Source organism: Mustela lutreola, chromosome 2 (assembly GCF_030435805.1).
Source record: "Mustela lutreola isolate mMusLut2 chromosome 2, mMusLut2.pri, whole genome shotgun sequence".
NCBI classification, from domain to species: Eukaryota; Metazoa; Chordata; class Mammalia; order Carnivora; family Mustelidae; genus Mustela; species Mustela lutreola.
Genome location: NC_081291.1, coordinates 59,416,045 through 59,992,760, shown reverse-complemented (window position 1 = coordinate 59,992,760; position 576,716 = coordinate 59,416,045). Strand labels below are relative to the sequence as shown.

The 576,716-nt window shown below is 46.8% G+C and overlaps 3 protein-coding genes, 2 long non-coding RNA genes and 1 other non-coding gene across 12 annotated transcripts; 4 read left to right on the top strand and 2 right to left on the bottom strand.

Annotated features, from left to right (window-relative positions):
* Positions 1-46,256: 46,256 nt before the first annotated feature.
* Positions 46,257-114,970, bottom strand: TXNRD3 (thioredoxin reductase 3). Its single transcript, XM_059161938.1, has 16 exons — positions 114,541-114,970; positions 97,297-97,357; positions 96,129-96,238; positions 94,409-94,513; positions 94,130-94,202; positions 92,332-92,451; positions 85,610-85,752; positions 83,703-83,818; positions 82,388-82,613; positions 80,889-80,981; positions 75,302-75,378; positions 74,565-74,721; positions 69,883-69,990; positions 49,041-49,136; positions 47,257-47,391; positions 46,257-47,046 (listed from the first exon to the last, which is right to left on the bottom strand). The coding sequence occupies exons 1-16, from the start codon at positions 114,697-114,699 to the stop codon at positions 46,984-46,986; spliced, it is 1,842 nt and encodes a 613-aa protein (XP_059017921.1). The 5' UTR covers positions 114,700-114,970; the 3' UTR covers positions 46,257-46,983.
* Positions 114,971-147,610: 32,640 nt separating this feature from the next.
* Positions 147,611-394,425, top strand: CHCHD6 (coiled-coil-helix-coiled-coil-helix domain containing 6). 7 transcript variants are annotated; one of them, XM_059161930.1, is made up of 9 exons: positions 147,611-147,803; positions 167,415-167,535; positions 171,762-171,834; positions 174,059-174,203; positions 283,988-284,071; positions 351,105-351,175; positions 378,763-378,813; positions 391,410-391,545; positions 394,229-394,425. In XM_059161930.1, exons 1-9 carry the CDS (start codon positions 147,717-147,719, stop codon positions 394,232-394,234), a joined length of 774 nt encoding a protein of 257 aa, XP_059017913.1. In that variant the 5' UTR covers positions 147,611-147,716; the 3' UTR covers positions 394,235-394,425. The 7 variants fall into 7 exon arrangements, with proteins under 7 accessions (XP_059017913.1, XP_059017915.1, XP_059017914.1 ...); XM_059161932.1 differs by lacking the exon at positions 283,988-284,071; XM_059161931.1 differs by lacking the exon at positions 378,763-378,813.
* Positions 394,426-408,093: 13,668 nt separating this feature from the next.
* TRNAK-CUU (transfer RNA lysine (anticodon CUU)) lies at positions 408,094-408,166 on the top strand. The gene has a single exon. It is a non-coding gene; the product is annotated as a tRNA-Lys (tRNA).
* Positions 408,167-409,115: 949 nt separating this feature from the next.
* On the bottom strand, positions 409,116-411,458 carry LOC131824312 (uncharacterized). The gene is made up of 2 exons (XR_009350823.1): positions 411,260-411,458; positions 409,116-409,319 (listed from the first exon to the last, which is right to left on the bottom strand). It is a non-coding gene; the product is annotated as an uncharacterized LOC131824312 (long non-coding RNA).
* Positions 411,459-411,573: 115 nt separating this feature from the next.
* PLXNA1 (plexin A1) lies at positions 411,574-461,108 on the top strand. Its single transcript, XM_059161929.1, has 32 exons — positions 411,574-411,794; positions 417,366-418,626; positions 420,082-420,264; positions 431,915-432,055; positions 433,010-433,110; positions 433,422-433,545; positions 433,642-433,795; positions 434,067-434,166; positions 435,376-435,490; positions 437,812-438,012; positions 439,877-439,973; positions 440,048-440,241; positions 440,349-440,500; positions 440,593-440,713; positions 441,029-441,165; positions 442,117-442,284; positions 442,771-442,864; positions 443,026-443,265; positions 443,354-443,497; positions 443,837-444,071; positions 446,541-446,683; positions 448,155-448,411; positions 448,664-448,730; positions 451,287-451,433; positions 451,544-451,703; positions 452,440-452,543; positions 452,811-452,907; positions 453,249-453,439; positions 453,627-453,796; positions 455,451-455,663; positions 455,777-455,927; positions 457,632-461,108. The coding sequence occupies exons 2-32, from the start codon at positions 417,385-417,387 to the stop codon at positions 457,725-457,727; spliced, it is 5,739 nt and encodes a 1,912-aa protein (XP_059017912.1). The 5' UTR covers positions 411,574-411,794; positions 417,366-417,384; the 3' UTR covers positions 457,728-461,108.
* A 55,393-nt stretch (positions 461,109-516,501) lies between these two features.
* Positions 516,502-569,318, top strand: LOC131824313 (uncharacterized). Its single transcript, XR_009350824.1, has 4 exons — positions 516,502-517,113; positions 537,678-537,885; positions 538,881-538,975; positions 564,835-569,318. It is a non-coding gene; the product is annotated as an uncharacterized LOC131824313 (long non-coding RNA).
* Positions 569,319-576,716: the final 7,398 nt, after the last annotated feature.

The window sequence follows — 576,716 nt, the reverse complement described above, 5'->3', positions numbered from 1 at the left end:
AGTCTGAGAAATCAAACTCTACCAACCTCTGGCCAGAGAAGAGTGAAGGGCTTGTTGCCAGAGTTCTGGCAGCTCAGTGGGCAATGTGTAGGATTCCATATGTATTTGCTGGGATGACATCCACACCTTCATTTGATCCCAGATGCCCCTAGTCAAGAGGCCTTTGGTTTTAACCACCTCTAGAAAATACTTGCCAGTGTGTGGAAAATGCTCTGTAGAGTGCCCAGAGGTGAAAGTCTCACTGTTTCTTAAATGGATTTTGGGTTTGCTTGATGTCAGCTGGCCCCCACACCCTGACCAGACAAACATGGTGTCACTAACCTTTGATGACTTTGATGAGAAGCCAAGCTTCTTGACTTTTCCCTTACATGCTTATAATTTTTATTAAAACCCACCTATGTACTTTTCTTTCCAAAGTTTCATTGTTATTTGCCTCTCCTGCTATTCTGAAGGAAATTAAATAATACCCAAGTAAATGAGGAGACAACCATCCTGTTTCTGGACTGGAAGTTTTTTTTAAAAGATTTACTTAAAGAGAGAGAGAGAGAACATAAGCAGTCGGAGTGGCAGAGAGAGAGGGAGAAACAGGCTCTCTGCTGAGCGGGGAGCCTGATGAAGGGCCCAATCACACAACCCTGTGATTGTGACTTGAGCTGAAGGCAGATGCTTAAAGACTGAGCCACCCAGGTGCCCCTAGAATGGAAGATTTAATATTACTAATATGGCAATACTACCTAAAATATTTCACAAGCTCAATGCAACTCCTATCAAAATCTCATCAGATTTGTACAGAAATCAAAAAGCTGATTCACATACAATTTCAAGGGGCGCCAATTAGCCCAAATAAACTTAAAAAAGTAAAACACTTGAAATACTTATAGCTCTTGATTTCAAAACTTGCTACAAAGCTACAGTAATCAAAACAGGTGGTACTGGCCCTGGAGAGACACAGATCAATGGAATAGAATTGAGAGTCCAGAAACAAACCCACAGTTACAGTCCACTGATTTTGACAAGGGTGCCAGGACCACTTGGTGGGAAGAGCAGTCTCTTGGACAGACGGTGCTGGGACAACTGGAAGTTCTACATGCAAAGGAATGAAACTGGGCCCTCATATGAGATACAAAAATTAACTCAAAGTAAATCCAAAACCTTAATATATCTAAGACTCTTATGAAGTGTCTTCTAGGGACATCTGTGTGGCTCAGTGGGTTAAGCATCTGCCTTTGGCTCAGGTCCTGATTCCAAGGTTCTGGGATCAAGCCCTGAGTGGGCTCCTTGCTCAGTGGGAAGTCTGCTTCTCCCTCTACCTCTGCCCCTATAACCCACTCTTGTTCTCTCTTTCTCTCATAAATAAATAAAATATTTTAAAAAATAGTCTAAATTATAAAACTCTGAGAAAGAAATATAGGTTTAGTTCTTTGTCACCATGGATAGGGAAAGGGCTTCTTAAATATGACACCAGTAGAATAAGCAACCAAAGAACACACAATTAAATTGGACCTCATCAAAAATTAAGACCTTTTTCTTCAAAGGACACTATCAAAAAATTTAAAAATAACCCATATGAGGGAAGAAAATAGTTGCAAAACAGCTATCTCAGAATATGTATGGAACTCTTATAACTCAACAACAACAAGACAAACCATCAGTTTAAAAATGGGTAAAAATGGGTAAATAGATGTTTCACCAAAGCAGAAGTACAATTAGGCATCTACTCAACACTGCTAGACATCAGGGAAATGCAAAACCAAACCACATGAGATACCATTTCAGGCCCCTTTAGATGACTATTATAAGAAAAACAGAGAAGGAAAACGAGTGTTAGTGAGGATGTGGAAAAATCAGGACCCTTGCGCATTGCTGGCGGGAATGTAAAATGAGGCAGTTAAACATCAAGTGATCATATGACCCAGAGATTCCACTTCTAAGATATACCCCCAGAGAGTTGAAAACAGGGACTCAGAGTGATACTCATATGCAAAGGTTTACTGAAACGTTCTTCACAATAACCGAAACGTGGAAATAGCTTGTGTCCAACAAGAGACGAATGGGTAAACAAAATGTGGCATATCCATACAATGGAATCTTACTCAGCCTTAAAAGGGAATGAAATTCTGATCCATGCTACCCCACAAGCTTTGAAAACATCAGGCTAAACGAAATAATCCAGTCACAAAAGGGCAAATATTGTGGGATTCCACTTCTTTTCTTAAGAGAGGAAGAGAGTGAGAGTGTGTATCTGCAAGTGGAGGGGCAGAAGGAAGAGAGAGAAAGAAAGAGTCCTAAGCAGGTTCCATACCCAGCACAGAGCCTGATGCAGGGCTCGATTTTACAACCTTGAGCTCACAACACGAGCCAAAATCAAGAGTTGGACTCTCAACTGACTGAGCCACCCAGACATCCCTGTGTGATTCCACTTATGGAATCTATAATAGACAAATGCCTAGAGGCAGAAAGTAGAATAAAGCGTTCCAGGGGCTAGGGAGGGGCTAGAAGTTGGGAGTTACTGTTTCATTTACGAAATGCCACTGAACTGCATGCTTTAAGGCGGTTAGTTCATGTTATGTGAATTTATCTTGTTATTAACACATGCACACATACACACACATGCACGAAAGTCTAGAACATCTTGTTTGCCAGAAAGGAAGTGATCAAAGAATGATGAAGAGACATCAAAATGACACAGAACTAGTTCCAACCGGTCAAATCAGGACCACTGTGTTTTATTACTCCAATGGGCTGTCACTCAACTCCAACAGCCTAGAGCCACAACAGGAAGAGTCTCACATGCAAGGTGTTAGCTCACAAAGTGAGCCGGTGAAGACTAGGTACACTCCGATTCCGGCGGCAAAACTGTTGTGACGGCCAGTTGCTGCCAGGGCTCAGCACTGGGGAGGAGTAGACTGGTTTCAGATGGGCACAGGGAACACTTTAGGACTGTGGAATTATTCTGAATAATGATCACAGTGGTGGTGACCTCAGTGAACCTGATGGTAAAGGAATTTGTTGCCAGTATTTGAAGGAGATTCATTTAGCAACGCAAATTCCTCATTTCTCTTAATTCTTTGTGGGCCAGTGGGCGGGGGGGGGGGGCGGGGGGCGGGTATGGCTTCCCCGAAGGCCCGCAGTACCAGGGGGCAGTAGTGGGTCAGAGACTGGAAGCTGCCTCGGGTGCCTGGGCACTTCCCACTTAGCACCTGGCCCTGAAGACACACAAGGTTGAGACTCCTGACTTAAAGAGAATTTTGCCTGACTCCTAAATGGATTACAGGGCAGAACAGGACTGAAGCGGCTCAGGGACTGAGAGTTGTGTCTTGGGAGCCGAAGGCCGGGGCAACTTGCGGGAATCTGCAGAAAGAGCGCACTCCTTACTCAGAACCTTCGCGGACCCCTGCACAGGCCTTGCTCAGCTCTACGCAGGCAGCGGCGAAAGCTGGCTCTCTGGTGCCATCGTGTGGGAACAGGCGGAAGAGCAGCAGTGGCTCCTAGGAGATTTACCACCTCCCTTTGGGACTTCGCCGGCCCTAGAGATTTTGAGCATCTAGAGAGGGCAATAAGCCTAGGGGTGCATATATCGTTCTGAATTTGTGTTTTCATGTTCTTTGGGCAAATACCCAGTAGTGGAATTACAGAAGGCAACTACATTTACAGTGGTGAGCTTTGCAGAGTGTTCAGTTGACCCCCTGGACAACACAGGTTTGAACTGCATGGGTCCATTTGTATGTAGGTTAGTATTTTCTCTTCCTTATGATTTTCTTAATAACATTTTCTTTTTTCCCATTCACTTTATTGTAAGAATACAGTTTATACTACATACAACATACAAAGAACGTATTAACCGTTCGACTGTTGATGTTAAGAGTAAGCCTTCTGGATAGTGGGATATAGTTGTTAAGTTTTGGGGGAGTCGGAAGTGAGGTTTTGTGCATTTTCAACTGTGCAGGCTGTGGGCACCCCAACCCCCATGTTGTTCAAGAATCAATTGTATATAATTGTTGAATCACTATGCTGTGCACCTGAAACTTGTATGATACTGTAGGTCAATGGTACTTCAGTTATGGGGAGAGGGGAGAGTCTGCCCCAGTGGGCCAGCAAGACTGCTTGTCCACAGGCTTCTCTGGGTTGGAGGGATGAGCCAGAGCTGAAACCACATTTGCCCTCAGAGGTTCTGGAGCCAAGAGCTTCTGGATGTTTACATTCCCAGGGTGAACAAAACCCTCTTTGTCCTGTTCAGTATCTTTTCCTTTCAATTCCTTCTTTCTGACATTATTGTGACTGAGGATTTTGCCTGGGCAATGAGGTTTCTTCTGGGATAATGCAACCATCCTCTCCTTCTCCCACCTCCAAGGTTGCCCGAGGGGCAGGCACACCCAGATCCTGGGACCTTGAATCCTCCTGAAAATTGGGAGTCTGGGGCCTGAGAGTCCATTAAAAAGAAAACCTGGGACACCTGGGTGGCTCAGTGGGTTGGGCATCTGCCTTCAGCTCAGGTCATGATCTCAGGGTCCTGGGATTGAGCCCTGCATCAGGCTCTCTGCTCAACAGGGAGCCTGCTTCCCTCTTTCTCTCTGCCTGTCGCTCTGCCAATTTGTGATCTGTCAAATTAAAAAAATAAATAAATCTTTAAAAAAAAAGGAAAGAAAACTCAAACTGCATGTTGTTAAACACAGAGACCCAAATTCAACTCCGAGTAGAGTGCTGTCTTTGTAGGGTGGAGGGCCTGCAGGGTGAGAGAACATTTCTCCACCCCGGGTCTGGCTTGTGACTACTGCTAAAGCAAGGACATTTGATATTGGTGACATTTCACTAGTGTGAAATCCTCAAAACTGTGTCTTTACCCTGAGTGCTTGTTGTGGCCAGGGCCTGTGGTGAGAGTTGCACCCGCGGGGGAGGACAGTGGTCCAGAGATTACATTTTCTCAGGACTGCAGTGTTGAGCGCTAGGGCCCTGGCACCACAGGTAGCTGTGTGAGAAGCCAGGAGTCTGACGTCTTTCCCAAACCCCACAGTCAGGTGGCCCTAGAAGGGGGAGGCATATGCCCACAGGGCTCTCTGTGGGGCCATCTTTGTACCTGGGGCCGTGGGGACAGGGGTCTGGGAAGCTCGGCCAGCAGGGGCAGGTGCAGAGAGGGGCTGTCCTGGAAGCTGGGGTGATGAAGGTACTGGTGAGCTGCTGAAATAGGAGCACCCCCCACCCTCTCCCTACCCCCACCCCACCCCACCCCACGCCTTGCCCCAAGCACAGGCCAGTCCCTCAGGCCACTTGCGGCCAGTCTCTGGGTCTACACACCATCCTCAGCCATCAAGTGCACAGTGCGCTGCTGAGTCCGACAGCGCACCGCATCCCTTCTTCCCTCCCGGGCTCAGGCATCCTGACTCTCTGCTCCAGAGTTTGCAGCACAAGGTTCCACGCAGGAAGGCAGGTGTGTGCTGATAGTCAGATGCTAGAGAGCAAAGACCTCCCGCCCACCCCGACAAGCTCCAGGCCTGGGCCAAGCTCACAGGGCAGGGCCTGTGCGATGCAGGGATTCCTAAGACTTGAAGTCAGGTCATCGCCAGTCTCCTCTGAGACTGGGTGACAGTGGCAAGTGGACAAGGACCCCTCCGCATCACTTGCCAGTATTACAGAAGAACCTAATGTGTGTGGAGAAGATTCCAGATCACTCTCTAGAAGGCTCCTTGAAATAAAATGCCCCAAAGCCCCAGGCTCTCCCCTCCCACCAGTTGGTTCTGGCAGGAAACAAGAGCTGGACTGCTCCAAGGGGCTGGGAGAGTCCCAGGGGTAAGGTGCAGGAAGATGGAGTAAGGTGATGGGGACCGAGGGTCACAGTGGGGAGGATGTTTGCACTCACAGTGGGAAGGAAGGGGTGCTGCAGCTGTGAGAGGGCCCACGGGCGGGTTTGGGGCTCCCAGCCCCTCTGGTCTCTTCTGAATGCCTCCCATTCTCTGCACCCAGCTAGGGTGAGGTTAGGGTCCTATCAAAGAGGCCCCCATCATCTCCTAGGACACAGGGCAAGTGGAGAAGGGTCTGGAAGGGCAAACATGATACCCAGCACAATCATTTTGCAGCAGAACTTGCTTTGCGGGGCTGCACCAGGTGCCAGAGCAGCAGAGAGCGGCTAAGTCCTACCCTTTGCTCCATCACACCCATGAAGCAGCAGTGTTCTCCCGGCTAGCTGCCTTCAAAACTAAGCTCCAGACCTTTCTCAGCAGGTGTCATCCTTCAGCCCCCTGGGGTGACAGCCATCCCCTTTCCCCCACTGCCGTGACTGCTGTCTGCTTTAGCTGTCTGTTCCAGCATTTTTACCTCAGCGGGTGGGAAGCCATTTGAGAGCAGTGCTATCTCTGGATTCTTCCATTTCACTGACACTGTTGGTGCCTGTAGCGAGAGATGAGGGCTCCTCTGTCCCAGACATGCCCCCTCCATGCTGCTCTTACCCAAAGTTGTTCCCTGAGAACTTTCTGGTAAATCAAGCTCACTGTCTACATCTCTAAGCTTGAGCAAGTATTATCTTTTCTGATCCTTTCCTTTACTCCAGGGCCAGAATCACTTCTCCAGGCCTTTCCTTCAGGTGCTCAGGCCCCCAGGAAGGCCTTTTCCAGTCTCCTCACTGAAGAGAAAAGGCCTGGAGCTGAGCAGCTGAAGAGGGTCTGATGTCAGCCTTGGTCATTTATTTCTGGACTAGTCTCTCAGTCCCTCCCAGAGGCTGGACCCTAATCCAGAACCCTTTGTTCCACACTCTCCAGAGACCACAGGTCTGCACTGATGGGGACCAGCACTTAACTCCTCATGATGAAGAAGCCAGGGTATGACTGCTTCTCCACGCTTTCCCCAAGTCCCCTTCACGCCCAGTCCCCGTCTCAGCATGACAGTGTCTGGGCCTTTGAGTCCGCATGGCTTTTGTCCCTCAGCTCTCACCTCTGGCCACGGACTCTGGAGGAAACTTCCCCCAACACCCTCACCCCCCAAACCAGACTTCCTGGAGTTAGTCACAGCTTGTCCCTCTCACCCTCTGATGCTCCAGCTCCACAGTCAGGGCCTGGGGCCTCCTGTACCTCCCAACCCCTGGTGAGTTTGCACTTTAGTTAAACACCCCTTTACTGCAGCATGAGCAGTCTTTGAGCAGGGAGACAGAGAATATCAGTACATTTGTTTTCACGCCACCATCTTAACCCAGAAGACATTTTACTTTTATACTAGAATAGCTTTTCTTTAGTGCTTTGACTATTATAATTACTTCCTGTTTAAGGCAAATAAGACCAGTTTCTATTTGTAGTGGTAATAGGAAGTTTCCTTTTGAAAGACATATACTTAATTACTTATTTATTAAATGTGAGTTGATTTATGAAGATGTTATCCGGTAAATAGTACAAGTAAAAAGAGACTATGGCAAAAGTCATGAGTGACAGAAATCCAGAAAACACGGGGCTTAATGAATTTCAAGATTTCTTATATTTCTGAAGTTTAATGATTTTTTTAATGATTAGAAAAATAAAAAACATACTTAGAGGAGGAATCAAGATGGTGGAAAAGTAGCAGGCTGAGATGACATCAGCTAGCAGGAGATCAGCTAGATAGCTTATCAAATCACTGCAAAGACCTACAAATCCAACGGCAGATCGAAGAGAAGAAGAACAGCAATCCTGGAAACAGAAAAACAACCACTTTCTGAAAGGTAGGACTGGCGGAGAAGTGAATCCAAAGCGACGGGAAGATAGACCCCGGGGGGAGGGGCCGGCTCCCGGCAAGCGGTGGAGCAACGGAGCACAAAATCAGGACTTTTAAAAGTCTGTTCTGCTGAGGGACATCGCTCCAGAGGCTAAACCGGGGTGAAGCCCATGGGGGGTCAGCATGGCCTCAGGTCCCGCAGGGTCACAGAAGGATCGGGGGAGTCTGAGTGTCGCAGAGCTCACAGGTATTAGAACGGGGAAGCCGGCTACAGAGACAGAGCTGAGGAGTGAGCTCTCAGCTCGGGGTTACCTTGAATCAGTCGTAGGTTGGGTGAGCTCGGAGCGCGGCCGGAGGTCAGGGAGACGGGAGTGATTGGGCTCTTTTCTCTGAGGGCACACTGAGGAGTGGGGCCCTGAGCTCTCCGCTCCTCTGGGCAGGGGACTGGGAGGCCGCCATTTTCATTCCCGTCCTCTGGAACTCTACGGAAAGCGCTCAGGGAACAAAAACATCTCCTGAAAGCAAAGCTGAGCTGATTACTCAGCACGGTGCCTGGTAAGGGCGATGCAATTCAGCCTGGGGCAAAGACACTTGAGAATCACTACAACAGGCCCCTCCCCCAGAAGAGCAACAAGAAATCCAGTCAATACAAAGTTCACCTACCAAGGAGAGCAGCAGAATTCCAGTGGAGGAGAAAGCAAAGCACGGAACTCATGGCTTTCTCCCCGTGATTCTTTAGTCTTGTGGTTAATTTAATTTAAAAAAAAAATTTTTTTCTGCTAAATTTTTTAAAACTTTTACCCTTTTCTTTTTTAATGTTTTTAAACTAGTTTATCCAATATATACATATATATATATATATATATATATATTTTATATATATATTTTTTCTTTATTTGTTTTCTTTTTTTAATTTTTTTTCCCTGAACTTCTTTTTATCCCCTTTCTCCCTTCCACGATTTGGGTTCTCTTCTGATTTGGTTAAAACACATTTTCCTGGGGTCTTTGCCACCATTTCAGTATTTTGTTTGCTCCTTCATATACTCTTATCTGGACAGAATGACAAGGCAGAAAAACTCACCACAAGAAAAAGAACAAGAGACAGTACTGAAGGCTAGGGTCCTAATCAATACAGACATTGGTAATATGTCAGATCTAGAGTTCAGAATGACGATTCTCAAGGTTCTAGCAGGGCTCGAAAAAGGCATGGAAGATATTAGAGAAAACCTCTTTGGAGAGATAAAAGCCCTTTCTGGAGAAATAAAAGAACTAAAAATCTAACCAAGTTGAAATTTAAAAAAGCTATTAATGAGGTGCAATCAAAAATGGAGGCTCTTACTGCTAGGATAAATGAGGCAGAAGAAAGATTTAGTGATATAGAAGAACAAAGGACATAGAATAAAGAAGCTGATCAAAAGAGGGACAAACAGCTACTGGACCACCAGGGGAGAATTCGAGAGATAAGTGACACCATAAGATGAAACAACATTAGAATAATTGGGATTCCAGAAGAAGAAGAAAGAGACAGTGGAGCAGAAGGTATATTGGAGAGAATTATTGGAGAGAATTTCCCCAATATGGCAAAGGGAACAAGCATCAAAATCCAGGAGGTGCAGAGAACCCCTCTCAAAAATCAATAAGAATAAGCCCACACCCCATCACCTAATAGTAAAATTTACAAGTCTTAGCAACAAAGAGAAAATCCCAAAAGCAGCCTCGGAAAAGAAGTCTGTAACATACAATGGTAAAAATATTAGATTGGCAGCAGACTTATTCACAGAGACCTGGAAGGCCAGAAAGAGCTGGCATGATATATTCAGTGCACTAAACGAGAAAAACATGCAGCCAAGAATACTATATCCAGCTAGGCTATCATTGAAAATAGAAGGAGAGATTAAAAGCTTCCAGGACAAATAAAAACTGAAAGAATTTGCAAACACCAAACCAGCTCTACAGTAAATATTGAAAGCGGTCCTCTAAGCAAAGAGAGAGCCTAAAAGTAGTAGATCAGAAAGGAACAGAGGCAATATACAGTAACAATCATCTTACAGGCAATACAATGGCAATAAATTCATATCTCTCAATAGTTACCCTGAATGTTAATGGGCTAAATGCTCCAATCAAAAGACACAGGGTATCAGAATGGATTAAAAAAAAAAAATCTATATGTTGCCTACAAGAAACTCATTTTAAACCCTAAGACACCTCCAGATATAAAGTGAGGGGGTGGAAAACAATTTACCATGCTAATGGACATCAGAAGAAAGCTGGGGTGGCAATCCTTATATCAGATCAATTAGATTTTAAGCCAAAGACTATAATAAGAGATGAGGAAGGACACTATATCATACTCAAAGGGTCTGTCCAACAAGATCTAACAATTTAAAATATCTATGCCCCCAATGTGGGAGCAGCCAACTATATAAACCAATTAATAACAAAATCAAAGAAACACATCAACAATAATACAATAATAGTAGGGACTTTAACACTCCCCTCACTGAAATGGACAGATCATCTAAGCAAAAGATCAACAAGGAAATAAAGGCCTTAAATGACCCACTGGACCAGATGGACATCACAGATATATTCAGAACATTTCATCCCAAAGCAAGAGAATACACATTCTTCTCTAGTGTACATGGAACAATCTCCAGAATAGATCACATTCTCAGTCCTAAATAAGGCCTCAACCAGTATCAAAAGATTGGGATCATTCCCTGCATATTTTCAGACTACAATGCTCTGAAGCTAGAACTCAATCACAAGAGGAAATTTGGAAAGAACCCAAATACATGGAGACCTAAACAGCATACTACTAAAGAATGAATGGGTCATCCAGGAAATTAAAGAAGAATTGAAAAAATTCATGGAAACAAAAGATAATGAAAACACAATTGTTCAAAATCTGAGGGACACAGCAAAGGCAGTGCTGAGAGGAAAATGTATAGCCATACAAGCCTTTCTCAAGAAACAAGAAAGGTCTTAAATACACAACCTAACCCTACACCTAAAGGAGCTGGAGAAAGAACAAGAAAGAAAACCTAAACCCAGCAGGAGAAGAGAAATCATAAAGATCAGAGCAGAAATCAGTGAAACAGAAACCAAAAACACAATAGAACAAATCAACAAAACTAGGAGCTTGTTCTTTGAAAGAATTAATAAGATTGATAAACTCCTGGCCAGACTTATCAAAAAGAAAAGAGAAAGGATCCAAATAAATAAAATCATGAATGAAAGAGGAGAGATCACAACTAACACCAAAGAAATACAGACAATTATAAGAACATACTATGAGCAACTCTACGCCAACAAATTTGACAATCTGGAAGAAATGGATGCATTCCTAGAGACATATAAACTACCACAACTGAACCAGGAAGAAATAGAAAGCCTGAACAGACCCATAACCAGTAAGGAGATTGAAACAGTCATCAAAAATCTCCAAACAAACAAAAGCCCAGGGCCAGATGGCTTCCTGGGGGAATTCTACCAAACATTTAAAGTAGAACTAATTCCTATTCTCCTGAAACTGTTCCAAAAAACAGAAATGGAAGGAAAACTTCCAAACTCATTTTATGAGGCCAGCATCACCTTGATCCCAAAACCAGACAAGGATCCCATCAAAAAAGAGAACTACAGACCATTATCCTTGATGAACACAAATGCGAAAATTCTCACTAAAATACTAGCCAGTAGGATTCAACAGTACATTAAAAGGATTATTCACCACAACCAAGTGGAATTTATTCCAGGGCTGCAAGGTTGGTTCAACATCCACAAATCAATCAATGTGATACAACACATTAATAAAAGAAAGAACAAGAACCATATGATACTCTCAATAGATGCTGAAAAAGCATTTGACAAAGTACAGCGTCCCTCCCTGATCAAAACTCTTCAGAGTGAAGGGATAGAGGGCACATACCTCAATATTATCAAAGCCATCTATGAAAAACCCACCACAAATATCATTCTCAATGGAGAAAAACTGAAAGCTTTTCTGCTAAGTTCAGGAACACAGCACGGATGTCCATTATCACCACTGCTATTCAACATAATACTAGAAGTCCTCAGCAATCAGACAACAAAAAGATATTAAAGGCATCCAAATCGGCAAAAAAGAAATAATCTTTGCAGATGATATGATACTATATGTGGAAAACCCAAAGACCCCACTCCAAAACTGCTAGAACTTATTCAGGAATTCAGTAAAGTGTCCGGATATAAAATCAATGCACAGAAATAAGTTGCATTTCTCTACACCAACAACAAGACAGAAGAAAGAGAAATTAGGGAGTCAATTCCATTTACAATTGCACCCAAAACCATAAGATACCTAGGAATAAACCTAACCAAAGAGGCACAGAATCTATACTCAGAAAACTATAAAGTACTCATGAAAGAAATTGAGGAAGACACAAAGAAATGGAAAAATGTTTCATGCTCCTGGATTGGAAGAATAAATATTGTGAAAATGTCTATGCTACCTAAAGCAATATACACATTTAATGCAATTCCTATCAAAGTACCATCCATCTTTTTTAAAGAAAATAATGCTAAAATTTATATGGAACCAGAAAAGACCTCAAATAGCCAAAGGAATATTGAAAAAGAAAGCCAAAGTTGGTGGCATCACAATTCCGGACTTCAAACTCTATTACAAAGATGTCATCATCAAGACAGCATGGTACTGGCACAAAAACAGACACATAGATCAATGAAACAGAATAGAAAGCCCAGAAATAGACCCTCAACTCTATGGTCAACTAATTTTCGACAAAGCAGGAAAGAATGTCCAATGGAAAAAAGACAGCCTCTTCAGTAAATGGTGCTGGAAAATTGGACAGCCACATGCAGAAAAATGAAATTGGACCATTTCCTTACACCACACACGAAAATAGACTCAAAATGGATGAAGGACCTCAATGTGAGAAAGGAATCCATCAAAATCCTTGAGGAGAACACAGGCAGCAACCTCTTCGACCTCAGCCGCAGCAACATCTTCCTAGGAACATCGCCAAAGGCAAGGGAAGCAAGTGCAAAAATGAACTATTGGGATTTTATCAAGATCAAAGGCTTTTGGACAGCAAAGGAAACAGTTAACAAAACCAAAAGACAACTGACAGAATGCAAGAAGATAATTGCAAATGACATATCAGATAAAGGACTAGTGTCCAAAATCTATAAAGAATTTAGCAAACTCAACACCCAAGAACAAATAATCCAATCAAGAAATGGGCAGAGGACATGAACAGACACTTCTGCAAAGAAGACATCCAGATGGCCAACAGACACATGAAAAAGTGCTCCATATCACTCGGCAACAGGGAAATACAAATCAAAACCACAATGAGATATCACTTCACACCAGTCAGAATGGCTAAAATCAACAAGTCAGGAAATGACAGATGCTGGCAAGGATGCGGAGAAAGGGGAACCCTCCTACACTGCAAGCTGGTGCAACCACTCTGGAAAACAGCATGGGGGTTCCTCAAAATGTTGAAAATAGAACTGCCCTATGACCCAGCAATTGCACTACTGGGTATTTACCCAAAAGATACAAACGTAGTGATCCAAAGAGGCACGTGCACCCAAATGTTTATAGCAGCAAGGTCCACAATAGCTGAACTATGGAAAGAACCTAGATGTCCATCAACAGATGAATGGATAAAGAAGATGTGGTATAGATACACAATGGAATACTATGCAGCCATCAAAAGAAATGAAATCTTGCCATTTGTGACAACGTGGATGGAACCAGAGCATATCATGCTTAGCGAAATAAGTCAAGCCGAGAAAGACAACTATCATATGATCTCCCTGATATGAGGAAGTGGTGATGCAACATGGGGGCTTAAGGGGGTAGGAGAAGAATAAATGAAACAAGATGGGATTGGGAGGGAGACAAACCATAAGTAACTCTTAATCTCACAAAACAAACTGAGGGTTGCTGGGGGGAGGAGGGTTGTGAGAAGGAGGGTGGGGTTATGGACATTGGGGAGGGTATGTGCTTTGGGGAGTGTTGTGAAGTATGTAAACCTGGCAATTCACAGACCTGTACCCCTGGGGATAAAAATAAATTATATGTTTATAAAAAAATTTAAAAAAAAAAGAAATACAAAGGATACAAAACAGCCAAAACAACCCTGAAAAAGAAGTACAAAGTTGTAGGACTCACACTTCCTACTTTCAAAACTTCCTACAAAGCTAGCATAATCCAGACTGTGTGGTGTTGGTATCAGGAGAGATATACAGAACAACAGAATTGAAGGACAGTCTTTCCGTACTTACATGCATAACCAATTGATTTTTGACAAATGTGCCATCCATTCAAAGGGGAAAACACGTGGTGCTGGAACAATGGGTCATCTACAGGCCAAAAGAAGAATTTAGGTGTTGACTTCGCATCGTACACAAAAATTAAAAACAGATCATACATTTAAATATAAGAGCTCAAACTATAAAAGTTCTAGGGTGGGGGGAAACAGAAGAAAAATCTTCATTTTACTGGATTGAGCACAATTCTTAACTAAGATTCCAAAAATCACAAACCACAAGAGGAATGATTGATAGATAATAGACTTCATCAAAATCTCTCATGTTTGCACTTCCAAAGATGACATCATGAAAAGGAAAGATGAGCCACAAACTGGGAGGAGATATTTTCAAATCACATGTATGCTAAATGACTTGTATCCAGAATATATAAAGAACTCTTACAGCCCAGTAATAGGAAAACAAACCAACTACAAAATGGACAAAATATTTGAATAGCTATTTCATCAGAAAAGTTATATGATTGGCCAAAAAGCACAGAAAGAGAGTCTCAGTGTTATTGTCATTGGGAGACTGTAAATTTAAGCCTAAGTGAGATACCCCTTGGCACCCACTAGATGGCTACAATAATGATTGGCGAGGAAATGTCACACATTCTTAGTAGGAGCATGAATTGGTTTAGCCACTTTGAAAAACAGTCTGGAAGTTTTTAGAAAGTTACGCTGACCATATGACCAGCAATTCCTTTTCTTATTTCTTTCAAGAGAAATAGAAACACAGGTGCCTATGCAGACTAGTTTATGAATATTCATAGCAGCCTTATAGACAGTAGCCAAAAAGTGAAGACAACCCAGTGTCCATCCACTAATATGCAGATAAGTAAAATATGGTCTCTTCAGACAATGGAATATTACTCATCCATAAAAAGGAATCAAGCACAGACAACATGGATGGAACCTGAGGACATGATGTTCAGGGAAAGAAGGCAAATACATAAAAACTACCTATTTTATGATTACATTTATACATGACATCAAGAATAGGCCAATCTTTGTAGCCAGAAAACAGTTGACGCCGAGGGGAGATGGGAACAGGAATTGACTGCCAATAGGCTCACAGGATCTTTTAGGGATAGAAATATTCTAACACTGGATCATGCTGATGGATGCCTAACTCTGTTAGTGTATTTAAAACCATTGAGTTAGTTGTACCCTGAAAACAAGGTGAATTTGACATCTTGAAAATTATACCTCAATAATGTTGTTGGAATATTTGTTTGCTCCAAAAACATCAGCTTGGATCTGAACTTGACCTTGCCTGAGTCAAAAGGTATATTTGATGATAACAAAGCAGGGCTATTTCCTGCACAGGTGTCTAGGGGCTGGGAGGAAGACTGTGGGAGAGACAGGTGACAGCACACAGATACACCGGGTGGCAGCATACCTCAATGGAAGGTGAGACTGCAAAACAGAGTCATCACAACTCTTTGTTCAAGTGACCTTTAGTGCAGAACTTTCAGACGATACAGAATTTTAGCTATTAGAACACACCTTAACTAACCAAAGAAAACCAGCAGCACACTGGAGACTGGCCTGTGACCTCAGAGACTCCTGGCCTTGGGCACAGACAGGCTAGTGGTGACTGTGAACGTGCTACTCACCCTCCCTGTGCCTCAGCTTCCTCCTCCATAAAATGGGGCGATAACCAGTCTTGGGGACGACGAAGTAACCACATGCAGGTGTTCTGCTTCCGTGCTTGTGCACAGGAAGTACTATATGGTGCTTGCTCTTACGTGGCCCAGGAGAAGCAGTTGTCTTTGGCAGATTTTAAGCAGGAAAGTGCCACCCACCATCACGTATGTGGACACACAGAGGGCAGGTGGAGAGTACAGGGCACACTAGGAGGGACTTAGGAAGCGGAAGAGGGATGGATGTGGAGAGGGAGGTGAAGGAAATGTCAAGGATAATATGAGTTTGGGAGCCGGTTGGGGTGCCATTGGCTGAGATGGGGGTCCTGGGAAAGACTCAGCCACAGATAGGACAAGAATTAGTCTAGGCCAATAGACCAAGATGATGAGTGCTGGGAGAGGCCAGAGCTCTTGGGTCAGCTCTGGAGACTGAGGCAGGTAAGCGCTGGGGACCTTGGCATGGTTGGAGGGTCCAAGAAGGGTGGCACAGCAAGGATTGAGGGGGTCAGGAGAAATGGGAGTCTTTAGCCTTGGCAGCACTGACATTGGGCCATGACCCCTTGCTGTGGGGAATGACCAATTTGCCTGCATCTCTGTTCCTCTGTTGGCCAAATGTCAGCAGCAGCTCCCCATTCACCAGTTGTGACAACCAGAATGTCTCCAATAATTGCCAAATATTCCCCGGGGGCAAAATCACTTCCTCCCCTCTTTCCCCTACTCCCCCAACTGGCAAGAAACATTGCTACAGGCCTGTGGGCCAACCCACTACCGACAGGCAGTCCTAGACTCCCAGCATACCCTTCTCCTGACACTGTAGCTAAACACACCAGCCTTTCAGCACACAAGCCAATCTTCATGACACCAGCCCATTAGCCCCTCCCATGTTACTGGGTTCAGATTGGACCCTCTAATCCCTGATCCCCAACCCTCTAGCCATGAGCCAGAAGTACCACTCTATTAGGGCAGCCCACATCCACATCTCATTCAGAGGCCCTAGGAGCAAGGTCTTCCCTGCCAGGTATGGTCAGAAGCAGAAGACTTTGCATAAAAAATTAACACAAAATATAGCTCCAGGGCCAGTGGGACCTTCCTGTGGGTGCACCCCAGCAGAGAGGGCATGTGGAAGGTGAGATCTGGTCTCAGCTGGCCTGGGTCTGCTTCTGTCCTGTTGCTTACAAGCTGTGTGACCCCAGGCCAGTCCTTCATCTTCCAGAGCCTGTTTCCCCTAGTGGAGATGGGGAATATGCTATTCCACCTTGCAGTCTTATGGGGTTAAAGCAGACAAGTGCAGTTCCCAGGCTGGGTGCCTGCTAGCTTAGCCACTCAATGACACAAGGCAGGAGAGAAGGCTGCCCTCGTTGGGCCTCAGAGTGTCAGTGTCCAGTGACTTCCATCACTGTGCTCAGGAAGGTCCTGGGTCACCTGTGGTCCAGTTTGGGGGATGGAGGCAGGAAGTGAGCTATAGAAAGGACCTCAGCCCCTGACCACCCTCTCCAGCTGCTCACAGGCCTGTTTCCAAATTGCTTTCTCTAAGATCTTCTTGTGGTCTCAGCAAGAGTCATAAATATTGCCTTCCCAAGAGAAGGGACCCAGCCAGGAGGGGTGCTCTATTCCCTCTCCCCACCCATGCTCACCCTTTCACAGGCCAGACCCAGACCTGTAGTTCTTCTCCCATGATGCCTCTGGTTCTGAGCATCACCCAGAACCCTCTCTTCTTCACCCTTTCCCACTCCCTCAAACCAGGGATCAAGTCTAAGGGAGAAGGGCCCTTGATCAAGGGTCCACAGCATGGGATCAGAAGACAGAAGCTTGGGTTCAAACCCCATCTTTCCCACCTACTAACTCCAAGTTTTGAGCAAGTTTTTAAAATCTGACTCTGTTTCCTCATGTGTCTCATGGGGATGACAAACCTAGTAGAGTTCTGGTGAAGGTAAGTGAGAAAACACACAAAATGTGTGGAGCTCAATAAATATTAGCTATGTTGTTAGTGATTTGAGTAGGAATTTTTTTTCACTGCTTCATCTTAAAATATTTTGACTGGTGTGATCATTCCTGTTTCACCGTGATGAGGAAATGCAGGTTGTGTGTCCCTGCACCAGGTCAGCTAGCAGGCACTGCCCAGATCACCTGGAGGACAGCTAGCTCAAAGCCCAGAGCTCATTCTTGGTAGGGTTCCTCTCTGACTGCCTTCCTCTGGAGGGGAGCCCAGGACTGAGAGAAGTCACCTCACTTGCTGTGACACCCAGCAAGCAAATTAAAGGGCTAAGCTTCTGATATCACTTCCAGTGCTCTGAAGGGACCATTTTATGGGGGACAAGATAGCTTTGGCAAATAAACATTTGTTGAATGTAGAAAGTAACAATCATCACCATTTCTACCCTAACAACAGAAATGATCTACTTAAGCTACAAAAAGATCTTGTGTTTTTAACCCACCAGAGAGCTGAGAATGCCAAAACGAAAAGGAGAATGAAAAATACCCCAAAACAAAACAAAACAAAAACAAACTAAATTACAAAAAGTGATAAGGCCTTGTGAGGAGAGAAGTCTCAGAGCTTCATTTCTCCAGATGAGGTGGTAGGAGGCAGAAGAATACACCTGGTGGGTCATGTGGGGACAAGCTACACTCAACAAGCTTCTGAGGCTACATGAGAGTTGTGAGATGAATTAGAACCCCAGTTAGTCTGCACCCCCATCACCCAGGAACCCCCACTAAAGCCCACGCCAAAGGCTGAGAGAAATCCCTCTGAGGCACTCCAAGTCTTACTAAATGCATGTGATTGTCCATTGGAAGTGGAAGGCCACACAGGAGAGTGAAATGTGTCTTTCCAGAGACAAAACATGAGAGGCAGGACAAGAGAGCAGGGAGAACACTTCCACAAGCTGAAAAGCTGAAACTAGTCTGTGATGTTGGGAGCTCTCCTGTGTTCAGAAAGAGGTGGCAGGCTGTCAGGTATAAAGAGATATGTGGAGTTTCACCAGTGCTCAAACCCTAACTCCTACTGCAGGACTAGTCCTGACCACACTCTCAAAACCTGGGAGGTCGGTGGGGGATAAGTTTAACTACAGCCAAAAGGAAGCCCAGCCCAGCTTGACTACATTAAGGCTGACAGTGCCACCCTCACTGACAGACTAATGGAAAAGAGCACTCTTTTCTAAGATGAAGTATGATTTACTTCAGCCACTCCTGTCCCTCCATATGTAATGCCCAACCTACAAACTGAGAAGGCAGGCAAAGAAATGAACAAACAAAATGTAATCTATCAACAAGAAATAAAATTCAATAAAAGCTGACACAGAGATGGCTTAGGGGCTGGAAAGAGGGGTCTTACGTCTGTAGTAAGTATGTTAGATAGTCTAAAGGAAAAGGTCAATGTTATGTGTGAACAGATGGGGAATTGGAGCAGAGACTTCCTCCTACTCCCCCAACTGGCAAGAAATATTGCTCCAGGCCTGTAGGCCAACCCACTACCCACAGGCAGTCCTAGACTCCCAGGACATCCTTCTCCTGACATTGTAGCTGAACATACCAGACTTCAGTATATTCTATACACCATTCTACAGAAAAGAACCTAAGGGTGCTTGGGTGGCTCAGTCATTAAGTGTCTGCCTTCTGCTCAGTTCCTGATCCTGGGATCCTGGGATCAAGCCCCATGTTGGGCTCCTTGGTCAGCAGGGAGTCTGCTTCTCCATCTCCTACTCCCTCTTCCTGGGTCCCCTCTACTGCTGTGTCTCTCTCTGTCAAATAAATAAATCTTTAAAGAAAAAAACTTAAGAAAGTGAAAAATATAACATTATAAACTAAGAATCCAGTTAATGGATTTAACAGTAGGTTGGACACAGCAGAGGGGGAAAAAAACCCAACAATCATCAAACCTAAAGATAGATAGTATCCAACCTGAATGATAACAATGCAAACCTAAATACAAGGAGGAAAAAACACTGAAGATTTGAGAGAGGTAGGACAATAGAAAGTCTAATGCACCTGTAATTGGAATTCTCAAAGCAGAGGAGAGAGAGGATAGAAGCGATACTTGAAGAAGGAATGCCTCAGAGCTTTCCAATATTGGTGTAAAATATCAACCCACAGATCTAAGAATTTCAATAAAGCCCAAGAAAGATAAGTATTGGAGAAAAAATATTTACAGGTACATAAGAGCCAAACTACTGAAAAATTCGAGGTAAAGAAAACATCCTTGGGAGCCCCAGGAGGTGGGGGATAGGGGCATATTTCACAGGCAACACAGAAGGGTGGTGGTTGGTTTGTCTTCTGCACCAAGGAAAACAGGAAGATGGTGGGAAACTCTTCAAGTGCTCAAGGGTGGGACTTGGGGATGTCAAACTTGACTTCTCCAGCCAACAAAAATATCCCTCAAAAATGAAATTGACATACAGACATTTTCAGGGAGAGAAAAAGGTAGAGAAATCCATCTCTGGAAGATCTGTAAGAAATGCTATAAGTTCTCAAGACAGATAAAACCTAGTTTTGTTTTGTTTTCATTTGCAGGAGAAGTGGAAAATGGCTTGATTTCCTAGAAATCAAAATATGCAGATGTGAGTCCTAGAGCCAAGTTTGGAGGTGTGTGGCCTTCCCGGAGGAGAAGGTTGGGGAGATGGTTCCGGGAGCCCAGCAGAGAGGAACAGGGGAGCAATTTAAGGTCCAGGAGTCCCCAAGAGAGGCCAGCGGAGCCAAACACAGCCTGCAGCATGACATGGTTCAAGAGAAGACGAGGCCAACCCCTTCTGTCCCAGAGAAGCCTCATTTATCCTCAGCTGGGAATAGCCTGAGCCCTGGGTCTTCCTCAAGATGGTGATAAGCAGCATGGGTGGCTGAGGGACTGCAGCTGAGTGCTTTGTTTAAACCGCTTGAACAACCACAACCTGGTATCTAATCACACTGGAAGGCTCCAATTTCCATCAGTAGAAGAGATTCTTTTTTTTTTTTTCTATATTGTGTATGTTAGTCACCACAAAATACATTATTATTTTTTGATGCAATGTTCCAAGATTCGTTGTTTATGTATAATACCCAGTTCTCCATGCAATACATGCCCTCCTTAATACCCACCACCAGGCTCACCCAAGCCCCGACACCCCTCCCCTCCAAAACCCTCAGATTGTTTCTCAGAGTCCACAATCTCTCATGATTTGTCTCCCCCTCTGATCTCCCCCAATTCACTTTTCCCTTCCTTCTCCTAATGTCCTCCATGTTCTTCCTTGTGTTCCACAAGCAAGTGAAACCATATGATAATTGACTTTCTTTGTTTTAACTTATTTCACTCAGCATAATGTCCTCCAGTCCCATCCATGTTGATGCAAAAGTTGGGTATTCATCCTTTCTGATGGAGACATAATACTCCATTGGTAGGAACCATATCTTCTTTATCCATTCATCTGTTGAAGAGCATCTTGGCTCTCTCCCCAGTTTGGCTATTGTGGACATTGCTGCAATGAACATTGGGGTACATATGGCCCTTCTTTTTGCTACATCTGTATCTTTGGGTAAATATCCAGTAGTGCAATTGCCAGGTATTAGGGTAGCTCTATTTTTAACTTTTGAGGGGTCTCCACACTGTTTTCCAAAGTGGCTGTACCAACTTGGGTTCCCAACAACCGTGTAAGAGGGTTCCCCTTTCTCCACAACTTCCCCAACATGTGTTGTTTCTTGTCTTTTCAATTTTTGCCATTGTAACTAGTGTAAGGTGGTATCTCAAGGTGGTTTTGATTTGAATTTCCCTGATGGCTAATGATGATGAACACTTTTTCATGTGTCTGTTTGCCATTTGTATGTCTTCTTTGGAGAAGTGTCTGTTCATGTCTTCTGCCCAATTTTTGACTTGATTATTTGTTTTTTGGTATTGAGTTTGAGAAGTTCTTTATAGATCTGAGATGCCAGCTCTTTGTCTGTAGTGTCATTTGCAAATATCTTCTCCCTTTCCATAGGTTGTTTCTTTGTTTTGTTGACTATTTCCTTTGCTGTGCAGAAGCTTTTTATCTTGACCGAGTCCCAGAAGTTCATTTTCACTTTTGTTTCCCTTGCTTTCGGAGAGGTGTTTTGAAGGAAGTTTCTGTGGCCAATGTGGAAAATGTTATTGCCTATGTTCTTCTCTAGGATTTTTTTTTTCTTCTCTAGGATTTTGGTGGATTCCTTTCTCACATTGGTCTTTCATCCATTTTTTAGTTTATCTTTGTGTATAGATTAAGAGAATGGTTGAGTTTCATTCTTCTATACATAGCTGTCCAATTTTCCCAGCACAATTTTTTAAAGAGATTGTCTTTTTCCCATTGGATATTTTTTCCTGTTTTGCTGAAGATTAGTTGACCATAGAACTGAGGGTCCATATCTCTCTAGTCTTTCCACTGGCCTATGTGTCTGTTTTTGTGCCAGTACCATGCTGTCTTGGTGAGCACAGCTTTGTAGTAAAGCTTGAAATCAGACAATGTGATGCTCCCTGCTGTTTTTCTTTTTCAACACTTCCTTAGTGATTCAGGGTCTTTTTTTTGTTCCATACAAATTTCAGAATTGTTTGTTCCAGCACTTTGAAAAATGCCACTATTTATTTATTTATTTATTTATTTATTTATTTAGATCAGGATGGCATCAGAAGCATAGAATTACTAGAACTCATACAGCAGTTTAGTAATGTGGCAGGATACAAAATCAATGCACAGAAATCAGTTGCTTTCTTATACACTAACAATGAAACTGTAGAAAGGACAATTAGAGAATCAATTCTATTTACAATAGCACCAAACATAACACGATACCTTGGAATAAACATAACCAAAGAGGTAAAGGATCTATACTTGAGGAACTACAGAATACTCAGGAAATAAATTGAAGAAGGCACAAAAAGATGGAAAAACATTCCATGCACAGGGATCAGAAGAATAAACATTACTAAAATGTCCATGCTGGCTAGTAGAAGGGATTCTAAGTGCAGATGCATCTCTACCTTTAAATGCATATGCCTCTCAAACTGGAGTGTTTCTCTCTTACTTTAATGAATGGAAGATGGCAGACAAGTTATGTCCCTTCCCACCAATGGTAAAAAAATGTCCTGGTCACACTAAACAAAAAACAGAGCCCTGGTTCATGAATTTTTTAACATTCTTCCCTGCTGCCTTGATGCAGTGCAAAAGGATTGTGTTTGGAGTCGACAAACTTAGGTGTGACTGGCTCCACAAGTCACTTACTCTCCCTGTGGACAGGATTTCATCTTCTGGGCTCATAATCAAGATGATTAGCGTAAATCAATGTACGGCCCAAGCATCAGTCTGGTTTATTTATGCTAGAATTCAAAAGTCATTTGCTTCCCTGTGGATAATAAAACTAATTTGTACACTTGATTGTTTATCTGTGTTTGGTAGTACCACTCAGTTGTAAACTCTGAGGCAGAGACCATATATAAATCCCAGGCATGGCTGAGACTAAGGTACAGTGTGTCCCATGCAGGGTGCACAAGCAGGCATGGTTTAAAAGTGCTGTGATAGTCACACAGCTCAGTTAACCTGGTAAGTCCATGAGACAAGCTAATGGCTGTCAGTGACAGTGAATGAGTTCACCAGCATTTAGTTTAAGTTGAAGGAGTCATGCACACTAACTTACAGTCATGGCAGCCTTCTATGATGGGGGCTTTTGCCTTTAGGAAGAGATGAAGGCAAGTTAAACAGTGGAGAGAACATTCCCCACCTAGTATAATCAGACAGCCTCCAGGGAAGAACTGATTCAATAGTCTGTGGTCATTAATATCACACAGAGAAAACATATGGAGAAAAGAGTTGTATCTTAAGAAGGCAATTTGGGATGATAGAGTCGCAGCATGTTGGCCATGAGTGGGTGCACTGAGCATGTTTACTCACACAAGGCCACTCCATCTGCATGGCTTTGCCAACATCCAGCCGTGATCTCACCCAAAGATTTACATCACCGAGCAAACAAGTACAAACCGGTCATGCTGCATTCATCCCCAAGGCAGAAACTTCTTCCTGGGAAAGCCACAATAAATGTCAGATCCCCCCCTCCCACTTACTTGGCAGGTGGTCTGACAAAAGAGAATTGAAAGCAAGTTCATCACTCCCCAAACTGTGGCACTCCCGTCTCATCTTAGAATTTAGGGGGAATGTTGAAGAACTGAAGAAATCTGGATGAACTGGGGTAGAGGTAGCCTGGTTCAATACATAGGAGCTCTAATTAGGTAGTGCAAGTAGAAATAATGACACCACTAGACCTGGACACTGATGCTGCATAGTCCTTCCTAGATACTGTTTACTTGGGGGAAAAAAATAATCAAACCTCAGGGCAGTCTGTTAGTGCTAATGGCATACATTACTGATCAGGGGAGTTCATAAAATTGCCAGTCTACTAATGGGCAAATTCTGAGGCACTGAGTCACAGATACCAATTCAGGATCACACACAGACACACAGACAAACACACACACACACACACACACGCACACGCACACACGCCCCTCTACCTGAATCCTTATCCCTCTTGATTCATCTTCTTCCCAAGCACTGCAGCCAGAAATATTTGAGACGCCCCAGCTCCTTTTGATACATTCATTCTTCTCACCCACCCAGTGCCTACTATTTAGGAAATGTTCAATAAACATTTAAGCATTGAATAAAAACCAATTTTGATAGGGTGCCTGGGTGGCTCAGTGGGCTAAAGCCTCTGCCTTCAGCTTGGGTCATGATCTCACGGTCCTGGGATTGAGCCCCGCATCAGGCTTTCTGTTCAGCGGGGAGCCTGCTTCCTCCTCCTCTCTCTCCTCTCTCTGCCTGCCTCTCTGCCTACTTGTGATCTCTGTCAAATAAGTAAATAAAATTTTTTTAAAAACCAAATTTTGAAGTATAATTTATATATTGTTAATTTGCACACATTTAAATATTTGTTTTGACTTATGATTGATCGATGAGTTGATGAATGCATGCGATTCTGTAACCACCACCACAATCAAGTTCCGAGAAGTCTCCTTCCCAATCACTAACCCTCACCTGTAGGCGACCAATGATTGCTTTTTATCACTATAAAGTATATTGCGCTTTTCTAGAATTTCACACACAAGTATGAAATACACAAGTGATATGTATTTTTTAGCCTGGCTTCTTTTGCTCAAAATAATAATTTTGAAATTTATATATGCTGTTGTGCTTGTCAGTGGTTCATTAATTTTTTTATTGTTGAGTAGTACTTTATTGTACAAATATATTGTGATTTGTTCATCCATTCATCTTTCAATGGACATTTGGATTTTTTACAATTTTATGCTTTTATGAGTAAAGTTGCTATGAATATTCACACCTGAGTTTTTGTACAACACACAGGAGATGACTTGCTGGTACATATGGTAAATATGTGACTAAATTAGGAACAGCCAAACTACTTTCCAAAGTAGTTCAGCCATTCCACATTCCTACCAAATATATGTGAGAGCTCCTGTTGTTCCACATCCCCAACATTTGGTTTTGTCAGTATAAATTTTACCCATCCTAATGGATGTGCAGTAGTTTCTTGCTGTGTTTTCACTTGTATTTCCCTATTCCAGTGATGTTGGGCTGGATTTTATGTTGCTTTTTTTTGTCAAGTGTGTACTTTTGTAACCAAGTATGAAGAAATCTTTTTCCCTTTTTTGTGGGGGGTGGGGGATTGTTTCTCTTCTTATTGATCGGTAAGGAAACTGTATTCTGAATACAAGACTTCTGTTGGATATGTGCATTGCAAATGTTTTTCTTCTAATTGGTGGTTCACATTTCACTTTTTAAATGCTGTCTTTCAAAGAGGTTTTAATCAGAGAGGGAGAAAAACCATGAGACTCTTAATTATGGAAAATAAACTGAGGATTACTGAAGGAGTGGTGGGTGGAAGGGATGGTGTAACTGGGTGATGGGCATTGAGGGCACATGATGTGATGAGAACTGGGTGTCCTATGCAACTGATGTAAGATGGAACACTACATCTGAAACTTATGATGTACTATCCATTGGCTAATTGAATTTAAATTTAGTAAATTGATGAAGTACAATTTACTCCTATTTTCTTTTATGGTTCATACTTTTTGTATGACAAGAAATCTTTGTCACCTCACTATCATAAAGTTTTCACCTATGGTTCCTTCTAGAAGTTTTAGCTTTTATTACAGTCCATTTTAGTTAATTTTTGTTTGTGATTTGAGAAGGCCAAAGTTCATCTTTTCCCCTTAAGGATACCCAATTGTTCCAGCAACACATTTTGTTGAAAAGTTTATCATTCTGTCATAGATTTACCTCAGTACATTTGTCAAAGTAACTGACCAATATATGTGGGTGTATTTCTGGACTGTGTCCCTGCTCCGATGATCTATTCATCCATCCTTATGCCAATAACACACTGTCTTGGTTACTGCAGTGTTATAGTAAGTAAAGAAATAAAATAATAAAAAATAAAGAAATGAAATTCTATCTTCCAAGATAGTTTAACTATCTGGAAATCCACCACATCTTCATATAAATTTTGGATTCAATTTTCAATTTTCCACAATTTATCTTTATTTGTATCTATTTATGTTTCAAACATAATATAGAAGTCTATTTAATCTGCACAAACTTTGTTTTCCAGGTTTTTTAAAAAAAAAGATTTATCTATTTATTTGAGACAGAGAGTGCAAGCAAGCAGGGGAGAGGCAGAAGGAGAGGGAGAGAGAAACCCAAGCACACTCAGTGTTCAGCATGGAGCCAAGCACAGGACCCGAGCCCACAACCCTGAGATCATGACCTGAGCTGAAACCAAGAGTAGGGTGCTTAACCAACTGAGCCACCCAGTGTTTTCTGTTTTGTCTTTAATTTTTCATCGGGGTGTAGTGTACACACAATGTTACATTAGTTTCAGGTGTACAACATGGTGATTTGACTAACTCTATATGTTATTCTTTACTCGCCACAAGTGTAGCTGCTATCCCCATATGATGCTTTTATAGTACCATTGATTACCTTCCCTACACTCTGCCTTTCTTCCCTACGACTTGCCATTCCATAACTAGAAGCCTGTGCCTCCCATTTCCCTCACCCATTTTTGCCCAATCCCCTGTTGCCTTCCTCCCCTCTGGCAACCATCAGTTTTTTCTCTGTATTTATGGGTTTCTTTCTGCTTGGTGTTTTGTTCATTTGCTTTGTCTTCTACATTCTACATGTAAGTGAAATCATACGGTATTTGTCTTCGTGTATGATTTATTTCACTTAGAATAATACCCTCTAGGTACATCCATGTTGTTGCAAATTGCAAGGTCTCATTCTTTTTGATGGTTGAATAATATTCCATTATATAGCACATCTTCTTTATCCATTCTTCTATCCATGGACACTTGGGCTGCTTCTATATCTTTGCTATTATAAATAATAGCATAGCATTTGCTATTATAAATAATAGCATGGGGAGTTGTATGTTTTCAAATTAGTGTTCTTGTTTTCTTTGGGTAAATACCTACTAATGGAATTACTAGATCACATAGTATTTCTACTTCTAATTTTTTGAGGAATCTCCATACAGTTTTCCCCAGTGGCTGTACCAATTTGCATTCCACCAATGGTGCATGAGGGTTCCCTTTCCTCTATATCTCACCAGAACTAGTTATTTCTTGTCTTTTTGATACTAGCTATTCTGACAGGTGTAAGGTGATATCTTATTATGGTTCTTATTTGCATTTCCCTGATGACTTGTAATATTGAACATCTTTTCACATGTCTGTTGGCCATCTGTATATCTTCTTTGGAAAAGTATCTATTCAGGTCCTCTGCCTATTTTTTTAATTTGATCATTTGTTGTTGTTGTTGTTGTTGTTTTAACAATTTGTGGTTTTTGTTTTTTAAAGATTGCTAGGAGGTTGTAGTTCTGCATAAGAAAAAGTTAGCACATTATATCCTGTCTCTCTCAGCTATAAAACCTGGACAGAATGCAGAATAGAAATGAGGACTCTGGAAAGTAAATAGAGTAGAATTGGGGGAGAAAATAAAAAAGAATTGGAACACTAAATTGGCAGTGAATTTGCCATCTATTTTCTATTTTGTAGCCCCCAATCTGGACTCAGTGTAGCCATAAATGCTAAACTGGGAATTGGTGAGGATAGATAATGAGCTAGTTTAAATCTTTCCACTTCTGGTTTGAGGGGTACAGGTGGGGGGTCTCCTAACCCTCAGAGAGGACCCCCTAACCCTAGAAGAGAACCCCCTTAAGGAGAAGAAGTAGACTACTTCTTCTCTTTTCTCTCTGCCCCATGGCAAAAACAATGGCGGCAGGAACAGCAGGGAAGAGAGGTGTCTAAAACTCTGAGGAAAAGGAACCCTTGGGTCCCTGATGTGGATACAGTTGCATGAAGTGTGTGGCAGAATGAGGCATATAAAGCCCCAGTTGTGGGGCCCAGGGGACAAAAAAAAAAAAAAACTCTGTTGAGATCATGGAGAGGGAGGAACGTGGGAGAAGTGACAACATAAAGTTCTTCATAAACCTCCGAATTCAAGGCCCACAAACTATATTCATGGGTATGACCCTATAGCATACTACTGATGTTAAGAAATGAATTATGGGGTAGTCAAGTCACAGAGAGAATACTGGCCACAGGCACCATGAAAAAGGTACCAATATTGAAACCATAACATAGAATGCTCGCTCAAACTTGTAAACTGAACCCAATCAGCTCAACTGCCTGATAAAATCAAAATATCAACTTTCTCTGTAAGACCTAAAGAAGACCAAGACACTCATAACATAATATCCCAAATATCTGAGATACAATACAAAATAATTTGGTATATGAAAAACCAGTAAAATCTCTATTTGCCTGAGAAGAGAAAATAAATAGATGACAATGCTGAGGTAACACAGTCATAGCAGACAGAGCTGTGAAAACAGCTGTTATAAAAACTCCAACAACTGAAAACTCTTGAAATAAATAAAAAGGTAGACGTCTCAAGAAAGAAACAGAAGACATAAAAGTAAGTAGAAACTTTATTTTTTTTTAAAGATTTTATTTATTTGATAGAGAGAAATCACAAGTAGACGGAGAGAGAGAGAGAGAGGGGAAGCAGGCTCCCTGCTGAGCAGAGAGCCCGATGCGGGACTCGACCCCAGGACCCTGAGATCATGACCTGAGCCGAAGGCAGCGGCTTAACCCACTGAGCCACCCAGGTGCCCCAGTAAGTAGAAACTTTAGAACTGAACACAAGGATGCCCACCACTACTCTTTAACATAGTACTGGAAGTCCTAGCAACAGCAATCAGACAACAACAACAACAACAAAAGGTATTCAAAATGGGAAAGAAGAAGTCAAACTCTCTTCACAGGTGACATGATATTTTATGTGGAAAACCCAAAAGGCTCTACCCCCAAATTACTAGAACTCATATAACAATTCAGTAATGTGGCAGGACACAAAATTAATGCACAGAAATCAGTTGCTTTCCTATACAATAACAATGTAACTGTAGAAAGATAAACTAGGCAATCAGTTCCATTCATAATAGCACCAAAAACCTCAAGATAACTTGGAATAAACTTAACCAAGAGGTAAAGGATCTATACTCTCATAAAACACTTATGAAGGAAATTGAAGAATACACAAAAAGAGGGGAAAACATCTCATGCTCATGGGCTGAAAGAATAAACATTGTTAAAATGTGCTGCCCAGAGCAATATATACTTTCAACGCCATCATGATCAAAATATTAATGGCATTTTTCAAAGTGCTGGAACAAACAATTCTGAAATTCGTATGGAACCAGAAGAGACCCTAAATTGCCAAATAAATGTACAAGAAAAACAAAGCTTGGAGCATCACGTTGCCTATTTTCAAGCTATATTACAAAGCTGTGATCACCCAGACAGCATGGTACTGGCACAAAAACAGACACATAGGCCAGTGGAAAGACTAGAGTACAGATATGGACTCTCAACTCTATGGTCAACTAATCTTCAGCAAAACAGGAAAAAATATCCAATGGGAAAAAGACAATCTCTTTAAAAAATTGTGCTGGGAAAATTGGACAGCTATGTATAGAAGAATGAAACTCAACCATTCTCTTAATCTATACACAAAGATAAACTAAAAAATGGATGAAAGACCAATGTGAGACAGGAATCCACCAAAATCCTAGAGAAGAACATAGGCAATAACATTTTCCACATTGGCCACAGAAACTTCCTTCAAAACACCTCTCCGAAAGCAAGGGAAACAAAAGTGAAAATGAATTTCTGGGACTCGGTCAAGATAAAAAGCTTCTGCACAGCAAAGGAAATAGTCAACAAAACAAAGAAACAACCTATGGAAAGGGAGAAGATATTTGCAAATGACACTACAGACAAAGAGCTGGCATCTCAGATCTATAAAGAACTTCTCAAACTCAATACCAAAAAACAAATAATCAAGTCAAAAATTGGGCAGAAGACATGAACAGACACTTCTCCAAAGAAGACATACAAATGGCAAACAGACACATGAAAAAGTGTTCATCATCATTAGCCATCAGGGAAATTCAAATCAAAACCACCTTGAGATACCACCTTACACTAGTTACAATGGCAAAAATTGAAAAGACAAGAAACAACACATGTTGGGGAAGTTGTGGAGAAAGGGGAACCCTCTTACACGGTTGTTGGGAACCCAAGTTGGTACAGCCACTTTGGAAAACAGTGTGGAGACCCCTCAAAAGTTAAAAATAGAGCTACCCTAATACCTGGCAATTGCACTACTGGATATTTACCCAAAGTACAGATATAGTGAAAAGAAAGGCCATATGCTCGCTGATGTTCATAGCAACAATGTCCATAATAGCTAAACTGTGGATGGAGCCAAGATTCCCTTCAACAGATAAATGGATACAGAAGATGTGGTCCATTTATACAATGGAATATTACTCAACCATCAGAAAGGATGAATATCCAGTATTTGCGTTGACATTAATGGAACTGGAGGAGATCATATTAAGTGAAATAAGTCAGAACAGAGAAAGTCAATTATCATATGGTTTCATTTATTTGTGGAACATAAGGAATAGCATGGAAGACATTAGGAGAAGAAAGGGGAAAATGAAGGGTGGCACATCAGAGGGAGAGATGCACCATAAGACACTATGGACTCTGGGAAACAAACTGAAGGTTTTAGGGGATGTTGGGGAATGGGTAAGCAGGGTTATGGGCAGTAAGGAGGGTGTGTATTGCATGGAGCACTGCATATTATACACAAACAATGAACCATGGAACACCACATCAAAAACTAATGATGTACTGTACAGTGACTAATATAACAATCAAAAAGTTATTTTAAAAAGGAACTGAAAAATGCAATAAGAAATTATTGGACTCAGTTGTCTTTTGATTTTGTGAACTGTTTCCTTTGCTGTGCAAAAGCTTTTGATCTTGATGAAATCCCAATAGTTCATTTTTGCCTTTGCTTCCCTTGCCTTTGGCGTTGTTCCTAGGAAGATGTTGCTGCGGCTGAGGTCAAAGAGGTTGCTGCCTGTGTTCTCCTCAAGGATTTTGATGGAATCCTTTCGCACATTGAGGTCCTTCATCCATTTTGAGTCTATTTTTGTGTGTGGTGTAAGGAAATGGTCCAATTTCATTTTTCTGCATGTGGCTGTCCAATTTTCCCAGCACCATTTATTGAAGAGGCTGTCTTTTTTCCATTGGACATTCTTTCCTGCTTTGTCGAAGATTAGTTGACCATAGAGTTGAGAGTCTATTTCTGGGCTCTCTATTCTGTTCCATTGATCTATGGGTCTGTTTTTGTGCCAGTACCATGCTGTCTTGATGATGACAGCTTTGTAATAGAGCTTGAAGTCCGGGATTGTGATGCCACCAACGTTGGCTTTCTTTTTCAATATCCCTTTAGCTATTCGAGGTCTTTTCTGGTTCCATATAAATTTTAGAATTATTTGTTCCATTTCTTTGAAAAAGATAGATGGTACTTTGATAGGAATTGCATTAAATGTGTAGATTGCTTTAGGTAGCATAGACATTTTCACAATATTTATTCTTCCAATCCAAGAGCATGGAACATTTTTCCATTTCTTTGTGTCTTCCTCAATTTCTTTCATGAGTACTTTATAGTTTTCTGAGTATAGATTCTGTGTCTCTTTGGTTAGGTTTATTCCTAGGTATCTTATGGTTTTGGGTGCAATTGTAAATGGGATTGACTCCTTAATTTCCCTTTCTTCTGTCTTGCTGTTGGTGTAGAGAAATGCAACTGATTTCTGTGCATTGATTTTATATCCTGACACTTTACTGAATTCCTGTATAAGTTCTAGCAGTTTGGGAGTGGAGTCTTTTGGGTTTTCCACATATAGTATCATATCATCTGCGAAGAGTGATAATTTGACTTCTTCTTTGCCTATTTGGATGCCTTTAATTTCCTTTTGTTGTCTGATTGCTGAGGCTAGGACCTCTAGTACTATGTTGAATAGCAGTCGTGATAATGGACATCCCTGCCGTGTTCCTGACCTTAGTGGAAAAGCTTTCAGTTTTTCTCCATTGAGAATGATATTTGTGGTGGGTTTTTCATAGATGGCTTTGATGATATTGAGGTATGTGCCCTCTATCCCTACACTTTGAAGAGTTTTGATCAGGAAGGGATGCTGTACTTTGTCAAATGCTTTTTCAGCATCTATTGAGAGTATCATATGGTTCTTGTTCTTACTTTCATTGATGTGTTGTATCACATTGACTGATTTGCGGATGTTGAACCAACCTTGCAGCCCTGGACAGAATGGGAGAAGATATTTGCAAACGACATATCAGATAAAGGACTAGTGTCCAGAATCTATAAAGAACTTAGCAAACTCAACACCCAAAGAACAAATAATCCAATCAAGAAATGGGCAGAGGACATGAGCAGACATTTCTGCAAAGACATCCAGATGGCCAACAGACACATGAAAAAGTGCTCCATATCACTTGGCATCAGGGAAATACAAATCAAAACCACAATGCGATATCACCTCACACCAGTCAGAATGGCTAAAATCAACAAGTTAGGAAATGACAGATGCTGGCGAGGATGCGGAGAAAGGGGAACCCTCCTACACTGTTGGTGGGAATGCAAGCTGGTGCAACCTCTCTGGAAAACAGCATGGAGGTTCCTCAAAATGTTGAAAATAGAACTGCCCTATGACCCAGCAATTGCACTATTGGGCATTTACCCTAAAGATACAAACGTAGTGATCCAAAGGGGCACGTGTACTCGAATGTTTATAGCAGCAATGTCCACAATAGCCAAACTATGGAAAGAACCTAGATGTCCATCAACAGATGAATGGATCAAGAAGATGTGGTATATATACACAATGGAATACTATGCAGCCATCAAAAGAAATGAAATCTTGCCATTTGTGACAACGTGGATGGAACCAGAGCATATCATGCTTAGCGAAATAAGTCAAGCCGAGAAAGACAACTATCATATGATCTCCCTGATATGAGGAAGTGGTGATGCAACATGGGGGCTTAAGTGGGTACGAGAAGAATAAATGAAAGAAGATGGGATTGGGAGGGAGACAAACCATAAGTGACTCTTAATCTCACAAAACAAACTGAGGGTTGCTGGGGGGAGGGGGTTTGGGAGAAGGGGGTGGGATTATGGACATTGGGGAGGGTATGTGTTTTGGTGAGTGCTGTGAAGTGTGTAAACCTGGTGATTCACAGACCTGTACCCCTGGGGATAAAAATATATGTTTATAAAAAATAAAAAATTATATTAAAAACAAAAAAAAATAAAATAAAGCTACCCTATGACCCCCCCCAAAAAAAAAAAAAGAAAGAAAAAAAGAAATTATTGGACTCAATAGCAAAATAGAGACTACAGGGAAGACTATGTAAACTTGAAGAGAGATCAATAGAATTACCCAGTCTAAACAACTGAGAGGGAGAAAAAGTTTTTTGTTTTTTTTTTTTAATTTGACAAAGAGAGATTGCAAGTAGGCAGAGAGTCAGGCAGAGAGAGTGGGGGAAGCAGGCTCCTTGTTGAGTGGAGAGCCTAATATGGAGCTCTATCCCAGGACTCTAGGACCATGTCCTGAGCTGAAGGCAGAGAATTTAACCCACTGAGATACCCAGGCGCCCTGAGAAAAAGATTTTTAAAAGTGAACAGAACCAGGCGCCTGGGTGGCTCGGTTGGTTGGGCAACTGCCTTCGGCTCAGGTCATGATCCTGGACTTTCAGGATCGAGTCCCGCATCAGGCTCTCAGCTCCTTGGGGAGTCTGCTTCTCCCTCTGACCTTCTCCTCTCTCATGCTCTCTCTCACTCATTCTCCCTCAAATAAATAAATAAAATCTTTAAAAAAAAAAGAAAGTGAACAGAACCCCATGGAACTGTGAGGGTAATGATAAGAGATCAAACATTTGTGTCATCAGAATCCCAGAGGAGAGGAGAATAAGTGCAAGGATAAAAATATATTTAAAGAAATAATGGCTGAAAACTTAACACATTTGACAAAGACATAAACCTACAGATTAAAGAAATGTCGTGAGCCCCAAACAAATAATCTACCAAAGAAATCCACAACTAAATGTCTCATAATCAAACTACTAAAAACTAAAGACAAAGAAAGGGGCTTAAAATCACCCAGAAAAAATCAACACATTACCTCTAGAGGAACAAAAATTCAAATTATGGCAGATTTGTCATTAGAACCACAGAAGCCAAAAGAATTGGCACAGCATTTCTTAAAGGCTGAAAGGAAGGAACCAGAATTCCATACCCAGCAAAAATATGCATCAAATGTGGAGATGAAATAAAGACATTCTCTGAGGAAAGAAAGGGGAATTTTTTTTTTTCTTTTCAGCATAACAGTATTCATTGTTTTTGCACCGTACCCAGTGCTCCATTCAATCCATGCCCTCTCTAATACCCACCACCTGGTTCCCCCTACCTCCCACGCCCTGTCCCTTCAAAACCCCCGGATTGTTTTTCAGAGTCCATACTCTCTCATGGTTTACCTCCCCTTCCAATTTCCCTCAGCTCCCTTCTCCTCTCCATCTCCCCTTGTCCTCCATGTTATTTGTTATGCTCCACAAATAAGTGAAATGATATGATAATTGACTTTCTCTGCTTGACTTATTTGACTCAGCATAATCTCTTCCAGTCCTGCCCATGTGGCTACAAAAGTTGGGTATTCGTCCTTTCTGATGGAGGCATAATACTCCATAGTGTATATAGACCACATCTTCCTTATCCATTCGTCCGTTGAAGGGCATCTTGGTTCAGAAAGGGGAATTTTTAATGATTTATTTATTTATTTGAGAGAGATGTGATGGTGGAGGGACAGAGGGAGGGAAAGGAAGAGAGAATCCCAAGCAGACCCCATGCTGAAAACAGAGCCTGATGCAGGACTTGATCTCACAACCCTGAGATCATGACCTGAGCCAAAATGAAGAGCTGGACACTCAGCTAAGTCACCCAGATGCCCTAAGAATTTCTTTTGTCAGCAGATCTGCTGGGATCTTTGACTGGAGTTGCATGGAATCTAAAAAATCAATTTAAGGAGAAAGGAATAACTTAATACTGAGTCTTCTAATAGTGAAAATGGTATATTTTTTACTTATCTACATTTTTAATTTCTCTAAGAAATGTTTTATAGTTTCAGTTGATAGGTCTTACATATATTTCATTAGATCTATCTCAAAGTGTTTCATATTTATATGCTGCTAGATTCTTATTTTCAATTGACAATGCTTTGCTGTTAGAAATACAATTGATTTTGAATATTGATTTTGTATTCTTTTACTCCTAAATTCACCTACAAGTTCTAATATATTTTTGGTAAATTTCCTGATTTTCTTTTTTTTAAGATTTTATTTTTTTTATTTTAGAGATAGAGTGTGAGAAAGAGTGTATGTATGCGCGAGCAGAGGAAAGGCAGAGGGAGAGGGAGATCATCTCTAGCAGAGTCTGTGCTGAGCACAGAGCCTGATGCAGGGCTTGATCCAAGGACCTAGAGATCATGACCTGAGCTGAAACCACGAGTTGGTCTCTCAACTGACTGAGCCACCTGGGTGCCCAAATTTCTTAAGATTTTCTATACACACAATCATGTCCTCTGCAAATAAGGATAGTCTATGGCTCTCTTTCAAATTCAAATGCCTTTTTTTCTTTTTTATTTTTTAATTTATTTTTTATTTTCAGCATAACAGTATTCATTATTTTTGCACCACACCCAGTGCTCCATGCAATCCGTGCCCTCTATAATACCCAACACCTGGTACCCCGACCTCCACTTTATTTATGTTTCTTGTATTGTTGCACTGCTTAGGATCTCCACTACAATGCTGAATATCAAGTGTGCAGGTTGCCATCCCTGCCTTGTTCTCAATCCTTGTACACCATCAAGTATGTTGTTGGCTATAGTTTCCTTTTGTCGAGGCTCTTTACTAGTTTAAGCCTGCTTTCTTATCACCCTAGTTTGATGAGAGTTTATATCACAAGTAGGTGTTATTAAATTTTGTCTCCTGCATCTACTGAGATAATTACATTGTTTTCTCCTCCCCCAGCCCACAATTTGAACCAATCCTAGGTTCCTGGAGAAAACTTGGTCATGATGTATCATCCATTTTATATGTTGCTGGATTCAATTTGATGGTATTTTGTTAGGAAGGCTGAATTGACTTTCATGAGTAATATTGGTGTATAGCATCTTTCCTTCAAAATATTTGTCAGTGTTTAGTAGCAGGGTTACACTGGACTCATAAAATGAGTTTGCAAGTGTTCCTCTTCTACTATTTGTATAGAATTTTGGTTTTTTCTCCCTTTAAGTGTTTGATGGATTTGACAGCAAAATCATGCAGTCCTTGATTTTCCACTGTAGGAAATCTCTAAGTTATACATTCTATTTATTTAATGAATGTAGTGCCTTCAAATTTGCTATTTTCTCTTGAATCAGTTTTGACAATTTGTGTTTTTTAGGTACTTTTCCAGTTTTCTCAAATTTATTGAATATACTGGAGTAAACTGATCAAGATATTATACTATTTTTTTGAATGTCTATAGGATCTTTTTCCTTTGGAAAGAAGGTTTCTATTTTTAAACAGTTTAGATTTACAAAGAAGGAAGAGGAAGAGGAAAAGAAAGTAGAGGTCCCATATACCTCCTCACACAGTTTCCTTATTAGTATGGCACACAGTACAATTCATGAACAAATACTCATACATTATTATTAACTAAAATCCATACTTTATTCAGGTTTCTTTAGTTTTTATCTAATATCTTGTTCTATTCCAAAATCTCATCCAGGATAGCACACTAAATTTACTTGTCATGTCTCCTTAGGTGGCTCCTCTTGGCTGTGACAGTTTCTCAGACTTTCTTTGTTTTTCATGAACTTGACAGTTTTGAGGAGTACTAGTCAGGTATTTTGTAGAATGTACCTCAGTCACATGTTTTTCTTACTCAACTTTTTGGTCATTAGAGTAATACAAATAAGAATCACAATAAGATACTAATTCATACCTATTAAGATGGCTATTATTTAAAAAAGAAAAATAACACTTGTTGGTGAGGGTATTGAGAAACTAAAACACTTGTGTGTAGTTGGTAGGAATATAAAATGGTATAGCCATTGTGGAAAACAGTCTGGAAGTTTCTCAAAAGGTTAAACATAGATTGCTATATGACCCACCAACTCCATTTCCAGGTATACTGAACCAGAGACTCAAACAGATACTTGTACACCCATGTTCACAGTAGCACTATTCACAATATGCGAAAGGTGGAAACAATTCAACTGTCAATCAATGAATGAGTGGAAAAGTAAAACATGGTATTATATCTATACAATGAAATATTATTTAAGGATAGAGAGGAATGAAGTTACAACACAGAGAAACCTTAAAAACATTAGGCTGAGTGAAATAAGCCAAACCCCAAAGGGCAAATATTGTATGATTCTACTAATAAGAGGTACTAAAATAGGCAGATTCACAGAGACAGAAAGTAGAATAAAGTTACTGGGAGCTGAGCAGAAAGTGAAATGAGGAGTTATTATCTAATGGAGACAGTTTCAGTTTGGGGGGATAAAAAAGTTCTGGAAGTGGATGACAGTAATAAGGAAACTGTGTGAGGAGGTATATGGTTGCACAACATAGGGAATGTACTTAATGACACTGAGTTGTACACTTAAAAATGGTTGCAGGGGTGCCTGGGTGGCTCAGTTGGTTGAGTGTCCTACTCTTTATTTTGGTTCAGATCACGATCTCAAGATCATGAAACCAAGCCCCGCATCTGGTTCATGCTGGGTGTGGAGCCTACTCAAGATTTTTTCTCTCCCTCTGCCCACCCCACCCTGCCCCAAGCATTCTCTGTCTCTGTCTCTCTCTCTCTTTCAAAGAAAAAAAAAGTTGCAATGGTAAAATAAAAAAGCCAATCAGTGTCCTCTAAGACCTTTGTTGCATGAATTATTTTAGTAAAATTTAGATTTCCAATTGATTAAAATTTTGTACCTCTGGTTCAGGTTTTTTTTCTTTCCTCTTGTTCAGGTTCCTCTCTCTTCTTCCCTCCCTCTTTCTACTCCTTTCCTTGTTAATAGTAGTTGCTGGATATACTTCAGTGATGGGGTCCTCTCTATCCTGCTTGTATCTATATGTTTCATCCTCTAAATAGTCAAATCAGTATCATTGGGGTTAAGGGCCTCATGCAGGACATGGTGGAATTAACCCCTTAGCTGTGCCACAGGGAGGCAATAGGTAATTTTTTCCCTAGAACTTTGAGGATTCGGATCCTTTTTGGTGATGGAGGCAAAGCAGCGGCATCAGCAACAAAGGCATTTTGTAGTGTGAGTGTGACCTCAAATGCCACAGAGTAACTGCTCTCCGTTCACACAAGCAACAAATTGATGGACCCACAAGCTGCAAAGGGTATCAGTCTTCATACTGAGCACTCTGCAGAATGGGCCCAATGCCTGCTTGAGATAAGAAACCCATGGTCACAGGTTAAAAGTCATTCTCTTGAGTCTAGACTTAGTTATGGCTTATGCTTGAGACATATGACTCAATCTGAGATACACAGACCCAGCTCATGACACATGAACCAGGTCCACTTTAAGGAGAGTCCCAAACCCATACTCCTGTCCCTAAATACCAATTATCAAAACTCCTTAGACCAAAGTCTTTCACAGTGACTCAGTAGAACAAAACAAATGCAGCACAAAGCAACACAGCTCAAAATACATCCTCACCAGTGGACAGCAAAGCCAGTTAACAAGCTGAAATGAAAAAACTCTCTAGTGGTGGGCGTTATTGTCTAGACACCTGCTCATTGTGCTAATTATCATGGCTACCTCAAAGAGACAGGACAGACCCCCACCGAAAATGTGCTTTAGTTATCAAAATTGATGGTCAATGACTGATCAGGACCTGTGCACAAGAGGGTATTAAAATGTTTATTCTTCACATAATGAGGCTTTTTGGAAGAGCAGAGTAGATTTCTCTGTAGTCCAAAAATGGCTGGAGGAAAGCAAGAGGAGATTGGATTGGGATTTTTATGGTGGTTAAGCTGTGGACTACACTGGGGATTCTCATTTGCAGGCTGGAGCTTACACATTTTGAACTTCCTATTAGCAACAAAGAGGAGAACACCTGGGTTTTCTTACCAGTTTGCCCAGATGTAAGCCATCACATCTTAGAAGCCATCAGCAAACATCAAAAAGTGGAGTCAGACTGTTTATGTCCTTCACATTTTTAGTGATTACTGATAAACTTGTATTAGTATCTATTGTTTGTCCTTGTTGCATCTTTTTTCCGTTTGCTCTTTTTGTTCCCTCTACTTTTAATTGAGCATTTTACATGATTGCATTCTATTTCCGATTCACATATTATACCTCCTTTTGAAATGTAGTGATTGCCCTAGTGTTTCTCATATAGATTTTTAACTTTCAAAGAACACTATGCCACTTCAGACATTGTCTGAGAAAGTTTTTATTTCTCTGTCATATTTGAAGAATAATTTTAAAAGATACAAAGTTGTAGGTTGGTGGGTTTTCCCTTGCAATGCCTAAAATATTTCACTCCACTCTCCTTGTTTTTATGGTCTCTGACAAAAAGACTGCTATAATTTTCAAAATTTTTCATTATGTTCAATTAGCTATCATAGTACATCATAAGTTTTTGTTGTAGTGTTCAATGATTCATTAGTTGTGTATAACACCCAGGGAATAAGATTGCTATGATTTTTATCCTTGTTTCTCTATAGATTAGGGCTCCCCTCCCCCAGCTTAAAAATGTTTTCTGTGTTTGATTTTTTACAGTTTGAATAAAAAGCTCTTTAGTGTGAAGTTTTAGGTTTAAGAGGCTTGAATCTGTGGGTTTGCAGTTTTTACCAAATTTATAAAATACCTCTCCAAATATTGTTCAGTCCTTTGTCTCCTTTCTTTCTGGGACCCTAATTATATATGTGAAACTACTTGATGTTATTCTAGAGTTCACTGACTGTAAGTTCTTTTATTATTTTCCACTCTTTTTTCTGTCCTTCATTTCAGATAGTTCCTGCCATTATGTCTTTAAGTCATTTTTTCTTCTATGGAATTTAATCTGCTGTTGATTCTATCCAATGAAATACTCTATTCTGGTATTGTGATGAAACAGTTAATGCAGTAGGTCTATTTTACTCACTTCTTACTTATCTCTGTATCCAGGGCAGTGATCTCTGGCCAAGGTCTGAAAAACAAATTCCTGGGTATTCACATAATTTCTAGTTAATGATTTTTTGATATATGCCTGAAGCAATGGCTCAAGATGAATCAGGCTATAAGTGTTTAAACATGAAGATTTGTGATATGCATTGGATGCCTGATTTGGGGCCCACACCATGGCTGCTCATATAGCTGTGACTAGTTCCCTTTAAGGACTCTGAATTTCAAGACTTGGGTGGGCTTCCCTGGGTGGAGATACATTGTCTTTGCAATTTGGCATCATAGGGAAAAAGACATCTGTATGACTTTCACAGAGACAGAAGACTCAGAAGCTTGCATGTGACTTCTAACATTTGCCTGCTTTTTTGTCTTCTGTTCCTGAACTCTATATCCTTTGTTGTAATAAACTTCAGGCATGAATATAACTTTATGTTGAGTTATATGAGTCCTCCCAGCAAATCACCAAATTAGCTAATGGTTGTGGGAGTGTCCAAAACAGGTATATTTTTCATCTCTACAAGCTATCTTGGTTCTTTTAAATATTTTCCACTTTTTTTTTCATTCTTTTCATGTTTTCCTTTAAAACACTTGTGCATTTTTTTAAAGATTTTATTTATTTATTTGACAGAGAGAGATCACAAGTAGGCAGAGAGGCAGGCAGAGAGAGAGGAGGAAGCAGGCTCCCCACTGAGCAGACAGCCCGTTGTGGGGCTCGATCCCAGGACCCTGGGATCATGACCTGAGCCGAAAGCAGAGGCCTTAACCCACTGAGCCACCCAGGTACCCCTGTGCATAGTTTTAATAGTGGCTTTAGTATGCTTGGGTGTTAATTCAATCAGGTAGTTATTTCTGGGTCTAGTTCCACTCACAGATTTTTATTATAGGTCGTATTTTCCTGCTTCTTGGCATATCTAGTAATTTTTGACTGGCTATTGTTGAGTGTTTCATTGTCTTCCAAGAAAGAGCGGTGTGCTTTCTTTTGCAGGCAGTGACTTCCACATCATCCTGATCCCATTAAAGTCTATTTTTGTACATTATTAGGGTAGGTCTACAGCAGACTTCCCTCCTGGGATAGGTCAATCTATTACTAAGGCATGACCCCATAAGGGGCCTCCACTTAATGACTGGGAGTATTATTGAGGACTCTCCTCTACTGGTCAATTAGCATTTTTCCTCATCTTCTATGACCTGTGGCAAACTTACAACTCCCCATTATTTCTTGCCTTACCTTCTAAGATTTTATTCTGAGGATGTGTAGCTTAGTGTTCAGCAAAGACTCAAGGGTATCCTGTTGCAGATTTCTGGAGCCCTTTTCTGCATAGCCCCCAACTTGCAACTTCCAGCTGCCTCAACCTTCCTGAACTCCAACCCCCATATCACTCTAGAGAGCCAGGCTGTTCAGGTCCTCCCTTGTGTTTATAGTCTGAAAATTACTTCCCTGCAGAAATTTGGGGTAATTGGAGGGATCACTTCATGTTTCCCTTCTCTCAAATATCATATCCTGCACTGTTCCATGGCTGATTGTAGTCATTTCATATTTCCTATGGTGGACTATTACATCTAGTAGCATGGGTGGAAGCATAAATCTGTATAAAAACTTGGTACCCTCTTGCATTAGATTTCTAACAGGTTTCTCTGTCACAGCCTGCTTAAAAGCATTGGATGATTCCTCATTGGGAAATAAACCACAAGTTGAAAAACTGTACTACTATTCAAAAAAAGATAGTGTTCTAAACCATCATACAAGTCATACTGTTTTAACACTAACTCACTTAGAGCTATATGTTCCAAGAGAAGACAACAGTAACAGGAGCTCAGTATGGTTTCACGCATCCCAATTCTTTTTTTTTTTTTTAAGATTTTATTTATTTTAGAGAGAGAGCATGCACATGATTGGGGGAGGGGCAGAGGGAGAGCAAACAAATCTCAAGTCAAATTCACTCTGAACACGGAGTCTGATTTGGAGCTCGGTATCATGACACTGAGATCATGACCCAGGCCGAAATCAAGAGTCAGATCCTTAATCAACTGAACCACCCATGAGACCCATCTCAAATTCTAAAGGTAAGTCCACTGACACTTTTCCAGCAGCTAGCCTCAATTACAAATTCTGGCCAATTGCTGCCCGGACCCACTTACTAACTTACTTAACTTAACCCACTTACCCAATCCTTTATTGTGTAACTACCCCTTAACTAACTTTGGCCTCCCAAATCCTCTAGGTGCCCTTCCTTAGTTCCTTGACTCTGTTAAGATAGTGCTCTCCCTTGCTAAGTTTGATGAACCCACCTTTGTATGATGAACAGGTTTCCCCAGGACTTTTTTTTTGTTTTTTAATGTCAGCTTTGACAATCATGGATGCTCCAAGGAAGTTTAGCAGAGACCTATTGTAGTCACAACCCAAGACCACCAACTCAGAAGGCACTCCACTGAGGCCTCTTGAGCCTTCTTGTTTGGGGTTACCTTCTCCATGATGAGGAGTTCAGTTCAGTACTAAGTTTGAGCTCCAATCCCTTTTTTGTTGAAATCCCAAATCTGTATGAGCTTTACTTGTCTGTCCTAGGAAAAAATAGTTCCCAAAACATTTTAGTCATTTTAGTTATCTGAATAGATTTGTACTACTTTTAATTTTCCTTGGTGGCCATATTAGATAGCCATTGCTGGGTAACAAATTACTCCAAAACTTAGATTAAAAAACAATTATCTCACAGTTCCTGAGGATCATGACTCTGTGAGTAGCCCAAAGCTTCTACTGAAATTTCAGTCAGGCTGCTAGCTGGGGGAAAGCTTGACTGGGAAGAATTCACTTCCAAGTTCATTCACATAGATGCTGGCAGACCTTAGGTATTTGCTGTTGGCTGGAAACTTCAGCTCTTCACCATCTGGGCCCCTTCGTGGGCCTCCTGAGAGTCTTCATGGCATTGTAGCTGCCTTCTCTCAGAATAAGTGATCCAAGAGAGTGCACGAGACCAGGTTAAGAGCTGCAGTCCTTTTATGACCTAATCTTAGAAGTGCATACCACCAGTTCTGTAAAATGCTACTGGTCACAGAGACCAACCTTGATACAATGTAGGAGGACTCTACACAAGGATGTGACAATCTACAGCTGAGGAATCCAACCTGGGAGCCAACTTGGAGGCTACCTACCATGGTGAAGTCCACCAAAGCACGGACTTGTCAATATTTCTCCCACTAGACTATCTATTGCCAAACTATTGTGTATCTACAAGAACTTTCCTTCATAAGGCCCCTATTCATCATCACAGAAGCCAAGATATCCCACACCAATATGCAGTATGCCAGGAACTTAACTGTTTTAAGTCTGTGAAACAGGCAATATTGTCCATACCTAAAAAATGAAGAATAAGAAAAGTTAAGCAACTTGTTCTTTTCTCTTTTTTTTGTCCAACTGGATTTTAATGGCCAATTTTTAAATGTACAGTAACTATAACTTATAAAGCAATGCATCAGAATCACCAGGAGGGCTTAACATAGGGCTTGTTAAACTCCATCTCCAAATTTTGGATTCTGTAGATCCAGCATGAGGCCTGAGACTCTGCATTTCTAACATCTTCCCAGATCGTGCTGTTACAGGTGGTAGAAGAAACATAGTTTGAAGAAACACTGATTTACAGAAACCAAAAATCAATAGCATCGTGAAATTTGGGAGATGGTTATGAATTATGGTAATTATCTTGCAGATGCAACTTGTTCTTTCATATAAGTCATATGTCTTAAGTCACAGGACCAGGCATTCCCAAGTCATCACTCTTCAAAGTCTAGGATTTTTCCAGAACTCCTCACTTCTTGTTGACTGGATCCTAGCTCTAATCTAGTTCTTTCCAGCCTGATCTCCCTCTAACCCCTCACTCACCTCACACTACCACCATGCTCCACTTTCCATCATACTGTATGGATTTTAAGGCCCCACGTTCTTAGAGCTAGTCCCACAGCAGATATCTTTCTTCCCAGCCCTTTGTGATATCAGTCTTTTGAAATTTGTTGAGGCTGCCCTGGGAAAATTTCATAAATATTTCAAATGTGCTTGAAATGAGGAAATTTCCATGTTGAAAGTGATGCTCTTCTGAGTTCATTAAACTGAGCTTGTTAATTGTATTATTCAATCCTATATTTTTACTGACTTTTAAAAATTTGTTATTTAAATTCAATTTAGTTAACATATACTATATTTTTAGTTTCAAGGGTAGAATTTAGTGATTCATCAGTTGCATATAATACCCACTGCTCATTCCATCACATGCCCCCTTAATGCCCATCATCCAAGTATTCTATCTCTCCACCCACCTTCCCTCCAGCAACCCTCAGTTTGTTTTCTAGAGTTAGAATCTCTTACAGTTTGCCTCCATTTTCATTTTATTTTATTTTTCCTTCCCTTCCCCTATGTTCATTTGTTTTGTTTCTTAAATTTCACATATGAGTGAAATCATATGGTATTTGTCTTTCTCTGACATTTCACTTAGCATAATGCTCTCTAGTTCCATCCATGTTGTTGCAAATGACAAGATTTCATTCTTTTTGATGGCTCAGTAATTGATGGCTCAGTAATTTACTGACTTTTCTTGTATTTCATCTAACTACTGAGGAATATTAAAATCTCTACCATAATAGAGGATGTCTGTTTTTCCTTGCAAATCTGTAGGCATCTGTATGTTATTAGGTACATACAAGTTTTATCTTCTGTTAAACCTAATCTGTCACCATTATCTCAGGCCCACCTTTACCCCAGTAGAGGAGAAGCAAAGAGATAAAATGGGGAAGGAGTGTGGTGGGGAGCCAACTACAGATAGGTTTTCATCTAAGTCCAATCTCCTCCTTGCAAAGGGAAGATAACTAGCCTTCCCAATAGCCTGCTACTCAGACAGTGGTTAAAATTCTTTGGGTGGATTACTTCCTTCCTCTTAAGAACATAGCTAAATTTCCTTGCTACTTCTTTCTGGGAAGCAGGGTATGTTTTTCGCTCATCCTCCCACTGGTGGTACAGCCCACTGGGGTCCCAGCTTCACACAAAGGCTGTCCGTTTGAAACTTCACCTGGGCACACCTGGACTTTAAGGTTTTCTGCATTATGCTGAGTGCAAACAGAACCCACTCTCAGGCTTCCTGGTTTCACTTCATCTGGGGTCCTGCAAATGCTTGGTTGTTTCTATGTATGTGGTGCTCAGCAATATAGTAACAAAAAGGGTTTTTTAAATTATTTTATCTAGAATTACAGCTGAACCCTTCAAAAGCATCATTCAGAATCTCTCCAGATTGCTTTAAATCCTTGAAATCCTATTCATCCCTCATGGTTCAGTTCAAATACAGATGCTTTCATTAAACTCTGATCAATCAACTACCCTTCACCCCATACCCAGTGGAAGTTAACAGCATCCTCCTGTTTTACCTGGCTGTCTCTAGGTGGGTGGTAGTAATTGCTACAACCAGCCTTACTTTTCATAGTTATATTTGTATGTTTCTCTCCCCAGTAAACAGGCAACTCAATAACCAGATCCTCTATCAGGTTGTTGGGTCCCCATCCCCACTCTAGCCCTGCTCCATTCCCTGTCTCCAGAGAGGGGGAGCAAAGGCTCGTCTAGGTGTTCCAAGGCTCCACTGGTGTTCCCCAACTGCTGAATGGCTTTGAATCTTTCATTTGAAACCTACGGCTAGAAATCCTGACCACAGAACTATCCAATCTTACGACAGTAGGTTCATGGTTAATGTCCTGTTCAAGAGAGCACAGGCTGCCTTCCTGGCCTTGGCCGCTCTGTGGTGCACTTCTCAAGAAAACAACAGATTTTCCAGAAGGACCTTGGGTAGACCCCCACTTCAAGGGCCTTTTAGATGCTGACAGGTGTGCAGATTCAAAAAGAATCTCCCATCACTTGTCCATTTACTGAACTTGACTGTAATTCAATAGATATGGATTTGAATCATTTTAAAGTTTTAAATTAATTAGATCTCACATAATACAGCATTAAAAACTTTTTAATATTACTCTTAAGATCAACATAGAGAAGACATTCAAGCATGTCTGACATGAGACACTAATAAGAGAGGACTCCAAGATGGTTGCCACTGGGAACCCAGAGAGGGTGAGGCACGAGGCGGGAGTCTGATGGTGGGTACGGTGTATACAGCTGACTCTCTACCTGGTGTGCCCAACTTCCTGCTAAGGCACCCACATGTCACAGCCAGCTACTCGAAGGCACTTCTGGGACACCACTCATCAGTGACCACACAGAATTCCAGGCCCACATACTGGAGACTCGCCACTTTACAGTCAGTTTCCACACTGAGAAAACACTTTCAGAGAAACAAGGTATGGGGATAAAAATACCAGCAACCAGAAAAATTAACTTGGGTGAGTTATGTGCTTGCAAGGTCCTTCAGAGGGAAGCTCGAGTCTGACATGGAAGAGCATCAGCCTTAGCTCACCTCACAATGGGTTCCGAGCTAATACGTCAAGGAGGCAGCCTATGTGCCTCTCCCAGCCAGCCAAGCCCGCTAAGCACAACATCCACTGCCGTCTTGCCTCCTCGTCCTTCTCATCTCTGTGCTGGGAAGAGAAGTCCAGCACTGTGCCCCACTCATTGGAGCAGGTGCCTAAGCACCGACTCACTTGACCCAGGGGCATTCTTGTTTTTGAGAGAAATGGGGAATAGGACAAGGAAAACCACAACAGCAGCGGGCCTAGCCTCAGCAGCCTTTCTGCGTGATGTCTAGTCCTGACGACTTTGTAATTTCCAAGGTTGTAAACACCTATTCGAAAAGAAGAAAACCAAAGACATTTATATCTAGCCATCAGTATTTCAGTATTGCTTTAAGAAAACACGTTTAGAATATCACTTCTAGATTAACCTTTAAAATATACTAAGCAATCTAATACAAAATCTTTCTGACAATGGGCTTTACAACAGTTTTTCAAACCATACCAACTGAAATCAGTAAAAACCAACCCCATCTCCGTACCTCACCACATGTGGGATGAATTCCAATGGTGTCGTCCAGTTGCTGCTTTGTGAGCCCACATTTCATTGCGGCCGCAAACCCTTGGGTGATCTCACCAGCATTTGGTCCGAGAACATGGAATCCTATCACCCGATCCTTGAATAGGCAAACATAAGAAAGAGAAGCCCGGTAGGTTAATGATCAGAATAGGAATCTATTTATTGCAACTTCGCAGTTAACATTTACAGCAGCTATCACAAAAAAAATGCTCTTATGTTGAACTGAGCAGAGAACATTATCATGAAACTGAACCACTGTAAGAATCTGCTAAATGAGCCAGCAAATGCACATCCAGAGTTAATTTGTACTCAAATTTACCAGAACAAGCAATTTACCCACCGCATGAAGGAGTTCATTAGTATGATGTAAATTTCCAAATTATGCTGAGATGGTGCTAAACAACAACATAACAAATCTGAATTAAAGTCCAATACTGGAATAATTCTAGGGCTTGGATAATTCAGAGTTTGGAAATGCTGTGGTTTCCGGCCCAGGAAGCAAGTTGTCGGGCTCCTGACATAACTAGGAGCAGCCAGAGCGGGCCTTTCATTCAGGCCTGCACGTAGGGAGGGACAGGGCGCAGGAAACGAGCAGACCCAGCAAGATAGGGAGCAAGAGTCAAAGTCTGTCTCCAAGGACACAGTGCATTTTAGGCCATCCAGTGTTTTTTCATCAGACTCTTATCTCCACGTTGATGTTCACTAGTGAAAGTGCTCAACAGGTGAGAGAGAGAAGGCAGAAGGGCAGAAGAGAGAGCTCCGCTGCCCACGTTCCAGAGAAAGAACAAAGAGCACACATGCGGCCTCATGCACACTTAGTGGTGGGCGCTCACAGGAGAGCTCCAGGAGCAGCGTTTCAGGGGTCCGGCCCTCAGAGGCCACGGGAGCAGTGCATGAAAAGTGGGAGTTTTCAGGGCCCCATGGAAGGCCCCTGAGCTGGAATGTCAGAGATGGGGGATCATGCGGCAAAGTGGGGGACAAGGGGGGCAGCCTGGAGAGACAAAGGACCTCTGATGAAAATCTCCACTTACAAATGAAAACGGAGGCAGTGTGTGAGGGCAGACCTCGTTCACACTTTCCGCCATTCAGCCACAGGAAGGGAGGAAGTCCTAGGGCAATACTCCAGAAATAGCAATTCTTCAAAAGGGGCGAACCAAGTCCCACTGCTTTCTACACTCAGGGTTCTTTGCAAAACAAGTCATGAGTAAGCTGTGCTTTCAACCCCGATAATGCAGGCGTCCATTATCAATTTCATGCTTACCTCAAGAATGGGGGAGGCCGAGAGCCTCTGCCCACTGGCTCTCTACCCCACCAATTCTTCTTTCATGAAAGCCTTCATTAGGAATCAGTTAATTAACAGGTTTTCACTCCATGCAAGCATCTCTTTCTAAAGGCTTTGACACACATTTTGTCAATTTACAAAAGGCACACATGCACCCTACCTTTTATCAGTTGATGACCAAAACTTTCACAGACCATCTGGCTCTAAACAGCTAAGTTAGAGAGCTCTGGGAAGAGACATCTTTCAATGACTTTTTTTTTTTTTTTAAATGGTATTAGTTAGCCTCCCTTACCGTCTATCCTGTGTTCAACGTCCACAAACACAAACACATGGACCGGGTAGCAATTTGAAGGATTCCTGCCTCACCCTGAAAGCAGTCTTAAAAGAGATCATTCAAACCCAAATACCAAATTAAAAGCGAAGTTTAAAATGACAGCTTTTTAGCATCCAATCGTATTACGTACGTTGTCGAATTTATTGCAAATTATCTTTGCATAACAAGTATTGTTGTCTCTGCCGGCCACTGTCCATTCAAGAGGCCAGAAAAAAGTATGATACACCTGCAAGACAAGGGAGAAATAGGCCAGGATCAATGTCTGTGAAAACCATTCCCTCATATGCTCTTTGTTTATACAAAGATGATCATCTCTAGAATAGCTTTCACCAATTTGAAGTTTTATGATCTTGACTTGGATGTGTGATGGGAGCATTTGGACCACTGTCCTAAAATACCAGCTGTACAAGTGTGTGGACCTTTTTTTATTTTTTAATTTTCTTGCTCTGCTGTCAATCCAAAAAAATCTCCCAATTAATATCATTCCATTTTCAAACCTTTCTAGGGTGCTACTGTCCAGGGCAATGCAGTAGGCCCTCTGGCACCTGAGAAGGTAAATAAAGACTGAGATTCTGCTTAAGTGAATTGACACCCTGCCTACAAGTTTCACAGTCACACCACATCTAGGGAAAAGCAGAAGAAATAAAATAGTGCTAGTCATTCACAGACATCAAGAACACTACCTCTCTGGGGCACCTGGGTGGCTCAGTGGGTTAAAGCCTCTGCCTTCGGCTCAGGTCATGATCCCAGGGTTCTGGGATCAAGCCCCGCATCGGGCTCTCTGCTCAGCAGGGAGCCTGCTTCCTCCTCTCTCTCTCTGCCTACTTGCGATTTCTGTCTGTCAAATAAATGAATAAAATCTTTAAAAAAAAAAAAAAAAAAAAAAAAGAACACTACCTCTGCTTGCAAGCCCTCCCTCCAGTGCTCTGAGTGCACCTGGAAGGCTCTCAATCTGGCCTGGTCAGCTGGGAATCAGGACAAAGTACAACACGTCCTCCACTCATGGGGGCTATACTGCCCCAGCCTGTTCATCCTGCTCGCTCCACACAGAAGGCAGTAGATTAATGTCTGCTGCCAGGGTAAGAAATGAATTCCGAACTAAAATCCACAGTGGAAGGATTTAAATACTGGTGCTTTGTTCTTTAACAGAATTCTGTATTTTGTATTTTGAATTACGTCTTTATTGTTTTTATAAAAATGATCCAAGGTTATCATAAGAATAAGCCAGTGAAGAAATTCACAAAGAAAAATAAAAACTAAACTAAACAAAAAAGCCCCACCATCCAGAAATAAATATTTTAAATGTTAGGGAAGCATCAATTGTCGGTGCATAGCTAATAAAAATGAAATTTTTATTTAAAAGCTATCATAGAACACAATTACTTGTAATAAAACTATTACATTTAACTTGCATTTAACAGAAAAGCAACAAACTTTTCACATATTTTAAGACAAATTTATCGATCTCTGTGGCTATTAGGAATAGAAGATAAATGCTTCTTTACATCAAGACAGTACTTCCTAAAATATTGCTTAAGAAAAGAGATGGTGAAAGCTCTGGGGTTTTAAAAAAGATTTTCCCCACAGCAAGCTTGTTCCCGGCTTGTCCCATGCCACTCTGCTCACACGTTTCAATTCCCTTTCCTTCTTTCTCCCATTTGTGCTCTGTGTGTGATGTTCCTTTTAGTATTTGGAAGATTTTATTTTATTTAAATCCTTGGTCCTCCTTGTTCAAAGTGGATGTGAAGTGTGGATCTAAATTTACTTGCTTCTTGAATGGCCATCCACTTATTCCAATGTCTTTAAATGAATGTCTCTTCCCACTGATTAAAAATAAAATACGATTTTTATCCTGTATGAATTCTTCTAAGCATTTGAACCCATTTCCAGGTTTCATATTCTGTTCCACTCATCTCTCCATCCACCTGTATGCCACTATGGTACAATTTTAATTATTACAGCTATATGATAAATTTTAATATCCATTAGGGCTCATCTCCCCATTGCTCTCATTCAGAATCTATTATTGTCTCTTCTAAAATTTATCAAATTATGTACAATTATTAGACATAATTTTCAAAGCTCTATTATGAAAACAGCCATGTCTGTCTCCCATGGCCATTTCAATCACTGGAGGCAACTGCTTTCACTTTTGTTTTTTAAAAAGTATATTTTCCTACTGCTGGATCTGCAGATCAGTGCTGCAGTTGTATCTGCCTGGTTTAGAAATTATTTTATTTTGTTGGTCTCATTTTATTCTTCAGTTCTTTACAATTTGAGTCCGTTTCTTAACTAAAATGCAGATTTCAGACATTAAGCTATTTCCACTTTTCTCCTCTTCTGTCGGCTTAATTAAGTATCATAGTAAGCACTCTTTCTCCTTCTAGAACTACATATGTTGTAAATGAGTTGTGGGCAAAAGAAAATACCTATGGGTTGGCCAAAGTCAGCACCTCTGGATCAATGGTTCACAACCTTGGCTGGTCATTAGAATCCTAGGGTGGGGTGGACACATGCCCATCCTGCTAAATTAGCATCTCTGGGGAAAGGGCCAGGCACTGAAATCAGCATCTCTAGGTTGCTTTCACCTCTTTATTTACCTCCATGTTTCTAAATAACATGCTTATGTTGCTACGTCTTGAGTTTTCCATTTTAGGCTTTATTGACTTGCCTCTACTGGCAAGGAGGATTTAACTCCCTTTCTTCCTCAGCCCCTACCACCCACTCACTGGAAACCCTTTCTGACCCACTCATCCTCCCAATTACAGATATTTTCTCAGCTAAATCAGTTATCAATGTTTGCTTCACTAAGTCAAGCTATTCACAGACAATTGGATATTCACACACAAAGTAATGAAGTTGGACCCCTACCTCACATCATAGGCAAGAATTAATTCAAAATGAATTAAAGATATAGATGTAGAAGCTAAAAGCTTTGACAAAACTCTTAGAAGGAAACATAAGCATAAATCTTCATGACTTTAGACTGGGCTATATTTTATTCAATGTGATATCAAAAACACAACAGAAAAAAAGATAAAGAGGATTTCATCAAAATGAGAGACTTCTGAACTTCAGAGGAAGCCATCAAAGGAATTAAAAGACAACCTGCCAAATGGGTGAGAGGTTTTATACATCATCTCCCTGGTAAGAGACTTGGAAGTAGAACATACGAAGAACTCTTAGAACTCAATAAAGCAACAACCCAATTTTTAAAAGGGCCAAGGATCTAAATAGACATTTGAACAAAAAGAGATATACACCTAACCAATAAGGCCATGAAAAGACTCCCAATATCATTAGTAATCAAGGATATGCAAATGGAAACTGTAAAGAGACACCACTAGATTGGTGTATTAGTTTCCCAGCACTACCCCAACAAATCAACAAGACTTGGTGGCTTAAAATAAAAGGAGCTAATATTTTTAGAGTTCTGAAGGCCAGAAATCTGAAATCAAGGTGTCCACACAGCCAGGCTCCTCCCAAAGGCTCCAAAAGGAGTATTCCTTTCCTCTTTTAGCTTCTGGTGTCCCCAGATGCTCCTTGTCTTTGGCTGCATAACTCCAATCTCTGCTTTTGTTTTCATATGGCCTTCTCCTCTTCTATCTTATAAGGATACCTATTCTTGGGTACATGGCCAGAAGATCCAGGACAATCTCATCTCAAGATTCTTAACTTAATTGTACCTGCAAAGACCCTTTTTCCAAACAAGGTCACATTCACAGGTTCCAGGGGCTAGGCTGTAGACATATCTTTTGGGGAGTCACCACTCAACCCACTACAGATAGCTATAATCAAAAAAGACAATAAGTGTTAACTAAGATGTGGAGAAACTGGAACCCTCATACATTGTTGCTGAGAATGTAAAATGGTACAGCTTGGAAAACAGTTGGCCAGTTCCTAAAACAGTTCAACACAGAGTTACCTGTGACTCAGTGATTTTACTCATAGGTATAGATTCAAGAAAACAGATAGCACTGTGTACACAAAAACTTGTACAGGAATGCTCAGAGCAGCTTTACTCATGATGGCCAAAAAGGCGAAACAATCTACTTGTCTGCCAACTGATGAATGGATAAATAAAACATGTATTCTCCATATAATGGATTATTATCCAGCAATCAAAAGAAATGAAGGACTGACACATGCCATGACAAGGATGAATCTGGAAAACTAGCTGATGCTAGGAGAAAAAAGCCTGTCACAAAAGACCACATACAAAATGATGCCACTTATAGAAAATGCCCCACAACAGGCAGATCTACAGAGGCAGAAATTAGATTAGTGATTGCCTGGAGCCAAGGGTGAGGGGATAGAGGAACACAGGGAGACACTGCTAACAGGTATCAGGTTTTTTTCTGGTACTGCACATACAAATCTGGTAAGACACTAAGATTCACTAAATTGCACACTGTAAGTTGTTAACTATATGGTATATGTCTTCTATCTCAGTAAAGCTGTTTTTTAAATTAAGCTATCTGAGTCACATAGTAAACTATGGTTATTTTACTCCCATGAACTTTTAATTTTCTATGGAATTACAGAGTATCTTGTTTTGCATTAGACTTAATTTTCCCTCTACCAACCAGGATTTATCCTAAGTCTTAACAATACTGTATTCTAATCCATGAAGAGGCAATGTCTTTCCAATTAATTAGGTCTCCCTTTATTTCTTTTAACAGTGTTTCAAAGTTTTCAGTGTACAAGTCTTTTGCCATCTGAGTTAAATTTATTCCTAAGACCTCTTCTTAATCCTACTGTGATTGTTTTAAAATTTCCTTTTTGGAGAGCTCATTGCAAGTACATAGAAATACAACTAATTTTTGTGTGTTTTCATGCCGTGCAACTTTGCTAAATTCTTTTAGTTCTATTATGGGCTGAATTATGTCACAGCCTCAATATAAATTTGTACTTTAAAATCCTAACTCCTAATAGTCCAGAATGTAACCATATTTGGATAGGATCTTTAAAGAGGTAGTTAAAGTGAGGTCAATAGGTGGCCCTAATCCAATATGACTGTGTTCTTACAAGAAAAAGAAATTAGGACACACACTCAGAGGGAAGATGATATGTACACAAAGAGAAAAGACAGCCATCTACAAACCAAGGAGGGGGGCCTGGAATATCCTTCTTCCATGGCCCATGGAAAGAATATGCTGACACCTTGGGCTCAGATTTCTAGCCTCCAGAACTGAGAAAACAAAGATATGTCTTTCACATGAATAGACACTTTTCTAAAAAAGACATCCAGGTGGCTAACAGACATGTGAAAAGGTGCTCAACATCACTGGGAATCAGGGAAATCCAAATCAAAACCACAGTGAGATACCACATCACACCAGTCAGAATGGTTAAAATTAACAACTCAGGAAAAAACAGATGTCAGTGAGGATGAGAAAGGGGAACCCTTTTTGCATTGTTGGTAAGAACACAAACTGGTGCAGCCCCTCTGAAAAACAGTATGGAAGCTCCTCAAAAAGTTAAAAATAAGCCACCCTATAACCCAGCAATTGCACTGCTACGTACTTATCCAAAGGACACAAAAACATTGATTTGAAGGGGCACCTATACCCCCAATGTTTATAGCAGCAACATCCACAATAGCCAAACTATGGAAAGAGCCAAGTTGTCCATGGACATATGAATGGATAAAGAAGATGTGGTACACAAAAACAGACACATAAATCAATGGAACAGAGTAGAGAACCCAGAAATCCCAGAAATGGGCCCTCAACTCTATGGTCAACTAATCTTCAACAAAGCAGGAAAGAATATCCAATGGGAAAAAAAAGACAGTCTCTTCAACAAATAGTGTTGGGAAAACTGGACAGCCACATGTAGAAAAATGAAACTGGACCATTCTCTTACACCATATACAAAGATAAACTCAAAATGGATGAAAGACCTAAATGTGAGACAGGAACCTATCAAAATCCCAGAGAACACTGGCAGCAACCTCCTTGATCTTGGCCGCAGTGACTTTCATTTATGATTTTAACCATCTAAGTTTTCTTTTTTCCTAGTCAATCCAGCAAAAAGTTTATTTCTGTTGGCCTTTTTAAAAAGTTTTCCTTTGTTACTGATATCTAGTTTCATTCCAGTGTGATCAGAAAAGATACTTCATATGATTTCAATCTTAAAATTTACTAAGACTTGTCTGGTGCTCTAACATATGGTTTATCCCAGAAAATGTTCCATTTGCACTTGAGAAGAATGTGTATTCTGCTGTTGCTGGGTGGGGTGTTCTAATGTACATTAGATCTAATTGGTTTATAGGTGCTCAAGTACCCCACTTTCATATCCTGTCTGCTTGTTTTAGCCATTACTGAAGGAAGAGTATTTTAAAGTCTCCGCTATTACTGCAGAAGTATCTATCTTTCTGTCAGTTTTGCCTCATATATTTTTAGGCTGTATATGTTTACAACTGTTACATATTTTTGCTGTATTGAATTTTTAAATCAACATATAACATCCTTTTTTCTCTGTTGTGACTTTTTAAACTTAAATGCTATTTTGTCTGAAAATAATAATAAAGCTCTTTTTGTTGTTATTTGCAAAGATCCTTTTCTATTCTTTAGCTTTCAATTTGCATCTTTATATCTACAGTGAATCTCTTTAAAGAACATACAGATAGATTCTATTTTTAAGTGAAATCTGACAAACTGTCTTTTTAAAATTATTTTTACCAACATATAATGTATTATCAGCCCCAGAGGTACAGGTCTGTAAATCATCAGGCTTACACATTTCATAGTACCCACCATAGCACATACTTGCCCCAGTGTCCATAACTCAACCACCCTCTCCCTACTGCCCCATCCCCCAGCACAAATTGTCTTTTGATAGCAGACTTTAATCCATTTACTTGCCACAGGATTACTGATAAATGAGAACTTACTTTTGCATTTATCTATTTATTTGCTGGAGGTCTTACAGTTTTCTTACTTCTTAATTCCTTTATTCCCAACTTTTTTTGTATTTAGTTTATGTTTTCTAGTGCATGATTCTGAGTGGCTTATTCTTCTTTTTTGTATATTTAAAAAATTATCATTTTGGTTACCTTGGGAACTACAATTAACATCTTACATTTATAATAATCTTGTTGGAATAATACAATTTAAGGTTTCAACAGCATGGAAACACTGTGCTTCCAAAAATATATCTCTATCCCCTCCTTTTATATTCTTATTGTCACAGGTCACATATTATACCATACATACTCATTAACTTGGATTTATAATGTTTAATACAGTTCCCTTTTAAATCAGATAGCCAAAAAAAGAATAGTTACAAACCAAACCAAAACTGCAATAACACAGATTATTATCTATACCTAAGAAGTTATCCTTATTAGTGTCGACTTTTCCTATAGCTTCCTATTACTATCTGGTGTCCTTTCATTTCTGTCTGAAGGAGTCTCTTCACCATTTCTTTGGGGCAGGTCTACTAGTAATGAATTCACTCAGTGTTTATTTTTCTGGAAATGTCTTATTATCCTTTGCCAGACAAAATTCTTGGATGATAGTTTTCTTTCTGAAGTCCAACTACATCGCCCCAATGTCTTCTGGCCTCCACTGGTTCTAGTGAAAATCTAGCCACTTACCTTATTAAAGATCTTTTCATATGATGTGTTGCTTCCTTCTTGCTATTTTTAAAACTAGCTCTTTCCTTGGGATTTTAGCAATGTGACAGTAATGCATGTCACTGTGCATCTCTGAGTTTACCCTGCTTTGCTGTCCTTCAGATGCTTGGATGTGCAGGTTTATGTATTTCAAGTTTTGACCATTACTTCCTCTTTTTTTTTTTTTTTTTTTTTTTTGCCCTCTTATTTTCTCCCTTCTCCTTCTTGGGCTTTCTTTTTAAAGATTTATTTATTTTAGACTGAGAGCGTGAGTGAGCAGGGGAGGGGCAGAGGGAAAGATTCTTTAAAGCAGACCCCTCACTGTGTGTGGAGCTGGACACTGGACTCGATCCCAGGACCCACAAGATCATGAACTAAGCCAAAAAGAAAAGGCTGATACTCAACACACTGAGCCACCCAGGCGCCCCCTTCTGGGACTCTTAATGCATGTGTTGGTGTGCCTCAAAGTATCCCAATTGTCTCTCAGAATTTCTTCCTTTTTCTCCATTCACTGATGCTTTCTTCTGCATACTCATATATGCTGATGAACTTCTAGTGAATAGTTCAATTCAGTTATTGTACTTTTCATTCCAGGATTTCTGTCTGGCTCCTTTTCATAATTTCTATCTCTTTAATGATATTTTGTTCAGACATCATTTTCCTGACTTCCTTTAGTTATTTGCCCAGTTTCCTTTAGCTCACTGAATATACTTAACATTGATTTAACAGGAGATTTAATGTCTTTGACTAATAATTCCAAAGTCTGGCCTTCTCCTGGAATGGTTTCTGTCAAATTCTTTTTCCTGTGAATAGGTCATATTTTCCTGTTTGTGTGTTATTATGAGTTGAACTGTGTCCTCCCAAAATTCACATCTTGAAGTCCTAGCCCACAGTATCTTAATATGTGATCTTATTTAGAAATAGGGTCATTGTAAGTGTAATTAGTTAAGATGAAATTACTCTAGAGTAGGGTGGTTCTTGTAATCTAGTGTGAGTGTTGTCTTCCTTAAAAGGGAAAAATTTGGATACTCACACACACACCAACAGGGAATCCCAAGTGAAGATAAAGTTAAAATCTACAAGCCAAGGAATGACAAAGATTGCCAGCAAAACACCAAAAACTAGGAGAAAGGGACGGAAGAGATTTTCCTTCACAGAAATTAAATGGAAACAATCCTGTCAACTACCTTGATGTTGGACTTCCAACAGAATTCTGTGATTTAAGTCCCCAATTTGTGGTACTTTGTTATGGTAAACTTAGTAAACTAATAGATATGCTCCATTGCTTGTTTGTTTGTTTTTTTCCCTTGAGCCTGGACATTCTGAGTATTATAACATGGTAACCCTGGAAATCACATATTTCCACACCTCAGAGAGTGCTGGTTTTTTGTTTGTTGAGAGCTGGAATCATCCATGTAGGACTTTTCCAAACTGTGTGCTCACTGCTGTGGTTTCTCTTCTATTGTCTCTGAGGTCAGCCAGGGACCTGACAAAGATATCCTTAAAGGTCTGACTCCCAAAATGAGGGGAAAAGGGAGTGCTCTCTCTTTAAGTCCCACCACAGCAGGGAAGCCACTTCAGTTTGTGGAGGTTGGTGCCAACTCCTCAGCAATCAGAAGCAGGGATGGGCAGTCAAAACACTGCCCTGATTTCTGGAGCACAAGGTCCTTACTACCCACTCTGGACCCAGAAAGCCACACCAGGAGTAGAGGCCATCAGCCTTGCAAAATATCCACCACAGTGCTGGATTTGTGTAACACTGGCCATTACCACAACAGAAAAATCCACCACAGTCTCCTATCCTCCTCTTCAAGCTCTCCTGAAAGTACTCAACTAGACTTGAGGATTCCAGAACTGCTTCAAACACTTCCTGCCAGTTCAGTTGTTGCCTCAGTGAAGGGATAGATTTCTGGAGCTTCCATGTCACCATTTTCCATAATAGCACTCCTATTCATCCATCTTAACTGTTGAGTAACATTCCCTGGTATGGATGTACAGCCTCTTGTTTAACCATTCAGTTGCCAAAGGACATGTTGGTTTTCCCAATTTGGAGCTATTATGAATACAGCTAATATAAACATTCATGTACACACAGAAATGAACATGAGTCTTCATTTCTCTAGGATAAATGCCCATTCAATAGGTTTTTAATTTCTGCTATCATATTTTGCCTTTCCACCAGGTATCTGTTGTTTTTCTAAATGTTACTTCTGAAGTTATGTCCTACTTTCTGCTCATGAGTGTAATCTATTATTTCTGTGCATATGTACATAGTCTGCTTCTTTCAAGTCTGATAACCTTTTATTGTCTGTTCATATTAAATGTTGGGGATTAAAAAGAAGTATGATATTGGAGGCGATGAAACTGTTCTTTCTCTTGATTCTGATGGTGGTGTCACAACTATTCATTTGAACTCATAAAACTGCACACACACACACACACACACACACACACACAAAATCTTCATCTTGCTCTAAGTAAATTATGCTTCAAAGTATTTCTTTTTTCAGAGTTGAAAACTGTTAGCTCATTTTTGTAGCTTATTGAATTTGAATTTCACTGTCCAATTATCTAACTGGGAAGTTTATTTGGGGACCCTTATTCAGTATCATTAGGTGTTTCTCTATGGACTTGTCAGAGTTCCCTGAGAAATCAGACTTTACCAACCTCTGGCCAGAGAAGTGTAAAGGGCTGGTTGCCAGAGTTCTGGGAGCTCAGTGGAAGAAGAGTGAGATTCAGTAAGAATTTGCTTGTTTCAGTATTGTGCTGGCTCCTGCCTTCACTTGATCTCAGTGTTCCCTAGTTAAGAGGCTTTGATTTTAACCATCTCTAGAAAATTACCTTCCAGATATCTGCCAGTGTGTGGAAAGTGCTCTGCAGTGTGTCCGGAGGTGACAGTCTCACTGTTTCTTAAATGGGTTTTTGGTTTGCTTCATGTCAGTGGACCCCCTACATTCCTACCAGACATACATGGTGTCACTTCTGTACCACTTCGATTTTCAACAGCAGGGTATGAATTATTTTTATGTTGGATCATCCTTGTCTACCCATGTCTATCACCCTTTCTTTTCTTTTCTTTTCTTTTTTTTTTTTTTTTTTGAGAGAGAGAGAGAGAGAAGGGGGTGCAGAGGGAGAGAAAGAGAGAGAATCTTAGGCAAGCTCCACACTGGGCATGGATCAATGAGCTAAGCCTGAACTCATGACCTGAGCCAAAATCAAGAGTTGGATGCTTAACTGACAGGGCCACCCAGGCACCCATATCATCTTTAACTCAACCTTTCCTGTATCATTAACTTTATTCTCAGTCATCTGTTTCTTTCGATCCCAATGCATTTGGTAGTTCAGTGACAGAGTGCTTTTGATTCTCAAATGTGACCTTAACAATCAATGCAGGCATTACTCCCCTGCTTCCTCCTTCCATATAACAGGTATTCACTAGGAAGAGAGGCTGGGATTTTTTGCCCAGCCTCTCTTTCTTTCTCATCTGTCTCTTCTCCTAAGGGCAGTATCAGGTATGTAATCATGGCACTTGGGGAAGAATGCACGGTTTCTTTTTATCGGTCTCTTTTGGGTAACATTTCCCCTAGTGTTGGCAGTCGTGTTTACCCTGGACTTTTTAGTATCATAGTAATAAGCAAAAGAAACTAGAAGCCCACAGATTGTGCCATAGGAAGGAACATGGTGGGTTTCTAAAACAAAAGGTAGACCAGTGTAACTGGATCATTATAAGTAGGACAAAGGGCAGCCTGAATGGCTTGATTACACAATACCTCTTCTCACAAACAGTGAGGAGTTCAGATTGTATTCTTTGAGCACTGGGAAATCATTAAAAAGCTTTCTCCTGGGAAATGGCATAAACTGATTTGTATTTTTAAAAGCTCCTCTGGCAGGGGCACCTGGGTGGCTCAGTGGGTTAAAGCCTCTGCCTTCAGCTCGGGTCATGATCTCAGAGTCCTGGGATGGAGCCCTGCATCAGGCTCTCTGCTCAGTGGGGAGCCTGCTTCCCTCTCTCTCTGCCTGCCTCTCTGCCTACTTGTGATCTCTCTCTCTGTGTCAAAGAAATAAAATTTTATAAAAAAAGCTCCTCTGGCAGAGGAGAGGCAAGATGGCAGAGGAGTAGCAGAATGAAATGACATCAGGTCGCAGGAGTTCAGCTAAATAGTTTGATATCAAGCCATTCAGAACATCTACAAACTCAACAGGAGACTGAAGAGAAGAGCAGCAATTCTAGGAACAGAAAATCGACCACTTTCTGAAAGGTAAGAGTTACAGAGCAGTGAACCCAAAGTGGGGTGGAGACCTCACAGGGACAGTGTGGTCTCAGGATCTGCGGAGTCACTGAAAGATCGGAGGCATCTGAGTATGGCAGAGCTCCCAGATATCGGAACAGGGAAGCCGACTACGGAGACGGAGCCGAGGAGTGAGCGCTCAGCTCAGGGTTTACCTTAAAATGATCCGCAGCACTGTCGTGCCACTGCTCTTTGAGTTGGGGCACCACAAGTGGCAGATCCAGGAGACCCACCTTCCTCGTCTGGAGGCAGGAATCTGCTGGGTTTGGAAACTCCAAATGGGGCCGTGCTCCGGAGACAGAAATGCTCAGTCCCAGGCCAGGTGAGCCCAGAGCGGGGCCAGAGACCAAGGAGATGGGAGTGATTGATCCATTTTCTCTGAAGGTGCACTGAGGAGTGGGACCCCGAAATCTCAGTTCCTCCAGCTTGGAGATTGGGAGACCACTGTTATCATTCCTGTCCTCCGGAGCTCTATGGAAAGCGTTCAGGGAGCAAAAGCTTCCAAGCACAAACTCGAGCAGCTTTCTTACCCTGACTCCTGGCAAGGGTGGTGTTATTCCGCCTCAGGCAAAGACATTTGAGAATCACTATAACAGGCCCATCCCCAAGAAGATCAGCAAGAACATCCAGCCAAGACCAAACTCACCAACCAAGGAGAAGAGCAGAACTCCAGAGCTAGGGGAAAGCAATGCATGGAAATCCTGGCTTTCTCCCCATGATCCTTTAGTCTTACAAAGTTAAATTTTTTTAATTTAATTTTTCTCTTTTTTCTAATTTTTTAAAACTTTCCCTCTTTCCACTTTTAATGTTTTCTAACTAGTTTATCTTAACAATACCTTTCTAAAAAAGAAAATATTTTTAAACCTTCATTATTATAGTCATATCTTATCCTCCATTGTATTTAACCTTACTTTTGATATACATATATGGTTTTTTTCCTAAAAAATTTCGGATACAATTTATTCTAACAGATCAAAATATACACTAAATCTAGCACAGGCCTTTGGTCTAGTCTTCAGCCTGAGCACATTCTCTCCCCCACCACATTTTTTTCCTTCTTTCTTTTTCTGAACAACTTACGTTATCAATTCCTTTTTTAGAGTTGTTTTTAAATTTTCATCTTTACAGTCATATTCCATCCCTTCATTGTATTTACGCTTATTTTTGTATTTATATACATTTCTCATTCTTAAAAATTTGGGGGGGTAGTTTCTTCTAAGAGACCAAAATATACCCCAAATCAAGTGGGTGGTTCTCTTCTATTCACCAGTCTATTATATTATATATATACTTTACAATATAATTATGTAATTATATTATATATATAACTTTTTAATTTCTTTGTACCCCTTTTCTTCTCCTCCCGTTTTGGGGTCTCTTCTGATTTGGTTAGCGTACATTTTTCTGGGTACATTACATCTTTGCCACCCTTTTAGTATTTTATTCTCTCATTCATATATTCTTACCTGGATAAAATGACAAGGCAGAAAAACCCAGCACAAAAAAAAAGAACAAGAGGCAGTACCAATGGCTAGGGACCTAATCAATCAGACATTGGTAATATGTCAGATCTAGAGGTCAGAATGACGATTCTCAAGGCGCTAGCTGGGTTTGAAAAAGGTATGGAGGATATTAGAGAAACTCTGTCTGGAGAAATAAAATCCCTTTTGTGAACCATGAGAGACTTTGGACTCTGAAAAACAATCTGAGGGTTTTAAAGGGGCAGGGGGGGTGGGGGTTGGGGGAACCAGGTGGTGGGTATTAGAGACAGCATGGATTGCATGAAGCACTGGGTGTGGAGCAAAAACAATGAATACTGTTACGCTGAAAATAAAAATAAATAAATAAAATAAAATCCCTTTTTGGAGAAATAAAAAATAAAAATCTAATAAAGCTGAAATCAAAAAAGGCATTAATGAGGTGCAATCAAGAATAGAGGTTCTTACTGCTAGGATAATGAGGCAGAAGAGAGAATTAGTGATATAGAAGACCAAATGATGGAGAATAAAGAAGCTGAACAAAAGAGAGACAAACAACTACTGGACCATGAAGGGAGAATTAGAGAGATAAGTGATACCATAAGACAAAACAATATTAGAATAATTGGGATCCCAGAAGAAGAAGAAAGAGAGAGAGGGGCAGAAGACATATTGGAGCATTACTATAGTAGAGAATTTCCATAATATGGCAAAGGGAACAAGCATAAAAATCAAGGAGGCACAGAGGATACCCCTCAAAAACAATAAAAATACGTCCACACCCCATCATCTAATACTAAAACTTATCAGTCTTAGTGACACAGAGAAAATCCTGAAAGTAGCTCGGGACGAGAAGTCTGAAATATACAATAATAGAAATATTAGATTGGCAGCAGACTTATCCACAGAGACCTGGCAGGCCAGAAAGAACTGGCATGATATATTCAGAGCACTAAATGAGAAAAATATGCAGCCCAGAATACTATATCCAGCGAGGCTATCACTGAAAATAGAAGGAGAGATAAAAAGCTTCCAGGACAAACAAAAATTTAAAAAATTTGCAAACACCAAAACAGTCCTACAGGAAATATTGAAAGGGGTCCTCTAAACAAAGAGAGAGCCTAAAAGTAGTAGACCAGAAAGGAACAGAGATAATATACAGTAACAGTCACCTGACAGGCAATACAATGGCACTAAATTCCTATCTTTCAATAGTTATCCTGAATGTAAATGGGTTAAATGCCTCAATCAAAAGACCCAGGGTATCAGAATGGATAAAAAAACAAGACCCATCGATATGCTGTCTACAAGAAACTCATTTTAGACCCAAAGACATCCCCAGATTTAAAGTGAGGGGGTAGAAAACAATTTTCCTTGCTAATGGACATCAAAAGAAAGCTGAGGTGGCAATCCTTATATCAGATTAATTAGATTTTAAGCCAAAGACTATAATAAAAGGTGAGGAAGGACACTGTATCATACTCAAAGGGTCTGTCCAACAAGAAGACCTAACAATTTTAAATATCTACGCCCCTAACATGGGAGCAGCCAATTATATAAACCAATTAATAACAAAATCAAAGAAACACATTGACAATGATACAATAATAGTAGAGAACTTTAACACCCCCTCACTGAAATGGACAGATCATCCAGGCAAAAGATCAACAAGGAAATAAACGTCTTAAATGACACACTGGACCAGATGGACATCACAGATATATTCAGAACATTCCAACCCAAAGCAACAGAATATACATTCTTCTCTAGTGCACATGGAACATTCTCCAGAATAGATCACATCCTGGGTCAAAAATCAGGTCTCAACTGGTACCAAAAGGTTGGGACCATTCCCTGCATATTTTCAGACCACAATGCTCTAAAGCTAGAACTCAGTCATAAGAGGAAAGTTGGAAAGAACTCAAATACATGGAGGCTAAAGAGCATCCCACTAAAGAATGAATGTGTCAAACAGGAAATTAAAGAAGAATTTTAAAAAACCATGGAAACAAAAGATAATGAAAACACAACTGTTCAAAATCTGTGGGACACAGCAAAGGCAGTCGTGAGAGGAAAATATATAGCCATACAAGCCTTTCTCAAGAAACAAGAAAGGTCTCAAGTACACAACCTAACCCTACACCAAAAGGAGCTGGAGAAGGAACAGCAAAGAAAGTCCAAACCCAGTAGGAGAAGAGAAATCATAAAGATCAGAGCAGAAATCAATGAAATAGAAACCAAAAGAATAGTGGAACAAATCAACGAAACTAGGAACTGGTTCTTTGAAAGAATGAATAAGATTGATAAATCCCTGGCCAGAATTATCAAAAAGAAAAGAGAAAGGACCCAAATAAATAAAATCATGAAGGAAAGAGGAGACATCACAACCAACACCAAAGAAATACAAAGAATTATAAGAACATATTATGAGCAACTATACCCCAGCAAATCTGACAATCTGGAAGAAATGGATGCATTCCAAAACTGAACCATGAAGAAATAGAAAACCTGAACAGACCCATAACCAGTAAGGAGATTGAAGCAGTCATTATCTATCTCCCAACAAACAAGAGCCCAGGACCAGACAGCTTCCCAACAGAATTCTACCAAACATTTAAAGAATTAATACCTATTCTCCTGAAACTGTTCAAGAAAGTAGAAATGGAAGAAAAATGCCAAACTCATTTAATGAGGCCAGCATTACCTTGATCCAAAACCAGAGAAAGACCCCATCAAAAAGAGAATTACAGACCAATATCCTTGATGAGCACAGATGCAAAAATTCTCGCCAAAATACTAGCCAATAATATCCAACAGTACATTAAAAGGATTATTCACCATGACCAGGTGGGATTACACCAAGTGCAACTGGGCTGCAAGGTTGGTTCAACATCCTAAAATAAACCAATGTGATACAATATATTAATAAAAGAAAGGACAAGAATCTTATGATACTCTAAATAGATGCTGAAAAAGCATTTGACAAAGTACAGCATCCCTTCCTGATCAAAACTCTTCAAAGTGTAGGGATAGAGGGTACATTCCTCAATATCATCAAAGCCAGCTATGAAAAACCCACAGCGAATATCATTCTCAATGGGGAAAAACTGAGAGCTTTTCTGCTAACATCAGGAACACAGCAGGGATGTCCACCATCACCACTGCTATTCAACATAGTACTAGAAGTCCTCACCTCAGCAATAAGACAACAAAAAGAAATAAAAGGCATCCGAATTGGCAAAGAAGTCAAACTCTCACTCTTTGCAGGTGATACGATACTTTACATGGAAAACCCAAAAGACTCCACTCCAACTGCTAGAACTCATACAGGAATTCAGTGAAGTGTCAGGATATAAAATCAATGCACAGAAATCAGTTGCATTTCTATACAACAACAACAAGACAGAAGAAAGAGAAATTAGGGAGTCAATCCCATTTACAATTGCACTCAAAAAAAAAAAAAAAAAAAGACAGTATGGAACTGGCACAAACACATATATCAATAGGACAGAATGGAGAGCCCAGTCATAGACCCTCAAATCTATGGTCAACTAATCTTCGACGAAGCAGGAAAGAATGTCCAATGGAAAAAAGACAGTCTCTTCAACAAATGGTGTTGGCAAAATTCAGCCACGTGCAGAAAAATAAACCACACACAAAAATAGACTCAAAACGGATGAAAGACCTCAATGTGAGACAGGAATCCATCAAAATCCTTGAGGAGAACACAGGCAGCAACCTCTTTAACCTCAGCTGCAGCAACTTCTTCCTAGAAACATCGGCAAAGGCAAGGGAAGCAAAGGCAAAAATGAACTATTGGGACGTCATCAAGATCAAAAGCTTTTGCACAGCAAAGGAAGCAGTCAACAAAACCAAAAGACAACTGACAGAATGGGAGAAGATATTCACAAATGACATATCAGATAAAGGGCTAGTATCTAAAATCTATAAAGAACTTACAAAATTCAACACCCAAAGAGCAAATAATCCAATCAAGAAATGGGCAGAAGACATGAACAGACATTTCTGCAAAGAAGACACATGAAAAAATGCTCAGTATCACTTGGCATCAAGGAAATACAAATCAAAACCAGAGTGAGATATCACCTCGCACCAGTCAGAACAGTTAAAATTAATAAATCAGGAAACAACAGATGTTCGAGAGGATGCGGAGAAAGGGGAACCCTCCAACACTGTTGGTGGGAATACAGGCTGGTGCAGCCACTCTGGAAAACAGCATGGAGGTTCCTCAAAAAGCTGAAAATAGAGTTACCCTACAACACAGCAACTACACTACTGGGTATTTACCCTAAAGACACAAATGTAGTGATCCGAAGGGGCATGTGCACCCGAATGTTTACAGCAGCAATGTCCACAATAGCCAAACTATGGAAAGAACCTAGATGTCCATCAACAGATGAATAGATAAAGAAGGTGTGGTGTGTGTGTGTGTGTGTGTATATATATATATATATATACACACACATATATACAATGGAATACTATGCAGCCATCAAAAGAAATGAAATCTTGCCATTTGCAACAACATAGATGGAACTAGAGGGTATTATGTTGAGCAAAATAAGTCAATCAGAGAAAGACAATCATCATATGATCTCCCTGATATGAGGAATTTGAGAAGCAGAGTGGGGGGTTTGGGGGGTAGGAATGGAAAAAATGAAACAAGATGGGATTGGGAAGTAGACAAACCATTAGAGACTCTTAATCTCACAAAACAAACTGAGGGTTGCTTGGGGGAGGGGGTTATGGTTGGATTATAGTTGGGGGGTGGTTGGGTTATGGACATTGGAGAGGGTATGTGATATGGTGAAGCATGTAAGCCTGACGATTCACAGACCTGTACCCCCAGGGCAAATAATACATTATATGTTAATAAAAATAATTAATATTTAAAAATAATTAAGAATTTTTTATAAAAAGCTCCTCTAGCTGATGTGTGGTGACCAATCTGGAATGGGCTGAGTGAATGCAGGGAGACCAGGAGGAATGCTACAGGCAAGAGAGGATGGCGGGCTGAAATGGGACAGGGAGGGCAGGGATGGAAATAGGTCTACATGAGACATACTCGGGGGGTCAAACTGGTAGCACTTCCTGGTGAACTGACTATTGATGGCGACCAACAAGGAGGAATTAAGGATGACTCTCAGGCACATCAGCATGTAGAGGGGGTCTTCCCTGGAAGCCAAAAATTTCATTAGATTCTTAAAGCAATTTATATTAAAACAGTTAAAAACCACAGTTCTAGATGCTCAACAATTTTGTATTAAGTCAAGTGACCAGAGAGCAGCACAACAGTACAGCCCTACTTTGGCCCCTTCAGGAGCTACTTTTTTATTACACTGCACTATGGCATCATGCCACGGGACTGCATTTCAGGATCTAGTAAGAAACAGTGTACAGAGCACCCGGGTGGCTCAGATGGTTAAGCATCTGCCTTTGGCTCAGGGCATGATCCCAGGCTCCTGAGATCGAGTCCCACATTGGGCTCCCTGCTTGGCGGGGAGCCTGCTTCTTCCTCTCCTTCTGCTGCTCTCCCTGAAAAGATAGATAGATAGATAGATAGATAGATAGATGATAGATAGAGAAAGAAAGAGGAAGAGTTCTATAAAGCCCACTATTATATTTACTAAGGGGATATTTTAAGGCCATTATTCACCATACCTTCAATGCCACTTCTGTAAAAATGAAAAATCTCTGTCAATTCTCCCTCTTTTAGCCAGGTAGTAAATTTTTAGGTTAATTGTAAAGCAAATCCACTTAACTTTAGGGCATGAATTCTGTAAACCAACAAATTCACCTTTCTTCTAACACCATCTTAAGTTTTCCTACCCTCATTTTCTTCCCACCTTGATTTTCTCACTTTGAAAAAAATATTTTGTATGTATTGTTGAGAAGTTTTTCTCAAATATCTTCATAATAGTAATTTTAAAAAATAATTAATAAAAACAATCTCTGGTCCTGTCAAACACAACAAATATATTGCTACATAAATATATAGGAAAAGGTTAGTTGGTCTGCAGTGAAGCTTAGGAAAAAGACCTAAAGTAATCCCACAAACCTAGGGAGCTTTTTTCCTATAAAGATAGTCCCATGTCTGGGGTACAGCCTTCTACATGCTTCCCCTCATGTACCTGCATTTCTATCTTAATTTCTCATTAATTTCAAAAGTTTTAGAACTAAGTGTTAAATCCATAGTTGTTACCATCAATTTTCCAAGACTCAAGTAAAGCTCATCACTGCAGAAAAAAAAAGTGGCTCATTATTACAAAGGATTAATTATAAATGCTGATCAAGTAATGTCCTGTAAAACACATATTTCTTATCTAAAACAACATTATAAAGTTTAATCGCTCATTTTCCCAATACAAGAGATGTAAACAAGAGCTTCAGTTAGTCATCAGGCTATTTAACTAGTGCTATGATTTCAAGGAATTGCCAGTAATTGACGTGACTTCAAGGGAGAAGAGTGAGATTTCAAATCTCTTTTGCTGAAAACATCAAGTACTAGCTCTTTTTATTTCTCCCTATCCCTCCTATGTTGGAAGGGTGTGCAGAAAAAAAGCCACTCAAACTACCCATAAAACTGCAATGTAAGAAAATATTTATAAGCTTGTTATGATTGCATGGGGCGGGTGTTAAGGGCAGGTGGAAATAAACATGTGCTGGTGACTTTTTTTTTTTAAATTTATTTTCAGCCTAACAGTATTCATTGTATTTGCACCACACCTAGTGCTCCATGCAATCCGTGCCCTCTCTAACACCCACCACCTGGTTCCCCCAACCTCCCACCCCCCCACCACTTAAAACCCCTCAGATTGTTTTTCAGAGTCATGGTTCACCTCCCCTTCATCTTTTTGAGACTCTGACAGCTCACAGCCCACAACCAGGTTTACAACCCCGGGAACTGCCCACCCTCCCCACCACTGAGCCCATCCACAATGCAGATGTCCCCTGTTGATGGGACAGGAGCCTGACTCTGGCCACGCTGAATGGAAGTGGGTGCATAGCTGATCCAAATTGGACCACTCAGATGTCCTCTTCCATAACTCAGAATTAAGACTGAGAAACAGGGAGTCCATCAGTTCCTCCTAAGACCAAAACTATAGAAAAAACTTGTTTGTGGAAGAAAGGGCATTTTGGTTGCTATGTACATTCCAGAAGCAAATAAAGTCTGCATGCCAAAAGAATGAGTTGCAAGCATATATGAGTTGAGACGGTCTTGCAGTGCCTAGTTCCCATCCCTTCCTAAGGCCTTGATATACTCCTGCATTCCAAAAATTCTTATAATAACTTGTGCTTTCTTGTATAAGCTACAAATAGACATTTGTCACTTACAACTCAAAAGTCCTAACACATACATCTTTTACCCCCTCCCCCCAACTGTATGATTATTATTGGCTAGAGAAATAGGGTTTAAATTACTTAATTTCTTATTTTCCCAAAATAGGAATATGATTTCCTACACTCTAACCATTATGGTAACTTGCAAAACAAAAAGTGACTGCAAAGTCAGCTGATTCAAAGACAAATTCTGAAAAAGTAAGCTGTAAAACACAATCTTACCTCGAGATTCTCTTTTCTATGCACTTCAATAGCTTTCTCCTCAGATAATCCACAGCAGCCATATTCCAAAGGAGTAAACACTGTAGTCGGGACATTAACATAATCACACTGAAAAATAAACAAATCACATCTGCTTATTTTGTGACACTTTTCACATCAAAAATCTACATTACATACATTTCTAAGAGGAAAATAAATAAGCCTGGTCCAATGTGACTGATTCTTCCATTTCACCACCTCAGGGAATTTATAGTTACACTCAGAGTAGGGGGTGAGCCCAACTCCAGAGCAGAGATCACAACTTGGCCAGGGGCCCACGGATGGGACCAGCCACCATTGGCCATGCACCTAACTGCCACAGAGATGAGCAAAGAAGCAGCTGAACAGTGTGAGACTGGGTGACTGCCCTACCATCAAGGGGAGATGGCATAGTGTAAAGGGGTGGCTAACACGGGTTCTTAGAGATCCTATGGCTTTGAGAGAACCCCAAAGACCCCTTATTAGACGAGGCAGAGCATGGGTGGACATCACGGGAAGATTGCAGACTCTGAGCTCTACCTGCCTCTTTCAGCAGCTCCAGGCACCTACCTGCGGGAAAGTGAGTGTGAGTGCTGGTCGCAACCCTGCCTGGAAGAGACTGTGACAGCATGGAGAACCAGAGCACACTGGTGCAAGCACATTAGAACCGTGTGTTGAGAGAGAGCAGTGTGCAGGATCAGAGAAAGGGCAGAGGGTACAACCAGAGATGAAGGTCACTAGGCCTGCCCTCAAGGGGCGACACTGTCCTTTGCACTACATGTCCCCCCAACCCTGCCAACAGGTTGTAGGTGATTAGGTAAAGGGTGACCTCTAACCCAAAGAAAGGTAATGAGAAAGCTAGCCAGAATCAATGTAGAAAAAGGTGAGCTACATCAATCAAATTCTTTCTTTTGCAAGAAGATGAGTTAGAAGCAAAGGAAGAATCCCCCGGTGGTAGTGGGATAGGAAGAAATGCACCAGTGGAGCTAGGGCCAAGTAAGGCTACCAGTAGAGCACCCTGTGAAACCCCCACCTGTGTCCCAGGGCCCCAGAACAGTCCTGACCCCAGCCCAGTTCCAGCTCCAAATGCAGTGTGGCCCAGCCTTAGCATGGCGCTTGTTCTAAGGCAGTGTTTCAACTTACCAATCCATAGGATCCTCATAGGAAACCCCCTCAGTCTGCCTAATGTGAGTAAGTTTCTACTTTTTGTTACCCCAAACAAAAACAAATAAAATCCACGAGGTATCCCCACATCAATGAGGTGGATTATGTATAACATACATCAGCCTAGAATCTTGAACTTAGATGCTCTAACACACTTCACATTTGCTAACCTGCAAATTGTGGGTAAGCCAAGCGTTTTTTCCTTTTTCTAACATGGCTAGGAAAAAAACCACATAACCATAGGGATAATCTTGGTATTTTCTGACTTCTGTTAGGCCTGCAAAAACTCATCATCCCATTTACAGTTGGCCCTTGTAGGGGTTGGGATGCTGACCCCCTTGCAGTCAAAAATCCCCATATAACTCCTGACCCCCCCAACTTAACTAATAGCCTACCTATGACTGGAAGCCTTACCAATAATGTAAATTAGCCAATTAATGCATATTTTTATATTATAAGTATTGTATATTATATTCTCACAATAAAGTAAGCTAGAGAAAGGAAAATGTTACTAAGAAAATCACAAGGGAGAGAATACATTTTCAGCACTGTGTTGTGTTTATTGACAAGAATCTACACTTAAGGGCACCTGGGTGGCTCAGTGGGTTGGGCCACTGCCTTCGGCTCAGGTCATGATCTCAGGATCCTGGGATCGAGTCCCACATCAGGCTCTCTGCTCAGCAGGGAGCCTGCTTCCTCCTCTCTCTCTCTCTGCCTGCCTCTCTGCCTACTTGTGATCTCTCTCTGTCAAATAAATAAATAAAATCTTTAAAAAAAAAAAAAAAGAATCTACACTTAAGTGGACCCATACCATATTCAAGGGTCAGCTATATATTTTTTAAAAGATTTTATTTATTTATTTGACAGCAAGAGAGGGAACACAAGCAGGGGAAGTGGAAGAGGGAGAAGCAGGCTCCCCACTGAGCATGGAGCCCCATGTGGGGCTTGATCCTAGGACCATGGGATCATGACCTGAGCCAAAGGCAGACACTGAATGACTGAGCCATCCAGCTGCCCCAAGGATCAGCTATATCAACCAGCAGCTGACCCTATGTCCTTACATGGCTTACAGGGGAAGCCTCATTTTCAACAGATCCCTCTGTCTCCTGTTTCCAATCAAGTAAGAATAATCAACAGAAAATTCCTCAATCTTTCTTCCTTTCATCTAAAACACTTTCTCCACATCTTCAGCCATCTCCTCCACCTAAACTTGACTTCATCTTGCCCTCCTTGTTGCCTTCCTTCTAGTCCTCGTACCTTTAAGTTCTTTCTTTCTTCACACTAAACACACGGCTGCATTTTCAGATCTCTCCACCCCACCGCTGCCTTGATTAACTTCTTAAAGCATTTGGCAACTAATCCCCCTCCATACACCCCGAGATGCTAACTTCATTACCACACTGTATGTTCGGCATCCCAGTCCCACCCACTGATGCCCGCAGAGCTGTGCTCTTGTTGTCCTCTCCAGCAATGCCTCCCTCTATGTTCCAGGTCTTCCCTCATGACCTCACAAGGCACCTGGCATGACACAACAAGCAGAGCGGAGCAACATTTATTAAGAAGACATACTCAAAAGATTTCTCCTGATCCTAATCATGTTAAACAATCAAAGAAACCCAAAACATGAGACATTGCACAAGGAAAGTAGTCTGGACTCATCAAAAATCAAAGTCACGAAAAATAAAACAACCAGGAAAGTAAACACACACACACACACACACACACACACACACACACACACACAAAAGCAGGAAAGTAAAGTCAGGGGAACCATTGCAGGTTAAAAGAGACTTAAGAGTCGGAAGAGCTAAATATACCACAGGAATCAACACGTCCGGCTATATATGCTTAATGGAAATCTGAGGAAATCTGAACAGTATCATATTTTTGTTCAGTTTCTCAGATAGAATGATGAAACTGGTTATGGAAGAAGATGCTTGTTATCAGGAGATGCATGCTGAAGTATATAGGGGCCAAAGCCGCTGACACCTGCAAACTACCTAAAAAGCTCTGGAATGGGAGATGGAGAGAAGGGAGTTGGGGGAAATCAGAGAGGGAGACAATCCATGAGAGACTGTGGACTCTGAGAAACAAACTGAGTGTTTTGGAGGGGAGGTGAGTGGGGGGTTGGGTAAGCCTGGGGGTGGGTATTAAGGAGGGCACGTTATTGCATGGAGCACTGGGTGTGGTGCATTAACAATGAATTTTGGAACACTGAAAATAAATAAATTTTTTTTAAAAAGGCTCTGGAAATAAAATACACACATTGTACACATAAATATTCTGAAAAAAAGAGAGAGCCAAATGGCAAAATATTAATAACTGGGAAATGTGGAAGAAAGGGTAATATGGGTGATTATTACTATTCTTCCTGTGGTTTGACACCTTTCCAAATAGAAAGATGGAGGAAATAAAGGTCTTCAAGAGTTCCCACTGCATAGAGAAGGCCATTCCAATTCTTTATGTGGTTGGCATGAGAGATTTTTTTTTTTAGTATTTTTTTTAAAAAGTTTATTTATTTATTTGATAGAGAGAGCATAAGTAGGCAGAGAGGCAGGCATGGGGAGGGGAAGCAGGCTCCCTGCTGAGCAGAGAGCCCAATGCAGGGTTCGATCCCAGGATCCTGAGATCATGACCTGAGCCAAAGGCAGAGGCTTAACCCACTGAGCCACCCAGGCACCCCCAGCATGAGAGATTTTTGATGAGCTGGCACCAAATAAATTTTCTAGCCTTATTCCCAGTTGTATGCCTCTATTCCCAAGTGCTCTGCCCACACACACTCCAAATGCTCTAAGTATTATGGAAGGGACAATTCTTTGTCCCTTAGGACAAAACATTTAGCATTCCTCACCCCCACCCAGGCCCTTCATCCACCAATACTTCCACACGTTCACATGCTCTCGTGGAGGAGAGCACAGCGGAACTCTAACAGACTGCTCACAGTCCTGCTGAGAGTCATGTTTGCAAATACATTATCTCTTACCAGAAAAGCTCTGTGCTTTGCTTCCTTGGTTTTGAATTATTCATCCCACAAAGCCCGTCCCACATCTTTGGTTGAGACAACAAAAGGTGCAGGAGATAGTAGAAATCATCACCTTCACACTTGGCAGAGGTGAAACTGAGGCACGGAGATTTGAAACAACTTGACCAGGTTCACACACCAGCAGACACTAAAGCCAGGGCCAGCGATCGCCCATCTCGGATCCCTTTACCAGTCCAATAAGTGACAACTAACTGCCCCTTGTCTTACATTACTCATGATCCTTCACTCTCCTGGGAAACCCTTTGGCCCTGGAACCATGCCAATCCCCTGTATGTCACCTAGCATGACATCCTGCACACAGCAGACACTCCAATGATAATTGTTAAAAATTATTACTAAATACTAATTTATCTGTGATGAACTCTTTCCTTGCAAAACAAGTGCACAAGTGATGTTTGTACTGATTTTTCTAATCACAATTTTTATCTAGATATCATCTCAAAAGTAGGAACCTCACCTTTTCCAAAGAGCCAGCAAAAAGTCTGCGAGCCAGCAGCTTGCCTGCCTGTATAGCAATGGGTGTGAGCTCAAGTTTACCCTCCAGAATATCCCCAACAGCATAAACATAGGGTACATTGGTCTGTTCCACGTCGTTTACTGGTATTTTGCCACTCCTATTGGATTTTGGAAAGGAAACAAATACATTATGATTCATTCTGTACTTCTGGATGACTAACACTAACTTTTCCAAGAGAAAATGACTAAACACATAGAACAAAGACCTCCCTCTAAGAAGAGAGGCTCCTCAGGTTATCAATCTCTATAAGATCAATGGCTTGAATCATAAGGGTTTCTGTAGCTCCAAAAAACCACCTGAAACCATACACATTTTTTGGATGCCAACTATAGCTCCTGATTTCCCCCAGAGTTGCACTAGAGTTTTGAAATTTTTCTGCTTGCTTGACCAACAATATAAAAATTAATTCTAAATCAAACAGTGGGTTAAGACATTTCCACAATTTATTTTTTAAAATTACTGGTTAATATATCAGTTCTTTAAGGTACACACTAAAGAGTTACTGATTCATTAATAAAAAAACTAATTAATACAGAGCTGGCACAGCACTTGCTGTGAAATAAACTCAGAGCATTAAAATTTTGCATCTTAGTAATTAAATGAGAATTTCCAAGAGGTAATCTGTAGAAACATTTTGCTTTGTGTAGCAACAGTGCAATGATCCCACATGTACTTACTTTTCATTGACTTTGACACCAATCTTCTCCAAGCCTATTTTCCTTGTACAGGACTCACGACCAATGGCTAACAAAACCTATGTTAAGAGTGAGATCCAAAACAGAAATTGGTCAATGTTGGGAATGAAAGGAACATCACTACAAATCCTTCAGACATAAAAAGGACAATAACAGAACACTATGAATACCCTATGCCAATAAAGGTGACAGCTTAGATGAAACATCCTTTGAAAGACAGTTTACCAAGTCACACACACATGCAAATCTAAAATAACTCTATGTTATATCCTAAATTATGTCCCCGCACCAAATTCACATGTTAAAGTCCTAAGTTCCAGTGCCTCAGAATGTAATGTATTTGGAGACAGGGCCATTAAAGAAGTAATTAAGGTTAAAATGAGGCCATTAGGGTGGGGCCTTTATATGATTGATGTCCTTTATAAAAAGGGGCAATTAGGACACAGATGACACAGACTGAGGGGCAACCATGTGAGGACCCAAGAAGAAGGTGCTATCTGCAAGCCAAGGAAAGGCCTCAGAAGAAACCAAACCTGCTGACACTGAAAGACCCGCGGATCCCCTTACCCAAGAATCCAACACTGCCACTGGATGCAATCAGCAAGAGGTTCTTTATTGTTACGCAGGCGCCTGCGGGTGGTCAGCGCGCGCCTGCGGGTGGTCAGCAGCTCCTGCTAGCTGAGCACACCCGGCTGTGGTGGCGCCGGGTTTTTATAGACAGGTACAAACAAGTTTTGGGTGGGGCGCAACTGATTGGTTGACAGTTAGAACTTTTGAAAAAGGCATACGTGGAGTTTGCTGATTGGCTCTAAGGACCCACACGCGGGAAGAGAGAGGCGGGAAGGGGGAACAAGCTGATTGGTTCTGAGGGCCCGCGCACGGGAGGAGAGAGGCGGGAAAGGGGAACAAGAAGGGGGAAGGTAGGAATGCCATCATGGCGTCTCTATTATTTCTATAAGCCAAGCGGTTACAGAAGGGCAAAAGAGCGATTAATAAGCAATTAATAACCTAATTAATAACCTGGTCTATACCTAAAAGCCAGCGGTTTACAGAAAAGCAAACAAGCGATTAGTTATCCTATCTATCTTCTAGGGGAGGAGTCTTTCAACACCATGATCTGACTTCCAGCCTCCAGAACTGTAAGAAACTAAATTTCTGTTTAGACACTCAGTCTGTGGTGTTTTTTTATGGCAATCCTAGCAGAGGAACATATCCTATACTCATTGCAGAAACTGAATCCACAAATTGCAAACTGTCCATAAATTAACTCAAGACCCAAATGACTTTACTGGTAAAGTCTATCAAAACTTAAGTAAGAAATACTAATAATGGGATACAAACTCTTCCAGAAAAAAAAAGAGGAGGGAACACTTCCCAACTCTTTTTTGTGAGACCAGCATAAACAACTGACACAAAAATCAAAAAGGATATTAAAATAAAATTATAAGCCCATAGTCCTCATTAACACAGATGCAGAATACTTAATAAAATGTTAGCTAGAAAATGAAATATAGCAATATATAAAAAGGATAATTGATCATGACCAACTGAGGTTTGTCCCCAAAATACAAATTTGGTTCAACATGCAAAAATCAATCAATGTGATTAATCATATTAACCAAATAATGGAGAAAACAATTTAATCATCACCCAATAGATATGGGAAAAGAATTTGATAAAATTTAACACCATTTGAGGATTTTAATATAGTCAGTCCTCAGCAGATTAAGAATAAAAGAAAACTTCCCCAATCTGTGAAAAGGCACTTTATTTTAAAAAAAAATCTACAGCTTACATCCTAGCAATGATGAAAGTCTGAATGCTTCACCTCTCAGGTGGAAGCAAGATGAGGATGCCCACTCTCAAGCAATTTCTATTCGACATTGTACTGGAGGACTTAACCAGTGCAACAGGCAAGAGGAAGAAATAAAAGGCAGGCTAATTTTTTAAAAAGAAAAAATCTGGCTGTATATGCAGATGTTAACCCCAAGAATCTACAATAAGGACAACATACAAAAATCATTTATATTTCTATATACTACCAACTAAGCAGTGAAAATTTAAAAATTTAAAATACCATTTTATAATACCTTAAAAAGATGAAATATGTGGAGACAAATTTAGCAAAACACATGAGAGACCTCTAGAGCAAAATGATAAAATACTGCAAGAAAAACATACATAAACAAACAGATCTATGAAGTTCATACACCAGAAAACTCAATATTGTTAAGATGCTCATTTCTTCCAAACTGGTCTATATAATCAATATAATTCCAATCAAAATCCCAGCAGGACTTTTTCTGGTAGAAATCAACAAGCTGCTTTTTAAAAGTTATATGAAAATGTAAAGGACCTGAAGAAAGCTGAAGGACTTACTGCACCAGTCTAAAATTTGCTATAAAGCTTCAATACTGAAAACAATGTGGTAAAAGGAGACAAGTGGTTGATGGGATTAAGAGTGCAGAAACAGACCCACAGTAAATGGTCAAATTCCTTCAACAAAGGCACCAAATCAACTTAGTGGAAAAAGGGAAGTCTTTTCAACAAACAAATGTTGAAAGGAAAGTCTTTCAACAAACACCCACATGGGAGAAAAAGAACCCATATTCCTACCTTATTCTATAAACAAAAATTAATTCAAGATGTATTATAGAACTGAACATAAAAAATAAAACTATAAAGCTTCAAGAAGAAAATATAAGAGAAGAGCTTCATGACCTTTGGGTAAAAAGATTCCTTAGAGCACACAGAAAGCATTAACCATAAATCAAAAAATTGATAAACTCAACTTCATAGAAATTTTAAAACTACTGCTCATCAAAAGATACCATAAAAAGTGAATAGGGAAGTCACAAATGGGAAGAAAATATTCACAATTTATTATCTACCTGAAAATGGAATGTATTCAAGATATATACAAAACTTCAATTCAAGAATAAAAATTAAAATAACTGAACAAAAATGGACCAAACATTTAAACAGAGACTTCATAATGGAAAATATAATAAATGGCCAGTAAACACATGATAAGTTCCTCAACATCATTAGTCATCAGGAAGGCACAGATTAGAACCATAATAAGAGACCACTACACATGCACAAAACTGGCTAAAATGAAAAATCTGGACAAGCCCAAAGTTGACCACATGGGATAACCAAAAATCCCACGTCAGCTCATGGAAATATAAAGTGATTCATTCATTCAGAAGCTGTTTGGCAGTTTCTCAAAAAGTTAAACACAGAAACTATCCTATGACCATTTAATTTCATTCCTAGGTATTTACCTATAAGAAATGAACACATAGGTCTACAAGGGCTTATGCAAGAAGACTTCATAGCAGTTTAAGTCACAATAGCCCAAACTACAAACAGCCTAGGTGTCCATCCACAGGAAAATGAGCAAACTGTGACATACCCATACAAACTTACAGTTATAGAATTCATACAATAAGAACTAACTACAGACACACAACAACATGGATGAAATACGAAGAGTACATATCAAATAATTCTATTCCTGTGACACCTAGAATAGGCAAAACTAGTCTATGGTGACAGAATCAGAATAGGGTTGTTTGGGTCAGGGAGTGGGAAGGGATTTGGGAGAGCTTTCTGAACTCACAGAAATATTCTGTTACCTTCACATAAGTATGGATGATATAAACATGTACATTTGTCAAAACTGACTGAAATGTACATCTAAGAAATGTGCATTTCACTACATGTAAATTACACATTATCAAAGTAAACAATTTAAAATTCCAATACTGTGAATAACTTTATACCAATACATTTAAGAACTTAGATGAAATAAACTAATTCCTAGAAATTTAACTAATCTAAAGTAACTCAGAAAAAAAATAGCCTTAAAAGTCCTATGGCTGTTAAAGAAATTCAATCAGTGGTCAAATTCTTATATCTATAGAAAATTCTAGGCCTAGATGGTTACATATCAGTGAATTCTATCAAGCAGATGAAGAACCAATTCTAACATTACAAAAATGCTTCCAGAGAATAAAGAGGTTATACTCCAAACTTCTCTCATGAGCTAAAACAACCTTGATATGCAAATCTGAAAAGTGCAATATACGAAAGGAAAATCATTAGCCAATACAATTCATGAATATTAATGCAAAAATTCTAAAGAACGAAATCCAACAGTATATAAAAAGAACCATTACCAAGTTCGGTTTATACCAGGAACACAGAGTTGGTTGAACATTAGGAAATCAATGTAATTCAACACATTAACAGATGAAAGAAAAAAATTTTTGATCAACAGCTACAAAAGAAAGACTGTTACATACAAACATCTACTTGTGAGTTTTAAAAAACAAAAAAGAAATAACCAAACAACCCCTGGAAAACAAAAAAGAAAAGAAATCCTTTAACTTAATTAAGAATATCTAACAAAATCCTGCAGAAAACATTACTTTTTAATGATGAAACACAGAACTTTCAATACTGAGAACAAGGCAGAATGCCTACCACTGCCATTTCTTGGAGGTCCCAGCTAGTGTACTTACACACACCAAAAAAAGAAATAAAAAGGGAAAGAGCAAAAAGTAGGAAACAAAACTTTTGTTATTTATAAATCGTAGGAAGGCATACAAAGAAAACTTAAAATAATCTAAGATAAATTATCAAGTAAGAGTTTAGCAAGATTATGGTATGCTAAATCAAAACACACAAATTGGCAGCATTCCTATACACCAGCAACTGTTAAAAAGAATGACATTTTCTCAAAAAAATACCATTCATGACTACATAAAAATATAGTAAATACCTGAGGATAAATCTAAAAGATGTTCTTGATTTGCATGTAGAGAAATTTGTTAACTTTGTTAGGAGTTATTGAAGACAACTTAAATTAGGAGGCAGATATACCATGTTCATGGAGAGAAGACTAAATATTGCAATAAAAAGTTACCAATTGATTTATATATCCAGTACAATCCTCATAAAACTCTCAACTGGGGTTGATTTATTTTGTTTTCTTATTTTTGGCTTTGTTGATCCTCCCCATATTATTTCCTTTTTTTAACTAAAAACAATCACACATATATCAGTATATAAAACATAAATGTATTATTATTTACCAAAGAAATGTTAACATCCAAATATCAGTTTAAATTAGAACTGTTGCCACCCAATATAGTCCATGGACTATTCACATTGTTTGCAGATTTTATATTGTTTTTGAAAATAAAAAGATCTTTATTATAATTTTTTATTATAAGATACCCAATTTTTATTGAAAATATTAAAATGCCCAAATGTAGAAGATGTCTAATGCCCCAGAAATAAGTACTTATAACAGTCAGATATATCAGCTTCCAGATTTTATTCTATGTATAAATTATCCATACACACATATTATCTTATATTTCTCATGTACACCAAAAACTACCAAATGTCAACAGCTCAACTACCTACCATTTTATTATAGTTTTACAAAGAATCAAAAGGAAAAAAGTTAAGGCTAGTAGAATTTTCCCATAAAGTTCATCTGTGCTAATTTATGAGTGTGTTCAACCACTTAACTGTTTATAAACTAAAAACTTACTGTATTATATATTTCTTCAATAGTTTCTGGCCCTTCAGTGGATTTAGCCACTACTTTCAGCTTTCCAGGTGAACCTTTATCCAACTGCTGAACCTAGTAAGGATAAAAAAATGTAATGATTCTATCCAAAGGTGACAGAAAATAAATGGGTCAGAGGGTGTACACGTGTGCGCATGTAGGTTTCTCAACTAAGTAAAGATAGAGAGGGGCGCCTGGGTGGCTCAGTGAATTAAGCCTCTGCCTTCAGCTCAGGTCATGATCTCAGGGTCCTGGGATCAAGTCCCGAATCGGGCTCTCTGCTTGACAGGGCGCCTGCTTCCCCATCTCTCTCTGCCTACTTGTGATCTCTCTGTCTCTGTGTCAAATAAATAAACAAAATCTTAAAAAAAAAAAAAAGTAAATATAGAGGAAAAAAAGGACTGTAACAAGATACAGTCTGGAGGTGGAAATAAATTAACAGATTGGTTGGTGGTACCATAATAGAAGGGATGAGGGATACTTTCCAGGTGTTGACTTAATAAATTGTGTATACTGTAATACTGCTTACTGAGTACTGAGATAGGCCAGAAAGATGAGCTGGGGAATACACTTAGAAATAAAATCAAGAATTTCATTTTTGTCTTAATAAATCTGAAATGTTTATGAGGAGTTCAAATGGAGATATCCCATAGTCAACTGTGAAAATGGGTGTGGAGTTCAGAAGAGATGCCCAAGCAGGGTATATAAATCTGAAAGTCGTTAGCATTGTGATAATAAAGTATGGACCTAAAGAAGACGTCCCAGGTAACAAGTGCAGAGAAGAGAAGAGGAAGCAGGTGCTCTACCATTTACAGGTTGAAGACATGTGGAACCACAGGCTGTGAGACCAGAGAGCTCAAGAATGGACAGAATTTCAAATGGAAGGAAAGTCAATTTCACCAAACACTGCCCAGAAGCCCCATCACATAAGGGCAGAGATATGACCACTGGGTTTGACAGCACAGAGTTTGCCACAGACCCCGGCATGCAATTTCATAGGAACAGGGATGGAACCAGCTGAGAGTTGGCTGAAGTGGAAAACGGAGGCAAGAAAGCAGGAGCATGTATAGAAGTTTCCTTGTGAACAGGAAAAGAAAAATAGGGACCCACACAAAAGGGCAGAGAGGGTAAGGGAGGACTTTTTTGTTTAAAGTAGAGAGACACTGGTGGGAATGACAGAGTGGAAAAGATGGTTAACTAGTGATGAGGCATCCCTGAAAAAGTGAGAGAAGGTGAGAGCACACTGAAAGCCTGAGAGGAGCAAGGACACCTTCAAGTATAAGCGGAAAGGGTGGGGAGGACAGAGGGAACGTGCAGGTCAGTGGTGTGGACTGGAGGGGGGAGCACTATCTTTAAGGTGTCCTAGTGAGTATAGACTAATTTATTTCATGAAATGAAGGAAGGAGAGCCAGAATAAAAAACTTAAAAAAAATAACAAAAACCTGAAAATAAAAGGAATTCCAAACGCCTTTCAGACTTACCATCACAGGTACAAATTTTCTTAAGAACTTAACACCATGTTGCTCCATGTAGGAACCCACTTTCTCTGCCATTTCTTGATCAAAGCCACGAAGAAGGATTGAGCGCACCATAATCGTGACGTCTAAGCCAATTCCAGCAAGAAACCCGCCACATTCCAGAGCAACATAAGACGCACCCACCACTAATGTTTTGCCAGGGCAATAAGGCAGAGAAAAAAGGTCATCACTGAAAAATAAAAACAACAAAAGGAACATGTAGGCAATAAAAATGAAGTAAAAGTGAATACACAGGTTTTGATGCGTAGTGGTCTTCTGTTGGCTGCATGGCAACCTGGTGCTGGAATGAAGAAAATTAACAGAGTCTTTTGGCATTTTAAAGAGTGTCCACTGTAGAGTAAGAAATATATCTCAGGTTTTTCAAAATCAAATTAGTGAATCATAAGTGAAGGTGTTTTAAAAACTGAAATAGACTAGAAAATATTAGACTACATTACATGTGATAAGAAGAAATATGGTTTGGTTTGTCATGCGTATGTGCATGTGTTCACCTGAAAAATAATGTCATGAAAAACACATTTCTTTTTAATTTAAATTTAATTAGCCAACATAAGTACATCATTAGTTTCAGGTGTAGCATTCTATGATTCATTAGTTATGTATGTGCATCTGGTGAAAAAAGTTTGAAAGTCATTGTCCTGAATTATAAAATGTCCTCTCTGTAACCATCAGGGATAATTACTATTAAGTCCCAGTATTGGGAAGAGCCATGCTTCTCCTGATGAACTGGTCCATTATTATCAGATAGATGCTAAACCCCAAAGCTATTTTATTTACTTCTTTGCTCTGGCCTCCATGAAATTCAGAGCCAATCTCCCAGACCTTGCTGAGCAATTACCTAGAATCATATAGCATTTATGTGTGCATAAATTTGACCTTATTATCTACCTAAGCTTATTTTCTCTGGGCTTCATAATGTTACCCGCTTAGCTTCTTTCATTATACTTATTTGCAGGGCGCCCATGTGGCTCAGTGAGTTAAAGCCTCTGCCTTCGGCTCAGGTCATGTTCCTAGGGTCCTGTGATCAAGCCCCGCATCAGGCTCTCTGCTCAACGGGGAGCCTGCTTCATCCTCCCTCTCGCTCTGCCTGCCTCTCTGCCTACTTGTGATCTCTGTCAAATAAAAATAAATTTTAAAAAATCTCATTATACTTACTTGCCATCAATTCAAATCTTCTGTGAAATAATATCAGGGACTAAATAAATTGGACACATAAGCACAACACAATTTAAGGTTACAATAGCCTGTTTAATCTTACCTAGTAATACAGTACTCTTTATCTCCTGGGATTCCTAAATAGCGGGGTCTTTGGCCTGTCGCTAGGACAAATTTGCCAGCAGTATAGTAAGTTTCCTGTCCTTTTCTATTGGTTGCCTTGAAAAGAGAAAAGTAAATTTCAACTTTTGCTACAAACACAGTAGAGTATCAGACACTGGACAACTAATTATAGAGCTTCCCACCCAACCAGAGTGGACATGCAAAAATAATAATGCAGTTGGTGATAAGCACCAACACAGAAAGGAGAAGTCTTCATAAAACAGCCACCAAAAGAGCCCAGTAGAGGTGCAGTAGGGGACTGGAATGCCAGCTGAGGGCGGCTTCAAAAGTGGTGGTATTTCGAGTGGAGACCAGAAAGTGAGAAGATTTGAGAAGAACGGAAACCTACAGAGAGAACAGTGCATAGAAAAGAACACAGGCCTGAAAGCAGCAGGTGTCTGGGGAACAGCAAGTGGTCAGAAAGTGGCAGGAAAGGCAGGGGATGCATCACGGTGAAGGGACACAAAATTCCTGCCAAAGGCTAACACCTTTATTCACCATTCTAAAGATTTCAGCTATGGGAAACCAAGAAAGGTTATTCATTGTGTGCATATTTTCAATTATATGAGTAATTCATAAATCCATTTTTTCCTTAAAAAATTCAAAAACCAAAAAAAAAAAAAATTCAAAAACCAATGAAGGTGTTTAAATAAGAGGGTGGTTTCAATGATGGGACCGAGGGAGGGTAGCCTGGAGACAGGCACCTGCTCCAGAGGGTCAGGAAAGAGAAGCCCAGGATGTAGGGGTGGGATGGGGGAAACCTGAGATTTCTAGCAGGAGCAACTGAGCAGACCTTGGTTATCAATAAATGTGGAAACACAGAAAAGAGGAAGGTATGCTTCCAAACAACTGGCTTATTCAACCAACCATGCCAGCCATGCCACAATTTGAGAACTAAACTACCCTGACTCGTATTTCTATGATGTTCCATGTGAGTGATGTAATTCAAATGGGTCCACATATGGTTTCAAAAGGGGAAGCTTTCAACAGACTACTCCACACCTTTCCAGAGATAATAAATGACTACAAAATAATCTTAAATCCCCCCAAGATCCTTGCATACTGTGCTAGGAAAGCAGAGTCCAAAAACTAGGTGTTGAGGGTTGTATCTCATTGTCTTATATAACTCTAATTTAAAATTCTTCTGTTCAGCACAACAATCTCATTTTCCTTACTTGCGGCTCTTACACTATGTAAACATGACAAAGCTTGTAAAATACACTAATTTTATACTACTTTTATTAATATGTCTTTGAATAACATTTGGAGTTCTAGTTAAGGTTTCATTTTATTTTTTTAATTATTCTTTTTATGGAAGTGCAGTTGAGACGCAATGTTCCATCAGTTTCAATAGTGATTTTTTTTTTTTACAACATAGTGATTTGACAAGTCCATACAACACAACATGCTCCACATCTGTCCCCATCTGTCCCATCTGTCCCCAAACAACGCTACTACAACACCCCCAATCAATTCCCCAGGCTGTACCTTCATCGTCGTGACTATTCATTGCATTTTGCCCATCCCCCACCTAAGGTTTCATTTTAAAAAAGAATTACCTACTAAAATTTTTCATTTTTTAGTCTATTTATTCTAAACATTTTCTTATAAGGTAGTAATAAAATCAAAAGGCAAATAATCACTTTAAATGAAGATCTCTTTAAAAGGCAATTCCTGCAATTTAGCAGGCTCTTTGCAATCAGCACAGGAAGAAACAGGTGCACATGAGGCAACATGTGTACTCACGCATGTCAGTGTGAGTCCGTAACATACAAGACAGAATTTCAGATCAAGGCAAGTTCAAGCAATAGTAAAGAAAAGCAACAAACATGACAAAATAAACAGTACCTTTATTTTATGATGTTCGACAAATTCTCCATAAGAATTGACATAGGTCACAGCCTTCTCCCTCAGGGACAACCTGTAGCCCCAGTTTAGAGAGCCAATGTGATTCTGAATTGCTTCTATCATAGTCTCCCAGTTGTGCTTCACTGAAAACAAATAACCAGAGCAAAGGCATAAAGCCAATTTTATTGCCTTTTTCTTTAAAGATTATTTATTTATTTATTTGTCTGGGAGAAAGAGCGCAGAGTGAGGGAGAACATGAGCTGGGGGGGAGAGGCAGAGGGAGGAGAAGCAGGTTCCCCGCTGAGCAGTGAGCCCAATGCAGGGCTCAATCCCAGGACTCTGGGATCAAGCTTAACCGACTGAGACATCTAGGTGCCCCAAGTGAGTTTTATTTTTAATGTTCGATCTTATATAACCACACAGGAGCCATACTATATATTGATTTAAGAATCAAAAAGTGAACACAAGACAACTAGCAACTGAAATCTTTTTTAGGTCAGTTACAGTTTATACTTCTTCCTCTTTTACATTACAAAACATAAGCAAAAAGCAAAGTTCTGAAAAAGAAAAAAGAAATCCCTGGAACAGAGAATGGGGAGAACAGTCCAAAACATCACAAGGCAGGGAGATCATCCCTACTTGGGAGTACCCCAAGGCTACTCTCACACTCCTAGGTCTGCACAGGGTGTCCCAGATGTGAAGAGAAGCACCATACATCCATCTGCCAAGCCCAGCCCGGGCCACTCCCTTTCAGTTCACTTGGTGGTGGCTTTATGATAGCAAAGATGCTGCGTTTCATTACAACAAATGTGGTTTCTGCTCACTGTGGCCTACCATTTATATTACAATGGTTACTCATTTCCTGTTGCAATTGGGGCAGGAGGTGATAGAATCAAATTCCTCATCATCTCCTTATCTTTTAGGCAGGATTGATTTCCCAGCCTTCGTCTTGTCTGCCAATGGTGCTTCCTGAAGGAGAAACCAATTTCCATGCAGCACTGTGCTTCTAAAACACAGAGGCCAGCCTGGGATTCTCACCAAACTGGATGAGATTCCCAAAGGCAAACCCAGCCAACTGAGGGTTTGTCGTCCTCTAATCACGCCTGGTGACTCACCCCATCTAGCACTCTCCGAAAGGCCACAGCACTCCTCAGGAATGTGGGAAGTTACAGTGCAGGAGAGAAAAAGAGGTTATGGTGCACTGAGTTTATGGCATGGATGTCGGACCACCTCTTCTAGGAAGCTCCTGAGATCTTGCAATCCGGGGGATCACTGTGGTTGCTACACTACCTGACCCCCACGCTGTGGTCCCAGGAAGTAAAGACCCAGCAGGGATGAGCCTCTCCACAATGGCACATGCCCTCAGATCCTAAGCTACCTCCTCCCTCTAACCCAGAAAAGCTACTCCTCTAGTCTTCCAAGAACCATTTCTCTCAAGGACCTTGTCAGTTAGCTTCCCACTTCACATGGTATGTTTGTTTCTGGTTCTTTTTGTAAGAGTGTCTGTTACATCTACATCAGCGTTTCCCAAATATGGCTGCATATCAGGATCCCCTGGGATTCAGGTTGAAACATACAAATCCCTGGACCAAGTCAGAACAAGCTCCCCCGGGGGAGATCCTGCAAAGGCAAGTCCAGAGACTGGCACTCTGGAACCACGTGCTCCACTGCTCTATTGACCTGTTAAAGATTTGCAACGGTATCACAGTTCTAATTACTGATGGAAAAAAATCTCCCATACTTTCTCAAAGGCTGCATAGCTATTCTCACACATTTACTTTCAATACAAACTTTAGAATAATCTGTCACATTCCAAAGAGAAAAAAAAATTGTGGAGATTTTTCCTGGACTTACATAAAATTTACAAATCAATTTTGAGGTAATGTCTTTATAGTACTGAGACATCCAACCCAAAAATCTCAGTATATTTTTTGTTATGCTTTTCTTTCCTTATATATCTTGTCCATTCCTGGTATATTTATCCCAAGTTATTCTATCATTTTGTTGCAATTTTCCATTGTATGTTTAACTTCCTATTGCTAATGTAAGAAATCTATTTATTTGGGGTCCCTGGGTGGCTCAGTGGGTTAAGCCTCTGCCTTCACTCAGGTCATGATCTCAGGGTCCTGGGATCAAGCCCCACGTCAGGCTCTCTGCTCAGCAGGGAGCCTGCTTCCCCCTTCTCTCTATGCCTGTCTCTCTGCCTATCTATGATCTCTGTCTGTCAAATAAATAAATAAAATATTTTTTTAAAAAGAAATCTATTTATTTTTACACATACATCTTCTAAACAACTTAGTGAACTCTTATTAGTTCTAACATTTTTAGTTTGAACTCTTGTATATTCTAGGTATCTTTTATATCATTCATATTATAGATTTGTAATATCTTTTTATTCCTCTTCTCAAGTATGTACTTTTTCTTCCTAGTCTTCCTTTTTGTGCACAGGCCAGAAGCCCCAGAACAATGCCGATAATAGTAGTGGAAGTTGGCTGCCCTGTTTGATTCCTGACTTCAGTGTAAATGCCTCAAGCTCTTCTCCATCAAATACTTACATCTGACTTTTCTTCATCATGTAAAAGAAGTGGCCATTTCTTTCCTTAGTTTAATGACACTTGTTTTTCTTTTCTTTTCCTTTCCTCTCCTCTCCTCTCCTCTCTTCTCCTCTCCTCTCTTTTCTTATTTTTTTCTTTTCTTTTCTTTTTTAAGAGCCATAATGGATGTGAAATTTTTGCCAAATGCCTTTGGAGCTAGAATGTAGGTCATCATGTGGATTTCAGCATCCCTACTATGGTTTCCTAATGATACATTCTTATATCCCCAGAATGAACTCTCAGAAGTCACAGTGCATTCTTTTAGTCACTGCTGGAGAGGATTTGCTTTTTCTAGAATTTTGTAGCTCTATGGGCTATAGCTTTCTATTTTTACACTATCTTTCTGTATCACTGTTAAATCAGCCTCAAAAAAAAATTTTAGAATTTTCATTTTTTCCTAAGCTCTTGAACAGTTTAAATATTTTAAAAAGTATTCCTTGAAGACTGAGGAAATTTACTTATAAATTTTCAATGTCCTGGAGAATGGGTTATCCTTAAATCAAAGTAAATTCTGGTTATTTATATTTCCCTAGAATATACTCCTTTTCATCAAGATATTTAAAATTCTTACCACTAATTTGTATACTGAATTTGTTTTTTCTCTTCTCTTTCTGTAGTTATATTTCTTTCCTCAAGATACCTAATGCTACATATTTGCATGAATTCTTTCTCCTGTTTCCCCGATTGGGTTTGCCAAAGGTCTTCCTACTTATTTGCATTTTCAAATATATTCTTGCTTTTGTTCATTGACTCTATTTTGGGGAGAATGCTAAGTCATTATTTCCTCAGTGTGGGTTGTATGTGTGTGTGTGTGCATGTGTCTATTTTTGTGCCTTGAAGTTTCCCTATCTGGTATTAACTGCTATTACCTTGTTTGCATCTTCCTGACATAGCTTCTCCCACCTGTTTTAAAATTGCCCATCTATTTCATTTTAAATAGGAAAATTCAAGTTAGCCGTTTAAAAATTTAAAATTCAAAAACAATTAAAGTTTCTGTATTCTCGACAATTCTCCTTTGGTTTAGATATGTATGCTGTAAACAGCACATGGATGAATTCTGTCTACACAACTTGAGAAGCTGACTCATTCAGCTTTATTCTACTATGTAAAAGAGTGTCCCTATGTTTGTCTGCTGTCTTGTTTTCTGGGTTGTTTTTTGCTCGTTTTAAATTAGTTTCATGCTGTTTATTTGTACATATCCCGTTCCCTTTTTCTTGGAAGTTCTATATTTAATTTCTGATCTGCAAATTATATATACATTTTAAATCTACTTCAAGCCATTATTTCTCTACCAATGTCAAGAATGAAAGTATCTAGAAGATTCTCCCACACCCAGATTTCAGCATGCTTTCAGTTCCTTTCTCTTCCTGCTTAGATTCTATGGACTTCTCTTGGCCATTTCATGAAGCTTATGCCTAAAAACTGCTAAGCCCCAAATTCCATATGACGGCTAGCTAGGTGTTTCTTAGTATAGTACCTCAAAACTAACTTAGCAGCCTTTTGTTTATCAGGAACAAGATTTTACCCACTTGAGGGAATTATAAAGCATTTAGGAATATCAAGCACATCTAGACAAGTTCAAGAACGTCACCTGGACCCTCAGGTGAGGCAAAGTGGCACGAGCATACAAAATGCTATCCCCCCTGGGGCACCTGGGTGGCTCAGTGGTTTGGGCTGCTGCCTTCGGCTCAGGTCATGATCTCAGGGTCCTGGGATCAAGCCCCGCATCGGGCTCTCTGCTCCGCAGGAAGCCTGCTTCCCTCTCTCTCTCTCTCTGCCTGCCTCTCTGCCTACTTGTGATCTCTGTCTGTCAAATAAATAAATAAAACCTTAAAAAAAAAAAATGCTATCCCCTCAGAATGTGCAGAGCCCCAGCAGTGTGGGGCAGTGGGCAGCAGGCAGGGCTGACACACCAAGAAGTTATCAGCTTGTGGGGAATCCTGCTTGGGAAGTCACCCACACACCCCTCTGCCTGGCTGTCCCCATCATAGGACACATCTACTGTCCCATTCCTCATGGCCTTTCTCCATTATGGGGCATTCAGAGTTTCCTCCCCACTTGGCCTTGATTATTCTAGAATTTTTAAAACAGGGTATAAGCATTTTTAGTTTTAAGAAGACTCCTTTGGGCGCCTGGGTGGCTCAGTCACTTAAGTGTCCGACTCTTGATTTCGGCTCAGGTCATGATCTTAGGGGCATGGGACTGAGCCCCACATCTTGCTTGGTGAATTAAACCCTATTCCATTTGGCCTTCTGGCACCATTTCCTTCCAGATGGTTCTCTTCTCTGAGATTCTCTAAGCCCTAAGTCTTATCCTTAAAAATCTAGCCCCTCCTGGCCTCTTTGACACAACTCTCCTGGTTTTTCCTCATCTTCCTCACCCACCCTCTAGGTTTTAACATTTCTCAGGATCCGTCCGTGTCTGCTATTCTTTTCCAACCACAGGGCCTCCCCAGCCCCTCTCAGCAATTCCTAAGACTTCAACCACCACCTGTAGGTGGGCTGCTAACCCAGGCCCTGCCTAGACCTCTCTCAAGCACAAACCATCCCCATTCCCTGAACTCCACCAGGTATTCTGCAGGGGAAAAATCCATGCAAGGTGAAGGATTCAGGGAGAAGGATTCTTGAAAGTGAAGGTGACCCCAAAGTTAAATTGCCAAGTGCAAAGACCTTATTTTATCTACAACCACTTGGTACTGAAGCTGGACCCAAAGCTCTACAGAGAGCTGAGTGTCTGGGGAAATTTGTCCATGGGAGAATCTGTCTGGCCACAGCTCATTATGCTGAACTCCACCACTAACTCACACTGGCCTGTGTTTTCCAGCTCAGCAAATACACTGCATTATCACACACTCCCTCTTCTGGGATTCCATCCTTTTCTTCACCCTCCACCCACCCTGTGACCTCCGGGGCCCAGCCAAGTCACCAGGAAGGATATGCTCATGTACACATTTCCTCCATCAAAATCTCTTGGGAAACAAGAGATTTTTTTTTTTTTAGAATTTTTTTTTTTTTTTTTTAGAAATTCTATAACATTATTCTAAATAGACAAAAATCACCCAGCCACATCTAGCCTGTCAATTCCACACCTTCAGTCCTCTAAATCCACCTCATACTCTCCAGTCTGAAATCAGTCTTGGCCCAGGCCTGTCATTTCTCCTCTGGGTTAGGTGACAGCACTCCAGCTCACTTCCTTGTCTTTGGACTTGTCCCCCCTCCCACCACCAGCCTTCTAAACTCCTTGGTGCCACCAGAGGGTTCCAGAATCCAAACTGTGGTTCAGGCTCCTCTCTTGCTGAACCCCTGACTCTCTTGCTTCCTTTGGGGTCAATCACAATGCCTTCAGATGACATTTAAGATCTGTCACGACGTGCTTCTTTGTAATCTTGTTTTTCCCAGCATCCTGCCCCTATTCTCCATGCCAGCCATTCACTATCCCCCAAAGACTCCACGCTTTCTCCCAGCTCCAGAGTTCAGAGCACACTACTTCCTGTCTCCAATGACCTGCTTCTCTGTGACCTTCAAGATTCAGCTCAAGGGTCACCTCCACCATCTTAGCCTCTCAAAGATAGTAAGTGTCCCTCAAGGCAATGCTCAAAACCTCACTGTGAACTAGAGCACACAGAATCTCTCTTCTCTTATCCTCTCTTGCAACAAACTGTGTACTCCTTAAGGGCAGAAGCTCTATTTTCCTCATATCTGTATCCTCAGAGCCTAACCAATTAGTGCCTATTGGATGAATTTGGCTTCCATCTTTCATTAACCAAGGACATATATAACCACTGGTAAAATAAAAAATGTTATCACTATAACAGATAAAATTCAAATAATGACCCTCGCTCTTCTCTTTTCTTTACACTTGAAGGAAATCTGAAAACAGCAATTATTCTCTCTCATGTTCTGTAGAGTCTGAAATGACAATAGCTGCCAAAAGCACCAAGGCCCCCAAGAGTAGGGCCAGGTTTCAAATGATCACCTCTGACTCCCCTGTGCCAAAGTGGGGTCCTAATGAGCAGTCACTCAACAAACTTCAGACTCAACTCTAGAACTATAAATAGCAAGTCTTTCTCTAAGAAACTCATTCTTTCCTCTTTCCTCCCAATCTGTATTTTTATATACCATTACCAACCTTGATGACTGTACTCCCAGCCAAATTTCCTGGCGTCCTTTAATTCCTGCCCTAAAAGGGCAGCTTGGTGCATCAATTTCTTAGGAACACAGCCCACATTTACACAAGTACCGCCAAGACCTGAGAGAGAAGATAATAGTTTTAAAGCTTCCTCTGTGTCCATGGGTGTATACGTGGTTCTACATACCTGTAGAGCAGGTGTTGTTAAACATGGGGAAATGACACACTCAGATGGCTGGGGGGCAAACAGCAGACCCCAAAATAACATGCAAATAATTAAGCCAAACTCTTCAAATGAGGGTCTGTGAAGGAGACCCAAAGATGAGCAAAAATACCAATGTACACTTGAATAGTTTTCTGGGAAGAGAATCCAAAATTTTCATTTGATTCTGACCCATGAAGGGATCAGAATTATATTAGATTAATTAGATAGATACCAAAACAAGGACTGGAACCCCAGCTTCTAGCCTTTATTCTCTGTAAGTTGGACTCCTCCTCTGAGCCAATATTAGGTCCACCGCAAGCTGCCTGGTAACATCTACTCTCAATCTCAAACAGCACAAAAAAGCCACGTGTGATGCCCCTGAGCAGGGCATGAGTCAGAAAACTCCCTCTCTGATCACAGTCTCTCTTCTGGTAATCCAGAGAAGTAGGATATTTCTAGGCAGGAGAGAAAGAGGGGAGAGGGCAGAAGGAGAGAGGGAGAAAACAAAGGTACACACAGGAACTTTTCAGCATACAAATGTTAGAAGGAAAAATGAGAGAGATTAGCTTTACTGTATGAAATGCTAAGGTAAAAATTTTGAGTAAATTTGAATTTTAAAACATGATTATCATATTTTGTCAGGGCCCCTACAGGAAACAGATGACATCCTCAAGCTGGGAAACTGAGGAGAGTTTATAGAAAAATGATTACAGGGGCGTGGGCAGAAAGAGTGAGGAGGAACAGAATAGTGAGTAGGCCACTGCCAACCCCACATGATGGAGAGATTGACACAGCCTACAAGGGGTTGGGCATAACAGTGGAGGTGGCCTTTTTTTCCTGCAGGGACCATCAGGGCAGGAGCTAGAAGAATGAAGAACCCCCCAACTCCACTTTCCTCCCTCCCTACTGTTCTCCTCCTGTGACCATTAACTGGTCAAGCCCAACTAGAAGCCAGAGGGCAAGGCTGCAGATGCATCGGCTTTCTGGGGCATGGAAAAAGGTAGACATGAAGACAGGAAGGATGGATCTGATACATAAACAGAAAATATCCACGACAGAGTCTGCATGTTCTATTAAAGTAAATGCTCTCCTCTACAACTGGAAGCTCACTGTGCACTTTGTTGACAGGACCTGGACGATGATGCACATGCCGACTTGACTGAACATCACACAACCGTTAGAGTCAGCTATGAAACTGATGCAGAAACACAAGACAAGGTCATGGCAGACTTAGGTGGGCACCACACAGCATACACTGTGATTGCAATTAAGGGAAAACATCAGTGCACGTGTGCAGGAATTATTATAGCACACGTGTTGGATACTGGAGTCATGGAATTTTTTCCTTTTGCAAAATCTTCCTTCATTACCTTTATATTATCTTATCTTTTTATATTATATTGTCTTTCCACCTGTTAACCATGCAACCTTAGGTCCGTTACTTTACCTCACCAGGACTTGCTTTCCTCACCTATGGAACAGGCTAGTTACTCATCTTGAGATTAGTTTGAGGATTAACAAGATTGAAGAAAGCCAAAGACAGCTGTAAAGAGCAGAAAACTACAAGAGTCACAACAAAGAAACACTGCTTACCCCATGATGTGCCCTGAGGCGTCGGGACCACAAAGTCTAGCACCATAACTTTCTTTCCCAAGATGGCGGCTTCCTATTAAAAAAACTACATATAAACATCTTGTCATTTTCCTGACAACCCCCCAATTTTTCTCTCCCTGAGAGGAAAAGACTGTGGAAGAACACAGTCCTTTCTCTTTATTAATACAACTAAAGCTTGGACCGTAACAACAAAGTAGCTGAAGAAGTGCTTATGGCAATCACCAGGAAAATTACCTCTGGGTTTCGTTATGTTCATACCTGAGCACATGCAAGGCCACCAGAACCTCCCCCAATGACAATGAGGTCATATTCATATGCTGAATCTTCCTGAAGGAGCTTCTGTAATAAACCACTCTGATGGGCCTATGGATCAAAGGAGAGAGGAAAGCATAATCTGTTTTAAATCTGTTCTTTTGTACCCTACGTTGAATCCGTATGCACTGCTTTTCTAAAACTCTAAAACTCTTAGAAACAGTCACTAATTCATCTAAGTTGAAACTGTAAATTTATCTAGATAGTATTTAAATAGGGTCCCACTAGATAGAACATATGCTAAGTACATACATTTTTTATCATTATCACCTTGTGGCTACATGTGTATCTAATGACCCGCAGGTCATGACTTTATGTAAGGCAAGGTCATCTTCCTTGGTCTAATCATCAAAGTATCATAATTAAGTAAAATAGCCAAGTACCATTTTTCAAGATCCTCTATCTTTCATTGACCTGTGCCAGGCTTTATTTTGCAAACAATTCTTAAGCCTTCTTAGCAGGACATGCACATCAAATTTTTACATGGTTTCTCATAAACTGACCTAAATTCTGCAGCATCCTGGTAAACTTTCTGTAGAACACAGACTTTTGCTTTTTCTTTCAGCAACAGTCACAAGGCTAGCTCTTTACCATAGTCTCCTGCTCACTTGGCCCTCCCTTCTGATCGGAAGTAGCTGAGGCAAGCTGGGACGATCAAGGCATGATATAGCAATAGTTTTTGTTGTGTGAAGGCAGGTGTTCCAGCCCTTGAGGCTGGCTTTAGAAACACCACATGGCACCAGCTCATCCTGGGAAGCACATGAGAAGTGCTGTATCACTGTAGGACTTGGCACATGGCACATGGCCCCAGATGGACGCCTGCCAGTGGAGGTTTCTGGCACATTCTAAAAGGGACTCCTCTGGTCTCCTTACTATTAGGTGCCCTTAGGAAAATACATCTCCTGAGCATCTTCCATGCAGCATGAAATAGAATGGATAATTCTGCATCTCCAGATCTTGCCCAGGTTAGGAATGGCAAGACCAGCACTTCCCAAGGTATTTCGGGGCCTCTCATTATGCTACACACCACCACGTGAGCTGAGTGTAGCTTCTGGGACTAATGAAGCAGGCTGTTAATAGATAACAATGCTGATCATAGATTAGCAATCTAGTTTCCCAAGAAAATGTCATTTTAAGTTAAAGTCTCAAATATAAGTATTTAATCACTGATTACTACTATTTACAAACATGCATAAAAAAATACAAGGGAACACAATTTTAATAAAAGGAAGTCATTATAAAACAAGGACCTAGCTTAAGAAGAAACATCAATTTTATCTATCATGACTTTCAAGATGATCTGATAACCATCTTCTATGCTTTTCCACTTCACAACTTCCAAAAGACAAATGAACAGACTCCCTTTTTTAAAAAAAAATTATTTATTTATTTGAAAGAGAGAGAGAAAGAGAACACACAAGCAGGGGGATCAGCAGGCAGAGGGAGAAGGAGAAGCAGGCTCTCCATGGAGCAGGAAGCCTAATGCAGGTCTCGACCTCAGAACCCTCAGATTACAACCTGAGCAGAAGGCAGATGCTCAGCAGCCTGAGTCACCCAGGTGCCCCATGAATAGGCTCCTTTTTAAAAGCCATTTTCTCCCCTTTCAGATAGATTTAAAAACAAACTTTGAATAAATGGCATTAAAAACATTTAATACCATTATTACCTGGAAAGTTCGATCGCATCCACCCATGTGCACTTTATTCACAAAAATATTGGGCACAGTTCTCTGATTAGTGATCTCTGAAAGCACTTCTTGGACATTGGCCCCATCATCTGAAGAATAAAAACTTCAATATATAAGAACATTGAAAGGGTTCCAAACTTTTGGGGTTTGAACAGAAGTGTTACAACACCAGACACTCCCATGCACACACCCATAAAATGTCAGTACTTATATATTTACATTATTATATAACTTCATGAAATGATGACTCAAGAAGGGGAAACGCCTGTTTTCAAAGGAAACCTTAAGAAATGAAGACAAATCTACAAATTCATTTAAAACAAACCCTTCTAAATTAGATCTTGAACTATCATTCAATGGCCTTGTTGGGACAAATAAATAAAAATCCTCTTTAAAGAGCAAATATTAGGATAAAACCTGATTTGAATGTCATAACTCAGAAAATTCTTCCTACAATTACATGCGAAAAATCTTTATGATCCATGGTCCAAAATGTCTCCTCCACCCCTGAAAATAAAGCCACGACTACTTACTTACATACGCTCTATGCTGTATACACTGTAGAATAGTCTCAAAGATTCAGGAACACATCACTTGTTCAGGAGACATGGCTAAAAGGAGTTGGTGAAGTCTAATAAAGGCAGAGCTCAAACTCTTTCCTGTTCACCACCCGGTTTTCCACCCTTGCAGATCCCAAGTGTGGGTAAAATGCTTAGTTAATATTAGATGCATGCATGCATGACAAGAATTAAAAATATAAAGCTGAAATATTAATGTGTTCCCCTCATCTGTAATACAATCAGGAAGTCCAGGCAGTTTCTTTTCATTTATTACAGCTTAATCTATTTTGCCAGGGAGTTAGCAGATGCATATGAAATGCCTGAAATACTTCAGCCTTAGCACTTTATAAATCTTCTTCCTGCTCCCACCCCTCAAATACGAAAAGTATATAAATAAATAATCTACACCAAATTATTTGCCAAATAGAGTTCCATTTTCTGCATGGTTGAATGTAGACAAAAATAACTCACCTAACCCAAAGAGACAAGAGAAAATTGAATTGAACAAAGCAAATGGGAAGTAGTCGATCTTGTTGACATTTATTACAAACATTTATTACAAAGAATACACTACCCATTCTACTTACCGACTTGATCAAGTTCCAAGATGTTACATTCAACTCCCAAAGAAGAAAACAGATCTTTAACCTGGAACACAAATTTACATGAGTTTTACTCTCCCAAAGATTCAACAGAGTTTGAAATATGTGCATGAGGGTGTCCAAAGCAAATGTCCAGTTCTCTAAATTGCAGCCAAAGTAGTATTTTAAGGTCCACTTTTCACCATTACTTAACAACTTTCAGTGCCCTCAGCCCTCAAGATAAAGCCCAGATGTTTCACTTCCAAGATGGAGACACTAGGAGCTTGGCAGATTGGCTCCCTGGTGAAACACCATAACTCGTGAAAATTACTTAAAAAGAACAACCACCACCATTTAAAATCTCTGGGAATTGTCCAAAGGGCGCATAACAAGTGAAACATTTAGTCAATAAGATCTGGTAGATGTCAATGAGAACAGACAGAGTCTGTTCCTGCTCCTCCTCCTCTGCCCTAGGTCAGTTTGATAGAAGCTCCACTTCCAGTGAGTATGGACAAGAAAAAGAGGTTCCTTATTCCTTAAAATCACTGTTACCAGAAAGAGCAAGCCACCAGCATTTCTGTCTCCCCACAGCTCTGAGTGGCAAAGGCTACATTCTTGGAGAGCGTGGCTAACAACACGGGGGCTCCTTTCCTCCCTTCCTCCACACAACCCCCACTCATAGAGCAAAGGCTCTACCCCAGGCTGAGACTATTACAGGGCAAGGTTTCAGAACGGAAGAGGTTAAGCCCAAAAGACCAGAGTTTACAGTCCCCACCCAAAACCCTGCCCATAAAGTAGGGTTGTCACTGATTCTTGCCCAGGGAAAGAGGTAAGCCATAAGATCAGAGAGCTCCAAAGCTCTATCCAAAAGAAATGACCTTATTTGAAACAGACCATGTGGAAGGCAAATCTAAAGGTAATGGACATTTTGGTGGTAAGCAACAAAGAGAAGGCTGGTAGTTCCATTAGAGTAACAGGCTAAGCTGCAAGCCAGACAATTTTCCAAAGGAAACTGGCACAGAGATTGTTAAGAACAGTTCCTCTAGGATCAGAATAAGCCACAAACATGCCTCAGAAACTGCCCCTGAACGGAGCCCAGATTTAACTGGACAAGAGTGTGGAACAATTTACACCCCATGACATTGTCAAGAAAAACAGAGCAACCAGCCTGCAATTAGGGGGCCTAACATCTGAGTATGATCCCGACAAGACAGAAAACATAACGCAAACTAGGTGATGGGGAGTAAGGAGGGCACTTGTTGGGATGAGCACCGAGTGCTGTACGAACTGCTGAATCAGTATACTTCATACCTGAAACTAAGAAACACTGTACGTTAACTGAAGTTAAAAAGAAAACTTAATTTAAAAAAAAGAAAAGAAGCGGCGCCTGGGTGGCTCAGTGGGTTAGGTCACTGCCTTCGGCTCAGGTCATGATCTCAGGGTCCTGGGATCGAGTCCCGCATCGGGCTCTCTGCTCAGTGGGGAGCCTGCTTCCCTCTCTCTCTCTGCCTGCCTCTCCGTCTACTTGTGATTTCTCTCTGTCAAATAAATAAAATCTTTTAAAAAAATAAAAAATAAAAAAAAATAAAAAAATAAAAGAAAAAGAAAAACATTACACAGTCCACCAGAGCCCTGCTAAAATCTCTGTCATTCCAGGTTGACTGTGCACACATCTATGAGGGCACACTCTGAGAAGTGACATCAAAGGCTCCCATCTTTTGGTGGAAATAAACTTCCCTAAGATAATCCCACCAACTTACTATAGAGAAATAAACAAGTAAACAAAACAAGCCAGAGAGGGAAGAGTCAGTAACTGGAGCTGCTACACAATCCCACCTGAAATGTCCAGGTTCCTATCAAAAAACACTACGAGGCATTGAAAGAAACTGGATAGTGAATCCATAGACAGGGAGAAAAGCAAACAAGAGAAACAGCCTGATACACAAAGCAGCCATTACAAATATGTTCAAAGAATTAAATAAAATTATGCTTAGAGAGATGAAGAAAGGTAATAGAAATTATTTTTAAAAATCAAATGGAAAGTATAGAGTTGGAAAGCACAATAAAATGAAAAGCTCATTCCAGTGCTTCAACAGTAGATTTAAACTGGCAGAAGAAAGAATTAGCACACTTGAGGAGGGATCAATGCAGACTGATTGTGCAACCTCACACCACAGAGAAAGAATATTAAGGAAAAATGGAGAGTCTTAGAGAAGCATGAGACACTACTAAGCACACCAACATATAAGGTGAGAAAAAGGAAAAAGAATAAAGAAGAAGAAAATTTTTTAAAGAAATGTCCAAAATGTCCCAAATTTGATGAAAAGCAGTAATCTACATGTCTGAGAAGCTCAAAAATCTCAAAGTAAGATAACTTAAACGAAGCTCTGGAAACTGGTCCAAGATCTACAACAATAAAGTGTATGCCCAATGATGAAAATGCCACATTTAACTTGGTGGAAAATCCTGTAGCATCCTTAATGGCCCTTACCTCACCTATTCCTTGATGCTCCAAGGTATAGTAAGAGCTTTGCAGCAGTAGGGCCCCAGTTGCCTTCCAGAAAATGCAGAGAGACCGAATTTGCAATGTTCTAAACTCAGGGCTGCCTAAGGGATTTGTCTCTATGATGCCTAACACAGACTACACAGATAGTCAAAAGTGGCTGGGGTCCTAAGCTAAAGGAAGCCACGAGAAGCAGAGTGCATGGTTTGTGAAAACAAAATGGGCTTCTAATAGGTAGACCCCTGGAGGCAAGAAACTACAGGCAGAAGAATACAACGGAACAGCTAAGGTCCCAAGAAGAAGCAGAGGAGAGATTCTTAAGGAATTTGCCCCACTTTAAAACAGCCCTGTATACAGGAAAACTGAGCCCATGTATGAAAAGCACATACAAATCCAGGGATGACAAATGCCCAGAAAAGGCCTAGGAAGAACTTAAGCCTTCATGCTGCACTGATTAGAGAAGTTCTTCCCCAGCAGGAAGTCAATCTGCAAAGACTATGAGAGGCAGCTGTTGTATATGCTGAACTTTCAACAAAAGATCATATACACACAAACAGAAGAACATTTATACATATTATATTTTTCACAGGAAAAAATAAATCTCCAAAACATCCTGAACAAATACAGCCTTCCGATTTACTAGACAAAGACCTCAAAACAACTATTTTAAATACACTCAAAGAGGAAAGTACAAAGAGCTAACAGAAATCAGGAAAATTATGTAGTAAACAAAATAAGATTGTCAGCCAAAAAGCAGGAATAACCACAAAGGAACTCTAAAACTGAAAAATACAATAACTAAATTGAAAAATTCTCTAGAGCAGTTGAATGGAAAACTCCACCAGCAGAAAAAGGAACCAGTGAATTTAAAGACAGGGAATTTGAAATTACTGAGTCTGAGGCACAAGAAGAAAAAAGAATAAAGAAAAATGAACATAGAATAGCAGCTTTGAGGAACATCATAAAGTAGAACAATATATACAATATGGGAGTTCAAGAAGAAAGGATCATAAAGCTTATTTGAAGAAATTATGACCAAAAACTCCCCAATTTGAGGAAAGATATGAATAAACAAACGTAAGAAGCTCAAAGAACGCCAAGAAGGAAAAACCCAAAGAGACTCACACCAAGACACATTGTAACCAAACTGCTAAAAAACAAAGACAAGGAGATAATACTAAAAGCAGCAAGATGGGGCGCCTGGGTGGCTCAGTGGGTTAAGCCGCTGCCTTCGGCTCAGGTCATGATCTCAGGGTCCTGGGATCGAGTCCCGCATCGGGCTCTCTGCTCAGCAGGGAGCCTGCTTCCTCCTCTCTCTCTCTCTGCCTGCCTCTCTGCCTACTTGTAATCTCTGTCAAATAAATAAATAAATCTAAAAAAAAAAAAAATAAAAAAATAAAAGCAGCAAGAAAAAAGTAACTTATCAAGTACAAGGAATCCGTTTAAGATTATCCATGGATTTTTCAGTCAAAATCTTGCAGTCCAGAGGCAGAGGGATGAAATCTTTAAAGTGTTAAAAGGAAAAAACTATCAGGACAGCAAGGTGGCCCAGTCGGTTAAGGGTCTGCCTTCAGCTCTGGTCATGATCTAGAGTCCTGGGATTGGGGCCCGGGCCTGCTTTTCCCTCTCCCTCTGGATACTCCCCTTGCTTGTGTGCTTGCTCCTCTCTCTCTCAAATATATAAAATCTTTAAAAAAAGAAAAAAACTGGGGTGCCTGGGTGGCTCAGTGGGCTAAAGCCTCTGCCTTTGGCTCAGGTCGTGTTCCCAGGGTCCTGGGATTGAGCCCCACATCGGGCTCTCTGCTCAGCGGGGAGCCAGCTTCCTCCTCTCTCTCTCTCTCTGCCTGCCTTTCTGCCTACTTGTGATCTCTGTCAAATAAATAAATAAAATTTTTAAAAAAGAAAAGAAAAAAATTATCAACCAGGAATTCTATATCTGGCAAAACAAACAAACATACAAACAAACAAAACAAGTAAACAAAAAAACAGTCCTTCAAATATGAGGAAGAAATTAAGACTTTCCCAGACAAACAAAAATTGAGGGAGTATAAATACTAGAGCTGTCTTACAAGAAATGCTATAGGAACTTCTTCAAGTTGAAATGAAACAATGTATACAGGCTTTGAGTTCCTTTGAATTTGAAAATGCAAAGTTCCTCAGTAAGAGTAAGTATATGGACAAACATACAAAGAAGTATTATTATAATTTTAGCTCATAATTTATTTTCTTACTCTTTTTTAAGATTTAAAAAAACAATAGCCTAAAAATAACTACAAATCTTTGATAATGGGTGCACAACATATAAAGATATAATCTGTGAGACAATGTGAAAAGCAGAACTATAAAAGAGCGAAGTTATTATAAGTGATGGAAGTTAAATTGTTTTTTGAAACAATTTAATTTTGAAATTTTGTTATTTTTAAATGTTTAAATTCAAAACAAATGTTCCAAAAGTTTTAATTATTTAATTTCAATTAAATATTAAGTGTTAATTAAATTATTTAAATTGTGTTGATTTTGTTTCCTACAACTTTGCTGAATTTATGAAGTTTTTTGGGGTACAATCATTAGGCTTTTATACATATATATTTTATGTATAATTATTTAACTTTAATTAAATAGTAATTAAATTATTTAAATTGTGTTGATTTTGTTTCCTACAACTTTGCTGAATTTATGACCAGTTTTCTTTGGTACAATCATTAGGGTTTTATACATATTATATTACAGGTAAAATTTATTAAATATTAATTAAAGTATTTAATTTTAATTTAATTCTAAATTTTTAAATTTGAAACAAATGTTTCAAAACGTTAAATTTGAAACAAATAATACCTTCAGGATGTTATATGTAATCCCCATGGTAACCACAAAAACATCTAGTAAATATACACAAAAGGACAGGGGAAGGATCACTAAAAAAATAAACACAAAAGAAGACCGTAAGAAAGAAAATGATGGACAAAAAACTATGGTATCCACAAAACAAAATTGCATAAGTCCTTCCCTTGGGTTCCTGGGTGGCTCAGTCAGCTGAGGGTCTGCCTTTGGCTCAGGTCATGATCCCAGAGTCCTGAGACTGAATCCCACATGGGGTTCCCTGCTCAGCAGGGAGTCTGTGTCTCCCTCTGCCCCCAACCCTGCTCATGCTCGCTATCTCTCTCTCTCTTTCAAAAAATAAATAAAATCTATTTTTAAAAAAAAGTCCTGAGTGAGGAGTCAAGATGGCGGAGAAGTAGCAGGCTGAGACTACTTCAGCTAGCAGGAGATCAGCTAGATAGCTTATCTAAAGATTGCAAACACCTGCAAATCCATCGGCAGATCAAAGAGAAGAACAGCAATTCTGGAAACAGAAAAAAAAACACTTTCTGAAAGGTAGGACTGGCGGAGATGTGAATCCAAAGCGACGGGAAGATAGACCCCGGGGGGAGGGGCCGGCTCCCGGCAAGCGGTGGAGCAACGGAGCACAAAATCAGGACTTTTAAAAGTCTGTTCCGCTGAAGGACATAGCTCCAGAGGCTAAACCGGGGCGAAGCCCACGCGGGGTCAGCGTGGCCTCAGGTCCCGCAGGGTCACAGGAGGATCGGAGGTGTCTGAGTGTCGCAGAGCTTGCAGGTATTGGAACGGGAAAACCGGCTACAGAGACAGAGCCGACAGTAAGCTCGCAGCTCGGGGTTACCTTGAACCGGTCACAGGCTTGGTGAGCTTGGAGCGCGGCCGGAGGTCAGACAGACGGGAGAAACTGGGCGCTGTTCTCTGAGGGCACACTGAGGAGTGGGGCCCTGGGCTCTCGGCTCCTCCAGGCAGGAGACCAGGAGGCCACCATTTGTATTCCCATCCTCCGGAACTCTACGGAAAGCGCTCAGGGAACAAAAGCTTCTGAAAGCAAACCCGAGCGGATTACTCAGCCTGGCCCCTGGTAAGGGCGGTGCAATTCCGCTTGGGGCAAAGACACTTGAGAATCACTACAACAGGCCCCTCCCCCAGAAGATCAACAAGAAATCCAGCTGAGACCAAGTTCACCTACCAAGGAGTGCGGTTTCAATACCAAGGAGAGCAGCAGAATTCCAGAGGAGGAGAAGGCAAAGCATGGAACTCATGGCTTTCTCCCTGTGATTTTTTTAGTCTTGCAGTTAATTTAATTTTTTTCTTTTTCATTTTTTTCTCTTCTTCTGCTAAAATTTTTTTAACTTTTACCCTTTTCTTTTTTAACATTTTTTAACTAGTTTATCTAATATATATATATTTTCTTTTTATATTTTTCTTTATTCCTTTTTTTAATTCTTTTCTTTTTTTTTCTTTTTTTTTCTTTCTTTCTTTTTGAACCTCTTTTTATCCCCTTTCTCCACCCTCACGATGTGGGATCTCTTCTGATTTGGTTAAAGTATATTTTCCTGGGGTTGTTGCCACCCTTCTAGTATTTTACTTGCTCCTTCATATACTCTTATCTGGACAAAATGACAAGACGGAAAAATTCAACACATAAAAAAGAACAAGAGGCAGTACCGAAGGCTAGGGACCTAATCAATACAGACATTGGTAATATGTCAGATCTAGAGTTCAGAATGACAATTCTCAAGGTTCTAGCCGGGCTCAAAAAAGGCATGGAAGAGATTAGAGAAACCCTCTCGGGAGATATAAAAGCCCTTTCTGGAGAAATAAAATAACAAAAATCTAACCAAGTTGAAATCAAAAAAGCTATTAATGAGGTGCAATCAAAAATGGAGGCTCTCACTGCTAGGATAAATGAGGCAGAAGAAAGAATTAGTGATATAGAAGACCAAATGACAGAGAATAAAGAAGCTGAGCAAAAGAGGGACAAACAGCTACTGGACCACGAGGGGAGAATTCGAGAGATAAGTGACACCATAAGACGAAACAACATTAGAATAATTGGGATTCCAGAAAAAGAAGAAAGAGAGAGGGGAGCAGAAGGTATACTGGAGAGAATTATTGGGGAGAATTTCCCCAATATGGCAAAGGGAACGAGCATCAAAATTCAGGAGGTTCAGAGAACGCCCCTCAAAATCAATAAGAATAGGCCCACACCCCGTCATCTAATAGTAAAATTTACAAGTCTCAGTGACAAAGAGAAAATCCTGAAAACAGCCTGGGAAAAGAAGTCTGTAACATACAATGGTAAAAATATTAGATTGGCAGCTGACTTATCCACAGAGACCTGGCAGGCCAGAAAGAGCTGGCATGATATTTTCAGAGCACTAAATGAGAAAAACATGCAGCCCAGAATACTATATCCAGCTAGGCTATCATTGAAAATAGAAGGAGAGATTAAAAGCTTCCAGGACAAACAAAAACTGAAAGAATTTGCAAACACCAAACCAGCTCTACAGGAAATATTGAAAGGGGTCCTCTAAGCAAAGAGAGAGCCTACAAGTGGTAGATCAGAAAGGAACAGAGACCATATACAGTAACAGTCACCTTACAGGCAATACAATGGCACTAAATTCATATCTCTCAATAGTTACCCTGAATGTTAATAGGAAAAAACGTAACCAAAGAGGCACAGAATCTATACTCAGAAAACTATAAAGTACTCATGAAAGAAATTGAGGAAGACACAAAGAAATGGAAAAATGTTTCATGCTCCTGGATTGGAAGAATAAATATTGTGAAAATGTCTATGATACCTAAAGCAATATACACATTTAATGCAATTCCTATCAAAGTACCATCCATCTTTTTCAAAGAAATGGAACAAATAATTCTAAATTTTATATGGAACCAGAAAAGACCTCGAATAGCCAAAGGGATATTGAAAAAGAAAGCCAAAGTTGGTGGCATCACAATTCTGGACTTCAAGCTCTATTACAAAGCTGTCATCATCAAGACAGCATGGTACTGGCACAAAAACAGACACATAGATCAATGAAACAGAATAGAAAGCCCAGAAATAGACCCTCAACTCTATGGTCAACTAATCTTCGACAAAGCAGGAAAGAATGTCCAATGGAAAAAAGACAGCCTCTTCAATAAATGGTGTTGGAAAATTGGACAGCCACATGCAGAAAAATGAAATTGGACCATTTCCTTACACCACACATGAAAATAGACTCAAAATGGATGAAAGACCTCAATGTGCAAAAAGAATCCATCAAAATCCTTGAGGAGAACACAGGCAGCAACCTCTTCGACCTCAGCCGCAGCAACATCTTCCTAGGAACATCGCCAAAGGCAAGGGAAGCAAGGGCAAAAATGAACTATTGGGATTTTATCAAGATCAAAAGCTTTTGCACAGCAAAGGAAACAGTTAACAAAACCAAAAGACAACTGACAGAATGGGAGAAGATATTTGCAAACAACATATCAGATAAAGGACTAGTGTCCAAAATCTATAAAGAACTTAGCAAACTCAACACCCAAAGAACAAATAATCCAATCAAGAAATGGGCAGAGGACATGAACAGACATTTCTGCAAAGAAGACATCCAGATGGCCAACAGACACATGAAAAAGTGCTCCATATCACTCGGCATCAGGGAAATACAAATCAAAACCACAATGAGATATCACCTCACACCAGTCAGAATGGCTAAAATCAACAAGTCAGGAAATGACAGATGCTGGCGAGGATGCGGAGAAAGGGGAACCCTCCTACACTGTTGGTGGGAATGCAAGCTGGTGCAACCACTCTGGAAAACAGCATGGAGGTTCCTCAAAATGTTGAAAATAGAACTGCCCTATGACCCAGCAATTGCACTATTGGGTATTTACCCTAAAGATACAAACGTAGTGATCCAAAGGGGACGTGCACCCGAATGTTTATAGCAGCAATGTCCACAAAAGCCAAACTATGGAATGAACCTAGATGTCCGTCAACAGATGAATGGATAAAGAAGATGTGGTATAGATACACAATGGAATACTATGCAGCCATCAAAAGAAATGAAATCTTGCCATTTGTGACAACGTGGATGGAACCAGAGCATATCATGCTTAGCGAAATAAATCAAGCCGAGAAAGACAACTATCATATGATCTCCCTGATATGAGGAAGTGGTGATGCAACATGGGGGCATAGGGGGGTAGGAGAAGAATAAATGAAACAAGATGGGATTGGGAGGGAGACAAACCATAAGTGACTCTTAATCTCACAAAACAAACTGAGGATTGCTGGGGGAAGGGGGGTTGGGAGAAGGGGGGTGGGGTTATGGACATCGGGGAGGGTATGTGCTTTGGTGAGTGCTGTGAAGTGTGTAAACCTGGCGATTCACAGACCTGTACCCCTGGCGATAAAAATATATGTTTATAAAAAAAAAAAACAGAAAATTAAAAGAAAAGAAAAAGAAAAAGACAAATACCATATGATTTCACTCATGTGGAATTTAACAAACAAAACAAATGTGAAAAGGGGGGGGAAAGGAGAAGCAAACCAAGAAACAGACTTAACTATAGAGAACAAACTGATACTTACCAAAAGAAAGATGGGTAGGGAGAAATAGGCGATGACAATTAAGGAGTGCACGTATTGTGATGAGCACTGGGTGATGTATAGAATTGTTGAATCACTATATTACTTATCTGAAACTTAAAAAAAAAAAAAAGGCCTTCCCTAACAGTAATTACTTTAAGTATAAGTGGATTAAACTCTCCAATCAAAAGGCAATAGACTGGCAGAATGGATTAAAGGACAGGATCATGATGTTTAGAAGAGACTCATTTCAGAGCTAATAATACACATTAATTGAAAGTGAAAGGATAGAAAAAGATATTCCATGGATATAGTAAAAGAGAGAAGGGATGGCTCTACTGATATAAGACAAACTTTAAATCAAAACTGCTACAAGAGACTAAAAAGGCTAGTATATAATGATAAAGGAGTTAATATACCAAGATGCTATAACAATTATAAAATATATCTACCAAACATCAAAGCTTCAAATATACAATGCAAACACTAAACAAGTTGAAGATAGAAATGGACAAATTACAATTATAAGAGACTTCAATATTTCACTTTCAAAACTGAATAGAACAACCAGACGAAAGATCGATAAGGAACCAGAGGACTGAAAGAACACTGCAGACCAAATGGACTTCATAGACAGATTACAAAACACTCTATCCAAGGTAAGCAAAATACAAATATCAAGTACACATGGAACACTCTCATGACAGACTAAACAAGTCTTAATTTAAAAAATGAAATCATACAAGTATCTTTTTCGATCACAGTAGAATGAAACTAAAAACCAACAGCAGAAAGAAAACTGGGAAATCCAAAAATATGTGCAAATTAACACACTCTTAAACAATTGGTCAATAAAGAAGTCACAAGAGAAATTAGAGAATATCTTGACAAAGGAAAATAAATCATACTAACCAAACATACCAAAATTTGTGGAATGCAGTGAAAGTAGTAGTATTAAAGAACAATATATCGCTATCAATGCTTATATTTAAAAAGAGAAAAGATCTTAAATCAATAACCTAACTTCACACCTTAAGGAACTAGAAAGAGCATATAACTAAACTCAAAGCTAGCAAAGGGAGCAAATGACAAAAACATTAGACAGAGATAAAACAGGGTATAGAAAACAATAGAGAAAAAAACAAAACACTTAGAGTTACTTCTTTGAGAGATACACAAAATTGACATAATTTTAGTTATACTAGGAAAAAACAGAGAAGACTCAAATAGCTAACATCAGAATTGAAAGAGGGACCATTATTAATGTTTTTACAGAAAGAAAAGGATTATGAGAGTACTATGAACAACTGTACACTAACAAATTAGATCACCTAGATGAAATTTATAAATTACTAGAAACACCACAATGTACTAAGTCTTGAATCATGAGTAAATGAATAGTAAATGTGAAAAGACCTGTAACTAGTAAGGAGACTGAATCTGTAATAAAAAGCCTCCCAACAAATAAAAGCCCAGTACTAGATGGCTTCACTGGTGAATTCTACCAAACATATAAAGAATAAACACCAATCCTCCTCAAACTCTTCTGAAAAATTGAAAAGGGTATACTTCTAAACTCACCCTGTAAGGCTACCATTATCCTAATGCCAAAGACAGACAAAGAAACTATAAGAAAACTACAGACCAACCACAGACCCTGATGAATATTAACACAAAAATCCTCAACAAAATACTAGCAATACAAATTCAACAGCATATTTAAAAGACTATACAACATGACCAATGGGATTTATTTCTAAAATATAAGGATGGTTCAACATACAAACACAGATTAATGTAATATATGACATTAAAAGAATGAAGGGGAAAAAAACAAGATCATCTAAATGAATGGAGATAAAGCATTTAAAAAAATTCAACATTTTTTCATAATAAAAACACTCAAAAAACTAAGAATAAAAGAAAACTACTCAACATACAGAAAGAAGGCCATATATGAAAAGCCCACAGATAATATCATAATTGATGGTGAAAGACTGAAAGCATTTCCTATAAGACTAGGAACAAAACAAGGATGCCCACTTTCACCATTTCTATTCAACACAGTATTGGAAATCCTAGTCAGAGAAATAAGACAAGAAAAAGAAATAAAAGGCATCAAAATTGGAAAAGAAGTAAAACTTTCTCTGTTCACTGACTATATCTGATATGTGTAAAACTCTAATGATTGTACCAAAAAAAAAAAACTGTTCATAAATTCAGCAAAGTTGTAGGATACAAAATCAACACCAAAAAAATCAGTTGCTTTTCTATATATTAACAATGAACAACTAAAAGAGAAATGAAGAAAAAATTCCACTTAAATAGCATAAAGCAGCATACTGAGGAATAAACTTAGGAAGGATGCAAAGACATGTACACTGAAAACTACATGTTACTGAAAGAATTAAAGACACCAATAAATGTAATGAAAGCCCATGTTCATGGACTAGAAGACTTCATACTGGTAATACTACCCAAAGTGATCTACAGATTTATTGTAATCTCTATCAAAACCCCAAAAACAAATTTTACAAATGCACACAGATATTAGCCATTAACAAATGGTTAATGAGGACATGAAAAGATACTCAACATCACTAGCCATCAGGGAAATGCAAATCAAAACCATAATGAGATACCACTTTGTGCCCATTAGGATAACTACTATCAAAACAAAAACAGAAATTAATAAATGTTGGTAAGGATTTGGAGAAATTGGAAACTTTGTGCACTGTTTTTGGAAAAATGACATGGCGTGACCACTATGGAAAACAGTATGGTGGTTCCTCAAAAAATAAAAAATAGAACTACCTTAAATGTGATCTAGCAATTCCCATCTTTGGATATATATCCAAAGGAATTCAAAGGAGGAACTCAAAGACATATTTGTACACCCATGTTCACAGCAGCAACATTCACAATGGCCAAAAGGTGGAAGGGACCCAAATATCCATCAATGAATGAACTGACAAACAGCATGTGGTAAATACACACACACACAATGCAATATTATTTAGGAAAGAAATTCTGACACAGGAAACAACATGGATGAACTCTGAGGACACTGCTCAGTGAATTAAGTGAGTCACACATGATTCCACTTATATGAGGCAATGAGATTAGTCAAATTCATAGAGACAGAAAGCAGAATGTAGTTTCCAAGGTTTGATTGGGGGGGAGGGGGATAAAGAACTCAGCTGGGGAAGATGAAAGATAGATGGCAGGAATGGTTTCACAACAATGGCTAAAATAATCAAGCTTATGTTATATATATTTTACTACCCCCAAAAAAGCTAAAAACAGATGTGTAAAATCTTAACACAGAAACATATGAATTCAGGGCTGGGGAAACACGGCTCAAAGTTAACATGGGGAAGGGGTTTAAAATATCAGGGCATTTTCTCCACTGTAGTCTGGCCATCATCTTGTATCTGACTTGAACAGTAGCCTCCTGACTAGTCTAGCGGCTTCCACACTTAGTCTAATTTTCACACTACTTACAGATTTCAAATCACAGACTTTTCACTCCTCTTCTCAAAAGTCTGAGATGGCTCTGCCTACATCATTAAGTCCACACTTACCAAGGAGCATTTTAAGGTCTCATCAATATCACTTAGAAAGTAAATTTACGGCCATTTTTCAACTTATACTCTTATCCCCTCCATCCAGCCACACTGTTTTCATTTTATCATCTCCTAGTTCGGCTTATACTAATTCCTTAGCTAGATGCTCTTTCTTACCTACAGATATCCAAAGTATCCCTCAAGGAACAGCTTAAATAGTTACCCTGAAGATTTTCTGATCCCTATAGAATCAATTGTCTTTGTCTCTCATTTCCACAGCCCTTGTTTTTTTTTACAGGTACCTCCTACAGGACAGGATGGCTACTTGATTACTGCTCACTGGCCTATGAGTTCTTGGAAAGAAAGACCACAGTTTATTCTCTCATGTCCCAAACACTGGGCTCCCATAATGCTTGCTGAATGATATTAGTGGCCCAATCAAGGAACAAGTCTCTCTGCTGGACTCTGTGCAGGTAAGGACAGATGTGGGATATGGCATCCAGTCTGGGTGATACATTTCAAAGGTTCATAGTCAATAACACAATCAATTGAGTGAAATGTCATCTGTACAGATAAATGATGTGAGCACATAAAGTGGGCTGCTTAGCCAGACAAGAAAAACATTCAGGGAAAATTCTAAAATATCTGCCATCCAAGTGAACAGATTCTTAATTCTATGCACTGGAGCAACATGCAACTCCAAAACTCAGTATATGTTTCAGGGAGACAAATTTTGCCTCTATTTTTAAAAAGATTCTTACAATCAGAGCTGTCCAATTATGTAATGGGACTGAAACTAGTGGCCACATTATTGAAGTGTTGACAAGCTCAGGGTGGAGAATCAATTGTCCTAAGATTTTCTGCATCAGCAAAGGTTTGACCCAAGACCATTTATTAAATCAACACACATTAAATGCTTGACACTGTTCTAGTCCCCAGTGATATAGCAATAGACAAGCATAGTTCTGATCTCTTGGCCCTTTTTAAGCTCCAAATGACAACTTAAAAACAAAACTAAACAGGGGTGCCTGGGTGGCTCAGTGGGTTAAGCCTCTCCCTTCAGCTCAGGTCATGGTCTCAGGGTCCTGGGATCAAGCCCCACATTAAGCTCTCTGATCAGCAGGGAGCCTGCTTCCCCCTCTCTCTGCCTGCCTCTCTGCCTACTTGTGATATCTCTCTCCCTCTCTCTCTCTCTCTCTCTGTCATATAAATAAATAAAATCTTAAAAAAAAACAAAAACAAAAGAAGGCAGTGCTTAGAAACAGACCAGTATATATATAAGAACCAGATAAATGATGGGTGAGCATTCAAAAGCATTCTAACAAATGAAGCAGGGATAACTGATAAGTTATAAAGAAAAAAACAAACTAGATCCCTGCTCAGCATCAAGTCCAGGTGGAATAAAGAAGGTGAGTGTGAAAAGCACACTCTAAAACTTCCAGGACCTAAAATAGGAGAGTATCTTTATGACATCAGAGTAGAAACAGGTTTCTTAAATGTGACATAAGCATGAATCGTCAAAGGAAAAAAAAAAGTGACAGATTCAACTACAACTACATTAAACTTGGCAAATTTCAGTTAGCTAAAAGATCCCATAATCAGAGTGAAAATAAAGTCAAATTTGGCACATTTCCAACATATATATCCAAAGGATTAGTATCCAAAATATACAAAGAACACCTACAAAACAGTACAAAAATAAAAACATAATAGAGAAATAAGCAAAAGCTGTGACCATTTCATAGAATAGGAAACCCAAATGACCCATAAACACAGAGAAAGATGTTCGGCTTCCTCAGGGAAATGCAAAATTAAACTACCATTTCATAACTGCCAGAATGGCAATAATTAAATTTATCAATTATTGGTAAGTAAGTAGAGCAAGGGGACCTGTTATACACTACCAGTGGGGGAGCCAACTTGTATAATCACTTGGAAAAACATCTTGGCATCACTGAGGTAAGGTAGAAATCATGTCAGCTTCAAAATATCTACTCTAAGATAAGTGTTACACACATGCACTAGAAGATATGTGCAAGCAAAGGCATGCAAGAACAAAACACTAGACACAGCACAATCAATAAACCATGATATGATTCATCCTAGGGATTACAGATATGAAAATTAACAAACCACAGCTACAGATACCAACATGCATGAATCTTGAAAACACAACTGTTGAGGAAAAATACCTATGAATGATAAAGTACCAAAACAAGCCATAAGGAACAAAATCTCATTTAAGGATATACATGTATTTGGCAAAACTGTAGAAAGGCAAGGAATTTTAGATAGTGGTTAGCCCGGGGGGGGGGGTATGTAACATGAATATTAATAAAGGGAAACCTCACTAAATGTAGTTGAGAGATTTAGCAGGGATAGCTCTCCTACTGTACCAATCTCACCAATTGCAAACACAACAAGGAAGAGAAGGACCCTGCCCAGATACTACTTTACTACCCCAACAGAAAGAATAACTTTCTTCTGCCCAGGGAAAAGGCCAGCCAGTGAGAGACTGTCACAACACAGCCAGTGAAAAGTGTTATGCTTGGAACTCCCAGTTTACTCCAATGGACTTTTTGTTTATAAAGCCTCCCAACACCACCTACCCCTCTGTTCAGTGGACTTGCCTATGGTTTCATGGTAGCTTGCTTGTCCTGGATTGTAATTCTTTGCTATTCCTGAATAAACCCATTTTTGCTGGTGAGATAACTAGCAGTTTTGCTTTTTAAGGTTAGCAGTAATCAGGCAGAGATATCCAAGGTTCCCAAAATATTAGTGTTTTATTATTTTTTAAGATGTATATGCATAATATACATGTTTTCTGAAACAATATACAAGGCAATGTAAACTTGAAAATAAATCTGAAAAACATAGCCTATAATCTGACAAGATTAACCTAATAGTTTATGGGTTTTGCATATTCCATTTATTATTATTTCAAGTTTTTGATAATGTATAGTTCAAAGTATTGAAAGTCCCTATCATACAGATGGGTCTATCTTCCAAAGGTTCGTTTCTAAGTGGGTTATTTTTTCCACTAAGAACAAATGTGCCCACCAAAATAATGCTGTATTCCCAGGCAGTCCCCCCAAAGTTAAGGTAGTGTGCAAGACAGCTGAAATTACCCATCACCTGGTATCATGCTCTCACCCTTCATTATGTTCATTTTAAAAGATGTAGAAACCAGGGCTACGTGGGGTTCTGTAACCTGGTCAGGTCACGTGGTTAAGAAGTGGGATCTGAATCCCAGCTTTTGTCTACTCCCAAATGGTGGCCTCTCCTCACACCACTCTTTCACCATGCAAAAACTCTTAGAAATCCCTTTTATCTCTCCAAATAAACTCTTGATCAAGAAGCCAACGTCGGGCTAACAGCCAGAAAGGACAGGACCGGAGGTTAAAGCCCCGGGCCGAGTCCCCAGAATAAGTTTGCTGAGCCTAGCAGGTGGGCAACGTGGCCTTCCCACCAAGGGTGCCAAAGGCGGCACGCCACGGGGCCCGGTCCTCGTTCCGTGTCACCACCACCCCCGCGCCCAGGTCCTGAGTCCCGGCCGCCGAGCTCTCAAGTGGCCTCCGGGTTCGCGTCCGAGGGCTGAACTTGCGGCACTCGGGCTCCAGGGTCACGGGAGAGATAAGTCCCCAGAACTCTGGAAGACCCCTCTTCCCCCAAGCCCCCACAGGCCCTGCCACCAGTTTGCCGCGACCCCTGCCCGGCCGACCCCGCCCTCGCCCCGCCCTCGCCCCGCCTACCCGCGCGCTGTGCGGGCAGTAACTCTTGCTGAAGATCATCACTCGGTTGCCCTCGATGAGGCCCATGAGGCGGCGCCGCAGCTCCTCGCGGGCCTCGGAGAACGAGCGGCCGGTCCCAGGGGACGACAGGCGGGCCCGGCGCCCTGGCGGCAAAGACATGGGCACGCCGCGGACGCTGCCCAGGCGGCGGTTGGGGACCGCGCCCACCTTCACTGACCCCGGCGACGTCGGCGCCCGCGGCGGCGGTGGTGGCGGTGGCTGCGCCAGGGCGGCGGTGTCGCTCCCGGCCTTGCCGGGAAAGTTCAAGGACCGAAAGGCGGGTGGTGCCGCCGGGAGTGGGCCTGGGAAAGGGGAACCGCGAACACCACCCAGGCCCGGCACCTGCCACTAAGCCAGCCCGACCGCGGATCGCGCCGCCTCGCCCCCCGGCGCCGCCCCGCCCCCGGCGCCGCCCCGCCCCCCGGCGCCGCCCCGCCCCCCGGCGCCGCCCCGCCCCCCGGCGCCGCCCCGCCCCCCGGCGCCGCCCCGCCCCCCGGCGCCGCCCCGCCCCCCGGCGCCGCCCCGCCCCCCGGCGCCGCCCCGCCCCCCGGCGCCGCCCCGCCCCCCGGCGCCGCCCCGCCCCCCGGCGCCGCCCCGCCCCCCGGCGCCGCCCCGCCCCCCGGCGCCGCCCTGCCCCGCGCATGCAAATTAGGCCTTTCCTGGCCAGCAGAGTTTGTTGGGAGTAGTCAGTCCTTCAGAAAGAGTTGAAGTGGACCTAAAGCTTCATTATCCGTTTAGTGCACATCCTCCGATTGCCCAGTCTCCATCACGTAGCCCTGGTTGCCCCCTGTGAAGTACTTTCCATGCCTCGTAATCTCCACTAGCCTCCTGAAACCATCTTTTTCCTTTTTTTTTTTAAAGATTTTTTTTTATTTATCAGAGAGAGAGGGAGAAAGCGAGCACAGGCAGACAGAATGACAGGCAGAGGCAGAGGGAGAAGCAGGCTCCCTGCTGAGCAAGGAGCCCGATGCGGGACTCTATCCCAGGACGCTGGGATCATGACCCGAGCCGAAGGCAGCTTCCCAACCAACTGAACCACCCAGGCGTCCCCTGAAACCATCTTAGAAGCAGACTTACCTCAATGAGGAGAGATGTTTCAATCTTATGAAAAGAGTGAATAAATAAAAGTCATCTTTAGGAAAGATGGTTATTTATTTTTTTTACTTTAAGATTTCATTTTAGGGGCGCCTGGGTGGCTCAGTGGGTTAAAGCCTCTGCCTCGGCTCAGGTCATGATCCCAGGATCCTGGGATAGAGCCTCGCATCGAGCTCTCTGCTCAGCAGGGAGCCTGCTTCCTCTTCCCTCTTTCTCTGCCTGACTCTCTGCCTACTTGTGATCTCTGTCAAATAAAATAAAATCTTAAAAAAAAAAAAAAAAGATTCCATTTTAATTCCAGTTAGTCAGCATACAGTGTTCATTAGTTCCAGGTGTACAATATTCAACACTTCCATATATCCGCAAGTACTCATCACCTGTTTTACCCATCTCCCCCCCCACACACACACACACCTCCAGACTGGGAGACCTCAGTTTGTTCTCTGTAGTTAGAAGCTTGTTTCTTCGTTTGTTTCTTTTTTTTTCCTTGTTCATTTGTTTCTTAAATTCCACATAGGAGTGAAATCATATGATATTTGTCTTTCTCTGGTTTATTTCTCTTAGCGTATCCTCTGGTTCCATCCATGTTGCTGTAAATGGCAAGATTTCATACTTTTTATGGATGGATAATATTCCATTGTATATGTGTATATATATATTCCATTAGATGTGGTATGTATATCTCACCTCTTCTTTATCCATTCATCAATTGATGAACACTTGGGCAGCTTCCGTATCTTGGCTATTGTAAATAATGCTGCTATAAAGGGTGCATGTATCCCTTTAAATTAGTGTTTTCATATTTTTGGGGCAAATACACAATAGTGTGATTGCTGGATGATAAGGTAGTTCTATTTTTTGAGAAACCCCCATACCAGTTCCCCATTCAACCCACAGTTCACAAAGGTTGCTTTTTCTCCACATCCTCACCAACACCTGTTGTTTCCTCTGTTGTTGATTTTAGCCATTCTGAAAGGTGTGAGGTGATAGCTCATTGTGGTTTTGATCTATATTTCCCTGATGATAAGTGATGATGAGCATCTTTTCATGTGTCTGTTGGCCAAGATTTTTTAAGTTTATGTCCCACAACTAAATAAAAATACTACATTTCCTATCGCAACACAGGTTTTTTTTAAAAAAGATATTTATTTATTTAGAGAGAGATCGTGAGCTGGGGGGCAGGGGGGAGGCAGAAGGAGAAGGAGAGAAAGAATCTCAGGCAGACTCTGCACAGAGTGCGGAGCCCCACAAAGGCTCCACCTCACAACCCTGAGATCATGACCTCAGCCGAAATCAAGAGCTGGATGCTCAATCAATTCATTGAGCCATCCGGGTGCCCTACAACATAGTTTTAAGGCAAGTTTCCTAGTTTGGTGCCCCACAGTGCCTACTACACAGAATTCTGGAGGCACCTCTATACCAGAACAGGAATCCTGTATTTATCATTTGGGTAGGGGGGATCTCAGGGCTGACTTGGTCACCATGTCCTATAACCCCTTGCACTGCAATGAATGAATGAAACCCCAACAAAGAGAAAGGCTCAATTCCAAACCCAGCAGGCTGACCTGGTCAGATGTCATCTCCAGGCTCTGTCTCAGGTTCACTCTGCTTCAGCCACATTGGCTTTCTCCCTATACCTTGAATATGTCAAACGCATTCCTGCCTTAGGGTCTTTGCATTTTCTGCTACCTTAGCCTAGAATGTTCTCTCCTCTCAGCCAGGCTAGCTCCTTCTTGTCAACAGATTCTTGGCTTAAATGGTGCCTTCACACAGAACTTTTGCTGTCCATCGAGAGTGCAATAGCCCTCTGTCTCCATCACACCGTACGCATTCTGGTTCTTTTGTGACAGCTGGTTCTTTTATAGTTACAACCAGTAAACCATACTCATTTTTTGCCTGTGTCCCCTCACCTGTCAGCACCACCAAAATGTAAGCTCCAGTGAGGGAAGGACCTCAGCACTCTAGCTCATGGCTCTATTCCCAGAGTCCATCTCTGCGCTTTGCTTGTATTAGGCACACATGAATGAATGAGTGAATCAAGCATGTCACAAATTGCCAGTGTATATATTACCATAATTTGCAGCCCCACTTGTCCCCATGTAACAGGTTGGGCCTCAAATCTTTTGCCTTCCTATCCTAGTCATCCAGAGAACCCCAAATCAGGGAGGTAGGGCATAGACCATGCCTTTCAGAAATTGCCACTCCTCCTGCCCAGGAGCTGTGTAACTAGCTATCTCATGCCTTTACTCCACAAGAATCTATTGAACATATGCGGCTGTGTTCTGTGTCAGGGAATAAGGAAATGGATGGCAGTGTCTGTCTTCATAGTAGAACTTTTCAGGGAGAGATGTCAAAAAGAAGGGGTACAAATGGGGAAGTCGTTGTAAAGAGAGGAATATACGTAAGCTGAATTTGGTGAACTGAAAAGTAGTTTTCCCATGCAATGGGTTGTAAAAGGATCCAGACAGGGGAGGCAGCCCGACTGACCCACAGAAGCAGGGCACAGCCCAAGCAATTTGGGGAAATTCTGGAAGATCCACAAATGGGCAGTGCTGAGGTGAAAATTAATGCTGATGAAATAAGCAGGGACCAGATGGCTAAGACCTGATTGCCTTCCTGCTCAAAGACTCTCTGGGAAGAAAAGGAGACAAAGACAATGACTTCAGGCAGGAAACAGCTGGCTGCCCTGTCAGCGTAAGCAAAGTTTATGAAGTGTGGAGTGTAAAAATTAATAAAGGGAAGCCTCACTAGAATAGAGCAAGGAAGCCAGTAGGGTGAGCTCTCATGCCCTACCACGGATAGTCCATTGCAGCCTCAACAGGAAAAGAGGTAACAGGCATGTTCAAAATACTTTAGCCACCACTTCACTATACCAGCAGAAGAAAGGTTTTTTTCCTGTCCCAGCAACAGCCCAGCCAATGAGAGGCTGTCACAGCTCAGCCATTGAAAAGCCACTAGCTTCAGCTCTTTCCTTTTGTTCTAAGGACTTGCCAATGGTTTTGTCTGTAGCTTTCTTATCCCAAATTGCAATTCTCTGCTACTCCCAAATAAGACCATTTTTGCTGGTAACATTCTGGCAGTTATATTTTTAAGATTAACAAGAGAAAATGAGGAAGAAAGAAAACAACAAGAGGGATGTCCCTTTCTTCGTCCTATTTAAGGTAAATTATTTGTGCCTTCTCTCTTTACCTCTTAATCAACTTTGCCATAGTGTTGTCTATTTTATTATCTTTTTCAAAGATAGTTTTAAATTTTATAAATTAAATTCACTTGTGTCTTAACTTATTAATTTACATTTTTACCTTTGTTTTATAGGAGTTCATTTTTTCATTTTTTCCTATTCCTTGTACATTGAATTCATTTACTTCTCTCTTGTTTCCTTTTTAAAAAAATAATAACTTAGCTAAAATAATACACACTTTTTTCTCCAAAAAAACTCAAGCAACACATAAATGTATAAAGGGTAAAATAGGGACGCCTGGGTGGCTCAGTAGGTTAAGCAGCTGCCTTCGGCTCAGGTCATGATCCCAGGGTCCTGGGATCGAGTCCCACATCGGGCTCCTTGCTCGGCAGGGACCCTGCTTCTCCCTCTGTCTCTGCCTGCCGTTCTGTCTGCCTGTGCTCGCTCTCTCTCCCCCCCTCTCTCTCTGATAAATAAATAAAATCTTTAAAAAAAAAATAAAGGGTAAAATAAAAATACAGGATAATAATCATACCAAAGTATAGTAAAAAAAAATTATTTGTGATTTACCATGACCATCATTCCAAATGCCTCCCTGAATACTAAACAGATAGAAGTATAGAGAGAGACATAATTTTCAAATGTATGGTCATGCTAATTTTAAAGTAAAATACAAACAAGAATTGTTGAAAAAAAGCTAAGGTGATACTGTAGGAATTATTTTTTCAGATTTTTCCAGATTTTTTTTTCCAGAGATGGTATTAGTTTCTCAAAGATCTCTTTAAAGAAGAGTGATCATGAATGATGAGATAGAGGTCATTAATTTTTAACAAGTTCCTACTTTCAATTGTATGTTTTTACTTGCTGGTAAGAAAAATGAAGAAATGAGAGCACTTATGTTCTCTGCTACCTCTCTGCCTCCTTGCCCGGAAGTTTTATGAATGATATTATTTTTATGTTGCCAGGCTTTATGACATTTATATTCTGTGCAGTAGTTCTACCTCTCACAACTCAATCTTTTTAATTTAGTGGATTTGATGCCAAGTACTGATCTTCTTGCTTAATCTTCTGTACTCTTGAATTTTATTTTTTTTAAAGATTTTATTTATTTATTTGACAGAGAGAAATCACAAGTAGATGGAGAGGCAGGCAGAGAGAGAGAGAGAGAGGGAAGCAGGCTCCCTGCTGAGCAGAGAGCCCGATGCGGGACTCGATCCCAGGATCCTGAGATCATGACCCGAGCCAAAGGCAGCGGCCCAACCCACTGAGCCACCCAGGCGCCCCTGTACTCTTGAATTTTAGAATTTTAATCACTTCTTCATTGTTAGGTTTGAATTATCCCAAGTAATTCCTTTTTTTCCCAAAAAGGGTCATGGTTATTGTCTTTCCTGAATTTTTACATGCTTGAGAATATCTGTCTGTTCCCTACGTCCATGAACAATTCAGCACCTCTAAAAATCTCGGATCATACTATCTTCCCCTCCAAACTTTGTAGATTTTTATTTCCTATCTTCTGGAATGGATGTAGAAAGTTCTAAGAGCAGTAGTTTCTTTCTTGTATAGGTATTAATTCCTATTTCTGCAGAACAAATTAACCCCAAAACTGAGCAACTGAAAACAACATATACTTATTACCTCACAGTTTCTGTAAGTCAGAAATCTGGGAATAGTTTAGTTGGACAGTTCTGGCTCAGGGTGTCTGTGAGGTTGCAATTCAGCTATTGGCTGCGGCTGAAGGATCTACTTCCCTAGGCACATGGTTGTTGACAAGACTCAGTCCTTCACCACGAGGGCCTCTCTATAGGTTTCTTGAGTATCTAATGGCAGGTGACTTTCCTTAGAATGAGTGATTGAAAAGATAAAGAAAAAGAGAGAGCACATGCACCAGAGTTGGAATCCACATCTTTTTATAACCTAATCTCATAAGTGACATCCCATTGCATTTGCCATATTCTGTTATCTAGAAAGGGGTTACTAAATCCAGTCCATATTCAAGGGGAAAGGAATCTAGCACCATCTCTTGAAGAAGAGAACTATATTAGTGAATTTGTGTGCATATCTTGAAGACTACCTGTTTTTTCTGTATAGAAACCTATCTTTTTTTTTTTTAAGATGAAACTTTATTGTAGTGTTGTGTTTCTTTTTTAATTTATTTTTTATTATGTTTAGTTAGCCACCATATAATACATCATTAGTTGTTGATGTAGTGTTCAATGATTCATTAGTTGCATATAACACCCAATGCTCATCACAACACGTGCCCTCCTTAATATCCATCCCCCCACTCCCTTTCCCCCTTTGAACCCCTCAGTTTGTTTCCTGGAGTCCATGGTCTTTCATGGTTTTTCTCCCTTTCTGATTCCTGCCCCCTTCAGTTTTCCCTCCCTTCCCCTGTGGTCTTCCATGCTATTCCTTATGTTCCACATATGAATGAAAACATACATAATGTTCTTTCTCTGCTTGAGTTATTTGACTTAGCATAATCCCCTCCAGTTCTGTCAATGTCAGTGCTAATGGTGGGTATTCATCCTTTCTGATGGCTGAGTAATATCCTATTGTATATACGTACCACATCTTCTTTATTCATTCATCTTTGAAGGACATCTTGGCTCCTTCCACAGTTTAGCTACTTGAGTCTGTATAGAAGCCTATCCGAAGAAGGAGAAGGAGAAGGGGGAGAAGAAGAAGGAGAAGGGGAAGAAGGGGAAGAGGAAGAAGAAGAGGAAAAAGGAAGAAGGAGGAAGAAGAGGAAAGGGAGGAGAAGGGGGAGGAGGAGGAAGAAGAGAAGGGGGAAACATCACCCGGCTATGTCTTGGTGTAATCTTTGGAGCTGCAAATCCAGGTATTTTCTTCTATTATATCTTTAGATATTGTTTCCATTTTATTTGTTGACTTTCTTTATTCAGACATACATTAACAGACATACATTAAAAATCTCCCACTATAAAGGTGAATCTGTTAATTATTCAATCCATTTGCTCATATAAGTTTTGGATATGTGGTTGACTCCCAAGGGCTTGTCCCACCTCTTCTATATGCTGTCATTTCCAAGTGTTTCGGATATCATTGGTGCTGTACCACAGATGGGCCATGATAGTCTCAGATAACTAAAGAATGCCTTCCTTCTCCCTTGCTCTAATTTTTTTCAGAATTTCATACCTAAGTTAAGTCTAAGCCAACTACTCTCTGCCATGCTCCTAGCTGAACAGACTGGTTCAGGCATGGTCAAATGACCTAAGTTGGCCCATGAAGAATGTAGCTCAGGACTCTGTGTGTGTGTGTATATGTGTGTGTGTGTGTGTGTGTGTGTGTGTGTGTGTGTGTGTGTTTGAAGATAGATTAGATGCTAATGAGCTCCGAGATCCAAGAGAAAAAGGCAGCATGCAAGGCCTCTTGAGACCTAGGCTCAGAATCAGAACACCTTCACTTCTCCTACATTCTGTTGACCAAAGGGAGCCAAAGGGCCAACTCAGATTCAAGGGGCAGAAAATACATTGCTTGTCTTGATGGGAGTTCCTACACAGACACACTGCCAAGGAAGTGGATAGATACAGGAAGGGGTAGAAAAGGGCTACTTCTGTAATCAACTTACCGGGGGAAAGAAAATCAGGATTTTTATTTTTAAAGATTTTATTTATTTATTTGACAGAGAAAGCACACACACAAGCAGGGGCAGTGGCAGGCATAGGGAGAGGAAGAAGTAGGCTCCCCACTGAGCAGGGAGCCCAATGTGGGACTCAATCCCAGGACCCTGGGATCATGACCTGAGCTGAAGGCAGATGCTCAACCTACTGAACCACTCAGGCATCCCAAAAATTGGGGTTTTTAAAAGGTAACAAAGATGTACCTCTTTTTCTAAATGGAAAGTCTTTTCTTTTCCTCTGTGTCCTGGTCATGAATGGACCATTTCCCAGATCAGAATTCTGGGAATTCTGGGTAGTTCAGAGAGTGTTGTTTATTTCCTTAGATTCCACATGTAAGAAAGCCTTTGGACAGAACCAGTGTGTCTCTCCTGAGTTAAGGGACACCACCAGAGTGGAATTCAATTCACCCCTGGAGCAGAGGGTTGAAAGGGGAGACTTGCCCTCCCCTTCAACGCAAGGAGGCAGCAGAGGGTCAGACTGCGGCTCTTAAGGGAAGAAAGGGCTAGCCTAGCCCCCCTTCCCTTCTGGAGTTGATCTTTCCAGAAGCCAGCCATGGAGGTTCTGAGGGTAATGGAAGTGCCTGCTCAGGCGGAAACTTAAAATTATGCAGCTGCTACCCTGTCTATGAATAGAGCCCTTAAGTCACCTGGGAACAGATTTGCCTTATTATCTTTTGAGTTTCCTTGAGTTATATAAATGTAAGGCAAGTTGGCACTGCTTTGCTTCCCACCCCCCCCCCCCCGCCCTGAGAAATGTATAAATGGACCCTCGCTTTCTTTGGCTTGGAAATGTCTACCCCCAACAAAGAGTCCTGAATATACAGAGCTAGGGAAGAGATGGTGACAAATTTGCATGAGGCCCTGCTGGGAAAGGGCATTTGGAACTCTGATCTGTTCTTTTATTGGAAAGAGACCCTCTCATAGAGACTGGTGTAGCTTCCCTGCACCCCTCTCATCTCCCTACCACTACTAAGGACAGGGTGCCAATGGCCATAGAGGGTAATTCTGCTTGGAAAGATAGGCAAAGTCTAGCTGGTGGGTGGCTGTCCAAGCCATGCCAGACTCAGGTTCCTGCACAGGCTGTGGCCCCTCCTGCGTCTGCGCATTCAAAGAGCTGTCAATCTAGAGTCCAGGTGGGAAAACGCTAACACTGCACGGCACTTGGGATTTACTGGACAATTCGGGCAGGTAGTTTTCAAGTCTGAGTCGCAGAATATGTGTCAGTTGGAGCAAACAGGGGATTAAAGCAGAACATCGGACAGACTGCTGAGGTCTTTGCCTTCATTCAGTTCCAGTACTCCGTACAGCCCGCTTCTCGCAGTGGCCCTCTCCTATACCCTCCGTCTCCGGGGTTCCCTGGGATGCCCTAGAGCAAACAGGCGGGGTTATTCCTCTGCCAAAAGCCCCAGTCGTTACTCTGCCTCCCTTAGAGCTGGACCCAGGGCTTGGGATCGCTAGGGAACTTTTGGGTGAATTCAGTGCATTCCGAAGCCTGCCCAGAAGCCGGTCCCCACTTTTGCGGTGTAACCCCGCAGGGTTGCGCTCCCTCTGGTGGGACCATTCTGCTGCTTTGGGGACGCCCACTGCGGCGGGTCCCAGCGCGCATTTCTCAAACCGGGCACCAGGTGGCAGTGGGTCTCTCGGGAAGCGATCGGCGTGGGTTCCCCCGTCACCCCGCCAGCTGCTGCCGCGCAGGTGCGTCCCTGGCTGCCCGCCGCCCCGTGCACCTGCGCGCGAGGAGAGCGGCCGCCACCACGACCCTGCGCAGAGCGATCTTCCCTCACCCTCATTCAATGACTTCACCCCTCCTGGTCTTGTGTTCCCTCAAACAATATAAGAAGCCTGGCGGACTCTCTAAGGGGAATGGATATAAGGGTTATGCAGAGAAGCCTGGTATGGGCACACTGATGAAAAGAGGAGACACACACTCTACTCTTAAGGAAAATCTTGGGTCAACTACTGGGACCCCTCACTCTGGGTAGCCATGCACATTGACAGTTGGCAAGAGCAAAAACTCCAAAGGCGTGGTTGTGAGGAGAGAATGATAAACGCGGTGCACGGACAGCTTTGCATGTGTTGACTCACTGAATCCCCACAACAGCCTTCTGATTCTGCAAGCTGCTTTGATTATTCCCATTTTACAGACAAGGACGCTGAGGCCCTGAGAAGTTGTGACTCCCTGGAGCCCACATCTTAGTAAGTGGCCATGATGCAGAATGGATGTAGGGAGAGTGCTGCGGAGAAGGGAGAGACACTGGAGGGAGATGGATAACCTGAGAGAGGGGCAAGACAGGGAGGAGAAGGATGCCTGCCAGGGACAGCAAGGGACAGGTCACCAGCATGGGATGGGCCCTCTCTGTCTGGGCAGAGAAGCATGGTCCTCTCTGGGGGCTCAGGGTCCTTCTTCCCCTTTGCTGACAGCTTAGATGGCACTCCCCTACTAGCTCACATTCTCAAGCCCTTGCACTCATTGTCATTTGCAATGTTATATTTGTGTGATTTTTGGATTAATGTCTGGCACTTCTCCCACCAGGACCAGAAGCTCCACGAGGATGGGGAGCGGGCTGTTTTCACCATTGTGTCATTGGCACTGAGCAAATGATCATGCATGGCTGGCACTCATGAGTGATATGAATGAAGGAAAACATAGCAACAAATTTAACCCTGGGTAGCATGTGGATGGGGGACCTTGGGGTGCTGTTTGCACATCATCCCTTTTGTCCCAGCCCCTCCTTCTGTTTCAGGACCTGACTCTCACAGAATAGGTATGTGTCCTTTCAATACACAGGAACTGGAGAGATGCTTATTAATTGTAGAAAGTGTTCAGAAGAAAAAAGTGAAAAGGATTGGCAATATCTTTGAGGCCACATCCTTTCTGCTGCTGCCTGAGCTGTTTTCCAGCTGTGAAATATCTAAAGGCAGCCACCCCATTTCACCGGAATGGCTGTCTCGGGGATGTGACCTGGAGGGGACAGAGTGGGCTGTGTCCCTGCAGTGGGGGACAGGAAAGGGAATTACTACTACATCTCTGAGCCTCTGCTCTTTCCCTTCTGCTTCCAGGGGCTGGGTAATGGCCTCATAAAAGTGGGGACAGCACTCTCCCATTCGGTTCCTATTCACTCGCAGGAATAATTTCACCTATAAGAATTGTTTATTCCTCAACTGTAGAGGGGTCGTCTGCTGGCTCAAAGAGGCAGAGTAATAGTTATTGGAGATGTGACTGGTTTCTGCAAGTTCTATTGTCTAATTTGGGAGACCAGTAACTGATGATTGCTGGAATCCTGGTTTCCCTGCTTATTTATCTCACAGTATTGTTTGTGCTTCTTGTCCTAAAACTGTCATGTGTGAGACTTTTCTGAGAGGAGGTCCGAGTGTGCTCCTCCCTGCCTTTGCCTTTCTTCCTTTTTTAATGGCTATAAGGATTAGTATCTAAATAAAGTCAACCAACAGGAATACATACATTCTACTGCTTTATGAATCTGACAGGTGATAGTAATGGGCAGCAAAACTGTAGAATGGAAAACCTATAAAACAGACCTCCAAGCACCTCTCTTTTGTCAAGTTGTGATGAAGGATATCTATAGACTCAGGGAAGAAAACTCACCCAGCCAGGGAGTGTGGGTGCATTTCTTAGGTCTGGCAGAGAAGATGTTTATAACACAAACGAGACTGAAATTCTAAGTTGCAAAAATATCAAAGCTGGGCTTGGAGGAAGATCTTGACTTTTCTCCATTTACAAAGTCTGTGAATTTGGGATTATCCTGTATTTATCTCAGTCACTGGGAAACAAAAGATACAAAGCATGGTTCTTAAGAAAAGCAGAAAGAGGAAGACTCAGGAGCCCAATAAGTGTGATTCCGGGACCCATCCTGCAGGAGTGAGGCTGGAGCTAGAAATTTTTGTCCATCCCACCAAGAACCTTTGGGCCAACCCAACCCATCCACACTCAGTCCCCCATTGGCCCAGCAAGGATAGCCATGAACACTCAATACCATCCATAGGAACATCTGGGGCAGACTTCCTTACCTGCCTGCCACACTTACCTGTGTCAAAGCTGATTCTTCACCTAGGCTTGGCTGTCCTTTTCTGCCACTTCTGCATATTGGTTCAGTCAACTGATTTTATTTTCTTGGCTCAATCCTTGGCACTTTGGAGGAATTTTCACACTTTCTGGCTTTCTCCTCCTCTTCTCCTCTTCTTTCTTTCTCTTTCCAGGGAAAACATCTCAACCTGGCTTTGACTCCCAAGGACCCAACAACTAATTCTCTATTACAACCCACAGAATCAACCTGTTATAAAAAGGTCAATAAGTTACTGTTTTGGAGCAATGAGAAAGGGTGCCTGGGAAGCAGAAGAGAAAGGCTAGTGAAAGAGAAGAGGTATGTATGACTTGAAGGCTGCTATTATTCTCCCCAGACACAGCTAAAGTGAAAACCTCTGACTGATCTCCATTTTAGCACCAGTGCTGCTAACTGCTCGGATCTGTTTGTAAATCTGTGAGACGATCTGAGAATGTGAACATGAGTTATGAGAAAGCCTTTTCACCATGTCCTCTAAATAGTACCACTATGAAGGAGAGTCACCAAATTCAATCAATAAAAAAATATGTCTGAGGAATACGATTAAATAGAGAAAGCAGGACAAGAATTTTGAATAAGTCTAAGTAATGACTCCAGAGAAATGTACAAAGATATTGAATTTGTAAAAAAAAAAAAAAAAAAAAAAAAGATACTAACATTGTATGTGATTATTATATTAGAAAAAAACAAAGCTCAACAGGTGGACTGAAACTAAATTGAATACACCTGAAGGTCAAATCAGTAACCCAGAAAACCTGAGGAGTTAACCCAAAACATGCAATAAGAGCACAAAGTAATAACATGAAACAAAAGTTAAGGGACATAGAAGATAAATAGAAAAATTGCAAAAGCCATCAAAGAAGAAACCTAGGGAATAAGGGAAATGGAAGGAAGGATATTTTCTAAGAAATAATAGAGGAAATGTTCTCCAAACTGAAGAAATAATATTACTGAGATTGATAGGGCTCTTCAAGAGATCAACTTGATAATAGAGCAGTATCTTCAAAGTCCTCAGTGAAAATGGGACCTGGGACCTACAACTGTATACCAAGCCTAACTATCATAAAGCTATCATTCATTGTGAGGGCAAAATGAAGCAATTTTTAGGCATGCAAGAAGCCAAACATTTAAAACCCACAGATCCTCTCTAAAAAACCCAGATACTAGAAAATGAATTTGCTAAAATGAAGACATGCACAAGGTATGGAGTAAAATAAACATTGTTTCAAATAAATGAACAAATAAAACAGTAAACGCTGCTTTTTAATAGTAAATGTCAATTGTTTAAAGCAAGAAATTTTAAATAACAATGCGGGTGAACTACTTGGAAAACTGACAGTATCCTCAATGTTAAATATATGCATATGCTAAGACCCAGTAATTCTTTTCCCTCCAGGGCATGTATGTTTCCCGTGAAAATAAATAAAAGGAACCTTTTTCAAATGGAGTTGGGAGGCCAACAGGGGAGCTCTCACCTTCTACTGCTCCTTGTCAGTTGCTGACCCACCCAACAGGAAGAGAGGGACCTTGGAGTCCATACTACTACTACCCTAACAGATGGAAGAAAGTTTTTCCTCCTCCCTCAGCAACAGCCCACCCAATGAGAAACTGTCACAAATCAGCCAACAAGAGACTGTCACGATTCAGTCAATGAAAAGCCACTACTTTGAACTCCCAGTTTATTCCCATGGACTTTTGGTTTATGACAGACCCTGCCAAGCCCACCCTTTTCTCCACAAGAGTCTTCCTCTCCTTTATTTTCTGGACTGCTGTAGCTTGTTCAGATTGAAATGCTCTGCTATTCCCGAAGAAGCCCATTTTTGTTGGTAAAATAGCTGCCAGTTCTATTTTTAAGGTTAAAGGTGCAAAAGGAAATGTAGAGCTATCTGTGCCAAAAAGGCAAGTACTAGGGGCGCCTGAGTGGCTCAGTGGGTTAAAGCCTCTGCCTTCGGCTCAGGTCATGATCCCAGGGTCCTGGGATCAAGTCCCTCATCGAGATCTCTGCTCAGTGGGGAGTCTGCTTCCTCCTCTCTCTCTGCCTGCCTCTCTGCCTGCTTGTGATCTGTCTGTCAAATAAATAAATAAAATCTAAAAAAAAAAAAAAAAGGCAAGTACTAGATGCTCATAGCCACACAGTTTGCAGCACCCACAAACTGGGACAAATGTTCATCAACAGAAGGATAGATAACTTATGCTATAGTCATAGGAAAGTACCATTGCTATATGCGTTCATGGAGTCTCAAAGGCATAATGATGGGCAAAAGGAGTTAAACACAGGAATAGATGCTGCGATGTCATATATGTGAAGTCGAGGAACAGGACACATTCACTTATGATGATGGGTTTACCTGTGGTAGGGGGAAAGATTGGGAGACCACCAAGTCTTTGTGAATACTACAAATGTTCTATGTCTTCCTCAGGGTAGAATTTGCATGAGTGAATTTTCTTGGAGAGATTAATCAAGCTATATGCTTTACACTTAGGCATGTTGGTATATGTCTATTATACTTTAATGAAAAGCAAAATAAATTAATCATGGAACAAAAATTCTAGGGAGGTAGTCAATGTAGTAAAGTGAGGTAGAACTGTTGTTTGGCCTCTTGCGGGAGTAACTTACCTATAGTTAGTGTTTTGTAAAAGTGGAAAAATTTAACAAAGAAAATTCAGTAGGTATAACAAGAAAAAGGGGAAAGAAAATTTAAAAAGCATAATACATATAAAACAAGCCAACAAACAAAATCAACAGCTCTATGATTAGTCATCACAATAGATGTGATTGGGTTAAACTTATTAATTGGAAGGGAAAAAAAGACCCTTGTGAGATAAAAATACAAACTCCAGCTGTATATCCTTCATGTGAAACATAGCTAAATGAAACAATCCAGGAAAAATGAAAATGCTAATTAAACAAAGAAAGATGATAATATTAAATTTAGGTGAAATGGAATTCAAGGCCAAAACATTTATAATAAAAGAAACAGTTATATTGGATTGAAAAAAGGGAACAATATGCATGGTTACTAGGGATCATTTTTTTGTTGCCCTTAAAGCACAGTTTCAAAATACATAGAGCAGAAACCTGATAGGATTACAAATAGAACAAACCAAATCCTAATATCTTATTGGGCGGTTTTGACAAAACTCTCAGAGAAATAAGTAAGTAAAGAGAGGATTTGCCTAAAATGACAAATGAGCTTGAGCTAATCACACACAGATACACACAGTCACACACACACACACACACACACACACACACACCCTTCTGCTCAATTAAAAGAGATTATATTATTATTTGAACCACAAATGGAATATTCTGAAAAACTGTGTAAAGGCCATAAAGGAAATTTTAATAAATTCCAAAAATCTGCTATTATTTAGGCTATAGTCTCTGATTGAAATGCAAGAAAATTGGGAGTTAACAAAGACATCTTAATAGCTCTTGAATTAAAGGGAAAATAAAAATATGTAATGCACAAACTATTTATGTCTGAACACTAACAGAAGCACCCTGTCACAAAATCTGTGTTTTTCTACCCAAGCAGCATTCAAAGGAAAAAGTATGGCTTACATGCATGCATTCATTACAAAACAGAAAAAGACTGATGATAAATGAACTAAACTTTCAACTCAAGGAAGTATTAAAAAAAAAATTAAAAATTCCCAGAGGGTAGAATGATGGAATTAACACTAAATTAGAAATTAATAAAATATGAACAAAAACAACACAGTTGATCAATGAAATAGATGATTCGAGAGACAATGGAGGACAACTTGGGAAAACAAAGTTATATGCTGACCTCCCTCATAAACGCAAATGCAAACTGCTGAATAAAATTGCATGGAGGATAGAAACCTGAAAGGCATGCTTAGCAAAATAAGTCAATCAGAGAAAGACAATTATCATATGATCTCCCTGATATGAGGAAGTGGTGATACAACATGGTGGGTTAAGTGGGTAGGAAAAGAATAAATGAAACAAGATGGATTGGGAGGGAGACAAACCATAAGTGACTCTTAATCTCACAAAACAAACTGAGGGTTGCTGGGGGAAGGGGAGTTGGGAGAAGGGGAGTGGGGTTATGGACATTGGGGAGGGTATGTGCTTTGGTGAGTGCTGTGAAGTGTGTAAACCTGGAGATTCACATACCTGTACCCCTGGGGATAAAAATATATTACATGTTTATAAAAAATTTAAAAAATCATACAAAAGAAAAAAAGAAAAAAAGAAAAGAAACCTGAAAGGCCACACAGAGAACTTGGTGTCTCCCAGCAAGGTCTCTCAGTCTGAGTTGTTCTGTGTTCATTTCAGTCTGAATGTACTTCTCCCTCCCACTTTCTCTCTTTCTGGTACTCTGCATAAGTCTATCTTTTATCTTTTCTGGATGTTTCTCCTCTAAATATTATGTTTATTTGTGAGTCACTAGACCTTTCTTTTCTTTTTTCTTTAGCTTTACAATTTTTGTTTTTTGTGTGTCTGTGGGTCTAGATGTTTCTGTGAAAGTGTCTTCCCCCACTTCTGTGTTCATCTCTTTTCCTTCTCTATTTCTCTCCCTTAACTGGTAAAAACATAAAAAATAAGTAAATGTTATGATTTTATTAATCAAATGTGTTCCTTGTTTTAAATTTTAAATTAGACCACTTTTATTATTTTCTTTTAAAATTAAATTGAGTTTTTACTTTTTAAAATATTAACAAATTCAACCCATCAGTCTATTAAAAGACATTTCTAGAATGCAAATATGTATTAAACTTGAGGAAAAAATCTACCAATTTAAATCACTGCTTTATTGGAGTACAAGAAAAACCACATAATTATTTTCATAAAGAACAAAAACATTTTTGAAAATATTCCATATACATACTTTCATGATAAAAAAAAACAAAGCTTCTAGCAAATTAGGTTCTTTCATAATATGATAAAGGGCATTGGAACTCTATAGTAATCATCATGCATGATAACAAAATAAAAAGAAACAGTATTACTATTATTGTACTATTCAACTTTTTATTGGAGATGCTAGCTAATACTATATTACAAGGGGAAAATGGTATTAACATTGGGGAAAAAAGAACAAAACCAAGATTAGGTACAGACCAATGATCATCTCCCTGGAAAATTCTCAAGAGAATCAATTGACAAACCAATAAGAGAGTTAAGCAGTATAGCCAGATATAAGATCAGCATAGAAAAATCGATAGCTTAATTATATACTAGCAAACACCAATTAGAAAATGAAATGAGAAAAAAAAAAAGAAAATGAAATGAGAAATGAACCCATTCTTAAAAGCAACAAATTCTATAAAATACCTAGAAAGAAACTTAATAAAAATGTCTACAAACTATATAAAGGAAGCTACCAAACTTTACTGACTGACTTTCAGTAAGAGTTAGTTATATCAATTCTCCCATAAATTAATCTATAAATTCAATAGCATCCCAATCAAATTCTCAGAAAGATGATTAATGGTGTCTGACAAGATGATTTCTTTCCCTTGGAAGAGAAACTTCCAGAGATCGTCAAGAAAATCTGAAATAAGAAAAACAACAAGGGGTAACATTCCTTGCTAGATATCTGAATATCTTATAAAGTTATAGCAATTAAATCAGTGGTAAATTCTGTATAAGCAGCCAATGAATAGAGAGACAAATCTAGACATATATCATGTACACATGGAAAGAGCAGTTTATTATGAAGTTGACTTCTTAAATTTAGTGGTGTGAGGAGTCTGGGTGACTCAGTCAGCTCAGTGTTCTCCTGATTTCCACTCAGGTCATGATCTCAGGGTCACAGGATTGAGCCCTGTGTCAGGCTCTGTGCCCTGTGGGGAGTCTGATTGAGATCCCTCTGCCATCCTTCACTGTGAGCGTGCTCTCTCTATATATCAAATAAATGATAAATCTCTTTTAAAATTTTAAAAAATAACTTTGGTGGTAAAACAAGGAAATATTAAATATATGATGGGGGACAATTGACCATCTATATGAGAAAAAAATCCCATATAGCATAATCCTATAGCATAATAAAAATAAATTACCAATGGTTTTAAAAGGTAAACATAAAACTGTTTACAATCTTAGTAATAGATACTTCTTTATTAAGACATAAAATCTAGGGTTCCTGTGTGGTTCAGTCAGTTAAACGTCTGCTTTTGGCCCAGGTCATGATCTCAGGGTCCTGGGATTGAGCCCCACATAGGGCTCCCTGCTCAGTGGGGAGCCTGCTTCTCTCCCTCTGCTGTTCCCTCTGCTTGTGTTCTTGCTCTCAAATAAATAAATAAAATCTTTAAAAATAAACATAAAATCTACAAACTAAAAAAGGGCATTAAAAAAAGGGCATGACTTGGAGATTTGACTGAACACAAAATTCAATTTTTGTCAAAAAAAAACAACAACATACAGTTAAAAGACAAATGGTAGATTGGGAGAAAATAGTTAAAACATCAGTAAAAAAGGAGTAACACCCAGAGCTTCTATATATCAATAATAATAAAGAGCTTCTATATATCAATAATAAAAGGACCCAAAACAAAACAAATAAGGTGGACAGAGGATACAAAAATGTAATTCACAGACAAAAGAAATATCAATGACCAACAAACAGATATAAAAATGCTTTAGATGTAATGTGTAGGGCATGGTAACTAAAATTAAAACAATTCTTGGAGGGAGTGGGCGCCTGCGTGGCACAGTTGGTTAAGCAGCTGACCTTTGGCTCAGGTCATGATCTCAGGGTCATAGGATTGAGCCCTGTGTCTGGCTTCATCCTCAGCATGGAATCTGCTAGAGACTCTCTCTCCCTCTGCCCCTCCTGCCCATATTCTCTCACTCCCCCTCTCTCTAAAATTAATAAATTTAAATTATATATATATTTATAAATAAATTTTTAAAAAGCACCTTTTTTTTTTCCCTCCATGACACTGGCAAAAATTGAATGCTAATACCCACGCTGGCAAAGATGTGGGGAAACAAGCATTGTCATGCATTGTCGGTAGGCACAAGTGTTGGTACAGACTTCATTGAATGCATGGTTTAAACTTGCAGTTCCACTTTTAGGAACCTACTCTTTAGAAACCTCACACAGGTGCACAAAGACATTCCCACGACAGGGTTCACTGTAGTACGCTTTTTGTTTGTTGTAATGATCCATCAGGACGGTGGGGAGGTGGAGAGGATGGTACTCATCAGTGTGGGTACGCACAGGGCCATATGTCCAGTGAGTGGACAGGATCTGCTTGCCCGGAACAAGTGTAAAATCGGGAGGCCACTGCTCCCAGCACACCTAGAGTGTGGTGTGTCTTCCCATGCTGGCTCCAAGGGGTGGTCCGTCCTGGCCCTGACAATCATAGCTATGTGCTGTGGACAGGCTGTTTCCCTCCTGATCAGGATCGTCATCCCTGAAGTGGGAACAATAATAGTAATATTAATACTTACTACATCAGGTTGTTTGATGATTAAACCAGATCCCATCTGAACAGTCCCCATTCTTCTTCCCATCTCCATCAGAAGACTTGGGAAACAGTCTGTCCAGTCATGTCGCATATTCCTTGCAGATGAACATGAGAGGAGAGCTCACACCAGCTCAGCCTGCTCCTTGTAAGGAACACTGGAGAAAACCGCTTCTCACCCTCTGGCGTTACCATTACCTCGACAGTTACACCTACCATCAGGACACTGGTGGGAGGCCAGCCCTCACTGCTGTGTGAAGTATCCCCAGCAAGACTGTCCAATGTGGCTCACATGCCTTTCTCAGGCCCCACTGTCTCCTGGTCCTCCCTGGTGCTCCACTTAGCGTGTCCCCTCTTTGTCGTCTGGAGGCTGTTACTCTTGAGACCCTTCCTCATCTCCCTGGGGCTCCAGGGCCCTTTGGGCAGCAGCCCCACTGAAGCATCACCACCCACATGATGCTGTATTTGCAAGTCGCCCTGTCTCTCAGCAAATGCTCATTTTTCCTGTTGTGTTCTTAGGCTCTGACATGCATTGGATGTGGATTTGAATTCCAAGAGTTCATAGCTATGTTTCTGGAACAGACACAGATGCAAACAAGCACAAAATTGTGTAAGCCATTTATGGGGGTTGGGTGGGAGCGGCTGTTGCAATGCAAATACAAGTTTTCGATTTAGAGGGTATTTTGTTTAGCATGGCTGATAAGAGATGATAGAGATTACGGGAGGGAGGATAAAGCTCCCCCAGCCACGCTCCAGCATGGCTGCTGCTCTATGCAGCACTTGGGTGACAGGCTTGAATGCAGAGAAGGTGACCCGCTTCATGCTCCTCACACTGCTCTGAAGGGGCCTCCTGCAGCAGCTCTGAGCTCTTGGGGACTCGGGGGTGGGCCCCTCCCCTGCTAACTGATGCAAAAGGCTAGAAAACCATTTTGCCAAGTAGGCAACTAGGATTACCACTAAGCTCTCCGAGGAATTGTCAATCTCTAGCTCTTGTTATTTCCTTCAAGCTTGTGTGTGCATTTTAACAAATTCATAAACTTTGAACTGTAAGAGTTCCATGGAGGGGATGGGATATGGTTCTGGGACTTTGCATTCAAGCTGCAGAGATGGAAGGAATCACCAATGGGGCCAGGAGCTGGGAATCAGGGCTGGTAGCCAGGGCTAGCAGAGTGCAAGCCTCCTTGACCAGCAGCCCCTCTTTCCCTTCCCCATTCGCATCCCTATACCCACACCTGCGTGGGCCTCAGGCCCTGACTACCACATGGGCCAATAAACAGGCTGCCTTCATCCCAGTTTGTAAGTCCCATACCCAAAGACCAGGCAGGCCACACCCCACAGGAGTGGTGTGCCAAGTCCAGATAGAATTCTAGAAAGGGCCCTATCTTCTGAGATATTTGGACCAGGGTTCACATCCTGACTCTGCTCCCTTCTAGCTGTGTGACCTCAGATAAGTCACATCTCCTCTCTGAGCCTCATTTGGCAGCCTTCTCAGGAGGCATAATAATAACTACTGATAATCAAGTGTTTCCTCTTTGCCAGGTACTGTTCTAGGTCCGTTACGTGTATTAACTTGGGCAATCCCTCACCGGCCCTCTTGGGAGGTTCTGTGCTCACCCCTGTTTTACAGACAGGAAAGCTAGCACTTCTTGATCACACAGGTAGCACAGCTGGGACTGAAAGGCAGGCCTTTACTCTTAATCATGTACTTTCTTACCTCTCTAATCATGGAGCAACTCACATACCATAGGGGAGCTCATTTTCATTCATTTATTCATCCACTCACTTACTCGAGGATTTCTTGACTACCTACCCTGGGCCAGGCCCTGTGCTCAGAAATCAGTGATGAATGAAACAGATGCTGTCTGTCTTCTCTGAAGCTTCTATCTTAAGAACTCTGTGTGTGTGTGTGCGCACCCGTGCGTGTGTGTGGTATGGTAGTATTGGCTAGAAACCAACCATAAACAGATAAGCAACAAAGATCCAGACAGTGAACTTTTTTTCAGGAAGTAAGAAAATAAAACACAGGAGTGGGAGGTGGGAGGAGGTGACCCCACTGGGGAGGTGACATCTGCAGAGGCTGCTTTTGGGCAACAGGCTTGAGTAACAGAATCCTGAGTAAGGTAGAAGGGCCCACAGCAACTACCATCACGGGGCTGAATACAAACAGGCTCATTTCATGACCCACCTCAAAATCGCCTTAGGCCGCAGCTGACCAATGGGATACTTGCAGACGGGCACAGATACAAAAAGGAACATTCCATATACCTATAGCTCCTCATGCCTCCCCACAGCCTCCTGGCAGACCGTCTCTCCTTTGCTGTCTGGTTCACTGCTCCCTTGCAGTGGATTCAATAAACTTCTATCTCTTTCATTCTGCCTTGGGTGAATTCTTTTACCACCCGTGGTGCCGGCCTCCACCAGACTAGGTCATCCTGCAGCATGTGAGATGAGACCTGGGTGTCCAGGAGGAGCAGCTCCCTTGGAAGAGCAGAGGGGGGCATTCTTGGCTGGGAAGCAGCAGGGCAGGTCCAAGTCAGCAGGTCCCCAAGAAGCCTGTGGCTCAGGTCTGGGGCCAGCCACTTGCCCTGATCCCACCCCTCTGCCTTGCTCAGTACCCATGAGGCTTGGCAGGGATCCAGGTCACTCTGGAGCCCAAACTTCGTGAGCTCCTGTCTGGCTGTGGTTGCCTACGCCCCAGCCTGCGCTCGGTGTGCTGGAGCATATAAGGCTCTGGTCAGATACCTCCTGGAGCAGGGCTAGAGAGTTGAGGTAGGCCAGGAAGCCCAGCCTCCAGCTGGGTCTGGGCCTGCCTTTCAGATTACAGCTGTGTGTGAATGTGTGTGTGTGTGTGTGTGTGTTTGTGTGTGTCCACGCGCTCATGTGCGTCTGGCTAAGCAGTCCCTGCTCTTTGTGACCTTCATGAATTCTGTGACTCACCTGACTTTGTTGAGCCAAGGATTCCACCGAAATCCTTGGCCATGAAGGGCCCTTAACCCCCAACTTCAGCCAGCTCTGCTCAGGAGGGCGTTGGCTTTCCTGCCATGCAGCTGCTGGGGTGTAGAGAATCCTGGCTCTGGGGACCCTGATCCTGCCTGTCCCACCTGGCTGTTCTGCTCGCTAAGCAGTCATTCACAGGGCTGAACAGCTAAATCCAGGGCAGAAGCTGAAGCTGAAAACTCAGAGAAGTAGAATAGGAAATTAGGGCCAGGAAGCTGATCCTGACTTTCTGCTTGATCTACTTACGCTCTTCAGCTGATTCATTCCATCTGGAGGCTTTGTTTCGCACCAGGAGCTTCCTGAATTTCAGGAGAGCTGGTGGGGACCCGAGCTCCAGTGAGCAGGGGCCCGGGAACAATGGACAGAGCAACTTCATTGTCTGGGTTGGCTCCCTCCCTTTCCCTGTTCACAGACAAACACGCTCACACTCATTCATGTCCATGGACCACGCAACACACTCTGCCCTGTACACCAGTAGCCCTGTGACAATCTAGTCCTGGCTGGAAACAGATGGCTGCTCAAATGGGGTGCTTGAAGGATTTAAGAAAGGGACAATGATTTATGAAGCCGTGGGCAGGGCTGGTTTTGTCAGGGAATGTGTCCAGCCCCGGAAATGATCCTGCTAGTCTAAAGCAGTGATGGCCATCCTGTTCCTTTTGCCAGCGCCTGGCTTAGGGTGGGGGTGTGACCCATGACTGGTCAATACAGCTCCAGGAGAAGATTGTTGGTAGCTTCTGAGGAAGATTCCCTTTGTGCTGAGAGTGAGAGAGTCCTCCTCCCAGCCAACTGTGGTGGGCAGATGCCTGGAGCTGAGGCTGATGATATTTCGACACCATGAGGACAGACAGACATCATCAACACTTTGAACAGAAAGAGGGGAGGAGCCTTGGGCATTGGTGGATCCAGACTCTTAGTACTAAGTCTCCATGGAGAAGCACATGCTCCATGCAGTCAGGAAGACTTCAAAGACAGAAGAGGATGAAACCAACAAGGGTCACATGCCAAACTCCTGCTCAGAATTCAACACATCATTGATGGACCAAGAGTATTATGCTAATGGAGGTCCTTCCTATGGAACCGTGGGGCTGGGAAAAGGGGTTCCCCTGACCAACAGTTTCAAGGCGCCTGGCAGGGAGCAGGGTGGTACAGATCTTCCCAAAATTCAGATGGTGGTGGAGATCAGGTAGTGCTCTCTGCATTTTGAACAGGTTGTGTTTCAGGAATGGGCCTCACCATCAACCATCTCCCAGGCTACTCCAAAGACATCCTCCATTCTGGGGTCAAAGACAGCTTCCCAGAGCACAGCTTGGACCAGATCCCACCCCAGCTCCAAAAATCAAGAGTTCTCTACTGTCTACTGCCTCAAGGGTTAAACTATATACTTGGAACTCAGGCTTCCATCTTCATGATTCAACCAAATTTTCCAGAGTTTTCACCACCATGATGTATTCTCTAGTACTCTACACCCTGTCACATCCTTCCCTAGGTCCGCCATAGGCCAACCATTCTCTAAAAGAAGAGTTCCTAACTCTGGTTTAAGGGTCAATCTTAGGGAGGTCCATCTAGTCTGCTTGGAGCCAGATCTAAACATTTTTGCATAAAACTACCTAATCCAGTTGAAAATCACTGATGATGGAGGCAAACCTCTTATTGAGGATTACATAGAGATGGAGGAGAAGGTTCTATCACATACAACAGAACAAAATCTATTCATCAAAGCCCTCAACAGCTGGCCTGTACAGGCTCCATGGTACACATGCCACCAAATCCAGGTGCTTCTTGTTCTTCAGGCTTATCGGGGGTGGGTCTGAAGGGCTCAAGTCACACTCACCCTACATAAAAGAAGTCCGAGGTTCAGAAAGTCAAAGAGTCACAGGAAAATGGGAGATGCTCCCCCTACCAGTGGCCCTCTGCTCCTTCAGTGACTCCTCCTGATGGCTCCTGGACCATGGGGGGGGGGGGGTCTATCCAGTCCTCCAGGGAACTTCAGGCCTGCATGTAAGCATCCTTAATTCCACCTTCCTTCTCACCAGGGCTCCATTCCTCACCAGTGGTTTCCGAACTTTAGTCCCATACCCCATGAAATAGAGAAAGTAAGAGCAGCAAAGTGAAGAGCAGCAGAGATAATTTACCTTCCAAGATATGTACATGTTAGCATCCCTAAGTGATCATTTTAGTGCCCAGGAAACACTTTCTTAAGTCAGACTATGTATGGATATGATTATCATATGGGAGAAGACGCGGATTCTGCTATATGATACCTCTATTCACAAAATGGATTGTGATTTTGTCTCAATTCGGCATTTTAGCATCTGACATTTCTTCGTTATTATCAGCATGTTTTTCTTATATGGACCTTCTTGAAAACACTACAGGACCAAAGTGGTACTCCTTCATCAGTGCTTGATGTTCCTAGTACTGTGATGGCACTTTTCTCTCTTCCCTTCTACTCAGAGAAGACAGCACTTCCCAGCCCTTGCAATTTAGGGGGAGTGGGGTCCCATGTAGCTGAATGGCCAGTGGAACGTGAATGGGAGTGAGGGGTCACTGAGGCAAGGGTTCACTTTTCTAGTCTCTGAAGTCCACTATTTTTTTTCTCTTTTCCCCCAGTTTTATTGAGAAGTAATTGACATACATGGATATGTAAGTTGAGGGTTTGATTTACATATATTGTAAAATTATTACCATAATAGGTTTGGCTAACATCCATCTTCTCATATAGATACAGTAACAGGAAAAGAAAGAAAGAAAAAAAAGGAAGAAATTTCTTCTTGTTATAAGAACTCTTGGGATTTACTCTCTTAAAGACTTTCTTGGTTTCAACTCATTAATTAATGAAAGAATCAGAAGAAGGTGAAACTGGTTGGAAAAACATCTTGTGAAACTGCATATAAAGATCTTTTAAAGGGGAAATGCTAAGGTTAGATCAGAGGGTTAAAATACAAAACCTGTTAATGTCCTACAAAATAATCTTTTAATGCTTTTGTTGTTGTTGTTGTTGTTTTTGGTTTTAAGGGTTTTTTGTTTTGTTTTGTTTGTTTGTTTTTCCTACTGAGAGAAATCTATAAATTCACACTGCAAAATTTATATAGATAAACATTTCTTGTGTGTGTGTATATAAAGTAATATCTCAGGACAATGAAAATTCCTTCTGTAATGTCTTAGCATTTTCTTATGTTTTTTAACCATTTGTTTTAACACAATCAGCAAATTCTTAAATTGGGCCCAATTAAAAAAAAAAAGACTTTCTTATACTATACAGTAAAGTTAACCATAGTCATCACACTGTATGTGAGGTCCCAGGACTTATTTATCTTAAAACTGAAAGTTTGTACCTTCTGACCACTTTCTCCAATCCCCTCTCCCCCTACCCTCCACCTCTGGTGACCACAACTCTGATCTCGTTTTCTTATGAGTCTTTTATTTTTTTCTTTAAGATTTCCCATATTAGTGAGAACATACAGAATTTGTCTTTCTCCGTATGACTTATTTCACTTAGCACAATACCTTCAAGTTCCATCCATGTCATTGGAAATGGTAAGATTTTCTTTTCTAATGGCTGGATAATGTTCCATTGTATATGTATATATACTATGACTTCTTTACCCATTCATCTGTTGATGGACCCTTAGATTGTTTCCCTATCTTGGTTATTGTAAATACTGCTGCAGATTTTTTGTTGTTGTTGTTAGAGTTTTCATTACCTTTGGATATACTCCCAGAAGTGGAAATGCTAACCTCTTTGACCTCAGCTGTAGCAGCTTCTTGCTAGATATATCTCTAAGGCAAGAGAAACAAAAGCAAAAATGACCTACTGGGACTTCTTCAAGATCTTTTGTATAGCAAAGGAAACAGTCAACAAAACTAAAAGGCAACCTACGGAAAGGGAGAAGATATGTCTTATCAGATAAAGAGCTAGTACCCAAAATCTATAAAGAACTTACCAAACTTAACACCCCCAAATCAAAAAAAATTCATCAAGGGATGGGCAGAAAACATGAACAGACATTTCTCCATAGGAGACATACAAATGGCCAATATAGACAAAATACTCAAAATCATTTGACATCAGAAATCCAATTCAAAACCACAATGAGATACCACTTCACACCAGTCAGAATGGCTAAAATTAACAAGTCAGGAAACAACAGATGTTGGCGAGGATATAGAGAAAGGGAAATCCTCTTACACTGTTGATGGGAATGCAAACTGGTGCAGCCACTCTGGAAAACAGTATCAAGGTTCCTCAAAAAGTTAAAAATTGAACTACCCAATGACCTAGCAACTGCACTACTAGGTATTTATCCAAAGGATACAAACTTAGTGATTTGAAAGGGCACCTCACACTCCAATGAGTATAGCGGCAGTGTTCACAATAGCTAAACTATGGAAAGAGCCCAGACGTCCATTGACAGAGGAATGGATAAAGAAGTGGTGTATATAAATGATGGAATATTACTCAGCCATCAAAAAGAATAAAATCTTGCCATTTGCAGCAATGTGCATGGAGGTAGAAGGTATTATGCTAAGCAAAATCAGTCAGACAGAGAAAGACAAGTATCATATGATCTCATCGATATGTAGAATTTAAGAAACTGAATGGATGAATACAGGGGAAGGGAAGGAAAAATAAAATATGATGAAAATAGAGAAGGAGGCAAACCATAAGAGATACTTAATTCTAAGAAACAAGCTGAGGGTTGCTATCTAGACTCTAGCAATTAGTCTAGATAGAGGCAGGGCTCAGAGAGGTGAGGGGATAGGGTAACTGGGTGAAGGACATTAAGGAGGGCACTTAATGTAATGAGCAATGGGTGTCATATGCAATTGATGAATGACTAAGTTCTACCCCTGACACTAATAATATAGTCTTTGTTAACCAAATTCAATTTAAATATAGAATTAAAAAAAAAAAGAAGTAGAAATGCTGGATTATATGGTAATTCCATTTTTAAGTTTTTGAAGATCCTCTATGCTATTTTCCATAGTGGCTGCACCGATTTACATTCCCACCCACAGTGCACACAGTTCCCCTTTCTCCCCATCCACACAAGCATTTGTTAACCCTTGTCTTTGCAGTGATGGCCATTTTAACAGGCATGCTGTGATATCTCATCATGGTTTAGATTTGCATTTCCTTAATGACTAGTGACTGTTGAGCATCTTTTCATGTACCTCTTGACCTTTTGCTTATCTTCTTTGGAGAAATGTCTATTCAGATCCTTGGCCCATTTTTAAATGGGTTATTTGGTTTCTTTGCTTTTGAGTTGTAAATGAAGCTCATTCTTGACCTGTTAAGTTGACCAAAGAAGCCAGTGTTCCAGATGGTGAGGTTAAAGCATGGTGGAGCCTCTGATAGTCAGGATTGCTGAGTCCTGCCCACCCACATTTTGCCCAAATGAGACATGAAATATTATGGCAGTAAGTCCCCCCAAATATTTCAGACTTTTATTGAGGCATATATCATAAAATGCCTAGATGTTGAGGTTACATTTGATGAGTATTGACATATGTGTATGTCATGTAGCCAATACCTTAAGTTTTATTTTCCTATCAATTTCCATCCCCCTTCCCAAACAACAATGTTTTATAATTTTCAAAGTACAAGTCTCACATGTCTTTGATTAAATGTATTCCTAAGTGTTCTATTCTTTTTGATGCTATCATAAGCAGAATCTTCTTAATTTCATTTTTGGATTGTTTGCTCTAAGCCTATAGAAATAGAACTGATTTTCATATATTGACTGTATGTTCTGAAACCTTGCTGAACTTGTTTATTAGTTCTGTTGAGTGTTTTGTGTGTATGTGTGTGTATGTGTACTCCTTAGGAATTTCTATATTTAAGACCATGTCATCTGCAGGTAGAGATACTTCTTTTCCAATCTGGATAACTTTTACTTCATTTTCTTATCTATCTGCCTTGGTCAGAACCTCCAGTGCAATATTGAATAGAAGTGATGAAAGCAGACATCCTTGTCTTTTTCCTGATCTTATGGAGAAAGCTTCCTTTTGGCTTTTGACACTGACAAAGAAAATTACTTTTCTTACTTTTCTACTCTACCAGCCCTTCTCTTCCTCTTGTTTGCTTCTGGAGAAACCAATCTTAGAGAAGCCACCTCACTCAAGGCTCTCTCCAAAACACCCTCTATACTAGTTGCTAAGGTATTAATTCTAATAACAAAATCTTTCGATAATAATAGTGATCACTGACTTAGTTCACTAAGGTGCCAAGCTCTGGGTAAGCATTCTGCACAATGTTCCCCATTACTCTTATATTCATCAGAAAACTGAGGTGAAAAGACATTTAATAACATGCTCAGGGCAAAAGTCTAGATAGAGGCAGGGCTCAGCCTTGCACCCATCTCACATGGTCACACCTCACTGCTCTCTTCAGACCCTGTGCTGTACTCTAGGTACCACACTGCTCAAGAGCCTCCTTGGCTCCCCTAGGTCTCATAGTCACTTCTAGGTGATGCCACAATTAAAGGAAGCCTGGGGAGGGAACTATTTCTTTCCCCAAGTGCAGAATTTTATTTTATTTCCCTCTTATTATTCTGAAAAATTTCAAACCATAGGAATGTTAGGTCCATTATTAAACGAAACGAGACTGAGACAAAGTGAAAGTTATTTAAAGCTTTATTTTATGCCAAGTATTAGAAGTCAGACTGATCAGCCAGGGGAACGAGACTGAGACAGGGTGAAAGCTATGCAAAGCTCTATTCTATGCTAAGTATTAGAAGTCAGACTGATCAGCTAGGGCCGTCTCCAATCTTACAGGCTACCTTTTATTGGGTAAAACTGCAACCTGTATCTTGGTATCTCAACCAACCCGGTTTGTGTGTCTCTTGCTGATAGGCTAGTTCCATCTGGTCTGGTGACTTGTTATTCAAGATTACCCCATACAAGGAACCGTTACAAACAGTACTTTCTGGGAAGGCTTAGTCAGTTAACATATTCAGTGTGAATAATAAGATCATCGTCCTTCCCAAGATGGAGTCATTTAGGTTTGGGCAAGACCTTCTCACTGTTACAAACAGTACTTCATACTGATTAGGTGTCTCCATCTGGCTTGACTCATCCTTGTATTCTGGGCTCTGCTATCAGGAACTAGCCGACTACATTTTACTGGTTTCCTGGACTTGCTTCTAAGTAAGTTTTCTCTGGGAGGGTCAATTTAAGTTTACTGCACAACAACAAAATGGCTATTTAACCGAGATGGAGTCGCTCTGGCTAAATAGGTCCTTACAAGGAACAGTGAAAGGACAATAAAATGGACTCTAATATATATTTCACCTAGATTCACTTATCATTAACATTTTTTCTGAAACATTTGAGTTTAAGCTACAGAAACTTTGACACTCTACCCCTAAACACTTCCTTCAGCATGCATCTCCCAGGAACAAGAAAATAAACATTAATTCAATAATATCACCTAGGATCTTGTTCTATATCTAGAACTTTTGCAGTCCTCCCAAATACTCTTTTTACAGTGTCATTGCTGTTGTTTTGACTGTTGTCATTTTTATCCAGGATCTCATCAAGATTGTCGGTTGCATTTCATTTTTCTGCTTCTTTCATCCTTTTAAACTACCCCTCCTTTTTGTCTTTTTGCTTTGTTTTGCTTTTCATGACATTGACCTTTTGGAAGAGTCCAGGATAGTTGTTTCGTAAGAGGTTTCACATGGTGGAGTTGCCTGATGGTTTCCTTGTGATTGATTAAATTCAGGTCACACATTTTTGACAACAATACCCTAGGGGATCTGTATGTATTCCTTATTGCATGACATCAGGAGGGACATCAAGACAAGTTGTCCTCCTCTAGGTATGCTAAATTTGGCCTTTTAAGGCAGTGATTCCTAGGCCTTGTAATTGTGATACAGTTTTCCCTTTGTAATAATTAAGAAATCTCTGGTGGAACTTGCAGGTTACCTGAATATCCTGCTCTCCAACCACCAATGGCTTTTTCTGGCGGGGGGAGGGGATGAGTTTTGCCTGATTCAGTTAATTCACTGAGGCTTGCTAAATGGTGATTTTTAAATCTCACATTTATTTGTTGGCATTCTTTTATAAAATTTCCCCTCCTCCCCACCTTCTCTTTCTTTTAACACATGGACTATTGGATTTTTTAAAAAAATATGTCATAAGCTTAAAATTATGTTATAAGCTCAAAATGTCAAATTGCTATATTGCTCAAATTATTCCAAGTTTGGCCAGTGGGGGGCAAAGTTTTCTAACCAGGCACATTGTCGCACAGAAGGGAATTGGGATTCTGTATAATAGAATAAAGGAGAGAATGGGTATTGGGCAGCAACTAGTGGGCTTGTTACAAAGGCCTCATTTTCCTGACCCTTTCAGTGGGGCAATGACTCTTTCTGTATGATTTCCAGGACTAAATGGATTGGTCTCGGATTAAGTACACATGAGGTGCTCCTGTATCATAGAACCTGTCACAAAGAAGGCCTTCAAAAAAATATAAATCTCCCTTCCCTTCTTTTCCTCTGCATCCCTATGCCACTGTCTTTATTCAAACTCTCATCCTACTTTGGATTTACAATGTCATGTTATCTTCTCCGTTTGCACCCAGGGTTTCTCATCTACAGAAATTGTTGGGTCAGCAGGGGACCTAGCTAGGCTGCTGGCAATAGAAGTTCCATTCTAAGTCTTGTGGAAACCAGATTCTCTCCCTGGATGTGGCGCACAGTTGGGGAGGGGGAGACCATACAGTCTCATGCTCAGACATGTGGTTCTGACCCCTGTTTTGCAGAAATCAGTTCAGTGTGTTACTTTATCATCTGACCCAGAAGTGAAATCCAACCCTTTCCTCTGTTCTTCACAAGACCCCTCCACATCCATAGATGTTTGGATGTTTGAGAGACTTTCAAAAGCCTGTGGAGCATGTGGTGGACACTAAAAGTACCCCACTTAGGGTTTTCCCTAGCCGGTGAGGCCATCCCACAGCTTGTGTGGTTGTGGGCTGTTGACAGCTCACAGATGCTCCTTCACTGGGGAATTGTGCTGGGCTGCTGATAACTGACCAACATGGCAGACAGAAGGCCTGTCGCCTTGTCGTAGGATGAGACGAATTCTGGATATAATTTATTCTCCAGAGCACCTCCCCCACCCCAGCACTGCCCAGCATTAAAATGAAGCCAGTCTCCAGCTCTGACCAAACCTTTCCTTCGCCTTCCCCCGACCTCATCTTGTTCTCTTACTTCCTTTTTCTTGAGGCACTTCTCCAATAAATCACTTGAACCAGAATCACCTTCTCAAGCTCTATTTATATGGAAGAAATGGAGGATAGAAAGGAAGGAGCGAAATTTGCAAATCAACATATTTTGAATGAAAGTAGCAGATACCTTTGTTCATAAAAATCCTCTAGCCCTACATCTGGAATGTTCACTGGTTTCTTCACCCAAGCTATTCTCACTGGTCTCTCTCATTCACTCTCTCTCCTCCTCACCCCTTCTTTTCCAGGTTCCCAAAAGCAGCTCCAAATGATTCTTGCTATTTCATGTAGCAACTCGGTTCCAGATTCCAAACTGAGCTCTAGGCCCACTTTGGTAAATCAAAACCATTTAGCAACTTGGTTGAACAAAAGGGTGCTTCATTCAAGGTCACTGTGGCTGTAAATTGCAATTATTTGTGTTCCTCCATTACACATATGATCCTGTGTAAGAAGCACAAACACAATGCTCGGTACATTGCACTCAATGCATGACATGTGTGCTCCTTCGCCAATGTTTCCTAAATGCTTATGATCATTCACTGTCTTCTCAGGACATTTAGAATAAAGCTCTGACCTGGCCTACAAGGCCCTACATAATCTGAGCCCTTCCTGCTCCACTAACCTTCTTGCCTCTGGCTTTCCTCTGCTCCCTTCTCACTTTCCAGTCACGTAGATCTTTCTATTTCTTGAATGGGGCAAGATTTTCCCTGCCTCAGGGCCTTTGCACTGTTTGGTTCCCAGCCAAGTTCTTCCCCCATCTTCTCGTGGCGAACTTCTACTCATCCTTAGGTTTAAATTAAAATGTTTCTTTCTCAGAGAGGTTGCTATGGTCTCTCAAAGGAGGTCCCCTCCTATTAGTTTTTTTCTGTTTTTGGCACTTATCACAGTGCTTAGTAAGCTTATTTACATGCTTGCTTGTTTGTGTTTTCATTGGTTCCTTCCATTATAACAAAATTTCACTAAAGCAGGATATGTCTGGTTTGTCCTTACATTCCCCACGGCTAGTTCAAATGCTTGCTCAGTGCTTGGTGAGTGCTGCTCAGCAGGAGTTTGCTGAAGAAATCAAGCAGCAAACCGTGCAAAGGTCTCCCTCACATAATTGGATCAACCTCCTCGGTGGGCTTTTGGCCTTAGAACCTCACCCTTGGCTCGGCTTCAAGGGCGATCTTTCCACTGGCTGCTTCACTTCAACACGCTTTTTCACCGCCTAGGCACCACGACTCCGCGTGATCCCTCGTTACAGATGAGCGGTCCAAGCCGTCTAGACTACAGCCCCCACAATACCCCGCGGGCAGGCGCCACATGATTGGTTGAGCCTCTAACGGCGGCCAATAGGAAATGGCTTTGTTGGCTTGTGCCCCAGCAGCCCGAGTCCCGGGAAGCGCGGGGCGCATAGGGAGCTGCAATTCGGCGTTCGGCCGGTTGCTCTGGAGCCGAGTCGCGTGGCCGCCTGCCCGCTTGCCTCCTGTCATGGGGAGCACCGAGAGCAGCGAGGCCCGCAGGGTGTCCTTCGGAATGGACGAGGAGGAGCGGGTCCGGGTGCTGCAGGGCATCCGGGTGAGCGGGCCGCCGGCGGGCGCGACGAGCGAGCGCGGCCTGGGCCGGGCGGGCTTGGAGGGCGCGGGCCGGCCTGAGGGGAGGTTCGGGTCCGAGAGCGGGCGGGCGCGTCTCGCTCGTTGAGCCCCCCTAACGCCCGGGTGGCGAGCGTCTCTCCCTCCGCCGTGTACATGAGGGACGAGGCTCGGGGGATGCACGGGGTTGGCCACCCTGCAGTGGTCGCCTTCAGGCTTCACCACCCTGGCATCGGGGTAGAAAGAACGGAGAACGGGAGAGGTGGGGAAGCCACATCCCAGCTCCTGTTGACTCGTAGACCTGAATTTGTTCCCCTGCACTCCGTGCACGCGGCTTGTTCTGTATACTTGAGATGCTTCCAAGTCCTGGACAACGCAACAGCCTCTTAATTGAGGCTCTTCGCTTCTCAACACTGCAGCCAAAGAAGCAGTTAAAAAGTTGTGAATCAGATCATATATCCCTCCCCTTGCTAAAATCCCTCCAGTGGATGCCCAGCGCATTTAAGATGAAGAGGAACCACCTTAACGTTGCTTTACAAGGCTGGTGCGCCTGCCCTGTGTGACCACATCTCACGCCAGTTCCTTCCCTCTTCCCTCTCGTCTCTTTACTAGCCTTCCAACTGCAAGATGTAGTTTGGTCCAAGCACAGGACCTCCCTCTGCATTTGCTGTTTTTTCTTCCCTAGCTTTCTTAGATATGGCTCTTGTTACAGCTTGACTATCATCTGAGTATCTTTCGGTGACCACCCATCTAAAGTAGCTTTCCACCCCGACTGTCACATATATTTTTTTATCATAGTAGGCATTGCCATTGGAAACTTTAATTGATAATTTACTTGCTTATTGTGTCTCCCACCACAGTGTAAACTCCTTGAGACTAAGGCTTTTGTCTGATTCAAGACTCTGTCCCCAGAACCTAGAAGAAGAATAAAAATAGCTCACATTTGAGTGCTTAGTGGGGACTGTGGTTTCCACTGAATCCTTTACAGACAACCTCTCATTTACTTTTCAACAGCCCTGTGAGAAAGGTAGAATCCTATTTGCTCATTTTATAGAGTAAGGACAAGCTAGACACTGAGAGGTGAAGTAACTTATCCAAGGTCACCTAGGTAACAAGTGGGAGAGCCGGGTGAATAGGCCAACTCCAGGGCCTATTCATTGACTGTTGCCCCACCTGCACCTGTGCACTGCATGTAGTGGTTTGTAAATGATTGTCGAATGGTTTAAATGGATGAACCCAGTGAAACAGCGGCCAAGTTGAAATAAAATGCACAAAGCTGGGTGTAGTTGAATTGGTTAATAAAAAAACATCAGGAGGTCTGACTTCTGGGCAGATGCTCATTAGCTGGGTGGCCTTGGGCAAATAACTTACTTTTGAGTCCCAATGGCCACATTTCTAAAAGAGTTAGGGAGGGTGTAATAATCCTAGGAACTGCCTAGGATAAGACGAAGATGAGTGTGGAAGTGCTTAGAAATGGTAGTGTTTGGTGATGGCCTCTATTCTTAGGCTAGTGTAGTACTTAGCACATTTGGTGGTTGCTGGATGTTATCTAGTCTTGACCTGGCTTGAGGGAAGACAAAATGGGGAGGAGATTGCTCATGTTTGAAGACTGAGAGGGGCTCTCTCACCTTTCTCACCTGGTATCCAGTATTTGCAAATGCTGGAAAGTTAGGTCATTCAGGGTCTTCTAAGATTCAAGGGCGTCCCTTTGGAGGCGAGTTCCTCTAAGTTGACAGAAGATCATCATTTTGGGGGATATACTAACAGACTAGTATATTTTATTTCTAGTTACCTTAACAATTCTGCAAAGTATAAGTTCTCTTTAAAGATGGGAGAGTCAGGCTTAGAGCTGTTAAAGAATTCATCCAAGGTGTTAACCTACCTGAGTCACTGATGGGACTTTAGTGCAGATCTTTTGGATTCAAGAAAAAGCCTTTTCTCACTACTCCAAGCAACCTCCCTCAGTGATATGCAAGGCAGCCTGATAATTGTATGTCAAAGCCTCTACCTGTTCTGACAGAGTGCTGGGACCCCATTTAGTTCTCCCAGAGACTGTTGAAACTAGAGGGAACTTTGGTGACTCTGAATGCTGGGCAGACTCATCAAAGAGAATGACTTCCTCAGAGACACACAACGGGGTGCATGGCCCCATACTGAGAGCTCCTTCCTTCCTTCCCTCCTTCCTTTCTTCCACGTGTGTGCCTGTTTTTGGACAGGGAGATTTGAGATAGGAGGTGATAGCAGTGAAGTGTTTTGGTGTAGGGGCTTTTTCTACTGGCAGAGTTACTTGAGGGTTGGGAGTACACCTTGTTCTTAAGCTGGCAAGTAAAAATCAGTAGAGAAGATCATTGGATGAACCAAGTGAGAAGTTACTTTAGTAGAAGGTAGATGCCAAAGAAGACTATCTGCCCCAGGTCCTTCAGAGAAAGTTAAATATTCTTGAAGACCACTCATATGTAATCCCCAGGCCCTGATCTTGAAGAGTGCTCTAGTTCCCTTAAGATTCAATGCTAGGGCCTTGCTACTTTGCACACTTATTTGCATAAATTTACATATTGAGTTCAAGCCCTAATTCCATGGAAGGTAAAAGAAATTTAATTAATGCAAAACACTGCAATTATATTCAACTCCAGTTTTCAGTGCAAGCATGTGTGAAATACATAAAGATTTCATTTTATCCAGTATGTTTAACCTCATCCTCCAATGGAGAAGGAACACACATGGCAATAATGTCCTGTGTGTGCCCACTTTTCCTCTTCTCTGCCTCACAGGAGCATCCATACTTGGAAATTCAGATGAATTTGGTTGCTTTTCAACATGTAGACTCACCGTTCTCCCCTTTTCCCCTTTCAACTGCTCAGCTGTGTGCCATTCTTCCCAAGTTACCTCCTAGTCTGCTGCATACCTGTGTCCCCAGGCTCATTACGCTCTCAGAACTACATCACATTTACCATTATCCATTGCTTCCAAGAGGCAAATCTGGACCACTGCTGAGGGGAGGACCAAGAAGGATGTAGTAAGGTGCATAAGAAACAGTCCCCAAACATGCCGTTGCCAGAGAAGCCAGGTGCTTGAGCATTGCACCTATAGCCACTGTTTGTCATCCAGCACCTCCGTAAATGCTTCCTGCTAATGGGTGACTTGCCAGGTGCTGGGTCTGGCCTTGTAGAGACTATAAGAGATGAAGCATAAGGTCCTTGGCCTCATGGACCTCAGTCCAATAGCAGGAGCAAACCAAAAGAAAGCAAAAAAAGAGGCAAACTAATAAAAAACTGCAAGTGTTGTGAGGGAAACAAAAGTGTGCAAAGTAATGGGGCTCCCTGCTTGAGGCAGGATGACAGACACTGCTACCCTGAGGAGGGGACACTGAAGATGTGCCTGAGCTGGCTCTGAGAAGCGTGTGCTGTGCTGTGTTTTCCGAGCACTAGCTTAGACATTCCTCTTGCCAACCTTGTCAGCTGTTCGCCCCATCTCAGACTTGACACAGGTTCAAGGAGGTGAAGTAACCCAAGGTTACAGCTAGTTAGTGGTAGTGTTGCAGGCACAAACATGCCAGCTCCACAGGTCCTGTTTGTGGCAGCCACAGGGGTTGGGATGTTGAAGAAAGATGGCCAGGCGTTGAGCCTAGACAGGTGATGGGCCCTGAATGCCAGGGAGGGCTGTCTGCAGGTTTCCTTGGAAGCAATGTTGCAGGTCTGTAATCAGGAGTGGCGCTTCGGAAAAATATTACTTGATGATGGTGATTTTTCTTTTCTTTTTTAAAAATAGCATTTTTGAGATGTCTTTTATGTGTAAAACTCACCCATTTGAATGATTGCTAGCACATTTATGGAGTTGAGCAACTGTCACCACAATCGGATTTTAGCACATTTATTCACAAGACCTAAAAAAATCCTTTGGGCCTGTTTGCAGCCACTCCTTACTTTCACCACCAGCCCCAGGTAACCACTAATCCTTCTGTTGCTATGAATTTGGTTTTTCTGGACATTTTGCATATATGCACTTACACATCTTTTATAGCTGGCTTCTTTCACTTAGCGTAATGTTTCTGGTGTTGGCTTGTTGATGTAGCATGTATCAGTACTTTGTTCCTTTTTATTGCCTGGCTGTACTTTGGTTTTGTTTATCCAATCACTAGCTGATGGACATTGGGTTTGTTCTCAATTCTTCACTGTTATGAATAATGTTGCTGTGAACATGTGTATACAAGCTTTTATGTGTGTTTGTGGACACATATTTTCCTTTTTCTTGGATAGATACCTAAGAGTAGAATTGCTGGGTCATTCTGTTTATGAATTTAGTGAGTTGTTAGGTTTAACTTTTTAAGAAACTGTCAAAATGTTTTCTAAAATGACTCAACCATTTTATATTCCCATTGGCAATAGATGAGGGTTCCATTTTCTCCATATCGTCACCAACACTTGTTATTGTTTATCTTTTTTTTTAAAAGATTTTATTTATCAGAGGGGGGAGGGGAGAGAGCGAGCAAAGGCAGACAGAATGGCAGGCAGAGGCAGCGGGAGAAGCAGGCTCCCTGCTGAGCAAGGAGCCCGATGTGGGACTCGATCCCAGGACGCTGGGATCATGACCTGAGCCGAAGGCAGCTGCTTAACCAACTGAGCCACCTAGGCGTCCCTATTGTTTATCTTTTTGATTACAGCCATTCTAGTGGGTATGAAATGGTATTTCATTGTGGTTTGAACTTATATTTCCCAGGTATCTAATGTTGAACATCATTTCGTGGGCTTATTTGCCATATTTTTTTTTTTGCTAAACTATGTACTCAGATATTTTGCCCACTTTTCCTATTTTTCATTAATAAGTTATAAGATTTCTTTATGCTACATACAAGTCCTTTATCATATTACACATTGCAAATATTTTCTCCCAAAGTGTGGCTCGTCTTTTCGTTTTCTTAATGGTGTCTTTGAAGTGCAAACATTTTAATTTTGATGAAGTTTACTCTATCAGTTGTTTTCTCTTATTGTGCTTTTGGTGTCATACTTCAGAAATCTTTGCCTAACCCAATGTTACGGATATTTTCTCCTGTATTTTTTCCAAGAGCTTTATAGTTTTGGCTTTTATATTTGGTTCTATGATCCATTTTGAGTTAATTTTTATATGTTATGAGGTAAGGCTTTAAATCAGGTATTGGCAAAGTTTTCTATAAATGACCAGTTGGTAAATACTTTTCGCTTGCTGACCAAAAGGTCTTTATCATCACTGCTATTCAGCTCTGCCATTGTAGGGTTGAAGCAGCCACAGTCAGTATGTGAACAAATGGGTGTGGCTATGTTCTAATAAGACTTTATTTATAAAATCAAGCATTGGGTTAGATTTGGCTCAAGCACTAGAGTTTCTTGAACCCTAATCTAAATCTATCTCCTTTTTTTGGATGAAATATCTAAATTTTTCAAACTTGTTCAAATTTTTTCGAATTTTCAAAAGTGTTCAAATTTGTTGAGAAGACTATCCATTTCCATTTCCCGCTTTGGGACCTTTGTGAATATTAGTTGACCATAAACATAAGGGTTATTTCTCAACTCTCCATTCTGTTGAGAGTTCCATTGATCTGTATGCTATATGTCTATGCTAGTACAACACAGTCATGATTATTGTAGCTTTGTAGTAAGTTTCAAAATTGGGAAATATAAAGATGCCAGTTTGTTTGTTTGTTTTTTAAGATTGTTTTGGCTGTTCTGAGTGCTTTGCATTTCCATACACATTTTTGGATCAGTTGGCAGCTTCTCTTAAAAAACCCTATTGGGATTTTGACAGGGTTTGTCTTGCATCCGTAGATTACTTTGGGGAGAATTGCCATTTTAGCAATATGGAGTCCTCTGATCTATGAATATGAAATCTCTTTATTTAAATCTTTAAAAATTTTTTTCAGCAATGTTTTATACTTTCAGTGAACGTCTTATATTTATTTTCTTAAATTTATTAAATTATTTATAATTTACACTTAAGTTAAAATTTGTTAAAATACTTAAAAATATCGTATTATTTTTGATGTTGTTATGAGTGTAGTTTTTTTCTTAATTTTGGGGTTCTTCATTGCCAGTATGTAGAAATACAACTGATTTTTTGTATATTGATCCTGTATCCTGTAACCTTGCTGAACTCATTTATTCAAGTAGTTTTTTTCTGTGAATTTTATATAGCTAGGATCATGCTGACTATAAATAAGGAAAGTTTTAACTTCTTCTTTTCTAGCCTGGATATCTTTTTTTTTCCTTTCATTTTCATCCTTTATTGCATTGGCTAGAACCTTTAGTATACTATTGAATAGAAGTGGTGACAGTGAATACCCTTGCCTTGCTCCTGGACTTAGAAAACATTGTCTTCCACCATGAAGTATGTTAGCTGTAGGTTTTTCATAGTTGTCTTTTATAAGATTGATGGTTTTATCTTTTAATATTCTCAGTTACTTCTTTCTCTCTGTTATTATATCCTGTTTTTTGGTTTGTAGGCTCTTGGCGTGCAAAGACTATTTTATTTATATAAGTATCTGGTTTATTAGTATGTTGGATTGCATGTTTGGATTAATGAACTGATGATCCCTCTTTTAGCCAAGCTGACGATCTTTGGCATAATTTTACTCTTCTGTTTGTTTTACTTCCAAGTTTTAATACAAACTGGTTCCATTTGTATGCAGCACACTTTTCACCTTGGTATTGCCCTGTGAGATGCTTTTTGAGTCTCAGCATGAATGTTGATGCTCCCTATCATACTGCTTTACATTATATCCTTCATGGGGCACCTGGGTGGCTCAGTTGGTTGGGCGTCTGAGTCAGTTTCTAATCAGGTCATAATCTCATGGGTTGTGGGACCAACCCCCACCTCGGGCTCCATGCTCAAGCACGGAGTCTGCTTGGAAGAGTCTCTCCCTTTGCTCCTACCTTCCCTCCCCACACACATGCTCCTTTTCTCTCTCTCTTACTCTCAAATAAATAAATAAATAAATCTTTGTATTATGTCCTTTATCTTAGTTGATTGCATAGAAGCAGTGTGGCTAATGTGCCTCAGAAAGACCTGGCCTTGGGGAGCCTAGGTGGCTCAGTTAGTTAAGCATCTGCCTTTGCCTCAGGTTATGATCCCAGCATCCTGGGATTGAGCCCCGCATCGGGCTACCTGCTTTGTGGGGAGCCTGCTTCTCTCTCTCCCTCTGCCTGCCTCTCCCCCTCATTGTTCTCTCTCTCTCTCTGTCAAATAACTAAATAAATAAATCTCTAGAAAAAGAAGGAGAGGGAGAAGGGAAAAGGGAGACAGATAGACCTGGCCTTGAGCTCTGACACTCAAAGTAGTAAGTCTCTCTTCTTACATGCAGGATGTACCTATTTAGCTAGGTGCCTTGAAGGGGTTGGATCACAAGTCCTCTCCAGACTTCCCCAGCTTTAACACTATCTGGCTGACCCTTTGGAGGAATGTAGTTAATGGGGCCATAGTAGGAAATGCCAACTTGAAAAGTCAGGAAGTGGATGGTCAAGGTCCCTACACTTTTCTGTGAATGATGTGTGGAGCTGGATGTCAGGTCCAGCAGGCATTGCTGGCCTGCATTGTGTGCCAGTCCTTGGGCTAGGTGTTTGCCCAGGTGTTATTCTTTTTGATGCTTCCTAAACATTGCATCTGACACATGGTGAGGTATCGGAAAACAAAGTAGAGCCAATTCTGAAGAGAAGCAGAGCACTTTAAGTTTCTCTGCCTTTCCCCCTTAGCTGCTGAGGAGTAGAGGATCATCTTCAAGACAGAGAAGACTCAGGTACCTGCATGTAGACATTTCCTTATGATCCTCCATTTACCTGTCTCGGGTTCTCAAACTCACTGTGTTCGAGGACAGTAAAGGGCTGGGCATACAACCACGCTGTACTTTAGGCACAGATTTAGCAACTTTTGAGGGTTTTTTGAACATCCCTTAAATCTTCTCTTAATAGTACTGCAGTCGTAATCAGTAGTGACGTTTGAATAGTATTAAGAGTTTTTTTTTTAAAGATTTTATTTATTTATTTGATAGAGAGAGATCACAAGTAGATGGAGAGGCAGGCAGAGAGAGAGAGAGAGAAAGAGAGGGAAGCAGGCTCCCTGCTGAGCAGAGAGCCCGATGCGGGACTCGATCCCAGGACCCTGAGACCATGACCTGAGCCGAAGGCAGCAGCTTAACCCACTGAGCCACCCAGGCGCCCCTGAATAGTATTAAGAGTTAAGGTGATTTCTACCTTCCCTTCTTTCTGACTTTTGAATATAACCCATGTATAAGATGAAATTCCATCCTAATAATACTCCCTAACTGTGTCACAGTGTGGTGTTAAAGATCTTTCTCTGTAAAAGTAAAATCTATAAAGTCATGTAAATATAAGGAGAGTTGTTAACTCTAACTCTGACTAAGTTCATCTTGGGTCAGTTCCCTCATTTGGGAAGCAAAGACACTGCACTGGAAGCATCTTTGATCCTTCAGGTCTCCAGTCTACCTTTACCACCTCTTGGTGGGGGGTCACTTCACGCTGTCCTGCAGCAGCTCTGGTTTCCAGATCAAACCTGCCGCCTCTCTGTTTCTCTGCTGCTGGTGGAGGCTTCAGAATGTTTCCTAGTTGAACCCTCTTTACCTGGCCCTGGCCATTCTCTTTCATCCTCATTCATGAGCTGTTGACTTTTGGATTCTAAGTATCTAACCCAGAGATGTCTTGTCCCATATCCCATGGGTGCGTGTAATTCACTACAGCAGCTGGAACTCACCTGCATCTCCCACCTCTGCTTTCCTTAGAATCACTTGGTTCCAACCAGCCAGTCCCTCAGCCAGAAAACTGGGTCCTGCATTCCCTTTTTTTTCCTCTACATTCAGTGACAGATCTTGGTGTTTTCCCGTCTAGCCATTTCTCTGTTTTTGCTTCTCTTTATCCTTGTTAACTCTTTATCTTTTTCTGGTCCATTCTGTCTTTCCTTGACCATCTGATAAATTGTTCTTTTTCCCAGTAGACTTGCCTCCCACAAATCTATACCTCCTAGTGCTAGCAGGGTCATTTAAAAAAACCAAAACAAAACATAAATTTTACTCTTGAATAGGCTTCAGGCAAATGGTATTACAATTCTGGCAGTTCCAAAGGAGGCACGTAGGGAAAAAGTTCATCTCCCTTCCCACTTGTTTCGTCTATCTTGCTCTCTGCGGCAGTCACTCTTACCAGTGGGCCGTGCTAGTGATTGTGCAGAGTTAAAGCTAATTATGTCTCTCCCTTAGGTTAAAGGCAGATTTCAGGGCCTGGCTCACGGTGTCCTCTTGTGTGCTGGTGCCACTTGCTGCTTTTTGTTGCACGGGTTGGCTGAGAGGACACCTGCTCCTGATGTATTCTGAGCTGCTTTGTGCTTCTCTGCCTGTGATTCTGTTCCCCTTTGTCTGCAGTATTTTCTCTCCCTGTGATGGGCTAAATTCCTTGTCATCTTCTGGACCTTTCAGGTGTTACCTTCTGAAAGGCACCCTCTGTGGTGTCACTCTCTCACCCTGGGTTGTCCCTGTCTGTGTCTTGCAGACTTTGTGCTCACCTCCCAGTGTGTACGGCATGGGCAGAGATGATCTCTTCCTTGCTTTTTCCCTTACTGCCCTGGGAACAGGAATCATATGTGTTTGTCTTTCTGTCCCCGGTACCTAGCTCAGAGCCAGTTTCTCTTATCCCAACCCATAAATCCAGAAACTTTGTGGTATTAATTGATTTGAATTGATTGCCAACATTTAGAACTTGGAGACTTTACATCAATTCAATTTTTAGCTCTTTGGGGGAAAAAATTGAAAGTCTGGTTCACATTCCCATATGGCAGTACTTTCCTGGAGGTGTGAGGTAGTTGCCCTCTCTGGGGGATATGCTCTCATCACGGTCCCCACCATGTTGTCCTTGCACGTATTTTTTTACCCCTACCAGGCCCATTCTATTAATTTTGTCACTTGCCTGATGCCTGTGGACATTTGTGTTTGCCACGCTCAGTGTAGGAGGTCCCCGAGGGCTCTTCTTGTTCTGACATTCTGGGATTTAAATCTGTGGTGAGCAGCTGGTGGATCTAATTTGAGCTCATAGAAAACTGAAAGACTAGTGAACGAAATCTCCAAGGCAACAGCCTGAGGCAAGGAGAGGAATCTTTTTAGAACCACTAGATTGGGCAGTACCTCTACCGGGACTGGGGTGTTCAGGCACCAGGAGCTACCGATAGACTCAGCTTCCTGCAAGCTCATTCTTCTGGAAACTGCCCCAGGTGCTCAGCCTGACTGGAGAAGCCTGAGGCCCAGCTTGGAGAGGGTAGTGAGCTGCAGTTTATCTCCTGGCACCCTTCAGATCCTCAGACAGTGTCGCCGCAAATGGCCTTGGCTGTGGCTGCTCTGGCCTGGTTGTTGCGGACTTACCACAGAACCTCGGGCTAGCTGCCTCTCAGCACCGCAGCTTTTCCATCTTTGCTCAAAGAGGACAGCTCCTCTCCTGCCCCGAAGTGAGCTGGGCCTGGGGCTATGCACTTATTTGGTGAACATCAAAGCATTTGCTAATGTAAAGAGTAACGCTTAGGAAGCTGCCTCCACATTGCTGCTTCTCACATGTATCATCTAGATGAGTAACATGTTAAGACTAAAAAAGTGCTCATTTTCATATTGACATTCTCCTAATTTAAGTAGGCTGTCTGTTTTATGAGTACCTAGTGCTCTCCCTCCCTCCCCCTCCGCAGGGGCTTGGTAAAGCATCATCAATGGGGGTAGGGTGGGGAACGTGACTTGCAAGTCTTTTTATTTTTCTTGAATTGGCCGTTCTGAAAACATGGTCACTTGCCACATCACAGTGGCTCTGTACTCCTGCCTTACTGCAGGTATCACCGTTAGGTGCCCAGGGTTGGGATCCATGTCTCGGCCTGGACACTGAAGACTTCCTGTGACCTTGGACGAGATGTCCCACCTCCCTGACTCCCAGTTTCTTCATTTGTAAAATGGGAATGCATTTAGCCTGGGGGCTGGCATGGGAGCTTGCTCAGTGGTTATTTGGTGGGCTGTTTCTATCATTATCTCTAGACAGGAGCCCCTGTCCCCTCTCCTGCGACCGAGTTCCTCTGCCCCAACTGTGAGCTTTGTTGCCCTGTTCTGGAGTCAGGGGCCATAACATCCACTCTCTGATCTGCCCTGTGGCACTCTGATGCCAAGGATTCCGTAATTTCTTTCTCCACAGGCAACCTCTTGCAGCAGCATCCTATGTAGTGTGTTTACTTGCCTGGGGAACAGTGCTGCCTGAATGGATTTAGAGTTGTCACACACACACTTACAGAGCAGTGCTCCACTCAGTGACTATGCCTCCCTCCCCAGTGAGCCAGGCCTGGGCCTTGCTGTCATCTTTCCCTTGTTCTTCCTTTAAGAATTCTTGCAAAAGGCATCTTATTTTTAAATGCCAACTGTTCATAATTTCTCATGAATCCTTTCAGGCTTTTTCCAAGCCTCCATATACAAGCACACTCTTTCCCTTTTTATAGCACAAATGAGAATATAGTACATATACCACTTGGTAAAATGCTTTTTTCATTTGCCCTGCGCATTCATTCAGATGCCAGATCCCCAGTTACTTCACTTTGCAACCACCCTCCGCCCCGACTCCTGCAGAGATGACACTTTCTAGCCCTCTCGCTTCTGATGTGCAGTGTTTGTGGCAGCGACGCTGCCTCCAGCCCTCTGTGACCCCCGCCCCTCTTGCTGCTTTGCCAGGCTAGTGTGTGTGAAGAGGAGATCGTGACCGCGGCCCTACTTAGAAAGCGTCAACGGCTCCCAGTTGACTGCAGAAAAGATTCCATTCTCCTTACCTTGTCCTTTAAGGCCCTCACCAGGTAGAGCCCACCAGCCCTGCACCTCTTCCTTCCTTCATGGACCTGTGCTTGGTCCAGCCAAACCTCAGACGTCTCCCTCTGTGTCTTCCATGTGTCCTTCCTCTCTGTAACACCCCTCAACTCCTACCCTTGTCTCTGGTCATCTGTTCAGGCCCATCTCAAGCTATCTCAGGCTGACACTTAGGTGCTTCTAGAGAGCTCCTGAGTATGCTAGCTCAGCTTCTCTCACCTGACAGCTTAGCAGCTCATGTTTTCTAGGCCTTTCACCATCCTGCCCACCGCCCCGTCCCCCATCCAGCCATAAGCTCTTTGAGTATGAAGTTCTTGGCTTGTATCTTGACATAACCCATTGCAGTAGCTCAGTGTTATGGACCTGGGCCTTTAGTATTTCTTTAGTTCACATGTTTAACAAATATTTGAGCATTTCCAGTGTCTGGCCACTTTCTAGGGCCTGAAGATACATCAAGGACAAAACAGAAGCCCACAGCCCTTGTGTTCTGGTAGGAGTGATGACAAGCAGGTGGTCACACGTGTATTCTGTCCCATGGGTGACAACCAGTGCTGTGAGAAATGAGGCTGAGGAAGGGAGAGAAGGAGTGATGGTGGGGTTTTGACTTCAGACAGAGTTGGCAGGGATATGCAGAAGTACCTTGTGGCCGGGCCTACCTCTAACTGACTGGTGTGCCCTGGCATCTCTTTGCAACCCTGACTCCTCTGCCCTTCGTTGCTTTGGTGGTAGTTGACCCTTCTTGGGGGAGCCCCTGGCCTGTGAGTGCTGCTTGGCGAGTGCCTCTCTGCCTGCTCTTGTCAGCATCAGCATCCCACCCCCCCCACCAGCTGACTAGCACCATGGTTCAGGAGTCAGGCAGCCCTCTGTGCAGTGGGTCATGCACCCCGGAGTATCCCAGCAGGGGGCGAGTGCTTTAACCTTTTTGTGCCTTGGTTTCCTCAACTGGAAAAAGCAGGCATCATACTGTGAGGATTACGGAGGTGGTCTGTGCAGAGTGAGTGCTGACTTCATGTCAAGGTTAGTATTAGTAGAGGGCATTATGACCCATAGCTATCGTCGCTCTGATCTGCTCTGATATACTGCGGTGGCAGGCCAGTGCTCCCTCCTGTCCACACCCTTCCATCGCCGATAGGGAACACCCATGTGTGTTTCATAAGGCAGCACCCTGCTCCCCGGCCTCATAGTTGTGAGGTGGCCACGTGACTTACTCACAGCCCTGTGTGGTTTGATAAAGAAACCTCTTGCCCCCTCTTTGGGGACTCGCCTGTCCATTCAGTGTTTTTGGGTGAGGGAAGCCTTTTGGTTAATGTCATGGTGTGGTAATTGGTAGGAAGTGCAGCCTGGGTTCCCAGCTGTGTTTCTTACCACAAAGTGTTGAATTTTCCATGCCTGACTTGGGCTGTCTGCGGCCTGCCCACGCACTGCCATGGTGCTGGTGGAGGGTGAGAGGCTGCATCTGGAGGCGGGGGGGAGTGGTCCCTGGAGACTTGGGGAGGCATCAGGTGCCTGTGCCATGGTGGAAGTGGGACAAGGCCCCCTCCTCAGAGTCCTCATGTCACTTGGGGCTGAGGGCAGGTGCAGGTTTGAGTCTCCAGTTGTCAGAGCCAGAGGGTGCTTTAAAAAGAATCTGTCCATTTTAATTTTGTGCAGAATATGGATGAGGAGGGAAGAAAGCTGCTCAAGGTCACAAAGCTGCAGGTGGAGCACTTAGAGCAGCGCTTGGTTTATAATACATGGTAGCTGTTAACTATCGTCACTCTTACTGATTAGTTTGTGCCTTTTTTCACACTCTTGTGTGCCTTGTATGTGGGTGACAATATTTGTGTACTGCTTTGTCGTTTCTCATGGTAGCTAATACTGATTGCTTACTTGGTGCCGACTGCTTTGCGTGGATGGCTGCTTTTAATCCTCGCCACAGCCCCACAGTCTGGACCATTAATTATTTCCACCTCACAGATGAAGAGTCTGATTTATAGAGAAGTCCCCCGCCCAGGATCACCTAGTTAGGAAGCAGCTTAGTTGGAATTCAAATCCAGGCCTGTTTGACCCCAAAGCACTGAAGTTCTGAGCAGTACAATGTGGTCAGTCCAGCTTCCAGGGGCCTCCATATTGTAGGTGAGAACATGATGCTCAGAGAAGCCAGAGAACTGTGTCCAGGCCACACGGCCGACCACAGTGCTTTTCTTTCCCTGCACTGCTCTGATTGTGGCCCTCTGTCTCCTGACCACACAGGATCCCGTCTGGCCACCTCTCATGCCACAGTGACCAGTGGGCCTGTGGCGCTGAGCTCCCAGACCGGTCTGGCTCCGGAGGCCCCCATTCTGGCTCTGTTGGTACAGGAAGCATTGCCCAGATGGTGTTTATTCTCGCATGACTACTGTGTGTATATGTATATTTGTTGATTAAAATATTACTTGCTGTATTTTGTAGCAACATTAAAAAATATTACAAATCTCCTACTGCCAACAAGAAGCTTGCCAATGTTTTCCTTAACCCCTCACTCACCAAGTGGTGTGGTTCAGTTGATGCCCACCCCCCCATCCCCCCAGGCTGGGCTGAGGAAATCGGAGCCTGTGACTCACCTGTGTAGAACCCTGCCATACCTTCCTTGGTCCCTAGGTCAAATTTGGGCTTTTTACATCAGTGGGTCTGGGTTCGTGGTCTTGCCTTGGCCGGCCTCCTTGGCCTGGTCATCTGGTCCCGTTCTCCTTCTCACACACTGGCCTTCTGTTAGGCACTTGGATGTGCCAGACTCTGTTCTTCTCAGAGGATTTGCACTTACTCACGCCTCTGCTTTTCTCCAGAATCTCAACATGCCAGTACAGTCAGGGTCTCTTCATGTGAGGTGGGAGTATTGACATTAATGTCCTCCCCTCTGAGGGACCTTCCCCAGTGCCTGTGGCTTCCTGCACTGCCCCCTGCGTGCCCCCATCACCACAATGCTGCGTTTTATTCTTTTTAAGCACTTGTCACCTAATGTGCTTCACCAATCTTTAAGACACACATTTTAATATCTCTGGAACAGGAAATCATATAATAGGCGGAATATTAATTTCATTGGTGTTTTTTGTCTCTCTTCAGATTATATGAAAATAACTGGGTGATTTACAATTGACGGTGTCTTAGGTTGGATGAAATAGAATTTGTGAAATTATTTACTTGTTAATTGTCTCTCACTTCCCCTGAGAATGTAAGCTCTATGAAACAGGGACTGTGTCCCTTTCATGGCTGTTTTGTTGTTTCTTCACACCCGTGGTTTCTAGAACATTGCCATCACACCATGGATACTTAATAAGCAGATATTTGATGAAGGAAAGTGGGTTGTCATTACGGAGCCCTTGACCAGGCTGCTCCCTCTGGTCCCCGTATGGCTGCAGTGCCATGATCTTTTCTCTGTGTGCAGTGCATGCTCTTCCTGGTCACGTGGCCCTTCTCCACTGAGAGGAATGGGGCCTTACCAGCCATGGATGCCTCTTTTGTGCACATCACACATGTCACTGATGCTTCACCCGCAGCCATATGGATTCTTTTTTTTTTTGTATTAAGATTTTTTTTTTTTAATTTATTTGACAGAGAGAGATCACAAGTAGGCAGAGAGGCAGGCAGAGAGACAGAGAGGAGGAAGCAGGCTCCCCGCCGAGCAGAGAGCCCGATGCGGGACTCGATCCCAGGACCCCGAGATCATGACCTGAGCCGAAGGCAGCGGCTTAACCCACTGAGCCACCCAGGCACCTGCCATATGGATTCTAGGACCACTCAGTGTTCTCTCCCCTCAGGACACATGCCCTGCGCGCCCTGTCCCTCAGAGGACTGGTGCATCTCATCAAGCCCACTTGCAGATGGAGGGAAGAGGGGAGCCATGCCCTGTGGTGTGCTGGTAAAAGTTTAACAACCAGATCTCTGCCCAAGAAAAGTCCCTGATGTGTGGTATTTGCTAATTTCCGTGGTGGAAATACTCTGTATCATGGCCAATTTCAGGCTACTGTCATGAAGTCAACCAGTTTGCAAAATGGCTGAAGATTTAAAAATCGGCTCTCCCGAGCTGGCTCCAGCATGTCATTGGGACACCCAAATTTTTCCCTGCAGCCTGAGTTCACTGTTGAGTGCCAGCTCCATGTCCCCACCTGCCTGGAAGAGCATTCCACTGCAACCGTGCTGTCGCCCTCCATCCAACCTGGTGTCCCACCTTTGCCCTCTGTGCGGTAATTTGAGCAAGAAGTGGGCACACTGCACTGTGGAGCTACCCCTCCGCTTTCCTGACACTGACTCATTTCAGGTCTTAGTTGCTGCAGCCGTAATAAAGGAGGGAGCCAGCAGGCTGGTAGGGGCTCTTTCCCTGTTCTCATCTGAGTCTTTTCTATCCACATTCCAGCTCATTGGCTACTCTTCCAGAATAGTCTCTTCTTGATTTCCCTTTTCCTGGCATTCTTATGTTGTCCCACTAACTCTCTCCTTTGTTCCTTACTGAGGCCACCGGGCAAAACCTCTCATCCATGCCACTACCACTGCTGCTGGTGCCACACCCACTTGTCACATCATGATCAAGGCTCCGCTGCCCACTCCACTGCTCCGTGTAGCAGTGCTGAGTATCCTCCCAAGAGCACAGTCTTGTGTTCTTTCCTGGCTCTGAAACTTTCAGCAATGCCCTGCAACTGTTGGAGGCCTTCTGCCTGACTTCGAAGCCTCTCTCAGTATTGGCTTCATCCAGATCTACCTTTACAACCCACACCTTCCAAAATGATCTTGGGGCTGCAGGCACTCTGCTCTCTGACTGTCCATCCCCCTGTTCTTTGTGCCCTGCCCTGCAATACACTGTAGCATCTGTTCTGTCGAATTCTGCTCTCACCCTCAGGAACCCACACAGGCACACCTTTCATAGGATAACCTGCTTATGCTGAATGACAGTCCTGTCTGGACTGCTCATTTTTGTCTTTCTCTCTTTATTGGTAGCTGTTTTATTGAGATACAATTCACATACCATATAATCCACCCATTTAAAGCATATAAGTCCATGGTTTTTAGAATTTTCATAGGGGTATGTAACTACCATCACAGTCATTTTTAGAATATTTTCACTAAGCACAAGGCAACCACTAACCTACTTTTTGTCTTTAGAAATTTGCCTTTTCTGGACATTTCAAATAAGTGGAATCGTGCAGTGGGTTGCTGTTTGTGTCTGGCGTATTTCCCTTAGCATAATGGTTTCAGGTTTGTGCATTTGGTAGCACATCAGTACTTCATTCTCTTTTATTGCCAAATTATGTTCCATTGTGTTGATAGACCATATTTTAGGACCCATTTTCTATCTGATGAACATTTAGGTTCTTCCTACGTTTTGGCCATTACGGATAATGCTGATAAGAGCATCCATGTACAAATTTTTGTGTGGATATATATTTTCATTTCTCTTGAGTAGATACCTGGGAGTGGAATTGCCAGATCAAATGGTAACTCTCTGCTTAACGTTTTGAGGAACTGTCAGACTTCCATGGTGGCTGTGGAACTTTATGTTGCCATCAGCAATGTATGAGGGTTCTGATTTCTCCATCTCCTTGCCAACATTTGTTATTATCTGACTTTTGATTGTAGCTTTCCTAGTGGGCACGAAGTGCTGTCTGTCTCATTGTGGTTTGAATTTGCATTTCTCTAATAATGAATGATATTGAGCACATTTCATTTTTGTATTAGCCATTTGTATATCTTTCTTGGAGAAATAACTTCTTTTTTTTTTTACTCATTTTTAAAAATTGGGTTATTTTTCTTTGTATTATTGAGTTGTGGGAGTTTTCCCTGTCCTTTGTCACGTGTATGATTTGTAAATATTTTCTCCCATTTTATAGGCTGCCTTTTCACTTCCTTTATTGTGTCCTTTAGTACACAAAACTTTTTAATTCTGATATAAGTCCAAAATACCTAATTTTCTTCGGTTACTTATGCTTTTGGTGTCATATCTACAAATCCACTGCCAAAGCCAGAATCATAAAGACTTACCTCTGTGTTTTCTTTTATTTATCCTAATAATGTTTTAGCTCCTCCATTTAGGTCTCTGATCCATTTTGTATTAATTTTTGTCCAGTATGAGGTAGCCATTCAACTTTCTCCTTTGCATATTGAAACCCAGCTGTATCAACATCATTTGTTGAAGAGAACAAATGAGGGTTCTTTCCCCCATTCAGTTGTCTTGGCCCCTTGTCGATCAATTGAACATAGATCTATAGGTTTATTTCTGGATTCCCGACTCTCTTCCACTGCTATGTATGCTTGGTCTTCTCTTGTCCTATATCCTTAATTAGCTATTTGATTTGTATTTATTTGAAATAGTAGAGGGACTCAGTATAATCTTTGGTTGCTAAAAAACGTTCATGGTAAACAGTTACAACACAGCAGTGCCCAAAGTGAAAGCCCTTCCCCAGCTGCCCACTAACCATCATGTTTTCTCTGTAGCCTCATAGATGTTCACTTCTGACCAGATACATATATTTGCATATATGCATATATGTGAAAGTTCAAATGCACAGCCACATTTGTGAATGTATACATGCGCATACTGACATATTTATATCTCTATGTCTGCATTTCTACAATTGCATATCTCTTTTTACAAAATTGGGCTATACAAAGCTTTCTATGACTTTAACCATCAAGAGGATATCCCATACACCCTTCATGTCAGTAGTATGTTTTACCTCATTCTTTCTTAATGGCTCCATCATATTTCATAGAAAGCATACACCATCATTTTTTCATCCAGTTCCTTATTGTTGCATATTTATGTTTTTTTCCTTTTTTTTTGTTTTTTGTTTTTTGTTTTCTGTTCCATTTCTGCTGTGTTCATGTGGGAGCACTTTTCTCGGCTGGGAACCTGGAAGTGGAGTTGCTGATCATGGCTTTTGTCTGAAAGTCATTTTTAACATTTTCCCTTCAACTGTGCTTTATGATGCCTTGCACATATTAGGTACTTAATAAATATTTACTGAAGGGAACTCTTAAGGGTTTTTACTCTGGATTTATCCCTAGCTTGCTATTTCATTTCGGTAAACTGTTTTATGACACCCTCATGACTATTTCACTTCCTCTGAAATGAATGAAATTGTTGGTTATCCAGTCTTCATTAGGGGGAACTGTGATGGGATGAGTCAGGCAGTGTTGTCATGTCTACTCTGTGTGGTGCTGGGAATATACGGAGAGGAGTGGGAGGTCATCCCAGTTTTTGAGGTGTTCACAGGTAGGAAGGATGGTTCTTCCCTAAGAGCACACATGTGTTATGATGGGAGTGAAAAGGAAGGGGAGGATTGATGCTTACTTTGAGTGCTGTCAGGGGAGGGCCCATGGAGGAGGGACACTGAGATACCCTAAAAGGAAGGGGAAGCCTTGGGCAGGTGGAGATGTCCTGGGACTGGACAGCTGCTGCTGGTTCTCGGCCAAGAGCAATGTAATGGGCGCAGAGGAGGTGAAGAAAGTTATTCAACGGAGTGCCGGGTAGGTGCGGGGAACAGTAGGAAACTGCTGGAAAGCCAGTGGGGGACATACTGTGGTCAGCCTAGAAGCCATACAGGGCTTTGGCTCTAATCTTCTAGGACTGGGCTACCTTGAGAGATTTTTGAGTAGAATTGTATGATTGAAGTTGGTCTGGAGGAAGTGGTATGCTCAGTCAAGTGGGGACATGGATAAAGGGCATCTTCATTTCCAGAGGTTTCTCTGATACAACTTTTTCCTTGTCCCTCTCTTCCCGTCCCTCAATTCTTCCCTTAGCTGTCTGAAAATGTGGTTCACCGCATGAAGGATTCCAGCCAGTCTCGCCAAGCAGGGCAGCCTGCTTCCCCTCCTGCCCCTCAACCTTCTACAGTTGGCACCTGCAAAGGCCCGGAGAAAGGTATGGTGGCTTGTAGGGATTCTCTGGAGGGCGGGAGTGGGGTGTGAAAGAAGTGACGAGCAGCCTTCCTGTCAGAACAGATTTGACAGCTGATGTGGCTCCTGTTTGTTTCTGGGTGATGTAAGCAACTCCTTTCTGATAGCTGGCTTTTAGGAGAATGTGGCTTTCATACGTGACAGACACTGTCTGCTCTGATGAAAGCAGCACATTAGTCAGAGTGCCTGTGACTGGGGCCAGACAGGCTTCCTCACTGTTTCGTTTCTCCATATGTAACAAATGGGGCGAAAGGGCTTGGTAACTCAGGTAAGAAGTTGCTGTTAAGGATCTCTAAGAGACGCACTGTTAGGTATGGTTCAAAGAGTGATGGGGCTTATGTGAACTGGGCCAGCTCGAAGGAATTGAGTTGATTTGAGCGTTGACCTCAGGACCTCGAACTGAGCGCTCACGTCAAGTAGTCGTGACCTGGCTCCTGGGACGGTTCACTCAGGGCCTCTAGCAAGGCTTGCCACCCCATACCTTTCAGGGGCTCCTCTTTCTGTGCCCACACTGGGCTCAGAGCTCATTTGTTTCCTGCTCTGTGGGGTCCATGACAAATTGAGGAATTTGTGCTTTTCTCCAAACAGTGACTTTCAGCAAACACAAAGGAATGAAACAATTTAAAAAGGGATATAAGGTACAGAAATATTAAGATATTACAAATAAATTTGGACATTCTTTGGGGCAGCTGCTATTCTCTTCAATAAATATCTCTTTATGAGAATCTGGGTCTTATCTATCACCTGCAACTTGTCTTTTCTGCCAGTTTTCCTTATTAGATTGTAAGACTGTAGAAGATACCCTGTCCACTCATTTATTGACTGCTGGCTGGGGATCAGGACAAGTGCCTCGTGCTTGTGCATGGCACTGTGTAGACAGGGCTTCCCCCTTTATGGCACACACGGCTCTAGTTGAGGAGCCAAATGCATAACCCTTTAGGTTCCATGAATCATGATGAGGCAACACTAGAAGCATACCCGTAGCCAAGGTAGCACAGAGGAGTGACTCGTTATTTTAGCGAGAGGCTTCAAGGGGAGATGATGTTTAAGTGGATTTTGAGAGATAGAGCAATGGTAGATGGGCAGTTCAGGCATGGTGAACAGTGTAAGTATAGGCCCAGAGGAGTGGCACAGCCTGGCCTCTGTGGGGCCCTGGAAGTGATTTGCTGTCTCTGGAGTACAGAGTACAAGGAAAGGGGAGCTCTTGGAACTATCCTCAGGGGCCAGGTCACAGATCTCTTCACAGAGGCCAGAGAGCTCTGCCTGCACTCTTAATGGCCAGGGGCTATAAGCAGGCCTGCTACCAGCTTGCCTCTGTATTGTCTGCCTCAGGGCTTCCCGAGCATTAGAGCAAACAGGTACCTGGGTTTGGACCCATCCTGAGATCTCTTTGACTATCTACCCGTTGAGGGGGCATATGAAATTCTTGAAGATGCTCTTGTCCCTTATTTATTTATTTTTTTAAAAAAGATTTTATTTATTTATTTTACAGAGAGAGATCACAAGTAGGCAGAGAGGCAGGCAGAGAGAGAGGAGGAAGCAGGCTCCCCGCTGAGCAGAGAGCCTGATGCGGGGCTCGATCCCAGGACCCTGAGATCATGACCTGAGCCGAAGGCAGCAGCTTAACCCACTGAGCCACCCAGGTGCCCAGCTCTTGTCCTTTAAATAAAGGGCTGGCTCCCCATGATATCTGTAGCAACTGACAGGAGGGGTGGGGTTGAAGGGGGCTCTAACTTAACCCAGTTCACTTGAAAAAACTGGATTAACTCTTGTGAGAGGGGGTAAGTGATAAAGTAAGCAAAGAAGGCCAGAATCTAACACGCACACATCAGCTTCAGCTTCAGAAAATGAAAGAAGCATTGGTCTCAGATTTGGTAAGTTTCAGCAGTTTAAGGAGTAAAAATGGTGGTTCATTTGTCATTTGGTTTTAGTTATGACAAAGTATTTTGCTGTTTAAATGATTGTGAGTTTGAGTTTCTGAATATTGAAGAACAGTCAGCATAAATGGGCTGTCTTGAAGTTGACTGATTTTAAGATATTTTTACTTTTAAAATCAGTGTTTGCTTTCATTTCAGTGATGGAACAAGATTAGAAAAAGAAGTTAAAATTAAATCCTTATGTCACACCATACCTCAAAATAAATGTCAGAGGAAATAAAAGATTTAAATGTATGAATTGAAGCCATAAGAGTACAATAGTAGTACATATAAATACAGTAAGTAGACTTTCTAAGCATTCCACCAACTCCATCAAGAAACCCTAAATTAAGAGAAGTGGGAAATGTAACTCTAAGGAATTAGACAATTTAGAAAAAAAATAAATGAAGAATGAATGATAAACTAGGGAAATCTAACATGACAGATTATTAATAGTCCTGATACAGAGAGTTCTTAGAGATTTTTGACAACTCAATAGAAAATGTGTACGAATGCTTGTAAACATGTGATGACGTTCTCCACGTTGCTAATAGTTAAAGACGTACATAATGAGTGCTTCCGAGGGTCAGGGAAGTGGGAAGGCTCCTAAATGCAAGGTGGGAGCGTGGATTAGTGCCACATTCTCTGCCACAGGTAGAGAATACATTGTGTTTGTAGTTACAAAAAAAGAAAGTTGTATGAAAAGCAGAAGTAATTGTGATAAATTATATCTCAATAAAGCTGTTGTAAGTAAACAAGAATAGGGGCATTATGTCAAAGTCAGAACTGGGCAGTGGTTTACTATTTTTTTTTAGAAGGTTTTATTTTATTTATTTGTCAGAGAGAGCAAGAGTGAGCACAAGCAGGGGGAACAATAGGCAGGGCAGGCAGAGGGAGAAGCAGGCTCCCTACTGAGCAAGGAGCCTGATGTGGGACTCGATCCCAGGGCCCTGGGATCATGACCTGAGCTGAAGGCAGCTGCTTAACTGACTGAGCCACCCAGGCATTCCTGGTTTACTGTTTTTTATTCCCAGTTGAGAACCTGGCATGCTACCAAGGAGCACTTAAGTGTGCCCTCCTTTCTGGGTGGAGCACCACTGTGCCCATCCTCCTGTGAGAGGTGGCCTGAATGCATGAAACATAGGATGATTACTTTCGGAAGTGCCTCCCTAAAGTGTTGAGTGCTGGAGCCTCTGAGTTCAACACGCTTGAAAAGGTCTTGGCAGTGGAATAGCAAATCCTCGCATGTTCTCTCACAAAGGCTGGTTCTTCCTCAGTATTTTTATGGAGTCCTAGGTGTGGCTGCTTTAGAAACTTGAGAAGGACCGGGGATGGGGGGGGACATTTGGCCAAGGCCACAGAAAGTGTTGAGCTTTGGCTGAAATATGGTTTAGGAAGGGCAAAGGTTGTGAGGAGAGGGGAGTAGCAAAACCTTCAGTGTCTCCAAGTGGTGGAGAGACAAGTGGACTGGGTTTGCTTAGAAATTGCCAAGTTGGGGCTCTTGGGTGGCTCAGCGTGTTAAAGCCTCTGCTTTCGGCTCAGGTCATGATCCCAAGGTCCTAGGATTCGAGCCCTCCATTGGGTTCCCTGCTCAGCGGTTCTCTGCCTGCTTCCCTCTCTCTCTCTGTCTGCCTCTCTGCCTTTTTGTGATCTCTGTCAAATAAATAAATAAAATCTTAAAAAAAAAAAAAAAAGAAATTGCCAGGTTCATGGCCATTAAAAGGTAGCCCCTACAACAATTTAAGAGCCCAGTAATATTAGAGGTGATGCAAGTCAAGTGATGGATAAAGTGTCATTAATATGAGGTGTTTGCCACATTCAGTGTTAAAAATCTGTAGAATGGGCTCCTAAGGGAAACATTTAAGGAGACCCCCCCCACGCCCCACCCCCACTGCCAAAATGAGACCTTGGAGGCTGTCCTTAGAGCATGAAGCAGAGCAGTGGGTTCCCTCAGCCCTCCCAGGCCTGTGTTAGGAAGATGACCTAGATTCCAAGTCATCATGAAGTGAGGAGTGATGGAATGGGAACACCACACTCAAGTGGCCGTGCCTGCTGTCTGCCCCATGCAGAGAGCAGTCCCGGTGCAGAAGGAGGGAGCAGACAGGGCTTCGGGCTGTGCTCCTTTGGACTGGCTGGGTCAACGGTGTGTTCTGTGTCTGTCTGTGGGGCACATCCATCCAGGGGGCTGCACTCCTGAGCCCTTTCCCAGATAACCACCATCCTTCATGGACCGTAGGGTGCTGCTAACTGTCCTTTGCTTCTTGTCTCTTTGCAGACTCCAAACTGCCCAGGTCTGAGTATGGTGGTGGCCAGCAGTCCTCTGGGGTGGAGGAGGATTTCCTCAAGAGGTAATAATCCCAAGTATCCGCTCAGCCCTGGCCCTGTGCTCTGACTGAATGCTCTTTCCTCACCAGATACCCTTCCTTGCCTGAAGGCTTAAGGGTTTATCTCATACATTTTGTCTTACTGAGATTGCGTAAGAATCCTTTAGTCCAGGTGGCACTGGTCCTAATTTAAACATGAAGAAATACCAAAAGTGGCCTGGAAGGGTTGACTGCTGATGTTCTTAAAAATTTACTTTATTTAAAATTTTTTTTTTACTTTAAAAAAATTTTATTTTCTTTAAATTCAATTAATTAATATATAGTATATTATTGGTTTCAGAGGTAGAGTTTAGTGATTCATCAGTTGCATAAAACACCCAGCACTCATTACAGCACATGCCCTCCTTAATGCCTAACACCTAGTTACCCCATCCCCCCAAAAATTCACTTTAAAAAGCTAGACTAAGTAGCTGAGTGTCTGGACCTTCTGTGTCTATGTATGCATGCTGGCATGTTTTTAGAGATAAGAAGAAAAAGAGCCCTCACAATTCTAACTAGTTACCTAGATGAACTGGCTCCAGAGTGTTGGTGACTTCCCATTGGCATAGGCCACACCCACAGAGAGCTGGCGACACCTCTGAACAGGGACCTGCATCCCACTCCATGAGGCACAGAGGTCCTCAGAATGCAGTGTGCACCCTGATTGTGCCCCGCACTAGTTCTGTGACTCTGGAAATCCACTGCATTTCTCTAGGTCTCTGAGAGGGCATTGCTAGAGTATACTTCCTTGATGGGGGTATTGTCCTGATTAAATATGTTAATACATAGAAAGCACTTAAGCCCAGCGCCTGGGAGAGTTCCCAGAGAATGTTAACTGTAGTTGTCATTGACAGACTTCCTCTCTACCCTTTAGGACACTGGCAGCCTAGGGGGCCCAGTGTCAGCTACAGTTGGGTGGCTCCCTCAATTAGGTCATCTGAGTTGGGTGTGTTCCATAGTCATGGACTGAAGCCCATATTCTAAGAATTTCCCCTCTCTGATCCTAGGGGGCCTCTCCAAGAATAACTAACCTGAATCTTTTTTTTTTTTTTTTTAAAGATTTTATTTATTTATTTGAGAAAGAGGCAGTGGGAGAGAGCATGACCGAGGAGAAAGTCAGAGGGAGAAGCAGACTCTCCGTGGAGGTGGGAGCCTGATGCGGTACTTGATCCTGGGACTCCAGGATCATGACCTGAGCCGAAAGCAGTTGTCCAACCAACTGAGCCACCCAGGCATCCCCTGAATCTTTTTTTTTAACGTCTAAATATTTAAAAAATGTTCAACTAACACTTGCTAATGAAAGACTTGGGAAATATATAAAATGGAAACATCACCCATAGATTCTGAATAACCCCTGTTAATATTTTGGAGTTTTTTCCCCAATATCTTCTTCCCCCTAGTTCAGGATTATTTTTTCGAAGTTAGGTATAATTTTATATCTTGTTATTTTCACATAGTTTTACAATTATTTTCCATTTGTTAACACCTTTATAAACATTTTTATTTCTAAAAGTGTTATTTATTGGTCCTTAATTTTTAGATTCAGGCTACTGACAAATCTAAGAATATATTGGTCTAATGTTGACATACTATACCATTACACTTTTGTACCATATATTCTTTAATTTGACCTTGATGGTGGACATTTAAGTTGTTTGTGTTCTTCTACACTATAATAAATAACTTTTCTAAGAGCATCTTGGTACTAATAACCTTTTTCTGTCTTTAGGATTATTTTACTAGGCAGAATGCCCAGAAATAGGTCAGAGGGTAGGAATAAATTCAGGATGAAGAGTTCAATGTTCCAAACAAAAGACTGCTGTCATCTAAACTGTTCAGGCTTTCAAGGGGAGGCAGAAGAATGTAGGGCTTCCCACCTCACCTGTCCACTATATAGGAGTGGTTAGCCCAGGATTGAACCTGTGCCCTGAGAATCTCTCATTTGGCATATGGCTGTCTGATTCCTCATCTGATGGTCAGGTTTCCTTCTTTTCCTAATCTGTATTGTCCTGGCTGAGAGAGAGTCACTGTATCCCCTTGCCTTGGGGACTACCGCTGATGCCTGAGCCTCTCCCACTGGCCTAAGAGCTCCCCTGGCCCACAGATCCCCACCCCTGCCAGCTGAAGTAAGTATGCAGAACTTTTCTTGGCTACCTTCTGCCAGTCAGGCCATCTGCATCTGCTTTCCTCCATCTCTCTTCTGGCACAGGTATAAACAGGAGCAGGCCAAGGTCCAGGAAGAGCTATTCCAGGTGGTAACGAGGGAAAGAGAGGCAGCCACAAAGCACAGGAGTGTATCCGTGAAGCGGGGGGAGGGCAGCGTTGACCAGGAGAAGCAGAAGTCAACCCAGCTGGTGAGTACAGAACTTCCTGAGCTGGCCTTTTGTGCTCCAGTGGCTCTGGGAGGCAGATGTTAGGCTCTGAAGCCTGATCTCTCTGAAGCTCTGGGGCCTAGCTCCACCTTTGTGGAAAGGGTGTCTTTCTGGGGGAGCCAAGGGCTTGAGTTCTTATAGCCCTGACTCTGCCACTGACTTGACTTGATTTGCTACCTCTGGCCTGTATTTTCAGTCTCTGGAACACTAGGTTATATAGTGAGGGCTGGATTATTGAGCAGTCCGGTCCTACTCTCTGAAAATTCACAACTGTCAGTGGTATATGTGCCAGGATGATGTGAAGGGAGAGTACTAGGGGCTTGAGGGCATGTAATAATGAGATGGAGAACACAATCTTTCAAAGGTAGGCAGTCTGGGTATGAATCCTAGCTCCCTGCTTGCTAGCTTGGCTCCATCCTTCGGTGTCTGTGAGCCTCGGTTGAGGATCATGATGTTTGCACATAGGATTGCCCCAGGGGTAAGGTGAGATAGTAACTGTCCTGGGCTTAGCATGGACCTGGCAGATTATAAAAACTCACTGTTATTGCTGTTATTGTTATTAATGCGTTTAATTGATAGGAGACTATTAGGATTCTTTCTGCTGTGAATGAAAGCTTTATGTCATACTCCCAGGAGTCTAGAAATGCCCCAGGCTTGACTAATTTAGCAGCTCACTGGCGTCATCATGGACCCCTGTTCTCCTTCTGCTCTGCCATCTTCAATGTGCCAGGCTGTACTCCGGCTAGACATTGCCACAGGTCAACGACAGCTGCCCCCACACCCTGCCAGGTCTTAATGTAAACAGGGACACATGCAGCAGAAGAAGAGAGAACTTTCCCAGAGTCCCTCAGCTGAAGGCCTCTTACATGGCCGTGGTCTGAACAGCACCAGGGGTGCATGGCTTAGCCAGTCCTCCACAGAGGGAACAAGGAGGGCTCTACTGACTAGAGCTGGGGCTCTTTTCTAGTCCCACTGGGGAGAGGGTGGGCATCTAGATAGAAGTAAGGCTGATAGTAATAATTCTCTCCATTCTATTTTTATGTGGGAAGACCCCCACACATCCAAGAAATTCTCTGACACCAAGTGGGTGTCCTCAAGTTCAACTCCGTCCTGAGACTCCACAGGGTAAGGACTTAGGGCACAAGACTTCCCTTTCCCCACACTTCAGAATCCGTTCAAGGCCATGTTGTTACCTGTGCTTCTGCCTGACTGGTTGTGAGTCAGAGGTTCCCATGATCCCCTCGTTTGACCGATTTGCTAGAGTGACTCACAGGATTCAGAAACCTTTAACTTACTAAAAGGATTATGAAAGGATTTAACTCAGGAACAACCAGATGAGAGAGAGCCACAGGGTATGCTATGTGGGGAAAGGTGCAGAGCTCCCATGTCCTGTGCCAGTGCACCACTCCCCCAGAACCTCTATGTGCTTGCCTACCTGGAAGCTCTTCAAATCCAGTTGTTTGGGGGTGAAACTGGGGTGAGGCTTCATTACCTAGCCATGACTGATTCAGTCACTGGCACTAGTGGTTGAACTCAACCTTTAGCCCCTCTCCACTCCCTTGACCTCAGGGGTAAGACTGAAGGTTTCAACTCTCTAATCATGTGGTTGGCTCCATTGGTAACTGGTCCTCATCCTTCCCTGTGGTCTGAAAGTCATCTCATTACCATAAAAAAAGGATATCTTTATCTCTGTCATCACTTAGGAAATCCCAAGCGTTTTAGGAGCTCTGTGCCAGTAACAGTAAAGACTAAATATTTAGTTCTTATTATAAATCATGATATCACAGCAAGGAATGGGGGTGGGCAGGATATGGGGTAAGAAGAATGGCTGTAGCAGCATCTAATGTCCTCTGCTTCGGAGGTCATGGGCTGGGAGATGAGCAGCAGCCTTGACCTGCCTTAGGTGGGTGGTCTGGTATAATCCGTACTTCACAGAAGGAAGTTGCAGACCACGTGAGTTACTGGACTGTGCCTGGGTGGTGGCTGGGAGGAAGGCTTCTGCACAGAGGTTAAAAGCTTCGGCAGTTATACAACACATGTTGGTTGAGCTAGATCCTCTGGGGAGTACGAGCAATACAGGAGCCTCACCCTTGGGAAATTGACACTCCAGTGGGGAAGACAGACTTAAACCAAAATCTTAGAAAAGGCTATATAGGTTTCAGTAGGCATGAAGCCAAGGTAAACACGATGTGCGTAGGAATGCAAAGGCGGTGGTATCAACTGCTGGAGGAAGACATACCTTTGACCTCAGCCTTGAGGGATATGACTGGGGCCCCTCCCACCGAGGGAGCAATTGGGGGGCGATGGGTGGGTATGGAGGAGGTGACCTGACATAGTGAGACAGGTGACTGAGGCGTGAAGCCACCTTGTAGAAGACCTTGGACACCTTGCAGACTTGACCCACAAGATAGCCCACTGTGACTGTGAAACCTTGGAAGAGTCCTGGAGACCATACGAACGGCAATGATGTGATCTGACTGGTGTTTCTAGAACCCTGTGGCATCCTGGTGAAGAGTCAGTTGGTGCAAAGAGAAACTGGGGTGAGGATGTGGTTTTAGAGGTGCTGGCAGTTAGTCTTTGTGGGGCAGGTGGTTGTCACCCCTCTGCAGAGAGCCTGACAACCAAGTGGAAAGGACCCTGGTTCTGGAGGTGAAGGGTTAAGCAATACAGCATGAGCAAACCAAGCTGGCCTTCTGGGGAAGGCCTAGCATGGAAAATTGCAGCCTTGGTGTTTCTTCCTTCTCACCTGGAACGTGTTAATTACAATGAAAGGGAATTCACAGCTTCCTCTCTTCCACCTGTGAAGGAGAAGGTTGGATCCTGCCTCCTCAAGACTGTCTGTCCTTGGAGGAGAACCTTTAGAGTCAGAAGGGGACTTAAATGACCTCACTACAGCTGTGTGGGTTTTCTATTTTAACAAAGAGTAACTTTAGAATACAGAAAATCCATCTTTATTTGATTTCCCCCTCCCCAAATTTCTGGATGGATAGTGTTCTTCAGAACCTGAGTTTTTAGGGAATAGTGAAGCAAGTGACTTCCTTCATTTTGGAAATGTTTATTAACTACTTTTCTGGGTGTTCCCATTTTTGACTGTTCAGCATCCATCTCTCCTTGCAGTTGGTGTCCCATTTCCTTTTGGGAATTTTCCTGTCTCTTCTTGTGCATTGTCTTGGTGGGATTGCAATCCCAGTGCCAGGGCCCAAGGGCAGCTAGTCAAATCCTCTCTCTGGGGACTTTCGTTCTGAGTGAGTGAAGAGGCGGGGGTAGCACTGTGCACTGCAGCTGAGGCCTCCTGGTCAGGATCTTCATGCAGTGAGGCCGTATCCCACACCTTCAACATACCCATCCGTTTCAATTCTGGTCCTCTGCCTTCTTGAGGACTGACCTATCTGCTAGTGATCAGATGTCAACTTTCCTTTGCCTGCGTTAGCTGGAGTTGGTTTCTGTTACTTGGTGCTGCAGCAGATGCAAAGAGATACGTGAACCTGGTTTTGAAGGCTTCAGCTGTCAGTGCGGACAGAGGAGAAGGGAAGCCAGTTCCAGGCCCTCTCTGTAGGTAGCAGGGGCTTGAGGCACTCACCTCGATGCTGAGCCATACTGTAGCCACCCTTTCCCCTTTGGTTGTTGTGGCTGGCAGGGCCTTTTAGCAGAGATGTCAAAACTGTACGTGTGCTTTGGAGGATTTAAATAAAAGGAAAAAGGTGGAGAAAGAACCTGAACAGAAGCATAGGGAATTTTCTTTCCTCATCTGAGCCTTCCATATGTGCAGATTGAAGGAGCCCTAGTGTTTGGATTGCAGCACATTCTCCTGGCCTTGGGGCCGGTTGGTTCCTGTGGCGGACATGGTGTGGTCTCTAGCTCTATGAGCCAGCTGCCTGCTTCTCCTTGGCGCCGCCTCTGTCTGGCCGGTGTCCTCAAGCCCTGCACCCTCACACCTGTAGCCTTGTCTGAAGAACTTTTCCCCGAGTATGCTGAGTGCAGTTTGACATTTAATGTGCTCTTCTGCCCTCTCTTTGACAATATTGATTTTCTAATCCTCTCCTGCATGAGGGAATGATTCAGCTCATTATTGGGAAAAGTTAATAAAGCTAATGACAAGGAAAGGTAATAATTTTTATAACCTACTTCTGATGACAGAAGTGTCTCTTTTTCCTATCTAGTGCAGTGGTGGGCTGTTTTTTGAGTATGTCACTTGCAGACTGGTAGAACCCCAGATATAATTGGGGTGACGGCCCTTTGTTTCAGTGGAGCCTGTGTTAGTAACGTATGCTTTCCTCTGAGTTGGGCAAGGAAGTTTGAAGTCCCAGATGTTCTAGAGAGAAGTAAGAACAGAGTGGTTTCTGGGGCTGGGTCTTCTGATGGGCAGAGCTTTACTTTAGGGGAGAATGAGATTTATGACCTTGCCTGTTAGGATTCCTGACACATTAGAAATGAGATTGAAGTATGTACACCTGATGGAAAGCAAAAACTTTGATTTTATTTCTTTCTTGGTGAGCAATTCTTCATTCTTTTCTCTCTATATTCTCTGAATGCCTATTATGTTAGGCACTGGGTTCATTTCTTGGTAAATGGAAACAAATGAGAAACAGCTTCTGTTCTTGAGAAGCTCTGTTCATTGGGGGAGGTAAGTATTCTCAGAAGCGACTGGACAGTGTCACAGTCTCAGACCAAAGGGATAGGAAGATAGACGAGGAGGGAGGAGACCGTGACAACAGCCTCTTCCTGGCAGGGTGGGAAAATCTTCTGAGGGGAGGTGACCCCTAGGCTGGATCTCGAAGACTGAGGAGATGCTCACCAGGTGCAAAAGGCTGAGAAAGTGTCTTTTCTTCTCTCTCTCTCTCTTTTTCAGAAAGGGTGTTTCTGATGAAGGATGCAGCCCAAGCCAAGGCTGAGGGCAGGTTGGGACAAGCCATTTGGCTATGGTCTAGGAGTGTGTAATGTGGCAGGCAGGTGTGGGCCTGGGATGAAATTCTGTAGGTCTGATGGTGATATTTGGGGGAGGGTTTTCTAATGCATTGAAAGAGATGCACAAGAAGAGAGCTTTTCTTCTACTGGACTGTGACCACGGGGAAGGTCTGAAATGGCAGATGAAGAATTGGGAACCAAATCCTGCCACTGGCCAGATGCCATAAATGCTTGTCCACCTGGGTGTGCCTGCCTGATCTTCTTGCACAAGAAGAGTGTTACACTACTGGGAATTTATCCCCAGAATACAGATGTAGTAAAGAAAAGGGCCATATGCACCCCAATGTTCATAGAAGCAATGTCCACGATAGCCAAACAGTGGAAAGAACTGAGATGTTCTTTAAGAGATGAATGGGTAAAGAAGATGTGGTCTGTGTATACAACGGGATATCACTCGGCCATCAGAAAGGATGAATACCCAACACTTGCATCAATATGGATGGAACTGGAGAAGATTATGTTAAATGAAGTAAGTCAAGCAGAGAAAGACAATCATCACGTGGTTTCACTTCTTTGTGGAACATAAGGAATAGGATGGAGGACATTAGGAGAAGGAAGAGAAAAATGACAAGGAAGAAATCGGGGGGAAGATGAACCATGAGAGACTATGGACTCTGTGGGAAGTAATCTGTGGGTTTTAGAGGGGGAGGGAGTGGGTGTATGGATGAGCCTGGTGATGGGTATTAGGAAGAGCACATATTGCATGGAGCACTGGGTGTTATATACAAACAGTGAATTGTGGAACACTACATCAAAAACTAATGATGGTGACTAACATAATAAAATAAAATAGATAGATAGATAGGAAGAGCGGCTGTCCTGCTCCGCTCTCCAGTCTGCAGGGGAGGTTTGATCTCCCACGCCCTCTTCTCATTGTTCTGGTGCTCCAAGAAGCTGCCACCTTAGCTCTGTGGAGTCTGCAGTCAGGATTTAAGGAAAATGATGGATTAGGAAGGTTTTGAGTTGTAATTTTCTGAAATCTGAGTGAGATGGGTTACAGCTATAGCCTTTCTTCCTAGTTCTCCCCTCCTACATCTTCGTGAGTCTCATTCCTCAGATTATAAGCTCCTCAAGGAGAGAAACTGGGGTCTTCTCAGTAGTGCTCAGTCAATTATAGATGTGCATGGATGGTTAGGGAATCATGGCTAGCTAGAGCTCCAGTGGCTGAAGGGCGTAGACAGGGCCTCCTGCTTTGGAGACTGTTTTTTTTTTTAATACATTTTATTTATTTATCTGAGAGAGATATGTAGGGGGAGAGAGAGAGAGAGTGAGTGAGCAGGAACGGGGGAGAGGCAGAGGGAGAGTAGACTCCCTGCAGAGCATAGAGCCCAACTCAGCTTGATTCGAAGACCCTGCGATCACAACCTGAGCCAAAGGATGCTTAACAGACTGAGCAACCCAGGCGCCCCTGGAGACTTCTGTACAGCGTCCTTGTCTGGCTCTTAGAGGCCTCCTTGCTGTGCCTCATTGTGAGTAGGTGGAAGCATGTACCCATGTCAGCCTTCTCTGCATAGCAGTTCACAGGTCTGACCTTTTCTAATAGTAAATCAAAACAAAACAGCCTTTCACTCTGATGACATCTTGGAGTCAGCTAGTTTACATGACTCCTAGTCAGAGACTTCCACACTTGGGGTTTAACTTGTATTGAAGAAGGCAGAGGGGGGGCCTGGTGCCTCAGGCAGGTGGTCAGGAAGTTCTCTACTTGACTTGCAGCTGAGGAGACCTGACACCTGGGGGCAGCTGTTTTGCATGGCTGTTTTAGAGCATTAGTGGCCTGGGGACTCTGGTGGCCTTGTCCTTATGCCTCCTCCAATCTGAGCTACAGAGAGAGATCTTGAATTCCTTTGGAGGTGGATTTGTTAACCTAGATGGCTGGTAAGATTGATAATCTGAAAACAAAATAAAACAAAAGAGTCTGCCATCCATAGACTCTTTCCTTGCTTTCCTAAATCTTGTTGTTTTTTTTTTCTCTCTAGATTACATCAGGGGTTGACAAACTTCCTCTGTAAAGAACCTCAAAGTAAATATTTTAGACTTTGCAGGGCCACATATGGTCTCTGTCACACATTCTTTGCTGTTGTTGTTTTTACAGCTCTAAAAAATGTAAAAACACATTCTTCCTCAGAGGTCATACCAAAAGCAACTGTAGGTTGGATTTGGCGGGTGAGCTGTAGGTTGCTGACCTCTGGACTAGAGAGATTGTAATTGTTTGAGTCTCTCTGAATCACCACATGCCTCAGGCAGCTGGGGGGCAGTGGTTCTGACAGGGAGATCCTGGCTCCTCAGGGGTTTTGATTCTGATGAGAAGTTTCATAGTGCAGCAGTCCCTAATCGCCTCAGTCTTCTGATGGGTAAAATGAAGGCTTTTCTGGGATCAGCCTGGTGGGTGGGTTGGGAAGAGTCATAAACATCCACTTGAACTCCTGATTTTTTTTTTTATATTTGGCATTTTTTAGAATTTCCATTTCTCTGCTGAAATTCCCCAACATTTACACATGCTGTCTACCTTTTCCTGTGGATCCTCTAAACCTATTATAAATTACCTAAAGTCTCTGATAATTCTGACATCTGGGTCATCTCTGAGTTTGGTTCAGTTTATTATTTCCTCTTTCCATATTGGGTCCCATTTTTGTACAGCTTCATGTGCCTTGTAATTTTTTTTTAAGATTTTTATTTATTTGACAGACATAATTTTTTTATTGATACTGGACATCATGTATAGAAGAAAAGTTGAGGCTGAGGAAAATAGTGCTCATGCCCAGAACCGGCTATCTTCTTCTTTTGACAGACCATGAGTGTGGGAGGCTGGGCACATCTAAGTCTGTACTTTAACAGGGTGTGGGCTTTGTTAGTGCATTGGATTCAGACTCTGAGCATTGGACCCAAACCTTCTGTTCAGCAGGACTTGTGATCTGAGCTCTGCAGGGTTTGTCTGGGTTGTCCTGCTTTCCCATCAGGCTTTTGGGAAGCCCCGCTTATCTTGTTCTGGGGGTGCTTCTTTGCACCTACTCCAGCTGCAGGCAGCTCCTGGTGCTGCTCCGTGTCAGGCCTGGAGTACCACAGGCTTCTCTCTATCTTCTGCTTGGCTTTCACATGTCTACTGGCCCCATGCACCTGTGCCTCAGGAGTCCATGAAAGGTGTGTCAGTCACTTCTCCTGTGACCAGGATTTTATTTATTTTTTCTTTTTCTTTCTTTCTTTCTCTTTTCAAACTGGGGAACTTTTAATTTTTTTTTATTTTTTAAATTATGTTCAGTACTTTCAAACAGTATAGGTCAGGAAGAAGAGGTTCCTAACTGATGCCACACTTATTTCATGTGTCCACTGTCCCCGTGCAACTGTGCCTCAAAGGCCCATGGAGGGTATCTCAGTCACTTCTGCCCTCTCCCCAGGACTTTCAAGCAATGTAGGTCAGGAGGAAGAGGATCCCAACTGATGCCTCATTTATTTCATGTTTCTGTTTGGTCATCATCATTTTAAGCACACTTCACACCCCAGGGAAAATGAGAAGGGCAAAGTCAAATGACTAATTTTTCTCCCTCTCTGAATGCCTGGGCCCATATGACTATTGTTGTAGGGGGCCAGTCCTTCCACAGGGTGGGCAAGCTCTCCACAAGGTACAGAGGACATTCCACACAGCTGACTGCCACCATACCCCATTTGCAGCTGCATTTACTCAAAGAGTAAGGCTGGAAGTGTTCAGTTTCTTAGAGAATCAGAGTAATTGTTTGGAAATGGTACTGAGGCTACCTGGATTCCTACTTTCCTTATTAAGGTCAAAGTAAAAACTACCTGGCCTTGTGGTCATATAGTTGGATAATTTTTAGAGATAGGAAAACTACAGATAGGCTCGATGAAAATGGTTCAGCCATATTTTTAGCTGATTACACACCAAAAAAGGAACCTTGGCTGTATTTCTCATATATTTTGTACAAAGTGGGGGTGGGGGAGGGCATAAAAACCAGTCAGAGACTAAGAACCTGGCACCCAAGTCCAGGAATGGCCCTTAGTGCACCAGCACTGGATCATGATGCTTGTGAGTGGTTGTGAGGATTGACCCATGGAGCCGTTGGCATGAAATGTCTGGTATCCAGGAGCTCCAGGAATTGGGCACATTGTTATGGCTAGTGAAACTGACGGAACTGTACCCATATGAGCCCATCTCTGGGGTTCCTTCACTATTCTGTGCTGTTTCCTTCCTGGGGCAGAAATGGGGGTAGAGAGGGTTGTGCATTGTTGGGCAAGTTATACCTCATCTATGGACTCTTGACAAGGGGTCGATGTGAACTGATTCCTGGAGCAAATCAGTCCTGGAGAGACAGACCGCAATACTGTGGAGGCAGTGGGGATGGGAGGGTGTTAAAGAAACATCTCGTTTGTGGGCAGATGTCTTGGGGTTTTTCACCTGAGTGGTATGGGTATCAAGGGCCCTCTCATTCAGCCTCGTCCCCGGCAGCACTTTGCTCTTGGTCCATCTCCCTGCCTGACTTCCCCACCTGCTGTGTGTTAGGATCACCCGGGAACTTGTCAGAGAGACCCATAATTGGATCTTAGGCCAAAAACAACTGGACTAGACTCTTTGTTGCTGTGACCCTGAAATCTGTGTTTTGAACAGTGCCCCCCCCCCCATGCAGGCCCGAAGCAGGCTCCTGGACTCATGTAGGTAGCCAGGGACCTCACAGTGGTTCTTCCCCTTTTGCTGTTGGGGCCCCTGAGGGAGGTGTTGTATTCCACTGGTGATGTGGCTCCCCGCGGTGCTTGAGGGCAGAGGCTATTTGAAACGCACACCAGGCCCCCATCCCTGATGCAGCTCACTGCCCACATGGGTGCCTTTGTCAAATCTCTTGGCCTCAAAAGAAAGTAGGACCTCTTTGCTGAGGATAGCTAGTAAAGCGCTCTGTCCTAGTACCATGCCCTAGGAAGGGTCAGGCAAGCTGGGTTTGGCGTTGTGGGGGACAGGTGGTAAGAAACTATTGCCAAAGCAGGCAGTGCCAGCTTCAGGACATGATTGACGTCAGGTGGCACCCGGCAGACTGCCAGCAGTAATGTGCACTGTGTGGGAGAGCTACTTCCTGTGGCAGCAGCCCATGTGATATTTGAGGCATGTGGCAGGAGCAGAAAGAAACCTTCTCCAGACATTTAGACTCCCTCGCCAGCCTGTGCATGGGCGGGCTATGATGGTCTAGTTGCTTCTTAGGTCCCTGGGACATGTGCCCTGAGTGAGCCCAGTAGGCCTGAGGGTTGAAGTCTAGGCATTGCCCCTGGATGCACTGTGATGGCGTCCTTGGGCTGGAAAAGCCCTATTGTTCCCTTAGCAGTTTGACACGTTTTGAACGACCAGGAAGATGGCGGTTACCCTGGCAGTGGGGAGTTGGAGGACTAGGGTGAGAGCATGTGTGGTGAGGTGGGATTGAGAGGAGCCAAAGGGACTGGGGTAGTAGGGGCGCTTGTCCAGACAGCGTCACCACGGTGGTACCAGCGGAGCAAAGGGATGGTGAATAGCCATCTCTGGTTCTTTGGATCTTAGTAGAAGGTGGAAGACATGTGGACTCCTTCTCTTTAAAGAAAGCTGTTGCTCTATGGACTTCTTAGGTGAATGAAGGGATTTCAGAATCTGTTTCAGAATGGCCCTCCTGTGGGAAGGGAGATCCCAACACTTGGGATGGTGAAAGATGTGCATTTAGCCCTCTTATTTAAGAAGTTGGAATTCCAAGTGGGTTTCACAGCCTGGGTTGATTAGGATTTTGTGCAGCTTCCTCCCTTTCACCGCCTCACGGATCTGCAGATGCCTTTAGTTTTCCCTTCCTGGCTCTGGTGTGTAGCTCAGGTGACCTCTGCTGTGTGCTGACAGAAGCTGGAAATCCTCATTAGCTGCTAACTTTGTTAGGCAAATGGCTGATTGCGGTTCCATTCCTGGTGTCATTGCTTCTAATTAGCAGATCGCACGTCTACGAAAATGTCTCTTAGCACCAGGGATGAGCTAAAGAGGCTGACAGCTGGGGCTGGGATCTGGAGAGAATTGTGAAAGAAGCTTTTTCTCTTAAGCCTCTTGAGGGACTCTGCTGACGACCTTAGCCAGGCTCCTTGGCCTCTGTGTGCCTGATGGGTCTCAAGGGGCCTGAGCTGCAGACTTTCTTGGAAAAACCCAGCAGCAGGGTGGGGAGGTGGTGGTGACCTGGGCCATCTTGACAGGCATCACAGCAGCAGGTGGCATCTTACTGACCTACTGCTTTGTGTCTTGTGAGAAGCCCGGGGCCTGGCTAAGAGTTTAGGGCTTTTTATATTTTGAGAAGGTCTTGTGCACCGTGAGTTAGCCTAAAATTATAGGGAAACCTGACTTGAGAACTGGGGCTGGAACCGGATAGTGTGTGCTGGCCATCCTGGCCTCTGAGAGGACGCAGGCCATCAGGGACAGTGGTGCTCAGTAGCGGCACCTGCTGTCTGTGTCTGCTCTGTACCCATCCCAGTCCTCTTCTAGAAGCAGTGCCCGCCACCCTTGCCACTCGCTTTGTGCCTGTGGATTGAGTGGAACTGGCCCTACAGCCCTAATTGATCTCGGCAGCAGTATGTTTTCTTTTTCTGTCCTGCTTGAGTGAAAATTGGGCTGGTGCCCACCCATTTCCATGCATGCCTCTAGGATGCCAGCAGGGCTGTGGAGAGGGGAGGGTCATGGTTTATTTTAAGTCAACTTATGTGGTTTATTCACATAGTCTTTGGGGGAGCTACCATTCTGCCTTTTCCTTTTTCTGAAAAAAATATTTTAGATTTGTCAATTAAGCAGATTGTGTTTGCCCCCTTGGATAGAGACCACTGCTGGCTACTGACAGGGTAAAGAGTGGAAAGGGATTATTTGACTGACAAACATCACCAAGTGGGATGGGAGAAAAGTCTCAGACATTTTCCCCTTACCTCTGTGTCCACTTAGTGGCTGAGTGAGGTCCCTATCTCATGTGTCTGGGCTACAAGATGAGGGCTCTTAGATAGAGCAGCATGTGCACCAATCAGGAACAGCTTGGGCTGTAACAGAAGCCCAGGTGGCAGTGGCTTAAACAGTGGGGGGGGGGGGTTTATTTCATGAATAAGAAGTCTGGGAGCAGACAGGTCATGTGGGTCCAGTAGCTCAGTGCATCAGGAGAGATGCATTCACCTCCTTTCCTTTTGAATCACCATTCTCAATGCAGCTCTCCTCATTGCCTCAGAATGGCTACTTTGTCTCCAGACATCTCATTTGTTTTATACCCAGGAGGAGGGAAGGCCCCAAAGCCTTTTCTGAGTCAAGTTTTGCTTTCTGTAAGAGGGACACTCTCTCCAGGGACTCTTACAAACACAGCGGTTTGGCTAAAAGGGAAGCTGAGATAGTAATTTTAGCTGGGGATCTGACCAGTCCCCAAGATCAGGTTTGTTTCAGGGGTTGAATGCCAGTCAGGTGGCAAGTGGCATCTTCTCTAGCATGGCAGTGTAGAAGCCCTGCTTCTGGACTTGTGAGACCCAGACACAGATTCACCAAGTACTCCCACTGTGATCGTGGACGCCTTCTGTAACTCCACAAGCCTGTTTCCTTGCGTGTAAACAGGCAAGCATCTCGAGTTGTAAGGATGCTTTAGTGACATGGGGGAGGCCAAGCACCCAGCCTCCTTGCTGGAAGGTGGAAGGCAGTCCCTACATTCTTGTCTTTGCATCATGCCAAGTTCGCCCCAGTGCAGGAGAAGAGGAGTTCAGCAGGTGATGAATCTAAGGGTAGAAGTGGGGTCTGACCCCACCGTGGTGGAGATGGGTTGCTGTAGAGAGCAGGTGTAATGGCGGTCTCCAGGTGCTGCCTTTCCTCTCAACCTGGACTCCTTCATTCTAAAACAGACCTTCCCGATTGTCTCCAGCCTCCCAAGGTTTGTCTGAGTTTCCCTGCCTGTCCTCTCCTGGTGGGTGTTCTCACCGATGCCCAGACTGGAGTGTTTCCATGCGCCCTGGGCACTTGTGAGGCTGAGGGGAGGGGCCCACTTGCAGGCATTCTGGGTGGAGCCAGTGTACCCACACTCTTGGTGGCACTCCCTCCTGCCTTGCTGAGTTCCTGCAGGCTTTTCCAGAGGCTTCTGGAATCCTGTTTCTCTGCTAGGACTGGGGTAGTTGGGAAGGGCAGCTAAGGGGGAGGCCAAGCAGAGCAGCTGTATGTGCAAGGCCTTTGTACCATGTGTGCCCTGCCACACAGCTCTGGTGCCACTGGGCTGACCGCACTAGGAAGTCCTCTTGGAGGAGGGGGTCTGCCTCTGCTCTTTACTCCCAGCCCCCTAGTAGGCTTGCACAGTGCAGGCACCCTTTCCCCTATGACTCCTCCTGACTCTGCCTACTCTCGTCCCCTTCCCAACACAAAGGACCCTCTGGGGATCTATCTCTTCTTATGTGGTTCTCAGGGCTCACCCCCACCCTGGCGCCTTTCCCGCCTCAATGGTCCCCTCTCCTGCCTCCACCCCTGCACACACATCCCCCCACCCCGCTGTGGGCCGCAGCAGGAAGTGTGCGAGAGCACACAGGGCAGGATCAGCTCAAGAGCTTCTGTTCTTGGGGCTCCCGAGTATCAGACAATGTTGAACATGGGGCCCATTCTTTAGTTGACTGCTTGGACACGATGTCGGCACCTTATCTTCACGCTGACACACACTGGACATTAATAGAAATACATCGCCACGGCACATGTGTGGAATTTCAAGCAGCCACCCGGGCTGGCGCCTTCGATAACCTATTGTGTGCTTAACCTCTTCAGAAGAGGTTTTTGATGAGAAATGAGTAAGACTGTTAACTCTCAGCAGCAGGGTATGTGGCAGGTTTTCTTTCTTTCTTCCTTCCTCCCTCCCTTTCTTCCTCCCTCTCTTTCTTTCTTTCATTCTTTCTTCTTTTCTTCTTCTTCTTCTTCTTCTTCTTCTTCTTCCTCTTCCTCTTCCTCTTCCTCTTCCTCTTCCTCTTCCTCTTCCTCTTCTTCTTCTTCTTTTTTTGCTTTTCCCCTTCTTGATTTTCTGCAGTGCTTCCTTAATCTTTGCTCTAGAGGAGTGAGCTTTGCCGCCTCAGGACTTTGTATTTAATCCACTGCTGCTTCAGCTGGGCTCTGCTGGCACTGATGGGAGCAGTCTTGGAGGTGGTACAGGGGGGCATAAGGTGGGACCGCAGAGTTTTTCCTGACCCTGGGTTGTTTGGTTCAATTTTCTCCCTTTGGCCCTAGTCCTTGGAGAAGCTCCTTTATGGCTGCATGGGACCACTGGGACAACTGACTTCTTTTCTGAGATGCTCTTAGCTTTTAGAGTCACCCCCCCCCCTTTATTTCATCTCCTTGTTTTTCCTCAAGAGCTGCTGGTAATGCCCCAGTTTTCCTGATTGGCATCTAAAGTCCTGGAGAAGAATGACTCACTCAGAAGCCCTGGGTCTTGCTGTGGCCAGCGTGGTCATTCGGGGTTGGCACATAATTGCAGTGGTCTGGAGGTGTTACAAGAGACTCTTTTTTTTTTTTTTTAAGATTTTATTTATTTATTTGATAGACAGAGATTACAAGTAAGCAGAGAGGCGGGCAGAGAGAGAGGAGGAAGCAGGTTCCCCGCTGAGCAGAGAGCCCAACGCGGGGCTCGATCCCAGGACCCCGAGACCACAACCCTAGCCGAAGGCAGAGGCTTCAATCTACTGAGCCACCCAGGCACCCCACAAGAGAGACTCTTGACTGCTTATCATGTGGGATAGCTTCGTACACCTTCAGTTTTCCCAGCTATAAAGTGGAGGCTCTCACAGGTTTCGTGTGGGGTTGAGATGAGGTCATGTTTTAGTGTCTAGGAAAGTGTCTGCGCTGTAGTAGGTCCACGACAAAATTCACACTGCAACATTTCCTTGTGGCCTGAGGCTAAAGAGCATTCCTTACCAGCAGTTTCCAGATCATGGGTCTCTATCTTCTTTCTACAATGGCTCTTATTCTCTTGGCATGTCCCACATCAGACACTTGCTTCTTAACTCTCCTCTCTGTTTTTTCCCCGGAACCCATTCTTGGCTTTTGCTGATCTTTGTCTTCACCCCCATATCCTGGCCCCAGATGTCTCCCTGCCCTGCAGGATTAGTACTGATACTGTTCACAGACAGCACCTCCTTCCCTTGGTCCTTGTGTCCTTCCTCCATGCCCGCTTTGCCAGACTCAGCCATGGGCACCTTCCACATGCTTCTCCGAGTCTGGGCCTGGGCTCCTGAGGGCCACCCCTGGAAGTCCCATACCAGGCAACACTCATTGAACTGCTGTTGGCTCATCGCCCTTTCACCCTTTTTGGGTGGCTGCTGTGGTGTTCTGCACTGCACCCGTCCTAGACCGTGTCTACACTCACTTGTTTGGAACAGCTTGGCTTTCTGTCCCTGCCTTGCCATCCTCTCTTCCCCATCCTCTTGCAAGGGGCCTTACCTGCTGTGGCCTGGGTCTTGCCCTCCTGTCCCCGAGGAGCTTGCTCTGGTTCCTTCCCGTTCCGGCTCCCCATGCTTAGCTTCTCCCTGTTTGACACCAGCACTCCTCCCCAGCAGCCCCTCTGGGTGCAGCCTTGCTCTTTCTTTCCTTTGTCATCTTCTTTCGAAATCCAGCAGTAAAATCGTATTCTCACTTCCCCAACTCTTTACAATTTGGTCTTCACTTTCCTTAATAGGTTGTTCTCAGAAACCAGTCTTTTTTCCAAGAAATCAGATAACATTATTCACATTTGCTCCATGGGGTATTGGATGCTAAAGAGCCCCCCTGCCTTTGAACTTTCACTTCAGTGAACCTCCCTTTCTGCCTATACAACACATGTTCACCAAAGGGTGCTTTTGCCGGTACTGGGTTAGGTGTGACGTGACATGGTCAAGGGCCTGCTGGAGGCTGCAGTCCGGTTGGAGAGATGGACATTCAACGAGGAAACACTCATTGAACTACAAATATAGAGAAGTGATGTTGTTAAAAAACAAGGTATTTACAGAGAGAGAAATAGTAGGGACCTAATTTACATGGAAGTCTGCAAAGGTTTCTATGAGGAGCAGAGGTTTGAGCCAAGACCTAGAGGAATTATGGGAATTAAAAAAAGAAGAGGGAGGAGGACATCATGGTCAGGGGGAGGCACATGGTCAAGGGTCTGGGGTGGGAGGGAGCTCCTTGGGGCAGAGGAGCTGGAGGTGGGGAGGGTTGGGGATGGTGAAGGGTCTTGTAGGCACCGTGGGAAGTTTGGATCAGAGGCAGGAGTGAGCCTATGGTAGGTTCTCATGAACATTCTGTGTGGAGTGGCTTAGCATGGGCGAAAACAGAGGCAGGAGTCCTGAGAGGTCATAGTGACCCAGACAAAGGACAGTGACTGCGAGCAGGTGGGGAGAATTGCACAGAGAAAGAATCGGCAGTTGGGATATGTGGGTGAAGGAAAAGGAAGTGTCAGGCATGATTTCTCAGACTTCTGGTTTGAGGTGCCCTTTGCCAACAGGGGGATGCTTAGGGGAGTGCGTCTTCTCTGGCCTCCCAGCCTCTACCCATTCCCAGATGGATCTGTGGTCTGTAGATGGTCCTAATGTTGGGGCAGAGGCTGAGCTGCTATAACAAAGATGCCCCCTGGTACATGTATTCCTCTCTCCTGTAACAGTCCAGAGGTGCGGGGGCAGTCCTTGGCTCCTGGGGGCTCAGCCAGCCTCAGCATCTGAGGGTTCCGGGTGCTTGCTCCAGTTCTCACGCTTCCCAGCCAGTGGGACAGGGAAGGGGCCAAGGGGGCACAGGCCCAATCAGTCATTTAAGAGCAAGACCTGGGTGCTGTTTTTGGACATATCTTACTGCCAGAAAGCAGTCACATGGCTGCACCTCACTCCTGGTTGCCTAGGAAATGTAGTCTAGCTGGGACCCCACTGAAATGCTATTAGTCTAGAGGAAGGGAAGACTGGATGGTGGGGGACAGTGGAGATCTGCCACTGTTCTCCGTTGCTTCATTCCCTCCCAGAAACTCCCTCCATGTCTACCTTTGGCCTGATCTCTGCTGAGGGCTTTGCATATCTGGGTGCTGGTTGGACATATCTCTCCTGATGCCTTCAGGTCCCTCCAACGGAAAATGTCCAGAGCAGAAGGTGTTTTCCTCCCAAAGCTGGGCTTCATGCAGTCATTTATAAAATATTTTGCCCCTGTGGTAACCGCTCAGTCGTCCACACATAGCAGTAAAGGGCTGGAGAGAAGGTGTAGTGCTGTCAGCTCTGCCCAGACGGAGGAAGGGGAGATTCTACATCAGAGTGGAACTGTCTTCGCCTTTTCCTTCCTAGTGGTCAGCTGGCCTTCTAGGCAGCTGGCCTGAGAGGCTTCTGCCGAGACCTCAGACATGTGTCTCTGTTGTTCTGAAGATGATCCGTCGGGATGCTGAATGTGGCAGGGCACACAGCTCTTCCCTGGCCATCTGTCCACAGCTGGGCCTTGGCCAGACCTCACAGAGGGACGGCACTTTCCAGCAGATCAGACGGAGTCAGAAGTCCTGCAGGCCTGGGGACTCCCTTCCAGAATTAATTAATTAATTAATTAATTAATTTATTTATTTTTTAAAAGATTTTATTTATTTATTTGAGAGAGAGACAGGGAGAGAGAGCATGAGTGAGGAGAAGGGCAGAGAGAGAAGCAGACTCCCCGTGGAGCTGGGAGCCCGATGCGGGACTCGATCCCGGGACTCCGAGATCATGACCTGAGCCGAAGGCAGTTGTCCAACCAACTGAGCCACCCAGGCGTCCCTCCCTTCCAGAATTTAGATTGAGATGAAGAGGAGAACTGAGGCTGAGTCTAAACCAGCCCGGCTGCTGGTGCCTGAGGCTCGCTGGAGGGTCTGGCCCTGCTTGAGCATCGCTACCTCTGGAGCGTGAGGTCCCTGGGTAAGTTACCCCACCTTCTTCCCAGGCCCTCCCCTGAGTGAGCAGACCCACGCACCTTTAATGCTAATTCCCTTTGCAATGAGCCTGAACTTCCTTGCATCCCAGTTAAATCCAGCCCATTAGCACTGCCCCATCTGTCACCATAAGCGGAAAGTTTTTCTAACAGGTGGGCAGGCAGTTATCCCATGCTAATGAGGGATCTATGAAATTCCTCCAGGGACTTGGTGGTGGCATGGTAATAGGCCCAGACTTTGCCTTCCTCCGCAGGAAGACACAGCTGACCAAGGGCGGTTGGTGCTCTGTGCTGACCCCAGCATGACCCTCTTGACCTCCAGAGGCTCTGGGAGGATGGGAGAGTGAGATCGCAGCAGAGGCCTTTCTCATTTTTCTTGCCCTCTGGGTTTCCCTGGAGTCACCGCCAGGACTGGAGGAAGGGAATGTGTGTTTTATCTTTTGTCTGGCTTTGCAGGGCCACTTGGGGGCTGGTGTTTTCCTCTTGGCCTCTGATATTGCTTCTTTGAACACAGTAGCTTTTCCTCCGTATGGAGAATTTGCTATGTTGTGCTAACTTGATCCTTGCGTCCGCTGCCATAGAGTTGCAGGATTCTGCTCCTTTGCTGGGCTCCGGCCAGAACAGACCTGGGTTTTTCGGATTTTCGGGTGGAGCACATTCAGTCTGTGGTTGTGTCCAGCAGCTAGATTGGCAGCAGTGGCATAGCATGGATTGAGGAGCTGGCTTCTGTGGGATCAACTCCTGTTTCCCAGCTGTGCCCCTGGGTAATGCCATTTAATCTCTCCATGGTCCCCTCTGTGAAGAGGGGTGAGCCTTGTTGCCATGTTGTTGTGAAGGCTTCTTGAGGTGATACAGGAAAAGTGCTTAGAGGGGGGCTTGGCACACAGGAAGGACTCAGTACCCAGTCAGCTCAGCTCTGTTGCCTTCGGGATCACTCCCAGTCCTCTGCCATGTCCCAGGCCCTGCCCTCCAAGGCCCCTTGCCCTCCCCACTGGGGGACACTTCGTAATGCCCAGTAGCACTCACTGATTTGATGGCCACATAAAGGATTTTCTTTTCCAAGGAGTTCATCAGGTTTTGGAACAGGGTCTTGGGGTAAAGGCCAGATCTCAGAGCCCTTTATGTTTTGGGGGCAGGGGTTGGCCTCCTGCTCGTCCTTGCCTGTGGCATTGCATTTTCTGCACTCACTGGGGGCAGGCTCTGGGGTTTAGGAAGGTTGGGGAAGGAGGGTAGGCTCTGAGAGGAACACAGCCAACTCCTTCCTACTCGTCATCCTGTCATGGGTCCTCTGGGAATGATTTTGCTTGTTACCACAGTCAGAATCCTGCAGCGCGTTGTGAATGAAGTTAAGGCTGGGTTGTCCTGGAATCCCTTCCTTTCCTGCGTGTTGGGGCCACTAGGTGGCAGTCCTGGGCCACTCGTGGACCTGGAGGGCCCAGGGCTTGAAGCTGGCCTCTGCTGGCAGGAGGGGAGGGCAGGCTCCTTCCCCTGACTTGTTCCTTTGGAGAGGCTAGATCTAGCTGAGCAAGCTGGAGAGGCCCATTATTCTGGGCCTGATCTCCCATTGCCCCCTTCCCATTTTGTTGGGAGACCCAGGTTTTTGCCTTTGTGGTCCCCTGAGGCCTCCCTTTTGTTATGGCTGCCCTGGGTACTGGTGGAGATCACTGGATGGGGCTGGTGAGAGGGGACACATCCTACCATCCAGCCCCTTCAGTGGGGCTGCCTGGGGGAAGGGCTCCCCTCTCTTCCTGTATTCTGCTCCCCATCCAGAAAGTTGCTGATAGCTTGGCTTGGGTCCAGAAAAATGTAGAGGAGGCACAGTTGGGATTAGATGAAGAATGAGAAATGTTGGGGTTTTATGCTGGGCTGGGCTGGACCTGGGCATTTACTCCTCAACCACAGGTTCCTTTGTTCCCAGAGCTGGTAAGTCCCATTGCCCTTCCTTGCCAAATACCTGAGGTCAAGGCCAAATTAAGAGCCGAGTCTTTGGTCTTCTTCCCTGGCTGGCAAATGGGAGGAGAGACAGTAGGACTCCTTCCACAAGCTTCTGAGGGAGCTGATGACACCCTCATGTGCCTTTTCCTTGGCTCCCTTTTACAAAACAAGCAGATTCTGACTTTACTGTGGGTGGATGGACTGCCATGGTTTTGGCAGCCAGGGAGATTTTTCAAGGCCCGGAGAAGAAGGGACACAGAGAAATGAGCTAACCTAGTGGTGACTTGAACTTCCCTTGGCAAATAGCTTGTTGGGTTTAAGGAACCCCCAGTTGGTATCTAAATAGACTTTCTTGCTTGTTTTTGCTGAGAGGCCAAGGTTCTGGCAGCAGGAGCTATGCTGTCCTTTTGTCCTCCTGAGGGTGGCAGAGGAGGGGTAAGCAGGGAGTTCTGGCCTGGTGCAAATCATCCTGATGGTATCCTAGTGAGCGTGTTGCAGCCTGCCCCATGCCTCCATCGCTCGGGCTTGCAGAGCACTGGCCCACACCGACACTGGAGTAGAGTCCCGCATAAGTCCTGGACAGGCCTGGGTGGAAACAGCTTCTGGGAGAGCTGGCCGAGTTGGCTCAGCCTTACTAGGCCCTTGGCACTCTTCTCCCACATCCTCATGCTCCTGCCCCCCTTTTCCACTTTCACCTTTTTACTCCCTTTCCCCCCACCCCGCCTCCCCCCACTGCTTTCTGGCATACAGGCTCGCTGCCCAGAGCCTCCATGGGCTACCTTTCTTTAGCGCTAAGTGAAGAAAGCGGCCACAGGCTTTGTTCTTCCTACTCTGTGAGCTGTAGCATTCCAGCATGAATCTCTGGATTCACCCGTGGGCACTGGGTGCTGTGGCACGTGTGCCAAGTCCCACTGGAGGTTGGTGCTGCCTGAGAGATTGGCAGTGGGGCAGCCTGGAGAAGCTCGTAAGGGCTGCTTTCCCTGAGTGGGCAGGGAGGACACATAGGGCTGTCTTGAGCCTTTATTGGGAAAATATTGCTTTGAAGGTGGTGTGCATGTTCCAAGAGAAGTTGGTGGGGCGGTGTGGGGGATGATTATTAGAATCATCTATGTGCTTCTTTAAAGAGTTCACGGTAGCACTGAACACTGGTGGGCCTGGTTTGGGCTTAGAGACAGATAAAGGAAACAACCTGTTCTGTGTTAATCCATCAAATAGTCACAGTAGATAGAACTTCACTTCTTTAAATTGGAGTCTGAAGTGCCCTAAGAGGGAGGTAGTGAGTAGCAGGAAAAGAAAATCTTATCTATGTTACTTCTATGTTACTTACACAAGTTGTGTGGCCTTAGTTGAGTATCTCTGGGCATCAGTTCCTCGATCTGTAAATTGGGGACAGGGTTATTGCAAGGGTAGAGTATAATCACACTCAGAGTGCCTTGCTCAGTGCTTCATATGTACTACGTCCTCCGTCTGCTGGCTTGTGGTCAGGTCCTTCAGCCTGTGCGGAGTGGTCACATCTCCCCATGCATGTCAGTGCCAGGACGCTCAGGGGCACCCTCTGAGCTGAGCTCTTTTTAAGGTGCTAGATGTGGCAGAGCTGGGAGTTAGGGAGAGAAGGCCAGCCTGTCTAGGAGTAAGCTTTCTGACATTTCCTCTCCAAAGCAGGCTGCTTTGAGCAGCTCAGCTGCCAAAGTGAAAATCTTACGCGCTCACCCTAATTGGTTTTCAGGAGAGATTGATTTTTGCCTGTGTAACTGCTGCTAGGAACCCTGATGTCTCTCTCCTTAGGGATCACGTACTTCCAGATGAATTTTTTTTTAGCCACCACAGAGTCCATCCTCCACCTTTTCTGTAAGGATGCATTTAGGAGCCCGGGAGACGAAGGTAGGCACCTTCAGCCTTTTGGCCTCAGAGGCTGTCCCTTGGAAGGGTCCCCAGGTAAAGAAGCTGATGGCAGGCCAGGAGATGGCCACAAGGAGGAAGTGAGGCTGCTGTCAGTCTTCCTGGGTCTGGCTTCTTCCCACCAAGGTAATGAGTGGTTGCATTCTAAAATCTGGGGGAAAGGGAGCCTGCAAGAGAATCAGGACTCCTCAAGTAGATGGAGAAAGAGAGCCTGGAGAAGAGCAAGCCAGCTGCCCTGGTTCCAGGGCAAGCTGAAGAAGGTGCATGGCACATAAATGGAACCAGAGAGAACCTGAGGAGGGAGAGGGTTAAAAGATGCTAGAGCTGAGTATAAATGCTTCTTACAGCTCTCCGCGGGGTCTGTTCTGTCTGGCGTGCAGAGGGAAGGAGGTACACAATTATAGATCATCAGAGCTGGGAACAGAGCAGGTGCCGAGTCTGTCTAGCTCAGCCCTGTCACTGTACAGGGGACCTGGGGCTCAGATGAGCTTAGCTGGCCTGTCTGAGGGCCTGAGCTAGTGCTTGCATCTGAAAGTCCCTGGACATCTGTCTTGGGCTCTGGGTTGATAGCACTGGCTGGAGGGTCATCTCTGAGGCTCTCCTGCACAGCGTGGCATCAGAAAGTGTCTTTCGTACTGTTCCTTGAAATCCGGTAGTTTCACTGAGCTCCTCAGGGATTCTGTAATATATCTGTATTGGAGTCAATGTAGCTCTTTTTTTTGGCAACCCGATTATTTAGGCCTGACAGATAGGCACAACTGTCTCATTAAATGCAGATATATTTGTGTGGCTTGAAAAAAAATGGAATATTCCATTAGTCTAAAAAAAGAATACCGGTTGTTCCTTTTATTCAGAAACTCAGTGTATTAAAATTTGTTGTCATTAAATTTATGAAATGGGGAACAAGTATTATTTGTACCTTATTATTGTGAAATGCTCAGGTGTTCAAGGTGCTGTAGTATATCTGTGTGCGTGTGCACACCCACCCCTGTGTGTGTAGATACAGCCCCTCCTTGTGCGTGGTCTTGTACTAGGTCCTTTGCATGTGATTTCTCAGTTGACCCTTCCAGAGCCCATGCTAAGTAGGGACAGTCTCTGCTCTGGTTTGCAGATGACTCTGAGGCTCGGGGAGGTTCAGTCACTTACCCAGAGCCCTGCAGCCAAACTGGGACATGAGGCCCAGTCATAGCAGCTGGTCTGTTGGTACTGATGCTGGAGAGCCAAATGAAAATTGCACCAACAACACAGGGCAGACCTCCAGCCTTGTGCTGTAGGGCAGAGCTTCCCTCGGCGGCCAGGATTCTCAACCACCCTCTGCCTTACCTCCACCGTGCATGAGAATCTGGGGCAGAGGGAGGTGGAGAGAGGAAATAGAGATTGCAGGAGCCTCTTGGGTGATTCTGTTAAATACGCCCACTATTGAGAATCGATAGTTTTTGTAAAAGGAGAAAGATGAACATTATTAAAACACTTCTCCTTTGTCTCTAAAAGAACTGCTCGGGGAACCACAGGCTGTTGGAGCACCTGGCATCCTGACTGAGGGCAGCATCTGCTTTAACCTCTTCCTCACCCCTCCTGGACCTTGGAGGGTTTTCCACCACGACTCACGTGCTGCAGGTCACTGGGGATGTGGAATTACTGTCTCAGCAGTTTTCCAGGGCTGCATCCCCTTTGAAAACCCCTCTCCCTCCACTCTGGCACACCCACCGCACAGGCTGGAGGGCCTGGAAGGCCTTGGTTTCCTCGTCTGGAACACCCAGCAGCCTTACAGGGTACAAAGACTAACTGAGAAATGGTTCCTTGTCTGTTGACTCAACAAGTACCTGTTGAGTGCTGTATACCATGCTCTATTCTAGGCACTGGAATACGGTGTGGACAGTACACGGTCTCACCATTTGTGCTTGTGTTTTAGGTGTAGAATATAAGTACGGAGAGACACACAGTAAACACATAGATAATAGGTCAAATGATCATTTTTGATCAGATGATCAAGTGATCAGTATTGTGAAGAAAAACAGGGCATGTTTTCTGAGGACAGAGTATGAAGGTGGTTGAGCTATTTAACTTTTCTGTCAAGGTGAACACAACATTTTCAAATGTTAATTCACTGGCACTTTGTACATTCACATTATTGTGCGACTGTTACCTCTACCTAGTTCCAAAGCATTTTCTGATGAAAATCCCCCAAAGGGGCTCCACTGGGTACGCTTTTTTATATATGGGGAGGTGATAGTTGAGGTCACTTATCCTATCCATGAGGGTATCTAGGGCAGGAACTTTCGAGGTGGAAGGGACAGCGAGTGGGGAGGCATGGCTTCTTGAGCAAATCTGAGGAAGAACAGGAAGACCAGGAGTGGGGGAGGACCAGGAGTGGGGGAGGACTGTAGGAGGTGAGTCGCATGGGCCTTTGGAGGCCACACGGTGATCCAGTAGACTGGGGGAGTGTTGGAGTTGGGTGGACCGCCCCAGGGGCATACTAGGCAGCAGGTGCTCACTAGTGTGCAGCATGCTTCCTGTGTGCCTCCCTGGTCCTCCACACATCCTAACTTCTTGGTTAGTCTTTGTCTGGAATCTGCATGTATCTTGTTAATGAAGGCAAGAATCATGTTACATGTGTTTGTTTGTATCCTTGTACACCTGTAAATGTGGTATTACACATTTCTACCTCTTCCTGTGTGTTTCCACATGGAAAAAAAAAAAACTTTAAAAAATCAAACACATATTTATGTTTTCCTTCATAAGACTACAGGTTGTGCTTGGGAACATTGCCTTAAGACAAAAAGATGTAACCTGTTTGGGGAAGGTCAAGGGAAAGATCTTTAAAATAAGTGAAGCGTGGGGGCAAAAGGAAGTAGGAATGTATTTCTTTGAAAGGACAGTCTCAAACATGAAAGGCTTCTGCACCTTGGAAGGTCAGGGCTGCATTTTTTAATGCTGTATACAGTTGATTGGGAAAGTGGAGAAAATGAACACAGGGTCCTTCACCAAACTCAAACCAGAGCCAGGACGTATTTCTTGGAACTCAAATAGGAAATGCTGCTCTCTCACAGCACAGAGATATCTTGGGAGAAACACCACAAATGGAATAGGCTAGAAACTTTGCCAGTTTTAAGAAAGGTTTAGATCAAAAGTTACATGGGTAAATGCCTTCCACGGCTGAGAAGTAAGCAAGAATTGGCAATGCAACACAACAGGGAATGGTGAGGACTAGGGCACTGTGGGGCTCACATGGCCCTTCTGTGGGCAGCCTGCTGTTGGCCAGATGTTTGGGCCCAGGAGTGCTCAGCTGGAGATGTGGGACTTGATGGAAATTTGTAAATGCAAGCAACTCTTCAGACTTTTAAAGAGAGGAGGAAGGTGCTGGAGGAGAGAGGGGAAACCATATGGTATTAACAAAACAGAACTGTTGGCTCAAGAAAGTCCAAAGGCCCACGGGGTTCCAACCTCTGGTTTGGATAAACCTACCTTCTTGTCGTTTGAGGGGAGTGTAGGTTGCCAGGAAGTTTTTGAGCTGGATTTCTGCAAGCCCTCTGTGGCCCTGTTGATAACCTTAAGTTTGTCATCTGTAAAACAGGCCACCACCAGCTGCTCTGTGTCCGTGGGGAGCTTTAAAATCTTGATTAAAAGGCCCCAGCTAAATAGAAAAGACACCCTTGGCGAATTGACAATCTTTCCATGGCCATCAGTGCCCATCAGCAGGTGCTGCCCCCGGTGTCCCCTCCAGCCTGTAGCTGTCTGCTATTTTTAGCTCTTCTGTAACTCCATTAACCATATCCACCTCCTTGTGCCACTTGTCTGTACGTTTAATTATGTAAATGGCATTACAAATCACAGTGGTGTTGAACTACATCTCATTTCTCAGAGCAAATCAGAGCATGTTACACTGTGTCTTGTTGACCATCCATTCAGCTGCAAGTAGGCTGAGTAGAAGGTGATTGCTTGCTCCTTAGGAGGAAATGGCTTGGGAGAGTGGGGGTCTCTGTAAAGGGGATCTCATGGGATGAATGTGGAATTGCTCTAAGCGGTTGACTTTTTTTCTTTTAACTTGAAATGTGGATTTTGTGTTTCTGTTAAGCCAGTTCATTGCTGACTCATTTCTAATACCTGGCTTTAATCCCCAAGCCACTTCTTAAGTTTGTGTTTGAGCAAGGAGAGATGTGTGGTCCTTGAAATGTGGAAGGAGGATGAAGGGGGCTGGCAAGACTGTCCACTCTCGGGTGCCCTATAGGAAGGACTGCTTTGAAACTACCACATAAACCTCCCCCTCTATTAGGTGACTGAATGCATTCTTCCAGAAAATCCTTCCACCTGTCTAGCCAGCATGCTTACCTTGTAAAGTTAAGCTCCTTTTGATTGATCACCAGTAAAAAATAAGTGGTGAGTACCGCTCTTGAATCAGTCTTCACTTTCTTGCTCTTGGATCCAGTGTCTTCCTACATGCCCTATGGAAGTGTTCATTCTTCTCTGTTTCCTTCTCATAGCTCGCCAACAGGGCTGGACTTTCCTGACCTCTCCAGGGCAGCCCTGGTGGCCCTCCAGCATCCCTGTCTCCTCCTCTCAGTCTACTTCTACTAGGGGCTCCGATCTCTGACTACCTGCTCGTATATGGAATTTTCATGAGCTGGTGGTCAGCCTTGTTACTCTTCCACAGTGATTCTTCCTGCCTGCCAAACTACAGGGGTTTTGGGGGCTCACTCAGCCAGTGTTGCTGCCAGGGAGTTGCGTGTGTTACCCACAGGTTGTCCTCTCATCCCTGCACATTAGCACGTGTCTCATCTCCTAAGAATGAGAACATTTCCTCCCTAACTACAGTAGAACAGTCAGAGTCTATGTCCAATATATGGGCCTTAGTTTTCCTGGATGGTTCAACTGTGTCCTTAATGGCTGTCTTTGAAAAATCCAGGGCTCAATCAAGGATTAGGCATCTATATATACCTAGGGACAACAAGGGACAGTTGCCTAGGCACTGTATAGTCTTCTATGACATTGACGTTGTCAAAGGGTCCTAGCCAGTGGTTTTGTAAAATGTCCCTCAGCTTATATGTTTCCCCCATAAGGCCAGTCCGGTTAAATGTTTTGATCAAGATGATTACGTAAGTGCTTGTGTTCTTCTCAGTGTTCCATATCCGGGGAGACAGGATGTCACCTAGTCTCATGTGTAATGTTAAATTTGTTAACTTGGTTATGATGTTGTATACCAGAGTTCTCTGTTTTAAAGTACCTCTGTTTTAAAGTACCTTTTCCCCCTTTGAAATTCGTAAGTAATCTGCAGGGTAATGCTTTTGGATGGTGTGGGGTATCTTGTTTCCAAACAGACTCACCCAGTAATTTTCTACTCATTCCATTCATAACAGTCTTTATGGTTTTTCTTCATTGTTTTATTTTGGTAAAATGCATATAGCATAAAATTGGCCATTTTAACCTTCTTTTTTTTTTTTTTTTTTTTTTTTTTTTTTTTTTTTTTTTGCGTCATTCCTAACAGAAAACCTATACCCACTAAACACTACCATGCTCCTTTCTGTCTCCATGAATTTGCCTACTCTGGGGACCACATATACACGGAATTACATAGTACTTGTCTTCCGTGACTGACTCATTTCACTTAGCGTGATGTCTTCCAGGTTCAGCCATTTTGCCGCAGGTGTCAGAATTTCCTTATGAAATAATACCCCATTGTATGTCTGGACCGTGTTTTGTATGTATATCTATCTATCTGTTGATGGACATTTGGGATGCTTCTCTCTTTTGGCTATTGTGAATAGTGCTGTGCGCATGGGTGTGCAAATACTCATTCAGATTCCTGCTTTCCGTTCTTTTGGGTCTGTCCCCAGAAGTGGAATTGCTGGATCATATGGAAAATCTATTTTTAGTGTTTTGAGGAACTGCTGTACTGTTTTCCAAGGGGCTGCACCATTTTCTGCTCTTACCAGCAGTGTCTAAGGGTTCCTGATTCTCTACTTCTTGCCACAATTTATTCTTTTTTTAAAATTCTGTTTTATTAAAGTCATCCTAGTAGGTTTGAAGTGGTATCTCATTAGAGTTTTGATTTGCATTTCTCTAATAACTAGTGATGTTGCCTATCTCTTCATGTACTTCTTGGGGCCCAATATATTTTCCTTGGAGGAATGTGCATTTTAGATTCTTTGCCCATTTTTCAATTGGGTTATTTGTCTTTTTATTACCAGCTTATAGGAGTTCTTTATATATTCTGCACACAAATTCCTTACTAGAAATATGATTTGCAGATGTTTCCTTCCATTCTGTAGGTCATCTATTCACTTCCTTGATACTACCCTTTGATGCAAGAAGTTTTACATTTCAATGAAGTTCAGCTTACCCATTTTTTCTTTTGTTTTGCAAATGTTTGGTGTCATATCCAATTCAAAGGTTGTGAAGATTTATCTCTGTGTTTTCTTCAAAGAATCTTACAGTTTTAGCTCTTATACTAAGAGCCTTGGTTAATTTTGAGTTGATTTCTTTATGTGGTCTAAGGAGGAGTTTAGCTTCATCCTTTTGCATGTGGACATCCAGTGGTATGACACCATCTGTTGAAGGGACTGCTCTTTTCCCACTGAATGGTCTTAGTTCCTTTAGTTCCTTAGTTTCCATGAACATGAGGTGTTTTTCCATTTATTGAGGTCTCATTAATTTCTTTCAGCAATGTTTCATAGTTTTCAATGTGCAAGTCCTTTGTATTCTTCCTAAACTTACTGCTAGGTATTTTGTTCTTTTAGATGCTATTGTAAATGAAAGTTCTTTCTTAATTCTCTTTTGTATTGTTCATTTCTGGTATATAGAAATGGGATTGATGTTTGAGTGTTGATGCTGTGCCCTGCAACTTTACTGAGCTTAATTATTAGTTCTAATAGCTTTTCTGTGGATTCTTTGGGATTTTCTATATAAATGGTCATGCTAACAAATAGTTTTCTTCATTTCCAATTTGGATTCCTCCTATTTCTGTTTCTTACCTAGTTGATCTGGCCAGAACTCCTGGTTCCAGTTTTGAATAGCAATGATGAAAGTGGGCACTTCTACTTTGTTTCTGATCTTAGGGGGAAGCTTTGACTCTTTCACTGATTGGCCGTGGGGCCAATGGGGTGTTTTTTTTTTTTTTTTTTTTTTTTTACATATGGCCTTTATCATGGTGAGGAAGTCTTTTAATTTTATTTTTTGGGGAGTTTTCACTTATGAAAAGGTATTGGATTTTGTAAGATGCTTGCCTTTTCTGAATTAATTGAGATGACTTTGTTTTTTCCCCCCTCTTCATTCTGTTGCTATAATGTATTGATTGATTTTTTTTCATGTTGAGTGGGCTTGCATTCCTGGAATAAATCCAATAGGTCATAGTTTTATAATCCTTATACTATGATATTGGGTTTGATTTGCTTTTATTCATAAGGGATAGTGACCTATAGGTTTTTTTCTTATAGTGTCATTGTCTGTTTTTTGTGTTGTTGTTGTTGTTCATGTCATTATGCTGGTCTTACAGAATGAGTTAAGAAGTGTTCCCTACTAGGGTGCCTGGGTAGCTCAGTGGGTTCGGCCTCTGCCTTCAGCTCAGGTCATGATCTTAGGGTCCTGGGATTGAGCCCCACATCAGACTCTGCTCAGGGGGGAGCCTGCTTCCCCCTCTCTTGCTGCCTGCTTCTCTGCCTACTTGTGATCTCTCTCTCTCTCTCTCTCTCTCTCCCTTAAATAAATAAATAAATAAATAAAATCTTAAAATAAAAAAGAAGTGCTCCCTCCTATGTGATTTTTAAAAGAGTTTGAGAAGGATTGGTATTAAATCTTTTTGAATATTTGGTTGAATTTGCCAGTGAAGCTGTCTGGTCCTGGACTTTTCTTTGTTGAGAGGTTTTTGATTACTGATTCACTCTCTTTACTTATAATAGCTCTTTTGAGATTTTCTGTTTATTCTTGATTCAGTTAAGGAATTTGTATGTTTCTAGAATTATGTGCATTTCTTCCAGGTTATCCAATTTGTTGGCACATAGTTGTTTACAATACTTTCTTACAATCCTTTTTATTTTTGCAGAGTTAGCCCCCAATTTCATAGCCCCCATTCTCATTAGTTATTTGTATCTACTTTTTTTTCCTCCTTTATTAGTCCAAAGGTTTGTCAATTTTTAAAATCTTTTCAAAGAACCAATGTTTTGGTTTAACTCATGATCTATGATTTTTGTCTTCTCTATTTTGTTTACCTCCACTTCTAATCTTTATTATCTCTTTTCTTCTGCTATCTTTGGATTTAGTTTGCTCTTCTAATTCCTCAAGATATAAACTTAGGTTATTGATTTGAGATATTTTTTCTTTTTAATGTAAGCATTTATGTTAAATTCCTCTTGAAGCACTACCTTTACTATATTCCGTACATTTTGCTGTGTTGTTTTCATTTTCATCCATGTCCAGGCATTTTGTCATTTCCTGTCTGTTTTCTTCTTTGATCCATAAGTTAAGAGTATATTGTTTACTTTCCACATATTTGTACATTTTTCAGTTTTCCTTTTCTTACTGATTTCTGACTTCATTCCATTGTGGTTAAAGAAGATACTTTCTCTGGTTTCAATCTTTGAAAATTTGTTGTGACTTGTTCTGTGGACTTAACATACTGTCTATGGTGGAGTGTTCAACGTATGTCTGGTAGGTCTAATTGGTTTATAGTGTTGTTCAAGCCCTCTATTTTCTTATTGATCTGCTGTCTGAATGTTTTATTCATTATTGAAAGTGAGGCATTGAAGTCTCTATTATTGTAGAATGGTGTATTTCTCTCTCTTATTCTGTCAGGATTTGCTTCATATGCTTTGGGGCCCTTCTTGATGTATCTATGCTTATAACTGCTATTTCTTGATGAATTGACCCTTTTATCAATATGTCCTTATTTGTTTCTTGTGACTATTTTTTACTTCAAGTCTCTTTATGCTTGACATTATTATAGCTATATGATATCTTTTTTGCATGTGATATCTTTTCTTATTCTTTCAGTTCAACCTCTGTGTTTTGCATTTAAAGTAGTTCTCTTGTAGATAGTATGTAGTTGGACCATTGTTTCATATCTCCTGCCAGTCTCAGCCTTTTGACTGGAGTGTACATTCACATTTAAAGTAATTACTGGGAAGGAAAAACCTAATCCTTCCATTTTGCTTTTTGTCTTCCATATGCTTTATAGTTGTTTTGGACCCCTATTTTTTCCCATTAATGCCTTCTTTTGTGTTTACTTGATTTTTTTTATGTGGTGAACCAATTTGATTCTCTTCTCATTTCTTTTTGTGTGTAGTCTTTAGATTTTTTTTCTTTGTGGTTACCATGGAGATTGCATTTAGCATCCTAAATTTATAACAATCCGATTGAATTGATACCAGCTTAACTTCAGTAGCATAAAAAAACTCTGCTCCTAATTTAAAAGACAGAAAGTAGAATAGAGGTTACTAAGGCCCGGGGGATAGGAAGAAGAGGAGTTACTTGTTTGAATTGATACAGAACTTTTTCTATGGGATGATGAAAAGTTCTGGAAACAGATAGAGCTGTAGTTATACAATATTTTAAATGTAGTTAATGCCAATGAAACTGTACACTTCATACTGATAAAGTGACAAAGTTTATGTTATGTATGTTTTATGGCAATAAAAAAGTTAAAAAACACTTCCTAGACAACTTTGTCTCCCTCTTTATGTTATGGTTTTCCCAAATTGTATTTTTATATATCATATGCCTAGTAACAAATTTTTAATTATTTTTAATGCATTTTTCTTTTAGATTACATAATGAATAAAAAATGGAGTTACAAATTAAAAATACAATAATACTGAGTTTTATATTTGCCTGTGTATTTACCTTTACTGGAGGTCTTTATTTCTTATCCAGCTTCAAGTTACTCTTTAGGTATCTTTTCATTTTAACCTGAAGGATTCCCTGTATTAAGAAATGTGGGTCGGGGCGCCTGGGTGGCTCAGTGGGTTAAGCCGCTGCCTTCGGCTCAGGTCATGATCTCAGGGTCCTGGGATCGAGTCCCGCATCGAGCTCTCTCCTCAGCAGGGAGCCTGCTTCCCTCTCTCTCTCTCTGCCTGCCTCTCCATCTACTTGTGATTTCTCTCTGTCAAATAAATAAATAAAATCTTTAAAAAAAAAAAAAAAGAAATGTGGGTCAAGTCTAGTGATAATGAACTGGTTCAGATTTTGTCTAGGCATGTCTTAATGCCTCCTTCAGTTTTTGAAGGACATTTTCGCAGGGTATGGAATTCTTGGTTGGAAGCTCTTTTCTTTCTATACTCTAAATGTGTCTTCCCATTGTCTCCTAGCTTCCATGGTTTCTGAGAAGAAATCGACTGTTAATCTTTTTGAGGCTCCCCTATATATATCAAGTACCTTCTCTTGCTTTTTGAAGATCTCTTTAATAGTTTGATTATAATGTGTTTTGATGTGGGTATTTTAAAATTCATTTTACTTGAAATTTGTTGAGCTTTTTGAATTTGTACATTTATGTCTTGCATCAAATTTGGCGAGTTTTAACCATTATTTCTTTGGATATTCTTCCTTCCCCCTTCCCTCTTTCTTCTTCCACAGAAACTCCCATAGTGCAGATGTTAGTGTCCCACAAGATCCTGAAGGCACTGTTTCTCTTTCCTTCTTCCTTTTTTCTTTCTGCTCCTCAGACTCAATACTTTCTATTGTCCTATCATAATGTTTGCTGATTCTTCCTTCTGCACACATGGACCTGTGGTTGAACCCCTGTAGTGAATTTTCACTTCAGCTGCAGAATCTTTGGTTGGTTCTTTTTTAATAGTTTCTATGTCCTTCTTGGCATTCTCAGTTTGTTTATGTATCATTTTTCTGATTTCCCTTGTTATATGTCCACGTTTTCCTTTGTCTCTTTGAACATGTTTAAATGATTTTTATGTAGTATGTCTGATGCCTGGGCTTTTGGGGAACCATTCTATGAATTAATTTTGTTCCTTTAAATGGGCTATACTTTCCTGTTTCCTTGTATGCCTTTTGATTTGTTGTTGTTGTTATTGTTGTTGAACACTGGACATTGGAGTATACTAATGTTATAACTCTGGAAATCAGATTTTTCCTTTTCTCATGGTTTGCAGTTTAAAAAAAAATTTTTTTTAAGGCTATAGCAGTCCACCTGTTTAATGATTTTTCCAAACTATTTTTTCAAAGACTATATTCCTTGTTGTGTATAGTAACTGAAATTTCTGTTCCTTTAGTTTCTGTCAGCTAATATTTTGACAGGAGCCCTTTAAATGCCAAAGGCTTAAATAACAACAATTACAACACACCATAAAATAAGGAAAAGCAAAACAACAATTGAGACACTTTCCTAGTCTTGGCAGATTTGCTTGTGCTGGGGTACCCTTTCAACAGTTTGGCTTCTATTGAGCTTGGAAATTAGCTCAATGTGAAAAGTTGGGGCCTTCTCAAGTCTTTTCTGAGTATGTGACTTGCCCTTGGCCTATGTGTAGCTTTCCAAATTTTCCTGTATATATGGATTTTTTAAAAAGATTTTATTTATTTTTAAAGATTCTTTTATTTTAGGATGAGAGAGAGGAAGAGTACACAAAAGCAGTGGGTGGTGGGGAGAAGGGGAGAGGGAGAGAGAGAATCTCAAACAGACTCCCCAATGAACGCAGAGTCTGATGCAGTGCTCAAACTCATAACCATGATGTCATGGCCAGAGCCAAAATCAAGAGTTGGATACTCAACTGACTAAGCCACCCTGGCGCTCTGATTTTTGTTTTGTTTTGTTTTAAGTAATCTCTACACCTAACATGGGGCTCGCACCTCAGTCCTGAGATCAAGGGTCACACACTCCATTGACTGCACCAGCCAGGTGCCCCCTGTATATATGGATTTTTTTAAATGTCCTAATGTTTCAAAGTATCTCCCCCAACTTTTCATCCTAGGTGGTCTACTATCTGTGTGACCTGTTATAATTTTTCTTAGAACCACTTGCTCCCTTTTTGGCCTAAATGCTGAGTTTTCTAAGACAGGAGAGCTGTGCCTTGCGTAAGTCCTTCAGGCAGCCCCCAGACAGGTTAGAACAATCATACATAGTAATTTACAAGTAAGATCTATTCCCTCTGCAACTGGAGACCATGGTTCCACCTTGGACACAGGGACTGCTACTGAGCCGTGGCAGGGGTAGGACATATAAGAATGTCACAAAGCTGTCCTGCTGTTTTCAAATTGCCCTTTTCTTGATTCAGCATTCTCTCGGTTGCTGTAAACATTGGACTGCTTTTCAGAGCTTTGAAATAGTTGGTTCTGATAGTTTCTGCTTGTTTTTCAATGTTTCTGTGGGAAGATAAGAGGTTGGAGCTACTTTCTCTGCCATTTTTCCTTTCCATTGATGATTCTTGTCTGAATCGATGTGCTGGTGCTTGCAAAACGGTCATTTTGTATTTCTGTAATTTTTTCTACATTTATTAGTTGGTATACTCCTGTTTAAAAAGAGAACTTTACTTTCTGGGTAATTGGTATTGATATGGATTTAGATATTTGAACAGCTTATTATTTTAAATAATTTTAGTGAGGTATAACTTAGAGTAGAGTCTACACAATAAGTGTTCAGGTTGATGACCTTGACTAATGCAACGTGTAATGACCTATAGCCATCACCTCAATCAAGTTGTGGAACGTGACCTTCCCAGAAAGTTTCCCATGCTCCTTTGTGATGGTTTTCTTGTTTTTGCATTTTATTTTAGAATAATTATAGATTCACAGGAAGTTGAAAAGATAGAAGAGAGTGGCCCCATGTATCCTTCATGGAGATCCACCCAAAGGTTGCATCTTGCATAAAGGTGGTACAATTTCAAAACTGGGAAATCGACATTGGTACAATGTATAGATAGAGTTCTGTGTCACCGTGTACATTCCTGGAACTGGGGGTTCAGGCTTTCCACTGGGCTTTTGGTGATACCACTCTGGCTAGGGTGCTCTGCATGTGGTTTCTACTTAAATTGCAGGAGTGCAGGAGGGTAGACCTCACTACTGCTGGATGGGGGTCAAGGATCTGCCTTTTCACCTGGTCTTCTCTGACACTACCCCAGCAGGGACAGTTCATAGTATCTTGGTGAGGGTAGCAGTCCAAGCTCCCCAGTGGGGGTGGGACTGTGTTTTTTTTCTGTGATGTTAGACTGGGTAGGCTTGTTATCATCTAAAAGTTTCTGTCTTGCCTGGTCCTTGGACTAGAAAAAGCAAGCCTTTCTGGGGGGCTTTTGGGCTTTCATTGACATTTCCTTGAGCACTAAGTCCATGATATATGAAGCAAAAAGAAACATTAGGAAACTCTTGGCTGTGTCATTCTTTGGGTCCAGGCCCCTAGCCAGACCCTTCTCCTGCTTTCAGATTTTATGTTTGTTTTGTATGTGTAATGTGTAGAGTTTTTAGGTGTATTACCAGAAGGAATAGGAAGAAATATATCTACTCCCGCAGTGTCTTATTTTTTAAGACACAGATTTTGAAAGTTTTTGACACATACTGTTCCATAAAATGATAATGCCAGTTTTTACATTCCTACCAACAGTGTATGAGAGTGCATGCGGCCATCACTGGGGATTATCAGCTTTTTAATCTTTGTTGATCTGATAGGCAGAATTGATGTCTCCTAGTATTAATTTTCGTTTCTTTGGTTTCAAGTGGAGGTTGAATATTTTTCATGTTTATTGGCCTAAGTTCCGCTCCCCCCCCGCCCGCCTTGAATTACCTCTTCTCTGAGAGAGAGAGAAAATTGAAGATGGAGAGTGACGGGTAATCTGCTGCTATAGTAATAATGGTCCAGGCAGGAGACAGAAACCACAGCAATTATTTAAACAGAGAGAGCTTATTATTAAGAATCGATAATGACGTAAAATTAACTAGGTTATCGAAGGGTCAGTTGGGAACACTGAGGTATTATGGAGTGAGCATTGCAGGAAGCAGTTCTCATCTCTTGGACTGGGGGATCAAAGAGAAGAGTTGCAGTTATTAAAACTCAGACAGTGAAGGGAAGGGCCCCATGGAAACTCGGAGTTTCAAAGAGTGGTGCTGCTCAGTTGGGGCTTTTGTCTGCTGTGGTAGGAAGCATGAAGTCCATGGAGAACCTGCAAACTGGAATCGGCTGTTGCTGCAGAGAGGCACTGTGCTGCCAGAGAGAGACTATCGCTGTGGTGCTGGTGCTCAGGACTGGAAGGACTGGAGAAGCACACGGGAAGAATGTGCAAGTCTTTCTCCTTCATCCTTGCTGTTTCAAACCTTCTGGTGCCCCTTGTTGTAAAGACTCTAATGGAGCCAGCTGGCCAAGCCCAAATGTGATTTGCAAGATCCCAGGCCCAGCATCACAGAGACCAGTATGACCTGAGAAAGAAGAACTCAGTGGTCAACATGGCTGCCACGCCCTGTGGGTGTTGCCTGTGCCGAGGATGGGGCGGGAGACCTGAATCTGTTGTGCCCTGCTTGTCTTGGTTCTTCTCTTCTCCATCTTGCTTGTTACAGTGGGTACAATTTCAGTGCTTAAATTTGTTCTTTGTACAACATGGCCCCTCACTGTATTTCACATATGTCTGCTGTGCTCTGTGTATATTGTATAGGTACAGTCCTACATAGAAGATGTTGTAGTTTTTCAAGGGTCATTTTAATTACATCTGATTCTCCCTTTACTTTAGAACTTCTCTCCCGTTTGCCATTTGGTCCAGTAAGATGGGACTTGAGTTTGTATTCCAGTCAAACCAGAGACTCCCTGTGGCTGGAGCTTAAGTGCATACACATCTCTCATCTACACCCCCGTTTATAATGCCCGTTTGGGTAGATGTAACATTTGTAAGGATTGGACCATATTTGTCTTGTCCACAGGGTCTCAGCGTACTTGTCCAATCAGTTATTGTTGAATTAAAGTTGATAACAGCAGCAGCAAGAATATTCTTTTTACATATAAAATTACTCATCTAATTCTCACATCAGCCTTGTAAGTAGTTATCATTACCATATTTCATTAGTTCTGAGGGGAACATTTTTTCACATTTTAACATCTTTGAATTAGGGATGCATTTTATATTCAGCGATGTCTTGTAACTCATTTTTTTTTTCTTGGTGATAATGGAATAATGGTTCATCTTATAGTCGATGGTGTATTAGATTCTATTAAATTTGGTGTCATTTCCATTTTGTAGATCAGGAAAAGGGGCACAAAGAGCCCTAGGCTAGAAAGTGGCATATCTAGGCCGAGCAGCCTAGCCCTCCAGTCGGGTTCCTGCTGTACCTCCCTGTCTCCCTTCTCTGAACCTCTGCCGAAAATGGCCTCTGTGCCATCTTACCTGTCTCCGCCTTGTCAACTCTCCCAGTGTGGCTTATACTCCACCTTCCTTGCCAGCCTTCTCCTCTCCATGGTATCCTGCTGGAAAGCTGTCATTTCTTCTGTTCTCCTTTGAACTCCATAGCATTTCCTTATTGCTGGTTGTCTAGGTCTTTTATTTAGCAGTGTTTCATTTTCTGGGGTATCTAGACCCCAAGTCAGCTAGAAACCATACATGGTCAAAATTACTCTGTACACCCTTTAGGAAGGAAGGCTGTGCTATGTTTTGGAGTCCAGGGCACTCAGGTTTTTCTACCGTGTTAGGTGAATCACTGTTTTTCATAGCTCAGTACCAGATGAGATAGTTGGCTTGTGTTTTGAGACCGTGCTGTAGGAAGAATACTGGCCTTCAACAGTAGACTTGCACTTGGGAGTGTAATGAGATATTCATGCTCTAGGAGGCTCACAGGTACTGATGTGAAGTGCGGGAGGCAGATCTTCTGCTTACACAGGAACACCCATGACCCACCTTCCATACAGGGCTCAGCACATGGCCAGGCATGGCAGTAGTACAGCAGGCACAGTGGGCTCTTTCCCAAGGCATGTGTTAGCATCGAGAACAATGGGGCTCTTTCTCCATTTTTAAACGTAAAAACTTTTTTGGTTTCATTTTAGCTCTTTTACTGAGATAAATTTCACATACCATATATTATCTCTCTTTTAAAGTGTCCAAGTCAGTGATTTTTAGTATGTTCATGGGGTTGTGCAACTGTCACCACAACCTAAGCATAGACCATTCTCATCACCCCCAGAAGATGCTCTTTGCCTGGTGTCAGCCACTCTCCATTTCCCCTGACATCCCAGCCCTGGGCAGCCACCCGTCTGGTTTCTATCTCTATGTATTTGCCTATTGCGGACATGTCATAAGCAGAATTATACAATATGTGGCCTTTGTGTGACTGCATTATCCTTAAGCATTTGACTTTCAAGGTTTATTATCTGTGCTGTGGCATGTGTCAGTACTTCATTCCCTCTTATTGCCAGACAATATTGTATGGTTATACCACATGTTATGTATCTGTCAATCAGTTGATGGACATTTGGGCTATTTCCACTTTTTAGCTATTATGAGTAATGATGCTGTGAACATCTGTGTACAAGTTCTTCTGTGGACATATGTTTTCATTTCTCTTGGGTGTATACCCAGGACTGGAATTGCGGTGTCATATGCTAATTGCATGTTTAACCTTTTGAGGGATGGGCCAGATTGTTTTCCAAAGTAGTAGCTGGCATCATCTCATATCTCCACATCTTCACCAGCGCTTATCATTCACAAGCTCATGTCATTTGAGTATAGACATCTAGTGGGTGTGAAGTGGTATCTCAATGTGGTTCTGATTTACATTTATCTTTCCTTTCTGTTTCATTCTCATTTCATTCATGTTCTCATTGGCTATATGTTGTTGTTTTTTTGTTTGTTTGTTTGTTTTTTAAAATTTTTTATTTTTTATAAACATACATTTTTTATCCCCAGGGGTACAGGTCTGTGAATCACCAGGTTTACACACTTCACAGCACTCACCAAAGCACATACCCTCCCCAATGTCCATAGTCCCACCCCGTTCTCCCAAAGCCCCTCCCCCCAGCAACCCTCAGTTTGTTTTGTGAGATTAAGAGTCACTTATGGTTTGTCTCCCTCCCAATCCCATCTTGTTTCATTTATTCTTCTCCTACCCACTTAAGCCCCCATGTTGCATCACCACTTCCTCATATCAGGGAGATCATATGATAGTTGTCTTTCTCGGCTTGACTTATTTCGCTAAGCATGATACGCTCTAGTTCCATCCATGTTGTCGCAAATGGCAAGATTTCATTTCTTTTGATGGCTGCATAACATTCCATTGTGTATATATACCACATCTTCTTGAACCATTCATCTGTTGATGGACATCTAGGTTCTTTCCATAGTTCAGCTATTGTGGACATTGCTGCTATAAACATTTGGGTGCATGTGCCCCTTTGGATCACTACGTTTGTATCTTTAGGGTGAATACCCAATAGTGCAATTGCTGGGTCATAGGGCAGTTCTATTTTCAACATTTTGAGGAACCTCCATGCTGTTTTCCAGAGTGGCTGCACCAGCTTGCATTCCCACCAACAGTGTAGGAGGGTTCCCCTTTCTCTGCATCCTCGCCAGCATCTGTCATTTCCTGACTTGTTGATTTTAGCCATTCTGACTGGTGTGAGGTGATACATCATTGTGGTTTTGATTTGTATTTCCCTGATGCCGAGTGATATGGAGCACTTTTTCATGTGTCTCTTGGCCATCTGGATGTCTTCTTTGCAGAAATGTCTGTTCATGTCCTCTGCCCATTTCTTGATTGGATTATTTGTTCTTTGGGTGTTGAGTTTGATAAGTTCTTTATAGATTCTGGACACTAGTCCTTTATCTGATATGTCGTTTGCAAATATCTTCTCCCATTCTGTCAGTTGTCTTTTGATTTTGTTAACTGTTTCCTTTGCTGTGCAAAAGCTTTTGGTCTTGATGAAATCCCAATAGTTCATTTTTGCCCTTGCTTCCCTTGCCTTTGGCGTTGTTCCTAGGAAGATGTTGCTGTGGCTGAGGTCGAAGAGGTTGCTGCCTGTGTTCTCCTCAAGGATTTTGATGGATTCCTTTCGCACATTGAGGTCCTTCATCCATTTTGAGTCTACTTTTGTGTGTGGTGTAAGGAAATGGTCCAATTTCATTTTTCTGCATGTGGCTGTCCAATTTTCCCAGCACCATTTATTGAAGAGGCTGTCTTTGTTCCATTGGACATTCTTTCCTGCTTTGTCGAAGATTAGTTGACTGTAGAGTTGAGGGTCTATTTCTGGGCTCTCTATTCTGTTCCATTGATCTATGTGTCTGTTTTTGTGCCAGTACCATGCTGTCTTGATGATGACAGCTTTGTAATAGAGCTTGAAGTCCGGAATTGTGATGCCACCAACTTTGGCTTTCTTTTTCAATATCCCTTTGGCTATTTGAGGTCTTTTCTGGTTCCATATAAATTTTAGGATTATTTGTTCCATTTCTTTGAAAGAGATGGATGGTACTTTGATAGGAATTGCATTAAATGTGTAGATTGCTTTAGGTAGCATAGACATTTTCACAATATTTATTCTTCCAATCCAGGAGCATGGAACATTTTTCCATTTCTTTGTGTCTTCCTCAATTTCTTTCATGAGTACTTTATAGTTTTCTGAGTATAGATTCTGTGCCTCTTTGGTTAGGTTTATTCCTAGGTATCTTATGGTTTTGGGTGCAATTGTAAATGGGATTGACTCCTTAATTTCTCTTTCTTCTGTCTTGCTGTTGGTGTAGAGAAATGCAGCTGATTTCTGTGCATTGATTTTATATCCTGACACTTTACTGAATTCCTGTACAAGTTCTAGCAGTTTTGGAGTGGAGTCTTTTGGGTTTTCCACATATAGTATCATATCATCTGTGAAGAGTGATAATTTGACTTCTTCTTTGCCGATTTGGATGCCTTTAATTTCTTTTTGTTGTCTGATTGCTGAGGCTAGGACCTCTAGTACTGTGTTGAATAGCAGTGGTGATAATGGACATCCCTGCCGTGTTCCTGACCTTAGCGGAAAAGCTTTCAGTTTTTCTCCATTGAGAATGATATTTGCGGTGGGTTTTTCATAGATGGCTTTGATGATATTGAGGTATGTGCCCTCTATCCCTACACTTTGAAGAGTTTTGATCAGGAAGGGATGCTGTACTTTGTCAAATGCTTTTTCAGCATCTATTGAGAGTATTATATGGTTCTTGTTCTTTCTTTTATTGATGTGTTGTATCACATTGACTGATTTGCGGATGTTGAACCAACCTTGCAGCCCTGGAATAAATCCCACTTGGTCGTGGTGAATAATCCTTTTAATGTACTGTTGAATCCTATTGGCTAGTATTTTGTTGAGTATTTTTACATCTGTGTTCATCAAGGATATTGGTCTATAGCTCTCTTTTTTGATGGGATCCTTGTCTGGTTTTGGGATCAAGGTGATGCTGGCCTCATAAAATGAGTTTGGAAGTTTTCCTTCCATTTCTATTTTTTGGAACAGTTTCAGGAGAATAGGAATTAGTTCTTCTTTAAATGTTTGGTAGAATTCCCCCCGGGAAGCCGTCTGGCCCTGGGCTTTTGTTTGTTTGGAGATTTTTAATGACTGTTTCAATCTCCTTACTGGTTATGGGTCTGTTCAGGCTTTCTCTTTCTTTCTGGTTCAGTTTATGTCTCTAGGAATGCATCCATTTCTTCCAGATTGTCAAATTTATTGGCGTAGAGTTGCTCATAGTATGTTCTTATAATAGTTTGTATTTCTTTGGTGTTAGTTGTGATCTCTACTCTTTCATTCATGATTTTATTTATTTGGGTCCTTTCTCTTTTCTTTTTGATAAGTCGGGCCAGGGGTTTATCAATTTTATTAATTCTTTCAAAGAACCAGCTCCTAGTTTCGTTGATTTGTTCTATTGTTTTTTTGGTTTCTATTACATTGATTTCTGCTCAGATCTTTATGATTTCTCTTCCCCTGCTGGGCTTAGGGTTTCTTTCTTGTTCTTTCTCCAGCTCCTTTAGGTGTAGGGTTAGGTTGTGTACCTGAGACCTTTCTTGTTTCTTGAAAAAGGCTTGTACCGCTATGTATTTTCCTCTCAGGACTGCCTTTGTTGTATCCCACAGATTTTGAACCGTTGTATTTTCATTATCATTTGTTTCCATGACTTTTTTCAATTCTTCTTTAATTTCCCGGTTGACCCATTCATTCTTTAGAAGGATGCTGTTTAGTCTCCATGTATATGGGTTCTTTCCAAACTTCCTTTTGTGGTTGAGTTCTAGTTTTAGAGCATTGTGGTCTGAAAATATGCCGGGAATGATCCCAATCTTTTGATACCGGTTGAGTCCTGATTTAGGACCAAGGATGTGATCTATTCTGGAGAATGTTCCATGTGCATTAGAGAAGAATGTGTATTCTGTTGCTTTGGGATGAAATGTTCTGAATATATCTGTCATGTCCATCTGGTCCAGTGTGTCGTTTAAGGCCTTTATTTCCTTGCTGATCTTTTGCTTGAATGATCTATTTCAGTGAGGGGAGTGTTAAAGTCTACTACTATTATTGTATTATTGTTTATGTGTTTCTTTGATTTTGTTATTAATTGGTTTATATAGTTGGCTGCTCCCACATTGGAGGCATAGATATTTAAAATTGTTAAATCTTCTTGTTGGACAGACCCTTTGAGTATGATATAGTGTCCTTCCTCATATCTTATTATAGTCTTTGGCTTAAAATCTAATTGATCTGATATAAGGATTGCCACTCCTTAGCATGGTAAATTCTTTTCCATCCCCTCACTTTAAATCTGGAGGTGTCTTCGGGCTTAAAATGAATTTCTTGGAGGCAAGATATAGATGGGTTTTGTTTTTTTATCCATTCTGATACCCTGTGTCTTTTGACAGGGGTATTTAGCCCATTAATATTCAGGGTAACTATTGAGAGATATGAATTTAGTGCCATTGTATTGCCTGTCAGGTGACTGTTACTGTATATGGTCTCTGTTCCTTTCTGATCTACCACTTGTAGGCTCTCTCTTTGCTTAGAGGACCCTTTTCAATATTTCCTGTAGAGCTGGTTTGGTGTTTGCAAATTCTTTCAGTTTTTGTTTGTCCTGGAAGCTTTTAATCTCTCCTTCTATTTTCAATGATAGCCTAGCTGGATATAGTATTCTTGGCTGCATGTTTTTTTCGTTTAGTGCTCTGAAAATATCATGCCAGCTCTTTCTGGCCTGCCAGGTCTCTGTGGATAAGTCAGCTGCCAATCTAATATTTTTACCATTGTATGTTACAGACTTCTTTTCCCGGGCTGCTTTCAGGATTTTCTCTTTGTCACTGAGACTTGTAAATTTTACTATTAGGTGATGGGGTGTGGGCCTATTCTTATTGATTTTGAGGGGCGTTCTCTGAACCTCCTGAATTTTGATGCTCGTTCCCTTGGCCATATTGGGGAAACTCTCCCCAATAATTCTCTCCAGTATACCTTCTGCTCCCCTCTCTCTTTCTTCTTCTTCTGGAATCCCAATTATTCTAATTTTGTTTCGTCTTATGGTGTCACTTATCTCTGGAATTCTCCCCTCGTGGTCCAGTAGCTGTTTGTCCCTCTTTTGCTCAGCTTCTTTATTCTCTGTCATTTGGTCTTCTATATTACTAATTCTTTCTTCTGCCTCATTTATCCTAGCAGTGAGAGCCTCCATTTTTGATTGCACCTCATTAATAGCTTTTTTGATTTCAACTTGGTTAGATTTTAGTTCTTTTATTTCTCCAGAAAGGGCTTTTATATCCCTCGAGAGGTTTTCTCTCATATCTTCCATGCCTTTTTCGAGCCCGGCTAGAACCTTGAGAATTGTCATTCTGAACTCTAGATCTGACATATTACCAATGTCTGTATTGATTAGGTCCCTAGCCTTCGGTACTGCCTCTTGTTCTTTTTTATGTGTTGAATTTTTCCGTCTTGTCATTTTGTCCAGATAAGAGTATATGAAGGAGCAAGGAAAATACTAAAAGGGTGGCAACAACCCCAGGAAAATATGCTTTAACCAAATTAGAAGAGATCCCAAATCGTCTGGGTGGAGAAAGGGAATAAAAAGAGGTTCAAAAAGGAAGAAAGAAAGAAAAAAGAAAAGAAAAGAATTAAAAGAAAACAAATAAGAAAAACATGAAAAAGAAAAAATATATATATTAGATAAACTAGTTAAAAAACATTAAAAAAGAAAAAGGTAAAAGTTAAAAAAAAATTTTACCAGAAGGCAAAAAAAAAAAAAAACCAAAAAATGAAAAAGAAAAAAATTAAATTAACTGCAAGACTAAAAAAAATCACAGGGAAAAAGCCATGAGTTCCGTGCTTTGCTTTCTCCTCCTCTGGAATTCTGCTGCTCTCCTTGGTATTGAAACCGCACTCCTTGGTAGGTGAACTTGGTCTCAGCTGGATTTCTTGTTGATCTTCTGGGGGAGGGGCCTGTTGTAGTGATTCTCAAGTGTCTTTGCCCCAAGCGGAAAAGCACCGCCCTTACCAGGGGCCGGGGTGAGTAATCCGCTCGGGTTTGCTTTCAGGAGCTTTTGTTTCCTGAGCGCTTTCCGTAGAGTTTGGAGGACGGGAATACAAATGGCGGCCTCCTGGTCTCCAGCCCAGAGGAGTTGAGAGCCCGGGACCCCACTCCTCAGTGCGCCCTCAGAGAACAGCGCCCAGTAACTCCCGTCTACCTGACCTCCGGCCGCGCTCCGAGCTCACCCAGCCTGCGACCGGTTCAAGGTAACACCGAGCTGTGATCTTACTGTTGGCTCTGTCTCTGTGCACTGCAAGGGAAGAAAAAGACCTGGGGCCGTTTGACCCAGCAGCATGTGTTGAAAAGACTGTTCTTTCTCCATTGAGTTGTTCTGAGTATTTAGTTTTTTGCTGGACTAGATAGTTGATTTCAGAATAGATAAAAGTATGTATGAAGCACTTCTACTGTATATTTATCTTATCTGCCCCAGTAGGTTATAAACTCCTTAGGGCAGGAAAAAGTCATTTTTTATTTATCTTTAACTCCCTTCAGCATCCAGCTCAGTCTGTAATATATACTGGACTTCTGAGTGTTTCAGAGTGTGTATAGAGACCTGATCGATGAGAGCATGAGAAAATATTCCTCCTGATGGAGTCTCAAGTGTCTCCTAGATCTTGCCAATGAGTTCACATCACTAATACTGTAATAAGCGAATCATATAGGGATTAGGAATATTTTCAATTTTATTTTAACTTCTTACTACTTGAAAAACAAATTCTTGTCAGTCTTTCTCTTTTTTTAAATGGAGTGCACCTGTCAGGTTTGGAGATCTAGCCATCTAGTATTTAAGAATGTCTTGTTTTCATTGTATCCATTTTTACTTGTAGCTTCTATTAATGACAAGTGATAATGATCTTCCATGTTTTCTAGTTATGTAAAGTTTTAAAATCAATGTCAGTAAAAAAGTGAGATTTGTTTTTAAGAAAAATATTAAATAAAGTGATGCACAGATGTTGCAAAAATCACCAGGGGGCACTCAAATAATGAAAGTTAGGGATGCACCTAAGGGAGGGTTCCTCCTCTATTTTATTTTTTCTATTCATTTCTTCCCTTTTCATTTTATTTTTGAGTGGGTAATATTTTGATATGACTCAAAAGCCAAAAAGTACAAGAGGCATACAATAAAAAAAAATCCTCTTCACTCTATTCCTCTGGCCACCAGCTCCCTGCCTTGACTTACTGATTTCTGATATATTTGTCCAGAGGTTGCTGATGCATATACAAGAAAATGTTCCTATATAATCTCTTCCTGCTGCTTAACACAAGTGACTCCTTACTCTTTGCCTGGTTTTCCCTTGCCTTGGAGGGTTGTTCTTAGCCTGGGCTAGTCTGGTTGTTCTTGACCTGGATACCGAGTCCTCATACTGGTGTTCCTGTGGTCACAGGGCATTGAGTCATACACCAGTGTCTCAAGCAGAAAGGGGCAGGGACATGGGTCTGTCTCCTTTCAGGCAGGACAGGTGCCCAGTGACTTACACACAGGTCTCCCTGGCAGGAAGTGGGGCATACAGCCATCTCAGAACCAATTACTGGCAAGAGAGAACAGGGTTACCGTGGTTGGTTTAGGTTGGTCACAACTTTCCCTGTAGGCTGGCAGAGAAGCCTGATTTTCCTGTGATCAGAGGTGTTCGCCTCCCACAAAGCTAGGGAAGGTAGCAGCCTCATGGAAATGGCCGTAGGATGGTCATGCACAGTGTCTTTTTTTTTTTTTTTTTTTTTTTTTTTTAAAGATTTTATTTATTTATTTGACAGAGAGAAATCACAAGTAGATGGAGAGGCAGGCAGAGAGAGAGAGAGGGAAGCAGGCTCCCTGCTGAGCAGAGAGCCCGATGCGGGACTCGATCCCAGGACCCTGAGATCATGACCTGAGCCGAAGGCAGCGGCTTAACCCACTGAGCCACCCAGGCGCCCATGCACAGTGTCTTCTGTGGGATTTTTACAGGGATGCGTGTGGAAGAGGCTGAAACAGATACCTTTGATCTGAGAAGTCTCAGGTTTGCACAGCCATTTTTGAGCTCAAGAACTAGAAGTGGTAACATTCTGATTTGGCCTGAAGGAGTGGTAACATCAAGATGCAAATACTCATTCTTGCCCCAAGCTTCACTCAGTGGAACTAGATCCCTGAAGTTTTTTCCTTTAAAGGTCCTTCCCCTGAAAGTACATCTTCTGGGAGAACTCTTCGTTCTAATCTGTTAGAGGAAACCAGAAACACCTCTGGCTCGTGGTTGGAATTCTAGAGTCTGAGTGAGCAGCTCAACATCAGCCAAGGGGTCAGAACTGGAGAGGGGGTGGCTTGAGTTGACAGAAAATGTGATCCTGAGAGGATGCTGGCCTGCTGTGTTTCAGAGCCAGATGTCAGCATTCTGGTGCCCGTGTGGTCTCTTGCTGCCCGCCTGCTTTCTTCCTCCTGACTTTCTCTCTTGTTCTTGCCCTCTTCCTCCTTCTCTGTTGCAACCTGTTTCCCCCACTCCCTCTTTTCTAGCCCCTTAAAGCTGAGATCTGGAGGCCCCAGGTCTTTTTCTTCCCTTGCAGCGCACAGAGGAAGCCCTGTTGTTTTCACCAGCAGCGGAGGGGAGGGGGCACTGTTCAGAAGGTGGAGACTCGGGAAGGGTGGGAGAATGTCACAGGAGAAATGAGAAACAGATGTAGAGATCCTGTGTGGCTGAGCCTAGTCAGAAGAGTTGCAAGGAGAGGGGGCCAGAGGAGGCTGGAATTTGGTGGTCATACTCATTTGTGTGTTTAATCTTTTTGTGGCTTTACTGGTGTTCATGAAGCAAGCAGCTTCCAGCAAGGCAGTGAACAACAAGCCGATGATTAATTGCCCTTTTTAAATTGTAATTATGTCACTCACCAGAACCCGTGAACATTAATTCTCAATTTACAAAGTGAGTAATTGAATAATGAAGGGGCTGCCTGTTTGTTGTGCTCTGTTCTTGCCCTTGCATTTCTACAATGCCAGGCCCTTCTGTCTCTCCCAGTCTTTGGATGATGCCCACCTCCCTGGTGATTTTAGTGCCTGTTCTGGCCTTCTGATTGTGGGCCGTCTGGCATCACTTTGCTCTGATGGTGGGTGAGGCCCAGGCTGATGTCACATGCTGTAGAGAAAGGGAGCCCAGCCATTTGATTCCAGTCTGCCGCTGCTTTTTATTAAGTTCTCTTCTAGCAACAAAAGCTTGCTCTGGCTAACTAAAGAAAAAGAGCATGACTTTATTCGAAGGATATTGGAAGGATATCGGGAAGCTCACTGGGGCAAAGAGAAATCTGAAGAAGCAGGTCTTAAAAGACGACAGCTAGAACCGAGGTCTGATTGGCAGTGCTATTAGGTAGTCAGCCCTTGCATGATGTTAGGAGAGACCCTGCTCCAGCATTCTCCAGTCTGTCGCTTCACGTCTTGAGCAAGTCAACCCTTGGTGGAGGATAGGGCACGTTGGTCGACTGTCTGGCCGAGAGAGCCTGCCCATTTTTGGGAGGGGGAGTAGTGCCTCCCCAACCCCAATCACCCTGCTCTTACCAGAAGTGGAGGTGGATGCTGGGCTGGCAGATACTGGAGAGGCCTTTCCCAAAGCCCTGTCCTCAACCTCTCTCCTGCTGTCACAGAAGATAGAGTGCCCAGCCCTGGGGAGGAAGTCTGTGTGCAGGCTGGAGCCACAGTCATTCATGCTGACCATTGGTTTAGATGGAGGTGCCGTCTAGGACACATAGGATCAAATCCACAATCTTGGCTTCTTGTTAAAGAATTGAATTACAAAGAGAGAAGTAATTCATTACTTTTCAGAGAGGGTAATAGGGCACTCCTATGAGTCGGGGAGAGCTGTAGACTGAATGTGTGTGTCCCCTCAAAATTCCTATGTTGACCTAATTTCCAATGTGATGATATTTGGAGGTAAAGCTGTAGGGCACGAGAGAAGAGCTTTATGAATAGTGTTAGTGCCCTGATAAAAGGGACTCCAGAGAGCTCCCTTGCCCCTTTTGCCACATGAGGACTCAGTAAGGATACAGTTGTCTGTGAAATCAGGAAGCAAGTTCTCATTAGACACTGAATCTGCTAACACTTTGACATTGGACTTCCAAGCCTCCAGATTTATTGATCTGATATTGTGTTATTTATTTCAGAAATAAACTTATGTTTTTTATAGCAGCCTGAATGGACTTAAGTTAAAGGAGAGTCTATCTGGACTTTTCTTTGGATTCCTGATAGACATAGTTTTTCTTACTTTCCTTGGGAGACATCATGCCTTGTACAAAGAGAAGTCTTGAAAGCTGCTTGCGGGTTCTGTGATGGCCAGTGGAAGTGCTGGCCACAAACAGGCGGGGTAAGAATCCGTTTCACATCCCCTGGCCACACAGTGATGCCCTCCTTATTTGACATAAGAAAGCTGCTGATTCCACTTGGACCTCATGTCCTGGAGTTATTCTCCCTTCAGGGTCTTAAACAAAGTTCTCTCTGACCACAGACTCACTCTCTGGTTTGCTCTTTTTGCTCTTTCCTTTTGAGCATTCTCATGGCTTTCACTGCATTTTCAAAACTTCCTTAGTCTCCTAGTCCTCTTTTTCATGTGCCTACACTGGGCAGATCCCTATCATGTCTCAGCATTCCTCTCTGTCACATTCTTTAGAGATGCCCCTAGCGCCCACCGCCTTGCTGGTGCTCTCTGTCCCCAAACTGTGGAGTGCTGCAGGAGAACACCGAGGTCAGCACACACCCACACGTGTGTGCCACCCTGCCTCCAGGCTCCAGGCTCCACCTTCAGCCATGCCCATTTCATTTGCCCACAGCAGCTTTTCCACAGCCATCCCCCATCCAGGCACCCCTCTTTCTCAGGAGATACCTTTGTACGGCAGCTCACTGAAGAAGAGGGGCCATCTGAAGTAATCTTCTCCTGGGCTCTTGACTCTGTATTTGGGATCAGACCTGGGATCTTGACTGCTCTCTGAGAAAAGGTCTCTTCCAGCATTTTCATCGGCTGTTGCTTATGTTTTTCTTGCTTACATTTTTCAATTTTTCCTCCCTATTTCCTTTCCCTTAGCTCATATATTTGCCCAATGTTCCCAAAGCATTTTATTTATTTTACCTACTTCTAGTGGTATTAGAAGCTGTGTATCCTTCTGTTGTCCTTGTGATTAGGCTTATATTTAAAAAATCTTTTAAATCTGAAACAACTTTAAGCTCAAATAGAAGTTGCAAAAATAGCACAGAGATTCCCATATGTCCTCCCCCCAATGATGACATCTTGTATAACCACAGTACAGGGTTTCTCAGCCTCAGCACTATTGACCTTCCAGGCACAATAATTCCTTGTTGGAGAGGGTGGGGGCTGTCTTGTGCATTATGTGATATTTAGCAGCATCCCTGGCCTCTACTTATTAGATGTCGGTAGTCCTCCCCTAGATGTGACAAACAGAACTATCTCCAGATATTATCAGTATCCCCTATTCACCTGGGTTGAAAATTACTCTGTATTTCCTTTTACTGCTGTAACAAATTACCACTCACTTCCTGGCTTAAAACAACACGAACTTACCCTTTTATAGCTCTGTGGGTCAGGTGTCGGACGTGGGGTTGCTCAGTTCTCCTCTCAGAGTCTTACCAGGTGAAAATCAAGGTTGTCGGCTGGGGCTTCCATTCTTACTGGAGATCCGGGGGAAGAATCTGTGCTAAGCTGATTCTGTTTGTTGGCAGAATTCAGCTCCTTCCCATGCCTTCCACATGGCCCTTCCTTCTTCAAGCCAGCAGCAGGTGTCCAGTCCTTCTTGTGCTTTGAATCTCTGATCCCTTTTTCTATCACCAGCCAGAAGAAGTTCTCTGCTTTTCCAGACTCATGTGGTGACACTGGGCCCACTGGATAATCCAGGATAATCTCATCTCATTCTTAGTTTCTGGGGATTAGGGGTGGACATCTTTGACAGGCCATTATTCTGCCAACCACACACTGCCATAGTAGAGCAGTCACAATTGGGAAATTGACATTACAGTGCTTTAACTAAACCTCAGACCTGATGCAGATTTTATCAGTTTTCACATGCACTCATTTTTTTTTTTAGTATTATTTATTTGGTGTATAGTTCTGTCAAATGTTATCATACACACATTTATTATACATCATAGATCATTCATATCACACACACACACACACACACACACACAATTTTTCAGGTAATGACCACCACAATCAAGGAAACATAACTGTTCCATCAACCCTAGAGAATCTCCCTTCAATTCTACCTAGCAAACCTTTATTTCTATGAGCATAATTTTGTCATTTTGAGAATCATATGGTATCTTACTTTTTGAGATTGGATTTATTTTACTCAGTATAATATAAAACCCTGAGCTCCATCTAAGTTATTGTGCACATCAATAACTTGGTTGTTTTTACTGGCAAGTAGTATTCCACCGTATGGGTATACCAGCTTATTTACCCATTTACTTGTTTGAAAGAAGATGAGTTGTTTCTAGTTTTTGACTGCAACAGTTAAAGCTTCTGTGTATACACAGGTACAGTTTTTTGTGTGTAAAATCTGACTTTCGTTTCTCTGCCATAAATGCTGTTAAGTGTAGGATTGCTGGGTCATTTGGTTAGTGTGTGTTTCTAAGATACCGCCAAATAATTTTCCAGAGTGGCCGTACCATTTCCTAATTCTACCAACAATGTGTGAGTGATATAGTTTCTCTGTATTCCCCACTTGATACTATAAATATTTAAAATAATTTAAGGATTTAAAGTGAAGGAAGGTCAGTATATAAAATAATTAACCATTCTAATAGAAATGTGGTGGTATCTTATTGTGCCTTCGATTTCCACTTCGCTAGTAGCTAATGATGTTGTATATATTTTCATGTGTTTATTTAACATTCGTATATCCTTTTTGGTGAAGTGTCTGTTCAAGTCTGTTGAACATTTTCTGACTGGATTGTTTGTATTCTTACTGTTCAGTTTACAGAGTGCTTTATATATTCTGAATACAACTCCTTTATCAGATTTGCAAATATTTCCTTGAAGTCTGTGCATCTTTTCATTCTCTTAACCAGTGTCTTTGTGGAACAAACATTTTTAATTCTGATGAAGTCCAGCTTGTCAGTTTTTCTTCTTTTATGGGCCATGCTTTTGATGTCATGTTTAAGAACTCTTTTGCCTAACCCTAGGTCATGAAGATTTTTCTGTGTTTTCTTTTAAATGTTTTATAGTTTTATGTTTTACATTTAGATCTGTAATCTCTTTTGAGTTCATTTTGTTTTATGCTAGGAGGTTGAGTTTGAGCTTTCCTTCTTTGTTTTTACAGTGGTGAAAAGACTATCTTGGCTCCACTGAATTGCTTTTGAATCTTAATCACAAGGCAGTTTGACCATGTTTGTGTGGATCTGTTTCTGGACTCTCTAATATCGATTTATGTGTTCATCCATCTGCTAATACTATACTGTCTTGATTATGTTAGCTATATTAAGTCTTAAAATTGGATACTGTGATTCTTATAACTTTATTCTTCTTTTTCAAAATTGTTTTAGCTCTTCAATTTCCTTTGCCTTTTCATAAGCATTTTAGAATTAGTTTTTCTGTGTCTTCAAAAAAATTCTACTGAGACTTTGATAGGAATTGCATTAAGCTTATAGGTCATTTTGAGGAGAGTTTTAGATCTTTACAGTGTTCGGTCTTCCAACTCATGAATGTGCTGTTTCTTTAAATATTCCTTGATTGGGGCACCTGGATGGCTCAGTCGTTAAGCATCTGCCTTCAGTTCAGGGCATGATCCCAGGGTTCTGGGATAGAGCCCCACGTTGGGCTCCCCGCTCAGCGGGAAACCTGCTTCTTCCTCTTCCTCTCCCCCTGCTTGTGTTCCCTCACTCGCTATGTCTCTGTCAAATAAATAAATAAAATCTTTTTAAAAAAAGTTTAAAAAAATATTCTTTGATGTATTTTATCAACGTTTTGAAGTTTTTGGCATACACATCCTGTGCATGGTTGTTACAATTCTGTGTAAGTATTTCATGTGTGTGGGGATTCGTAGGGGTGTGTGTATGTGGTGGGGCAGTTATAAATGGCATTGTGTTTAAAATTTTGGTCTCCAGTTGTTTGTTGCTAATATACAAAAACAAGATTGATTTTTATGTGATGGCCTTACTATCCTGTAATCTTGCTAACCCATGAGTTGTTTTGTAGATTCCTTAGATTTCTCTGCTTAGATAGTCATGTCATCTGCAAATAGGGACAGTTTTTTATTTCTTCCTTTTCCAATCTATTTCCCTTTTTCTTTTTCTTGCCTTATTGCATTGGTTACGTTTTCCAGTACTATAATAAAAAGGGGTGGTTAGAGTGATGGATAGCCTTGCCTTGTTCCTGAGCATTCAGTCTTTCAGCATTTATTATGGTAGCTGAAAATATTTATGGATGCTCTTTATTAGGTTGAGGAAGTTCCCTTATATTCTTAGTTTGCTGAGAGTTTTTATGATGAATGGGTGTTGAATTTTGTCAGATGCTTTTTTTTTTAGAGATTTTATTTATTTATTCGACAGAAATCACAAGCAGATGGAGAGGCAGGCAGAGAGAGAGAGAGAGAGGGAAGCAGGCTCCCTGCTGAGCAGAGAGCCCGATGTGGGATTCAATCCCAGGACCCTGAGATCATGACCTGAGCCGAAGGCAGCGGCTTAACCCACTGAGCCACCCAGGCGCCCCAGATGCTTTTTCTTCATCATGGTTTTTCCTCTTTAGACTTAACATGATGGTTTACACTGATATTTGTGATTATTGAACCAGCATGGCATTTCTAGAATAAACTCCATTTGATCATGGTGTGTGTGTGTGTGAGTGAGTGATGTGTCTGTGTACCTATTACATATATGTATATATATGCTGAATTCAGTATGCTAATATTTTGTTTAGGATTTTTATATATTTTCATGAAGTCATAATTCTTCATCTGAATTTTTTTTAATCTTTTTTTTCTTTTCTTTTTTGTCTTTACCTGGTTTTAGTATCAAGGTAATGCTGACCTTATAAAATGAGTTAGGAAATGTGGGTTCCATTTTCTGGAAGAGAATTTATAGTATTGGTGATATTTCTTTTTTTCAATGCTTAGAAGAATTTGCTAGTGAAATTGTTGAGACTTGGAGATTTCTTTTTCAAAAAATTAACTATAAATTCAGTTCTTTAATAGTTCCTGAGCTATTCAGATTATCTCATTTTGGGTGAATTTCAGTTGTTTGTAGTTTTTGAGGAATTGGTCTATTTCATCTAAGTTGTTGAGTTTAGGTTTGTGGAGTTGTTTGTAGTACAGACATATAGACATACCTCTTGTGCTTTGCTTTATTGTATTTCATGGGTATTGCTTTTTTTCTTTTTATTAACACATTGAAAGTTTGTGGCAACTCTTTGGCAAGCAAGTCTATTGGTGCCATATTTCAACATTTGCTCACTTCTTGTCTCTGTGTCACATTTTGGCAATTATCACAAGATTTCAGACCTCTTCATTGTTACTTTATATGTTATGGTGATCTGTGATCAGTGATCTTTGATGTTACTATTGTAATTGTTTTGGGGTGCCACAAATCATGTTGATATAGGCTGATGAATTTAATTGATAAATGTTGTGTATGTTCTGGTTACTTCACTGATCAGCCAGTCTCCCTCTCCCTTCCCTTGGGCTTCCCTATTCCTTGAGACAAAATATTGAAATTAGGCCAATTAACAACCGTACAGTGGCTCCTCAGTGTTCAAGTAAAAAAAGTCGCACGTTTCTCAGTTTATATCAAAAGCTGGAAACAATTCAGCTTACTGAATAAGACATGTTGAAAGCTAGGCCTCTTGAACCAAACAGCCAAGCTGTGAATGAGAAGGAAAAGTCCTTGAAAGAAATTAAAAGTGCTACTTCAGTAAACACAAATGGTAACAAAGTGCAACAACCACATCACTGATATGGAGAAGGTTTTAGTGGGCTCAACAGAAGCTCAAACCAGCCACAATATTCCCTTAAGCCAAAGCCTAATCCAGAAGAAGGCCCTAAGTCACTTCAGTATACAAAGGTTGAGAGCATGAGGAAGCTGCAGAAGAAAAGTCTGAAGCTAGCAGAGGTTGGTTCATGAGGTTTAAGGAAGGAAGGCATCTCCATAACATAAAAATACAAGGTAAAGCAGCAAGTTGTCCAGAAGATCTAGCTAGGATAATTAATGAAGGTGGCTACACTAAGCAACAGATTTTCTATGTAGACAAAATAGCATCTTTAGAAGAAGATGCCATCTAGGACTTTCATAGCTAAAGAGGAGAAGTCAATGCCTGGCTACAAAGCTTCAAAGGACAGGCTGACTCTCTTGTTAGGGGCTAATGCCCCTAAGTTAAAGTCACTTGAAGTCAATGTTCATTTACCATTTTGTAAATCCTAGGACCCTCCAAAATTATGCTAAATATACTCTGCTTGTGCTCTTTGAATGAAACAACCTAGATGGCAGCACATCTCTTTACAACATGGTTTACTGATATTTTAATTTTAAACCTACTGTTGAGACCCACTGCTCAGAAAAAAGATTCCTTTCAAAATATTACTGCTCATTGACAGTGATCCTGGTCCTGGTCCTGGTCACCCAGAAACTCTAATGGAGATGTAGGAGGTTAATGTTTTTATGCCTGCTAATACAACACAACAAAACGCAACACAGTGTTATCCATTCTGTAGTCTGTGAATCAAGGAATAATTTTGACTTTCAAGTGTTATTATTTAAGAAATACATTTTGCAAGGCTGTAGCTGCCATAGATAATGATTCCTCTGATGGATCTGGGCAAAATAAATGGAAAACTCACTGGGAAGGAGATGCCATGAAGAATATATGTGATTCATAGGAAGAGGTCATAATACCAATTTGAAGAGAAGTTTGAAAGAGGTTGAGTCCAACCTTCATGTATGACTTTGAGGAGTCCAATCAAGACTTCAGGGGTGGAAGTTAACTACAGATTTGGGGGAAATAGCAGAACTATAGATTTAGAAGTGGAGCCTGAAGATGTGACTGAATTTCGGCAATCACATGATAAAGCTTGAGTGGATGAGGAGTTGCTTCTTATGGATAAGCAAAGAAAGTGGTTTTTGAGATAGATTCTACTCCTGGTAAAGATGTTATGAAGATTATTAAAATGACAGCAAAGGATTTAGATTATTACATCAACTTAGTTGATAAAACAGTGGTGGGAAATGAGAAGATTGACTCCAATTTTGATAAAATTGGATAAAATTCGTTGTTTGATAGCATTTTGATAAATGCTATCAAACATCATCACATGCTACAGAGAAATCGTTTGAGAAGGAAAGAGTCAATTGATATGGAAAACTTCATTGTTTTAAGAAATTGCTGCAGCCACCCAATATTCAGTAACTTCCACCATGGTCTGTCAGCAGCCATCAACATCAAGACAAGACCCCCTACCATCTTATTACAATTCAGTGAAAGCTCAGATAATGGTTAGCACTTTTTGGTAATGAAGTGGTTTTACATAGCTTTTTTTTTTTTTTTTAGACAGTACTATTGTACACTTGATACACTACTGTAAAGTATAAACATAATTTTTATATGCACTGGGAAAATTTGACCCACTTTATTGTGATGTTCACTTACTGGGTGGCCTGGAACTGAACGGATAGTTCCAGAGGTATGCTGGTGTTCTCTTATCTTCCTAATGCCTGTGGGGTCTGTAGTGATACCCACTCTTTCATTCTTGATATTAGAGAATAATTTATTCTTCTATTTTTTCCTTTGTCAGTTTTACTAGAGGTTTATCAATTTTTTTCAAACAACTAGCTTTTGGCTTGATAGTTCTTCTGTTTTCAATTTCATTGATTTTTACTTTTATCTGTTTCCTTCTGCATACTTTATATTGGCTTCATTTTCTCGTTTCTTGGCATGAGATTGTAGATTATTGATTTTAATATAAGCATTTAGTGCTGTGTTAGTTATAAATTATGGCCAAATTTAATGGATTAAAACAATATTATCTCAGTTTCTTTGGGTCAGGAATCTTGATGCAACTTAGCTGGGTCCTTTGGTGCAATCAGGCTGTTGGCTAGAACTGTCTTAAGGCTGAACTGGAGGCAGATCCACTTCCAAGGTCACTCATGCAGGATTCAGTTCCTGATGGCTGTTAGCCAGAGACTACCCTCAGTTTTTTGGCACATGAATCTCTCAATTAGGGCAGTTTACAACATGGCAGCTTCTTCAGTTGAGCAAGCAAGAGAGAAGAGCCAGAGAGAGTGAATGCTAGCAAGATGCAAGTCACCATCTTTTATAACTTAAATCAAAAAATAACATTACATTATTTTTTGTTGTTGTTTACTCTTTGTTAGAAGCAAGTCATTCAGTCCAGTCCAGAGTGTAGTAAGGGAAGGGCATTATGCAGCAGCATGAATACCAGAATCACTGAGTGTTGCCTATCACAAATGATATAAATTTCCCTCTAATCTTTACTTCAGCTGTAGCCTACATATTTTGTATAAATCGTAGCAAAATATACATAACAAATTTGTCATTCGAACTATTTATTTAAAGATTTATTTATTTGAGAGAGAGAAAGAGAAAGCATGGGAGCACAATCAAGGGAGGGGCAGAGAGACAAGCAGACCTCCTGCTGAGCAGCGAGCCAGCTCTCAGGACTCTGAGATTATGACCTGACACCAAGTCAGATGTTTAACCAACTGAGCCACCCAGGCACCCCACCATTTTAACTATTTTAAAATAAATTCGGTGACCATAAATACATTCACCATGTTGTATAACCATCACCACTGTCTATCTCTAGAACTTTTTCATCATCTCAAATAGAAACTCTGTCCCCATGAAACACTAGCTACTCATTTCCCTCTCCTCCAGCCCTGGTAACTTCTATTCTGCTTTCTGTCTCTATGAATTTACATATTCTAGGTACTTCATGTAAGTGGAATCATGCTATATTTGTCCTTTTTACCTGACTTATTTCACTAAGCATAATGTTTTCAGGGTTCATCCGTGTTGTAGTGTATCAAAATTTCATTTTTAAAGGATGAATAAAATTTTATTATATATACAGACCACTTGCTTATTCATCCGGCTGTTAATGGACATTTGGGTTGTTTCTGCCTTTTGGCTGTTGTGAATAATGCTGTAATGAACATGGGTATGCAGGTATCTATTTGAGTCCCTGCTTTCAATTCTTTTGGGCATATGCCTAGAAATGGATTTGTTGGATCACATGGTAGTTTTACGGTTTAACCTTTGAGAAACTGCCAGACTGTTTTCCATAGTGGTTGTACCATTTTAGATCACTAACAGAATGTACAAGGCTTCTAATATTTCCATGCCTGCTACAGATTTTGATGTGTTATTTTATTTTCACTTGGTTCAGTATAAAAAACATACCTTTTAAGTTTTCTTTGAGCCCTCCTCTTTGTCCCATGGCTTATTTATAAGTGTAGTATTTAATTTTACAATTTTGCAGATTTCCCTATTATCTTTCTTTTACTGATTTCTAATTTAATATATTCTGGCCAGAGAACATATATTCTGTGGTTTCAGTTAAGGATTATCTTACGACCCAAGAGATGGTCTGTCTTGGTGAGTGCTCCATGTATGCTTGAAACTAGGGTTGATTCCTTAATAGTGTGTGGGTTCAGTGCCAACCCTCTGCCCAAATCAAAACTCTGTGCATAGTTTTTGACTCCCCCCAGAACTTAACTACTAATAGCCTACTGTTGACTGGAAGCCTTACCCATAACATAGATAGTTGATTAACACGTTTTTTTGTATATGTATTATATACTGTATTCCTAAAATAAAGTATGCTAAAGAAAAAATGTTATTAAGAAAACCACAAGGAAGAGAAAATACATATATAGCACTTTACTATATCTATCAAAGAAAATCCACATGTAAATGGACCTTTGCAATTCAAACCCCTGTGGTTCATGGGTCAACTATAATGTTTATTTTTTTTGTTAGGTGAAGTGTCTGTGTTAAAATAGATGCCATTGGTTTATGGTGTTGTTCTTCTGTATTCTTGCTCATTTTCTGTCTAGTGGCTCTATTAAATTCTTGAGAGAGTTGTGTTGAACTCCCCAACTATATTTCTACAATTGCCTCTTTCTGTATTCAGTAATATTATATATGCTTCATGTACTTTGAAGCTCTGTTATTTGGCGCATACACATTTAGAATTATTATGCCTTCTTAATGAATTGACCCTTTTATCATTAGGTAATGTCCCTCTTTTTATCTGGTTAGGGTCTTTGCTCTGAAATCTATGCTGTCTGATATTAACATAGCCTGTCTGGTTTTATTTTTATTAGTATTTTCATGGTATATCTTTTCTATACTTCAATTTTTAATTTACTTATATAAATTTCTTGACTCGCATTTAGTTAGATCATTTTTAATCCATTCTGACAGTCTTTTAATTGGAGTGTTTAGATCCATTTATATTTAATGAAATTAAAAATTTAATGATTTTTTTGCTTATTTTCTGTTTGTATCTGTTTTTTGTTCCTATGTTTCTCCTTTCCTGTCTTCCTGTAGGTTACTTGAACAGTTTCTGCAATTTCATTTTAATTTGTCTAAAGAATTTTGTAAACTTTCTAAACTTCTGAAATTTTATTAATTTTTAAAAATTGAAATATAGTTGGCTAAAGAATTTTTAAGTGTATCTCTTCTTTTTTTTAATTTAGTTTTTTTGTTTTTTTAGTAGTGGTTCTGTGGATTGTATTATACCCACTTAACTTACCACTGTCTCCTAGTATCAGCATTTTACCACTTCAAGTGGCATATAGAAATCTTATCACCATTTATGTCCCCTTTTAATGATATGGTTGTCTTACATTTTATATTACCTGTGTACATATTGAGAACCACACCAGACGGCATTAACATTTTTTGTTTCAAATGTCAAACATACTTTATAAAATTGAAGATGGGAAGCATTGTCTAGTATACTTTCCCTTTTAATTACTTGTTCATTCTTGATGTTCCAAGTTTCTCCCTCCTTCCCTCTCTCCCTTCCTCCCTCACTTGTTTTCTCTTTTTCTTTATTTCTTGTAAAAGTATTTCCTTTCTGTATGGAGAACTTTCTTTAACAGTTAGAACAGATCTGCTAGGGATATGTTCTTTTTATTTCCCTTCACTGATAAAGTCTTTATTTCTCCTTCATTCCTGAAAGATATTTTCATGGGATATAGACTTCTGAGTTAACATTTTTTTGTTTTTTCAGCACTTGAAAAATGTAGTGCCGTGTCCCTCTGGCCTCTATGGTCTTTGTTGAGAAATCTGCTGTTATTTGAATCATTCTCCTGTAGGTAATATAACCTAGTTTGGCTACTTTGAGATGTTTTTCTTTGTCTTTAGTCTTAAAAGATTTTGATCATGATTTATCTGGGAGTGGTTTTCTTTGGGTATATCTTGCTTAGTATTCACTGAACTTCTTAAATCTGTAGGGTTTTCTTTGATCAGCTTTGGAGAAAATTTAAACCATTATTTCTGCAAATATTTTTTCTGTATCACACTTTTTATTCTTTTTCCTTGGGATTCTAATGGTTTTGTGTTTTGTGTGGTTTCCCCCTGCCTCAGTTTTTTGTTCCACATCACATTTGAAAAACAATAATTTATCCATGTAAACTTAAATTGTGTATTAAAGAATTACTATAATTTAACCCCCCTGTGTCTTATTTTTTATTGCATTTATGACTTATTTTTCTGGAGTGCTTCCTCAAGTATTTCTTGCAGGAACAGTTTGGACATTATAAACTTTATCCCTTCATGTCTTTCAGCTTTTCGCTAGTTTGTAAAACTTCTATGGCTTCTAGGGAAAAATACCTTTAACTTAGTGCTTTGAAACTATTTCTCCACTGTCTTCTGGTATTACCAATAAGAACTTAGAGCTCTTTATTCTTTTTACTATTATTGTACTTTTCACAATAAACCTTGTATTAGATTAGTTGTGCTCACCTTTGCTTTCCCCATTCTGTTGTCTTAAAAGCAGGGACATTGTCCAATTGATCTTTGTAAATCTAGTCCATACCACAGTGTTCAGTAAATTGGACATAGCAAGTGTTTGTTACATTAAGTTGGAATGTGGAAAACATATATCAGAAGCGCATCAGCTGATCAATTTTGTCCTCTGGTCTTGCTTATTTTATATAATTATTATATAATTACTTACATATAGAAACTATTTTTCTGGTCTTTTTTAGTTGTAGAGAGGTGTGCCAGCCCTGAAGTTCTGAGGGCTATAGGGCTGCAAAGGTAGGGGTGTATACTGATTGTGTGATCATGTCTGAACAGTGAGTCTCGGTCATGTTTCCTGTCCATAGGGGCTCATGGGAAAGACATGAATTACTAGAGCACAGGAGGACCTGGGTGTGAACTGCACTTCTGCCTCTCATAATATGTGTTCTCTACAAAAGGGTATTCTGTTTTTAACCGCTGCTTTCTGTTGCATAAAATGTAGTTAGCAATTTTTATCTCACTGGTAGTGAAAGCATTAAATAAGGAAGCCCGCATAAGCACTTGACAGGTACTCGGCATTCAGTGGATTGTCTTTCTTTTTCGTTTTTAGCTCATATTGTAGGAAGCTGGAGAAGTTTCCTTTCTGTCTAATTTAAGAATTGGGTATATCAAATTTGCCTATCTCCTCAGAATGTTTTCCGGAGTAATGTAACACAGAGGCAGAGGATAATGGTTAATCCTTAAAGATCCCTACTCAATTCCGGGCATCCAGTCTTTTCAGATGTTATTTTTGGTTTGGCTTTTTGGAAGGGAAAGGTTCTTTTTTTCAAGCAGAGGCTCTAGGTTGTTTGGTTTGGTGTCATGTTATCACATAGGTGCGGTAGCTTGAGTCCATTTGAAGGTTCAGGGATGTTTCTCAGCCTTAAATGGTGAGTGGCAAAACCTCACCTTAAATAGTAAGGTATAAGGGCTCTCAAGATCTTGGCAGTCAGACCAGGTGTTCATTAGATTTAACTGCTCCTCTTCTGACCTGCAGGTCATTTTCCTCTTTGTCCGGAGAGAGCTTTCTTTAGGGAAGTCAAGATAGTTTAATTACTTTTCTATTTCATGTCAAGAAAGGCTTTCTTTTTTTTTTTTTTTTTTTTTTTTTAAGATTTTATTTATTTATTTGACAGAGAGAGATCACAAGTAGGCAGAGAGGCAGGCAGAGAGAGAGAGGAGGAAGCAGGCTCACTGCTGAGCAGAGAGCCCGATGTGGGACTCGATCCCAGGACCCTGAGATCATGACCTGAGCCGAAGGCAGCGGCTTAACCCACTGAGCCACCCAGGCGCCCAAGAAAGGCTTTCTTGCTAAGAGAATCTGTGTTTGTGTGGAGGTAGGAGGAAGAGTGGGAAGCAGAGCTGGGTGAGAACCTGGGAAGGCCTCACAGGAGATGTGAGTGGTAGGTGTGGGTTTGCCTGGGGTGCTTGGCCCTGAAGGGAACGCCCTTTCTCCCTACATCGGCCTGCTCATCGCTCCCCTACCCTCGCTTCCTGGGGCAATTGCCTACATGTTCTTAACAGAATGCTTTGTCATCTTCCTGGGGCACCTTTGTTGTAATGACGTACATGATTTTCAGAGAAGTCTTCCTCTTACGAGAATCCTAATCATCTGACATGCTGTGGAGTGTGTAGCAAAGCGGGTGGCTGACTTCAGTCTACTCCAGGGAAAGCCTCTGGCAGAAGCCTGCCCCCGAGGGTAGGGATTCTGCATCCTGTTTGGATAATGGTAACATCAGAATCCTGTTGCCTTCTGGGGGCCATGGGAGGGCTGTGTGTGGGCCCACTCTGTATCACACACGTACCTGGAGGCTTTGACTGGGGCCCACTCCAAGCTTCTCAGCGGGTTAAAGGGTAGCTGCTGTGTTTTCCTCCTCTCCTTGGCCCTCCCAGCAGTCCTGAGCAGTCAGGGGAGGCAGCCATGGCATTTGATCTGAGGGCCAGGAGCCCTGGGGGAGCTCTGGGAAAGCTGCCCTCCCAGCGACTTCTGCCCCATCTCTTTCCTGTTCCTTGCCCAATCTTAGTATATTTCAGAGGCTGAGGCTCAGATGAACGAGCTGCGCCTGGCCCCCCACACTTGGCCCTGAGAGTGCTGGCAGTAGCGTGTCAGCATCTTGGCCTGCACCCTGAGTCTCCACAGGGCGCAAGAAGGGAGGAGGCCTCGGGGACTTTTGAACCAGATGGACAGAGCAATGGCCATCACCTAGGCATGTGGAAGGAGTCTGGGTTGTTTTAGTGGGGAAAGCCTCATATACCTTATTTCTCTCCTTAGCATTGCCCATGATGGTCAGAAGGAGGGGGAAGAGAAGGAGTGGGGGTTGGTGAGGGAGGGAAGAATCAGTGACAGACTCAGAAATAGATGGTTCTCCTACATGTGACATTGAATCTCCCAGCAAGTTGATGTTTCTATGAGATGCTGAAAAAATTTCTGAGTCTCTGGTTTGAGGTAGAGAATCTCCCCAAATTACCTGTTTCTAGTTTATTGTTCCCACTTGTTTGTGGCTGGAAAATGTGGTGTGCTGGGGGACTTCACGGGCTTTTGATTGCCCACCTTTGGACCTTTTTTGATAAATGTATTTTGTTTTAGCATATGTGCTGTTAAAGCAAGCATATAAATGTATTTTTTAAAATACAGAAGGGATCTCTGCATTGAAAAGATAACGTATGTTCATTTAAAAGTCCTAGCCCCCCCCCCAGAAGTGTTTAGAATAAAAAATGAAATCCCTCCCCCCACTAGGCTACTCCCTGGATAAGGGATGGCTGGGGATCATTTTTTTTTTTTTAAAGATTTTATTTATTTATCTGACAGACAGAGATCACAAGTAGGCAGAGCGGCAGGCAGAGAGAGAGGAGGAAGCAGGCTCCCTGCGGAGCAGAGAGCCCGACTCGGGGCTTGATCCCAGGACTCTGGGATCATGACCTGAGCCGAAGGCAGAGGCTTTAACCCACTGAGCCACCCAAGTGCCCCAAGTCTGGACTCTTTTGAACACATATGCTCCACCAGAGGCTCTAGACCAGTTTCAGGGTGGCTGAGCTCAGCCAGGCCATCCTAGCTCCCCCACTTTGGGTTCTCTGGGGTGGTGTCACTGCCTTGGGAAGAAAGAGGGAGAAAACTGACAGGGCGACTTTGTCATCTTCATCAAAGGAGGATGCTGTGAAGAGAGGAATAATCTTTTCCCAACTGTACTTTTTTTTTTTTTCCTTCTTAAGCCTTGTGTCATGTACTGCTAATGTGTATTTAATAAGGTTTCTCTCACTTTAAAAAAAGTCTGTAATTTTTGCTTCAGTTTGAAGCACAGAATTATAATGGAGGGCCGGGAGGAGGGGAAAGCAAATGACATGCTGGAAGTTCTACGAGGAGACCAGCTCCGCAGCGAGACCAGGCACAAGGGGTTCACCTTGCCACCCATGTGAGAGGGCACGGAGTGCTGAGGCCCAAGCTTTGTCCCCAAGGAGGAGTTGTGAAGGTCTCCAAGCCAGAGAGACCCTACCATCCCCATATAAATGGAGCTTCAGAGCGTTGGTTCTTGAGTAGCTTTTCTTCTCCGACCATTGATTTAGAGATAAAGGGGGAAAGGCGTGAGCCTGTTAGGACCTTGCTATTCTTAAACCAACATGAAGAGGTTCCATTAAAGAGCTTGAGCTCTGGTGAGGTCTGTGTTGTCAATCGCTTCACTTGCTTTCAAGGATCAGCCACACTTGGATCTGGAAACCAAATTTGCCCTTCCTAATGACTACCCTTCTGTTCTCTTTCCCCAGCTGGTTTTTCCTTGGAGCGGGTTGCAGTCACAGGGGTATGAGTGTTCTCTCTCTCTGTTTTCTGAAAAGCGCTGAGCTCCACTACAGAGTGCTCACACTCTGTTCCTGGCCCCTGGTGCCAGCCTCTGTGCGCTCCTGAGTGCAGGGATGAGGCCTGCGTCACCTTTTTGTCTTCGGTATCCAGAACATGGGCTCCTGGACTCTTGTGGTGGGGGAGGACCTCTGACATTGACAGGGAATAGTTGCCCAGTCTCCGTAAGCAGGTGTTTGGGGAATTTCCCAAGAATTCCAACTGTGCTGCACTGAGTGTGGGCCTCAGCGGCTGATTGGTCCAACCTAAAAGATGTGGCATTTCTGAGCATTCCAAGTTACTTTATATCTTGTGTGGTTGCTCCCATATCCTAGAATGTTCCAATTTTTGCACTGTCAATATTAGCAGAAGTTGTTTCAGGGTTAGCCTAGATGTATATTCTGTCAGGAAACATCCCTGACTGTGTAGGGCTATTTAGTGCTACCTTCTCTCTCTGTTTTGCTGCTTCTCTCCCATTCCCTAACAGAAAAATTCCTTGAAGGGGGAGTCTGTGTTTGAGTCTTCTTAGGATCTCTTTTTAGCCAGAAACTTGGTGGGGACTCAAAAAAAAAAAAAGTTGTTGAATGACTGAAGGAATCTTGTCTCTGACTGCACTCAGCAGATAGGTAAACACACTCGCTAATTCGACTATCTTGAGAGAAGGAATACCTGTACACATCCTTCTAAACTAGCACCAGAGTTTTAAGTCATACTTCATACGCTGTTTTGTAAACTGTCTTTTACATTTAACAAAATAATTGTGTCAGAATATAAATAAGTATAATCTGATAAATATAATATCAAGAAATATAATTCACTAATATTTAAAAGGCTGCATACTATTCATAATTGGATGTGCATAAATTTATTTACCAATTTCCTATTATTATAAAACACTTAACTTCTTTCCCATTTCCAATGTTAAAACCACACTGTGTAAAATACTTATCTATATTCTTTGCTTCTTTTGACTAACATTTCCTTTAGGTTAAATTCTTAAAAATAGCAAAGTCAAAGTCATATGCACTGTTAATGTCATGATATATATTTTCAGATTACTCTCTAGGAAACTTCCCTGAAAAAAATATTTACTTTGTGAGTATAATTTTCTTATAATTTTGTGAATTTATTGCTAACCTATAACTCTGAAGTTTAACTGAAGTTTATTTTGCCCTATAGCATAAAGTGGGTGGCTCACTATCACCCCTGGCCCCCTGCCATGGATAGCAGTTGTCTCAATATCATTTGCTGATTTAGCCATTCCTGACCAATTGGTCTATTGATTTGAAATAACTTTCTTTTCACAAATCGAATTCCCATGTGTGGTTGAGGGTCTGTTTCTTGGCTCTTATCCACATAACCTATTCTGTACCTTTAATGTATTCAAAATAAAATGCTTCAGATTTTTAAAACTTCATTTTTTAAGTAGGTTAAACATGCAAATGGCTGAAAATTCAAAATATGTAAAAAGACAGACAATGGAAAGTCTACTTCCACTCTTCTTCTCCCTCCCCCCCTTGCAGCTCTTGCCCTCCTCCACAGGTAATCATTAGTACTAGTTGTCTGTATATTCTCCCAGATACGTTTTTAAATGCACATTCAAGCAAAAATTAGAATTTATTTTATTTTCACCCTTTGTATTCTGTGCATACATTCCATCCTTTTTTTTGAAGTTAACATTATGTAGGAGACCCACACTATTTAAATTACTATGGCTTTATGATATGTTTTATTATCTGATGAGACAAAACTTGCCCCGTTGTTTTCTAAATTTTCCTCACCATTCTTATACATTTATTTGTTCTGTTAATTTTGGAATTTGTTTTACAAGTTGAAAAAAAAAAACCTGTTTAATTATAATTTAATTTGAAGGAATATTGACATCTTTACAATATTGAATATTGAAATTTTTTTGACAAAACTGTATACATGTAGACCTCTTTCTCTTATTGATTTGTTTATCCATTTACCAACCAAATGCCTTCTGTGTGCTGGAGGTAAGCTGTCAACAGGACAGACGTGGTTTTGCCTTCCTGAAGCTTTCATACTGGGGAAGAATATGAGAAATAATGAGGAAATTACAGTGTGTGGTAAATGTTACAAATAAGAAGAGCATAGGGTAGACAATAGAGAAACATAGAGCCCAGAGGTTGGGGTTTGTCATGGGGTTGGACAGGGGAGAGACATGGAAGAATTGTCAGAAAAGATCCAGAATTCATTCATGTCTGAAGAAACCCTAAGTTTGAGAAGCTGTTAGCCTGGTGATGATGGACAAATGGGGGGCAGAGAGAGGAATTTTAGGTCAGAGGGAGAGTCTTTTTCAGAGGGCAGTGGGAAATCATGAATGTCTTTAAGTTGGCATATTGGTTTTCTGGGGCTGCTGTATCAAAGTATCACAAACTAGGTGACTTAGAGGAACAGAAATGTATTGTCTCATGGTTCTGGAGGCCAGAAGTCTGAAATCATGCCTTGGCATGGTAAAGGTGCTAGGGAAGGGCCAGCTCCAGGCCTCTATCCTCATGGCCTCAGCCATTCCTTGGCTTACACATGGCTCTCTTCTCCTTGTGCACTTTCACATGGCATTCTCCGTGTCTGTGTGTCTATCCCAAATTCCCTATCTTTATAAGGACACTAGTTGTTTTGGATTGGGGCTTGCCCTAATGACCTCATTTTAACTTAGTTACTTCTATAAAGACCCTCATCTCTGATACGGTCACATTCTGAGGTTACTGGGGGTTAGGACTCCCACATATGACTTTGAAGGGGGAACATAATATAGCCCATAACAGTTGGGAAGTGATGAGATCTGACTTGCATTTTAAACAACCATTGGAGTGTGGCTTGGAGGGAAGGAGAAAGGAGAGGGCAAGGAAATGAGGAAACTGGCTATACATCAGAGAGCTGAGGGCCTTGCCTAGAGAGATGACAGTCGGCTTGCAGAGGAATCGATGATGAAAGAGAGAGCAAGGAAACAGAATTGTAGAACCCGGTGATTATAAGGCTGTGGAAACCGAGGGCATCTGGGCTCCCTGTTATAAATGGCATATTAGATGCAACCCTCTACCTCTGTGCCTTCCCCAAACCCAGTAAAAATGAGAGTAAAGACACTAGGAGAAGAGGACAGTAGCAACAAAACTATGCCGGAAGAAGCCAGATCCCTTTCCTACCTGTGTCGTGTGGCATTTGCACCATCTTCGTGCCTTCAAAAGACCACCAGTTTATCTTCCAGGTTACCACTTGATGAGATTAAAATGCAAGGACCCAGGGTGCAGGGACAGCAGGCATCACTGAGAATGGGGTATCACCCAAAAGACAAAGTGAGACCTTCTGTCCCTGCCCAAGGGTTCTTTCCCTACTTTGACTTCAGGAACATGGGTACACACCTCCCAGACAGGAGATTAAAAGGTCCCATTATGTGCCCAAGTGAAAAGCCCATTAAATACTGTGAGTTGGAAGTTCAGTAAAACATTCTGACAGGATGACCCTACCAGTGGCAGACCGCCCCCCCAAAGACAGACCTTGTAGCAATTTGTTATTTCTTCATTCTTAAATCTGAGGGGTTAACCCCATCAAAAGATCCTCAGATATTTTGATAACCCCCTCTAATGTGACCAGAACATAAACCAATATATATAAGACCATAAACAATCTCCATAGTTTAAAACAAGCAAAGAGGAAAGGGAGACACAGGAAGCAAACAGTGCAGGGAAGCAGGAGAAAACTTTTTGCAGCTTAAAGAAAAAGTACCCTCAGACAAGAGGAAATACAGTATTTGTGAAATAAGAATAAGAGTTAAAAAAATTAGATGAAGAGGTAGAAAATATGAGAGAAACATTAGGAAAAGTAGAGGCTTACTTTAGGGGTTCAAACATCCATCCAAATAATAGCAGTACCAGAAAGAGAAAATAGGGGGCGCCTGGGTGGCTCAGTCGTTAAGCATCTGCCTTCCACTCAGGTCATGATCTCAGGGTCCTGTGATGGAGCCCCACATCAGGCTCTCTGCTCTGCAGGAAGCTTGCTTCTCCCTCTCCCACTCCCTCTGCTTGTGTTCCCTCTCTCTGTGTCAAATAAATAAATAAAATCTTTTTTTAAAAAAAGAAAGAGAAAATGGAAGAAATTATTAATGAACTGATTTCACAAAGTTTCCCAGAACTGAGGAACAAGAGCTTCCAGATTCCAGAGAGGGCCATTAGTTCCCAGCCCATTAGCTTTTGAAAATAGATCTGTACCAGGGTACATCTTCATGAAATTTTAGAACGTAAAGGACCAACACTGATCCTAAAAGTTTCCAGGGAGAAGGACATATTTTCTATTGCTGCATAACAAATCACTCTAAAACTTGGTGGCTTAGAACAGGGAGTGGCAAGTTTCTTCTTAAATATTTCAGGCTGGCGGGCCATATGGTCTCTGCTGCGGTCTCTCAGCTCGGATCTTGCAGCGCAAAAGCAGCCATCGATTTTACCTAAATGACTGGTTATGACTGCATTCCCATAAAATTTTATTTGCAAAAGGATGAAGCCACTTCAGGGCTCTAGTTTGCTGACCTTGGTGTAGAACAGCAGCACTGGAGCTCATGTTCCTGTGGGCTTGGCTGGGTCCTTTGGCCCTGGGTATCTCCCAAGGCTGTCGCCGAGGTATTGGTTAGAGCTGCAGTCCAAGCAGGCTCCACTGGGGTGGGTCCAGTTTCATGCTTATTCAAGTGGCTGTTGGCAGGGTTCAGTTCCTTGTGGGCCATTTGATCAAGGACCTGTTTCCTGCTACCTTGGTCTGTCCATAAGGCAGCTCAAGCTCACAGCATGGCAGCCTGATTCATCAGAGTGAGCAAGGGAGGTTGTGAGCAAGATAGAAGTCACGGTCTCTTGTAACCTGATCTCAGAAGCGACATCTCATCACTTTCACCATACTCTCTTTGTTAGAAGTGAGTCAGTAAGTCCAGCCCACGTTCAAGGGGAGGGAATTGCCATCACAAGGGCGTGAATACGGGGAGATGGAGATCACTGGGGCCATTTTATTATTAGCACCAGGTTCTCACCAACTAACTAACCAGCCAAGCACTATTGGGACCATCTTAAAAGCCTGCATAATAACTCAAGAGGAAAAGAAGAGAGGGTATGTACAAAGGTTTAAGAATCAGTGTCCAGACAACAGCAACACTGGAAGCCGTAAGACAACAGGGCAGTGTCTTTATAGTTCCATACAGGAATAAACATTTAATTCCAGAGAGAACGAAGTTACACTAGTAGGAACAAAGTTAACTGCTCAGCTATGGATAATATTTATACGGTCTGCTGTAAGCAGTAAACACTGAGCTATATAAATGTTATGATCACACTCAGTGGGACGGTGGGGCAGGGGGACACCTATGGAGGTCGTGTGTAAGAGAGCAAAATTCTCACCTTTCATAGTGATGTCATTCGATGGCAGAATTAGAAACATGGAAGCAAATTCTGGAAACTGAAATCATCTAGGTTGTCTCGGGGGGAAATGGGGAGAGATGAGCCAAACATCAATAGATGTTATGTACTATTTGATGTTAATAGAAACAAACTTTAAAGCAATTATTTTTTCATTCATTTATTTATTTATTTATTTATTTAATTTAGAGAGACAGGGAGAGTGAGGGAGCATGCGCAAGTGAGCAAACAGGGGGAAGGAGGGAAGAGAGGAGGAATCCCTAGCCAACTCCGCACAGAATGCGGAGCCTGTCTTGTGACTCAGTCCCACAAGCCTAGATCATGACCTGAGCTGATACCAAATTTGGATGCTTAACCAACTGAGCCACCCAGGTGCCCAATAGAAACAAACTTTAAAGGGACAAGAGATCTAAATGCAGTGTAATAATCTGGGTTAGATTCTGGAACAGAAAAAAGACAAGATGGGAAAATGTTAAATTCAAATAGCCTTGAGTTTAATTAATAGTAATAATAATGTTAGCTTCTTAGTTGGGAAAAAGAGTCCATGGTAATTGTTAACATCAGGGCAAACTGGGTAAGGAGAATACAGGAACTCTCTGTATTGTCTTTGAATTATTTATTTATTTATTTATTTATTTGTAAATCTATAGTTACTCCAAATTTAAAAGTTTATTTTTTTAAAAAGGGGGTCAATTTATTATATTATTATTATTTTTTAAAGATTTTATTTATTTATTTGACAGACAGAGATCACAAGTAGGCAGAGAGGCAGGCAGAGAAAGAGGAGGAAGCAGGCTCCTCGCTGAGCAGAGAGCCTGATGCGGGGCTCTATCCCAGGACCCTGAGATCATGACCTGAGCCGAAGGTAGAGGCTTTAACCCACTGAGCCACCCAGGTGCCCGAATTTATTATATTATCATTTCAGAATTTATTGACAGCAAATTTTGTTGTTATTTAAATTAGAGGTATCTTAAATTTAAATGGTTAAACCAAAAACCAAAAATTAAGTTTGGTAAAAATGGGAACAGGAGTTTTCTGGTAATTACAGATTAGAAGGCAAAAATCAATTTAGAGAAACACAGACAAACCCCATGTTTACAATGATTGTACCACAGATTTAAACTTCAACAGTGCATTTAGATCTTCACCTTGAGATAAGATGAAAGCAAGAAGAAGGTGGCTCAGTGTTGGTGCTCTTGAGCTACTGAGTGGCTAGTGGGTACTTCCTGAGCGATAGACACAAGCAGAGGGGCAAGTTGTGTAGGTGGGGCAGGATCGGGGAAGAGCCTGGGCTCAGTGGGGGCACTTCAGAGAAACCGGTGCATCCAGGTGCCTAGGACATCCTGTGGGCAGGACCTCCAGGTTAGAGTTCAAGAGTATGAGTCAGCAGCCCACTGTTATTGGGAGTAGATGGCATGTGTCTATGGAATGTGTGAGAGAGAAGAGAAAAGGACTCAGTACAGAGCTCTAATGTACATCAAAAACATTGGGAAAAGTGCTATTTTTGCATTTTGATTTTCACTCCTATTTGTAGTTCTTTGTATTGATTCACTTGTTTTAATGTGACCAGTGTTTGAACTTCTACATAGTATTATAATTCTAATCAAGAGCTAACAAACTCCAGAGTCTATGGAAGTCTTGCAAAGTTAATTGGGTAGAACTGACCTTGTAAGTAATAGGGAATGGTGTAGACTGTGGCCAACTGAAGCATGCCCGCTCTGCCCAAAGGAGGGTGGTCTCCAGGTCCAGCTGATTGTTGCCAGATAGGAATGCAGGTTGACTGTTGATGTAACTATCTGATTTTTCTACAGTTTTATGTGGAAGCTCTCAACTTTTAAGTGTTGGCAATTAGTTTAATTTTTGCTAACCAAATTGAATGGGTCTGTTGGCGAAAAGTGGCCCCCCTGTCTCCTTGTTTGGGACTGCTCTTTAACTTTTTTCCCTGTGTATTTGGTCTCTTTCCCATTCTTTCCCCTGCCCCAAATTTTTATCCATGCATTTAATCTATGGTGCTCCAGTGGACTAGCAACAATGTGTGGGATGAGGCTGCTGACAGATTTGGGTCAAGGATATGTTCCTACACAGTGCTGTTTATGAACTCCCTGTGCCACAGAAGGCAGTGGCTTACTGATAGGAACTGAATGCAATCTGCAGACATTTAGCCTCTTGCTTAAGGAGACTTTATCTCGTGGTTGACCCTTGTCATTGATGAACAAGTCGGAGAGGACAGGGTCTGATTTCCTGCCAAAGTGAGACAGTGTGGCCCTACAACCCGTGGGCCTGTTATTCTAGCCCAGAAGATTAATCTGGCAGGACTTGCTCTTCATACAGCCATGCCAGAACATGGCATCTCTCCTTTCAGGTATTTGCAAATAGATTTAGTGTTTTTATTTCCAGCCCTACCCTGCTGGTGGCATTTGGGGGGAGAGCGTGGCTTTTAGTATTAGAAGGGCCACCCGCAGGCGCGCGCTGACCACCCGCAGGCGCCTGCGTAACAATAGTATTAGAAGGGAAAACCCCAAACGTTCTAATGAAGTTTATGGACCTGCAGTTTTCCAGTCTTGTATCCTTGAAGTTCTTTGTACATAAAGACATCACAGTGGCTCTTTTCCAAGTTGTTTAGGCATATTCTCAGTCCTCCATGAAATCTTAGAAATACCAGATTTCCTGGAATGGATTTGGCCACTTTCCTGAGGCTCCCAAATGCAAATTTGGAGACACAGATCTGGTTTCCCTTCCTCCTCTTCTCTGTGTGGCCTGACTAAAGTCTGTAGTCCACATGTGACTTTGAATTTGGAGGAAGAAAACATTACAAATATTTTTCACATGATCACTTATTAACCTCGTATTAAAAATTGGCAGGATCATCTTGTTCTGGCTTCTAGTATAGCTAAAGAATGTTTTCCTGTTTATTTTGTGCCTTTCGAGTTGTGTTTCATTTATTGCTTTAACTTGGTGATATTACATTTTGTAGAAGACTGTTTCTTCTTTTGACTGTTGATTGGCACCTTGGGGTGTTTGTACCTTTATATGTCCCAGTATATTTTGTCTTGTCATCCCAGGGTGCTGGTGTTTGTAGCTTTTCTTTCTCCAAGAATTCTAGGCCATTTTGGAACCTACTGTGATTGTATGTAATGCTTGCCTTCTGCACTATAAATCTGACTGAGTTTGTAAAAATGGAAGTTTATAAGTATGAATCCCTTTTTAGGGGGGTTAGAATGGTGTTAGAGAAAGATAGGGGATTTAGAGTTAGAAATTAGATCAGTTATTTTGTATGAAATTTCTCACCTGTAGCAAACACTGAGTCCATGCATCCTAAAATTTTTTTAAAAAGCACATTAAATTTTGAATTCACATTCCCATTTTTCCTTTTCTGGCTATGTGATCTTGGAGAAGTTGGGCCATTTCTGTGCCTTGGCTTTGTTTATCCTATTGATAAGGATGCTGTCCCTACTTGTTGATTATACAGGATTACTATTAAGGATCAGATGAGGTTGGGGAAAGGCCATTCAGAATTAATGTCCATAATACATTATGTACATGCTGTTATTTTAAAATATGCTAGAGCAATTTGTTGTTTGAAGAAGACAAAAGTATATGAATGGTCACCTTACTTCACTGAGTTTTTCTAAAGTTGTAATTACCTCTACACTATAATCTCCAATGAGAGGAAGGACTGAAAGAAATGTAACTATTAGCCACTACTGTGTGCTTTCACCTACACTAGCTCCTTGAATTATATAACAAATGCCCCTTGAGAAAGGCCTTTGCTTTATTTCTGCAAATGAAAACAGGAAGGCCGTATTGCCAACACCGCCCATTCTAGAACCCATTCTCCTGAACTGCGCATGGTGACCTGGACGCCTGCCGACTGGCTGGACGTGTGCTGGGGATCCAGGGCCACACCTTGCCTGCTTGCTTCCTTAACAGTCTTCAGCCCTAAAGGCAGCCTTGGAGGCCTGGAGCAGGTTCTTTTTGGGCCAGAAGGATGTCTGCCCAGAGTAAAACCTCAAAAAACTTGGTAGTTGCGGGAGCTGTCAGGAAGCTGTTAGTGCTAGATCTTAGTGAGTTCTCATCTAGACAAGAGAATGAGTGGAGAAGAACGCAGATCTAACTCAGTATTTGCTGGGTACAGGATGGAGTTCCCCAAAGGGATTGTTTTGAATCCAGTGTTAGACATAGCTAACTTTCTTAGGCTTATTGCATCAAGAATATTGATGTGTGGCTTTTCTAGATTTTGTATTTCTGGGTTGAGGTTTTTCAAGGATGAGATACTGTCCTGAAATCATAGGTGGTAAGAAGGAAATATAGGTAGGAATGCTCTCTGTATTGAGAGAATAGGGGGAAAGACACAAGTTTGTTTTAAAAGCTTTTTGTCATCACCTCTCTCCTCCTCAAGGGAATTTGTCTCTCTGCTGAAGTGCAGATTGAAAGGACTTTATGAATCCCATCCAAACCTTGGGAGACCTGCAGCGTGGTAATGATGAGCTTTGGGGAAAACATAGGGATGTAAGCCCTTTTATTGCAGGGTTATGGTTTCAGTAAAGCCTTGTTTTATTTCCTACCTGACCCTTAAATATCGCTGCTCTCCAGGCCTATATCCCATTTTTTTTTTTTTTTTTTTAAAAGCATGCCGGAGACTCTCCAAGGATTTACATTTACGTAGAATTTAAATAGAGTCAGGTTGTTAACCATCTACATTCTAGAGCTCAGAGCAGCTTTTTTTTTTTTTTTAAGATTTTATTTATTTACTCGACAGAGAGAAATCACAAGCAGATGGAGAGACAGGCAGAGAGAGAGAGAGAGGGAAGCAGGCTCTCTGCCGAGCAGAGAGCCCGATGCGGGACCCGATCCCAGGACCCTGAGATCATGACCTGAGCCGAAGTCAATGGCCTAAACCACTGAGCCACCCAGGCGCCCCTATATCCCATTTTTATTCAGGTATCTCTCTAGGTGTTTCCCATCTTTCCCTGGCTTTGGCTGTCCCGCGTGTACCGGCAGCTCCTAATTTTCCCACATGTCCAGCTTACATTTCTCTGTCTCATCTCCCTTGTCTGCATTTCTCCTGTTCCCCAGGTGGGTTAAGAGCAGACTGGAAACCCGCTTTGCATCCCTGACTCCTCCTACTCTCTCACCTCATTCCAATTACAAGTCCCATTCACTTAACCTTGAATTTTGCCTCTTCAGTCAATCCTCTTCTCTCTGCACAAACACTTTTGTATTCTCAGCTCTGGCTGCTGCTCTGTGGGCTCATGGCCCCTAACAGATCTGTCATTAGGCCTTGTTCCCTTGGGATTCATCCTTTTGCCCTATAATCACCCACCAGAAACATGTATCTGATAATGCCGCTCCTTTGGCCAAAACTATGCAAAGGACTCCTTCACTTCCATGATCAGGCCCCAGCCTTGTGGCCTAATAGTCAAGGTGCTTAGCTGGGCCTCTGCTGACCTCCTCCCAGCTTTTCCCCCAGGAAGAGACCTGTACCCCTGCTGGAGGCACAGAAATCCTCCCCACTCGCAGAAGCCTCCGCAGTCCCATCCCTCTGTGCTTTGCTTAGAATATGACTTCTGTTGGAGTGCCTGGGTGGCTCAGTGGGTTGAGCCTCTGCCTTCGGCTCAGGTCATGATCCCAGGGTCCTGGGATCGAGCCCCACATCGGGCTCTCTGCTCAGCAGGGAGCCTGCTTCCCCTTCTCTCTCTCTGTCTGCCTCTCTGCATACTTGTGATCTCTGTCTGTCAAGTGGATAAATAAAATCTTTAGAGAGAAAAAAAAAAAAAGAATATGACTTCTGCTTTGAAGGTGCTGTCCCTGGTCCTCTGCCCAGGGAAAAGATGTCTGTTGATATGTAGCTCAAGTGTCCTCTTTCCTCTGTGGGCTCCTCTGATTGCTTCCCCCACATCTCTTCCTTCCTATCCTCTGTCTATCCCCTCTTCCCTCAGTGCACTGTGTGTCTGCATTCACCTGTGGTCCAGATGTTCCTCGTGATACTCAAGGAGTGTTGCAGTTTGTGTCATTTCTCCCGGCAACACTGCAAACTGTGTGCTTGGAGCAGATGTGCCATGAGAATGATGAGAGCCCAGCACAGAGCCAGGTGCATGGAGGCTTTGTCATATTGCATGTGACTAAATGTAAACCGCCAACATCCAGGTGGTTGTACCACCCAGGGAGCCATCATTTGGCTCTGTTGGTGTGACTGCTGGATTTCTCACAGCTCACATTTTCCTTACAGCAGATGTGCCCATTGATGGCCTTTTCACACTTAGCCAGCTATCATTGGGAAGGGAAGCTTGTCTCCCTTCAGGAAGGCTTGGGCTTCTAGAATCTTGGGGCTCCTTAAAATGCTGGGTGTGGGCTTGAGGGATTGGGACATAGGAGTTTCCCATCAGCTTGTTCTCGAGCTCTGTTCTGTGAACAGACTTAGACACTGCACTGGGAACATGAACGGAATCTTACTTGAAATGCACCAGGAAACTTGTTACTTAAAGGATCTCTGCTTTGGATCCTTTTGTATGGGTGAGTAGCCGTCTCTTGCTCAGACAGTCACCTACCACTCGCTCTGGGCTCAGTACCTCTGCAAAATATTCTTGCCTGTTTTATTTGTTTAGATTTATTTTTATTAATTTTAGGGAGGAGGGGCAGAGGAAGAGGGAAAGAGGGAATCTCGAGTAGACTCTGTACCGAATGTAGAGCCTGATGTGGGGCTTCATCCCAGGACCCCGAGCTCATGACCTGAGCTACAATCAAGCATTGGATGCTTAGCCAACTGAGCCATCCAGGCTCCCCTCGCCTATTTTAATGACTGAAAGCCAGAAGGCAGCAGAACCCTGTAGAAAGAAGGAATGCAGTTTTGTTGTGTTCTCTTTACAGTCGAGTACCTTGGGGTTTTGCCAGATAGATTTTCCTCTCACTTCTTTTTTTTTTTAAATGAAAAGCCTTCCTGGCAGATGTCGGAAAGCCACTTCTAGGGTATTGATAGTTACCAAAAAAAGGCCCTGGCTTCCTCTCCCTGTCAGCTGACTGTGCGTTTTCACATCTGTGCCGTCATCCTGAGAAGGCCAAGCGCCTGCAAGTGCCTGCTTCTGTGAGGTCCCCAGTGCATGATCTGTCATGAAGAGCACCCTGCACAAGATTCTGGTCCGCTGCTGTCTGGTTTAGCTGTTCACAGCCCTATTCTCGCTGTCTCTGCTGAACCTCTGTTCTTCCCAGCTCCATAGGTGGCACATGAGGCCCTCAGATCTGACTGTGTCTGAACCTTCCTGAACTTCTGGCCTCCATTGCCTGGACCCCTGTCTTTCCCCTATGCTCTTTGCTGTGCTGCCTCTGGTGGGCTGGATTCGCTGTCAGCCTGGAGGGCCTGCACCCCACTTCCTCTTTGAAATGCAGCCAGTCTCTCTGGGTCTGTGTTCAGTGCCACTGGGAGGCCGTTAAATGGGGTGAGGAGAGCCAAACAAGCCCGGGCTGGAATCCTGACTTGGCCGTTGTCCAGCTCTGTCTTTGGGCAGTTTACCTCCTCCCTCAGAGTCATTCCCCACCCCCTACCCCCCACCCCCACCCCGCCGAGAGTGGCGTGATCGGTGTGGTACCTGGTGCCTGGTTAGGGTGAGAGAGAAGGACCTCTAAAACAAAGCCTGGCAGTGGGAGGTGTTCATGTGTGCTCTCCTCCGTCCTTTTTTTATGTAGCTCTTCCTGATTGCCCTAACCGTAAGCAGTCTTTTCCTCCTCTGTCTTGTGCATTTGGTAGCCCTAATGGTAGAACTCAGTACTTCGTATCTTTATTTTCATTATTAAGGATGAGCTTCTCTTCTTTCCTGATAAACAGGTTATTTGCAGCATTTGACTCTTGTCTCCCATGAAGCCTGGTCCAGCCCCTCACCAGGGCTCTGTGCTCCACAAACGCTTGCTCTCAAGTTCTAAATCAGTCTCCTGGAGGTAGCCGGATCCCCTTGGAGACAGCAGGCCTGCCTTTCGTTATGTTTATTACCTGCACTGGTTTTGACTCTGTATTAAAATGTATTTTTTAAGAGGAAATAAATGAAGGCCTATGAAGCAATGGCCTATCCGTGTGGGCCACAGTGTTCTCTAATACAAATCACCATGGCAACATGGTGGCCTTCACATTTCACCAGTTAAGAAGATGAACTCTCCCGCCCACAGCTGCTGAGTGGATTGGCCACTGCTGCCTTGTGCTCCGTACAGAGGTCTCTTCCTGAAAGGCAGCAGACCTCATTACCAGAAACCTTTCCTCAGTGGGGAGTCAACAGATAGCAGCCCTGGCTCCTTATGTCCCTCGCGTCTTCCTCTTGTCTGATTCCATTCTCCGTGGCAACCTAGTCCCTCCTGCAGCAGTCCTCGTGGCATCGCCAATGGGTCTGGGAATGCCTGAGGTGAGCTGCTGACACAGACACTGGCCAGTGGGGCTGTGGTCTGCATACCTGCTGTGTCTGCTCCCAGATCCACAGGGAGGTGGGGAGGTGTGAGGATGGACTTTTAAGGTCAGGTTGGCAGGTCAGCTTGAAGCTTCTGGTGTGATACAGGCAGCTCTGTCGTATCTCTCCGTGGCCTCCATCCCTACGGTTGCCCCTGTTGAGGGCAGTCTATGGGTGATAGACTCCAGCCTCCTGTTGGTAAAGCCCGCCTGTCCTCTGAGCCCCTGCCACAACACATCATGATGGAAAGGTGGGGTCGCAAGCTCCTGGTTTCAGAATATTTCCAAAAAAAATTTTCTCTAGAAGAGTACATTGAGCCCGGGTGCAGATACAATAGGCTTGAATTCTGACAGTCATGCAGGAGGATATGGTGGTTTTCTCTGAGTCCATCAGTCTCAGAATGGTATACAGTGACGGCCCATTCCTGAGCAGCTTGGTAGCCCACCATCTAATAGTGAAGAGTGCCTCACGGCCAGGATTTGGGACAGTATGTGAAGGCAGTTCCAGCTTTGGAGGAAGTTGGCAAGAAAAAGAAAATGACGTATGTACCCCTTGGGTCCCTCCCAAATAGAGGTTTTACATGCAGCATTTTGGTAGGCTCGACTGTTCCTATGCCCCCAGGTCAGGCCACGGCCTGCAGACAGGCATTGACTGTCACTGAGGCATGGAAGCCAGCTGGCTACACCTTCCTAGCCTGCCAGGAAACTACTTTTAGTCCTCGGCATCTGGGAATTGATTGAGATCATGAGTGGCCACGCCTGATTGAGGCCTCTTGCGGCAGACAGGTGTCTACATGGACACCCATATGTGTCTCAGGGAACATTTGGCTTTTGAATGTGTACACATAGAGGAGATGGGAGCCCTGGAGTCATTTTGGCAAGGAGAACACCACAGTACAGTGCACTCAGCTTGAAATTTTGGCTGTGCCGCTTAGGGACTTAAAGGACATTGCTCTGAAGGAGAATTCTCCACTAATAAGGAAATGTGAGGAAAAGCCAGTGGAAGGAGGCTTTTGTTTGGACCGCTGCCTCTTTTGTCACAGGAGACAGTGTAACTTAGTGGAAGGAACCCACCTGTGTTCAAATTCCAGATGCATCACTTGCTAGCTCCATGTTCTTGATGTCATGAGCAAACCTTGAGGGAACCACCCAGCTTACAGATGCTTTCTTTTTCTTTTCTTTCTTTCTTTCTTTTTTTTTTTTTTTTAGAGATTTTATTTATTTGGCAGTGAGTGAGCACAAGCATGGGGAGTGGCAGGTAGAGGGAGAAGGCTCCCTGCTGGGACCTTGGGATCATGACCTGAGCCAAAGGCAGACATTTAACTGACTGACCTACCCAGGCACCCAAAGACACATTTCTAACAAGCATTCTAGCTCTTACTTTGGCCTCCTTGGCCATAGTGGCTAACCGAGTTATTTTAAAAATATATTTTATTGAGGTATACAAATAAATGCACATATCTTAACAGTTCTGTACGTTTTTGCATAGGTGTAATCACTACCTGGATTGAGATACAGATGATTTCTTATATCACAGAAGGTTCCCTTGGGGCTTCTCTTAATCAGTACTCCCCAAACAGAACCACTGCCATCTTGACTTATGCCATCATGGATTGGCTTGCCTGTTTTTGCACTTCGTGTACATGGAGGTATACAGTATGGTATTCTTTTCTTTGTGGCTTGTCTGGCTGCACATTAACGTCTATGAGATTCATTTCTAGTTTAGCAAGAGTTTTCTCTTTTCCATCACCAGGTAGCAGTTCATTCTCTGAACATACCTCAGTTTACCAAGCCAGCCTACGTGATGGACATTTAGGTTGTTTCCATTTTGGGACTCTTAGAAATAATGCCATTGTGACTGTTTTTGTACATGTGTTTTGGTGGACATAATCATTTGTTTCTGTTGAGTATTTACCTGAAAGTGGATTTGCCAGTTTTCTCAAGTGGTTGTATCAGTTTACATCCCCTCCAGTAATGTATGATGGTTCTAGTTACCCCACATCTTCATCTTTCCTTCTTACTGTCATTTGTTTGAGTTTGGACTGTTCAGGTAGCAATACAATGGTTTTAATTTGCATTTCCTGATGATTGTTGAGGTCAAGTACCTTTTTGAATGTTTATTGCCATTTAGATATCCTCTTTTGTGAAGTGTTGGTTCAAATTTTTTGCTCATTTAAAAAATTTTGGATTGTCTTTTTTAAAAAAAATCAATTTGTAGGAGTATTTTATATATTTTCAATCGAGTCCTTTGTTGAAAATATATAACCCAAATACCTTCTCCACCTCTGGACCTGCCTCTTCATTCTCTTAATAATCTCTTTTGTTAAGTCACTTTTGTCAACCTTTTCTTTACATGTAGTGCTTTTAGTTTCCTGTTTAGAGCATCTTTGCTTATACTGTGGCCATGAAGCTGTTTCCACTGTCTATTGTTTTCTTCTAGAAGCGATTTAAAAGATAACAGTTATATGTAGCTATAATTCACATACCATAAAATTAACCCCTTTAAGGTGTATAGTCATTGTTTTTAGTATATTCATAGAATTTTGCAGTAATCACCACTAATTCCAGAACATTTTCATACTGTCCCCAGATACCTCTTACCCAATAACAGTAACTCCCTATTCCCTCCCAATCTCCAGCCCCTGCAAACCATATATCTATTTTCTGTATCTATGGACTTGCCTATTCTGGACATTTAATGCAAATAGCATTGTGAAATACATGGCCTTTGTGTCTGGCTTCTTTCACTGAACATAATATTTTCAAGGTTCATCTATATTGTAGCATCTATCAGTGTTTCATTCTCTTTTATGGGTGAATAGTATTCCATTGTACAGTTATACCCCATTTTATTTTTCCATTTGTTGTTGTTTCAACTATTGAGTTATTATGAATAATGCTTATAAAAATTTATAAATAAGTTCTTATTGGACCTATGTTTTCAATTCTTTTTTATAGCTATTATTCAGTATAATTATTCCCATATATGGTAATTAGCTTTAACCATTTGAGGAACGATCAGACTGTTTTCCAAAGTAGCTACATTATTTCACATTTCAACCAGTGATGTATGAGGGTTCCAGTTTCTCCACATTCTTGTCAATGCCTGTTATTGTCTGTTCTCTCAATTATAACTATACTAGTGGCTGTGAAGTATTACCTTCTGTGATTTGATTTGCATTTCTCCAATGATTAGTGATATTGAGCATCTTTTTTTTTTTTTAGATTTATTTATTTATTTGAGAGAGAGGGAGAGATCGCACCAGCAAGTGGAGGAAGGGGCAGAGGGAGAGACAGAATCCTAAAGCAGCAGGGAGCCAAACTCAGGTCTCAGTTTCAGGACCCTAAGATCACGACCTGAGCCAAAACCAAGCATTGGCCACTTAACCAGTAGTGCTACCCAGGTACCCCAAGCCTCTTTTTATGTGGTTATTTGCCATTGGTATATGTTCTTTGAAGAAATGTCCATTTGAATCCTTTGCACTTTTTAAGTTAGATTATTTGCCTTCTAAACTGAGTTGTAAGAGTTCTTTATATATTCTGGATATAATCCCTTGTGAGAGAAACGATTTGCAAATATTATCACCCATTCTGTGGGTGTCCTTTAAAATACAAAATTTCAATAAAGTTCAATTTATCTATTTTTTCATTGATTACTTGTGCTTTTGTTGTCATATCTCAGAGTCCATCGCCAAATTCAAAGTCGTGAAGATTTATCCTGATATTTTCTTCTAAGAGTTTTATAGTTTTAGCTCTCAAATTTAGGTCCTTGGTCCCTTTTGAGTTAATTTCTGTACAGGGTGTGAGGTAAGAGTCCAAATTCTTTCTTTGGCATTTGGACACCCAGTTGTACTAACATTATCAGTTTTCGCATTGTGTGGACTTCACACTCCTGTTAAAATCAATTGACTATAAATACAGGGTTTATTTTGGACTCTGAATTATATTCCATTAATTTATAGGACTACCCTTATGTCAGTACCACACTGTCTTGGTTACTGAGCTTTGTAGTAGGTTTTGAATCAAGAAAGATGAATCCTCTAGTTTTGTTCTTTTTCCTGACAATTTTGACTAGTTGGGGGGGGGGGTCCCTTGAGGTTTTGTATGAATTTTAGGATGTCTTATTTCTGCAGAAGGAAAAAAGCAGCTGAAATTTGATAGGGATTGCATTGGTACTATATTTCAATTTTTTAACAAAAATCTTTCTCATTTAGATCTCTGATCCAATGTGAATTAAATTTTGTATGAGGTATCAGGTAGGGATATCCATTTATTAAAAAGATCATTCTTTCCTCACTGGATTTCATGAGGACCTTTGTCATTAATCAGTTGACTATATATACAAGGGCTGTTTCTGGATCCATTCAGTTCAATTGGTCTGTGTTTCTTTCTTGTGCCAATAATACTCTTTGTTAATTATTGTTGCTTTATAGTGTGTCTGATTACCTCATGTATTCGTCCTCCGGTTTCACTGCTTTCAAGACTACCTGGGCTTTTCTAGGTCCTTTGCATTATGTATCAATTTTAGAATCAGATTAAATATCTATCTATAGATTAGTTTGGAGAGGATTGACATCTTAACATTCTTGATTCTTACATTCTACCTCCCACTCCCCCTTCCTCCCACTTCCCACTCAGCCTCTCTATCCCCTAACCTTCCCACAGATATCTATTTGTTTAGGTTGTCTCAGCAGTGTTTTATAGATTTCTCTGTTGTGTAGTGGTCTTAGATCTCTTTTGTTTGATTTATTTCTAGATGTTTTCTATTTTTGAATGCTAATAGACATGGTAATGTTTTTTGTTTCATTTTATTTTTTAACTTATTGTTATTATATGGAAATACAATTAATTTTTATATAATTTTAAAACTTTGTATCCTGCAGCTTTGATAAATTCTCTTATTAGCTCACCAATTGTGTGGTTTCTTAACACAGTCGTACTGTCTGAGTGTCGTGGCAATTTCACTTTTCCTACCCAGTCTATAGATTGGAAGTTTTCAAAATTTCATTTGTTTTCTTGCCCTGTTGCCCTTGCCGGACCCCCAGTACAATTTAGAATAGAAAGTATTATAGTGGATGTTCTCTTATTTGTGGACCTACGGTCAGATCATCAGTATTTCACTGTTAAGTATGACATTAGCTATAGGTTTTTATAGATACTTTTTGTCAGATTTCTTTGCCTAAATTTCTAAGTTTTTATCATGAGTGTCTAGAGGAACCGAGCGCCAGAGACATAGCTTGTCATTTATCCAGGATCTTATATCTAGTAAATAAAAAGTAGAGACTCAGAACCATGTTTTCTAACTCCTAAACAGATTTTTGTCACCATATCATATTGACAATAGCAATCTACTAGTAAGGCCCCTCCCAGAGCATAGTAACAGCTTCCACTCCCACCCTGGGGTCAGTTTTTGCAGAAGAGGTAGGACAGGATCCAGCCAGTGACTGTTATGGTGGAGGTGCTCCATGGAAAGGACACCTGGACTTGAAGGATTAGGGAAGGCTTCCCAGAGGCAATGAGACTTGAGACTCGAACAGTAAGTAGGGGTTAACAGGTAAAGGGTATTGGGAGGGAGGAACCAACCAGGAAGAGGAGACAGTGTGCCAGGAGATATGGGAGAATGAGAGGAAACAGATGAGACTTGGGGGATAGGCAGAAACCCCATCATTCAAGCATTGAAAGCCATTGTGAGGAGATATGACCTTTGTTTTATGGACACTGTGAATCAACTGAAGGCTTTTATGCAGGGAAAAAGCATGATCAGATTTGTGTTTTGAGAAGATGACTCTTGCTGCAGTGTGAGGACTGACCCAGAGTGAAGCCAGGCTGGAGGAAGGGAAAGCAGTTCTTTGCTGCTGGAGGAATCCAGGAGTCCGTTAATGTGGCCTGAGCCAGAACGATGGATTGAAAACAGACAAGGGATGGCTCAGGAAATATTTACTAAGAAAAATCAATTGCATTTGGTGAGTGCTTAGGAGGGGAGTGGAGAGTAAAGACAAGAATGTCAAATGAAATCCGAGTTGCTCTGGTTCAGATAAGAGTGAAGGGCCCACCTGACTGTCCCTTCTGAGCTGTGGCATTTCCCAGGGTGCCTCCAAAGAGACACAGTTTGAAACACACCAACATAAGTCAGTGGCCTGGAGGGCGCTTCATTCTCTAGAAGCTTTCCCTGGGTATGGACACTGAGGACCTGTCTTCTTCCCCTGGGGAAGATGCCACTCTCATCTGGGATCACCACCACTCTTCAGCACTTGTCCTTTTGTCTACTCTGCTATGATCCCCCTCTCCTTCTCACCTTAGGGATTGGGCTCCCAGCCTTATACCCCAGCCTCTCCTCTTTTCAGCCTTTGTGGTTTCCCTGGAAATGTCATCTCATCCTGGGTTTCATTTGTCCTCTCTAAGCTGAGGAGTTCCCTCAGCTTCAGCCTGTGTAACCGGTGCTCCACTTGACCTTTCCTTTGAGGTGCTCATGGGTCCCTAAAACTCAGACCTTGGCGTATTCCCTGTAACCCCCTCCCTGCAACCCTGTGACCTGACTGGGATGAAGGCTTGTTCTTTCTTTACTGTCTGGGCTTAGTTAGCAGCATCACTGTTCATTATTTATGTTCCCGCTCGAAGCCCCTTCTTCCCCAATTTCACACTGACTGTGTGTGACTGGTACATAATAGGCCCAATAAATACTTGTTAAATGACTATATCCTGTGACTCCAAGGTGTAGTCCAGTGATGGTAATAATAACAAGTTTACTGTGAAAGCCTACTGTGTGCTGCTCACTGTGCTTGTGTCCCTTGGCTCACAGATGGAAGAAAGAAAAAGGACCTCTGCAAAGAGCAGTTAAGGTTCTGATCTAGAAGGGAATGGAGGAAGGGAATGAACGTCAAGCACCTGTTGTGTGCCAGGTGTCCATCATCTCACTGAACCCAGGCAGCACCGCCACCACTGGGAGGTAGCAGCCCCCACTCCCCGCCCCATGTTCTGCCCAGGGAAATTGAAGCTCTGATAGGTTATGTAACTTACCTGTGATTCTACAGCCAGTACCCGAGGCTGGATTTGAACTTCTTGTTACACTCTGCCTATCTGATGAATGAGACAGAATGAATGAGCAATTAGCTATTTATCTGCCATTCTTATTAGCAAAACTGTGAGCTTGAAAGCAGGGAATGTGTTTTATGTTTTAGGGTCTGGCACAGAGTACATGCTTAAGGAATGACAGTGGAATGAATGGCAGGAAGAAGTGAGGAGAATGCTGAACTGGGAATCAAGGCTTCCTTCCCCCTTCCCGTGCCCCAGTAAGTCACTCATTAAGACACTGCCTCCTTTCTTCCCTTCTCAAGTCTGCTAAAAGGGAGAACACCTTTTCCCTCCATCCCCTGAGAGACAGGAGGTAAGTTAATTAGATAAGTTGGCAAAGCTTCCTGAACACAGCACAGCAGTGTGTGAACTGGGGGCCTCCTGTCTCGTGCGCTGGGCTGACTGCATAGCCCTGCTCCCCCATGGGCAGCAGCAGTAGCTACCGGGCTGTCGAGCTGGGCGGGAGCTGTGGCACAGTCCGTGTGTGCTGGCTTGCTTGGAGATACACCAGTTCCCAAGTGGACTGGGAAGCCAGGACAAGGGAGAAGCTTAAGGTATCAGGCCCAGAGGCAGGGCTACTTCCTTTTCCTTCTCTCTCACTGAATTCTCCTTCGGTGGAAAAACATTCGCATTGCCAGGAAGGTTCTCCATCCCAGAACGTCCCGGTGACTCTCTTGTCCCAAGAGAATTCTTACTGCGGACGTCTCTCTCCTTGTTATTTCTCAGCTTCACCAAGAGTTCAGGCCTGACCACCTCTTCCAGGGGAACAGAATAGTCTGAAGTTTGAGTACAGGCTCTTACGACACTGGCACCACCTCTGACCTTGTCTTTCTTCCTATAAAAGTTGCATGTCCCTTTCCACCGGCTGTCGTGCTCTCCTCCATGTACCTGCCATTTGTCCTAACTTGGGGTACCTGAGTGCCTGAGAGCAACTAGGATTCTTTGGAGACCATAGAAACTGGCTCTGCCTAGCTTAAATAAAGCCTTTGTGTTAGGGGGATACTGATGGGCAGCTGGGGTCTGGGAAGCTGTGTCACAGGCCAGGAGAGTTGGGTGGGAGAGGACCCAGCTGTTTTAACCTCCGCTCAACAGGTGCCTCTGCTTAGGATTGTTCTTTTTTTTTTTTTTAAGATTTTATTCATTCATTTGACAGACAGAGATCACAAGCAACAGAGATCACAAGCAACAGAGAGGCAGGCAGAGAGAGAGGAGGAAGCAGGCTCCCCGCCGAGCAGAGAGCCAGATGCGGGGCTCTATTCCAGGACCCTGGGATCATGACCCGAGCCAAAGGCAGAGGCTTTAACCCACTGAGCCACCCAGGCGCCCCAAAGGTTTTTTCTTACTGGAGTCACACGTGATGTCTGGCAAGGAGAGGGGAAGTCCTGTCTGGGAGGGGACATGGGCAGTCAGAACTATGTTCATGTCTGCCCCAGCCCCTCCAGTGCAGGCACTCCCTCCCTGGCAGTAGAGGTTCCCCACAAAGCCTTCCCCAGTGATGTCCCCTTGGTGTCCTCTGAGCCCCTCAAGTGTGCACTTTGTACCTATCAGTGATAGCCCCTCTTTCATTCCAGAGATCGATCATTTGTGTTCTCCGTTGTTTCTGTGTCAGTCAAGCTAGGGACTCATCAATTTTGTTGATCTTTAAAAAAAAAAACAACTTTTGACTTTGTTGATTTTCTTCCGTTTTTTGCTTTCTGTTGCATTGATTTACACTTCTATTTATATTATTTTCTTTCTTCTACTTACTCTGGGTTTAATCAGCCAGGTTTGTTGTTGGGTTTTTTTTTCCAGCTTCTTAAAGTGGATCATGGATCCAGTGCACCTTCTTCCCTAATGTAGGTGTTTAAAGCCATCGAGTATCTTCTGAGGACTGCTTTCACCGCATGCTGCAAATTTTGTCCTACATGTGTGCAGCTCTGGGGTCACCCAGAGAATTGAGCAGAGTTGATGTGCAGGATTTGGGTCTCTCCTTTCTAGAGTGTCCCCCTTCACTCCCTGAACTCAGAGTTCTGCTTTTGTCTTTGGTTCCTAGGCTCCTGCTATGGCCCCAAATGGGAGCCGCTTTTAGGTAAAACCCATTAAAAATGGTCCTCTCCCAGTACCATTTCCTCCTTCTCGGTTGCCTCCCCTCCAACTCTTGCTAGTGTTTGGCTGTTTTCCAGGGCCTTTGGAGGGCTTTTTTTTTTTTTTTTTAAGATTTTATTTGTTTATTTGACAGAGATCACAAGTAGGCAGAGAGGTAGGCAGAGAAAGAGGGGGTGGGGAAGCAGGCTCCCTGCTGAGCAGAGAGCCTGATGTGGGGCTCGATCCCAGGACCCTGAGATCATGACCTGAGCCGAAGGCAGAGGCTCTAACCCACTGAGCCACCCAGGCACCCCTGAAGGGCTACTTTTTAGGTCTTGTCCAGGAGTTATTCATTTTCTGCAGGACAGGTGGCCCAGTAGGCTTGTGCTGTGTGGGAAGTGGATCTCCTCCTGTTTGTTAGTTACCCTTGGACTGCTTGCATCACTGGATGCCCATTGCAACTAGGATGTGAGGATGGGAAGGAGGATTGTAGATGTGGCACTTCTCAGAGGCTCTCAGAGAGCCTCTGGCCCTGCTGAGGATCCTGCCCCAGCCATGGGCAGCACACACGCCTAGGTGGGCTTTCTGTGCTGGGGCTTCAGCTGCTGCCTTTGTGTTGAAGGTCCCCTCCTCTGCATTACTTGCTGAGGCCTCGGCCAGCGCACACACCCAGCTATGTCTCCTGGACGCCTCTCACCAGAGACCACCGAACACATAGCGTGTTCACAATGGGATTTGCCGTTCTCCTCACCCACTGCTCTTGTTGGGTCCCAACTTACTTCTTTTTGGTGTAGACATTTTCCCCTCACCCCATAATCTCTCTTCCAAAGGAAGCCTAGTTATGGCTGCTGCTTTCGTTTTCTGGCCTCATCATCTCTTGTCTAAACCATAATTTGGTTGCATGGTCTTTTGACCTTTGTCCCTCTCCCTCTAGCAATTTCCTTTAGGACTTCCATGAGATGGACCTCAGGAAGAGGCCATTTAGAGTAGGAATGCCCCTCATTGCAACTCCTCAGAGCCTCTCCATTACCTAGACCCTTTCCATAGCATCCAGGGCCCCTTGGGCTCTGGCCTTGCCTGCCTCTCCTGGCTCTATACCCCGTAGCTCCTCCTCACTCCCTCTGGGCTGCAGCCAAGTGGCACCATCGCTTACAGGACAGTTCTTTCATGTGCCTGTGCCTGCTTATGTGCTGTGTGGTTTATATTTGGCCTGTTTCACTGCCTAATGGACTTTCTCAGTCTTCAGCTAGACTGTTTCCTCCTCTCTGAACTGTCTTGACCCTTCTGAGGTAGAGTTGGGTGATCTCTCCTCTTCAGATACTTCTGTGATAATACTTTAAGTGCTGTGCTGCAGTTAGTCATGTGTCTGTCTCCCCAGCTTAAGTGGTGGCGGGGGCTTTGCCTGATTTATCTCAGTGCTCCCAACACCTCGCACAGAGCAGGGCCCAGCGGGACTCCTGCAGTCAACAGAGCACTCTCTCAGGGTCAGAGGCACCCTGCCCTGGATTGGTATCTAGTACTGTGGGAGACGATTCCCTATTGGGTCAGCACGTATGCCCTGTGTCTGCTGGACTGAGAAGCTGATTGTGTTCAGAAGATACACTTCAGCCTCATGCTAAATCTCCATAAGGAAGGTGAGACTCTTCTTACCACTCTCTGCCATCTGAAAGGAGAAGACAGTATTTGGTTTACTGTCTGGGTGGGAGCATGCTACTGAGGTTGAATAAGAGCTGAGCATGTGACAGGCTTGCTGTGAGCCATGAGGGACTCACTGTGTGGTTGTTGGGTTGTGTCGTTTGGGTCCTTCCTGCAGAAAGGGTTAAAAAGTATGATAAATGCTTTTCCAATAGTGTAAAACATGTGGCCAACAGGTGTTGATGAAAGAAGATAGCAAAGAGACTACCTGAAGCTTTTCACACAGTATTTTGATAGTCTTCCCCACTGTGCAGATGGAGAAACTGAGGCACAGAGAGGCAAGGTGACTTTCCCAAGGCCCATCATGTAGTAAGGTTCAGAGTTGGGATTTCATAACAACATCCCTGGTTCAGGGTATTAGTGATGCATCTAGTGTGTCCAGTGGCTCATGGTAGGCGCTTGAGCAACCGTCTCCTGTCCATTCCTCTCTCCAACCACATGCTGCATTCTCTCGTTCTAGGTTAGCGCCATCTAGCAACAGTGAGAGAGTGCACTTGAAGGCCAGGGTTAGGGTCCTTGTCCCAGAAGCTACAGGGTGCCTGCGTTTAGGCTCTCTGCCCTGTCTCCATCATGTCTACACCAACCTCAGTGCCAATTGTCTTGTAGTGGCTTCTGAGTATTTGTGGAATACACAAAAGCCATCAGTATCCTTCCTGCAATGTGTGCTGCCTGTTTGCTGCTTGAACATCTAGGACTCTAAGCTGGGAAGTCCTCAGGGCCTCTTTTCAAAGGAAGGCTAATGTTCTTGCTTTTGCCAAGGGGAGGACACAGGATGCTTGGAGAGTCTTTTGGTTGTTGGAATTACTGTCATCCTCATATTTCACTGTGCTTTCTTTGCTCTTTCTGCTTTGTGGTGCCCTTGGAAATGGACTCAAGTAGGACATTCTGGTGTCCTGACCCCGTGCGGAGGCAGGGGGTGGAAGATGGTGTGGGACCAGAAGTGATCACAGTCAGCTGAGTTAGGTCCATCACAGTGCCACTGGGACGGAAGAGGGAGCATGTAAGGGGAGACTCCACTTCAGACAAGGTCTGCCGATCTGGGGAGGGTGAGGAGAATCTTCATGGAAGCATTTTGCCTTCCTGGTCATCACCTCGGGTCAAGTGGTTTGCAGATCCAGCCCCCCATTGTGCTAATAAGCACTCCTGCAGTGCCTCAAAGTGTGGTGGGACAGACGAGGCTCACACTGACACAGTTCCCATAAGGGTGTAACCAGAGGTATAATGGGAAGTAATCAGCAATCAGTCTCACACAGGTGTACACACTCATGTATGCATGTGTGTATACATGCCTGAGCACACACATGTGGACCCATTCACCACATCCCTTCCAGCTCTAAGCAGAGTTGAAACCCTGTGCTCACTCCTAGGACTTGCTAGTTAAGGATCCACATGAGGAGTCCGTTTCCTCCTGGGGTTCAGTGCACTCTGCATATTCTGTGGCTGGGTGTGCCCCCTGTCAGGACACCTTGCCTCCTCCTTTGGCCCAGACACACAAACCTTCTGGCTCTTTCCAGAAACTCAAAACTTCTCTTAAAGATCAAAGATTTGCCGCTATTAAAGATAGGCATCAAAACATTAATTCTGAAAAGAGTTTCTAAACAGTAGTTTGAACAGCAGCAGCTTTGTTAAAAGAATTTACATTGCCCATCGTAGTCCTTAAAAAAGACCTATTGAGAAGCAGTGTGGGTGAGGCAGGAACAATGTGGGCTTCAGAATCGCACGAACCTGAATTCAAACCCCATCGCCGCCACGTCATGACTATGTGAGTGTGACGGGCCCTCATCCAGCATCCGCTTAGTAGGCAGTGGCAGTAATCGTGGTCATGTGGTGTTTGTTGGAGAGTAAGTGTGTAACCTCCCAAGAAGACTCCTGAAGGTCACAGCATTGTTTTAGGTGGCCTAGGTTATGCTTTTGTTGACTTGAAAGTATAAATGTATAAATCTTGTTCACATCCATTTATTCCATGTCTCTTTGCCAGGTACTGTGCCAGACAAGTAGAAGGGACCTGGGGCTTCCCTCATGAAGCTCCCATATTTGCAGGGAGGGTCAATAGCTATAGATCACTTAATGTAACAATAATTAGAGTAATTATAAAATATATCTAAGTCCAATGAGAGACCCAGTTCTGTTTGGATGAGAGGAAGAGCAAAAGTCAGCCAGGACTTTGACTGCAGCCATAGAAGCCAGCTCTTGCAGTCGTAAGCAGAGGGGGAACTCATAGAAGGGATGTTGGGGCCTTGCCGGTGGGCGTGATTCAGGGGCCAAGGTGGGGCAGGTGTCAGGAACAGCCTGGAGGCCGGGGAGCTCCCAGGCAGGCCTCTGCTCTGGAACCCTACCCAGTCAGATCCTCGTACTGCTGCTCTTGTTGTTGTTGTTGTCGCTGTGCTCTCTCCATCAGCCACTCTAGACTGTGTCATTTACTCAGCATTCAGATTTCATGGAACAGTGATGAGAGGATCCTGAATCAGGGGCCCCCTCTGATGGGTACAGAGAGTGCACATATGTGGCCCTACTTAGAAATTGGGAAGCACCTCCCCCTGCGCCCAAGACCCCAAGGCAGGATTTAGTGGATGCTGAGGGAAGGGTTGGTTGGGGCTTGGACAGTTGAACAACAGAGTGTGTGGGCAGACCCTCAAAGAATCTGCCAGGCTGGCAGGCACAGTAGAGAAAAAGAGACATTTCTGGCACAGAACAGTAGGAGCTGAGGAGTCTCATGAGTCTGTGGAGGAAGGGGTGCTACCGTGGGGAATGGGCGGGCTTTTCTGGGTGGTCGAGACAAGCTCTAGGATCAATGAGTATTACTCAGTTTCTCATATCATTATCCCCTGAGGTAACCCTGGCAAGGATTGTAGATGGACCCACAGAGTTTGAGCAGACGTCTGCATGGTTGCCAGGGCCCAGGATGATACCTTATCATCAGCGTGACTTCTGCCATCTTCTGCAGCTTGGCCACTGGGCAGTGCCGTGGGAGCAGACCTAGAGCCCAGGGAGCCCCATCCTGGCTCCATGGTGGCTGTTCTGTGTTCATTTTTTTTTTTTAACAGTATTCATTATTTTTTTTTCTTTATTTATTTGACAGAGATCACAAGTAGGCAGAGAGGCAGGCGGGGTGGGGGGGGGGAGCAGGCTCCCCGCTGAGCAGAGAGCCCGATGCGGGGCTCTATCCCAGGACCCTGAGATCATGACCTGAGCTGAAGGCAGCGGCTTAACCCACTGAGCCACCCAGGCGCACCCTGTTCTGTGTTCTTGATGTTGTTTGAGCCCAGGTCTAGGTGTCTATAGTGGAGGGAAGACAGACAGTGTGGTACAGAGCCCATGATCTCTCTTAGTAACTACTAAAACAAAGCTAGTGAATATTAAAATTATTTATTGCTGACTACTAATACAGTGGTTTTATTAGGGACTAATTAAGTAGAATCTGTTCTCATGTACTTTTAGAGTCATAAATTGGGGTCTCTGACTATGTCTAAGCTCCAGCATGGTGGATGGCAGGAGTCGAGGGTGGGAGAGAGATAGGGTTTGAACTCAGAAGATCTGAGTTTAATTCCCAGGGCTGCCACTTAATGGCACTGTGACCTTTGGCAAATCATTTCTTTATTATTCCTATCTGTAAAGTAGGAATAATATTAGCTTAGATCATTGAATGCTACCAAGAGGAAACAAATCTGACAATAATTCATGTTTTAGCAAATGCTAGTTGTTGTTATTTCACAGTATTTTATGGAATAAAATTCAGCCCTAGTGGCTAAGGCTGTGGTCTCCAGGCTAGACCGCCTGGATTTAAGAATCCCCCCACCCCTGCCCCTCGCCTGCTGCCACAGTTATGGGCTCAGGGTAGGACCTGAGCCACCTGCAGCCAGTTAGGGTCTGCTTCTCTGACTCCTTCACCTCCTGGCACTCTGCAGAATGCTTTGCACACCTGATCCTTGGGTCTGAAGTTCACATCAGGTTAGAGAATGATTGCTCTGGAAGCCTCGGGGCGTGGGAGAGTCTGCACTCACAGGCAAGGCTGCCTCTGCTTGGGATATGTATTCCCCTCTGGCCTGGAGCAGGGGTTGTAGATCAGGCCTTACTCTCTGCAAGCAGCCATGGTTCAGTTGCATGTCACGGCTAAGCAGTGTCTCTGAACTCTTAATATCTGTAGTACAGTGAGAAGCGGCAGGCAGCTGAGTTGAATCCTGGCTCTCCCATCTCCCTCCCCATCTCGATCTTCTCAGCCTGTGGATTTTGATACAAGGGTAAGCTTGCGTAGCCCGACTCTTCAGCTTATTTCACGTGGTATGTTGTTACCCTGCGCCCGAAGACAGCCCTGCCTCACTCACGTTTTATTCTCCGTCATTACTTTTTAAAAGGTGTTCAGCTAGAAAATTGCATATTATTTCCTCTGTAAAGGTTTCTCCTTGCCGCCTTTGTGTAGCATATAGCTGTCATAACCACAGTTGATATTTTGTGTGCCTGTGCTTGCAAGTGCACGGTGCGGGAAGAGAGATAATCAGGCCATCCTCTTGGACAACAGCCTTCCAGTTTGGCTTTTATGAACTGGATTTAAAAAATAAATAAATCAGATTATATCACCCTCCTGCTTAAAACTCCCCATTGCCTCCCCACTGTTCCTAGAAGACACTGTGTACTCCTTGGCACGGCCTGCCAGGCCCTGCATGCACAGTGGCCTTGGCCTGGCTTTCCCCCCGCCCCTCCTGCTTCACCCATCTGTGTGTCCTGGTGTGTGTTCTGTTCTCTCTGTGCCTGGAGCGCGTTGTGTTTGTTCCTATGTGGGAGCCTTTGCATGTGTGTCTTCTCTGTTGGGAAGGAGCTGCCCCAGGATCTTTGTGGGCCTCCTTTCCTGTCATTTGGCTGTCAGCGCCGATGTCACCTCCTCAGAGGGGCTTTGTGTGGTCACCCACTGTCACTTTGTCACCCCCTCTCTGGGCTGTTAGTCTGTTCTCATAGCCCTTCGTCGGCGCCTGGCATCTTGTTGGCTTGGTGGTATACATCTAGCCATCCCCTGTTGTGTGTCTCATTCATGAGAGGATCCTTCACCCCAAGGATCATCTGGCTACTGGCACTAAGGACACGCTTGTGGCCCACACAAAAGGGACACTGTTAGGGAAAGGCAAAGGTCAGAGCGGGGATTGTGCAGAGCTTCTGAGCCGGGAGAGGTTATCAGCAGGGCAGGAAGTGTTAGCTGCATCAGGTGGGCTGCTGAGACCAGGGCTCCACCACCCTGCTCCAGGGAACCTACTCTCACTGAGGGTGGCTGTGGCAGGTGTGGCTGCTGGAGTCAGTGGTCCTGTCCACAGCAGAAGCTTTCATCCATACACTTGGCTGAGGCCCCGTTTTCCGGTTTTTCTTGTGGAAGTCAAAATATTTTCTGTGTAAAGTTTCCAGTTTTGTAAATGCTGGTGATGGGTTTAGTTACAGACCAAACCACCAAAACCACCTAACAGACCAAACAAAATAGGATCATGCAGTTCCTAGGCCACTAGCTTAACATTCTTTCTAGACCTATTCTTTTGTCTGTTCAGCAAATGCTTAGTGACCCTGACTGAGTTCAAAGCTTCAGATGTAGAGATGAAAGTTTGTTGTCGTCAGGGGGTTCATGATCCCTGGGAGGGACTGATAAGTGCTCCAATACAATGCCGAATGATAAGACCGAATGATAAGACCGAGACAGAAGGGCCCCAAGGCCAATGGGCTTTTCTAGAGCAGGTTGAGCAATTGTTTAGGGCTTTACCATGGAGAAGGTGCTATGTGTTCATTGTTGATCTTTGCAATTCTGGGCTTCCTCCTGCCTTCCTCCTTTTCCACCACCCCACCACTAAAGAGAATTGTGTACTAGAACGGGTATGTTCAATTTCCAAGCCTTATCATTCCTGTGCCCTAGGACTGTATTAGAAACTGCAGAGGTGATATGATTTCTTAAGACAGTCATCCTTGGAAGATTATGCCAGATAGGATTTTATTACTCTAGGTGATGAGGTACATTTGCTTTAAGATTTTAGCTCTCCCATGTACTGATAGGTGACCTAATTACTCTGTGCCTCATTTTTCTTGCCTTGTAAGTGGGTTTAATAATAGTTCTCTACTTTACTGGCTGTTGTGTAAATTAAAGGAGCACTTCAGTAATTATTTATTAACTGTTAATAAATGGTCACTGCTGCTTTTATTGACTTGTCCCTGCTTGTTTCATGAGACTTCTCTGATCCTTCTTTTTGTTATAACCAAGATTGTACTTTTTGGACAACATCTAGGTCTTGCTGAGAGGAAGGACTCCTGCAGAACTTGTGGTACTTACCGTATCAAACATGTCATACGTACACAGAGTTAACTGTCATCGAGCGTTTTCCATTGTCACCTCCCCTGTGGTCTTGTTCTTTCCTTACCTGGGCTGCGTGGGGACAGCAAGCTTCGGTTGCCTTGGAGGTCATCTGTCCCATGATCTGTCGCACCTGAAGCCTCTGTTCTTTCATCCTCTGGATGTGGGCACCATGTCCACGCTACAGATGGGGAGATGGGGTCTCAGCACTGCAGCCTGTGGGTGGAGATTGGGAAAGAAGCAGCATGAGCAGATACAAGCCTTCAGAATGAAACCATTTTCATGCAGCTTTTCCTGGTAATAAAAGAAAATGGGGGCTGCGGAGAGAACCTCAGCAGATGGTCTTGTAATAGAATGTTTTTTCAAAGTTTTCTGCGAGGCATCAGTGACTCTTAGAAAATGTGCATTGAGTAATGAGGAGCAAAAATGTGACTTTGAGCACTCCCTCTCGATGGCACGTTGCTGTTGTCCTCTCTTTTCTGGCATAATAGGTGGTTTTCAAAAGTGAGGACCGGTAATCCCAAATGGTATTCCTCTCGCAACTTCTCCACAGACTCTGGGGAGCTGGAACTTGGTTCTGGAGTCAGCAGTGCCTCTGCAGCTATGACCTTTCCCACTTTCCTCCTGGGCTCTGGCCTGGCAAGGAGCCGTGTGATAGTTGGTGAAGGAATGCCAGGAGTTCTGCCTTCTTGTGTAAAGCTGCAGCCTATGCTGAGCCGGTGAAACAGTGTGCGCCTCTATATGCAGCTCGTGGAAGGAAGACAGAGATGGATACTTTGGGGATAGTTTCTTCTTCAGACCCAGAGGGGACACACACCAGCATTCCTGGGACCCCTACATCAGGACAACATTGCAGCAAGCTCTTATGGCAACCTTGGGAAGCCACCTGGATTCAAACAAATCAAGCACCTCATCTGCTATCTCTTGGCAAATAATGATTGAGTCAGAATTTGAATGCAGGGTTCTTAACTATCCCAATGTATTATCTTCTTAAAGATTAGCATCTCTAGGGGCAGCTGGGAGGCTCAGTTGGTTAAACGTCTACCTTCAACTTAGGTCATGATCTCAGTGTCTTGGGATCAAGTCCTGCAACAGGCTCTCTGCTCAGACGGGAGTCTGCTTCTCCCTCTGCTCCTCCCCACTTTGTGCTCAAACTCTCTCTCTCTCTCAAATTAAAAAAAAAAAAAAGGTTAGCATCTCTCCCTAAATCAACTTCCCAGTATTCCCAGTATTCCCAGTATCATTTATTTTAATCTTTCAGCAAGGATTTACTGCATGGCCCTGGGGAAAAAGCAACAAGCCCCAACCTCCAGGAATATATAGTCTAGAAGGGTTGCAAGCCGGTTTCAGACAAGCAGAAACACGATTTGTCATCTGGAACCATATCTCTGTGTACACACAAGTAGATCACATCTCATGTTGGCATCTGGCGAGACTTGGCAGTTTATGTAAGTACATCCACGTGCTAGACACTGTATTGCCTGTGTGAATACACGTAGCTATGTAGAGATGACACATGGAAGTACAAGGAGCACTGTCGCATCTGTCTTCATCATATAGGTAGGGGGTGCCATTTTCAGGCCAGCAACCTGAGGAGTTAGCCATGGTTTTCTCCCTCCTCCCTTGCATTTCATCCATCAGTCTCCTGTTGGGTCCTCTTTCCCACCGCAACCCGCCTCCATTCAGGTCCTTATCATCTGATTACTCACTGCATCCATATTCAGACTGGTCTCCTGACCTCAGGGGAGGGTTTTCCCTTAATATTTTGATAACCTCACTTCAGTATATGTATTTTTAACATCTATGTATTTTTAACATCTTTGTTGATATATAACTTATATACCATAAAATTAGTCATTGAAGTATGCCATTCAGTGGTTTTCAGTGTATTCACTGAGCTGTGCAAGCATGACTACAAGCTAATCTTAGAACATTTTTATCACCTCTAGAAGATACCCTGTACCCCTCAGTAGTCAGTCCGCATTCTCCCCTCCCTGCAACCCTTGGGAACCATTAATCTGCTTTCTATGTCTGCGGATGTGCCAGCTCTGGATATTTCATATAAATGGACTCATATAATATGTGGCTCTTTGTGTCTGGCTTTTTTCATTGGTTTAATGTCTTCAGTGTTCATCCATCCATATTATTGTGTGTATCGGCAGTTTGATCATATTCTGCCCAAGTAATATTCCATTGTATGGATATACCACATTTTAAAAATCCATGCATCAACTGATAGACATTTATGGTCTGAGAAGAGGGGAAAATGGGGAAAGATTGCTAATGGAAATGGAGTTTCTGGGGTGATGAAAATATTCTGAAATTAGATAGTGGTGATGTTTGCATAGCCTAGTGAATACACTAAAAACCACGGAATCGTAGATTTTAGAAGGATGAATTTTATGGTATGTGATGAACTTTGTATCAGTAGAAAAGTCTAAAACCATTAAAAAAAAAAGACCTCTGTGACAGTTACTATACACAGACACATGGAGAAGGAAAACATACAGGACTAATGAGGGAAAATGAACACTGGTGTGTGGCCTACGTGAGCGGGAGGCTGACATAGAATGTCTTTGAGCATCTTGGTGTCAGTGCAGATGCAGACATTATCTCAGATCATCTCAAAGTTGTATTTGTCCTTGAGATTTACCTTTTTACATTAGAAACCTCTTATCCATTGTGGTGGTTGTAGGTGTGTTTTCTTTTCTGGTTGGATATTTAACAAGAACCCTTTTATTATCATGCTAATCATTCTTGGTTGCCATTTATTATTATTTTTTTAACTATAGTGTACCATATACTGCATTTAATGCTTTTAGCTGGTGATATCATTTGGTGTCACAACAATCTCATGGAATGTAGATGGTGTTAATCTCTCCATTGTACAGATTGGGAAACTATTTTAGACAAGTTCTGACTGGACCAGAGTCACTAGGTAAGAAGTGATGGATCTAGAATTCAAACCTAGTTTCTTCTACCTCCAAAGCCTGCTCTCTAAACCATTATCCTAGATCATCTCTTAAAATTGGAGTACATTATCATTAATTTGAAGAAAGGGTTATGTGGTACATAATTTAGACCCATCATGGATCTTGCTGTGTCTTTGAGATGCCATTATAATCGTCATTTATCTAAGTGTAGGTGTAATCTAGTGCCTTGTTACTCAAAGTAACATGACCCGGGAGCTTGTTAGAAATGTGTAATCTTGGGCTCATCTCAGACCTATAATTCAGAATCTGTATTTATCAAAATCCCAGGTGATTCAAATGTGCTCTCAGTGTTTAAGGAGCACTGTTTTAATATGGTTAAAGGCATCCAGTTTGATGATCAGCCAGTGATTTGACATTATTAAAACACACAGTTCAGGAGGGGATGATGTGGTCCCAAAGTGTTGTGAGGTTGGTGAACTGGGAGTCAGGAACCTTGTCTTCCTCACCCTACATCTGGGTGACCTGGAGCAAGTCACTTAATTTGAGTCATTTTATTTGTACATGAAATGAGGAAATTTTTTTGTCTTTTTTTTTTTTTAATTTAATTAATTTATTTGCCAGAGAGAGAGCACAAACAGAGGAAATGACAGGCAGATGGAGAGAAAGAAGCAGGCTCCCTTGCAAGCTCCAGTTGAGCAGAGAGCCCGATGTGGGACTCGATCCCAGGACCCTAGGACCATGACCTGAGCTGAAGGCAGAGGCTTAACCCTCTGAGCCACCCAGGTGCCCCCTTGTCTGTTTTTTTTTTTTTTTTTAAAGAAAGTACTTAAAGTTATTAACTTACCTCTCAGATACTTTATTAGCTATGTCACATTTTTTGTTTTAAATGTAGAACTTTCATTATTTCTTTTTAATTTTGAAATTTCTCTTGTTATTTTTGGCCTAGCCTATGAGTTATATTTAGGAAGGCATATTACCAAATCCATTTTTAACTGCCTTTTTTATTATTGATTTGTAATTTGATTGTATTTTCATCAGAGGTCTGTATGATATTGATACATTGAAATTTGTTCATTTATTTTTGTGGCTGTGTCTTTTTTTTTTTTTTAAGATTTTTATTTATTTATTTGACAGATAGAGATCACACATAGGCAGAGACAGAGGAAGGGAAGCAGACTCCCCGTCGAGCAGAGATCATGATCCCAGGACCCTGAGATCATGATTGGAGCTGAAGGCAGAGGCTTTAACCCACTGAGCCACCCAGGCGCCCCTTTGTGGTTGTGTCTTAGAAGAGTGTTTGATTTTTGCAAATATTCTACTCAGCTCTAAAAAGAATGTAAATATTAGGTTTATTAGATCAATCTTATTAATTTTTTTTTAAATTTTTTTTTTTTTTGAGAGAGAGACAGTGAGAAAGAGCATGAGCAAGGAGAAGGTCAGAGGGAGAAGCAGACTTCCCATGGATCTGGGAGCCTGATGTGGGACTCGATCCTGGGACTCCAGGATCATGACCTGAGCTGAAGGCAGTCGTCCAACCAACTGAGCCACCCAGGTGCCCCAATCTTATTAATTTTATTATTCAAATCTTCTAAGTCCATATTAACTTCTTTGCAATATTGGGGGAAAATTGTTCAGTATTTCACCAATAATCATCTGTAGGTTTTCTGTACCTGCTTTTCATCAAGTTAAGGAAATTTCCTTCTGTTACTATTTTACGGCAAGTTATTTTTCATAAATGGGTATTTATTTTCTCAAATGCTTTTCCTGAATCCATTTGAAATGATCACATGATTTTCCTCCTTTTATTTGTTAATGTGGTAAGTGTGTTGATTGATTTTTATATGTTAAAACAACCTTGGGCTCCTGGCATACATCCCGGTTGATCATGGGGTATTATTATTTATTTATTTTTTTTTGGTTAAGGATTTTTACATCTCTTTTCTTAAGTAATGCTGGTCTGTGAATTTCTTTTCTTGTAATGCCCTTGTCTGGTTTGCTATTATAATTATAATAGTCTCATAAAATACACTGGACTGTGTTCCCTTTTCTTCTATTTGCTGAAAGAGTCTGCTTAGAAATGGTGTGATTTCTTTCATTAATCAGTGTGAAGTCATCTGGGCAGCAAAATTCTTTGGGGTGAGTTTTTTGGTTGTTGTTGTTAAATCTACTTTGTTTTGTAAATCAGAGGAAATTATGTATCTTATACTTATAGGTATACAGTTTATACATGTCTGTTAGAGCATTTATCACATTGTATTTATTGGTTCTTTTGGTAATTAAACGTAATGGCTCTGTAAGTTTATACTTTTTAACTCATCTAGAAATTTTTCATTCATTGTTCTTCAGATATTCAGATTCTTTCCTACTACCTTCTCCTCTTCTCCCTTCCCCACAAATCCAATTTTATATGTGTTACCAGTTGATAATGAAATTTTTCCATCAGTCACTGAGGGTAGCATTCACTTTTTTAGCCTTTCCTTTATAGCCTTTTACATTTCTCACAAATTTCTCTTTGATTCTTTTTAGTAGTTTCCATTTATTTCATTATGTTCACATTGTCCTTTAAATCCTTGAAAGTATTTATCGTAGCTATTTTGGAATCCTTGTATGCTAATTTGATCATTCTATCATGCCCAAGTCTCTTTTTCAATACTAATTTTCCTCCCGGGTAGGACTCATGGATTCTTGAGTAATAGGTTTAATTGCTAAACATTTGAGGATTTTCTAGGCATCTTGCTGTTTGTTAATTTCTAATTTAATAATTTTTCAGTCATAGAGGATACTTTGTTTGATTTCATCTGTTTACATTTCTTGTAGCCCAGGAGAAGATCTATGCTCAGAACTTTTCCACGTTCAAGTAGGAAGAATGTGTATCTGTAGTTGTTGCATGGAGTAATGTATAATGTCAATTAGATCATGTTGGATGACAATATTGTCTGTATCTTTTGTATCTTTGTTGATTTTTTTGTCTAATTCTGTCAATATTTGGAGAGAGGGATGCTAACATCTTCAACTATGGATTTGTTTATATTCTTTAGTCAGTTGAATTTTTATGTATTTGAGAGTTTTGTTTTTAGGTGCATGCACATTTATAATTGTTATCTCTTCTTGAATAATTGTCTCCTTTATGTTTATGAACTGCTCCTCTTTATATCTGGTAATATTTTTTTGTTTTGAATTCTCTTTTATTTGATATAACTACACCAGCTTTCTTATACTTAGTGTTTGCTTGATATATCTTTTTTCCATTCTTTTTTTTAACCCATTTGTTTCTTTATATTTAAAATATATACTTTTAATCCATAACATATCATTAGAGTTTTGCCTCTCACTGGTGATTGTGGTAGGCAGAACAGTGGTCCCCCAAAGATATTCACCTCTTTAATCTCCAAAACCCATGAATATATTCCTTTACATTAAAAAAAGGACTTTGTGGATGTGATTACCTACCGTTAAGGATATGTGATGGGATTTTATCCTATATTATCCATGTGGGTCCAATGTAATCTTAAGGGTCTTTATCAAGGAAAGATAGATGTGGGAGATTCAAGGAGGGAGTTGTGATGATGGTAGCAGAGGTCAGAGTGATGTGGAATCATGAGCCAAGAAATGCAGCCTCTAGAAGCTGGAAAGGTAAGGAAATAGATTCTTTCCTAGAGCATCCAGAAATAAACAGCCCTGCCAACACCATGATTTTAATCAAGTTAAGACTCATTTGGTACTTCTGATCTCTAGAAACAGAGGAAATAGATGTGTGTATTAAGCCACTAAGTTTTTGGTAATTTCTTACAACTGCAAATAGGAAATTAATATAAGGAGTTAAACCTGTTTGTTTAATATGATTATTGATGTGGCTGGATTTAAATCTACCATCTTGATGTTCAATTTCTGTTTGTTCTAGCTGTGTTTTGTTCCTCTGTTCCTACTGTCTTGTAGGGAGAGGGTGGAGGCGAAATCAGTATATTTTAAGAATTCCATTTTATCCTCTCAGCTGACTTTTTATTTGTGACCTTTTTTTGCTTTTTTAGAGGTGGTGCTAGAAATTACTTGTTTTTTCAAACTTATGACAGTCTATGTTAAAAAAATATTCCATTTCTCCAGGAATTATTTAAGAATTCTACAAAAGCATTCTACTTGGGGTTTTTCTGAGCTTCTCAGATCTGTTCTTTGTTGTCTTTAATTAACTTTGGAAAGTTCTTGCCCTTTATCTCTTCATTCTTTTGCCCTGTTTTTCTCTTCTCTTACCTGGACTCCAATTAAATATATGCTGTACCATTTGATGTTGTCCTGTAGGTCTTGGGTGCCCTGTTCAATTTTATTTTTCATGCTTTGTCTCTTTGTGTTTTAATTTGGATAATTTCTAATGACTTGTTTCTAAGTTCACTGATTCTATCTTCTGTCCAGTCTTCTAATAAACCTACGATTTCATGCCATAGCATGCTAGAAATTCATTTTTAGCATTTCCATTTGGTTCTATTTTGTAGTTTTGGGTAGTGTCAGTAAAAATGGTGGAGTAAGGACCTCTGAAAATTCTCCATTCTGTAAAAGCTATGAAAATGCTCAGTCTTTTTTCCCCGAACTAACCAAAGGCTTACAGCAATCTAGGATCATTCGTTCAAGAAAAATGGTGAATCTCAGTAAGAATAGTGATTTTTGTGGCATTTTAAATAGTCTTATCCCCAGTCTCCTTTCCCCAGCTAAGCAGTAACTTTGAAAACCAACAGCCACAATCATAGTAAAAACCAGCAGCCTGACAACCACTGGACAGGGCAGAGAGGGTTAGAATTCTTTAAAGTCCCAAACCTAGAGAGTTGTCATTATTTTTCCTGTCCAGTGGTTCCTGGAAGAACCCACTTGCGAGGCTGTTGTTACTTGACTAGACTCAGATGTTGTCCAGTGGAAACAACCTCTCCCTTGGAGGCATTTTTCAAAAACAACCAGAGGCAACTATTGAGCACATGACTGCTTGAGGAGGGGGATAACAGTTTGGGCAAACGATAGGATAAATCAAAAGCTTAAAAAAAAGAAAAAGCCCTCACAGGTAAGATCATACTCAATAGTAAAAAACTGAGAGCTTTTCCCCTAAGATGAGGAACAAGACAAAGATGTCCACTGTCACCACTTTTGTTTAACATAGGAAGTGCTAGCTGCTGCAGCAGTTAGACAAGAAAAATAAATAAAAAGCATCCAACTTAGTAAAGAAGTTAAAATTTTCACTATTTACAGATGACATGACATAGAAAACCCTAAAGCCTCATCCAAAAAACTTCTAAAACTGATAAGTAAATTCAGTAAGGTAACAGGATACAAAATCAACATACAGAAACCTGCTGCATTTCTATAACCTTATAATGAACAGAAGAAAGAGAAATTAAGAAAACAGCCCCATTTATAGTTGTGCCAAAAATAATAAAATACCTAGAAATAAACTTAACCAAAGAAGAAAAAAATCTGTACTCCAAAAACTATAAAGCACTGATGAAAGAAATTGAAGATGACATGAACAATTATAAAGATATTCCATGCTCATGGATTGGAAGGACAAATATTGTTAAAATGTCCATACTGCCCACAGCAATCTACACATTTAATGCAATCCCTATCAAAATAACAACATCATTAAAAAAAAAAAAAGCTAGATAACAAGATGTTCATAGAAGACTTTGAAAAGCTCCAACATATTCCTGGAAATCTAGAAGGCTGGATGAATGTGTAAGGCTGTGCACAAGGAGATCCCAAAGAGTTTTTCACACCTAGATACATCATAACCAAACTGTTGAACACCAAAGTCAAAAGGAGAATTCTTGAAAGTAACAGGATAGAAGCAATTCATCACATGCAGGGGATCCTCAATAATATTAATAGTTTATTTCTCATCATAAATAATGGAGGCCAGAGAGTCCTCATCAATCCCTGTGAAAATTCTCCCTCTTTTCACACATGGGGTCTACCCTTCTCTGTTAGATTCTTTAACATATTGATCATAGTTCTTTCAAAGTCCCTCTGTGTCACTGGTAACATCTGGACCATTGTCACGTCTGATTCCATCGAGTATTTCTCTTTATTGTAGGTCATTATTTTCATGTGTCTATGTGTTTATATTTTTGATGGAATATTCACTCAACCTTTTGTGTAAACAAACAGTATACACTGCAGTATAGATGTCCCGTGAAGGGTTTTCTTTAGTTCTATAAGATTGTTAGTGTGGGGGCTTAGTGTCTTATAATGACATATAGTTAGATTTTCTTTTTCTTTCTTTTATCCGAAGTGAGAATCATTTTCTCTTAAAAAGATGAGATTAATCAATTCACATTTTGTTTTCATTGTCTATTCCCAATTGAGAAATTATAACCTTTGGTGGTTTAAAACAATAAAGATTTACTCTCTCAAAGAGTGTAAATCAGAGATCTGGACACAGCTTACCCAGGTGCCTCTGTCTCAGGGCTGCAGTCTCATCTGAGGGTTCAGGGTGGCTCTGCTTCCATGCTCTCTGATGCTTCTGTGCTCCCTTATGCATCTGTTGGCAGGATTTAGTTCTTCTGGCTGTTGGCTGGAGGTCTCCTTTAGTTCTTTACTGTGTGGGCATCTCCATAGGGCAGCTCACACCATGGAAGCTTGCTTCTTTAAAGTGAGCAAGGGAAAGAGGATGAGAAAGACAAAAATCACTATTTATTTGCAATTGGAAAGTGACATTCTATCACTTTTTGCCAGATTCTGTTCATTAGAAGTTTGTCACGAGGGGCCACCAAGGTAGCTCAGTTGGTTAAGCCTCGGGCTCTTGGTATGGGCTCAGGTCAAAATCTTAGGGTGGTAAGATGGAGCCCTTTGTCAGCTTGTCAGCTTGCACTGAGCATGGAGCCTGTTTAAGATTCTCTATCTCCCTCTGCCCCTCCCCCACAAGAAGTTTGTCACTAGGTGCAGCCCATACTTAAGGGGAGGGCATCACACAAAGACATGAGTATCAGGACATGGGATCATTGGGGACCATTTCAGAAGCTGTCTACCACATATTTGTTGTGCCAACTGACGTTTAATTTTATTTGGGATTTTCTGTTTATATCTTCTCCTCCTCCCCTCCACCCCAGCTTTCTCCTTATTGCTACATCTTGCTCCCTTCCCCACCTCATTTTACCTGACCTTCCCCTACCGTCCCTTGCCTTCTGCTCTAACGTCTGTCTTCCTCCTTCCTCTCTTCTCCCTCCTTCATCTTCCTCCTCCACCTCTTCTTCTCTGCCATCCCTTTTGGCTCTTCTTCTGAAATAGTTATTAGACATTGGTTGGAGTCTGTCAGTTTGTCTTTCAAGTTTTTCAGCTCCTCTTTTGTACATTTTATCTTTATCTTCTGTTGCAACATTCTGGATCACATTTCTGTGCTACTTTTTAATTTTCTAATTTCCACCTTACTGCCCTCCATTTAGGGTTTGTCTTATCCATTTTATTTTTTATTTTGAAGAAATTTAAATTCATAGTATTTACCTGCTTGGGGGTTTTCCTGTTCGCGTTTCGTAATATTTTCTTTTTAAATCAGAAATTCATTTTTTTTTGAGTACCCTAAACATGTATTGTTAAAATCCCTTATTGGGGTGCCTGGGTGGCTTGGTCAGTTAAGCATCTGCCTTAGGCTCAGGTCATGATCTTGGAGTCGCAGGATGGAGCCCCACATCAGGCTCCCTGCTCAGTGGGGAGTCTGTTGCTCCCTATTCCTCTTGGCTCTGCACCCCCATGCTCCCTCTCTCTCTCAAATAAATAAAAACCAAAAAAAAAAAAAAAAAAGTAAAATCCTCTATCAGTTGGAAATTTGAACACTGGCTGAATATTTGATATGTTAAGGAATTAATTTGGTGGGGTATGCAGTGGTACTATGGTTTGATTTAGGAAAATACAAGCCCCTATCTTTTAGAGAAATATATTGAAGTATGTGCTGGTGAAATGATCTGCTGTAAGAAATTTGGGGGTAGGGAATATAGGTGAAACGAGATTTCCTTTAGTCTATAAATTTTGAAGCTTAGCGATGGCTATCTGGAGTTTTATTAAATTATTCTGTCTTGTGTTTTATTTTTGCATAATAAAAAGTTTTTAAAAATCCTTTGTCATGATGTCCCATAAAATTAATTTCATCTGGAGTGAATTCATATTCCATTTGCTGATTTTATTGCTGATTTATTTCTAAGCATCACATTTCTTCACATATTTGGGATTTGGTTTGCAGGTGCATTTTGAGTAGGAAGTTTGATTTTTGTCTTGTTTTACTTTGCTTTGTTTTCTCTGTCATTTTTGTTTCTCCCTGCCTAATATTTTTCTGGTGGTCTATACCTGCCACCCACATTCAGGGACACGTGTGACCGTGGCCTTCTGAGGCCCCTCCCTGTGGTGGTACTAGTGCTGCAGAACTGGGACCTGAGCAGGGGACTTGATTCATTTGTAGCCTGGGGCTGAATGGACTGAAGCTGCAGCCCATGGACTGAACCTCAGCCCTACATGGGAGTCTTCCGGAATTTTTTTGGTCAGCTTCTCATTCCGGGGGAGCCCTGGGTTCCAGGTGGCAAGACTGGCTCCAGTCCTTCTGCTCTATGGGGCAGGCTTTGTTCTGGCTGTCTCCACTGACTCCAGACCCAGAGCCCAGCAGGGCTGTGGCTTCAGCCTCACCTACTGCTTTGCATTCCTGTTCTGTTGGACGTTTTAATCTTGTTTTTGAACCTGGCCATGTCTTTTTGGTCTCCGGTTCTTCTGTTTTATCTCTTCTTGCTATGTGTTTAGAACAGGGAAGATGCATCAAAGTGTGAACTCACTGTGCTCTCTTGACTAGAGGAAGTCCTTGACTAAATCACTGAAGATTCCTTTCAATTCCCCATTCAAAGACTGTAATCCACCAAGTAGATCTTCACAACGGTGATATTTTGCCTTTGTATCGGAGACAGCAAACTTTACTCAGTATTTTTTTTTCCCCAGAAGCCTGGCTTGGAAATCTCCTTAGAGAAAATAACAACCCACTACCCCACAAGTTATTCTGCCTGTGGCTTCCCCAACACATATCCCTTTCTAAAATTATCTTATTTTTCTGCACACACATTTGTCTCTCCCACTGGGATCTTCTGATCTCCACGAGAACAGAAACTCTTTCTCTTTTCTCTTTTGTATCCGCAACCCCTTTGCGATAGTGTCTGTCACATGGTAGGCGCCCAATAATGTTCTGATAAATTACTGAATCAGTCAGTGAAGCCTGCCAGTGTCTCCTTAATTCCACGGCCATGCTGCGGGGTGCCTGCTGTGTGGCCTCACGTGTTGGATGATGGCAGCTATGCAGAGTGACCAGGGTATCTGAGGCCCGCCTTCATTCACCCCAGCAGCATTGTGGAGGCCCTGCTCCTGGCCAGGCACTGATAGCCAGGCACTGGTAACACATTCATTGCCACAGCCCCTTTTCCCCTCCTGTCACCGGGTTTCATTATAAATCTCAGAGATGAACGGGGTCAGTGGGTGGTGCCTGTTGGTGGATTGGGCAGAGCCAGTGAAGCTGCCACCTTGCCGGCTCGCTGTGATGGAGGCGAAGGCTTTGGGGATATTCCCAGGCAGGCCAGGCCCTTCTCACAGAGCTTCCTTCACAGGGGGTGAGACAGACTCTAAACAGTTAATCACGTCCTTGTTTGCTATCAGCTTAGTGGTGTTGCTGATTGACATGGCTGTAAAAGGAGAACCCCATATCCTCAGTGTTTCTTTCTGTGTATGAACTGTTTCTCTGTGACCTGAGGAAGCCTCCATGGTTGGGCAGCTTTGCCTGGAGCCTTAGCTCTGCATCCCGTTTCTGACACAGACTCCCATGCTGGCTCAGGCCCAGGAACCATGAGCTGAGCATTCCTGGAGCTGCTGCCCAGAGGAAGCAGCCTGATGTGTCCGCGGGAGGGAGGGTAGCCTCCTCATCTACTGTCCCACTGACCTCAAGTGAATGGCAGCAGAAGAGCCTTGTGGCAGTTTTGCTTTCAGTTGTCATCTTTCCGGGTGGCTGGGACTCTTGGCCAGAAGATGGCAAGTCCAGAGTCCCGGGAAATGCTCTTGCACTGGCTGCTTCATTGTGTCAGACCGTTTCTCTTCTGATTGTACCAGGGACGGTGAAGGTTGGGGCCCCAGATGGCTGTGCAGAGCCAGCACGGATTAGCCATGCTCCCATTCCTGGGACACTGCCTAGGCAATCCTGTGAGAAATCCCCAGCATTCAGTGTCACTGTTTGTATTTAGCTTTTCTGAAGTGTTGGCATTCCACAACCATTCCAGAAGCCTTCTTGGCATTTTTAGATCTTCTACAGCAGCTTCAGGAGCCAAGTTTCTGCTCTGTTCTCCTTTCTGCAGGTAAGGGGGACAGACCCAAGAAAAGGATAACAAATTGCTCAAGCCAGTGAATGGTGGGACCAGTAGTAGAGCGTGACTCTCAGATTGTCAGCCGGCACCCAAGCCCTGCCGGCCGGGTCTTCCTGAGCACAGCCAAGTCCGCTAAACCCAAGCCTTTCCTCAGGGAAAGGAGTTGCTGCCACCCTGTGCTTGGCTCTTCATTACTGGACCCCTGCTGGGCTTTAGAAAATTTTTACATCAGGGGAGCAGCATGGCCAATGAAATGGGCTTTCAAAAACATTGATTCTTGTCCTACTCAGTCTTTTTGAACAGCTCAAACCCAAACCCACATACCAACACCATGGTATGGTCTGAAGGAAGCAGTTCAGGACTTGGAGTCTCGGCAGCTTACATCCATGGTTGGCCTCCATCATGGACTAGCTCTGTGCTCTTGGGGTCATGATAATTACATGAAACAGGAGCCTGAAATGGGGCTGGAGCTTACTGGGCCCTTCCATGGGGTGGACAGGGATCAGAAGGCATTACTTCTCGGCACGAGCACTGAGCCAGCCCTCTGGGCTTCTCAGATCCTGCGTGGGGTCAGGCCTTGAGGCTGTATCCTGCAGAGGTCCTGAGAGGCTCCAGGGCCATGGGTGTCCCAGGCAGCAGGACACTGCTAGGATGCAGTATCCCTTGCTGGAGGCCTGCTGTGACCCCACCCATTTCTGTAGGAGTTTCCATACAGTCCTGTGGGTCAGGCACTTTTGCTTTAAGCTTGTATATGGTACCCATGTAAGCTGGAACTCACTCACCCAACTCGTTAAGGGTGGGCAGGTTCAACCACAAGTGTGCTAGCTCCAGGTTGCTTGCCCTGGTTAGCCAAGCCCCTCAGCCTAACTGTAACCTTCGGGAGGGGGTTTGTCCTCAGCCATGTGCACCAGCCATTCTGTTTGTTCCCTGTTGGGTGGGCTGTTCTCTCCAGCTGTAGGGTTCTGGGGTTCTGACACTGCTCACCTTTCGGATATCTGACCCCTGAAGCAGAGAGTTTACCTCTCCAGAAGAAGGGCAGTCTGGTATCCCCGTCTCTGGGACCTCATGCATGAGTCTGTGGCATGGTCTGGTGCCAGGGTGAGAACTCTGTGGCCAGGGGACAGCTCTGGCCCTTCTAGGCTGTGTGGCCTGGAGGCAGTGCAGTTCTGTGGTCAGGCCCTGCACCTGCTGGGGCTCAAACCCTAGTTCCTTCCTCATACCTGTGATCTGAGACAGTCACTTAGCCTCTCCATTTCTTCGCCTATGGGGGCATCATAATACTCCTGCCTACCTTTCCAGGGTGTTTTGAGGGTCAAGTGAGAAATTCTGTGGGAAGCCCTTGGACCAGTACTTGGCACACGGTCAGCACTCCATAAATGTGAGTGCTGGCCTTCTGTGAAATGACTCCAGCAGCTACCCACCTCGAAGCCCTCTGGTGGAAACTAAGCACTTCAGGGTACGTAAGTGGTCTAGCATAGGTTTTCAACTCATGATTCTGCTTCTCACAAGGCCAGTGCCTCTGTGAACAGAACCCTCTTGGTTTCTCCCCAGAGCTCACACTCAGCCCAGCTGTTGCCGCTAACGTGGGCTTTGTTCTCTTCAAACTAGGCCAGGGAGCTGGAGAGCCGGGAGGCAGAGCTGAGCCGCCGTGACACCTTCTGTAAGGAGCAGCTGGGGCGCATTGAGAGGAAGGTAAGGCTCCTGTCAGCCGCCTTTGGGAGCCAGGTCCTGAAATCCCCTGACCAGAGTCCACTGCCGCCGTTTGGGAGAGAGGAGCCTGCACTCCCGGTTCCCCTGGTCGCCCCAGCAGCCAGTCCCCTGCTGTGGACCTGCCCTCCTGTGCCTGGCAAACACCACACCCCCACCCTTTCTACAAGTTGTCTTCACAGAGATAATTGGTTTTTAATTGGCCCGCTTTTTGTGAATGCGGCTGGCTGTGCTATAGTTCCCTTTTAGAAAAAAAAAATCACTTTCACCACAGGGCGGTGCTGAGACCTAGCCTACCTTTCTGACTTTAGTTAAGCTGCATTGGATAAAAATAATAATAATGTGAAATCTTGCTGTACAAATAAATTAAAGTTGTATTATTGATTTTCTCCTGGGAGTCGGGGAGATCAAAGTGCACCATGGCTACACACTCCCTACTTTCCTAGGATAAGCCTTTGAAATGAATGAGATTGAAAGACATAGCATCATTCCCTTTTTTTCTTTTCTTTTTTTTTTAACGCCTACAACGACTCTTGAAAATTCATTTGGTAACTTGCTTACTTTGGGGGGGGGGGCTTAATTTGTTGATCATGACAGATTTTTTCAAAGAAATGGCTTAAAACATGGAAGGAGATGGTTGGAAGGTTTAAAAAAAATTGTTCTTCCTCCTGCCTGTGACTGCATGCCAGGCAACCTGAGCCATCAGCTTATTGCAGGCAAATCTTTATGAATCGTTTGTCACGCTTTGGAGCTTTGAAATTGACAGTTTGCCTGAGGGGCTTGATTTCCATAGGGGTTTTCTCCTATGGCATGGCACAGGGGAGGCTGATGGAAACGTGGATTTCTGGATTTCCAGGCCTTGGGGACAGGAGGGATGCTCCTTCTCGCTCCCGGGACACTCCGGTCCACCTCCTATAGGGTGTTTAGGCGACACCAGAATTGTCTTGTGAATACGCAGCACCGCCCACTGGTGAAGCATTGTCCTGAAGGTCAGCAGGGTACCCCAAGCCACTTACAGAGGTGGTCCTTAACAAGGAGAGGTTTCTTGGAACAGCCTCCTGCCTAGGTTTGACTGTAGCTGTAATGACAAGGATTGTGATTTGAGATCCTGGAAAAGGGTAAAAACATTCCACAAGCCATAGCTCTAATTATCACAGTTGCCCATATGTTCATGAGCGCAGATTTTTTTGTGTGTTGTTATGTGTGCAGTTCTGCGGTCTCCTGCTGCGCTCCTCTTGCTTTTCCCTCTCTTGGTTTGACTCCTGGAAGCATGTGTGCATATGTCTGCTTGGAGTGAAGGGTAGAAGCCTTACAGTGCTTTTTTTGATTTTGGGGGTGTTTTGTTGTTGTTGTTGTTGTTGTTTTGTCTCAAATCTGTTCCCCTTGTCACTTTCCTTTCTCATCCCCACTGTGGCTCTCCTCCTTCTGCCCAGTTCTCTGCTGAAAGAAGGAGATTCTCCTGGATGAGTCCTTCCTTCTCATCTGTTCTTCCCCTTCATCCTACAGGGAAGCCTCAACTCCTTCCATACACAGATGTGCGCTTTTTCTAAAATGAGGTTTTCTACATGATCGTGAAGTTATTGAATGCTTCCAGAAGGAGGTGCAAAAACATGATCACCTGCCTGACTCTTACATACTAGGATTTTGCTGGATAACATACAGAAGGAAAGCACCTCCAACATCCCGGGAACTAGAGATTGGTGAGGGAGATGGAGTGAGGGGGGTGGAGGGGAAGGGGCAGCACTGAAGAAGGGGGAGCAAAGAGGCACCATCCTAAGCCTTAATCGTACCAGTCTTGAGAAAGGTTTTCCATCTTCTCCGTGGATAATTTTAGTCCCGTAATGGTTGGGAAGATGAAGAACATGGCATCCGACAGTCTTTTTTATTAGCTGTTGCTTTTATATAATTCTGCTTTCATTTGTTGAATACTCTCAGACCTTGACATTTTCAGCTTCTGTACACACAGCTTAAGGGCCTTCCAATCAGAAGCCTCCTTTCTTTTCTTTTTTTTCCTATTTCCTCTTAAGTTTAGAATTTGATGGTGGAAACCTGTTCTAGGGGTAACTTGGAACAGCTGCTGAATCATCGTCGACCATCCAAAATAGTTGAGAGTGTGGTTAGGGGCCAGGAAAGGTTGGGATGGGGTCACAGAGGCCTGGGCTCATGGGGGCGCCATGCTGTGTCCACTTGCTTCTCAGCTGGAACCCTGCTGCCCTTCTGCCTGGAGGACACTGTTTTCGAGTGCTGGTCCACTGTGATTGGCAGGTAGGGAAGTCCTGTGCAGAATCCAGACTCATTTTTAAGGGGGAGGAGACATCTTGACCCCTTTGTACTACAGTATTTATTCCCTAGATGATTATTCCTGAGTGTGGAAATCATATTTTGTAGGGCTCCTATGCTTTATAATCTTCCTGAGTAATTGTTCCTCACGCCCACACTGCAAGATCTAAGTGAGGAGTGTTTTTCCTTTCATCACAGAGAGCAGTGAGCTGCTGGGGGTGCTGGGGCCTGGTGAGTGTCTTATGGCACCTGGGAGCGAACCCCAGACATGGTGTTGACACGCAAGCTGTGGGCCAGGAGAAGCACCTGCTCACCCTGGCCCAGGGCCCACATGCGGCTCTGCACCCCTGCCCTCTGTGGCCACACTGTGCCTCCTCATGTCTCCGTTTCTTTGTCTGTAAAATGGAGATGCGGGTGCCTAAGGCACCTGCATGTTAGAGGAGTTAATGTCTGAAAGGTTTTGGCATGGGCCAGTGCCTAGCAAGAGCTGGCTCCTCTCTCTAGTGTGCAGTGGTTACTGGCGATTGTCTTTCAAGTCCTAACACTTCAGGTTTGGATTAATGGGTGAATGTGTGCACACATGCACGGATGTATGCGTGCTGAGATAGATTTTATCATCAGTGGGTGGCTGCTCTCTGGGATGCAGAAGCCTCCTCTCTGGGCTTCACTGGGCTTTTCTCATGTGTTTCTCACATGCCTGATAGTCTTAGAAGACAGGGCCATTTTCCATTTCTGTATGTTGGGTGTAGGGTCCAGGAGGTGAAACTGTGTACCACCTTGACTGTCAGAGGCATGGCTGCTGAACCTCTTGCCAACTTAACTGGCCTCCCAGAGCCTTTGCTCAGCTGCTCTCTGTGGTTTCCTATAGGAAACTGAAGAACTGGGAGTGGACTTCACCCATACTCCCCTTGGATTCTGCTATCTTGTGCTATGGGTTACTTGTGCCCCATCAGAACCAGCAGTGTCTACCATCTTCTGGTAGAAAGAAGCCCAGGTGCCAGGTGGCTCTGAACCTGACAGTCATTGAGCTGGCCAAGAGTATGTCTTCTGCCCTCAACCACAGAGCCAAGTCGGGGAGATGGTGGAGAACGAGCCGGCGATAGAGTCCTAGTTCAGCCTCAATAATTTTCCAGCCTTCTGACTCTGGGCAAGTAATGGGAGTTCTAAAGCCTCAGCTTTCTTATCTTTGGAACGGGAATTTGAAGACTAACATGCCAATTGTTTGGAGGATGAGTGGTCATTTGTGTACGAGTGTCTGATGTAGAAGTATTCAGTTCTTTCATGTCATTTCTATCCTTTTTCCCCTTCTTTAATAAATGCATAGCCATTCACTAATTCCATATTCATTTAATTCCACTCAGTGCCTAGAGATAGCTCCAACAGTTGTGGTTCCTGCATCAGGGAATTCACGGCACAGTTTGGGAGGGGAGGGAGAGGTGAGGAATAGGACCCCAGGTGGGAGGATGCCTGAGTGCCGGCTTCCCGTGACCAAACATGCCAGCCCTATAAAAATGGTCTCACCTGGGCGCCTGGGTGGCTCAGTGGGTTAAGCTGCTGCCTTCGGCTCAGGTCATGATCTCAGAGTCCTGGGATCGAGTCCTGCATCGGGCTCTCTGCTCAGCAGAGAGCCTGCTTCCCTCTCTCTCTCTCTCTGCCTGCCTCTCCATCTACTTGTGATTTCTCTCTGTCAAATAAATAAATAAAATCTTTAAAAAAAAAAAAATGGTCTCACCTTTTCCAAACTCAGCAACTGCAAAGTGGGGAGGGCATTTTGGGGGTCTAGCGTTACTGACTGGAGGCAGGGAGAAAGGAAGAACTTGAGAAGTATGTGGGTTCTTCCTGGATCTTAGGCTCTTTACCCCAGAGTGTAAATCTTTGTTTCTGCTCCCATTGGGTGCACATGTCATCCCAACATTGATATGTGAACAGTCAGCCCCTTTCCCATTTTTTCCTCTTTGCTTCTACTCTGGCTTTCTTTATTTAAGGAACAACTGTCATGTGATCCTGCCAAGCCTGCAGCTTTCTCAGTGACAGCACTAAACAGCCCCCTGCCTGGTGTCCCTGGGAGTGTCAGTCAGAGTCTGTTCAGGAAAACATGAGCTGCTCTAGGGTGCAGAGGAAGAGGAGTTAAATACGGAGGCTCCTGCTTTACAAGAGAAGGTGGCCCGCTGGTCGGGACCATGTGCACAGGGCCCGGCCTCACACATGTCAAGGAAATGCAGTCACAGCCATAAGGTGACACCATTACATGCTCAGTAGAATGGTTAGCACGGGGAGATGGACACCACCAGGTGGTAGCAAGGCCGTGGTTAACCCAAGCCCTCACACACTGCTGGCAGGGGGCTACATTGGAGAAGCCACCTTAAAAAACTGTTCACCATTGTCTGTTAAAGCTGAACACAGGCATACCATACCCTATGACATGGCTGTTCTGTGCCCAACAGAAATGTGTCCGTTTGTTCCCCGAAAACCCAAACAAAAACCATGGGGTGTTCATTGCAGGATCATTCACAGTCGCCGCTAGGATGTCAACAGGGAAATAGGTAAATCATGGCATCATCATAGTGGAGGCCTGGACAGGCATGACAATGAGCAGGCTGTGGCCACAGGCAGCGATGTTGGTGACTGTCCCCAACGGAACGTTAAGCAGGAAGGCCAGAAAAGAATACATGTACATTGGAGAGACATATCACATGCAGTTCAAACACAGTGGAACTAATCTGCGGTGGTGGAGAGTGGAGTAGTGGTTACCTTTGGGGGGAGTAATGAAGAAAATATGTAGGGGTAGGGTAAATATGTGGGGTAGGGTCAAGTTCCCTTTCTTGATGTGGGTGTGAGTTCCACAGGTGGATTCAGGGGTGAGAATTCATCAAGCTGTGCTGGGAGGTTTTGTGCTTTTCTATTTAATGCAAAGTTGAATGCAGCTGAGGAAGGCAGGCCTGCCTTTAGGCACCCACCTTATCACCTGCTGCCCCCTCTCCGCACTTCCCTAGGCCCTGTGCCCCTTGTGTGTTCTAGCACTTGCTACACTACCATGTGGTTGTTGGCATCTGTGACTGTTTCCCCTTCCAGGCTGTGAAGGCCTGGGAGCTCAAAGTCCTTGCTGGTCTGATTCATCAGGGGTGATTCATCACTAAGGGCTGGGGATGCAGTGTCTGCCATAGAATAGGCACCCAGTAGATGTTAGCAGGAATAAAGAAAGGAAAGTGTGTATGCACAAGCAGGAAACAGTGACACAGTGGAGGTTCCGGGAGAGGGAGAAGACTTCGTGATGGAAGCTGTGTTTGGAGAATGAGCAGGATGGAGGCAGGACGTGAAGAAGGTGGGGCTTCTGGACAGAGACCCCAGCCCAGGTGCTCCCATGTGACTGTTGGCAGTGGGTGGGGAAGCTATAAAAATAGATTAGAGTCACATCTTGAAGGACCCAGATGGCTGGCTAACAACTGTAGCCCTCCTTTAGGATAATGTTGGGAGTTCTTGAAGAGAGCTGTCAGCTGGAGAAAGAGTTGCACTTGAATGTCCGGAAGAATAATGGTGCCATTAGGAGAAAGAGAAAAATTCAGGTGAGCCATGGCACTTGGGGAAGGTCGTGAGTTTAATTTCAGACCTGCACATATGAGGTGGAGATGGCCAGCAGGTGATTGAGAGTGTCAGACATGGAGTTCCGCGTCCCACAAGATGACAGCCACCGCGATGTTATGAGCATCTGCTATGTGCCAGGCTCTTTTACATAAATTATCGCTAATCCTTGCAGCAACCCTGCAAGGTAGATTATATTACACATTTTACAAATGAAGAAACTGGGAATCAGGTTAAATGAGCTGCCAGAAACCATGCAGCTGATGGATGAAGTCAGAGCCCCTAAGTCTCTGCCCTTCCCACCATGCCACGCTACCTCCTGAATCAGTTTGGGAAGAAAGATTTGAGAGAAGGTGGTCAGCAGTGCCAAATGCTGCGGGCCAGGGTAGGGCTAGAGGAGAAGCCTCTTGATTGTGCTTTGAAGGACATGTGAGTTGCGTTGAGAGAGCCTTTCCAGTATTGACGTGGAGACTGAAGCTGGATGTGGGGTTAGGGCTGCAGTAAGTGTGGAAAGTTGAGGAAGCAGGTATAGACCACTCTCTCAAGAAGTTTCCTCAAAGAGAGAACACTGGGAGCGACTGGGTGGCTCAGTCGTTAACTGTCTGCCTTTGGCTCAGGTCATGATCCGAGCGTCCTGGGATTGAGTCCCACATTGGGCTCCCTGCTCTGTGGGAAGCCTGCTTCTCCCTCTCCCACTCCCCCTGCTTGTATTCCCTCTCTTGCTCGGTCTCCCTCTGTCAAATAAATAAAGTCTTTTAAAAAGAGAGAGAGAGAGAGAGAACATTGGTGGTTGAAGAGGGAATGATTTGATCATATTTATGGGAGGAGGAGAATTCATAATGTGTCCCTGAGGGGTCCAGTGGAAGGTAGGTCCCCAAGGGGGTGAGAGGGCATGCAATGGTAAGGGCTGCTTTCACTGGGGAGAGTCAGCCTCTGACTCTGGAGGTGGAGTGACTTCCAGCCATACGGTGAGTGGGTGGTATGTCTTGTTGGAAGAAATGCTGACCGCTGAGTGCTCTGAGTGGCCAGCAGGCATTTCTCCTGAGTGTGGGGAGGCTTGCTTTGTGTCAGCTCAGTGTTGGTACCAGAGGCAGGCAGGGGCTCACCACTTAGGATGCAAGACTGTGGCATGGCAAGTGGTCCCAGAGTGACATGCCTGCAGGGAGAGGCGCCAGAGCAGTGGGAATTTAGAAGAGGGAACAGATAACAGTGACCTAAAAGCAGTGCTGCAAGAAATTCGCCCAAGTGGGGAAGGAGCCCACTCCTGATCACTGTGAAGAACAGTTCTACACCCAACAGCTCCGAGCCCAGGAGACTTTTGAAGATTATTGAGTCCAGAAGTTCTTCTGCAGGTGGCTAAAGAAGGACACCTGTACACCTGTTACCCAGCTAGTACCACTTTTTCCTAAGGGTATCAGCATAAAAATGGCCATTTTGTGTGTTCTCAACAGTGTACTAGAAGTTGTAAGTGAAAGAACATACTGCTTGGAGATTTAGGACAGCCTTTCTTAGTGAGAATGCGCTTTTTATACCTGTGCTGGTGGGACCCGGGTCTTTTGAAGGGAAACAAAGAAATTGAGAACCATTGATCCAATCCAATTATTTTCACAGATAAGAAAAGGCCCTAAGGCAGCTAAATGGTTTGAGAATCACTTGGTGTGGCTGCAAGCACTGGGTTTTTAATCTGGAGGGACCCGGGTTTGAATTACAACTTCACCACCCACTGGCTTTATAGGCAAGATCAAGTCACTTAAGCCCTGGAACCTTGGGAGTCTTCATCTTTACAATGGGGACAGTAGTAATTACATTTTCACCATAATAAAGGACGTGACATAGGACCTAGTCCGTTGTAATACAACTGTGGTATAAATGGTACCTGCCATTACTGTTACCAGCCAAATCTAATGAGATAACTGCTGTTGCTCCCATTGTCCCCAGAGGTCATATAGCTAATTAATAATATACCAGGACTCTGGTCCCTTGCAGCTGTGTCTGTGAGTCTTAGTTTTTCCACCATAGAGAGTTAATCACAGGCTCTAGGGCTGGATGCCGTTCAATCTTGGGTTCTGCCACCACCACTGGCTCCTCCACCAGCTCCGCTCCCACTGCCTCCTGGTCCCACATTCCCCGTATCTACTCTGCACATTCCTTCTCGTCTGTTTGCTAACGGTGTGTTTCTGTACCTCATAGTCTCATCTTTATGGAAATGCTCTCTTTATCTCACACTAACCTGTGAGGTGAGGAGGGAGCAGAGACTACCACCTCTGCTGGGTATGTGGAGTGACTGTGGCTTTCCTGGAAGAGATGTCTGCGCCAGGGGCCCCGCGGACAGGCTGCACTACTCCTTGCTGCTGCCTGTGGTGCCTGAGTTGTGTCGCTTAGGTGTGGGTGGGGAGGAGTGTTCATGGTAGATGGGACCGAGGATCCTCAGAGAGGTCAAGGGATGGCACAGGGTTTCACAGCCCTTCAACTCCGGGTCCAAGATTTAGGTCTTCCTGAATCCATGTCTATAAAGCAGCAACAGGAGTTCTCATCTTGCAGGGTGGTTTGGGGAGTTAAAGGCACTGATAGCATATTGCTATAAAACTGTCTATCTCTGAGGCTGGCTTTCTCGGTGCTCCATAGCTAACATTTGCTGACCATTTCTTCTGCTCAAAGCACTGGCCAGACACCTCACCTGAAATGCCTCCTTAGGCCTGCACAGTGACCCAGTGAGCTGAGCGATAAAATGACAGCTGATCTTGTGTGAATCCTTGCTGTCAAAGGGCCAGCTGTGTCCCAAACGCATCACATGTTTTCATTTATCACATCTGCAAGGCAGTCCCATAGGGTAGGAACGCTGCCATCCCCTTTGTATAGGAAAAGAAACAGGCTTTGAAATGGGCAGCAGTGGTCACGTGACTGATTTGGGATCACAGCCCTCAGTTTGCTGTCGGTGGGCCCAGGCAGCCTAAATGCAAGGGTTAGTTGTTCATCAGTCAGCCACCCCGGGCAGCTGCTCAGAGTACTCTTTGAAACTGTATTAAAACAGGGCACCTGAGTGGCTCAGTTGGTTAAGCATTTGCCTTCAGCTCAGGTCACGATCCCAGGGTCTTGTTCTTGGGGTCGAGTCCTGCATCAGGCTCCTTGCTCAGCAGGGAGTCTCCTTTTTTCCTCTATCCCATCCCTCTGTTCATGCACTCTCTTTCTCTCATGTTCTCTCCCCCTCAAATAAATTTTAAAAATCTTAAAAAGAAACTGTATTGAAATGATCTACGATGGGGGTGCCTCGGTGGCTCAGTTGGTTAAGCTTCCAGCTCTTGGTTTGGGCTCAGGTCATGATTTCAGAGTTGTGACATCAAGCCCCATGTGGACTTCCATTCTCAGCAGGAAGTCTGCTTGGGATTCCAGCATTTTACCTCTCCCTCTGAACCTTCCCTCTGCTCAGGTTCACACATACACTCTCTCTGTGTCTCTTTCTCAAATAAATAGATAAAATCTTTAAAAAATAAATCTGTATTTATATTAACATATATAAATATATATATTTATATAAATGATTTATATAAATATATATAAATTAATATATATAAATCTGAATTTATATTAAGCAGAACAGTAGAATAGTATAATTAACCTCTCTGTGCCTGTCCCCCAAACTTAACAATTTTGCCACATTTTGCTCATGTTTATTTCTTTTTCCTCTTTTGTTCTTTGCTTTGAAGCAACTCCCTGTGACCATGACATTTCCCACTACATACTTCAGGATGTGTCTCTGAAAAATACAGACATTCTGTTACATAACTACAATATTGTTTTCTTGCCTCAGAGAATTAACATTGATTTCCCTGATTTCCTCAAAAATACCTTTTCCCCGTGTTTTTGTCTGTGCTTGTTTGTTGCGGCTATAAGCCAGGATTCACTGGAGTTGCAATGTTAAAATTGGTTCTTAGGCTTTCAAATCTTTTGTCACTCAGAACAGACCCTACCCCCTTTTTTTATGCCAGCAACTTGTTGCAAAAACTCCTCAGGTTTATATTCTCATCTTTCTTCTTCATGGTGTGGAACCTGGTCCAGAGAAGGAAAGAGCCAGCTGCATACCTCATTGGGAGGCAAAATGATCAGGGGTGGGGGGCAGAGGAGGGAACCTCGGTGGTTAAGTCACTGTTCACGGCTGCGGATTTATGTTGCTCCCTCCATGACTGTTGCTAGGGTCCTTTTAAGCTCGGGCTCAATCTCTGTCTCCTCTTGGAAGTGGTTTCTGCACCATTTCTGGTAGTAGTGGCATTAACATGCAGCACTTCCTGCACCGTGGTTATTGTCTGTTGGTTTTCCCAAGGCGCATTTAGTCTCCTAAATAGGTCCTTACAGCTTGATGAGCCAGAAGTGCCTGTCCATCATGTATTCGGGTTACCACCTATCCCTGCTAGAAAAGACCCAGTTAAACAAATAATTCTAATTAAATAGGCACTCTGCAGCCTCTCTCTTTCCTTTCCTTCTAGGCTCTTCCCTTCCTCGTTTTGATCAGCTTGATTGGATCAGGTGAATGCCTTTGGCCTTTCCTTCAGCCCTTGGCTGTGAAGATGGTGGGATGCTGCAAACAGAGTCCAAGGTTACCCTTTGATCTCTCCCTCTTGGTGCTCTGCCCATCCCACTGTCCTGGTGACCAAGTCCTGTCCCGGTTACTGAGCTCATAGCTCCTGTTCTTTGTCCTCCTGCCACAATGGTGGCCCCTTGCTCCTCTCTCTCTTGAACTGAAGCCATCATCTCCCCAGTGGTATCTTTTTACCAGATTCTCCACCTATGATCTGCTATCTCCTTATTGCAGGAAGACCATTTCTAAAGCCTATCAACACCTCACTGATGCATTCAGAAGAAGGCTGGGATTCCTGAGCCGGGCCGCAGGGCTTTGTGGTCTGGGTCTTGGCTGCATGTCCACCTGGCATGCTCAGGCCACATGGCCTCTTTCCTGACATTAGGATCACCCTAGAGGCCTTCTTTGACCACTTCCTGCTGCTCCTTCTGTGCAGGGCTGCCACTGTTTTGTCCCCAGAGCAGACTCAGTGCCTGAGAGACAGAGATGTCTGACATGGTGGCTCAGCAATCAGGACAGATGACAGCCCACAGCAGTCAGCAGCACTTTGGGCTTAGGTGCATGGCAGTAAGTGGAGGTGGTTCTTGGAGTATAACCGCATGGCGTGGGGTGCTGGCAGGGGAACCAGACCTCTGTTATAAAAACCCTGCTTTGGTGTTTGGCATCGAGGGAATTACCCAGTTGTCTGCTTGGAGCCTATCTGGCTGTGGGGCATCACTGCCCTTTTAAAAAATTGCTTATTCTTTCTTTCTTTTCTCTCTTTCCTTCCTTCCTTCCTCTACTCTTTTGAGGAGGGGGGAGAGACAGAGGGAAAGAGAGAGAGAGAGAGAGTCTTAAGCATACTCCACACCCAGTGCAGAGGCTGATGCAGGGCTCAATCTCATGACCCTAAGATCATGACCTGAGCCGAAATCTAGAGTTGGATGCTTAACCCACTGAGCTTATACTGACTTCTTAAGTAGCAGGTGTTCACAGTAGAAAAACCAAAAATTTCATATAAGCCCAAAGAATAAAATCAAATTTGCCAAATCACACCCCCTTGCTTAGAGAGGTAATATTGTTAGCACCTTGGTAGACACTGCCAAAACCTGTTTCTGTTATGGTAATATTGGCTATGTTATAATACTGTTGACCCTTGAATAGCATGGGTTTAAACTGTATTGGCCCCTTAATACACAGATTTTCTCCTGTACAATATGGTAAATGTATTTTCTTTATGATTTTCTCAACAACATTTTTTTAAAATTTACTTTATTGTGAACGTATAAAGCATATAACATACAACGTATGTGTTCATCAACTGTGTTATCAGTATGGCTTCTGGTTAATAATAGGCTACTAGTAGTTAAGTTTTTGGGTAGTGGAAAATTTACACATGGATTTTCAACTCTGGAGGAGGAGGGGGTCATCACTACCTAAACTCCGCATAGTTCAGGGGTCACCTGTATTTGCAAAAATGGGAACATAACCATGATGCTCTTTGGTAACCCTTTTGAAACAGTCTATTCTGAACCATTTTTCCACATCAAACCTATTTCTACACTTAATTAGTTGTGTACTACTCCTTGTTATGAACGTGCCATAATCTGTTCTTCTATCACTGCATTGTTACATTGCTTTAGGCTTTTCCTATTAGGAAAAAAAAGGGGGGCTTATCCTTATAAGCTACCTGAATTCAGCTTTTTTCTCAGGAAAAATGTTTAGAATTACAGTTGCTGAGCCCAAAGGATAGGCTTGGCGGCTACACCTTGCCGGACTGCCGTGCAGCAGGGGTAGTAACAATGCACACTTCTTTCTGCAGTACATAATGGCACCAGCCTCCTTTCCTTCAGCAACATGGGCTCTTTTCCTTTTTCTTTTTAAAATTAATTACCAGTGTAATGCGTGTTTGCAAGAAGTTCAAGCTCCATGAAAGCATGCAAAGTGTGGCCCCAGTTCTCCAGCAGGAACACTCGTAAATGTGCTTCCAGCCATCCCCTGCAACTGTCAGCCTTATTTCTGTGATGAACACAGACAAAGTTTGTTTTTTACAGCTGGGGTCAGAGTTTATTCTTTACTAACTTGCTTCTTGAATCTAAAAGTACTTCTCCGACAACTTTGCACATCACTTCCCTTTGTCCATCAGATCTACCTGTCCCTTTAATGACTACATAGCGGGAATTGGCATTATGTATTTCACCATCTTCCTGTTAACGGACATTTAGGGTTCTTCAGTCTTTCACAATGAATTTTAATGGAGACATCCAATTTCTCTTCAGAATTTTGGCTTGAGAGTCCCCTCCCCATACCTATACCATCACAGCCTTTTATCAGCCTCAAATTTTTGCATTTCTTCAATTAATATGGCAGAGCAGCTCCTCATAACTTTGTTGGCCTCTTTTTCTCTCCTTTTGACAACTGCCTCTGCAAATATGATTTTTTTTTCCTATTAGGAAAGCACTTAAAGCTCTCTCTCCCTTCCCCCATTTTCATTGGTTTTTAAGTTTGTTAATTTGATGGGCAAAAATTGGTCTTTGAATTTGTACTTTTTTATTACTAATTAAGTGATCATGTTCATTGCTTTATGCAGGCCTGTTTATGCACTATAATCACTGTTGATTCTCCTGCCTGGAGGGACTCTTCCCTGGCGCAGGATGTTTTCCTGCTGTCTCCTCAGCTGCTGATTAGTCAGGCCCTGACTGGACACCACAGGTTGGAAAGCATGGGATTGGGGCTCACCCCTGGTGACTGCTTACCTCAGCTCTTGCTAACTGTGCAACCTTAGGCAAATGGGTTAACTTGCGTGAGCCTGAGTTCCTCATTCTTCAGGGAATAATAAGCACAGCCTCGTTGGATTGTTGCTAAGGTCTGCATGAGATGACACGTGAAAATGCCCGTCACAGCATGTGTGGGTATTAGCCGTGCCCCTCCTCCTCGGACAGTCGTGCTGTTAATGGACAGCTGTGGTTGTGCCTCACTGTGGGGTCCACTCAGGGGTCCTGCCTGTAACTACCACCCACTGGTTCTGTTCACACCTTCCAGAGTAACAGCTGTCACAGAGCCAGACAGAACGAGCCTGTGTGGTGTGCCAAAGAGGAGACAACTAGCCTTCTTCCTGTCCCTCCCCAGTGAAACCATCACCCCAGTTCTCAGGCTTTCCTCCCAGTGGGGCAATCTAACTGTTCTCCTTTTGGTAGGTTTTAACTTGTCCCTGTCTCTGCTGGCTCTAGAACTGAAGCCAGCGTGCAAAGGCGGAAGGGGTTGGGGGTGGGATAGGGCTGTGCCGTCACCCCCACAGACCCTCCCGAGGGGACATTTCCTGGCAGCACTGCCTGGGCTGTGTTTGGCTGTCTCGTTTGGACTCAGCTCCTTTGGGCTTTGTGTGCATTGCTGGGCTGTGTGTGCACTGCCTTGTTCTGCATGCACATGGCTGCTGGATTTGGACCCTAACCCTGTTAATTTCCATCTCATTGGAGTAGACAGCGCTGTACTTAGCATTTGAGATGTGTTTAGATCCTGTTACCCATTCAACATATTAGGTCTCCCTCTGAACTTCATGTCATCAGCAGATTTGATCAGTATGCTGCCACTCCTTTCTTCAAGTCATGGATAATGATGCTGAGTCAGAAGGAAGATGCCACACTCTATAGTCAACATCTGTCCTCACTCTCCAGACTTTGCAGAATAGGAGTGCTACTCCAGGTCCCTTCTGCTGTTTGGTCCTCCCACAGGTGCATCATAGGGCAGAATCTCACTGAGCAGAGTCCATTCTGGGCAGTGTCCCCATCCCTGTAGGCAGTGTCTTCATCACTCTGTGCAGTGTCCCCATCTCTGTAGGCAGTATCCCCATCACTTTTGGTGATGTACTTATCACTCTGTACAGTGTCCCCATCCCTATAGGCCCTGCCTCCATCACTCTGAAGTGTCTCCATCCCTGTAGGCAGTGTCATCACCACCCTAGGTGGTGTCCCCATTGCTCTGGAAAGTGACCCCATCACTCTGGATGGTGTACTTATCACTCTGGGCAGTACCCCCATACTCTGGACCATATGTCCCTACACTCAAGTCAATGACCCCATCACTGTGGGCAGTGTCGCCACCACTCTGGGCAATGTCTCCGTCCCTCTGGGCAATGTCTCCATCCCTCTGAGAAGTGTCCCCATCACTCTGGGCCATATATCCCTGTGGTCTAGTCAGTGACCCCATCACTCTGGGCAGTGTCCCCACAGTGGGTGGTATCTCCCTCATGCCTGGGCTATGTCTCCATCACTCTGATTGGTGTCTCCATCACTCTGGGCAGTGAGTATCTCTATCACTGTAGGCAGTGTCCTCATCACTCTGGACAGTGTTCCTATCACTCTGGGCCATGTGTCCCTACAGTCTAGACAGTGACCCCATCACCCTGGGTTGTGTCCCCATCACTGTGGTCACTGGACAGTGAGTATCTCTATCAGTGTGGGCAGTGTCCCCATCACTCTAGGCAGTGACCCCATCACCCTGGGTGATATCCCCATTGCTCTAGGTGGTGTCCCCACATTCTGGACAGTATCTCCATCACTGTAGGTGATGTCCCAACACTCTGGGCAGTGTCCCCATCACTCTGGGTAATGAGTATTTCCATCATTGTAGGCAGCGTCCCCATCACTCTGGGTGGTGTCCCCATTGCTCTAGCTGGTGTCCCCACACTCTGGGCAGTGAGTATCTCCATCACTGTAGGCAGTGTTCCCATCACTCTGGGGGGGATTTCTCCATTATTCTAGGCAGTAGAATGACTTTATGACAAGAGCATGGAAGTGTGTCTGGATACCTTGTTTCCCACCAACCTAGGCTTCCTTTGGGGGGGGGGGGCATGACTTCCATTTCTGAGTACTTAGACCATAGAATTCTCTCAGGGATCTGTGTCTAGCTCACCAGTCTGTAGTTTGCAAAATCCACCTTTTCTCCCCTTTGCTAAATTGGACATTGTCTCATCTTGGGCATCTTCTCATTTTCTCTGAGTCCTTGAGATTGCCAGCAACGAGCATGTCTCTTCTGTAAGTTAATTCAGAGCTGAGATGTGATTCATCTGGATCAGGAGATTTGAATTCATTTAGTGTGACTAGATGTTCTCTCACAATCTCGTCTCCGTCTCGTGTTTCAATTCCCTCATATCAGTGTTTGATTCAACCTTTTCAGTCTGAAGATTGTTCTCCTTGATAGAAAATGGGAGTTTATAGTTCTTTCTCTCCGTCATCTGTTAACTGAACACCTTTCACCCCAATATGGGCCTATCCCTTCTTGTTCCTATTGTTCCTGATCCAATTTTAAAAGCCCTTTTTTTGTCCTTAGCATTTTCCCAATGGCTTAGCTTACCTGGGCCTCAGCTTTTCTGACCCTGTTCTTATAGGCTGAGCCATTCCTTAGTGTTCCCAGTGGGTCCTGTGTCCTCCCTTCCCTGAGAGATGTGTTGACCCCATAGACCAGGGGCTCCCAGGGCGCCTGCTTGTGGCAGAAACCCCCTCTGAACTCTTTCTCCCTGCTCTCCCTCCCCAGGAAATCTGACTTGCCTCTCCAGGGACTCGCAAGCAGGGGCATGTCATGATTTTTAGGTGCATTAGGCCTCAGGACAACTCTCTATCCCCCTCTCTTTTATTGAGCTCATTTTTTATTGTATTTCTCAGAAATGAGTTTTTGAAGGCTCCTATCCCTCTTTAGCTTCCTCTTCTTATAGAGCAGTGGTTTTTGACAGGTGATTTTGCCCTCCAGAGGACATTTGCTGGTGTCTGGACCTAATGCCTGTCATGACTGGGGGAGGGGGCGGTTGGCATTGGTTGGTAGAGGTCAGGGATACAGTGCCCAGGACAGCCCCACAACAAAGAGTTACTGGAATAAACACATTGACAGTGCTGAGGTGAGAGACCCCACTCTAGAGCAACATTGTAGGCCTCATTATCAACTGAGGTACCTGTTCCAAATGATAGATTTCTCCTGGGGAGTCCTAGACCAGGTGGGGCCATCTAGTCCAGGTTAGGTGGACACACAGGTGATTTTAGAATAGACCACCATTTTTTAAGCAATGTTTTAGCATCTTGGGTAAGAGCTAGGAATTCATTAAAATCTTTCTTCCAGTGTGAGGACCCCAGGCACTCCCATGTTTAGATCTTCCCTTTCCTGAGCTATTAGGAACTCCGAGATCATACAGTGCCTACTCCCAGGGGCTTGACTTAGATCTTTGCAGAGCTCAGGTCTTCTTGCCTATCTTTGAAAGCCTAGGGGCCAAAGGAGACACCTGTCAGGTGGATACCAATCACGGATGCTGCCCCATCACCACTGACTCTTTCCCTGGGCTGTGGTCCACTTGAGGAAGGGTGCTACTAATTTCCCACTCAGTCCTCCCCTTGGGTCTTCCCTCCCTCATTCTAAAGTCATGTCTTAGTGTGTTTATCAGGTTAGGCCTGTCTTTTTTTTGGATGGGGCCTGCTTTCCCTCTCCTTTGGGCAGGAGTGACAGAAGTCTATAATGTTGGGACAGCTCTTCTTCTTTTTTTTTTTTTAATTAATTTATTTTTTTCAGCATAACAGTATTCATTGTTTTTGCACCACACCCAGTGCTCCATGCAATCCGTGCCCTCTCTAATACCCACCACCTGGTTCCCCCAACCTCCCACCCTCACCCCTTCAAAACCCTCAGATTGTTTAGGAGAAGGGAGTTGAGGGAAATTGGAAGGGGAGGTGAACCATGAGAGACTATGGACTCTGGGGCAGCTCTTCTTGCTGCTTACTTGGACACAGCTGGTCATGAGAAGCCACAGCCGTATGAGTACCTCCGTGTACCTCCACTAGCCATTTCCCAGCACATGGAACATCAAAGGTCGCAAAGCAGTTCAGGCTGTAGTGTGTTTCGGCTATTCAGAGACTGCACGCAGACTCCCCAGGCCCTGTCATCGCCTATGGATGAGAAACCATGCTGGAGCCAGTACAAGGCCATGGCGCTGCCTGCTCTTCCCATGTCGCCCGAACAAGACCTGGTGATTGCCCAAGTGCATTACATATAGGCTTTGTCTTTTTCCCTTTCTCTCCCTGCCTTGCCACATCTGTTCATTCTTTCAAATCCATTTTTCACTGCATGCCTCTCACCACTGTCACCAGTGGTGTTGGCAGTGTGAATGCTGAGGAAGGAAGACTTCATTGTCTGGGGTCAGAGAGACCTCCTGTGCACTCAGTTCCCATCCTGACTATTGCTATTGATTCGGGCTGCGAGATGCCAGTTCAGCTGAGCACTGGTTCAGGTTGGTCAGCCAGAGGAACCTAATCTGCAGGGCTTGGTCTGGCTGGGATGCAGTGATAAGACCTCGACCGTCCATGCTGCTTTGCTGGCTCTGCACTCCCTGGTGGCCATCACCGCAGAGCAGGTAAAATGACTTCTCCCAGAGAGCTGTGGCCTTGCTGCTCTCCTATGCCAGCTTTGCAGGAGCCATCCATAGCTCTTTGTTGAGTGCCTAAGAACCAGACCCTTGCCCTGAGGCTTTATAAGGTGGATGCATTCATTCCCATTGGACTGGTGAGGATTTAGGACCTGAGGGACTATAAGTAGTTTGTATAAGACAACACAGCCTCCTAAGTGGTGGAAGTGGGAGTTACACTGATAGATGGCTGATTCCAGAATCTTTAGTCTGGCCTCCACTGTTCAAGCTGTGATTTGTTTATCTTTTTAAAGGGGAGGAAGAGGGTTGTCCAGGTGGCTCAGTCCGTTAAGTGTCTGCCTTCAGCTCAGGTCATGACCCCAGGGTCCTGGGATCGAGCCCCACATCGGGCTCCCTGCTCAGCGGGGAGCCTGCTTCTCCCTCTTCCTCTCCCACTCCCCTTGCTTGTGCTTGCTCTCTCCCTGTGTGTGTGTGTGTGTATGAGAGAGAGAGAAATAAATAAATAAACAATCTTAAGGGGGGAAAAAAAGGTAGAAAGTGGTGCCTTCAAAAACGGAAATGGCCCTAACCTAGCAGAAGCGGCCATGTTGCCCTGCCTGTTGTGTGCCAGACTGTCCTCTCCAGACCCTCTGCTATCATGTCCTGCACTTGTGAGATGCTTCTCCCAGGAGCTTGCAGCTGTTCTGGCCTGTCCCTCTCAAGGCAGCCTGTGGAATTAAGCTCTTTGGTTAGCATTCACACTTGCCATAGATATAGTGAGTACCTGCAGCTTTGTTCCCGTCCTCATGCCAGTGAGAGTGCTCATGGTAAAACTGAATCTGGAAGAAGTTTTAGGAACAAAAGTGGGTCATTGATTTGGGGGGAAAACCTCACAGAGTCAAAACTGGTGCAGGGTGCCAAGAGCACAGGATGGGCCAGGTGGGGGGGGGGGTGCCAGGAGCTGCACAAGGCCACAAATGCCAGCACTTCTATATCTTGGGCTCATCGTCCTCCCAGGGTGCATGTCTCCATGCACTGCCTTCCTCCCCTGGAAGCATGCAGTGAGGGCCTCCCCCATGACCCATTTCCCCACTGGGAAATGCAAGGCCTGCTGGGCTCTGTATTTCCCGCATTTAGCCCATTCCTATGCTTCCTAAATAGTTAAAAGTTAAAAGTTATAGTCCTGTTCATCCCCATGGCCCCATCATCTGTTACCCAGTTGAGAGCAGCTGTCTGTAAAGGTTTCCTCGCCTTTAGTGGCAGTCCCCAGAGTTCAGATTTCTTACCGATGCGGTCAATCCCCTACCTAGAATGGTGGTCCCTACCTCTCCTTACAGTCTGCACTCCACAGTCCCGGGCATCAGCCCTAGGCCATCTGCTCGCCCCACAGCCCCACGTCATGCTCTCCTACCAGCAGAACTGTCCTGCAGGAGCTTTGATCTACACTCAGTCCTCCTTCTTGGGCCTTATCTGCAACCTGCTTCCCCCACTGTGTCCTGTACTTCACCTGGTCAGTTCCTGTATCCTCTTTAAGACAACTCAACCATTTCCTGCTCCAGGAAGCCTGTCTGGATCCTCTTGGCTGAATGCAGTGTTGACTACCACATCCTGACATGGGTCCATCTCTTGCCCTAATTTGAGCTCCTGGTCAGGAATTGATGCTTATTCACACATCACAGCACCAGATATCCAGAATCCAGAGAAGGGAAAAAGTGGGAGGAGAAGGTTACTCTGCAGGAACAGTTCCTCCCACCCCAGTGCTGGTCCTGAGGGAGGCTGATGACCTTTCCCCACAAGGGGCCAGCCCTTCAGAGGGAAGGGCTTCCAGTCTTCTCATCATCGGCAACTCAGACCCTTCACTAGACACATGCAGACGTAGCGGGGGAAGGTGCAGACACGTGGCTCACACTCTGTCTGAAAGCCACATCAGACCCTTCCCTCAGACACTGAGAGCACCAGTGATGATGTGGGGAAAGTGTTCCAGTTTTTAGTGCCATTAAAGACCTCCAGGGCTTGTGGTGAGGGCTCTTGATAGCATCACGCTTTATGCAGTTTTAAATAAAGCAAAACCAGTTTTGAGGTGTTTCAGTGTTCTTAGAAGCTTACAGTGCCAGATTTTAAACTCAAACACAGGGCGGTTAGGTTATTTACCCATGTTAAATGGCTCATGAAAGGGCTTCTAAAAAATAGTGTCCCATGTTTTATTTGAAATGCTCTGATATAAAGAATTCATGCACTGTATCACCATAATATTATCACCATGCAAACTGTAGGATCCTGTGCTTTCTGCTCTTCTCCCAGGAGAAGTACAGGTCATTTCATTGTTGTCTCCTTTTAAAATGGTCAGACTCGGCAAATATTTTAGATATGCTAGTGGCATCTGAAGTCAGTGCCAGCCAGGAGTAAAATGAATAGAACAGATCGTAGGATCTGCTGATTCACTCCTGATTGTTGGTTATTAGCTGGTGACTTTACCTAACGCAGAATGATGGTACTTACAGGATATCCAGGCTTTGCCAGGCACTGTGCGGGCATGGAAGTATTAGCTCCTGCGGCCTGTTCCTTTGTGGATACTCAGTAAATGTTTGTTGTGTGCCTCTTGAGCAAATGAAAAGAGAGCTCCCAGCCACCTTTGAGGGAAAACTGCTTTCTAATCAAGTTTTCACCAGTATTGGAAAGGGGCCTGGTGGGTTCAAATGATACAAAAACCACAACCGAGGTTTCCGGAAGAAGAGTTAGTGTGAAGGGCTTCTGAGTCTAGTGAGAAGAAACTGAGTTAAATTGCCAAGACTCCAGGGATGTTTGCCCATATGTGGGAACTGTGTATGAGGTAACAGATTAGTCTGCCAGAACTGTGACAGTGTTATGTTGTCATTTTTGGTATTTGTATTTTGTGACATTTAAAAAAGTGTGGTGAAGTATAATTGTTAACATTTTGTGTTTTGTCAGCAGTGTTTTATTGAAAATATCTCACTTTCCTCCTGAATTTGTGATCTTAAAAACATAGGCAGCTCTTTTAAATGCAGTATTAGTTATACCCTATGACCACTTTCCCCTTAGTATACCAGAATATACTGCATTGGAAAGTGGGATTCACTTCACAGGAATTCATTTTACAGCAAACTCTAACAGAATACATTTATTCCATTAAGGTAAGCATCCTTGTTTTCTTTTAGATCGACTCAAATATGTTAGTGATTGAAGGGAGAATAAGAATTATGAGGAAACGTGGATCAATAAAATTTAAAGAAGGGAAGCAGACAAATGACTCAACAAATTGAGAATTGTGAGCAGAATGGAGGAATGGGTTTAAATGGAATCAGGGAGGCATCTGAAGGGCTTTCAGTAGGAAGAAGATCCCGATTATGAAGATTTTAAGTCACTGGGCTATAGCTGACTGAGATTCTGAGGCCAAAATCAGGCCTCTGCTGAAATAAGAAAAAAAGACAGAAATGTATGAATCTCCTTAGTTTTCAAAAAGGAACTTAGGAAGGATAGACCAGAAACTAATGAGACTGTTACCCACATGAGTAAGTGGAAATGGGCAAGGAGGACAAGGAAGGGAATGGAACACCTCTGAGTGTGCCTTTTATACATAGTTGCCTTGTGAACCATCTTAGTGTGTTACTTAAAAATTAAATAAAGATGGAGATAAAAATTAGTACAAACAGAAGTAAATGAACCTAGCTATATATCAGATACATGCCACTCCACACAGAGAAACAGTATTAATTTGGGTGGACTTCTAGTGTGGGCAAGAGGACTAGACTGATTTCTCCTTGCTCTTTCCCACCGAGTACAACTATGTATCCTTAAATAAATTGAGAGGCAACCATAGGAGAAGTCTGAAAGGTAGGAAAAGGAAGGGATACTGGTTAGGGACTCTGGGACTAGAGGAACAACACAGTGGCATGGGTGCTTCCTGACTATCCCACCCAGTGACAGCCAGCAACCCAGGACCAATATCTTCATCCCCCAACCTGTGGCAGACAGCTGCCCAGGTAGGCTCATTGCCTCAGCAGATTGAGGGGGAGTCTTGCCAACCATACTCAGTAGGCCCAATGGCACCAGGAAGGGAGACCAAGTGGAAGCACCACTGACAGTGGCACCAGGAAGCACTCCCCTTCCCTGTTTGAAGGAGACCCCCTTCCCTTACCCAGAGACCCCAGTGGTTCAACAGCATCAAGAAGGGGAATCCTGCCACAGAGAATTGTAGAGACTTCTCTCTCTCATCTGGAAACCCCACGTGACTAGGAAGCACTGATCTGGGAAGTGCTCTTTGACTTGTGAACCAGAGAATCCTTTCTCCTACTTAGAGTCGTTGGTGGACTACTGGCATCATCTGGGGGCATCCTGCTACAACTTGTTGGAGTAGTGGTCTTTGTGTACTGTAGGTCATAGACTCCCACCACCTGGAGACACTGGCAGGCCTGACACTGGTAGGAGGGATCCTCATCTTAATAAGTGGCTGGCAGGGAAGCCCTCTTTGTCCCCACAGCCTGAAGAGGCACTTTCTGCCCCCACAGGCAACCCCAGCAGGGATCAACAAGAGCCCCTGTGGCCTCAGATGAACCCGACAGACCAGAATAGTACAAATAAAGGCTCTGATTCAAGAAGCTGAGCAAAATTCCAAAGAAGATAAATTCAAAGAAATACACACCTAGAGCCATAATAATGAAACTTCTGAAAACTAAGGACAAAGGAATCTTGAAAGCAATCAGAGAAAATCATTGTATTCCTTACAAGTTAACACCAATCTGAATGACAGTGGGGTCTCGTTTAAGACCATGGAGGCCAGAATAAAGTGGCATGTTTTTTAAGTACTGAAAATTAAAATCTATAACTATGAATTCTATACCTGGCAAAACTATCCTTTAGAATGAAGAGGAAATAAAGATACTGTCTGACTGTAGAGAACTAAGAGAGTTTGTTGCTAGCCAATCTACCCTTAAAGAATGGCTGAAGTGAGTGGCTGGCTCAGCTGGTGGAGTATGCAACCCTTGGTCTCAGGGTTATGAGTTCAAGCCCCACATTGGATCTAGAGATTGCTTTAAACATGAAATACTTAAAAAGTAAGAATGGCTAAAGTAAGTTCTTCAAAAAGAAATAAAATGATAAAAGAAGTAATCTTGGAACATGAACAAGAAAGAATGAACAATGGAAAAAGCAAAACTATGGACAATATAATAGATTATCCTTTTTCTCATGAGTTTTTAAACTCGTATTTTGTGGTTGAAACAAAAAATATAACACCATCTGATGTGAGGCAAATATATGTATAAAAATATGCTCATAGCAAAGGTGTTAAAAAGTGGAAAGTATAAAAGAACCTAAATCGAAGTAAGGTTTCCATACTATACTCCATATGGTAAATTAGTGATACCAGTAGAATATGTATACTATAGTACTCAGTGTAACCACTAAGAAATTTTTATTAAGGGATACACTGAAAAGCAAAATTAGTAAATTAACATGGAATCCTATGAAATATTTAAGTAACCCACAGGATGGCAAGGAAAGAGAAATGGAGAATGAGAAACAGGGAATAAGCAGAAAACATAATAAAATGACTTAAGCTTTAACATGGCAATTACTTAAGCTTTAAGTAGCTTTAGTAGTACTAAAGCTTTCAGTAGACTGAAGCTTTAACATGGCAATAATAACCTTAAAGGCAGAGGTTGCTAGAATAGATTAAACACACACACACACACACACACACACACACACACACACACACACACAGAGCTGTGTATTAGAAACTCAGTTTGAATGCAGTGACATAGGTTGAAAATGAAAGGGTGGGAAAAAAATATATTTAAACACTGATCCAAAAACATTGGAGTGGCTATATTAATATCGGATAAAGTACTTCAGAACAAAGAAAATTAATGGACACAAGGAAGGACATGATGTGAGGATAAAAGGATCAATTTGCTAAGAAGATATAGTAATCCTAAATGTATATGCCCCAAAGAATAGAATCTTAAAATACATGAAGGAAAAACTGTAGGGGTGAAAGGAGAAACACGCAAGTCTAAAATAATAGTCAGGAAGACATCAAATCCCTTTCTCAGAACTGATAGAAGAACTAAACAGAAAATCATCAAGGATGTAACATTCCTAAATGATGTAACCAACCAATAGGATCTAATCAACATATAAAGAATACTCCCAACATTCACAGAATCCATATTTTTTCAAGTGCCTATGGAACCAAGATAGACTATATCTGAGGTCATAAAACAAACCTTTCCAAATTTAAAAGAGTTGAAAGCATATCAGAATTTGCAGGATACAGGGAAATTTGTAGAAGTAAATGCTTATATTAGGAAGAAGGAACAGTCTCATATTAAAGTTTTTATCTCAAGAAGCTAGAAAAAGAAGAATGAAATAAAGCCAAAACAAGCAGAAGAAAGGAAATAATAAAGATAAGAACAGAAATCACTATAACTGAAACAGAAAAACAGTAGAGAGAATTAATAAAAAGCTGGTTTTTGGAAAAAAAATTTAATAAAATTAATAAACCTCTAGCAAGATCGACAAAAATAGAGAAGGCATGAATCACCAATATCAGAGAAACAGGTTACATCCCTGCAGACTCCACAGCCATTGAAAGAGAGTAAGGTGACAACTTTATGCTCATGGGCATAAAGGGCCAGTTCCTGGAAAACCACGAACTACTAAAACAACCAGGATGAAACTGATAACCTGAGTAGTTCGCAGTTCTGTAACAACGGAAGAAATTTACTTCATGATTTTGAAACTTTAGAAAAAACTCCATGCACAAATGGTTTCTCTGGAGATTTCTACTGAACAATTGAAGAATTAAAACCAATTTTATACAATCTCTTCCAGTAAATACAAAATCAGGGAAAACTTTCCAACTCATTTTGAGGCCAGTATTATCTTGACAAACAGTATTACCAAACCATTTAAAGACAAAAAGAAACTACAGACCAATATCTCTCTTCAATTAGACAAAAAATCCTCAACAAAATATTTGCTAATATTTGCTAAAATAGCAATTTTATATAGATATACCATAGGTATATAAAGTGGGGTTTATTCCAGGCATGCAAACCTGGGTCAATGTTTGAAAATTAGTCAATGAAATCCACCATATCAACAAGGTAAGAGGGGAAAAAACCATTTGATCATATTAATTAATACAGAAAATATGTGACAAAAATCAATAACCATATTTGATAAAAACTCTCAGAAAATTAGAAGTAGAAAGGAACTACTTTAACTTGTGGAAGAGCATTACCAAAAAGTCTGTATCTAATGTCTTATGTAATGATGAAGTACTGAATGCCTTCCCCCACGTTCGGGAACAAGGCGAGGATATTTGTTCTTACCATTTAAACACAGCCTGGAGTTAAGCCACTGGTAAGACACTAGCCACTGCAGTAAGATAAGAAAAAGAAGATAAAGGCCATATGGATTAGAAAGGAAGAAAGAAACTGTCCCTATATGCATATTGACATGGTCATCTACATAGAAAACCCTAAGGAACTACAAACAAACAAACAACAAGCCTCCTAGAACTAATAAATGAATTTAGCAAGATCACAAGACACAAGATCAACATACAAAAATCAATTGTATAAGAGATTGCTGTAATGGTAACAACATTTGGAAACTGGAATTAAAACCACCAAAAGCATGATCTGTAAAAGGAAAAAATTGACACAATGGACTTCACCAAAATTAAAAACTTTTATTCTATGAAAGAGTCTGTAGAGATGAAAAGGGAACCTACAGACTGGGAGAAAATATTTGCAAACTATATCTCAAACTCAAGACTGGTATCTAGAATATATAAGGAACTTCCACAACTCACCAGTTAAATCAGACAATCAGTCCAATTGGGTAAATTAACCAAGGGGATATACAGATGGCAGATAAGCACATGAAAAGACACTCAGCATCATTAGCCACTAGAGCTATGCAAATCAAATCCACAATTTTATATCCCTACATACCTATCAAATAGCTAAAATTAAAAATAGGGACAACACCAAATGCTGACAAGGATGTGGAAAAACTAGGTCACACATGTATTGCTAGTGGGAATGTAAAATAGTAAAACTGCTCTGGAAATAGTTTGGCAATTTCTTATAAAACTAAGCAAAACCCAGCAATTGCACTCTTTGGCGTTTATCCCAGAGAAGCAAAAACAACATTTACACAAAGCGAATACTCATAGAAGCTTTATTCATGATAGTCAAAGCTGGAAGCAACCCACATACTCTTCAACAGGTGAATCATAAACAAAAGTGGTACATCCATACATAGAACACTACTTGGCAATAAAAAGGAATGAGGTATTGATATAAAGATGAATCTTGGGTGACTGTCCAGGGAATTATGTTGATTTAAAAAAAAAACACATCATATGGTTAAATATTGTGTGATTCTATTTCTACATTTTTGAAATGATAAAACTGTAGGGATGGGAAACAGGTTAATGGTTGTCAGGGGTCAGGGAAATTGGAGGTAGGTGTAGAGGGGAAGAAGGTGAGTATGATTATAAAGATGGAGCAAGAGGGGACCGCAGGGATGGTGGCATTATCCTATATTTCAGCAATGGTGATGATTACATGAACCTGTACATGTGATAGAATTGCATGGAACTAAATATGCACAAATGAGTGCATGCAAAACTAGGGAAATCTGAGTAAAGCTACAAGATTATATCAGTGTCACTTTCCTGGTTGTGATACTGTCCTAGAGCACTACAGGATGTTCACCCTGGGGAAACTGGGGGAAGAGTATATGGATTTCCTGTATTATTACTGATGACCACCTATAAATCTATAATTATCTCAGAATGAAACATTTAATTACAAATAAATATAGGGAACTTTTGAATAGAGTACTCTGTACATCCTCAATGAAGTGTATTCGAAGAAGAGAAATCTTGAATTTCACGTGGTAGGTTTTCATCAGCAGAACTGGTGTAGCAATTCCAAACTATTTTATTTGCATCACGTGATTGAACGACTGAGCACTAATGTGAGGAACTGGAGTTCTCCCTGGACGAGAGGGAACTGCAGACTTGGAACAGAGGGAGAGAAGGTAGCAGCACCCTGTGGTACTGCTTCCGAATTAGAGAAATCAACGCAAGCTCATGGTGAACCCCCCCTAAGTAAAGACCCCCTCCCCCCACAGGAGTAAGTACTCTTTTTTCCAAGATCTTGATTTCTAAATAACCATTTCTAACTGAAAGGAATCAGTGCTCCCTGAAAAGAGCCTGGTCCAAGAATGGAGCAGGAGATGGAGAAGCTGAGCCTAGAACATCTTATTTTGTGACAAAGTAAGAATGTGTTTTAAAAATGTGAGGGCCTGTGAATCTACAAAGGACACAGGAGCCATGTTGCAAGAAGTCCCACTCACCAAATTTAGATTATCTTGTTTGAGCAAACAAAATGAGTAGTGGCAGAAGTGGAGTATAATACATTGAATTTTTTTAAAAGTATCTAGGTCCACATTTCCTTACACCACACACAAAAATAGACTCAAAATGGATGAAGGACCTCAATGTACGAAAGGAATCCATCAAAATCCTTGAGGAGAACACGGGCAGCAACCTCTTCGACCTCTGCCGCAGCAACATCTTCCTAGGAACAACGCAAAAGGCAAGGGAAGCAAGGGAAAAAATGAACTACTGGGATTTCATCAAGATCAAAAGCTTTTGCACAGCAAAGGAAACAGTTAACAAAATCAAAAGACAACTGACAGAATGGGAGAAGATATTTGCAAACGACATATCAGATAAAGGACTAGTGTCCAGAATCTATAAAGAACTTAGCAAACTCAACACCCAAAGAACAAATAATCCAATCAAGAAATGGGCAGAAGACATGAACAGACATTTCTGCAAAGAAGACATCCAGATGGCGAACAGACACATGAAAAAGTGCTCCATATCACTCGGCATCAGGGAAATACAAATCAAAACCACAATGAGATATCACCTCACACCAGTCAGAATGGCTAAAATCAACAAGTCAGGAAATGACAGATGCTGGCGAGGATGCGGAGAAAGGGGAACCCTCCTACACTGTTGGTGGGAATGCAAGCTGGTGCAGCCACTCTGGAAAACAGCATGGAGGTTCCTCAAAATGTTGAAAATAGAACTGCCCTATGACCCAGGAATTGCACTATTGGGTATTTACCCTAAAGATACAAATGTAATGATCCAAAGGGACACATGCACCCGAATGTTTATAGCAGCAATGTCCACAATAGCCAAACTATGGAAAGAACCTAGATGTCCAGCAACAGATGAATGGATCAAGAAGATGTGGTATATATACACAATGGAATACTATGCAGCCATCAAAAGAAATGAAATCTTGCCATTTGCAACAACATGGATGGAACTAGAGCGTATCATGCTTAGCGAAATAAGTCAAGCAGAGAAAGACAACTATCATATGATCTCCCTGATATGAGGAAGTGGTGATGCAACATGGAGGCTTAAGTGGGTAGAAGAATAAATGAAACAAGATGGGATTGGGAGGGAGACAAACCATAAGTGACTCTTAATCTCACAAAACAAACTGAGGGTTGCCGGGGGGAGGGGGTTGGGGAGAAGGGGGTGGGATTATGGACATTGGGGAGGGTATGTGATTTGGTGAGTGCTGTGAAGTGTGTAAACCTGGTGATTCACAGACCTGGGGATAAAAATATATGTATATAAAAAATATATGTTTATAAAAAATAAAAAATTAAAAAAAAAAAAAAAAAAAGTATCTAGGTCCATACTAATGTAAAAATATTTAGAAATCAAAGAGAATCAGGAAAGGAAACTGTCTTTACAAGAATGACAACTAATAAATATAGAAAGAATGATAATCAGTTGTGCCATTATTGTAATAATAATTCGGGTAAAATTCATGAATTGCTTTAAAACTATTGGATGAAAGTCTGTCGAGAAATAGGGTAATCACATATTACAGCATCACTTCTCAGATCATTTATTAATTACAGAAGAAGAAGGATATGGTTATAGAAACATATTCCTAACTAAACATCACCTCAAAACGTAGTGGCATAAAACAGCCACTCTGTTATGATCGTGGATTCTGAGAGTTGGGTTCAGACAGGGAGCGGAAATAGCTTGTGGCTACACAATGTCTTGGGCCTCATCTGGGGAGATGCGAAGGCTGGGGATGACTTGATTGCCAAGGACGACTGTGGCTGAGGGCTAGAATCACTCATACATCTGGCAATTGATGCGAACAGTTGGGACATCAGCTGGGCAGAATCTTCACCTGTGGGCTTACTCATAGCATGGTGGCTAGGTCCCCAGACAGGAAGGGGAAGTGCAAGGCGTTTTATCATCTAGACTCCAAAGTCACATGATGTCCATCTTGCCATATTCTATAGATTAAAGCAGTCACAGAGTTCCACCCATCATCTGGGGAAGGGATATCAACCTCCCTGCAGTGTGGGAGGGGTTTCCTGTCACCTTATGAACAGAAGATGAAGACAGAAGACATTGGTGGGCCATCTCTAGAAAATACCTCCTGTTCCACAGTAGAGAAGTCTAGTGGTCATCGCCTTAATTTCTGATCCCCGATCACAGGACACACTGAGAAGGGCACTGTATCACCTGAATTGTTTTCTCTACTGAGAATTTTAGCCTAAATCTAATCATGAGGATATAATCATTCAAATCCAAATTGAGGAACATTCCCCAAAGCAACTGTCCTGGACTCTTCAAAAATATCAGTGTCCTAGAAGGTGAATAAGAGGGTGGGACCAATTTAGATGAAAAGAGAATGAAGAGCCACGTCAACCAAATACATCCTGAGTTGAGGGACTGGGAATGCCTTTGGGACAACTGGGGAAAACTCAAATGTAGATTTTTTATTAGAAAAGTATTCTATTGATGTGAAGTGTCCCAAGTGTGGTAGTTGTTTGTGTTTAGAGACACAAAATATCAATGTCCTTGTTCCAAGGAGATGCAGCCGAAGTATGAGGGGTGACATGTCAGGAGGACTGCAGCCAATTCTCCAAGAGCCTCAGCCGAAAAATGTGTATGTCAGCGTGTGGATGGACACGGAGACAATGTATAGACATGTAGACGTGGCGAAACCCTAGCAATGAGGAATCTGGTGAGCAGTGATACTATTCACCGAGCTGTATAGGTCTGAAACTTTTCAAAATACAGACAGTACCTCATTTTATTGCACTTTGCAGATAATTGTGTTCTTTACCAATTAAAAGTTGGTGGTAGCCCACATTGAGCAAGTCTCTGGGCACCATTTTCCCAGCAGCGTTTGCTCACTTTGTGTCTCTCTGTCACGTTTTAGTAATCTTTGCCCTGTCTCAACCTTTTTATTATTGTATTTGTTCTGGTGATCCGTGCTTAGTGATGAGGACTCACTGAAAGCTGAAAAGCTTAGTATTTTTTAGTGATAAGGTATTCTTAAATTAAGGTATGTGCTTTTTTTTTTAGACACCATGCTATTATTGCACACTTAATAGACTACAGTATAGTATAAATACAGCTTTCCTATGCACTGGGAAACCAAAAAATTTCTTTGACTTTATTGCCATAATCAGGCTCCATAATGGAGCCTGCCATATCTCTGAGGTATGCTGTAAAATCCCAGGGGAGGAGTAAGCCTGCACCCAGACTCTGTCCCTACATATCAGAAATAAGATTTCTGGGAGGACAAAAGTAAACAAAGGGGTGTTGTGGAGGACGAAGAAGAAAAAGACAAAGGAGAAAGAAAAGCCACCATCAGCATTGCCCTTTGGTCCAGTAGACACGACCCACATGTGACTGTGTATCAGGTGTGGTACACCTGGAGTCTGAAGAGTTAGTGGGGCCTGCTGACAGACCACCCCCACACTTTCTAGGAAGGAAATTCTTAGAAAGGCATCTGTCGACTTGCCTCATCCCATCTCTGTAGAGCCAGAGACAGGAGAGGATGGTGGCCTGAGAGATGGCAGAGGTGCAGCAGGTGTGGATGGACTTGGTCCCTCTGCCATCTGCAAGAGCCCAGCCCCTCCCTGACCTGCAGCCAACCCAGGAGGCAGAGCATCCTCCAACCTCTGCAGCAGTGGCTAGACCACTCAGAGCTAGACCCCAAACACTGTGCTCCCACTCTGCGGCAAGCAGGCATGCTGGTCAGGACTCCGCTCAGGAGCAGGAGGCTGGCCGTGCCGGGGGACAGACACCCAAGGGCTCCCACCCCCTTGTGCCATTCTCTCCTCAGAACTAGGAGCAGGGGCAGGAAAGAACTTTCCCTGGGGAGCTAGGGCTCTAGCAGCTCTCTGCTGACCTCTCCCACAGGAGTGGTTCCACCCAGCAGAGGGGGCCTCAGTGGGCCAAATCCTCCCTACCCCTTAAAAGATCATCCCTTTTCATTCTCCCTCGGAGCCACTCTGCAGAAAGTGTGGAGTTTGGGGCCTGAAAGAACTTTAGATGACCCTGAGGGAATTGAGAACTTTCTGAGGCCAGCAGGCAGGTGTATTTGGGTGAAGGTGCTTGGACCCTTACCCCCAACTGTACACTCTGCTTCCAGCCACTCCTTGCCTGTCTGACTTGGGCTGGCTGGGGTCTGTGTGCTGAGAAGCAGGCCTCGGAGGGTGGCTGGACTAGCTGAGGCCCTGGGGCTCTGGCACATCCAGATGTTCACACCCGCCACCTTGCCTTGATTAATCAAGGGTGGCCTTGATTATACCTGGCTGTGGGATGCCTGAGGAAAGCAGTGGACCTAAGGCTACGCAGGAGGGCCCCAAGTATGACTTAGGAGTTGGGGCTTTCATCCTGAATGGAGTAGGCAGCCACTGGTGGCTTCTGAAGCTCCCGTGATTGGTGTTTCTCCTGCCTCTCCCATCTCCAGGTGTCCCTCTTACCTTCAGTTGGCTGCCAAGCCACCCCTATGAGGAAGGAAGTACCTGCCAGGGCAGGAGGGCCAGCATCCCCTCCCTTGGGCTCTCTGTCCCTGTGTTCCTCAGAGCCCTGAGCTCCCACTATGGTACCTGCAGGTAGTAGGAATGGATGTGACATGACACGCACCCTCCCAACCCAGGAGGCACTGTGAATTAGTGAGTGGAAGAGAAACATTCCTAGATTTCAACCTGGGTTTCCCCCTCGGCCGCATTTCCTGTTAGTTGCTGAGTGGCAGTGGTGGTTTGTGCTCTAAATTCATGGAGATGCCTGTCACACAGAGCTGTCGTCGGGGTGGAATCCATCCTGCAGATGCTTCATCAGGAGCAAAGTGCCATGGACAGCTCACTGGTGGAGCTAACAGTCTTGGCCCTCCATCATGGAAGTGAACTTGGACCCTTGCCTCAACCCTTCAATTCATAGTTTCAGATACTTGTGAATTACTTCCTTTAACTAGTCAATTGTTGGTAATAATAATTATCATGTTAGCTACAATGCATTTAACACCTACTATTGCCGGGTCCTATAGTAGACACACATTAGAAATGGTGGTCTTTTGGGGGGAGCACCTGGGTGGCTCCATTGTTTGGGCAACTGTCTCTTGATTTCAGCTCAGGTCATGATCTCATGAGATGTGAGATGAAGCCCTGCGTTGGGCTCTGTACTCAGTGGGGAGTCTGCTTGGGATTATTTCCTTCTCTCTCTCCCTCTGCCCCTCTTCTTGCTCAAGCATGTGCATGCTCTCTCTCTGTCTCTCAAATAAATTAAAAAAAAAAAAAAAAGAAAAAAAGAAATGGTCTTTTGTCCTCACAGCAACCTCTAAGGAAGTGATGTTACCTCCATTTTATACAAGAATAACTTGAACCTTTCTGAGGCAAAATCACGTGCCTAGGGGTTCTGGAAGAGCCAGGACCAGATCTGATCATACTGGCCGCTGTCACTGGGGCATTCCTACTCCTTCAGGAGGCTCCCTCCCTCCCTGAAGACCACTGCCATGTGCTGTATCAGAGTGTGTTGCTTATGGGGACGAGCAACCTTTTAAAATGTATTTTTATTTATTTATTTGGTTTCTCCTCCTCCTCCTTTTCCTCCTCCTTTTTCTTCTAAGTGACTCTCAGAACCTTTCAGATGGGTGTGCTGACTGTAACCATCACCCACCCATCCTTCCTCCACATTACAGAATGTCACCCAACCCCGCATGACCCGCAGGCTATAGTTTTCTGATTCCAGGCCTGTTTTATTTATGCGATAGAGCTCATTAGCTGTCTCTACATATGTCAGGCTGTATTTTTGGATATGAAAATAGAACCTTTTAAGAAATACCTTTTTGAAGCCCCCAAACATTAGGCTTATGCTTAAAAGCTGTGTAGATTTCTTCAGTACTTGTGACATTTCCTGTTTGCATTTGCACAGCTTGGAGAGCAAATATACTTTGATGGGTTACAGATTTATTTTCTCTTCCCTTCCCGTAGAGTTCATGTCTTAGCTCATCTGGGCATTGCTGTTTTAAAAGGAGCAAAATACTTATTTGAATCTGTTACTTGTGCTTGTATCAAGTTTTTTAAGAAATACTTTGGCAGAGAAGAGCGCACACCCTGGGCAAGACACCCCTAGATTTGAGTCCTAGCTTGCTCACTTTCCAGCTGCAAGCCTCGGGTTCTTTGTGAAGTGGCATGAGTTATGCAAAAGCACTTTGGGCCTGGCATACAGTAGGTGCTTATGGCAAGTGGATTCCTTCTCCTGTAGGTGAGGTAGCATCCTGCAAAAATGAAATTCTTTCCTGGAGAGTCTTTTACAATCTTTAGTAAGCACTTAGCAAGAACCTTTTATGTACTTAATATTGAATTGGGTCAATTAGTAATTTTTGCCATAAAGGAGGGAATCATTTCTAGCATAGGTGATAATTTATACTATATATACATTGAGCTATATTATCCCCACAAAGCCAGCTATCCACCAACATTTGGAAACCATTCTAAAATTAGAAATTGGCATCCATAGGAGTTGACAAACCATGAAGAAAATTCATCTGTGTGAAGGAAAGGAGAAACTAAAGTAGGCTCAGCCTCTCAGTAGGTTCTTACTGAGAATTGACAATAGGAATTTGATTCGTTTCAAATTATTTTGGGTAGCAGAGGGTCCATGAAAGAGGTGGGTGTAGGAATGGATGATTAGAAAGTGTGGTTGAGCGGCTTTTACCTTTTTTCAACTCTTTTCCTCTTTTGATTTTCTTTTTACAGAAAGTCTCAAACCCAAAATATCAAGCAGCTAGGAAACTTAACACAAAGCACCACATTTCTGTGGCCCACTGTAGTCCAGATTTTGAATAGAAAGGTGAGATTATTCAGAAGTCAGTATTCTTTGGGGAATGTGTGTCTGGCCACAGTGCTGCCCATCTGCCCCCCTTTGGAGGTTCATCAAGGGGAGCCTGAGCATCTGTCTTGCCCATTTCCTCCTTTAGTTTGTGCACTAGACAAGTTGCTTGATGAGCACATGCTGACTGAGGCCAGGAGGGGTCTGCTGTCATAGGGCCAGGAGGGGTCTGCTGTCATAGGGCAAGTATGGGACAGCGACTCTGGGTACGTTCCCAGGCCCAGCTCCATATCTCAGGATCTCTCTACTGGGGAAAGAGGAGTCTCCAGGATAGACAGCCAGCAGTCCATCTGGTAGTCCTAGCCAACCTGGGTTCATTGTGCAACAGTGAGTTTGAACACCTTGTTGCATGGCAGCATGGCAGACCCACCAGCTCTTTTGAGAGACTGTTCTTTAATCAGAGCTGTGATCTCTGGGTACTGGGAGCACTGAGATTTCCTTCTACTTCCTTTGAACCCCAACCTAGCCCAGCTGCCCTGTTCTTTAGCTGCCTCCACTTCTTGGCAGAGAAAACTGAGAGCCCCATTTTGCTAAGATCTCTAGGATCTGCATATTAGTCTAGACTCCGAAGATTCCAGCTCCTCCGTGGAAGTTAATTTTAAAAGCTCTATTGTACAATCGGTCGAACCACAGTTTCAAACATAGTTTACGTGAAAATTCTTGTCCCAAATGTAATTGTTTGTAGCAAAGGATACGAACTATTTTGGAGAGTAACGTAAAGATGATGAAGATAATAAAGATAAGGAAGGCGGTACATATCCAAAGATTTAAACCTCGTCAGCACCTCATCTGTTGATGCATGTGCATGAGAAAGATTTTCTGCTTGGGGGGCAGGAAAAGTGGCCGCCTCACAACACACACCAGATGGGTGGGGATTGTCATCTGTTGCCTTGCCACTGTCATTTGCTCTGGCTGCCCAAAGGGGAGAAGGGGTGCCAGATGGGCGTCAGAAACTAGGAGGGCTGATGTCGGCAGGAGACGGGGAAAGAGAGAAATGTGAGAAAGACGTCATGGGCCATGCTTTCCGGACAGGAAGTCCTGGACAGAAACCCCAGGAGGAATTGAATTTTGGGTAAAACTGAGGGTGAGTGGGAGAAGCACTCTCAGTGGTGCTAGCAATTAGGCAAGGGCTCAGATGCAAGCGACCACAGTCAAGGGTGGGAGAGCTGCCCACTTTATTGGTCTCCTTAAAGGCTTGCTCTAGGAGTACCTCTTAAATGTATTTATTTATTTATTTTTTAAAGATTTTATTTATTTATTTGACAGAGAGAAATCACAAGTAGACGGAGAGGCAGGTAGAGAGAGAGAGAGAGAGGGAAGCAGGCTCCCTGCCGAGCAGAGAGCCCGATGCGGGACTCGATCCCAGGACCCTGGGATCATGACCTGAGCCGAAGGTAGCGGCTTAACCACTGAGCCACCCAGGCGCCCTTAAATGTATTTATTAAAACACCTGAATTTAAACACCATCACCAGTGCCCATTCTGTTTTGAAAATAGAAGCTCCTTTACTGGGAGACTTCTCTAGAAATAAACAAAACTATATGCCTAAGGAGAGATGTATCAGCCCTGCCTCTGTTGGACCTAAACAAGTGGACTTCTGGGCGGTCTTTTGAAGAAGTCTATTAGGTTCTGTGTTCTTGTTCAAAACCAGGCAGCATGCCCCTTGCCCCGTGCTGTTTGGTACACTTCGTATTCTGCATGGGGACTATTGAGATATCTTGCCTCTTCTTAGAGCCTTTTAACCATACTCTGGTAGCTTCTTTTAACCCACTGAGCCACCCAGGTGCCCCTACTCTGGTAGCCTCTTTTGAAGGTGAAATGCGCAGTCTCAGCTCATCCTTGTCTGGAGCATCCCTGGTTGGTTAGCCTGCAAATGATCAGACCTGGGCATACTGGATGGGGCTGGGCGAGAGAGCTGAGTGATCCTGATCTTAGCAAGTAGCTCCCATGCGGCTTGGTCCCTTGGGGTCCCCGGAACGGTGTGTGTGGTCCTGTTTGCCTCCCTACACACCTGCAGACTTTCAAGCAGGTGGAACTGGTTATACCCCCTTAGCACAAGGTGGCAGCCACAGAAGCTGTCCCCATCCTCTGGCTCAGAGGGATAGGAGGACTGCAGATCACCTGATCTCAGCAGTCTTTGTGCTGCCAGGCCCAGGGCCAGGTGCTGGGATGGGGGCAGGCAGCCATCAGTAAGCTCTGAGCGCTGTCCTCCGGTTCACCACCTGTGGGGAGAGACGAGCAGATGCTTGCAACAGCATGTGATGGCAGCAGCCACGGGCAGTGGGGGTCACGAGGTAGCCCAGAGGAGGCTGTGTCCAGAACCGTTCCTGAAAGAGGCAGCATCTGAACTCATTTGTCTGGAAGATTCAGTGCTCTGGTCACCTACAGTATACTGAGGGTTATCGAGAAGACTCCAGCAGGGCTTTTGCCAACAGCACTAGGTCTCACGGGTAACATGAGGTGAGGTAGAGCAGGATCTGGAGGCAAGCCTGCTGGCGCCGGCTTGAGGCTCTGGGGTGGAGGAGTCTGCATGTCAGGCCTAGAGGATGCAGAAGCATGGAGGTGTGGAGTGGCATGGCATGTTGGATGGTTCAAGATGGCAAACATGGGAGTGGGGCACAGGATAGGAGTGGGTGGCCTGCAGGGCAGCGGTTGTGCAGCTGAGGTGGACTGACACCCACCAGAATGGGCAGAAAGATGACACCAGACTTGGGCATGTTGTAGGACCAGGGCAACCCCAAGGTAGGAAGTAGCCATAGGGAGAGAGGCGCCGGCCGAAGAAAGTGATGTCAGCTGTTCTCCAACGGTGTGCCCCTTGCTCAAGGTTCTGAGTCTGTCAGGGATGTCAGTGGCCCTGCTCTGGTCACACAGGCCCCTGATTGAAATGCCCCCAGACCACATCCAATGCAATAGGTGTTTCTAGTACAGAGTTGAAGCTGGAGTCAAGACTGGGAAATGGATGCTGGGCAGTCAGAGCCCCAGCCTGTCCCCAGTAAGAATGAACAGAATCCATGCAAAGGGTCTACCCCCCACATCATCTTTATTTCTCCTCATTTCACCTACTGCCCTGAAGTTCTCCAGGACCTGCATTTCTTGGGGGGCTGGGAATAGAGAAGCAGCCCAGGTGCCTTAGAGAATGGGTCCAAGAATATGAAGGACGGCAGTTCTCAAGCTCTTTGGTTTGGAACCTCTTTACACTCATAAAAATTGAGAACCCCGAAGAGCTTTTGTTTATATGGGCCATAACTATCAATGTCAACCTTAATAAGAAATGAAATAGCATGTTTCAAAATAGTTTATTTGTGCATTTAAAAATAATTGTCATAAGCCTATTACATGTTAATATATATAACATTTTTAATGAAAAAATAACTTTTTTCAATAAAAAAATTTAGTGAGGGGAGTAGCATTATTTAAAATTTTGCATTCTCAATGTCTGGTTTAATGGAAAGAGAGCTAGATGCTCGTATCTGCATTCAATCTGTTGCGATCTGCTGTTTGGTTGAAGCGTACGAAGACGATCTGACTGCACACAAGAATATCTCGTGTGGGTCAAGAATATCCCCCAGAGGGTCTCAGGGAACCCCCCCAGGAGTCCTCAGCCCACACTTTGAGATCTCCACTTGTAGATAGGGGAAAGCCCTTTTAGATTGTAGGTGCTGGTTGCTCCCAGATGGGCACCGTCTCCAGTTACTGAGCTCCACCCTTTCCTACCTACCCCTGTTCCCCTGCCCCATGGGCCTGCGCTATTTCAGGACCATGGTCCACTCTTTGTATTTCCCTTTGGGGAGCTTGGTGGTCTGTGAGATCCCCTTTTACCTGCCCCTCATCCTGGACTCATCTCCTTCTGACTCCATTTCTCCTGTCTCTTCTGCTCTGAGCTCCACTACTTGCCGGCTCCCTGCTGTCTAGCACACCTTCTCCTGGCATAGGGAGCCCACACCCCTGGATGGCAAAGGAGGTCAGGACCTGAGGAGGAGCCATTGTACCACTTGGGTGCCAGCCTCCCACATGCTTGGAACCCTTCCTGAGCCACCACTTATAATCTAGGTGCTGGCAGGGGCCTCAGGAGCCTCTCAACCCCTTCTTACCAGGACAGCACCTCTGTCACAGGATTCAGCCTCATTCATTGGGCACCACAGCTCTCCCTCCACCCTGCCCCTGACCCTTCCCTCATCAACCCTGCAGTTTTCTTTTTGCTTTCCTGGGTTGCTTTTTGGCTCAAGGCTATCAGCTAGAACGTGTTGGAGAATTATTCTTTTTTCTGTAGCATAGGACTATTTATTCTCCATAAAGATTGATGAAAATCCTCTGTCCTGAGTCTCAAATTTGGTATCCACTGTGGATGTGAGCTTTATAGCCACTCCTGGTCATTATGCTGTGTGCAGATCAGCAAGAGAAAAGGGGAAACTATCCACCAGAGAATCAGCTAGAGGCAGCCATCTAGATGCTCTAGAATAGCAGTCAGGCATGCCCCTCAGTGACCGCGTAACCTCAGGCAAGCGATTTACTCCTGTGAGTGTCTTCCCCCCCCCCCCCCCCGCAATCTATAGAGTAGGACTGTTAACAATTCCTACCTTACAGCACACTCCTAAGGATTAACAACCCAGCCCATGGCGAGTGCCTAGTAAGTGGTAACTTCCAGCGCTATCACTGCTGTCACTGCTGTCTTTTCTTCCACCCAGGGATTGCTGGCTTGCCTTCTTGGGTTGAGTGCCATTATTTGTACCAATCACTGTGGATGTTCTGGTCATGTCCCAGTGTCAGCTGGGAGTTCAGGAAGATCCACATTGGCCCCATACAAGGGGCTCTAGCTCACTACTGCCATCCCTGTGTGAAGGCTCAAGAGAATGGCTCCCAGAAAAATTCACTTTTTGTTACCCTGGCTGAACTGAGGCCTGAAACCAGGCCTTGCAACTCTTAGCCATTCATTCCCAGTGGATTTCCAAGGACTCTAGACTCTGACCAAAACATTAGTGATGTCCATGGGGTACTAGCTTGCCGAGGGCATCCTGGAAACCCTGTGCAGTGGGCCACTTTGGGCCATTCGCAGAGCTAGAGATGTCTGGGCAGGCAGCCGTGCAGTTCACGGTGCTCACCCCACTGGGACAGCTTTGGAGCTGGATGAAAATCATGAGCACAGAAGCATGAGCCTAACTAAGCACCACCAAGTGTATGCCTGGTCAGGAACCCACTAGTTGCCAGCTCAGGATCCATTCTGATGTCTGATGTTAGAACTCCAGTTTTATTTGGGGTGGTAAATACTCCTATTAATATCCACTTCCAAGCCTCTCTGCAGCTGAGGGTGGTCATGACTTCATTCTAGCCCAGCACTTGTGAGTATGGGATGTTGCCGGGGGGCGGCTCAGAGAGGGCAAACGCAGCTGGAGTCCTCCCTTTTTCCCCTCTCTCTGACCCGCTGAAGGATGGATGTGGGGCTCCGGAACCTTTCCCTCAAGGGACACCAGAGGCAACACAGGATGCTAGAGCAGAAAGGTAGAGGGAGCCTGAGCCCCTCTGCATTGTAGGGTCATTACACCGTTGGGACTGCCTGCATCTGGCTTCCTTTGTAAGAGAGAAAAGGACTTCCATGTGGTTTGAGCCACTGTTACTGGAGGCGTTCTGTTATCTGTAGCTGAATCTAATCCTATCTGATAAAGAACCCCTGGAAACGGTCTGTTATCTAACATCAGAGCTAAGGCATAATTAAGAATTCCCCTTCTGTGGCACCTAATTGTATTTATCCATTTAACCATTCCTCATTCAGCAGATACTGAGTTATTCTTCCCTACCAGGTACTGTGCCAATGGCTGCTTTCCAATTAATACTGCTGAAATTAATCAGAGACATTTCCCCAGCATGCCTTACCCTGCTGCATGCAGGCTTCTCAGAAACTGTGTATCTCATGCGCTGTAGGACATCCTGGAGACCACCGGCCATGTGGATGGGGCAGAGGTCAGTTGAGAGAGGCAGGGTACCTCAGGGGTTCTAGGCACTAAGGAGGAGTTGCAGCCCTCCCATCCAGGCAGTGCCAGGAGAGCCCGCCAACACTGGCAGGGCATTGGTACACCTGCAGACATCAGTGGTCTCAGAGCCCCAGTGCTCAGTTTCCCTTGGCTTCTGCTCCTTTTGTGAACTCCCAATAAGAGGATCAGGATGGCTAGGCAGGGCTGGCGGGGAGTAGAAGAACCCTGGGGAAGACTGTCTGGAGCTGGACATTTCAGTTACCTCGGAGAAATCATGTGATAAAAGTTAGCAGGAAAGTTATATGGGCACCCATTTTTTTAACCCAAGGATAGGAGACAACCTTTGTCTACCCGGTAAACTTAGCAGGATATTGGAGAAAAAAGTAGGTATGCTTTCTCTGTGTATCCCAGGAGCTATGCCTACTCTGCCCAACTCAGGGCAGGACTATGTTCTTTCCCCCATGGAGATGCCTTAGCACAGAGCCCGAGCTGGAGTTGGTCCTGCGGACCTCGAAGTGACCTCATGAATCAGCTGGGAACTCCGCTCCAGGAAGGAAGTGGACACGTCAGCCCCTGGTCTCCGTGCAGTGCCCAGCCGTGGGGAGATGAAAGCATGGCCCCTGTGGGGAGTCATGGTAGCTCAGCTCCATGGCAGGGCTCTGGGTCTGCTCTGCTCTGATGTTGAGACAAGGAAATCAGGCTGCCTAGCTTTCAGGTGGCTGGCTGCCCTGTGGAAGCAAGGTCACCAGCACATTCTAGCTTGAAGGAGCACACACCATGGTGGAGGAAATAAAAACCTAGGGTGGCTGATAGACTCTGCAGACCAGTGAAGGCTGCTTAAAAGAGGTCGTTTCAGAGTTAACCATAAAGAAAGTCTAGGAATTTTCCCCGTTGAGGCCCAGCGGCCTGAAGTAGCTCTGGAGGACAGAAGGCCCAGAGCAAGGCTATGAGGGCGCTAAGGGGTACAGGCTTCATCCTGGAGGCCATTGTGGGAGCAGGGCCAAGGTGTCTGGAAGGTCACTGTGCCAACTGTTGGGGTGTCATTGGGAAGGGGGCTGGGCTAGAAACGGCTGGTCAGTATGTTCTGCCTCCATCTCCTGAGAGGACGAGATATGGCAGGGTCCAGACACCAGGCACTGCCATGGCTGTATTCCAGCCTTGAAGAGGTGACCTGGCTCTGGGCCTTGGCAGTTCAGGAACTCGGTGCTCCTCGGCGCTACCCAAGTCACGTGGTCCCAGCCTGCCTGAGCAGGCTATGTCTGCCCCACCCGTCTCTGCACAGGGAAGGCTGCACTTGTGAACCAGGTGGGGACTTCATTTTCCCGTCTGTTCCTGGCTGGGACCCTCGCAGCAGGCTTTTCCACACATCACCACTGTATTATTTCCTGCTGCCTTTCTATACCTCCCTCCTGCAGCCTCTCCTGAGCGGAGGGACTGCCTTCATGAGTGTTAGGAGCATCATTTATAGGAAGGAGCCTGTTGCCACAGCAACCCCAGCAAACGGCCAGTGTCTGGACTGCAGTCTCCGACTGGGTCCACAGAAGGCACCGCAGGGATAGCGGCTGGTTGGACCCTGCTCGTGTTTGCAGGTTTGCTGGTAATGCAGAAGGGCCCAGCACAGTGGCTGCATCAGCTGGCCCTCAGCTGATCGTTCACCAGGCAAGCAGACAGTGTGGGCAGGCTCTGGATCAAGGCCACAGGCTCCTCACAGCTGCTGTTTCGTCTGCATCCTGCATAGCCAGTGTGGCCAGGGGCAGTCAGAGGGACTTTGCAGTGACCCCAGAGGGGCTTGGCTCATCACTGGGGCTTCCCTAAATCATGTGCCAGCTGCTTGGAAAACGGGTGGATTTTTCTGTGTCACTGGGAAAAGCCCTGCTGCCAGCGGGGGAGCCGGGAGTTGTCAGCAGTTTGGAGAAATATTAATAGCTGAGCAAGAGCTAAAGGTTGGACAGCGTCCCAGGCATGCGCTCGCCCCTCACAAGCAGGGGCAGCTCTGGCTTCTCTCTTTGACTGCTGTCCTCCTGCCTACAGCACCTACCACCTACCGCATGGGAGCCCTGGCTCCTTGAGGCCCCCTAGAGGTGGCAGAATGGGGGGGAGGAGGTGGGAGAGGGCCTGGGCCTCTGCTGCATACTAAGCAGTGCCCCAGCACTTTTCGCAGTGTGTCAGGCTTCCAGGTGAAAGTCCACTGGGCAACAGCTCCTTAGCCCAGGTTTTAAAGCTACTGGGTTCTCTGAGAGCCCTTCTAACCACATTATAAGATGTTATGGTGCATCGTATAACTTAAGAAGTTACAGCTCTTGGTGCTTTGATTTTTCCAGATGTTCTTCCCAGCAGTGGTTTTCAGCCAGCCTTTTTACTATCCCTAACCCACCTCATTGCCATGACCCTTTTCCATAAGGAGCAGTATCTTAACTCTGCATGGGGTTGCTGGGGAGCTGGGAGGGGCTATGGGGATGGGAAAGAACTTAGTGTAGATGGAGGTGAGGAGCTTTTAGAAACTGGGATTGCAATTTGGCTGGGGTTGGGGATGGGAGGGTGGGAGAATGGGATAGGGTTAATTCATTTAGAAGTTGCTGCGTATCAGGCACTGTTCTTGGTACTGGGGAGTTAGCCATAAACAGGACAGTGCCCTACTCTCTGGGAGACAGAATACCAGGTGCTGGTAAGTTGAGGACAGTAAGGGGTGTGGTGTTAGGAAGGTCTGGGGAGTGTCGAATCAGCTAGGTCTGTGCAGGCTACCCTAAGAAAGGGACCTTTGAGCTGAGAATTGAATGAGAAGGTGGCACTCATAGAAATCCCTGGGGAAGCTGACCTGGGCCAGAACTCTGGGAAGGTCTTCCAGCAGAAGGATAAGCTAACTGAAAAGGCCCTGGGGTGGAGATGAACTTGCATGTGCACAAGGTAGAGAGGTCAGTGTGGCCAGAGCCCAGTGGGAGAGGCGCCAGGGCAAGGCCAACCAGAGGAGAGGCCCACCAGAGGAGAGGCCGGGTGAGCAGGCCTCGGTGGCTGATGGGAGGCAGCTGGGCTGTTTCTCGGAAGGAGTGGGATGATGGAGGTGGTCACTGTGAGAAGGCAGAACCAGTAGGGCAAGTCTGGCAATGGGAGAACATAGTAGTTGGCTCTCTTTAGTGCAAGAGCATGAGAGGTGGCTGGACGTGAAATATGTTTGAGGTTAGCATGACCAGACTTACCAGTGGGTTTGAAGTGTCGAATTAGAGAGAGGGGCGGGATCAATGAAGGCTTTCAGCTCTTGTCCGGAACTGCTGTGTACACAGGAAAGGAAGGGACACTTGGGGACAAGGGTGTGGAAGTGACAGTGTTGCCCTAGCCCCCGAGCATTCAGAAGTCCCTGGGTGGCTCCGTATCTTGTGGCCTTGACATCTAAGCCTTTAGGCATTTGGGAAAGTTGTGTGTTGTGGCTCTGCAGGAATGCCCTGACATCCTGTGGTGCCTGGGTCTTGGACATAGCAGAGAGGCCTGGGTATGGGCTCCCCCAGCTCTGAGCCAAATTTGAGGGGGCGCCCTCTGCCCCATCCTAGCTCAGCCCTCCTCTGAAAGACTGCCATCACAACCTTCTCAGAGCTAGCCTGGACCAGCTCCGCTCCCAAACGGGCCCCTGTTTTTACACAGTCCTAGAAGTCTGTCAGGGTGAGCCAGCCAATATTCAGTTGAACTGCAAAGAGACTACAAAACCTGGTGCAAAAGCCATGAAAACTTCATGGCCTGGCTGGGATTCTGAACCATAGTTGTCATTCAGCCCCATCTTTTACTGTCTAGAACATTCTTCCATAGTTTCCTGGCATGCCAGTGATCTTTCCCACCGTAGGGTGCTCAGACTTCAGAATGTAGTTCGCTTCTTCGCTCGAGAGCTCTGGTTATTAGAGTTTTCTCTGTGTTGGGCTTCCAGGAAAATTCCCTGAATGGTTCTGCCTTCTAGAGGTACAAGGTCTGTTCCTATCTGAATCCAGCATTTGAGATGGTGAAGACGGCATTCACACCCCTTGCCTCCTCTGTATAATGAACTTTCTTTAAACCTCAGCCCCTCCTCATTTTCACAGGAAACATGTGTTCTAGAAACCTTTGTGATCCTGGCCCTCACACTCCTTAGGAACCTCATAGTTTGTTCCTCTTAGATTTGAGACTCACACACGAATTCCATTTCTGCCATGTCATACAGAGCACTCCTTCCCTGCCCCGGACATTTCCAACTTCTGTGCTGCCTGTCTTGGGGGAAGGTGCTGCTGTTTGGGGAGATCTTCCTTTTCTCAGACAGCTTATTGCCTACAAGTCTCTTCAGCTGATTTGTGTGTAACTGAGTGATCTCTAAACCTTGAACAGAGCAGTGTGTAATCATTTGGATCCCTGGGTAAAGGAGGTTTCTTCCCTCTGCACTTCACCACTGAGATATCTCGTCACTCTGAGTAGCTAATTCATATTCTCCAGCTCATCTAGCCCATGGGGACTGGAGCTGCTGCTTCCTCTGGCGGTGCGGCTCGAGCCTACCTTGGATGAGGGCAAGGCAGACATCGAGCGTGCCTAATAGCTCCCATTTCTTGCTCTCACAGCCATTGATCCAGTGAGCCTAGGTTCTTTGTTATTCCCCGAACTAAGACAGTTCTGGCGCTCTGTGATAGCAGGGCTCCAGATTGGGAGGGGCGGGTCTGTGGGGAGCCTGCCCCAGGAGGATCCCTCCAGAGCCAGCAGGGGCGGTCTGCCTGGGGACAGACACTGAACTCCCCTGAGGGAGGGTGGTTTAGAGGGTGGTTTTGGGTGCTGGGGAGCCCATCACACTCTCCTTCCACAGAGGGAAGAGGTGGTGACTCCTAGCACCCTGTGCCGCCTTGCTCCTAGGCCAGGGGGAGAGGCTACTCGCAAATAGGTGCCTTAAAGCTGTGGGAGAAGGGACCCACTCCTGGGGGGCGGTTGGGAGGGGACATGCCCTGGATGTCCAGGTACCAGTGAGTGGACAGGAGACGGTGACCATTGTAGAAGGAGGCCCTGGCCTGCAATGGCCCTGCCCTGGGCTCACCACCACCACCACCAAGGAAGCAGTGAATGCACTGCCCAGGATTCTGCCCAGAAAGAGTTAATGTGTTTTCGGGAGGCTAAACCTGGAAGGGTCTTGATAAGACTCATATCCAGCTATTTGTTGTTCTGCAAGATGTGTGTGGTAGGGCCACACAGCCAGGCAGAAAAGACATCAGAGCTGTCACTCCATCGTGAGCCCAGACCCGAAGGCACTGCAGAGATGTGAAGAACTGTAGGTGCTCTCCACACGTTTATTTATTTACTTTAAAAGTCATGTGTGGGGCACCTGCGTGGCTCAGTCATTAAGCATCTGCCTTTGGCTCAGGTTCATAATACCCAGGGTCCTGGGATCGAGCCCCGAGTTGAGCTCCCTGCTCAGCAGGGAGCCTGCTTCTCCCTCTCCAGCTCCTTGTGCTTGTGCTCCCTCCCTCACTGTGTCTTTCTCCATCATAAATAAATAAAATCTTTAAAAAAATAAAAGTCCTGTGCACACGTGAAGAGACATGTAAGACAGTGCAAAACTGAGTACCTCTTTTCCACTGGCCCCTCATCCCACTTGCCAGAGAGCAGCCACTGTTAACACCTTCTTGTGTAGCCTTTAAACCCATTTTAATGCATATTCAAGCATATATTTTACCCAAATGGAATCATCCTATATTGTTCTGCAGCTTGCTTTTTTCACTTTAATAATACGTCTTAGAGTTCTCTCTCTGTCGGCTTCTAGAAACCTTTCTCCTTCTTGTTAATGACTACATAGCTACAATCATAGATTCTTCAAGCTGGAAAGAACCTTCAAATCAATGTGATTTAATTGCCTCATTTTGCTACAACCTGGAGAGGTGAGGTGACTTGCCGGAGGGCACAGGGAGTTAGTGAAAGGGAAAGATTCTTCCCAGAGCTGTTTGGAAGGAAGAGCTTCCCGAGGGGCTGGGTATCGGGATGACAGATAGGAATGACCACTCCTGGCTGGCTGCATCTCACCAGCAGTGTCCTCTCCATCCATCATTTTGGACTGTTGGCAGCAGGGGGAAGGGCGGGAGGACAAAGCCTTTTGGTGGGGTAGAGGAAATGACGTCCCATCTGCACAGGCTGCTGTTCAGTTCACAACATATTTAAGTGGAAATGTTATCTGGGCCAGTAGAAAGGGGAGTTCAAGTTCCAGCAATAAGCCCCCTGCCTTGGTCAACAGGAGACACTACCCATTATTTGGAGAGCAAGTGTTTCCTTAGAAGTCCCTAGATCTTCCGTGTGTTCCTTAGTGTAGGTCTTGTTAGGCATTGAAGCAGAGCTCGGTGGCAGAAGGCTGTGACTCATGCTTGCACCAGACTTGTCCTTTTGCTGTATTTGCTGACCCCACCCGCCCCTGCTGCCTCTGGCCTCTGCATCCTACCTTGCCACATAGGTGAGAAATGAGTGAAAGCCTTCTGAGGGAGCTCATGGCTGCGTGTGTATGTAATGATGTGATTGCCCTCATTTAGGAGGTGTCAGAAGGTGAGACCTGGAGGCTCAGAGATGCGTGAGAACAGGCATTTATCTGTTAGCGAGCTTTCTGGTTAGCAGTGTGCAGGTGAGAGCTGAGGAGCGAGCTTGTCACATCCCAGGGTGCGTGTGTCCCCTGGGGCTGTCTGCTCCCTTGCCAAGAACAAGGATAGAGGACTAGAAAGGGCACATCCTAGAACATCAACTTTATGTGAAGTTTTGGGGAGAGAAATGCCATTTTTTATGTTAAAGCAAACACTGGTATTATGGAATAGCATAGAAAATTCAAGTTACTTTTAAGATAAAATAGGTAATTTCAGAGTAATTTTATTTTTCCTTGCCTCAGGCAACTTCCATCTTTACCCCCTGGACCCTGGAGGGCTTGTGTTCCCTTTTCTCTGCTATCTGGGACTTTGTTGAGGCATTAGAACGAGGAAATTGACAGGGCCCTAGGCAGCTCTGGCTGGAGTTTCTGCTTCCCTCTGTGCTGGACTGGGTCCACTTCCTCCTGACCAGCTTGTCACGAGCCCTGCTCTGTGTTTGCTCTGAGCTCAAGTGTCCTTCCCAGGCTTTGGTTCTCCATGGCCTTAACCACCCTGATAACTTCCTCCTTGTGTGACCGCCTTCACCACCAACCAGGCTGAGGATTGGCTGCCCTTTTGTCTGATCAGCTAGAGTAAGGAGTTCAGGGCCATTAGGTATAAAACCTATTCTCTGGGGCCCCTACTTCTGCAGGGGCAGAGTGGGTCTCATTGAACCTGGAAAGGGATACAGACCAGTAAGTGTGTGGTGGTTCTAGTCCAGCCAGCGGTAGCACAGAGCAGAATGGGAAACTCCAGAAGGGAGAGTTGATGAGTGTGGTGGGCATCTCTCCCTGGTGGGTTTTCTCCCTGACATGAAACTTCTCCCCTAGTGAGAAACTGTTGGGCAGGCTCACATTCCTCATACCCATCCAGGTGGACTAGTGTCCCTATCAGCCACACCTTGTGGTCTGAACAGCACCTTCCTACTGCTGTGGCCAGGGCAGCCATCTAGGTGCTTCTTTCCCCAGAAGCTTGGTCAGCTCCACCCCCCTGCATGGCTGTGTCCTGGAGAAGGGGCCGGTAGCTGAAGGAGAGCTAGAGGAAGGGAGCATCATGTGGGAGGGGGAGTGGCACTCGCTAGCTCTCACCTCACCTGGGACCTGACCTGAGGCATCCTTCCAGCAGGGCTGTTGTCTCTGTTCAACAAGGAGAGGCTGGCAGTGCTTTGGGAAATGTTAACCCTCGGTGTCTCTAAGTGCTGTGAGCAGGGCAAGCTACTTGCACAGGAGTGTCACGATTTCAGCAGACAGCAAATCTGGAATACTTCTCTGCTCTTGGATGTGTTGGCAGTGTGGGTGCTAAGGGTTAATGTGCTGGAGAGGGGTGCTTCTCTTTTAACTAGGTCATCACCATGAACAGAGCAGGCCTGCCTTTTCCCCTGATTTGGTCCTGTTTATTCTTTCATGGCTTTTAACTGCAGGGCGTTTTTACTCTCTGTTATCTGTTGGAGAAAGTGTAGCCATTTGATGGTTTGAAGAGCCAGACAGACCTGGGTTTATATCTTGCTTCTTCTACTCACTGGCTCTGTGACCTTGGACACTTCCTTCATCTCTGAATGTTTTCTCATCTATAAAAAGGAGATGATGTTCCTGGACATCTCTGGCTGATTGAATTTGATGAGATCGTTTGCAGTTAGTTTTGAGAACCTATAGCCATTCTTTCTTTCACTCTGTCCCCCTAGGGGTTTGGCATGCCATTTGCTCTGCCTGAAAGGTCCCTCCCATCCCTTCCCCCAGCTAACCAGTGTCTTAGGCTCAGCTTGGGCTCTCCAGCACAGAGGCCTTCCTGAGTGGACAATTCTGGTGTTTCTACCAAGAAGGGCTGTGGTGTTGGTAAGACCTCCATGACCCTGTTCTCTGTCTGAGAATACAGAAACTTACAGGGTTCCAGTAAAGATTGCCTGTATTTGGAGAACACCCTATAAAAAGCCTTTCTCTGGAGTATTCTGCTTTGTTGGTTTTGCAGTGACTGCCTTCACTGCAAACTGCAAACTGGGTTCCCACAGTTTCTGTCAGTTGTGGGAGAGGAGCATCAGAGCTTTAGGGCCCAGCATGAGATCACCCCCTGCTCCTTGGCCTCCCAGCTGCCAGCCAGCTCCCACGACCCTCAACTGTCCTTCAGAAGTCCATCCCGAAGGGGCAACTCCCTTTTCTGCCCCCAGCAAAAAGGACATTTAAGAAAACATTAAACTCAAGTATTTTGCTACTTGCTGATACCTTCTGGGATTCCCTTTTCTTTACAACTGGGAAGTCACCTGTTAACAGACATGGCTACTTATTAATGCACACCAGCAATGTGCCGGGCATGCACTCCCAGCAGACTCCTTATGGCCACACCCCACCATGAGGTAGACAGTATCATTGTCTACGCTTGTGGGTTAGGAGGGTACAGTCAGACAGGTTGCTTCCTCACATGAAGTCACGTGGGCCGCGAGTAGTGGGGCAAGGACACTAACCTGGATCCCTCTAATTCCAGAGCCTGTGGTTTCCGCCCCCAGAGGAGCACAGTGTGCTTGACTGTGAGGAACCCCTCAAAGGCTGCCTTCCCTACTTTCTCAGTACCTGCTACCCCTTTGCACTGGACCCACTTGTCCAATGCCTGCCTCCTACTTCTAGAACTTTCTGTCCTTAACCCTGCATTGAAGGTATTCACCTATGTGGCATGTCTCACCTGCTGGAGTGTCAGGTGCTTGAGGATTTTTTTTTTTTTTTTTTTTTTTTTTTTACAATTCTCAAGTGTAATTAGGAGCACAGGAAGGATCCATGTATTAGCTTTGGCCCCCACACACATTCACGGTCCTCTTCCAAGTTAAGAACAGAAAGGATTATCTTGGAACCTACATCAGACCATGGTGGAGGTGTGAGAGTGCAGCAGTAAGACACTAGCCCCATGCACAGCATTGACCATGGCTCTGCAGAGCTCCAGAGCCCCTACTGCACAAGAAAGAGGAAAGCCATCTCCCTGGGAAGGTGCTCCCCATCATGGTCACCAGGACTGGCCCAGCTACTCCAGATAGGTCCACAGACATGAGAATGACTGTTCTTTAGAATATGGAGTAGCCTTCCATCCCTCATCTTGGTGAAGATTTGTGTAGTGACTTCACCCTTCAGAGCATCACTCCACATTCCCAGAAGACTTTGAGTCGATGTTCCTACATCAGCCTCGGCTCTCCAGCCGGCTTCTTCTTTGATGTGTCCGACACGGTGCCTCTCTGGCTCTTCAGCTCAGGCTGATGGAGTTCTCATCTGCACCCAGAAGTGAGTGTCCAATAGGCAGTCCGCAGCTGTGGAAGGATACCTGTGCTCCCATGTCTGGCCTTGGCCCTGGCGTGACCTGGGGTGGCATGCTACGTGGGCAGAGCCCCCTCCAGCAGCTGTGCTCACCTGGGAGCACCACAGGCTCCTGAGGTTGCTCACTCTTCTGCAGGAGGCTTATCTTCTCATTTAGTCCCTTTTATAAAAAGAGGTGACAGCATTGAGGTCTCTACGTTATAAGTGGTTAACATAATCCAAATACTCCATTTTGAATAGAGAAGAGAGGGGTGGGTAGGAAGACCACCAGAACCTTCAGGGCTAGATCTGGATTTAGGTGCTTCTCATCTCCGGTCATGAGAGATGCCCCAGCCAGCTCTTCTTCCCCGGAGCTTTCTGTTCTCAGGTTTCACCAGATGGCCCTTTCAGCTGTAGGCTCGTATCATCACAGCACCCACAGGAGCGGGTCCCTCTCCCACAAGTGGAGGCAGAAGTACCCTTGGAAGGTGCCTGACCTCAAATGCCCCCAGGGTGAGAACGTGGGGCCTCCCCACACCCATCCCTGTGGCCTGTGGCTAAGTACACTCCCAGGCTTAGCCTGGATCCCCAGCAGCATCACTTGCAGAACCTGGGCTGAGTAGGGGAGGCCGCAGCAACGCGCAGGGGAGAGAGAGAGCAAATGCTGGCAGACTAACAGCTATATGCTGCACCACTGACCACCTGATCGAGGATTCTGGCTTTCTGCCTCCACCAGGATGCTAATTGTGTTGTGATCACCACCCACCATCAGCAGCCAGTTGTGGTGTAATCCCACCCAATGTTCAGAAACAAGGCCAGTGTATTTCCTTTCCTGGTGGATTCGGAAACTTTTTATTCCTGGTGGATGCAATTACTTTTCCTAAGATAAGATTCTCCTCCTGATGCCATTACAGATCACAGAGATGCAGACAGGCAGAGCCTAGCTGTGATGGGCCCTGCCTTTGCCAGCTAAAAGCAGAGCTCCCAACTCAACTTGCTGACAGTTTTATCTTTCAGAAGTTTGAGGAAGAAACGAGAAAAACTATGCTGAGCCAAAAAGGATTAGAGAAGCAGAAGGAACACAGGAGCCTTGGGAAGCAGTGCCTGTGGCGCCCGGAGTGGAGGCAGAGTGCCAAGGGACAACACCGTGGGCTTCCAAACAAGTCTCGAGATGGGGGATGCAGGGGTGTCTGCAGATCGAGGACAGCCAGCTGAACCTTGGTTCTTCTAAGGGAAGAAGAGGTTCTAAAACGTGTCCCAGAAGCTAGCTGGCCTCCCGGCAAACTTTTCATTCGACTGACAGAGTTAAGGTTTGGGCACGCCTTGGGAACAGCTATGTGGGCTCCTGTGACCATGTCCTTTTAAAGAGTTACGTCTTTTGCTTAGCGAATACTTCGTGGCTAACTTGTTCTGAGCACAATCTGCAGGCGACATCCCTGTCACGGGAAGTGAAGCACAGCCCCGTGTGCTCTGCTCCACACGCCTCTCCTGCCGTCCTCCTCACCCTGCCCGGGATACTAGTCTCCCATACCTTTCTTTCTTTTTCTCTTTTCCTTTTCCCTCATTCTTTCTGTTCTTTCCTTTTAACCTGTTTTTGTTTATGTTTTCTCCACGAAGCCTCTAGTATACTCCTTGGAGATGATTCTCCCTGCCCCGTGAGGTACCTTGATGTGCCCGCACTTGGCTCTCCATCATCCTGCTCTGCTTGATTTCCTTTGTGTGCATGACAGCTGCCGCCTGTGCTTTCTTTTCTGTCTCCACGCTGGCCCATAAGTGCATCAAGAGTGGGACTATGCCTGTTCTGTTGGTTGCTCCACTGTGACCTCATCCTAGCTCCTCACATCGGCATCAGCCTTATTGCCAAATAAGGTCATACTCTGAGATTCTGGGGGTTAGGACTTCAACATAGGAATCTGGGAGGGCACAGTTCCCTTCATAGCATTGCGCATCTGTGTGGGTTCTGTGTGTCAGATGCTGTGCTCATGAGACTAGCTTCTCAGGCACCCTGCCCACAGCCTGGATGCATGAAGGTGCTGGAAGCTGGCTCCCCCTCACCCCAGCAATGTACCACCTCTTGTTTGGTCCTGTGATGATTTGTGCTCTTTTTAATGGCATTTTCCTGTTGACTTCTCCATTCCATCCATCCTCCTCATGTACTCAAGTAGCCTGCCTTCTCTGTGTGCTCCAGACTGCATTCCATCCTCAGGTCAAGCCCACCCTCAGTCTAGTTGGCAGCCATCCTGAGAGAGCCTCCCAAGGGGCAGTGTCTCCAGGAAGGGTAGCCTGGGTGTGCAGGCCCCGTACTTGGCATTGCAGCATGTGATAAAAGTGATGCTGTTGGACTACCAACAGAGGGTCCACTCACATGGACTGCAGGAGTCCAGGCATCATCTCCGAGAAATGAAATCGGAATCAGATCTGGTAGGATGGGTTAGGGGGACCTCCAGGAGACAGAGGGGACTGTTGTCCAGGCTGGGACCCACACTGGCCAGGAATAACCAAACATGTAGCTGAGGGAGTGACACTCAGCTTCTCAGATGTTTTGCGGAGCAGCGTTGCTGCAGATGGACGTGAGAGACAGGCAGGGAGGCCGAGGAGGGCTTTGCCGCCACGCCACGATGCTCGGGTTTTGTCCCAGAAGGCATGGAAATGTTGTTAGCACAGGAGTAACAAGATGAAATTTGTGCTATAGAATTTAGAAGGAAGGTGGGAGAGACTTGGAGATGGGGAGAAAACGTGCAAGGCTGTTTGACTGTCGTGGGAAGAGTCCTGGAAAATCTGAAGTAGGGCATGTAGGAGGAAGGACAGAGAGGAAAGGAGGCATTTTCTGCTATTTCTAAGGTAGAACAACAGAAATTGGTGACCCTCAGGGTAATGAGGGAGTAAAGAGGTAGTATTCTGAGAGTTCTTGCTGGAATAACGGAGTTAAAAGGAAGGAGTTAAAAGGGGAAACTCTTACAACTCAAGAATAGAAAGATAAGCAATCCAACTCAATACAGGCACAGAAAGCACACAAGTGGCCACCAGATACATTAAAAGATGTCCAGTGTCATTACTCATTAGGGAAATGCAAATCAAAACAATTATGTACCACCTCACACCCACTAGGATGGCTCTAACTTTCTTTATTTAAAGAGGATAATAAGTGTTAGTGATGTTGTGGAGAAATTGAAACCCTTGTACATTGCTGGTGGGAATGCAATGTTTTGCTTTTCAGCCACCGTGGAAAAGTTTGGCAATTCCTCAAAAAGCTAAAATACCATATGCTACAGCTCTACTCTTAGGTATATAGCCCAAAGCAACAAAAACAGGGACTCAAACAAATATATGTCCAAGCATGTTCATAGATATTATGGTTGTGCAATGTTATGATTATATTGAGTGCCACTGAAATGTGCACTTAAAAATTGTTCATTTTCTGTTATATGAATTACACCTCAATCCATATTTAAAAACAACAAGAACTAGCACATCGAGTGTGTACCTGTTGAGAACCTATGGGGTATTTGGGTTTAGCGGGCAGCTGGGTGTGCAGACCAGGCTTTGGGCATCATCAACACTCAGGCTACTCTCTGCAGGTGTCAGGCTGACAGGGTTTCATTTAGAGACATCTGAAATAGGAGATTCTGGGAGTGCCTTGGATTTTCTGTAACTGTACTTTCGGAGAGGACAGATGACATTGTTTTGGGTCAGGTTACCTGTTAGGATGATCAAGTCGTTTCATTATAGGTCAGTTTACCATACTGGAAGGATGCTAAGAAACAGATCAGCATGAGTCTTGAGAGTTCTCTTCATTCTCACTTGAATCAACATTTTCATTGATGATTTAAAGACCTAGAATACCAAGTGGTGAGATTTGCAAATTACCCAAAACTTGAATGGATACCGACTGTGTTGAGTAGTAGTCAGACCCATGTGCTACTTGGGACTGCCCCACATGTACTTTTCCTTCCTTTTGGTGTCAGAGTCTGGATTTCCATTTGGATGCCTCCCTTTCCTGTCTGTGTATAGCTCATGCATGTCTGAGTGAAGGGAACCCAGTGCCAAGTCCAAGGTGGTCCCTGGTTGGCTTAAATTGATCTTCACATCTTGAGTCAGATCATAGGATTCTGTGGGCTTCAGGGAGCACAGTGTCTTTTCTTGCCCCTTCCTTTCGCCTTTCCCATTAGTGAGAGTACCCTTCCATCAGCTTGATGTTCTGTTTTCTAGCCCTGTGTCAACAAGGAAGGGCGGGGCCCCTAGTAGCTGCTGGCAGCCACCTGGCAGCCACCTTGCAGCCCGTGAGGAGAACCAGGCTTAGGATGAAGCCAAATTAAAGAAAGCAGAATGGGGAGGTGGAAATAACAAGTTCTTGGTGACCTTGTTCAGTCACTTGATTCTTACCTAAAGTACCACTGTACTACATAAGCCAGCAATTCCTCTTAGTGTCCAGACCTTTTTGAGTCTAATTTTCTACTATCTGCAACCAACAGTGTCCTGACACAGTGATAAATCAATCACTGAAGATCTCACCAAATCATACCCATTCAACTGAATATTTGTTAAATTTTTACATTGAAATTTGGCCAGAACAAATGTTGGTTGGGCTTTTTTTACTTGGCTCCAGAAAAGATATTACACAAGTACTTTGTAGCAACATGTATGGAAAAGACCTGGGAGTTTTTGTTGACATTAAGCTCAGTGTGATATGTTGTTAGAAAGACCCGATTCTAATTTCCCAGCTATTTTGCTTAGCACCTCTGTGACCTTGGCATTTGAGATAGTGTTTGTAGGTTTCCCAGCACAGCATGTGGCTCAGAGTTGGTACTGATATAGCTGAGCAGTGACAGAGTGATGGTGATATATGCAAACTTCCAGCTTCAGGAAACAAAAAGCCAAACTCTAGCCCAACCCATAAGGAAACAGGAGACCCAGAGTGGGGCAGCCTCTATGGTGGGCTTCATCCACAAACTCTGCCCACTTCCCCTCAACTCCCTTGGGTTTGTCCTCCTCTGACCATCCAGAACAAGAGATGCCAGCTGAGTATCAGAATTCCCGGCATCACCGCAAGTTTCACTCATTCCAACAGGACTAGCTTAGGTCACTCACCAGCTCTGTGGCCAGGCCACTGGTATGCACTGGTTGGCCTGACCTCAGTCACACACTGCCACCCCCAGATCTGGGGTTGTGGTCTGCTTCCCTAAAACCGTGTGCATTCCCCAGGGGAAATTGGGAGCTTGGGAGAGGGAGCAAAGGAAGGAGTGCCCAAGAGGCCACAAGCAAGAGCTGACTCAAATGGAATCATCCCAAAAGCTAATGTTATTTAAGACTATGTTCATGCAGGTGTAAACTGTATGAAAGAAGAGGCATTTGTCTCCCCAGTCTGGCTTACGTTCCATTCCAGAGCAGAGATCAATGGAGGTTCTTTCTAACGAGTGCCCGCAGGATTTGGGGAACATTTGAAACCATGCCATGTGGGGAAGGATTGGCCGCTGGTCAGAGAAGACTCAGGGGCACCATGATAACTGGGGTCAGTTTCCCCTGCAAGACCAGAGCAAAATGGCACTAGTAACCACTGACATATATCGAGCACTTCCTGCATCTCCAGGCCTTGTACCACTTTCTCCTTCTGCCTTGTCTCCCTCCATCCTTAACTATTCCTTTGAGAGAGGCATCACACCTACTAAGAAGATACCGTCCTCATTTTGTGGTTGAGGAAGCCAAGGCACAGAGAGGTGAAGTAACATGCCTAAAGGCACAGAGCTAGTACGTGGCAAAGCCAGGCTTGAATCTTGTGTTTTCAGCTCAGGTTTCCCTGGCCTTAGAGCAGTGACTGCCAACCTTAGCTGCACATGAGAATCCCTTGGGGCGGCGGCTTTAAAATACTGATGCTGGGCCACTTGGGTGGCTCAGTTGGTTAAGCCTCCAACTCTTGATTTCTACTTAGGTCATAATCTCAGGGTCTTAGGATTGAGTCCTGAGTCAGGCTCTGCGCTCAGCAGGGAGTCTGCTTTAGGATTCTCTCCCTCTTCCTCTGCCCCTCCCCCCTCTGTCAAATAAATAAATCAATATTTTAAAAACATAAAATACTGATGCCTGGGTGTAACCCCAGACTGATCATCAGACTCTCTGGGGGTGGGCCCAGGCCTTATGCATATAGAAAAGTTTCTGTGGTGACTGTAACATACTCCCAGGGTTGACGACTGCTGGCCTAGAGTGTAAACGCCACACCAAGGGCCCCAGTGTAGTTGCCTTCAGAAGCCAGTGAGAATTCAGATCTCTGGAGTGGCAGGTATAAAGCCACAGAGACATAGAAGGACTATGCTGAACTAAGCCCAAACTTAGCCCAAACAAGGGCATTCAGTTTTTTGTAAAAATTAACATAATGCCATTGAAACAAGGCCCATAGGAGGCCCACCTTCTGCACACCTATGCTTCTCAAACCTCCCATGCACACAGATCACCTGGGAGCTTGCTAAAGAGCAGGTGTGGGGCAGGGCCTGTGATGTTCAGTGTTTCTAACACGTTCCCAGGTGACACTGCTGCTGTCGGCTCAGGAGCGATCTTTGGATTTGCCAGGCTGTCTCCTGCCCTGCTGCCCCCAACTGACCAGGTATATAGAGGTTTAGCTGAGAGCAAAGGCTACAGACTTGTAGCTGACAGCCTGGGGGATCTTCTCTCTCTCTCTCTCTCTCTCTCTCTCTTTTTAATAGTGTATTTATTTATTTGACAGACAGAGATCACAACTAAGCAGAGAGGCAGGCAGAGAGAAGGGGGGAAGCAGGCTCCCTGCTGAGCAGAGAGTCCGATGCGGGGCTGCATCCCAGGACCCTGGGATCATGACCTGAGCCGAAGGCAGAGGTTTTAACCCACTGAGCCACCCACGCGCCCCGGGAACTTCTCTCTTGTGGCGGTCTTCAGAGAGGGACTCAGGCCCACTGTCAGGAGCGTGTCGCCAGCCTCCGGCCCAGACGGCGCAGAGTCTCCTAAAGCTGAGAATTGCTGAGTGTGGTGCTCCTGCCATTCATCTGCACAGGGAACTTTAGGGATTAGCACAAAGGGCGGAAACATCTGGTTCAATGCACTGTGGCCTACATGTGCTGCACCTGAAGGTCTGATGGCTAGGTCCTGAGAGAGCCCATGCCGCAGTCCCACATCATCCCATCGTCTTTCCTCCCCCTAGAATTCCCGGCCTCACAGGGGTCCCTTCACTGGGGCTGTGTTTGAGAGTTTTCCTCTACTACCCTCTGTTGCAGTGAATGAGCAATTTACAGTATCAAGACTCTGAATTTTATTCAGGGTCAGTCCACCAGTAAGTCACAGAAATGGAATTAAAATTCATGCCTCTTTGTTTTATTTTTTCTCTTACTTTCTGTTGTGCTCTGCATTTTGTTTTCGAACTCCTTCGATATTCACTTAGCCAAGTAGGTTTTCGCCAGTGTAAAAACCAACTAAGCAGCAGCACTGAGGCATGGCTGGCTGCCCAGCTTTTGTGTTGTAGCAGCAGCACGGCCCGGCTGGACAGCCCTGCCTCCTTCCACATCCTGCCAGCGCAGTGATTACAGCAGCAGATTACCTTGTCAGTCCTGTTTACTGCAAGCACACCGCTGAATTCCCTCCTTGTCTACCCTCACGTGGCTTCTGTCCATGTAGGTTAAGTGCCATTCTGTATTTAGCAGCCATTTAAAGCTCTCTGCTTCCCTTTCTTCTTCAATATCCACTGCCTGGCCTCAGTCTGGCTCCGCGCTTCCCGGCCCGGCCCTGGGTCTAGGCAGACGCTCAACCTTCCACATACCGTCGACATTTTTTAAAACATCTTTTTCACATAACCACTTTAAATGGGGCTTTGATCTTTTTGCCTTTAACTATTTGTCAGACTTCTGCCGTGCAGTTTTTCTCGAACAATCCCACTCCTCTGAATTCATTTTTTCTTCTGTATACTGTAACGTGGAGTCTTCCCTTCAGACTCTCTAAGAGGAGCTGACCCTACTGCTCTGACTGGCTCCTTCTGACGCTCCCCCAGCTATAGCTGAGTCAGCCCTGTGCGGTCCTGACAGATTCCTGGGGGACTGTGGCCCTGCCACGGAACCATGGGGCACCTTGTATGTGTGTCCTGTGGGGCATGCTGCTCCTTTGCAGCCTGGGTCACCCAGTAAATCACCAAGGACTCCAAAGGTGTGGGTCTTCTCACCTAGACACACCTCAACTCCACACAATGAAGAATAGCTCTTGAAGAAAAGGACTCAGAGAGAAAGCCCCTTGCTGCCAGAGGAGAGGGGGACTGGGGGGTGTAAAATAAGGGAGAGCCAATAAGAAGCACAGGCTTCCAGTTAGTTGCAAAGTAAGTGAGTGGACAGGGTGGAAAGGACAGCATAGAGAATATAGTCAATAATATTGTAACAACTTTAGATGGTGACAGGTGGTGACTAGAATTATGGTGAGCATCTTATAATGTACATAAATGTCAAGTCACTGTGTTGTACACCTGAAATGAATATACTATTGCAGCTCAACTCTACTTTGGAAAAAAAAAAATTAAAAGAAGAGTTCTTAGATGAAGTTCAGCACTCATCTAGAGGTCTGGTGGCTAAAGCTTAGTATTCAGTGTAAATCAAAATTCTAAAAAACATGTACAGTTATTGCTGATTAACATGGCTTTACATTTATCTAGTGCATGTGTGTGAGTGTATATGTGTGTTGTGTGTATGTAGATGCCTAGAGCTCTGTTTCTTCACCCTCTTGTAAGGAGAGTGGTAAATCCCACCCCCAGTCACATACACAACAGTGCACACACACGCAACACACACACACACACCCCAGAAGCAACTGAAATGCTGGAAGTTTAGTTAAACACACAGAAGAGAAGGGGCGTGGTCCAGGAAACCCAGCTTTGACCTTAGACTCTTCATTATGGCACAGCAGAAAGTGACAGAGAGGAATTTTTTCTCTCTGACTTTTCACAAATGCAAATATTTCTCGGAAGGTCTCACCGAAAGCCACTGTCACAACACTAATTAGCAGTTCACATCTTTGCAAGGTTCAGATAGCAGCCAGCCATGTGTGTTAGGAAAGGGGATGTGGAGATGTCCTGGGAATGAGGGGTGCCTGGAAGGGCAGGATGGGGGTGCCCTGGTGGAAGAGGGGAAGGACACAGTAGGGCACGACATGACAGGGTGTTGCTTCAGGACTGTTCCTGCAGCCCTGAGGAGGGCAGATCTCCAGGATTGGAGGCCCAGCTGGTAGAAAGTCATTGGCTACTTTAGGCCAGAGGTGATGAGGGAAGAGCTGAGGCGGCAGGCAGAGTCCAGAGACCTGCAAGGCCCAGAGTGAGCTGAATAACAAGACCTTTGTTCATTCTTCAAGTATGGATCAATAAAGTAAAAAAGCTGACCCTAGGCTCATGCAGTTGCCAGTCTGAGTTGGGGAAACAGGTGTATTAGCATTGCCACATGCTGTGGGAAATGCTGCTGAAAAGCTTGGTACAGAGCACCAAGAAGGGAAGCATCAGTTTTGCTTGGGAGGTGGGAGAGGAATGACATTCCCCAGCAGAGGAGACACTTTTGTGTCTCAAAGCACAAATCAGAGTCTCTCAGGAGGCCAGGGAAGAGTTGGGAAAAGAAACAATACAGAGAGCATGATGGAGGCTTGGAAGATGGCGAGTTGTCTCAGGTGAAGGGCAGAGCCCACCAGGGCCAGTGCCAAGGTGGTTCATTACAGAGGGCCATCTCAAAGGTCAGAGGCCACTCTACAGATGGAGAGGGGCATGGAAAGTTTTAAGCTGAGAGGTGTAATTAAGGTGATGGTGGTCATTGCAGCAAATGTAGGGGGTGGACTTAATGAGAAAGCAAAAGAGGAGGAGAGTCCTGGAAGCACAGTGCCTGACAGAAGGAAAGAAGAACTGAGAGTGGGATCCTATGACCGACGGGACCCAGTTCTGCTGAGGGTCAAGAGGGATCTCAGTGCTCAGTTAAGATTTACTGTGCAGGCTCTGTAGCAAAGCTACGGGAGTCCTTGTTTAGGCTCCAGCCACTGCCCTGTGCCCCTTCCTCACCCCAGCAGCCTACCCGATGCCCCACAGGTTGTCTCCTGGACTCCACAGGGCTGACTCTCTACCACTGGTGTGGGGTCGTGTTTGTCCCACCCTCAGGAAAGGACCCACCTGTTCCCTTGGGGCAGTCCTTTTACTCTCTTTGTAACATGACAGCTGCTGATCCTTCCAGAGTGGAAATCAGATCATATTATCCCCTGATCAAACCCACCGGTGGCTCCCTGCCAACCTGTCCTTTCCCTACATCTGTTCTTCTCTTGAACATTTTCCAACCACACTCCCCCTTGCTTTCTCAAGAACATGCCTAGTGCGTCTGTAGTCCCATCTTAGGACCTTTCCTGAATCTTATTTCCCTCTTCACATCTAGCCCAAAGCACCCTGGCAGAGAGGCCTGGCTCAACTTTAAAATAGCCCCCACCCCATCTTGTCACTCCTCATTCCCTTCACCTGCTACGTCTCTTTATGACACTTCTGAGTAGAATTGTTTTCTTGTCTTTCCATATCCAGATTGTTAGCTCTGTGAAGGCAAGGACTTCATTTCTCACGTTCACTGCTGTGCCCTCTGATTGTACAGCAAGGCTTGGCGAACAGTAGGCACTCAGTAAATACTGGTTGAATGTATGGAAGAAACAAGTGAACACTGACACGCTGGGCAAGCTTGTACCCATTGTTCACTGTACCCTCAGAGCACCCCACGGGACCAGGAGGTGACAGGCTCAGGGAGAAGGAGTCATCTTCTCATGCCCCTGTGGACCCTGGAACCCAGCAGCCTAGAGGGATGGTAGGCTTGCCTCTGGGAGCAAAGGGTCATGCGCAGAGACAGAGGCGTGTCTGGTCCTGGGGGAGACGTGCCTGTTGGTGCCCAGTGACAGTCTCACTGGTCTCTGAAGTTGAAACACAGTCATATACCCACAGTAGGAGTTCAGGGTGGGTACCAAGTTAAGGTCAGAAAAGCTGTTGTGGAGAATTACAAATTGTGTGGAAGGTTCAGATGAAGTTGGAGCCCTAGGTTTGTGGCCCTTCTGGGGAATAGAAGGTACCAGGTAGGGCTGTCTTGCAGGGTACAAGGAGGAATATGGGGAATCCCAGGTAGGGCCATTGTGGGGGTACAGGGAAGATCCTAGATAGGGCTGTCCTGGGTGGGCATAGGGGAGGTTTTGGGTGTGACCTGACCATGATGGCTGTGAAGTTCGGGTGGTGGGTGTGGGGGTGAGGAGACCATGGAAGGAAGGAGCGCTAGCTCTGAAGGATACCAGATGGACATTGCTGAGTTCAAGCAATGGAGGGAAAGATTATTGTCTGTGAACCCCCATCTACAGTAAGTGCCAGAGCAAGTCTGGAAAGAGAGGTCATTTCTCCACATGACAGCAGAGTAGGAGCTGGTAGGTACCCAGGAGGAGGGAAAGAGATAAAGGTATAGTTGTGTAACTTCATAAATAGCCAGGAAGCAGCTGTTAAGCCATTTCACAAAACTGAATTTCCATTCTTTGCCAACTGTGTTTCTGATCACATGTCTTGAGATTTAGAAATTTTTATGTTGACTATTTGACTCTATAAAAGGCTTACATGCATTTCTTCTTTGTGCTTTTTATTATTTTCAAGTCAGAGATTCTTTAAATCCCGAATACATTAATTTTTTTCACTCCCCTTAAAATGTAACGTTCCTGTGAGCTTTGAGAAGCTTTTGGTAATTAGGCTGGTGAGTTCCACAGCTCCCGGGATGACCGGCCCTCACCACGTCGACAGCACTTGGCTTGGGGCTCTCCTGTCCTCACTCTGGGATTCTGGGATTTTTTGAGCCCTTACCTCTGGGCCCTTCCACAGCCTACACTGATTTTGATTTTGCTGGCAATCTTCCCCTGCACTGGACAGCCAGGATCCCATACTTCGCATTTTTCTACGTTAACTTGGAGTCCTGTCTGCATGGCCTTTGCCTTGTTAAGTTTCTCCCTGGGGGACAGTTGGGCACAAAGCGAAGGCCATGGCACTGAGTGGGAGGCTAATGGGCCTGGGTTCAAGTCCTGCTTTTTTCCCTTGAGGCTCTGGCCCCAAGGGTCAGATCCACTGCCTCTCTGAGCATTGTGTCTTCATGTGGCAAAGGGGTGGGCATTCCCCCTCTGAGCAACATGTCCCCATTCGATTATGTGGCGCCCTCCTCGGTGCCCGCAGGGGAAGAGGGCAAACTTTCTTGATGGACAACACAAACGACCACACCCCACTTGTGTTTTTGAATCTTTTCTAATGGTACTTATCTCTACTTCTGTTCATTCTACTTCTGATTGAGGGCCTACTATGCACCAGACATGGCTGGAGTCTCTGGGCATAGATCAGCGAGCAGTGCAAGGAAAACCCCTCCCTTTGTAGAATTTACATCTTCAAGCAAACCTCTCTTACTTTTACTATTCTCAGATCTCTTCCAAATATATTTGTTGGTTAATATACATTTGCCTCTTAAGTTCTCAAATTATTTATTGAGCGTTTACTCTGTGCCAGGCACAGTTCTAAGCATTTTATATGCCTTGTCTCATTGGCATCTATACCAGTTCCCACACAACCGTATGAAGGGTGCTCCATTATTGTTCTGATTTTACAGATGAGAGGCTAAAGAGGCAGAGACAGAGGTCTGGACACTGGCCCACAGTGTACACACCGTAGGGGCTGCATTCTGACTCCAAGGCCCACACCCATCCTTGCCCCTCCAGCTGCCTCACTTGTTCCCAGAATGGTCCTTAGATCTTGGTTCAGCCTTCCCCTCTCCAGCAGAAATACCACATAGACTGTCTCCCAGGACACCCAAGCAGAGGCCCACACACACAGTAGGCAACTTATGGATCCTTGTTGCTCAGGTATGGGTCTGCATGACCCCTGGAAGGGCTTTCAGGCCCCAGAGCCACTTTCTGCAGGCCCTCACACTGACCTCTGTTGTCTTCTATTCTAGGACGGCAACAGCTTATTCCGCTGCCCAGCTGGCAGGTTAGCGCAGGCTCCCCCCCTCCCACACCCTGCCCTGCTCTGGTCACTCATGGCTCCACAGTGGGGGTAGCCGGACCGCTTCTGTGGCCTGTGACATGTTTCCTTGTCGTCCCCTTCTGAGCCTTCTCCCTGTGCCTCCCCCTCACCATCACACTCTGTTTTGATCTCGCAAATCCAGGCCCTTGGAGAAATCAGACAGTATGAAATATGAAAACTGCCTGGGAAGTAATTGAAGAAACACTGTGACTTTTGAAACCCATAGAGATAACACTCACACCTTCTTACTCACGTTATTTAATTTTTAATGGCAGATTTAATTAATGGAGATCAGGTCTTCTGGTTTCAGATGTGCATACGGAGCAGCTGGAGGAGGAGGAGGGGCGGCTGTTTATAGGGTGGAGGGAGGACAAGACTCTAAGATCGGAATCTGAAGAGTGTAATGGGAAGGATAATAGCTGACGATCACTGGGTGCTGGTTGACGTGCGGGCATTCAGTACAGTGCATTTGGAGCCATCTCCCTGCGACCTTTATATGGGTGATGGGGCCCCAGGCAGGCACAGCGCCCGGGCCTCCCCAGGCCCTGTGGGACAATGCTGCAGGCAATTCCAGGTGCTCTGCTGGCACCACACTCCATCGTCCACACAGCTGCCAGAATGTTCTCTGAAACATGCATCTCCCCTGCCACTCCCTCACATGAAAAGTAAAACCCACCTTCTGGCCTACAGTTGAGAACCCCAGGTCCCAAGCTATCTTTGTCTCTGGCCCCTTCCCTTACTTCTGGTAAGACTACAACATCTAACATGTGCTGTCCCTCCCTCTTCCTCTCATTATTGGCTCATTTATGCTCATCATGTAAGACTCCCATTTTTTAAAAGTGCAAGTACCCTTTGACCCAGGAGTTTGACTTCTAGAATGTACCTTTTGGCTATTTCCACTCATACACAAAGGTCAAGATGCCATGATGTGCCTTTCAGCATTGCTTGTCATCACGAACCTACCGTGAAATACTATTCAGTGGGACAGTTGGCTGAGCATCCCATTGTAATTGTGACATTGTGTTGGCTGGGAGCCCTGTGAGGCTGGGGGCGGGGACAGGCATGCTCATCTTAGAATCCCCTGGCACCCAGCAGGTTCTCTGTATGAGCATGGGTGGCCCCCATCCTTAGAGAAGCCCACAGTGGTGGTCCGGCCCAGGGGTCTGTAGAATGTCCCACTCCTCCAGGCAGAGGGTCTGAGTGGACTCTAGCACCCTCAGGAAGGCCTGGTGGACACAAGCAGTGGGCTTGGCATCCCCAAGGCACAGACCAGGACCTTCATGGACCAGGGGAGCCGCACAGGGAACTCTCTGTGGGTCGTGATCCCAGGGTCTGCTCAGGCAGATGACATGGCAGACTGAGCGGGGAGGGCGGGCACAACAGGAAGGGGAATTCCTCTGAGTCATTCTGAGAGACAATAGAGGAAGCTGCAGCAGGATAATCACAACCACTTCTTGGCCTGTGGGCACTTCCTGTGACAAATCTCACTGACCACTTGTTCAGTCTGAGCTCAGAGGCAACTCAGCTGTTTGCTGAGCTTGTCCTGGCCGAGCCACATTCACATGGAAATGCAGGGGCAGCACGGAGGTGCTGGAGGTCCCAGTAGCCCACCTTGGGAAGGGACATTGACAGACCACAGGCCACAGGCCTAGAAGACAGTGACCTGACATGTCTCCAAAGAGAGACTGAGCCGAGAGACTGTCTTGTGGCAAAGAGAACCGCGCGGGGGTGGTGGGCTTAGTAAGGCCCAAGCCCGCCTCAGAAAGTGCAGTGGTGCCATGACCTGTGGCTGCAGTGGGCAGGGTGGGCACCATGAGACTGCCACCACTCAACTCCGTCTCTCAGCCATCCTGCAATGGAGTGGGAGCCCTTTCTTACCATGAGGAAATAAGCTGCTAGAAGTAAGTGACTCACTAAAGAACACAGAAAGCATATGCCCAAGAAAAATGGAAAGGTGGGCCTGCGGGCCATGCCGTCTTCTGTGAGGGCCCATGGATGGAAAGGTCATACTGATTGCAAATGATCCCCATCAAGGATATCACAGAAGAGCATCTGCGTGGAGTGGGAGGAGAAGCCAAGCCGATTCATGTCTGTGTCCTTATGCCCATGCCTAGGACATTCCACGTTGGTCGAATATCAGACTGGTTGAGGCAAAATCAGAATCTCTTGGCTGGAACATCAGGACTCTAGAGAGGAAACGTGGGACAGCTTGGAGTCAACACAGACCTGTAGGAGCCAGAGAGATTGTGGCTGGGGAGTGGGGGAAGAGAACCCCTGTGTATTTCACGCCCGATGTGTGCTGGGAGTGTTTGCATTTCCCATCTGCTATGCCTGATGGCTGGTGTAGAAAGGCAGGGGCTATTTCCCCGGCTCAGAGGTGAGGACCTGCCAGGCTCCCTCAGCATTTGGGGGGTGGAAGACCCAACACAGGACTTACCCCAGCATAGCCCAGTGCAGTATTCTGGCACCCAGGCTCCTGCTGGTCTGGGCCCCAGATGTTCCCTCAGGCACATCCCCTTTGGTGGGCCCTCCCATTTGACTCTTCCCTGAGGCACATACCAAGATGGGAATGAGGGCCAGGTTCATACCCAGACTCTGCCTTTGATACCCTGCAGGTCTCTAGGGGAGGTGCTTCCTACCCCCGTCTTGGTAGCCGAGAAGGTTACAGAGAATATAGAGGATGGTGGGGTTCCCTGGGGGTAAGGCGCTTCCCTTGCATGGCTCGGGTCTGGTTACCTGTCACCTTTAACATTTTGTCTAAGGAGTAAATTGTTCCTTTTGGGCCAGGCTGTCTCTGTGAATGGTAGATCTCTGTGAATGGAGATCCAGGCTTAGAGTCCGACGGGCAAGCACAGGGGCACGGCTCTGTGACTTCAGGGTCCCTTTAACTGCCTCTCAAACTTCTTGTAGGGACTGACCCATGCTGGTGGGAGGCCCCTGAAGCTGGAAGATTCCATTTACTCATCTGTAAGAGGGGCAACCAACCCTTCCACACACACATAGGTTCTGAGAACAGTCTGGCCCGGGTCTGCATGGCTAGGCAGGCTTCCCATGGCACCTGTGCTATCTTGTCACCCTCAACAGGGAAGTCTGAATCTTGGCCCGTCTTGGGCTGTCCTCTGGGGTTTCATTCTTGAGACTGCTTCCTGCAAAAAATCAGTCTATCCACTGGGAGCCTCAAGGGGCCCCATCAGGAGTGTGGTGGCAGGTCAGGTGAGCTGGTGCATTTTTATTGATCTCTTCTGGAAACAAGTGGAAAGTGCTAGGTTCTGGGCCACTGAGGCATAAAGTAGGGGAGTAATTTACCCAGAGTCACACTGTGGTGGCCCCAGAGCTTCAGCCCAGCTTTGTCTTACTGCAAGGCCAGGCTGTCCTCTACACAGGTCTGGTCTGGATGCGCACACTTATTAGGTAACCTCAGAAGGGAGGGGGGTACCAGCCTTTGGTCCTGCCCTGTAGCTCTGGACAGGGAGCCACCTTGCCAGGGAACGAGGTGGTCCTGGCAGGCAGCAAAGCATGCACCCAGCTAGGAATCAGACACCTGGGCTGTGGTCTTGGCACAGCTGCCTGCTGTGTGGCTTTGGGCAAGTTGCTTCACCTCTGGCAGCAGAGTCCACCTACCTACAAAACAGGGGTTGGACCAGATCAAGTCTCAGTATATTTTTTTCTTTAAACATGGTAAGTATTTTAGTCTCTGTTTAAGCCTTTCACCTCTGCTATTGTAGCACAAAAGCAGCCACTGACAATGATTAAATAAATCATGAGTGTGGCTGTGTTGCACTAAAACTTTATTTACAAAATCAGGTGACAGGCCAGGTCTTGTTCAGAGTGATATATTCCCAGCCCCCGAACCAGAGGATCCACGTGTTGGTCCAGGCATTGCTACCCTGGGATTCTGCAGCTAGGGTTGGCCCATGGTGGGCAGGAGCTAGACCCGAGCTATGCCGCAATCACTGATCTGCTTTGATGCTGGTCAAGAAATTAGTATCTGTCGATTTTTAGCGTGGTTGCTCCCCTGAGGGAGCCAGAGGGAAATTTCAATCTTCAGTAACCACTTCTGTTTTTCTCTTTGTAGAATGTCGAGATGTATAAACTATCTTCACAGCAATTCCATGAGGCAGCTTCGAAAATGGAGGGCACGATAAAGTAAGAATTTGCTTATTACTTTTTGTAAACTTAGCCTGTATTTGTAAGAATCACCACACATGATTTGAAACCTGCCATCACCTGCCTAATTTCTAATTTCTCTAATAACACAGACAACCATCTGTTCCTCGGTCTCTCACCTGGATATGAGGCAGCCATTGGTCACCTGTAATTGGCCAAATAAGTACTCAGCTCTTCCCTGGCTCCCTGGTGGTGGGAAGGGGGCTGTGGTAGACTGGTAGACTTGTTTCAGGCCTGATGTTCTGCAGGCTGGACCACAGACTGGCTGTCAGGCTCCCCAGGGAGTCAAGAAAGGGGAGCTGCTGCCCTGCTGTGCCCCGCCCCAATTTGTGGAGGTGGTTTTCAGAGCAGCCTATTCCTGAGGGCAGCTCTGTGTGCCATGCCCTGAGCCGTGTACCTCTCACATGTTGACATGCCTAGGGCAGCCCCCATTTTAATCCCAGCAAGACTGGGGCTCAGGGACACTGGTGGCTGGCTGAGGTCACATAGTGCTGAGTGCCAGCATCCAGTCCCCTGTCTGTCCTGTTCCTGTGCTATGAGGGAGGCCTCAGAGCCAGAACATTAAGGAATGGCAGGTGCTTGCAGTATGTTCATTATGCGTGCACATGTGCACATTATGCGTGCACTTCAGGGGTATGTCACAAGACGGTCTAAAGGGTGCCGTGGAAGGGAAAGCTGGGCCTTGTGCTCTGGGTCCTTTGTGTGAAGGTGGTCTCTGTGGACTGGGCCAATGCCCTATTCATCCCCCAAGGGTCTTCCCTTCCCTCCCGGGTGTAAATCGGGGTGTCTCCCCAAGCAAACCAGTCACAGTGCAGAATGGTGAGGACTTAGATGTGGCACGACAAGAAGGAATCATCAGAGGGAGGTTTGGGTGACAAGGAGGTGACAAAGTGCTTATAAATACAGCTGCTGATGCAGACCATGCAAGGAGCCAGAAAGGGCAGTGGGAACAGATGGACTAAGTACAAATCTGGGGTGCAACATGGGGTAGCTGAAGCTAGGGGTCTGTACTGCTGGAATGGACTACAGAGCAGCTTTGGGGAAAAGCATTTATCTTGAGATTTCAAGTCCTAGTGCAGTAACAGGAGACTCAGAGAAAGAACTTCCCAGTAAGCAGATGGAGATGGAAAGATCTTGTATCTGCCGGTTGGGATCCCACAAGGGTTCTGGGTGTGATCAAATGCACTGAGCTGTATAGACCTCAAAGAATAGAATGTTCCAGCTTCCCTCGCAGGCAAGGGCCCAGCTGGTTCGTCCAGAGCTGTGAAACACTCAGACTCATACTTAGTGAAAGGAAGAGGTTGAGAAGCAGTCACAACCCAGATGCTGTGGGATGATAGCCACCCCAATAATGTGATCCCTGGAAACGGAAAAAAACCACAGTGTAGCCCCTCACCCAGGCCCTTCCGCTCGAGCTGCCAGTGGGCAGTGATGTCAAGTCCATAGCCCCTCTCTCTCTTTACCTGGATCGTGGAATAGCCTGCCCCGCAAGAAGAGACTCTGGGGAAAAGGCAGGCAGCTTTACTGTCAGTGACCCCTGCCATTTTGTTACCTGCCATGTAGCCCACCATCCTGAGGATAGAGACTGCTGGCCTCCTGGTCCCCTGCATTAGTGCATTTGACTTTGGGGTCACATCCTTTCTCATCCTCATGTCTTTTGAAGGTAAAGGGGAGATGGCATATGAGTGTCTTCTTCATCTGAGTGAAGCGAAAGGTTTTTTCAAAGGTTTATAACATACCTTGATAATTACTACTATATGCTAAGCATATGACTAAACGAAGGTGCTCTGCAAGGCACTTAGACTGTATCCTCTCCTTTCCTACCACTGGCATTTCACAGATGAAGAACTGAGGCTGGGGACAAGCTTCACTTAAATGCTTCAGAGCCACGGCTCTCCTCCACGTGTCTCTGCATCGTCGCTGTCCCTCAAGGGCCCCTCCGAGTGTGAGATGGGCGTCGGGATGGCGCTGAGCCTGCCTAGGCTCTAGAGTTTGGTAGACCTGGAATCCAGCCTGGCCCTGCCTCTCACTGGCCAGTCCTGCGACCTTGGGCAGGTCATTTCACCTCTCTGATTTCCTCACGCGCAAAACAGAGCTGATACCCCTCTAAATGCTTTGAGTGAGATAACACACGGAAAGTAGACCTCACATGTCAACAGTTGGTGGTAGTGTTGTGATCATTATTAATAATAGCAGTCATTTGAATCACTCTTATAACACCCAGCTTGGCATAGTGTGACACAGATTTAATAAATAAATTGAGTTTACCAACAACAACAACAAAAATTGCCTTTCCCCAAACAGAGTAAACAGGAAGCAGTGCAGAGTTAGAAATTATTTTACTTAAACACTGGGGATGGACAGCAGAATCCTTGACTGGGAGATTTCTTGGATTAACAAATTATTGTAAATTGTATTGTAAATGCTAACTGCTGACAGCAATAATAGTTCTCTTCCAAGACAGTGAACATCTTTTAACAACTTTGAGTAAACTGGATGTTTACTTAGGTGGCTAACTAGATGTCCATGTATTCATTTGTTCATTTAACATACATGTATAAAGTACCTACTGTTTGCCAGGCACCATGCTAGGTGCTGGTGTTAGAATGATAAATAAGACAGCTCTGGTTCCTGTCAGCAAGGAGCTTGTCATTTGGAGAATGACAAACAATATTTTTAAATTAATTGCATCAGAAGCAATTGCCCAAACAATGATTGATTACAGTAATGAGCCATGAAAAAAAGTGTCTGAATTAAAAGGCACATGTCTGAGGACCCTAATGCAGACTTAGATGGTTGAGAAGGCTTTTCCAAGGAAGTGACATTTAAACGGATTCCTGCAGGATGAGGAGCCTTTGGTCAGAGGAAGAAAGGGGAAAGAGCACTTCAAACAGAAGTTTCCACATGTGCAAAGGCCTGGGGGCAGGAAGTGATTTAACATATTCAGGGAATTGAAAGGCCTGTGTGACTGGAGAGGAATGAAAAGAGAGACAAGGGTAAAGGATGAGAGATCAGGACTAAGAAGTCAGCAGAAGCCAGACCACACAGAACTTTGTAACCCCTGTTAGAGATTTCACTCCTATCCTAAAATCAGTAAAATACCATTTCAACTTTCTTTCTTTCCTAATGTATGCACTTAAGGTATTGAATTCTCTATAAACGCAGCCTTAGCTACACCTTAACATTTTGACGTATTGTGTTTTCATTATTAATTGAGTTCAAAATTTTTCTAATTTTTATTCTGATTTTTTTCATGGGTTATTTATATAGTTATATAAGATCAAGAGTCACACACTTTACTGAGCAAGCCTGCCCCTCTAGTTACTTTTTGAATTACTGATTTTCAGTTTAATTCTGTGGATGAAGGATATACTCTAAATCCTCTAAATTTTGAGACCTTGCTTTATAGCCTGTATGTGATCTGTTTTTGCTAAGCCTTCTGTATACTTGAAAAGAATATGTGTTCGGCCAGTGTGTGTAGTGTTCTGTGTTTGTCAGTTAGGTTCATTCGGTCAGTCAGGTTCAGATTTTCTGTATCATTACTGATATACGGATTTACGGTTTCTTTCTGAGATCATTTTCCTTCTAACTGTAGAACTTCCATAGTATTTCTTTTAGTGGGGCTTTGCTGATTATAAATTCTCTATTTTAATTGTCTGGAAATCTAGTTCATCTTCAGTTTTAAAGAATGTAGCAGTCCTCTCTTTGAGCTCCTTGAAGGTATCTTTATATTCTGATTTGATATCTGTTTTTCCCTGAAGTCAGCTCTTAATATTATTATTTCTCCTTTTTTGGTAATTACCTTTTTTTCCCTCTGTCTGATGTTTAGCTTTTCTTTGTCTTTGGTTTTCCTAACAATATGACCGTCATATGGCTAGGAGTCCATTTTCTTTGTTTTTTCCTGTTGGGGTACATGTGTTGGGGTTTGATGTCCTCTTGTTTTAGAAATTTCTCAGCCATTATCTCTTCAAATAAAATTCTGCCCTATTTTGTCTTTCCTCCTTTCTGGCATTTCAGTTATATGTATTACTGTGTCTCATTTGTCTCTGTGCTTCATTTTCTGTTTTTCGTCACTTCTTTAAAAATCTTCATCCTGTCCTGCAATTTCTCTATTGACCTTTCACTTCACTAATCCTTTTAATGTTTCAAGTCTCTCTTAAACCTATTTATTGAATTATAAATTTCAATTACTGCATTTTTGTCAATTCTGGAAGTTCCAGTAGTTTGTTTGATTCCCAGTCTCTGCTGAAATCCTGGTTTTGCCATCTGTTTTCTGGAACCTATTAGTTATTTTGAGGTCATCTGAGGGTCTATTTCTGTTGCCTTTTTTTTTTAATTTCTTTTCAGTGTAACAGAATTCATTGTTTATGCACCGCACCCAGTGCTCCATGCAATCCGTGCCCTCCATAATACCCACCACCTGGCTCCCCCAACCTCCCACCCCGTGCCCCTTCAAAACCCTCAGATTGTTTTTCAGAGTCCATAGTCTCTCATGGTTCATCTCCCCTTCCAGTTTCCCTCAACTCCCTTCTCCTCTCCATCTCCCTATGTCCTCCATGTTATTTGTTATGCTTCACAAATAAGTGAAACCATTTGATAATTGACTCTCTCTTGACTTACTGACTTATAATTGACTTATTTCACTCAGCATTATCTCTTCCGGTCCCATCCATGTTGCTACAAAAGTTGGGTATTCATCCTTTCTGATGGAGGCATAATACTCCACAGTGTATATGGACCACATCTTCCTTATCCATTCTTCCATTGAAGGGCATCTTGGTTCTTTCCACAGTTTGGCAACCGTGGCCGTTGCTGCTATAAACATTGGGGTACAGATGGCCCTTCTTTTCACTACATCTGTATCTTCGGGGTAGATACCCAGGAGTGCAATTGCAGGGTCATAGGAAGCTCTATTTTTAATTTCTTAAGAAATCTCTACACTGTTCTCTAAAGTGGCTGCACCAACTTGCATTCCCACCAACAGTGTAGGACGGTTCCCCTTTCTCCACATCCTCTCCAGCACACCTTGTTTCCTGTATTGCTAATTTTGGCCATTCTAACTAGTGTAAGGTGGTATCTCAATGTTGTGCCTGGTAATTCTTGACTGAATGCCAAGCATTGTGTAGAGACTATACAGAGGCTCTGGAATGTATCTTCTCCCCCAGAGTGCTCGACCCTATTCTCTAGTGGCCACCTGAGGGACTGAGCTGACTGAACGCTTGCTGCAGGTGTGGTAAAGCTCAGGCTTCTTCTGATTTACCCTTCTTTCTAGGGCATGGCTTTCCAAGGCTCCAGGACACCTCCTTTCTTGGTGAGCTCTGAACACCTATGTTTGCTTCCTCAATTCCATGAGACTTCTGAAAATTCCACTTTGCCTTTCAGTGGCTTTTACTTGGCTCCTTAACCTCTTGTCTTAAATAGCTCAAGAATGTGACAAATGCCTTAAAAGAGGAAAATCACTGAGTGTTGGCTCACTGTATTTTAGCTCCTTTCTCTCCAGAATCCTGGTCCCTCAAGACCTAGCTGCTCTGGCAGCCTTGAGCTCCAAAGGAGGTAGTTTCTCTCCATACTCCTGTGAGATTTCCAGAAGCTCTGAGCTTCTCCACCCTTTAGCTTAAGCTGTTTTCCCAACTCTCAGCCTCCGTTCCTGCATTGAGAATTGCCAAAAAATTCAGTGGGGACAAGTGGCTCCAGGAATGAATACTTAACCTCTGTACAGGTCCCTTCCCTTCAAAATCTTGGCCCTCAAGACCTATTTTGTCTTGGTCCTCAGATGCCCTAAAACAGACTTCTTAAATGTCAACTTTTAAAATTTCTTTCTCAGCGGTGAGTATAGTTTTTCCCCAAGCTGCTCTACTATAACTGGGAGCAGAAGTCTCAACTTAGCTTTTGAGGAATGATTAGTTTGCCAAGCAGAAAATGGCCATGCCAGGTAAAGGAAAGAGAGTAATAACTAAAGCAAAGCCCATCAAACACTGGTTAGCAACATCAGATACTGATGGCATGGATGGCCCTCCCGACTTTTCCTGAGCTTGCTGAGCTTTCCTGAGGCCTGCTAAGCCCGCCATATATGCAGGGCCTCAGAAGATACCCGTCAGAGGGTCAATGGAGAACTCAAAACTAAAGGGAAATGTTGTTGGTGAGGCCAGTATTCACAGTGTGGATACTCTTGTTTTGGGAGAATTCCGTCATTGGAGTAGAAGTGGGTCTCCACAGTATGTATGCATGCACAGACATACGCACGCGCGTTCGCCCCTCTACCTCACAACAGCACAGCAGGCAGGATTGTTCAGGTTTTCTGAAGGAAGAGATTAAGACCCCAGGGAACATCCTGCATTTATTGTGTCACATCTATTTTTTATGACAACCTTCAGTCCTCTTCCCGTGGGATTCATTCAGAGCCTGTCTCGACTTCTCCCTGTCAGGAAACTTGTACAGTCCTCCCTGGCCCCACAGAGAGCCGCCCCTCAAAGAGATTAGAACAATTGAGTTGAAGGAAGAAGATTATTAACTGTTTCCTGAAACTGAGTCATTGTGCTGCAAGGACTTTGATCCAGAGAGGTCTGATTAATGTGGACACAGTGACTTGGAACTTGCTGGGGCTGAGCTTCCATGGTAGCTCCTGCCCTCACCTGGAAGCCAGGGTTTATTGAATAACCTGTGGGGGAGGGGCTGGGCTCACCTGAGAGTATATTCTCAGGTGCTCTATTAATTAAGCTACAGACAGATTGATTACATATTAAGACAATGGTCATTTTATTTGAACCCCAAATAAAATAGTATTCTGTCTTAATTGATCCAAATAATGTTCAAATTAGTCTGACTTCAAAAGCTGTTTCTCATTCTCAGTTTTCCTTATCTTATATAACTTTGTAAAAGGAGCAGGAAATTTACCAAAATATGTGGCTTAAACTAGTGTCCATGGCTCTTTGAGAGGTTACAAATCAAAACCCATTTAATAGGGGCGCCTGGGTGGCTCAGTGGGTAAGGCTGCTGCCTTCGGCTCAGGTCATGATCTCAGGGTCCTGGGATCGAGTCCCGCATCGGGCTCTCTGCTCAGCAGGGAGCCTGCTTCCTTCTCTCTCTCTCTGCCTGCCTCTCAGTGTACTTGTAATTTCTCTCTGTCAAATAAATAAATAAAATCTTTAAAAAAAAAAAAACCATTTAATAATCCATTTAACAAATCAAAATGCAGTTAATACATTTCTTTAAAAACCCACATACATCTGTTTTGCTAGGCACTTATGTGGCTCCCAGGGACTCCTCTTCACAGGGAGCCCTGGTGGCAGATGCCTTGCAGGTCTGGAAACTAAGTCCCCTTACCTCTCAGGCTCAGCTCACTAGTCCGTAAAGCAGGGGAAATGATGATGCCTGTGTGTCAATGAAATGTGGTAATCCACAGAGTACTCAGGGACACACAGCCAGCTGGTGGCAGAGTGAGATTTGAACCCAGGTCTATTTGAATCTGGCTCTTTTCTACTCTACCAAGATACTGTCCTCTAAGGAATCTGGAAGACAAGGGGAGTAGCTGCTTGCTGACTAGCTGACTCAGACATGCCCCCACCTCATGCTGGTGCTGTAAGTTTTAGTGTGCGTGCGCGTGTGCGTGTGTGCGTCTCCTGCCCAGGGCTCTTCACAACACGGACAGAGTTCTGCCTCTCTTATAGCAATAGAGAGATACACGGAGAGAGAATTCATCAATAGAGGGAGTGTTTGTGTGGCGTGTGGGAATGGAAAGTCCAAACAAAAGATCTGGGGTGGTAGTACTCCCTCAGGCCAGAGCCCTGGGCTGGTTCTGGAAGTGAGTTTGGGCCACCTTTGAAGAGCCTCAGTGGTTTCACTGGAGAGAGGAAGTAGTTGGCTTTTTGCCCACACCCCATCGTGTGCCCCCAGCAGACATCATCAGAGGATCCCAGCAATCTCCCCCTGAACCTGGACGGCCTCTCATCAAGGTTGGCATTCAGGGTGAAATTTGTTTGCCACCCTGGATCAGACAGCTTCTAAAGACCAAGTTTTCCAGTCTGAGATTCTGCTCAGTTCCTGATTTCAGAATGCAGAATATACTGAGTTACCATTGTAGATCCTATTTTCTGTCTAGAATGCCCCCTCTTTTTTCCTCGCAGAGTATCATCACTTTTTGAAATCCAACTTAAGCATCTTTTCTGTTTACTGTTTGCCTTCCCCAGAGGTCAATCCTGTATGTTCTTTTTCTCTGCATCCACACTGTCCAGCCCAGGACTTGGCTGTGATAGATGCCCACCAAACATGTGTTGGGTGGGTAGATGAGCTGAGTCGCACTGTGTAGACTCCAGGGGTGGGATTTAAAAACAAATTTTTGACTGTCTAAGCATCTTCTCCATAGAGGCTTCTGCCATGCCCAGCAGGGTACCAGGTCTACTGGTAGGGTGATGGGGGAAGTGTAGGGTGGCCTAGGGCAGGACTTTGAGATCAGACAAGTGAGTGCATTCCCAGCCATGCTGCCTAATGTGTGGCCTGCATCAGATGACAGAACTGCTTGGAGACACTTGCCCCCTTCTTCTGAAGGTTGTTCCAAGGGCATCATGAGGCAATGTGTTTAGCACATAGTTAACACTCAGTAAACAGTAGGTATTACTTATACAGAAACTCACATTTTAATGAGAGAGAGATTGAAGTGCACTAGCTGAGAGGGTGCAGTCCTCAGTACATAAAACAAGGTAACAACTGTCTGGACCTGGAGCCACAAAAGAAGGGGAGACACAGGGACCCCCCCCCCCGCGCCCCAGCTCTCCTTTTGGAGACATGCCCTGCAGAGACCCTCACATGTGTGCACAACCAGCCACAGGCAAGGAAGCGTGGAGCCCCATTTCCAAGAGTGACAGATTCGGAGGCAGCCTCACTGCCTGTGAATAGGGCAGTGGATAAGTGTAATCTGCCTGACTCTGAATAGCAAACAGCAGTTAAAAATGATGGGGTGCAGAGAAGGCATCTGGAGGGGCGTCTGGGTGGCTCAGTCGGTTGAGTGTCTGTCTTCAGCTCGGTGAGATCCTGGGATCCTGGGAAGGGGCCCCGCATTGGGCTCCCTGCTTAGCGGAGGGCCTGCTGCTTCTCCCTCTCCCTCTGCCTGCAGCTCCTCCTACTTAAAAAAAAGGGGGGGGGGAATGATCTGGAACCATGTGCCCTAGCACAGGAGGAGGCTTGGGAGATGTTGGGTGAAAAAGCAGGTTGTGGTTTACTCTATGTGTGAGTACTGGACACACGTACAGTCTCTCTGTTCTGTAGGTATGTGCGGTTTGTGTGGATATAGAGAAGAAAGTCTGGAAGGGTACACTCCAAACAGAAAACCGTGATTGCCCCTGGGCAGTTCAAGGGCATTCAGAATTATAAAAAGAGTCAGAGGGGACTGTAACTTATCTGCTATTTTTTAATTTTGTGAAAAATGTACTTGTGTGCAGCTTGTATAATTAAAAATTAATAAGAATACAGAGACATTCAAGCGGAGAAAGACAACTATCATATGATCTCCCTGATATGAGGAAGTGGTGATGCAACATGGGGGCTTAAGTGGGTAGGAGAAGAATAAATGAAACAAGATGGGATTGGTAGGGAAACAAATCATAAGTGACTCTTAATCTCACAAAACAAACTGAGGGTTGCTGGGGGGAGGGGGGGTTGAGAGAAGGGGAGTGGGGTTATGGACATTGGGGGGATGTGCTTTGGTGAGTGCTGTGGGGTGTGTGGACCTGGTGATTCACGGACCTGTACCCCTGGGGATAAAAATATATGTTTATAAAAAATAAAAAAATTTAAAAAAAATAAATAAAGAATACAGAGACATTGCAAGAGAAGAATCGATGATGATTTGGGCCAAGGGAGAGGGAGGTTCCCAGTACAGTTGGGAACCAGATCCCGAGCTGACCCTGGAACTGTGTTCCTGGTTGCACATTTGTGCACATGCACACACATGTATGTGTGTACAGGTACATGTGTGACTGTGTGGGAGGGCATGTCAGTGTGAATGCATCTGTACATGTGTGTGAGTACATGCACATGTGTGTCAGTATGTTGTTTTCTGATCAGCGCTTGACCTCTAACTCGCCTCGTGCCCTTTCTTTGAACTTCTCCATCAAAGACATAGACTGTTGGAATAATCTGTGGTTTTAAATGTCCTTTGGCTGTGGCTCCTGTTCAGAAGAAATCTGATGTGACATGTGAACATGTGAAGTGCCCATGAGCTGCCGTTCTGGGTGAAGTCAGAATGGACATTGAGTTTCTGGGCTCAGAAGCCCAGCTCCTGGAAGGCCAGGGGTCCAGGGGAGAGTGGGCTTCTCTCTGGGCTCCCCATCCCTACCTTTATGAGGGCCCAGCCCACTGCCCTGGGATCCTGCAGGAGCTGCTGGCTGGGTTTGGGCTGTCATGCCCTCTCACGCATTAGCAGGGAGATGACAGAAAATGAACCTCGAGGCAGGCAGCATGGCTTTTTGCTGGCAGGTGTAACCAAAGGTTCCATCCAGAACAAAGTCGAAATGTTACTGAGCAAAGGAAACCTAGAAATTAGCCAGTGGTTTTCTGTTGTGCATTCGCTATGTCACATAAGCCATCAAGCACTGGACATTGGCATTTCCTGCTGTGCCGCTCAGGCTTGCCACAGAGAGGCTAGGGAGGCCCCAGGTGGTGGGGGTGGGTGGTGGCGAACTGCAGTAGTGAAAGGGCCAAGGAGCTGAAAGGCAGGGAGGAAGAAGCCTAGCCAGAGGATACACCTGTATTCCTCTTAGGAGACTGACTGGTACAGGCCTAGAGCCTTGAACTACAGATTGAAAATTTAAGTTAGAGCTAGGGAAGGACTTTCTGACTTGCAATAAGTGATCATAACATAATAACCAAGGGAAGGAAGCTGTACAGCCTTTATCTTCCTCTGGAGATGTTTAAGGAAAAGCAAGTATTGCTCTATACCCGGAATGTGGTATATGCCAGCCCTCTTTCCCATCTGATCACAAACAACAGAAGGGCCACTTCCTCTGCGTCAGCATTCTGTCGGCCTCCTCTGGCTGGCAGGCAGCCGGCCACCGGGTTTCTCCCAGGGAGAGTTTCCTAGTAGTTTGCGCTTCACCCCTGCTTAGGGCAGGGATACTCTCCCCACTTCTCATGACTCGTTCTGTAGCCCCTGCTCTGGTTCTGTGGGCCACCATCCACAGAAGGGAGTAAGGAGGGGCCTTGTTGTATTTGCCTGCCACTTCCTGGTTAGGAAAATTTTGATAATCACTTCTCTGTAAAGAGAGGATTAGGTGATGGAGATCTGGAGCCTCCACTGAGGCTGGTAGACACAGCGTGTACATGATAAACGTGGTCTTCACCTCCGCCGAGAACACAGACGCCACCCTGACTGCCCACCTCCCCCGACAGCACCCACTCCCTCTGCACCTGTCTCCAACATGTCCCCCTGCCCAGCCCAAGTCAGCTAGCTGTGTCTCCGAGGTGCCTCACAGAACCTAGGGACACTCCCGGGGGTGCAGCTTAGAGCACTGTTTGACCCTTCTGTGTTCAAGCATCACATTCTACTAGATGGTAGGCTTCTTGCAGAGAGGAACCTTGTTTTACTCCTCTTTGTGTCCCATGGGTCCAGTCCTTACACCCTCACTCTATATTTAGTGAGTGGAAACCCACTGTAACATATGGTCACTGCTCCAGCTGCCCATGGAAAATCAGTCTGGGCTCCAAGGAGATGGAGCAGTGAATCCTGCCCGAGCTCAGTGGGGCCACACAGATGAAGTCATGTTCATGCTGAGTCCAGGCAGGCTCTGCCGTCGAGGGTCAGTGTAATCAGACTGGGAGTGAGTCCTTTCTTTGTGGGCTGTTAGAAGAAGTTAGGGCACTGCTGTTGGGGGAGAAGCAGGTACTGAGGGGGTAGGGATGAAGCTCAAATGTGGCTCGAAGGACGGGCTGGTCCGGATGTAAAGGGCCTTCGTGCATACGGAAGAATTTGGAATTCACCCTACAGGCAGTGGCAAGCCATAAAAAAGCTTTTAAGCAGGGAATTGATATGATTGAATTTGTGTTTTAGAAAGATAACTGGCAGCTTCTGGGAGATGAAACGGTAATGGTGTTGAGGTGGGAGGCAGGAAGCCTGCTTAGGAAGCTGCCACAGGACTACTAGCTGGGATGACTCACCCATTCAGCAGACACGTGCTTAGGGGCCCAGGCAGGGCATAGCCCAGGCAGGGCGCGGTCGTGGGCCTGGCAGAGAGGGTTCCCTCATCAGGGCAGCGAGATGGACAAACAGTTAGCAGGGGAATAAGATGATGCTACAAAGGTCTGTGAGGAAGATTAAAGGAGATAATGGGATAGAGGGGGCTAGGGCTTCTGGCGGAGGATCAGGGATGGACTGTCCAACACTGGAGCAGCACCAAGCCACGAGACGGGGTTGTGCACATACCAGGTGTAGGCATGGCTTATTTCTGGGCGACTCTGTGTGCCAGTGGGAATGGATGAGGAGCAGAGAGGCAGGGAGGCTCCTGACCATGGCTGGACAGGAGCACAAGCGTGAGCACCTAGAGGGTTTGGGTACTATCCCCAGGGCTGTAGGCAGGTGAGGGGGTTCCCCAGCTGCCCCAGCACAAGAGCAAGGAGGGCCAGGGGAGCCTGTCTGACGACCATGGGTGTGGTAGGCTCAATGATGGTCCTGTTGCCTTTGAAGGTCCTAGAGCCTATTCCCCGGGTCGACCACACTTGGTGGGCTCTGAGTGGTAGCCATGGTTCCAGGGCAGGGGTAGCCTCCAGGGGCAGCTGGCCTCTGCCCTGAACTTTCTTAGTGCTCAGAGATCCATGACTCAGGAAACTGGACTTTGAGACGACAGTGTGTTAATCCCCGCCCCTCGACAGAGACAAAAATGGCATTTCATTCCCAGCTCTATTAGCAGACTCGCCTGGGGACTAAAGCCTGTGTCCCCAAAGGCCCGGCTGGGGCTCTTTTCCTTTGTGCCACTTTTGTTTTCTTTTGAGTGTTACATTTAGATTAGCTTCTGGGGATTAAATGTTATTACAGTAGAGGAATCATTTTGGGGGTTTTCTTTTTCTCTCTCTCTCTCTTTTTTTTTTTTTTTTAAGTCAGTAAAGAAGTTAGGGCTTAGCATTCTTGTCATTAGATTTATTTTTCCTGGTCCTGTTGCCTGCCCTGTTTCTGTTCTTAAGAGAAAGCTTTCGCTGGGTTTCATTGTCGTTTTTGCCTGGAAGGGAGCAGCTTTGTTGCAAGCAGGGCCTTTCCATTGAACTTGAGGGTGGATCTTGGTGCTACAGCACCACCTTGCCCTGGACCCACTCTGGGCATGTAGTGCTTGGGAGTGCACACTCATGCCTCCCAAGAAGGGCGCCCTGGCAGAAGGTCAGGAAATTGTCAGGTGGTAAAATGTGGCAGAACTAAAGAATCCCCCCTGAGGTCTGATCACTGTCAACCACACCGCCCCTCCTTCCACAAGCGACAAGGGCTCTGGGCTCCACTGACTGCACCAGAGGCTGCCAGCAGGACCCACCGTGGCAGAGGCTGGCAGAGGCTGGATACTGTCTCCTGGTATCTGGTTCTTCAAGGACCAGGGTGGATGTTCCAGAAAGATTTGTTTCCCCTGCAGCACTCTGTAAAACATGCTCATTTTATCAGACTGTAGAGTTCCGTGGAGGCCGCTATCTCAGGTGGTTAGATTTCAAGATCCTGACCATCTCTTGGCCCTAGGAAGGGAGTACCTGGCAGGGATGATGCAGGCCCTGAATGGCTGAGGGCTCTGCCCACCACCAGCAGAGTTCCCTGTCTCTCTGTGCATACCAATAGGAGGGCCTACCCTAAAGGTTCACCTCAGAGATATGGTGTATGTACATGGTATGCTGGCCTTGGCTCATGCTCATCCCCAGGCTGGAGTGGACCCTGAGAGGCCCAGTTTGATCTGTGGCCATTGGTTGCTGGTTTTATGGTATAAGACAGGACTTTTGTTTCTGGAACAGTCAAATCCAAGGGAGTTGAGAACCACGATTCTGAGCCTTCTCTGTAACATCCAGTCTCTCTGGGAGTTGAAGGTATCCACACCGGGCCACGATTTCTAGGAACTCTCTAAGTGTTCCAAAATCATCACTCCCACTGTCACTGTTCCTACCCCACCAACACCCCCCCCCACACACACACACAAATAAGATGAAGTTCTGAGTCACTCTGCCTGGTGGCATCCCCATAGGGCCCCTCAGAGGGGGTCATCTAATCCAATCCCAGATACAGGTGGATCCTTCCCAGGGTGCTTGCCCCCAGAAGTTCTACTGCCTCTGCGAAAATGAGCTCAGTTGCCAGAGCCCATCTTTACTAAGCTCCCGTTTCATCTCATGGCCCTATGAGAGAAGTGCTCTTTCATGGAGCTCGGGGCTATGTCTTGGGAGCTTTCTAGCTCTGTCCTTGGGACTTTGTAGAGCTCAGTGAAGGTGCCTCTGCATGCCAGCCCTACAGATACCAAAGGGAACTTTTACATCCCTTTGTAAAACATTATAGCTTTATCCTTCCAGCACTAATGCCCGGTTCCCGAAACCACCCAACAAGACACACACCTGGCTTCCAGTCTCTGTCTCCACTCCCTGTGCTGCCTGTTAGCAGCAGGTTCTGCGAGCCAGAGCAGGCTGACCAGCTCGAATGCAGCACAGCCATCACTTCCCCATCTGGAGTCTGGCCTCTGGCTGGAGCACACACTCAACTGGGCTGCGGCACCATATTAGCTTGATTGTCCCCCACCCTGTGAGCCAGACCTCACTGACCATCCACACAGAGCTTCAGACAAACTCCTCTCCATGCATGGTTACTAAGTGCTCTGGACTTGGGTTCTGGACCTCATATTTATCCCCAATAAACTTCACTAGGGGTAGATTTAGTCCAGCCTATAGACTGATGATTTGGATATGTGGATACTGTTGGCTGACATATTCATCATCCCATCTAACTCTGCCTTCCATAAACTTGCCAGCTCTTCTGCTAAGTCATTGATGAAAATGATAAGTTGCACAAGGCTTAAGACAGAATGCCAGTAGAGACTGCCTTCGAAGGTGACCTTGCCCATGTGGGTCCAATGATTCAGCCAGTTCCTAACATATTCCTTGGGCATCCAGCCTGCATTATTCCTTCTTTCCCACCAGATGGGTCTGGGTAGAGGCTGGGACTGGTGGGCTACTGTGTAGCCCTGGGCTACCCACCAGGATCTCTGTTACAGGGAAGAGAAGAGTATGGAATGATGTGTTTGTGATTGCCTTGTCTGTTCCTACAAATCACCTCTCCGTTTCCTAAGTGCTCTGAAACCAGCTTCTTTACTGGGCCATCTCGAATCTTATCTGGGCTCACCTGTATTTTATGGCATGAATTCTTTTGAAACCCATGAAATGGAAGACTTTCCAGTATTGCAGTGTTCCTCATTCTCCAGGATTCTGTAAAGGTCAGCAATGGTAGCCTGGTGGTCCAGACCTCGAGTTCTCTTGGTGTTCTCAGGTGCAGGCATTGAGAGCAGCTTGGCCCTCACCAGTCACCTTACATCCCATGAAGGCCTTCTGTCCTTTTGAGCTAGGATCTGTCCTGTCTTCCAGGAGGTAGCTGGGAATAGGAGAAAAACAGGGACTTTGAAGCACAGAAATCAGAGTTAAATCCTGGTCCTGCCTCTCACTTGTTGAAGTTTGGCCAGTAGACCCTCTCTGAGGCACAGCCCTCACAGCCCTCTCCTTTGTAAATAGGGAACTGTCTAACACCCACAGGGCGGTTATAAGTGCTGAGGAAGCAAACCTCTGTCCGTCCCTGAGCCTCCCTTTTTGCCCTCTCTCACCCACGGCTTCATCTCCTTTGGAAGAAAAAAAAAAATCAACCCATAATGTACCTCTTCCCACCTGGTCCTGCCCCTCCCTGTGCTCTCTGCTGCTGCCTGGTTCATCTCCTCTGCCCAGCCTGGGCCACCCAGTCATCAGGAAGCCCTGAGGAGCAGGCTTCATCCTTGCTGTGTGGGGCGGGTCTCCATGGAGCAGGGAGGGCACAGGGAGACATAAGGATTTGCTTCCCACCATCTGTGCCCCAGCACCCAAGGCCCTGCTGGCCTCACCCCTGCTAGACTGGGGCTTCTATCTGCCTTTCCCGTGGAAAGGCCCTCTGCCCCTCATGAAGTCACCCTGGGATTTCCCAGTTACTAGAAGCATTAATGCCCTTTTTGCTTAAACCAGTCCGATAGAGGTTCTGCACATGGAAGTGAGTGTTCTAAATGTGCCTTTCCTTTCCATCCTGGGCCCGTTCCCAGATCTTCAGACCCATTATTGATTTGGCTCTGTTTTTCAGGACTGATTCCCCCCCACCCTGGCCCCCATCTCATTGTCAGACTCCCTCTGGCCTTGGTTAGTTAGGCTGGTATACAAACATCTACTTGTTATTTGGATCCTTTTAGAATGACTGGTCACAGGGATGCATGCACCTCACTGAGTGGCCCTTGCGACCAGCTCGGGGCTCAAGGCAGCTTGAGGAGTAGGTGAAACTTTAACCAGGAGCCCCCACAGTCTGTCCCCGAGAATATTTCAGGTAGATATGCCTAATGTGCTCCGCTCTTCTTGTGGTCCTAATACCGCTGCCTCCCACCCCCTTCCCGCCTCCAGAGCTGTCAGAGCTCCCATTCTCTGCAGTCTGCTCCAAGCTGATGACCAGAAGGAAGAGGATCTAGTCAATATCAGCTTTCAGGCCCCTGGGGTTTTCTGTACTTTGAAGGAAGGCCTGGATAGACACCACCACTACCACCACAGGAAGGATGGGACTCTACCCGTCTCATAGAGCTCTGTCACCTGCCTGGCACAGGGAGACATGCTTACCCTCTTCTTTTGTTGAGGAGACAGGACCATCCTGGCTAGCCTGCCCAAGGCTCTTATGTGAGGAAGTGGCAGGGCCAGGATTCAGGGCCCAGCCTTTCTGTCCACAGCCTGGGTGCATTGGTGTTGTCTTGCAGTGACCCAGAGCCCAGGACCACTGGGGTGCATGTTTATAGCACAACAGAGGCTCTGGCAAGATGTTCTGTGCCACTGTTGTCCCGAAGTGAGAGAGTTGCTTCAGGGCCTTCGCTGCACCCTTCTGTCCAGAGTGCCACTCAGTAGCCTCGATGGTCTCATGCTCTGTAGATCTGCCAGGGCTGATGTGCCAGAATCTGGGGGTGGGAGTGTCCACGGCCCACCTGCCTCAAAATCCATGGAATGCCCAGTCCAGGGCCTTGTCCCAAACTGGGAGCCATGGAATCTGCATTTAAACAAGCTCCCATGTGATGGTTATGAGCCCTGCAGTTTAGACCCGCTGCCAAAGTGAATGTACTGTAGCCAGCAAATTAATCACTTCCCCAGAAAAGCCCCCAGGGACCACCAGTAAATCCATCCCAGCTTCTAATTGTAGCAATGGCCCTAGAGAAGCAACAGCCCTTCTCCTGATGCCAGGACCCCTCCCCCCTGCCTGGACCCCTCTCCAGGAGAGCCTGTAGTGACCAGTGGCCCTGGGGGAGGGAGCACAGCAGGCCTGGCATGGGGCTCTTCAGTGGGGGTCACAGACCTTTGTGCTGCTATGCTGGAGCTGCAAGATGGCTCCTGTGGCCCATTGCCAGGTGACACCAGGTTGCCATAAATGGGCACACACGAGCCAGGTGTGGGGAGATAGTGAGAGCCCCTTTGGCCAAGATGGGCTGCCCATCTGGACACTAATTCAGCAGCCAACTTGTGGCAACCGTAGGCATAGGGCTCCTGCCCTCTGGGGGGCCTGGGTCCCCCTGTTTAAAGAGTCACCTTTCACCACCTCTGAAAGGCGTATCTGGGTGGGATGGGGTTAGCATCTGGATGACTGCCGAGTGAGCCGGATTTCAGGCCAGGGCACAGTCGGGAGACCGGATTCATACCTGTCCTGTCTGGCTGGTATACCCATGACCCTGAGCAGTTGCCGCCCCTTCGGGGCCTCAGTTTCTTACTATAGCAGGGCCTAGGGGGACCCGCAATCTCTAAGGGCTTCTCCAGAATTTAGGCCCTGCCGCCCAGCAAGGTACAGCCTCTTTTTGTATTCCTGCTGTAGGGACTGTGACTTCTTGGCCTCTCCTGTCATCTTTGTTGGGGTGCACCCTGTGCCCAGCAGGACCAACGCAAAGAAGTTCAGGAAGCTTTGGGTGGCAGATTAAATTTTCTTCTGGTGGCGAGAACAATTAAGAAGAGTTCATTCTTCCAGGTCCCACCTTTGCAAGCCAAAAAATCCCTAAATTCTAGACACTGGTTTAGTGTTACCCACAAGAAGAACAATAATAATATTTATCCACAATTTTTTAAAAGCTTTTTAAAAGTAGTATGAATCAATAAAATCATCTTTAGAAAGCTTGGCTGTTTTTATTGATCTCTAACATGTAAGGCAAGTAAAACTAATTGTAGCATCCAAATACTCCCTCTTCCTACACATTTGTTCACATACATGCTTAACACACTCATACAGTCACACATACTTACACACTAATGCACACCATACACACTGACACTCATGCTCACACACTCACATGCCAATACACTCTCATACACTCACTCTTGCTGCAATATATGTTAACACATACCCATGCATACATGCACATACATGCTAACATACTTATGAATATACATAGATGTGCATAAACATAGCACACATGTCCTCACATACTCATGTGGTCACTCACATACATGCATGTATGTACACACATACATGTGAACATGCTCACACACTAACATACACTCTCACCCATATACAATCACCTGCTTGTTCACATCCATGGTAACACACTCACCCACACTCACACACTCACATGGACCCACAGCAGATTTCTATATTCTGTGTCAGGATTCCAGAACTATTCTCCTGTCCATGGCATTAACTGTGACTGTTTCCCTAGGCTCAGAGTCTGAGAGAAATTGGATTGAGCCCACAGAAATCAGACCACTGGAATGCAAACATGGAAATGTGCCTGTGTCTGTACATACACATATTTATTTGCTGCTAAAGACGATCTATTAGGAGCCAAAGCAGGAAATTCCTACCAGCAAATTCCTTAAGGAGGGTATGCTCACTTTTTTGTTGTCAAAGATGACTCTGGCTTTCGAGATTCTTCCTGTGAATTTCACAGGGATAGATGAACAGCCTTCCAGACTTTTCCATGATGACAGTTGTCAGGAATGCCCGGGAGTTTTACTTAAGCTAACAAATGATTACCCTTCCCATTAGCTCTACAAACAGGCCCCTAATTAGTGAATTGGCTAATAACAGTCGCCTCTGGGGTCATTAGCCCTGACAGTGTTGGCACTGCTCCGTGCACAGTGTCACCGCCATAACGCGTGCTGTCAGGCTCTGCTGGGAGTCAGAGCTAGGGAGCCACTGTAATGTTGCCCTCCCCTTCTTTATTTTCTACTTTAATTCCTTGGGTCAATGAAATTAGTTCCTACCTCAAAGAGGTAGGAATTCCTAAATGTGGATTAGAAACAGAGATTTTTTTAAATGAAAGGACTAAAGCAGTGGTCACATCAGTCCTAGATGAGAAAACTTTTTTTATGATCTGTAGCTCCAGGTTTCAGACACCCCTAGTCAAATTTGGGGGTCATTTTATAAAGCATGCATCTTGCTTTGTAGCTCTGGGATTCCTGTATGACTGCAGATCACCTGCTCTGCCTTGGGTTGTGCAGGACACTGAACCAGTCCTTCAGTAGTCCTTGATCCTGCATCCCGGTTTCTGGTAAGCAGGATGGCAGTGGTGACAGGAAATAGAGGAGCCAGTTATCTCAGGTGTGGCATCCCTTCCTCTGTGCCTCTCCTGGCTTTTGAGATCCTCCCCCGGCTCCCCCCCGGCACAGCGAATAGTCACTAGGGCTACTTAGTGATCTTGAACTAGGAACACTTCCATGGCATACAGCCTCACCTGCCAGCCTCACAATGGTTAGTCCTCGAATCCGAGACCTGCACAATCACTAGTGCTCAAGTCCTAGGCTTATACCCTGATTAGTCTGTGGCTACAGGGCCCACACAGTGACCAGTCCTTAAGTCTAGGCTCATACCCTGACTAGTTTGTGCGTCCAGAGTTCAGTGAACAGTGACTAGTTCATGAGTCCCTGGCTACATGATGACTAGTCCTCAAGTTCCTGACTCACAGGATGACTAGATTTTAAGTGCCAGGTTTGTAAGATGACTAGTTCTTAAGTTCTAGGTTTACTTGATGACTAGTCCTCAAGTCCTAGACTCACCCCATGACCTTAGGTCTTAATTAGGCTCACTCAATGACTAGTCTTTGCATCCCAGGCTCACCTGATCACTAGTCTTTGAGTCCCAGGCTCACTTGTTAACTGGGTCTTAAGTCCGAAGTTTACTCAGTGACTAGTCCTCAAATCCCAGGATTGTTGACTAGGTCTTAAGTCTTAGTCTCACTCTGACCAGTCCTCGAGTCCTAGGCTCACAGGATGACTACTCTCCAAGTCCCAGACTGCCGTTCTAGAGATGGAGACAGCGGCACACAGGTGAATCACGGAAGTGCAGCCTGGCCTGGTTGCCATGGTAGAGGAGTGTAGGGTGGTAACAGTTGTGACTAAAGGCTCTTTGCATTCAGGTTTTGTTACTGTACAGATTCTTGCTACATCAGCTCAAAACCATGTGCAGCTTAGTCTAAATGCCTATTTAAGCAAAGGCCAAAAGTCTGTTTGAAAATAGAAAGGGGAAAATAATACAAAGCTTGCAACTAGTCATGGATGTAAAATTTATGACACTTCCCATACGGGAAAAATGAGTAGCAAAGCTGCATTTATTTGTTCAAAAGTAGAAATGCATCTTGAGGAATTAAAGAAAATTACAAAAAGGTGATTATACAGCATAACAAATCTCTAACATGGATTAAACCGAATTGTTGAGGAGATAAAATGCCAGCCTCAACATGTGTTTCAGAAAAGGGAAGAACAATGCTGGGTTGGGTCGGGAGAGCTAGCTCCTGCTTTTGCTTGGTGCTGATGTGGCAGGAAGTTGCTGGTTCACAGCCCAGGAATTCACAGAAATGGAATGCCTTGGTCATTCCTGGACCGTTATTTCCATACTTGACTTGTGTAAGGAGGTTTACATAAGACACTTCCAAATCAAATAGCTGCTGGCACCTGAGAACCCAGCTAGGACTCTGTGGTCCCACAACCCTGGAGCAGCCTTTCCTGTCTCCTCTGGCACTGCCAGGGGAACAGTCAGGCAAAGCTGGATTTGGATCCTCCTCCTGTGACTCCCTAACCTTGGGTCCCAAGACAGTGGTTCACCTGCTCTTAATCTCAGTTTCCTCATCTGTATTCATGGGGCGGGGGGCGGGGGGTGGTGATACTGCCCTTGCTAGCTAGAGGAGGAGACAAATATGAGCGGATGTTTCTAGAACACTGAGACAAAGCTTGGCACCAAATAAGGCCCCCCAAGTTGTTAGTCCTTGAGTATTTGGATAATGCCACTGCTAGCCATACGTAGCTATTATATTGGATTTTAATGACCTAATACAAAAAAAGAAGAACATAAAATATCTCAACATGTTGCTTACACGTTGATATGATAATATTTGATTAAATTAAAGTAACATTAAAATGAATTTCATTCATTTCTTTTTATTCTTACTGTGGCTACTGGAAGATTTTAAATTCCATATATTGCCCATCCCCTATATCTGTCATATGCCGCTGCTGGTCTCTGTCTTCCCGTACCCCTTGTCTGCCTCCCTCCCTCCCTTCTTAGTGTCCCTGCCACCACTTTGCAGGTGTCCAGCTTTCCACACATTGACCCTGTGCCCCATGCCTCCACGTGTAGCCCCCCTTCTCAAATGCTAGACAGCCTGGCATGGATGGGTCTCCTCCTGTTACGGTTTACCCTGACAATTACCAAAATGAAGGAATTCACTCCAGGTCTTGTAGGTCGAGAACTGTGAAACCAGTGTTCTTGCAAAACGCCCCCCGCCACTTCAAATACAAAGAAGCTCCATAAATGAAATTTAAGTGCCTTTGTCAAGGTCAGAAACCAGTTAGTTGATTGGGGACCAATCTAAATCTTTTGGCTCCACACCACTGGGATTTTCACCTTACCGTATAGCCCTCCAGTTTGTTGGCTGAACTACTACAGGGTCTAAGCTGGCGCTGAACTCAGCTTGCCTGCAGACTTTGAGAGACTGACCTGAGCACACCAAAAAGCCTGGACAGTGCAGTTTATCAGCAGTTTGGGCTGAGAGATGAAGCCAGGCATGGTGCCATCCGGAGGACCAGTGTGCCTCTGTGGCTCGTCCAGGAGGAGGTGGGGGGAAGATGGCACCTTCTAGTTCTGGCCTCTGGAGTTTGATCTGGGTGGCCTCAGGCAAGCTACTCTATCTGCTTTAGCTCCCTGTCTTCATTTGTGCGAAGACTGAATTACACTGTGAGCAGTGGCAGGGGGGTCCATCTTGCCCTCTGTAAAGGTTCCAAACGTCCATGGGCTGTCTTGTGAATCAGTGGTCTCTCATCACATTTCCGTCACAGAGCAAGGGTGGCCCTATATGTTTTGCATCCAGGTGACAACTGTGGCCAGAAGGTGAGGCATATAAGCTTGAAAGGGGCTGCGGGGTGTGTGTAGAGAGGTAGTATCACAGGGGCCCTTTCAGTCTCTTGCTGGGGTAGCTGGAATCACAGTAACTCTCGGTGCCGAGGCCCAGCTCAGGGTCCCTAAGTCTGGAATCCTCAGGGTGTCCTTCCTCAGAGCCATGTGACTGAGACAATGAGGGATTCCCAGGCCATGGAGAGAGAGCAGGCTGCAGATTATCTCACTGCTCAGCCAGCCAGCAGCAAGTCGTGACCCTAAGAACCCAGAGAAACAGCTCTTCCTATCTGGGTCACCATATCCTTACTCTCCCGATTTGTAAAAGTACAGGCTGCAAAGAATCCATTTCCATCAAGGGAAATTGGCAAGGGGCCATGAGCTTGTGACTGGTGGCCTGGGGGCAAGGAAGCCTATTAGCAAAATGACCCTCCTCGAGGCCAGCATTGTAGGGAAGGGAGTCCAGCAGCAGCCTGAAAGCAGAACCCACTTAGTTCCAAGACCAGCCCCTCTGCTTGCCCGCACTGACGCAGCACAAGTCAGTCTCCCCGCATGTTTCCCAGCTGTGAAATGGGGCTAAGAGAGCAACCCAGTGAACTGGCATTTAGGTCACATGAGAGCATGTGTATAAAGTAGTAGACAGAGGGCCTGGCACATAACAAGGCTTCAATCAATGGCAATTCAGCTTACTTATTACCGCTGTCGACTCTGTTCGAATCCAACATCCAGCTCTGACTTCCAAGTTGCAATTTTTTTGTGCCATCAGCCACATTAAAAGACTCATGCCAATAAGGTTTTTAAATGAAATGCCTCTCATAATAGATAAAATCCCCGTACCTAAGACAGCCCAGTGCTTAGGAGAATTCTCCTGCCTGGGGCCGTGCCACTTGGTAACCGCAGCAGGCCACGGAAGGAAAGGTCAGCCCTGCTGCTTTGTCTGCGGGCCCCTCGGGGCCCTCTTCCCTTAGGACCACCTGCCTCTTAGCCTCTGCTGCTCGCCCACACGGGTTCTCCCCACAAGCTCTGCATGCACACCACCAGGGGCGAGGCACTCGATGCCTCCCTGCTCGAGCTGTCCAGACGCTGTTCTGATTGTCCCTGTTCTCCCTGCACTGCCTATTGTCTCATTCTTCCTTTTGTTCCTCTTGCTCTTTGGTGCCCCCGTAAATATTTCTGTGCACAGAAGAGGACAACAGGTGGGAGGGCACTTGTATTTATGACCCTTCCCATGGTTCGGGCAAACCGGGAGGCACTCTGAATGTATTATCTCATTTATTATCCCTATTCTGTGGACAATAAAATTGAGAGTCCTTGAAGTGAATGGGCTTGCCCAAGGTGATAGAGCTGATGAGCAGGAGAGTCAGATTACAGCCCACAACAGCTGCCTCCAGAACCTACTATTCACAGGGACGTGTGGCTAGGCAATGCAGCTGGGGCCAAACCGAGGAATTTCGAATGCCAGGGGTTTGGGCTTTATTTTGATGCCTTGGGAAGCCATCAGAAGTGTCTGCTCTTTGAAACGACATGATCAGATGTATGTTTTAGGAAGTTAACTCTAGAGGTACTATATTAAGACTGTTAAACCACAACTCTCCATCCGATCCTTGTTCAGCTGCTAATTTTTAAACCTGAGTGCAGGAAATTACATTCATCTCTACCCGATTTCATGCTCATTTCAGCCTGTTGTTCCAGCCCGTCTCTCAGTCTGCATGTGCATGTGTATGCCTCCAGCCCATCTCTTGGTCTGTGTGTGCATGTGTGTGCATGGTGGAGGGTGGAGGGGTGGGGGAGAAGTACATACCCCAGGAGAAGGGGAGGAAAATGCCTGAGATGGCTTCCTGCCATGCAGCCACTAGCTCGTGACAGCCATGACTTGTGACAGTGTAGAAAGCATGAATTTTATCTCTCACATACCTGGGCAGTGATGGAACAAGACGCGAAGCTAAAATAACATGACTGATCTTTTAACAAATGCAGCAGACTATACACATATTCCATTGACTCTATCTCAGAGTAAATTGATTTGGAACTTCAGAGATAAGTACAACCCTTATTCACTCCTTCTAATTCAATAAATATTTAGTTCCTACTGTGTGCAAGTATTCCTTTACTCTGCATTTCATGCCTATCCATCTTCATCCTCTATAGTCTGTAAGTGTTTGTATGTGTACAGATAGGTAACAACACTGTGAGAGATGAATAGGTCCTATGCTTGGTCTCTACATGTATTTTGTGCCTACCAATTGTTTGATATGCTTTCCAGTGTAGCATCTTAAAAAGATCAGTGATAAAAAATATTTAGATGAGTATATATTGTTATAGTTTTTCAAAATGAGAAAGAGTTACATTTTCTGATTGGAAAATGACACCTGACTATTGTAAAAAAAAAAAAAAAAATTGCAATGCAGCAAAATATAGAAGTAGTTTTAAAAATCCAGAATCTCTCAATACTTCTGTTTTGGTAACATGACTTTTTACTTATAAGAACATAGACCCACTCTTGCCTGTAAATGAGATCACGAGCTCTTGGGAAACACACCATTCCAGGATCTTCCATTTCCCCTCATCCACGTGCCACAAACCTACTTCTTTGTCACTCAGTGTAGTATATTATTCTTCTACATGTCATAACGGAACTTAAGTCACCAGTCCCCTTATTGATGGGTCCTTGGGTGTTTTCCATTTTTTTCCCAACATAATGAATACTGTGACACACAGCCTTTTCTGTCTCTGTGCACTTGCTTAAATCCTTCTAGAGAGAATTATTGGGTCCAAAGGATGCACACACACAAAACCATATATTTATATGTATTAATGTATTTACATTTTACCAACTGCCATCCAGAACAATGGATGTATTGTACCAATTTTCACTGTAGTGATGCTAGAGGAGGGTGTACCTTTTCCCAAGACATAGCAAGCACAGGATTTTAACAGTATTTCTAAAAAAAACATCTTTGCCAACCTCAAAACCAGTCTTTCACTTTTAAAGCTCCTCATGTCTTCAAGCATTAGTGAGGTTAAATCCTTTTCTATGTTACTGGCCATTTGTATTCCTTCTTTTATGGATTACTCACGGCCTTTGTCCATTTTTTCATTATTATCCTTTTTAAAAGGTCTTTGTATAATGGTGTTAATCATCTTGTTTCTTTTTCTTTTTTTTTCTTCTTCTTCTGTTTAATTTTTAGTTTACTTTCTGCTCTTCAGAAGCTGACTTGGGTATAGAGATCCAGTATGTTGTTCATTTTTCTGTTTGTGGCTCACATTACAAAGGTCTTCCTCCCCTAGTACCCATATTTTTAGGACTAGTACCTCTGTGATTTAATTCCTTGTCATTAAGTTGTTGCTCCAGATGACCCCCCTGTGATTCATTTATGTGTAAGATGTGAAGTACAGATCCTCCTCTGTTTGTTTCAGGTTTTTTTTTTCTCCAGATAGGGAGTCCTTTGTCCCCTTAGCAGGAATATAAAACTCCATCCAGTCATATGCTAAATTCCTTGGGTCTATTTCTAGACACTTTTCCAGGGCCAATCCTGCACATTTTAAATATATTATGCAGCTACACTTATTTAAAAATAATAAATATCTAGCAGAACAAGTTGTTCTACCTTGATGATCTTCTCCCCATTTGTTTTTGGGTTTTTTTAGATGAATTTAGAATCACTTTGCCAAACTTCCCCTACCCCACACCCAACTAGGGGGAAGAAAAAGATAAAAATAAAGAAAGGCTGGTGGTCTCTTTGTGGGGAAATGTACAGCCTTTTGTATGCATTCAGGCCTCTCAAATCACCATCCTTATTGTGGTTTTATTTTAAAATAATTGTAAACCTGTAGAAAGGTTGCAAGAATAATACAAAGAATTCCTGTGTCTCCTTATAACTCAGCTTCCCAGCTGTTTACACGTTGAGAGTTTGTGTCCTCACTTTTCCCTCCAGGTGACAATATTGTCTTCTCACATGGTGACCTGAGAGTACTCTAGTGCATCGGTTACCTCCCAAGGATATGTCCTCCATGGCCACCACACACCCCTTCCAATCAGGATACTGCCCTGACTAACCCTAGATACAGACACCTTTTATCTGCTGCCTAACCACACCTTTTTCTTTCTTGTCCAGGATCCTTCCCAGGGCTTTGTGCTCTGCCCACTTATCATGTGTCACACAGTACCCTTCAGTGTGGAACAGTTCCTTAGTCTTTCCCTATCAGTCATGACCTTGGCAGTTTTAAAGAGTGCAAGCCTTTTGTTCTGTAGGGTGACCCCAACCTGGGTCCACCCAGTATTTCCTCATGACCAGACTCAAACTGTGCTTTCTTGGCAGGAAGGCCTCAAAATGGTGCTATGCCCTTCAAGGTGCCTCTCTTCCTGCCACTAGTGATGTTCACCTACCACTGGGTCACATTGGCTTCTGTCTGGTCCCTCTGCTGCAAAGGCTAGACTTTCCCTTTGTATCTGACTAGAATTTTGTGGGGAGATACCCCATTGTATACCAATATCCTGATCCTCATCAGACCTCCACCTAGCAACCTTAGTTGCCAAGGATGACTCTCACTGGAATCAGCCTCGGAGACAGTGGTTGCCAAATGGAGATTATTTCCATTGTTTCTCCTTCCATTTATGAACTGACACTCTATTAAAGGAAGAGTTTTCCCTTCTCCCCAATTTAGTTAAGATATTCCCTCATTATGTTAGTAAAGAGTCAGGGACTCAGAATTACTCATTCAGTTCTGATGTATATTCTTATTAATCTGATGCTCAAAACATCCTACTTTTGGCCCTTCAAACAGACTCTTCTGTCATTTTAACGTGTCTCTTAATTCTTTGAGGATTTTGTGACTTTCTAGCAAAGGTGTTCCAGAACTATCTTGTTCTTCCCCGGTGCCAGCCCTGGAATCAGCTATTCCTCCCAGGAGCCCTGTTACTTTGACTGGAGAATAGTATTTAGAAACCAGGATCTGGGCGCTGGGTGTGCTCATTGTTACTGGGGCGTGTCTATGCTTCTAGGTGCTGTCCAGTGGGTAGAACCAAGAACACATGTATTATGAGCAGACCTACGTAGGTACTTGAATTTATGTGAGTACACATATACATATGCATACATCTGGAAGATTTATTTGTCTGTCTGTGTATATAAAGTCCATATTGGTACTTCCAATTCTAATACCATGAGTTCTTAGTAGCCTCTCTGTGTTTAGAGGTTCTTTGTCAGAGAGCAAGAGGCTAGGCTCCTATTCTCTTCAACACAGACACCGATTTGCTTGATCACTAAATGTTATGCTCAGTTTTACCAGCCTCCCTACCACTGGGGCAGCCTTTCTACCCACCATCTTTGCGTCCCCACCCACTGCCCTCGTGGCACGCCTCTGCCACTACTGCCCAGTAGCTCCTCCTCATCACCCCCTTCCTCCAATTTCTGCTGGGAGGGCAAAGGAAGAGCGAAGGCTGAAGGAAGACATGCCCCTCCTTCGTTTTTTTTTGAAAACAGCTCCAGTTCTTCAGCAACCTGGGCGTGGTGAGGACACAGAGGCCTAACCCTCATCCCACCGCTGCATGGCTGCAGGCTATAACTGCACCCTCCCCCGGCTGGTATTGGCTTCCTCACCTTAGATCAGGTTATGTCTGAGGTCTCACTGGATTCCAGCAACCTAGGGCCAATGCTGATCACACCAAGGGAAATCAGCTCTGCTTCAAAGCCAAGATGTGACTTTAGAGAGGAATACTGATTTTTCTGGGTGCATGAAGAACACACTGCCAATAGCTCCCTTCTGGTCCATGGTACATTTGACTTGCAGAGAAAGGTGACACCCTTAGGGAGCCCTTTTGCCCCCTCTGCTGTCACTGCCGGAGGTAGGGACTGCCATCCTTCTTGTCTCCCCTCACAATGAATCAAGCCTGAGAAGAAGGGTTTCACATCCTTCAGCGTCCAGTTGGGAAAACCAGCAGTATGTGTGTTCTGGGAAGAAAGGGTTGCATATGAGATCCAGAGGCTGACACCAGCTCTGGAAGAGAGCATGAGGTCAGGACTACTGCGGGAGGTCAGAGGACAGACTTGGAAGATCTCCACCTCAAGTAAGAGTTGCGGGGAAGCTGTTGGAATTCTCTGGAATCTCTGAGAGGCTCCATCTGGCCATTGTCTCCTCCATGCGCTGAGCAAGTGGTTGTAGGGAGCTGGCCAGGAGCTGCTGCAGGTCACCTACCCCACCATAGCCACCCCTGCAGAGGCTCCGCCTTTGCTCCACTCTTCCAAATCCCACATGGCTCCTCTGGCTAGTACACTGCAACCTGGAACTCTTCTGGAAAGGGCTGAGGTCTGGGAATTGGGCAGGGCTGTGACCTATCTATGCACTCTCAGGGAAGTTCCAGTCAAATCTCTCTTCATCAGACTTCTTACTTAAGCAAAACGACAAGACTTGGCGAAACTGCCCAGTGTCTCAGTCCCAGGGACACCTTGGCTGGTAGGCCACCCACCAGAGATTCCTATCTCTTCTTTCAGTGGCTAGCTCCCCTGGGCTCTGTGGTCAGGGACACTGCCTACACCCCTCCCTTGAGCTCAAGGAGCCCCTTTCCATAGCAGCGTCTCCCACCTCGGTCCTGGCCTATGAAGAAGAGCCACCATACACCTTCCCAGGTGCTCCAGGAACCTCCTCACCACTGTGTCCCTCAATGGCTTGGGGACAGACTGCCAGGGCTGGGTAAGCAGGCCATGTATCCTAAGTCCAAGCCCTGGGTACCTTTCTGCAACACACCCTGTGCAGAGGCAACATGACAGCCTCCACCAGCTAACCCCACTGACTTGCCAGTCAGAACTCTACCTCCCCATCCCACATTGGTTTCTTCCTGGCTTCACCCCTTGCAGTTCTTTGATGTGAGTATGTCCCCGCCAGTGGTATTCTCATCTCCTCAAGGGCAAGTGCTTTTGCGGGTCTGGAAGCAATCAGAAATTAGGGGTCTTGATGAGACTCTGTTCCCTGGAAAGGGCCTCCCCCAGGGTCTTCAGGCAACAGGAGGCTGAGCTCCTCACAAGGCACCAGTCAGGGCGGGGTGGAGGGGCAGGCGCCTGGGTGGCTCAGTCTGTTAAGCATCTGGATTCAGTTCAGGTCCTGATCTCAGCGTGCTGGGATCGAGCCCCATGTCAGGCTCTCTGCTCAGTAGGGAGTCTGCTTCTCCCTCTCCCTCTCCCTCTGTGATTTCTCTCTCTCTCTCTCCCTCAAAAAAATTAATTAAAAATTCTTAAAAAGGGGGGGCACCGATGGCTTAGGTGCCACAGGGAAGGGCTGGCGCTGCTTCTGGGCCTTGTAGATGTAGGCAAGCGGGGGTCTTTGGGGGGCAGGGCCAAAGCTTTGTCCCTTGAGGGTCTGGTGCACTGTAGGCCCTCAGCAAATAATTGCTCCTTGACTGAGGGAAGTACTCTTTGTTTACTGGGGGCAGTCAGCAGGGTTGGAGGCTTTGTGAGATGAGGGAGAGTTGGGGCAGTAGGGGGCAGGTGGCTTGTGTGAGAAGGAACCTGGTTCTCAATGAAGCATTGCTATGAGGTTGGTCGGAGTGGCTTCTGAGAGCCTCCATCATGGGTACATATGGCAGGGGCTGAGCACATAGCTGGAAGGTAGGCCTTCCTTCCTTGGGAATTTCTGGACCTCCGGCTAGTGTGGGCAAGGAGGTGGGCTGGAGGGGCAAATGAGAGGGAGGGAGGTCAGCCATCCAGGACATGACTGAAGTTGCTCAGGTGAGAGGTTGCAAGAGGTCAGGGAGAGAAGGGTGGGGAAGAGATGGGCTGCCTAGGCCTAGGGATCCTTGAGGTCCTCCACGCACTCCCTGATGTTGACTCCCCGTCTGGTGAGTGCCCTGCTGGCAGGGGGTGCGTCCTGAAAGCCTCCAGCAGCCCTGAACACTGCAACTGTGCACTGTACCCCAGCTACGCAGATCCCCCACACCAAGGCCACAGCCACTGAGGGACCATGCCGTGGGTCTCTCATGGGCAGAAACAGCACGAGAAATCTCTTCGGCCCCAGGTGGTCTCAGTGTGGCCCTCCTTGGACGCGGCAGCACTACCAGTTCCTCCCTCATCACAGACACCCAGAAGGTACCAGCCCGTGTCCAGCCCACATGGTCAGTGACTCGGGAGGCGTCCTTGGGAAGAAAGGTGCATCCTCCATTTTTCTTCCGGCAGAGGAACAAAGCCAGGAGTGACCCTTTCCCCACTGCGTGTGCATGGATATGCATATGAAGTGATAGTCCCGGGAAGGATCCTGTCACAGGCAGCCTCTCCTTCACAGACTAAGTGGCAGCCAGGGGCCAATTTGTGTTTCCCTGCCTCTTGAGAGCAGAGCCCTCCCTTGGCTCTGGGCAGAAGGGCCACTTTGGCAGGCCCTGGCTCTGGGAATAGCTGCCTCCTGCCCAAGGGTTGGGGTAGCCGGAGGCCAGCATCGAGCAGCTGATAGTGATCCCTGGTGGCAGGCTGATCGATGGCGGGATCTTTGGGCTCCACTTACCCGGGCTGAATGGCATATTGTCGATAGCAGCCAGTTAACCAAGTCCTTGGTAACCAGCTGGTCCCTTCAGCACCCCATCCCTAGCTGCTGTTAAACAAAAACCTCTCCCGAACAGCTAGATTGGACCTGACGAAGATGAATGTCTAATTCACTTGGAATCTCCTTACTGCTGCCTGTAATAAAAAGCCTGCTCCATATATTCACCCCCTGCCGATGTTTCTCTGAAATTAAATATCAGGAGGACATATAATAGCCCAATTCCACACCAGGCCAATATTATCAGATTGATGTCAGCAGTGATAATGGAAGAAGGATAAGTTGATGAGATTTCATTTATTAAATAAGAGCACACGGAGGTTTGGGACTGCGCATGTGAGGACGCTGAGCGTGCTCAGGCAGAAGAGCCAGCTGGGTTTGTTCACAAGGTCCCCCCTGCCAGCTCCTATGTGGGGGTGACACACCCCCCTCCACAAGCACCCGCAGGAGGTACTGCCCCCACGTGTTGCCCGAAGCTGGCTTCCCTGGTGGGACTGTTGGCCTCCTTTCCTTTCTCCTTCCCACCTTCCCGCTCGGCTCTGCTGTGTGTCACCAGCTTTGTGCGGCCTCACATTCCTCATCTCTGCCCCCACTTCTCCCCCTGTGGGTGTGTACCTTGGAGCACCCCCCACCCCACCTTGAGTGGCCAACTTTAGCTCTACTCCGGAGCCCTGCCAACCTTGTAGTTTGGGGCAAATGTCTTTTGTTTCTATTTGTATCCTTGGTTGTTTCTTCTTTGGGAACTTTTTGGAATTTTCCAAAGGCCAAATAGAGCTCAAATGGACCCAAGAAGAGCTGGGAGAACAGGAGCTGTGGAGCCAAAACGCAGCAGGCTCATACCCTTTCTCCATCTCACTACTGTGTGACTGTGGGCAAGTCACTTCACCTCTCTGAGACTAGTGTCCCCATCTGTAGACTGGGACGGTAATGCCCAGCTCCCAGGTCAGTTGTGGCTATGCTTAGGACCTGGCATGCAGTAGGCCCAAGTATTGGTTTCAGGTGACCAGGCCCACAGGCCCACCCAGATGTAATCTCAGATGAGACCAGATTTTCTACCTGTGCTAGAAATGCTGGAAATCTGGGCATAGAAGCATACCCCTTGTCATCGCCCCCCCTCCCCCATAGCCTGCCCCTCAGCCCAGGAGCATGTGGATGAGCTCTGCAGATCTGGTCATGAATGAGAGTTCCCCCACTCATTAATGAGGTGAAGCCAGTCAGAGCTACCCAGTGCTTCTTTAACTGGTGACCACAATGGGGTGGCAGAGGTGAGACTCTGTGTCAACCACAGCGCCTGGAACTTGATGAATACTCATTGAAGTGTGGCTCCTGTGGCCAAGGAGCCCTCTGTCACTGACAGGGGCACATTGCACCTGGTTAGAGGGTAACTAGTGATTTCACCTGCCTCCCACTAACACCCTCCCCGCGACCACCATTCAGCACTCCCAGCTCTGCCTCCCAAGACTGGATCAAACCTTTCCTGCAGGAGTGACTGCATGCATTTCCTGGAGCAGCTGTGACAAAGCACCGCACTCAGGAGCCTTCAAACAGAACCAGCTATTGTGCCTTCCGCTGGGCTTCTGGTGTTGCCCGCAGGCCTTGGTGCTCCTTGATTTGCAGGTGTGTCACTCCGGTCTGTGCCTCTGTGGTCACATGGCCTTCTTCCTCCTGGTGCATCTGTGTCTCTGTGTCTCTCCTTATAGAGAGAGAGTTGGGGTCCTCCCCAGCCCAGAATGACCTCTTCCTAACTATCTGCAATAACCCGTTGCCCATTAAGTTTGCACTCGGATGCTCCCAAGGACGTGAATTTTGGCGGGAGGCTCTCCGATCCACTGAGTTACGTGTGTGTCCACATACTTCCCGGGAGCCCTTGACCCCAGCGGTCTCATCACCTTGTCTTCTCTAGGCAACAGTCTTTTGTCTACAAGTGGCAGACACTCAACCCTAGCTCCCCTCAGCCAAAGCTGGTGCTACAGGAAAGCTAAAAAGTCGCTAGCTGAGAAGTTCAGATGATGTGAGGGTCTGTTCCATGTGGGCCATGGCCATGGCTGTCAGGCCCAGTTCCTTTTCTCCTTGCAGGGCGTGGTTTTAGCCCTGGAGCTTTCACTGGGCCCATGGAGTTGTAGGGCTGTGCTAGCCTGGGCTCAGTGGTGTGGACCAAAGCCCGCCTCCCTGGCCAGTGAGGGCAGAGCATGTGGAAGGATGTGGAACTGCTGGAAGCTGTGGTGGGTGCGTCTGCTTCATCTGGTGGTCTTGCCCTGTGACTTGGGTACAATGATAGATGAATGCATGGGACACTTGCTGCTTTCTAAAGCTGAGTTCCCTTCCCTCCTGATCCCCCTGTGTGGCAGTCTTAGGAATGGTCTTCTGGGCCCTCCCTTATGTGGAGAGAGGCTGGTAGGTGTGGCCGAATCCAGTGGTGTGTGTGCGGTTGGAATGCATCAAGGAGGTCCCTGCAGTTAAGGAAGGCTACTCGGGCTTTGCCCCATGGGGGCGGGGGGGCAAGATCAGACAGAAGGACCAGACACAGACAGAAGCACCTGGCTCCATAGGGCATGTCTGGGATACTTCCCTGTGGTTCACTTGTGTCTTGGGGGAAATGAGAGCCAGGCCAAAAGGCCAGCAGGCCCCTTAAGGCCCGAGACTAACCCCCTCACTCAGCTTGTAAGGTGCTGGGGAAGCAGCCTCACCTCTTAGGGCATTCAGGCTCGTGGTCTAGTGATACCAACTGCATGGCTAAGCATAGATGATCCCACCAGGGTGTGTGGGGCTGCTCAAGGGCCAGGGGAACACAGCGGGCATCAGGCCTAGAGGAAGGCTCAGACCTGATTACTGGGTCTGCTTGTCAGAGGATGAGCGTGAGCAAGCTGCTAGGTCTCTCTGAGCCACTTTCTTCATTTAACATAAACTAAGGGAAAGTCTTGTTCCCGCCTTATAAAATTCTTCTGGTGATTAAACGAGGTAATGCTTAGCACAGGTTCCAGTGAGCTGTAATCACCCAAGAAAAAGGTTTTTAAACTGGCTTGCTTTTTTTTTTTTAGAAATCTGGCCTGCTTTATGTTCTAGAAAAATCACCAATTACAGGAAAGAGGAGGGGTAAAGAGAAGGTAAGGAGGAGTTTAAGCATCTGTTGTCATAATGATGGGGACGAGGAAATAGATGGGGGGCTTCTGGGAGACAAATCCTGGGGCACCTTTGGTGTGGTGGGGAGGTGGGAGTGAGTTGTGAGGGAAGTCAGGGACGACTGGGCACCCGGCCCGTCTGGCCAGTTTAAGAGTGCAGGAGGCAAAGTGTGCTGTAGTGAGAACCAGGCCCGCTTGGTCCCGGTGGGCTGCCCAGCCACCAGTGCCCACAACAGCCTAGAGCTCTGCCATGGAGCATGGACTGGGGGCCCCAGTGCTGTGGGGACAACAGCGGTCACAGCTCACAGTGAGCAGAGGAGAGGGGCTAGTGGAGTAGAGTCGGAACAGGGCCTCCCAGTCTCTGGGGATTGGTGATGCTGCTGGCCATAGCAGGACTGTGCCAATGGCCCCGAGCCTGAAGAGCCTCACAAGGCTGACCAGGGGACCAGTCAGTGCTAGGTAGGGGAGCTCCGGGCAGTGCTTCTTAGAAAGGAGAGCGGCTGACAGGGAGGCAAGAGGCACACATGGTTTGGGCTTGAAAATTTTTTCAACTTTTTGGAAAAACGAGTGTGTTGGTGGACAAAGTAGAATGAGAAGCCAGGGATGCCATGGTGAAGAGGTGGCTCTGTGCGCGTAGGGCAGTGAGGCCAGTGCACGAGACACGAGGAAGAAGACCATGAGGCTATAGGGAGGGGCTCAGGTGAAGGAAGCTGGTGAGGCAAATGAGAGGCCAGGGGAGCTCAGGGAGACTAAGGGGAGAGGAAGACCCTCTAGAAGGATCATTATGGCCAATGAGAAGGCCTAGGGGTCCCTACTGTGAGAACCACTCAGATGAGGGGCAGGGGAGGCCCTCAAATGGGAGACAGTCAAATGGGGCTTCTACAAACAGGAGCCAGAGGCTCAGTGGAGCGTCTGAGGGAGAATAAAAGACCTTTGGCAATGCAGGATGGTTGGAAGGGATAGCAGTGAGTGCCATCTAGGTGTGCCCAGGTATACGGGTAAGTTAGATCACCAGGAGCCAGATAATGAGTTTCTGAGCTGTTTGGGATGTGGAATGGATACACCTTCAGTTTCCAGTTTGAACAGAGAAAGGCAGGGCTGGCTTAATTAGAGGCCAAAGGGATACATTAAGAATGAAGGCAGGAGCAGCTATATAGACTGAGGGTGGGAGAAACATCTAGAATGAAGGCAGGGGAAGCCATCTAGACTGAAGGTGGGAGAAACAACTAGGATGAAGGGAAACATCTAGAATGACTCCAAGTTTCCAACTCAGGTGGCTGGCTAGAAGGATAGCCATGCCTGCCATTCATGAAAGCAGGAAATTAGGGAAGGAGAGGGGTTCCTTGGTGCTAGACGGTGAATTCCATTAAGGAAATGAGGCATCGGTATAACACAGGGTGCTTGGCTTGAAGCCTCCAGGGGCCTGATGGATTCCAAAGTCTTGAGGTCCATAGAGTAACTGTGGAATGGACCTGGGGATTGGAAGTGGGAGGAGGAGAAGTTCCAGGTTGGGTGGGAGTGATGGATGAGCTAGCTTGGGGGTTGCATGGCAACGGTAAAGGAGTACAGGGCCTGTGTGCCCAGACAGGGAGGGGAGGGGAGCAGGCGACCCAGAGGTGGAGGGGTTCCCAGCATGTGGTGCCCAGTGGTGAGAGCAACTCCCGCTTTTAAGACAGGGAGCTGGGCAGCAATGGGAGCATCCAAGGAAGCTCTTCACTGCTGGCCTTGATGGCCTGACTGTGGTGCCACTGGATGGGAAGGAAGGGTGTGTTTTCATTCCTGGCTAATGCTTTGCCTTTTTCAAGTATTCTTTATCACTGCTCTTATGGAAACAAGGAGATAGATCTCGGGTTCATGGGCAGCATGAAGGGAGAGGGGCTCCATGATACTGAATGCCCAGAGGTCATCATGACATTGCTGGTCTTTCTGAAGCCCTCACTCCCAGCATCTGTGCTATGCCCCTAGTCGGTCCTCTGGGGACCACTTTGCTGAGTGGACACAGTGATCTCTGCCACCTGCTTATCGTGAGCCCCACCTATAGCCATCACGCCAACTCTCAGGGGAGGCAGGGTGTGAAAGCCCTTTGTGCAGAGGAAGCAGTACTCAGCCATTTCTTCAGTGTGTGTGACACCACGTGACCGGAAAACATGCTGGTTGTTGAGGATTGCTGCCCACTTGCCGAGTCTCAGGCAGCTCTGCTCAGTCGGGCACCCCCTCCGGCCCCTGACCACACAGTGGGAAGTGGCAAAGCCAGAACCTTCCCCTGGGTTTGGGGCAAAACGTGTGTTTTCCCATTGGTCCACAGGGCGTCACACTCATGGGTCTGCTGGATCCTGGGAGAAAATAGACTGTGATGGGTACTGTAAGACTCCTGGGGACAGAGGCACCAGTGAGACCTGGGCAAGATCTGAACAGGCTCTGGAAGATGCTAGAGCTTAGGTTACAGGGAGAGGGACATGTTCAGAGAAGTCCCGCCTTTGAGCCGACCACTGGAGTCCCAGTGTCAAAGCCTCCTCGTCTGGACCCTTCACCAAGTGCCCTGTAACCCCACCCTCTCTTCTTCAGCTCTCCTCCCACCCTAGCCCGACCACTGACAGCCAGGTTGTTGGTGAGAGTAGCCCTTCATGACACACTCTGTCATACACATGCCTGTCTGGCCTTCATCAGCCTAGGGCAGATGCTGTTCCCATTTGCAGGTGAGGAAGGTAAGGGCCAGAGAGGTGAGCCCCCTTCCTCAGCAATGTGCTCTCGGCCTTCTCACCTGGGTGACGTTAACCCCCTCCAAGCCACGTGGACCGTTAGGTCTAAAGCACGGCAGCAAACTCCCCTCAGATAGGGAAGCAAGATTTATCTCAACCCCTGGAAAGTTCCTAGCAGGCTATGGATACATTTCTTGTGCATTTGAAAAGCAGCTCTTCCTAAGACTTGACTGTTTCTCCCTATCTGTGCTGATTGGTACGTGGTGTAAACAGGGTTGCTGTGGCCTGAGGCAGGGTGTCGCTATGCTTGGATAGAATGCACCTGATTTCAAGAATGGCTGGACCCCAGGCCCTGCCCTGCCTTGCTTCAGAGAAAGCCTTGTATTTGGAGAGCTGTGCTCTCACTCTCCTCCTATTTCATTCAGAGCCATTTAGTGGACAAACGGGTGAAATTTCTTCCAGCTGACATTTGCCTGCCATCCCATCTCCTCATATTGTTCCTGATAAATCCCAGAGGAGAGAAGCCTCTGGAGTCCCAGAGGTAATACTGGTGTGGAAGGGATGGATTTCGCCATGGCCCAGTTTCTCCCAAACTTGGAGCCCACTGAGGGTACTGTGATGTTTACCCACAAAATGCACAGGAGCCTCTATCCTGGGACCTGAAACCAAAGGAGGTAGGCACTGACGGAGAGGGACAAGATCTAAAATAACTACTCTACCTTTGCACAGCCTGCAAAGTGAAAGCCAGGGTCCCTGTGGCAGGTCTGGGGAGGGCGGGGCCGCTCATGGGGTCCAAACTAGGGCTCCAGGGCAACTTGGCCATACCACCTGGCCCAGGCCCCTCTTGCCCCACTTGTCCTGTTTCCCTATAGACCTGTAGGCCTCGTACAGACTTAGGGCTACAGCTCTGCCTCCACTGAGCCCGGCACTTCCACTGATCACGGATGCCAGCAGAGTCCCTGCCAAATGCTGGGTGGGAGCCAGGAACAGGACTCATGGGGGTCCTGTGATGGGGGGGATGCTTTCTCAGGAGGTACAAAAGGGGATGCCACAAAGCCTGTGCCCTCAGGAGCTATAGCAACAGGGACCAGGAAAGAGCCACAGAAAGATGTGACCTCATGGGCTTCAGCCCACCAAGAGCAGGTCTGGAGCTGGGAAAAAACAAGTTCTATCTTCCCCAGAACAGAGAACCAGAGAGTAAAACAAACAGGGGAGGATAGTTGAGATGGAGGGCTGAAAGCAAAAATCTGTGCGTTCCCAGTGTCCTAAGGGAGGATGGCAGAACAATTGGAAGTGAAGCAGTTAGCATAGCTATAGAGAGAATTTGTCCAAGATGAAATGCCCAGCAAAAGGCTGAAAATACACTTTGAAAGACTCACAATTAGATGCCACCAAGTCAAAGTGTTTTTAAATACAAGAATGGAGAGACAACCTACAAGCATTGGGGGGAGTCAAGGGGCACCCCAGTGACCCCAGTTCTGGGCACAGGCAGGCGGAACCCAGTAAAGTGGGTCTGGAGAGGAAAAGCGTGAATCCTAGGAGACCATCTGCCCCTCTATGTGCGAAGATTGGAGGCTAGTGCTAAGACAAGACCCCATATGTCCTAAGTAAGAAATCTGTAATACCTCATCCATGCCATGTGGACACAAGGCAGGACCGTGATCTCAAGGACTAGAGTGGCATGGTACTAGAGGACTGGCCTCAGCTCCATGGCTGCATATCCTCAAAGCCTAATAGAATCACACATTGTTGGGGCAGAGCCAGGCCAGCATAGCCTTGGGAGCCATCCTTTCTGCTCCCCTCCCTTCCAGGAGGAGGAAACCTCCATCTACCACCACCTATTCATTTTCCTTTCCTGAGAAAGCAGGCCTGAGGATGAAGGTAGCCAACACATGGGGATGGTGCAGAGGAAGGAAGAAGCACCCAGGCCCGCGTGCCCTTGTTGGTGGCACAGCAATAGCAGAAGTGCCACCTCCAGGCTAGTAAAATGAGATCAGTAAATACTGCATATCTTACCTGCTAAGCCGCTGAGTATTCCATTGCTTGCTGTTCTTAACTGATGAACTCGGTCTGTTTGAATTAGTTTAAAATAATAATGATGCTACTCCATTCCAGCACCAACTGCATGGCTGGATTTCTAAAATATAGAGACACTGGACTGGGAGAATGACGAACCCACAAGTCTCCCTGCTGCGTGACAGAGACAGAGCTACGTCAAGCATCAAAGTGACGGTCTCATGGCTGAGAACCTCCAGGAATGGCTTTCTGTATTTTTACAGTTCCTACCAAGTGCCCTGGCCATGAGTGGTATTTGTTCTGAAAGGTCGCATCAGGTGTCGTGGATCTGTCCCTGGCAGCGAAGGTTCCCGCGTGGACCTGGCCTGAAATACCAATCTGTGGAAACAGTGCGACCAAACCCACATAAACAAATATGTCTGCCCCCTTTCCACTTCCCAGTGTGCGACATTGGGCAGCTTACTTAATCCTCTGTATCTCAGTTACTTGATTTGCATCAAGGGATGAGAAATCATAGCACGTACCTCTCAGAGCTGCTAGGAGTCCAAGAGTAGGATGATGCCTGACATGCCTCGTGAGTGTGTGCAGGCGTGTGTGTGTGTGTGTGTGTGTGTGTGTGTGTGTGACACAGTGCACGCATGCTGGCGGGAGGGAAAGGAGAAGGGAGAGGGGGCAATGGAAGGAGTTGGGAAAGAGAGAAACTAGTCGCGCTGGTGATCTCTATTAGCATGATCTTTATTTCACTTGGTTTTGTTTTGTATTTTAGAAAACATACTCATTTTTTTTTTTTGTAGGTTATGAACCTACTTGGATAAAGGAAGAAAAAAAGAGTAAAGCATCCCCTCAGTACTGCAGAGGTGATCTCTAGGAAGTGAGGTTCTAAAAATGTTATATATATTTTTTAGACATTCCTATACTTTTCCAGGTTTCTTCATTGTGCATGTATTGGGTTTTGAAATCAGATTAACAACTTCATATGAAAAAAGAGTTGCAGGGTGTGTGATCACACAGTCACAGCCAGGTGTACCCCTGAGGCAGGAAGAGTCAGGTGGGGGTACAAGAGGCTTCCAGCTGGCCCCCTTAGGGCCAGAGCCAGTGTGGATCCCAGTCCCCTTGGCATCTGCTGTTGTGTGACAGCACTCAAGCCCCTGCGTCCCCTGGTTCTCTCTCTGAGGGGTAACTGGATGATGTCGGCCACCAGGTGCCTCGCCCATGGTATTGAGTGAGTGAGCTGATCGCCCTCCTGTCCACTAGGACCGAGCCTCAGGCACACCTGCTCTCTGTCCCTGCAGGCCCCGCAGGATAGAGCCCGTGTGCTCAGGGCTACAGGCCCAGATCCTCCGCTGTTACCGCGACCACCTACAAGAGGTGCTTCTGTGCTCGGACCTGGTCAAGGCTTACCAGCACTGCGTGAGTGCTGCCCACAAGGTAAGGCCATGCCCTACCCTCCCTGCCTGCGCCCCTGGGCTGCTGGGTGTATGGGGGCAGGGCACGAGTGCTGTACTCTCTTGGCCTGTCTTTGTCTGCTAAGTCAGACATGGTAACCCCAAGCCTCTGCCTTTTGCACAGTGATAGACTCAGGCCTTCAATTTCCTCTGCACTTCCTGGTTCAGCTGTTCTGCGTTGCTGATCCCATGACTGCTTTCAGATATCTGGGTTAGGAAAAGCGGGCCCAGGTACTGGGCCCCACTAGACTGGGTCCAGGAGCGGCTCTGAGTAAGCTCTGGGTCTGGGAGCATCTCTGGCTCCCATGTTCAAAGGACCAGTCATCTAGAAAAGGGCACGCATGTGCCACCTACTTCTTAACCTTTTAGCAGTTGGGGGTGGGAGCTCAGAGGAGGGCCCATGGTGCAGGGTAGGGGTCACAGAAAGGGCAGGGACAGCCCTAGAAGAAGAGCCTCTGGGTTCAGGGAGATGAAAGAGTGGTGTGGCAGGCAGGTGTGGCCTGCCTGAATGTGCGAGGGAGCGAAGGGTACCTCTCAGCCCATCTCTTCTGTGCTGGTCTGCAGGGGCATGCTGGCAGCCAGCCCCTGGTGAGTGGGAGGGGGTCATAGTGGTCCTAGGTCTCACACATCCCCAGCCCTCCTGCAGGGAAGCAGTGGGGTATCCTAGATGTCTGAGGTTAACTGTGGGCCTCCCCTGAGACCTGGTCCCAAGGTCTTGCCCTCCATCCCTGACCCTCCCAGCCAGTTCCCAGTCCTGTCCTCTCACCTCCCCACTGTTGCTCTTCTAGACAATTCCATCCCTCTTCCCAAGCCCAACAGTTCATAGCCCAGGCTGGACCTGGCCCCTCCCCATCATTCACTTGGGGCACCTGGCTTGGACCTCTCCAGAAGTCTGACACATTTGTTCAAAGGACTGGAGGATGGGACCTTCTTCCCATAGAAGAGCTCCTTTTGTCTGAGTAGGAGACAAGCTGCTGGAGGTAATGATGGTGGAGAGGCTGAGGCCAGAGGTCAGGTGGCCCTCCAGCTAGATCTGGCAATCTCCTCCTCAGTGGACCCGCCTCACCAGAACCCTCCTCACTTTGCTGTCAGCTTGGGACCTGGGAGGCGAAGCTGCTGCCACACTGGCTGCCTCTCCCAGACAAGGTGCAGGTGCCTGTCTGGGCTTTGAGGCCTGCTCCCTGGAGGAGGCGGTGGGACAGCCTGGAGCCCCGCAGCAGCTCCGCACGGCACTGGCTAGGCGCAGAGCCTGGGTAGATCACGATTCCAACCTGCTGTGGAGCACGGGAAGCTGTGCTGCCAATGGTCCCTGCAGCACAGAGCAGAGCTAGGCCAGACGCCCTGCACCGTACCACGTAGCTGTGGAAACAAGGGGCCCTCCCGCACCCCTTTATATCTACCAAGGTGCATGTGAAGGCTTGCACAGGAACCCTTGCCCTGCTGGGATCTGCAGGCCATCACCCAGGCTTACACAACATGCACCTAACTTTCTACTGAGCAAGAGACTTGGGGTCCTGCCGTGGCACCCCCTTGATTCACCACAGAGCACTCTGGCACCCCTCAGCCCCCGACCGCCCTCCCTTTCTTCTTCCTTCAGGCCCATGGCCCCAGGGTTTTCAGCCCCTCCCCCAGCAGAGTATATCTTTAACAAACACATCTCACCAATATATCTTCATTGCACTGAGGCAAAAATGTGATTATGAAGGAAGACAGATTGCATTTAACTCCAGTGTGTTCTATGTAGCTCTAGCACGCCTGAGAGAGGCTCTGGGGCACTGCCAGGCCTGGCTCCCTCCTTCCCGGCCCCCAGCCCCCATACCCCGGCGTTATTAAAGCCTAAATTGGAGACTGAGCAGCTGGCAGCAGCCGAGGCCGGCCCTGCTCCCGCTGCATATGCAGTGTTCCCTCGGAAGAAGCACACTCCCCCTACTCCCGCAGGGCCTCGGTGCACAGACACACACATTGCGCCCTTTGCTGAGATGCAGCAAGTGTTGCTGCCTGCTGCCAACTTCTGCCTCAGAAACCTCCTGGTGGAGCCAGGGATGGGGCCTTGAGCATCTCTGATAGGGATGTGCTTCTAGAAGCCCCAGGTGGCAGGAACCCTCATCTCTGGCAGACAGAGTCCTGCCTGGTTGGAAGCCCAGGGTGGGAGGCACCTCCCCGGAGCCCCTGCCAGCACCTGGGTGGTACCTTCCAAGCCCAGGGACGTGTACATGTGTGTGGACGTGGGCAGTGCTTCGGAGGCAGGTTTCCAGCAAGAAACAGCCTGATTGTGAGGGCTCTCGCACACCAGAGCACTCTCTCTGACTGGCTTCACTGAGAGAACTCTGAGTGGTTAAGTGAGATAACAGGGGAGATGTTGGTGAGGCAAGGCAGCCTTGGGCTGAGGCCTGCCCCTCTGTAAGGGGAGGCAGGGAGGTCAGATGGATACAGGGTCCATGTTAGCGGGCCGATGCAGGTGTGTGTTGGGTGGGCACCAGGCACGGAGGTGAAGAGAGCCAGTCCCAGGTCTCAGGGACTGGCTGGGGAGTACTCCTTCCATTGAGCAGTGACACTGATGGGGCATCCCAAGAGCCAGGGGCCCTCTTGGAGCTGAGGCCTGGAGGATGCACAGGGGTCCCAGCAGAGTGAGCGGTGACTGAACTATGACCTGTTCTCCTTTGTAGGGGTGAGGAGCGGCTGGCCCTGGCAATGACTTGGAGCCCTGAAGAAGGAACCAGTTATGGGACCACAGTCCACAGCCCCCTAGGCCACGGCCATTTTCTCCTGGGTGCCTATGGATGCCTCTGTGCTTGGGGCTGCCACGTGTGTGAAAAATAGAGTATGTGCCACTGTCCAAAAACAAATAAAGCAAATAAATGTCTTTGTTTTCAGTCATTCTCTCAGCTGGCAGACAGCCACTGCTGCCTCCTCTCTTGTACGTACCTGGGCTGGACCACGGCAATGCAGGCTGAATAAAACAGGCTGTTTCCCTTGGGGAGCACCCAGCCTAGCAGGGGACACAGATGTGGAAACCCACGATTATGCTGCAACAGCAAAAGGCCAGCCAGAAGTAAGTATGAGATGCAATGAAGGGAATGCAGTTCTTTCTAGGGATGGAACAGAGTGAACAGGCCAGCTTCCTGACAGAGGTGCTGTCTGAGCTCCAGTGTTGAAGCCGAATGGAGGACTTGCTGGGCAAGCCAGAGGCTGGGTGAGTGAGACCCTAGATGCCCGGCTCAGGGGGCACAGAGCATGAACAGCTGGGCTGTGCAGAGAGCAGAGTGGGGGCTGGAGGGGTAGCAGGGATGCCAGGCCATGGCATTGGGGGGTCCCTCTGAGGCCACCATGGTGGCTCTCGGTGAGGATGGGATCAAGTGGGGCTAGACTGAGTGCCAAGGAGAGCCCTGTGGGCACTCACGGGCATTTTAAATGGGAGACAGGTGGGCCAGGTCAGGGGACAGAGGTGAAGCTTAGGAGCTGAGATTAGCATTAGGGTACTGTAGGGGAGGATCAAGCATGACTTCCAGATCTCTGGCTTAGGTGCTGGTGATTCTAGGGGCTGAAATGAGGGACACAGGGACTGAGAAGAGCAGAGGACAGTGGGGTTTGGGATGGCTCTGCTCAGTGGGTGTCCACACACCAGCCCTCCAGTCCTTGACCTTCAACAGGATCCCTGCTGAGGCGCCTTGACCACACCCCAGTTGCACCCAGCCTGGCCCAGTGCTGTGTGAGGGAGGCAGCCAGAGGAGTTTTGGGCAGGGCTTCTGATGCACTCACTGCTCTGCTGGTGACCTTGGATTTCCTGTGAAAGTTCCTTTGGAGAGCCTCTAGCCATCTGGAGCTGAGAGCCTGGATCTTGACTCGGGCTTTGCAGCCCAGGCATCTCTGCTCATCCCCAAATTCTCACACACAAAGCTAAAGTTGAGGCTGGGGCTTGGCAGTGTCCTATTGTCTGGGCAGGTAGCACAAGGCAGCTTTGTTCAGCCAAGCTACATATTGGCTGAGAGGAAAGGAGCTTTGGGAGATGCCCTCTCTCCAAGTTCTGGGTCAGCTTGCCAAAACACACAAGGAGGCATTCAGAGGGCACACTGAGGTGAACAGCCCCTGTAGGTGGCAGGGGACCCTTGCCCCAACCTCCTCCCAGCCTCCTCCAGCAGCCCATGGAAGGGCTGGCCCTTTGTAAAGCCAGCATGGGAGGAGCAGGGTCACAGGTCACCTGTATTGTTGACCTGAAGTGACATCAGAGCCGTCCTTCAGCTGGAAGCTGCTAAAGACCTTCCCAGACTCCTTCAGAAGCCGCTGGCATCCACGGCTTTGCCCACCTTCCCAGTCCCACGGGAATATCTCCGACTCCGTCCTCCCACCCAGGAGTCCACTGAGGGCAGCCATCCATGCATGTGTATGTGTGTCTTGTGTGTGCACATGTGTAATGTGTGTACAGGTGCACGTGTGTATATAGATGCGTGCACGTGTGTGTACACGTGTGTCTGTGTGTACAGGTCTGTGTGCGTCTGCCCATCTGTGTGTGTGTATACAGATGCCTTTGTGTCTGTGTACACTTATGTGTATGCAACGGTCTATACATGTGTGCTGTGTTTGCACAGGCAGTCACCACGCTCACCACCTGCTAATACTACTGGGCTCTCTCCACCTGGATCTCAGCCATTTCCCCAACTTCCCCCGAGTCAGAACCAAGGTTCTCTTCTCAGATCCCCACCTCTTTCCTACGACTGGAGACTAATGGGTGTTTGTTCAGAGCCATTGTATCATTGTGTTGACGTGTGAAGGGGAAAGGCATGTGATCGAGCTGCAGGCTCTCTGTGCGTGTGTATGTGTGCACGCGTTTATGTGTCTCCTATGTGGACAGCCCTTCCACATGGCCATATGGGTAAGAGGTGTGTCCAACACTGCGTGGACCCGGAGGCAGACATTCCTGGGCTCAGGTCCCAGCCACGCGGCTGTTGAAAGGGAGTGTTAATACCCATCCTACCTGCTTGCTAGGGGATTAAATAAGGTGTTAGCTGTGACTTCCGGGGTCCAACCAGGAAACCCAAAAGCACTCCCATTATTTAAACATTAGGAGCTGTATACAGGAAATTGACCACAAAGAAGACAGAGAAGCTGAAAACCCAAACAGAATGGTGTGACAGCCCAGAAATTAGCTGACAGCGGGAAGTTCACATCACCCAGGGCTTCAGGGACCAAGGGAAGAGGCACGGTGACCCAGTGGAGGCTGATAGCACAGGAACCCTGCTCACTCGAGCTGGAGCCACTGAAGGGGCACTGCTATACAGGTGGTGGCTGCTCGTGGCCTCTCCTCTCCTCCCATCCTCTAGCCTCATTTGTGCTTCCCGTTAGCTGAACCTAGCTGGAAGTGGAGGGCAAGGCATGGCCCTGGCCCGCAGAAAGGGCTTCGGCATGACTCGGGGCTGCTGAGCGAGCACGTGTGCCTTTCCTCAGGTGCGCATATGTTGTGGGTACAGATGGGTGTGTACACATACCTGTGCATGCATAGAGCTTAAATTGGCATGTGATGGACAGCTTCCAGAGGAGTACCAGTCATCAGCCCTGTTGGGCACTCCCCACGTGCTAGGTCCTCTCACACCCTTTGTAAATGCTAGCTCTGTGGGGTAGGGCCATTGCCGCCCCAGCTTTTCAGATGAGGAAACCGTAACACAGAAAGTGGAAGCAACTTGTCTAAGAGTACACAGTATGCAGTGCTAACACTGCCTTTTTCTGGAGCAGGGGTCCTGACTGTGTGCTGGGCCAGGCCCAGGGACTTCCGTCTAGAGGCTTAACTCTACCTTGCTCCAGGGACCTAGCTGAAGGGGCCAATCCTGTACCTTTTCCCTTGTTTAGTCCCCCAGATGGGAGTGTGGACCCTGGCAAAAGGTATGGCTGGAGTCCATTCCTTCCAACGTCATTACTGACCTGGAGAGGCCCAGCAATTCCAAGGTAGGGTATGAGCTGGTATCATCAAGGCAGCAGTGAGTCCCAGGGCAGGATCTCTTGGAAGGTGCTCATTCATTGGCCTGCCCTATCTTAGCCACATGCCACCACCTCATCCACCCGCGAGTGGGTACAGGGATCACTGCAAACATCCCAGGCCAATTCAGGTGGCTGAGGTGGGAGTGAGAGCAAGGCATGAAAGAAATGTCCAATGTGCCCTGGACACAGGAAAGTCAGAGTGTCACACAGATGTGGAGAAGACCCTCCACTGAGGCCATTGCCAGAAGGCAGCTCACATGACCTCTCTTGGGGACACGTTTGGTGAAATGCATCAGAGGCCTTTTAAAGTGTGCAAATTCACCAAAACAAAACAAAAACCACTCCTCCAATACCACTCCCCCCCCCCCCCACATAATCCACCTGTGTGTTGTTTACAAGAGATCTCACCTGAATAAGGGCACAGGCTAGTTGAAAGCAGAAGCACAGGGGCACCTGGGTGGCTCAGTGGGTTAAAGCCTCTGCCTTCTGCTCATGTCATGATCTCAGAGTCCTGGGATCGAGCCCCGCATCAGGCTCTCTGCTCAAGCAGGGAGCCTGCTTCCTCCTCTCTCTCTCTGCCTGCCTCTCTGCCTACTTGTGCTCTCTGTCAAGTAAATACATAAAAAAAATCTTTAAAAAAAAAAAAAAAAAACAGAAGCACAGAAACAGAGGCATATCAGCAAACTCTGAGAAGGCTGCAATGGCTGTGTTACTATCAGCCCAGACTTTGGGACAAGGAGTGAATGCGCAACAGAGCCGGACAGTTCAAACACTAGCAAGGATGGCAGGCAGGAAGACTTGGAAATCCTAAAATGTGCATGCATCTCACTTGGCAAAGTAGACGAAGCAGGACTGACAGAACGAGAAGGGGGGAGAGCTAGATCCACAGACATCACCCATGACAGGGAGCTCAAACGCCCTCTGCCTGGTGAGCCTAGATCAATGGCTCTAAGGAACCCAGCGTGGAAACAGGCTCTGTGTCCTAGGATGTTTGTCCCGGCCTTTGCACAGCCTCTGGGACACCCACTCCACAGCATAATGTGGAGATTTGGGGCCTGGCCTTGGGGCCAGACAGACCCAGCACCTGCTCCAAGCCCCTGGTCAGCAGCTCCTAAGCCCCTAGGCCATTTCCTCTTCTGTAAAAGGAAGACAGTCATAAACGCCATCCTCTAAGGAGGTTGTGATGACAGGTATCCCATGGTTAGTGCTCTCTAAATGTGAGGGCAGAGGACCTACCACCCAGATCCCCTTTAAGGTCAGCTGTGGGCAGACAGCCCTTGCTCCCGAGTCCTCTCCCTCTGGAAAGCACCTTTGCTAGGGAGCCACCCCACCTGAGTCACACCCCAACAGCCCAAGAGATGTATCCAATTACTCCCTGATGGGGTAGGTGTAGAGACCCAGCTCCCATGCCCCAAGCTAGAGCAAGCTAGCAGAGTGTTCTGACCCGAGAGGTGGGCATGGCCTCATCGAGGCTGCTTGGCAGCCCTGCTAGAAGAAGCGGAGGCTTCTTCCTCTTACCCAGAAGTGTTGACCCCAAAGACACTCGAAGAAACATCCTGTAGGCTCATCTCTGCCTCAGAATTGGCTTCTAGAGAAACCCAAAGAGTTAACATTGTTCACGTTATCATATCTTAGGTACTGTGAAAACAATGGCAATATCTGCTCCATGCCCCCACGGGCTTCTAGTCTAGCAGGAGGAGGTAGTAGGAGTCATGTCATAATTCCAAAAGACATCAGAGGTCACTTGTGATGAGGCCCTTAGCGACAGCCCCCTGGGAGCTCTGAGCTCAGGGTGCTCAGGCTGTGGGGGTCAGGAGGGCTTCAGTGAGGAGGCTTAAGTCCTAGTCTAAGGACTGAGCCAGAGTTGGCCAGGTGAAGCCACTGCTTTGTTTACTGTAGTATTTATAGCAATGGCAAAATATTGGAAAAAATCTAAATGTCCAACAAGAGGGAGTGTGTGCTTTAAGTAAAATATGCTATCCGTAAGAGAGACTGTAGCTGCTAACAATGGTGGTATGGAATATATCAACATGGAGCTCTATGTACTCTCTTTTAAGAAATCAGTATATTACAGTGTGAACCCATTCTTTGGATGAAAATAATATGTGTTTTGTTTTTTAATCACTGACTGTGTTTCCCATTGCTCTCTACTGACCTGAACATTTTACTAGTCCCCAGGTCCTGTGCCCTCCCGAATGCACATGGCAGTATGCCCTCCACAGCCTGGGCCTTCGGGTCAGGGCGGCACACGGCCATCTCTTCCCGTGGGCTTCTGGACCCCTTGGGTCAACCCTTTGGCAGTCATAGACGCCATCCTTTAAGGGTTGGTTGACACCAACCCTGGGGCTAACCCCTTTGCCACCCGCCAAGCAGGGGCAGTGAGAGGGACAAAGCCTGCTAAAAAGGAGATTTCAGTAGTGGGGTAGGGAGGGCCCAAAGTGTGCCAGGAGGGACACCCCCAGAGACAGTGGCAGGAGGGGTCTCCCTTAGTTATTTCTATTTTGCACAGCCAGTGTTGGCATTGAATGCCTACGGTGTGCAGGCACTGTTTGAGACGCTGGAGATACAGCAATGAGGAGGAGGGGAAGGGGAAACCCTGCCCTCCAGAGCTTGGAGATCTGGAGGTAGGGACATAGAGAAGAGAAAATCAGTGATAGAGGATGCTATGCAATGGAGGGAAAGTATGGGGGCTGGGAGCACCAGGAGTGGAGGGTTCCTGTTTCCTGTGACGATAGGACACACCTCTAGCCCCCACTCCCTGGGGCTTCCCACACCCAGACAGGGCAGCTGCCTGCATCTCCCCAGCCCCCCCAAGAACGGCCAAATCCAGGTTGCTCTTAAGGAAAAACACTTCCACTTCATACCTGATAACCTGCCTCATTAAATTTAATGGGCTGGTTATTCCCGTTAAATAAACATCACCTAATTATGAAAAACATATTTGCTGAAATTCAACTATGGAACAGATAAACCAATTACATGGTTATTCAGCCTCAAAACACACTCAATAATGAAGCAGGGTGCAGACCACAGTAGGGAGGGCTAGTGGAACACTTGGAATCCAGAGCCCCCATTTACCCCCCACCCCCACATCCCCCGTCCCGCTTTGGAAGCTTGGCTGGCCTCAAGAATGCCAGTGTCCCTGAGAGCCAGAGTCCGGGCAGACTGGAACCCAGACTGGAGCCGCCTCAGCCCCAGTATCAGTTAGGACCCCTTTTTCACAAGTGACAAAACCATAGCTCAAACTGACTTCAGCAAGAAGAGTGTGTTGGCTCATGTGATTGGGAAATGCGGAAGGAAGCTTCAGGCATGGCTGGATCTGAGAGCTTACACACAGTGATGGGGACCTATTCTCTATCCTTCGATCTCTTAGCACTATTCCCCTTTGTGTCACCTTCGTTTTGGGGTTTCATGATTGGCCCCAGTGAGCCTGACCTTGTGAAGAGAGTTTCTCCTTCCCTCCAGCTCCAGCTTAGGGTTTATGGGCAGATAATAAATTGCTCTAGAGCTGACAAAGTAATATCAGGAACCTCTCAGGGAAGGCAAATAAACATGGAAAAAATGCCCCACATCCTTATGACTCATCAGGGAAATGCAAGGGAAAACCACAAAGAAAAACCTCTGCACACCCATCCAAAGGCCAAAAGCACGAGGATGGACACTACCAGGTGTTGGTGAGCATGAACAACCGCTGGGACCCACGGACACTGCTACCAGGCATGTGAAGTATTTAAACCACTTTGGAAAATGGTTTGGCCGTTTCTTATGAAGGTAAACATCCATGCAGCAGGTTTACTCCTAGGTTGCTATTCAGGAGGCTGAATATGTATGTGGTCTAAATGGTACCTGGATGGATGTTCAGGCTGTTTTATTCACAGCAGCCAAAGAGTTAAAGGAGTCCAAATGCCCATGGACAGTAGGAAGGGCAGGGTATAGTTTAATCATACAGAATACTGCCCAACAATGAAAAAGAACTAGAGCTCCCCATAAGGATACGTATGAATTTCATAGACATCTGGAGGGAGACAAGCTGGGCAAGGAGCAAACACTGCTCTTAGCTTCCTAACAAATTACCACCAACTTAGCAGTTTGTGGCTAGCTGCATGCCTTCTCACATGTCCCTGGGTCAGGAGCCCTGGCACAGCTGAACTGGTCCCCTGCTCAGGGAGGATCTCACGAGGCCACAATCAAGGTGTGGTCAGGCTGAGCTCCCACCAAGCTCACCTGGCTGTTGGCAGATCTCATTCCCTTGTGGCTGGAGGCTGGAGGCCATCTCCTAGCTTGTGACTGTCACAGGCCCTCCCTCAACGTGTTCTCACTTCTTCAAAGCCAGCAAGGGAGTTTCTTATAGGACCTAATAAAATCACAAAAAAGACAGCCCTTCACCTTTGCTCTATCCTAAAAGCAAGTCATACACTGGAGGGGAAGGAGTACACAAAAGTGTGACTCACTGAGGGGCACCCCAGGATGTGCTGCGACTGCTAGATGATTCCATTTGTAGCAAGTTAAAGAGGGAGAAGAAGGTGTTTCTAGATAGCCCTTGTGGAATAATTTCCACAAATCTGTGAGTAAGAGGAGAGAAAAAGAAAAAAAAGAAAGAAAGAAGGTTCAGAGCTAGGTGTATAGTTTGTATCTTTTGAGAAAACAGAGAGGCAAGAATATCCATGGGTGTTTGCATTTGCTTGTAACAGTGTAAGATATCTCTGCCAGGACACAGGGAAACTGGTAACTGTTTTTCTCCCAGAGCCAGAGTTGGGAGCTCCAGAGGGAGATTGACTTTTCATTGTGTATCCTTTTGTGCACTCTGGGATTTTTTTTTTTTTTAAATCATGAGCATATATTTTAATATTTAAAAGTCCTCTTTGAATTATTAAAAAAAAAAAAAAAAAAAGGCCAGACCTCGTGAAAGGTAAAGGCTTCTAGAGGCATCAGCAGCTGCTGCATTGGAGAGGTTGCCCTCATCCAACCACCCCCCTGCCCCCCACATCCCACCCTCAGTTTACAATGTTCAGGGGAGAGTGAGCTGTCAGTCTTGTGACCCCAACAGGTGAAATAATTTGCCAGGGTCATCTTGGCCAACTGGTTGGGAGAGCATACCTGAGAATGCACACAGAGTAAGGCAGAGCCAAGAAATAGATGCCAGCTGATGTCATTGAACCCCTGGATCCAGCCATGCCTGAAGCTACAGACCTCTTTGGACCTTACAGAGAAGCAAGTCAGCAAATGTCCCTTTGGATGAAGCAAAGCTAGACATTCGGCAAATCTGATTCTGTCCATTGTTTATGTCTAGTGATGTGCTGAGGTCCAAGGCCCATAAGCCCAGGGCTTCTCCAGACCAGGCTGGTGGGTGGATGCTTTAAGGTGGCCTTCCCAGAGGAGGAGGAGCCTGTGCTGGGGGTAGCTGGGTAAGGTCAGTATGATGACTTCATGGGGACAGAAGGCATAAGCATCATGTGCAAAGCTCATGGTGAATTAGGGAAATTACAAAGATTGCCTATGACAAAGCATGGAGCAACAGGAAGAGAGGGGGTGGAGGGGGCGAGTAGTATGGCCAGGGCTGCTGCAGAGGCCTGGTGTGCGGAGGTCAAGAGAAGGGACCGCAGAATGCTCAGCACGTCCCCTGGGATATGTCACGTCACTTCTCTGTTCCAACTTCCTCAGCTGCAGAATGGAGGCAGTCACAGCCCCTCCCTGCCTGGTGGTGGTGAGGGTTGAGAGAGGTGCCTCAGGGAGAGCTCTCTGCCTGGGGATCCCCGTATGTTTTCCCCAGTCCTCACAGTGGCCCTAGGAGCTGCAACCATTTGCCCCAGGATCCAGGAAAGGTACCAAGAGATAGACACATGATGAGAGCAGAGTCCTGCGACATAGGAATGGACTGGGCCCCCAAAGCTTCCACTCTTTTGGGTGGAGCCCCAGCTGTGATGGGGCCATTCCTCCGAGGGGAGGGCTTTGCCAAGAAGGATGTCTCAGACATTTAGGTCAAAAAGACTGCCCAGAAATTCCAACTCTCTCCTCATCTCCAACTACCATCTATGACCCTGACGGCACCCCCAGGACTGACAGTACGCAGCCACAGAGGTGTGCGTGGGCTGAGGCATGGCCTGGAGGTTCTGAAAGGGCTCTCTGGAGACAGGTCTGGGATCCAATGGCCAGGAGAGGATGTCTCCCAGCCAGACCCTCAGACACATGAGGCAGAGTCCCACCTTCCCTGCCATAGCCTCTAAATTCCCCACAGAAACCATGAGAGAATGAATGGTTGCTGTTTTAAGCCATTCGATTTTAGGGTGACTTGTTACAGCAACAGTTAGTGAATACATCCCACAAACCCTTATAGAATGTTGGCCTTGTATACTCCTTATAAGAAAGAACAGGCCCCACACCTGGCGCTCAGTCCTTTGGGCATCTGACTCTTGGTTTCAGCTGGGGTCATGATCTCATGGGTCATGGGATTGAGCCAGTGTCGACTCCAAGCTCAGCACAGTCTGCTTGGGATTCTCTTTCTCTGCCCCTCCCCTCACTCATGTGTGCCCCCTCTCTCTCTCCTCCCCCCACCAAATAAATAAATCTGAAAGAAAGAAAGAAGGCAGGGAAGTGAAGGGAAAGGAAGGGAAAGATGAAGCCCAGTCTTCATGGGACTTCCATTTGGTGGGGGCAGGGTTGGGGGCCGGATGAAAATAAGCAACTTAGAAAACATCAGGGGAATTAGTGATATAATGAACCTCACTGGAAGATGTGACTTGGGGGGCATTTTAAATCGGGGAATTGGGAGTTTCTCCAAAGAGGCAACATGAACTCTGCGGCCTGGGGAATGAGGAGACAAGGTCAGGAGAGGGAGGATGTGGCAGGGTGTCCTTAGAATTTCCTTGATGGCCTCTGCTGTAGGTGAGGTCTGGGCTGAGCCCAGTGTGGGGCCCAGACAGAAGCACCCTGCTGTGTGTCCCCTCCCCCACCCCACCTGGTCCAACCTGCGCCAGCCACAGGGTATAAATAAAGGAGGCCACAGGGAACAGGCTCTGCTCCACAAAGTTGTGCAAGCATCATAGCTGGCCCTGGGGTAAAACCAACAGCCAAGGATTGTTGTGTTTTTTTCACTTCTTTCTTTTTTCGGTTTTGGGATTTTTTGGTTTTTGTGGGGGGTTTTTGTTTTGTTTTTTTGTTTTTTAAGTAGGCTTCACACCCAGCACAGAGCCCAGTGCAGGGCTTCAACCCACAACCCTGAGAGCAAGACAGAGCCGAGATCAAGAGTTGGACGCTTAACCAAACGAGCCAAGGAGGTGCCTCTTTACCTTTTCTTTTGAAATAATTATGATCTGTAATAACGATAACTTCTCAGGAAGTTGGAAAGATAGTACAGTGAGGTCCCATGTATCTTCTCCTATGTTGCCCCAGAGGTTATGTCTTCTGTAACTATAAGACAATACGGAAACCAGGACAGTGACATTGACAACGATATATGTGTCCAGTTCTGTGTAACTAAGTGCTGGGTAACTAAGGCTGAGACTAAGATATAGACCTGTCCCTCCCCTTAAAGATCCTCTCCTGCTTCCCCCTTCCAGTCACAAACCCCCAACCCTCCCTCACCTGGCCAGATTTTCATCTGTTCCCCATTTCTATAATTTTGTCACTTCAAAAATGTTACATAAATGGAATCATATTATTTGCATTTTCTCTTACGGTTTAAGTCTGCCATTTTACCTGTTTTGTTTGTAACCTGTGGTTTTTTTTTTTTTTTTTTCTTTCAATTTTCTTTTTTCTGCCCTCCTATGGGTTACTTGAACACATTTTAGAATTCCATTTTGGTTATCTGTACTGTTTTTGAGTATATTTTTTGCATAGATTTGTAGTGGTCACTCAAGGATTACATTCTATATATGTCCTTACCACAGCCTACTGGTTTTTACCAGTTTGTGGAACGTGCAGAAATCTTTCCTGTCCTTACAGCCTGTTCCCCTCCACCATTTATATTGTAATTACTGAGATGCTCCCTCAAACCACTCTGGGACATGAGACACTGATATAATTTTTGCTTCAACAATCCAATGTAATTCAGAAGCTACAGAGAAGAAGTCCATTGTCCTTTCTTCCTTCCTGATGCTCCAAGAATCCTTCTTTTATCATTTTCTTTCTATTTAGATGGCTTCCTTCAGCCATTCTTTCACAGAAGGCCTGCTGGTAACACATTTTCTTGCTTTTCCTTCATGTGAGAGTGTCTTGACTTCTCATTCTTGAATGGCATTTTCACAAGCTATGGAGTTCACAGATGGCAGTTCTTTTTCAGGCCTTAAAAATGTCCTCCCATGTCCTTCTGGCCTCCAGGGTTTTTGGTGAGGAATCCTCCATATGCAAACTATTTGACCTTGACAGTAAGGTGTGTTTTCTCTGTTTCTGCTTTCAAGGATTGTTGTCTTCAGTTTTCGGAAGGTTGCTGATGATGGGCCTTGGGAGAGGTTTCTTTGGGTTCATACCATTTGGGGTTTGTTCAGCTTCTTGAATCTGTAGGTCTTCTGCCAAATCTGGGAGGTTTTCAGCCATTATTTAACTTTTTTTTTTGTCAGTCTCCCCACCCCACCTCCTTGTCTCCTCTCCTTCTGGGACTTTGATGACACAAATGTGAGCTCTTTCGTTATCTTGCACAGGTTCCTGAGGCTCTGAGCTCCCACCCCAATCTACTTTTTCTCTCTCTGTTTTTTGGACTGGGTAATTTCTATTGTTCTATCTTCAAGTTCACTGATTTTTTCCTCTTTCCCTCCTGTTCTGCCATAGAGCCATCTTTTATCCCTTTTTATCCAATTACTGTATTTTTAAAGAAACTATAAAGTATCTATTTGGTTCTTTATAACTTTAATTTCAGTCCTTGCCTCCACTGACCCCTTGGTGCTGGCATCTGTTGACTGTGTATTCTCAAGCAAGTTGAAGTTTCCCTGGTGCTTGCTAGGAGGCAGAGATGACTCTTCCAGAGGCCACAGCCCTGGAGAGAATCCTATGCTTGGGACATCATCTGTACACACAGAGAAGCAGTTAGGGTCCAGAAGGCCTTGCCTGCCCTTCATACAGGCTTGCTTATTTTGGTAACCATACCTGGGTTTCCTAATGCCACCCTTAGCTCCAGAGGGGTCCCTAATACCCACCTGCTAACTGCCACATTCTACCTCAAGGCCACAGTGACTGGTTCAAAGGGGCTATATGATGAGCTCATCCCACCGAGGCTCAATGCTGGAAATTTTCTTGGAAATGTTGGGAAGTAAGTACCTGGAGCTGCTGAGGCCACCACTTAGAAGGCCTGTGTGGGTGTGACCCAACTGGTAACCAGGGGAGCTCTGGGGAGAGAGCTCCAGGGCCCAATGGCCACTCTATGCCTAAGATCCACACACACTCAACTGATGCTCACCTGAGCCAATACATGTCCCTTGGAGCTTAAGCCCAGTTGTATGTCTGTCACCTGATATGCAAAGCCTGACTGGGGAAGGCAGGCCAGGAGCAGTTGGCCTGGGAGAGACCGAGAAGGCTATGGCTGGGTCCCAGCAGCCTTTTCTTCAGAATGCCTCTTGCTGGGCTGAGCCCCTCTCTTATCTGAGGGGACCAAAGTCGTAGAGTGTGGAGATGGCTCTGTGCTCAGCCCTCCATGGGTATCACCTTGTCTCTGGTCTCTTGACAGACCTCCCCATGTCCACGCCGGGCCCCCAAGCCCCTCTCTTCCAAGTGGCCAGAGTAGGCTTGCCAGAATATATACAATTGGCAGCTGCTCCTCACCCCCCTTAGCCCACAGCAGCTGCCAGTGGGCCAAGTCTGATGACATCTACCCACAGCAAGACACCCCACTGTGCTGCACGCTTGGGGCCAAAACAGGCTGGGTATTCTCCAAACGTCAAGGAACCCCCGGGGAGCACCTGCTCTCTGCCTGCTCCCAGCATGTATGCACATGTGCACTGACCATGGGGGTGGTGGTGGAGGGGTTCTATGTGTGGACAGAATCCCCTGCAGGTTCTGAGAAGTGAAGCACTCCTCCCTCCTTCCCCAGATCCCTCTAGGCCACAGCATGGAGAGCCAAGTGGGGAGGGGCCGGGTAGGAACTAGTGACTAAGGAGGGTCCCCATATGCTCAAGGCAGGAGGTGGCAGGCATGAGAGAAGTAAGAAATGAATGGGTTAGAAATATTTGGGGATGGGGCGCCTGAATGGCTCAGTCGTTAAGCATCTGCCTTCGGCTAAGGTCATGATCCCAGGATCCTGGGATCAAGTCCCACATCAGGCTCCCTACTCAGAGGGAAGCCTGCTTCTCCCTCTCCCACTCTCCCTGCATTTCCTCTCTCGCTGTCGCTCTTGGTCAAATAAATAAAATCTCAAAAAAAAAAAAAAAAAAAAAAGAGGGGCACCTGGGTGGCTCAGTGGGTTAAAGCCTCTGCCTTCGGCTCAGGTCATGATCTCAGGGTCCTAGGATCGAGCCCCACATCAGGCTCTCTGCTCAGCATGGGAGCCTGCTTCCCCCTTTCTCTCTGCCTGCTTGTGATCTCTGTCTGACAAATAAATAAATAAAATCATTTAAAAAAAGAGAGATTTGGGGGTGCCTTGCTGGCTCAGTTGGTAGAGCACGTGACTCTTGATCTTGGGGTCATGAGTTCAAGTCCCATGTTGGGCATGGAGCCTACATCTTAAAAAATTGTGCAAAAAATTATATATATATATATAAAATTTTTTGCACAATATATATATATTATTATATATATTATATATATATATATTATATATTATTTCTGAGCTGAGGGTGAGGGACAGGCAGGAGTCAGGAGACTCAGGGCCAGGGATCAGTGGTCATACTCCAGAAGCCTGGTGTGCCCAGGACCCACTGTGCTCCCGCAGAGACTCTTCCTCACCCATCAGCAGTGGGGGCCTGCCTCATGGAGAGAAGGCACCCTTGAGTCTACTTTTGCACAAAGCTCGGAGTTGCCAACATGCAGATGCGGCCCCTGGAAGTGCTCCAGTGGCGGGAACGTTGGAAAGTACTGAAAGAGCCTCCTCACCAAACATTCCAGATCAGAACCACGTTTGCACAAATTGTTCCCTGCTGTCCAATGACTCCCATGCCCCCTTGAACTGCATCAGCACCCAGAAGCAAAATCCGCACAGGAAACCCAGAGAGGGAGAACCCAAGCAGCCCAGTTGACTTATGCCCCCCATGTGATGTGGGATGAAGAGCAGTGGCTACAGACCTGGGGGCATACCCCAGCTCTGCCTCCCCTCCTTTCCTGCATGGGATCCGGGCCTTAGCTCAGAGCAAAGCTTAGGCAAGTGTGCAGCTGGGTCAGATGGGAGCCCCAGAGTGCAGAACCCCGTGCACTGGACTCATCCCAGCAACATTTACTAGCTTTTGTCTCTCCAACAAGCTGTCCATTGGGGTCTTCTCCCTGTGTTCCTGCTGGATTGTTGCCTTTTGCTTTATTGATTCTTGGAGTTCCTTCCCTAGCCCACATCCACAGCTTTCGTGAAGTGTATGTGTGTGTTGCAAATATCTTTTCCTAAGTCCCGGCTTGCCTTGCCATTTCCTCTGTTGTAACTCTTGGTGAACAAAAATGACCAATTTTAAGTAGTCAAATTGATCCATATTTCTCTTTATTTCTTTCCTTTTGACATCTTGCTGAAGAAATCCTTCCCTTGTCCTGTCCATTGCCTTCTGAAAATGCTTCAGTTTTCTTCATGGCTCTGGGGCATAGGGTCCACCTGGAATTGATGGTCTGGCATGATTCATGAACATTACATAGTCCAATTTCCATCTTGAACAGATCTTGCTGCCACTGTTTGGGGGAGTAGACAGAAAGGTGACATGAGCAAGAACGGGGTGGAGTGGGATGGAAGGAAGTGGTGTGATTTGGAACAACATTTTGGAGAGAAACCACAGGGCTGTGGGAAGCAGGGGACATGGGGGAGGGAATGGAGTGTCCAGGATAACATTGGGGTTCCTGGTTGGGCAACTGGGGGATGTGTGTGTGGTGTGCCCAGCTAATCATGAGCTTGACTGCCACCCAGAGCCCAGTGTCCCTCTTGAGGTTCCCTGGAAAGAGTTGGAGACAGGGAGCCGCTCCGCGAGGGAGAGGCCATGGATCTTGGGGACTGTGGAACAGAGTGAGAAGGGCCTTGAACAGTGCCTGCCCCGGTGGCCCTGGGGAGGACAGGTTGGCAAAAGAGCAGGTAAGAGGTGGGGACAGCCCAGAAGCCAGCAGGCAGAGACAACCCAAAGCAGGGATAGACATTTTCTCAGGCATGGTGTGGTGTACACACACACTCACCCTGAGGAGCAGGGTGGGGAGGTCTCCTACATGCATTTCACGCAGGAGGAAAGTGAGGCTCTGAGAGCAGACAGGACCTACTGTGTATTAACTAGCCACACCAGGATCCTCACGCAGGTCTGTGTGGCTCAGAAGTCCATGAGGAATGAAGGCTCTTGGGTCTTGTTTGCCACCTACAAGCTGGGCAACCTGGGCAAGTCACTTTACCTCTCCTATCTCAGTTTACCCATCTGTAAAATGTAGCAGAGCCCGGTGTTGTCAGCACTATGTTAGTGCTTGCTAAATAAAACAATGGACAGGACCTTCGAAGAAGATGCTCTCTCCCATTTAGGGACACGCCTGTTAAAGCCACAGTGGAAAACCAGTATGTACCACCAGCTGGGGGAATCTCAACAGTGATGGTAGCAAGTGTGGGTGAGGATGGGGGGCTGCTTGGACCCACTCACACTACCGCCGGGAGTGCAAACTGAGGCCATCACTTGGGAAAATTGTTTTTCTGGCATCTACCAAACTAAACATACACCTACTGGGTGACCTGCCAGCCCAGCTCTGGGTCTTAGCGAGCTGCCCAGAGACTGCACGAGATGTCCATCACAGCCTGATGCACAGTGACCCACAAATGGGGACCTGTGTCCATCAGCAGGAGGGGGAGGCACTACAAAGCAGCGAACAAACTGCCTACTGGAAGCACGGGCTGGCCTGGGCCTTAACAGCGGGAGGATCGCTTTTCTAAAATGTCCCAACACAAGCACAGCGAAAGCAGCATGCCATCTGGGACGCGCGCACAAAGGGTCGAACCCAAAGGAAAAGGAAGAAAAGACGAACTCAGAAACTAGGATAGGGGCTGTGCGAGGGGAGGGAGGGGAGGGACGAGATGGGAGGGCCCCTTGGCCGGGTTTGAGCTCCTTGCTGCGTTCCCTTTCTCAGCCCTGTGCAGTGAGGAGGTGTCCTCTTCTGCAGGGATGACGTAGGGTTCACACACAGCCTTTCGGGCTAAGTCTCCCGCCGCTCCCCCGGCCACCGCCAGGCTTTCCCGTCCTGTCGGTTCTGAGCCCCTGTCGCCGCGCCTCCCTTCCGCGCGGGGCCTTCTGCGGGGCGGCCTCTCCAGGGCCCCCAGCTCACGCCTCTCGGAGCGCGCCACCGCCGAGCGCCCGGCACGGTCAGCGGCGATCGCCTGCCACCCCGCCAGCTCCCGCCCCTGCACTGCCTGCCCACCCCGCCGCGGTCGAGGGCAGCCGGGTTGGCGACCCGCCACCTCGCCACCTCCGGACCCGGGGCGGCCTGTTCCCCCGGCGGCGAACGCGCCACGGGCGGGTTGTGCGCCGTTTTGCTCACCGCGAGGGTGCTCATCCCACCTAACCGATGCGGTGGCGGAAGGCCGAGGCTCCCGACCCACAGCCCTGCACGACCCGGGGCAAGGCGCATACCCTACTCGGGCCTCAGTTTACCCTTGTGTGAATGGGAGCTCTATTCTTAGGCCGGGCACAAGGAAGGCTGGACCATCCTTGGGGACTCGGGCTCAGGACGGCCCCGGAGGTTGGATATCCCCGGGGACGCTCCGCCGCTGCCCCCGCGCAGTCATTAAGACGGACGAATGTATCGCCCTTTGAAGACGTGCGGTGGGCCCGGGTCAGAGCGCAGCGCGGGACAGAGCGCCCTCTGGAGGCTACTAGCAGCCCCGCCTCCTGCGCCCGCCCCGCCCCCGAAGGCCCCGCCCCCCGGCCTCGGGCAGCGCATGCGCCGGGCGCGGCGCTCCGCGGGCGGCGAGAGCGAGGCCGGTCCGCAGCCGCGCGACGCTCGGCGCCCCATTCATGCTGGGCAGCGGCGGCGCGGCCACGCAGCGGAGCCCGGGCGCGGCGGCGGCGGCCTCGGCCTGGGCGGCCTGCGCGGCTTCGGCGGCCCCGCGGCGAGGCGGGCGGCGGCGGCGGCGCGGGCGACGGGGCGCGGCGATGGCCGGCGGCGGGGCGCGCCCCGGGGCAGCCCGTGAGTAGGGGCGCAACTTTCCCCCGCCGCGCGGAGCGTGGCTGGGCGGGGGTCCCGGGCGGGGGGCGCGCCAGGGTGGGAGGCGCCCACGGACTGGAGCGGGGCGGCCTCCGGCCGGGGCGCGGGGCGTGCGGCCGAGCGGGCAGGGGGTGTGCGCGGGGGACTGCGGCGCGCGTGTCCGCGGGTCCGCGTGTCCCTGCGGCTCCGGCCGGGCGCCCGCGTGTGTCCGGGCGCGGCCGTGGCGCCGGCGCTGAGCTCCTGGTGTCCCCCGCCCGGCCGGGATTGGACCGCGGCCCCAGGCCCCGCGCCGCCGGCCTCTCCCCGCCTGGCCGCCCGGTCCGGCCCGGCCGGGCCCGGCCGCCCGGCCCGCCGAGCTCGGGGGGTAGCGCTCCGGGCGGCGCGGCGGGGGGCGGAGGCCGGCGCTGCCCCCTCCTCAAACGCAGGAGAGAAAGTTTGCGGCGGCCCCAGCAGGAGGGCCCTGGGGGTGCCCAGGCCGAACCCGGGGCTGGACCGCGGACTCCGATCTCTGGCCGCCGGCAGGGCCAGGCTGGGCTGGGCAGGCCCGGGCCGGGCTGCACGGCTGCCTGGGCAGGGCCGCGGGGAGCCGGAGGAGGTTGTGCGGGGCTCCATCCTCCGCTGGCCCTCGGGGCGCTGGGGTGGAAGTTGGAGCCGCTTCCTCGGGACCGACGCCCGCTCCCGCCCCCTCTGGCCCGGGGTGCCGGGAGATGGGCGCTGGGTCCGCCTCTGGCCCCCAGGGCCGCTCACTCGGCCTGGGAGGGGGCGGTGCGGGTGCCGCCCGGGAGGCCGCTCCGCTCCATCGGGCCTCTTCAGCCTTCCCCTCTCAGGGCCTCTCCAGGGTCAGCCCGCTTCCCTCCGAGGCTTCCGATTGCTTCCTGGACCGTCCCGGGCCTGGTGTGCGGCGAAGCTGGGGGTGGCGGGGCTGATTCGGGGTTGCCTTGGGGAAGGGGGAGCGGGGCTCTAGGGAGGCCCCTGCTCGCTGTGATATCCCAGGTGCAGCCCGCGGAAGGGCGGTGAAAGGGGCTCCAGAGGCTGCTTGGAGCTGAGAACTGACCCTGGCTCATCTTTGGGGTGCGGGTGCCACGCCCCTTGAAAGAAAGGGGTGTGTGTATTGGCGGGGGGATGTGGACCTGGCTTCTGCTCCCTAAGCCGGGGCTTCAGCAGCTTACTGCTGCTCCACCTCTTTCCCTGCCCAGACTGGTTGTCTGGGGGGTGGGGGGGTAGGGGGCTCAGTCTTTGCTCTTCTGGCCCTTGGGGAGCGTGGCCCAAGTCTTCTCTTCTCCCTGCTGGTTTCAGGAGAGACCAGGTGTGGCACCAAGCAGCCAAGACTCTGCCCAGCCCTTGAGGAGCACCCAGTTCCATGCCAGAGGCAGAAGAGAAAACCAGCAATTCCCTCTCAGAGCCAGGCTGCAAATCAGCCTTGGAGGGTGGCACGGGGAGGGCCAGGAAGCACATTGCAAGCAGAGGGGCAGCACAGGCAGAGGTCTGGCAAGTGTCTGTGTTGCTGAGGTGTGTGCTTGTGGTGGGAGACAAATGAGGTGCTGTGGACAAAGCAGGTAGCCCTTTGCTGGGCTTCTGCACCCCCAGATTGTTGCCTGTGTGTTCTGATCTCTCAGGAAGATCCCCGTGTCTAGAGCAGCTGTCCAGGAAGGAAGGGTACCTCCGGGAAGTCCCAAGTGCTGGGCACTTTTTCTGAAGACTTCAGTAATTCCAGATCCTGGTTTCATTGGACTTGTGTAGTGGGAGAGCTCGGGACCACCTCCTAGGGCCTGTGTTGCGGGGAGGTGGGTGACAGTGCAACACTCTGCCCTGGTTGCTAATGGGCTACCTCTGGGCAGGATGGCTGCATTCCCGCCCCGCCCCCACGGCCCCTTATGCCCCAATATGCCCAAGTCTCTGAATGATCCAGAGTGTGAAGGCAATGGAGATTGGGCTCTCCCTCAGTGAAGAAGGCTCTGAGGGCCTTTGTTTCTCAGGATAAGGAGTGGTGGTGGCTGCTGGGTCTGGAGAAGGAAAGGGGATGTTGCTGCTCTCTGTATGCTCTGCTGGGCGGCCAAACCCATCCCTTTCAGGAGCGGAGCCGGCCGTGCTGTGGCCCCATCTGCTTCTGTCCTACCGGGCTTGGCTTTTGGGTCATTCTTTGGAATACAGGGCTCAAGGGCCAGAAAGGGGCTGTACCAGGGTCAGTCAGCAAGTGGCCTCAGGGCCAAGGTGACCCAGACTGGTAACCCTCCCTGGCTAACCCCTGGTTGGCACACCCAACATCAGTTGAACACCAGTTCAGCTTCTCCCTTCCCAGTCTGGTTCATATTGCCCTCCCCCCCCCCCCCCCCCCCCCGCCTGGCACAGCCCACTGCCCATGGCAGGAAGCTGCAGTCATTCTCACTGCCCACTCTACATGGTCCAGCAGGTTCCAGTGCCCGGCTTGGATTCTTGCTGCTCTCCTCCCCACCAGCTCCCAGTGTGCCTGGTTCTCTTAGAACAGGTGGAAAGGCCCTCTGGAGGAGCCTCCCTGGACCACAGTGGCCAGTTCTCCCCTCCCAGCATCTGTCAGTGCTCCTGTCCCCCAACCCAGGCCAGCGTGGTCCTCCCTAGCACCCAGGCCCGGCTTTGGCACAAATGCATTTTTTTCTGGGCAGATCAGATCTCTGTGGGACATGAGCCCCAGCCAGTCAGCTGGCTACCCATGTTTCTATAGGAGCATGGGATTTCATCCTTTTCTGCTGGGTGACCTTGGATCTGAGCCCTGGGCTCCATAACTCTAAGATAGGGGAAGTGACTGAAACGTCTTCACTGGCCTTTGTGAGATGGGGCGGTGGGGGGTGGGGCATGAGGGACCCAGCCCTGGACTTGGGATCCCCCTTCCCTGGCTGGCAGTTCCACGGTGTGGCCAGTCCCTTCCCAGCAGCCCCTGTTGGGGGTGAGAGGGAGTGGGCCCAGGGCCAGCCGGGAGTTTGGATAGTGGCTTCTTCAGCCGGGTCTCTCCTGTTTAATATAAAAAGTAGGGCCCGTAATTGCATTAAGACGTGTATAATTATCCCGGAGGAGGGGAGAGCCCAGCCCCTGGTAATTGCAGGCCTGCTTTGAACTGATAAACGGTGAGTGATTCATGTTTTCTTTGGAGTTCACTTGCACTCAGCTTTCAGCCCAGGCCCTGCTGACACTGAGGAGCCTGTTCCCTGGCTCCTGAGCTGGGGACAGGGCTGTGGGGAAGGGCTGGGGACTCCTCTTTTGGCTAGCAGCATAGGTGACTGTAGTTCTTGGGGTGATGTCTGGGTGGAGATCCTAAAAGAGAGGCAGATGACAGCCAGCTGGGAGGGTCTTGCAAGGCGTCACAGCCGGGTCCACTTACTATGGGATCCTGGCTAAAGCCCCTGGCCTCCCTGAGTCTCATTTTTCCCACCTGAGCCATGGGTATTGGTCTGCACTTGGCAGAGGGTGAGTGGAGAGTGGACAAAGTGAAGAAGTAGGCCTTGCTTGGCCAAGATCCACTCATTTACTCGTTTGTCCACAAGCCCTGGAGTCAGCTTTGGGAGAATGCAGAGAGCCGAGCCCCATTCTCATGGAACTGCTGTTCTTGTGGGGAGAGCACAAGTTTGGGAGCAATAAGTAACAAAACCGTTTGCAAGTCCTGTGCCGCGAATTAAAACAGAGCAACTAGCTGGGATGAAGAGGCTGCCACCTGCTGCTGGCAGGTCAGGGCAGACAGCTGAGACCTGATCAGGGTGTGGCAGGGAAGGGAAGAGCATCCCAGCAGAGGGAACAGCAAATCCTGGCTGAGGGCAGAGGTGCCCTGTGCTGTAGGGGCAGACATGGGAGCCCAGAGATCAGTGGGCCTTGTCTGGCAGCCTATTGACCTGCGGCCAGCTCCCAGCCCAGACTTTGCAGTAGGCACCTATCTTCTGGGCCTCAGCTTCCCCCAACTGTAAAATGGGGCTGCTGGTCTATGTGAGGGACATTGTCTGGGAGCAAGGAGCGTGTGAAGCCCTGGCTGGCACCAGCCTGTGTCTGGATCGGGTGTTGCTGTGTTCGGGCTCCTGGAAGGGCTGGGCTGAAGCACCCGCATCTGGCAGTGTCAGTGCAGGGCCGTTGCTGACACCAAGAGGGTACTCCTGCTGATTGCATGCTTCCACCTTCCCCTTTTTGTCCACAAGAGAGGAGCTCTGATCGTTCCCATTTTGTAGATGCAGAAACTAAGGCTTTGAAAGCATAGTGACTACTGTCAGGGCACCTTGGCCACGGAGCCTCAGTATAACGGAGTATCTGACTGCTGGCTGCTAGGCTGGGAGGAGACGAGACTCTTCCAGAGGAAGAGGTGTGTGGTCCATGGCAGAATCTGGGGGCAGTTGATCTCATGTGCAGTTCCAAAAAGTTGCCCAGGCCACTATGCGGGGCCTGGGCTGTCGGTGGGTATGGTGGGTGAGGCCAGGTGCTGTGGTTGTCCAGGTGAGGGGTAGGCAGCTTGTGGGAGACTCAGTGGGGGAAGCTGACCTTAGTGGAGAGTGTGACCTGGGAAGTACAAGTGGGAATGTCTGGAGCTTGGTGTGGAGGTAAAGGATGCTGGGAGCCTGATTTGATGGGAGGACAGGAGTCACTGCAGTTAGAGGGCAGCCTCTGGGCTTTGCACACTGCAAAGAGAGAGCCACTGCGGGGTGGGGTTCAGGGAGCCACCCCCCTTCCCCTTGGGAGGGCTTTCCGTTTCCTTGGAGTTGGGGTGAGGTGTGGAAAGGGAGCTGAGAGGCAGGCAGGAGGAGCCTAGAAAGGGGCAGTGCTGTGCTGACAGCATGGGGTGGGAGACTGGTTGGCTGAGGGAGGGGATAGTGGGTGGGAAGTGTACAAGGCTTGGCTTTTGGGTCATTCTTTGGAATACAGGGCTCAAGGGCCAGAAAGGGGCTGTGCCAGGGTCAGTCAGCAAGTGGCCTCAGGGCCAAGGTGACCCAGACTGCCTCCTGCCCCCTCGAGAATTGCTGTCTGTGTGGTGACGGGTCTCAGTGTCTTCATCTCCTGGTGGGGGTTCCCCTATGAGTAGGGCTCTCCAGGGAGCATGTGTCCCCAGAGCCTTGGGCAGAGAGGTGGTCACTGACCCTGGGAGTTTGGAGCTGAGGGGAGTTTGTTCCCTAGGGCATGGGGAGGCCCCAAGTCAGGAGGTTATAGCCTCCAGGTTGGGGTGTTAGCTAGGCTTCCAGTCTGGAGCCTGGACCTTCATCATTTGTCTCTCTGTTCCTGGGTCCATTTCTCTCCTCTGCCTAGGAATGGCAGGCCCAGGCATTGATGGCTGTCCCATGTTGCTCATGGGCTCACGAGCTCAGTCTTGGCACTCCCTGCCTGCAGGTCCTCAGCTTGGGGAGGGGGTCCTCTGTCCACCCCTGGTCTTCTCCTGAAAGTCAGGTCATGCCCCTGGCGGTGGAGTGCGTGGGATGTCCCAGCACGGGCTGGGCACCACAGAGAGCTCGTGGGATGATATGTGTGAACCAGGGTGCATGTGTGTGCTCGCCTACATGTAGGGGCTGTACCCACATGCACGCAACCTCTCCCACCCACTCTCCTTTGCAGGGCTCAGGCTCCTGGCCCCATGATGCACGCCTCTGCAGGACCTGAGTGTCTTGGCCCGAGGCCCCGGCCCGCCATGCCACTGCCACGTCTGAGCCTGTGGGCGCTCCCACTGCTGCTGCTGCTGCTGCTAGGGGGTGTGCCGGGGGCAGCAGGGGCACCCAGGGCCGGTGGGGCCCTGCAGCCCGCCTTCCGCACCTTCTCGGCCAGCGACTGGGGCCTGACCCACTTGGTGGTCCACGAGCAGACTGGAGAGGTATATGTGGGCGCTGTGAACCGCATCTACAAGCTGTCGGGGAACCTGACTCTGCTGCGGGCCCACGTGACGGGGCCCGTGGAGGACAACGAGAAGTGCTACCCGCCACCCAGCGTGCAGTCGTGCCCGCACGGCCTGGGCAGCACCGACAACGTCAACAAGCTGCTGCTCCTGGACTACGCCGCCAACCGCCTTCTGGCCTGCGGCAGCGCCTCCCAAGGTATCTGCCAGTTCCTGCGGCTGGACGACCTCTTCAAGCTGGGCGAGCCGCACCACCGCAAGGAGCACTACTTGTCCAGCGTACGGGAGGCGGGCAGCATGGCCGGGGTGTTGATCGCGGGGCCGCCGGGCCAGGGCCAGGCCAAGCTCTTTGTGGGCACGCCCATCGACGGCAAGTCCGAGTACTTCCCCACACTGTCCAGCCGCCGGCTCATGGCCAATGAGGAGGATGCTGACATGTTCGGCTTCGTGTACCAGGACGAGTTCGTGTCGTCGCAGCTCAAGATCCCCTCGGACACGCTGTCCAAGTTCCCAGCCTTCGACATCTACTATGTGTATAGCTTCCGCAGTGAACAGTTCGTCTACTACCTCACGCTACAGCTGGACACGCAGCTCACCTCGCCTGATGCTGCTGGTGAGCACTTCTTCACCTCCAAGATTGTGCGCCTGTGTGTGGACGACCCCAAGTTCTACTCCTACGTTGAGTTCCCCATTGGCTGCGAGCAGGCGGGTGTGGAGTACCGCCTGGTGCAGGACGCCTACCTGAGCCGGCCGGGCCGTGCCCTGGCCCACCAGTTGGGCCTGGCCGAGGATGAGGATGTGCTGTTCACCGTGTTCGCGCAGGGCCAGAAGAACCGCGTGAAGCCTCCCAAGGAGTCTGTGCTGTGTCTGTTCACGCTGCGGGCCATCAAGGAGAAGATCAAGGAGCGCATCCAGTCCTGCTACCGTGGCGAGGGCAAGCTGTCACTACCCTGGCTGCTCAACAAAGAGCTGGGCTGCATCAACTCGGTGAGTGGGCACTGCCCCGGGCCCCTCCCTGTCCTTCACTGCGGCGGCCACGGCCACATCAGTGTGGACCCTGCACCACTCGCCCTGGGCCTGGGGCCTGGCCATGCACTTGCTCTCTGGGCCTCTCGCCTCATCTGGTACCAGAGGATAGCACCTTCCCTGACGCCGGGGTGGCCTGAGGACCTAGGTGCTCAGTGTTTGGTGGCCGGCAGCCACAGCTCTCAAGCCTAGACCAGGAGGAGTCAGCTTGGGGTCAGCGGCTTTGCCGGGAGTGTCCTCAGTATGGCCCCAGGAAGTACGGGAGGCTGCAGGCTCAGAGAGGGTTAAGGATGTGTTCAGGGCCCCCTTGAGGTGAACTCAGGGAGCCAGGCTTCAGCCCCTCTGCCCTTGCCGCCCAGACTCCTTGGGTGGCCCGGGGGAAGCTTGGTCTGCCTAGTCACAGTTGTCCCATGCTGGGAGCAACGAGGGTCCCTTCACCCTGTCCCTGTCACATCTACCGCTGGATGCAGGGGGGCACCCGTCAAGATGGGGCCGTCCTCCATGGCGAGGCCCAGGTGTACCAGGCCAGTCCATCCTTCCATGGCCTTTCAGGGAAGGTGTATGATCTCTGTTGTGTCACTGAAGAAACCAAGGCCTGGAAGGGCAGTCCCTCTGAGGTCATACTGTGTGCTCTGTGTGCTCTGTGCCCATGGCTGCAGTCATCCCCTCCCTCTGGTCTGGGTCCCAGGCCCTGGGGGTGCTTGGGGACCCTCAGCCCCATTCCAGCTTGGTGTCTTTTGTTTCATATGCATTACCGATCTCTCCCCTGAAAACCTCAGGCCCTGAGCCTGCTTCAGGGGAGCCAGCTGTCCCCTTTTTCTCCCAGAACTTGCCCTCCCCCAGGCCCTTTCTTCCTCCTCTGGAACTTCAAGTGTTGATCACTTCTTGTCCGTTCAGTTACCGCTTCATAGCTGGCCCTTGCCTTTTTGCCTTTTAGGTGTGACCCCTGTTTCCTATCTCAGATGAGCCCCCCCTGTACTCTACAGCCTCCGGTGGCTGGCCCCTTCCCTATGCAGCCATCATTGGTGCATGGGCCTGGTCCCCAGGGTGGCTGGCTGCTCTCCTTCCTTGATCTCCCCTAGGCTGCTTTCTTTCTGGCTCTCCCCCACCCCACAGGTTGGGAGGGAGACCTGTGCCCAGTGGCTGTGTGGGAGGACCCCCCTGCCCAGGCACTTTGCAAGGCTTGGCTTCTCTCTTTGTCAAATGGGTCCAGGAATCCTCAATTCCCCACATCTATATGGGCCATGCTCGACCCCAGGCCCTCTGAGGACCCTCTGTGAGCACCCATCTCCCCCCGCTCACTCCCAGTTAGCTGGGGCTGCTGGCCAGGCTGGCTAGGAGGCCTGCTGCCCACAGGAAGAAGGAACCTGGGGCCAGCTGCATGGGCCCAGAGTCTCACCCTCTGCCTTCCCACAGCCACTGCAGATCGACGATGATTTCTGTGGCCAGGACTTCAACCAGCCTCTGGGGGGCACAGTCACTATCGAGGGCACTCCTCTGTTCGTGGACAAGGATGATGGCCTGACTGCTGTGGCAGCCTACGACTACCGGGGCCGCACTGTGGTGTTCGCCGGCACGCGTAGCGGCCGCATCCGCAAGGTCAGGCCTCCGGGCTGGGCGGATGGGGCAGGCAGAGCCCTGGGGGTTGTGGACAGCATTGCCTGGACACTGGGAGGCCAGGATCCAGAGCCCGGTCTGGCCATCATGAGGGGCCTCAACAGGCCCTCACTCCCCTGTGCCTCCCAGTCCATGCCCCTCCTCTGGGCCCACTTTGGTGTTTGGCGGGTGTAATGGCCCTGGCGGGGTGTTGGGGGCTCTTGGGATGGGTCAGGTGCATGAGGGGCCTGGCCATCCTGCCATCCCCGGGGGGCCTGGAGAGGCTGGCCCTGCTCTCTGAGGGTGCACAGTGACCTCCAGGGAAGGCTATGTGCAGGATGGGGGCAGGGCATGCCTCCATGGCCCCCGTCCCCTCCAGGGGATCCAGTGTCTGCTGAGGCAGCACTCTGCCTTGGTGAGAGGCCCCCGCCCTGCACGGAGACAGCAAGGCGAAGGGCAGGGCAAGGGTAGCACCCCCCAACCCCACCTACCACCGGCGGGTGCAAGGGGAACACGGTGGCTCCAGAGAGATGAGGGCTTCTCAAGATGAAAGGTGGGGTGCTGTGGGCCAGGGCCTGTGGGGTGGCTGCACCCCCGCCCTCACTAGCAGGCATCCAGCTGCACAGGGCTTCTAGGGAGCAGCACAGGAGGGCTTCTTGGAGGGGGACCCGAGGGCAGCAGCTGCCTGTGGGTCAGTCCCAACTTGGTGGGTGGGTGGGACCAGACCAGGGTAGGGCTGGCCTGCTGGGGAGGAAGTTCCTGGGGTGACCATAGGGTGGGGGTGCCTGGGAGCCCAGGAGCCAGGCCAGGGCGGGGCCTGGTAGATGAAATAACAGCTGTCCCCAGGCCCGGTGCTGACACAGCTCCCCGCCCAGCGTGTACCCGTGGGTGGGGACTGGGCCCCGGGCCAGCAAGGGCCTTGCCTGCTTTCTGCTTCTGTGCTGGGTTGTACGGAAAGGGGTGTCCTTGTCTTTGCAGTGGTGGGCTCCTTGGCAGTCACGTGCCACCGTTCCCCGGCTCTGTGACCTCTGGGAAGGGGTACCCCCCCACACACTGACCACCTCGGCTTGCCCCTCTGGAAGTGAACCTGGATGTGTGGGCTGCAGGCTGGCGTGGTTCTGGGGTGGGGGTGGGGTGCCCACATGGTGACTGAGGCCATCCCAGGACGGGGCACGCTGGGGTGCCGTGGGGTTCTGTCCAGCTCAGGCACTCTGTTGGCCAGTGGGGGTGGGCAGCAGGTCAGCTTAGACCCTGCTGCCTTTTGGGCAAGTTCTTGTGCCCTGAGCTGGTTGCCTTATGTGGCCCACCTTTCCTTACCTTATTGTTGGCAGCCTGGGCAGAAGCCCTTTCCCTTCCCAGGGGTGGCCCCTGCCCCAGGGAGAGTATTTGGGGCTGGGGGAGCCGGGAAGAAGAACCAGCAGAATCCCCCGGGGAGGGGTTGTGTCTGCTGGGGTGGGCCTGCCAGGGGCCGTGAGAGCCTCCTCTGGGGCAGGGCTGCAGAGTGAAGCTGCTCAGAGACACTCCCGCAGGGTGCCCCGGAGCCTGTCACCTAGCAGGAAGCTGGGGTCCTGGGGCTGGGAGTGGCCCATTTGATGGCTGGTGACTGGCAGGCAGCTGCTAAGACGCTGTCTGTGCCCACAGGCCACCCTGTGAGGTTGGGAGAACAGGTTAGTCCAGTCCTGCCTCCCTGGCTGCCTCCCCCCCTCCAGCCTCACTCCTGGGCCCCAGGGCCACTGTCTGGGTGGGAGCTCTGTGAGTCTAGCTGGTACAGCTCTCCTCCCTCTCTGCCCTGGTCCCACAGAGGGGAAACTGAGGCCCACTGTATGGAGAGGGAGCTGGGCTTAGGCTCATCCATAAGGAAACCTCTGCTTGTTCCTTGCACCTTCCTCCTGGAGCGCTGTCCGAGGCATGGGCTCCTTCCACCCCTGGACCCGTCTGGGCTGGGTGCTGCACTGCAGGCGAGTGGATTGTGCCATTCCAGGGTATGTGGGGGTCTGCTGTGCTCAGCAGCTGCTGGCCTGGTGCTGGGATCGGCCCCTCATTGGGGAATTAAATCCGTGTTAGTTTTGAGGCTTTTCCGTAGAGGTGTGCCTCAACCTTGTTCCCTGGACCAGTCACCTGCACCCACCTGCTTAAGTAGGCGGCAGGCGGGGGGGTGTTTAGGAAGCTCTCAGTTAGTTGTTCATGTTCTGTGGCCAATTGTTTGCACCCTAATCCCACACACACATGGCTGAGATCAGGTGTGGTCTCAGCTCTCCCCCTTGCCAACTGTGTGATACTAGAGCTGGCTGGCTTGCCCCTCTGAGTCTGTTTACCCAGACATAGCATAAAGAAGACCGAGAAGATGCGCTGGCAGGGCTCAGGGCCTGATGCACGTTTGGTCCCATTCAGGAGTAGAGTTAGCTCTTCATTGTCGTGGTGCCTATCTGAGTCCTCATGACAACTCTGTTGTCCATTTGACAGGTGGGGAAACTGAGGCACACAGCGGCAGTTACATATGCCTAGGCTTACTGGCTCTAGCGTCCCCACTTATAACTACAGGCTCCCTCTTTGTCCTGGGCTGGGGGGGGGGGTGGTCCCTGGAGGGAAAGAAACCAGGACCCCTATTTCCGTGTCCTTCTCTGAGAAAGCCCAGAGTCCAGGACAGCTGCTCCTCCAGGAGCTCCTCACTGTCCATGCCTGCCCTGGGCTGCCAGTTTCAGGGGTCTCTCTCCCCACTGCCCAGCACATCAGCCAGTGGCTGCCTGGCCCTCAGACCCGTCCCAGCTCCATCCAGCTCCCCTGGGTAGAACAGCTTGTCCTGTTCCTTCTGCCTGCCCATTTCTTAGGACCCGTGGCACCCTCAAACCCCACGTCACATCCTGGGACATGTCTGCTGTTGGAGGCCTGAAGCAGCTTAGGGGCTGGAGGAAGGGGTTTCAGTCTTATTTTGCTTGCCCCATCTCTCCATAACCTCCCCCAGACTCCCAAGCTAGGCCTCCAGCCTTGACCCATGGTGCAGGACACCTGCTCTTTGCTGTGCATGGTTCCCACCTGTGGCAGAATTTCTCTCCTACCTCATCCACCCTCCCCACTATGTCATCCTGACCCCAGCTGAGGGTAGGGAGCATCTCTGGCCCAGCCCAGTCCAGCGCTGTGCTCCCTCACTGCCTCTCCTCTTTTATCTGAGTCATGGGTTGGGGCCTGGGCCCTGGGGACCCCTGCCCACCACTGGGTCAGGGGCAGGCCTGCTGTGCTGACAGGCCCCCATCTTCCCCAGGCCTGGTTTTTTCTTCAGCTTTAAGAAGTAACTGGTGAGCTCTAGGGACCAGCTGGCCCTCTGCCAGGCCCCACCGAGAAGGAGAACGTTGTTGTGTAAAATTGTAGCCGATTAATTTAAGACCTGCCAACTTCAGCTGTTCAGGGCTGGCTGGGGGGGTGCTCCCTGATTCCCCTGGCCTTCCCTAGAGGCCCTGCTCACCACCTGCTGCCCTCCCTGCCAACGGAGGCACTTGTCCTCCTGGGCTGACCCCTCCCCACACTGAGCCCCAGTCCTGCATGTACCACCCTCCCCTCCCACTCTGAGTGGCCACCAGGGACCCCTGGACCCTGGCAGGAGCTCCCATGGGTGGGTTTGAGTTCCTTTGAGTCAGCTCAGGTACTCACAGCGGGTGTGGAGAGGACCTGCCCTGGACTCCTGCCAGCAGGTGCCCTGCATGCCCCGCCCCAGCCTGGAGGCTTTCTTGGACTCTCCCTTTCTGCAAAGCATATGTGGGGACAGTCCCTGACCTCTGGGCCTGGTGAGGGACACCCCCAGGCCAGGCTGGCCCTGATACCATGCCTGCTCTAGGGCTCAGGGCTGGGCTGAGCCACCCTTCTCTCCAGAGGCTGTGCCAGGGGAAAAGTGGACCCCGTCTGCCTCAACATCCGGTTTTTCAAGAGAATCTGGAAATCCATATTTTGTGTTAGATCTCTTTATTGTTAAGCATTGGCAGCTAATGGCACGTTTTTAGAAAGCAGCATGGGCCAACCCAAGGTTGCTGTGGGCTATCAGCTTATGACCACGGTGATCTGGGCTGTGGCATCGCTGGCTGGCAGGGTGCTAGGCCTTGGGGTAGGACCCACGGGACAGCCACCCAGCTGGGCTCCGGGGCTGGGCTGGGCTGTTTAGGAGTGTAGCTAGCAGGGAGGCCTGCCATGGTGCTTTCCTCCCCCGATGTTGGGTGGGCCGTGCCTCCTGGGGGCTGTTGGGAGGCCCTAGGGAGGTTGACATTACTTCCTGCATGGTGATCCTCACATGGAGGGGAGACAGGGCTGTGGCCACAGCATCTGGGCCATGGCGCTGGGGCCCGGCCAGGCCACTGTCCCTGTGTACTCAGGCCTTGGCTGTATCTGGGCCCCAGGAGCTCCCTGCTCTCACCTACCTCTTTGGCATCCCGGCTGTGCTAGTGGCTGCTGAGCATGTGCTGCCTTGGCCCTGGGCTGCCGGTGACTGGGAGACCTCTTACCCTCCAGGGGCCTCACGGCTCTGCTCAAGAAGCTTCCCTGTGGGTGCTTTTTCCATTCTCCCCAGCCCTCCCCGTCCTCATAGGATGCCGAAATTCAGAGTCCGGTGGTATTTCCAAGACCTGTTGAGAGGCAGCCTCTTCTTAGGTCCCGGCCCCAGAGCCTCTGTCCTGGGCGAAAGCCTACTCCATGCATCCAGCAGGGGTCCCTGCTTCTCGAGCCCAGGTCTATGCAGGAGGTGCACTGGGGAGAGCCCCCATGGGGCTGGGGGCAGGATGGTGGCCCTGAGAAAGATGCTGGGCAGGACCAGGCCCCTAGTCCCCCAGCTCCTCAGCCACAAGGAGTGTCACCACCTCCTGTTCTTCTGCCTGGAGCCCTGTGGATTTGCATCTTGTGTGTGTGTGGGGTGGGGGTGCCCTTGACTCCTAGTAATCTGCTCTCTAGAGACCCGCAGAGGCTCCCAGGGCAGCCTGCATCATTGGTGGCTAAGCGCCTGCAGACATTCTTGTCTTGCTGAACCGTGGGCCCTGAGTGCGTGCGGGCAGCTCCCTGTAGCATGGCGGGGGTGGGGCAGGGAGATCCCTGCATCCTGCAGGCGGCTCGTGTGTAACCAATGTCCACACGGAAATGGGATGTGCCCACAGGAAGCAACGCAGCTGCGGCCTTGCAGCCCGGAGCTTGTCACACAAAGTGCAGCAGGTCCCCTCTCCCCTGCTCCACTTCAGTGGGGGATGTCCATCCCGAGGGTTGTTTTGCCAAGGTGGGGGCTTCGTGGGGGACCGGCAGCACATCGTCTGTGTCTGTTTTTCTCTTGTTCTCTGTGAGGCTTGGCCTTGCCGTGCTGGGCTGCCAGTTGGTTCTCACCGGTCCTGACGACGGGGCGTGTGGCACATGTGCACACAAGGGGACCTTTGGCTCAGGGCAGGTGCGGCCTTGTCTCCAGCAGGCCTGTGGTGGGCAGGGCCACGGTGTGCATGCTGTGCCCATGTCCTGTGTGTCACAGTGTCGTGGGGCTGCGTTTCTACGGGCCTTCTCCTTGGGAGTGGGGCACCGGGGCCTGGCTTATGTTTCTGTCCTGAACCTTGAGGGCTGCCCCTGTTGCCGTCTCCAGGATCAAGTATGGTCGCACCTGGCAAAGCGGCTGACTCCTGTCGGGCTATGTTTATGGCGGGCTGCTAGGCCCTGGGGCGTTTCGACCCCTGGAGCATTGCTGGTGGAGAGTGGAGAGGCCCCAGCTGCCAGCTTCTTGTGTCTCTTAGTTGCTGCACCCAAGGGGCCCTGTGAGTGCCCTGCCTCTGCCTGCCAATGATGTAGTCCCTGGAACCTGCGGGTCTGCTGCATAGTGCCCTAGGGATGTCTGTATGTCCTACGGAGGACCTACTATGCTCTTTGTGGTTCTCCTGGGTGTGGCTGGCTGTGGTGTGTGGTGCCAGAAGGGCACAGGTACATCCCATTCCCCCTTGGGTCTCACATCCCAACCCTTGGTCCCAGAGCCAGTGCTCCACGAGCATTGTTTCTTTGCATGAGAAGGCGGCCCGTGGTGGCCCGAGGCAGGCATAAGGGTCCTGCCTCCCTGTGGGGTCCAGCAGCTCAGGCCTCAGCCTGAGCAGAGGCACTTGAACAAGAATGATGTCCTCGGGTGCCAGCTGGCAGCGGCCACCCTGTGCCCGATCCCGTGTGTGTCTGGGTTTGGGGGTGGCCTCGTGAGGGCCTAAGATTAGTGTCCGCAGTGCACAGTTTCCCTCCTTATGGGCAGACAGGACCCCGACCTCCAGGACCCACCCTCTCAGGGGTCAGGGTGTGAGAACTCCCGGCATCACAGCAAGATGGGTACACAGACTAGAACATCCCTGCTGGGGAGTCTGCCAGGAAGGGCATTCCAGAAGGAAGGAACAGTAGGGCCAAAGCTCAGAGATGCTCTCATGCTTGCTGAGGTAGGAGAAGCTGCCTGGGCTGCACTGACCACCCATTATCCTGTGGTGGACACGCCTGGGGTGGACAGGTCACTGGTGACCCTGTGGTGCTCAGCAACGTGGAGGCAGGGACCTGTCCTGCAGAATTCTGGGAGAAGCTCCAGAGGTCTGGCCTGGTTAGGGGCAGGGAGCCAGATGACTGTGGTGGCTTCAGGGTTGCATCTACCTGCTCATGTTGGAGATCCAGGGGGTGAGAGTAGCGTGGGTGACATGGGTCATGAATGGGAAGGTGGGCAGTGGCTGGTTCTTGGGTTTGAGACAAGGGCATCAGTTGGAGGGTCGCTGTATGGCCTGGGGCTCATTAAATCCCAGGCTGTAATGGGCACTCTAGCCACATTCCCGCTGAGGACAGTCCCACTCAGAGATCTATGACGGAAGGCTGTGTGATCTGTGTCGCCTTGTGGCCCCGCTTTGTGTGGCCTTCACCGCAGGGGCTGTGCACCGCCATGCACAGCCCCTGCCATGGCAGCATCTTGCCTCAGGGGTCCGGTTTCCAAGTAGCTTCTAAATGGTCTTCCCTCCTCTGCTGTTGGAACTGTGAGCTTCTGAACTCTCACACAGCCCTATGAGATGGATTTCTGTTGGCAGAGGAAGAGACCAAAGGTCAAGGAGAACCATTGTTTATGTTGGTTGGTGTCTGCTCTTCTCTGTGTCGAGGGCTAGGCTTGGAAAAGACAAGGTTCCTGGGACCCTCCCCCCAGTTTCGCCAGGTGTGTTTGGCCCAGTTACAGCCACCAGGCCTCCTGCAAATCATGTTTTAATTACCCAAGTACTGCCAAGAGGAAATTGTTAATTGCTTTTCCAGTATCAAATTCCTCCTGGCCTTTCTGAGAATGGTCCCAGGAAAGGGCCTGGAACCTGCCCCCAGCGAGAGGAGGGGGAGATCCTGTGGCAGCTTGTAAGGGGGTGAGGAGGGGCCCAGGAGCTGGCTTTACCCTGGCCTCAGCCACAGGCCCCTGATTAGGAAGGAGAAGAGATGATGGACTCCTTCAAAGAGGGAGTGAAAGAGGCCCCTGCCCCTCACGCAGCCCCTCCTGGTACCGCTTTGCTGCCTGGGGGGCAGGGCTGGGAACAGGCTGGGCAGTTACATGTACTGGAGTGGGGAGATAGCCGTGGGGTCCCAGCCCTGCAGACAGCTCACTGCCCGCTGGCCTGTTATAACCTTTGGGGTCCTTGCTGTCTGGTCCTGTCAGTGAACCCCCATTCCACAGATAGGGACACAAGGTCTATTATCTTGGGGCATGCAGAGGAGGGAACTCTTTCCCCACCCAGGCCAGGGCCAAGCCGGGCAGCCCCCTGCCTCCGGGCAGCTAGGGCGCGTGCCGGTCTTGGCAAGCAGCCTGCACGGCCCAGACATCCTCCCGGTGCCCCTGCCCGCCCTCAGCCCAGAGAATGAGCCCTTTGTTGGCTTTGGGCTGGACGGACAGCTGACCTGGCCGGGCCACAACAGTTGGTGAGAGCCACGCAGGGATGGGTGTGGGGGCAGTCGGCTGGGCCAGCCTGGGGTTTGGGCCTCTGGGGCCAGGGGCTGCCCACCTGCCCCCAGCTGCCTCCCCATGGCCCTGCACAGGGCTCTCTTTGCAGGACCCCCTGGTGTGTCCTAAGCCTCCAGGACTTTGCTGGCCTGGAGTGAAGGGATGACCCTGCTCCCCGGCCTCTGTGGGAAGGGGCAGGTGATTCCTCAAGTTGGTGGGTAGGTGTGTGGCCCACAGTGTTTGGGGTCCTGGCACCGAGAGTTTGCTGGGGGCTCTGACAGCTCAGAATGCAGGGGACTCCCTCACATATGTTGGTGCAGCAAAAAACCCTGGTTGGAGAAGTAGGCAGAGCTGGAGGGCTGGGGCAAAGGCCAGGTAGGGCTGGCTGTGTCCCCGTGGTCAGAGCCCGGGGGCGCCTGGGCCTGGTACAACCCAGCAGGCAGGCTTGGGGAGACTGGCTACCCCCACTCTGGCCATCTGGGCAGAGGGAAGAGGGGTCTTTTCTCTGCAGGTGCTGGAAGGGCACCACAGCAGAGAAACAGAGTTGGGTTTGGGGCCTGAGGTTTTTCTGTGGTGGCACGTGGGAGGGAAGGTGGTCGTGGCTAGTTGTGGGAAGTTCTAGTGGTCTTTGGAGCAAGTTTCTCAGAGCATGGAGGTGACAGCTGGAGGTGGGCGGGCAGATACCAGGGGATGCCGGAAGTCTCCTGTGCCCTCCGAAAGCCCAGCTGCCCCAGGGTGGGCCATCCCCAGGTGGGTGTCCCTCAACCGGACAGCTGCGCGCTGGGGAGTGGCGTCGGCACGTGTGCTGCCAGCGGCATGTGTCCCGCCGTCCGTCCCGCCATCCTGCCTGCTGCCTGGCCCTGTGCCCACCCTGCACACCCCTTCTCCCTGGAATGCCTTCCCTGCGACGTGCTGCATCCCTCCCACTTTGGGGGCAGATTCTGGCCCCAGGTGTAGGTCCTCTGGCAGGCCCTCGCAGGTCTCAGTTTACCCGTCTATGTGACACAGGCCCTGCAGCCCAAAAACCAGTTGGGAACTTGCCAGTTTATCCTGAGCCCTAGTCATTCGTGGGTTGGACTCCTTCCCCCCATCTGACTGTCACATGTGTGCATGCTGGGGCCCTGTTGAGCCTGGATGATGGCTACTCACTGCACAGCATGGGGCCTGCCACCTGTGGCATGTCCATCCACTGGCCTGCTGGCCCTGCCTCCCGGATGCCCTCCAGAAATGTCCTGCGTCCATGGAGGCTGCCTGGGCATGTGAAAGGGCTAGGGCTGCCCGGTGCTGGGCAGGTGGGTAGACAGATGGATGTGTGGCAGACGGACAGCTGGATGTGCCTGGTCCCCCCGCAGCTGTCAGGGGCCACCTGTCAGAGTTGGCACACTGCTAGCCCAGGGGCGGGGTGTTCCGGAGCCTGCAACTGGCCTGCCTCCCCGCCTGCTTTCCCCGGGACCCTGGGGAGAAGGCCTGCTCTCTGCCTGCCCCCTTCCATGCCGCAGAGCTGGTATGCCCCCTGGCTGTACCCTTCCCTGGAGTGTCTGCCTGTGCCTGCCTGGGCTATGGGTGGATGGTCCTTTAGTTGGTATCCATGGCCCGGCCCTCAGCTCTCAGCTGGGGTGGGGGTGGGGGAGAACAGACCTGGCTGAAGGGGGTTGTCATATTGAGTTCCATGTGGTGCCTGCTGGTCAGGGTGGGAGAGCCTGGGGACCCTCAAGCATCCCTGTTCTGGCACACCCCCAGCGTGCACAGGTCTGAGGTCTGGTCAGGCCTGGCTGTCAGGGCCTCTGGGGTGGAAGTCCCAGGTGTCTGGTTTGAAGGGCCATGTTGGGGCACTACGGGACGGGGCCTGGGGCTGGGAGGCCTGGGACTGGGCCTGGGCTTCTAGGTGGCTGTAGGCAGCCCCCGCAGGGAGGGGGTCCAGGCGTAGGGCAGGGCTCTGGGGGAAATCCGGAGTCTTGATATGAATCAGTTGAGTTGAGACTGGGTCTGGAGATCTGGGTCCTGCTGCTGCCCCTTGCCTGCACCCGGGCCCTGCCCTCCTGACCTTCTTGTCCCCTGCCTCCTGGTCATTGTCCAGGCTGGCCTTGCCAGGCCTGGGTGGATGGCTGCCAGGGTGTGGGGATTGCCTTGTGGCCCAGCCACTCTGTGTCCCTTCTTCCTGGCTCACTGGCTAGGTCCTTGTTTAATTTTCAGAATAGCTCTGATGTGGGGAGTGGTGTCTGTCATCCCCATTTCACAAGTAGGGACACTGAGGCAGAAAGAGGGTCAGCACCCCACCTCGGTTGTACAGTTGGGGTTGTCTGAGCTGGGGCTGAGGCCTAGGCAGCGTGGGTCCAGAGGCTGTGCTGGGGGCCTTCCTGACGTCTCCCATGGCTGATGTTGGCCTGGGCCTGCCAGCTTGAGAAGCTGACAGTGGGCTCTCCCTGTGCTGGCTACCCGCCCCAGCAGGACAGGAGGTTTGTGGAGCTGGCTGCGCACAGGTTGGGGTCCTGTGCACAACCACCCGTGGGGGTGCTGAGGCTGGGCTGCTGTGGGCCCTCACCTGGCACCCCTTCCCCTTGGGCGGCTCCTGGCCCAGCCCGTGGCTGCCTCCTCCTGTCCAGCTCAGGGCTCAGCTCTTCCGGGTCTGGTTTGACTTAAGCCTGCCTGCCTGGCCAGGAGGCAGCTGAGCGGATGTGGGGGGTGGCCTCGGGCTCTCAGGAATGCAGCCCTCCCCATCGCCTGCAGCCCTGCGGCAGGCAGCCTCTGGCCCAGAGACATAGTGCCCCACCCTGGCTGGCCGCCCTGGGCCCACACAGAGCAGGGGTGTTCGCTGCCTCTGCGGCCCACCCCAGCCAGTGAGGCCTGCCCTGGCCTGTCGGTGTGGAGGCGCAAGAGAGGGGTGCTGGGCTGAGTCCCAGCCCCAGGCAGAGGTGGAGAGGGGGGCTAGCCACTTGGTTACAGCCAGGGAGGGTGGGCCTGATGGAGCAGGGCTGGCTACCTTGTGCCCTGGGAGCTTACCCAGGACCGGCTGAGCTGGGCAGACGCTGCCTCATGACTCCCATCTCTGGAAAGCCCCCTGGGTCTTTCTGTTAATTAAATACATTTGTTTGGTAAAAGCAACTAAAAATACTTGTAGCATTTCAAGCTGCAGAGAAGTGCTGGCTAATTAACGCCCGGTTTGTTTGGGATCTGGAATATATTTCCATGCTGTACAGATGCCTGCCCTCTTGCCTTCTTGTGGGAGTATACCCCATTCCAGGACCCTGGCTTGGCCCCTCACTCCAGTGCTGCTTCCCTGCCCCGGAGTCTCCCAGTTACACTTCTCAGCCACACTGGACATGTCCCTTTCCCTGGAAGGCCCCTGCTGCCTCATCATTCCTTCCTACCCTCTGCACAAATAGCCCTTCCTCTGGGCCACCCAGCCTGGCCCTAGGAAAGGTGGGGCACCTGCCAGGGGCTCCTGCCACCTCTATGCCAGACTTGGCTGTGCAGTTGGTGATGGGTGGTAGTGGGTAATGGTCATCCCCATAGTCTCTGTTGACTGTTAAAGAGGCTAGGGCAGGACCCACCTATGGGGCCATAGTTTATCCTACGCAGCCTCCTTGGGGTGGGTGGAGGCTTCAGCCTTGTACTTACAGGCCAGCCGGGGGAGGGGCTCCAGACCCCTGCCCTGCAGTAGGTGTGGGGCTGGGGCAGAAAGACTTTAGCACAGCCCCACTCTGGCCCTTCACTCCACAGATCCTGGTGGACCTGGCAAACCCCAGTGGCCGGCCAGCCCTGGCCTATGAGAGCGTGGTGGCCCAGGAGAGCAGCCCCATCCTGCGGGACCTGGTCCTCAGCCCTGACCGCCAGTACCTTTATGCGATGACAGAAAAGCAGGTGGGTGGCCTGTGGCCAGACACGTGGGGCGGGCATGGATGGGGAGCTACCTTCAGGGTGCCGGGCATGGCTGTCATTGATCTACTTCATCCATACTGGTTCTAGATTTTCCCCCATCAGCGTTGGAATTCCCATCCCCTCCCTGAACAGTTGCACATTCTCAGGAACAGTTATTTGAGTAAGTTTTATCAGAATACTGATGTCATCCGAGGGCTGAGAGTACATGTCTGGGGCGCCGAGTTCTTGGGCTGAGGCCCTGCATGGCCCTGATCCCATCTGCCCAATTGGGGCTTCAGGCAGCTGTCCCCATGGGGTTGGTGCCTGGCCTGGCCCCCCTGGTCAAGGCCCATCCATTTGTGTCCCTGGCATAGCCTACTTGGAGCCAGCCTCTGCTCTTGTCAAGCTGGTGACCCCTTGGCCAAGGGGGTGGGCAGGTGGGGCAGTCTAGGATGGGTTTGGTGAGGCCAGGCCTCACTCGTTGGCCAGCTCTCATTTCTCCTCTGCTCCTCTCCTGGCCATCAGGTTATTCCAGCTCTCGGAGGATCTCAGGGCCAAGCAGGCGAGGTCAGGGTGAGCAGGACCCAGCCTGCAGCTGTGCTTAGGATTGGGGCTGACGCTCTGGTGGGGAGCTCAGAGTCCAGACGGATGGGGGAGTGACTCTGGCTGGAGCTGTCGGTTCTTCTCTGGGTAGTTCACTTGCACCAGCTTGCTTGCCTCCTGGCTGCTGTCTCCCAGGGAGAGACCCAGTTTGTTTGGCCTGACTTGGCCAAGTCAGGGTCACAGGACCGCCGTTGAATAGACCATGCTGGAGAAAGGCCAGAGATGGAAGCTTCCCTCATGTAGGGGAATAGGGCCCGGTATAGCGGACACACAGTGATGGTGAGGAGGTGGGCTGGCAGCGGTCTCTGGGAAGGGCCTTGCGGGGGCCTGAAGCTGAGCTCCCCGTTCTGGCAGGTGACCCGGGTGCCTGTGGAAAGCTGTGTGCAGTATACATCATGCGAGCTGTGCCTGGGATCACGGGACCCCCACTGCGGCTGGTGTGTCCTACACAGCATGTGAGTGGATGGGGTGCAGGGGTGGGCTGCAGGGCCCTGGCAGTCTCTGATCTGGGGGGACCCTCATGGCCACACTGTGGCCGTTGCAGCTCCCCTGTGAGTGCCCCTGGGTCTCCCCTGGGCGAAGTTGCCTGGGACTGGCTAAGTGATGGCCTACCCACCTTCACCCCAGTAAAGACAGGGTACCAGGTAAAGCTGCTGGGTTCCTCCAAGTGCGGGTGAGGATTACCCTGCTGAGCAGGGGCTGGCAGGCTCGGGGTGCCCCTCTGGCTGCCTTCCCCCCACCCAGCCATAGCACCCTGTGCCCGCAGCTGCTCCCGGCAGGATGCCTGCGAGCGGGCCGACGAGCCCCAGCGCTTCGCCTCAGACCTGCTGCAGTGCGTCCAGCTGACGGTGCAGCCTCGCAACGTGTCGGTCACCATGTCTCAGGTTCCGGTGAGCACGGCTGCCCCAGGGGCGGGGGCAGGTGATGGGGGGAAGGGGGACCTGTGGGGCCTGCTCACCGAGGCCTCCTGCCATGGGGGGTCCCAGCTCGTGCTGCAGGCCCGGAATGTGCCCGACCTCTCGGCTGGTGTCAATTGCTCCTTCGAGGACTTCACTGAGTCTGAGAGCATCCTGGAGGATGGTCGGATCCATTGCCGTTCACCCTCTGCGCGGGAGGTGGCCCCCATCACGCGAGGTCAGGGTGAGTGTTGCCATGGCCTGGGGCCGGGACAGCCCCTGCAGCCATCCTTTCAGTCAGGGAATAGGCATGTTTCCTGTGGGGTGGCAGGGGAAGGAGCAGGTGACGGCTCGGGGTGGGGATTGCAGGTGCCTGCCAGCAGATGCCTGCACAGGCGTGCCTGTGCACGTGGTGGCAGGCAACGTCCTTGGCGAGGCCGTCCCATCGTGGGCTGGCGCCCTGGGTTCCTTGGCCCCAGGTGGCCCGGTGAATTGGGCCTACACTGCTTCTGCAGGAGACCAGCGGGTGGTCAAGCTTTACCTGAAGTCCAAGGAGACCGGCAAGAAGTTTGCGTCCGTGGACTTTGTCTTCTACAACTGCAGCGTCCACCAGTCGTGAGTGTTCTGGTCCTCCTGGCCCTCCTGGCCTGATACTCCTGTGCGGCCACATGGGCAGGGGCGGGTTGCTGGAGCCAGGTACCTGCTGCTCAGGGACAGACAGGAGTCCAGGTCCGCCCTGGTGGTGGTTGACAGAGCCCCTGGGGGCACAAAGAGCTGAAGTTGGGCGTTTCCCTGCTGCTGCCCCGGTGTGCTTGTCTTGGGGCCTCAGAGGAAGAGCAGGGGAACCGGTGACCTGTTATGCGTCCTGCCATAAGCTGGGGTCCCGGGCCTGACCTGGAGGGGACCCAGACTGGAAGGCCCCTGAGGGGTGAGGGGGGTGGCGGGAAGGCCCACGCAGGCTGTGTGGTTCAGCCACGGAGCTGGAGGCAGCTGTTTTTCAGCGGGGCCTTTGTTTATTGACCTCCAGACTGACTGTCCTGGCTCTTCGTGGGTGCCCACGGGGGACCCAGGTGTCGGTGTCAGCCAGCTTCCTCTCTCTGCCCAGGGCGGCCTGGGGTTTCTGGAGCAGGGGGCATGCTCAGAGCCGGAGGGGAGGGAAGGTCTCTGGAGAAGCAGGGTGGCCGGTAGGCTGGGAGGTCCTTGAGAGAAGTCAGAGGTGGTTTTCTCCAGGTGAGGTGGGTGACACAGGTGCTGCAGGGATGACAGGGTGCCAGCCACAGGAGTTTGCATGGGCCAGAGCACAGCAAGGGCCCTGTCCAGGCCTGGGGACATGGGGGCGTGAACTGGCCAAGCTTCTGCCAGGCAGAGCTTGCATTCTCGGTGGGGAGGCGGCTGTCCACGACTGGTCTCTGAGGCCCTGTAGCGATGGCTTTCCTCCTGAATTGAAGCTGAAGTTCATTGAGCTTGGAATAGAAAATGCATTTCCACATCTGCTCCGACACATTTCCCAGCACTAATTGTCACGTGTGGCTTGGCATAGCCAGTGGTCACCTCAGTGGACACTGTAGGCTTTAGGTGTTTGCTTTGTCAGCAGACACTGGGGTGGGCTGTCAGGTGTTCTGAGTCTGGAAGAAAAGCAGTGAAGTGAGAGGGAAGCACCAGGCGGGCCTCTCTGAGCAGCGGGAGGAGCAGCCAGTGCAAAGGCCCTGAGTTGGCACTGTGATCTGCTGCCAAAGAACCAGCAGGGAGCTAGTGCAGCCCCATGTGGCCACTGGGTGGAGGCACAGGCTGCCCCAGTTTCACTGCTCTGCCCTCTTCCCGCAGCTGCCTGTCCTGTGTCAACGGCTCCTTCCCCTGCCACTGGTGCAAATACCGCCACGTGTGCACTCACAACGCTGCCGACTGCGCCTTTCTAGAGGGCCGTGTCAATGTGTCTGAGGTAAGGCCATCCGGGAGAGCTCAGGGTTTCAGAGCTGTGGCAAAACCCGAGAGCTCCCATGGGTGGCTGGGATGCTGATCTCATGGCTCATGGTGTTAGGGACATTCTCTGAGGCTGTGTTGACCTGAGCCCAGCCTGGTCACTGGCTCTACTGTATAGCCTTCCAAGAAGGCCTCAGAAGAAGACCTCTAGTTGGAGGCTACAGACCAGAGAGATGCCCAAGGGATGACACAGGGAGGGGACCATCCACCAAGTGCAGTGGGAGCCCACAGCGGGAGATGTCTGGCTCGGCCAGTGTGGAAGTCCTGGGGACCGGCATTGTGTGGATGAGGGAAGCCTTCAGACTGCCCAGCAGTGCGGCTGGTTGGTTCTTGGAGTTGTCTGAGGTACTGCGTAGTAATTGATAGTAATTAGGTAGTAATTATTTTGGAGCCTGGGCAAGACACTGACTTTATTTATGAACAGCCAGGCTCTCAGAACCAGGACAGGCCGACCTGGGCACTTGCCAGCGGGGAGTGGGCATGCAGGGTTCCCCAGGCACAGCCTCAGGGTCCAGAGCTGGGCTCAGAAGCCAGGGCCCTCGCTTTGGCAGTGGACGGCAGTCCCGTTGGTCAGACAGGGCAGGAACGTATGGGTCCAGCTGGCTGTGGGGCATGGAGGGAGCAGAGGACATGCAGCCTGCCTCGGGCCATTCCTCACAGAGCCTCCTCTGGCCAGCCTCCACGGTCACCCTCCGGATCTTTGTTTGTCCACTCACTGGTGTAATGTCGCACATGGCAGGACAGGGTAGTTGTTGGGGGCAGCCCAGGGGTAGGCAGGGACCTTGGGCGTTTGGGTCAGGGGTGGTGTCTGTGTGAGCAGGTGGTGTGAGAGCCAGGACAGTGGGCTTCCCTGGGAGCGTGGCTCATGTGGGCATCTGGGCAAAGGTGCCATGAGGGTGGCAGGGTCATGGGCAGCAGAAAGCTGCTTAGTGACCCCACGGAGGGCTGTTGTGGGCCTCAGTGGAGAAACATAAGAGGGCCCTCCTATAGGGTGTGCATATTGAGGGCTGGGTTGCAGGCAGTCCTGGGGTCCAGGGAGGTCGCTTAAGGGAGGGACTTACCCCACAAATGTACCCTCTTTAGCTGTAGTCCCAGGTTCTATGGGGACTTAACTAAGGAGTGTGACGTGGGCCAAGCTGGACCAGTCTTGTTGCTCAGAAGGCCTTGGACTCCTCACCCTCACCCTGCTTCCCACCTTTGGTTCTGGTTTGGATCTTGTGGGGTGGCCCCTCAGGAGCTGGGTGTCAAGGCATAGCCTGAGCCAGACTCTGGCCTGATGCAGGCACAGAGGCCACACCCCAAGGGAGAGACCGGGGCCCCTGGGCAACAGAGATGGTGTCTATAGAGGGAGTTGTGAGGCTAGAGGGTGAGAGGAGCCCAGTCCTGGTGGCCAGAAGGAGCCAGAGCTGCTGGTGGTCCAGGAGGGGCAACCAGGGGCTGGGGAGGCAGCAGGCAGATCCCTGGGCTCGGGGGCTGGCTGGGGCACCTCTTTGAAGGCCAGAGAAGCACTGGTGTGGGTGTGGGCCCCTGAACATATTAACGGTGGGCCCTACGTATGTGTCCTCATCACCCGCCTCTCCCCATTGGTGCATCCCTGCAGACCCAGCAGTGAGCGGTCAGCCGGCCAGGCTTTGCCTTGCCGCAGCCCAGGTTACCTCCTCAGGCCCCCACAACCTCGGTGGAGCAGCCCAGCCCAGGCCCGCCTGGGGAGTGCTGCAGGGCTTGGGGATTACAGCCCGTTTTCAGCATCTCTATTTAAAGCCCAGCTCAGCGTAGTTCCCGAGGGGCCTTCTCCTCCCAAGGCTGCTGCCTGCCGTGCTGCAAGGGAGCTGGGCCGTTGCATCAGTCACTGTTGCCGAGATGCTGGCCCTGGGGGCCCGGGATGTTTTCCTGCCCAGCTTTGGCTATTTTTACATGCTCTCTGGGCCCCCAGCTGGGAGCTCCTAGCCCAAGCGCCCCACACGCTCCCTCGGCTGCTTCTGCCTCAAGGGCCTTTCCAGCTGTGGGCCAGATGGGGCCCCCTCGGTGGCCGATTGGTGGGGTGGGTCCTTGAGCCCTGCGAGGGCACATGGGCACACAGTGGGGAGGCCACAGCCCAGTGGGTACAGAACCCAGGTCTCCCGCCTCCAGCTTGTCTAGCTCATTCTGAGTCCTGGGTCGCCCAGTGTGTGAAGCAGGCTCAGTGGTGCTCGCAGGCTCTGTGCACAGAGGTCGAGGCCGTGGGTAGGGCACGCCATGCTGGTGGCACCAGCCCTTCAGCCGAAGCTTTGTCGCCCCCAGGACTGCCCACAGATCCTGCCTTCCACCCAGATTTACGTGCCAGTGGGTGTGGTGAAGCCCATCACCCTGGCCGCTCGCAACTTGCCGCAGCCTCAGTCGGGCCAGCGTGGCTACGAGTGCCTCTTCCACATCCCAGGAAGCCCAGCCCGCGTCACCGCCCTGCGCTTCAACAGCTCCAGCCTGCAGTGCCAAAACTCCTCGGTGAGGCCAGGGGGCTGCCGGGCGCTCCATGTGCTGCTCAGCCTCACGGCCTTACGACCTGGTTTCTGCTCTTAGCACAGAGACAGTGCATGGGCAGGTGTGGCCGGGATGGCTCAGAAGCACCCCCGATTGTGTTGGGGTGTGTGTCGGGGGTGGGCTGCAGGGGGATGTGCTGAGAGCTGCCCAGATACCTGGCGGGAGCACATCGTAGACATGGGAGAGGGTGACTTGGGCAGACGGGGTGAGATATGCACACATGGTTTTGCATGAGCTCTTCCAGCGTGGGCAAGGCAGCCAGGCTGCTGTGCGGGACGCCCGTGTGCCAGCCTCCTCTGTGCTTCCTGAAGGGCCGAAGTCAGGGCCACAAGGTCCAGGCTCTCGGCTCCTTTTCTGCATCCGGCCAGACCCAGAAACTGTCCACAGTGGCTGACATGGCGCATGGTACCCGGCCCGAGGGCTGGGGAGCAGCCACGTTTGGAGTCTGGAATCTGCTAGGGTAACAGTTCAGAAGCCTTTGGTCAAGTCCAGCGAGTTGAGCAACAGCGATTGCTACAGACCCACATCCTTCTCTGGTGGATGGGGGTAGTGTTGCACTGGTGGTCCTGAGACCAGCCTCAAGCTCTCCCCTGGCGGGCTCTGTGACGGCTGGCAGGCCTGGTTTCCTCATTGTTCAAGAAGGGAGTCATTAGGAGAGAATTCCAGGGGAGAGGCCTCTGGTCACAGGTGTGGCCGCCTGCCATTGGCGGTGGTTCCTTGGCCAGCAGTGCCTTGTGTGTCTGGCGGGGCAGGCTGGGGGTCACAGCAGCCTCCTGGGGGCAAGGGGCAGGTCAGCCACCTAGCCAGGCCCTTGTGGCCTGCACCTGGCTGGAGAGGTCCCTACACCTTCCTATCTATCCTGTCCTTCCCATCCCATCTGATCTGTCACGCCCACCCCCTGCTTCCACCCCAGCTGCCTCCAACCTCTCTTTGCTCTCCAGGAGTCTGTGTGTACCTCTACTGCCCTGTTTCTCTGCCATCCCCCAGTCTGTCCCTGCTGTCCTGCCTTCCTCCTACCCTCCCCAGCCCACATTTGTCTTTCCTATGATGGTGTTGAAAGGGAAAAGGGAGTACTAGGGAATTTGATAGGATCCAATTAAATTCCTGCAGATAAAACAGTGATGAATTGCTTTGGGATGGAGTGGAGGTCTTCAGCTGCAGAAAGTGGGACACAGCTGGGAGTGCTGGGCCCCAGCTCCCCAGGGAGTGGTATTGTCCCCAAGCCCTGCCCAGCCTGGGGGGTGGGAGGGCAGGGCCTTCCCTGATGCTGCTTCCTGCCAGGCCAGGGCTCAGGGGCACACGTCTTAAACCTCGGGGCAGTCCTGGTGTCAGGATCACTGAATCCATTCAGCAGACAAAGAAGCAGGTTCCAAGGGGGCCAGTTGGGAAGTTCTGGTTCTGTGGTAGAGCAGACTGTAGGGGGAAATGGAGGTCACCCTGGAGGGTGTGCCTCATGGGGCTACTGGGGACAGGTTTGGCTGGAGAGCGGGGATTCTGGCACCAGGAAGGAAGCCCTGTGTGTGTTGGGGGTGTGTGCGTGTGTGTGTTTGCGGGGTGGTAAGCCAAGGCAGAACTGGGTGTGACAGCTTAGCCATCTCAGCTGGCTGGCAGGTGGGCAGCTCTGGGATTTCCGGCTCCAGATGGGAAATGCTATTTTGGGCAGGCAGAGCCCCCAACTCTGTCCTGTCAAGCCTGTTCTGGGGGGCCAGTCCCAGAGATAGCCAGGAGAGGCAGGGAGGCCCTGCCCCACCACCCTGGGCAGTGGCCTGTGACCCCAGAGTCTAGGCTGTGTGTATAGCCTGACCACCCGCTCACCTACTGCCCACAGTATTCCTACGAGGGCAATGATGTCAGCGACCTGCCTGTGAACCTGTCGGTGGTGTGGAATGGCAACTTCGTCATTGACAACCCTCAGAATATCCAGGGTGAGCTGGGCAGGGTGCCTGGGGCTCGAGGGGGCGCTGAGGGCAGGCCAGGCTGACCGTGTCCCTCCCCGTAGCCCACCTGTACAAGTGTCCAGCCCTGCGAGAGAGCTGTGGCCTCTGCCTCAAGGCCGACCCACGCTTCGAGTGTGGCTGGTGCGTGGCGGAGCGCCGTTGCTCCCTGCGCCCCCACTGCCCTGCCGACTCGCCTGCTGCCTGGATGCATGCCCGTCACGGCAGCAGCCGCTGCACTGATCCCAAGATCCTTAAGGTAGGCAACCCCCCAGCACCTCCAGCCCCTGGCCGCCTCCTGCTCCCTGCCCGGCTCAGCCCGCAGTGGCGGACTGCACCGGCGTCCCAGCCTTGGCATCTCTGCAGCTGTTCCCTGAGACGGGCCCACGGCAGGGGGGCACGAGGCTTACCATCACGGGCGAGAACTTGGGCCTGCGCTTTGAGGACGTGCGGCTGGGCGTGCGTGTGGGCAAGGTGCTGTGCAGCCCTGTGGAGAGCGAGTACATCAGTGCTGAGCAGTGAGTGCAGCCTGGTTAGGGTGGGCAGGCAGGGGTGCCCTGGCACCCAGGCTGGACCCTGCAGCCCGCTGAGGCCCCTTGGCATCCTGCAGGATCGTCTGTGAGATTGGGGATGCCAGCACCGTGCGGGCTCATGATGCCCTGGTGGAAGTGTGTGTACGAGACTGTTCCCCCCACTACCGGGCCTTGTCCCCCAAGCGCTTCACCTTTGTGGTAAGCCTCACCTTTGTGGTAAGCCTCTCCCCTGCCCCCCCCCCCCCCCCCCCCCCCCCGTGGCTAGGGGCTAGCTACAGGGCAGACTGAACTCTTGGTCCTCCATCAGTCCTCTCTTCCAGCAACACCTCTGTTCTGGTCTCCCTTCTCCTCCTTGTCTCTAGGTCCCTCCTGCACACTTTGGGCCCTGCCTGTGGGCTGCATATGAGAGCCCATGTGTACCCAGGGCCCGGGAAATGGCTGGAGGTGTGAGCAGGCCTCTGGCCGGAAGCGCAGGCCTTTCCTGCAGCTCAAGGAAGTCCCTTCTTCCCATAGACTCCAACCTTCTACCGGGTGAGCCCTGCAAGAGGGCCTCTTTCAGGGGGCACCTGGATTGGCATCGAGGGCAGCCACCTGAATGCGGGCAGTGACGTCGCTGTGTCTGTTGGGGGCCGACCCTGCTCTTTCTCCTGGTATGGGCTATAGATGTGGAGTGGGGGGCCAGGGCAAGGCCTACCTTCCTGGGTGGTGGTTGGTTCAGATGGCTGCATGCCCCCTCCCGTTGCCCAGGAAACAAGGGGGGTGTGGAGAGCCAGGCTGGGGTGATCACTATGGAAACCAGAGGCGGAGAGTGTTACCATGGAGACAGGCTACCTCCTAGAGTGGGAAGGGCAGGGCAGGCAGGGTTGATGGGTGGGCGGAGCCTGGACCTGAGGGGCAGGCACAGCTGCCCTGTTTTTGGGGTGAAGGGGATCCCTTGGGAGCACAAGTATTTAAAAAAAATTCTTAAGAGAGGTAAAAAATATCTTGATAAAAGCCTTGAGGCTTGAAGTGGATAATTTTAGATTAGGGATGATAATGGAACGGCCCTTTAAATATTTTCCTGTGGTAATTATCCGCTCTCAGACTAATTATTGGTGTTTGCAGCCTTGCTGCAGGAGTGGACCCAGTGGCGGGGGGCCTCTGCTGCGCTGAAGGAGCTGAGGGGACAGGGGCCCAGGTGTAGGCAGTGACTGACTGCTGCTCACTGGGGGTCACCAAGTGCTCTCTCCACCCTGGCCAGTTCATTCAGTCTCCACATGGCCCATGCTTGGGTTGGCTCGATTATTCTATCAGGAGACGGAAGGAGGGGTGGGAGTAGCGACCATGTGCCTGGCTCACCTTAGTGGAAATCCATGCTGAGCGTGGCCCTCTGGGAGGTACACGCTGAGCCCCTTGGAAGGCCTGGCCGGAAAGTGGCTGGAACAGTCAACGGGTACCTGAAGCGGGTCCCGCTGGGGCTCCGTTTTACAGGTGGGCATGTGAGGCCCAGGAAGTGCCGGTGCCTTGACTGCACCGCTGTTGGTGACAGAGCCAAGCTATTGAGCCTATCTTGTAAACAAGCCCCACACCTGTGTCCTCACCGCCCCTCCTGGCTTCTCTAGGAGGAATTCTAGAGAAATCCGGTGTCTGACGCCCCCTGGGCAGAGCCCCGGCAGTGCCCCCATTGTCATCAACATCAACCGCGCTCAGCTCACCAACCCGGAGGTGAAGTACAACTACACGGAGGATCCCACCATCCTCAAGATCGACCCTGAGTGGAGCATCAACAGGTGGGTGCCCCTCCCCCACAGCCCACCGTGAGCCCCCAAGACCCCATCTGTGCTGTGTGGTCCCTGCTGACACAGGGTGGGGCTCCTGCATCCACCTCTCTTTGTGCTTCTCCGCATGGGCGGGTGTGTGGGGGGCGGCGGGGAGCAGGACCCACATGGGTATGTGAAGACCCAGACTGTTGCGTTTCCTGGATGCAAGAGCCCAGTTTTTGTGTTGGTCACGGACACAGATTGTCTGCTAAACTCTGGGCTGCTGGGCTCTTCAGAAAGATCAGACAAATGCAGTGAGGTGCCCAGAGTCAAGGCTCTCAGGACGAGGGACCGTGTGCACCTTGAGACGTGGTTGGTGCCATTGGAAGTCCAGTGCACAGGGATTCTAACCTGCCCACCATCTTTGGGGAGCTCGACTGTTATGTCTGGCCCAACCTGTGTGTGTTGGGCCTGGGCAGAGCTTCCCCCCGCCGTGACCCCCTACCCATCTTCCAGCGGAGGGACCCTCCTAACGGTCACAGGCACCAACCTGGCCACCGTCCGCGAACCCCGCATTAGAGCCAAATATGGAGGTGTCGAGAGGGAGAATGTGAGTCCTTTTGGGATCCCTAGCAACTTGTGCCACTGTGGGGTGGGGGAGGGGGTACGGAGGGGGTGGATCCTGGGGAGGGAAGGCGGCAGCCACTCGTCCCTGCTGGGGCCTGACTGTGTGGGGAGCATCCAGCCCAATATCTACACCTGTGTCCCCAGAGCTGCCTGGTGTACAACGACACCACCATGGTGTGCCGGGCCCCGTCGGTGGACAATCCCACGCGTAGCCCCCCAGAGCTGGGGGAGCGGCCCGACGAGCTGGGCTTCGTCATGGATGACGTACGCGCCCTGCTGGTTCTCAACGCCTCCTCTTTCCTCTATTACCCGGACCCTGTACTGGAGCCACTCAGCCCCACGGGCCTCCTGGAGCTGAAGCCCAGCTCCCCGCTCATCCTCAAGGTGGGCCCCCATGAGCCTGGGGTTGGGGGGCCTGAGGGGGAGGGCTTGTGGGGCCATGGGGCTCTCTGGCTCACCCCCACCCCTGCAGGGCCGGAACCTCCTGCCTCCTGCGCCCGGCAACTCGAGGCTCAACTACACGGTGCTCATCGGCTCCACACCCTGCGCCCTCACTGTTTCAGAGACCCAGCTGCTGTGCGAGTCACCCAACCTCACGGGGCAACATAAGGTCACGGTGCGTCCAGGCCCACCCAGCCATGTTCTGGCTCCAGCTCTGGTCTCCTGGGCCCCACCTGCCTTCAGCCCACTGACCCTGCCCCACACAGGGCAATCCTGACTCTATGGCTAAGCCCCAGACTTGCCTCTGGCCCAGAGAGAGGGCAGTTCAGCTCTTACTCAGCCCTGAGGGCCCCTGGTAGGTCCAGCACCTGCCCTGAGTACCCATATCCCCACCTGCTGCCCGCTCCAGGCCAGGGGCAAGTGCCATGGGTCTCTCAGGGGGCATGGTACCAGTGGCCTCTGGAGCTTCCAGTGGGCAAGGGACCTCCTGAGTGGCCTGTACCCCCACCCCCAGGTCCGGGCTGGCGGCTTCGAGTTCTCGCCAGGGATGTTGCAGGTATACTCGGACAGTCTGCTGACCCTACCTGCCATTGTTGGCATTGGCGGGGGCGGGGGCCTCCTGCTGCTGGTCATCGTCGCTGTGCTCATTGCCTACAAGCGCAAGTCTCGGGATGCTGACCGCACCCTCAAGCGGCTGCAGCTACAGATGGACAACCTGGAGTCCCGCGTGGCCCTGGAGTGCAAGGAAGGTGCGTTGTCAGAGTCACAGGCATGCGTGCATGTGTGTGGGGCAGGCAGTGGCTTGGGGACAAAAGGGGTAGGCTTGCTGAGGCTGCCACCCCATGTGAGCTGGGCCCTGTCCTCCCCACAGTTTGGCTCGGTATTCAGCCTTTTGGTGCCTTTGCTGTACAGGCGTGGGCAGACAGGTGAGGTTCTGACCAGGGCCTGCATCTAGGCCCTGGGGTTAGTCTGGCCTCTGTGGATGATGCCAGAGACACAGACCCTGGAGCCACAGAGCTCGTGTCTGTGAGCCTGCTTGGCTGCAGGACCTCGTGTCATGTAAGACACATGACCTTTTCATGTCTCAGGTTCCTTGTCTGTAGGATGGGCATGGCGATTCTGTCCCTGGGGTCAGTTACGGCACCAATGAGCCGGGGCCCTCTTTTTAGGCCCTGAGTACATAACACACCTTGGCCGGTAGAGGTCTTTGTCTTCTAGGGGCTGTCCTGGGAATAAGGCTTCAGCCTAGCCTCCTATGAGGGGCATGTGTCCCTTAGGACCCTGCTATGTGAGTGGTGGAGATCAGCTTAGGGCCTTCAGTAGAGAGACGTCGTGTGGGCTTTTGTGCAGGGTGAGTCTGGGGCGCAGGCTGGCTTCCAGCATGGCCAGCCTGGACCCTCAACTTCATCTTCAGCAGCCTCTCCCTGGGATGCCCGGATGAACACAGGGGGCAAGCTCAGCCTTCCTGCTGGGCCCGGCCCCACCCAGTCCCTCATGCCATGCCTGCTCCCACACCCCCCTTCCCTAAAACCTGCTCTCCTGGCAGCCCCCAGTGAGAGTTGGCAGACCCCAAGGGCAGGAGTGGGTACCCCAGAGAAGGGGATATGTCCTGGCAGGCAGGGGTCGCCCCACCTCCGTCCCACATGACCCAGAGAGGCCAGTGTGCCCCAGGCCCAGGCTCCTCCCCGGCAGAGCAGATACTGCTCTCCCTGCCCATGCACCGAGTGTACTGCTGCAGAATGGGCAGAAGAGAGGCAGGCATACATGTCGGGGGCTGCAGGGAAGCCTGATGGCCTAGGATGGAGACCCTGGGCTGTGTGGTGGCCACTTGAGTGGGGGCGGGTTTGGCTTCTGTGTGTGCTGCAGGCTCTAGGCACTAGACAGTAACCTTGGCCTGTGATGGCCAAACTTAGACCTGCTTAGCTTCTCTGGCTGCTGCAAGGTGGCACTGCAGGGCTGGGTGACCTGGACCCTGGGCCAGCCTGGGATGGCCCCTTTCTCTTCATGGCTCCTGGCTTGCCGGAGCGGTTGCAAGGGGTGGATGGAGCCACACTCATGGTCACTGACAGGTGAAGGACCTGTCATAGGGGCTAAGAGCAACCTCAGACATTTTGCAGATGCTGGCCATAGCTCTGGAAGGCAAGTGGTGGCAGAGTTCCTGTTTGGGGCATGAGGAAAGGGACCTGAGCAGGAAGCAGGGTGTGAGGCCCTGGGAATGGCTGCTGCATGGGGACCTCGTGCCTGCAGCAGGCCTGACATTGGGCTGTTGGTAGCTTCATGGGGATTAGAATGTCCCATCCGGTCAGGACCCTGGCCTGTCTGAGAACTGAAAGGTCGTGGACCAGCCCAGCCATCCCGCAGGTCACAGGCAGGTGTGTGAGCCTTGTGTGGGAGTCCGGTGGCCTGGATGGGGAGCTCCGTGGACAGGGAGAACCTTGGGAGGGGGCAGCTGTATGCCGCGGCCAGCACACAGGACACCTTTATCTGCCAGCATGGCTTTGGGGGCAGAGGCCAACGGGTGCTGCAGGACCAGCCAGGCGGTGATAACCAGGCGCTCGGCAGCAGTGCCTAGGAGATGAAGGTCCCGGCTCTTAATTAAACCTGCCAGTCGGCCCCTAGCCTGCCTCGCGTTCCTCTGGCTCCTGATCAGATAGTGCCTCCCCCGTGGCGCTGCAGGGCAGACACCTCACAGCTCTGGAATGTTCCATTGAGGCCTGCCCTAGCCCTGCCTGCTTTTGTTTCTGAAAGAAACAGAGCTGCTCCAAGCAGGATGGGCGATGGAGAGGGCCCAGCCCGGTGGGTGGTGGTTGTCAGAGTGGAGAGCTCAGGGGCCTGGAGAAAGCCTCCTGTCTCCTCTCCCTGGCCACATCCTCTTCTTCCCGGCAGCTATGGCCTGGGACCCAGGGCGAGTGATGTGTGCCCTTAGGTAGTAGAGGAATCCGGCCCCCAGAGCTTCCCTACCCCCCAGTGCCAGGGTTAACTGCAGGAAGCCCCTCTCAGCCCGGCCCCAGGCATGCCACCTTCTCTGCTCTTGTCTGGTGCCTCCTGTGACCCATCCGAGGGACAGAAGTTTTGTCCACATGTCAGCGTTGGAAGGCCTGGGGGTTTCCTGAAGGTTACCCAGCCAGGGAGCAGCAGAGCCCGAGTTCAAGCCTAGCCCTGAGGGGGTGCTGCTGGGGCTGGAGGGGTACCTGCCTTGACACCTCGTGTGGCTGCAGCCTTTGCAGAGCTGCAGACAGACATCCATGAGCTGACCAACGACCTGGACGGTGCCGGCATCCCGTTCCTTGACTACCGGACGTATGCCATGCGGGTGCTCTTCCCTGGGATTGAGGACCATCCAGTGCTCAAGGAGATGGAGGTGGGCTGTCGGCTGGAGCTCACGGGGACGTCTGCCTGCTCCTGGGACCCCTGGGAGATGGCCCAGATAGGTTGGAAGGGCCCCTGGGAGGCAGGGCCCTCGGCTCCCTGTAATGCTTCTGCTGTGGTGGGGAGACGGACCTGGTAGGGGCCTGGGGCGGGGCTGGCCCGCATTCCAGCCCATCGCCGTGGCTGGAGCTTAGGCTCACTGGAGCCTGCCTCTGTTCCAGTGAGGCCTTGGGTATGTCATGTGCCACAGTGCCCATTCACTGGGCCTGGCTGCTGGCTGTTGGGATGCTGAGCTTCGTAGGGCAGGGGCTCTGCTCTGTGGGCTGGGAGGTGGGGGGCCCTGCAGGAATTTGCATGGCTCTTTGGGGTAAGTGTGGGGCTGATGGCAGAATGGTGGCCCTCATGGAGCTGGGTTTTTGGTTTGTGGAGCTGTTGACGGTACTTGGGCTATGGGCGTGAGCTTGCTGAGAGGAAGAGGGCTGGACCTGAAGTCCTCTAGGGGCTCCCCAGAGGCAGGTAGGTGCCCAGTCCTCAGCTAGGAATAGGCAGGGGCTCAGCAGTCATGCCATCCAGCCAAGGGCATCCCATCTCTGCACGCTTTGGATGTGGGGGATCCCATTCCCTGTCACAGCTCTGTTGGTGGGATAGTCCCTCTTGAGCTCTGCTGGAATGGGCCTTCCTGTCACTCTGGCTCAGGCCTGGATAACCAGGGCTGCTCAGCAGCTCCCCATCCCTGGGATGGCTGCCACGTTGAGGGCTCCACGTGCTTTATCACGTCTCTTTCCTGATGTGACCATCTGCTGTGTCAGACTGAATGTTCTCTTAGTTATGAGTGTATTCTACTTGGGTCTTGTCACCTATCTGCCTGGGCTGGCAGCAGTGGCACTGGCAGCTTCCAGCATAGTCTGGTGGGGAATCTCCTGTTTTGCTGTGCATAAGAGAGAGAGTAGGGTCCCTGGAGCCAGCCGTCCCTGCACTCTACCCCCTTTCCCCACTTCCATGTCACATGGCCCTGAACAAGCCTCTTTCTCTTCTGGACTTTGTTGTCCTCTGTGGCATGGGGACAGTGATTTCTGTTGTGAGTGCAGACTGAGACATGGCTGTGCTTTGCTGGTGCCCAGCATATGGGGCATTGAGTTCAGTTTCCTCCTAGCTGTGGGAGAAAGGCTGCAGGAGATGGTGGTTCCAGGATCCGACTGCAAGGAGGGTAGCCCTCGTTCTACACATTGCACTGACACTGGTCTGCCCCGGTCCCTGCCTGTGATGGGCTTCTCAAGTAGTTTTCTGGACACATTCCCTCTGCCGAGGACAGTTGAAGCCCCAGGACCTGTTAGGGCAATGTGTCACTCTCTTGCAAGGCCCCCCTCTGGCCCTGCCTTCAGCCTTCCTGTCCTGCCTCTCTTGTGGGACCTGGGTGCCCCTCCGGGTATGAGTGTACCCATGGGTTGCCCCCTCTCCCCCAGGTGCAGGCCAATGTGGAGAAGTCACTGACGCTGTTCGGGCAGCTGCTCACCAAGAAGCACTTCCTGCTGACCTTCATACGCACACTGGAGGCCCAGCGCAGCTTCTCCATGCGGGACCGGGGCAATGTGGCCTCGCTCATCATGACGGCCCTGCAGGGTGAGATGGAGTACGCCACGGGGGTGCTCAAGCAGCTTCTGTCCGACCTCATTGAGAAGAACCTAGAGAGCAAGAACCACCCCAAGCTGCTGCTGCGGCGGTGAGCCCAGACTTATGCCTGCGGACATGGGAGGCCGAGCCAGCGTGTTGGGTGCGGGGACCCTGCCCCAGGCCATGCCACTTCGGGCACCCAGCGGCACCAAGCCAGAGTGGTCCCACTCAGAAGCTGGGCTTTCTGGGGCAGAGGGCTGGGGGTTTCCAAGGCAGCCCCTTCAGCGCCCTTGGCGGCGGTGGGGCGGGCACAGTGGGCTGTGGAGTCAAGCCCCCACCCCTGTCCATGTTGTGCCCCCAGGACTGAGTCAGTGGCAGAGAAGATGCTGACCAACTGGTTCACCTTCCTTTTGTATAAATTCCTGAAGGTAGGTGGTGGCTGAGGAAGAGGGAACATCCGAGATGGGGTGTTGGGCAGGCGGATGGGCTCAAGGGCATTAGAAGGGAGAGGGACGGGCAGGGGCGGGTCTCAGCAGGCACTCCCCCAGGATGTGTGTCCTGTTAGCCTCTTTCCTCCTCCTCCTGGAGGCTGACCACTCCTCACCCAGCCCCGAGGCGGGGGCAGACATCCTAGAGGTGGTAAGCATTTGGCTGAGCTGGAGTTTGGACCCAGACCCACGTCTCAGTGGCTAAGCCCATGGCCTGGGGCCAGGGATGGAGGGGATGTTTGGGCAGGGGCTTCTGTGTGGCCAGCACTGGCCAGCCCCAGCCTTGGGGGCTCTTGTTGGTGACTTGATTTTGCGAGAGGGTGGCCGCCTGGGCCTTCTCTGTTGCCTGGACAGGCCTCCACCCTCAGAAGATGAGTTCTGGAGGCCCATGGCCAGCCTCAGAAAGGGGTGGAGGCTAACTACGGGTCCAGGTGGGTTTTGTTTGGGGTGTGAGTAGTGAGATTGCTTACTCACCATTTAGAAATAAAGGTGATTCAGACATAAATGTCTGTCTTCCCTTAAAATCTGAAGGCTTGGCAGGCAGGCCCGTAGTCTTGAGAGGTGGAGGGTGGCGGGGCCCCATTGTGGCCCAGTGTGCGTGCTTTATGTGTGCTCCTGCCTGGTCTCTGGTGTCTGGTTGAGGCCCTGCAGGTGGCCAGGGTCATAGGCAGTGGGGCCCAAGGGCCATGGTATGGGCTGGCACAGGTGGACTGGGGCTCACTTAGACTGTGGTTGCTTCTTGGCTGTGGACCTCAGCTGCCGGGGTTCTCACTGAGTCGAGGATAGCGGCGGACCCTTGGAGGTGCCTAGGACATGGTCTTACCCTGAGTTGGGGGGAGGTGTGAATGGGGCACAAGGGCAGGTAAGAAGGGGCAGGAAGTCAGGTGGATGAGGGACTTGAGCACAGGTATGAAGGAAGGGAAGGAGTTAGCCAAACAAGGGGAGAAAGGCCCTAGAGGTGCATGCCAGCTCCAACTGGGGAGAGCCAGGGGAGCCGAGCCAGGGCTTGTCCCGTGGGGCCCACGGTGGGAGGGGATAGCAGCACGCTCAGAATCCTGTGCACGTAGCAGGTGCCCTATAAGCACGTTACCGTTGCACAGAACTGGTAGCCAGTGACAGACTTGTGCCCATCTTGTGGAAACTCGCTTCTGTGCTGATTGCAAAGGGTACTTACATGCTTGTAAAATGGTGCTCTGTAAGCCAAGGGAAGCCCTGCCTCTGTTCCTCCCTGTCTGGATCTGACTCTCTGCCCCCAGGAAAAGGGGGCTCATTCTGACATCTGGTCTGAGAAGCTGGACTTGCTGTGTGAGTGGGACTCTGGAGCCACAGACGGACGGATGGAGTGCATGGGCCTGGTGCCATCTGAGGGTTGTGCTTTAGAATCGCCATTGGGGCTTGCTTTGTGGAGGGGCGGAGACATGGGGGATAATGAGTAGAGGGACAGGGACAGGGAGGCCACGTTTACTCAGAGCACCACTTCTTCCAATTCCTGTTTGCCCCTTCACCATGCACATGAGGGAACGTACTGGGCCTGAGGGGATGGCCCAGGGCCACGAGGGGGCAGGTGACCATGCTGGGACTCCCTGCCCGTACCTGCTGTAAGGCCAGGTGTCTGAGACTTGCCTGGGCTGCCTTTGTCCACAGCAGAGACCTTGGGAGAAATTTCTGGTTGTAGGGACAAGTGGAGGCAGAGGCTCTGAGGCGAGGACATGCTGAGCTGTTGGAGGTATAGGCAATGGTCTTGGTGGCCACAGTGTGGGGAACCAGAGGGAAAGTGGTCAGAGGCAGGGGCAAAGCGGACTTGTGCCCAGTGCCGGGGGCCCCCTTCAGGGCATCTTGGCCATGGACTTCTGTGTCCCACAGTGCTGGACAGTTGCTGCTCTAGGTCAGTGTGTCTGCACCCATGGTTGCATTGGCTTACTGCCTTCCAGTGATGGAAGGAGGGGCAGTCCTCTGCCTGCCGGGCTGGGTCCCAGCTGGGTGGGCCTCCAACATCCAGCTTGCCACCTTGGGCAGTGCCGTGAGGCCTAGGGTCCACAGTGCCTGGGGCTGTGGGGTGGGCCCAGGAGCCTAGGCTTTGTCCTGTGTGTGGTGCTGGCTGCTCCTCTTGGGCTCCGACAAGCGGGGTTCTGGAGCACAGGCAGGAGGCTGTGGTGCTGGGCCCACTGAGGCCTGAACTGGGGAAGCTTCAGGGGAGAGTGTACCAGCCTGGGTCTTACTTGGCATAAACCCAGCCTGGCCACGAGGCATTTCTCTCCGTGTGCTCCCGGCCCTAGTGGTTGAGGCCGCGCTAGAGTTTTCACTTGGAAGCTCATAGGGGCAGCTTGAGTGGCCCATTTATTCTCTTGCACTGTCTTCATGGGGCTTTCAAACCAGGGTTCCGCTTGCCTCTTTCATTGCGGGAAGCTTGCACACAGCTGTGTGGGGGGCGGGGGGGAGCAGAGGCGGAAGCCCCCAGGTATCCTGGACACTGCCTGACTCACCTGCCTGCTGCAGGAGTGCGCGGGGGAGCCGCTCTTCATGCTCTACTGCGCCATCAAGCAGCAGATGGAGAAGGGTCCCATCGACGCCATCACGGGCGAAGCCCGCTACTCCCTGAGTGAGGACAAGCTCATCCGGCAGCAGATCGACTATAAGACCCTGGTGCGTGCGAGCCCAGCCATCCCATGCAGCCCTGCCCTCCCCGTGCCCCCTAGTGCAGCGTGTGCCCCTGGAGAGCCAGGGTTTGATACGGCCCCCTTCCCTGCCCGCAGACCCTGAACTGTGTGAACCCCGAGAACGAGAACGCACCTGAGGTGCCAGTGAAGGGGCTGAACTGCGACACGGTAACTCAGGTCAAGGAGAAGCTGCTGGATGCCGTGTACAAGGGTGTGCCCTACTCCCAGCGGCCAAAGGCTGGGGACATGGACCTGGGTGAGCCTGGCTGCGGCTTGGCAGTGGTGCCACTGGGGGGCTCCGGCAAGTTAGCCATAGGGGGTTCTGTGGGAAGGGCTGTGCTCTGGGCTAGCTCTGGGAAGTTGCTGCTGGCCAGGGTAGAGGGGAGAAGCAGGAAGTCCATTTCAGGAGCCACTGTCCTGCAAGGGAGAGAGGCAGGGAGTGGGTTCCCATGCACCGTAGGAGCTGAGAGGCTGTCAGAGCTGGCATCGGGGGCCACTTGGCTCATGAGCCAGACAGGAGCATCTGCAGAGCTGGAAGGGCTAGAGCAGGCAGCAGAGGTAGAGGGCCTGGGGGTCCCGTGGTAGCAGTGACCAGAGAAGCCAGAGCTGGGGCCTTAAATGCCAGGCTGAGGAGGTGGGCCCAGAGCCCTGGAAGGCAGGACATACCCACAGCAAGGCAGCTGCCATGGGGCGGGGGTAGGGCTGCCAGAGGAGGTGTGGGCGGGGCAGGGACACAGGACCTCCCTGCAGTGGTGTGTGTGTCCTGCTCAGAGCCAGAGCTGGGAAGGGAGCTTAGCCTCGAGGAGGGGAGAAGCCTTGTGTCTCCCTTATTCTGCTGTTCCAGGCCTCTCACTGAGTGTCCACAGGGCACCCTGTCCCCTCAGGGCCTGTCCGTCCCCTCTGCTGGGAGAGGCCAGCATCTGGCAGAGGGAGCAGTAGGTGGGAGGTGCCTGCCCCAGTGGTCCGCCCCTCCAGCGCTCTCTTCCCTGCAGAGTGGCGCCAAGGCCGCATGGCCCGCATCATCCTGCAAGATGAGGATGTCACCACCAAGATCGACAACGACTGGAAGAGGCTGAACACGCTGGCTCACTACCAGGTGACCCCCGCGACTTCCTGACCTTCTGGCCAAGGCTTGGCCTCTCTTCCTGGGGCTCCGGGGCAGTGCAGGAGCCAGCGTCCAGGCCCCTCTGAGCAGTACATCCCAAGAAGAAGATATAGGGGCCCACACAGCCCTGCAGGTGTACTTCTGGGGAAACTGAGGCTTGGAGCAGTGAGGCGACTGGAACTCCAGGCTCAGAACCGGAATGGGGGTGTCCTCTGGGACTGATGAGGGGTCACATGTCTCTTGGTTCTCTGCCTGCAGGTGACAGATGGGTCCTCGGTGGCCCTGGTGCCCAAGCAGACATCCGCCTACAATATCTCCAACTCATCCACCTTTACCAAGTCTCTCAGCAGATACGGTGAGCGGGTGCATGGGGACAGCAGGGCCCGCAGGCCAGGGCAGGCGCCTCCCCACGGCTCCCTGCACAGGCTGGGATGGGGCTTCTTTGTGGCTCGTCACTTGGAGAGATGGCTTTTCCCTCCAACATGGAGGCTCCCTTTCCCCAGATCATGCATTAGTGGTCCTTTCTGCCATTGCCTCAATGTCTCTGTCTGTCCCCAGCAACCCAGGGCGGTGGGGCTGTTGACTCTGCAGTTTTCAGCTCGGATGGGGGAGCTGCCAAGGCCGCCCGGCCAGCAGCAGAGTGGGCATGGGTGCTAGGCATGGAGGGCACCCCACTGACGGCTGGGGTCCCCACAGAGAGCATGCTGCGCACAGCCAGCAGCCCCGACAGCCTGCGCTCACGCACCCCCATGATCACGCCCGATCTGGAGAGTGGCACCAAGCTGTGGCACCTGGTGAAGAACCACGACCACCTGGATCAGCGGGAGGGTGACCGAGGCAGCAAGATGGTCTCAGAGATCTACCTGACGCGGCTGCTGGCCACCAAAGTAGGCTTTGGTGGGCGGGCGGTGGGGACGTGGCAGGGACACCCAGGCCCAGGCCTCAGAAAGCCATGGTCAGAGTCGACCCCTTCCCCTTGGCATTATCCTATGGCCGCACAGGCCTGGGTGCCTGAGATGGCAAGGGGGCAGCCCGCTGGCCCTCCTGGAGCTCTGTGCCCTCTCCTGCCTGCAGGGTACGCTCCAGAAGTTTGTGGACGACCTGTTCGAGACCATCTTCAGCACAGCGCACCGGGGCTCAGCCCTGCCACTGGCCATCAAGTACATGTTTGACTTCCTGGACGAGCAGGCTGACCAGCACCAGATCCACGACTCTGACGTGCGCCACACATGGAAGAGCAACTGGTAGGTTCCGGAGGGCCGGCGTGGCGGGTGCAGGGGTGTAGCCCGGGGGTAGGGGATCGGGCTGGGGAAAGTGGGGGCTAGGGGGGCTGGCCCCAGGGACAGGTTTGCCCAGGTGAGGATAGAGGCCCCCAGGCTCATCATACCCATGCTGAGGCCAGCCACTTGAGGGGGGGCCTTCCTGATTCACCCATCTTGGGGGCATCTGCCGCCTCCCCGCCCAGGTCCTCTGCTCCGACTTGCAGGACCTGCCTTAGGGGTGGGAGGTGGACACTTGTGTGTGTGTGTGTGCCTGTGCATTCACGAGTGTCTCTGGGTGTGCGTGGCTGTGTGAGGGTGTGTGAGTGCCGGCTTGTGTGTGAGAAGCTGGAGCAGTGGAATGGGCCATGCTGGCCGGCTGCAGTGAGGAGGACAGTGAGAGCCAGGGCTCCTGAAGCTCTCCCCCCCCCCCCCCCCAGGGCCAACAGCCACTGCCCACACTGGCTTTCATCTCTCTGAACTTGACCTTGGGCCCACGGCACCATTCACCCTATCCTTACAGGAGCTCCCATGCCTTTGGCCTCTGGCCTCTTCCTCCCTTGTCCCCTGGTGACCTTAGCTCTCCTAGGACTCTGAGATCTACACGCTACTGCTTCACAAATCTGGGATGGAGCCTTGACCCTTGTTGGGGCCTCCAACTCCAGCTGTGCTCCGTGAGAGGGTTCCATGGGGCACTGGAGAGGAGGCAGCATCGTCTAGGGTAATTTTCTGTGATGATGGAACATTCTAGATCTGGGCTGTTCGGAGCCTTGGCTAGCAGCCATGTATCACGGAGTGCAACCAAAAATCTGGACTTTTAACTTCATTTGGTTCTTTTTTATTTTTAAAAGACTTGTGTTTATTTATTTGACAGAGATTGTAAGTAGGCAGAGAGGCAGGCAGAGAGGGAGAGAGAGGAGGAAAAGGAAGTAGGCTCCCCACTGAGCAGAGAGCCCAACTTGGGGGCCGATTCCAGGACCCTGGGAACATGACCTGAGCCGAAGGCAGAGGCTTTAACCCACTGAGCCACCCAGGTGCCCCTAATTCTTTTTAATTTAAACAGTTAACATGGGCTAGTGGCTTGTGCATACCTTAGCTGATGGCTGTCCCAGAGGGGGATTTTAGATGAAGAGGTCAGCTCTCTGTGGGGCTGTGTCTCCTGGACCCCTTCCCGGTCTTGCTTCCAGGGCCCATCTGGGTAGGAGGGGTGAGCCAGCCCAGGTTTGACCTGCCTTGGTGGTGAGCCTTCTCCTGGAGGGGAGCCTGTCTAGGTGTGAGCCAGCCCCAGTGGTGTGCCTTTCATGGGGGTGAGCCAGCCCAGCTGTGTGTGTGACCCTGATGTGAGCAGGCCTGGGAGGGCTGTGGCCATGTGCAGGGGGAACCCAAATGTGAGGGGGCACTGTTGGGTCTGTACATCTCATCTATGTATGCCTGAGGATGCGGAGGGGCTACCCTTCAGGAGGTCCTGGGAGGTAAGGATGTGCTCACCAGGAGTCCTGGCTCTCAGTTTCCCTACATCTGTGGACATCCATGACCAGTGTGAGGGTCGGAGCCAGGAAGACTGCAGGCCCTTAAGATGGGCCCTTCCCTGTGCCAACCGGAAGGCCCTGTCTGACTGTGCACCTGGGCACACCCACAGCTTGCCTCTGCGCTTCTGGGTGAACGTGATCAAGAACCCGCAGTTCGTGTTCGACATCCACAAGAGCAGCATCACAGACGCCTGTTTGTCCGTGGTGGCCCAGACCTTCATGGACTCCTGCTCCACGTCGGAGCACAAGCTGGGCAAGGACTCGCCCTCCAACAAACTGCTCTACGCCAAGGACATCCCCAACTACAAGAGCTGGGTGGAGAGGTAGACAGCACCCGATGGGCAGGCGGGCGGGGGAGGGGCTGGGACCCCGCTCACCGCTCCCCTGCCGCCCTCGGCCCATCTGCTGCCCCAGCCCACCTGCTGCCCCGCCATAGGTACTATGCAGACATTGCTAAGATGCCCGCCATCAGCGACCAGGACATGAGCGCCTACCTGGCGGAGCAGTCGCGGCTGCACCTGAGCCAGTTCAACAGCATGAGCGCCTTACACGAGATCTACTCCTATATCACCAAGTACAAGGATGAGGTGAGCATGTGCGCTGGTTCTTGCCCGCCTGGCTCAGACCCCTACTGCCAGGCACAGGCCCTCTGACAAAGCCCCTGCAGCTACCCCGGCCCCTGCCCATGCCTCAGGCTGGCCAGGCACCTCCTGCTGTTCCCCCTCTGCACCCCGACTGTCGTCCTTGCTCACTAGGGCAGGGAGGGAATGCTCTCGTGACTCCCTGCCAGTCCTGGGCTACACTAGCTCAGGGATCGTGCTTCTGGTCACTGTGGGGCGTGGGGGAGTGGACGGCTGTGTCTTTCCCATGTGGAGACTGTGGGTCAGGTAGTGACTGTGCCCTGAAGGCCCTGTTTGCAGGATTTATCGGCCTGGATGGCTGTCTCCAGGGCAGGGCAGTGGGCCTTTCCTTAAGTTTCAGCACCTTCCCCCATTGACTTGGAGTGAGGCTTCAGGAGGCCTCCTAGGCATCTGTACCGAGCTGGGGCTCCCTGAGTTGTCTGGGGAGGAAGGATGGACTTACAGGCTGGACTAGAGAGGACACAAAGGCCTAGAGCAGCAGGATGGGCCTGGCCAGTGCTAGGACCCTGAGGCCAGTGTGGGCTCTGTGGCAGGACCATAGAGGCCAGGATGCTGAATCAGCTGGCCCTGGGGGAGGAGTAGGGAAAGCTGAGGCAGGGTTCATCCCTTGGTATGCAGGCCTCAGGGAACTTGGGCTGTTCCCCAAGTGAGCTGGGCAGTCAGGGTTTGGAGCTGTGATTCGAGCCAGATAGCAGGGGACGAGAGGGAGGCAGGGACCAGCAGAGGCTGCAGCCATGCTGCTGAGCTGTGGGGTTCACGGGCTGGGTGTTGCCTCTCTGACTGGGTGTGGGCCCATCTCCAGACCTGTGGCTGAGTGACAGGAAGTAGGGCAGGCTGCAGGAGATACAGGTCTCGGGGGCGTCCAGCTATTCAAGTGTGAGGGGGCAGACTGGAGAGTGCAAGAGTTTCGGGCTCTGGGCCTAAGTGTGGGGTCGGCAGCTGAGAGAAAGAGGCACCTATGTAGGCGTGGAGGAGGCGGCCGCAGAGGTGAGTCCAGAGCCGGGAGGGGCAGGCAGAGCCTTGGGACTGAGAGCCAGGGACAGCCCACGTCCAATGGCCAAGTGCTGAGGAGGACGAGTGACCTGCAGGGTGGGGACTGAAGCCCGCCTTCTTGCGGCCCTCAAGGGGAACCGGGAGGAGCTAGCAGTGCTTTCTGAGAAGTCCTGTAAGGGGTGCAGAGAAACAGGTGGTGGGTTGCGGGACTTGGGGGCAGGGAGGTGGTGATGGGCTGTGTGCTGGAGGGCTGACAGCCAGCAGGACCCAGGAGCATGGGCAGAGGGTCCAGCAAGCGCTCAGCGCCTCAGGTGGAGCTGGGGTGCAGAGCAGGCTGTGAGAGGTGTCCATGCCCCAGAAGGCCAGGCCCTGCTCAGACAGACCTGCACCAAGAGGGTCCAAGGGCTGGCTCTGATGAAAGCCCGGGTTGGGGGACAGGGTCGGCGTACTGACCTGGGGGACTCATTCTCCACACGGGGATCCTGGGAGTCCAGGCTCAACCCAGGACCCTCAGCGCGGTGCTGGCTCCAGAGTCCCTGCGGGTTGTGGCAGGGTGACTTGCTTCCTGGACAGCCCCCACCCTGAGATTCCGTGTACCCACCCCATGGGAGTAGGCAGCCCCGGCCAGGCCTGCTGACGCCCCGCCTCCCGCCGTAGATCCTGACAGCCCTGGAGAAGGATGAACAGGCGCGGCGGCAGCGGCTCCGGAGCAAGCTGGAGCAGGTGGTGGACACGATGGCCCTGAGCAGCTGAGACCCTTGGCCGTCACCGCCCAGCGGGAGTTGAGCAAGAGGGCCTGCATGGGTGGCCTCTGTCCGGCAGCCTGAGCTGGGAGGCCTTGGAGGCAGCCTCGCCCCCAACTGTGCCTATGCCAGGGCGCTCGGGGCCAGGCGTGTGGTCCAGCATCCTCCTGGCCCTCCACCTCCTCTTCCTGCCTGGCGAGGGCCCCGACTCTTCGTGGTGTGGGTGACAGTGCCTGCAGCACCTCCTGTGCCCAGAGCTGCTCACCACAGGGCGGGTGGGGGGAGCCCTGGTGTGACCAGGGACTTCTCAGGAGGAGAGGGTGACCACCAAGGACCTGGGGGTATGGCTGGAGCCCTCTGGGAAGGGGGTAGCCGGCCTGGTCCATCTCCTCGAGGCTGTGCTGCTGAGGTCAGAAGGGCCAGGACGAGGGGCAAGGAGGGCCACCGCCGTTCCTGGCGTCCTGTGCGGAGTGGGAGGCCCGGGCCCCGGATGGCATCCCCGGGGGGAGGCCGAATGCCGGGGGCCCGGCCAAGGGGAGCTGAAGTCGTCCTCCTGCCGCCGCCCACCTGCTGCGTCTGGCACCCCCAACGCTTGCTGCTGCACCACCGCCACTGTCCTCCCAATTCACCGCGTGCTCTCCGCGGCCGCGGCCGAGGCCGGAGCGCCACGTCAACCTCGCCCAGACAGGCCCCAGCTCCCTCCTATGGAGGGGCTGCAGAACGGCTCGCTCAGCGCCCCCGCATGACTTCCAGAAGGACTCGGTGACTCCTCTCCTGTCCTCAGGGCTGTGCCTCTGGGAGCCACTGGGGCCTGGGGCTCTGGGCCATGAGCGCACGTTCCCATTATTTATTCCCCCGCAACGCCGCTCCTGGCACCAGCCCCTGGGTGGGCTGTGTTCTCCCTGGCCGCGTGGGGCTTGGGAGCAGCCCCCGGCCACCCTTCTCCCTCATACCCCTCTGTGTCCCCTGCTCTCCATGCCCACCTTCAGCGGCTTCCAGTCCAGCAGCTCTGCAGTGCCCCTCACAGGCGGCGGGACATCTGGGGGACTTGTTTTGGGTTTTTTCTTTAGGGGAACTCTCTGGGTGGGCACTCGGGGCTGTGGCAGGGCCCCTGGGAGGAGGACACAGTGACCAGAGGGCCAGGAGGTCAGCTCTGCCCATCCGGCCCGCAGTGAGCAAGAAAAAACACATTCTTAATTAAAAGAACTCTGTACATATATATATATACACACACATATATATATATATGTGGCTCTAGCCTCAGTTTCCAGCCCCAGTGGGGTCCTGTACAGTTAACTGGAGGAGGAGAAATTTTACGAAGTAGAATAAGGAAGTTGAGGCAGTGGGAAAGCAATACCAAATGGTCGTGGAAGTGGCCAGGGCCTCCCTGAGTGGCGTGCCCCCAAGGCCTCTGGTCACCCGACCTGCGGGCCACCCTGTTTTCATTGTGACGTACAGAGGAGAGAACTCGCCGGCCCCTCGAGCTTCCAGGGCGCGGGGCCGTGGATTCCTGCATGACCGTGCTAGCGTTTAGTCTGACTTGAACTTTTTAAAACTGCAAGTGTTGAATACTAGAGGTTGTTAGACCCCTTTTTTTATGTTTTTTTTTAATTAATCAGTCACTTGTGAGCGCAAGCAAGCGGCCCGGCCCCTTTTCATGTTCACTTTTTTGACGGTACTCAAGATTCCCATGGACTTTAAGGGACAGCTAACTGTGGCCAGCCCTGCGCCCACGGGCTGCCCGTCTTGGGGTCCCCCCTCCTAAGCAGCGTGAGCCACACCCTGGAGATCAGGTCAAGGGTTGCTTCCTTCCGTGGGGGAGCTCCATGAAGGCTGAGCACTCCTGGTGCAGGAAGCTGCTGGAACAGGCCAGACAGGGGGTCCCAACGGGCACCGTGCAGGGCTTGGGCCTCCTGCTGCAGTGTGTGCCCTGCTGGAGCTCAGGCCAGCCCCCTGCCCCAGCGCAGCCCCTGTGGACTCATTCCTCGGCAGCCAAGTTGAGGCTGGTCTGGCTGGAGATCTGGCTGTCTTTTGGTAGCCACTCGCCTTGGCCTAGATTGTCGTCCCCCAGTACACTCCTGCCTCCCCTCTGATGTCGCCTGGCAGTGCCTGGGGCCAAGCCTCCGTTCCCCTCCCCCCCAGAAAGTCTTCCCAGGGTGCCGGCTTCTTTGCGAAACCCCCGTTCTTCCACTTCCATGAGGGTCAGGCTGGGGCTCCTCAGCCCCTGTGTCCCTCTGTTCAGAATCCAGTTCTGGCCCCTTCCTCTGCCCTCCCTGGTCCCCGCAGAGCCAAGCCTCCTGTGCCTGCCTCTGTGAGGCAACAGGTTCAAGGGTGGGGCCTTCCCTGTGCCCTTGTCACCTGGACGGTGGGCAGGCAGGGCAGTGGTAGCAGAGGGAGGCCAAGCACTTTAGCAGGACCTGTTTACATGCGAGCCCATGGAGCTGGTCCCCAGCCTGCCTCACCCCTGCAGCAGGTTCTTTGCTGGCCTTCCTGCTGGTACATGCTGTTAGGCCCTGCCTCTTCCTCATCACTACTTCCCAAGACCCTCCCAACTCTGTAGCACCCTGCCGGCACCTCTGCACATCCCTCTGGCAGGGGCTCTCACTCCAGGCACTGGCACGGGGGCCTGGCAGGGGCCTGGAATTGAAGCCCTGCTCTGTGCAACGAGGGTGGGCTCCCTTGCCTGGAAGGCCCCTCTGCTGCCCCAGGGCTCGGGGGATCCAGGCCTCAGTGTGGGAAGCAAGGGCTCCCAGCCTGTCCCAGACACTGCTGCTGTTGCCTGCTGTAGGCCACGCCTCTCCACCCCCCTGCCTGGCCTTCCCTGTGCTTCCCTGCCCTTCCCCAATCCGCAGGGTCTCAGGAGTGCCCCCAGACGACTCACACCTCGGTCTGGGAGCCTGGTCTCTCCATATACCTCGAGCTTGTCCTGTACTCCCCAACCCAGGGCCTGAGGGGCCGGGACTGGGGGCTGGGGAAGAGGGACCGGGGGGGCCTAGATGGATGGCCCCAAACCTCCCTCCTGCCCTCCCTAGTTTGGCCTTGCTCAGAGTACCCACACCCCGGTTCCCCAGTTCTGGATCTGATGGCTCACGTCGTTGGTGCTACACAAGCTAGAATAGATATATTTAGAGAGAAAGAGATATTTTTAAGACGAAGCCCACAATTAGCTGTCCTTTAACACCACAGAGCCCCCACCCAAAAGAAGAGTGATCACTTGGCGGGCCGGAGCTGCCTGCCCAGCTATCGCGGTCCTGCAGGAGCAGCGCGGCTGGCGGGTGGTCGCCCGCCGATTGTGTAAATATACGGCTATTTCCTATTTTACTGTTCTTCAGATTTAGTACTTGTAAATACACGCACACACATTAAGGAGAGATTAAACATTTTTGCTAAACCTCTTGGCTCCAAGTGTTGGTTGCTGGGAGCGCTCGGGGGCTGGGCCTGTGGCCCAGCAGGTGTACCCCACGCTCCAGCCTTGTTGCCTGCGTGGCACCAGGCCCCTTGCCTGCTGGGCTGGGTGCCTGACGGCCCCCAGTGGAGTTCACACCAGCACGGCCCCATCACTCCAGAACTGCCCGCAAGAGGAGGCTCTTGGCCCCCACCAACTTGCCCCAGCCTGGGTATCTGGGGACCTCGGATGCACCCTGGAGCCACCAGCGAGATGGAAGGTCACTGAGGCCTCAGCCCCTTGGGGACCCCACTCACGACTTCCCAGAGTTTCTCCCGGTGCTTCTTCTGGGCAGCCGACTTAGGAACACCTGGCTTGGAGCTCTGGTTCCTGGGGGGCCTTGCCGAGATGCAGACTCCGCTCCAGAAAGCCTGGAGGGGCCCAGCCGCCCCGGGGATTCCAGGCCTCCTTGAACAGGGAGGGCTGGGAGCCCCATTGACCAGACTCTCAGCCAGGAGCTTTCTTCATGTTGGGAACCCTGCAGCTGAGGAACCCAGTAGGGAATGTTGGCCTCTGCAGCATAGATACACTCTTCCATCCCATGAGGACTTGGGCCAGTATTTTTTTTTTTTAAGATTTTATTTATTTGACAGAGAGAGACACAGTGAGAGAGGGAACACAAGCAGGGGAAGTGGGAGAGGGAGAAGCAGGCTTCTCACTGAGCAAGAAGGCCCATGTGGGGCTTGATCTGAGGACCCCGAAATCATGACCTGAGCTGAAGGCAGAGGCTTAAAGACTGAGCCACCCAGGCCCCCTGGGCTAGTACTTTTCTGATGAAAACCATGTGGGTGCAACCTCTGCAGGTGTGTGGCTCTGCCCAGCGGCCCTGTCTCAAGGCCCATCCCCTCCAGGGCCCAACAGGGATGGCTGTTGCTGACCCAGAGGGTAGGTATGGGGGGTCAGCAGTGGTGATTTTGGAAGCAGCAGGCCTGTCTCTGGGTGGGATAGGTGGGACATGTCCCCAAAGGACATTCCTGTGGATGGAGGACTTGTAACCCAGCTGCTGTCCGAGCATGGCTGGTGGACAGACTGGTTTGGACCTCTGTGGGTTAGGGCTTCTTACCTCAACAGATGGGGACTTGGGGGGCACACAGGTACTGCCCAAAGCCACACAGTGAGAAGTGACAGAGCTGGAGCAAAATCAGGCCACAGCCTATCAGGAGGGAATTTCCCAGAGAGCCCTAGCAGCTATCTCCGCCCGCCTTCCTGCACTGTCTTTCCTTTCTGAGGGCTCTGACAGTGGTCCATAAATCATAATCAATACCTCCTGCTCCAAAATGGGCCCATCCTGACAGCCGGGCTGCAGGCATTGAGCTCAGCGCCAGGCTCAATTACTAAAGAGAAATCAGTGTAATCACCATGAAATTGCATCGGAAACAAATTTAGCAAATGCGTCCTGTTCGGGGTGTGACGTGGCCTGTTCTCATGGCTCAGTCCCCTCCAGCTTTCCGGCACAATCAGCCCTGCCTCAATTACCCTCGTTAGGCTGCCGGGGGCTCCAGCCCCACAAGCCCGAAAGCAAGCGATGGCCTCTGAGTCACAATCAGCGCTCACTGCACTGTGATCACGCGTAATTACACAGCGAGCATGGTGCAGGGGGCGGTGTTGGGGGGAGACAGGCGCCTTCTGATTGCTGCACACATTGGCTCATCCAGGGTATTAAAATCATCAGCTATTAATACCAGGGTTTATGGGGTGCACTGAGCAGGGCATGTCGGTGGGGCTGTGGACGGCAGAGGGGCGAAGCTCTGGTTTGCACTTGGGCAGCCACGAGGCTAGAGAATCAGAAGCTGGAAGAGCTAGAGTCCACGTGGGAGGCTCCTGCAGATGTCCCCGAGGGGCCTTGGGCCCTCTGTGCCCCTTTGGGGCCTTCCTGCACACCCAGGAGCATGTCAGATGGTGCTGCTTCATGAGGCATGGGTGGCCTTTCTGAAAAATGGGCTGGGTGAGGTCATGTGGCTCATCACGGTCACTGGATGGTCAGTGGGATGGCTTGGGACACTTCTAGGTTGGGCATCTAGTTGTTCTGCAGGGAGGATTCTGGAGAGCAGGACCTCTAGCCAGCCTGCATTGCACAAAGGGCTTGAGCACAAAACAACCTCAAACTGGGCATTCGGGAGACAGCCCAGACTATAGTGACCAATAGACGCTGCTAGCATTGTAGCCACATCTGAGAGCTGAGGACCTGGGGACAAAGAGAGAGATCAATTACTTGCCCCCAAACGTGGAGCTGTCAGTGCCAGAGCCAGGATTCAAACTCAGACTATCAATTTACTTGGGGTCTTATTATTTAGCTGGAGAAATCAACTTTCCAGCCATCATTGCTGCTTCCAGCTGAAAACCACTTGGACAAATAACCCAGCACATCTTTCTTCCATTATAAAGAACTTAACCTAACTTAACCTAACTTAACTAACTTAACTTAACCTAAACTTAACCTAACCTAAACTGGCTTTAGCCATGAAAGGAACTGGTTGGCTCATGTAATAGAAAACTCCAAGGGTGTGTCTTGCTGGTTTCAGGCACAGCTGGATCCAGGAGCTCCATGAGGGCTTGAGGAATCTGTCTTCTTCTCTGTCATCTGTATGGGTTCATTCTTAGGCAGGCTCTTTCCAAGTGGGAGGCACCAATAGCTGCCCAGCAGCTGTAGACTTACCAACCCAGCAACACAGTGGAAAGAAAACACCTTTGGTCAGCACATGTTCGGGTAGGGATTTCATTAGCCAACTTCAGCACACTTGTCTCTATTTTAACCAATCATTCTGACCTAAAGGACGAGGTGCTCTGATTGGCCAGACTCAGATCCTATTTCCATTTTGCACCTCAGGGGTTTGCAAACTGTAGAGACCTGGGCATTCGAGGAGAAGGGAGTCTCGTGGAGTTTGTAAGTTCTGGCCCTGTCTGTGTGCAGGACCCCCGAGGCGATGCATAGTCAGAAGTGCCTTGGGCATTTCTGTGATTATACAGCTGCTTCCCCGGGGGCCCATAATTAATTGCTGACTGCCCACTTGAAATGCACTTAAAATCCTGAGTCCTGCCTGCCCCCCAGCTTCTGCTGCCCACGTGACCTTGGTTGAGGGGGATATCTGGCCGGAGGCTGCCCAGGATACCAGGGAACCCTGCCAGGTGATGGGTGGGGCCAGGCACCGAGGTGGGTAATAGGGAGGCAGTTACACGTCTTTGACCATGAGGGGTGATCAACCCCAAGCACACATTGCATGATAATACGTTCTAGTCCCTAGCTCAGAAATATTTTCACAAGAGGGCTGGAGTGGGGACCCCCCCAGGGCTGGGGATGGGGTTGGCTAGAGCTTCCGGGACTACTCTGGCCTGAGTGATGTCATTCTCCTCCACGCCCACCGACCCCCTCCCACCCCAGTCTTCCCCCCCACTCACCCATACACACACCCCTTATGGATCCATCCCTGCCCCCCAATCCTACCCACCTACCAGACTACCCCACTGACACCATCCTTCTCCCTCCACCCACTTCCACTGGCAATCCAGCCCTCCTTTTTCTTCAGCTGTGTGATGTTGAAGCAGGAACTTAGAATGAGACTGAGCCTCTGAGTGTCAGAGGGTTTGGAGAAATGGAAACTCTAGAGCTGTGCTGGCAGGAATGGAAGGTGGTACAGCCATGGTGGAGAATGTTCTGGAGAGTCCTTAAAAGGTTAAACATAAGCTTCCACAGAATCCAGCTGTTCCACTTCTGGGCAGATATGCAGACGAACTGAAAGCAGGGACTTGAAAAGGTATTTGCACAACCACTCACAATTGCCAGAAGGGGAAGCCGCCCAGATGGCCGTCAGCATACTCTGTCATTGCCGTCAGGTGAGGGACCTTGAGTCGTCAGGCGCACAGACACAGGAGATGGCGTGGTGGCCACCAGGGGCGGCGGGAGGGGACACAGGAATTGTTCGATTGGGGCAGAGTTTCTGCCTGGGGAGATGAAAACATCCTGGAGATAGACGGTGGGGACAGTGGCACTGCAGTGTGAATGTACTTGGTACCACTGAAGTATGCCCCTCACATGGTTATGGTAAACTTTGTTATGTCTGTTTGTACCCATTAAAAATAATAGAAATTTATTTATTTATTTATTTATTATTTATCAGAAAGAGAGCACACAAGCAGGGGAACGGTAGGCAGAGGGAGAAGCAGATCCCGCTGAGGAGGAAGCCCACTGTGGGACCCGAGTCTACCACCCAAGCCGAAGGCTGATGCTTAACGACTTAGCCACCCAGGCGCCCTTATAGAAAACAATTTTTAAAAAAGAATCTGAGCTTTACTGTGTGCTAGGAGGGCCACAGACCATTCTGGAACTGGAGAACTCTGTCTCCGGGGCTTGGTGGTCCCATCTGCTCCCTCAGTGGCAGTGCTGGTGGCCTCACACCTCTGTCCTCATCGGACTGCCCTCTGGACACCTCCCCCTGGGACGGAACCTCTCACCTCCCCACAGATGTCCCTAGCCTGCCTTACCTCCTGCTTCCCACTTCCTCTGCCCCTGGTTCCTGGCCAGCAGTGCACTGCCATCTGTGGGCAGGTCTGCCCCACTGAGCCAGGGCAGCTCCGAAGCCTCCAGCCTAGCCCTGCCCAGACAAAACACCAGCCCCTGGCAGTTAGATCCTGTGTCTCTGGGCCCCGCAGGCCAGCACTGGAACTCGGCCAGTTCCTCCAGCCCCAGCATCCATGTCCTCACAGGCAGGTAAAGCCTTTCCAAGGCCAGCTTTCAAAACCTCTCTCCTCTTGGTTCGTGAGCCTTTCTTTGCTTTGATAATAGATGAAGAGAGGGGTGCCCAGTGGCTCAGTGGGTTAAGCATCTACCTCTTGGTTTCGGCTCAGGTCACGACCTAAGGGTTATGAGACTGAGCCCCAGAGCCCCATGTCGGGCTCTGCCCTCAGTGGGGAGCCTGCTTGGGAGTCTCTGTGAGCCCCTCCTGCTCATGCTTGCTCTCGCTCTCTGAAATAAATAGATAAATGTTAAAAAAAAAATACACATTTTTTCTTTATATAACCATCGTGTCATTATCACACTAACAAAATTAGTGTTTGCGTATTCAAATTTCCTCAATTGTCTCAAAGCCGCATCTTCACAGATGGTTTGTTTGAATGAGGACCCCCAGGAACCCGCTCGCTTTCACATCCCCTTCGGCTCCCACGACAGGTGCTCCGTCTGTCTTTAACCCATTTCTTGGGGAGAATCGGAACCTCTGAGGCAGTGTGCGTGTGGGGCGGGTGTGCCACACACTCTGGCCCCCTGTGGCCGTAAAACAGTTCTTGATCTGGAAGCTTGACGGCTCAGGGTTGGGGTTCCATGCCAGCAGGACCCCTCACTTCCCTGCCAGGAGTGCACAGGACCCTGACATTGAACAGGAGCCCAGCCTCAGCCTGCCCTTTCCTGTCATGGCCCCAGGTGTCCCACTGCCTCAGGGTCTCCCTTCATCTTGGCTGTGTACTCAGTCCTTCCACCCACCTACCTGGAGTGTTTTTTTTTTTTTTTTTCTTTTTTAAGACTTTTTTGCTTTATTTGAAAGAGAGAGCACAAGAGAGCATGAGCGGGAGGAGGGCTAGGCAGAGGCAGAGGGAGAAGCAGACTCCCCACTGAGCAGAGAGCCTTAAGTGGGACTCCATCCCAGGACCCTGAGATCATGACCTGAGCCAAAGGCAGACACGTAACCCAGTGAGCCACCCAGGCGCCCCTGGAAATTTTCTAATTTTCTTTAAATACACTCTTCCTATTTTAGCTTGAAGAAGTTATGGAAAGCAAAACTTGACGGCACTATCCCAAGTGGATGACCAAGATCACTTGCCATTAGGTAGAAGGTGACTATAAAAATAATACAATGAAAGTAAAAATAATATGACCTTCTGGAGCAGTAGCTGTCCACATGAAGTCCTGTCTGAGAAGCTAGGAAGTGCAGGCCAGGGCTCCTGCAGGCACAGATGTGGCTCTCAGACCCTCTGGGACCATGCCCTGCCCCAGCCCATCAAGAAGCCTGAGAATTCTGCTTCCAGGGTCCCTGGCCAGCTGCCCTGGATGGAGCTGGGGTAGGAGCAGGGAAGTCCACCAGCAGCCCAGCACTCCCACCCACTATCCTCTAGCCAGGTGATTCTGCCTCCTATGCCCTTTGCCTCGCCCCTTGTGTAAGGTTCCCTCTCTGGCCCTGTTCCTTGTCTGACGGAATGTCACCTGGGAGGACACTCACAGGGCAGGTCTGCCCTGCCCAGAACTGTCACACAGCACCTAAGTTGCCCATCCCACACTGTTTAGATGCCCAGCCTTAGCAGACCTGCAGGCTGGCCTGGTGCCGGGGTGTCCCTCCTCTTTCAGTGCCCCCACTCAGCAGCCCGAGAGAGCTTTTCCTCCTTCCTTCCTGTGGTTTCCATGCCCCCCTGCTGCCGGAAGCACCCCCCCTCTCCCGGGACACAGAGCATGCCCACCCAGGGTGTCTGCTCCTGAGTTAGATGATAGCTCCCAGGGGGCCTGGTCTCTCTGACATTACACAGCCAGGTGTGTGGCATTCCTGTCATTCTTTGCATATTCTCAGGGCCTGAAACAACAGAGGGGAGAACACAGAAGCCCTGTTGTGTTTCCACCAGGCAAGAGAGCCAGAAAGGCCACTCTTTTTTTGCTGGAACAAATGATCTACAAACAGGTTTCAAGGCACAAATTCCTTGTTAAATGATCAGTCTACAAGGGGGAAGAGGCCTTCCTGGCCTGGAATCCAGGGTCTGGCACTTGGCGCCATGCGATCAGGGTGGCCTCAAATTCTTCATCTGTGCAATGGGAGAACAGCTCCAGTGGGCCCTGCCAGAGTGGGTGGCAGGACTGTATCAGAAGGCTTGTGGAAGAGTCACAGGGAGTGTGCTGGAGATACACACAGGCATGTCTTCACAGCCTGGAAACCTCCTTATCCCAGAACAAAGGAATCTTGCATTATGTGTGGCAGCAGCTTCCACTTACCGCACAAGGCCATCATGAGGCAATGGGCATTGGGGAGGGTCATTCCAATGCCCCTTCAGCTGCCTTGCGGGCCACAAGCTAAGTTGTGATGCAGAGAGGACTCAGTCACTCCTACCACCATGGGCAGAGCTAGAAGAAGGGAAGTGAGGAGTCAGGAAGAAAAAGCTGCTGAGGTGGGGTGGGGGAGCAGAGTAGCATCCAGAGTCTTGGCAAGGGAGAAGCTCATGTCCAAAAGCTGAGGCATTCATTGAGGACTGAGGCTGAAAAGCCAAGGTGAGTGGGAGCAAGGCTGCTGCCCACACAACCAGAGAGAATTGCATACACTGTATCTATGCTAATGTTGCTCATGGAGTTGTGCAGTGCACAACCTGCACAACTGCCCAAGGTGGTTCTGCATGGGCGAAGCACTTTCACTGGAGGGTGGCAGAAGTACTGACTTCCCTTCCCTAGTGTCAGGAAGCCCTATAAGCTCTGCCTTAGACCCCAGTGCCATCTTGGGATGAAGGAAGAAAAGGGAGGAAGAGCCCTGTTAGGAAGGTGAACTGTGACCTGGATTTAACATTTTTCCAAAAGAGACTGTATTAAAATAAAAGAGATTGTTTAAATATCACTAAATTGAGTTGTTATTTGTTTGTTTTTTTCCTGCTTCCCAATAGGGTGGAAGCTTGGGATCAAGATTAGATAAGCTACAGACAATTAAGAAGATGCATTAACAAAAATACCTGAGCAGAGCTGTGCACACAACCCTAGAGACCACGCCAGGCTAGCATGCAGAGTGGAGACCTGCGGCCTTTGCCCACTGCCTCCAGTCCTTAGTCCCCATCCTAGTACAGATACAGGAGTGGGACTGGCCACGCCTTCTGGCTGACACATGACACCTATCAGCCAATCAGGGCACCTTTTTCCTCTGGTCAGGCTTAGCCTATCACCTGAGCAGGGACCATTCCTCCCTCCCCTCTCCTCCCCCAAACTGTTGAAAAGAGAAAATGCACTTTGATATGGGGTTAGCTCTTAAACCAAGGGCAGGTTGGGGGTGGGGAGGGCACTTCATGAGCCTGCCTAAATGTGAAGCCAACTCAGAGGAGTGCAGCGCCAAGAGATGATAGACACAGGAGAGAGAGGTGGAGGTAAGAGATAGAGAGGAGAGAGGGAGATGGGGGGAGGGTGGAGGACAAAGGGAAGGAAGGAGAGGGGAGAGAGAGATTAAATTCCTGGATCCAGCTATGCCTGAACTAGTACTAATCTACTCTGGCCTTTGGTGACATTTGCCAACAAATTCTTTGTTCCCGGTCTTGCTTGAATCTACCTGCTCTTGTGATGGGGTGCCTGGGTGGTTCAGTGGGTTAAAGCCTCTGCCTTTGGCTCAGGTCATGATCCCAGGGTCCTGGGATCAAGCCCCACATCGGTTTTTCTGCTCAGCAGGGAGCCTGCTTCCTTATCTCCCTCTCTGCCTACTTGTGATCTCTGTCAAATAAATAAAATAAAATCTTTTAAAAATTAAAAAAAAAAAATCTACCTGCTGTTGTGATTTAGAGTGCAGTGCTGTTTGATGCGATAGCCCCTGGTTGCGTGTGGCCACTGAGGGTTCTAAGCGCGCACACTCTATAGTCTGAGCTGAGATGTGCTGTGAGTAAATATTCCACATTTGCTGTGAAATATCTCATTAAAATTGGTTACATGGATTATATGTTGAAGTGATAATATATTGGATTGACAGGGTTAAGTAAAATATGTTATTAAATTTAATTTTACTTGTGCCTTTTAACTTTTTAAAATATGGCCTCTAGAGAATTTTAAATTATATTTCTGGCTCACATCGTATTTCTATTGGACAGAGTGGGATTAGACTAATTTTCTAGGGATGAAAGAATATGCTTTGTGCATGTATGTGTATGTGTGTGTGTGTGTGTGTGTGTGTGTGTGTGTGGTATCTGTCTTATTGCCAGCTGCTTATAAAGAGTTCTCTAAGAAGAATGATTTCTGCTAACCAGAGGGGTTCTTGATTTTCTGAGTGTGTGACAAAAGGCTTGAGGCTATGTATGCGGTCTATGCTAAAGGTGCCCATGGAGTTGTGTACTACATAACCTGCACAACTGTACAGGGTGGCTCTGTATGGGTGAAGCATATGTGAATTTGGGGTGAGAACTGGGGAAGTAAGGAAACACTCTACTTTTTGTTTTCTAAATGGCTTCAGTGAGCTGTGAGTCACATATCATACAATTTACCCATTGAGGGTGTACAATTCAGTGCTTTTTAGTATATTCACCCATGGTATGGCTGTCACTCTAGTCAACTTTAGAGCATTTTCATGGGCTCAGAAGAAACCCTACACCCCTTTGCATCCACCTCCTGCTCCCTGCATTGCCCCCAGCTTCTGGATCTACTCATCAACTGTCTGTCTCCAGAGATGCCTGTTCTAGATTTTTCGTATAAGTGGAATTGTGCAGTATGTGGCTTTTTGTGCCAGGCTGTTTCCTTCCACGTCACATTTCCAAGGTTCATCCGTGTCATACGTAGCGTGTGTCTGCCCCTCATTCCTTTTCATGGCTGAATCATCTTCCGTTGCACGCACAGACCACAAAATAGTTCTCCTTTCCCCAGCTGATGGACACTCGCTTTGTCTCCACTCTTTGCTATTATGGGGAAAGCTGCTGGGACCCTTTGTGTACAGTTTTCATGGGACGGATATCTTCCTTTCCCTTGACTATGTACCTAGGAGTATAGGGTCACGACTGCTCAGTCAGGTGGTAACTCCATGTTTAACCATTTGAGGAACTACCGGATTGTTCTCTACTGTGGCAGCACCATTTTCCATTCCCACCAGCGAAGTCCTCCAAAACCTTGCTCACACTTAGCATTTGCTGGGTTGTTGTTTTTTTCCCTTCTAACAAGGGCCTCCCAATGAGGTGATCGCTCACTGGGGTTTTGATTTGCATTTCCCTGATGCTGAGAGATGTTGGGCATCTGCTCCTGTGCCTCTCTGTTATTCGTGTATCTGTTTTAGAGAAATGTCTGTTCAGGTCCTTTGTGCATTTTTGAAGTGGGTTGTTTGGTTTTTGTTCTTGGTTTTAGTGGTTCTCTGTACGTTCTGAATATTAGTCAGTCCCTTATCAAATATGTGATTCACAGATATTTGCTCACATTCTGTGGATTGCCTGTTACTCTGTTGATGGTGACCTTTGATGCACAAAGGTTTTTAATTTTCATGAGGCACGATTTGTCTTTTTGTTTTTTTGCTGCCCATGCAATGATCTTAAAAACTCTTTTTTTTCCTTTGAAATCGTCTTTATTTTATTCCATCCTCTTTCTTGAAAGGTGTTTTGCCGAGTACACGATTCTGCTGAGTTATTGTCTCTTGGCACTTTGGAGATTTAACTCATCATTTTATAGCCTCCGTCATTACCTGTAAAAGGTTGGCCATCAGTTCAGTGGTCTTTCCTTGAAGGTGGTATTCTTTCTTTCTAGTTATTTTTAGGATCTGCTTTTCATCTTTGGAGTTTTGGCTTTTAGATCCAATATCTTCCTGATCCTTGTGTCAGTTACAACAGAATGTTCTGGATAATGAAGCTTCTGGTGGGGGTCCTATCTCAGCCTTTCTAGGGATGGTGCAATGACTTCATTCCCCTTGTTCAACACCTTCCCCTGGAAATCCCCGGAGTGGTTCTTGTTCTGTGCAACAAGCTGGCACAGGGACAGGGCCCCCAGCCCCTGACCACCACATTGTGAACAGCATTTTTGCCCATTGTCTGAGTCCCATAAGCTCTGACCCCCAACACCTGTGATGAAGGTTTGGGGTTGGAGCTCATGCTCCCATGGGGTTAGGGGTCTCCACCCTACCCCAGTATTTCCCATTCACTCTTCCTTCCCTTGCTCTTACTAACCTCCCACCCATTCTTGGAGCCCTGTGGGAGAGACAAGAGGGCTCCCCAGCAGCTCCCCTTTGGAGCTGGCCATCTGGCAGATCGTGGTTATTTCTGTGGGTGATCCAGGGTGTAGAACGTGGTTGAGCAGTGTTACTGTCCCTATCCCTGCTGAAGCCTCTGACAGTTCCTTACAAACCATCCAGGCTCCTTGCTGGCCTTTCTGAAAATCTTGGGGGCATTTCCAACAGCCCCATGGCCCTGGTACACCTTTAGAAGACTCTCTATTTCTGTCTGCAGCCCGGGACCCTCTTTCATGACAGGGGTCTCTGCCTAGAGCCATTGCGGCCACCAGGAGGTGAGAGATCAGAGTATTCCTCCCTTAACTGCCCGCCCTTGAGACTGTCTCCTTTTGCCTCCACCCACCCGGATCAGTGGACGGCTGGGGGTCCTGCTCACACATCAAGGCAAAGGGGAAGAAGGAGGGTAAGCCTGGATTAGGAAGCAGCTGCCTAGCTACAGAGCCACTCCATTCCAGGAGCGCTTTCCTGGCAGGCCCCACGAGGGCCCATTAAACCTCCCAGGTGGGGGTCCTTGAAGGCAGATAGGCAGTCACTCTTGACTTTTGAATTCCTGCCAGTTAAAATACTTCCCATAGCAACTGACTCTCAAAATGCCTCCCACCGTGGGCCGGATTGGAGTCAGCAGAAGAAATTTACCCAAGCTCTTGGCAGGCGGGGCTCAAAGATCCTTTGGGATGGGAGCAGCAGGAAGAACCAATGGTGTCACCCTGAGGGGGTGTGTCCCCTGTTTACAATCCCTGAATTTTAGAAACTCAACAGCACGGGGTAGTAATTCTAAAGCTGGCTAGTCTGCTTTCCCCATCCCTGCCGTCCAGGGCCTCCTGCTCTGGGAGGCTCTCCCAGCCACTGCACGCCCAAGGGCCCTTTCCCTAAAGCGATCTCTATCTCTGCTCTGCTTACCTTTTCTCCAAAGCCTGTGTCACCGCCATTTATGTTCTCACTGCCTTGTAAGGGCAGGGATTTTGTCTGTCTCGGTCCCTGGCTATACCTTCTTGAACCCGGAACAGTGCCTGGCACACAGTGGGGCCGCATGAATGGCTGCAGAACACATGGGTGGATGACGCATGAAGGCCTGGTCTCTGCGTACGCCTGGCCCCGCTCTTAGTGGGGCGTCCTCCCCTGCCTGCAGCCAGGCAGTTGTGCCGGGCCTGTTCCCCTCAGCACCAAGGACAGATGGCCTTTCTGGGGCAGGATGAGCTGTTCCCATAGCCTGTTCCTGGGGCTCTGGGGGACGATGGATAACTCCACCCATCTCTGTACCTCCAAGAAATCCTGTGCTTCCCTGCCCTGGGGGCCATTCCTCGCCTGCCCTGAGACTGTGGCTTTCCACCCTGACTGGCCCCCAGAGCTCTGGGTCCAAACCCCATCCATGTCTGTGCAGAAGTCGCCCTGGGTCCAGAGGTGCGGGCTCCAAGCCTGCTGAGGTAGATGGACAGCAAAGCCATCCCCATCTCTCAGCAACCTGCAATTCCTGTGCTGCCCCTCCCACGAGGAGGTGGTGGCCACTTCCCTGCCCCAGAAATCTGGCCTCCCAGGGACTTAGGCAGACCCTCAAGAGGTAGCTGCTGGAGGTGTCTGTGCGCACTCTGGAGGCCGGGCCAAGATGCCTTTCGGGGTTCACTTTCTCATGGATCGAGAGGAAAACCAAGGCCACCTTGCTGAATTGTGAGAGGCCGTGTGGGAGAGAGGCCAGCTGCCCCAGTCAGGAACCCCTGAACCCTGCCTGGAGCCGGCTGACCCACACAGCTGACCTCCAGGCCTTGGGGCAGCCATCAATGGTCGCGGTTTTAAGCCCTGGAGTTTTGGGGTGGTTTGTTAGGCATGAGTTACCAGATAAAATATAGGATACCCAGCTATGTTTGATCTTCAGATAAACGACAGGACATTTTTTGTTGCTTGTCTGAAATTTAGATGTAACAGGGTGTCCCGTGTTTTTATTCTTTACGTCTGGCAATCCCAGGGGAGCAGAGTGGTATGGGATGAATGGTCCCCCAAATTTACCTGCTAAAGTCCTAAATGCCTCACCTGGTACCTCAGAATGTGGCTGTTCACAGTTCAGATTTTAAAGAGGTCATTAAATTGAAATGAAGTCATAGGGCCTGTCATAGGCAGGTCATGAAGTCATAGGCCTGGTTTAACCTGATTTGGTGTCCTTATAAGGAAAGGAGACCCCGACAGGACACAGAAGGACGACCGTGTGAGATGGCGGGGAGAAGACCACCATCTGCAGGCCCAGGAGAGGGGCCTCGGAGGAAGCCAACTCTGCCCACACCGGATCGCAGCCTTCAGCCTCCAGCCTCCAGAACGGAGAGGAAGTGAATGTTTGTTGTTCAAGTTGCTCCGTCTGTGGTGCTTGTTACGTGCCGGGGCCAACAGGTAGACAGGGACTGTGGCTGTGTCACCTCTGGGGGCAGGGGCACTCAGCATGTCTGTCCCGGCTTGTGCAAGCAGCCCTGCTGTGTCCCTGGACCGCCTCCAGGGTGAGCTGCACTGGGCCCGCAGAGCCGAGGGGTCCACACAGCGCCCCGTCCTCACCAGCCTAGGGAACTGTGTGGCCGATTCTGTGCATGTAGAATCAGGAAGCTGTTTTCTGCTCCTGTTTGGTAGGCTGTCCCCCAATGAATGTATGTTTGGGTGGATAGCTTGCTTTCCCAGGGGAGCACGGGGCCCTCTATCAGGTGTGAGCACATGGGTGTCTCCCCAGGACGTCCCAGGTCAGGGGGGCCTGACAGTCCAAGCTGGGTCATGGGCTGTAGAAGACAGCTGGCATTCGAAGGCGCCCTCCCCTCCTCTAGTGTTTCTGAGTCCCTGCCCAGAGCTGTCCTCCCAGGCCTGCGTGGTGGCCGGCGGGGGCTGGGGGGGTGTGGGGGGGTAGTGGCTAGGGGTGCTCATTGCTCTCCTTTCCATCCTGCCACTGGCTGGCCGGCTCCCCCTCCTAGTCTGTGGGACTTCCGTTTCAGAGCTGGAAGGTTGAGGCTCCCTCTCCCAGCCACCTTCACAGCCAGAACAGCACACGCCCCTGCTCACAAGCAGCCTGGGCCCAGGCCACCTGCTGGCGGGGTAGGGGCACTGCAGGCCTGGTGCTCAGGGCTCCGGCCCACCTGTGGCCTTGCCACCCAGGCATGCAGTGAGATTGTGACTGTGGTCCTAATGTGGCTTTTCCTGCCTGGGTCCCCTTTCCTCCTGGCTCTCCTCTCTTTTCCTGGAAAGCCTGTTAGCTGTGCCTGACCGTCGACTTGTGGAGTTTCTGTTGCTTACAGTCAAGGACTCTGACGGTGTCTGTCGAGCCGGGGAGTTGCACGCACAAGGTGCTGGGCTATCTGGACCAGATGTCTCCATTGGCCATGCAGGATGCCTGTTCCCTGCCGTCGGGTCCGCTGGGGGCAGGAAGTTGGGGAGCATCTTCGTATATTCCTAAGTGGAAAAATGATGCCTCCTCCTACTTCCTTATGCCCAGCAAACCTGGCCCCGTGTCCAGACTCGCCCTGCTTCCTGCTTAAAACGACCTAGCACCCAGACCTGCATTTTCCTGCCCTTCCAAGGCCCTGGTGACAATTGCCTTGTGGTGTGTTAACAAAACACATAAACTGAAATTGTTATCAGGATTGTGGGGCTACATAGAGCTCCATTATTTTCATTGCATCTTGTTTATTAATATTAATTAATTAATATAAATTAAGATAAGTTAATATAAATTAATATACATAAAAAGGCTATGAATTTTCCTTTGAGGAACATTAGCTCCTATGGAGTGTTCTTAGTATTCCTGGATATTCCAAATTTGGATTTTGATTTTGTCTTTGATCCAAATGTTGCTTAAGAGAGAGCTTTAAAATTTTCAGACAAAGGGCCTCAATGTTAGCTATATCTAGTTTTATTAAATTGTGAATAGAGACTTTTTTGTCCTTAGTGTTTAACACCATGAAATGGGTATAGCTTAAAAACTCAGGTCGAGGCATTCTCAAGCTCGAAATAGAAATTTTGTCCTCTGTCCTACCCAAGTCCACACCCAAGTTGACTATTTCAACTCTTTCAGATGCCTTTTCTGTCCCCCATCATCATCTGCCTCAATAACAGAACTTTCTGCAAATTCTAAGCATGTGAACATTAGGCACTGTCTGCTGAACTTCACCTTTATGAAATCGTGCTGTGCGGCCCTGCTCCCTCCCATCCTTTGTGGCTATGTCCCAAGTTTTGGTTAAATCAATAGCCAGTGTTTATATTGCTCTGGTTGTGTGAGCATTGTCCATAGCTGAGTCACATGGTATGCCACAATCTTATTTTTTCTTGTGCGACTTTTTCTTCTCTGGAATTGTCTTTTTTTTTTTTTTTTTTCTTAGTCACTATTACTATGATTCAAACAGTCATAACCCATAACCCACAAATTTAGATTTTTTCTTGACGACATCCCCCCGGAACCTGGATGGTTAGACTGGCTATAGCTGTGGTCTCGCCCCTTCCTCATGGTCTGGAAATCCCCTTCACCTCGGTCCATGGTCCCATCCTTAGAATGGGCGTGGGGTCCCCATGCCTCTTTCTTCCATGATTGTGCCCACGTATAGACTGAACGTTTCTCTGGCAGGTTCCTTCATTCATATATATGGAGGAGGCAAAATAGTTGAAACCCTATGTGTCCGAAAATATGGTATTTTACATTTATAATGTAAAGTATGTAAAGTATGGATTTACTCTTACACTTGATAATCACAATCACTCGGCTGGGTGTTGGGTTCTAAGGAGGAATATGTTCTTCTACAGCGTTCAAGGTCATCTGATCCTTGTCTTCCAGCCTCCAGGCTTGCTGCAGAGCAGGGGGACACCACAGGGGTCCTGCCCCTCTGGGTCATGCAAGAAGACTTCACAGTGGAGCCAGCAAGCCTAGGGAAGAGGGGCCGGGAGGCCACGAGGAAGGAGAAATTTATGCATATCCTTACAGAATAAACTGAACTTTTAATAAAAATTATACTTATTTATTTTGACAGAGAGAGATCACAAGTAGGCAGAGAGGCAGGCAGTGAAAGAAGGGGAAGCAGGCTCCCTGCTGAGCAGAGAGCCCGATGTGGGGCCGGATCCCAGGACCCTGAGACCATGACCTGAGCCAAAGGCAGAGGCTTTAACCCACTGAGCCACTCAGGTGCCCCTAAACTGAACTTTTGCCAGCTACAGACCCTCAGCCTAGGCTTAACTCCCTCCTCCTCATGACGCCGAATCCTTTGCATTCTTCCCTTTAAGGGAGCCAATGCCATTTGACACTTCATTTGGATGTTCACCCAGTGGATCCCAGTTCACCTTGTTCTGATCCCTATTTTGCATAGAGGACCTGAATGAGAACTCATGACCTTCGTCTTTATAACCCCGCCTGCTGTGTGTCTTCTTCAGAGCCCTAGTCAAGTTGGTGCCTGAATCCGTGTCTCCCAATTTATAATTCGAATTGCTCCAATAAATGCCTTTTTGTTCAAATTTGTAGGGAGTGCTTTCTTGGTCAGCACGGGATCTGTTTTTGTCCTTGGGATGCGTTTATGGTCTCTTGCCTACCGTGCTGAGATTTGACAGTGATGAGCCTCATTATGGGTCTTTCATTCCTTGGGTCCTTCATGAGGTCTTTCAATGTGGGAACTAAACTTACTCCATTCTGGTATATTCTCTTTTATTGTTTTCTTGGATGATTTTCTCTCCATAGTTTCCCTGAATTCCTATTATTCAGACATTAGACATCCTGGATCGCCGCTCTGATTTCACGATTCCTTCCCTTTTATCATTTTATCTTCCTCTCTGGAAGATTCCCTCAACTTCCTCTTCCAATCATCCTATTGAATTTTTAAACTTATGTTCCCACATGTTTAATTTCCAAGATCTACTTAGACATTGTTCTCTGAATTTTCTTTGTTAGGGCATCTGTGTTTCCTTTTTGGATCTTCCCTTATCTCTCTGAAGATATTCATTTCAATTTTTCTTTGAAGTTTTGCTTGGCTGCCTGCATCAGGCGCCCTCTGAGACCCTCTGTTTTACTTTCTATTTTCCATGTTAGAGGCTTTCTCTGGGTGATCCTTGCCTGTCTATTCATAGTTAAAAGGGAGGCACTAAAAGCTGATTAAACACATAATGAATATCCGTAAGAGGAGAGATGGGAAATTACCCAAATGCTCATCAGTAGTACAATAGAATAAAACAGCGTATTCCCCCAACGGGATACTCAGCAGCAGTGAAAATGAATGATGTATACACACATTTGTACTCTCAAAAACATGATATTCAATAAAAGCAGCCAGATATGATGCAGCACACATGCATGGTTTCATTTGCACGATGTGTAAAAACAGGCAAAATGAATTTATGCCGCCAGAAGTCAGGATAGTGGTTATCTTTGAAATGGGATGGAGGCTGGGAGGGGGTGAGGGGCTTCCCAGATGTTGATGTATTCCATTTCTTGGGCTTGTACTGGTCACATGTGTGTTCAGTTAGTGGAAACTTGTCTAGCTGGTGGATGCTTACAATGAGTGCATTGCATTGATTATAGTTTAATACATTTAACATCATAAAAATGAAACTGTGCTGGGGGTGGGGCTTGTGGATGGGTGGTCTCCTGGTGGTGATCCCACAGGGCCAAGCTGTTCCACTAGAGAGGAACCTTTTGCTGTCCTCCTGGTGACCCCATTCTGTATGGGGAAGGGGACTGGGGTCTCATGACCCCGTGTGCAGACTTTCTCATGTTCCTTACTTTTTCAGTAAGGAGCCTCACTTCTGCCCCCAGAAGGGCCGAGCTCCCTCACCCCAGCAAGCCCCTGGTTCACTTTCTGCAGACAGACAGTCTCCTGTGTTCTTTGGATGGGGCAGAGAGAGTCCCCTAGCTGCACAGGTGGGGTAGAAAGTAATGGGATCCAAGTGGCCAGACCCCATCTCCAAGGTATCTGGTGTCCCTAATTCCACAGACTTTCTGGAACTCTGCAAAGGAGTTGGCTTGACTCTGCCTGGCTTCCCCATTTCTGGCATCCAAGCAATCTTTATTTCCCTGCATATTCTGTTTTGTCTTTCTGGGCCTCCTATTAGTAAGTGAGGGACCATCTGGACTAATTTACTAAGACTTATTTTTTCTCTCATATTTTCCATCTCTCTTTTCTTCTGTTCTGCTTTCTAGTATATTTCTTCAACTTTATTTCCCAGTCTTTATGTAGATTTTTAAAAAACCCAGCTATTATATATTTGTATTTTTAATTAAACTTTTAATTTTGAGATAATTAATTCACATGCAATTATAAGAAATTATAAGAAAGAATGGAGAGAGACCCTGCATATGAACTACCCAGTTTCCCCCAGGGGTAACATCTTGCAAAACTATAGCACAGATATAATAATTAGGATATTGATATTAATACAGTCACTATGTAGAACATTCCATCACAAGGATCCCTCATACTATCCTTTTACAGCAACACTCACCTCCCTTCCTCCCTCTCTTTATCCCTGATCCTGGCAATTACTAATCTGTTCTCTGTTTCTAAATTTTTATCATTTCAAGAATGTGTATGACATTGCATATGAATGTCCATTCCATTCCATTCCATTCTACTCCATTCCATTCCATACTATATGGAACCATATGTATGTATGTATTTATGTATGTATGTAACCACAAAAGTATGTAATCTTTTGTGATTGTCTTCTCTCATCACCATACTTTCCCAGAGACTCGCCCAAGTTGTTTCCTGCAGCAATACTTTGTTTCTTTATTGCCAAGTAAGAGTCCATGGTGTGTATGCACCATTACCTGCTGAAGGACATCTGAGTTGTTTCAGTTTTTGGCTATAACAAATAAAGTTACCATGATTGTGCTATATCGATTGTTATAGGAATGTAAAGCTTTCACTTCTCTCTGATAAATCCTCAATTTTTGGGGGTTGTATGGTAGTCACATGTTAAGTTTTATAAGAAACTGACAAACAGTTTTCCAGAGTGGCTGTACCATTTTACATTCCAACAAGTAAGGCATGAGCAATACAATTTCCCTACATCCTCACCAGCATTTGGTGTTAACACTGTTTTGAATTTTAGCCATTTTGATAGGTGTATGGCATACTTCATTATGAGTTGAGCTTGCTTTCCTTAATGGCTGATGATGTTGGATATCTTTTTATGCTTTCATTCATCATCTGCATATCTTCCTTGGTGAACTGTCTGTTCATGTCTTTTGCCCATTTTCTAATTGGATTGTGTTTTTTATTTTTCTCTGATAGGTTTTGAGAGTTCTTTATATGTTCTAGAAATTAGTCCTTTGTTGGGTGTGTGGTTTGCAAATATTTCTCCCAGACTGTATCTTGTCTTTTCATCTTGTTAATATGGACTTTTGCAAGCAGAAGTTTTAATTTAATTTGGATGAATTCTAATTTATCAAAATTTCCTTTTATGGATCATGCTTTTGGTGTCAGTCTAAGAACTCTTTGTAAAGCCCAAGATCCTGAAGATTTTCTACTGCTTTTTCCTAAGACTTTTATAGTTTTACATTTAAGTACATTTATAGTTTTACATAAAAGTTTTATAGTTTTACATTTAAGTCCATCTATTTTGAGTTCATATTTACATAATGTGTGAGGTTGAGGCTTTCCACAGCTATCATTTAAAAAGCATTAGACTTTATTTTTAGAACAGTTGTAGATTTCCAGAAAAATTGAGATTGTGTAGGGAGTTCCCGTATACTCTACCTTTCCCTCACATGGTTTTTCCTATTGTTAAACATCTTGCATTAGTATGGTTACAATTAATAAATCAATATTATCAATTACCAATAATAATGTATTAACATTATTATTAACTAAAGTTCATAGTTCATGCTAAGTGTTGTACATTCTATGGGTTTTGACAAAACATAATGCCATGAATTTCCTATTACAGTATCATACAAAATAGTCTTATTGACCTAAAAAGGTGCTGTAGCAACCATTGATCATTACACTGTCTCTATAGTTTTGCTGTCCCTATAGTGTTACTGTCTATAGTTTTGCCTTTTCCACAGTGTCATAAAGTCAGGATCATATGGTAGGTAGTCTTTTCATACAGGTATCTTTCACCTAGCAACATGCATTTAAGATTCCTCCATTTATTTTTGTGACTTGATAACTCCTTTCTTTTTTATTCACTGGATAATATTCTTTTGTATGGGCATACCACATTTGTTTATCCATGCACCTATTGACAGACATCTTGGATGCTCCCAGTCTTTGGCAATTACCAATAAACTGCTATAAACATGGCAGTAGTTTTCATGTGGATGTATGTTTTCAGCTCAGTTGGGTAGATACCTAGGTGCATGATTGCTAGATCATATGGTAAAACTATAGCTAGCTTTAGTTAATAAGAAACTGCTAGTCTTCCATAAAAGTCTACCATTTCACATTCTCACTGGCAATGAATGAGAATTTCTGTTCTCCACATCTTCACCAGCATTTGCGTTGTTTTCTTTTTTCTTTTTTTTTTTTTTTTAAAGATTTATTTATTTATTTGAGAGAGAAGGTGAGTGCAGGGTGGGGGGAGGGGCAGAGACTCTGCATTGAGAGAAGAGCCCAACGTGGGGTTCAATGTCATGATCAGATCAACTCCTGAGCCGAAACCAAGAGTCAGATGCTCAGATGAATGTACCACCCAGATGCCCTGCATTGTTTTAAAAAGGAGGGTTTGTGTTTTATGGATGTAGAATTTCTCTTGTCTCTATAAGAATATTTTTTTTTTTAAAGATTTTATTTATTTATTTGACAGAGAGAAATCACAAGTAGATGGAGAGGCAGGCAGAGAGAGAGGGAAGCAGGCTCTCCGCTGAGCAGAGAGCCCGATGCGGGACTCGATCCCAGAACTCTGAGATCACGGCCCGAGCCGAAGGCAGCGGCTTAACCCACTGAGCCACCCAGGCGCCCCTCTATAAGAATATTAATTAGCATTTTTAAAAAGTTTCCATCTGTTTCCTACTTTATCTTTGGTTTCTTCAATTTCCTTAACTATTTTTTTGGTTCCCCATCTTCCATGTTGGGGCTTTCTGCATACATCTGGCCATCCTTGGTTTTCCATTCATAATCAAGAGATAATTGGATGTTCTGTACTCAGGGGCTGGGCTTTTTGGTTGGCAGGCATACTTTTTGGTTAACTGCAAGCAAGAGCAGTTATTTTATTGGAAGACTGCCAAATGTCTGGAGAAGAACTCTCTACTCTTCTACTGATAGGAAGAGGAGGTGAGTAGATTTTCCTACTGGTGTTGTATGTGGGTGGAGGAGAAGGTCTGGGGAAATTGTCAATTGTTAAATATCCAGACTTTCAAGTGTTCATTCTTGTATTCAACCCCTTGTCTCTCTCATATTTTCCATTCAAGACACCAACAGAATATGCCTGAAGTCTCATGCTTAGGGGTTGGCGCCTGCCAGGGTGTTGGGGGCATGGGTCTGGTAAGAGATTGGCTGTAATGAAGAAAGACTTTCAACACATTTTTCTGTTGTCTTCTTGACTCCTCATCCCTTTCCTTGTTGGTGCTATCTTGGAGTCTGTGCTGGGAAAATAGGCTTATGTGCTGTCTGTGTCTTTCTTAGCTTGTCCTTGAGGTTGAGACTAGTCCAACCTGTTAAGTCAGTGTCCTTTTTCACATTTCTCAAAAAGTGAGAAAAATCTCTATCCACTGACATTCCCTCCTATGTTTCCTATGCCTTTGTGGTCTAAGTTTTTAAAACATTTAACATTCCTTTAGTATGATCTTGGATGAAAGCAGAAAGAAACTCATGGTCAGTCCACCACCTTTACCAAAATCCCTCAAGTATTTGATAAATATAAGATTACTAGGTACAGAAATATTTTAAACATTACAGAAGCATATAAAGTATAAGAAAAAGAGTGACATTTTCTCACCATCTGCTGCCACCTTTCTATTTCCCAGATGTCCCCACTATTAACTGTTGGGCATGTATCCTTTCAGGTGTTTGTCTGTGCACATGAATCATTATACCCCGAGACTGCATACCTGTGTGAACTCATTCTCTCACGTAAAATATGATCATGCTACTTGGGTAGACATGGAGTTGGGCCCCTCAGATTCTTCTAGAAATAGCTTCCTTCCCCATTAGGAGGAGTGTGGTGGGTGGGTGACAGTGATGGGCTATGACCTCCATCAGGACTTGCCTTGGGTTTTTTGGTTTTTTTTCCCCCCAAAGGTGGGGAGGGGCAGAGGGAGAGGGACAGAAAGAATCTTAAGCAGGCTCCATACCCAGGACAGAGCCTGGACACACCAGGACATGGGGCTTGATCTCACAAACTGAGATCATGACCTGAACCCAAATCAAGGGTTGGCCGCTTAAATGACTGAGTCACTCAGATGCCCCTGGATATGCCTCTGGTCCTAAGGGAAGATCACAGTTTTCCTGAGGCAACCCTAGCCAGTAACCAGCAAGATGGAGGCGTGGCTCCTGCCTGCTGGTGCCCCATGTAGGACTCCTCCAGTGGCCAGCTTGGCTCTGGAGATCCCCACTGAATGGCAAGACCATAGGTCTGCATGGAGACTGAGGTCTCCTCCACTCTATCCTGCCTCCCCCATTCCTTTTGCAGGCAGTGTCCCCAGCAGACCTTCAGTACCATCCTGTCACAGCATTTTCTCCCTTCAGAATCCAACCAACACTCTCATTCTAAACCCTGGTCTTTTTCAGTTAGTGTTTATTAGGGATTCCTTTTTATGTCAATGCCCATAGAGCCATCATTTTTTTTTTTTTTAAAGATTTTATTTATTTATTTGAGAGAGTGAGAGCATGAGCATGAGAGAAAGCATGAGCAGCAGGCCGAGGCAGAGGGAGAAGCAGGCTTCCTGCTGAGCAGGGAGCTCAGTGCAGGGCTCGATCCCGGGACCCTGGGATCATGATCTGAGCCAAAGGCAGATGCTTAACCCACTGAGCTATCCACGTGCCCCTGCACCATAGGTTTTGATAGCTCTATAGTATTTGGGGGGAAGGATATATCATAAACATATAACCATTCTCCTTCTGATGGACCTTTAGAGTGCTCGAATTTTTCTTTAAAAATCCTGTGATTTTTAAATATGTATATTTCAGTGCAACAGATAAATTCAAACAATTTATGCATTTGTTTGTTTTCTCTTTGACCTCTCACTCAGGGGTATGTGCAGATGAGACCCCCAGCAGACCATTTTCCTCAGAAAGAAGGGAAATGAGCTGGAGACAGTGGTGAAGTGTTGGAGGTTCTTTGGCTCCCCTGGCTTCCTCCCGCTCTGCTTTGGAAGGGCTGTTTACACACCAAGGAACGACAAGATAATTATATGCCATTCCTGCCCATTCATTAAGGCTGGCCCCCAAGGAAGCTTCTGGTAGACACCGCTCTTTTAGCTCTGTTTGAATTGCTACACAAACCAGAGAATTTTTAAAAATATGACTTTTACTCTCCTCAAATGTCACTGTAGGATTTTGACAGGTCTTTCTTACATTTTGATTCTTAAAAATATTTTCCCTTTCTCATTCTTGTCATGCCACACTTCAACAGATCATCTGGTCTTTCCTTTACCTCTTAGGAGCCCCGCCCTCTGAGCTTCCCTCCGTAGCTCTGCCTCTTTCTTCTTGATGTCCTGTGGGGTGCCCTTTTCTCAATTTGCCCCCTCTGGGGTGGGTGGTTTTTTTCCCTGGACCCTTTCATGGACTCTTCTCTACCTCCCCAGCAAACTTGTGAGAGGATGATGGACATTTTCTTTAGCAGTCTGGTGGCCTGCCCAGCCCCTCTCTACTCTTCATGTAGTAGGCATTGTGCAGAAGTCTGCAAAATGGGCACACATCCCCAGAGTTTGCCAACAGAGGCTTGTGGGCCATGTCAGATGCTCAAAACACGTGGCTTTTTTTAAAAAATTAACATAATGTATTATTTGCCCCAGGGGTACAGGTCTGTGAATCATCAGGCTTACACATTTCACAGCTCTCACCACAGCATATACTCTTCCCCGTGTCCATCACCCAGCCACCCCATCCCTCCCACCCCCATACTCCAGCAACCCTCAGTTTGTTTCTTGAGGTTGAATATCTTAAGGTTTGTCTCCCTCTCTGTTCTTGTCTTGTTTCATTTTTCCCTCCCTTTCCCTATGATCCTCTATCTTATTTCTTACATTCCTCATATCAGTGAGATCTCTGGTTTCTCTGGTTTGACTTACTTCAGTGAGTTTCTCTGGTTGACTTATTTTGCTCAGTATAATACCCTCTAGTTCTATCCACGTTGTTGCAGATGGCAAGATTTCATTTCTTTTGATGGCTGCATAGTATTCCATTGTATATATGGACCACATCTTCTTTATCCATTCATCTGTTGATGGACATCTAGGTTCTTTCCATAGTTTGGTTATTGTGGACATTGCTGCTATAAACACTTGGGTGCACATGCCCCTTCGGATCACTACACATTTGTATCTTTAAAGTAAATACCCAGTAGTGTGATTGCTGGGTCATAGGGTAGCTCTATTTTCAAGTTTTTTTTTAAAAGATTTTATTTATTTATTTGACAGAGAGATAGATAGCACAAATAGGCAGATCAGCAGGTAGAGGGAGAGGAGAAAGCAGACTCCCTGCTGAGCAGGGAGCCTGAGGCGGGGCTTCATCCCAGGACTCTAGGATTGTGGCCCAAGCCAAAGGCAGCTGCCCAACAAACTGAGCCACCCAGGCACCCCTATTTTCAACTCTTTGAGGAACCTCCACGCTGTTTTCCAGAGTGGCTACACCAGCTTGCATTCCCACCAACAGTGTAGGAGGGTTCCCCTTTCTCCACATCCTCGCCAACACCTGTCGTTTTCTGGCTTGTTAATTTTAGTCTGGTTAATTTTAGCCTTTAATTCTGACTGGTGTGAGGTGGTATCTCACTAAAGCACGTGACTTTTTAAATAAACAAAAATCCCAGAGTGAGAAGCTAGAGAACAGAATTGGGGAGGTGACACCTCCGAGGTCGGTGCAGGGAGCTGAGGCTGCTATTCCCCATTTCTGTCCTGGTATGCCTTGTCCCTAGTCCAGGCCCCATCCAGCGGATGGTGCATTACAGGGACCAGAGTTGAAGATAGTCAGGAATCCCACAGACAGAAGGTGCCTGGGGCCAAGGACACACACTTGCTCTGCTGACAGCTTACGAGCCAGGAGTCCTGGCCAAGGGCTTCCACCTGCCAACTAGCTACTTAGCAGCTTGCCAACCGACAGCTGTGGATTTTATCTGGAGGAGGACAAGAGGCTCCTGAATGCGTGTCACAGTAACCAATTTAAGACCTCCCCAAAATGAAGGGATTCATGCATTTAATGTATCACGGAAATTCAATGTTGGATAGAGTGTGTCATGAACACTTAGTGCCTCTTGGTCTTTTGGCCCCTTTTCAGCTCTGTTCAGCACATGTGTGTTCTCACGTCCTCTGACATCTCATGAATCACTACCTCACTTATCTGTGCTTCGCTCTTGAACATCACCCTTCCCGTGTGTGCTTCCTTCTTTCTCTAGCAGAGTTAAACGCTCTTAAACAGTATAACAAGCACACGTAACAAAAATCTTCTTAACAAAAATCTTCCTTCTGAACTGTTTTACAAAACTACGTAACATCTTGTACACATCAGGGTGTCTGTGACGTGGATGTGTACATGTACATTTAGAACAAAACAAAACCCTATGTACCCCATATCAGGTGAACAGAGGCGATGGACAGTCCTTCGAAGTCCCGGTGAGCACCAGCTCCCCCAAAAGTAACTCCCTGTCCCGTAATTTATGCTGAATATTTATTGGCATTTGTTGATAGTTTCATCCCCAAGCAATATATTGTTGGGTCTGTCCATTTTTTTTTAAAGATTTTATTTATTTTTTTATTTGACAGAGATCACAAGTAGGCAGAGAGGCAGGCAGAGAGAGAAAGGGGGAAGCAGATTCCCTGCTTCGCAGGGAGCCAGGTGCGGGGCTCGATCCCAGGACCCTGAGATCATGATCTGAACTGAAGGCTGAGGCTTAATCCACTGAGCCACCCAGGGGCCCCGGCTCTGTCCATTTTTGATTTTATATAAATGGAGTCATACTTTGTGCCTTTGCTGTGATTTGCCTCTCTTGCTTCATATCCGGTTTTTGAGATTAAGTTGTGCTGGTATGTAGCTGGGGCTTCTTTAGGGGGGATCTGGGGTTTCCAGGGGGCCAGTCCTGGGAAAGGCATTGCTCATTGTCGCTGCTGTGGAGTGCTCTGTGGCACGAATGGACCATGGCCCACATATCTACGGACACATGGATGCTTTTGCTCTGAGGCTATTTGAACAGGGCCACTGTGGAATTCCCAAACAGCCCCTGGTGCTCCTGGGTTTATTCCCAGGAGAGCAATGGCTGGCGGTTGGTGCTGTGGTTTTGACCTTTCTGGACAATAGCAGCCTGTTTGCTCGAGGGATGGAGGCAATACACTCACCTCACCAGCCGTGCGTGCCCACCCCCCTTCCTCCATTTCCACCAGCTCTTGGTTTTGTCCAACATCTATTTTTGCCCATTTGGTAGGTGTGAAATGGATTTCACCATCGTTTTCACTCAAGTTTCCAAGGTTACTAATAACGTTTATTAGCCATTTAGATTTTCTTTGTGTGAAATGTCTATTCATGTCTTTTGCCCATTTTTTAATTATACTATTTTGTTATTGACTGTCCGAGCCCTTCGTATATTTTGGATAGAAATCCTTTGCAGATACATGTTACAGACATCTTCTATTAGTTTGTGACTGATCATTTCACTTTTTATAGAAAGATTTATTTATTTATTTTTAGGGAGAGAGGGAGCAAGAAAGGGAGAGAAGGGGAGAGAGAGAGCACACGAATGGGGAGAGGGACAGAGGGAAAGAGACAATCTCAAGCAGGCTCCCCACTGGGAATGGAGCCCCACATGGGGCCCAATCCCACCCCCTGAGATGCTGATCTGAGCCAAAATCAAGAATCAGCTGCTTAACCGACTGAGCCACCCCGACGCCCCAATCAGTTCACTTTTTGTTATGGGATTTTGCTGAACAGAGATTCTTCCTTTTAATATAATTGACTTTGTTTTTACCTTTTTCTATTCATTGAAAGGACCACTCTTAACCCCAAAGTCATGAAGACATTATCGCATACAGTCTCCTGGAAGTTTCACATTTAAGCCATTGATTCCCCTGTAGTTGGTTTTGTATAAGGAGTAAGCCAGGATCTAACATTATTTGTGGTTTTCATGGGCATTACTAATTGCTTTTGACTGGTTGTCCTTTCGCACTGATCCACAATGTCACCTTGGTTAGCCATCAAGTTTCCTTAGACTTGCAGCTCTGTTTCTGGGCTCTATACTATTCTCAGTGAACAACTTTCCTCCTACCCCCATTGTCTCTTTGGCAGGATCCCCTGTTGGGTAGCTGTGGTGGGAGGGGCTGTGTTCTCTCTCACTGTCAGAAGAAGATAGGGGTGTCCAGGTTCCCTTGGCCCCAGTGCAGCCAGGACTGAGGAGGAGGATGGGAAGGCCACGATGAGGGTCTGGTGTGGGGAAGCCACAGACAAATTTTCATCTGGGAAGTAACAGGGCAGGTAGCTCAAGAATCACAACAAGTGATTCTTGAGAGTTCACTGGGTTGTTTTATGGCTGCAGCTTGGAGAGGGCTGGTGTGGGAGCAAGGACCAGTCTGGGAGCTGCCTCCCAAGCAGGATGTAGCTAGGCCAGCGGGCCGGCTCCTCCTCATGTGTTTTCTTTTTCCCTCCCTAAGGGGTTTCCTGGGGGCTGCTTCTACAGATGCCCTTACTGCACTGTTTGTGGGCACATCTGCCTTCCAAGCTTGCCTCCTGCTCCTTCAGGCGGGGCACAGTTTATACCTCAGGACCTTTGCACTTGCTGTTCTCTCTGCCTATGACACTTTTCCCAGATGCTTATACAGTTCCCTCACCTCTTTCTGGTCTATATTCAAAGATCTCTCCTTCAGTGACAGCTTCTCAGGCCACTCTTCAAATCACCGCCTCCTAACCCTCTGTGAACACCATCTCCTCTTTCCCAGATGACTGACTTTGGCTCCCCAAAAGGCAATTGGAAGCAGGTGCTCAGTAACAATCCATAAATGAGTGAAAGAGAAGGGTCACTTGTCCCCAGGGCCCAGCACAGCAGGCACAAAGCAGGCACAAAGCAGGTCCCGAGCGCTGAGCGGGGGGAATATTTGAGGGAAGGCCAAGCCGCTCTCTTGGCACAGATGGGGAAAACCCTCCCAGAGCTCCTCCTGACAAAGCCATACCCTTATAGAGTTCCAGCAGTGTTGCACACCCTTGAGCCTAGCATCTTGGCTTTCCCGAACTCTTCAAGGGTGATAGTTCAGATGTGATCCCAGTTTGACAGGTGAGAACCTGACATCCAGAGCGGGGAGATGTGACTTTCCCGGGTCACATAGCTGGTTCATGCCACCAGCCAGACTCTTCCACACCCAGCCTGGCCTGGTCAGAGGGCAGCCTGTGTGCAGGCCTGCGCCAAGTATCCACCAACCCACATTCCTCCATCCCTCTCGTGAGCAACCACCAAATTCTCTGAATGTCTCTTTCTGAAGAGTTGTTGCTTGGCAACAGTTGCTAGGTGAAATTCATAATTAATAAGAGTTCAGGGTTCTTGATTGGAAACCCTCAGGAATGTCGAGGCATTTGCAGGCTGAGAAGTGGGCAGAAGTCTGGTATGGCCCTGAGATTCCTGTCCCTGGGGTGCACGCCCTAGATACACTACTGTCCTCAGGAAAGGACAGGAGCTGTGAGTAAGATGGGAGGGCACGCCCTAATGAGGTGACTGGACATGGTAGAGAGAGCGGTGGGAGCCACTCCTGCTGTCAAAGTGCATTCTCTTAGACTGGGTAACAGCGACCCAGAGATAGGTGCCCTGCCAGCTGTGGGGGCCACTGTTGCTGTGCTGCTAGAAGTCCGCATATCTGGGACACGAGGATGGCCTCCAGAATCGGAGAGGGGTCTCCCACGGACAGCCAGTGAGAAAATGAGGACCTCGATCCTGCTACCTCAAGGAACAGAAACCTGCCAACAACTGCGGAGCTCGCTGGAGACTGCGGCCCCAGCTGACACCTTGATTTCAACCCAGGAAACTGCGAGCAGAGGACCAGCTAACCTGTGCCCAGAAGCCATGGGATAGCAAAGGGGTGTTGTCTTAAGTCATTGCATTTCTGGTAATTTTTCATGTGGCATTGAAAACTCATACATGAGTCTTGGGAAGAGGGGATGGGGAGTCAGCTTTTAAGAATAGCCTTGGGGCTGCAGTTGGCTGCTGGTACCAAGAGGCACCAAGGGAGACAGGCTGTGCCCAGCATCTTACAAACGAGCTCTCAGGAGCGTCCTGCAAGGTGGGAATCCTGACCCCCATTCGCAGATGAGGCAATGAGGCTCAGATGGGCTGTCGCTTGCCCGAGGTCACACAGCGAGGAGGAGCAAGGCTTGTCCAGGGGCTATTTGCGGGTGAAAAGTCCACATGGGGTGGGCAAGGTGATGGAACCCACACAGAGGTCTAGCAGAGCTGTGGGAAGGCTGGCAAAACAAAGCTTCTGGACCATTCCAGTTTTCTCAGAGGGTGCTCCTGAAGTGCATATAGTTGGGCAGGGCCCTCAGTCACTATCTCCCCAAGTGCAGATCTGTCACCAAGATAGACTGATCAGATCCTCTGGAGGTGGAATCTTGCTCAAAGGGTCACAAGTACTAAGTAGGAACATTTGTTCTCTGCTCTTGTGGTTTCCACAGGAAGGTCTTTCTCTATGGGTATACCCCTTCTCCTTCCTGAATCCCCGAGGAGGACTCGAGGACCCTGGTACTTGGAAGAAGACCAATGGTCCTGGTTTTGGGTAGGGTAGAGCTAACTGCTTCCAGGCTGCCCTTGTGGGTCATCTGCTTTTGCCTTCCCCCACTCTCTAGATGGTCAGGTGCACTTTGCAGACCGTGGCTGCCCCAAGGTCGAGACTGGGAAGGAGGGCTTGAGACAAAGAATGTTCAAAGCCATGTTCTCCATCCCAGCTCTTGTCTGTCTCAAGCTGACATTCCCACCGCTGTCCTGTTGCCCCTCACCCCCCTTAGGTGGGGAAAGAGGACGTTGTTCATAGGACCCTTAGCCTCGGGATGGCCGGGCCAGGCTGATTCATCCTGACACCCTAACCCCAAATTGTCCTGCTTACAGACCTCTGGAGCTGACCTGAGCCTGGTCCTTCATAAGGTCTGCACTTTCTGCTTTTCTTTGGTTCTGTGAATAGCCCATTATCCTTCTGTATGTTGCCATTTCCCTCCAAATCTGCAACCAAGGAACCCTGATAGGATAGGGAGTGTCTTCACTCTGGACCATTGGACAACCCCCCACCCCCTCAGGCAGGACAGAGAGGTGACTGGCTGGTGGGCCGCAGGCTGGGAGCCAGGGCCCTCAAGTTTATTCCTGGTAGACTGCTGCCTCAAAGTGCGATCATGGGTGAGTTCCATCCCTCTGGCAGGACTCCAGACGCTGGGAAAACGTCTTGTGCTAGCTCTGCGGACCTGCCCACTCATGGTCCCTTAGAAAAATAACAAGCATGATTATGGGTAACTGAATGACCCTTGCTGTGTGCTACACTGCTCTGACTTGGGTCTGTCACCATCCTGGTTTCCAGAAGAGGAAGCTGAGGCACAGAGGAATTCGACAACTTAATTGACACCAGAGAACGGTAGTAGAGCCAAGATCTGGACGCCACCCTCACAGTCTGTGCTCCTTGCTCTTGTGCCCCTGTGTCCCTATCCCCTCCCTCACCACCCCCAGCCTTGGCCCCAGGGCCCACTCAGGTTCAGGTGTGCATTTCACACCCAGGCTTTGCCAGCAATGGGCTCTGATTGGTCCAAGCCCAACCAGTACAGAGCTCCTCCCTGTTCCCTGCTCACCTTACAGCCTGCCTGGGTGTCTGTCCTTGGCCCAAATATCGTGGCCCAAGGAGTGGCATCAAGTGACCAGGGAAGGTGGCCACTTGGGAGGAAGGCACGAACATGAGGAATGAGGAAGGAATGTGTGTTTTGCTCAGAGAAGAGCTGTGAGTGCCATGGACACTCTGAGCTTTGAGGACGCCTCTCCTGGGCATGATCATGGGAACTTATAGAAGAAATGAGCTTTTCAAAGGTCCTACAGCTTCTCAGGGGGCAAAGTGTTTGTATTCCGAAACCACAGAGTGGTTTACAAACTGTGAAGCTTTATACACTGTGAAGTGCTTTGTAAACTGTGAAGAGTTATAGTCAGTTGATGTTGCCAGTGGTGACAACCCGCCAGCCGTTTCCTTCTTTCTTTGCCAACAGAGGAAACTCAGTGTCAGTTGGGTGACTATGTGCCTAGTTCAAGGGCAGAGTGGTGGGTGGCAGAAGCCAGTCCCAGTTATCTGTGCCCCTTTGCAGGAGACCAGCCTGGGAGTGGGTGCAGACACCATTTCTGGAGTGGGGCTGGGGGGCGGGGCTTGGCCGTTGGGTTTCTGGGGGGCTGAGACAGGGCCCAAGTGGGAGGCCACTTGGACAAAGCTATCTCCCTGCTTTTCTGAGGGTGTTTCACTCAGATTTGTCTGTCAGGACCTGTTAGACCAACTTAGACTTTCAGTCACTTCGACTTAAAAATTGCAATCAATTCAAGAGATGGCCAGGCACCTCCTTTTCCCCTGGGGGTCTTATGTTCTAGGTGAGTGGGGGTTGCCCACGAAAGGCCTTGATACTTTTGAGCTTTTCAACAGAGGTTCTTTGACAACTGTTCTGAATGACCTTGATTCTAGATATTTTCTTAGATATGCTACTAAAAATCAAAGTTTTAATTACAAAATAATAAATGTATACACATTCTTTAACATTTAAACAATAAAGACATATATAGAACCCAGCATAAAAATGCACCCCTCTCAACGTGACTAGATAACCAGTGATGGTGGTTCGGTCTAACTCTCTCCTGTCTTTTTTCTATGCAGGTGTGTAGATGCATGTGTGTGCACACCTTTTTTTTTTAAACACATAATGGACCACCCAAATATTATTGTGCAATAGTGATATATTTTGGGCATTTTCCCACGTTAGAGCAAATGAACATATTCTTCTTCAAGGCTGCATCATCCTCTCTTGGAATTTCTTTCTAGCAATGGTACTTAGCACCTCCCTTTTCTCTGCTATTGTTTCAAATATGTTGAAAATGAATCCCAGAACATTCCACTAGAGAAAATCTCTCTCTGACCTTTTGAGGAAAGATCTACCCAGAGCACAGGGCATGGGTAGAGGCTGGACCAAGGTTGCCCGTGGGCTCAGGCCCCTTTCCACAAGGGTGTCAGGAGCTCAGCACACCTGCCTCCCCACTCTATGGCCATGTCTGACCTGCAGGACAATGGCTACCAAGCATGGGCCTGAGAGCAGCCGCTCCTGTGTGCAGTCTAGTTGATCTGGGAAGACTTTCCCTCTTGGAAAACATAAGATCTCTCCTTAGAGAGAGGGTTCATGGGGCTGGCATCTCAGAGAAGATCCTGCAGGCAGAGCTGGGTGAAGTCCAAGAGGCCCCTCCCCACACCGCACTGGCTCCTCTCACCGCTGCAGACCCTGTGACCCTCACTTCCTGTCTGCCCAATAGTGTGTCTGAGACTGGGGGCGTGCAAATTAAGGGAAGCCAGCAGGGCAGCTGGTGGAGATTACAGTAAAGAAGTAAGCAAACCAGTAAAAGAATGGAGATCACTACCACAGATGACATTAACTTTTGAAACAAAGGACTTCAAAGACAAGAACTTTGAAACGTAAAAAATAGGAAAATAAAAGCTGTGAAAAAGAGATTTAGGACAAAGGGATGAGAGGCGAGAAACCAAGGAGGCACCAAGCAGAGGCTGGGGCACAAAGGAGCAAAGATGCAGAACAAGGAGTAAGTTAATATCCACGAAATAGTTTTTGAAGTAGATGAAACCGTAGATCGGAAATGGGAAGTCAGGGCGAAGTCGTTCTGAGGGAAGAGGAATAGGATACCTGCAGAGAAAAAACATCACTTGAAACTCTTCCTCCCCTTCAAATAATGAAAAAGCAAGCCCACCTTCAAAGCAAATACGTCAGGAAGGAAAGACGAGAAACAGTCCGCTCAAGTAAGAAGGCAGGAGATGTCAGTTCGTGTATCAGGGAAGTAACATAAAGGTAACGAGCTGCAAAGCTTTGGTAAAATCCCACTTTCTTCCTTCCAAAGCCCACACCCACAACAGGGGAAATTTCCGGAAACCCTCAATGCCCTCCACTCTTTCCCACCTGCTGCGTGGGTCCCAGGGCGGTGTCTAGTGTGGACAGGCCAGGTTTCAGCCCTGGCAGGACTGCCCGTTGCACAGTGGTGTGGCACAAGCACACTGCGGCTTGGCATCATCCCTGTGAACCCTGTGTCCCTCCCCTTGGGCGTGGACCCCGTGGACTGTGCCGATCTATGGCTGTCCCGCTTCTCTGACAGACAGGTGGACAGCTGGATGGCGGTGCAGAAGGCAGGAGTCCTGGGGGCCAAGCCTGCAGCCAAGAGGTTTGGGGGTGGGTGTGTTGAGCCTCGTTTTTGCGATGCAGCTGTGGTCATCCGCAAGGGGATGTGACACTAGCAGCGGGGGCCACACTGGAGTGTGCTGGGGCTGCTACTCAGGAGAGGAAATCTTGTAGCCATTCCCAGTGCTCTGTTCAGCCCTGGTGTGGGATCCCTGCAGCCAGCAGGACCACCACTTGGCCAAGAACCAAAGGCCGTGAATCACAGAGACGGTCACTGCCCCACGCAGAGGCCAGCCGCCCCCTACCCCCGAGACACGGCTCGGCTCCTGTCCTCCAGGTGCTCTTAGTCAGGCTGGGAGGAGACCGAGGGGCCTGTCAGCCTTCTGTGTGGCCCACTTTGGTCCTTGAATGGACTCACAGGCTCCATGTTTTAGGATCTGGAAGATGCCCAGTAGAAGGTGTCTTGTAGACGCCCCAGGCCCCATCTAGGGGGACCGGGGGCTGGGGTGGCTCAATGTAGTGGTGCCAGGGCTGGAAAGACGGAAGCCTAGGGCTTGCACAGTTAGGCAAGACGAGGGCACCAGCCAGAGAGAGTCTGTTCCCCAGATGGTCCCATGGAGCCCTTGGAGTGTTCTCCCAGTGTAGTGTCTGGTATGGACAGGCCAGGTGTCAGCCCTGGCTCTGTTCTTACATACTGGGAGATCTCAGGCAGATCACTTGGGCTCTCTGTGTCTTGGTTTGTCACCTGTGAAAGGCGGTAGGGCCAGTGGATAGACTAGGCGTATGTCTACGTGTCTCCAGTGTCCCCAGCAGGATGGAGCCCAGCTTCCCTCTGTGAACACTTCCTCGGTCACACATCCTTCTGCACAAGCCTCCCCTTCCCATCTTACTCCTCCACTCCCCTTCGAAGGCAGCCTGGTCTGGCCCCCCAGGCAAACAACTCGCAGTGAATCTTTAGGAAGCTGATGGAGGAGGCTGGTCTGAGTAAGGGTTGGAAGGGGTGGGGGCTGAGGAGCTGCCTCTGCTACGGGTGAGGCAGGGAGGTCCCACCTGTGCAGATGGCCTGCCTGTAGCCTGGAGAAGCATCTGGCCCTGGCAGGTCTATGCTGAGGCCTCTGGGTGTTAAAGAGGGGAGGGAACTGGATCTTCCCCCCAGGGCTTCACGCCAAGCCCAGAGGGAGGGAGAAAAAGGCGAACACAGAGGGCAGGTTTATGGAAATGGATGGATGGGGGGTGGCTATGCCTCCTCCTGCTTTGGCCAGCTGCTGGAGGTGTGTGTCCTGCCCCTTCCCAGACAGAGACATGTGAGCTCAGCCAGGCCCACACCGTTAGAAAGGGTCAGGGACCGATCTGGAGGCTTCCTGGGACACGGATGACCAGGTGCCGGCCCCTCTGCCTGCTCACTGCCCACCGTGTGGGCCAATGCATGGGGCAAGGGCAGGGCCTTGCCCTTGGCCCACACAGGGTCAAGGCCAGCAGACTGAGCGTGAATGGTGGGGCTTGCTGGTCTGCTCTGGCTGATGCTGCTCGGGCCCCCAGCCCTGCCCCCATGCCCGGATCTTGCATGGAAGCCTCCGGGGAGCTTCTCTCTCTGATATGTTCCTCCTCCCTAGCTTCCTCCTGAAAGATGCATGCAGTTTGAAAATTTCATCAAAGCTGCTTGCCTTCTTGGCTCCCCGGCGGGAGGCCGGTGCTGGGAGCCCCGCGGGCCCCAGCAGTAGTGCGCCTCTGTCAGGGCTGGACATGGCTCTGAGTTGTACAGGCCTTGGGATGGGGAGCTGCTCAGGCAAGTGGGGGGCAGGGGTGCCCCTGGGCTGAGTGCACAGAGGGGATCAGGTTGAAAAAGAAGGATGGACACATTGGGCCTTTCCTGTTCCTTTGCTATCATAGCAGCATCCTGTGGGTCCCTTGCCGGGATGACGGGGTATATGTGCACAGGTACGTAGTTTCGGGTAAAATCCCGAAGCGGGATGGCCAGGTCGCAGAGCAGAAGCCAGAGCAAGTTCAATGGCATTGACACGTCCTCCTCGGCGTGGGGGGTGCTCCTGCAGGCCCTCCTGGCCACTCAGCTCCTGTGGTAGTGTCTGCTTCCCCTGCTGTCGCCAACAGAGTGTGTTGCAAACATTTGGCCACTTGCCAATCTGATAGGGAAAACACACTTGAAACAATATAAACATACAGCTACAGGATGAGTAGTCCCGTGAGCAGAGTACATGGCTGTCTGGATTGCGTGTGCGTAGATGCGGGTTGATATGAATGGACGCGTGCACAAGCACGTCAGGGTGTGTGTGCGCACATGCGTGTGTGTGTCTCACTGAAAGCACCCCCACCTCTGGATCTGTGGGATCCAGTCACAGGGTAGAAGGGGGCCCCAGTGACTTCCTGAGGGTGAGAAGACTTGAAGTTAGGGTGACCTGGCTGGGGGAGGGTCTGTGTGCCAAGGGGCCAGCCCCAGAGCAGGTGGTGGGCAAAAGGATGCCTGTAAGTCGAGGGCGGGGTGGGGACACGGGCACCCCTAAGGCTCGGGGCTGGCCTGGCTCTGGCAGAGGGCACGCTGAGGTGGGGCGCTCCTAAACACGTGCAGTCTTGGAGGTCAAAGGCAGCCCGGCCCAGCTGCGCAGAGAGCTGGCTAGCCAGGGAGCTGAGCCTGTGCAGAGCTGCTGTGGGGCCTGCTGCAGGGCCTGCTGCCTCTGGTCACAGTGGTCTCAACAGTAGTGGATAATATTTCTGCAAAGATCAGTGAGCTGAGCTGGCTGGGTGGGGCTGTTGAGGACTGGTATGGGCTGGTCTGGTATGGCTGGCGTGGGCCAGGCTGAGGCTGGTGTGGACTGGGGCTCGTGTGGGCTGAGCTGGGGTGGGCTAGGGTGGGCTACCTTGGGCTCTGCTTCCTCAAACAAAGTGGTCAGTTGCTGAGTCAGCTGGGGTTGACTAGGGTAGGATGATCTCCACTGGGTGACTAAGCTCTGTCTCACGAGGCCTCCTGGTCCTGCTAGCGGGCTAGTTCTCAGAGATAGGCTCTAAGAGACAGAGGCTTGACACCAGCACAACGTCGTGCCCAGAGATAGGCTCTAAGAGACAGAGGCTTGACACCAGCACAACGTCGTACCCACCACATCCTACTGGCCAGAGCAAGCCGTAGGCCAGGCCAGATTCACAGGGTGAGCACAAGGACCCCACCCCTTGCCTAAGGCCCTGCACAGTCATAGTGCCCAGAGTGTTGGCAGGGGGTGAGGGGCAGGGGGCCTGTGGCTGGCTGTGCAATCCATTTCCTGCAGCAGGACAGGAATTCATGGCTGTCTGTGCAGAGCTGACCACCGGCACTCAGCACACGGTCCCTAACCTGGGGCGGCGCCCCAGTGATGGGCAGGATGCGCCTGGCATGGGCCATCTGCGAGGGGAGTGGAGGACACCACTGTAGACCCAATAGTGGGAGGGCAGCAGGCTCTGAGGGAGAAGGCGAGAGAAGGGTTCCCCGGGAGAGGGTCAGGCTGGAGTTTGAAGAGCGTGTAGGAGCTCCTCTGCAGGCAGCAGAGGCCGAGCAGGGTCCTCCTGATTCCTGGGCCCTCTTGTGGGCCTGGAGGTAGAAGGCAGAGCTAGCCCAGCCCAGAGTTGAGGTAGGAGGGAGCTCATGCAGCAGGCACTCCAGAGCCCACAGTCATGCACGGGCTGTCCCTGCACAGGCAGCCCAAGGATTAAACAGACTTTGTTGGGATTACCACTGCCAATCAAGTTCAAGTGCATTTTTAAGAGCTTAATTTGCGGCCCTAGGTTTCGAATAAAATCATCAAGTCCAGTCGATTAAACTCATTAAGGCGGGTGGACTGGCTGGTGTTCGCACTGCCATCAGATTCGGAGAATTAATTAGGGGCCTGTTATCCTTGTCGGGATTAGTGGGGCCAGCCCAGAGGCCTGGGGTTTCTGCTAAAAGACAGGCCCATAATCTCTTTAGTGGGGCCCGGGAGACAGATCTGGGTGGCTGCTGGGGAACGGGAGGTGCCACGCTGGGCAACTTTGATCCTACTGTGTGCAGACCTGAGCTCCAGTGGCTGGGGGGATGGCAGACTCCAGGGGGTGGGCCACCTTGTGGTGGCCAGGGTTGGCTGGCCAGGAGGCCACTTTGGATCACATGGCCCCACAGGCCATCCTGACTTCTCCCTAGTCCGGTGATAAATAAGGAGGGGGAGGGGCCTATGTAGATGTTGTCTGTTTGCTCCTTGCCTTTCAAAAGTGCCCCCCACCCCCGCCCCAAGTGATGGAATGCCCAGACTTCATCTCCTTGTCAACCAGGACATGTGACCAAGCTGGCCACCATGAACACCTTAATCCCTTGGAGGGGTGCTGGTTGGTCTCTGAGCAGACATAGAAGCCATGAAGCACCAGTCAAAGCTATAGGGAGGGCCCAGGCCCAAAACAGTAAGCCTAAAACCTCTAGGCCCTGTAGACCCTGCCTGAAACACCATCCCAGCCATCCCTGAGGATGATGGAGACAGAGAGAAGGATGAGTTTCTAATGACACCCGGCAGGCGTCTGGATCTAGCCATACTTGAAGCTTCTCTTTGGACTTTTCAGTTGTGTGAGCAGGTCCATTCCCCTTTTTCTGCTTTATTCACATGGAACCAGGTCTCTGCCCATCGCAATCACAAGATCCTGATGGGCAGCCCAGATCTCAGGTCTCCTGCCCCTGGAAGCATTGGAGCTGAGAAGGATTTTAGAGGTCTTTTCTTCCATCCCTCTCCTATTTTATAAATGGGGAAACTGAGGCCCAAGAGATGGGAGGTGATGAGCCTAACATTGGTGAGAATGTTAATGGTGCTCTCTGGTTACTTATGTCTACCTTCCTGGGAGAGAACCTTCTGTGGGACATGGGGGGGTGGGATGTAGTTGGGATCCTTCCCAGAAGCAGAGAGCAGCCAGAGGCAGGATGAGGTATGACCTTCTGGAGGAGAGGAGGGAGGCAGTGCACCCCTCGCGGCCAGCCCCATCCGCTGCTTGGTTACCAGTTGCACTCATCCAGCATGGGACAGTGGCTGGCATTCCCCAGCTGGTATGCACTTGAGCCCTGATCTCGGGCTCTATTGGCAGGGCTCTGTCTTCCTCCTGAGGGTTGGCACAGCACTGTTGCCAGTGGAGTGGACTCTGGAGTCACGTTGCCTGGGTTCCCATCCTTCCTAGCCAGTCACCAGCCATGTGATCTTGGGCTAGTTGTTGAGCTTCCCTGGGCTGCCCTTTCTCTGTCTTCATGATGTGCGGGGGTGGGGGGCTGGGGTGGGGTGCTGGGGAGCCAAAGCACATTCCAAGAAAATACAAGGCTGTGCATCCACACAGTCTGGTCCCGACCAGCTGGGTTAAAGGAGGTAATATTGTCAGAGCACAGAGCCTTGTGAACGTGGCCTGCTTCTGGCTATGCCCAGGCCTATGCCTCCTCCCTGGCCTCTCTGGTCCCGTGTTTATCCCACCACCACCCTTCTCAGCCCAGCAGCCTAAGGAGCCTTTTCCACGTTGTAAGTCTGATCATGTTTCTCAAATGTTTAAAAGCTGCTGAAGAAGCTTACCATGCAGCTGAAATGTTCCTCTGTGTCCCACGTTCTGGAGAATCCAGATGGGTAACAACCCACCCGAGCCTAGTGGAGGGACACAACACCATTCCACTGTAATCCTGGCTTCTGCAGGTCAGGACTTTGGGCAGGCCCTGGGGGGGACGCAGTTCATTTCTGCTTTGTCAGGTCTGGGCTCCAATGGAACGATCGGCAGGAGTGACTACAGGTGGCTTCTCTGTGCAGCTTGGCCTTCCTCACAGCCTGGCGACTGGGTGTGGAGAGCCGGGCATGGGACTGGACAGAGGCTATAGGGTCTCGCCTGACCTGGTCCCAGGAGGTACAGGATGTAGCACTTTCATGGTACTCTGTTGGTTGAAGAAGGCACAGGTACCCTCAGTGTCAAGGGGAGGAGACACATGGAAGAGTGGCAGGGTCACATCACAGAAGAGCATATACAATGGGAGATAGCGGGTGGCTGTCTTTGGAAAATATGCAGCTGTCTCGTCCACACATTCTGGCCCTGATGCATGCATCTGAGGGAGCTACTCTCAGAACCCGAGTCCCTCTCTTCCCCCCCGGCCCTCTCTCTCTCTCACTTGTTTCCAGGCAATGATCTCTCAAACACACTGAATGCATGGTACCTCAGGGCCTTTGCACTTGCTGATTTTGCTCTCTCCACATGGCTGGCTCCTTCCACTCAGTTCTCAGCTCAATCATCACCTCCTTAGAGAGGCCTTCTGTGACTATCAATCTAATCAGTGCCTCTCTCTAAGAAAGCCCTAGAAAAGCACCATAAAGAGAAAGATCATGCAAGCCACATATCATTTGAACATTTTACTGTAGTCACATTAAAAAAATTAAGTTTATTTATATATTTATCTACATATTTAATGTAATTTATCTTTGATATATTTTAATTATCCTAATATGTCCAAAATATTACCATTCAATATGTAATCAATATAGAAATATGAATGATATATTCTTACATTCTTTTTATTATACTAAGCCTTGGAAATCTGGTGTATAATTTGTGCTTTTTGCACGTGTAACTTCAGAAGCTACATTTTCTTTGGAAGTACTTGATCTGCACTTAGATTTGATAAAATGTACTGTTGAAAAGGTAGATTTACATACCCAAGTTGTTCCAAAATATTTTACCTGATTAAAACATCTCTTTACAGATTTAAATTACTTAAAATTCAATAAAATGAAAAACACAGGTCCCCAGTCTCAGTGGCCATATCACCAGCAGTCAATAGTCATGTTTAGCAGATACAGAACATTTCCATCCTCACGGAAGGTTCTAGGGGACTCTGCTGTTCCAGAACATTTCCTGCGCTCCTGTCTGAATAGCACTCGCCACTGCCTGCATCAATTTTTTTCTGTGTGTGCACTTGCTTATCTTCTCTGTCTTCCTCCAAACTGTAAGCTCCATGAAGGCAGGACCTGTGAAGTTTTGCTTCGGCCCAGAGAACCCTGTCTGTCACCCACAAGGTGCCAGACTGTAGCTTATTAAACATATACATGAAACTAAATCCAGCCCATGCTTTGTGTTCTCCACAAATGCTCAGCACGGCCTTACTCTGACTCTTACAGAGTAGGAGACTCAGAGAGGCACAGCCACTTCCCAAGGTGGCAGAGCTGGAGAACACCAGGGCAGAATGAGGCTGGTGTGTCCCACAAGAACGTAGTTCTGCCTCCCCCAGGCCAGGTGGCTTCCCAGATGACAAGGGCATGGCCCCTGCCCTGGGAGCCTACAACCTATTGGGGCAGATGGCCACGAACAGGATGGGGAAAATGTTGCAGGGGGCATGAGCGGGAAGCTTTGAGCAGAGAACTCCATCCAAGTATGGAGGGAGACTTCATCGAAGAGAGGACAGTTGTTTCAGGGACAGGAGGGACAGTGAGCTAGCTCACTCTGGCCCAAGAACACAATGTTTAAGGGCTTTCATGGCAGAAGGGGAAGCAGGTGCACTTTGGGTGTGGCTGGGGGCTGGTGTCTGGAGGCCTCCTCTCCAGCCCTCTATTCTGCTTCCCTGTGTGTTGGGTCTTCTCCTGAGCAGCTCTCCCCAGGCCATGACATGCGACACTCCAAAGAGAGGGAAGGCAGCTGCCATGAGCCCCAGAATTGTGCCTCGCTTGGCATCTGGCCCAATGACTACCTCTGGTCCAAGAGACACCATGCCCAGCCTGGCTAGGCTGAAGGCAGCTCCAAGACAACTACATGCCCTGGGAGTTGGGGGGTCATCATGAACACGGGGCAGTTACTCTTCATGTCAGGTGGACAGAGACCATGAAAGCCATGAGCAGGAAGAAGAACCACACAGGAGGATGAGGGGAGGAGGGGTGATCTTTGCAGACTGAAGGAGCAGTGGGAGGCAAAGGTGGGGTGCCCTGGAGTGACAAGTACAGAGTCTAAGGCCCAGCAGATCATGGGGCAACAGCGTTCTGCAAACTGTAGAGTCCTCCATGAATCCCAGTTAGGACACTCCCGGGGGGAAAGGGGTGAGTGCCCTGGGGTCTTCCTTGTCTACCAGGTACAGCCTCGCTGGCTTGCTCCAAATCTGAGTTGGTCAGGACACATCATCCTCCTGGCTGCAGAGGTGGGCGTTGGGGAAGGCTCTTTCCAGGCGCGTTAGCAGAGACCAAAGTTCTGGGGGCTGTTGGTGTTGTTTCCCTCCACCATTAGAAGATGTCGTGGAGGACGATGTGGCCTCATGATGGGGGAGATTAAGACAGGCAGCCGGTGCTCTGGAATTCGTGTCCCTTAGGGTCCCCAGACCCATGGACCAATAGCAAAGGAGACCGGACCCCCTGCCCTAACCTCCTGGTCCAGAGTGCCCACGTGGCTGTGAGGAGGCCCGGTGTCTAGCGCTCAGTCATGCAGATCCCCTTCCCCTCCTTCTGCAGGGCCTGCCCCTGATTATGCCCGAAAGACAGCCTACTAGCTCCCTCCTGTACAGAGGGGATGAAACCCGCCCTTCATGGTCTTTGTTATGCATGTGCACGTGAGTGTGTGCCCACGTGTGCACTGTTCACTTTGATCGGATGTCTTCCTCGCGTGGGGAGTCTACGGCACAGTCTTTGAACATACTCAGCATTGAGCCTGGCTTTGGGATGGCCATGATGGATGCCTATGTTAGGGTCCCGCTCTAAGCCTGTGCCTTCCTCCAGCTTATGCTGTCCCCACCGCAGCCCAGGGAGTTGTCCCCAGGGAAGATGCCAGGCTCACAGAGGGGCAGCCTCTCAGCCAGCTTCACCCAGGAAGACCTGCTCTGGCCCGAAGCTGCGCCCGACCCCCACTCACTCCGGAGCAACCTTTCTTTGTGCCCCTCCCCATTCAGCTCACTCCAGGCAGCGCTCTCATGGGGCCTTTCCTCTCCACTGATCAATATGCCTAGAAATTCTCCTCTGATGGTTTCCCTAGCAACCAGCCCACAGGCAGCTGCCCTCGGTCGGCCTGCTTTCTGATCTGAAACCCAGCCCCTCCGTGGTGCAGCCAGCATCTCCCGTGCCAGGATCCTCTGGTCAAGTGGGTGATGCTGATGTGGCTTCCTGGGGCCCCCAGGCCTTGGGTTGGGTCCAGCTGCAGAGGCTGCAGTGGTGTGGGGGGATGCTGAGCTGAGGGGACCATCTGTTGTGGGCTGGGCCAGGGAGCCGGTCCCTATATGTGACCACTGGTGACCCGGGCGCTGGGCCATCAGAACAGGTGCCGGAGTTGGCAGCCAGCACTGGGCCAACTGCTCTAGCCCTGGGGAGCCAGCGCTGTCTTACCCTGCTGTAGAGGAGGGACTGCACTTGGAGGAGGCTCTCGCCCTGCTGCGGTGGGAGCTTGGCTTTGTGTGAGTACAGAGTCCCTGCCCGCTCAGGAAGGCAGGGCTGAGACAGGTGGGCCCCAGGGGGTCCCTGGAGGTGGGGGCATCAACAGACCCCTCCTTGAAGGGCATGCTGTCCCAGGTGCTGGGGGCTGTCAGCAGGGGCCCTCAGTGTTGCCCCAGCTGAAGATGACCCCAAACTCCCCTGCTTGCCCAGAGCTGGGGCTGACCCTCCAAAGAACTCCTTGGAGAATCCAGCTCTGCTTCTCCTTGGGCCCATTGACGTCTTGCCTCAGTGGCAGAGAATTCTCCTCAGTTGGTGACTCCAGTTGCCATCTTTTTGCATGTGAAGGGTCAGGACAGGCATGGACCCAGTTCTGAGGCCTGGGGAAGTTTGCCAGCACCTTTGGGGAAGATCTCCTGGAAGACAGAGCCTTCTAGAGACACAGCCCCTCCTCCTGCCTGGGTGGGAAGCCTGCTGAAGGAGCCTCTGACAGCCCAGGCCATGTTGGGGGGGAAGGCAAAGGGATGGTCCCAGAGACCCCCTCACCCACACTGTGGCCTGACTTCCTTCCAGACTGAAGCTTTGAAGCTGACTTTGCTTTGGAGTGCCACCCTTGCATGTCAGTGCTCACAGGTGGAAGGCCTGTCCTTCCCCTGTGGTCCTTCCGTGTTCATCAGAGACCCCGTGGAGGGGGGTGCTTGATTGTTCTGTTTATGTTTCAAGGGCAGGCCTGACTGTCAGTCATTCACACCTGAGCCCCCAGTCTCTGCAGAGACTCTGCCCTGCTGCCCCTTCCAGTGCGGGGAGTAGGGCTGAAGGCCACCCTGGATTAAGGCCTTCTGGACCACCACCACCAAACTAAAGGCACAGAAGACACTGGTAATTCACATGCACTCAGCAAGGATTAAAGCCTGGAGACAAACCTGGAGGAGTGCAGGTTCCCACAAGGACATGTGCAAGGAGGGCTGGTAGGCAGGAAAATGGGCTCCCTGCTCCGGGGGTCAATTTGGTAAATGGATCAACACCATAAGAACGTTTATACCTGTGGACCCAGAAATTCCACATCTGGGGATCAATCATAAGGAATAATTTCCCAGTACCAAAAAAGAGGCTGTATGTTTGTTGCGTGAGCTAGTGTATTTCAGCTCTTGAGGAACAATTGTTAGATATTCGGGAAAATTTGCCAGCCAACTGTTAAACTGTTGGTCGCCTGACATTGTCGCAGGAGGCGTATTTACACCACTGAAAGCGGCAGATGTTCAAGTCAGAGCCTTGGATCTTTTTTCAGAGCTGGTGTGGCTTGGTGCCTCTGGCTCCCTGGACGTATTCCATAGCCCCATAATGAATGGGGCTCTTCTCCACATACCAGCAAGGAACACTCTGCAGTGCATGTTGTTAACTGAGCAAAGCGAGCTGCATGCTACCATCTATGGAGAAAACAGAGTGCGTATTGTCATGTCTGTGTTTACTGTTTTCCCACGGAAAATTTGGGTACCACCGGTTGCCTTGGAGGCTAAAGAAGTGGGGTTCAAGGTCGGGAGGGACACTTACTGGCTTCTATATACTCTGTTATGGCCTTGGAAGTATTTATCATATACTTTCTTTTTTAATTTGAAAGACAATAAAAAAAGAACAATCTTTTGAAAATTGTGTTCATCTCACTGCTATTCATGAGTGCAAAAAATAAGAAGCAACATAACTGTCCAATTAAAGGGGATTGTCGAGATAAAGCATGGTAATTTGTCTGGTGGAACACCCATTCCAAATGGATGCCTACAAATTATTTATTATGACAGGGAGACGACTAATGAGAGTTTACCTGGGGAAAAAAAGCCGATTATATAATTATATATCCAGTCTTATCTTGACTATAAAAATTAACAAAACTGCAGACTGGTGGGAAATATGCCAAACCATGGACAGTGTGTTTTGGTTGGTGTTATTTTGGGCAATTAACATTTTCTTTGTTTTTCTCCCTGTGCTTTTCAAATTTGCCGTGTTGAATGTGAATTCCTTTTATAATCCACCCTCCAGATCTTGATTTTATTAGAAGAGCTGAAGCCGGACATATCTGACGCCCCAGACACGGGGTGGCTCCTACCACCCTTGCCTCTGGGCCAGAGTCTGTCAGAGCCCTGTGTGCATTGGCCTGTGGCTTCTGCAGCCTCTGACCACCCCGCCCCATACTGGCCCTGGGGGTGCTCCTGGCCTCTCCACTCCCTGTTGACCTTGAATCCCACAAGGCATGGGCTCCTTCTCCAGCCCCTGCTGCACCCTGAAGTCTGGGGCTGCACAGTGGGGTTGATGACAGACCTCCCTCCCCCTTCACCTTGTCAGGACGGGTGGACACAGTGAGGCATGCGTCCTGCCTCAGGACTTGAGAAACAAATGTTAAATTTTAAAAAGTCAAATTGAATCTGGTTTGGGCAAAGGAGGATGGATGATCCTATTTCAGCCATTCCGGGGACAGGCTCCCCCTTCTCTGTGTGGTAGGGATCCCAGGAGAAGTTGGGAGGGTCTCATGAATAGCTTGGGAGAAGGGTGCAGGGGGCTCTCTGCTGCTTCTCTGGGCCCAAGCCTGGCCCCTCCTTTCAGACCAGGCATCTCTAACGGGGACTCGGAAAGTAGTTCTTCCCCAAAGTACATGCATGTGCTTACACACACATCCACACACACGCAAAAGGCTGCCTGTCTGCCATACCTGAGACCCTCATTCTGGGTTCTGAGAGCCAGTTGCTAAATAGGAAAAGTTGCCTACCCCTGGGAGCTGGAACTCTGAGCAGTTGCCTCTTGGTGCCTTTGCTTTCTCATCTGCGAAACGGGGCCATTGGCAGCTCTTACCAATAAGTCCAGTAAGTGAGGCAGTGCAGGAGCTGAGCTCAGCACTGTGCCAGCCTTGATGGGCACTATAGATGTGGAAAGTCTTGTCCCCCAATCTGGGATGGGCCCCCCTTGGTTGGGATTGCTGTACTTGGTTTAGCCCCTGAGCCACCCACATCTGGATGGTCATTCTCCCTGAGCCCCACGCTGTGAACTGGTGGCTAGACGCCACTGTCCCCTCCTTACCCTCCAGCCCTGATGCTTTGTCTGTCTGTGATTTGGGGCTAACATTTAGACTTTTGCGTATTTCACACAAGTCTTAACTTCTGGTTTCCCTTGAACCACTGGAGCCAGGGGGCTGGGCTTGGCACCTGGGGATGCAGCTAGGGTCTGGGAGCCAGCCCTGTGGGTGTGGGACCTGCAGTCCTTACTGTGACTGGCCTTCTGAGAACAGAGGTCTCCTGAAGTTTCTGTGAGCTGTGGGGTGCCCAGAACTAAGGAGGGGAGGCATAGATAGCTCACAGGGTCCCCATCTCTCCTGAGCCCTGGGTCCCTGGGGAGGCCATCCTGTCCCCACACCAGGTGCTAGCTGTCTGGGCTCAGGAAATGGCCAGCTCCTGTCTTCCCACCTTCCCTGAGGACAGCAAGTCCCAAGATTTGAGGGGTGGCTTAAATCTCACTCTCTGTTACCCCCACAGTGTCTTTTTTTTTTTTTTTTAAGATTTTATTTAATTGACAGAGAGAGAGAGATCACAAGTAGGCAGAGAGGCAGGCAGAGAGAGAGGGGGAAGCAGGCTCCCCGCTGAACAGAGAGCCCGACGCGGGGCTCGATCCCAGGACCCTGAGATTGTGATGACCTGAGCCGAAGGCAGAGGCTTTAACCCATTGAGCCTTCCAGGTGCCCTACCCCCTTGGTGTCTTGTTTGAGTCCTGGGTGTGTAGACCTGCATGCTGAGCAGGAGTAGTGACATCACGGGGCTGCCTCTGGGAGTGGCCCCAGTGTCAGTTAGACCCCTGACCTCCAGGTCCTGCAGGAGGCAATAGAGGTGACCTCCAGGCCTGAGGGACACAATCCTTCGCTCAGTGGCCCTCAGGCTGGCAGGCAGCAGGCTGGAAGCTGGAGCTCCAAGTGCCCTGCAGATGCCCCAAGCGGCTATCCCTTCCTGCTGACCTTAATGCTGGCCCAGAGGTGACAGGCTAAGCCCCATCCCCCTTGAGCCCATGTCCCCTGCCTGCTGGCTGCCAGCACCTTCTCCCAACAGCTCCCATGGCCTCCCGCAGTCAACATCCTGCCTCTTCGTTTCTGTGGGGTCCTTCTGCACGTCCGCATATTGTCCCCACTCTCAGCATGTGAGTGGCACCATTTCCATTGATTAATGACCACCCAGAAGTCCCTGAGTTTCTGTCTCACTCTGAAATCTTCACTGTGCCTCTGGAGGTCCTGCAAGCTACATCTGTGATGGGCCTTAGCTTCTGCTAAGTCCTGCAGGCAGTGTCTGGCCCCAGCGTCTGGTCAGTGGCCCACTGGGGTCTCTGGCTCATTCTCCCTATTGCCTGCTCTGTGCCAAGCTCCAGGCTGGGCTACGGACATAAAGGTGGACACAGCCTTCGAGGAATGCCTGGGCTGGGGGGATGGGTTGGGGAACACACAAATGGACACAGACTATTAGAACCCAGAGTGGGAGGTGGTCCCTGCTGCGACCTGACCCAGCCTGCAGACCAAGAAGGCTCCCTGGACAGGGGAGAGTCTTGGAAGATGTGCTTGAAACGTGAGAGGGTGAGCTCCAGGCAGCAGGAGTGGCAGATGTGAAGGCAATGAATTTGGGGCGGAAAGGAAGGAAGGGAGGAGGGTCTAGGGGTAGGGAATGAGCAACGAAGTTGTGGCTGGGAAGGGTCACAGGCACAGGGAGGTCACGTGCCACTGGAAACTGAGGCGAGTAGAGGTGGGACCAGGGCTCTGACCCAGCCCCTCCGCATCTAGCCAAGTGGCCTTGGGCATGTTCCATCCCTCTCTGAGCCTCAGCTTTCTCATCTGTGAAATGGGGCCAGTGAGCATTTGAGTCAGGGACTGTCCATTTAGACACCACCACAGGGGCTTCCAGAAGACTTGGACAAAATGCCACAGCAGGCTAAGTTTGGTCCCATCTGCTGGGGGCTTAGATCGTGGTACTCCTGTCAAGGTGATGCTTGCAGAGATCCCTGGCAGGTCTGGCCCCCTTGAGGCCCCCAGGAGGAAGAGGGAAAATGCTAATAGCTTCCTCTCCTCTGCCCCCAGGCACAAGTCAGCCCAGCTCTGTCCTCCTCCCCAGGGAGGGTCAGTACCATAGGAAGAAGGTCAGAGTGGCAGGGTGGGGGACTGGGGCTAGTGTCATCTCTTCTTAGGCAGCTCTAGTATCTGATTGAGAGCAGTTCTGTTCCTTTTTGGGTTGCTATTTCTGCATAACCTACTGCCCCAAAGGTCAGGGTATAAATCCATCTTATTCTGCTCCCAGAGTCTGGATCTGACCACAGGAAGGGTACACAAGACAGGTGCTCCATGATGTCTGGCCTCAGCTGGAAAGTTTGAATCTGGAGGGACTGACTCATCTGGAGGTTTCTTCCTATACATGTCTTGGGGGGGAACACTTGTGGGCCAGGGATGCCTGTGGGGCTGCTTCATGGACCCAGGAGTCCCTCACCATGTGGTGGCCTCGGGGACACAGACCTTTCCATAGAGCTTCGAGGCTCCGAGAGCCAGAGCTCTAAGCATCCCCTGACTGCGACTCAGAAGCCACGCTGCACCACCCTTCCTACACTCTATTGGTTGAGCCGGTCCCAAGCCCATCCAGAGTGGGGACCCAGGGCCCCCCTCTCACGAGGAGCAGTGCTAAGGAATTTGCAGACATGACTGAGGGGCACTGTGCACGAATTGGCATACTATGTACTTTCTAGGATTCTTGGCAGAACCCCCCGCCCAGAAGCTCCTCAATGGGATGCTTGACTTTCTGCAATTAGTGTTTCATTTCTTTGACTTGAGAGTTTGATCCCTGTTAAAAATGTTATATCCCAAAAAAAGTCTCACCGTCAGCCTTCTTCATCACGACGGCCTCGGATCCTCTCTGAGAAAGATCTTGCGTCAACCCCTGGCAGATCCCAGCCTCCTCGGGATAAAAGTCAGGCAGTCAAGCCCATTCACCTCTCCTGCACCCTCTTCCTCCTTCTCCACTCCTCACACTGTACCTTCTCCATGGCCAGGACTCGGATCCTGTCCCTTTCTGTACCTGGGAAACCTCTGCTGAGACCCAGTGTCCCTTGGGCAAGTCCAGCCCCTCCCTATTCTAGGCACCCTTCTGCCATTTTGCTCATTCTCCCAACTTGGTCCCTGTCAGTCACTGGCTCCCGAAGTAAGTATGTGCTCTCTGGGGGCACAGTGTCCGCTATCTGAGCCAAAATAATTTGTAAGAACCCACTGGATGCATGGTGCTGGTCTTGCTGGGGCTTTCAGCCAGAATGCCTACCTATCTCTTCTCCTCCTCCATATGGCCTGGGCTTCCTGGTGATAAGGTGGCGGGGTTCCAAGGATGAGTGTCCCAGGGAGAGAGAGAGTGACAGGCAGAAGTCACATAAGCCACCTTGCCTTTTAGGACCCAGCTTTGGAAGACACAAAGAGTCACTTCTATTGTATTCCTTTGTTTGACCTTTGCATATCAATGTCATGTTGTAAGACAGAGGATGTTGGTGTGACCACCATTGGAAGACACAATCTGCTACCCTAATATTCATGGCGAGGAGTTAGTTAGTTAGATGGTCCCTGTAAGGAACGTGTCTGAGAAACTGTCGATGCCTAAAAACTGTTCACTGTTATTATTAAGTACTGGAAGGATTGATGTCTGGTACTATTGGAACTTGTCTTGGGGAAGGACGGTCACAGAAGATTTTCTAAAGGAGGTTAACATTTTACCAGAGATCTGAGGCAAAGTGTCAGGGGAAGGAGCTCCAGGCAGAGTGAATGGCATGTGCAAGGGCCCTGAGGCCAATGTGTGTTGTGTTTTGTGTGTGTGTGTGTGTGTATAATGAACTAAAAAGAAATGTGTCCTCAAGGACTGTTTTTTTTTTTTTTTTCCCCTAGAACTAAATGAAGAAATGAAATCTTGTCTCATTTCAGGGTGAGGAGGACTACACCATGTTTTTAGCTGCAACAGGGACCTGCGGTTGGCCAGGGTGTCGGGGTGGGGGCAGTGAGTGAAGCCTCAGTGCACCTGCTCCCGCAAGGTTAAGGGGGCAGCGGATGGAGGTCCAGGCTCTCCAAGCACAGCCTCTGACCCAAGGAACCCCGCCCAGCACTATGGTCGCCACCCACCCTGAATATCGGAGGCTTGGGTTGAGGAGAGTGGGTCCCCTCCTGTCCAACCCTGTGGACCCGAGTATTCATTCTAGGACAGCCACTCGCCGCCCCAGCTCTGAGGGTGAGCACCTGGCTTGGGCTTCGGGTTAAGGCAGTCTGAACTCCTGCCGGACCCTAAGACCTTTGCTCCCCTGAGTGCTAGGATGGGGGTTGGCCTTTCTGTTCCCTTGGGGGCTGGGGCACAACAGCTCAACCCTTCCGTGGGTGGGAGTGGGTGACAGTGAGCCTTCCCCTCCCTGTCCCTCATGCCACTGCCCGGGACAGTGGGAGGAACGGTTACCTCCTAGGGCTACTGTGTGTCTCTCTTTGTCTCAAAGAGCCTTGAGAGACAGCAGGAGAGAGATTTAATTGCAGCCTGCCTGAGAACCTCAGAGGCACTGACCTTCCTGGCCACACCCCAAGCTTGGCACGCTTTAATTAAGAACAGAGTGCTGATTGGAGGAGCCCCGTCAGCCTGGTAAGCAGAGCCGCCATGGGATGGCCAGCTGACCCTCCCCGGGGGCGGGGGAGGGGCGCGGGGGGGGGGCCGCGGGGGGTGGGATCTGTGTCTTCACGGAGGGTGGCAATTTAGACCACGGTTGCTAGTTGTTATTTTCTGATCCACTGGTTGTGAAGGGAACAAATGTGCTCCGGAGCTGCCCTTTCTGGCAACCCACCTTGTATCCATCCTCCAGCTCCTTTTCCTGGTCAGCATGTCTGTGTGACATGCTGGGCAGTGTGGGACTATCTCCGTGGCTGTGCCACGAGGCTGTAGACAAAACAATGTGAGACCCAACTGATTGGGTATCCCTGGCCCTTCCTCCCCAAACCAGAACCTTTATCCATTGGGGCAGCACAGCATGGAGACTGAGATCAGACCCTGAGCCTATGAATTCCTGACTGTGTGACCTTGGGAAAGTCATTCAACCTCTCTGAGCATGGTTCCTCACCTGAGCAGCAGCTTCTTGAAAATGCCTGAGAGAGCACAGTGCCAGGTGTGGACCCAGCTCCTGTCCTTGGACCTGGGGCTGGGGCTGCCTAGTGCGGCACGCGTGCACACTGACTGCTTACCCCCTGCAGTGCCTGTGTCTTTCTGCTCCTCTGCCTGAGGTCCCTCTCCTGTGTCAGAAGAGCCTACCAGCGTGGAGGTTTATTGATTCTGTACACCTGCCTCCCTCCAGCAGCCTTCTTTCAATAAAGGATGGGAGTTGCAGCCCCATGGTGGGTAATTTTTTTTTTTTTTTACTGTTAATTTGTTTATATTATTTTTATTTTATCTTATGTAGTTCTTTTGTCCTTAGGTTTATCTAAAGAAAGATACAGTCTAATTATTGTTTTTTTTCAAAATTTTTAATTGTGATAAAATTTACGTAGCATAAAATTACCATCTTAACCATTTTTAAGTGGATATAGTTAAGTACATTCACACCGTTGTGTAACCAATTCCAGAACTTTTTTCATCTTGCAAAACTGAAACTCGGTGCCCATAAACATGAACTCCTCATTCCCCTCCCCCAGCCCCAGGCAACCACCCTTCTACTTTCTGTCTCTAGGAATCTGACTGCTCTAGGGAACAGAATTGCTGGGTCATAAATTATTTCTATGTTCATCACTATTCTACATAGTTTTGATTTGCATTTACCTACTGATCACTTTCTGGAATAAAACCTGTATTTTTTTTCAAGGCTGGTTGTACTGTGAGAGAACATTTAAACTAGCGCTAACAAAAATGAAAACTTATTGGCTCGTGTAACTGAAAGTCCAGGATGATTTTGGCTTCAGGCATGGCTGGATCCAGGTGTCCAAATGATGCCTCTCCACTTCTTGGCTCTGCTTTCTTCTGGGTCGGATTCATTCTCAGGCAGGCTTTCCCCATGTAGTAGCCAAGGGAATGACTGGTAACTTCACGGTGATAGTCTTCCAAAAGAAAAATGATGTCTCATTCCCAATAGCTACCATTAGAGTCCTATAGAGGGTTCCCAGTGAGCTAAGTGTGAAAATGCTCCACTGGTCACTGAGGGCAGGGGTATGAAATGGTCTGACTGAACAGGCATGGGTCAGGAAATGGGCTGGGTCAGTTCCACCTGGGCCATGAGCCCTGAGAGTGGGCCCCCAGAGCAGGTGTCCACAGCTGGCATCAAGTTGGTGCTGCTCTGTCTTTGGCTGCTTTGCTGGGTTTCCTGCCTTGCCATGTAGCCTTTGTCTCATCGTGGTTCCCCGTTCCTGAGTCATCGGTCCTCCTGACCCCGCCCTCCCATCAGGGCAGCTCCTCAGCTGCCATCTGGATTCTGGGAACTGAGAGGAGGCCATTGGCAGTAGGGGACATGGGTTTGACCAGTGACTGAGCAGGTGTAGGGAATTAGCATCACCTGGTGGGAGGGGATGGGTACAGGGCCAAGCCTGTGCAAAGCAGGTGGCAGATGGCTATTTGAGCCAGGACCCTAGCTGCGGGGAGTCTGGGTAGAGTCTGGAAGAGGCCTGTGGAGACCCTGAAGAGCATCCAGGACCAGCTCTCAAGTCTCTGTGGGGCCATTCAACAGAATCCACTCTGGACACTGGGGTTGTAGAGATAATGCAGACACCTTATGAAGGCAGATAATTAGGCAGGTAACTCGAGTGACTGTCTCCTAAGAGTATTGAAAGCACTCTGGGGACAGGGGCTGGCTAAGCAGATGACTTTGACTCCCACACGATCCAAGAATCCCTTAGATGTGGGGTATGGCTGTGGCACTCAAGGAAGACTCTGGCATCCCAGGGCCAGGCCTGCGCAACTCTGAGACGAGAAGGCAGGGTTGCTCCTGTGCCCCTGACTCCCCATCCCCCTGGGTGGGCCCGAGGCAGGCAGACCACCTCAGCCGAGACCCCAGCACACCCGCAAAGGAGGGGCAGACGTGTATGTTTTATAATCAGAGTGAATTAGAAGTCCTATTGCGCTGGGAATTCTCCTCTTCCAATTTTGCAAACTCTCTGGAGATAATTGGAGGCCCCCTGGTGTGTCAGAACCCAAGGCTGGGAATCCTGGGGCGGGGGCAGAGAATCGCTGAGGGAAGAGCCATCTGCTCCTATTCCCGGCTCTCCCGAACCACAGATTTTAAATGTGCTGGTTAAGTCGTTTCTCCCCAAAGTCTTCCCGTGCCCAGGGACGATTTTGAGATAGAGGGCTCACCCCAGGATCCAGCTAGGTCATGCCTTTCATGCTATAGGTGAAACTGAGGCCAGAGATGGGAAGCTACCTGCTCAGAGCTACGGGCATTGGGGAAAGTGAATGCAGGAAACAGATAGGGTAATTGCGGGGCAGAGGATCGCCCTACAGGAGATGAGATCAGGGGCCTCTGCCACTTGGGAGAGCACCAGGCCCATACTGGAAGGTAGGGGGTCAGGAGCAGTCAAGGACGAAGATGTCATACCCTCTATCAGGGCCACTGAAACAAGCCCCTGTCTCATGCCAGCCCCTCCAGCCACAGTTTTGTTTTCTCTCACCCACCAGCCCACCCGCCCTTCTCAGATGAGAGCTAAATTGCAAAATGAAATCACAAATTCAATACACTGGGGCTCAGTGGGGATAACAGCTTGATGTGTGAATCCTTCACCTACCCCCCCACCCCCCGCCCACGTACGCACACACTGGGTTTAATAGTGGATGACACCTGAATTCAGGACTTAAAAACTCAGTTGCCTGCAGGGGCCAGTAGGTGGCACAGACAAAGAACATGGGTGGGGGAGACTATAGGGAATAGTGGAGACTGTAGTAAACACTTGACTTAACGGGGAAACCCCTGCTGTTTCCAGGCAACTGTTGCCACGCCATGGGGAGAGGGCATAAGTCTTTGGCTATTTCAAAGGAAATCGACGATTCCAATTTTTAAACAAAGACCTCACGTTTTTACACATTGGCAACTTGTTCACATTTCTATAAGACTTGAAGAGGGTCGGCAGGCTGGATTTGTGCTGGAGCGCCCTTCACTTGAGAAAGGGACTGGTTGGTGATAAAAAATCCTGAGTAGAGGGGGAGGGGGGGCAGAAACATTTTAACGTCTGGCAGTTATAAGTAACAGTAAGCTCATAGAGGCAGTAGGATACAGAGATAAACTAGACAAATCCAGGGCTCGTGTTCTAGTGGGGAGCTGTGGTGACACAAATGACCACACCAGTCATGACTTAACTACAGGGTAGAGGTCCAACACTTAGTGGAGCCAGGCACTGTGCTGGGGGATGTCTCCCTGATCTCATGAGCCCCCCAGACACCCTGCTGTCCTCCCTGGGGGAAGGTGAGCTGACACCCATGGGTGACTGTCTTTACGACTCTGGAGATGGGAGAATAGGGAGGGAGACTGTGGCTTGTGCCATGTCATCAGTGCTCACTGAGGCACCAGCACTCCTCACACGACCCTCAGTGCTGGGTGGGGTTCCCATGGGCAGGTAAGGGGCAGCTCTAGCAGCATTGAACAGACACATCCTTCATGCTGAACACATACGTAGACGTGTGTCACAGAGCAAGACCGAAAGAAATGCAAATCCTATGTACTCGCCATGCAGCTGTTTCCATGAGCGCCGACTGGTTTTGTCACCGTGGTCTTGAGCACCCTCCGCTATAAAGCTGCGGCCATGTTTTATATGAGCCCACCATGCTGGGCATGGTGGGTGCCCTGATGGGTTGTTGGCCTGAGGCTGGCCGAACAGAGAGCTGCCCTGGGAGGTTTTTCAACTGGAACTCAACAGGAGCAGCGGAAGCTGCCAATGGCCCTGCATCTCACACTGCAGAAGACGCCAGTTTGCAGTGAGGGAGCACGAACCCAACCAGAGAGGCACCCACATGGGAATTGGCAGGGGTGTCCCAGTGCCGGGGTGCCCTGGTCCCTGATGTGTCCCCGTCCCTCTTTTTATGAGACACCTGGATCTTTCTAAAAACTATTTTTTTTAAATTTTAAAAAATATTTAAAAATTATTTTATACTTGAATTTAAAAACCTGTGCTAAAAAGACACATGAGATAAAACTGGACATTTATTAGTGTCCAGTTCAGTGGCATCAAGGACATTCAAGTTGTGCAGCCGTCCCATCCCCAGAACTCTTCATCCTCCCCAAACTGAAACTCTGTCCCCATGAAACACTAACTCCCCCTGTCACCCGCATCCTCCCCCCATTTTACTTTCTGTCCCGAGGAATCTTCCGAGGTGACTCCAGGGATCTCATGTAAGTGAAATCACACAGCGGGTATCCTTTGTGACTTGCTGATTTCACTTACCACAATGTCCTCAATTTAACAAGGACATTTTGCCCCAGCAAGTTCAAGTGGGGATTTTGTTGCTTGCAACCAAAACGACACTGATGACTAATTTAATCACTATGACTTTTTCCTAGCAACTGAATTTAAACGGTAACATAGAACACTGTTGAGAGAAACACCTCTGTATAAGGTCAGTACCTTTTCTTCCAGGAAATCCAACTGGTTCAGTCACTGCCTGACAGAAATGTAGACTTTCTTTCATTTTTTTCTTCTTTTGGTTGTCACCAGTCTCATCTTGCCCACAGCCTTGCCGCCTACAGTGCTGAGCATCGCTGGTCTCCGGCCCACAGATGCTGGCCAACTGTGACGTCCCCCTGGGGGGGTTGCTCCGTGTGTGTGACTGAGCCCTGAGTCTGACACTGCTTGTGATGGGCTCCTCCAGGGGCAGGTCGGACAAGGCTGGAACCATTCTCAGGCCGACTGCGGCTTTTCCTCTCCACCCTTAGCAATTCTCAACACCAACATCTCTGCTAGATCTCCGTCTCCTCCGTGGTTTGCGCCACCTGCTTTCTGCTGACATACAGACTCAGGTACCAGTGGGGTCAAATACTCCACCACATGCTCAGCGATCCCAGTGACAGCTGCCTGCTCCATGCCTTTGCCTGTCCCAAGTCCTCTTGTCTGTCTGAGCCTTGTCCCCAGCCTGCCCTTCCTCGGTCAGACACAGAGGTCAGCGATCAATGGACCACACATCAGGCCTGGAGTTTGGGATGTGTTTGGAGGATACCCGAGGCCAAGGTCACATTTGGATTCTGTGTAAGTGGGGGAGTCAGGGCAGGGGCTCTATGGGGTCCGCCAGTGCTGGGGACCAGGTGTTGCCAATCATTCAGAGCAGTCAGGAGAAGGGCCCTGGAGCTAGTGGCAGCTGCTGGTTGGGGTTTATGTCACACTCCCTCCAACTCAACAGCCCCCTGGCCAATGACTTGGACCACTGTGGGGGTGCAGAAGGCCAGCCCTAAGTGTATGAAGAGCTTTGTGCTGTGGTCCTGCCCTGGATCTCTGTGGGGATTGGGCTCCAGCTGAGAGAGTCCGTTTCTTCCCTGTCTGTCCCGTGTGACCCTACCTGTCCCATGTGATCCTGTCTGGCCGTGTGACCCTGCCTATCCTATGTGTCTCCCTTTCTTTCTTATAAGAGCCCTCCCTTAAAAGTCATGTCCCTTGGTACCCCCTCAGCCTTGCTTCTAGGATACGCTGGGTGGGTTGGGCTGGGAAGGGAGAAGGCAGTAAACAGGAGGCCGAGTTAGCAGTTATGAGACTGAGAGGAGTCAGGATGGACAGGAATGGGGCTGCAGCTGGTGCGTGGTTGAGGCCAGAGCCGGGCAGGGAATGCTGGCAAGGCTCTCCGCAGCGGGGTGGCCCTTCTCCTGGTCTCCAGCCCCACTGGTCTTGACACCTAGGGCAGTTTGGGGTACGAAATATCTTTCAGCAGTAGTGCCTTCCTGCTCGTAGATTTTAGCAATCCAGGCCCACATGCCCAGTAGGATTTCAGGGTTATTGTTCCTTGGGGTATTGAGGTCATGTTAAAGCAGAAATGTGTGATACCACTTGTAAAAGATGGGAAAGCCGACTTCACTCAGGAGCAAGGAGATACGTGTGAGAGTGCAGGCCAGTGGGGATTTGCAGCCAGGGGGCGGGGCTGGTCCTCAGATGGGAAATGAGGAAAAGGAAGCATCAGGAGAAATGGGGATTCTTGCTGAAGTCTGGCCCCCCTGGGGGTGAGAGGCAGACAGAGCCTAGCAGAGGGTTCTGGAAGAGGAACCAGATCAGATCTGGGGGCTGGGGGAGTGAGGGAGGGTTCCGATGAGGCTAACATGGCAGGGTTTTTCTACAATGGAATTTTACCAGGAAGTACATGCACAGGGCTAGGTAAGGGCTCAGAAGCCTGGCTCTTTGGTTGGATGGAGTTGTGGTCAGTACACAAGAACAAGAATAAGAGCAAAGGGGGGCGCCTGGGTGGCTCAGTGGGTTAAGCCGCTGCCTTCGGCTCAGGTCATGATCTCAGGGTCCTGGGATCGAGTCCCGCATCGGGCTCTCTGCTCAGCAGGGAGCCTGCTTCCTCCTCTCTCTGCCTGCCTCTCTGCTTACTTGTAATTTCTCTCTGTCAAATAAATAAATAAAATCTTTAAAAAAAAAAAAAAAAAAAAAAAAAAAAAAAAAAAGAATAAGAGCAAAGGGAATGGACAGAGGCCGTCGGTCCTGGCATGCATCCTAATACTAGTAGCTGCGGGGACAGAGTTTGGGGAGCCCTGGTAAGGGGAATGGTGTGGGGTGAGCAGGTAGGATTCAAGACCTGGGACAGCAATATCCCTGCCACACAAGCAGGCCACCCACCCCCCAATCTCTGGTCTGCACAGATAAGGGACAGGCCTGGCCCCGTGTCCTAGGAGGCATCCCTACTTCTGGGGCTCTAGTGGCCAGTTGGAAATTTGTTCTTCTGGTCCTTCAATCCAGGCGGTGGCCCAGGGCTGAGCATTGCAATGGGGTGGGAAGGGGTCCCCTTGGTCTGCAAAGCCGGCTCCAGTCCTGAGGCCGGAGCTGGTCTGAGCTTACCTGCCCAGCCCCAGATCCCACCCCAGGAGAAACCCCAGGAGGGACCCCAGGGTTGGCAGGGTACCTCATTCTCTTGACAGGGTAGTTTAGAAACAAAAGATCAGGAGTGCCCCAGATTCTTGGTCACTTTCACAGCTGCTTCATGCCCCTGGGAGGGGGCGGGGGTAGTGGGGGGCGGGAGGAGTGACTGTTCTGTCCTTCTGCAAACACAAACACCCAAAGGCGTCCTGATAATTCATTAGAAAGAAATCTGCCTTGCTCCTTTAAGAAAAAGGAATAGCTCCCTTCAGCAGAATGCTGGTTGTAGCAGCTTGAGCCCAGGTTGTAAAGCAGCCCAATTGTATGCAAATGTATGTACCTGTTGGGAGGGGGATGGGCGCTGCCTGAGGAAACCCAGAGAGAAAGCCGCTGATCAAAGGCAGCACTGGATCTCAGCCTCTTAGAACCCAGAATCCTATAGCCTCAGAATAATTAGTGCTTATTATCACACAGCTTTAGAAGAATGGCAGAGAGCGAAAGCAGGAAGGAGAACCAAGGGCCCCCTTTGTCCAGTGGGGGCCAGGGGGCCAGTAATGTCTGCCGATGCCCCACCCACCCCCCAGCCATGCACCCACCTGACACCTGCTGGGCACACACGGTGGTGCCTGTCCTCTGGGATGCTGTCACCAACAAAGTTGGAAAGAAGAGATAGAAAGAATGAGAGGCGCTTCTGGTGAGCATGACTGGAGGTTGTGACACCAAAGGTCATGGGGCAAGGTGACCGTTCTTGAATGTAAGGAACAGGGACGGTTGTCAGCGGGTCCTGGGATGGGGCTTTAGTTGCTAGGGTCCTTGACACCGTTTCACGACAGAAACGTCTCCACTGCATTTGTAGCAACTGACCACCGTCAGGAAGGGGAGGGGTCCTGTGCCTCTGCGGCCCACGGTCTTGGTGAGCAAGCAGGTGCCATTTGTGAAAGAAAATGAGGTTGGCTCCATGGGAGGACTGGTGAGGGGCATGTGATGAACTGACAGCTGCCAACCACAGTCATTTCTGCAAGGAGTGGGCTGGCCGGTTGAGAGCCCCATTTAGTCCAACACACTCCCCAGCTCCTGTCTTGCTCTGTGAGAAGCAGAGTATCAGCATTTCTGAGCAGTGAAGGGATGGGACATGTGGGCATGACCTTGGCCTTGCATCTTTGAGGGGGTCACCCCCCTCAATGCCTTCACAGGCATTCATTCCTGAGGCCCTTCTGGGCAGGGGCAAGAGAAGTCTAGGGCCTCGGGCTTGCCTGGTCCCTGAGCCTTTTCTTGGGGTCTTGGCCTGGATTCTGGGCTCACACTTGCTGCCACCCACACTTTTGCTCTTTACTCCTATGTTCCATGTGCATTGGTCTATACATCACAGTGGGAAAGGCAAAAGTGGAATGACCACGACCCTCATTCATCTTCTGATTTCAATAGGAAGCACCATCTCACAGGCCCATTGAGGGCAGGGAATACAGAGCAAAGTCTGACACTCCAAAACAGCCAGGAGCAGTGAAATGGAGACTGGGGTCCATCCAAGGGGCAGCCAAGGTCCATGCTTGTCACAGAGTAATGTGGGCTCAGTTCTGGCCGGGCTTCCTTTCTATTGAGAAGTTGGAAATCTAGACTTCTGGGTAATATCTAATTTTTCAATATTAACAGTAGTTCAGTGATGAGGAGGAGGACAACAGCCTTCTGTGGGCCAAATAAAAAAATACTATGAGTTGGATCCCCCTATGACTGTTGGACTACCTCTGACCTCTTGAGTATCTTTTTTCAGGATCCAATCTGGTCCTAGGATCCTGCATCCTAGCACAGGCACTTGTTGGTGAGTGGAGGAATTCTAGTCTGATCTGGTCTGATCTAGTCTGGTCTGGTCTGGTTTGGTCTAGTGTGGTCTGGTCTGATCTGGTCTATCATCTCTGGTCTAGTCTGGCCTGTTCTAGTTTGGTCTGGTCTGGTCTGTTCTATTGACTCTGGTCTGCTCTATTCTAATATGGTCTGGTCTGGTCTAATCTGATCTGGTCTGGTCTGGTTTAGTCTGATCCCCACCCATTGATTATTTCCTCTGAGAAGAAACTGTTAGGCAATGAGTGACACAGAAGAGTCAAGCATTCTCTGCCCTAAACAAGTTCCCAGTCTGGCAGGCAGTAAAGACAGGATACAATTAAGATCTTGATGATTAAACAAAATACAGTGTTTCATATGAGAGGAATGACCCACATGTTGGATTGTGTTCTCTTGTTTTTTCCTGTTTTGGATGGATTTTCCTTTCTACTTGGGCACAGCATCTTGATTTTTCTGTAGAGAATCACAAGCTCTCTACACTCAGTTTTTGTGGTAGAGGTAGAGTTGTCTTTCCCTCCAAGTGTCCAGATGGGAGCACATTACATGGGCTTAGACAATCAGAATGTTCTATTCTCCTCCATTCCCATGGTGATGGGTTCAAGGGTGGACATGTGACTTCAGCTAGGCTGATGAGATGCAATTTGGGAACATCTATTGTCAAGAAAGAAAGTTCTCTTTTTGTTGGTAAGAATGTAGGATTGGGACAACCCTCTACTTGGTAGAGGGTTTACCGAAAACATGACCAACTCAGAAAGAGATTGTGATACTCCTGATCATGTTGTTCAAACACTAAGATCAAAATAGGCCTGAAGTTTTCAGTTTGTGGAGTCAATAAATTCCTTGTTTTGCTGAAGCCACTTTGAGCTGAGAGTCTGTCACGTACATCCTATAGAATCCTGTCCAAAACAAATACCATGGGGGTGAATCTGGAGTAGTTTCCTCAGGTGTGAGGATCCAGAAAAGATTTCATGGAAAAGGTAGCATGGAACAGGAAAATAAGCAATATTTTGAAATCCAGTGGAAGGTAGGAGAATGTTCCAAGTAGAACAGAACTCATAGCATGAGCCAAAGCTCAGAGGCAGGAAAAATGGGCACATTTGAATAACAGAGAGAAGCTTAATTTGGATCAAGCACAGAGTACTTATGGGGTCTCCACGAGAGAGCAGTACTGAATACAGTTGGAAAGATTAGGCAGAACCAGAGTAGGGGGTGGGGCTAAGGTTTACATTACATGCTAAGAAATTGTTGTCTAATGTATGCAGCAGTGTGACCCTTGGGGAGGATGGATGGAACCATGCTTCCCTGAGGAAAGTTACGGTCCATTTTAAGAAGATACAGTGGAAACAGGAAGGTGTGATTTTAACCTGGTGGCTGTTCTAACATGTGGGTAGATTCCAGGGTGGATATTTACTTCCTTGAGCCCATATTCCTTTGATCCTATCCATAGAAATGGGTGTGGGAAGATGAGGGGTGAATTACTTTAGTCCCCGGTGTTGAGCAAGTATGCAACTAACTCCTTTATCCATCCAGAATTCATGTTGCTGTACAGCAGAAGGTGAATAGGTCATTCATTTTTCTCCTTTAAATTATCAGCCAGTTGTTCCAGTGCCATTTGTTCAATAGTTTGTTCTTTCCCTGCTGAATTCAAGTGTCATATTTAGTGTATAGTAAATTTTTATCTTTAACAAGTTCCTTTTTGTCAGACTTTCTATTGTGTTCTTCTGTGTTCTTTTATTGTTCCTCGTGTTCTTTCTAGGTGACACACTCATAACTGTTATTTCATAAAAGGAATCCCCTCATTATAGCTTTTTAAAAAATCTAAAATATTTTGGCTGTCCTAATTTGCTTATTGCAAAAAATATACTTGCAGATTACTTTGCTAAAAATTTAGTTCTGATAGAAATGAAATTTATTCTAGAAATTAATTTGTAGGGGTACTGACAACCATAGAATATTTACCCCTCCCCTAGTGGAATATTGGATGACTCCTTTAATATGCCCATTATAGCTCTGCGATTTTATTGTTATACCTCACATACATTTTTTAAAGATTTATTCATTTATTTGAGAGAGAAAGAGAGACAGCGCACATGATTCAGGGGGAGGGGCAGCGGGAAATGGAGAAGCAGACTCCCTGTGGAGCGAAAGGCAGATGCTCAACCAGCTGAGCCACCCAGACACACCTTACTCACATACATTTTGTGAAAAGGTTATTCCTAGATAATTTATGGTTTTGGGAGTTTTTTCAATTGTGCTTTGCAATTTTATTACATGTTTACTTTGTATGACTATGCCACTGAAACTTTGTGATGTTTCCAGTAGTTATCCAATTGATACTATCAGAAAATAACTTAGGTACCTCTTTTCTAATTAAAATTTATTTTTCATGTCTTATTTAGCTGACTAGACCTTTCAGATCAGCTTAAAATAATATTAGTAATAGCAGACATCCTCGCTTCATTTCTGTACAATGGAAATGTCTCTAATAGTGTTTTTGAATATTGAGAATGACATTTGTTTTTAATTTAAAATAGAAAAACATTTGTTTTTCTCTTGAAAAACAAAACTATAAGATAATATATATGCAATAAAGGTTGTATGGGGCTTATAAAGCCTAAGATATCTATTATCTGGGCCTTTACAAAATGAGTTTTCAAACTCCTGATCTGATGATTTTTATGTTTTTTGAATTATTGATGTGATGCTATTAATATTGAACCATCCCTGAATTTCTAGGCCAAGCTATATGACCCAAATTCTACTTGATTTGCCATCCTTAGGAGAACAAAAGCAGGGTCCACATTTCAGAAAGGGAAGATCATGGGCCTCTCAGGCCAGAAGGACAGAACTCACGAGCACTAGTGTCCTGAGAATGATGAAGAAATCATGGCAGAAGGGAAACATTGCATTTTATGGGAGTGTTTTGACTTTGTATTTTGTGGATGACTTCTGGTGGCTTTAGCCCTTGGGCAAATGGCATTGATGACTATTTTCAAAGTGCTTTGACAGCGAGGTTGGTGACATTTGTTTCACTCCCAAGGGGTCTCTCTTTGGTTTCCTGTGAAGGAGAAAGTAGTCAGCAGAGAGCTGCTGTACATTTGGCTAACAGGGGTGAGTTTAGATCTTCTCTTTAATGACCAACCTATGCGGTCAGCTCTTGTGGCCTTTGTCCTAGGAGCCAAGTCAGAAAGTTGTCACAACTCTTGCAGTTTTGAATGGTCAGAAAGTGACCACCTTTTGGGTCATGAGGCAGTGTAGGTGTGGTCAAAGCCTGAGATGGCTACCAGGATGTATACCGGCAGAGCTGATCAGAATAGAGAGTGACCATCCTCCACCCTCCTTGTCTCTGTTTCAGAACAGGCACTTAATTTGAAGTTGAATTCTCCCTGGAATTCAGTAAAGCACACAATAGTGAGCAGCATGTGTATTTGTATGTTTGTGTGTACATGTGAGTGTGCAAACTGAAGAAAGTGCTAGGTCCTCCCTCTGCTCCATGAAATACAACATAGTGACAATAAGCATGGGTAGACACAGTTCATAAATAGAACTAATTCAGTGGGAACGAGAAGCTGGTCTCAGAGGTGAACACAGGAGCATAAGCCCCTGAGAAATTACAGACATCTTGGCAGTAATGTTGGTGGAGCTATGGGTTTCCATGGAACACAGAATAGGTGTTCAAGTCAGTCTTATCTATATTTAAGAAGTCAGCAGAAATCATCTGTTATCCGAGTTTCTTCTAGGAAAGACAGAGAGCACATTTAATGCCTAGAAATAAAGCCTGTGGACATTTTGGTGGCTAGTCTTCTAGATTTTTAGTTATGCTTGCAGACAGACACTCTAAGTTGGCTGTGGGATCATAGAAAAAAAAAAACAGATATTGGTCTCTGCCCCTGGATCCTGCATTCAGGGCTCATAAAACCCTTGTAATTTCCTATGTGATAAGAACATTAGGAGTATCTCTTATTTTAGTATTTGGTCTTTGACCCCATCCCTGATACGGGGATCCTAAAACTCTTGTGAATTCCTAAGTGATAAGAGCACTAGGAGCATCTTTTGTTCTACTGAAGTGATTCTGGGTGGGTTCCTGGATGGCTTCTGGATTGGGGCTGGTCATCAGAAAGTCCAAGCCAGGGCGCCTGGGTGGCTCAGTGGGTTGAGCCGCTGCCTTCAGCTCGGGTCATGATCTCAGGGTCCTGGGATCGAGTCCCGCATCGGGCTCTCTGCTCAGCAGGGAGCCTGCTTCCCTTCCTCTCTCTCTGCCTGCCTCTCTGCCTGCTTGTGATCTCGCTCTGTCAAATAAATAAAATCTTTAAAAAAAAAAAAAAAAAAAAAAGAAAGTCCAAGCCATAATTAGAAGCTTGGCATTTTCAGCCCCATTTTCAACCCTCCAGAGAGGAGAAAGGGGCTGGAAATAAAGTTAATATTTGATACCACCTCTGTGAGAAAACCCCCATAAAAACCCTAATAGTATGGGGTTCAGAGGGCTTCCAGCTTGGAGAACACACCCAGGAAGGTGACATACCCCAAGTCCATGGGGGTAGAAAGTCCTGTGCTCAGGATCTTCTCACGCTATGCACCTCACCCTATGCATCTCTTTATCTGCCTGTTCATCCATATCCTTCATCATATCTTTTAATAAACTGAAAAATGTAAGTAAACATTTCCCTAAGTTTTGTGAACCACTCTAGCATATTACTCAAACAAGTAGGGGGTCTTTGGAACCTTCAATCTCTGTTGTTTGGTCGGAAACACAGGTGAGAGTCTCAGCTTGTGACTGGCATCTGGAGGGGGGTTGCTGTCTTATAGGACTGAACCCTTTACCTGACAGGTGTGATGCTATCTCCAGGCAGATAATGTCAGAATTGAGTTAAATTGTCAGACACGCAGCTGGTATCACAGAGAACTGCTTGGTGTGGGCAAAATCCCCCACACATTTGGTGAGTAGAAGTGAAGTGTTCTACATGAGTAGTAAGGAAGACACACAGGTGGGAAACTGGGTAGGTTTTCCCTTAGACATGGGTCCAATCAACACCCATTCCCAATCACCTTTTTAGTGGTCTACAGTAAGGGCTAAAAAGAAGAGCAGTTTATTTCCCAGTCTTCTTCGCACCTGGGTAGCTTATGGCCCACACACTTGAGTGCCATGAGACCTAGGGAGAAACCTGCTGAGGTTTATCTTCTTTGAAGAAATGTCTACTCAAATCTTTGACCATTATTTATTAAGCTATTTGTCTCTTTATTATTAAATTATAATAGTTATTCATGTATTTTGGATACTAGAACCTATCAGATATATAATTTCCAAATATTTTTCCAGTTTTATGGGTTGTCTGTTCACATTTTTCCTCTGAAACAAAAACTTAAATTTTGATGAAGTCCAATTCACCTTTTTTGCTTTGACTGTTTGTGTCTTATGTAGATTTATCCTATCTTCTCTTCTAGTAGTTTTATAGTTTTAGTGCTTACATTTAGGTCTTACCTATTTTGAATTAATTTTTGTGTATATTGTGTGAGGTAGGGATTGTCTTTTTTTTTTTTTTTAAAGATTTTATTTGTTTATGTGACACAGAGAAAGGGAGAGCACAAGTAGTGGGAGCACCAGGCAGAGGAAGAGGGAGAAGTAGTGTCCCCACTGAGCAAAGGAGCCTGATGCGGGGCTTGATCCCAGGACCCTGAGATCATGACTTGAGCCAAAGTTAGACACTTAACCGACTGAGAAACCCAGGTGCCCATCATTCTTTCAACCTATTTGTGTCTTTGAATCTAAAGTATATCTCTTATAAATAGCATGTAGTTGAATCATGTTTTTTTAAAAAGTTCATTCTGTCAACCTCTGCCCCTTAATTGGAGTGTTTTCCATTTATATTTAAGATAATTTCTGATAATGTGGGATTTAATTCTTCCATTTTGTGCTTTGTTTTATATACATATTTATGATATACATATACATATATGTATATGGAAACTTTGGAAATCATATTCTCCCTCTAATACAGTTTCCTTTTCTTTTCTCTTTTCTTTTCTTTCTTTCTGGTGGCTTTTAAAAACTGTTGTTTGTGACTTTTCTGAACTAATTCTGTAATGTTTGTATTCTTTGTCATGTGTGCTCACTGATTTGTCTGTTGGGCTGGCTTAATGGTCGGCTAATGTTTGGATAGAGATTTTCTAAATACCTGGAACCATCATGACCTGTATTTTTGCTGAGGGGCTGTGTGTGTGTGTGTGTGTGTGTGTGTGTGTGTGTTGGGGCATGCCATTATTTCAACACTTACTCAGGCAGTTTACAAATCCATCTTAGCCTTCTCTTCCTGCTTGTGCAGATTCTCAAACTTAGCCAAAGGTAAGAGTTTAAAGGCTCCTTAAGGGTCTTTTCTGAACAAGTTTTTAGCACTGAATATCCACACGGTCCTGCACACCTTCATGGCCTCCTAGAATCCTAGTGCCCTGTAGGTTCAGTGTCATTATGGACATTTCATTCCTCAGATTTTATTTCTTTGAAAGATTTATATATTTATTTTAGAAAAAGAGTGTCAGTCGGGAGGGGCAGAAGGAGAGGGAGAGAGACAGATTCTCCAGCAGACTATCCTCTGAGTGTAGAGCCCAACTTGGAGCTTGATCTCATGACCCTGAGCCCTGACCTAAGCTGAAATCAAGAGTCTGACAATCAAATGAGCCACCCAGGCACCCCTCAGCTTTTCCTTTTAAGTTCTTTGGTTAATATATAATTTTCCGCAACTGTTATCCAGGTATCCACAATGCATGACAATTGCCATTGATGGTTTTTGACAAATAACTCCAGGAGACAGTCTATTCACACTGGGTGAGTTCCAAGTCAGTTCAAATAAAGACTGTTTTGCAAGTGGGGTCTTCCAGGGAATAGCCAGATAGACCAAACAATGACAGTTCTCTGGGACTGGAGCTTTTTTTTTTCCCCAGAGAATTTATTTATTTATTTGACAGACAGAGATCACAAGTAGGCAGAGAGGCAGGCAGAGAGAGGGAGGGGGAAGCAGGCTCACTGCCAAGCAGAGAGCCTGGTGCGGGGCTCGATCCCAGGACTTTGGGATCATGACCTGATCCGAAGGCAAAGGCTTTAACCCACTGAGCCACCCAGGTGCCCCTGGGGCTAGGGCTTTAAAGGAACCCCCATCTTATCGTGCTGCCTCATTGGGCTGCCAGGCTGCTGGTTTTGACCAGGATTGTGGGTTCTTGGCTTTTAAGGTATCTTAGAACTATGGGGAGGGAAAAATGGGCTAGGATAAGCTAAAATAGCACAAAGCTCATCGTTTTTACTGAGAGTCAGCCTTTTTTTCTTGATTAAACCTCTTCAGATTGCTGCATGTCTTTGGTTAATTTCGAGTTCCAAAGTGTTGATTCTCACCATTTTTGCCAGATTTCTCATTGTTTTTATGCAGGAGAGAAACGTTGGATGTCCTTACTTAGCCATTTTTCACTGCTGTCACCTCTCTGAGTGATTTTTGACTCTTACTTTACATACAATTGTAATCAGATTGGTTCCCCACCAACAGTGTTTAGACAGCAGCAATTGGAAGGACAGAAAGTGGGTGCTATAGTTATGCTTTCTTTACCATAGTGAGTATTCCTTCTCCCCATTTCTTTTCAAGCCACAAAAACCTGCTTGGATATCAGAACGGAATCTAGATGTATTGAGCAGGTAAAGTTGGGAAAGACCTGCTTTTCAGCTCCTCGTCTGTCCCTGCTCCATTTAATGAGTCCTGTGCTCTGCAGGCCCCCTTCTATAGGCCTGGACCCCTTCCCATTTGGAGGTTTGAAGAGTCTGTGGCTCTGGCAATTAGCCAACTCAGTTTTCTGTCCCCGCTCCGGAGACCTCTCAGTGTAAGCCCCCGCTTCTCCCTGTCATCTTCCTATCCTGCACAGCTGGATGGCAGAATAATGACTTTATTAAGCGCATCCTGCACTTAATTCCCCAAGGATGTCAGTCCATTAAGAAAGACTAAATCTGCCACCAGCAGCCACACAGCTGGTTTAGTCTCATCTGTCCAAACCTGGTTGGGGGTCCAGGAAGATGCCCATGAGTTGCTCTTCAGGACCGCCTGATTCTGTGGGCTTGGAGCTGACCCTGGAGCGAGGCCACCATCTTCCCATCACCTGAGTGAGCTATGTATGTTCTGCCTTCCTGTGTGGAGTAGGCCCCACCTCTGAGACTGGTGGGGTCTGGGATCTGGGCATCAGTCAGCATTCAGAAGTCTGGGAGGGGTCTAGGATAGGAACTTAGGTAGGTCACACATGCCTGAGTACTGTCAGGAAGGGCAAAGGCAAATTTACAGAGTCAAGGAGAAAGGAGGTTCTTAGAGGAGTGCAGGAGGCCTAGCCCTTAGGAAATGAATCAGCAGATCAGTTCATGGAAGACACTTCCTGGAGGGTACCTGCTGCCTTGAATGGGAGCAAGGTTATAGAAGTCTGAGCACCTGTTGTTTCTCTGTTTTTCCTTAACCTTTTCAAATTTGAAATGGGAATAGTGATTCTTCACCTTGATGAAGTCCAAAGTCAGAGAGGGGTTGTACCCTGCACATAGGAAGCAAGTACAGGTGAGATGCTGGAATGAATGGCCTTGTTTTCCAAGGTGACTTGACTATCCACACTGACTGTTCTGGCTAGGGGTCCTGTGTCAGACAGGACTCCTCTGGCTGCAAGGAAAGAAATCTGACTTGGCTTAAGCAAAGGGCAGATGTGATTGGCACATATAGCTGGAAAATATTGAGAAATCTGGTCAGGTGTGTTTGGTCCAGGCTGGCTCCTGTAGAAATGAGTCTCTCCATATTCTTCCTTTGTCCTTCCCTCTGTGTAGCTTTGTTCTCAAATAGGCTCACATCACTTTGAGTCCTGATGGCCACGGCTTCCATTCTACTGACTTACCAAACCCAGAGAAAAGCGTTCCCACCCACCGCCCCACCACCTAGTCCCAGCCTCTCATTGGTCTACACTGGGTTCTGTGTTCATCACTGAACCAGGTGCGTGGGTCTGAAAGTTCAGCCCTAGACCATGTACCTCTCCTTGGAGACAGAGTGGGACGGGGCTGGGGAAGGATCTCCCCTTCCTTCATACTACATGAAATGAAACCAGGGGGATGATTTCCCCAAAGAGCTCAGGGTGCTGTTACCAGCCGGATGCTGGGGAGGCAAAACCATCAGGTGCTGTATCTGTCTGCTTGTGCTGTCCTAACAAATTCCACAGCGTGCGGGCTTCGACTACAGACATGGATTTCCTCAACATTCTGGAGGCTGGGAGTCCGAGATCACGGTGCTGGCAAATTTGTTTTCTGGTGAGGACTCTCTTCCTGGCTTACAGAAGTCCACCTTCGAATTCTGTCCTCACCTGGAGGAGAGAATGAGCAAACTCTGTGGTGTCACTTCTTATGAGGATACTAACCCCTTCATGGGGTCCCGACTCTCATGCCTCATCAATCCTAATTACCTCCAAAAGACCCCATCTCCAAATACCATCAAATTGGAGGCTGGGGCTTCACATATAAATTTAGGGGGCACCAATCAGTCTCTAAGAGGGACCCACAGAATGGCATTACCGGGTCCCACCGTTTGGGCCACACCCAGTGACAGCTTTGCATCCTTCTTGTTGGTAGCCTGACTCTTGGCTTTGCTTGGGGGTCCCTGCCGGCCAGACCTCACTCCACCCTGAGCCGCTGTTCTCAAGGGCAGCTCCCAGCCTCAGAATTCTCGCATCACACCCTCACCCCTGTCCCATCTAGACCCCAAAGCAGACCCTCAGCTGAGTCAGTCTGCTGTTTCGTGTTCAGATCTTGGCTAATCCATTGGTTTATACATTCCTTTATTCCCCTGCTTATCCATCCATTCATCCAACACCTATTCACTGAGTAACTAAGATGAGTAAGACCCCGTCCTAGGAAATGCAGAAGTTTAGACAAATTGGTCTCCCATGGCCCCAAATCAAAGGGACCCCCTTCTCCTTGCCAGGCCCTAAATTAATTCATTTAAAAATAGCTTTATTGAAGTATAATTGCCATACAAGAACTGTGCATAATTAAAGTGTACAATTTGATTAGTTTTGACATAATATGTATCTGTGAAACTATCACCCCTATCAGGATAATAAGCATATCCGTCACCCTCAAAGTTTCTATGTGCCCCTTTATTATTTCGTCATCCTTCCCTTTGACCCTGCCCCCACCCACAGGCAACCACTGATCGGCTTTGGGCCACTATAGATTTGCTTGAGTTGCCTAACGTTTTATAGAACTCTAACAAGACAGCACGAGCTCTGTTTTGTCTGGTGCTTCCCCTTAGCATGGCTGTTTTGACGTTGACCCATGTTGCCCCTTACACTGACAGCTCGCGCCTCTGCTTGCTGAGTGGTGTTCCATTGTACCACAGTTTGCTTACCCATTCACCTCTGGAGGGATTCTGGATTTGCTGGGAATACTCATATGCTGGTCAGGATGGTGAAGGGATAGGATGGAAACCTGACAGCTTTATGACTGGTGGCTGCAGAGCTGTGGATCCCGACACACAGAAGCCCCTAGGGTTGGGTGTTTGGAAAACGTGAGAATGTGCTCATCCTTGACCAGTGTTTTCTACACGGTGTTCTGTAAGAAACAGGTTTGATGTTAAAAGGCTTGGAAAATCCTCCCCATTCTTGGAGATTCATCATCTTAATTAGCTTGTTAAAGGCTCTGAGAAGTCCTGCAGTAAGGAAAATCTGGTGTCTGATGAGCTAATTTGGCCATACAACCTCTTGCCCTCTTTTGTCCTAGGGATGACTATAGATCGCTTGTGGAGGCAGTTGGATGAGCATGGCTCTGGGCCAAGGGACATGTCCACTCTCAGATGTGTCACCCCAGTGTGTGAATGCTTCACCTATCTGGTCTCATATGCATTCACAGTTGACTTAAAATGTTTTAAATTATAGGTATTGCTTGCACATAGAAAATCATCGAGAATAAAACAACAAACACTGGTAAACAATATGATTTATCAGCATTCTGCTTCAGTTTGTGAGTCTGTGTCCATGTGTGTGTGAATTCAAGGAGTAAAAACCTCACCAATATAGATAAATCTTCCAGAGTGTCTCTTCCACATCCTAGTACCTCATTCTCCTTCTTAGCAGAAACTACTATTCTGAATTTGGTGTTTCTCCTTTCCTTTTACTGCATATGTTCTTATACCTTTAAATAATCTATAGGATTGTCTTACACGTTTTGAAATTTCATAAATGATAATAGACTATACGTATAATTCTGCATCTCTTTTTCTTTTGCTAAACATGTGTTTTAGATTTAACTGTGTTCCCTTAATTTTAAGTGTTGCGTGGTGTCCCAATGGATGAATAGACCACAGTCCCTGCTCATTATCTGGTTGGCAGATAAACATTGCCAGGATGCTCCTCATTTTTCTCATACTAAACAAAGCTGCAGTGAAAATTTTTGTCCTTGTCTTCTTGTTCCGTTTTGAGAATTAGGGATGAATTGCTGGATCATGCGGTTGGGTCAACAGCAGCTCTACCTAGATATTGTCAAAAAGTAGGCACCAGGGGTGCCTGGGTGGCTCAGTGGGTTGATCCTCTGCCTCCAGCTCGGGTCATGATCTCAGGGTCCTGGGGTCGAGCCCCACATGGGGCTCTCTGCTCGGCGGGGGGCCTGCTTCCTCCTCTCTGCCTACTTGTGATCTCTATCTGTCGAATGAATAAATAAAATCTTAAAAAAAAATAGGCACCGTAAGAGAGTTCCATTTTCTCTCTATTATCACCAAAAACTGATGTTTCTATTCATTCATTTTAATGGGGGGGGTATGACCCTCAGGCCTAGACCCACAGGGGCCTTTATCCCAACTCTACTCCCACTTAGTGAATGATTTGGAAGAGAGTCTGCAGCACTGCCCAGAGAAGTAGAGGGACAGGCCTCTCACTCCCACAGAGGGAGGTTCTGGAACATTAAGGAGGTGACTCTCCATGTTATTCTAGGAGAGCATCAGTCTCAGGCAGGGTCACCTAGTAAACCCCTGCAGGACTTGTGAGGCCCCAAGTCTGGAAGTCTAAGTTCCGACCTGACCTCAACAGTCCCGTTACTGGAGTCTGGGTGCTGGATTCATGATGCAAAGATTTGTTAAGATCCTAGCACCATCACCTGTCTTATCCCTTCACTCAAAGAAGCCCCAGTCGCACACTCAAAGATCTGCATGTGGGATCAATCAGTTGATCTTACTTATATGCCACAGATCTTTGACTTTGAAGCTTACGCATCCCGCAGATCTATTCTAACATCTGGTCTAGGTTTACATAGAAGACAGTCCTGTCTGGGAATTTCAGACTTTTAAATGGCAAAATAATGTCTGGTCTGTAATAGGTGCTCAGTAAGTATGAGCGGAATGAAATGAAATTCTATTTACTTTACAACTCCTTGGTTGCTGCTGACGCGGAGCATCTTTCCATATGTTAACAGTCCACCCCACTTCCCTTGCCTGTGAAATACTCCATTCTATCTTTTGCCCATTCTTTTTTCTTCCTCTAGGTTGTTTGGCATTTTTTTTTCTGATTTGTAGCAATTCTTTACATATTCTGAATAATAATCTTTTGTCAGTTCTGTGCATAGCCAATATCTTTCCCAGTTTGCAGCTTGTTTTTTATTTTGTTTATTGTGTCTTTTGTCTTACAGCAGGCTTTAAATTTTAATGTATGCAAAGTTCTCAATCTTTCCCTTTGTAGTTTGTGATTTTGTGTCTTATTCAATAAATCTTTCCCCACCAGAAGTTGTATTTTTTCTATTTTTAATAAGTCTTATAGTTTTAGTCACCATTTAATTCTGTAATGTAGCTGTCTTTTTTTTTTATATCTATTGTATGATTTGAATTAAGGATTAACTTTTTTTTTTTTTTGGAGGGACAACTCTTTCTGTTTTTTGTCACCTTCCTCACTGTCCCGCAGTGCTGGTTCTTTCCTTCTGTTTCTGAGTCTGTATCTTGGGGGGGAGGGTCCCCTTCCCTGTCCCTTTGCTGTATTTCTCTCTTATTGTGTCAACATCACAGTTTTAGTTACTAAAGCCTTGTGGTTGATCTTAATAACTATCTTGATGGGTTCTCCCACCTTCTTGCTCAGGAGTGTCTTAGCTACTCTCAGTCCTTTCCTCATCCACATAAATTTTCGGATTACTTTGTCATGTTCTATAAAATTTTCTATTGGGATTTGAGATGAAATTTATAGATCAATTTGGGAGAGTTGTCATTTTTATGATACTGAGTCTTCTCACCCACGTACATATCTATCTCATTTACTTTGGCCTTTTTTTAATGTTTTTCAATAAAGTTTTATAATTTTCTCCACAAAGATTCTGCACATCTCTTTTTTAGGTTTCTTTTGAATCCTATAAATGTATTGTTATAGTTATTGGTGTCTTTTTAAAATTAAAATTTCTGATTGCTAGTTGCTGTGGTCTAGAGATGCATTTTGTCTTTGTATTTTGACCTTGTATCCAGCAATTTTGCTCAAATCTTTGTTAGTAGCAGTAGGCTGTTTGTAGGTTCTATAGGACTTTCAGTGTAGATGATCTTATAATTTGTGCATGGTAAATTTTTTGCTTTTTCCTTTTCAATCGTTATACACTGCATTTCTTTTTCTTGTCTTACTGCACAAGCAAGGACTTTTAGTAAAATGTTGAAGAGATGTGATGGTAGGTGTCCTTGTCACATTCCTGACTTTTATTGGATGCTTTTAATATTTTATCATTTCATAAATGTATGGTGGGTTTACTTTGTATCATACTTAGGACTTCCATTTTATTCTTGTTTTGTTAAGCATCTTTGTTGTGAATGGACATTAATTCCACATATATTCAGATAATCTTACGGTTTTTCCTTTAGTCAATTGAGAATAAATATGTCCGTAGTTTTTTCTAATGCAAACATTCTTACATTGCTGGAAGAGAGTTACTTGGGTTACATACTTGGAAAAAATATCTGAAAGTGACTCAGCCTTTATGAAGGTTTTTCATTTTTTATTTTTGCTTGTTTTTGTTTTTCCCTCTGTGAAAATAAAAGAAGACCAAGCAAAACGAGAAAAAGCAAAAGTTATTTATTCAGAGCTTCTTATATTAGAGGAGTCAGCCACCACCATTTGTGTTTTGGAAGAGACTCAAAGGCGGGTAGAGGAGCAAGCAAGCTTTCTAGTGGAAAAAGGGAGGCCTTCAGGCGTGCCCTGATGGAGGTTGCTGGCTAAATGGAGGGAGCTAAATGGAGGGAGGCATCCTTGTGATTGGTTAGGGGAGCTTTTTGACTTTCTTTGGTTGGTCCTAAGTTGGAAGTGGGGACAAAATTAGAGAAATTGTCTGTTATTCGTCAAGTCCTACCCATTTGGGGTTGATTGTTACAAGAGTTACTGTTACTGTTTAGCTTCCTGGACTGTTTGCTAGAGATTTTGGTCTGACTTCCACAAATCCAACTTGTTGAGATTTTTAGAGAGGAGTCTGTCCCCCTGGGCTGGTGTCAGCTTTCTGGGCTGGGTGCTACAGGTTGGGGGGCTGACTTCCATATATACAGCTGGCCACTGTCTGCTTTTATCTTCAGTGTCCTACTTTGAAGGGTCTCGGTGTCAACCCCACAGTCCCACTCCTATTCTTGCTGAACAAGAATCGGAATTTGGGTCTCTGCTCCCCTGATGCCAGATCGCCCCTCACGCCCCCGAGCCTCCCCACTGACATAGTTTCTGTGTCGGCTCCTTCTCCTCCTTTGCTTGGTGTGCCGGCTTTCAGTTACCTCGCTCTTGTCCCCTTTTCTTTCTCTTCCTTTTGGCTTTAAAGGAATATTTGTTATATTTTATCTACTGCTTCTGTGTGTTTGCAGCAGGGGGATTTTTAGGTTTTACTGTCTGCCAAGTGGCTGGTACCAGAAGTCTCCAAGCCACTTTTAAAGTGGGAAGTGCTTTCATTCAATTTTTCACTCAAAAACATTCATTAGCTGTGTCTTGCCGAGGGCTCAAGCTGGCAGCCCCAAGCAGGATCTGGCCCTCAGTCATGTTTTTGTTCAAAATGAAACTGCAAATGGTTTGTTAAAGCCCTGATGTAAATGCTTTATAGAGAGCGTATCCTTGATGTTCACCAAATATTTAGAATTTGTGGTAGATTGCTTACAAAAATATCCAGAATTGGGACGCCTGGGTGGCTCAGTTGGTTGGACGACTGCCTTCGGCTCAGGTCATGATCCCGGAGTCCCGGGATCGGGTCCCGCATCGGGCTCCCAGCTCCATGGGGAGTCTGCTTCTCCCTCTGACCTTCTCCTCGCTCATGCTCTCTCTCACTGTCTCTCTCTCAAATAAATAAATAAAATCTTAAAAAAAAAAAATTAAAAAAAAAATATCCAGAATTATTCCCTTCTCTAGACCCTTGCATCTTTGGGGTGTGATGCAAGGTGGAATGAGTCCCTTTCTCCACTCTGGACTCTGGGTTGGCCTGGAACCTGCCGGTAGGATGTGGCAGAAGTAACAGTGTTCTCGTTACTTCCCATCCTGGGTCTCCGGAGGCCCTGTATGTTTGCACTGTGGCTCTTGGAGCTGCCCAGCTGCCATGTGACCAAACCCAGGATCCCCAGCTGAAGGACGAGACACAGGTGGAGCTGAAGCCATCCTCAGTCCAGTTGCTTGGGCCAGTGTCCTGGTTACTGCAGGTGAATGAACCAGCCCAGCTTTGGCCCCCCGAGCCCAGACTAGGCCAAAGAACCATAGGCCAAGCCCGGCCCAAATTGCTGACCCACAAAATCACGAGCTAAATAAATGGCGGGTGCTTTAAGCCACTCATCTTTGGGTGGCTTATTGTGTGGCAAAACCTTGCTGACCCAGGACACTTGCCTACCTACTGTGTCTGTGTTTACCGTCTGTGGCCTCTTGTGTCCCACCCAGTTCTTGTGCTGGGTCCTGAGTGCCCAGGTTGAGGTGAGGGAAAGGAAGCACCTGGATCAAGTGAGACACTGGCACCTGTATGCCAGGTCGGTTCTGAGTGGCACGGTGGCATTGCTGTGGGTGTTTGGACCTGCAATGCAAAAAGTGAAAAAGTCTCCTTTAAGTCCTGGGATTGGATGGAGAATGGGAGAGGGAGTGTTTGAAAAGAAGAGAAAAGAAGGAGGACCCTTAGTTCAAGTTGGAGGAATAGGGGGTGGGGAATTGGCCAAGAGAGTGGGGGTAGGGGACAGGTGTGAGATTAGGACCAGGTTCTGGCCATAGGTCTGAGCAAGCATGCTGTGTGATTTAAGAAGTCCTATCTGCTCTCTGAGCCTAACTTTTCTCACCTAACAACAAAGGGAGGTGGGATGAGATGCTGGTCTCCATGCCCCCACAAAGCCCAGGAAGTGCAATGGCTAGAGGGGCACCTGCTGGCCTGGGGGTTCTGTGTTCTAAGGCTGCCCAGCTCAGGTCTGATGTGACCTTTATTGGTTGAGAACCCAGGAACACTTTCCTCCTTCTTCCCTTCTTCTCTGCTGGCCTTTTTCCTTCTCCACTGTGACCTGGTTCTGAGAAACTTGTTCCCCAGTGGCTGAGAGCCAATCCCTGTGTGGACCCCCTGCATAGAAATCCCCAACCAAAGCTTTGGCTGGTGGGGACCTAAGCATCTCTACCTTCTTATAAATGATCTGGGGAGACTGAAGCACCAGCAGGGCCCCATGGACACGTTTGGATAGTCTGGAGTTTCAAGCTTCAGGATCCTGGTCCATTCCATGGTGTTGCACTATGGAACATTATTAATCAGATGTATTTGGTGAAAAGCAACAGATATCCAACTTGAAACTTCTTAAGAAGAAAGAATTATTTTATATCAGTCTGGGTTACTTAAAGTCCAAGGGTAGATCTTGTCAGGCTTCAAAGATGTTCCGCAAAGATGTTCTGATGTATAAAAGATGTTGGTCATCTGTCTCCTTCCACAGCTCAGCCCTGCTCATCCTCTCCTGGTTCATGGCCAAGTTGACTGTTGGCCATTCTAGACTCACAACAGAGCAGGAGGAGAACTTCTCCTACCCAACTAATTGGGAGACATTCCTAGAAATGAGTCTGGGTCTTGTACCGATCCTTGAACCAGCTACTGACCAGGAGAGCCGAAGGAGCTGAGGTTTAGCTGCACCTGGACCACTGGCTGTGAGTGGGAAAGGGGGTACTTCAAGGGGAGTTGCTGCTGGGGAAGGAGGAAGGATGCTGGGCAGATAGAAATGACAGGTGTTCTCTCCTGGAGGGGGGGGGGGGCTCCTGGATGTCCTGGTTTGGCCCCGTGTTATGTACATCCTGGTTGAGTAGGAAGGGAGGAAGGATAGGGTGCTGTATGTAGTTAAGCAGATACATCAAGAGAAGAACACTCTGTTGAATGTTGAAGAGGGTTTCCTGAATGGGGAAAAGGGCTATCCAGAAAGTGGGGAACCAGGCTGTTTGTTTGACTGCACCGCTTGCTTCCAATGTGTCTCAACAAATTTGCCTCCTTGAGGAATCTCTGAAAAGCATACAGCTGATCTCCTGTTTAACTTCGCTAGTGGCCACCCATCACCGCCTGCCTCAGGGTCAAAGTCAAGCTCTAGGTGATCTGGTCCGGCCCCACCTTTGGCTGCATTGCTTATTAACCCCTTCCACGAGTGTTTTCACCCTGCCATCCATGACTCCATACCAAGTCCTTGTTCCCCTGCCTGGAGAAGAGCAAGGACCTTGCAGTCAAACCCAGCCAGTTCCCACTGTTGCCTAACCACCATGCTACGCCTGCACAGAGCAAGTTGTAAGCATGGCGCGTCCTACGTACCACTGACTTAATGTGCATCAACCTTTGACTGTTGCATCAACCCTTTGAAGTTTGCTTTCTACAGCCCCATTTCACAGATGAGAAGCTGAGTGAAATGCCAGGGGTCACATGACCAGCCAGAAGCAGAGCTGAGAAGCAGACCCAGGCAGCCTGGGCCCAGGGTCCCTGCCCAGAGGGCGTTACTGTAACCAGTCCATGTGCTCATGACAGCCCAGGACTCGGTACCTTGGGCAACCAGGGAGGTTGTCCACCTCCCTGAGCCTCGGTGATGAGCTATAGTGGACCGAGGTCACCCCTTAGCCCCACCCACAGTGATGTGGCGCCTACTGTATGCTGGCTTCTGTTCCAGGTGCAGGAGTGAGCAGTGAGCAAGATAAGATGGCCCTGCCCATAGGGAGCCAACAGCGTGGACCGGCAACCAAGTGAACAAGAAGACTTCTGGAAGTGAGTGCTGGGAAGCAAATTAGTGGAGGCACCAGGGAGCAGGAAGGAGGAGCACCAGGTGGGCTGGGCTGGGAAGCCCTTGGAGGCTGCCAACTGGGAAGCAGAGGAGCATCCAGGAGGGCATGGGGAGGGGGTTCCTGGCAGTACTGTGTGCGAGGCCACTGCAGCTGGAGTGTGGGGGCATGGGGCAGGTCAGATGGAAGCCAGACCACCTGGGAAGGTTAGAGAGTGTGCAGGGTCCTTAGAAAGATCACTCATGGGCTTTGTTTGCACAGGCGCTGTGACTGGGGCACTTCTTTTCCCTTCTTGGTTCTTGGTTTCTGTGCATATTCAGCAGGGTCTGGCCCTCATCCTGTGAGGCTCTCACCTGCAGTGGAGATGAGGGTCAGGGCTGAGCCTCTAGTCTCCACTTAGTCCCCCTGCTACCAGGGCTTCTGGAAGGTTGCCTGGCCTCCTTCCTTGTCCCCTCCCCCAAGAGGTGGAGCCCCACAGACGCCCCTCCCATTGCACACGGTGGGCGCAGGGTGCTGGGGCTGCACAAGCTGCCAGGCGCTGGAGGATCTTTCCTCTCCTTGACCCAGGAAACCAGCGGTGGGGACATACACCCCTGGGGCCACACTAGCCAAAGCTGCAGCCCTGTCTGGTTGTTGTTGAGGAGCCCAGAAAAGGTCCAATTGTTTGCTTTCAGCAGGAAGAACAGCAAACCCAGAGCTCTCTGCAGATTGTTCAGTGACAGAAGAAATATGCTCTGTTCCCTTGATATGGCCAATCTCGACTGAAAGATATGGGTTATGGGGAAGATGAGCAAGGAGAGGGGGTGGACAGAGGGAAGCTGGAGACCAGGAGATGCTCAGACGCACCAAACGTGCCTGGAAAATTCCTCTGTGTTTAAAAACAATACCTGAATCCCACTCACCGTGCCAAATCAAGCAGCAGAGAAGTTTTAGAATAAAAGATGAAAGTCCTCTTATCCCTCCCTCTGCTGGTTTGTATTCCTCTCCCTGGCTTGATCATTTTTTTAAATATCTGTTTTTGTCCTGACCTTTTTTTAAATGCACATATATATACATATATAATTGTAGTTCAAAAAATAAATGGGATCGCATTATTATTCTCTAATTTGATATTTTTTCAATTGACAATATGCTTCTGAGATCTTTCTAAATCTCAATGTATCTTTCTCACATTCTTTTTAAGAATATGTTATAATTTTCTAACAATCCCCTAACCAATTCTTTCTTTGGAATAAAAGACTGTGTGTGTGCGTCTGCACGTTGTGTGCAAGTGAGTGCATGTGTGTGTGTGTGTGTGCACGTGCGCACACGTGTGTGTGTGTGTGTTTATATGTACATGCTCAGTATCCCCTCTTCTCTTCTGCTCAAACAGGAACCCTTCCTTGGGAGCCACCCCCACTCCTTCCCATGAGGTTCTGTGGGACCATGGCCCTGGCCTCAGAGGTGGGGGCCTGGCTCGGACATGATCCCACTTCCCTGTGGGGTCCAGGAGTGTCTCGGGCTCAAGCTGGGCCAATCTGAGTCCCTCTGAATGCAGAAGCAGCTCCACTTAGGGGAGCTAAGTGGGCAAAGAGCATGCGCTGTGCTTCTTGGGGTCGGGATCTGGTTGTGCTCCAGGCCAGCTCCTCTGTGCTCTTGCAGATATGCACTCCCCTTCCTCCGTCAGCTGGCTAGGAATGGGTTTCTGCATTGATTAAGTGCCTACTGTGTAGGTGGTACTATTTTAGGGTAGACGTGACTACCCTAAAGTTTCATGGAACTTACCTTCTGTCAGAGGTAGAGAAAGCAGTCTTAAAGTCAGCAAATGGGCCATCAAGTCACCTCCAGGTTAACGGATGTGGCTTCCTGGGATGAGGTCCCCAGTGAGGGTCCTGCTGTGGGGACCAAAGAGCTGTTGGGCCTGGAGAATGGGAGCGACGGCCACAAGAATTCTGCAACTGGCTGGCTGCCCCTGGCTGCTCTGGGAGGCTTATGGAAGGAAAGCGACGAGATCAGGGCTTTAACATCTCAGCTCAAGACACAGTCAAAGAATTAGAGAGCTTTAACAACATCCCTAGAACAATCTCTTTTCCTTTGTAGCCGAAGGGCTGAGATAGCTGAACATCAGACTCCAAATTTGATCACGGGGTTGCAGAGTCACAGCGTAAACTGAATTAACAGCTGTGACAGATCTGTTACATAAATGTTGAAGCACTGGTTGGGAAGGAGAGAAACACTGAGAATTGGAATGGGGGGATCTTAACGAACTCAGAAGAGCCCCAAAATAGCCACTTCTCCTTGTCTAAACAGACGCATCCTTCCCTTCTTGGAAAACCTACAACAACCTCCCATGAACCAATCTCCTTGCAAGAGGGTGCTTGTTCTCCCCAAGTATTATCCTGTGCTGCTTGCTATCCTCAGAACCCAGTAGGCTCCACGAAACAAGTCCAGAATTTGACCCGGGAGAAGATAAATTATGACTTCATGGAAATTTTCCAAATGACCACATAATAGACAAAGAAGAAACTTGGCCACAGGTTACAGATACTTCTGCATGCTAGTTGGCAGGCTTCAGCTCTGCACAGAACCCGTGTGTCCATTCAAACTGGCTGGAGGGAAGGCCAGAGGTATGACTGTATATTTATTCACGAGCCGCAGCTAATGCTTTAGGGAGAACAAGACCTCCGAGGAGATTGCAGGAAGACATACGTTCAAGTCCTGACTCCTGAGTCTGGTGTAGCAGATCGTATGTCTTAGGCTCCAAGCTCCCGGCAGCTGAAACAATGTTGGAATTTATTGTAGGTGGAAAGAAATCTAGGGGTCAAGTTAGCTTCAGGCTGATTAATTCAGCAGTCCAGGGAAGCCACTGAGGATTCAGGTCTTCCCTTTCTCTGCTGTGCCCTCCCCCTGGGTGGATCTTCATGGTCCCAGGTTGATGGCCAGACCCAAGAATGACTCAAGGGGGAAGATACCATTTCACATGTATGTACTCATTAGGAGTGGGAAAGCATTTTCCAGCAGTACCTCTCCTCCCACAGATTTTTCAAGTCTCACTGGTCAGATTAGAGTTGCCAATCCCATCCTAAACCAGTCACTGGCAAGGGAATGGGACTCTGTGATTGGGCTAGATTATTCATGGGGTGGAATAGATGGGGGAATCAGCCACCTAAACTTGGTGCCTTGCAAGGACCCCCACAGATCTCTCTGACAGCAACCTCTACTGTGCTCCCTCCCCCTCTCGCAAAGGGTTTTCTTCTACCTGGGGCAGCCTCCCCCAAATACCCCACATGCCTGGAAAATTCTACTTATCCTTCAAGCATCACTTCCTTCAGGAGTCCTCTAGCCACCTTTGCAACTAGAGGCTTCCTTTATTTTCTCACAGCTTGTCCTTATAGGGATCATTTACTATTTTAGGGCCTATTGTGTGTCTGGGTCTGTGTTCAGGGCTGTATTTATATCACTGAATGCTCAGGACAATCCATTAGCCCATTTGCTTGTGTGTGTCTATCTATCCATCCATCAACTGTCTGTCTGTTTCTCTGTCTGCCCATCCATCTGCCTATCCATTTAGCCCCTCACTCATTCACTTGTCTGTTCATCCACCCACCTATCCATCTGTCCATCCATCCACTCATTTGCCTGTCCACTCACCATCCACCCATTCTTCCCTTTGTGTATCTATCCATTGTTCCATCTATCCAACCACCTGTATGTCCATTCATCTAGCCACCCAATCAACAAATATGTATGGAATGCCTAAGTGGCTGTTGCGGTGCTAGGCACTAGGAATAAAATGATGAGCGAAAACTAGGTTTGGCCACAGCTACATTCAGAAGTCACTTTCTCTCATCCCATACACAGCCTGGAGGAAGGAACAAGCCATGGCTCAGAACCAAAGATGAACAACCCAGTGCTATGGTCTCAGTTCCAGGATGGCTTTGGGGTTAGAGGAAATAATTTCTGAATGGCAAAGCAGATAGAATTAATGCGTACTAGCTATGGCTAAGTTGTAGACATTTCAGAATTACTCTGAGAATCACGCTGTGTTGGGACAAGAGTTACATTATTTTGTATTCTTGCCTTCTATCCCAGTCTACCCCCCAAAGAGCAGAGGTCTCCCTTGCCCTGTTCCTCCGTCCCTGTCACCCTTAAATGATTAGAGATGCACAACTCACCAGAAATGATTTTTTGAGTGTGACACCCGAACGTATATACATTTATGCACAAATTATAAACATATCCTAAAGTCAATCCATATTATAAATATTAGCAGAGCTTCGTTTCTTGCCTGCTCATTGAGTCATATATCTCCAGATGTTTTATTTGTCACACACAGCTGGTGCCTCCTGCCCTCCAGTAAAAAGAAAAGAAAAGAAGAAAGTATTGTCTTTCCTTCCCTGCTCTGTCTGTGTGGTGAAGGATCTAGAGCATGAACAGAAGCGAGTAGAGCCAGAGATACTGGGGAAAGTGGGCCACTTTGGCAGAGAGCTGGGGAGGGATGGGATGAGACCCAGTGTGCCCCTGGGAGGGTATGGGGGAGCTGGCTTTGCAGTCCACGTGGGGTAAAAGGGGTGGTGATTCTGAGAAGTGTCCCTGGGTTATGAACCTTTGAAGCCTATTTGTGGATGGAGGCCAAGTTTGGGCAGACTTTTTAGATGCCTTTAGCTTCTGAGCTTTTCTGTATGTGACTTTCTTGAAAGATTTGAGGCAAGGTGGAGAGGCATGTTTTGTCTTTTGAGAGCTAAAAGAAGAAATAATGGTATAAAGCAAGTGTCTCAACCTCAGCACCACTGACATTTGGGGCTGGATCATTCCTTGCTGTAGGGACCGTCCTGTGCATTGCAGGATGTTTAGCTGCAATCCTGACCTTTCTCACTGAGTGCCACTAGCGTTCCCATCCCCCAGTATGAAAACCAGATATGTCCCAGGCACTGCCACCAGTCCTGGGGGACGCTATCCTCCTAGGTCAGAACTGCTGGCTCGATGAAACAAGTATAAGGACAGGCTATTTCCTTGGGATGAAAATCTTAGAATTATGGGATGTGAGAGTATAAACATTTTCTTAAAAATAAGTGTAATTTCTAAAAACGAAATTAATACGTTGTAGCAGCAGAAAACTTACAAAATGCAGAAATCCACAAAGCCCAAAAAGACTCACCCCACTGCACTCACCAGAGATAACTGTTCTTAATATTTCATTTTATAATCTTCTGCCATTTTTCTATGCATATAAATAGACACATTTTCTATTTTTAAACAAAATGAGATTATAGTGCACACACTGTTTTGTAATGTACTATTTTCATTGAGTGATGTATGATGACCATCTTTTCATATCAACGAATATAATTCTGCCACACAAATATTCCCGGCTGTGGACTGTGACTGTGTGATTGTATTATAATTTACCCAATCCCCCATCGCTCCTTAAACATTTATTTTTATTTAGCAATTAATGTATATGTATTGTAGGAAAGTGTTAGATAGAATTTAAATAACAACAATGCAGCAAGTATACATCGCCCGCAATCTCACTAGCCATGAATAATTGGTGTTAATATTTTAGTGTATATCCTTTCTTACTTTCCTTACAAAAATGAGAAAATTGCTGGTACATACAATTTTATTACTCACTCTTTTCACTTCACAATACAATGGTCGTGTCCATGCTTGTATGACACCATTACTGATGGTGGCAGAGAATTCCATTGTATTGAAAATACATGATTTTAAATAACCGATGATTGCCTATTAGTTGACATTTAGGCTCCTTATTTCACCGTTCAAAAAACACTGCAATCAACAGCCTTGTAGCTAATTATTTTTTTAGTACGAATTTCTCCAAGAAGAATGGGTGGGTCAGAAGGTAGGAAAAATGCGTTCGGAGGTGGAAAATGAAATTGCCCTCTAAAAAACTCCACCACTTTATGTTTCCACCAAGAAAGTACAAACGCCCATACTTCCATACCCTTGCTAACACTGAATATAATGATAGTAATAATAAAGTGCCAATTTTATAGGTGAAAAATGATAGCTGGTTGCTTTAATTTGCATGTACTTGAATACTAATGAGGCTGAACAATTTTTTCAAATGCCTTTTGGTATTTGTATTTTTCCTACTGAAAACTGTTCATACGCTCTTTGCTCATTTTTCTATTTGTATGTTAATACTGGCTTGATTATTTGTATGTTAAGAACATTAACCCTTTACCTGGATATACAGATTGCAATTCTTTTCCCAAATTCATCCCCTCCTTTCCATTCTGTGTCATTTTTCTTTTTGTTCATTTCATCTGTTTAAACTAAAACATACAGAAGCTAAAGATTTTTGTAGTCAAACGTTTGAATCTTTTGTGACTTTTGCTTTTGGTCTCATGCTTAAGATAGCATTTCCCACCCCAAGGTTTACAGATGCTCATTGATATTTTATGGTTTGTCTTTAAGTTAATATGTCTTTTTTTACCTGGAATTTATTTCATTTTGATTTCATTTGATTATTGCCTAGACCTACCACTTCTCACCACCTAGAAAGGCCCCTTGTCACCAGGGGTATCGTGTGAACGCCTGGCAGTCTCCTCACGCTCTGGCCCATTCCGTGGGCCTCATGGCTCTGCTTCAATGCACAACATTCATAGATTACGGCTTTATGACAGGTTTTAATATCTGGGAGAGCAAGCGCCTCCTCAGTTGACTTCTTTTCAACATTTCCCCGTCCATTCATGAACTAAATCTTCCGGGTCCACTTTACAGTGATTTCTTCAAAGTCAAAAAGATAAAAATCTCATTTGGATTTCAAGTCAAATTGTATCATCTTGAGAGGTCAGTCTGGGTGGAATTTATATAAATACCACACAAAGATTAAGTCTTACCAAACAAGGATAAGGCACATGTCTCTATGTATTCAAGTCTTCCTTAAAATTTCTGGAAGATCTTGCATGCCTGGGTGGCTCAGTTGTTAAGCGGCTGCCTTCAGTTCGGGTCATGATCCCAGGGTCCTGGGATCGAGTCCCAGATGAGGCTCCCTCCTTGGCGGGAAGCCTTCTTCTCCCTCTTCTGCTCCTCCTGCTTGTGTTCCCTTTCTCTCTGTGTCTTTCTCTGTCAAATAAATAAATAAAATCTTAAAAAAAAAATAAAATTTCTGAATGATCTTTCTGGAAACCTTTGTAGTTAAAAATGAAATCTTTAGTTGAATTGCAGCGAGACCAGGGAAGGTGGTCTCTATGGTTCCTTTGTTTTTGTCTTTTATGTTAACAGGTATTTGTTTACAAATTCTGACTGTAAAATATCTGGCCAGTTAATTCCAGGGGTGTTGCAAAGGAAGACATGTTTTCTGTTTGTTAGGTTCAAGTTTTATAACACGTACCCTCTCCCTCCCCACAAACACACCCACACACGCTGTTAATAATATTATTCAGAATCTTTATTGCCTTCTTTCTTCCTGCCTACTTGGTCTATCAAGATGGTGAGAAATGAATTATAGTCCTCAATTAGTCGAGTATATTCACCAAACTCCCTCATATTTCCACGAGTTTTTACTTTCTATATTTAAATGCAATGTAATTTGGTGCATAAAATTTCATGACTGTTTGGTGCTCCCTGTCCGTGTAATGCTTTTTGTCTTATCTGTGGCTACATCTGAAATTAATATTTGACCCATGCTTTCTTCCTGATTTTATACCCTGGTATATATTTATCTTTTGTAACTTTGCTTTGGAAAGGTCTCTCCTGAACAGTGTGCAGCTTGATTTTGTTTTGCTCAATATGAAAAGTGGATTCTATATTCGGCTTACTGTAAAACAAGAAGTTAAACTCGTATTGTTGGAATTAGTAATTCAGGCTTGCTGCTGTCACCTTACTTTCTGGTTTCTGCTTTTTGCTCCCCTTAAGATTTTATTGCTATTCTATTTGCTTTTTATGTCTTTCAAGGTTTGGGGGAGTTTACATGTTCTGTTTTTAGCTTAACTATTTTCAGCTTTTTTGATCTGTTCTTTTGCCCTTCTTTTCTAGTTGCCAGATTCAGTAATCAAACATAGCACTTTTGGGGTCCGTCTATCAGATTTTTTTGTGTGTTTTTGGTTGCAAGAGACAGAAGTCTGAACAGAGTGCCTTCATTCGAAGTGGATGCCTTGGCTCTCTTAATCACCGATGCAGGAATCTGGTGGCTTCCGATGAGACCAGGTCTAGGGGGCTTGGGTTGACAACCTCAGCCCTGTTCATATGTTATGTTATAATTACCTGCTTGAAGCTCTGTCTCCCCACTAGTGGGGAACCTAACTGGGTGAGTCTGTTAGGAACGCTTCTGGCTGCACTTTGAGACATACTCATATTTGATGATCTTAGCTAACTCTAAGTCTGGAGACAGACAGTTGTGTGGCATTGAATGAAAGGACTTTCTGTGGGATGGACGGGGTCAAAGGAACTCACAGTGTCATCAAAAAATTAGCAGGAGCTGGGAGCTATTGCTTCCTCCAGGCCCAAATGACCAGGGAAGGAAATCATGTTGCCAGAAACCAGAGGAAGGGGAGGATGGGGGAAGTCTTCAACAGAAGATGTGTTCTGGGAAAGAGGGGTGCAGCCACTCCAGGTAAGAGAGCCCAGAGAATGGAGGGAGTGGGAGAAGCATCCTGACCTCTGTACCTCTCTCTGATCTCTTTCCTTACCTCCCATGGGCCAGTGTCACTGGGAGGGCCCTGAGCTGATGGGGTTGTGTGGGGTGGGCCTCCTGGCTCAAAAGGGTAGGTAGGGGTTGGAGAATGGAGGGACACCAGTCTGGGATTGTTCTGGGGATCTACAAAACCAGAGTGTGTGTCAGAATCCCCGAAATTCTCCTGCCTTCTCATTGTGGTTGGAAGGTGTCTGCTACAGCAGTAGGCATCCAGGCTCATCTGACAGCTTCCCCACCAGGGCAGAGAAAGATGGGAACTTCCTGCATTGCCAGGTCTTATACTAGGAGAGACTCTCCTCCAGAAATGCCACAGAGCAGTGCCCCTTGCTGGGTCCCAGGCCCATGCTTCAGCCAACCACCTGTCCCCATGACAGACTGTCCTGATGGCCCTAGATGGTCACAATCCCCCTCCCTCTGGCTGGTATCCACCACAGGGTGGCACAGGGTTAGGGATTCTTGGCCTCATCCTGCTTTCCCAACCGACAGTAGTTGAAGGAGATCGTGCCCTCTGCTGATTTTTTAAAAGTTAACTTTCTAGAGGTGTAATTTACATGTAAACAATTACACCCATAGAAGTGTGCAAGTTCATGGGTGTTTACAGAGGCATTTGCCCATGTGACCACCACCACACTTGAGCTGCAGGAGGCCTGCATCGGCCCCCCAAGTCCCTTCCCACGACCCCAACCCCAGCTCTAGCAGCCGCAGGTCTGCGTTCTGGGACTAGAGGACACTCTGTGTTTGCCAGACGGCACAGGGGTGGGACAACACAGCACGCGTTCCTCTATCTAGAGCCTCTCTCGCTCAGCACCGTGGTTTTGAGGCTCACCCAGGGGATGGTTTGTATCGGTGGTGAAGTCTTTCCTGTTGCCAAGCCGTTTCTGCCGCATGAACAGATGAACCACACTTTCTCTCGTCTCCTCTTTCTTTTTGAAGTACTTTCTCCATTTGGCTTACAGGAGAAACGCTCCTTCTCCACCTCCTCCTCTGATTTCTTTCTTCTCTGACCTCTTCATGCCGGGGCATGCTCAGGCTGGATCCCCTTCCCATGCCTGTCACACAGGTTCCCCAGCCTTACCCAGTATGGGGCCTTCCAACGCCCCCTCCAGCTATGCTGCAGGGTGTTTCCTCCCAGATTTACGGCTTCTGCCAGGCCCCCTCCCAGGAACCCCTGTTGTAACAAATGACCACACATGGTGTGGCTTATGCGATGTGTTATTCTCTTACAGTTCTAGGGGTTAGAAGTCCCAGCATCCAGGTGTCAGTAGGACTGCGATCCCTTCTGGGGGCTCTAGGAGAGAATCTGTTCCCTTGCCTTTCCAGCTTCTAGAGACCTCTTTGTTCCCTGGCTGTTGGCCTCCTTCCTTCAAAGCCAGGGAAGCAGCTTCCAACCTGCTTCTCTCCGTTTCCTTTCCTGACTCTGGCCCTCTTGCCGCCTCATGCCTCCTTTCAAGAACCGATGTGATGCCACTGAGCCTACCTGGATAATCCAGAATAATCAACTCATCTCAACACCCTCAATTGAATTACATGGGCAGAGTCCCTTTTGCCCTGGGGGGTGACATATTCTGGGGGTCAGGATAGCTATGCAGGGGGCATTATTCTGCCCGCCCCAGTGTCCCAAGGGAACTCCTGTCCTCTGTCCCCATCAGTTCTTCCTCTTCTCAGACAATGGCCACAGCCAGCTTCCCTCCACTTGCTCTCTGTTGCTCTCTGCTGCTCTCATGCCTGTCCCTCAGGGAAAGCTCTTGGCTCTGCCATGGAAATCTACCCAGAACCCAGCCGCTCCCATCACCTGCACTGGTTAATAGCATAGCCCTCTGGCTGGTCTCTTGCGGCCAGACCCTCAGAGCGGCCGTTCAGCCTCCCACTGAGTACTGTCTGTTCCTTCTGGCTGACCCCTCAGTGTTCCCAGGGTGGCCCCCTTGCTCTCTGCACTGGTGTTGCATCTGCCTGGAACACCTTGCCCCTTTCTCGGGGGGGGGGGGCCTTCAGGAGCATCTGCTGGTCCCCCACTCCGCGGGGCCCTCCCTCAGCGGCTCTGTTTCGCTTTTGCAGTGTAATTGGCTCCTCTCACGTGCTTTGGTTCCCCTTCAGTGTCTTGATTCCCGCACACTGTTTGTCTTCCGCATTAGAATGCGAGTCTCATGAGGTGTGGTGTGGCCCATGCTGTTTGCAACATACCTGGAACAGAATATAGTCCTGGAACCTGATAGGTCCTCAGGACCATGCACTCAACAGGTCAGTGAGGGATGTAAGTCACTGTGCGCTCCAGGTGCCTGGTATACGTGGCTTTGTGGACCTGCCCATGAGGAGAGTGCTCTGATCCCTATGTCCACGTGAGTGGGGACTTCAGGAATGTGTGTCTGGGGTATGACGTGTATGTGTATTTAGGAATGTTGATTGTGTGGTGAGCTCTGTGAGTACATAAGTGTGTCTATGTTTCTGCCAATTTGAGTCTGAGCATCTGCGTATGCGTGTGTGCATGTGTGTGGTCTGTGTCCCTGTACATTCACATGCATTTGGTTGTGCATCTCTGTGGCCAGGTCTGAGAGTGTTTCGTGAGGATTATGTCTGGGGGTGTTCTGTGAGCATGCATGTGTGTGTTTGGTGTCTGGGTGTGTTGAGTGAGTATCTGGGAACAAGCGTGTGTGTGGCCATGAGAGAGTGTGAGCAGATGTGCTTTGCCTGTCCAGCTGTGTGTTTACATGTCTGGGTCTGGGCATCCGTGTGTGAAGGTTGGTGCACGTGTGATTTAGGTGGGAGCAGTCGCAACTGTGTGTGGCCCCGGGGAGGTGCGCTCAGCTCAGGTAGGGAGCCTGGGTGCCCCGGCAGCCCCCTCCCGCCAAGCCCTGCGCCTCCCCACCGGGATGCTGTGCTAAACACGAGAACCTTGCCCCGTGCCCCCCCCACCCCGATATCCTTGTCACCAGGTGGAGGACAGGAAAACAGCTAGCACGAGAGGCCCTTGAGCCGGTGCCCTTCCCCCAGCGCCTTGCCCCTCGCTGTCATTGGGGCCACTGGCTCGGGTTAACTGATGGAGGGAAAAACCCATTAAGCAGCTGCCTCTCCCAGTCATCTGTTATCGGTTCCATGCTCGCCTGTAGCCCGGCTGACGCGCGCTCGCTCTTCTTCACATAATTGAAGAAAGTTTTCCCATTACCCGCTGTCTCTGCAACGCGGCGCCCGCCTCTCGCCCCTTCGCAGTCCCACGGATTCCGGTTTCTTTTCCTCCTCCTTAAGAAGCTGACCTAATTTCCACCGTTCGTCATTTTCTCTCAAACTTGGAGTAGGCTGGCTCTGAGCCCCGGCTCCCCCCCACCTCAGGCCACTGTGGGAGATGGTTGAGGGAGAGGCTGCTCCCTGCTCTGGGATGGGGTCTGGGATGGCAAGCCAACTATCCTGGGGGCAGATCAAGGGCCCTGGGGCCACTTCTCCAGGCCTTGAAATCCTGGGTCTCTGCCTGAGCTTGATAAACCATCATGAGGCTGCCGCTTTCTTAGGGGCAAATGGAGAGCTCAAGGCACAGTGGTGATACCCAGGTGGGTCCCCTGTGGGAGGTTCGCCCTTCTCTGCTTTGTTCAGGTTAACTTTGGCTTCCTGATGAACATGACCATGAACAAAAGCACTTTGTCTTCCTCCCCGTGGCTGGGCCCTCTCCCTGGGAGAGGGGGGAGGGGGCCGGTATTGGATCCTTACTAGCTCCTAGAGGATGGCCTGGCCAGAGGCTTTTTCTATTCCTGCCAGGGGCCTGAAATGGGCAGTTAGTGTCTCTGGCTCCTCCCACCCATCACCTTGGCCTCTGAGCCTCTTACTTCCCCAGGGGGACCCTGTTCCTCCCCCAGAACCCCGCACTACCCTGCAATGTGCACCATTCCCCAGACCAGTGAACCCTTGCCTTCCTGCAGGATGCATCAAGCAGCCCTTGTCCTAGATGGCGCTGGGCTCCAGGAACATTAGAATACCTGTGGGAGCCCAGAGAAGGTCGATGCCTGCTTGGGGTTGCCTGGGACCCAGAAACCAGGTAAAGCCCCACTGTGCATGGCGTCATTGCAGGAGAGCCATGGGGACGGCATTAGATGCCCCGCTTCCTGGTGCATGGACTTCTGGTACTAGAAATGGAGCTGAACCAAGCCCTGATGTCCATCTCCCAAGAGGCCTCACTAGGTGAGACTCCAAGTGCAGGCTGCTAGGGACTTGGGGACTCTCTTGGTATTTAACTCCGCTTCCCCCTCGCCCCCTGATCTTGGCCTCCCACCTGCTCTCTGGGCCTCCACACCCAGCCTCGTCCTATCCCTGTGCCTCTAACACCACCAGAACAATGCCCCCAACCTCCTGGCAGGGCAACTGCAAGGGGGACCAGCTTTGGCCATGTGCACCATCCCTTGTGTCCCTCTGGTGTGTCACTGGAGAGCTATCCCTTTTAGGCCACCTCAGTACCCCCACCTGGCCAATACGGCATATATCAGCCCCTGACTGGAGAAGCAGAGTGCAAAAGGCTTCAGCCATAACCCAGATCCTATGACCTCATCTCCCCGCTCCTCTCCTCAGTTTCCTTCTCTGTAGAATGGGATGATGATGATGGTAATAATAGATCCTTCCTCACCCAGGTGTTGCGAAGTCCATCTTAAATGAGTTCACAAATTGCACTTGCAAGGAGGCTGCCAGCACATGGTGAACTTTCCGTCAAGGTTCCTCTGTCCCACGCCTCTCCTTGCCAGGCACCAGCATATGTAACTCCCCTCTGTGGCCTCCAGCAAGCCAACCCCAGCCCCTCCGACCCTGTCCTGCCTCAAGCTTAGAGCAGGACAGGCTGCTCCCTGCGTCATGGCCAGTCTGAAGGTGTGCTTAGCCTCCAGGTAGAATGAGCTTTGTATTTTTCATTTTTATTAAGGTTTAAATTCCAGCAAATGCACTGATGCTCCACGTGTGTATCCCTTGGGGGAGGCCCAGCCCGATCGAGGGAGGGGACATTGCCTGCACCTCGGAAGGGTCTCAGGGAAATGGTTGCCCAGCGGAGCCAGCCACCAGGCTAATTTGGCCAGAGGTGCTCTGGAGCAGGTGCTCCGGGCTCTTTCAGTAAACATCACATCTGTGAACTCCACCTGGGGGGCTGGTGCGTCAATCCTTTGCTCCACGTTATTGTTACGTAAGGATCTCAATGTGTGAATGCATTCTGTAGTCTACTAAAAATGTTTAATTGCTTGACAACAACTCAGTAGATTTCACATAAAAATACAGGTCTCTCAGTTCTCTTGAAACATCAGGAGCTCAGGCAACCCGGGGCCTGTGTTCTCAGTAGGGCTGCCACCCAACTAAGCCACAGTCCCTGCCACTTCTTCCTGTGCCATGCCTGACACATCTTCCCCAAGTGCATTGCCAGCCCAGCTCTTCTGGGCATCTGGCTGCGACCTCTAGGAGGTCTGAAAGGGGCCATCTCATCTCATCTGTCTCCTCTAGTGCGGTCCCCTGATTGATTGATTGCAGCAATGACCACAAGTCCCACCCCCTTCTGCCCATTCCCAGCAGAACTCTGTGGTTCCTCTTGTCCAGCCAGGGTCTACTTCTCCATCTCTGCAACGCAGGCAAGTCCCATCAATTGTCTGGCCAATGGGACAGCAGCAAACGTGTTGCTGGCAGAGACTGGAAAATGACCTGCATGCTAGAGCCAGCTCTCTCTTGCTACCCCAGAACCCAAGACTGTCATGGGGATGAGCCTGAGCTAACTTGCAGCCAGAGACTAAGAAGCCAATGGAGAGCCAAAGTGCAATGGCCAAAAGAATGGCTACCAACCAGACATGGCAGTGAGCCACTCTTGAACTTGGTGCTAATCACAGACACTTGGGAAAGCCTGGCAGAGTGGGGTCAGACCAGCACCCAGCTGACCAGCAGAGTGGAATGCTAAATAAGAAAGGATCATTGTTCTAAGACGTTGAGTTTTGGGATGATTTGTTACACAGCAAAAACTAGCTGCTGTATTGTGTTTGTGCCCAGCAAGCAAGCAGTGCCCCTAGAGAAGAAGGGGCTCCCAGGAGAAGTCTCTGTTCCTCCTGCCAGGGCAATTGGCACCCCCTCCTCCCAGTACCATTCCCATGGGACTGTCCGGCAGTCCTGTCCCCATGTGGGCTTGAATCCAGCCTATCCAGGGGACCCTCTAATTCTACAGGAGAGGTTCTGCTGACCAGCACTGTGCACTTAGGAGGGGACATGGACAATGCACAGTCAGGACCTCTCTGCCACGCATCTCATACCTGCTCTGGGTGCACAGAAGCCCAGCAGGACTCTTCCAGGGAAGTCCACTCAGAAAGTTCCCCACACGTGACCTCCGCAGGGCTTGTGTGTTTTAGCACTGGCCCTAAACATGGCAGCCCACACACGCTCTGTGCCTGGCCTGCTGAGGTCCCACGGCTCCCTGTCTCAGCTGGCCCAGGGGCCCAATGCCCTGGCAGTAGGCTCCCTAGATCCTGGGACCGGGTGCTGAGCCAAGAATGGAGCGAGGTCGTGGTATGAGCACGGACCGATCGGATCACACCAGCCTGCTCATGTCCCCAGCTCCTCCATGCCATGTCACGTACACGTGCACACATGTACCCACATATGTGCCCCACTGGGACCCCTTCCATCCCACGAGGCCCATACCAGCCAGTCTCACTTGTGTCTCTGCTACCCACCTGTCCTCCAGGTAGGGAGAGTGGACGTGGCCTTAGTTTTCCCATCTGAACAAGGAGACTGGACCAGCTTCTTCAGAAGGCACTATGGCTAACTGGCTCTGTTGTCTTAGATGATTCTTTCCCTTGCTGTGAACTTGTGCCTTGGCGCTTGGGTTTCAGGGTCTCAGTGTTCACATCTCTGCGATGGATCTCCCAGCTCCAAGCCTCCAGCCTGGCTCCCAGAGCTGGGGTAAGTTCCCAGATCACAAAGGACCAGAGCCGTGTGGTCAGGTGGGGAGGGTCTTGAAGAACAGGGCTGTGATGCAAAACGAGGCCTAGCCTGCAGCTCTGAGGAGCGGCGAGGAGAGAGAGAGATGGCTGCCCAGTTTTCTCCCTCCTTTCAAACCAGGTCAAGGTCTGTGCACCCACGCTGACCTCCTCCAAGCATCTCTCAGCATCCTCTTCAACCCTCCTCACCCAGGCAGTGCTTCAGACCCAGGGAGAGCGACCCTGACCTCTCCTAGGCTGGGGTCACTCCAGGCCCAGTGGTGATCCCACCATCGCTCTTGTGATGGTTTGATGAGCTTGTCCGTCTTGCGCTAAGCTCTGTGAGGGCTGCGTTGTCTGTCTCTGCTCCCCATTTTGTCCCCAGAGCCTGGTGAGTACCTGTCACACAGTAGGTGCCCAGTAAATATATGCTAGATGGATGGACAGTTGCAGGGAGGATTTCTGGGCTGTGGAAGGGCTGGGGAGGGCTCCCACAGTGAGTGTTCCTGCCTCTCTTTCTGAAACTGCTCTGGCCCCATGAACATTTCTGGGCTGTGCTGGGGTGGGAGATGTCAGCGAGCAGAGAGGGATCCTCGAAGTGACAGGTGCTTCTTAGCTCCAGGCGCGCCCAGGGCCCAGGCTGAATTGGCTGTTCCTGCAGCCCCTGTTTCCAGGGCTAATTGGGGAAGGGGAGGGGGAGCCAGAGGTGGGGGACACTCTATTCTGGGCTCAGACTGGAGGCACCAGGCTGTCTCATGACAATGGTGAGCGAGTGTGTATGTGGGGGCGGGGGAGGCGGGGGTGGGGTGGGGAGACAGAGAGCAAGAGACGGAGGTCCACGTGGTACAGGTGTGTGTGTGTGTGTGGATCGGCCTAGGTTTGTGGCCAAGTTTTATACATGCATTTGCACACGTGTGTGTATGCCTTTCTGTCTTTGGTATCCTGCAGGCATGTGCCTGTATATTATTTATTTCTGTGTGTTTTGTGAGCGTGAGTACATTTGTGCCTTAGGTGTGTCTATGTGTTTGTGTCTGAATTTGTGTGTCTCCAAGAACGAGCTTTTAAGACATGTGTCCTGGTTCTTGTGTATGTATTTATTTCTGTGGGTGAGGTTTGTGCCCTGGGTGTGTATGTCTACGTGTATGTGTTTATGTCCTGAATTTGTATGCGCGTGTGTGCATGCGTGTTTGTGGCTCTGGAGTTCTCCCTGGTGCAGAGTACCCCATCCTATGTAGCAGTGGGAGGCCTGTCCCTCTCAGCTGTGGCCCCGAGACAGCTGGCACTCTCTGGATCCCCACGGAGATCATGGCCCTTCTGATCAGCCAGCCCCTCCTCTGAGCTCCTGCTTCATCCTAGCCCACCTGCACCGGTCCCGTGGTAAACTTGGAGCCCCTTGCCCACATCCTGGACACACCCACAGTGTGCCCTTATGTGGACCCTGATGCCACACTGGGTCACACCAGAGGGGCCTGGAGGAGGGAACCTCTGACCTCAAAGGGTAGATGCTTCAAGCCACCCTCACCTTTGAAGTCCCTTCTCTGCACCAGGCTCAAGGCTGGGCAACAGGCCAGTCACGGGGGAATCTCCTCGCTTGCCGGAGCTCATGCTCTCCGGGGGGGTGGGGGGGAGCAGAAGGCAGCCGCTGAACAAACAGCAACACAGACAAACGCAGGATCTCACCTATGGAGAGCACCTTCCGGGGAGTCCTGCAGACTGGGTACCTGGGTACCTGGCAGGTTGCCCGAAGGGCGCTGAAGCCAAAAGGAGGCTGGGGAGCCTGTTCTAGCACAACCCACCTTCTGCCAGAGAAGTGAATGGGCTCTGGGCCTGGTGTGGGGAGGAGCAAGGCTGGGGAGGAAAGTGGGCCCTGGGAGTAGGGAGCGGATGAGGGCTCGGGGGGGGGGGGGGGTGCTGAGCCCTGTTCGGTATGGGCTCCTTTTCTCTTATAGCTGCGTTAGAGGAGGAAGAGTTTGGAGGCAGGGAGGCCAAGAGGGACAACTGCAGGGGCCAGGCATGAGGAGACCGAGGAGGCAGAGTCCCTGCTGGGGCTGAAGGGAGGCGGGGGTGGGGCAGGTTAGGGTGTGGGGGTGCCGGCAGGGTCAGGGAGACTACATGGGCTTCACGGCTCACCTTGCTGGACCTAGCCAAAACTGGTTGTTCAGAGCATCCCAGGCCTGGGTTTGGGGATAGACAGGAGTGCCAAGGGGGTCACTGCTGGCCATCAGCTGCTGGGGCCCAGCCCTCGAGCCGCCCGGGCAGCTTTCCTGAGCCTAGCCCACCCTGTCCTGGCCACGTGGTCAGTGAGAGTTGTTGAGCTTTGTGGTATCCTCTCTGGGTGTCCTTTGTGAGTGTCTTCCTTTTGCCAAAGGCTTCCTGGATGAATGCCAGGGAACTCTGTCTCCCCCAGGGAGGGCTGGGTGCAGGCACCTGGGGGCGGTGAGTTGGGCACTGCTTCTCGGTGACCCTGTTGGCTCACAGCTCTGGGGAGGAGGGCAGGTTGGGAGGCTGCATGGACCACGTGGACCACGCTGCAAGGAGTGAAGGGACTGGGGTCAGGCCTTCTCTGCAGAGCTGGCCGGCCTCTGCTAAATGTCACAGCTGGGGTTGCCTCTCTTTCCATGCCCCATTGCCACTCAGTCCTTGGGACGTGTGTGTTCCCTGAGACCTGGGGACAGGTGGGACCAGGCATAGGGAGGGCTCAGTAATGGCTGCTGGTGGTGCCCCAGGCCCATTCCCGGGCTTGGGAAGGGCGGCTGCTAGGAAGCTCACGGCTGCCCCTTCTCCCATCAGTCAGGGATGATAGGCCCCTCCTTGCTGAGAGGTCTCTGGGGGCATTGAGACTCCCCTCCTTCCTGCGGGGTGGATGGTGTATTGCCAATTACGGACTGATTTGGGGTTTGGGGTTCGAAACTCCAAACGCGGCACCTTCCCCGCCCGGGGACGGCTCTGCGGTCATCTCAGGCTCCCGTTGCTCCCACAGATCTGGCAAAGGCAAATGTAGCTGGAACCTCCCGGCTTCTTCCTCTGCCCTTTCCCTTCCCTCCCTCCCTTCCTCTGTCCCCAAGCAAAGCAACCGCAGCAGACCCCCGCAGGGCTCCTTCCTAGGAAAGCTGCCCCAGGGCCCCAAGGTCATTTGCTGCATAAAGGAACATATGGGGGGCCTCTGGTGGCTCTGCCCTTCTTCCTAGACAAGGAGCATGGGGTGGGCCTGTCTAGGGGGTCCCAGCAAGCTCAGAGCCTGTTTTTCACACAGCTGCTGTCCTTTTAAAATAACCTCCTTATTAAAAACAAAAAATCAGGCAATAAAAGAGAATCTCATCTCCCCGGAGGACTGGGGCCTTCAGGGGCCGGTGCAGCAGCTGTGCACCATGGCTGAAAGCATGGGGCTACTGAGGGGCCTGGGGACGCAGGCTTATAGGCTCTGTGGGCCCCTCGGAGCTACTGGGCAGGAATCCAGTGACTAGTGCTCAAGGGTATGGATGCGCCCTGGGGTCCAGGACAGGGGCAATTAGGGGAAGCTCTGGGCAGTTCTTCCAGGACATGCCCTCCCCCATCCTGAGAACAGAGAGGACCCAGGAGACATGTGTGTCCACTACGCCTCTGCTATGTCTAGGGGCCCAGGTTCAGCCCAGGACAGGGCTCTGTGCACTGTCCCTGGATGGATGGGTGGGCGAGGCCAGGAGCAAGCTAGCTGCCTTGCATTTCTCCACAGGAAGCCAAAGCCAGCGGGGGTAGGGGGGCTTGGGAGGAGACATGGGACATTTTGGACTCCCACCTGGTGAAGGGCAGGAGGGGGCACTCCTGAGGATGGACTTCAGGGTGCTGTGGAGGTGGGGGAGTTGAAAAGTGGGGCCTGAGGGAGGAGGAGGCCAAAGGAGTCCGGCAAGCGCCCGGAGAACCAGAACTGAAAAAGGGCCCTGTGCCCAGCACCCAGGGCATATATCCTCCCTGCCTTTCTCCCTTCTCCCCTTCTCCACTCTCCCCCTTCCTCCCCTACTCTGGTCTTTTCTCTCTCTCCTGGTTCAGGCTGCCTCTGCCAGGGCAGCTGTTGCGGACATCCCAACCACAGGATCCAAGTGACACGCGGTGTTGTGCCCACCGCCAGCGCGCTGCCCCTGCAAGTACCTCAGAAGTGTCCTGGCTTGGACAGGTTGGAGGATTCTGCTGCCCCGGTCCCTGTCTCGCCTGCCCTGCTCCCCACCCAGCCCCATCCCAGCTTTCTGGGGCTGCTGGTCTCCTCCCTGAAACTGTTTCCACATCTCTACAGCCAGAGTCATACTGCCCTGGTGAAGACAGGCTGGGAAGATTCAAGAAAACGGCGACCCTCGGTTTGTTCCCTATGGTTAAGAGTCTCTTATGGTTTGTCAAAGGGGAGGTGTGTGGGGAGATGGGGTCACTGGGTGATGGGCATTAAGGGGAGCATCGATGGAATGAGCACTGGGTGTTCGATGTGTGATGAATCACTAAATTCTACCCCTGAAAATAATACCACACTGTATGTTAACTCGCTTGAATTTAAATAAAATCTTGAAAGAAGAAAAACAAAGAAAAAAATAGAAATAAAGATAATGGGAGTCAGGACTGGGGTCCCGTGGTGGTGGGTGGGGGGATGGAGTGGGCAGGTGCAGCTTGCAGCCCGAGGGTAGGTGGGAGCAAGCTGGAGGGTGAGCAAGAGTGGGCCTGTGTGTGCTAGGGAGACTCTGCAGTGGCAGGTGCCTTGGATGTGGTGGGGGACAGAGGGCGGGCTAACTTGGTGGGCGCGTGGCTAGAGGGAGCAGAGTCTGGGGCGAGGTGCTGTGGGAGCCTGTGCCTCATATCTGGGGAGAAGGACAGAGCAAACTCTAGTCCTGCCTGTCCTGGCCCCAGAGCTATGCTGGCACCTCCCACACAGCTCATCTCAGGCTCTGGCTCTCCTATCCACAAGCAAAGGCCTGCCACTCCTGCCCAGGAAGCCTGAGCACCGGTGTCTCCACCCCACCTGTCCAATGACCCAGACTCCTGGAGGCCGGGCTCCCTTCTGTAAAACCTGATCAAACGACAGTAGTGTCACTCTGCCCTGTTCAATTCAGGTGGGAAGCAGGCCAGCATGTGGGTCTGGCACTCAGAGGCACCCCCTAAGCTCTGGGCACGCATGCCTGGCATCCTTGCTGGGCTCTCTGCCACTGGGGGTTGGGTCCCTGGGGGATTTCAGAGTCCCTGGCTTCTCTCTGTTAATTGGGTGGAGGTTGGTTTTGATAAGGCCGGGTCGCAGAGTGTTCGTAAATGAGTTTCCTGTGCCGAGCTTGGCACAAGACACTCATCAGGATCAGCCAGAGGTGACCCTGCCTACCCTGCCAGGCCTCTCCTTGACCTGCCCGGTGGGGTCTGGGTGGCCAGGGGTCGCGGAGCCCAAAGACTAGTATCTGATGTGAACTAGATGTAGATGGCCCTGGGTTTCCTCTTGGGGTGAGGGTGGAGACAGAATGGTAATTAGGGAACCCACACGGAGGCTGTTAGCTTTGGTGCCTTTTTAGAAACCTTACCGGCTAGGGGCGCCTGGGTGGCTCAGTGGGTTAAAGCCTCTACCTTCGGCTCAGGTCATGATCCCAGGGTTCTGGGATCGAGTCCCGCATCAGGCTCTCTGCCCAGTAGGGAGCCTGCCTCGCTGCTTACTTGTGATCTCTCTCCGTCAAATAAATAAATAAAATCTTAAAAGAAAGAAAGAAACCTCACCAGCTAATGGGAAAACATAGGCCCAGGTGCAAGGACTTCTCCAAGGCCCCAGGCCTCCTCCCAAGAACAGGGAAGCCTGCGTGCAGGTCCCCTGAGAAGGATAATGCGGCCTTGAGCCCTACTGGGAACTGTCCTTGAAAAAACCCCACCGGGAGGCTGCAGGCAACTCGGGTGTTCGCACAGAAGCCAGTGCGGGCCGCTGGCTGCCGGGCAGGGCTGCGGAACAGACTGTGGCTATCTCCCTAAACCCACAGTTATTGTCGCAGATAAGAGCAGAGTAAACACGAAATCCCTTAATGCATTTGCTAACAGCTGTTCTCTGTTTAGAGACACCAGGCCAAGCAGGGACCTCAGCATGCATGAACCTGGCATAGGTCCCCACTGCCGCTGTCCAGCTAAGCCATCCTGGGCAGCCGCCCCCCCCACTCCCAGGGCCTCAGTTTCCCCATCTGTGGAGGGAGCAGCCCCCATGGGTCCCCACAGACGACCTCATAGGAGCCAGCATTCTGTGAGTTGATGTGTGAGGACGTGCAGCTTGTGTGTGAATGTGTGCACGTGTGTTCATGCACACACGTGTGTGTGCACACACACAGATCCTCAATTGGGGGAAGTCAACTGTCAAGCACAGTATTTTAAAATGTGCTTATTTATTTGGCTTGTTTGCACCCTATCTCCTCGGCTGCCTTTATAAATATTTATCAATGTTGTTGCAGTGACATTTCCTGGGAGGAGGTAAGAACGGGAGGGGAGGAAGGATGTCAAAGGGGAGCTGACAGGCTGAGGGAGCAGGGGAGGATAGCCAGGGCCCAGCAGTGGACCAGGGCGGGGGCAGTGGGGGAGCCAGGGCTGCCACCCCCGGGGAGAAGGGAGAGGGCCCTTGTCTGGATATCTGACTCACGACAGCTGGGACCCAAAAGCAGGACCCATATTTCAGGATGTCCCCAAAGATGAAACAAGGATGAGACGGGGCTATGAAGAGCCGCATGCCTCTGCCACTGCTGAGTGAACTTGAGCAAGACCCTTCACCAGCCACGTAGTTGTCTGTTAGACAACAACCGTCAGAACTAACTTACTGTGTACAAGGCACTGTTCGAGTATTTCCTTTATTTACCCCTTGAAAACAACTCTTTGATGAAGACACTAGTTTCCCCATTTTGCAGAGAGGGAAACCAAGGCTCTAGGATTTAGCTACCTGCCCGAGGCACCCAGTTTTAAAGCAGAGCCAGGATCTGAAGATTGGCAGCTTGTTGCCTCTGCTCTTTCCCACTACTCCACCTGGATGTATCATTAGTATGATTAGCCCTTAAAGCCCCCACCCCCTGCACACACAGCTGGCCCCAGTCTTGCTCCTGGGGCAGCAGAGATGATCAAGACAAGTCCTCCCCCTGGCTGGCAGAGCTGAGGGTCTCCTGGGGAACCCAAGGGCACATCAAGTGCACAGCCTTTCCTTGAGGTAGGTTTTGGAGAGCACTCAGGAGGGCGGCTCTGGAGACAGGGTGTGGGGCATTGAATCCTAGCCAGCTCAGGGCCAGCTGTGTGATCTCGGCTGGCTCAGAGAAAGGAGCACACTCAGCCTAGAGTGGGAAGGAGAGGCCTGGTAGCAGAGAGGTAGAGTGAGGGCTCTTGCCAGTCAAAGAGGAGTCTAAAGTTTTGAACCTGAGGAACAGAGAGAAGGTAGAGGCTGTATCAGCTAGCTTTTGCTGCATAACAAACTTTCCGCAAATTCTGTGGATTCAAATAGCCATTACTTATTTAGCTCATAACTCTGTGGCTTGACATTTGGGCTGATCCATTCTTGGCAGGCACACTCACATGTTTGGGGCCTCAGCTATAATGGTGGGGACTTTCTCCATGGGGCCTCTTACCTCCAAGGGAACTGTCCTGGGCTTCATCCCATGCTGGTGGCCGACTTCGAAGACTGAGATCAGAAACATGTAAGCTTCTTGAGGCCTTGGTTTAGAACAGGTCCAGTATTATTTCTAGTATATTCTATTAGTTAAAGGGGTGGGGGAAACTGATGGGAGGAGCTACACAATCCCATTGCAGAGGACAGGGTAGAAGGAGGGGGTGAGGATTGGAGCCTTTTTACAATCTACCCTGATGTCATGCCTAATGGTGGCAGTCTGGAGACGGGGGGAACTCAGTGGGGGAACTGTGTATAGGACCTATAAGGGAAGTAACAAATGCAGCTTCAGAGATCTTCAGAGATCCACACTGGTCTTCTCCATGTCCGTGTTTCTAGGCAAGGCATCCACAGTTCCCAAATGCCTGCTCACTGTCTCTACTGATCCTTCCTGGTACCGACTGACCCCTGGGCAGCCCCTTTGCACTTGCCAGTGACCTGTGAATCTGTATTCTATGTGCGGGACTACGTAGCCATTCACCTCCAACACTGGGGAGAGGTCCGTGCCAGGACCTGGGATCCCTAAGTGCAGGCAAGCTGCCCAACCTGGACTTTAGAGACGGGTCCCCTGCACCCAGGTCCCTCTCCTGTTCCTCACCGCTGTGAAGCCCTCACAGATTTTGCCCTCTCTCTGAGGCTCAACTCCCTTATCTTCAAAGGAGAAAAATGACGTCCCTACCCCAGTCCTTGTGAGGATCCTGGGGAGGGACTCAGCGCCACCACTGTCTGGCATCTGTGTGGCCTGTCCCTTGGGGATTCTGGGTAGGGTTGCCAGACAAAGGACTTTGAGATAAATTTGAATTTCAGATCAACAAAGAGCAATTTTTTTTTTTAAGTAGAAGGATATCCTATCCAATTCCTTATTGCTTTTATGAAATTTGAATGTAAGTGGGTATCTGGGTTTTTATCCCCTGAATCTGGCCACCCTGCGCAGGGCAAAGAATTGATGCTGGCTGTCCTGGAGAATAAGGGTAAGCTGGGGCCCTGGCCTTCTGGGGAGATAGCTGAATTAATTCGGCACCACTGTGTGGTAGCCCAGGGGGAGGCCCAGGGAATGTGACATAGACCCTCCCTGAGTGCCCCTTGCTGCCTGAATGGCTCCACTTGGAACACCAGGTTGCCCTCTCTACCTTCACATGACTGAGCCACGTGCCCACCTTGCTCTACCCCTCTGCCCCCAGATGCCCAGTCTTGAAGACTTGGTGCCATCTTGATGCCACCCTTGACTTCTTTCGTCCACAGTTGGGCACCTTCACCTTGCCAAGACTCTAATTTCCCCACATCAGCTGCTCTGCCGTCTTCTCAGCCACTGCCTTCTCCCACCAGTTGTCACACACAGCAGTTGTCCCTCCTCCCTGGGTTCCTCCTCCCCTCCACTCCCTTCTGACCCATCTTCCCATCGCACAGATATCCTGGTCGCACCTTACAGAAAGTCCCGCTTCTACTGAAAGCCATGCTCACAACACCTGTGCGTGATCTGTACACTCTTGCCTTCACCCCCTCAACCCCACCCCTGCTGTCTCCCCCTACCCAGCCTCCTTACCATTCCCTCCATAGTATGGTGGCGGCACTCACTCTCAGTGTTTGCCCTGCCAGCTTCTCTCTCTCACTTCCTGAGGGAAGTGAATGATTCCTCTAATGCCACGTCTCAACAAGGCCTTCCTTGGCCACTCTATTTAAAATTGCAACTCTACCCTACCACTCTCTACTTCTTCCCTGCTTTATTTTTCTTCACAACATCATCACCTCATGATACACTCTATAACTTAATGTTTTATATGTTAGCTTCCCCCAGAAAATAATAGCATAGGTAGAAGGATCTGCCTATTTTCATCTGTTTATCTGTTCATTGTTGTATCCTTTGCCTCTAGCCTAAGGACCCTGGCATGCCGTAGACACTCAACAAATACCTGAATGAATTAATGAATGGTTGATGTATGTATGTATGTATGGATGATGGATGGATGGTTGAATGGCTGGTTAGATGGAGGGAGGGAAGGAGAGAAAGAGGGAGGGAGAGAAGAAGGGTTGAATGATGGGTGGATGAAGGATAAATGATAAATGGATGGCAAATGATAGATGGAAGGTTGGTGATGGATGGATGGCAGATGATGAATGGATAGATGGGTAATGGATGGAGGGATGGATGGAGGGATAGATTTTAGGTGCCAGTTGTCTGCTGACTTGCTCACTGTGTAACCCCGGCCCAGATGGCCATTCTTTCTGTGTGTCCCTTATAGCATAGGGGTGGTAGAGACATGTTTTAACGTGGCAATCTGGCAGCCCAGACATGAGTTTTGTTTGGTCCACAGTGTTATAAACAATTTCAACGACTTGCCAAAATTTTAAAATAGGGAAATTTCTCCTAAAAAGCCATATTTCAGCAACTTGTGAAAGATGGTCTTTTTCTCTGGGAACTGTTTTCTGTTGCCTGGGGCAACATTTGAGTGAGGAGAGCTGCCTCTGCTGGTGGGGCATCCCACTTCTACTCTCACAGCCTTTGTCGGCTCTTCCCAGCAATGCCCAGCCCAATATGCAAACAAGACCCTGCCCTAAAGTCTTTGCCTCTGGGGAGGCTATTTCTGGAAAGGGACTGATCAGATAGTTATTGAGTGGTTCATCTGTAGATGAAGCTGATGTGTTATGTTTCTTAACATCTTTCTTAACACCAGGAGCTGTTCACTATGAGGAGGCAAGATTGCCAGTGACATCGGGTGTCAAGGGGACAAGGAGGGCCTGCTGTGGCAGAAATGTCACAGTTTAAGGAGGAATCCCCAGCTCATCTTGCTCCTGTGGAAGATACTCAGCTCAGTCACCCGGAATGGAGATGGCGCCAGCCCATTACATAGACGGGGCCACTGAGGCTCTGGGAGTTACCCAGCTCCCCTGAGATCACACTTGCTGAGCGGCAGAGTTGGGACTGGAGTCCAGGTGGGCATGACTTCCCAGCCTGACTCCCCTACCCCTGTATCAGTTGCCTCTGCGTAGGACTCCATAAACCCTTTGGGATACAGGCCCTCTGAGGTTCTGGCATCTGAGAGTCTCTCGTTCTGTTTTCTTCTGGAAGTCTCTGTTGACTTGTCTTCCCTGTTGATGACCTCTTTGGTGGGAGAGAGCTCCTAAACTTTTTTTTTTAATGGAAAAATGATACACATATAGGAAATGACCCACATTTTAAGTATACAGCTCAGAGACTTTGGACATAGGCAGACTGCTGTATATGCCTCTGTCAAGATGGACAAAACAATTTGAAATTATACTCCTTGTGTTTACTATTTTTCAACAGTGTCTGTCTCCCTGTTAATGGCCAAGCTAGCTCTCTGTCTCCACAATGCCCCCATCACCGTGGGGGCACATAGTAAGTTCTGTTTGAGCAAAGATGTGAGAGGCTACCTTGGGGATAGGGCCAGTTTCCCAGCCCCCACTGGGCTGTCCAGGGCAGGGGATGGCCAGGGCCCGTGGTTGCAGGTGGGGCAGCTACAGGATCCCTTATTCCTTCAATAGCTTCAACTGAAAACACTGTTTTCCTCTGTCTGGACTTCAGGCCTGGGTGGCATCACTTAAGACTGAAAAAATATCAGTTATCCTCAAATCTGTTAAGTTCAGAGCCATCTTGGTTCATATCTTTGTGATAAAGGGCTGGGTGAGGTCTTAAACCCAATTCCAAAAGCATAGGCTGCAAGATTTTTAAAAATGAGTGACTTTATTAGCATCCGCATTAAGGACTTCTGTTCATTGAAAGACACTAAAGAAAGTTCAGAGACAGGAAGTAGACCGGAAGAAGATATCTGTGATGTCTGAAACTGACAAGAGACGTGAATCTAGTCTGGTCTGTGCACGGCTGGACTGTATAGTATCTCCAAGGGAAAGCTCTGCAAATCAACAAGAACAAAAGAGGAAAATAGCCAAAGGCTATGACCCAGAATTACAGGAAATTCAGACACAAGCAGGCTCATACCACCACGCAGAGAAATGTAGGTTAAAACGGAAGAGGTCACCTTCACCTGTGAAACGCAAAAATGGGAATGCTGGGTGCTGCTGAGTGTGGTGGGGCTGTGGGCTCCCGGGAACTCGGGTGGGAAGGCGGGTATGTGCCGCCTCGGGGGAAGGAGATCTCATAGTACCTGGTCAAGTGGAATATGCACCCAGGACTTGAACCGCAAGCCGACCCTGGTACACATCTCAGAGAGACCTCACACCATGCCGATGGGGCACATGCGCACATAGGCAGTAGACAGGGGCACGGAGGGTGGGGAGTGGGGAGTCACAACAGATGAGCATGGAACAATCTTAAAAATAGTGCTGAGTGGGGAAAAAGCATGAGATCTAAACATAGTACTATTTTTGTAAATTAAAAATACACACGAAAGAGCAATGCTCATTTTGAAAGCACATGTACACAGTCCATTGAACACAGGCTGGTCACCTTTAGGTAGTGAAGCAGGAAAAGCGGAAAGGGAATCATGATCCATAACCCGAAAGAGAACGAAAGAGAGGAGCCTTTTAGGGCCTGACAATACTAATTAGCTATAAATCAAGGACTGTCATTAATACAACCCTCTACACCTGAAGTCCAACTACTTTAAAACAAAACAAAACACGAAAATACCAAAAAATGACCAATCACAAAAAAAATTGCAGCAAAATATTTAGGGAACATAACAAAGTTATTCTCAAATTTATCTACAAGATCAACTTGTTTAAACAGTGAAGCCTATTTTCAAAAGGCTGAGAAAAGAGGGCCCACCTGCCCTAACGGATTCAAGTGCACCTTGCAAAGCTACGGTCATTAAGAGACAGAGATAGGCACAGGCACAGAACATGAGTCTAAAAATCCTCCCAGGCCTGGCACAGGCAGGTGTCAGATGTCCCTGTTTAACATAGCTGCCCTTCTGTGTGCTCAGCAACCTTGGCCCTACGTTCATGCAGGCAGTGTAGCTTGAGTGATGACTGCCCAACCAGCCCTGGGCTTGGTGCTTGCACACAGTGGTCCCAGAGCTCCCAGCACGGGGGACAAAATAATTGTATGGCCACTTTCAAATGGTGATGATGAGCCATGATGAAAAAATGGGGTGGGCATGCCACACAGGAAGGGGGTGGTAGGGTGAGGTGCCTGGGAAGGCTTCTTGGAAGAAGCGGTTCTTGCTGGGGATCTGTAGGTGACCTGTATACACCAGGCAAGGTGTACATTGTGATGGTGGTGGTGTTCTAGGGAGGGGAGGTATATGTGTGTATAGTCTTGCCTGGGAGCAGAAGGGTGGGATGAATATGGGGAGGTGGAAGGGGACCCAACCTTAGGGAGGAGTCTGAAGAGCCCTGAAGGCTTTAATACCCATGTCCTCATTTAACCATCACTCTTCTGTCGGGTGGTCTTTCTTTCCCACTGATAGGGTTTGAGAGCCGAAGGGCCTCACTTCAGATGAGCAACCAAGGCCCTGAAAGATGGGATGGTCAGGGGGTGAGGGAGGAGAGCTTTTAGGTGCTGGGCTTGGTCTCCCGGGATCTGCTGGCTTCTGGGTAATCCCTGCCCTTAGCCTGGCCTCCCCTTGCCCCATGAAGCCTGGGGCCTCAAGTTTAAGCAAAGCTGTTCGGGTGTTTAAATACTCTCATTGATTATTGTAAGTGGGCTTATGAGCCTTTTCGGCTTAGATTTGTATCTGCAGGAGAGCTGTTCATCTTAAATAAATATGTTTTTAATAATCTCTGAGTATTTATGGAGCATAAAGCTGTCAGGCTGACGGAGACAGAGATTCCTGAAGTCTTGCTGGGTGCTGCTCTGTGCCGAGTCATTGTTAAAGACGCTCCCAGCAGGACAGCTCGCTTCTGGCTGCCGGGAGCAAACAGTAGACTTGGGTGATTAGCATCTTCAAGTATTTTTAATAAGGCAGGGTTGGTTATTTAACCTACAATAACCACTTAATAAACATAGTAAATTACTAGCAGGTTTGGAAATATTCTCTGCTCCTCCAGACTCCTGCCGGGACCACCTGTGTCACCGAGGTTTTGGCAGGAAGTCCCAGGAAAGATGTTCTGTCCAAGCCCCTGCTTCAGAGGTTGTCAGATTGGCTCAGGTGTCTGAATTTGGGGGCACAGGTCAGAGCAGGGACCAGCTACAGGTCTCTTGCCCTATTTTGTGCCTCAGGCTGGGCAGGTATACCCCTCCCAAGGCAAGTAGGACAGCTAGGAGATAGTCAAGGGGATGGGCAGTTAGTCTGGGGCTCAGGTTGGCCTGAGAGCCCCCTACTCCCACCTCCCTGGGCCAACTCCCTGAGTTGAGGCTCCTGCCTTATAAGCCTGTGTCCTTCTACCCCCCCTCTCCATGATAAACTGCCTACCCAGCGCTCACCCTATCATTCATGCTTGGTCCCCTCATCATAGCGGACTCACTGATTTCAAAGAACGCCCACACATCATTTCTAATCCATATGAGGCTGCTGCTGCTCATACCTCCCTCTGTCATCTGCCATCACAACCCAACATTTATTGGGCATATTTCCTATGTGCCTGGTGCCCTCTTAAGCACTTGACCCGTATTTACTCATTTTACCCTCCCATCAGGCAATGTGAGAAGAACAGTTATTACCCCCTTTTACAGATGAGAAAACAGAGGCTCAGTCTCTTGCCCAATTGGTGTTTGCAAGTGGTACTGAAAGACCCCTCCCCTAGAAGATAGATAGGATAACTAACCGCTTGTTTGCTTTTCTGTGAACTGCTGGCTTTTAGGCGTAAATTAGGTTATTAATTGCTCTTTTGCCCTTCTGTAACTGCTTGGCTTATAGAAATAATAGAAGACGCCATGATGGCATTCCTACCTTCCCCCTTCTTGTTCCCCCTCCCTGCCTCTCTCCTCCCGCGCGCGGGCCCTCAGAACCAATCAGCTTGTTCCCCCTTCCCGCCTCTCTTTTTCACGCGCACGGGTCCCCAAAGCCAATCAGCAAACTCCACGTATGCCTTTTTCAAAAGTTCTGTCAACCAATCAGTTGCACCCCACCCAAAACTTGTTTGTACCTGTCTATAAAAACCCGGCACCACCCCAGCCGGGTGTGCTCAGCTAGCAGGAGCTGCTGACCACCCGCAGTTGCGCGCTGACCACCCGCAGGCGCCTGCGTAACAATAAAGAACCTCTTGCTGATTGCATCCAGTGGCAGTGTTGGATTCTTGGGTAAGGGGATCCGCGGGTCTTTCAGTACAGCTAAAACTATAAACCCAGCCATTTGCCACACTCCAGTATTCCAATATCTAGCCCTTACTGTTCTGGCTATCTGTGAACCATCCCAATGTTTAACAGCTCACGTCTTAGCTCTGGCTGCTATAATAAATTGCCTAGATTGGGTGGCTAACACAACAGAAATTATTTCACACAGTTCTGGAGATCTAGGATCCCAGATCAAGGTGCAGACACATTTGGTTCCTGGAGAGGATTCTCTTCCTGGCTTGCAGGCAACCACCATCTCACCGCGTCCTTACACAGCAAAAACAGAGAAACAGAGCTCCAGCCTCTTCTTCCTCTTCTTCTAGGAATGCTAATCCTATCATGGAGGATTGCCCACATGATCTCGCCTAAACTAGCCACCTCCCAAAGTTCCCCAAATCCGAATTCCACCGTGATAGGGGTTTGGGTTTCAGCATATGAATTTGGGGAGGAGGTACATAATCATTCAGTCTATAAAAGAACAGAATCAGGGGTGCCTGGGTGGCTCAGTCAGTTAAGCGTCTGCCTTCAGCTCAGGTCATCGTCCTGGGATGGAGCCCATAATTGGGCTCCTTGCTCAGCAAAGAGTCTGTTTCTCTCCCTCTACCCCGGGACTCCCTCTCTCCTCCACTCACGTGGCTGCTCTCTCTCACTCGATCTCTCTCTCTAATAAATAAATAAAATATTTTTTTAAAAAAAGAATAAAATCATTTAATCCTTATCTCTCCTGGTTCTGTGGCTGGATGAGCTCCTTTGCATGGTTGCCGCCCAGGTTCAGGGTCTCACACAGTTGCAGTCATATGGGGGCTGGGGTGGAGTCATCTTAGGGTCACTTCCTCCTATGTCTGCTAGTTGATCCGGCTGTCAGCTGGACATTGGTGAGGCTCTGTGTGGTTCCTCCACCCCCTGAAGGGAAGAGTGTTGGTAGGCCACTGCAAGAGCATGTGAGATTGGGGATCCTGTTGTGGCTGGCTTGAAGGGCACAGCCAACAGCAGAGAGTGCCAGTTGGCTAGCAGCTATTCTACAAAACTTCCAATCCAAACTTCGAATCCTCCCAGCTAATTTCCAGAGGTGGGTGGCATCTTAGTCCTGTCTTCCATATAAAGAGATTGAAATTTGAAGATTTTGTTCTTTTAAGCTATTATAGACTGAATGATTATGTACCTCCTCCCCAAATTCATATGCTGAAGCCCAAACCCCTGATCATGGTGGCATTCGGATGTGGGGACCTTTGGGAGGTGACTAGTTTAGGTAAGATTGTTTGGGCGATCCTCCATGATAGGATTAGCATTCCTAGAAGAAGAGGAAGAGGAGGCTGGAGCTCTGTTTCTGTTTTTGCTGTATAAGGACTCAGTGAGACAATGGCTGCCTGCAAGCCAGGGAAAGAATGCTCTCCAGGAGCCAAATGGGGTTGGGCTGGGGCCAGATTCTGGTCTGAGCAACCTAAGTCCAATCAGCCATCCACCTCACAAGGGAAAGCTCAGATGAGGGGCTTGTGATGATTCCACCATTCACCTCCACTGCAGAGTACTCAGCTTCCTTCAGGAAAGCCCCCATGGATCAAAGCCCTCATGGATCATCAGTATCTCCGAGAGACCTCTGAGAGGGATGTGCCTAGGAGGACCTCCACACTCTGTGAAGGTGCAGAAAGATAGTATTAGAATTTTCTCATAAAATGACATAAATTGAGCTTTAGATAGACATCAGAAGATATATTGATGTGCATATATTAGTGTACATATATTGATAAGCACGCTCAAATCTTTTATCCAATGGGGATGTGAGATTAAATGTGCCACCCAGCAAGGAAATGCAAATTAAAGCTATAATGAGAAGCTGCCACACCCAGAACAACGGTTAGAACTAAAAGGGTGGAACTACACTGACCACTAGTACTCAGCATGATGTTAGATGTTCTAGCCAAGGATATTAAAGAAAAGAAGGAATGAAAGAAAGAAATAAAGGACATCTAGTTGTAAAAGAAGAAGTAAAACTATTCTTGTGTATAGACAACCTGATATTGCATATAGAAAACCTTAAGGTGGGGCGCCTGGGTGGCTCAGTGGGTTAAAGCCTCTGCTTCGGCTCAGGTCATGATGGGATCGAGCCCCATGTCAGGCTCTCTGCTCAGTGGGGAGCCTGCTTCCTCCTCTCTTTCTCTGCCTGCCTCTCTGCCTACTTGTAATCTCTGCCTGTCAAATAAATAAATAAAATCGTAAAACAAACAAAAAACCTTAAGGAATTCACAAAGTGACTATTAGAGCTGAAAAACAAAGTTCATCAAGATTATAGGATATAGGATCAATTTTTAAAGATTAAACATATTTTTATACACCAGAAATAAACAACTCAAAAATAAAATTAAGAAAAATTCCGTTTACAATAGCATTCAAAAGAATAACATACTTAAGAGTAAATTTAACAAAAGACGTGTAAGACCTGTACATTAAAAACTATAAAAACACCATTGAAAGAAATTAAAGGGGATCAAAATAAAAGGAAAGGCATCCCATGTTCATGGATTAGAAGATCTAATATTGTTAAGATAGCAATATTTTCTAAATTTTTCTACAGATTCAACAGATTCCACATAATCCCTCTATGAAAATCCTAGCTGTCTTTTTGAAAAAATTAGGAAGCTGATCCAAAAAATGTATTAGTCAGGCTTCTCCAAGAAACAGAAACAATAAAACTGATATCTATTTATCTATCTATCTACCAACCTATCTACTGAGGCAGAGATTCACTTTAAGGAAATGGCTCATGTGATTGTGTGAGCTGACAAGTCTGAATTCTGCAGGGTAGGCCCACAGGCTGGAGACTCAGGGAGGAGTTGATGTTGTACCTCGAGCCTGAAGGCAGTCTGGAAGCAGAATTCCTTTTTCCTTGGAGGACCTTGGTCTTTTATTCTTAATGCCTGAATCTTATTGGATGAAACCTATCCACATAATGGAAAATAGTTTGCTTTACTCAAAGTGTACTGATCTGAATGTTGATCACATCTAAAAATTATGTTTACAGCAACACCTAGTCTGGTGTTTGACAAAAAGTGGGTACTGTGGGTGTCACAGCCTAGTCAAGTTTACACATAAAATTAGTCACCACAAATTTGTATAGAAATGCAAGGAAACAATAGCCAAAACAATGTTGGAAAAGCAGAACAAAGTAGGAAGGCTCACAGTATCCCAATTACAAAACTCTCTACAAAGTTATAGTAGTCAAGATAATATGGTTCTGGCATAGAATAGACATATATACCACTGGATTAGAATCAAGAGTCCAGAAATGAGTTCTTAAATCTAAGACCAACTGATTTTCAACAGAGGTGCCAAGTCCATTTTTTCCAACAAACTATCGTGGGACAACTGCATGCAAAACAATAAAATTAGACCCCTACCTCACAGCATATGTAAAAATTAACTCAAAATAGATCAAAGATCTAAATGTAGGAGCTAAAACTAGAAGCCTGTTACAAGGAAACATGTACATATTTGTGATCTTAGATCTGGCAATGACAACTAAAGCGTCTTTGCTTTGGTTGATTTTAACCAGTGAAAATATAGATAAATAGGATTCCATTGAAATTAGAACTTTTGTGCTTCAAACGACATATGAAGAAAGTGGAAAGACAACCTATATAATGGGAGAAAATATTTACAGATTATATCTGAAAGAGGCTATGTATCTAGAATATATATATATATATATATATATATATATATATATTTTAATTTTTTATTTTTTATAAACATATATTTTTATCCCCAGGGGTACAGGTCTGTGAATCACCAGGTTTATACACTTCACAGCACTCACCAAAGCACATACCCTCCCCAATGTCCATAATCCCACCCCCTTCTCCCAAACCCCCTCCCCCCAGCAACCCTCAGTTTGTTTTGTGAGATTAAGAGTCACTTATGGTTTGTCTCCCTCCCAATCCCATCTTGTTTCATTTATTCTTCTCCTACCCACTTAAGCCTCCATGTTGCATCACCACTTCCTCATATCAGGGAGATCATATGATAGTTGTCTTTCTCTGCTTGACTTATTTCACTAAGCATGATACGCTCTAGTTCCATCCATGTTGTCGCAAATGGCAAGATTTCATTTCTTTTGATGGCTGCATAGTATTCCATTGTGGTATATATACCACATCTTCTTGATCCATTCATCTGTTGATGGACATCTAGGTTCTTTCCATAGTTTGGCTATTGTGGACATTGCTGCTATAAACATTCAGGTGCATGTGCCCCTTTGGATCACTACGTTTGTATCTTTAGGGTAAATACCCAATAGTGCAATTGCTGGGTCATAGGGCAGTTCTATTTTCAACATTTTGAGGAACCTCCGTGCTGTTTTCCAGAGTGGCTGCACCAGCTTGCATCCCCACCAACAGTGTAGGAGGGTTCCCCTTTCTCCTGCATCCTCGCCAGCATCTGTCATTTCCTGACTTGTTGATTTTAGCCATTCTGACTGGTGTGAGGTGATACATCATTGTGGTTTTGATTTGTATTTCCCTGATGCCGAGTGATATGGAGCACTTTTTCATGTGTCTGTTGGCCATCTGGATGTCTTCTTTGCAGAAATGTCTGTTCATGTCCTCTGCCCATTTCTTGATTGGATTATTTGTTCTTTGGGTGTTGAGTTTGCTAAGTTCTTTATAGATTCTGGACACTAGTCCTTTATCTGATATGTCATTTGCAAATATCTTCTCCCATTCTGTCAGTTGTCTTTTGATTTTGTTAACTGTTTCCTTTGCTGTGCAAAAGCTTTTGATCTTGATGAAATCCCAATAGTTCATTTTTGCCCTTGCTTCCCTTGCCTTTGGCATTGTTCCTAGGAAGATGTTGCTGCGGCTGAGGTCGAAGAGGTTGCTGCCTGTGTTCTCCTCAAGGATTTTGATGGATTCCTTTCGCACATTGAGGTCTAGAATATATTTTTTAAAAAACATAACTCAGCAACAGAAAAGACAAATTACTCAGTTTTTAAGAATGGACCAAGGACTTGCATAGACATTTCTCCAAAGACAAACAAATAGCCAGCAAGCACGTGATAAGATGCTCAACACCATTATCCATAAGGGAAATGCAACTAAAAACTACAATGAAATATTTCTTCACACCCAACAGGATGGCTATAATTCAAAAGACAGACAACAAATGTTGGTGAAGATGGGGAAAAATTGGAAACTTCATATAGTGCTGGTGGGAATAAAATGGTGCAGCTGCTATGGAAAACAGTTTGGAAATTCTTCAAAAAGTTAAACATAGAGTTACCATATGATCTGGCATTTCCATTCCTAAGTATATACTTGAGAGAACCAAAAATGTATGTCCATGCAAAGACTCATACATAAACATACACAACAATATCACTCACTTGCTTAACAGTGGAAACAACCCAAATGTCCATTTTTTAAAAAGATTTTATTTATTTATTTGACAGAGAAAGAGAGAGAGAGAGCACAAGTAGGCAAACCAGCAGGCAGAGGGAGAGGGAGAAGCAGGCTCTCCGCTGAGCAGGGAGCCCGATGTGGGGTTTGACTCCAGGACCTTGGGATCATGACCTAAGCCGAAGGCAGATGCTTAACCCACTGAGCCACCCAGGCACCCTCAAATGTCCATTACCTTATGAATGGATAAGCAAAGTGTGGTATATCTATATAGTGGAAGATTAATTAGCCATAAAAAATGGATGAAGTACATGCTATGACATGGATTAAACTCAAAAAAATTAACTAAAAGAAGTCAGTTAAAAAGGACCATGTATATATAATATGACTTCATTTATATATAATATCCATGATTGAGACAAAAAAAGAATTAGATATTATTAAGAGCTAGGGAAGGGGGCAATTCTATGTGACTGCTAACAGGTACAGTTTCTTTTTGGGGTGATGAAATGTTTTTCAACTAGATAGTAGTGACAACAACAGCTTTGTGAATATTCTAAAAAACACTGAATTGTATATTTCAAAAAGATGAATCATATAGTACATGGATGATAGCTCCATTAAAAAAAGAAATGACAATTCCAAGTGTTGACAAGAATGCAGAGCAACTGGAGCTCTTCCATTGTTGGTGAGGATGTAAAATGATACAACCACTTTGCAAAGTTGTTTGGCATTTCCTTCTAAAATTAAATGTGTGTTTATATGACATACAATTCTACCAACAGGAATATGCCCAAAAGATGTGAACAGATTTTTTTCACCAGAGTAACATGGACAAAAATATTCTTAGCAGCCTTATTTGTAAAAGCCACTAAATAGAAGCAACCAAAATGTGCATCAACTGTACGATGGGGAAGTTGACTGTGATGGAACAATGCAATGCCTGCTGCACAGCAGTGACAGAGATTGACCTATTGTTGCAAGAGACACTGAAAGCCTCAGAAGGAATGATGTGCAACAATAATCCAGATACAAAAGCACACTCAGCATGAATCCATTTATATCGTGTTCAGAAGCAGGTAAGATGTGGGAAGGTAAGCACAGGCCACTCCTAGAGCCCAGAAGGGTTCTAAATATGGATCTGGGCAATTGCTATGTAAGTGTACACACATGTAAGCTTCTATTTGGGAAAAGCCTTAAGATTTGTGCAATAATGCATGTTGTATCTTGATAAATTTTCAAGTGTCAGGGCTTCTGGGGTGTTAGGCCGTTCCTTGTAGAAGCAAACAGGTAGGGCCAAGGCCCCAGACTTCCTCTGCAGCTGTAGCCATCTATCTTGGGGAGTGGGGTAGACGTGGCTATCTAGGAGAGCCACTGGCTATCCTTGAGAAATGAGGAGCTCTGTTACACATACTCAAGTCTAGCCTGACTCCATGTGCCCTGAATTCTCTGTAAGGGTTTTCTTGAGAACCACCTAGACCAATCAACAGTCATCCCAGACTGTAGCCCTGAGGCTGTACATTGCTGGCAACTAGGAATTGGTGACTGGCCCACCTATGTGGACCTCCCAGACAGGAGCTTCAGGTCACGTAGGGAGAAGCTGGCTCCCAGGTAGAGTAGGGATGCCTCAGGCTCCCTGAAGGTGTTCACCAGCCAGAGTGTTCTTCTGGCCTATTCCCTGGGATCCCTGCATGGGGCACATGCTGGTCAGCCAAGGTACATGTTTTGTGCAGAGCAGAGGCAGACCAAAGCTGGCTGGACTATAGTGTCAAATGTTACCACATGGCTGTGACCCACACTATGCTGTCTCAGGCTCCTATACCATAGCTCAAAGGACAACGGGTAGGCATTGACACAGGGGAGGGCAGTAGCAGGAGTGACTCTGGGTCCCAGAGGCCCAAGGGTCGCTGGCTGAGCTAGTGTGGGGGTGGGAAGATTGCTCTGGTCCTCCTGCCCTTCAGCCTGGCCT

Excerpts from the sequence above, each read along its gene's own strand:
- CHCHD6 (XM_059161930.1), top strand. The coding sequence starts at position 147,717 with ATGGGGAGCACCGAGAGCAGCGAGGCCCGCAGGGTGTCCTTCGGAATG. Across the intron at positions 171,835-174,058 it reads GAGGAGGATTTCCTCAAGAG|GTATAAACAGGAGCAGGCCA; the intron begins GTAATAATCCCA and ends CTTCTGGCACAG. Across the intron at positions 284,072-351,104 it reads TGGGGCGCATTGAGAGGAAG|AATGTCGAGATGTATAAACT; the intron begins GTAAGGCTCCTG and ends TTCTCTTTGTAG.
- TXNRD3 (XM_059161938.1), bottom strand. The coding sequence starts at position 114,699 with ATGTCTTTGCCGCCAGGGCGCCGGGCCCGCCTGTCGTCCCCTGGGACC. Across the intron at positions 94,514-96,128 it reads GATGCGATCGAACTTTCCAG|GCCCATCAGAGTGGTTTATT; the intron begins GTAATAATGGTA and ends TTTGATCCATAG. Across the intron at positions 80,982-82,387 it reads GAAAATTTGTACCTGTGATG|GTTCAGCAGTTGGATAAAGG; the intron begins GTAAGTCTGAAA and ends TATCCTTACTAG.
- PLXNA1 (XM_059161929.1), top strand. The coding sequence starts at position 417,385 with ATGATGCACGCCTCTGCAGGACCTGAGTGTCTTGGCCCGAGGCCCCGG. Across the intron at positions 439,974-440,047 it reads CAACCCTCAGAATATCCAGG|CCCACCTGTACAAGTGTCCA; the intron begins GTGAGCTGGGCA and ends CCCTCCCCGTAG. Across the intron at positions 455,928-457,631 it reads TCACCAAGTACAAGGATGAG|ATCCTGACAGCCCTGGAGAA; the intron begins GTGAGCATGTGC and ends CTCCCGCCGTAG.